General features: G+C 44.2%; 4 protein-coding genes and 1 non-coding gene across 12 annotated transcripts; 3 read left to right on the top strand and 2 right to left on the bottom strand.

Annotated features, from left to right (window-relative positions):
• Window positions 1-86,752: 86,752 nt before the first annotated feature.
• MTRR (5-methyltetrahydrofolate-homocysteine methyltransferase reductase) lies at window positions 86,753-110,881 on the bottom strand. 5 transcript variants are annotated; one of them, XM_010970375.3, is made up of 15 exons: window positions 110,792-110,881; window positions 109,300-109,464; window positions 108,238-108,391; window positions 106,453-106,570; window positions 103,567-103,942; window positions 102,532-102,654; window positions 100,883-101,036; window positions 99,999-100,087; window positions 97,438-97,618; window positions 95,457-95,499; window positions 94,727-94,913; window positions 91,981-92,099; window positions 90,820-90,912; window positions 90,546-90,728; window positions 86,753-88,317 (listed from the first exon to the last, which is right to left on the bottom strand). In XM_010970375.3, exons 2-15 carry the CDS (start codon window positions 109,426-109,428, stop codon window positions 88,176-88,178), a joined length of 2,091 nt encoding a protein of 696 aa, XP_010968677.1. In that variant the 5' UTR covers window positions 109,429-109,464; window positions 110,792-110,881; the 3' UTR covers window positions 86,753-88,175. The 5 variants fall into 5 exon arrangements, with proteins under 5 accessions (XP_010968677.1, XP_074212192.1, XP_045362839.1 ...); XM_074356091.1 differs by lacking the exon at window positions 91,981-92,099 and having other exon boundaries at window positions 99,999-100,137; XM_045506883.2 differs by lacking the exon at window positions 106,453-106,570 and having other exon boundaries at window positions 108,252-108,391.
• A 51-nt stretch (window positions 110,882-110,932) lies between these two features.
• FASTKD3 (FAST kinase domains 3) lies at window positions 110,933-120,409 on the top strand. 3 transcript variants are annotated; one of them, XM_010970371.3, is made up of 7 exons: window positions 110,933-111,059; window positions 112,599-114,069; window positions 114,750-114,835; window positions 116,812-116,986; window positions 118,093-118,162; window positions 118,501-118,615; window positions 119,682-120,409. In XM_010970371.3, exons 2-7 carry the CDS (start codon window positions 112,632-112,634, stop codon window positions 119,787-119,789), a joined length of 1,992 nt encoding a protein of 663 aa, XP_010968673.1. In that variant the 5' UTR covers window positions 110,933-111,059; window positions 112,599-112,631; the 3' UTR covers window positions 119,790-120,409. The 3 variants fall into 3 exon arrangements, 2 of the variants coding, with proteins under 2 accessions (XP_010968673.1, XP_010968675.1); XR_006720216.2 differs by lacking the exon at window positions 119,682-120,409 and having other exon boundaries at window positions 117,982-118,162; window positions 118,501-118,579; XM_010970373.3 differs by lacking the exons at window positions 118,093-118,162; window positions 119,682-120,409 and having other exon boundaries at window positions 118,501-118,639.
• An 8,971-nt stretch (window positions 120,410-129,380) lies between these two features.
• CFAP90 (cilia and flagella associated protein 90) lies at window positions 129,381-141,714 on the top strand. Of its 2 annotated transcripts, XM_074356074.1 has the most exons (4): window positions 129,381-129,671; window positions 139,635-139,751; window positions 140,054-140,233; window positions 141,234-141,714. In XM_074356074.1, exons 1-4 carry the CDS (start codon window positions 129,528-129,530, stop codon window positions 141,411-141,413), a joined length of 621 nt encoding a protein of 206 aa, XP_074212175.1. In that variant the 5' UTR covers window positions 129,381-129,527; the 3' UTR covers window positions 141,414-141,714. The 2 variants fall into 2 exon arrangements, with proteins under 2 accessions (XP_074212175.1, XP_074212182.1); XM_074356081.1 differs by lacking the exon at window positions 140,054-140,233 and having other exon boundaries at window positions 129,402-129,671.
• Window positions 141,715-145,694: 3,980 nt separating this feature from the next.
• ADCY2 (adenylate cyclase 2) lies at window positions 145,695-524,679 on the bottom strand. The gene is made up of 25 exons (XM_074356066.1): window positions 524,324-524,679; window positions 504,407-504,604; window positions 425,471-425,632; window positions 336,338-336,487; window positions 274,665-274,813; window positions 268,467-268,578; window positions 264,209-264,336; window positions 259,202-259,360; window positions 258,285-258,417; window positions 256,745-256,921; window positions 252,953-252,996; window positions 249,435-249,515; window positions 241,512-241,581; window positions 238,448-238,545; window positions 222,522-222,606; window positions 209,692-209,829; window positions 204,018-204,143; window positions 197,791-197,960; window positions 183,565-183,649; window positions 178,377-178,535; window positions 168,085-168,231; window positions 166,247-166,354; window positions 154,265-154,379; window positions 150,574-150,698; window positions 145,695-146,504 (listed from the first exon to the last, which is right to left on the bottom strand). Exons 1-25 carry the CDS (start codon window positions 524,555-524,557, stop codon window positions 146,352-146,354), a joined length of 3,306 nt encoding a protein of 1,101 aa, XP_074212167.1. The 5' UTR covers window positions 524,558-524,679; the 3' UTR covers window positions 145,695-146,351.
• A 7,778-nt stretch (window positions 524,680-532,457) lies between these two features.
• On the top strand, window positions 532,458-532,530 carry TRNAD-AUC (transfer RNA aspartic acid (anticodon AUC)). Its single transcript has one exon. It is a non-coding gene; the product is annotated as a tRNA-Asp (tRNA).
• Window positions 532,531-576,716: the final 44,186 nt, after the last annotated feature.

The raw sequence follows: 576,716 nt of genomic DNA, 5'->3' as shown, positions 1-576,716 counted from the left end.
CATGAGCAGAAACCTGGGACCCTCAGGCAAGAGTTTGACCTCCAGCAGCTCAATCGGGTTCCCACAATGAAGATCAGAGAAAAATCCCCTGGGCTGCTGGCCGGGGGAGGGGACAGGAGCCAGTTTTAGATTACACCAGAGCATGTGTTCTACTTAACAAGGCCCGTCCTCAAGAGAAACAGTTTCATCAGAGCCCAGTCAACCTAGAGTAAGGGAAGTGCCCATCTCCAGCCCCATCCAGCCATCTTGTACCACCTGCAGGCATGAAAAAATGAAAACCAAAACTGGGAAGAACGTGTAAAGTTCAGAGCACTGGGCACAGGCTCACTAAAAACCTGAGACCTGCAGGAGGACTGTGGCGTGTTTCTGCCCCCACTTACCTTACCACTGCATCACTGAAGACCTGTCTATCACCGTTCCTTTTGCCCAGCACGTGATGTCTGCCCTTACACACAAAAAAAATTGCAAAGCATACTAAAAGGCATAAAATATGATTTGAAGAGGCAGAGCCAGCATCCAAATCAGACCAGGATATAGCAAGAATGTTGGAATTATCGACAATGAATTTAAAAACTATGATTAAAATGCTGAGCATTTTTAATCATATTTCTATATGTAAACACCTTTCAAGTGGAAAATGAAGTTAAAGCAGCACCATTTACAATGGCAGAAAAAAACATCAGGACGTACTTGAGAACAAAATCAACAAAAATAGTCAAGGCTTGTATATAAAAACTAAAACTAATGAGAGAAGTTTCAAAAGACCTATAACAATAAATAGGTATATTACATTAATGGGTTGGAAGATTGCACATCGCAAGGATACCAATTCTCCTTGAATCAATCTATACATTCAATATGATTCTAATCAAAATCCCAGTAGGTTGCTGTAGAAGCAGACCATCTAGACCTAAAATTTACATGGAAATGCAATTTACAAGGAAACAAACAACCCAAGTCAAAATTTACATGGAGAAGACTTAAATCTGCCCACGCAACTTAGAAAAAGGGTAACAAATTGGAAGATTTAAATTACCTGTTTTCAAAACTTGTGGTAAAGCTAAACAGTCATGACTGTAATACTGGCATAAAGACAGGTACACAGATTAATGGAGCAGGCTACAGGGTCCAGAAATATTATAACGCACACGGGTTCAAGAGATTTCAACACAGGTAGCAAGGTACTTAATTGGAAAAGGACAGTCTTCTCAACAAATGGTCCTCAAACCATCGTGAGATATTCATATGGAGAAAACTGACGTTCACTCTTCTCTCACAGCATCGCCAGAAATCAACCCAAAGTGAAGCTGTTACTTAAACGCAAAACAATCCTCTAAAGTGGTTAAGCGATTATGCATTGGGGGAACTATGTGTCTGAGCTGTTAGAAAGCCCGAGATACCTGACTCCAGAGACCATTGCTTTGACTCAGGCTACACTGTCTTGTAACACAGTGCGTTAATTCTAACAGGTCAGAGACCGTAATGAAGGGACCTGCATCTTCGTTACTGATTAAATGATACGTATCTGTCCGCCATGAGCAAAGCAGTGTAGCTGCAAAGAGTCTGCCCACGAAACAAGAGGGGACAGAGAAGACCACTGATTATGACAAACTATCATTAAATAGGGAGCAGGGGTGGGTTGGATAGAGATTCATTCTAGCCAGAGGACTGTGCAAATCAACCTTTTCATTCATGAGTCTAGAATGCAGGGTTTGGTTCAAAAAAAGATTGAGAATCCTAAAGCATTGCCAGTATTTCCCCAGACCTAGACATACCTGGAATGCAATGAATTACTTGTGCATATTTAAATGAACAGATGGTGAGAACTCCAAGCCAGAAGGGTTGTCCAAAGTCATATTATATTTAGGCTCTTTACCAGTTGATAGAGACAGGTTATTAAAATAAATTATCCCTTCTCTATAGTGAGAAAACTATGAGTCAGGGGGTTATCAGGCAATTATAGAAAGCGTTAACACAAAATAGAATGTGAGTGTCCGAGAGGGTTAAAGCCCCAAATGCTCGTCTGCTCAAGGAGACTGAAGTGTCGTATCAGATAAGGCTTCTTGGAGGGGTAGGTATTTGAGATATTTTAAAACACAGACATGAAAATTTACTAAGTCATTCATTCCTGGGAGGAATATGCCTTTTATCTGAATTACTGTTATTTTTCAGGGCCTGCCTTTTTCATAGAATTTGTACATTTAAAGCTCTAACTATTATGAACGTTTAGTTAATGGACTCTGAATGAGGCTTTAAAATTTAAGGTACTTTCTACTGGACAAGATTATGGACAGATTAACAGCACATGTATTTGAAATGAGGACTTCAGACAAACGAATTGCTTAAAACACTCAGTAACGTAACCTACAGGAAAACAATGATACTGCCAATCTTGGAGTTTGTGCGGGCTTCATATCCATGGCCATCAGCTTGACCCCAGATGGGGGAAATACCTGATAAATACGATGGTAGTAAAAGCTAAACACAAAGGGGAAAAAGAACAAAAAACTGATGACCAATTAAATTAAATCAAACTCACAAGAAAAACAGCTGGAAATTCTTATAGAGACTAAAAGAGAAATCTTGAGGTAATGAAATGAACTTCAGTAAAAATCAATAGTTTAATGCATGCTAGGCCACCCCAAAAAACCACAAAAACAGAAACTCTGAATCTCACGAGCATCTTCCTACTATATCTTATGAGAGACGTTGGGAGAAGGACCACTCTGGATACAGAGTGAAACCAAGAATGAAATCAGAAGCCCTAATTCTTGTAAAGGGTTCTGTGAAGGGTTGTTAACTTTCCTTACCTGGAAATCTTTAACATTTAACTCTGTTTTGTGTCCACATAAAACTGGAATTCTGCACAGGGCAGCCACACACTTCACAAACCAGACATGTTAAATACATCCCGTCTCTAGGTCGTCTGTGTTAGAAAAGACAGTTACTGATTCCATCATCTTGTATTTCCAGTAAAATTATAATCCCCCCCAAAAAGAACAATTCTCCCTGATGAGCATGGCTCCATTTCTTCTCTCTTTCCTCTGTCCTTATTTTTCCCACTCCATTTAAACTGAGATACCACTTGCTTCCTAATCCTGAGCTGCAATCCATTCTCCAGTTTGATGGGTTTCTCCCCCCACTCATATCCCACCTTAGGGGAACATCCCTGAAGACCGGGAGGGAGGAGACGATTTCCTCTCTCTTTAGTGCCCAAAGTTGAAGGGCCATCTTACCCTGGAAACTGTGAAGTAGATTAGTGTGGCATTTTAGCTGCTCTGCAGACAGCCCTTTGATCGAGACACCATCCCTGGGCCAGTATTACCCCAGCCCCGACGTTCGCAGCCTCCTCACCAATGACGCTCTCACAGCCAGCAGAATGCCCGAGAAGAAAAAAACTCTGTTTCCCACAGTAGAGAAGGTGTATTTGTTCTTTCTTCCCTCAGAGTTCTTTCTCAGTTTTATTAGTTGGATAACCAGTAACAGTAAGTGTTTAACCTCAGTGAGATGTGTTAGTTTTCTATGATTGCACAAGCATTTACCACAAAAATGATGGCTTAAACCACACCTGTTTACTGTCTCACATTTCTGCAGGTCAGAAGTCCAGATGTCTCAAGGGTCACCAGAGTCACCAGAGTCACCAGGCAAAAATCCAGGTGCAAGCCAGCTAGGTTCTCACCTGGAGCTCTGGGAGAGAGTCCACATCCGTGCTCACCAGTTCTGTGTGGCTGTGGGACTGAGGTCCCCCATTCCTTGTTGCTGTGGCCTGAGGGCTTGGTTTTTTCCATGCTAGAGATCACCCACTCTCCTTGGCGTACAGCCCCATCCATGTTCAAAGTCGGTGGCAGCAGTCAAATCCTCTGAGGGCCTGGAATTCCTGGCTTCACGTCTACCCTTCTCTTCTCCCTTTAAGCACCTATGTCATGACCTTCTAGCTCGACCAGTAGTTCAGGATAATTTCCCTACGTTAAGGTCAACTGATTAGAAACCTTAATTACACGTGCAAAATCCCTTTGCCAGGTGACACATTTATGAGCACGATATCTCCAGGGATCAGCACCTGGAAATGTAGGGGGAGGGGGGCAGTAACACCCTGCCTATGACATGAGGCTATTAGGTAGGTATCATTTGATTTTTAATTCATTTTGACATAACACTTTTCATCTTAAATGCTGGGCTTATTTTACTATTAATTTTCAAAGAGAAGAATTTGTTTTCTGTGGATGCCTCTAACTCCTGTGTGTTTAAGGAATCTGGAGATTTTGTTTTGTTTTCTTTCTCTTTTTCAATCTAAAGATTATTGTATATCATTTTATTAATATGTTATGATGATTACTGTTACAAATTTTCAAAACAATCTTGTTCTCAAAATTTTGCACTAACTACAACTGTTCTTTTTATTTTTATTTTTCATTTAATTTAAAAATTTTATAGATTTGCTTATGTTATTCTCTATTTAAAATCTTTCCAAATCTTCTCTTGACATGAGATAAATCCCAAATGCTATCAAATAAGGCGCATAATCATTTATAACACAGCATCGTTCTATAGATATCTCATTTGTTTGCCTGTTGTTGGCTTATCCCTGCTCTGCAGGTCACAGAATTCTACACACAAGTTGCAATAGCTTTAAAAGTGATGAAACAGTACAGAGTATGTCATATAACAGCAACAAAACTCAATTAAATATAAGACCAATGTCTGAAAAATACCCCAAATACTTGGGAATTCAACAACACACTTTGAAACAATCCACAGATCAAAGCTAAATCCCACAAAATTAAAAGATGTGAACTGAACGAAAATGAAAATATAACACACCAACATTTGCGGGATATAGCTAAAGCAATTGCTTCAGGAATTTGCATAGAATTAGCTTAAATTAAAAATGGTAAAAGATCTAAAATTAATTATCTACCATAAGAATCTAGAAAAAAGAGCAGATTAACTGCAAAGAATGTATAAAGTAGGAAAAAATAAAAATAAGTTCTTAATTAAACAAAATATAAAATGGACAATAGAAAATTAAGGAAAGCAAAGCTGGATCTTTAAGAAGATCAATAAAATTGATGCATTTCTAACTAGAATGATCAATAAAATAAAAGAAAGAGACACAACTTACCAATATCAAGGATAAAAGATTGGGCATCACTACATAGTCTCCAAATATTAGGAGAGAGGTAAGGAAATAATGTGAACAATGTTATGTCAATAAACTTGGCAATCTAGATAAAGTGGACACATTCCTCAGTACGAAGCTGACACAAGAAAAAATTGAAAATCTGAGTAGCCCCCTATCTACTAACGGATGCATGTTCCAGGCTTCCCAGACCCACCAGCGTCCTCCACCCCACGCTGCAGGCCAGGTCTGCTGCCTCAGCTCACTAGTCTCAGCTCTGGAAAAATACATAATCATGCTCCTTAATGAGCCTGAAGCAAAAAACTGTCACCTCTTCCTCCCCCTCTTGGAAAGCAGTACAAGTACTTCAGACTTTAAGAAATAGAGAGAAGGCCTTTAGTTCTCATATACTCATATAGGAGTTGGGGATGGTAATGCTTTATTCTTTCCTTGTGAAGCTCCCACACCACCAAAAACAAAAAAAAATAAAGCAACTAAAGAGTACCTAGTATTATTTTTTTAATTAACACACCCCGTCACACACAGAGATAGAAATAAACATATAGGTAGATACATACATTTACTTTTTAATTTTTATTTACCAGTGTCTCTTTATTGTTCCTCCTTGACATATCCTAATTGTATTGAGAATAATGCTCCCCAGGCAGCCCAGGTGGTTTTATAAGAAGCTGACTTCACTTCCTTCTTTTCTTCCTTCCTCCCTTCCTCCCTTCCTTCCTTCCATCCTTCTTTCCTCTTCTCATTTAGTATATTGAATCAGTGTGCTTCAAAATATTATTCTAAATATTAACTCAATAACATCCCTAATGACAAGTGTGGCTCCTAGTTAACCAAGCAATCCGGATTCAAACCCTTTCTTTTCTTCTGTTGAAGTTAATTCTATTTCCTGTGGTTGGTCCCAGAATAGAGATGGCACAGTTCTGGCCAAGGGAGAATAAAAGAGGTCTGCCACTGGCTCCAGAGGAAACTCCCAGGAGAGTGTGCAGAACTATCCTCCCCATTTCCAAGTGTGAAGGAGAAATCCTGGCGTCCGAAGTCCTAGCAGCCCCCGCGCTCAGGAAACCAGCCCTAGAAAGAGATGGGCTGTAGACCAGGAAGGCTGGGAGGGGGACATTAAACCTGAGGCCCACATGACTCACCTGAGCAATGGAGCCCATCAACGTGGAAGCAATGGGACCTTGGGTCTCCAGGGTGAGAGTCCCGGGCTCTTTCTTGCTGATCAGGGCAGATATGGGTAGTCTCATGTGACTGAAAACACTTCAAATAATTCACCAAAGAAAGAATCAGGTTGTTTACAATTAAGTGGACAATGTACATTATTGATAAAGAGAACCATCCAGTGGACTGAGTCTGGGAAGTTTTTCTAAATAGGAGACATGGTCCCAAAGACAAGCTTGCCTTTTAATTATAGACAAGTTTGTTATTTTTCTTTTCTGGGCTGTGTTTTCTGTGCTTCCTCTTTCTTAACACTCATGCAAATTAGAAATTTTATTCCATGTGACTGGGTGAATGTGTAAAAGAACAGCAACATCCACACAAAGTCAGTAATAATTGAATTTTCATGTTTCCAGCTTGGTCTGATTTATTATGAGGAGGAATTAATGCTAGACTATTCCTAACTATAGTCTAGGCACCGACACAGTACTTCAGAATATCACTTTAAATATTAACTCAATAACTCACTCCTAACTGCAGGTGGGCCCCTTGAATAATCTAAGTCAATCAAACTCAGCCCCCCTCCATTGCCACTGCTTGGATATGGAGGGGAAACATGACACTGTCTGAACCAATGAAATATAAGGAGAGGTTTGCCACCAGCTTCAGAGAAATTTCCTGTTGCTTTCCTGAGGCATGCCCAGGAGCAGCCCTCTCCATCCCCAGGTATGAATTAGGGACACTGGAGCCCCAGGTCCTCTCCCTCCACCTTCAGGGAACCATCCCTGGCAGGAGCTGGACTGTGGACAAGGGACTGAAGAGACAGAAATCTGGTCCCCTGTAACTTTGCTGAGCTACTGGACCCATCAGCACCAAGTCCAGCGGCTCCTTGGCCCTCAAGGGCGTGTCAGGACTTTTCCACTTCCTAAGAGGTGGATTTGTCCTTCCAACTGCTGGTAACACCATCACATAGTCACAGGCCCTCAAAGCTGAGAGAATCAGGTTGTATCTAATTATGTGCACATTCATAAAAAGAAGAACCCAGTGGACTACACCTGGGAAGTTTTACTCTAAATAGGAGAACTTTATCCAGTTGTTTGTTGATGGACATTTAGGTTGTTTCCATGTCTTGGCTATTGTAAATAGTGCTGCTATGAACATTGGGGTGCAGGTGTCATCCTGAAGTAGGGCTCCTTCTGGATATAAGCCCAGGAGCAGGATTCATGGGTCATATGGTAACTCCTAAATGTCCATCAACGGATGACTGGATAAAGAAGATGTGGTATATTTATACAATGGAATACTACTCAGCCATAAAAACCGACAACATAATGCCATTTGCAGCAACATGGATGCTCCTGGAGAATGTCATTCTAAGTGAAGTAAGCCAGAAAGAGAAAGAAAAATACCATGTGAGGTTGCTTATATGTGGAATTAAAAAAAAAAAGCATAAATACAAAACAGAAATAGTCTCATAGACAGAGAATACAAACTTGTGGTTGCCAAGGGGGCAGGGGGTAGGAAGGGATAGACTGGGATTTCAAAATTGTAGAATAGATAAACAATATTATACTGTATAACACAGGGAAATAAATACAAGATCTTATGGTAGCTCACAGAGAAAAAAATGTGACAATGAATATATATATGTTCATGTATAACTGAAAAATTGTGCTCTACACTGGAATTTGACACAACATTGTAAAATGATTATAAATCAATAAAAAATGTTAAAAAAAAAAAAACTAAAAAAAAAATAGGAGAACTGCTGGTCCAGAGGCCAGCTTGCCTTTTAATTACCAGCAAATTTATTATTTTCCCTGACTTTGTTTTGGCCCTGCCTCAGTTTTAATGCTCAAGCAGGTAAGAAAAATTATTCCGTAAGATTCAGTGAATGTGTTAAAAAATGGCAGCACCCACACAAAGTCACTTATAATTAAATTTATCATGCTTCCAGCTTGATCTGATTCATCACGAGGAAGTATGTCTTCAGATGACTGAATTAATGGTAGAATAGTCTGTCTTCAGTAACTTCCTGAAGTCACTGTTAACAGTCAGCCAGTGGCTGTGATTTAAAATACATTCCATTTGGAAGCCAGCCACGGGAACTCCACTACAGAAGCAAGAGGAAATGAAGTATGCACATGGCCCTCTTTCAAACTGCATGGCAGCAGAATGCCTAGATGAACACACTTATAATCAGACTTCACGATACGTTGACTCTGATCTGATCATGGTCTCAAGGAACTTATCCCACCAGTACACATCTCCGCAAAGTCACTGGTGAAATTTCTACACCTATGAAAGGAGCACCGTGTTATACAGGTGTTTTATGCACCTGTTTGAAGAAATTGACTCAGGTACAGCCAATCAAATGTTCTCTCCCTGGGCTTTATATCCTGAACAAGTGACTCCCAGAGGTGGGTCACTTGGCAATCGCATTACTCCTGGAGGCAGTGGTGATGCTGTGCAGAGGAAACTCTGCCCATGGCATGACCTCTGGTAGGCTCACTGCTGCCCCGTTCACCTTGATGCCTGTCCGGGTCTCAAACTCTGTCCTCCAGTTTCTTCTCTGAGCTCCTGAGAGGGTTCCGTCTTTGATTAAGATGGCCGTCATGGATTTCCTCTGCTAGTAACCAGAACTGTGGTTTCCTCAGACACGGGATTCCTACCTTCCTCCTACCATCAGAGACTCACTAACACACGTTGTTGGGATTTCAGTACAATCCCCCAAACTACAAAGGGAGTGAAGAGAGATAAAAAGAGGTCTCACTGCTGAGTCCAAGGAGAACCAAGGCAAGGTGAGCCTGACCCCAGTGCGCCCAGCTGGGTGAGATGATGGCTTCTGTCTTCCCCCACTTCTCCTGGGACCCTGCTCTTGTACCGTCTCATCTGGATATTTCAGTGGTGCCCAGAACGCAGTGAAGAGTTGAATGTGATGGCTCTGGAGCCAGCCAGATCCCAGTTCAAATTTCAAGCTTTGCCTTGATAATTTCATCATTCCTCGCAAGTTTCTTAACCTCTTTGACTCTCGTTTCTTTAAAGCGTGTATAGTCTTACTTAACTTGTACATTACTGGGCGGATGAGAGACTCTAGAGGTCGCTAGTAGCTGGCACACCTGTGTGAACCACAGACGGTAGCTATTAATATCATCATCATCATTATTATCATTAATATCATTATTAACGTGTATCTTCTTTCAATCTCTCCCACTCTAATCCACCTACGCTTTAATGCCTGAGAGGCTGAAATCAGATCACTTTGTCACTGAACAGTACAATGGCAGAAGCCCACATTTTGGGGCTGGATGGGTCTGCTTTGAAATTTGGACTTGCCTACCTCCAGCAGTGTGAAAACTCAAGCAAAAAGGTTGGCTACTACCAATTAGCAAGGACGTCACCTATTTGAATATTTGAGCCTCAGTTTCTCTGTGAAAGGGAGACAAAACTACCCCTCCCAGGATCTGTGGGAGTTGGATCGGATGGCATTTTTAATACTCAGAACTGTAGCGGCTTACAGTCGGTACACAGTTTCCTGCAGTTTCCTCCTATCTTCCCTACCTTCTTTTTTTCTCTCCCCTCACAATCCTTTGGCAACGACTGTGTCCTCAGTCTAATACTCAAGGTCCTGCTCAGCTTGGCTTCAGTCCAACCTTCAGGTGTCACCTTCAAATTCTCTCCTAATGAGTTGTTCACTTTCCAGACCCATCAGGGTACCATCTCCCCATCCCCATGCGTTACTGTCCCCATCTGCGCCTCTGTCCTCGCTGCTCTCCTTCCCTCACAGGTTTAACGCCCATCTTGGCTCCCCCACTGCTGCAGCCACATGGGGCCTGCCTGGCCGCTGAGCCTCCCTGGGTGCCCCGCTCTCCCTCCTCGCTGTCCTGGTCCACACCCACGCCCGCTGTGTCACTTAACCACACGTGTCTGTTCTCTCACTAACTAGACACGAGGTTTCCAGAAGCCAGCGAGTCAAATTCAACACTCTCCGTCGCAGTGACCACAGAAACTTCGCACCTCTCTCTCGACTCCTTGATGTTTTCACCCCTTATCTTTCCCCCAATAAAGGACTGGACAAATTAATTCATTTTCTCTCTCTTTGACAATTTGAATGGACACTTTTTAGTAAACATAGCAGATTTGAAGAAGACATACTTTTTGAATTTAGAAGTATATATTTATGAAGCACAAAGTAAAATTCTCTGATCAAAATTATTAATCCTCATCTCTTTTATTATTTTTTGTTAAAACATAAATTATTTTTAAATGAACCGGACGAATTCGGTTTTTGGCTGCTTCTTGTGTTTTTATGCATCATTCACCACCTCACTGTGATGAGAGAGGCTGTTGGCCTCGTGGCTGAGAGCTCGGCCAGTTCCAGCCCTGCCCCTTGCCAGCCACGTGGCCCTGGCAGAGCAAGAAGCCACCGGCCCGCTGTCAGGCAGGCACCTGGTTAGCAGCGCCATGTGGCTGTGACATGGAAGCGGGCATGGGGAGGTTATTGACCCTCTTAATCACAAAGCCTATGCTTAGGGCCAAGCCCCCCATTTTTTTTTTTTTTAAGTGACAAGAGACTGAGTAAGGGGGTTTCTTTGTAGTCCTGTTAGGGGCTTCGTACTTCTCCTCTTAAGCCACTTCCAGCCACTAGATGAATCTGAACCACCTGGGTGATGACCAGCACCTGCAGCCCAAGCCGCCTTGACAAGCGACCCATTGCAGGGGAAGGTTTTGATGAGCAGCCTGTCAGGACAAGTCCTCTGTGAGGACCTTAGCCTACCTTGACAGTCTGGCAGTGTGGAGGAGAACTCCCACCCAAATGAAGACACATTAATAAATTAGTCCACCACATTCTGCGGGCGCCTACAGAAGACACAAAATTCCGAGTTCAGAGACAAAGAACTTTACCACTCACAGTAAAAGCAGTGGCAGGAATATGATCACAGCCCTGCTGGCTCCTTGAAGCCCAGGTCCCACGGGATGATGCCAAAGTCCAGGGGGAGAACGACGGTGCATAACCAGGAAGAAGAACGCTGAGCTTAGAGAATCTGTCACTTCTACTGAACACAGGAAGCAAGCCTGTTCCTGGCTCCACCAAATCAGAGGGAGAGTGGTTGCAGCAAGGACCACATGGCATTCTTTGCTGTGTTATATCATTTTTCAGACTCACAAGCCAAGGAAACACAGCAATCCTGAAGAGTGGCCAGGTGAAGGACAGTCAGGCCATCGAGATGTTGACCCATCAGCCAGGTGAGTAGGAGTGAAGGAGGTCCATGAGGGAGCAGCCTCTGACTTCATCCACCTGGTAAAATGCTGCCACAACTCATCCTTTGCCAAAATGTATTGGCCAGCACACATGTGTGTCTTTATTGCAGAGATTTATCTTTATTGTCGGAAAGGACCAAAAGAAATAGTCATTTAATAAATTTACAAACCTTAGGAAATGGAAAACAAAATGGCCCATTTTGAAGATTCAACATTTATCACAGAGCAACTAAATTTATCCCAAATGTTGCAAGAGAAGATAATTATGGGAAAATTCATTCTTCAGTTAAAATTATAATTCATATAGCATGCATTTGTTGGCAAAAAAAAAAAAGGCTGTAAAACCAAGAAAACAATGATTTGTAAAAACCACACTGAGAAGTTCTGGTTTAGCTAAATGCAGTCAAAGTCTGGATTGTGGCTACTATGTCTTAAAAAGGCTTACAAGTTGAAATGGACAAGCAACTGTTTCAGCCACATATTGTTTTTATCAAACATTTATAATTGACTTCTTGATTTAAATGCATTTCAGTTCAGACATCCAAAAACACTTCTCACCACTGGGGAAAAGTAAAAACTACATGATTAGATATAATGGCATAAATGTTTTAACAGGTTTTTGGAATACTGTGGTTTTGTAGAGGCGGTATTTATAGCTTAATATAAATCTTGAAAGCAACAGAGTCAGATGTATGATGTTGAGATTACATATTTAAATATTAACCTAAAGTATGTGATACTAAGTTACAGGAAGAACAGACAAGTATGTCACAGAAAAACAGAGAATGTGAAATCACTCCCCTGGCAGGCTTGCCGAAATCTTGCTGGCTCTGTTGAAGAGAACAGAAACCTTTGCATTTTAATAAAAAGGAGGAAGTAACAACATGTGATACGTGAGTATTTAGCACATGTCAGGTACTGTTCTAAGGATTTTATGTGTGTGCCAGGCAGAATAATGCCCCCCACAAGGTGTCTACATCCTGGTATCCGAAACCTGTCAATAGGTAACCTCACACGGTGAAAAGGACTTTTGAGATGTGATTAAGATGAGGATCTTGATGTGGAGAGAATGATCGTGGATTTTCTGGGTGAGCCCAGTGTCATCACAAGGGAGGCAGAATCGGAGGAGACATGATAACAAAAGCAGAGACTGGAGCGATGCACTTTGAGGATGCAGGAAGAGGCCACAAGCCAAGGGATGCTGGCAGCCTCCAGAAGCTGCTGGAAAAGGCAAAGAATGGATTCTCCCCTGGGGCCTCCAGAAAGAAACCCAGTCCTGCTGACACCTTGACTGCAGCCCCGTGAAACTGATTCTGGACTTGCGGCCTCCAGAACAGTAATGTAAATTGAATGGTTCACAGCCACTCAGTCTGCGATAATTTGTTTAGCAGCAACGGGAAACTGACACAGTTTGCGTTTGTCACGTCGTCTTCAGGGCACCCGTTGGGCTCACACCGATCCCTCTGCTGCCTTCTCCATCTCATTTGAACTTCATTCTTTACTCCTTTTTTCTCACACTTCCCACACCCATTTCTACTGCAAGTATACACCCGGAATTTGACCGGTTCTCACCACATCCACTGCAGGCTCGTGGTCCAAGCATGATTGCACTAGGATGTCTAGCGTGGAAGCAAATTGTGGCAGCCCCCTGGCTGGTCTCCGTGCTCTCTCCCAGACCCCCTGTGGTCTTTTGTGTACAGACTGGAAGGACTACTTTAAAACCCAAGTCAGACCCGGTCACTCCTCCAGGGGCTTCCCTCTCACTCAGAGTGAAACCAGTATCCTCTGTCCCGCCCCAATCTGTGCCGATTTGACCCGACTTCGCCACTCAGCCTTTGTCTCCTCTCAACTCCGCAGGGCACTGGTCTCATTTGCTCTAGAACCCACCAGGCAGCTTCCAGCCTTGGTGCCTATTTTGGGTTGAATTGTGTACCCCTAAAAATTCACATGCTGAATTCTTAACCCCCAGTCCCTTGGAATGTGACTGTGTTTGGAGATAGGTCTTTGAAAAGATAAAGAGTGAAAATGAAGTGAACAGAGTGGGCTCCAATCCAAACTGGTGTCCATATAAGAGAGGAGATTAGGACCCAGACATGCCCAGAGGGGAGGCCGGGTGAGGACACAGAGAGAAGATGGCCGTCTCCAGGCCGAGGAGGGAAGCCTCAAAAGAAACCAGCCCTGTCGACACCTTGACCGCAGACTTCCAGCCTCAGGAGAACAGCTCAGCCCCGGCGGTGCGCTTAGTATGACACAGGGCCATGTCTCATGCCCGCGTTTTGCAGACGTCACTTCTCCAGCTCAAATTACATGACAGCAATAGTACCCAGCCCTCGTCTCAGAGCCACAGCAGACATTGCTGTGCGCAGCATAAAGATAGCCCCCAGCCAAGGCCCTTTCCTGCCACCACGACAGTCAGTTGTGTGGCAGTTCACCAAAATGTTCATGATACATCAGAAACAGAACAATTCAGAGCAACTTAAGTGATTTTGAGATGGCAGAAATAACCTAATTACTGCATTTTTGTCTCTTATTTTAACCAATAAAGTAGTTCAAATGAGGGGCGTTTGTATTGAACCCCGTGGTGACCTGTGTGTTCCTCTGTGCGCCAGCACCTCAGATCAACAGCACCTGCAAACACGGGGCCAAACTGCAATGAGACCATAATCGCTTCTGAACTTCCAGAATGTATGTATATAAATAAGTAGTAAACATTACATAGCACTTAGCAAAACTTGAAGTTCCAGGCACGTGCTTCTGTTGGTGTGCAGTGTCTCTCCCCACGGTGATTCAGGACCCGGGACCCTTCCGGCCTGTAACAGGCCATTCCCAAATACATCACCTGTGTCTGCACCGGCCAGCGGAAGGGGCGACAGTGGAGAGGACGCACACACGATTCTCTTGCAACCCAGCGCTGAGATGCCCTCCCTAGAGCAGCAAGCATCCAACAGCAAAGGGGCCTGGGAAATGTAGTTCAGCCTGGCCCCTGGCTACTGTCCTGTCTTCACGGAAGGAGGGGATGGATTTTGGCAGATACCTAGCAGGTTCTACTACAGAGGTAGAAGAAAAGTATTAAAGTAAAGGCCAAATGGGACTGCCAGTTAATCCCAGAGCCACACAGAGCTATCAACCCTGCCAACTAAAAATTGGCACTTGCCATCTACCTCTACAAAGATTAAATCACAAGTTGCTGAAGTCAGTGGCCTTCAACACACCCTGGAAGGAGCTCAGGGCGGAGGTCAGGAAGGAGGCGCTCTGTGCTCTGGGAAAACTGGCAGAACAGGCCTTCAGAGGGTTAGATATTTTCAGAAGATTTCATGAGCCCAATTTCTTGCATCTCCTCATATCTAGAAAGGCACTAAATCATTCATGGAGCCATCTGCTCCCCATGACTAGCAGTAACCTTCACGAGATGAGCAGCAACCTTCTGCAAAAATGTGCACTTGGTTGCATGTACCCCCCTCTTCACCAAAATCACAGACGCACTGACCTTCCCCTGCCTCTTCGGAGCGGTCCCTTGGAGCTCTCGGAGACGCTGTCTCTCAGGCTAAAGCCCTCATTTTGCCCCAAGTAAATCTTAACTCACCACTCTCACGCTGTGCATTTTCTTGGTCCGCAGCCCAGTCATAGGTGATGGTAAATCCCGGCCTCTGGACGCCGACCCACCTGCCCAGGTAAGACACCATGAAGGAGCAGAGAGAACCGCGCTGCCTGCAGGTGAAGTCAGTCCCAGGGGAACAGGCAGGCGCTTAGCCAGCAGGACAGCCCGCCTCACCACCAATTCAGCGATGCGCTAGATCCTCAGCGGAGAGAGGAAAGCTGAGCAGGGCCAGGGGGTCACACTGACCGGGCTCCCCCCACACAGGAGGAAACATCAGGAGTGGGAAACAGCCGTTCCCCCCGAATATCATCCTTCAAGGACAAACCCAATTGCTCCTCCGTCCAAAAGATAACTGACACTCTGGGCAGCGTCGATCTTTCTTTCCTCTGACTTTCCTGCGGTGTGGACTCTGACAGACGTGGCCTCTTTTCCTTGTATCATAGACATCTGTGTGGGTATCTGATGTCCTTAAATAGATTTTAGGCTCCTGAGAGGAGTCCTTACTTAGCATTCTGTGCTATTCTCACCACCTAACGTTTGCCCTCAAATACAACAAAATCTTAATGATGGACAAATAAATGACTGAAATCTGTAACGCATTTTAAGCAAAACAGACTGACCAGTATTTATGGCAGGAAGGCAGGTTTTCTTTCCTTGTGGCACAATGCACTTTATGCCCAGAGCTGTGGCTGCTCCCAGCGCCAGCAAGCTGCCTTAAATCCCCCTCACAGAGTCGTATGAAACCGGCTCGGAGTCTGACAAGGCAGGCTGAATGCTGGGACTGAATTCACAGCCTTAGCGTTTCCCTCTAGCTCCTGGACTTCTGGAACAGTGAACTAATTACTCAGTAGTTAGAGAGCCAAATAGCATGGATCGGTCACCGTTTTTTTAAGTAAATTTGAATATTTTCTGTGTTTGAATATCTTATGTTATCCAGTGTTTAAAACCGTGAATTATTAATATGACTGAACATTTTCCATTGAAAGACAAAGCTAGCTAAAGGCTTTGAATAACAGAAGTAAATTACAGATTTGGCGCTTGTAAACTGACTTGAAGAATACCATCCATGTTTGTTAGGATGAAAACATTTTGAGTGAAATCATTAAAAGTAGTATTTTTCCTTCCAGTTAGGGAAAGTCAGGTGTTGGAACCATGAATTACCAGCCATCATTTTAGAATAAAGTTATATAAGAATGTAAACTAATGGAAATCCATGGCTTTGTTATTCCCCATTGAAACATAATTTTTTTCTTTTAACTCTTTAATTTTTATTTATTTTTATTTTCATCTTCTTATTGACGTACAGTGTACAATGTTGTACAGAATGTGGCAAAACGAACACTGAGCAGCCCCAGTACTGAGGTAAACACAGTATCAGCCTCTCCCTGAAACCCTGGCGTAGAAAGAATTTTCAGGGTTTAAAAATGAGTAGGATAGCGTGGTCCGCTTAAACTCCCCAAAGCTAGGTTGTTTTTATGCAACGCTTCAGAAAGCGCTCCTTTGACCTCTGTTATCACGAAAACAGGCCCTGGAAAGGTAGGCGGTCACTTCAGAAGGCAACTGACCTCCCCACGGAAAGTTCAAAACAGGAAAAGTACAAGCAGATTGGGCCTTTGCTATGAACTGTCTTGTGTTCCTACCAAATTCATATGTTGAATTCCTAACCTCCAGTATCAGACAGGGCCCTGGAGGAGGTAATTGGGTCAAATGAGGCCGTAAGGCTGGGACCCTAGTCCAACATAGTAGGTGTCCTTACAGGAAGAGGGAGAGACACCAGCGATCTCTCTATCTCCATCTCTCTCTCTCACTCTCTCTCTCTCTTTTTCTCCCTCCCTCTCTCTCTCCTTCTCCCTGCCTCGCCACCCCCCAACACACACACACACACACACACACACACACACACACGGAGGACAGCCTGTGTGAAAACACCAAGCCAGGTGCCATCTGCAAGACAGAGAGAGTCCCCACCAGAACCGAGCCCTGACGGCACTTTGACCTTGGACTTCTGGCCTCCAGAACTGTAAGAAAATTAATTTCTATTGTTTAAGGCCCTTAGTCTGCGGTGTTTGGATGCGGCCACCTGAGCAGACTAATATAACCTGTGTGTTTGCCTTAATTCAAGCTCCTTTCACATGTCATCAAAATCAATGGTCATCTTTCTGGGGGAAAAAGCATGAATTACTGGCACCTAAATGCATAATGATCAGTAGGCATTGCCGAGGAACCTAGCAGGCATTGTGCGTTTGAATATTTATGTGATATGAAAATTCCTTGTGACGCTGTCAATGTATTTTGCTTCATGGGAGGATGTGGGGACACAAAGGGTTACTCTCTGGGGTTTAAGATTATGCTGTTCAGTGGGGAAAGCACGGCTTTGGAGGAAGTCATGGACACCTGAGTTCAAACTCCTACCCGGATATTTATCAGTTGTGTGACAGGAGGCAGTTTCTCTCATTCCTCTGAGCATCAGTTTTTCTCATTTCTACCTGGAGATAATTCTATGTTTCTCTATTGCTGAGAGAAATGTGATATTATATTCAAAGTAGAGAGTCAAAACTGTTTTTTGGTTTTCTTTAGCATGTCACAGGCTTCCAGGACACCAGAACTGGGAGCAGCTGATTGGGAAGTAAATGTGACTTTGGGCATTCTCACTTGCCTGTGGATCAAGGTGCTCACTGTACTGCTTTGATGGTGGGGCCAAAAGACGAGTGAAGCTCGATCAGTATTCACTGGACAACAGGCCACTACTGTGAAGGATACCACCGGGCGGGAGCACAACAGAGCCGGGCTCGAGGCCAGGGTCTGCCACTTCCTGTGGAACTCAGGACAAGTTATTTGATCTCTGACCTCAAGTTCCTCATCTGTAAAAATGGGAATAACTACCCTTTTAACCTCACAGGTGTTTGTGGGATTCAAAGGCAACAAGCAAAGCGTTTTGCAGTTTGTCTAAAGAGAAGTTAGGTTCTAACAGAAAAAGAATCACTGGGCTCTCGTGGATGATTCAGGCCGCAGTGTCTGAGGATCCTCGGTCAGGTATTCATTCAACCAACGTTTAGACAAACGACCCTGGGCTTTGTGCTAGGCACAACGTCTGCCTCCACGAACAGAAAGAATTTGGTTCCTGCCTTCGAAGAGCTCTCCATCAAGAAGGGAGACAGGTGCTAAATGCACAAGAAAACGAATAAATGTGTATCTTACACTGTGGTAAATCCTGTAAATGTAAAGAATAGGCAGCCATGAGAGACAACTCTCAGGGGTGGGGGCACTGGTTTGGCTGAGGGTCAAGAAGAGCCCTCTGCCGGGGGGATGAGATGGGCGGGATGGGTGGAGGCGAGGCAGGCCAGGCCATGGCCTCAGGAGGGGGAGGGGCAGGTTCATGCCAACACCCTCTGATAAGACAAGGGACCACCGTGGCTGGACTTCAGAGAGCAAGGGGGGGGGTCAGGGGTCGGGAGAGAGGGCATATGAGAGATTGTTTGTTTTAACCCACATGCAGTGGGCATCCAGGGAGGGCTGTCACAGGGGGTCAGGATCCAGCCACGGTGTGGAAAGGTCACTCCAGCTGCTCTGCACAGAGTACACAGAAGGCGACCAGGTGGGTGAAGCTGGGTCAGCAAGGACAGCATCCCTGCCACCAGGTGTGAGGGGGGAGGAGGCATCTCACTCCTGGGAGGGGTTTTGCCTCTGGAACTTTTCTGAAGTTTCCCTACATGTGTCTTTGGTTGGAGTATTTATATTTTCTTCCTTTAAGTTGCCATAATTATTTTCATTATATCTCTACTCTGATTTTTTACTCCATTTTCTTTTTCTCTTTCATTGCCTTAATGAGAAGTATGTTGTTAGTTTGCAAGAAACGGCAGGTTTTCATCACTTTAACTTCAACTCAATAAAAACAGCACTTTGATCATTTTTCTAAGGACAGCAGTCATGAAAGAAACTTCACACTGTAGAAACATCAGTAAAATCAGATAGCGTTCTCCAGTAAAATGCCAGCCAACAGAATCTGCAATTACAGTGCTTTCAGATTTCAATCATCACCACATTTCAACTTGTCATCCCCTCTTCATTATTAATACCCCTTAAAATCTCTCTCTCTCAGTTTTTATCCACTCTCATCATACTCTGTTCTCGAGTTGGCCGGGAAGGAGGAAGCCTGCTCTCTCACAAGGAGCGGATAAGGCGTCTGTAATTCCTCTCTCTCTTAAGTGATTTTCTCAGCAAATGTTTCCATAAATTCCTTTCTTTCCAACTTACGAAGTGATTGATTCATTTCGTAATGCATCTTTTATTCACCCAGATACAAATAAAAATAAATTTGAGTTTACACCATTACATCCATACAGCAGTACCGCTCTATTTTGCTAGTGTTAAAGATCCTATTTATCCCAAATCCATTAGAAACAGACTGAGTGACAACACCAGTAATGTTGTGTATTTGCATTAAGCCTCTTCTCCAGAATTTAAAATGTGACTAAAGTCATAAATAATAATGAATCAACTTGTTCCCAGGAGATGAGTGATTTTCTACTACCCAGTAATGTACTGAATTCTCCCTCCTAAGGAACAGATGGAGATGGTCCCATCTTCCCATGAGTTTCAGCACGGACTTCACAGAGACACCACGCCCTTGTGAAGTGCTGTGTCTGGGCAAGGGAAGACAGACCTGCGGCATCAGTAGTCTCAGCTTCTCCCACATTTCTCACTGGTCAGAGCCAGCTGTAACTGAAGCCTCCCTGCTCAGGGTCAGTGATGCAAAATAGCGTATCTTCTCTCTGGACATCCACAATTCATGTATTTTTGAGGATTAGGGGGGGAAAATGGGCATTTTATGTAGCCTGAATTCTACAGATAATATAAAATTATTCAAATGATAAATTTAGTTTTGTTTTCTCATGTAGATATTTCTGTTCTCTATGTTGAGTAACATAATTCTAAGGAGAAAAATAATAGTTATAAATCCCCTTTCTGAAACTCTTCCAAGTTTACATAAAGCTCATATCAGTCTCTCATTTTGATTTTGATGAGCACATCAATGCCATGAAGAAGGAAGAGCCATTACTGGCTCTATTTCACAGGTAAGGGAAGAGAAATAATGACTCCATCGTGGCTCCAAAGCTCAAGCTTGGCAACTTCTGGCCAGGCTTTCTGACTCCCAGTCCAGTCTCTTCCTGCTGCGGCCTGAGCCTTCTGACTCCTCCTTGCTAACTGCGGACCCACCGTCCTTCCACACCAGGCATTTGTGCGGGTTCTGTGGACTAAGGGATAAAGGATGCACGAAAATAGAGTGTGTGTTAAATGACCTTGGTATCTATTATCTGACCTCATAGTGACCTGGCTGTATTTTTGAAAAAGCTATTATATTTTCTTATTTTTTGGAAATTGTGCATGTGCTTGTTGCAGACCAACTCTCCCACTAAGAGCAACTAGAAAGGCTTGGAAACAAATAAAAAGAACCATCTGTGTGCGTGTGCGTGTCCATGTGCGTGTGCGTTCACATCAAAGGCTGCTTTTGTGATTTTTCCGCTGAGTTTTTGTCAGTTTTACCATGCTAACCCTTGGTTGTTTCTCTTCATACAAAGTTTGTGTCGGAGATACTGTGTATTTTAATCTATGGCTTGATATCTCTCATCAGTTTTTTTAGTTTTAGGTCTTAATTACTCAAATATTGCTTGCCCTCTTTTCTCCTGTTCTCCCATGTTGGAGCCCCAGTTCAACACATGTTAAGCCTTTTTCCCATTTCCCATAAATCCTTCAGGCTCATGCCTGTGTTTTCTAGGAGAAGAAGACTTCCCAACAGAGACACGTGAGGACAGAAGGTCTGAGGATGCAATATTCAAAGTGTTGAAATGGGGAGAGGGTGTGGCTCAGTGGCAGAGCCCATGCTTAGAATGCACGGGGTCCTGGTTCAATTCCCAGTGCCTCCACTTAAAATAAATAAATAAATAAAGTGTTGAAAGAACATAATGATCACTTTAGATCTATGCCTATTAAATAAAGGCAAAATAAAGACATTTTTAAACAAACAAAACCTGGTAGAATTTGTAACCAGAAGATACCTCCCTAAAAAAAGAAAAAAATGATCCCAGAAGGAAGCATAAAGTCAACAGAAGTAATGAAAAGTAAGAAAATGATAAATATGTGGGTAAATCTGGAAGAATATGGACTTTATACAATAATAATAATAATAATAATAATAATAATAATAATATTCTGTTGGTTTTGAAACATCTACAGAATGAAAATGGAAGGCAACAAAAGTACAAAATATGAGAGGTTTACCCACCATGGGGAAAAGGACAGTCTTTTGAATAATTCATGATGGACCAAATGGACATTCACGTGGAAAAAAATATGTTGGCTTCCACTTTCTACCATAGACAAAAATCAGTTCCAAGTGGATTCTAGATCCGAGTGATAAAAGAATGGTAAAACTTCTACAGAGCAACACGTGAGGATATTCTTTGAACTTGGGAGTAGGCTAAACGTTCCTAAACAGAACACACTAAACATTACCCATAAAGGGAGACACTGCTATATCAGATTACAGTAAAATTATGAACTTCTACTGAACAGTAGAAAGTGAAAGGCCAGAGTGGGAAGTGTGCCCTCAAAACACATACCTAACAAAAATTCTGCATCCAGAATCCCTTTACATTCTGACAGTGAGTGAAAGACTGACACCCACCGTGAAGGACTTGGCTGCAGGAGTTTCTGTAGGTCTCCTTGGCTCATTAGCCAAATAATCATAAATCAACAATTATGATTATTTCTAGAAAAATGAAAAGTAGGGCGCACATGGAGGTTACCACACAGCTACAGTCGTAATTTTATAAACTTGCTCAGCAATGCAGCTTACTTTTACTATTTTAACTGTCTTCTTGCTCGCTGCTTTCTTACGTTGAATTATGCAGATCAAACATGACTTTTCCAGTCATTTATACTCCCAGGCAGAAGTAGGTAAAGGGGGATTGAAATGCACTAGTATTAGTTCTTTCACATGTTTAATTTTTGTGTCTGTTATATATGTATTTATGAAAACTCAGGGCTGTCTATCCAACACTAGCAGGTGCTTAATGAAGCGGTAAACGGGAAAAGCAAGAACCAGTAGAGAGATAAACCCCATCTTATTAAGAAGGGAGTTTTCTAATGTTGTCACTCACAATCATTACAAAACTTTGTGAATAAAAAAGATGATATGCTTTTACACTGAACACAGAAATCTTCAGGAGAAAATTCTCTCCACATTAAAACAAACCAAATGGAAGGAGACTTCACTCCTTTATTATTCATTGACATCTCCAAGCCATAACCAACTCCCTTGCTCATCCTCTGTGATGATTCTTTCAAACATTCCCCCATCTCCTAAAATTCCCATGCATTTTTCAATAGAAGCTCTTGTTTCTTGCCTCTCTGTGAGAATGGCCATTGATCTGTCTCAGATTTGTATTATCAGTTCTACAAACTCACCTACACTTTCATTTATAGATTTTTTTCTTGCCCCCTGTTAAGCAGGAGCAGCTGCCCCTGCCTTGTTTCCTCCAACTTCTCCCCCGGTGCTCAGAGGCTCACCCACACCACCTCTCAATTCCTGGGCACCCCGATCTATCACTTACCTTCTTTCTGTTCCACAGTCAATGTTACCTTCTCTGCCTACTCATCAGCATTAAAACCTGCGCAAGAATCTTCTATCCAAAATGTGAAGCCCTTGACGCTGCATACCCCTCTCATTGCCTAATCCCCCTGGTTGCTCATAAGGATCTTTTTCCCACCATAATCTTCTTAAAATTCTACCAGACAGACTGAGGAGCCTTCCCAGGGACAGACCCTACCCCCATGAACCCCTCCTCTTGTTTGTAGAAAAGCTTTAGGCTCCTAGGCCTTCCCCAATTTCAAAGCGCAAATTTGATCAGAGCGGTGAGAAAATGCGGAAACAAAGGAGAACAGTCAAGCAAGACAGAATAACAATAGTTCAGCCGTGTGACAAAGTCAAGGACCATCGGTTCCTCCTCAAGGGCAGTAGGTAAGGTCCTGAGCCATGTCTTTGAGCTGTTTTGCAGACACTGAAGCCCCCACCAGTTGCTTCCACTGCACGCTGACCACCAGCACAAAGACCCCAGACTAGTTGGAGTCAGAAAACTGATAACTGAGATTCTGGAAACATCACCTTGTTATCTCACCACCAACCAACCAGAAGAATGTCCACGAACTGATCAGGCCCCCTGTATCCCTCTTCCCTAGCATAAAAGAAGCTTAACTCCACCCCAAATTAACACGGTTCTGTAGGACATTGATCCGCCATCTTCTTGGTTTCCTGACTTTCTGAGTCAAGTCGCTTTTCCTTGCACCAGTACGTTGTGTGCTGAGTCATTGCCTGTCGTGTGGCAACTGGTACGAGCTTGGACTTGGCTACCCTTCTCCTGGTGCTCTCTGCATTTCCTTGCCACCACCCTCAACTCACTCCTCAGCTCACTCCTCAACCTACTCATATCCGTCTTTTCCCAAAACACACATTTGAAACCCTGTATTGAGGCACCCAGGGACCCCCGTAGCTCTACCACTAAACGACAACCCCCCAGCCCCAGCCTCTGCCAACCACCGTCCTGCCCTCTGTCCCTGAGGTCTGGCCTCTACTCTAGGTACTCCACATAAGTGAAAGTTGAACTCCAAACAAAATCTGAGTTAGAAATGGAAGATGGGTGATAAATATTTAGTAGAACAAACTCAGAGAGTCTTCTACAATTTCCTCAGTTAGTGATTAAGATAGAGTTACATATGCATTTTTTTCTTAATAACTGACACAGGATATGGGTTAAAGACATGCAAGATTTGTAGTGTTTATGATACCAAGAGGAGGGAGCTCTATGGAGGGGAGTCCACACACACTGGCTGACTAGTGTGTGGAAGTGCGCAGAGCATCATCAGACGGGCCCCTGGAGAGAGGCCGCTGGGGCTGCTGGGACGTGCTCCCTGGGTGTCATGGTGTGAGAGTGGAGGGGAGGACAGTGCGGGTGAGCCTGGGGGGAAGGGGCTCCAGACCCACCATGTGGAGGGGGAATGATGGACAGAAATGGTGATGGAGACTTACTCCTGCGCTGGGCTTCAGATGTTGCATCACCGTTTCCCTTGATACTGTGTCCATCACAAGAACGTTAATTTTCCTGAAGTCTTGCAATCAGAACAGTGTCTAATTTCTCCACAAGCTACTGATGGACCCCAGGAAGGCCGGTGTTGACTATTATAAACACAGAAATACCTCCGCCATGTGATGGTCTTGAGTCAGAGTCTGTATTTCTCCTGAAGCAGATCCCATCTGGTGTTGGATTCTTTATCTGTAGTGTCTAATTTAACTCTTATAGCCCTCTGTGAAGCAGGGATTGTTAATCCCTTTTTATACATGTGTACCACAGACCATGCAGATCTCCAGCTGACCGAGGACCACTTCTTGAGTGTGGCATGAATAGAGAAGTCTTAAAGATCATGCCCATCCAGAGGGCATAAGTGAAAGACAGAGCCCCTGGATCCATCCATGTCTGAAGCTGGCCTTCTCTGTTCTTTGAGCCTTTACGTTCTCTTTCACCTTAAGCTAGTATGAGTTGGGTTTTCATCTGAGGAGGAATCTTCCAACTACATTCAACATGCATCTCTTCCTCCATGATGGCCACATGAGCAGCCAGTTGTCTGAATTTTCCTTCAAAGAATTCTCTCTGCAGCACTTGTGGATCCTACTAGCCATCTCCAGTGTGGGGAAAAGCAAGTCAAGTGCAAGTAAAACAAAAAATAAAATAAAACATGCACAAATACACCAACACCTAGCTTCCAACCATCAGAGAACTATCCCTGCAGGGCTCTGCAGTGCTGATTTTGAAGTCATGATATGGATAAAATAAAAGCCTACTCTTTTTAGATATAAAATAAATCTGCTCACTTTCTCTTCATGTTATTCTTTCAGCTTTGTATTTGCTATCAATGCTAAACAAATTTGAATTTTTAAAGAAATGTTTCAGGTCATATTACATTATTTCACATCTGGAAAATAAACATGTCTTCAGTCTTCTCTTGTATGCACAATCCTTCTTTCACATGGCATTCCTGATATGACCAGGTGACACTGTACCTATATTCTCTCCTGCAAACTGCTGTGGAGATGATATCCCAGAATAAGCACTTTCTCTCCTGGTGGAACCGGGAATTCTTGCTTTTATCTCACTGATATCCTCTCACTCTTTTCTGTCCCACTCTGAGCACAAACTCAACTTTCTTTGTATGTCCTTTCGTAGTTACTTGATACAACACGTTTATTCTCTCTTTAAAACATCCATTGAGAGATATTGGTAACCTCCGGAACTCTTTGGCCAGGAAATCATCCAGCTTACAAGCGTAGCCCGCAGTTCATACACAAACGACAGCAGGTCTTAGGTCTTCAGATGGTAATTTACTAGCACATGTTAGGACTAAGAGTATTTATACATATAGAAACTGATGCTAAATTCTTTTGTTAACCTATCAATTACTTCTTTTAAATTTATTTGTATTGAAGTATAGTTGATTTACAATGTTGTGTTAGTTTCAGGTGTACAGAAAAGTGAGTCAGTTATACGTAACACATAAATATATTTATATTTTTTTCAGATTCTTTTCCATTATATGTTATTATAAGATACTGAATATAGTTCCTTGTGCTATACAGTAATCCTTGTTGTTTATTTTACATGTAGTAGTATGTATATGTTAACCCCAAACTCCTAATTTATCCCTCCCCCCCAACCCCTTCCCCTTTGGTAACCATAGTTTATTTTCCATGTCTGTGAGTCTATTTCTAGTTTGTAAATAAGTTAATCTGTATCCATTGGGGGGGGCTAATTAGGTTTATTTTATTTTTATTTTAATTCATGTTTTTATGGAGGTACTGGGGATTGAACCCAGGACCTCATGAATGCTACCCATGTGCTCTGCCACTGAGCTATACACTCCCCCACCATTTGTATCCTTTTTTTAAGTGATACAAACGCTAAATTCTTTTATCCCATGACTACTTTTCCACTATGATTTTCCTCACGTTGCAGAACCTTAAACCTAACAAAATGAGCCTCTTCTCCCCTCCTTCTCAGAGTTACATTTAATCATAAACGTATTATGAAAAGAAACACACAGCTGCAGTTTTAAGCATCTCCAGTGCATCACTGCCTTTCATGGTAGCTGGAAATATGTCATTTCTCTCCCTCCTAACCAGGACTTCCTGGTAGGACTTAGCATCTGTCAAGGCTGAAATTAACAGCAAAATTATAGGCTACATTGTTTCTACTTCTAGCTATCTCTGTGCCAGACCACCCATTGTTAAGTGCAACAATTTAACTAAATCACTGCTCTAAATGATCCCCATTTAATCGACATGATTGAAACCACATTCAGTGATTAGTTTTGTTTCCTCCTTTTTTTCCTGTGTGTAGGGATAGAGGAGGTTTGTGTAACTGACTACATGATAACCAAACTGTTCTTTAATCTTCTTGTCCACAGGGGGTTGTGCTTTACAGTTGGTCAGAAGTCTAGTCATACAGGTTCTGGTTGTTTCTAAACAGGGAGTTTGCAGGATAGAAAGAATCGGACATGGGGTATCTTCTGCAACGTGTGTACCTGTGCTTTATCTGCATAATGTCACTGAGAAGTCTCAGTGAGCCCCAAGTGAACATTTATGGGTCAGATAACCATGGCGCCACTAAGAATTGTGACCATGCAGATTAATTATTGGGTTTTCAGCAGTTACTGTAAAAGCAGATAGGATCCAAGCAATTGATAAAGCATAAGAGGAAAAAAGTGAAAGGAAAAGCTTCAGAAATGTGGACACAAATAGCTCAAATTCAATACACATTAGAAATGCTGGAATTAATCATTAAAGAATCAATTTGTACACAACTCAACAACCACAGGGGACTGAGCCAAGAAACCCACTGGGCTTTGTGAAGAATTCAGTCAAGAGCCGAAAACAATTCCTTCCTGAGTATTGTGATAATCCTGAAAGATCAGTAAAGCCACTGCCCCTCCTGTGTGTGGTTCAGTCTCAGGCAGTGACTTGGGAGGTTGGGCCCTTGGGATCTTAAAAGAGAAATGCAGATTCACTGTAAATAAGCAGTATAAGCCAGTAAGTGGGTGATGTTAACCAGACATAATTCCCATCAATAATACACTGAAGAAATCAAGATTAAGTAAAATGAATTCAAGAAGAGAGTACCAATAATGATTCAATTAAAATCAAGAAAAATAGGAACATAAAATGAGCTAGATTAACATGTCTGAGTCTTATAAAATAGATAAACAGCAAGGACCTACTATATAGCACAGGGAACTGTATTCAATTTCTTGTAATGACATATAATGGAAAAGAATCTGAAAAATATAAATATTGGTATGCATATGTATAACTGAATCGTTTTGCTGTACACTTGGAACTAATATTTTAAATCAACTACACTTCAATAAAAAATAAGAACTAAAATGTATACATGTAACTCTGAGTCATCTGGAGATGTATTTGATTTCATATTTAATTCAACAATCATTTTATTGTTGTTATGATTCATAATATTTATTGAATGATACTGGGGAAATACCTGAAGACCATCTAAATGAGAAAAACATGCTATTTATACAGAGTTTGCCATAGCAAGGGAGTCAGCCATCATCACTGTGCTTTGGGCAGAGACTCAAAGGCAGGGAGGGGAGTGGGAAAGGTTTACAGGGAAAACGGGACAAGGGATGGCTCAGGTGTACCCTGATTGGATGCTGTTGGCCGGGGGAGGTGGGAAGAGAGCTAACTAGAAGCAGGACATCCTATGTGATTGGTGAGGGCTGCACATTTGGCTTTCTCTGGCTTGTCCTAAAGTGGAAATTGGGTAAAAATTGGGGGAGCTGCCTATTTAGGGTGGATGGTCCCAGGAGATACTGTTTGGCTTTGAGATCAGTCATGGAGGCAATGGTGTTGCAATAGAGAAGAACAAATCTGACTCTGTGTTGGATCTATTCCTTTAGCTCTGACCCTGTGCTCTGTTTCCTGTGCTTGGTCATGCTGGTTCTGCACCGTTTGTAAAAGAATGTTGCCTATTGCCTGGAATTACAGGAGAGCCCATTCTCAAGGCTCTGACCTTTAAAGGTCTGACACTTCCATTCATATAGAGATAAAAAGTTACAGAACAGAAAATAACATTTGTCTTGTTGAAGGTTTACAGGAACATCGTGACCTGACCTACATGAATAGATGCAAAAACAAAGGATTCTGACACCAGAAAGTTTGCAACAACTAACCACACCTCCTCCCCCTTTTAGTATATAAGGGGCCTGAATTCTGACTTAAGTAAGATGGTTCTTCAGGGCATTAGTCCCCCATCTTCCTGGTCTGCTGTCTTTCCCAATAAAGTCATTATTCCCTGCCCCAACTCCTTGTCTTCTGATTTATTGGCCTGTGATGTGGTGAGCAGAACAAATGAATTTGGGCTCAGTAGCAGTCTGACTTCCTACATGTCTGACATAGAGAGCAAGCTGGCGTCCTGGGCCGGTTGTGGCAGATTGTGGGTCAGGGTTCTATCTTCATATGTGGTCTGGCCCCTTGTCCATTTGTGCATTGTCTCTCACGACTCTGTGGCAGGCACAGGCATGTAACATTCATTTTGTCATTTAATCTCATTTAATCCCAATATGTTGCTGTGAGGATTCCTGTTTTACAAAAGTAAGAAATCAAAGCTTCATCAGTTCAGGCAACGTGTCCAACCCACAGAGTAAGTGATGGAACCAGTGGTTAGATTCAGGTCATCTGACCCCAAAGCCTGAGCTCTGGACACTGACATGCCCTTGCCTTCCAAATGCTCACTAGTGCAGTTGGTGCTGATCATACAATTTGGAAGTCAGAAAGTAACTGAGATCAGCGTGTCTGCCTGGTTTTTGTTTCCCATTCTTTTGGAGACTTTAATCCTCTCTCAGTGTGTCGTTCATTTCAGAATATTACATCAACTTTTATAGCAGAGGATCAATCAAAAAGTCTATCTGCCCAGAGGAAGAGCACCCCATCCCCACCCCGAGCTTCCTTACTCATTTTACCAACAGCGCACTGAGGAAACAGTACCTTCTAGGCAGGAGCTCACAATGCTAGTTCTAAAGTCTGCAATAAAGCCAAGATGGGAAAGAGCTCAACTAAAAGTTCGGTCAAAAATGTAGTTGCTTAAGAAGAATTTGAAGCCTTTTTAATGCCCCTTCTGAATAAACAGATTTTAAATGGATATCTTTTAAAAATTCAAAAGTAAAATAATTTGAATGAAACAGCATAATTGGGAAATTATACAGCAGGGAAGCAGAATAAAATTTGCTTAGTATGACTATTCCAATTAGATGCATTTTTGAATTTTGTTGCTATCATAGGACTCTGCATTTTCAAAGGTGAGAGCACTTTGCTCTCTTCTGCTGTGGTGGGTGTGCAGCCACCACAGAGTGAAAGTTAGGGATGCCGGACTGCAAACTACTTAAACACTGGATTCTATTTTGCAATGTGTTTACAGAAAAACAAATTAAAGAATAACTTTCCTTTGCTTAAATTGTAAAATATTCTAGGTCAAATTAAATATGAATAAGGATTATATTTACCAGTGTTGGAGAATATTAGGGTGTAATGCAAGTGCAGATCCACAGTTTGGAAATGCAGCAATAGTCCCCAAGCTGCTCGTACAGCAACTATCCTTGGGAGTCACCAGAGATAAGAGAATCAACTTCACTTCTGTTATCTGTGCCTTAGATCTATGGTTTTTCACATTATGGTAAAGACACGAATGTTCACCAATTGTCCCCAGTAAGTGGTTAGGGGAGAAATTCTGAAAAGGTAGGGCTGCTTTTAACTCAAGCTTTTAGCTTCCTGGTCTAGGAAATGAGTAAGAGCTGGAGAAAATTCTTGTTAGCCTTCTAGAGAGAAAATCACAGGAGGAGAGAAGGAGGTCTGTATACACCCCAGGCCCGCAGAAGTCTGTTTCAGAAGTCCAGAACACCCCGAGCACCTGCATAGAGCTGGGGTCAACCAGCCAGCGCTGTTCCAGGAAAGAGCTGCATATTCTGAGCTGGGGGCTCCTGCTGCTTCAGCGGAGGGGAGGGGAGGAGAAACAGAAATGAACCTTGCAGTGGATGATCACATGTCACTTCTGTCTAGGACATTCCCAGCTTATAGCCAATTGTCCTGGAGTGATTATTATTAGTGACAGAAGTGTCCTAGTTTAGCCTAAAGGTAGCAGAGCCGAGGACTAGGGACATTCTACCCTTCATATCTGGCCAACCTGAATTCACCTGTGGTCCTCAGTACCCCTCTTTTTAAGCATGAGGAGTGGAGGTAGGGGAATGACATCCTAATATAAAGCAGTTTTTTTGGTAATCTGTGAGAGAGAAAAAGAAAATGTCAACAATGGTTGCTTAGCAGAAGTCTAGAAACCTGATTGCTTCTATTCTAAGTGCAGCCTGTAAAAGTCTGACTTTTCAAATGATTCTTGTCCATGAGCGCACCTGGAGATATAAAAGGAACACCAGGTGTGCAACAACAAGAGATGAGTTTTCTACTGTTTGTTTGGGGCTATTTATACGTCTTCCATTATCTGAGTTCTAAATACTCCAAACCAGGATGGAACTCCTCATGAACTTCTGCCCCAGGGACCTGGGGCTCCTGGTCTTCACAGCAGTTTCTTCCTTATCTTACTTTCTGCTGATAACAAAACAAAAGCCCAACTGGAGGCTTGATCTGAACAGTATTCCTACATAAAACATAGGCACATCTCCACTTGGAAAGGAAAGAAAAACTTTCCTCTTCTACCCCCACCAAATCTATTTATTTTGACACTGAAATAATTACCTCTAACTCACCTCAACAGTTCCCCTTCTGGTTACGGGCAATTACCTCACACTGACCAACCCTCCTGAATACTTCTACATAAAATCTGGACAAAATGTAAAAAACCACACCTTGAAGGAACCGGAGGGCAACTAAAAGAAACCAAAGGACAGATTTGGGGGCAACTACAGCAGCTGGAAAGTGATGGGAGAAAAGTCCATGAGAGGGGACTCTCAGATGGGGAGCCCAAGATTTGGGACAGCAACTCTGCACGGAGCGCTTGCTGGCCCTGAGCCCCTCCTGTGCAGGCAGGTCACAGGCAGCAGAGCTAAGGTTGTAAGAACGGAACAGAGACCTTGGCGGCTGCCCACCATCAGGGAGACAGCGTTTGGAGTTTAAGTCCAATCAAGTCAACTGCCTGTGGAAAAAAATCAAGACCTGTCAGAGCAACATAACAGAAGAGTCTTTATATTATTCACAATGATCAAGAAATAATCCAAAATTACTAGACATACAAAGAAACAGGAAAATGTGACCCCCTACTCAAGGGGAAATGTGGCCAGTGGAGTCTTCATGCCCTACGGAGTTAGGAGGAGGAAATGGAAAGATGCAAACACAGTTAGAAGCATGGGATTCTCTGAGACTCACTGCTGGACAGAACCCTCTGCTCAGAATACCCACATCACCCACTCTTAATTTTCAAAGGTCCGCTCTTTAAGCATCCTCAATTCAAGCCCTCCTTGATTAATACTATCTTAATACTTTACTGTCAGCAGTAGAGGGCAAGGGAAGTGGGACCATGTCTGACTGGAAAAAGGAACAGAAGGTTTTATGTTTCTTTGGCTGTAGAAGTTTGCTTTGAACTTGCCTGTGCCTGGTGACACGTGGAATTTTAGAAAGCTACTGGAGAAGAATTACTGAGGTACAATGACTCTGCTGCCCATTTACTAAATGTATCTGATAAAGACTTTGGAGGTGATCTAATTTAACCTCATTGTCTAAAACTTAGTCTTAAAAAGGTCAAGGTTGAACATGGTCACACAGCTAGTTGCAGTGATAGGAACAGCTCATGCTTGGGTCCCTGGCACTCTGTGCTTCAGCAATCTTCCATTGATTATTGTATTCATGTCACTGCATCTTTATTGCATGCTTTCACAAGGAGGATGAGGTTCCTGCACTCAGTCTACTCTTGGCAATCAACCTCCAGAGCTGCTCTTCCCTGATTTAGGCTGTCGGACCCTTATCTCTTAAGATTCTTTCCAGTACAATGTTCATTTCTTATAAAGGCTTCTATTTGTTAATTTTCCCTACATGTCATTACCTCCAAGATTAATCCATAAGAATCTAAATAAAGCCAGACATTTCATTAGGCAAATTAACTGCATGACAGGAACTAAGCACACCCAAGTGTTGACTCTGAAATGAGAGCTGAGGAAACCAGTTTCCAGACAGCAGAACAAGAATCTAACATGTGGCTCATCCTTGCCCAACCTTTCATTTTTCCTAGAGAATTATGAAAGTAAACTTAAGCCTACTTTTGCTTGATTCTTTTCCTTTAGCACCTTTTGTGAATGTGATTTTGCTGTCTAATACTGTATCAGTAAATTGGAGGTAGTTTCCACACTTAGGGTTTTCGACATAATTTCTTTATCAACTTTTGCTTTATTTGTTAAAGTTGCAGAAGTGGGGAAGTGTTTTCTCATATACACATTCACATAGTGCCCCGAGCCTAAGGCTTAATTAGCTTTCACTTTTGTGAGTTTTATAAAGAAGCCCTGCTGTTGTGCGCTCACTGCAGCAAACTCCCACCACTCACACAGAAGTAAGTATGTGTTCTCTAGACACAATCCTAAGTCAATTCGGGGGCGACCAGATATTAGGGGTTATGTTTAAAAGTTACCTCTATTCTGCTCCTTCTTATTTAGTTTATTTGAAAGTGATATTCTATATACATTCCACAATTGTCTGAAAATCTCTGTATAGTTGTTTCCCATTGCCGTTATAACAAATTTCCACAACCTTATTGGCTTTAAACAGCACCAGTTTATTATCTTGCAGTTCTGGAGATCCGAAGTTCAAAATGAGTCTCACTGGTCTAAAGTCAATATGTCAACAGAACTGCCTTCCTTCCAGGAGAGAAGTTGTTCCTTGCCTTTTCCAGCTTCCTGAGGCTGCCTGTGTTCCTTGGCCTGTGGCCCCTTTCTTCACCCTCAAAACCAGCAGCACAGAAGAGTAGTATCTTCAGATCTCTCTCTGACCCTGACTTCAGCTCTTCTCTTCCACATTTAAGGACCTTGTGATGTCATATTAAGTGAAGTAAGTCAGACAGAGAAAGACAAATATCATACGATATCACTTACCTGTGGAATATAAAAAATATGATACAAATTTTATTTACAAACCAAAAGTAGACTCAACAACATAGAAAACAAACTATGGTTACCAAAGGGGAAAGGGCAGGGATGGATAAATAGGAGTTTGGGATTAACAGATACACACTACCACATATAAAGTAGATAAACAACAAGGACTTACTGTATAGCACAGAGAATTATATTCAATTTCTTGGAATAACCTATAAAAAGAAAAGAATCTTAAAATTGTGTGTGTGTGCGTGCGTGTGCGTGTGTGTGTGCGTGTGCGTGCGTGCGTGTGTGTGTGTGTGCGTGTGTGTGCGTGCGTGTGCGTGTGTGCGTGTGCGCGTGTGTGTGTGCGTGCGTGTGTGTGCGTGTGTGCATGCGTGTGTGTGTGTGCGTGTGTGTGTGCGTGTGTGTGTGTGCGCGCGTAACTGAACCACTTTGCCGTATACCTGAAACTAACATTGTAAATCAACTACGCTTCAATAAAAAACAAAACTGTTTGTATTTTAAAATAAATTTTAAAAAAATATTAATTTTTATTTACTGCAAAATATTCTAGTGCACAGGCTCACACACAGCTTTCCGTTTAAGGAGGGTCTATATTTAGGTGAATTGATGACCTTCTAGAACAGTGATGAGCACCCACGTGTGAAATTGGAATGCACAGGTGAAACTTTCTCCCCTGCCTGAGTCTCAAGAAAGCACATGGTGTGAAGTCAGCCCCTTCTAATAACTGACTTAGGCTGCTTTACTGAAGTCAAAAGACTTGAGGAAATGACCTTGCTTGTTTCCTTCTACACGCCCCAGAGGAAGCTGGCTGCCCCTCCCTGTGTTAAGCTGTCAGTTTTTACTGCTCTTTTGGAGCTTATCAATATCTTCCTTCTTATTACATAGACACCTTATAAAGTATGAGCTTCTGCAGGACAGAGTCTGTGATCATCTCAGATCCCAAACAGCCCCCACGACAACGCTTCCCCTGAGGCTGACTCAGGTGGCTTCTTGAACACGAAAGGACTCATTCCAGGATCCTCACAGATGCTCTAATTCCCATCCCCAGACTCGACAGGGCAACAGCAGCCTATGAACAGTTCCCTTATATTTAAGAGAGAAAATTCTTCCAGAACATGAAAGAAAAAAAAAAAAAGCTGTCATTTTTACTTGTCATGGTGCACAACTGTGCTCTACAGATCTGCTCTCTGCTTTTTTTTTTTTTTTTTTTTTTTTTTTGATAAAACACACTTTGCTCAGTCTCCCGGCTTTTACTGATAGCATCTGTTTATTTCAGCACGCCTGGTACTCTGTAACACTCCAAACCCACATCAAGTGCTGCAGAGCTTCACAAACTTGTGCTTGACCCAAAAAGACAAGTGTATTGACACAGCTCCTTAATCCAGCTGAAAGATCAGTCTTGTCTGTAGGCAAGTAGGGTAAGATCGAGGACAGTGCCAAGCATGGGTCATGGGTGTCTATGGCTTCATGCAACCCAGGGTTCTTCCTGCCCTTTGCCCAGGTGAACTGAGAGGGGGATCTTAGAGACCTGAGTGACACGGATCAGAGGGAGACAGCCCACATGGACTCTCACCCACAGGCAGCTACAAAGACACACTCAGGGACCCCATCCCAGGACACTGACTGTAAGAAGACTGAGCTGCAGCCCTGACTCAGCCCCAGTGAGATCTGTCACTCCTGCTCAGTTTCCTCAAGGGTGGAGTGAGGGGGGCTTGTAACTAGATTTGCTCCAAAGACAATGCAAGCTTTCATACTTTGTTCTTTAAAAAACATTAGGGACAAACACCAGTCAAGTTGAGATTCATAATATTGTAAACACGTCCAAGAGTTTCATAATATTGTAAAGGATGTGCCTCTCTCTGGAAAGACAGTGAAAATGAGATGTTTGCAGCGGCAGTCAGAAGTCCTCTATGATTTAGGAGCACGAAAGTGATCATAAATGATGGTGTGACTGAAGGAGCACAAAGCACACGGCATCTCAAGATTTCTATTATTCTCCAGAGCACAGAAGCCAAGAGCCATAGATTTTATTCCTGAAAGAGACAAGGGAGAGGGTTGTGCCCCGATGAAGCACGATGTGAGACTCCAAGCAGTTATTAAAGTAGAACTGTGAATGCAATTTTTGTCTCTTTTTTTGTTTTATGAAGATACATATTTTAGTCTGTATCAATTGAATCTGGGAGAAAATCATAAGGTGACAGAAATCAAAGAAGCTGTATCAAAACATGCTGGGATGCGGTCACTCTAAAGCATAGACATATTTTACACTGAGTTGCCAAACATATCACTTTCCTAAAGATTATAAAAGGTTTATAAACCTCTCATTGGAATTAAGTTTTCTTTAATGCTGCAAATTTCTAAAATTTGTAGTGTATAAGCGCTGTTAGATGCAGCCATATTTTAATCATACTCTTCTATGATTTGTTTATTGAAGGAGTAGTGTGTGCAAAGGCCCTTCTCATTCAAGACACTGACGTATGGGGTGCTTGAAGGATGCGGCCACTTTGGTCTCTCCTTGGAAGAGTTACAAGATGTGAGAGATGGTGCGCCCACAAAGAACCAGCCAGCAATGCGGTGACAGATAAGCTCTGCTAAAAATTCTTTTCAGTCTTAAATGCAAACTCTTGCTGATTTTCTCAACAAGTCTGCAGAACAGACGGTGGGTAATATTGCTCCAAATTAGCCAACGAAGGCACAAACTCAGGTCACCAAGGAAACTGAGTAATGCAGGTCTTTATTTCCTCCTGAAGCATCAAGCTGTTCTTACAACCGACGGGAGATACACGTTATTTCCCGATGCCGAGATTAAAAATCAAAGAAAGCTTATTAAAATGCACCTTTGATTTGAGTCAGGAAGCACACATGTGAGTTCTCTTCATGGAGTTGAGGATGTTGAGCGTCTCAGATGGAGGAAGAGCCCGGGAAGGAGGATGAAGATGATGCAGTGTAAGTCACCTTACCTACAAGCAACGCGCTCTGACCGAAGGACAAAGTTCCTGCAGAGCAACAAGGGCAGTGAGCGTGGAGAGGACGACAGCGCGGCAGGGTCTGCTGTGTCCAAGTTGGAGCTTCAAATGAGCAGTTAATTCCATGAAAAGTTTGAATCATTGGAAATACTTAAGCAAAAGACAGTGATAGATGAAACTGGTAATTTAGAAAGAGTAACCTAGAAGAGACTTATACACTCTGATCTACAGACTTAAAGGCAATCTTACTTCATTCATGGGGGATGGAAGGAAATGGGAATTAACGGGGGATATATGAGAGTAAGAAATTTAGTTCTGACCTCTGAACACAAAAGAAGGTATATCACTACCGCACAAAATCCAGACGCTGCACTGACTTCTGAGTCCAAGTACTAAGGCCATATCATCAGAAACCAGCCCCCTCTCCCTCCGTCTCTTGGTTCTGGTTTCCTCTGTGTTGGTATTTCTCTTGGGCACACTTTATGCAAGTGGCAGGCAAGAAGGTGCTGTCGCTCTAAGCGTACGTGATATTTGCCAGCTAGGAGCTCGTGAAGGAGAATATATTCTCTTTCCAATATCGCTCTCCATCCCTCTCAGACTGGTGCCTTTAGGGTCTCAGGTCTCCGTGAGCCCTGGAGGAGAAAGTTCTCTGATGAGTCAGCTCGGGCCACAGGCCCTCCCCTGCAGTGAGGGAGGTGACATTGATGGTCTGTTGATCTGGTTGGGTGTGGGATTTACAGACTAACAAACCAGTCCCTCATGCCTGTGACTTAAAACAGCAAAGGTTTCTGCAAATGGCAGTAGTTCATTATTTTTCATACCTGAGTAGTATTCCATTGTATGTATATACACATCTTCTTTATCTATTTATTTACTAATGGACACATGGATGGATCCAGAGATTATCATATTAAGTGAAGTAAGTCAGACAAAGATAATATCATATGGTATCATTCATACATGGAATCTAAAAAATAATACAAATAAATTTATTTACAAAACAGAAACAGCCTCACAGACATAGAAAACAATCTTATGGTTATCAAAGGGGAAAGGGTGGGGGAGGGATAAATTAAGAATATAGGATTAGAGATACACACTACTATATAGAAAATAGATAAGCAACAAAGACTTACTGTCTAGCACAGAGAACTATATTCAATACCTTGTAATAACCTATAATAGAAATGAACATGATAAAGAATATATGTATATATTTGAAACACTTTGCCATATACCAGGAGCTAACAAAATATTGTAAATCAACTGTACTTCAATAAAAAAAACAAACAAGCAAACTGAAGACTTCCACCAGGAAGTAACATCGGTTACTTCCTCCCTCATTCCTCAGGTCAAATCAAGTCAGAATACAACACTCGCTTTCAAAGAGGTAGAAAGTGCAACCTTATCGTGTTCCCAGCAGGAGCCAGGAAATGATCTGTGAAAGGCAACAGTGACCCCCACACAGCCCCCCAGAGTCACAGGAAGTTCGGAAGCATACTCTGGAAAAGAAGGGATAAGGCAATATTCAGTTGAGCTCTGCACCGAACTTCACTGAGTTACAGTTAGGAGAAGAGAAGCAATCCAGCCTTGATGTGAGATGGATGAGAAGATGGAAGGGGCAGCGGCGAAAGTCGCTTCAAAGGAATAATCATTAGGACTTAGTGAGAAATGGGCTAGAAAAAGAAAGCACACTTAACTAGCACTGAGGGTTTGGGACTGTGGTGTTACTCACTTTTTATTTATTCATTTTTGTCCTGGTACCTGAAGAGACTGAGGTAGTCAAAACAGAAACAGAAACATGAGGATAAGGAAAGAGTTAGTAAAGGGAAATTACCAAACTCAAAATGTCTAGAAGGCAGATGAAAATGTGACCTCGAGTATCCCACAAGGTTACTGTCATAAGACTTTCTACAGTGGAGATTCTTGCGAGCAGCATTATGTTCCCTCAAAATGAATACACGGAATTCCTAACCCCCAGAACCTCCGAATGTGACTGTACTTGGAGATAGTGTCTTTAAAGAGATAATTAAGGTAAAACGAGGTCACTCAAGTGGCCCTGGTGTCCTTATAAGAGGAAGTTAGGATTCAGACACACAAAGACGGAAGACTAAGTGAAGCCACCAGAGGGGAACCGTCATCTATGCACCAGGGACAGAAGCTCTCCAAAGAAACCAGCCTGACTTTGGACACTGAGCCTCCAGAACTGTGAGGACATAACCAGGCTGCGTAAGCCACCCAGGCTGTGGTTTCTTGTGAGGGCAGCCTGGGCGGACTTAGACAACAACTTCAGAAAGAATTTCCTAAGGACCAAACTGGAGTTTGAAATAAGAAGCTTGTGATTTCATATTTGTATAATTTGCATAGAATTCCCACAGAAGCTGTGGGAGAGATTCTGAAACCCAGTCAAAGTTAAAGTGTGTTCATGTTGTGCTGAAGTGCATTGTGTCCTCATTATTTGCCTTCAGTTACCCCATAAGTGACTCAAATTCTAAACTCTGCTTTTAGAGGGAAATTGCTGATCAGAAGAACAGGGAAAGTGTCCCCTGGAATGCGGCAGCTTTGTGACACGCAGGTAATACTGATGACTCGCCGCTGTTGTAGGTGCTGGTTTCCAAATGAGGCTACAGCAATGTTTCCGGTCTCACATGTATTTTTCCAGGACTTTGCCGCCCCCCGCCATGCAACGCTGGAGCGTGGGTCTCCTTCCCTTGAACCTGGGCTGTTGCAGTAGCCGCTGCTATAAATAGACGAAGCAGTACTTCCAAGCCTGGCTTTCTCCCTGTCGGGAGGCTCACCCTTGAACCCAGCCACCACGTTGAGAAGAACCTCAGGCCACATGGAAAGGACATGCGTAGATGTTTCAGGCAATGGCCCAGGTTACATGTGACAGCCACACATGTGAGTGAACAAAATTTTGTAACTGAGCAGGACCCTACGTGGCCTTCCTGGAACAGACACCCCCCAACACCATGATTTCCACCTGCCTCTTGTCTATAGAAAAACTTAAGACTCCTAGGCCTTCTCCAAGTTCTAGGGGTGCATTTAATTAGAGAAGTGATAAGACGCAGAAAGAATAGGAAACAGTCAAGCAAAACAAAATAATAATTTAGCAAGTAAACAGTCAAAGACCCTTACTTCCTCCTCAAGAGCTGTAGATAATATCCTGAGCGTGTTCTTTGAGCTGTTTCACAGATACTGAAACCCCCACCAGGAGAAGAAGTTAACTGTGTGTTGCCCACAAGCACGCAGACCTCAGCCCAGCTGAAACCAGAATGATGATGTTGATTCCCAGTTACTTCACCACCAACCAGTCAGAACAATGTCCATGAGCTGATCACACAGCCCACAGCCCACGCCCGCACCCTGTCTTTGAAAACCTTACTGTGAAAGCCATCAGGGAGTTTGGGTCTTCTGAGCACTAGCTGCCTGGACTCCTTGCTTGGCACCTGCAATAAATGCCACATGTTCCCTCACCAGAACCCAGACTCGGTAGATTGCTTTGCTGTGTGTTGGGGAGTGGACCCAGGTTTGGTTCCATACCAACCTCAGATGGTTCCAGGACTTCACCCTCAACCCCTGCCTTGAACTGCATAGGCCCATGTTGAGAATTTTCCTTAAAAATTCTGCTCTTTAAGGCCACCTCTGAGTGAGTGGGAAAGTGCCTTTCTTCTCTTGGCCTCTGCCCAGCACTAGCCTGCAGCCTGAGGGGGGTTGGGGGGTGTCCAGTGGTTCTGAGACCTGCTGGGGGTCTTCAGCATTGTCATGAGTCTGGGGCAGCAGGTGGGTCTTCCAGGGGCTTTGCAGGCAGAGCTCTTGGACCAGTGGTAATTTGCTCACCAAGGGGCAGGCTTATTTGTGGGGACACATGGAGCATTCTCCAAGGACTTTCAGAAGCCACTGGGAGGGGAGGGGGTTTCCTTGTGGGAAAGAACTGACGCTCCTACATGGTGGGGACTTAAACTAGGGATGTACCCACTGCAGGGTCTTGCACAAGCATGTCCCTGCCCCCCAGGCCGCACCTGTGATCCCTCAGGGGCGAGGTCTACACCGTTCATCCAGATGGGCCTCACCTTATTGAAACTATATACACTCATCTGCTCAGGATCATTCAGAACTCTAGATGGTTTTCACCAGTAAAACTGGCAAACTTTAAAAACATAATCCTCTTAAGCTGATAGGATGCTTGGAAGTAAACAATTTGACATACCGCAGGAGGAAAGACCTTTGCCAAAGAGCAATTTAGCAATGACACCAAAAGCCTGAACAATATGCACAAATTTGACCCTATAACTTTGTTTACAGGACTGTAACTTAAGAACCTAGTCATGGGTGTCCACACAAAAAAGTATGTCTGCAAGACATTCACTGAACTTTTGTTTTCAATAGTGATTGTTGGAAACCACCTAAATCTCCAAAACAGATCAGGTATTCCTGTAATTGAAATTATAGCTGTTGAAAATGATTAAAAGAATACCTGTGAGCATTTGCATGGGGAAGAGTGCCTGCTATGACGCTAGGAAAGAAGGAGCCTATCAGACAGCACTTTGAACCCAAATGCACAGCCTCCTTTACCAAAGAAACACAATCAGAAGGTTTGCTGCCATCTCCAGGCGGAAGGAGCGGGTGGCAAGCTTGGCTCTTGGGCTGCACGTTCTCCCTTCCCATCCTCTTCCTCGCTAACAGTCCTGATCACGTTTGGGATCACAATGTGCCAAAGCACAAAGCTGTGTTTCCCAAACCTCCCTATTGCTGGTCAGTTAGATGAAGCAGAGAGCTGCTACAGATTCTTGAGAAAGTGGGGGTGAAGGGCCCCCACTTTTCTCCTCAATTTCTCTTAATTCCCTTCCTTCCTTCTCTTCATTTCTAAAATTCAGATATAATACTTGGCATTAGAGAAGCTGTCTCTTGACCATGAGAGGGAAAACCTCCAGGGTCAGGAGGGTGAAGAAATGCTGGTACTTGAAGGTATTTCTGAGCTACTGCACTAGCCCTGGACTAATTATATGAAAAGTAACACCCCACACAACATTAAACCACCATTTCTGTTACTAACATTTTGAACTGATACAAATGTACAAAACAGGGAGAGAGAACAGCTCATTGGTAGAGCACGTGCTTAGCACAAGGTCCTGGGTTCAATCCCCAGTCCCTCCATTTAAAAAAAATCAAAACCTAATTACCTCCCCCCCTAAAAAACTCAAAAAATAAAATTAAAATTAAAAAACAAGTGCATTTTTTAAATGTACAGAACTTTAAATACAGAGTCAGTTTAAAGTTTTTAATAAAATGTATGCTTTAAAATGTATTTTAATGGTATAAAATTACAGAAGCAACTAGAGAATATTTCACATAGCCAGAGAGAATATATATGGAAAGGCCTTTCAAATAGTTTACTGAAAATATTTTTGTAATAGTGTTAAAATATATTATTTTCCTAAATATCCTTCTCATAAAATTTCATGGATGCACCTCATATTAACAGCTGTGGTGGCTGGAAATAAAAATGGGCCTTTCTGTCAGCACATAAGTGGTGGTATTTGCCATTTCCAGGCACGTTAGCTGTCAGGTAGTTGGAAAGCAATGACTGTCTTCTCTGCACAACTTAAATTGCTTGTCCTGGGAAAATAGAGCTATTTCAGCACGAGGCGTTGGAGCTAGCCAAGATATAAAAGCACCACAACAGCAAAGCTGCAAAATTCCACGTAAAAAGCTAGGAAACGTCTTGTGTTGGTCCGAAACAAATACAAAAAGTGCACTGATGCCTTTAGCATCCTGTCAGATACACTTTTAAGTGTTGGTTTCTTTGCCATTTGTTCTGTCTATGGAGCTGAAAACTGCACAATTAGGAGAAAGCTCCGTGGAACTGCCTTAGGCTGAAAGCAGCTCATCTCTGTTTGATGTCAGTAGCATCTCCAAACTTCAGCGCTCCTTAAATCCAAGACTGGAAGAGCACTGAAGAGCGGAAAGCATCGTTGCTTCACAGTGATATCTTCCAGCCTCCTCCACTGCATCTTTCACTTTCACTCGTCCATCTCCCTTTGTTCCCTTACCAATCAGCAACACATTCCCTCTGTCCTGGAGGAGGAAGGACTGGGCAAACCTTCAGTCTGACTGGATAAAGGAGCTGTGGTGTATTTATACAATGGAATACTACTCAGTCATAAAAAAGAATAAAATAATGCCATTTGCTGCAACATGGATGTATCTGGAGATCATCATTCTAAGTGAAGTAAGTCAGAGAAAGAAAAATATCATATGATATCACTTATATATGGAATCTTAAAAAGACTCAAATGAACTTATTTACAAAACAGAAACAAACTCACAGACATAGAAAACAAACATAGTTACAGGGGCAGAGGGGTAGGGAGGAAAGTGAGTGGGAAAGGATAAATTGGGAATTCGAAATTTGCAAATACTAACTATTATATATAAAATAGATAAATAACGAATTTATACTGTATAGCACAGAGAACTATATTCAATATCTTGTAGTAATTTATAGTGAAAAAGAATATGAAAACAAATATATACGTGTTCCTATATGACTGAAGCATTGTGCTGTGCACCAGAAATTGACACAACATCATAAACTGACTATACTTCAATAAAAAATTTTTTTAACTTCAAAAAATAAAAATAAAAGAATAAAGCTGCTATCAACATTCATGTAAATAGGTTTTCACTTCTCTTTGACTCAGTGGCTAGGAGGGCTGGCTGAGTTGCTTGATGAGTATATGTTTAGATTTACAAGAAACTGCCCATTTGTCTTCAAAGTGTTTATATACTGCTTTGTTTCCTCACCGACAACTTTGTGCCACATACGACCACGTTTGTGTGGACCTACGTCAGTAACCTGAATTTTCTACCCTCGCTTCCTAGGTGCTATTGTGGTTCCTCTTCATTATTCTGCTCATGTTAAAACCCTTCAATATGTCGCTATTTGAACACTCAATTTTCTTTTGATGAGTTTAAAAAATGAGAATAATTTCTTTTATTTTTTTACCCACATACTATTTCCAGCATGCCTCATTACATTACGGCAAATTTATATTTCCATCTGGTGTTATCTCTTGTTCTTCCTGATGAACTTTCACACTTCCCTTAATGCAGGTTTGGTAGTTAATTACTGGAACTAACTCTTTCAGCTTTTGTCTGGAAAAAAAATCCTTTATTTCATTTTACTTATAAAAGATATTTTTGCTAAAATTGTAATTCTGCCATGATAACTTTTTTCCTTCCAGTACTTTAAAAATGCTGTTCCATATTCTTCTGCTTTGCACAGTTTCTGAAAAGAATTCTGCTAAAATCTTACCTTTGTTTCTCTGTATGTAATGTGTTTGTTCCTCTAGCTGCTTTGAGATAGTCTATCATTGGTTCTCAGAAATTTGATTATGATTATGATTATGATGTCCCTTAGTGAGGTTTTCCTTTTTTCTTCTGCTTGGGTTCTGTTGACCTTCCTGAATCTGTAGGTTTATCATTTATACTAAATTTGGAAAAATATTGGCCACTTATTTCTTCAAATATTTTTTGTTTCCCCTTCTCCTCTCCTCTGAGATTGCAATTATACACAACCACTTCGTACAAGCCACTGGCGTTCTGTTATTTCTTTTCCAGTCTCTCCTCTCTTTGTTTCATTTAGGATAATTTTTATTAGTATGTTTTTTCTTCTGCAGCGGGTAATCTGCTTATACTTTTTGAATATCAGGTATTGCATGTTTCAACTCTGAAATTTCCATGTAGGTCTTTTGAAAATTTTTATACATTTCTTTCCTCATTGTTTTCCTTTGTGTTCTTGAGCATATGAAGAATATTTATAATAGCACTTTAATATCTTTGGTAATCCCAGCATCTCTTTTATTTCTAATTATTGCCTTTTTCCTGATTTGGACTCATATTTTCCTGCTTAATTGCATATTTGGTAATTTTGAATGAATCCTAGAAATTATGAGTTTTATTTTATTTTGTTATTTTATTATGTTGGTTAGGGTTGTTGTTTTTTTTTTTTTAATATTCCCTTATAGAGTGTTGGACTTCAATCTGATTCTTTTGAAACTTCCTTTAAGCCGTGTTTCGGTAGGTCCATGGTAGACTTTATATAGACTAGTTTTTAACAATAATTTCTATACTAAGTTCTTCAGTTACATGTAGTATGAATGAAGAACCCCAAACCAATGCATATTACAGGCTGGAGTTTCTGTTTTCTCATGGGTTTCTATTTTCCAAGCATAGCTTACAATTAGAATTCCACACAGGCACTGGGTCGCTAAAGAGTGAGCAAAGGTTTTTCTAGTCCTTATATTCTGACCTTACATAAAAATTTCTTTCCAGTTCCAACCAGATCAAGAGAACATTGTCCTTACAGGGACATTAAACACCTAGTTTTAAGACAGCATCTGTTCCTGATAACCCTAGGGGATGCTCTGCTCCCATGTTCAATATACTCAGTACACACTCAGGCTCTGGATTTAAATCCCCCCTCATCTTAGGCACCTGTGGTGGGTTTTTTCCCTTGCAATCTCAACTACACATTTTACTTTACATTGACTATATTTATTCAGCATGTGCAAGTTTTTGACGTGTGTGCATTTGGTGAGAGATTGAGGAGAAGGATATTCCAGGTCAGCACAGTCCCCCATAGACTGGAATTTTCATGGCTCTGTCTATGGGAGATGGTTCCAGAGACTCACAGTTGCCATGGGTACTGGTGGAACTCTTGACAAAGGAATTTGGGTCTGTATAAGCCTTCATGTGAATCTATTGAAAAACATCTTGCTTTTCTCAGATTACCTAAAATGCATAGAATATCTCTCTATGGTAAAAATTGATATCTTCTGTGTTACAGAAAGAGAATACCAAGGAAACTCAAAAGTTTCATATACCTGAGTGTTCATTAGTAACCAACCTGGAGGTCACTCTCCTGAGACTTTCCTTATCCTTCATTTTAACTCTGTAATTCAGTGAAACAGCACTAGTTTAAACATGGAAAGCATGCTTTCCTCAACATAAGCTCCATATTGTCTGCCTTAATGCTCATTAGCAAAATATTCTGTTTTAATCAACAATTTAGTTTAAGGGACTTCAGGAATTTTTTCATAAACATTTTGGATGGTAAAGTGTTAGGCATCAGAACTTTCTCTGAATTTGTTTTTATTTTTATTTTCTTAAAGCTATTCTTTGAGTATTAGCAGAGTGAGCTGCAGGGGCATGGACGGCTTAGCTCAGGGACACACTGGGCACAGTAGTCCGGAGGTGATACAAAAGCAACCTAGGCCAGCTTCCCCACAGGAAATAGTTTCTCTCTTCAAAACCCATCCTGTCACAAAGGAGAAAATCCAAAGTAATTTAGCAGATACAATAAACTTCTTCTCAAAAGAGACAAAAATTGCAACTTTCTTTCTAACTTGTCCATTTGAGAGTTGAACATTTGACATGGTTTTCTTCTTCAGGTTGTCAAAATTTTGTAAACATCAGTATCCAATTCTGGTAGCATGAATGTAGGCTTGAGATGTGCTTTGGAATTTGGCCCTTTATCCTTTCCCTGCCTTTGTTTCCAAATATCCAACCTTTCTCCTTATTATTATTGGGATTAAACTTGGGCAAATTGGGTAAAATTCTGTCTCCTCCTGGGTTGGAAAACAACTCATTGTTGGCTCCAAATGATGGTGGCCTTCCCTCACAAAGGGTCATCTTCGCAAGCTCCAAAGACTCTTACGGCCCAATAACATGATCTGCTGTAGCCCAGGTTCCATTTTAATTTTATCATACTGGCAACACTTGTTTTCTGAAAAGCTTTCAGAAAATAGCCTGACTACATTGTAAAGTTAACAGCGATGGGTTTTAAGATAAACAGGACAGTGGGCTATTTTCTAAGCACTGAGAGCTCACCCCCACATCTTGGTCTCCAGGTTTGGCAATTTCACATTTGCTGACTGTCAAGGACCAAGGGTCCATCCTTAACAAAAGCCCAGTTCCTGCCTTTCATGCTCTCAACCCACCCGTCATCTCTCCCTCTTTGTCTCACTCTAGATTTACAAAAACCCTTGTCACCCAGCTGTGCCGCATTTGTTGCCTCCGGGTCCAGGAAAGGACCATCACCTCCGGGTGGTGTCTTCCAGGGCTCCAGTTCCTCCCATTACAGCAGTTTGAGCTGGAAGTTCAGACTGGTACCAGCAGCCCCTGCTATGGAAGAGCCCAGGAAAGCTTCCCTCAGCTGGACCAGCTCCACCCTTAACTGTTTCATGTAATTGTGTTTCACATAAATTTTATTTTGAAAAGAAAGTTGCTGCACAACTTAAAACAGAAAGTCAAGGTCACTCATTTTAAGAGTAGTTTTTGTTCCTTGGTAAAGGTTCCCAGGACCTCCGCACCTGGCTCCCTTGGTCTTTTCACGTCTCCCCTTTCCTCTCACCTCGCTCCACAGAAATGCTCTTTTCCCGCCGAACTCTTTCTTTACCCCCAGCCTCACTGCCGCCCGCCGCGGGCATCCTCACTTCCTTTCACTGGCTGATACTCTTTTGCTTCCCAGGGGACTCGGCTCCTGCACACCCGACGGCCCCTCACCCGGTCCTGCCCCTGGGAACTCCCAGCGCGGGGGCTGCTAACCAGCACCCAAGGGAGTCATTTCAGCTTCACAAATTCCAGTTTTCCGTAATTTTAGACAAAGATTTGAATTTTCAGGAAGGCATCCTGTGAAATAGTAGTGGATTTGTATTTAGATCACCGGCTGTAAAAGGGCTGGTTTTTGCTAGACTGTGTTTCTCCAAGTAGGTGCCCGTCCCCCACCCCCAGGGCTGAGGTGTTTGGATGTGGTCAGTTGACCTGATTTGGCAGTTGGCCCCCATTTTGTGAGGACAAGAAAGTGTGGATGAATGAGAAGAGGAAGAAGAAAAGAGGAAAGCACTTAATCTGGAGGCTTCTTAATGAACACAGCTCGGTGTGGACCATCGTTAAGCTCGTTAAAATGCCTTACAGGGTCCGTCCTGCTGGCCATCACCCACCAGCCACTTCCCGCGTGGGGCTGGCTCTGATCGGGGGGTTTTCAGGGCCCCTCCCTGCACGTGCAGGGACGGTACCGTCCTGGTCACGGACAAAGCTCCCACATTCACGCTACAGGCCGCACACAGTGACGTGACGCTGCTCTCCTGTGCACCCAGTTTGCTGACACACGTTTCTGTTCACGCCTAGTTCACACGTGGACGCGCTCTGACCCGGCTCACTTCGAGAGAGCGACGGGCAGCAGGCGGGCTGGAGCAGGTGTGCTCAGGCAGCTGAGGGACCCCCGCGGGCTCCCGGCTCCCCCACCTGCCCCTCAGGTGCTCCCCAGGTGCTCAGCCCGCTGCCACCTGCCTCCCAGGATTTCAGGAGGCCCTGTGCTGTGTCCACAGGCAGGAGCCCCACTCACAGCCACAGCCCAGGAAGGGCCCCCTGTTCTCCTCACCTGGGTCCCCTGCCCTCCCTCAAAGCAGCAGCTCCTGCTCCCGCCTCTGCTTGGAGCGGTTACCCCTCCACCCAGCCGTGGGAGAAAGCCAGCGCTGTCACCAAGGGTGCTGTCCTTGTTCCCAAGACCCCAGGGCTCAGGCGACGGAGAGCTCTGGTCCCACACAGAAGCGGGGAGGCGGCATTCTCCCCAGCTTATGCCACGCTTCACTGCAATAGCTAAACTGCTTTTAATCCCCAAAGACTCAGAGGTCCCTCATGAAAAGAGTTCATACCAGAGCCTCACCCTGAAGCAACACATCAACTGAGGTCCCACTTCTGGTGTTGAGTGGGGAACAGCCCATCACTGCGCCAGCCCTCCGTGCTGGCGTCCCACTCACAGCACCCCAGGGTATCTGCCTTCCTCCTCAAAAGCCATAAAAAGCACATAAACATGTAAAAATAGATGTATGTGAAGGTCATGTATTTACCCAACAGCTGTTAAACTCTCAACTTCCATCATTGTCTCTTTCGTCAAAAAAAAAAAAAAAAAAAGACAAAAGAAAAACTAAACTAAACTAAAATAAAATAAAAGCTATCCGGCCTTAAGCACTCATGTCTTTCTGATTCTCTCAAGTGCAGAGTCTAAGTTAATTAGCAGCCTTGACTGATTCGGGCACAGCCGTCTTACCCACAATTTCTCAATGAGTTGAAGTGTCTCACACTCTCCCTTTGAAGAGGTGCCCACTCATGAGGACAGTATCACCATAGTTGCAGACAAAACTCCCTCCCTAAGGGCTCTACTACTATGTGTTTGCACAAGTTCTTCCATCATCATTTGAGGGCAAGAGATGGCATTGCTCTGACAGATTTCCCTGTATTTCACAGAACAATGAAGAATCTAAATGGCTTCCTTGATATTGGCACATTTGCAACGGATCATTGTAACCTGCTTGTGATTTTGTTGAGCCCTGAAAACTCCCAAGGTTGTGTCATTGACCAAATGTTGTTGACATGCCCCTGTTCTGGGATTTCCAGTGCTCTTCCCCTCTTCAAACGCTGCATATTTTTTGTCCTTTCCAATTGTGCAAGCACTCAGCTACCACAAGGATGTTCTGATAAAACACTACTTCTTGAAATATCATTTACATTGGTACTCAGTCTAGTAATAGTAATAATAACAGCTCACATTTGTTGAAATTACATTCCTATCTGACCAGGAATTTTTCTAAGTGCTTTATATGTATTAACTCACAGAATCATTAACATGTCCCGACAAGAGAGGTGTTGTAATTATCCCCATTTTGCAGACGGAAAACTGAGAGGTTCATTAGCATCCCAAGGTCGCAGTAAGTGGCAGAGTCAGAGCCTGAGGCCAGGCAGTCCCATCCACTCAGCTGAATGACCTTCATTCGCATGAGTGGGCAATTGTAGTTTCCTTCTAACTTGCCGGATTAGTTTGAGGTTATCGTTTTTAAGGGGGCAAAAATGCACTTCGGCAGATTTAAAAGCCCACATACAAATGCAATATATTACTCTGATACTTTGTGCAGTCAAGGGCTTTTTGCATTTTTTTCTAAGGTTTATATGGTAAAGGATAAGTCAAATCATTTTGAAAAATACTGAATACCATATAACAAAAGTTTAGAAAAGAATGTTTCAGAATATGTGATCATAATCTCTCAGACTGTTAAAATGTGAGCATTCCCTAGGCCTGAGTTCACCTGAAAGACCAAACAGCTTAGGAAATTACCCTGAAGCTCCCTGCCCCCTGGCGCCCCAGTCTTCCTGTGTCGCATGGCTCACACTAGTAGTGCACAACTGTGACCAGGTAGTGATGGCTTCTCGCTGCACCGTGATCTTCCTGAGAGCAGGGAATTGGGATCCTTTATTTCTTTGTATCAGCACTGTGTCTCCAGAATTAACAGAAGTTCATGGATTTGAACGGACTCTCTTCCTTTCCTTGGCACACCCCAAGCCAGGAGCAGTGAGCTTTCTGACATATATTGGCATAGTTAAGTTGGCAGAGTCAGACACAAAATTGTATTTTCAGTTCAAGTTGAGGCTTGCACGCGTGTCTCCATTTCTACCGCTCCAGGCACCTTGCTGGTACAAGTTGGTTTTCAAATTCCCTCGGATTTATTCAGGTCAAAAAACCACTCAGAAGCAGAGTCAGACGTGGACCCGTAACTGATGGAGGCTGGTCTTGCTCCGAGCATTTGGCTTTTCTTCTGTATTATTCTTTTCTTAACAGAACCTCAGTCTTCTTGCTGTTTCTAAACCACAGACAAGGGGGGAGGGTGTAGCTCAGTGGTAGAGCGCATGCCTAGCATACATGAGGGCCTGGGTTCAGTCCCAGTACCTCCATCAAAATAAAAAAATAAATAAACCTAATTACCTCTCCCCCTAAAATAAAATAAAATAAAATAAAATAATAAAATAAACCACAGATACATTTTTTTCCCAGATGCTGACCTCACTGAGGTCAAGAGCTTCTCCTGGGAGGTTGAACTGATGGAGAACATCCCCCCACCCCCAGTCTGGCCCACAGCTTAGAGGACGCCCTCCCACATGCATGAATGCATGTCTGGTTAGTTTGCAGTCACCTATGCGTTCCTTGGATTATGACGTACTAGGTTTCAGGCATCCTTTCTGTTCTTTCCCTTTGTCCCTTCAGTCTGAAACACCCCTGTGCCTTCAGCAGGCTTGACCACCCTGAAGCCTGCCCCCTCTCCCAGGTCATTAGAAAATGCATTGACCCTATCACCATGACAACCCCAGCGACCTCTCACCATTAACCTTTGTGCCCTAGGAACTGGCCCTTCAATCAGATTCTTCTTCCCCCTCATGGACCTTTTAAAAATAAACAGTTGCTCCTGCTGACCACTCTATGAATTGCACCTTCCTTTGTCTCTTGTGAGTGAGCTACAAAAGGCCTTCATGTCTAGAAAGTTTTGCATGTCTAAATAAATTATGTCTCCTGCGCTTCTTTGAGCCACTATGATGTCAACTTCAAAAGTTCTGTGATATGTCAACTTTGTAAAAATCGGCATTCCCTACTTTTTCTGTCTTTATTAAATCTCTGTTGGCTGAAGATTTACTTTGTTTTCTTTGTTCCTCTTCTCTTGTTTCTCCTGACATTAGAGGTCAGGACTAACTGTGTCCACTGGACCCATGCTCGCTTCAGAATTTTTTTTCTTTTTTTTTGCTATTTCATTCCTCACTGAATTCACATTCTCGTACAAAACCAGTGACATCTTCGGATGCCTTTTGTCAGGGTGTGTAGAGTAATTACTAGGACATCTGTGTTGGTCTTTAGAGTTTATTCATAAAAGAACATCTGTTCTCTAGATGGACATCTGGTCATTCCAGCATAAGATCTGACATTTCACACCTCTGCCCTTAAGCCTGAGTGCATCTGCAGAGATGAGGATCCATCCTGGGCTGAAATTAAAGCCTGACCCAATGTCTTATCCAAAGACATGATGTTCACCTTTCACTATAGAAACTTAAGCACTGGGAGCTATTACATTAGGAAATAGCCATCAGGAAAAGTTCAGATTACCTCTCCATGACCTGTGTGTCATGCAGACATGTCCAATGGGCAACACCGCCCATGCAGAGCTGCCCTGAGGACAGAAGTGGGATGAAGAGCGAGGAATACCATCCCTACTGCAGTGTCCAGCCATGGCAGGGTTAGTGTGCTGGACTCCACATCCTGCTGTGAGAGCTGGAGAAGACCCAGGAGAGGAGTGGACGTTTGCACATACCGGACTGCCCTAGAGGGAGCCAGGGGCCATGACTGAGGCTTTGAGGGAAGGAGGCTCCGGTCTGTGTTCTAATCAGAATGGGCTGTTATTGTCCCATAAGAGACGGCTGCCCACACCCTGACGGCACATGATCACGGATCTCAAGAGTCCCGAATGGCAGAGGCAAATACTCCATCAGGCGCATTTCTCCCCTCCTCCCAGGTCGGATTTCTGGTGTCAGCCTTGCTAGGAAATGCATCAACCTTATAAGGGCCCACAGTGCTGGTCTCAGCTTGGGGGAGGCAGGAGAACAAATCAAGAAAAGACAGAAGGACGCTGTCCTGCCTGGAAGGCTTCTGGGAAGGGCACCCCAGAGAGGCCCGGGTCTCACTGAGACTGTGTCTCCTGACCCCAGCAGGTCAGGAGAGCGGTCCCACAGGAGGTGATGCAGGCTCACTGTTCACCCCCTAGCTGGTGACCACGTGACAGCTCTTAGCCTGAACTGACTGGCTGCAAATGTGTTTGTTCACTTAAACACAGAATATAAATGTCAAGAGGCAGAGCAAAGAGGAGGAAAAGGAGCGGGGGCAAGGATTAGGGGGCTACAGCGGGGAAGACTGATTGTGAGGTTTAAGAAGTAACAATCCCTAAAATGGCCACTGGGCAGCACGTAGAGCCAAGCGCACTTGACCTCTAGAGCCCTGGGATCTGGGGACTCTTTGCAGGTCTCCGTTTCCTCCCCATCAGCTCCCACTTGCTGTTATCTCAGAATCCTGGCCATCCCTTCACTGCCGACCAGGCTCAGCTCCATCTTGCCTCGTTGCCTCTCCCTTCCATCAGGTCAAAACCCTAGAGGCAGACAACTTAACATCAGCACTGTTAGATTCCATAAAAGACAAACTGCAGGTTAGAAGGAAAAAAAGAAAGAGAAAACCTATAAACACGTTAGAATTGCTGTGTATACAGAAGAAAATGCCAGCAGCTGTTTGGCAATCTCTAGAACTCTGGCAGACTGATTGGCTTAGCAGTTTTCTACTAGGAGCTGATGTTTGAAATGTTAGATGAAAACAATAAACCTGTGCTTCCCATAGCTTGACTCAATCACTAAAATGGAAAAAAGGTAAGATATTTAAATTCTGATGTGTGGGTGTTGTTCTTTAGATTTATTGAATCAACAGTGCCAAGTACACAATATCTTATCATTTCTGAATTGAGATTTTTTTTAATTATATAAACCATCAGGTTTGATAACATTTCTGATAAAGTCTTTAAAACTCAACCACTTCATTTCAAAGCAAAAGTAACTATAATCCCTTACAAATATCTCATAATGTCAACCTAGATCTGCATAATATTTTAGCTTGAATTAAATATGGAAAAGTTTCCAACCCTCGATGTGTTTTGTTCTGTACAGCAGGCCCTAAATCTCTCAACTTATTTTTTTTTTAGCATTTTGATAGATCAGTTTAATGCTTTTTAACTCTTTAGAAGAAAAATTATATGGAAAGCCCAGATCATTCTTTGAAAACAGAGGCACAATCTCCAGTGCTCAGGAAGACATTCCATGTGTTGTCTTATATCTGGGGAAGATTTTGGATTATCACTGTAAGTTAGAAAAACAGAACAATTTATTGGTTTCTTGAAAGGAGTTCAGAAGTTGGTACTGCATTTTTCAGAAAGAAAAAAAGAACTTACAGTCTGTAGGCAATTAACGAGATAAAATGATGATCCTGGGACTGCTTTCAGTCTTTCCTCTCTGTTTCCCACCTGTCTCCCTCAGGATCAGGAATGAAGGAAGCCTGCTTCCGTCAGGATCCTTACAGCTGCCTTTTCCAGTCCTCTTCCCCTCCAGGTTGTCCACTTCTGAGGGCCCTACCGTCTCCTTACGCCCAGCGCTCCATTTTACAGAAACCTCCTAAAACCCCTTACTGTCTCTACTGCTCCCTCAGCCGTGGCACCTTTACGGAGTCCCCACGGTTAGCTGGAGGCTGCTTTCTCCATGGCTTCGCCCCCTCTCCTACAGGAAGGAGGGCAAGTTTCTTCCTCCTGGCTGCCCGTGGGCTATTCTGGCAGTTTGCACCATCTTCTTTCCCACTTCTCTCCTGGGAATCCCACGTGATGATACACTTACTTTCCTCCAGCAGTGCTACTGATCAGTCCTCAGTTCACTACTCTCCTCTCGTTTGGGTCCCCAGTCTGGTTCAGCATTCTTGCCTCCACCTCATCCCCTGAGTTATTAGAGCCTCCACATTTATGCCTCACCGGTGACATGATATCAACTCCAATGACAACTACCCCCAGATGTTTATTGTCTTCAAATGGCTTGACCACAGCTCAGATGACGTCATTACTCAGGATGGCTCCACTTTGAAAGAAACAAATCCCAAATTCTCTGCACTGACAACAACTCCCTTTCTTTGCCCTCTCCGCATGACCTGTAACCACTCTTAACTCACTGCGACGATTCCTCACTAGACACTAGACATTCATCCTCCCTGAGCTGTTCTTCTTCCATTAACCACCTGCCTCTCAGCTCACCTTTTCAACTTCATTCTCACAAAGGCTCTATTATCCGCCTCTTTGTAGCATCTCCCTCTCCGCCTTGTACTTTCCCTGCTGAGGCACGACCCGGCCACGTGCCCATTCCTGGGAGACTGAGCCACACTGAAGAGAAGTGCATGGCTGCTGTCAGAGCCGTTCCAGACTCCACACCTCCAGGGCGTCTGTGGGGTCCTCGCGCTCATCCCTGCTTAGTGAATTCTCTGATTTCCCATGATGTTATTACCTTTCTCCAAAGGTTCACACCTCCATTCACACCTTCTCACTGTAGATGTTCTTGAAAACAAGTCATTGGCTGTGAGCTGCTTTAGTGTTGATATGCTTTTCATCAAATCTTGCCTTAATTCTTCCTTTTCCTTATCTCTTCTGTGTGAGAGGAAGGACTCTTTCTACTTATTTCCAGGGCATATTGCGTCACACTCAGAAGCCACAGATCTGGGGAAACTTATGAATCCCACGCAGCATAAATACAAAAGCAGCCACACCTAGGCACATCCTAATAAAACTGCTAAAGCCGAAGATGAGGCATTCCCGGTGGCTTCAGAATCATCACAGTTTCAATCTGAAAGACTGTGCAAAAAGTTGTGCTCACTCCTTTGCAGCTTCCTCTTCTGCAGAATTATGGGCTGTGAAGTCCTGGGTTTTGTTTCTTCTTGGTCTGGTCTGGTTTGGGTTGGGCTGGGTTGTCCTTAACTCCAAATGTGATTCTCTGGTCCTCTGAGACTGATGACAGTTTTGAGCAGCTGCTTTCGCCCCCAACTCTGGATCCCTTACAGCTTCTGAATCAGTAATTTTGATAAATAAAGTAGCCCAAAGAATGGACTTTATTCAATTTTTCCATCAATTACCTAATATATTTGTCTATAAGTAAGTTGGATCCCAGAAAATTTAGTCAAAAATAATTAATAGAAATATTTTTTTTCCAAATATATGTTGGACATCAATATAATTTGATAGAAAGATTAAACTACACATCCACTGGCTTTCATACATATAGGAAACTATATTGTGCTTTACTTAAGTAACACTTTTATGTAACTTTTCACTCTTACGTTTCAAATCCATTTTAGTCAAGTATTCCTGTTCTATATTGTGCTAGAGCAAATACATGGGTGTGCACACCAACATAGGAAAAAATGTGATAGAAGAAATACCTAACATTGCTGGATTTAATTAATACATCAAATTAGGTTTCCCAATTTTTGTAAGTTTTCTTAGAAAGAAATTATATTTCTATGTATATATGTGTGTGAGTGTATATATAAATAGTGGTTAAATATCATGGGCTCCAATACCCACATTGGGCTTCTATCCCAGCTCAGCATTGCCTGAGTGTTGCCAATGAGCACATTTCCATCTTGTGCCTTTCTTTGACTTATATCTCTTTGTTTATGTTTTCTATATAGTGAGACACCATATAGACTTGCCTTTAGTTGCTTAGACAGTTTTCTTCAGTTTTCTTTTTTTTTTAAACATATTTACAACAGCTGATTTAAAGTCTTTGTCTAGTAAATCCAGTATCTGAGCTCGCTTAAGGTCAATTTGTATCCATGATTGTTTTTCCTTATGCTTTCATGTTTCTTTGAACAACTCAGAATTTTTGTTGAAAACTAGACATTTTTAATTATATAACGTGGCAACTCTGAAAATCAGATACACGCTCCCATAAGGATTGTTTTAGTCACTGTTTGTTGTTGTAACACTGTTTTTATTGTTGATTTATGGGGATCATAACAACCCTTACTTCATGAGATTATTATAAAGGTAAAATTATTTCACACATAATATAAAATATGTAGAGTGTTCCAGGAACACATAAGCATTCACTCAAAATAAACTGTTATTATTATGGACAGCATTAAAAGTGGATCCCTCTGGATATATGCCCAGTAATAGGATTGCTGGATCATATGGTAAGTCTGTTTCTAGTTTTTTGAGGAATCTCCATACTGTTTTCCACCTGCAAGGCCACAAATGGGGTCCTTAACTGATTCTGAAAGCAGCATCTCTGTCAGGCGTCACTAGACAGCTTTCTTAGATGTAGAGCTGGACAGCTCTCACGTGAGTGTGTAAGACCAGTGAACTGATAAACAGAAAAGATGAAAGTCACTGGAAATTTGTACTGCACATTTCTAAAAGCCAGGTTTCCAATGATGGTAATAATTAAGATCGTAAGAACTAAAACTGAACGGTGCAGCCAGTGCAACAGTGAGGAAATAGCCTGCAAAACAGGAGCACTCCAGCAGGACAACCAAAATTCGACTCTCTCCTTCAGATGAAGAGGGAAAAGCAATGCTATTTCATTCTACAAAGGCTCGAAAATTGCTCCACCTGGGGAGTCATGGAAATGTTAGCTATCTTGATTGTGCTGTGGTTTCATGGGTATGTACGTCTACCAAACTTCATCTAAGTGTACATCTGAAATGTGTGTAGGTTCCTGTACAGGAACCAAACCAGAATATATATATATACAGGCTGTGTTTTTAAATGTAATTATTGAGAAGAGTGAGGTCAGTAACTTCCTGCACTTTTTACCAAGGCTTGAAGTTGGCTTTAAAAAATGTTCAGTGACAAAGTAAAACAATTCCAAATGGGTACATTTTGCATCACAAAACAGGCGACAGGATTCACCACAGAAAGAGGCATGTGAGAGTTCACGTCTCCAGAAGTCACACCAAGTGGTAAAGCATGAAGCTACTGTCGCTCACTTTACAAGAATTCTGCAGTGGGCCAATTTTATGCTTTTCTCTGCAGATGACGGAGAACTTCAGTAGTGAATCCAGATGTTCCAATGGAAGGTTGATACCGTATTTTCCCTCAAAGTGCAGACGCTCCAGTCTAGTGTTATGGTTTAGGGGAAAAGCAATCAACTTTAGCCAAAAAACAGAACTTTAACTTTTTTAGCCAAAGCTGAGGATGACACCTTTTGCAAGCTTGTGAAGCAATTTGAAATTGACTTCCAATAAAAGAACCAGGCAATGTTCTAGGTGGTTCTCATTTGTCCAGTCACAATCTCTGTGGCAGCTTCCACGAGCCTGTGTCTGAGTTCCCTGTATTCGTGGATTTGCCTGAGGAGGAAAGCTTCTAATTTCTGCATGCATCACACTGACATTCCTACTCCAGAACAGACACTCGCGGGGTGTGGGGTTTGCTTGCGTGTTTGCTCGTGTGTTTGTTATGAAGACGTAAAAGTCAGAGTGCTGCCTGATTCTGGAAGGCTGAGGCTGGGTTCACCTGAACTCTGAGCACACCATCACACTTCTTCTGGGTGTGCTGGTTGTTTTCTGTTCCTGACTTCAAAGAGAGTTATAAGAGCAAATTTATTTAACGTATAGCCAATTAATCCTTCGCTTCTAATTAGAACCAATAATGTCCAAGTGAAATGACAAATCACCATCTTAAACAAAGCACTGGCAACTTTTTGTAAGATATTAAACTACACTTAAGAGAGGGAAGCATGAGATGGAAGGATAGTTTGGATTTTTCAGAATCCAGATCTCCTTTCGAGCTTGTGAGTCTTTAACATTGAGCCATTTAAATGTTTCGTGTAGTCGAGGATTAAATTGCCTCTGATTGCTGATTAAATTAGGAGAAGTGGCATACAGCCTCGTGCCTGACCTGCACATTAGTCTAAGAAATGCCGCAGACTGATTTCTACCGCCAGCAGCGTGTAGCAGATTTCACGCGACGTCTCTCCTCTCTGATCTGAAAGTGATCTTGACTGACTAGCTTATCTTGTCAGCACAATCAAACAGCTCTCTCTGAATTAGATCTGATAGCAACTTTCTTCATTGGTAATAAGCTAGAATTTTTTCCAGTGGCAGAGCTAATACAATTCTTAGAAAAGACTGACCATGAGGCGACTGCTGCTGGGAACTTTGGTGTCAGGCTCTCAGTTAGGTTTTTATGGCGCCCAAAGTCGCCCACTCTGGGAACCGCATTTTCAGAAGAGAACTGGGCTCCATAACTGATGCTTCTGATACTGAATTTCAGATAATAAACTACATTAAAATGGAATCACACCTTGTTCCACCTCTTGAATATGTAATTCATCTTTAATACAAGCCTATTTTTAAAAAGAGAGCATGAAATAGAGTCGTTTTTAAAAATCACTGCTGATGCTTCAGCATTGCAAAGAGGCCATCAGGCAGGGATGACATACATCCCAGGCATTGTTTCTCAATCCCCAAAAGAGAAAAGAAGCAAAGATGAGAGCAATAAATTTCCTTTGGTTTTTGTAGTTTCAAAACAAATAACCTAAATGCCTTGGTTCTATATTTATTGAGGTACAAGACATCCTTAAATCAATTATTATTAGTGATCTCAACAGGGGTGAACAGCAGAAATAAATTCCAAAATAGTACCCAGCCTGCAAGTGTTTTATCCCACATGGTAATGCACTGTGCGGTACTTGGAATTACCTTTGTGCATTTCTCAGGGCAAAGTAAGGATCACCGTACGCGCTCTCAGTTCACAACCGCTGGTCAGCAAAGCATGGGAGTCAGATCGGCTTCCTGGCATCTGCCATAGATAATCGAACATTCATCTATGTCAGCTGCGTCGTGTGGACAGAAATCTCCAAGTGCACCGAGCCTGAGTGGATGCCCTGGGCACGGCCGACGCAATCGCCTTAGAAAGAACAGCAAAGAATCTGCATATGAGTTGCTTTAAGGGCATCATTTGAAAATTCTACTTACATAGAAATTTATTATGGGAGCCGTGGACTTGAGCACAAGCTCCCTCGTGCAAAGTGGCTGCTTTGAGGCAGATGTGGGTCAGTTCACTGCAGCCACTCACAGTACCTGGTATCTGCCCGTAGTGCCCCAGAGCCGTCTTTTGATGCAAAAGTGCTGATTTTGGATATAAGCAAGAAGATATTTCAAAAATGCACCCATGAAAAAAACCCCAGTGGAGTGTAATAGACACCCTGGGCCAAAGAAAGTTCATGACCGTGGGTGGAAGTCAGCGTTGGGAGTGGCTTGACGGTGCTGGGAAACGTGCATGATTTACTCTAGCAGCGAGGGAACCGTCGTCCAGGAGCGTCACGCGTGTGTAAGCGCGAGCTCCCTCAAGGCCGCACCTTCCGTGCGCGTCAAGGAAGTGTTTACGCGAACCGGTGGCTGAGAGCAGGCTCGATACGTGTTTAAGTGAAGTCTCCCTTGACCTGCAGTCACGCTCTAATGCGTCCTCAGGCAGCCCCCGGGCGCCTGGAGACCCCTGCTGAGACTCTGTCCCTAACTTTGAAGGCACCTGACCCGCTAACTCCACCAAAGACCCCAGTGGGAACACTCCCCACACAGGCTTTGACTCCCATGAATGTCACCCTTTCACAGATAATGAGGAACAGAGGCACCTTCACCTGCGCTCCGGGCGGTCGGCCCCGGAGGATCCAGGGATCAGACCCACAGGATCGTGCGTGCCCGTCACGGTCCCCTCCCAGGACCGCCCACAACACTCAGCTGGAGTGACCGGGTCCCCTTCTCACCATCCCCTCCGCCCACATTCGCTTCCTTTCTCTTTGGCATCACTCGTGGGTCCGTGGGGCCAGATCCCTGGTTCCCGCTGACCCCGTGGCCTGACCCATCTTGGGGACAGAGGCTGCTCCACGGCAGGGACACCCTCACCCTCTCAGTTACTCCTCTCAGCTCCTGGAGGTCCTCTGCCCCCTCCACACACAGGGAGCCCTCTCTCCCCCCAGTATCGATGCCCATCCCTTACAGGCTCAGTGAGATGTCCCTGAAGGGGCAGGGAGCTCAGCTCCTCCCAGCAGCTTCCAGGGCCAGCGGCACAGAAATATACCTAAAGCCAGATGGGCAGGTGTGCAAGGAGACACCCGGGTCTGGGGGCGCTGGGTCTCCACGTAGCAGAGCCTGGCCCTGCGCCCCAGAGCGCCCGGAATTCACGGGGTCCCTGTCATGCAGGTGGCAGAGCCCTGATGTTCGTCAGAGCCACCATCTGCAGGGCTGTTCTGGGGAGGCCTCGTGCTCTGCAGCAAGCGGGGATTCTGCAGCACCGCAGGGCTGGCGTTAGAGGATGGCGAGTCTGGAGAAAGCCCTGAACGCTGGGGGTCACTTCCAATCCAAATGTGAGACTAAAGCCAGTTTCCTGTGAAAACCAGCCAGACTGCTACGGTATCCAGAAATGGCCCTAGAAGTTAAACTGATGAATGCCATTTGATATCCAGTTCCTTTAGGAAGATTAAACTGCTTGGTGCAGCTTAAAAGTATTCACCTCTAATTGTGCTTCTTACGGTAAAAAGAAAAAAGGAAAAGAACGAAAATGTTACACAGAAATTTGAAATGTGACAACTGTCCCCAGGTTTCAGCAGGAATCCCAGCCTAAGGAGGAGCTGCTGTATGAAGGGGCTTCCAGCAGAAGCGGCAGGCGCCACCTGGAGAGCCCACCACATGGGGGCTTAACGAGGGTACGGAGGGGAGGTGCAGACACGTGAGCAAAAACTGCCGTCGTGGGAAAACAGCATCCACAGGAGGTTAAAATGCCTAGATTATAGCTAAACTTATTCTAAACCAATTGTCCTTCTGTTAAGTAATAATTTAAAATGATAACAGCCACACACCACCACACACCCACGAAGGTGGCTAAGCTCCAAAAATGCAACGATACCAGTTACCAGTGAGAATGTGGAGCAACAGAAACCCTCACTCACTGCCGGCAAGAAAACAAAGTCAGCCAGCCACTCCGGAAGGCAGGGTAACAGATCTTACAAACCTACCGGATCTTGATCTAATCAGAGGACCAATGGGGAAAAGCAAACTGGTTGGAAAGAACTTTAATTACAAAGGGAAGTGACATGGATAGAACGGGGGAGGGGGTGATGCGCTCGCTCCCTGAGGCCTCATTATCTCCTGTTCATTGATGGAGAAATGGAGGCTCAGAGGTTGTGAGCAACTTTCTCTTGGTTACAGAGGTCAGCTGGGTCCAAAGTTAAGGTCCCTTTCCCCGTTCTTCCTGGGGACTAGAAGGAGACTGGCCATCTACACAAAATGCCTGGTTTTGAAACTAGTGGCTTATAAAATAAGAATGAAATAATGCCATTTGCAGCAATGTGGATGGACCTAGAGGTGATCACATTGAGTGAAGTAAATCAAAGACTGTGATATTATCATATGATATCACTTATATGTGGAATCTAAAAAAAAAAAAAAATGATACAAATTCTATTAACAAACCAAAAACAGACTCCTGGACATGGAAACAAACTGTGGTCACCAAAGGGGAAAGGGCCAGGAGGGATAAATTAGGGGCTGGGGATGAACAAACACACATTACTGTATGTAAAATAGATAACAACAAGGACCTACTCTATAGCACAGGGAACTATATTCAGTTCCTTGTAATAACATATAATGGAAAAAAATCTGAAAAGAAAATACATGTGCACGTATATGTACAACTGAATCACTTTGCTGTACACCTGAAACTAACGTTGTAAATCAAGTACATTTCAATAAAAAAGATTTTTTAAAACTAGTGCCTTAATAGGCCATTGGGAAGAAACTAACAAAATGCATCTTCTCGTTGCCTTACGGGGTGCGAAGGGCCTTCAGTGCGCTTGAAGATCTGACGGCGCAGTCGGAAACGACGCAAACGTTGTCTCATGGCGCCATCTAGGGGACAGTCCCTGAAGTGACACCCCTTTCCTCCCTCCTGCAACCCCTGGGCACACGGCCCTCCTGCCTGCGCCCTCACCCCAGCCCCTCCACGCAGAGCACGTCTTCCCAAGAGGAAGACACGCAGTTTGGGGCTGAGACAAAGCTGGACACTGAGCAACTGCCTGACATTGGCAGGTTTTCTTTTCTTGCATTTCCCTTGTTCCTTTAGAATCTACGTACCCAAGGTGACGTGCCCCGCTTTCACAAGCCAAGTTAGGAAAGCAGTTCATTCATCATAAGGGGGCCCTTTATCTTGTCCCCAACCCTGTCACCTGCTCCGACGCCCCTGAGCTTTGCCAACAGCCCCCAGGGTCCACCTGCCTTCTCTGCACACCTGGCTGCAGCGATGGCTGCCCACCCCTCACCCCGACGGGCTCCACCGAGTCGCACTTGCCCAGTTGGCTGCTGTGGTTACTCAGGGATGGCCTGGGGGGTTGCTGCTGGCTCCGCTGGCAGTGGGCGTAGCCCGACGATGGATGGTGACCACGTGGACGGCAGGTTCACAGCAGCATCAGTTCCTCTTCTTTCCCCGCTTCTTCTTCCCGTTTTTTTCTGTCCCTCGTGCCCTCTCTTCCATCCCTGAACAATTCAGTCCTCAGGTGCAGAGCTAGGTAGTCGCATGAGGAGGCCAGCACGGGGGTCTCAGGTGGGCATCCAGGGGGGGTGCGGCCCGGCGGGCGGGCGGCGTCCAGGCCCTGGCAGAGGGAGGTCATCCGCAGAGAGGGGTGTGGTGCTTGGTCGACACACGGGGGGCGCAAGGCGAAGCCCCTCAGAAGAGCCTGCAGGTCTGTCCCCTGCTCCCAGGTCCGAGTGTTTGCACCTTACCACCGGGTTTCCTCTCAAGGACTCCTGGAGCCGCCCTCCCCCCACCTGTGACCCGCAGAAGAGGTGGCGAGCCCTCATCTGTCCCTAAACCCCGAGCTTCTCCCGCTAGGCTGGGCCCTCTGGTGCTCCTGGACACCAGGTTCCAGGGACGGGGCCCTGAGAGGTGGATTCACTCTCGGAGGTGGAGGGACGCCCCTCGGTTCTCTGGAATCATAACCAACACGCCCCTTCCCGCACTGAGACTCCAAGACCCGCAATTCCTAACTCAGGCCTCAGTATCTTCAGCACCAGGGACTGGACAATCCAGGAGGACGTTACTAGAACATTCCACAGCACCACCCACTCCCTGACCCCACCTCAGGTTTTCACTTCTCTATTATGTGGTCATTGGTTTAACACAGTGAAAGGAATGCATAAATCTCTGGCCTTCCCTGATTTTGTCTGAAGCCTCTCGGGCTGGACAGCTCCCAACCTGGGCAGGCTGGGTAAAGCGTCCAGGGGCCGTTCCACCTGCAGCCGCTAGAAGCTTCTACTCTTACCTGAAGCTGCCCTCGAGATAAGCAAGAGAAGATCTCACACGTGTTGCCATTTCTCCATCTTTCAGTGCTTTGGACTCCCCGGGGTCAGTGCCACGTACAGATAAATGCACTTCTGCTGCACTGATAACATATTATATTGTAACCTATGGAAGATGTACGACTCTCTCCATATGCAGACGCTGGGTCATTAGTCAAATGAATTATTCCCGCAGATGCCTGGGGAAGGCGGGGGCCAGCTGACATCTTTATGAGAATTATATAATCTTTGTGTCTCACGCAATTAAAAATAGCTCTCTAAGCGGAAACATCTCAACAGGCCTGCGTTCTTCTGCATAAGGGCAAAATCATGCCTATTAAATCTCTTCTAAATTTGCTTAGTGTGGCTCTTTGCTTTGAATATGCTTTTTTTGCTGTCATTGGTCAGTAAGCTGGCATGGAAATGCACCCGAGGGTTAGGCGGCTGATTTTCTGTGCAAAATCTGATTAATTTCTCAACAAACAGAAAATAGAAGTCTCTCTTGTTTCCCTCGGCCTCCTAGAGCACTGCTGTGGGGCAATTGCTTGTTCTTAGCGACCAGTCCTAAAACGAGACCCACCCAGTCTCTTAGCTGTCTCTCTGCTGGTGTGTTAACACAGGCAGCCTGAAGGGCTGAAACACCATTTCTGAGGACTACAGAGTGATTAAAGTTCCTGTAAGTTTAGCCAGCATCACCGTGAGGCATGCTTCTGGGCTGTGTGGCCTGTTGGTCAGTCTGGCTCAGACACACAGGCGCAGCATTTCAGGATGTCCTCTTGGGTGCTCAAGGCCCTTAAAGGACTCCTGTATCCTAACCCGGGAGGGCCAGCCGGGTGAGTCTCTGCTGCTCACAGTCAGCCGCTTCTATCCGGGCCATGTTTGTGACACAGACAAGTACTTTAGTGACATAAGGATGTCACAGATGAAAAGTCCAAATCTGTAGTGCATTCAAACCTAAGAATGTGATTTTTTTTGTCATCCAAGATGGTAGAAAGTTTAAAGTTTAAAGGATGTAGGCAAAACCTCATGCCTCATTATAACTGAGTCGGCCCAGAGGCTGGAGACGTATGTGCCGTGGACCTGCAAAGCACATATGCATCAATGCTTCAATCCCGCTTCACTGCTGGGACATTTCAATGCAGGTGCTATCTGGGTGTCAGTCATTTAACACTGGCGTGTGTACAATTAATGTTCAGGTTGCTGTGGGTCCATGGAGGGTCCCCAGTCTGTCAATCTTGGCCACCGGAAGAAGAAATAGTTTGTAAAAGAGGGGAAGAGAAATGATCAGAGAATATCAGAAAGTAAGTAGACAGCTGAGGAAAAAAACTGACCTCCTACCTCTTCTGTGTACCGAGTCTTGCCATTGATAATTCTGGAAGAACAAAGTTTATGGAAGGATAATGACATTAAATCTTCTTTTTAAATACACCCATTTTCATTTTTATATGACTTGCAAGTCTAGAAGTTTGCTTCATGATCAAAATTGCAGTCTGTCTGTGAGGGTGTTTTCTACTCTGGGTTTTATGTTTGTTTACATAGTTGTTTTTGGAGGAGGAGGAATAAGTTACCCGGTGCAGCCCTCGGGCTGAAGCCATGGCACCGACCTCAGCCAAAGCTCCACCAAGCTTGTGCTGAATTTCTGGCGAACGCCTACTTCTAGCTGCGAACCCGGGGCAGCTTGGTGGTGGTCTGCCGTGTTCCTGCCTCAGCTCTTGCGTTTCATCAAAGCCAGTGGTGCCCCATTCCCTGAAGAGGGAAATCAATCCCTGAGCTCTCCAGGTCCACCTGGAAATCAGCAGACCATCACTGGTCATTAGACAGATGCAAATTAAGCACAATGAGAAAATGAATCTAGACACTGACTTTATACCCTTCACAGAAGTTAATTCAAAATGAAGCATGGAATTAAATGTAAGATACAAAACTATAAAAATCCTAGGAGGAGAAACCGAGGTGACCTTGGGTATGACAATGACTTTTTAGATGCAATGCCGAAGACGTAATCCATGAAAAAAATCATTGATAACTGGAACTTCATGGAAATTAAAACTGGAAAAGACAACATCAAGAGAATGAAAAGACAAGGACAAATGTCTGACAAAGGACTGTTATCCAAAATATACAAAGAACTTTTAAAACTCAACAAGAAGTAAACAAACAACTCGATTTAAAAAATGGGCCAAAGACCTTAACAGACACCTCACTGGAGAAGATACAGATGGCAAATAAGCCCATAAAAAAATGCTCCATGCCATGTGTCATCAGGGAAATGCAAATTAAAACAACACTGAGACACCACTACACACCTATTAGAACAGCCAAAATCGAGAACACGGACAACACCAAATGCTGCCAAGGAAGTGGAGCAACAGGAACTGTCAGTCATTGCTGGTGAGAATGCAAAATGGCACGGCCACGTTGGAAGACACTTCGGCAGTGTCTTACAAACCTAAACGTGCTCATACGTGTGACCCAGCAACCCTGCTTCTTGATATTTATCCAAAGGAGTTTAAAACTTATACCCACATAAAAGCCTGCACGTGGATGGATACGCAGCTTTATTCGTAATTGCCAAAACTTGGAAGCAACCAAAATGCCCTTCAGTTGGTGAGTGGTTGAATAAACTGCTGCATCCAGAGAATGGGATAGTATTCAGTGCTAAAGAGAAGTGAGCTGTCAAGCTGTGATAAGACACGGAGGAAACTGAAGTGCATAACACTAAGTGAAAGGAGCCAATGTGAAACGGCTGCGGACGGTATGATTCCAACTCTGCGACATTCTGGGAAAGGCAAAACTATAGAGACAGTAAAAAGATCAATGGTTGCCGGGTTGGGTGGGAGGGGCAATAACAAGCATAACAGAGTGGATTTTTAAGGCATGAAAACACCCTATGATATTATAATGATGGATACATGGCATTATACATTCATCTAAACCCACAGAATGTACAACACCAAGTACTAACACTAAAGAAAACTAAGGACTTTGGGTGATAATGGTGTGTCAATGTAGGTTCATCCTTGACCAAAAATGTACGGTTCTGGTGAGTAATGTTGATAATGGGGGAGGCTATGCTTGTGTCGGGGCAGGGAGTTCTTGGGAGCTCTCTATAGTCCCCTTCTCAGGGTTGTTGTAAGCCTAGAACTGCTCTAAAAACATAAAGTCTTTTAAAAATTGGGGGAAAAAAGCACAGTTAGATACCACAGTGAAAACAATACAATAGCTAAAAATTTTTTTTTAATTGACCATATCAAGTGCTGGTGAGGACATGGAGCAGAAGAATGCTCTCACACTGCTGATGGAATGTAAAATCGTACAACCTCTTTGGAAAACAGTTTGGCAGGTTCTGAAACAGTTACTCACATCCCCGTATGGCCCAGTTATTCCATACCTAAGTATACTAGTAAAAGCATATGTCCACACGAATTCTTGTGCACCAATATCATAGGAGTTCTCTGCAGACTAGCTCGAATGTGGAAAGACCCAAATGTTCATCAAAAAGTGAATGAATAAACAAATTGTATCATTCTAAGTGAAATAAGCCAGAAAGAGAAAGAAAAATACCATATGAGATCACTCATATGCGGAATCTAAAAAAAAAACAAAAACAAAAACAAAGCATAAATACAAAACAGAAATAGACTCACAGACATAGAATACAAACTTGTGGTTGCCAAGGGGGTGGGGTGTGGGAAAAGATAGACTGGGATTTCAAAATTGTAGAGTAGATAAACAAGATTATACTGTATAGCACAGGGAAATATATACAAGATCTTATGGTAGCTCACAGAGAAAAAGAAGTGACAATGAATATATGTATCTTCATGTATAACTGAAAAATTGTGCTCTACACTAGAATTTGACACATTGTAAAATGATTATAAATCAATAAAGAATGTTAAAAAAAAAACAAATTGTAGTAGATCCACCCAATGGAATACTACTCGGCCATAAAAAGGATAAACTATTGATTGCACACAATATGAATAAATTTCAAAATAATCGTGATGACTAAAAGAAGCCAGGAAAAAAAAAAAAGAGAATTCATGACATATGATTTCCTTTATAGAAAGTTTTAGAAAATGCAAAGTAACGTATAGTGCGACATAAAACAGATTAGTGGTTATTTGTGATAGTGTTTCAGGGTGAGGGGAGGTATACATTTCAAAAGGACACAGGGAGACTCTTGGAGCTCATTACCTTGATTTCTGTGATCGTTTCACAGGTGCACACATCTGTCAAAAGTCACCAGTTTTGCACATTAAATATGTGCAGTTTATTGTATGTCAATTATACTTCAATAAGGCTGTGAAAATGATTTGCTTCATAAATAAAAATTTTATGACTTTTAACCATTCTGGGTTGTGTTCTCCCCAAATTCGTATTTGAGTCCAAACCCTTGACACCCCAGAATGTGACTGTACTTGGAGATGGACCTTTAAAAAGAGAATTAAGCTAGAATAGTCATTGGGGTGAACCCTAGTCCAAGATGATGGGTGTCCTTCTAAGAAGAGGTGATCAGGACGCAGATACCCACAGAGGGAAGATCACGTGAAGACACAGGGGGAAGACAGCCATCTACAGCCCAGGAGAGAGGCCTCAGAAGAAATCAACCCTGCAACCCTTTGATCTTGGACTTTTGAAACTCTGAGATGATACATTTCTGTTGTTTACTTGCAGAATTCAACCTTTTCCCTTTACAATGTCTAGTACACATATTATCTAATAAAGTATGTAAGACAGTAAGAGGGACTCAGTCAAATATCTGACAAAAGTTAAAATATCAGCAACAAGAATGCAGGCTTTTGCCTAGAACTTTATGATTTTTGAGAACAATTTTGCATATCTTTCCCAATAGAACATTTGCTGACAGGTGTTATTTTCCTCCTCTGTCGCTAATACTTAGTTCAAGCGTGCACAGCCCACTCACTAATGAGCAGGAAAACCGTAACAGTTATTCTAGGAGGGAAATCTCAGGGTCATAGAGTGTGAGCAGACAGAACAGACCCAGGGTCTCAGAGGGATTTAGAGTCTTCCCAAGACGGTGCAAGAGTCCACCTTGGAACCAACCCTGTAATTTGGGTTCCTTGGCTTTTATATCCGTGATGTCTCTGCAGATAAAATCCTAAATGGGCATGGTCACAATCATTCTACAGTCAGGCAGCACAGAAAGATCTTACACCAGGAAACCAACACGTCTGCCCCTGAGGCATTTCAAACAGTATTTATCCTAATCCATTTTTCAGTGAATACTTATACCAGTTTGTAAGGAACCTACCTCAATCTGTCCTTCTAGTTTCATATCAGTTTCCCCACAAAAAACAGCTCTCCTGGGGTAGGGGGAGAATCTGGCTGTTTGAAATGCGAGCCTTATGAGGGAGCCCTGGAGGTGGACATGGGCATTTGTAACAGAATCCAGTTCTTAAATCATTCCCACCTGAAAGGTTCAAAGTAAACACTGCATTCCCCTGCTCTCCTTTTCAGTCAGGTTGCCCTGGGGCTAAATTCTCCAAGCAAAGGAAATCGCAGCTTCCAGCATAGGGTGAATTGAAGGAGAACTTTCAATGCCTTGTCGGTTTTCCATTTGCTCCATTTGCAGAGCTGCTCTGTGCTCCTATCCCTCATTTTTTCTCCACCTCTCAGCAATTATTTCCACTTGTCATGGTGCTGGCTTTTCAGTCCACCGAGACTTCAGACACCAGCAGGGTAATTACAACCAGCGACAAGAGCCTCGGTCTTCCTGGACAGGGCATCGTCTGCTGACACAGCCCTGAAGGCTGCTCTGTCTCCTGTAACGCTCTAACCATCCCTGCATTCCTCCTGCCCCAGCTCTGCGTGAAGCTTGGCCACCTTAACCGCTTCCACCTGACTTTCCCACAGTCAGAGGATCTTTAATTTAACCTGATGCCTTACGGCCAGCCTGAGCGCTGGGCTGTAGCTAGGCATCCTGCCTTTGACTTTGTCAGAGAGAACCATCCAGGAGGGCAGGGGCTGCTGTGACCCTCCCACTCACCGCAGTGTCCTCAGCTCCCAGGGCTGGCCTGGCACACACTTGAAATATCTATCCGTCTCAGGATGACACCTGTACCCCAATGTTCATAGCAGCACTATTTACAATAGCCAAAACATGGAAACAGCCTAAATGTCCATCAACAGGTGACTGGATAAAGAAGATGTGGTATATTTATACAATGGAATACTACTCAGCCATAAAAACCGACAACATAATGCCATTTGCAGCAACATGGATGCTCCTGGAGAATGTCATTCTAAGTGAAGTAAGCCAGAAAGAGAAAGAAAAATACCATATGAGATCGCTCATATGTGGAATCTAAAAAACAAAAACAAAAAAACAAACAAAAACAAAGCGTAAACACAGGACAGAAATAGACTCACAGACAGAGAATACAGACTTGTGGTTACCAGGGGGGTGGAGGGTGGGAAGGGATAGACTGGGATTTCAAAATTGTAGAATAGACTACACTGTATAGCACAGGGAAATATACACAAAATGTTATGATAACTCACAGAGAAAAAAATGTGAAAATGAGTGTGTATATGTCCATGAATAACTGAAAAATTGTGCTGAACACTGGAATTTGACACAACATTGTAAAATGATTATAAATCAATAAAAAATGTTAAAAAAAAAAAAAGAAATATCTATCCATCATTGTTAGCTGAAGAAATGAAGAAATGAAGAGTGTGTCACTTGATCTTTCTTGCTGCCAGAGCACCCCATCAGTTCATTTATTTAATTTTTCAATGTTTTTGGATAGCTCACTGTGTACATCACAGGGTAAACGTGGACACAGGGATACAGTCCAGGTCAGAATGAAACTTAAGAGTGTAGTGAGGAGGTATCCTGTGTATAATGTCATCCTAGTATGGTCACCAGCTATTGGGCTGGTGACAAGATTCAGTGGCTCCATCAGCCAAGGACCCACTGAGACGGAATCATGGCGGCCACACTGAGCAGCCTGCCCCTGAGCTGAGTCACAAGGGATAGATAGGAGTTGGCCAAATAGACAAGCAGGGATGGGGAATGAGTGGTCATGCCAAACACTGAGTACAATATTTTTAAAGGCACAGAAGTTTGAAAGTGCGGCATCTTTTTTAGTAGGTACAAGCAATTTTGCACTGCTGGGGTGCAAACTGAGACACAGCTATGGTGGTAGAAGTGACTGAACAGAAAATACATTGTCAATAGTTCTAGTAATTAATAGCACACTGTAAGGTGATTTACCTAGTTGTTCATCAATTTACATAGTTGCCTCCCACATAAGATTGCACACTCCTTGAGGAGCAGCCAGCAAAAAGTAGGTTTGTAGTAGTTGCTCATTGAGCATTTATTGGATGGATGGATGGAAGGGTGGATGGGTGGATGAGTGAATGAGTGGATGGATGAAGCATGGATGAGTGGATGGGTGCATAAGTGAATGGGTGGATGGATGATAGATGACTGAAGGAAGGATGGATGGATAGTTGGATGGGTGGATGGATGAATAAACATGTACATTAAACTGAAAATACAGTTCCACACTTTGTAGCTGGGGCTCCCTATAATGTCCCTGCTCCTCCAGCTATTCCACACCTGGTAGGCTCCAGCCTCAGGACCCTCTCCATCTGACCATCCAGGTTTCCTGGCCAAACAACACTGAGGGGCTGGAATGGTCGCAGAGCCCATTCTTTCCCACAGCTTCAGCATGGAGAGTGGGAGGGCTCCTCTGCAGCTGGGAGGGAGCCCGTAAGGTGACATCATAGATTAGGGTCTCTGCTGTAACTGAGCAGAAACGGTGGCATGGAAATGTCAGTGTCCCACCCTCACCTCCCCAGACTCCAGACACGATTCTCTGCTGTCCTCGGCAGATGCTCGGATGCTGCTTTGGTTCTGGGAGTGCAGGGTCAGCACTCTTCGCAGAGACACCCCATTAACATCATCTGGTGGCTGTTTTATTTTATTAGCTATCTTGGCCCCATAGCTATTCCTTCCAACCCCATCTTGATAAACCTGAACTGCCAAACCTCAAAGGCTGATGAACTCCAGAAAAATTCCTTTCTTCTCAGCGCCATCTTTGACCAACTACTTCAGAAATTAGCTAAGTTTAGGCTGACCCGCTTGCTAAGGCTCAATGAGAACTCACCCCTTCTTCCCCGAGACAGATCACTCCTAGGGAGCGGCTCAAGCTCTGGCGTGTGGGGTAAAGGTGTATGCTTAACTGTACTCTGTCCTCTGGTTCATCTCCTGAAAGACACATGTCCCCAGACCATGCCTGGTACTTACCATAGAAGGAAAACTGAGACACAGGGTCTAATACCTGTCAGCTTGACCTGGGGACTCAGCTCAGGTCAGCCTAGGCACGTGGGGAGGAGGAGGTGAGGCCCACTTAGGCATGTCTGAGTTCCTCTGAGAGAACCAGGGCATTTACTGCTCGAGGGGGAAAGATTTCGAATTTCGGCTCCTAATACTCCATTTAGCCAGCAAAGGGAGCTGCGGATCTGATACTGTAGGGAGAAGATGGGCCAGAAGTATCTCCCTCCACTTTTGTCTTGGTCTTTTAGATTTCACATGTGACGACATTGTCCCACAGAATTGTGACAAGTGCTGGGCACTGGGCCTAACTTATGAAAGCACACCAGCACATCCCTAAGGGACCCCACTATGGCTGACTAATTAGCAGTATGTCCCTAAATCTTCTTGGAGCAAGTCACATTCATTCTCTGGGCTTTTCTAGTCTGGCTCCAAATGAAACCCTCACCAGTCAGTCTTTTTTAACTGATAATTAGGCAAAAATGCAGGTAAGTGATAACTCGCTGTAACTCTAGCTTACACTTCTGTAGCTGCTATGAAGAAAGGTGCCCGTGAGAAAATAATCTGTGTGTGCGGCAAAGTCCCCTAGGTCTTGTGACCATAATTCATATATTTCACTGAGAAACTTCTTACAAAGAAAATACAACTTTCTCACTTCTCCTTGAAAATACTGAAGAAAAAAGGTCTTAAGAACCTACAGATAGGTTCTGAAATGAAGGCAGAATTTAACTGCTCTTACACACAATGGAATCATGCTCTTTTGTTAAAGGCATCCATCTGGAAAAATAGAAACATGATTTAGACCTTTTCGGAATGTGTTCCTTTACCTGTTACCCTCTGGAGCATGAATTAAAGCTGGTAAGATACACTAGGTTAACCGCCATTGGATCAAGGACCATGGAGACAGATGGGTGTTCGGGAACCAGGCTGTGGGATGGGCAGTTGCCAGGGGAGTTAGAAATACATCAAAGGGACCTTGGCATACATCAGACACACCTCTGAAGTTCACAGCACACCCAGCCACGGAGCAGTGTTTCTCCAGGAACGGGTGCAGAAGTGTTAGGAGCAGGCGTCATGTTAGTAACAGCACTGCTCTTAGTAATTAATACGCGCACATTATAATTCCTTATTTTATATCAGGACCAGGCCTAGCTCTAAGGACTTCACATGTGTGAACTCATCTCATGGACCATTGTCAAAATTCCTGTTCACTGAGGTTAACCTATCGACCCAGTTGCCAATATTGATAAAGATTTAATAATTTTCTCAAAATAACATAATTTTCTCAATGTGACAAGCCCTTTCACATTCAGTCTGCCGGTCAGAGATCATGCGAAACAGACCAAGAGGTGCACGTGTGGTTAAGCACCACCCACCGCTGTTCACCTGGAGCCTCCAGTTCAAAATGCTACTGGGAAAGGGGAGGGTATTGCTCAAGAGGTAGAGCGCATGCTTGGCAAGCATGAGGTCCTGGGTTCGATCCCCGGTGCCTCCTCTAAGAACAAATAAATAAACTTAATTACCTCCCCCACCAAAATGCTATTGGGACTCGCCGCAGAGAAAAAGATTTGAGGCCTCAGTCTGTGTCCATCACGAACTTCACGGTTAACCACCGAAGAAACGCTACGCAGCTAAGTCTCACCTTGCACAGTCAGCTGGGAGAGAGTCCCGCTGCCTTTTCAGGAAACCTGTAGCAAGTGTGGAAGGAGCTGTGAGAGTGGAACTCAAAGCCATAAAGACCCGCACGTCTCCAGGCCTTTTTAGTCCTACATCGTTGGAGGAAATGAGACATCTTTTATAATGACTATTGCACTTGCCCTTGGCTTACATTCTAATACTTACAACGAACATCAGCTTTTCTTACATGTATCTGAAAACTGAAGTTAAAAAAAGGTGAACGTTCAGAAATGAGAAGGTAATTAATATATACAGACACACCATCATACATTTTCTCAGTTTGATTTGATTAGAAAAGCAGTAAGATTCTGGGCAGGCTGCTTTGCCATAGTCAGATGATGGACCGCAGTGGTGATCCCTGGTCACCATGGAGCCAAGCATCTTAAATAGTCCCCAGAGCTGGTCCGAGCTCCCGCCGGCCACCCAGGAGTTCAGGAGGACGCGGCCGTGACCCCGAGTGGTTCCATTTCTCCTCGCATTTCAGGCTGGCAGGTTGCTCCGTCGGAGCCTGGAGACCCACGTGGCCGCGGTACAAGCCAAAGGGAACAAAGCATTCCTGACCCAGCTCCCCCTTCGTTTTCTGACTAGTATGTTCCCGCAGATGGAAAATCCCCCTCCGGCGACCCCGCACTCACCGTCGGCCACGCGGAGGCAGAGTTAGACGCTAAGTGATGAAGACAGCGCATTTTTTTTTAATGACAAATAATGAAAGCCAAGGAATGAGGGTCATGTGCTAGATGTACTGAATTCCAATTTCTGTATTTTATCATAGTGAAGAAAATACAACATGCTAAGAAAATGGTAAAATTTTTCTTTTTTTCTTTCTTCTTTTTGGGCTTTTTTTTTTTTTTTTTAAATGAAAGTCCTCTTCCCACACAACAGAAAGCTTCCCCCCTCAGGAAGCTCTTCATTTACTGTAGGAGCCCAGGCTGCTCCCTCTTCTGAAGCCAAACTTCAGGTCAGACGTGGCCTAACACATTAGACACCGCCTCCTCTACGGGACACATTATTCTCAGTAGCAATTCCACAGTGAAACACGTAATAATAATGGCGGGAAAAAAAACACAGTGAAAACTTCCTCTTACTGACCTTGATATATGTATGTATAATTATTTTTTAATTTATTTTTATTTTTTATTGAAGTGTAGTTGATTTACAGGGTTGTGTTACATATAATCATTGTTAAGTATAAAAGTTAAATATTATACAAAAGATCAATAGCAATGGATTGCTTCCTTCTAATCCCACTAATGCAAATGCATTTTTTGAAAAATGGGGGGAAATTTTTACCTACAGAAGGGCCTAATGCCTTAACTAAATACAGCACAGAGCCTGTTTTTGGTCCACAACTTCTGCATAGTTGTCAAAATTAACATTCTTTGCATAGTCACGTTCAATGGACACATAAGACTTGTCACGACTCTTCGTCCATAGTTAATCGAAAAACGCTTTTGAAATTTTAAGTTCGAAAAGTGGTTTCACGTAAAGGAACAGATTTATGAAGTGTTAGGAAAAGTCTTAAATGTAAGGATAAGTTTGTCAGAGATCCATAAAAATCACATTTCACAACAATTTCCAGAAACTGAAATACTGTTCCTGTCTTTGTTCCTTCAGGACCGATTCTAATGGCTTTCAAATGTCTCCGCAGTTGAAGAATTTCCCGTAAGATATCTTCACCATAAATTTCTATTATGTTAAGTGAAAACGTCCAAAGGAATCTGAGAAAAGAGCTGAATGTTAACAAACATCGAGAATTTTTTTATTAGTGGAGGTGCTGGGGATGGAACCCAGGACCTCGTGCGTGCTAAGCATGTGCTCTACCACTGAGCTAGACCCTCCCCTCTGAGGATGTTTAATCCACGGCTTTAGAAGAAGTATTCAGTTCTCGGTGATGTTGATAAAAATACTCAAACACACCCTGCGGTTCCTTTTAACAACACAAGGCCAGCATCTCTTGTCCTTTCCCCAACATTCTGCCTTAAATTTGAGTCTTTTTTCTGTGTAAATGTCCATTTGCTTATATTTTATTGTTCCGTAGTTAATGGCTTTGTCCATAATGTCTCTGTGCTGATCTTCAAGGAGAAAGTTTTGAAATTTTAAAGCTTGACTTTCACTATATCATTTTTGGAGTTGATTCTGGCTCTTTGTAAATATTTTTATATTTAAAAATTTACACCAGTGGGGAAGGTATAGCTCAGTGGCAGAGCGTGTGCTTAGCATGCATGAGGTCCTGGGTTCAATTCCCAGTACCTCTGTTAAATAAATAAATAAATAAACAAACAAACAAACCAAATTACCTCCCCCCCCCAAATTTTTTTTAAAATTTACACCAGAATAAAAGCTGGCTCAGAAAACGCTCACACATACAGGAGAGAACAGAATCTGAGAAGCACCTGTTGTGTTCATGTTAATTTAGGGGGGCCGCTGGGGAGGGTTGGAGGTAATTAGGTTTATTTATTTAATTTTTTTTTTTAATGGAGGTACTGGGGTTTGAACCTAAGACCTTGTGCATGCTAAGCATTCACTCTACCACTTGGGCTATACCCTCCCTCTACGTTAAGCTTAATTAATTTTCAGATGGCAACACACTTCCGAGACTGGGTGGCCTTCTCAACACCCGTCTGCATCCGTGCAGCTCTTCGTAACTGAGCATGGCACATCGCCGGGGAGGGTCTTTTCCTGGCTGTACCGATATCCTAAGGCATTTTTCACCTACACAGTGAGGCTGAAGGAAGTAAATAATCGTCTACCAAAGTTAAAAAAAGTCACCATGAAGAAAAACTTCAGGTGGTCCTACAGAATCACAGGTGAAGTAACTCAAGTTCTGTCTCTTTTTGTTTATAATCCCTGTGCCGCCGTTTTAAATGTTGACTCTCCTGTTTAAACTCGGAAACACTGAGGATGCTGGGGACAAGGACTGCGCTGAAGCAAACTCTAGCAACGCTGAACTCCAACTAATTTACTCTCAAAATAAATGCATGAGCTCTCATGCCCCGCTGGTGGGGGTGCAAAATGAGACAGCCACTTGGGAAGACAGTTTGGCAGTCTCTTAGACATTTTTTTCAAAAAGGAAAATAAAAGAAAACCTTAGCACGTGACCCAGAAATCCCACTCTTGGGTATTTATCCAAGTGAGTTGAAAACTTAGTGTTCATGCAGATTTCCTTCAGCAGGTGAGTGACTGAGCAGCTCTATGTCCACACACCAAAATACTACTTAGCGATACAAAGGAACCAGACACCAGTTCACGCAGCTACACGGGTGAAGCGTGAAGACGCTTCGCTAGAGGAAAGAGGCCCTACCCCAGACACGCCCTGCTGTGTAGCCCCAGCCATACCGCAGCCTGGGAAGGCAACTTCTCAGACTGTGGCGCTCAGCGTTCTCTAATGAGAGGAATCTGGGTTCTTTGGGAAAGTGTTTGTAACCCTGTGGCAGAGAGAATCCAAGATGATCCTGGAGCACCTTAGGATGCCAGAAAATAAGGAAGTCCTTAGAAAATAAAACAAAGGGACATATCGAAGGAACACAGGAGTCAACATGAAAGACCTTACAGTAGCCAAAGGTGAACAATTTGAGCAACAAAAATAACGCAGGATTGCATCACAACCCGTAGTATTTAAATAAATACTCAGGAGTCCATACTGATAGAAACAAGTGATAAAATAAAATGCGTAGCTTAGATGGGACAAATTTCCTTAAAAAAGCATTAGAATATATATATATTCCTCCAGGCGGTCAAGCTTAATTTCTCTTCCTTTTAACAGGGGCTGGACTTAGTGACTCGTTTCCAAAAAATCGACTGTGAAAAGGAAAAATAGAAACTGCCCAATGGAGAAACCTAGCAGGTTTCACTTTAAGCAAGTGACAGGGTTAACCTGGCCAGCGATGAACCATGGTATGCGATGAGGTGACAGCTCGCCTCCAGTGTATTCTCCAAAAATCACGACCCCGACGTAACCACATTCACTCTCCAGCAAACCCAGATGGAGGGCCTCCTACGAATCACCTGACAAGGGCTTTTCAAAACTGCAGGGTCTTGAGAAACTATGGAAGACTGAAAAGCTGCCACAGACTGGAGGAGACCAAGGAGGTAGGAAGATAGATACCATGCGGTGTCCTGGTTGGGGTTCTGGACCAGGAAAATGTTAGTGGGAAAAGTGGTGAAATCAAAATAAAGCCTGGAGTGTAATTTTATTAAATCCCATCAGAATTAATTCTACAACAATATTATTATTGTGTGGTTTAATAAGTTATTTAATATTACTTGATAAATTTGCTAAATTGCTATGATTAATATCACCTAAATCTTATTTTCAAACTAGAATTTCAAATTCTAGAAATTCATTTATTTAAAGGTTTTAAAATGTAATTTAGGAATCACAGAATATCTAGGGTTCCCAAGAATAAAATTAACAAAAGATGAGTAACCTTGTGCGAGAAAAATTACAAAACGTTGCTGAAGGACGTTTCAAAAGATTTAATCAAATGCAGAGCAGTACCACTTTCATGATAGCCAGTGACAACATGGCAAAGATTTCAGCCCTTCCAAATTCCATTCAAGGCAATTCCAATTAAAAACAAAATCTCATCAGGATGTTTTGATGAATTCAAAAAGCTTGTTCTAAAACTTACAAAGAACCACAAAGACCTGAGAATTACCAAGATGCTCATTTAGAAGAAAAGTAAGGTTGTGTGAATTTATGGAGCAGTTAAACCTTTTTAGCCAAACCTCCTCATTTTCAGACTAAGACATAAATCTCACAGAATTTCAGTGATGAGTCTATGAGGCCCACAAAGGTTGACACACAGGGTCTGATAAACCCTGTTCACTCGCGCTGAGGGAAATGGCAGAACTGGCCGACCAAGGAACCCTGGGTTCTGAACTGGCTTATGCTCTGATCGTGTCACTCCTTAGAATGGGCTTAGGCACACACGTACGCTCAACATACCAAATCCTGAAGGAGACTGATCAGACAATGCATTCGACGTACCAGCCAACTCTAGATTAACGTTCTTACACTGCAAGGATACTTCTGAAAATAAAAATTGTCTTAGCCTAAAGTGCACATCTGAACCTCTGGTCATGAAAATGTAATGGACGTCAAAAGCAGTATGTGGATTTCCGTGAAACGTAAACCAGCCCCATTTAAAAAGAAAAATGTTAGCGTTAAACAAAACAGAGATGAAGGCCTAGAAGAACTGATTTAACAACAGTATAAGCAGCACTGCTGTTAACAGTGCTTAACTTAAAGTTCCTTTCCAGGTGGGGAAAGTGTATCATATCCATGCAAATATTGTGAATATATTTAAATTACCTCAGTTTTCAACTTTGAGGAAAATAAGCCACTTTGGCGTGTATATCCACGTACATTAGGCAAGCTGCACCACCTGAGTGACTCAAAGGGGTTAAATCTGTGCGGCTCACAGAACAGGAGGGAAACCAGAATGGACCAGACTTGGCACGTGGGACGCTCTACAAGGCAGGCAGCATGTGATCCAGGACATTCATTCATCTCACCAAAAATTGTGGTCCACGCACTTCTGGTTCTGCGGAGAGCTGCTTGAGATTGTCCGTATGTATGAACGCTCACTTTTATGTTTGAACCTTTAAAATATTTATCATTAATACCTCAGAGGCAAATAGAGACTTTCATAGAAACAAAAATGATTGTAGTTTATACACTTGGCTGCATTTTATAGAAAAAGATGGAAATATACAGCACAGAGAAAACCCAAATCATACAGGAAGCTGTCATCAGTAATGGCAGTCACATTTAGGTAGGACCCACTGAATGCCAGAAGCTACCTAAGTTCGTCTCACAAATTAACTCATAGTCTCATCCCACAGCCTGAGGCACGAAGAGGTTAAGTAACTTGTCCAAAGGCTTCAGCCCTGGGTGAGAGTGGAGTTTCAAACATGTGTCTGTTTCAAACACGGAATTATGCTTTTAACTACTGTGCTGTCTCTCCAGTGAGCAGTAGCTCCTAGTTTCTGATTCCAGACAGTGAGCTTCAGCCACTCTCCCAGAGGGCCCCCCAGCACATGCTGAAGCCGATGAGACCTGCCACTGAAGTCTGTGTAAATCAGAAGTACTTCAATTAAAAACAAATAATGTGGATAAAAAGTTAAGTCCTTAATCATGGCAAAGTACAGATCCAGATGAAACAACTTTAAAGTATGATTAGTGCTCTGATTAAAGAATTTAAAGCTTGAATTTATCAATGTGGACATCCTTTTCAGTATTTTATTAATCTGACTGATTAAAGATGAAATTGAAGGACAATCTATTTGGTGAGAAGATTTTAGGAAAATTCTACTAACGCCAAGTCATGTTCCAGTGAAGAAAATCCACAGAGTGAAGAAACAGGGTCTTGAACAGGCAAGAAAGCAGCACATCTTAGAGGCCCCGGGGGATTGGAAACCGCCACGTTGCTGTGGGGATTTTAAAGTCAAGGAATAGTTTAGGTACTTGGGGTCAGTGGGAGGTCAGAAGAACACAGTAAGTTTTTACCAGAAAATTCAGATTTAAGACTTACTTAAGGTAATTGTTTATTTTTCATGTAGCAAGTTTTAAATTTATAGTAACAATCTGGATGTACAGAAATACAACATCCTTTATTTTTTCCTAAGTGATCATGGTTTACTCATAAATCCCTTAGTCCAGGCTTGGTAATCAGACTCTTCTCACTCTCAATGCTTCTGACACCAACGTGCAGATGTTTTCTTATTATGTTGAGGTGCGTTCCTTCTATACTCAATGTGTTGAGAGTTTTTATCATGAAAAGATGTTGAATTTTGCAAAACTATAAGACAAAGATGAGGGAGGAAGGTATAACTCAGTGGTAGAGTACACGCTTAGCATACACAAAGTCCTGGGTTCAATCTCAAGTACCTCCACTGAATAAAATAATAATAATTTAAAAAATAAACCTAATTACCCCCCAAAAGAGACAAAGATGAAAGAAATTGAGGAAGGCACAAATAAATGGAAAGTCCATGTTTGTGGACTGGAAAAATTAACACTATTAAATGTCCTTACTATCTAGAGCAATCTAAGATTCAGTGAAATCCTTATAAAAATTCCATTAGTTTCACTTTTCAGAAATTGAAAAACAATCCTAAAATTCATATGAAACCATAAAATATCCCAAATAGCCAAAGCAATCTTGACTAAGAGGAACAAAACTGGAGACATCACACTCTCTGATTTCAAGCTATGTTACAAAGCTATAATAATCAAAACAGTATGTTGCTGGCATAAAAACAGACACAATGAATGATGGAACAGACTATGGAGCCCAGAAATAAATGCCCACATATCCAGTCAACTGATCTTTGACAAAGGTGCTAAGAATACACAATGGGAAAAGGATAGTCTCTTCAACAAACAGTGTTGGGAAAACTGGATAGTCACATGCAAAAGAAACTGGTTCCCTATCTTACACCACTCCCAAAAATTAACTCAAAATGAATTAAAGACTTAAACGTAAGACCTGAAATCATAAAACTCCTAGAAGAAAACATAAGGAAAAAAAGCTCCTTGACATTGGTCTTGGCAATGATTTTTTTGATTATGAAACCAAAAGCACAGGTAATAAAATGACCTATTAAAATCAAAATAAGTGGGACTGCATCAACTTAAAGGCTTCTGCACAGCAAAGAAAACCGTCAATAAGTTTGAAATGAAAAGGCAGCCTATGGAATAGAAGAATATATTTGCAAACAATATATCTGATGAGTTAATAATATCCAAAATACATAAGGAACCCATACAATTCAATAGTAGAAAGAAAGAAGGAAAGAAGGAAGGAAGGAAGGAAGGAAAGAAATTGAAAAGGACCTGAATAGACATTTTTCCAAAGAAGACATAAATGGCCAACAGGTGCATGAAAAGATATTCAAGATCTCTAATCATCAAGGAAATGCAAATCAAAACCATAATGAGCTATCATCTCACACCCGGTAGAGTGGCATTCATCTAAAAGACAGGCGATAACAAGTGTTGGTGAGGATGTGAACCCTTGTGCCCTTTTGATAGGAATATAAATTGGTGCAGCCACTACAGAAAACAGCATGGAAGTTCCTCAAAAAATTAACAGCAGAGCTACTATATGATTAGTAATCCCCCCTTCTGGGTACATATCCAAAGTAAATGAAATCAGGATCCTGAAGACTCCCGTGCTCATTGCAGCACCGTTCACAGTAGTCAAGGCGTGGAGACAACCGAAGTGTCTGACAACAGATGAAGGGATGAAGACGATGGGGTCTGTTCTGTTAGAATCACTAAACAAGTTGATCAGTAGACTAGGGTGGCTATCATGCCTTAATAGCCTGTGTAGGCAAACAAAACCCTAAGTTCGTAGTGCCTCAAGGTTGAAAAATCAAAACCTAAGGACACCCAATTACAAACAGCCAAATAACCTCTCCAGGATAACGTAGCTGCTTAAGCCATAGCCAATCAAACAATGGCCTGGCTTTGTTTGTAAGTCTTTTTCCGTAGCTTCTATAGGTGGGGTTCTCCTAACAACTTCTGGTTTGGTGCTGCCTGGTTTGAACTGACTTTTGCTCAAATAAAATCTTAAAAATTTTAATATGTCTCAGTTTAACAATATACACAATAGGATATTACTCAGCCATGAAAAAGAAATCCTGTCATTTGCAACAACGTGGAGGAACACAGAGGACATTATGCTCAGTGAAATAAGCCAGGCAGAGGAAGACAAATACTGTATGATCTTACATGTGGAATCTACAAAAACAAAATCAAAGTCACAGAAATGGAGGGCAGAATGGTGGTCACCAGGGGCCGAGGGCTGGGAAGTGGGGAGATGCTGGTTGTAGAGTGCAAGCCTTCAGTTTAAGACGAGTAAGTTCTGGGGATCTAACGTACAGCGTGGTGACCATAGTTAATAATACAGCATTGTGCACTTGAAACGTGCTAAGAGAGTAAATCTTACGCATTCTCATTACACACACTCAAAAACGGTGACTATGCGAGGCGATGAATGTGATAATTAACCTGACTGTGGTAATCACTTCACAAAGGATACAGAAATCATGTTGTGTATTTTAATTATGTACAACTTTATTTGTTAATTATACCTCAGGATGCTGGAAAAAGATCTTGAACAATTAACTTTTGCTTTGCTGGTTCTCTCTGTTGTATATTGGGTTTGTTTTTTGTTTTTTCTTTTCTATTTCTATTTCATTTTTTTTTCTATTTCACTTCAGGTTGTTGTTTTTTGTTTTTTTTTTTTTTTTTCTATTTCAGGATATCTTTACTATATCCTTCTATATTCTTGATTATTTAACGTACTGGTCCTTTTCTAACTTCCTTGTATCGAAGCTGAGATCATTGACTTTGAAGCTTAATTTTGTAAGAATTTAGACCCACAAATTTCTCCTAGAGCACTGATTTAGCTGCATACTACACATTTTGGAATGTCATTTTTTGTCTGTATCCAAATATTTTGTAATTTCCCTTGTGATTTTTCTTTGACTCATGAGTTATGTTGTGTTATTTATTTTCCAAATATTTGGGGTTATTCTAGTTTCATTTAGTTACTGACTTTTGGTTTAATTCTCAGAAAACATGTTGTGTGGATTCTACCTTTTTGAAAGTTGGTCCATTCTGGTAAATAGTCAATGTAAACTAGACAAATTCTGTTCTGAAGAATGTGTTTTATGTATGTCAATTAGATCCTATCGATTGTGTTGCTAAAAAAATCTCTTAAGTGCTTAATCTTCTATCTACTTGTTCCTTCTGTGGTATGTTAACTTTTCTGTGATTTTGGATTAGGTTCTTCCCCCTTTTAGTTCTGACAATTTTTGCTTTATGTATCTTGAAGTTTTTTAATCAAGTGCATGCATGTTTAGGATTTTTACTTCCTCCTCATCAATTGACTTTAATGAAAATATGTCTCATAATATTTCTTGCTTTAAGTCTCCTTTTTACATTAATTTAACTACACCTGCTTTCCTTTTCTCCGATTGGTATATCCTCTTTCAAACTTTCAAACTTAAAGTATGTCTCTTCTAAACAGCATATGGGTTTGTTCGAGTAATCTTGGCTCATTCAGTACAGTTACAGTTAATATAATTACTGACTACTTTTGGCAGGTGTCCTTGGTTTGTCTACAGTGCTCACTATAAACCTAGGATGCACAGATCTGTGGGGCTTGGCTTTCCAGAAAATTGTTACATTAGCCATGTAATTTTGGGCTTATAAAGGAGAAAGACCATGACCTAAATAGTTCCTTTGGTGTAAGTGATGCCCTGTACACACGATATTTCATATACGTCTGCAAGGGCTTAACGCAGCAGGGAGATGTGGGGAGTGGTGCAGGCCGTCCTAGATTCTCAGTGATCCACGTGTCCTGAGTTTACCTGCAGCCTTGCCACTGGTAAAGCTTGGTAAGGTTAAGATTTCTGACTCTTGAGAGTCTGATTTGATGATCTGACTCTATTATGTCAGTTCTCTAAGTGGTTTCACTGCTTCAGTCCTTGGCCCCTTCAGTTCTCTCAACCACACCAAAGTGAGCCCTGCAGAATGTGAATGAGATCACATGACTCCTCTGCTCTACTGGCTGTCCAGTCAGTAAAAGCCACAGCCTGCAGTGTCCTCAAGACAATGCACCATCAGATCTCCCCATTTCTTTTCTGTTCCTCCAACTCACCAGACATTGTCCTACCTCAGGGCCTTTGCACTGTCCCTGGCCTGAACTATCCACAGCAGCTGGTGCCTTGTCTCTTCCAGGTCTTTCCCTTCTCAGTGAGACTGTCCCTGACTGCTCTGTCTGAAGTTGCGTGGCCCCTCCAACACTGCATACCAAACCCCTGTTAGCCTGATTTGTCTTTCTCCATAGCTTTATCACCTTCTCAGGCACAATTGACATTTATTTATTCATTGATTTATGGCTCTCTTCAAATAAGAACATAAGCTCTGAGCAGAGGTGTTTACCTATTTTGTTCACAGCTATATCCACAGTAGTTTTAGCACCTGGTGAAGTAGGCTCTCAAATATCTGTGAAATGGATGAATGAAATTTCCCTCTGGGTATGGTTTTGACTGCATGTGTACATTTAGCACCTTTTATTTATTTTTAATTGAAGCAGTTACAATGTGTCAGTTTCTGGTGTAACAGCATAATGTCCCAGTCATGCATATACATATATGCATTTGTTTTCATATATTTTCATTAAAGGTTATTAAAAATATTGAATATAGTTCCCTGTGCTACACAGAAGAAAATTCTTAATCTATTTTTATATATAGTGGCTAATATTTGCAAATTTCCAACTCCCAAACTTTTCCCTTCCCACTCTTTCTCCGGTAGCCATACAATTGTTTACTATGTCTGCGAATCTGTTTCTGTCTTGTAGATGAGTTCATTAGTGTTCTTTTTTTTAAGAGTCCATATATGAGTGATATATGGTATTTTTCTCTTTCTGGCTTACTTCACTTAGAATGGTCATCTCCAGGTCCATCCATGTTGCTGCAAATGGCATTATTTTATTCTTTTTTATGGCTGAGTAGTATTCGATTGTGTAAATATACCCCAACCTCTTTATCTAGTCATCTGTCAATGGACATTTAGGTTATTTCCATGTCTTGGCTATTGTAAACAGTGCTGCTATGAACATTGGGGTGCATGTATCTTTTTGAATTAAGGTTCCCACTGAATATATGCCCAGGAGTGGGATTGCTGGATCATAGGGTAAGTCTATCTTTAGTTTTTTAAAGAACCTCCATACTGTTTTCCACAGTGGCTGCACCAAACTACATTCCCACCAGCAGTGCAGGAGGGTTCCCTTTTCTCCACACCCTCTCCAGCATTTATCCTTTGTGGACTTTTGAACGATGGCCATTCTGACTGACATGAGGTGATACCTCATTGTAGTTTTGATTTGCATTTCTCTGATAATTAGCAACGCTGAGAATCTTTTCATGTGCCTGTTGGTCATTTGTATGTCTTCATTGGAGAAATGTTTATTTAGGTCTTCTGTCATTTTTTGGATTGACTTAGTTTTTTTTTTTATTAAGTTGTATGAGCTGTTTATATAGTCTGGAAATTAAGCCTTTGTCAGTCGAACCATTTGCAAATATTTTCTCCCGTTCCAAGGGTGTTGTTTTGTTTTGCTTGCGGTCTCCTTTGCTGTGCGAAGGTTGAGTGTAACTAGGTTCCATGTGTTCATTTTCGCCTTGTTCCCGTCGCCCAGGCAGCCTGCCCTGGGAGACCTGCTGAGGTTAGTCAGAGAATGTTTTCCTGTTTTCTTCTAGGGGTTTTTGCATTTAGCACTTATAAGAAATCAGACCAAATGTTCTGTAATCCATTTTTATTTCCTATGCCATGAACTGTTTGCGAGTGTTTAGCAATTCTTCAGTGTGGCCATTATGGGTAGCTTCTTATAGTTGATTAATTCTATTCGGATTAGCAAACAATGCCTTAATTTGCTGCGTTTTCCTTTATGGCCTAGTTCATAGTCTAATTTTAAAAATGTTTCAAGTGTATCTGAAACCAACATGGGTGCCTCATTTGTTGAATGTGGCACATACATCATCTCGTTTGCGAACTGTAATGTTCAAATTCTCGTGTATTTTTATCTGACCGTTCATGGCTAGATTAGTGCACCAGTACTATGGTGTCAGGAATTCAGTTTAGAATACTTGAGCACAGATCCATCGGTGTGTTAACAGAGCAAAGACTCTGTGTAGTCAGCACTCCAATGAGGATAATAAGCACGTAATGACCAGTAATGACCATCTTGCTCCTAAGCTCTTCAATTAATTCCACCACCAACCAGCATTGTTGCTGAAAGTAATGGGGCCAACGAAGGCTTCTTAGAATAACTGAGGTTAGAAAGGAGCTCTGACTGACTACTTAGTGGCATTAATATATGATGGAGTTTGGACATTAGTTCAGAGCACCCCCCACCCCTACATAAACAAGGCCAAAGACTTTTTCTAGCAAGACTCTTGGGTGGAGGGCCACTCACGGTGCTAGGAGGAACAAAACCCTGCCCCTGGAATACCCACAACCACCGTGAATAAACTTTCCAGCAAGATGTGAAACTTTTCATGAAAGACGTGGCTGGACCACCTAGAGACAGAATCTTGTGACGGATGGGCTGTAGGATGCTGTGTGCCTGGTTGGCTAATGAACTGTTTAGTATCTGCACACGCTGCAGAATCTGGACTGGGATCCATTTTCACTACCGTCTGTGGGCAAGACTGAAGGAGCAACTGATCAATACCTAAAACTTGGTATCTAACAACAGAAATAACCGGGTTGTTATGCATAAACCAGGTGCCCGGCCAGGTTCTGGCACCTCCATGACCACACCTGCCTCCTCAGGGACTCACCAGCCTTGGGGTCAGGCACTGAACCACAGCGCAGGGAGGCGAGCACAAGCTGTACGGTGTGTCCTCCGTCAGCTGTCAGTACGGAGTATTGTTCTTTGTCCCTTTCGATGTTTCCACCTTAAGTCTATTTCAGCTGACACATATATAACATGCGTATAACTTTGCTTGATGTGTTTTCTTATGCCTTTTGTTTTTTCAGAAATATTTCTGCTATGAAATATATGAAATATATGAGATTAGAGAATGTAATAAACATTCATGAAGGCTTAACACATCTTAATACAGTATTTCCTTCAGATCTTTATTTTTCAAAATGACCAGAAGACTTTCACAGGTAGAGATTTGTTTTTCAAATGCCAATCTCTTTAATATAAAAAAACAATATATGCTGGAGACTTGGAGAAACGTTTTCACATCTGTTTTACATTTTGTTTTCAGCTTTGACACATTTTATGAGAGAATGTGTCACTGGGAAACGTCTTAGTCCAAGTGGGCTGCTGTAACAGAATACCACTGAGGGGCTTTAAACAACAGAAACGGCTCAGAGTTCCGGCCCTGGAGTTCAAGGCCAGGTGCCCGTATTTGTCAGGTTTTGGTGAAGGCCTCCCCCGGGATGCAGGCTGCCGACTCCTCACTGTCCCCGCCAGCAGGAGAAGCTGGAGCTTCTTAACAAGGGCGCTGATCCCCATCCCGAGGGCTCCACCTTCACGACCTGATCACCCCCAAGACCCCAGCTCCTACCATCATCACAGTGGAGGGTAGGATTTGAACATGAGTTTTGGGGGATGTAAATATTCAGACCATAGTAGGAATTTAAAAAATATAAGGATATTAAGTAAGTATATTAAGCCTAAGCTAAAGCTTGCATGAGATAATGGAAGTAAAACAAATCATGTGGAAAAACTAAACAATACGCCAAAGGGAGCCAAAATAAAAAGGTAGGGAGTGAGGAGGGCTGAATGGAGAAGAAAGAGACTGTAGCTTTACTAAAAAAATGTACTTGTTCACATCCGTAAATTGAATGCAAATTTCCCTGAATTCTGGAACTGTGATACTAAAAAGAAGTAACTTTGGTAAATAAATCATATGCCAGAGTGGAATTTCAAAACGTTTCATATTTCTAGCATCATTAAAAAACTAAATCTCTGTCAGTATTACCTTAAAATATTTTTTATCAGAAATATAGTTTTGTTAATAAATCACTTAATAAAATTATATAAACATAATCTGATATGCCATACGTATGTAATCTTAACACAGTAATATGAATACTCTTTATGGTATATTTTATATAGGAATATAAATTATTTTTAGATTATTTTAAAAAGTGGTAACAAATTCACAGGATTTAACTATCTACCCAGTTAACTCTAGTGCCCACAACCCATATTGCACAGATACAGATTCCTTGTGAGCTGGTCAGGGTCCCTGCAAAGTCCTCCAGGACGTAGAGGTGGCCCCGGGAGGTGCTGGTGGAGTGAGAGCTGCCTTCCAGCTCAGGGAGGTTTGGGGAGGGGTGGGGACGGGGGCAGATATGGAAAACTGAATCGAAAGCTTCCTATATTGTTAAATGGTCCACCATCCTCCCTTCCTCCAAGAAATGTTAAAACTTTTTTAATTGAAAGTCTCAATCTTCAGTAAAGTTGTCTTTTAGTACATTCAGTCAAGAAAACTTAATTCTCTTCCTCTATTTTCCAACTTTATCACCAAATATCCTGAAGATACCGTTTTTCTTCTTTTAAAGTAGCCAGTGTTCTCATTGCTTCTAGTTTCTCAACTCCAACCTCTTTGCTTATTACTTCCACAAGGGCATCATTCACATCCTTAGCCATATTCTTAGCGTCTCTACAAAAAAAGAACAACAGCATTGATGCTCAAGAAACGGGAATTTTTACCAAATCCTCCTGAATTCACAATCTCATTGCTGGTGGCTCCACTATCACGACACCTCAGTCCTCCCTCCGTGCATCTAGAAAGTGTTCCACAGGCCTCCCAGCCTCAGTCACCTATCACCCCCGCAACGCCAGGCCTTCACGGGGACCACACTGCTCATGGCTCAACATCCTTCAAAGGCGTCCCTGCTCCGGGAGCAGCCGAAATCTGTGTTTGAGGACCTCACAACCCACCCCTTCACACCTGTCTTCCCTCTATTCTCAAGGCACACAGAGTGACTTGCACTCCTGAGAACAAGCTGCCTTTACACCACTAGGCCTGCACATGCACGCTCACACGTGCACACGCAGTTACTCACGGACACATTTACTGAGCACCTGCTGAGGGCCTCGGCTCTCACTGAGAGCTCTTCCACGTCCCAGCTCCTTCACCCGCAGGACGGGCGAGGCGCCCCTCCCGATTGCGCACGCAGCCCCCAAGCAGCACCTGCCATCCCCGAGCATCTGCTGACCGGCCTTTCCCACGGAGGGGGTGGTTTGGGGTGCGGAGTCTACCTCCTTGATGTCCCGTTTCTCTGACATCCGTACAGTGCCAAAGCGCTCAGTACACACTCGTTTGTTTGTTGAATGAATAAAAGTGTCAGACAGCACTCTAGTGTCAGAACTTGAGCTTATCCTGTCACTTACAATAAAACTTCCTGAGAAAATCGTGCATAAAGAAAGGCTGTCTCAACTTCCTCATCACACTCTCTCAACGACTCCAAGAAAGCTTCTGTCCCCATGGCTCAGGGACTGCCAGTCACTAAACCTACTGGTCCTTTCTCTGTCCCCTTTTTACTTGACTATCAGCAGCAAAGGCTCCCCCTTGAGACAGTGTCCCCAGGCTTAGGGACAAGTTCGCTCTTTTTGCGTGGCTGTTCCTTCTCAGTCTCCTTTGCTCGGTCCATGTTAAAGTGAGTGGGGTTTCCTTCTGAGCCCTCGCCTGACCAGCTGCGAACCCTATCGACTTCACTCCAGAGGGGTGAAAATGAAGCACCAGTTATGGTAAAGAGTTATTTCTGGGTTAATGTTTTAAGAGTTTGGATGTTTAAGAAATCCTCCAATTCTCAATTACCAGTTACTGATACATTTGTACGTATGTATTTGCACAATGGACTTCAGCTCTATTATTACAGGGGCATCTACGACGCCAGCCTCTGACACTGACAGCACTGTCCTTTACAAACAAAACGAAGACCAAATACTTCATTAAAAGTGAATGAAAACGTAAACCAACAATCTCTGCCCTTTAAGACCTAAAGCAGTGTTTTCTAGCTGAGTCACTAACGGGTCGTGAAATCAACTTACTGCCCACAGTTAGTTTTTTTTTTTAATGAAACAAACAAAACAGAAGTTACCAGAATGTGTCCTAAAGAATAAGTCAGAAAAGTTAGCTCTTGTTTAATTATACTTATAGGTCATTATGCCAGTATTTCTTTTTCTGTATCACAGCTTAAAAATACCCCAAAACTTGACTTGGTGACTTAGTGAATGTTTCAAATGCCAGGGATCTATTAGAATTAAAAAGAGTAATTCTTTACTTCAAAACTCCTTTTTAAAAATCTAGCAAAAATTCCTTGAGTTCCATTAAAACAAGCAGCCAAGATCCTAACATTTTTACTCTCTTTGGTGATCTCAGGTTTCTATAACAAATGCTTCCTCAAAAAATAAAATAAAACCTAAGAATGACTCCTGGCTATGCCCACTCTGACACTACAAATTACGCGGTGAAGAAAAAGAATCCCAGATCCACATTCTGAGTCAAAACCAAAGCTTTTCTCCTTAGCTAGGTCAACTGCACAAAGCACACACTCTGCGACATAACAGCATGAATCCTGAAACTCCAGGTTAAAGGGTCACCAGCTTAACACAGCATGACTTTTAGAGCCTAAAACATGTATTTAAAGCAGCACAAACCATTCCCCAGTGCATGACTTAATTTTCACCATTTTCCTGATAACAACAATTTCGTGACTATTAAACGTATGTTAAAATCATACCAGAATTTGTATTTCTATCCCTGTCCTTAAGAATCAAATCTCTCACCCGTACGTGTCTAGATTATTAACTGATAGGCCCTGTTTCTTTAGCAAGCATCACCGACCGCCCTCCCCTCAGCCACCTGAGCACGTGGCCACTTACCCACACACGTAAATGTAACCATTCTCGTGAAGAAGGACCCTCGCCACCTGCTTGCTGTGACGCTGGATGTGGTCTTGCACATACTTCACTGGGGCTTCCTCCTCCCCCACACGAGCATCTCTTGAGAAGGAAACTTTCAAGTGAGTTAGAATTCCACACTTAAGGAAATGTCTGAGCTCTTCTCTGAAATACAAAATACACAGGTCGCTGGAAGGTTTGTAACTTAAAGTTGAAAAGGTCTGAAATGAGAACCGTCCACCAGCAGTCAAAGTACCTGAATAAATAGTCCCTGTCCTTATGTCTGCAGCCAAAGAACAACCACATCGCTCCGAACCGCCCGCCCGGGCGCTGCTCTTGGAGTTTCTCTCTAAGTGAAAAAGAAGGTTGAGATGCTTGATATAAAGAACAGGTAAAAACAACCTCTGTTTGGTCAGGAAGCATCACCAACAATCCCAGATGGGCCTGTAGAACCCACCTCTGCGGTCACGGAAAGTCCACTGATTGAATTCACCTCTTACCGCCCGCGGGGAGCCTGAGCCACTGCAGCAGACGCTAAAACGAGCTGGCTGGCGAGCTAGCATCACCTACGCACTTTCTACGTTATCTCTATCATGGGCTCATTCAAAATACCAGTGTGAAGCCTAACTTCTACATTAAATATTAATTATAATTTTATGAATAAAATTAACTCAATTAATAAAATGGAAAAGTGGCTGAAAAGGTAGGATGACTTGCTGTGAAACGTTTCAGAAATAATGGCCCCTCCAAGGATCACACTGAGTGTATCTGCCATTACCTTTTTGCTTTAAGGAAAGAAATAAAACAAAAGAAAATAAAACAGCAAGAAAGACTCTGTCCAAAGGATATTGCTACACTGTCCAGGGAACATTACATAAGAATTGTTATTTCACAAACAGGAAGAGAAGCACAATTTCATCTACTTATTTTATATCAAATAGTTGTGTTCTGATACAAAGATACATGTATTAATATCATTCTGTTGAAAATTACTGGTGTCGGGGTTTTAACTTTGAAACCTGTGGTATAACTGGATCTCTGTTACTGCTGACTTCATCCAGTTAAGGAGTGGCTGACATCCGAGCAGCATCAAGGTGTGCCTGAGATCTGTCCCCAGCTACATGCACTATAAACCACAGTGCAGTGGGAGGGGGGGGCGCTGGGGGGACAAGACGGGCACAGCACCGCAGCGGAAAGGGACGTTCCAGCACAGAGCAGCATCCCCAGAAGATACATTTACTTCTCCCACGGGGACAAATTATGCTATCACACACTTGATAATAATTTTTTAAAATAAAAATTTTACAACCAAAGTCCAATGTTCTAAAAACTACCAAAGAAACAGAAAAGTCCTCTATTATATTCCTACCCAGGATCTCAAGGGGTACATTTCTCACCAGCCAAAGAAAGCACACACCTGTGCTGCAGGAAACCAATGAAGGGCGCCACGCCCGCTCCTGGTCCCACCATTATGACAGGGGCGGAGGGGTCATTCGGTAAGTGGAAAAAATTTGTCGTTCGAGGAGAGATGGTTATCTGAAATATTAAGCCAATGGTCGTTAAGTTCAAAAAATACCTAGACAAAAACATGTAACCAAGGTGATCTCTGCTGAAGAAACCAGAAAGTACGACTTCCCTCAAAGAAGCATCATAAAACTAAACTGCAGCATTAAATCTCACTGAAACCACAAACACACCTGTCAATGCAGAGAAATGAGTCTGTCTCACAAATTTTTCTTTTCTATCCAAGTCAAAGGTGTTTTAAGAATGATAGGCATGATATTTCTGAGGAAGAACACTGAATAAATAATAATCAGACTCTTTCTCCAGGCCCAAGAAAAGGACCTGCTTCCTAGTAGGCAACCGATTCTATGCAGCATGAAGAAATGCACAAAAAACAGACACATGACCCTTCATGTTAGGACATGAAGGACAATGAAGACTGCCCTCAAGATGGGGAGACAGCTTTAGGCCCAATCTGGCAACCAGAAGGGGAATTAAGGGGCTACTCTGAAGGTATAGAGAACTGGGCTGTATTTGTTACTCTAGGTCCAATGTTATTTGTGTTTTGTTGCAAAACTAGAAGAATAAGTGATAGACAGATAAGCAAAATCTCTTGGTTACAATTTCGAAAGGTTTTCCTTCTAAATCATGTGCCAAGGATGCCCACCAGTTATCAATTTGTAAACACGTGTATCTTCCAGTTGCAGTGAGTGGCACTAACAGTCAAGACAGACAGGAATCTTTCCCACATTCCTCGCCTGTGTAACTAAGTATTTTAACCTCTAATTAGAGAAAAATCGTATGAAGTTCATCAACAGGATGAACACAGTACTTTTTAAATGAAGAACTGGCAGAGCTGTGTCAAATGGCTATGGTTTCATTCTCGTTTTGGAATGAAACTGTGATTAACATCACATTAGCCTGATTCACTTGATTCCTTCCCTTGATTTTATAGAAGGTACTCAACATGACAAGCAGTACAACTGAGAAATGAACAAAACCACCTCCGTCTTTGTGAGACTTACACTACATGGGTGGAAAAGACAGTAAACACACATATATCTATGGACTGACAGGTAGTGGTAAGTCCCAGGAAGCAAAAGAAAACAGGATGTGAAGGGTGCGGCAGGAAGCGTTAACGAGAGCTCACTGCCGTCTTCCAGGCACGGGCGACAAGGAGACCAGACGCTCACCGCCGGCTCTCCCCAAAGGCTGCAGCTCTGCACCACGATCTCCTCCACCTGGATCCAAACCCGAGGAGCACCCCTGACCTGGATCACCCCACCTGACGTCAGAGGGAAAGGGCAAGGGAGGCGAGCCACATGCCACGCCACCTGCTCAGAGCTCCTGCTCAAAGGTGACATAATCCTGCCTGCTCACCCCTCACTGCTAGGGCTGGTCCACTGGCCAGGCTAAGCATCGGCGAGAAAGGAAGCCTACCCCCTCCACAGCAGGGACACCTGTGAACAACTGTACTGTCTACCAGCTGGGGGAGGGTGTGTGGCGGACGGATCATGTGAACGTTAACGTGGTCTCCACTTCCTAATGAAATACAGTACTATCAGCATGTTGAAATTTAAGTAATTTTAAATTATATCCTTTATATAAATGGGAAAGGAAGAAGGGAGGATGGGGGGGAGAATGCGTGAAAGAGAATGCTTACTGTTTGTAAGACGTTATCAATATGCTTTTTTGTAACATTCTGGAGAGCATCTGCTGTGATCATGAAGTGACGTAATACTTTATGTCAGTACTATAGTGTTTCTTTTCAAAAAAGAAATTTCCCAGGTTCTCAGTATTTTACTAGTGCATAATAATCTAAGAGTCCGAGGGCCACACACAGCAAAGCACCTCTGTTCCAGGCAGCACACTGGGAAAATACCAAGTTAAAAGGCAATTTCAAGCACTAATCTTCCCTTAAGCCTCAACTACATACCAGAAATCTTAATCCCCACTAAGTGCTTTCAACTTCAGTAACTTACAGCAACCAAACCAGTAATAAGATAACACTACAAATGATGTGTTCATTTTTCAATACCATGGAGACTTCATGATAAAGACTGATTTTTTTTTTTTTTAATTTCAACCATCCTCACCAGCGAGGAGGGACAACAGTAACTGGTCCCCAATATGTGGTCTCTAATGAGATTCTACCAAGTGTGGATCAAAATACAAAATAATACCACGGCCCTGACAAAAGGGGAAGGAACAAGGGCAGGGGAAAATCCTACTATTAATAGTTGAAGGACATAAAATTAATCTTCAGTTGTCAACTGACTGCCATTTTAAAGTGACTTATTCGGAACACAGGATACAGACTGAATGTAAGATGAGCTGTTCCGCGTCACCCGACTCTTCCTGAGCCAATCTGCCAAGAACATTAACAGAAAAGGTCTCCTCCTCCATGACTGTGACAAGCCAGCAGGAAAGACTGTATTATCTGAAATCCACACGTTACACATTTAGAAAATACAGACTATTTAACAGTGAGTGAAAGTAATGTTTCCTGACTTTCCAAAAGAGATTTTAAAATTCAAGTGTGGCATAAATTTCCTCTGAAACACTGACAGCAACGGACAAAGCAGGAGACACTCCACTGCTGTTTCTAACCAGGCAAACGGCATAGTTTCAGTGATCCCGAAACCGCACACTCGTCGTACCTGGGGAGCCAGGGCCTCTTCGCCGTCTGCAGGGGGCGCACGCGTGTTTGGCTGAAGTATTGATTCAACCAGCGTGGCCAGCCAGCCTGTGCACACGCCCCTGCGCGGGACCCCCGCTGTGGAGTCAGAGGGAAACTCCACAACGTTAAAAATGAAATGAAGCTTCCCTGGGTGAAACAGACTGGAGCTGCAAAGACAAAGACGGGGTTTTAAACGCCGCATTAGGATGAGCACACACAGGCCAAACTAGGCCTTCTCACTGCACTGAGGGGTGCTTCCTAATAGGCTCTGACCCACCTTCTGACTCTTCCGAGAGCAGCTCTGTTCCCTACTGCAAAGCCACCCTGGCCTCCAGCTTTACATCATTTAGGAAAGCTTCCAGTTACCTGCCTGCCTCCAAGATTAGACAGGATTCACACAAACTTCCCTGTCTCCTCCCTACCCCAGGGACGGCGCCGGGCACACCAATCAAGGCAGCAGATGGAGGATTTGGACGCTCGCTAAGAGGGGAACCATGGGAGCCACTGAAGATTCCACACCCTACGAACTCCTAGAGGACAGGAGTCGAAGCCCAGTCTTCATCCTCATCCCTATCACGCCTGCCGCTGTCTTCCACAAACCTGAGCAGCTTTCAGTAAATGAACTTGCAGCTACTAAAGATTTAGAAGTCAAGAGTTTCATCACGTCTTAGGAGAAAGACGCCGTGTATCGTGCTAATGAACATCAGTACCTTGCACAGGAGTACGGTCTGGGTTGCAGCTTAGGAAGATGCTCTAGAAGAAAATAATAAGCAGTTATTAATTCATTTTTACTGAAAACAAATTATATGCGAAGGGTAAAAATTCAAGGTCTGAATTTGATTCGTTTTCTCTTATTTGGAATATTCAAAACAGCATGTTTTAGTTTTAAATCGTATTTTACAGCATACATTTACTTATTTTAGAGTAAATTCACTGTGTCTAAGTAAAATATTACTAAATATTTTTTCCAATTCTTAAAGGCCAGACATATCGCATTTCCTCAATCTGAACTCAGTATGTCTACCTAAAGGCTGGGCTGTTTTTTTTTTTCACACTGAGGGATGAGAAGAACAGGATCCACGAATGTGCTTCATAATCAGGGAAAAGTACACCCTGTGTGTGCACCTGTGTGTGTACACACACATTTCTGGGGCACAATGTCCAGAGTTTTCAAATTATTAAGATAATGACCCAAAAAAGATAAAAGACCACTATTTTAAGGGCTGTGGAAAATGCTCAGGCTTGAAATATTTTTCTTTTTTATATTAACATGGCAGTGACAAAAAATAGGAGTGTAACGGTGAAATATAATCAAATGATCCAGAAACCAAGTGGTTTCCAGACACATAGGTACACTTTTAAAAGAAGATTAAGAAGTGTCAATATTTGAATACCTAACTGTCCACTAACAGACTGGACATTGTGTTCAGTACGTTATAGACAGTTATTTCTCCAAAATTCGGAAAGACTTTTCTAAGATATCTTACAGTCGTAATATCAGAATAAGGTTTAATAGAGGGCTTGACTTAGTACTAACCTTTAAATATATTAAGTTTTCTGACAAAGTTAGAAAATAACTAAAATTTTTATAAGTCTCTTTTTTTACATATCTATGTAATAAGCGATACATGTAAGTTTAAAAAAGTAACAGAAAATTTGTAAAAAGGACTGAAACACGTTCTCGGTGATGAACAGCTTTACGAGACCTCCTAGAACTGCCCTACACGCATTCTGACGGGTCACCAACCCCTCATTAGCTCAAAACTGGACCGATGAGGGTGAGAACGTTCATTTGAAAGGGAAATAGGAAGAGCAGCCTCACCATCCTGAGGAGGAGGAAGGAAAATACTAATAAATAAAAACGAAAAGCAAGCAGGGCCCGACTTGTAAAGGAGAGGCCCCCCTCCTGTCCTGGGCATCAAAAGGGACCTTGCTGGCCAGCGTCCATGTTCTCCTGTCACCCAAGACTGATGCAAGTCCCAAACATTTCACTGCTTATCACCATAGGAAAACAGATGAGATGATGAAACTACAAGCATAGGAAATAATAAAGGTTTTAAAATCCTATAAAATTCTTACAGGCACTGTCCCTGGTAAACGTCTCCAGTTCCTGCCACTCCTCTGCGGGAGTACGAGGCCCGGGAGAAACAATCTGGACAAAAACCAGGGCGGTCTTACATTCGGATGTTTTGTGAAGGGTCCCTCACAAGCCTAACCCCCAGAGGCATCGTGAGTAAGGCCACGTGTCTGTACTGGTCCGACATGAGGAGCCCCCTTTGGCTCTTCAAAAACCCTAAATCTCAGTTTGCCAGGACGGGGCATTTCTATTTCTGTCTCTGCACACAGAGCGTGTGCTTTATCAAACTCCATCAATTATCATTATCTTTAAAAACGAGTCTCTCTTGGGAAGCTCGTTTTTAGATAAAATTTGGCCAAATGCTTTCTGAAAAACAGAATGAAAACTGGCTATATTAAGAGAGCAAGTGACAGTGACAATGGTAGGAAAGAGAAATTTTTTAAATGTAAATGCTTGGAAGAGAGATTCTTTAACTTCAAGGCAGTTCAGATGTCCAGGCGCCCTGGGACAAATGGGAAGACCACTTACAGACCAGTCACTGAGATGTGCTCCCAGGCGCCTGCAGGGAACTCAAAGGCGCTCTTCCCCGGAGAGGCCGCCCCCGCACCACTCACCGAGCAGGAGGCCGAGCGGGGGCCGGCAAGACGGGAAGGCCCGCAGGAGGCCCAGCACGCAGGCGCGGGCGTCCCTGACGAGCCGGTTGTAGTCGGGCGCCCCCTGCCGGCTGCACAGCTCCTGCAGCCGCCGCCTTTCCGCGCCGTCGCTGGTGTGGTCCACAAGCGCTCGCAGAAACGCCTGTGGCAGGGGCAAAGGAAGGCCTGTAACTACGCATCGTTACCCCAGGCCACGATGCCTGTCCTCGTCTTAGCTGACCACTGACACCTACAGTTACTGGACAACTGCTGAGTGCCGCTCCTCTGACAGGCACTGGGCACAAGATGAGGCCCAACCTGCCCTTCGGGGTTCGAGGGTGGCGAGAGCAACGAAGGCACGAAGTCATTAGCGGGGACTGGCCAGCGACCCAACAGGAGCCCACGGATGTCAGGGGCTTCTGAGGCCAGGGGCTTCCGGAACGAAGGCTGAGCGGAAGGCCGGCCACGGGGAAGGCGGAGTGAAGCACAGCCAGGCGGATGACGGGGCTACCCCAGGGCCGGGAGGCAGGCGAGGCCCGGCTCGCGGGAGCAGGCGCAGGTCGGCACAGACGGGACGTGTGGCCGCGGAGCAGAGGCCGCAGAACAAAACGGCGGGGGCCAGGACAGCGAGACGCCCTGCACGCGGCTCTGTCTCCTCGGATCCGCAGCGGGAAAAGGAGAGCACGAACAGTAAAGTAAAGCCCCGAATCCCAGTCTCAAGGACCCAAGCGAATCCACACTTGCTCGTCACATTTGTTTCAACGTGCTTCCAAGTGTGCCCATCACGCGGCACACGCGGCTCTCGTTGCTCCAAGGAAGCGAGGCATCTGGGCATGTCACCTGCATCAGTGCTGCTGAAACGTCAGAGGGCACCCCTACTTTCACTCCATGGCCCCCACGGACCCCGGGGCCTGGGCGCCCTAAGCAGGGACGACTAGGTCCAGCGCCTGCAGGTCACGGATGTCCACTGGCCTCGCCCAGAACCCCTACCTGAACTCTCCAGGGACAAACAACTACATGGCTTCTTCAAAGCCCCGGACACAGAGCCACCCCTGGGAAACACTGCGGAAGGAAGCCCCGGTCCCTGCAAGAGTCTCTGGTAGAACGGGACTTTACCAAGAATGCTTCGCACCACAATTTCTCCAGTCGATAAAATTTCCTAAGTTACAGGCTGAAATAATAGCAACTGTAAATCCCTTAAATTATTTTCCACTTTACAGTTACAGAAAACTTTCTGGTACTAAAACAGGAAATACTGCACTGTGCAGAGAACAAGCTAACAAACATAACTAAAATTTAATCTAGAAATATTTTTAACCTATAGTAATTCTACTCCGAGGAATTTTAAAAAAGGCTTCAAACAAGTGTACAAAGATGAATACAGTACTAGAATGTTCACCTAGTTTTGTTTTTAACAGTGGAAAACTGTAAACAACCAACTGTTCACAATCAAATCAATTATGTTGCACCAACAGCGTATTTTAAAAGTATCTCCAGCACCTTTCCATGCTGGGATATCCAAACTCATGATTTCTTTTTAAGTGAAAAAGGCGTGTCACAGAACAGCACATAGACTGCATGACCTCGCTTTTCCTCAGCAAAACAAAACTCAAGTGAGGGTTTGACTATAGAGGACTTTCGTTTCCTAAGTTACTTACTTCTGTGTGGAAATTTTATAAGCAGATTGCTTATGTAGTAAAGAAAAATGTATTTTTAAATACATACTTTATGAAATGTTCAGAAATTGTAAAGCTGAACTAAAACTGAGTTATTTAATCAAGAAGTTCACATGACAGTGAACTGTAAATTTACTCAAATTACATCTGGGGCTAAACTTCTCTCTAAAGTAGTTTACTTCCCAAAGACCACAAATGCAGTAAACACATTAATAAATTAACAAACGCATTAATAAAACAGAGACTACACACTGCACTGCGGACAGGGCAGCCTAATAATAGCACTATTTATGTTTATTGGCAACACAAGCTCCATTTAATACGTCAGTCGTGCCTGGCACAATACTGACATCTAGTGGCTCTTTCTGTCTCCAAATTCATTTAAATTACCAACACAACCTACCAAACCCCTTCAATTTTCCCTGAATTCTGACACAGTAATACAGATTTCTACACAAAAAGGGTCTTCACAACATTAAGCAGGTGGCAGGTAGCGGAAAGCATACCCTCCCACGTGCTTCCTGTCATCAACCAGAGAAGGTGTCCGTGCGCAGCTGGAGAGCACGAGTCACTAGGGCCACTCTCCCCTTCCAGTGAATGTCTAGTAAATAAAACAGGACTAAGAAACAGCCCTACTTTAACAACCTCATTTCAGTAGAAAACAAAATTTCAAAATAAGCACAACAAAAAACATATTTATCCTTGACAATTACAAAGATACCACACACCCGGGGAACTGTTTTGAACACATGCTGTGAGGACCATATTTTCTAAGCCTTCAAAATCTGCAAATACCAGATTTAATAAACCGTACACAGAGGCAAGCACAGTCAGCCAAACACAAATAATTAAAATATATATATATACCTTTTTAGGAACTGCTCGTATTTCAAGGCACCAGGTGAAAAGGAAGCGGAGAGAACAGCCCTCGGGTACATGCTGGGGCAAGGCTGCTCCTTTTCAGGAAGACGGGAGAGAGTTCGTGACACAAAGTAAAGTTCAATCCCTAAAAACACAAATAGCTAATATTTCACATTATTGTGCTGTCAAAGTATAGTATGACTTGTGACAAAGTTTAGTCAGTTAAAAACATCTCCCCAAGAGGAAGACAGCAGAAAAACACACTTTACCAAAAAAATTACTATGAATTCAACAGAATGACTGTATTAGCTACATCCACCAAGTCTAGGTATAACAAACAAGAGGGAAATCACCCACAACCGGGGAACAAAACGCCCATCACCACTGCCCATTATCCTCAAAAAGAATTTCAGACTGACTCAACTCCAGTTCAAAGGATTCTAAGCAGATAACTAAAAAATGACTTCCTTTAACTGTGGAAAAAATTATAATATGCTAACTTAGAAATAAAATAATACTAACTGCAAAAAACAAACAAATCGGCCCAACTAACCCAACCTGCTTCTCCAAAACTAGTTACATTCATGTTTTCAAGTTTTCCCCAGTCTGCCACAAGCCTGTTAATTTCCAGAGCTTTGAAAAAGTTGATTCCTCAACTTCATTTTCAATGTTCATAAGTGTCCAATAAGCATAACCTCTATTACCATCTCATTCAGCGTAACGGACCCAGTCAGGGTATCTGACGTGAAAGTTAAGAAACCACCAAGACCAGCGAGAGGTCTATTCCACCGCTGATCGTGGCCGACCCTCGGGTATCTGTGCATACTTGTCCTCGTCACCTCCAACCCCTTAGCCCGATGACACCCTGAGAAGTAAGAGCAGGGCTGCACCTTTCTTCTTTGTGTCTGCCTTAATTTTCAAGAAGACACGGTGTTCTAGCCTGTCTGCGAGCTGCAGCCTTTGGACTAGGTCCTGTACCTCGGAGTCACTGTTGGGACAGATAACGTTGAAGGCATCTCCAGGCTGATAGGAAAAATTTGTTTTCTAGAGAAGAACCAACATGAAAGAAAAAAATTCCATATAAGTGAGTTTTAGTTCCAGGGCAACAAAACCAGAGTTTTTATTTTATGACCCTTTGAGTACATGAATTAGAAACAAAATAATTCTAATTGCAAAAAACAAGCCCAACTAACTGAATAAATATATTTTTAGTAGAAGTTACTTTTAACAAGAAATTCTGTAGTTATCCAATGTTTTGCTTTATATCATTGAGTATTCAGACTGGAAATAAAGACTTTCTGCGTCTTCTAGAGAGTAAGTTGCTCCAATAAACAGTGTTTCAATGATCCATGTAAAAATTCCTCTGATGAAAACACACACACAGAAACACACACGTTACGCGCTAAAGCTACTACCTTTAGGGCCACCTGCGTTGGCTTCCAATCTCCTCTCTTTACTCCTTTCCTTTGGGGAGGAACTGGGGTGGGAGAGAACACTTTTTTCCCCTTAGTGACACACATTAAACCATCTGGCATGGTACTGGCAGGGAACACACTCGGGCTCCAGAAGGACCCCCTCCCCACAGCACGTCTACTCAGAGGGTGAGGAATGCTCCGAGAGGGCCTCTGACCACGTGTGCCCACAGCCCTAGCTTGTGAAGGACACACACTGGCCCCGCCCATTGGCCAACCCTTGCCTCCTCATGACAGAAAGTGTAAAACAAAAATAAAATGTTTTGAGGTACATAGGATATTTAATACTACAGGTTATTAAAATGTTCAAAAGAAACGTGGAACTACTCAACAGTATGTAAGCAAAACATCTAGCTCTGACACCTGTCATTTTTTTTCTATTAGAAATTCAACTAACTCTACAGAGACAGCCTTGACACGCCGTCTTCTGAAGGCCCAGCCCCCTTCGCAGGCCCCCGTGAAGGTAAAGGTGGAGCTACATGGCTCCGGGCAGGTCTGGAGGCACTGAAGGTTCCAGATCAGCAGCCACAGTTTCCTAACCTGCGGCCCCTGGACGTGGGCAGGGGCCGGGAAAGCACATGGATGGGTTCAGAGGCAGCACATAAACCCCCTGAAACTGTGCAACACGTTTACAGACAATCACTTTTCTGGAGAGGGCGTCCACAATTTCTTCCAGATTCTCAAAGGAACAAGGACCTCCACTCTGAGAAATGAATGTCACACTCCTGTCCAGCCTGGTCAACTGCCGCTGACCCCAGGTAACCAGGTGCCTCTCCCGGGGCTCTTTCACAGAAAATGCTGCTCTGATTCCTTTATTCTCAATAATTAAGGCAGCAACACTACTCTCTCCAGCTGAACCCCCTCCGGTCACTCCTTGCTTTAGCCCCTCCTTGAAGTGAAAAGAAAGCGGGTATGAGGTGGAGAGGAAAATGATGGGTGAAGAATAAAAAGGCCGATGTCCCACCAGAGACCTCACTCTTCCTGAGCGTGTGGACCAGAACACACCACGCAAGTCCCTGCCCTCCTTGACAGCACACCTGTGCTCAGGAATAAATTCTGTAACTTACTGAAATGTCCAGTTCTACCAGAAGTGTGGTTTTTATGGCATCATTCGTAGTCAGTTGAACTGCCTTTGAAATTGGAACGTGAAAAATTGGATCCACTGAAGTCACAGAAGCTTGGCTTTCCTCCTTGAGAAACAAATGTGATAAAATATTACTAAATGCAATTTTCAATTACACTTACCAGTGCTTCACTAAGCGATGAGGTAAGAGCTACCACATCTCTGGAAATGCCCTGGCTATTTAAGTGTTCTTTTCTAAGGTAAACGGCTACAGACACATTCTGCTCAGTCTTTCAGAAGAGAAGCTCATCCATTTCCCAGCCTCCTTGGTTATTACACTTTGCTTGGAATTTCTGAGATACATGGGAAACATCAGATACTAGTATTTTCACAAAAAGGTCCAATAGTCTTCCTAACAAACTTATGCAAAAAGAAACAGTACACTTGCACATTTCAGACGGAGATTCTAAAGGAAATGACAAGATGTTTATTAAGGTTGGCGGCTATCTATACAGATGGTCACAAGAACCCTCAGAGTGGTGGGCAGTGCTGTTCAACAGAGCTTCCTCGATGACCGGATGTTCCACGGCTTCACTGGCCCCATACAGGAGCCACAAGCCACGTGTGCCCACCGAGCACTGGAAATATGGCTAAGAAGTGTGACTCAGGAACTGAACTCTTAAATTTAAATTAATAAAAAATAAAATTCAGTAGCCACCTGTGGCTAAGTGTGAAAGCCAGAGGACACCCTCCGTAGCTACAAAGAAGCGCTCACCTCCTGCAGCCTGAGGGCAGAGAAAGGAATGATTCAGGAGAAAAAGATTCTGACTGGTAACTACTCAGTTCCCCCGCCGTAGTGCAGGAGCAGCCAGATGCCACGCGAATGGATGTGCATGGCTGTGTTCCAGTAAACTTCACTTACAAACGAGAGGCGGCAGACCACACTCGCCCAGCAGGCCACAGCTTGTTGGCCTCTGTGTAATGTAATTAAAAATCCACCAGCACTGCCACCCATGGTGCATAAAGTAAAACCGCTCACCTGGCCAAGCGGCTCCTGCAGACACGCCTGCAAATACTCTGGTGGCAAAGCGGGAATGTTCAGCGAGGCCTGTGAAAGTGGGGGGCCTGAACGGGTAAGTGAGGACTCAAAGTCTGCAGCCAAAGCGCTCGATTCTTTGTTCACTGCACTTTGTTCCAAAACTTCAGAATCTTTTTTTCTTGAATCATCTAATCTCAGAAGTTCAACTTGCGATTCAACGTGTAATAATTCCAGTGCCACAGGGTCTGTCCTCGGGGAGGCATCAGACGCCGCTGTGAGGGTTCCACTCATCTCCTCTTTTCCTCCAACTGACGTGAAATGCTTGGTGAGGGCGGCCCAGAGTCCATCAATCCATGGCTCAACCACAAGTTCTAAACTGGATCATTGTAACAAAAATGGAAAAAAGAAATGCCTAAGTTCTCCATTTAAATATACAATGATGGGATAATGGCAGAATCTGTCCATCTGGCAGAACACTACCAAACTGTCAAAAACACTAAATATGAAGGCTACTCAAAATACAAAAAATACTTATGAAGGATTAAGCTAAGAAGCAGAATATTATTGCATTCATTAGCACTGAGCTGTAAAAAAATATGAGCATGTATAAAAGTCAGAGAACAAAAATGAAGATAATTCAGTAATAGGAAACAGGAGTGTGATTTCTCTTAATTTCCTAAAATAGAGGTGGTATTTTAAGTTGTTAGTTTTAGACAGGCATGCATAATTTTGATGAGGCTAGCAGAACTTACCCTAAATCCAAGACCACCCTAATATCACAAACAATAATTACATCAAATTACCATCTCTTTTTTTCTGGCCTAGCCAATTTACTGATCTTTGCTTTCTATAGGTTAAAATATCACCAAGAAATCACTCCAGATTAATGCTCTTTGAGTAAGTAAACAGTTCAAACCTTCTATCAGTTCTGAAGAATTTTTCTGGTAAAATTTCCAGCAGGGCTGACCACAGAGGGAAAAGCAATAATCCTTTAGGAGAGCTCAATTAATCATAAATACATTTTAAATATGGTGGTCTCACTACTAGCAAAGAACACTGACTGAACAACATTCCCCACACTGCCTGAACAGAGACGCTGAACATGGGGGAAGGGCCAAGGCAGGCTGCACCAGGACCTCGGGAATAACATCCTTGTTGTTTTCGATCACAATTCAAATGAGTTAACCATTAAATTCCAATTCGTAAAGCTAAATGACCATTAAGAGGAGACACATTTTAGACCTCCATCTTACTGTGACTTTGTCTGTAATTTCACTGTGTTAACTTGGTGATCACGCAGTATGCAGCTTAAAACTTGGTTATACAGACATCTGTCCCTCAGGAGCCTCTGGAAAAGTATGTACAATTAGCAGTTCAATAATGACAGCCTCCTTTAAAACACCTTTCTGAGAACTCAGAAATACTAAGATGATACCGGCCATAATCAGGAGACTGGTGTTCGCCGAGTGCTCAGTACACGGCAGGCGTTGTTCTAAAACGACAACTCGTATTATTTCCCATGATCCTCCAAAGAACCTCACACAATATATACTATCATTAACTACTTCACAAGGGAGAATCCAAGGCACAAAACGTAAGTAATCTGACCAAGGTGTCACAGTCAGCAGGTGGGGAAAATCAAGGATGTGAACCCAGGTATTTGGACTCCAGTCCATATTCTCAATCCCATCAACGTGGTGGCACAAAATGCCTCCCTGAAAATATTTTAATTTTAGAAAAGGGAGGTTAGGTTGAAAATTTAAGAGATGCAAGCTGCTGAAATGCACATTCAAGAATTTTAACATCCAATCCAGTAAATTTTTGGTTTCGGGAAACGAAAAGCCTTTGAAGTAAAATACAGACCGAGCAACAGGACTTATGGATTTTATAAGGTTTAGCAATTAAATAGCTCATACAGGACAATACACATTTAATGCCAATAAGGTGGGGGAGGGGGGCCCAATATAAAGGGACAAAGGTAAAAGATAACACGCCAGGAAATGTGGTAGAGCTCTGTCCGCGTGGAACGTGATCCCTGGGGACGTGGAGAAGCCCACAGCATCACAGCTGCAGAGGATGCTGGAAGCAGTGGACTCAAAGGGGAAACAGAAGGGTCTCCAGCACCCTTGGGCGAGGCGTTATACGCAGAAAAGCATGACACTTGCTGAAGCTATCATGATGTATAAACACAGATCTAGTAGGTAAGAATTTACTTAACATCTGCAACTGGTAGAAAAAAAAAATCAAGTGTGTGTGCACGTGTGTGCACACAGTTATCTGGCTAAAACAGTTCAAGGATAAATACCAGGATAAACTATAGGACAAGCTTTCTAAAGTCTCTGAATTAACACATAAGAGGACTTAAAAGGCGGCACATAGGGTGAAATACTGATTTGTAAAAAGAGTAAATTAATAAAAGAGAAATTATATTGCTGGTTGGAATGGCAGCAAATGACCTTTAAGATGGTGACGGAAAGAACCAAGGAACCGGTGTGCCCGGAAGGCTCCACCTGTAACGCGTGGCCTGTTGGGTAGGTGTCCTCCCACGAGGTCCCGAGTCCAGTCCTGTCACCCACTATCCGAGTTCCTGCAAATACCTACACAGCTGTAAGACAAAGTAACGGTACTGGGGCACCTTTCCTAATTTCCTCCACTAGCAGTACTGATGCGGATGAGGCACTTAATAAAAAAAAGTCAACAAAATAGATAGATCAAACTCTGGAGGATCTTTTTTGGTCCTGGAACTAAAAAAGGAAACAAAACCAAAACTTTCAAGACCAAAGTTTTACTGCGAAATCAGAAGTGAACCCCTTTCATAACCTCACTGACTTTCATCACGTATTAGCCAGGCTGACCGGAAATGACAGAGAAGCGCGTTGCTCTTACCCTACACAGTCATCCGCGTGGCCAGTGTCATAGAAACGCTGGGCACCAAGCTCTTGAAGTCGTTTATCAATTATTTTCCCCCCATTACAGAAGTACGTGTATTCTGAGTCACCCAGACCTAAAGAGCCCAAATAGGTTATTGGTACACAGTAAGGTTTAAATGTAAATATATTCAGAAGACACAAAGCATTTAAAACAATACCATTCCCGGCCCTTGTTGATGGAACAAGAAATAATGTATAACTTCACATTTTCTTATTTTTCCCTTGAGAAATACTAAGTATGCAAATAGAAACAAAACACTTCGGACCACTGTTAACAGAAATGTGTTTCACATTTTTGCTTCCATGCATCTGTGCAAAAATATGGCAATCTGAAAACAAGGATTAACAGGATTAAAAACATTCAATATGTGTATCTGCAGACTTTTCCTAACTACTGTAGGGTCTGCAAACTAGAGCCCGTGGGCCAACGACCACCCACTGCCTTTAGAGTTTTGTTAGAACACAGCCAGGTCCATTTGTTTACATTTTGTTATGGCAGCTTTCAAGCTACATCGGCAGAGATGAGTGGCTGTTACAGAGACCACAAGGCCTGCAAAGCCCAACATATTGACTATCTGGTCCTTCACAGAGTTCGCTGACTCATAGTCTGGGACGTGGAGAGGTACATCTGAGACATGCTCACCTGCTCTGTTTCTATGCTGATACATTAGGAATTGCTTCTATGTTTCCTGGTAAGAAAATGGACTAACATTTTCATACTTAGTTGAAATTTTAAAATTAAAAGCTTTAATTCTTAGTTGTTTAATCATCTCCATATATTTTCCCTACAAGAAGGTGGGCCCATATTTGGGCCTAATATTGACTAAAAAAGCTAGACAGGTTCTGGTCTTTATAAATAATCTTTTGAGGAATGTTTGAAGCAATATGTACATGTTCACTCCTGAAAATAAAGACACTGGAAAAAATCGAATTAAAGAGATGTAAACACTCTAAAATGCTCTTTTGAATACACTGTATATGATAGATCTTGGCCAGGGTCACAGTCTCACATTTCTAGTCAGTTATTTATCATAGCACAATCCATCCCTGCTAGACACCCTACCAAAAATGGTTCTCAAAGGAGGATGCAGGTCACATGCCAGGCAAACGGAGCCTTAACTCCCCCTCCGGTTTCCTGTCTGGCCAAGCTGGTCCTCCTGATCCTGCAGTATTTTAGAGCTCTACTTCAGAGCCCTCACAAGTGCTTCTTAAGCTGAGGTACATATCAGAATCACTGGGAGCTCTAAAAAATACCGATACCAGGATCCAACCTCAGGACAGTTAAGTCAGAATCACTGGAGGGGCTCAAAGTAATGGAACTGGAATGAAAACACCCCCAGCTGATCCCAGTGTGTGGCCAGAACTACCATCCTAGGGAATGAGAGCCACCTGGGAGCTTAAAAAAACCCGCAATAAAATAGCTTGCAGGGCTGCTCCTTCAGGGATTGCTCGGGGTTGGACACAGCCACCAATACTGGGGAAATATTTCAAGGTTGAATCTGAGGTGCGCCCATGGTTAAGAATGCCACTTAGAGGCTCTACGGAGGAGCTGCTGTGGGGTGAAGACTGGGGAAATAGCACATTTTTTACACTCAAATGTTATACATACATAAAATATTTATATAAAACCCCAAAATGACAAAACCCACAGTTATACACCATGATTTTGAAAGAGACATTTAGACCCTAGAGTTAAAGCCAGCAATAACAGTACAGTAAGTGCCCAAAATATGGCACACACCTAGGAGTCCGTACCGCAGGTGAGCAAAGAAGTCGGCGGGCAGCGACCGGTCCTGTATGGCTTTAACAAACTTGCGGGCTGTGTCGGGTGGGTCTCCGTTGCCTGTGGTGGACACCACCACCACGAGAGGCGCTGTTTCAGTTTTCAGATCATACTAGGAAACAAGGGTGTCACGTCAGAGATCTGCTGCCGTGTGTGTTTTTGACGTGTATCGGCTGGGCAGTCAGCTTAATTTACCATCTTTCAGTCTGCACTGCATCATGGTAGAGGTACAGAGAGCACTTTTAAACCTTAGCCACTCCTCGGACAGCAGGAAACCTGGCTATCAGGAAGGGCGCTGCTCCCTCAGAGTTCCAGGGAGCTGAGAATATCACCAGTGGTAATAAACTGAGATCATCAGTGTTTCCAAGTCTTACAAATCAAGTTTTTAATCTCTCATTCTCACCTAAATTTACACACTTCAGATGAAGCGCTTCACTGTCTCTATTTATAACGACTCCCCAAGCTCGGCTCCTCACGAGTATCATTTAACCTGCCTCCAAGGAATTCACTTTATTTTTCACACTGACATAACAGGTAAAGATTTGAGCTAACATTTTACCAGGCAATTCAACACTTTCAGGACACTACACAGTTTGTCACAGTGAGTTTACCTTGAAAAAACTGCCATGATCTAGGAAGAGAGCTGTCTGCCACCAATGGCAAAGTCTTTATTTTGGGGACGTACAAGCGGGCACTGGGATTCCCAAGGTGGAAAGGAAACCCGCGTTCCTCTGAACACACTTACCTCATTTGTTCCCAGCCAGCTCATGAGATAAACAAGGCTAAACTAATACTTCCATGTATAGTCCAGAACAGTTACTTATCTTAGTTTTTAGGACTGTAGTCTAATTCAAAAAAAAACTTACAGGTTTAAAAAAAAAAAAGGTGGCAGGAATCTTACAATGCAGCTGATAGTGATGGTGGCACTTAGAATCCTACTCTGTGGTTTAACATTGGCTCCCAACCTAAATACTTCAAAGTACAAGACACAGGAGGAACCATGTGAGTAACAGCTCTTACCTTATCCGACTCACTAAAACAGTGGAGATCTGCAGAAAAGCCATGTGTAACTGCTTTTTCACATATTTCTTCCGCTATGGCCTTTGCCTGTCCTTGCTGTGTTGCATAGAGCAACAAAAACCTCCTCATCACCTCTAAAGCATATGCTACAGCTTAACGGTTACACTGAAAAACAGAAAAGGGAATTTCTTTCTCACAAAGTAGTAACAACCTGCAGGTACTAATTCTCTTAATTAAAAAATGACTGCAGCAACAGCCACACAATATGAGACTTCTCTAAATGTGCTTGTTGATGGAGATAATGACAATACACACCTGACAGAGACAGTGCTTGAGACTCAGTACATCGCAGACATCTTTTAAAAAACGTAAAACTAAAAATTCATTAAAATTGTAAAAAAAAATTGGTTCATCCTTGAACCCAAAGCTAAACAGACTAATAAGAGTAATCTAGTTAATCAATGCTCATACACTGCTTTCTTATTTAATTCAATATCCTCTACATGTGAGTGCATGTGTATATATATACATATGTAAATACAGAGAAAAAAATATTTCCAATTCACTCAAGCCTTCTCCCCATACTCATCCAGGGTCTAAACCTCAAAAGGCTGTCAGTTTGCAGGGAGAAACTTAAACTGAAACCCAAACCAAAATCTTGCCTCTTAGTGAATGAACCGCCAATATTTGTATGTGCCTCTAGCCAATTAGATCTAAACACAACTTAAACCGCGAAGAAATTAAAGGGTAATAGAATAGTGCTAAGTAACATGCTAAAAATCATGGACTATCCCAGGGAACAGAGCGACACCTGGCATACAGCGGGTGCTCAATGGGTTTACTGAACGAACAGATAAATAACAGCAAGACACTACACACCTGGAAAATGTGAAACCCTAGTGATGGAAACGGCATCGCTTAATTTTACAGCTGCGACCTGGGAGCCAAGCACAGCTCGAGGTGCTTCAGACCATGACCCCCTCGGTCCCACAACCATCTTATAAAGCAGGTACTTCACCCCACGTTTCCCAGAGGAGGTTCCGCGGCGCCCGCAGGACGCAGTCAGGCGGAGAAACGGCGGAGCAGGACGCGCGTCTGGCTTGGTCCGCGCTCCCAACGTTCCTGACTCTCCGGCACCCGCACCTGACCCCGCGCCCAGAGGTGCCCTTTCCCCCTGCCTAGAAAAGGGTTCGGAACCAGGAGGCCGACGGAGGAGGAGCCCACAGCGACCCGCGGGACCGGCTCCGCTCTAGCAAACGCCGCGGCGCAGGCGGGGACCCGCTCCGGGAGGCGGCGGGAAGGCCTCAGGGCCGAGTTCCCGCCAGGCCGCAGCACAGGGGGGCCAAGGTCCTGACCGACCCGCTCGCCCAGCCCGGCCGGGGGAAGGACGCGGGGACGCGAAGGCCAGTGCCCTCGCCGACCTTGAACCGCCTCCCCTCGGGCCCGGGGCGTGGGATACCCACCCGGAGAGCGGCGTTTACCGAGTACTCACCCGCGGGCTGCCCGGACGCTGGGGAAAAGCGAAGAAACTGCACTGCCTGCCCCCGCGCCTGCGCACGCAGAGCCTAGAGCTCGGCTCCCGAGACCAATAGGAAGCGCGGGAGAGGAGCTGGGCCAATCACAGCGCGCCGGACGCGGGGCACCAGCTCGTGCGCATGCGCGGATTGCTCGGTCCCCACCCTACCGCGGCGCGCGCGTACGGGGGCCCACGAGGCTCCGGGACCTGTAAGGCTGCTGGGACCCCTGGCGCGCCGAGTTCGGTAGGTGTCCACGCGGGCTGTGGGCTCGGTTGGCCCGGCCGGGCGTGCGTGGCCTGAGGCTTCGCTGAGCGTCGGCGCTGCCTTGGCTCGCCCGGCTCGTAGGCCGCCGCACCTGCCCTGCCGGTGCTTGAGCGCAGGTCCCAGGGGCGCCGGGTTTGGGGACGCCTGGCTTGTGGCGTCCTTTCCAAGGAGACTGCGGCCCCCGAGGCGCCCCGGCCCCTCTGTCCCGCACGCTCGTCCCCATGTCCCGCGGCCGGGTGTTCAGGTGTGGACCTGCCGACAACCTTCCCCCTGCGTTAACCAGTGTTTTACTATTTTTATTCTATTTCTTTTTTCCCCTTTGCCAACTAGACCTCTTTCTTACTCAGTTCTGGTCAAATCCTGACTCTACGGGGAAACCAACACCTCGGGGCCCTTTAAGCGCATTTACCCTTGATTTGACCTATCTGAAGTAATGGTCCCTTGACCTTATTTATTTACTTATTTGTTTTAATTTTTTGGAAGGGGGAGTTAATTAGTTTGTTTTAAATTTTTTAATGGAGGTGTGGGGATTGAACACAGGCCCTAGTACTTGCTGAGCACGCACTCTACCGCTGAGCTATACCCTCCCCCGGTTGCCTTTTTTAAGTTAAAGCAAACGCAATTCCTTCCATCAACCAGCACATGGGATCTGGACTGCCTGAGTTTGAAACCTAACTACCACTTATGAGCTGTGTCAGCTGGACACTATGACATCTTTGTGCTTCAATTTCCTCATTTCTAAAATGACATAGAAGTTGTGTTGTTGGGAAAACTAACAATGCTCGTGAAGTGCAGCATTGCCCAGCAAATGACAGCGATTTTTATTATCAGGTCCAGCCCTGGGTCTAAGCTCTTGGATGCAGCGACTCTGCTCTTTGGTACTTATGTGTCGACTGACATAAATGCACAGCCTAGAAGCTGAGTTATGTTTTATAGGCGGGCTTTTCTAGGACTTCAAGCCTGGGAGACAGTCCCTCTCAGATTGCTCTAAGGGACTGCTCCAAAGAGGTAGGGGAGGAGCAGGATATATACGAGCTTTTGCAACAAAAACCAGGTAGTTGGAACATCAAAAGATTAGTTAATTGAAAACCATCTCAAGTTAAGGAACTTAGTGCTTTTCTTTGGGAGGATGCAAGAGTCTGGGCTTGCTGAAATCATTCTTTTGATATGTACCTCACCTACCTAGGGCCAGTCTCCTATGCTTTCCCATCTTGACTCCCCTCTGGGAGCACTGTTCGGGGTGGCTGCAGTGGCTGAGGGCTTGATGGTGAGCATCCTGTTTCCATCCTGACTCCTCGCAGGGCTCACCTCTGGGAGTGACTGTGATGTGATGGCTAGAAGGCTGCAACGTGCTTTGTTTACTGAAGTGGCAGGCGGTATTTTTCATTCACAGGTTCAAGTGGGAGGTGTTTACTGAGAAGCACTCCTTTTGGGTACTCATCCTGACTTTCATAAGTGCTTATGTTGAGTGAGCTATGTTCTGTTATGTTTGACCATGTTTTTAATTCTTTAATGTAGGTATAAATCAGGAGGAATTGAGAATCTGATGGCATGGCTTTAATTACCTTGCGGAGGAACCTCTGTCATTTATCTGATTTTCGGATACATGGAGCTCTGGCTGCTCTGAGAAATCAACGTGTGAATCATGTTCACAAGATAGTCCAGGAGCATCTGTGTCCATGGTTCTGTTCACTGCCACCTGGGCCTGTCAGGGTCAGGTTCCGTCACGCCCCTTGTCAAAAGTTCCACTCGGAAAATGGAAATGACCTTCCTCCAGTTGGTGAGCCAGCATTCTCTCAAGTACGTGACTGGGACAGGTTTGAACAAAATCTTAAAAATGAGGATGAACAGATATCTTACAGGAGACTAAACAACTTCACCTCATCCGAAGAAGTGTTAAGTTTCCTAAGCACACTGCAGACTCTGCCCGACGCTGTGGCAGCAGGAGCCCTCAAACGGATTTGCGAAGTGGAAAAAAAGGGGGATGCCCAGAGGCTGCCGAAGGAGATACTGGAGAACAGCATCTTTCAAGCTGTATGTGATCAGCTGGAACAGGACCCCTCAAATCTGTCAAATGCCACTTTGGCGACTGCTTTGCAAGCCCTGACTCTGTCGTACGTGGACCCCCGAAGCAGCCTGCTGCCGAAACTGGTGGCCGAGTGCCAGCATCGTCTCGGAAGCGTTGGCCTGGACGTCCACAGTCTTTGTATTCTGGGGGAAAGTCTGATTAAACTGCGGGGTCCAGATTGTTCAGCCGTAGAACGGATTATATGTCTACTGCAGGGTGAAAATTTGGAAGCCTTTACCCCTGAAGATGTTGTGACCCTCTATAGAATACTGCAGATGTGTCCCAACTCAGTGCACGAACACCAGGCGTTTTTAAATAAGATGAATACCTTTTCTCTGTCGGTCGTTTCCAGCCTGAGTCCTAACTTGATGAGCCAGATGCTCACTGCCCTGGTGGTTCTTGATCAAACTCAGGCGCTTCCTCTGGTTATAAAATTGGGTAAACATGCAGTAAGGCACATCCCACACTTCACCAACCAAGAGCTGGGAAAAGTCTTAGAGGCTTTCATCTACTTTGGGCACAATGACAGGTTTTTTACAAGAGCCCTGGAGCAGCACGTCGCCCCACTGTGTCTCACCCTGGATCCCGAGGTCCTCAGCACGGTCATGGGGTACTGCGGCAGCAAACGGATTCTTTCCAAACCCATCCTGAATGCGGTGGCAGAAGCTTTTGTTTGCCAACCTGAGAAATTCTCACTCAGCCAAATTTCTGAGTTAATTGAACCATTTGGAAAACTCAATTATTTGCCACCAAATGCCTCTGCTTTGTTTACGAAGCTAGAAAATATACTGTTAACTCATTTCAGTTCTTTTCCACCCAAAACACTATTGAAACTTCTCCATTCGTGTTCACTTATTGAATGCCATCCAGTCAACTTTATGGCAAAAATATTCAGCCCACATTTTCTTCAGCGGCTGCAAGGTGAGTTGGCCATGACTTCTGAGAGTCGAAAAATTAGTGTTTGAACTTGTGGTTTTTCAAGTCACGTATGTACCTTTTTTAATTGAGCAATGCTTTGCCTTTGTTTTTTCTTCCATAATGATCTAAAGATGAGATCTAAAGTTGCAGCTGCTAATATAAACCCAGATTTAAAGATGCTAGAACCCTGCATGGAGAGAGGACGGTCTTGGGTCCGCACACTGCTGCCCTAGCTGAGAACTGAGTCCTCTCGGGGATCTGGTGATGCCGACGACAGTGTCACAGTAACACGTTAGGATCTTTGATGGGAAAGCAGCTGTATCACTCCCTTTTTTTTATTTTTGAGAGGATGATATTGTTCATCTTAATTCAGGGTCACCCAAACATGTTGAAATCTGGATCTCCATAGGTAAAGGAAATCCCCACTAATTCTACTAACATTACGTCTGTCACTTTTAATCCTATTTTCTGGTTAAGAGCTTGAGTTCTTGGAAGCCATATGAGATTTCATTGAGACAGCAAGCAAGAAGGCATAATTAGTTCTAACAAGTTCTTTCCCTGGGGCCATTTAAAAGCACCCTAGTGGAGTGAATGAATGAGCGGTGTACACTCTGGGTGTTCTCTTCGCTCACTACACGTGCCGAAGCCCAGCTTAACTCTGACTGCGATGCTCTTTGTTTCAGGTGACGAACCCTATCTGGACAGACTGAGCCTAGCACAGCTGACCCAGCTTTTCTTAACCTCAGTTCTAGAGTGCCCCTTCTATAAGGTAAAAGCTTGACCTGCGTTGCTTTACTAACCTGCAGGGACACTTTTCTTCTGCCCCACCCCCCCAAATCTTTTAAGTTCAGTCTCTTTTGAGGTGTCTCAGTGCCTTCATTAGAAAGTAGAATTTTCTTTCACTTGAAGTAAGTTGCCAGCAGAGAACTTTGTCTCTAATAAGTGGACCCCGTTCCTGTTATCTTGTCCTTGAAAGAGCCTTTTCCTGCCGTGTGAGTCTTCTTGGAAGGTTTTACCAAGTGCCGCGGGGAGAGGGGTCCCAGTGCTCCTAGGTGCACTCCCAGGGCTCTGAGGGGTTTCGGCCTTCCCCAGGGCTGTTGCATGTGGTACAAAAGTGTGATCTCTGCCCAGAACAGTTCCTGAACCATTGCTGAGTATGTTTTTAAACCAAGCCAGAATTTTCACTCTTAACACGATAGCATTCAGTTTAGGTGGAGTTTGTGTTTTGCATAAATTATCCTAAAGATTCATTCTGATGACTTTATCAGGCAGGTTGTTTAGGATCAGAAATGGCATCTCCAGGCTTGCTCCTTCCTGCCTGGTCCTCCATACTCGACTGAGCCGCATTTACAAGCAGCTCCCAAACACCGTGTAGTTTATTTTCATGGAATGGGACTCTTCACACTATAGTTTGCTTTCTGCCCAACGTATCATGGACAGTCCTCGAAGGTAATACACACAGATCAAATGCATCCCTCTAAAGGAGGGCCTGGTATTTCATGGTCTTTATTCTATTGTTCCACCATTGATGGGCTGTCAGCCATTTTCCCACAGTTTGGATCAGCATGCTGTCTGTCATAAACACACTTACATATCCTTTCATTCTGGAATCTTTTTGGTTTTTTATTCTAAAGACTAGTTTCCTGAGTGTAGGGTTACTGGACTGATTTTCGATCGATGCTGACAGACTTTTTCCCTGATGGTTGTAGAGGTCACATTTCACCAGCAGTGAGTGAAGGTGACCACATCTCCCCACTTGTGCTGCAGTGTGTCATTAGTCCCTTTAGTTTTTATCATTCGACTCAGTGAAATGTCATGTCATGTGCTTGAATTGCATTTTAATGAGCAACAGTGAACTTGAGCATGTTCTCAGGTGTTTATTGTCCTCCTATACTTGCAGTGAATTGCCTTGTTACACCTTCACTTCTATTTCTTTTGGGTTGTCTTTTATTTTTGCTTTTGTTTTTTGTCCTAGAACACATTGTAAAACATATCAATTAACTGTTATGTGTATTGAACATATTTCCTCCCGGTGTGTGGTGTCAAACTATTTTAGTTTTAATTTAGTATTATTTATGATGCCTTTCGCCATACAGAAATCTTTAAGTTTTCTGTAGTCATATCTATCCATCTTATATGATTGCTGGGTTTCCTCTCTGGTTTAAGAATATTTTATGACTCCTAAGGCAATATAAACATTTTATCAAATTTTAAAAAAATATTATCTTTCTTACTATATTTAGATCTTTAGTCTACCCTGAATTGATTATAATCTGTATTGTGTGGTAGAACTTTTAACTTAGTTCTTTTCCAGATGGGTGACCAGTTGCTAGCACCATATGTCCCACAGCTGTCCTTTTCTTACTAAATTGAAATGCCAGCTTTGTCACATTTTCCACCATTAAAAACTTTAGTTGGGTGTTCTCAAGTCCCTTAAAACAATTGTCAGAGTTCCAAAGATGTTCCTTGAGCTGTCTTTGTTTCTTTCTTTCTTTCACTCTTTCTTTCTCTCAGTGACTAATGACTATATTTAAAACACATCAAAGGTATTTTGCACTGTTAGACTTGAACCATCACAAGAGTATCTGGCATTGTCATTTCGAGGAAGACTCCTGTCCAAGTCTGGGAGAAGTGTCCTGCCTGCAGAGCCACCTCGGATCAGAGTTTTATACTCAGGCAACCTTCGTTTTATTCTCTGACACTGTGTCTTATTTTTCTTTCTCGTGTTTGCACATGTATTTTTAGGGTCCAAAACTTCTTTTTAAATACCAAGTGAAATCATTCCTCACTCCGTGCTCCTCCCTGGAGACCCCTGTGGATTTTCAGCTTTATAAATCTGTGATGATTGGACTGATTGACCTTTTAGGAGCAAGACTGTATTTTGCCTCAAAGGTGTTAACACCCTATCGTTACACGATAGGTAAGTAGTGGGGAGTCCGTGGTTCACTAAGCTCAGCCCGGTGCCGGCTGTGGGAACACGTGCAGCTCAGTAGCATCAAAGGTCTGGAAACACAGGATGGGGCTGGCCCTTCCCTGAAGGCAAACTGGAATAGGGGGTGGGGGGCAGTTGGGCCGAAGAGCCAGGACTTAGCGTGGGGCTGAGTCCCACGTGTTGGCCAAAAAGCAGCAGAAGGACTTCGGGCGTCCTTTTTGGGCATTCGTTTGCTTGCTCTCATCTGCAAGGTGAGAACAAGTGGGATAGTGACCCCAAAGACTTGTTTAAGGACGAAATGAAATAGAACGGGAGCTGGGGCACAGTAAGTGCTCGGTGACTGTCAGCTGTTGGCACGCTCGGGCCGGTGCTGCCCTGCACAGTAGCCACGCTGCGAGTCCTGTTTAAATTTAAATTATTTACAGTTATAAAAATGCACAGTGCAGGCCCCCGGTCACGCTGCCCGCCGGAAGTGCTCCGTAGCAGGTATAAGCATTTCCATCATCACGGGAAGTTCTGGGCTCACTAGGCAGGCAGAGCCCTTCTGCCTTTGCAGTTTTTTAAAATTGTTAAGTAGGAGACAGCTCAAAGAAGACAGGGTTCATAGGCTCCAGGTGGCCACGTCTCCCCCCTCCTTTATGGGCTCCTTTACAAGGAAAGAAGGCAGGAGCCTGTGGGTGCTCAGGGCCCATGTGTCGGGGTGCAGGCTGCTTCAGCTCCCTGGGGGCACCGACACTCCAGTGATGAAAGCTGTCGGTGGCACTGGCGTCTGACTTTGTTTAACTCAAAGGATTTTCTTCCCTGCTCCCACCAGTTGTTACAAGGAGAGTGAAGTGTATGTGGGGTTCACATCCTGCCCAGATGCCTTGAGGGCCCCCTCCTTGTTTTAGTGCAGTGCACCCTTCTTAGCTTGAGGCTGACGTGGTTGGGCATGGTTCTGATTAAAGTTCTCACCGCTGTCTGGTGTGGTCATTGCCTTGCAGCCTTCTGCCCAGTTGATAAATGCAGTGTGGAGGAAATCAAAACGAGGAGGAAAGGAAGAGAGTGTTTGTGAGGGTATCACACGAAGAGCTTTTCCTTTCTTCTCTCACCAGATGTTGAAATTAAATTAGATGGAGATGGATTTGTAGTGCCATTTACAGTCGATGAAGACGTGCATAAAAGGTGAAGAAAACTGTTGTGGTTTACATGTTACAAGACTTGTCAGGGTTAATAAACAGGGATTGTTTTCTTAAGAAAGTGAAAAAAGTAGACATGATTGTACAAATAAAAACACTCCAGCACACTAGTTTTGGAAATTCCATGTAACATTTTATGAATCTCAGTGTTAATACAGTTGAGTACTTTTTCACCTCATTAATGGATGACAGTCATGGTTCATTTGAAAACAGAATTGGCATGAAGGAATAGCTAAATCCCAAATAAACTCTGGCAACTAAAAACGTATACATATTTTGGATTGTTTTAAAAATCAAATTTCTCTCTCCTCTTTGGTTTTTCAGGGTAGCACTGTGCATTGATGGTCCAAAAAGATTTTGTTTGAATAGCAAACACTTACTGGGGAAGGAAGCTACCAAACAGAGACACCTGCGCCTGCTTGGTTACCAGGTCATTCAGGTACGGTTCCGCCTTTTTTTTTCCCCCTAAAAGCCATTTCTAGTTCACATTTGCTTTTTCCAGGGTACTGAGTGGTATGCCAGCCCCGTAGACTGGGTCTTCTGTCTAGTTTAAATGCCACCTCTGTTAATTAGGCTTAAGTCTCTTGATTTATATTTTGAAATACACAATTTTCAAACCTTTTGTTTACCAAAAGGGAGCCATCCCTAAATTCTGTATAAGCTGTGCTTAACTTTGCTTTAAGAATTAGTAAATTATTGGAATATCTATTTTGTTTTAATTTCCCTTTGATCTAATGAATAAAATAGACAAGATGGCCAACCAGGTTCTTCATCAGCACGATGTGTAAGACTCTGTATTTCCACCGTAGCTCGCTTAGCAAGGTCTCGAGTGAGGACTCACAGTAAATGTACCCAGAGCGACTGCCTTCCCTGAGCCGCCCCCAGTCTGCCCTCTGCTCCCCTGTCTGGTCACTTCTTTCCACTCCATCGTGCACAGACCCAGATTAATTTCCCTCCAACAAATCATGCCAGTGTGCTCAGAAGCGCTCATTGCTTCCTCACTGCTTATGGGAGAAAGTCAGACTCCTCCACGGGTCAACATTCCAGACCCTCCGAGGTGGGCCCGCAGCCAGGCCCTCCGCTCCAAGCTCAGTGGTCTCCTCCCTCCTCTTCCTCTTCTTCCTTCACCGTCACCCCCCACCCCACCCCCCCAACCCCGTTCCAGGGGTCCCCACCGCTCTGAGTATCTAAATCCTGGTCATTCATCAGCTCCCAGCTCAGGCCGGCCTTTCATCCTATCTAAAATTTGACTCCCTCTCAAAACTAGAGCACCGATTTTCTTTGCATGTCTGCTTTGTATTACTGTTTACTCTTTGTATTTATTGTATATTTTAGGTTGGCACCTAATTTGTAAGCTCCTGGAGGACGGAGATCGTGTCTGATTCTCATTTAGGTATCCCACTGACAGGTGGAGCCCCTGCCAGCCGGCAGCACCGTGCCCGGCACTGGGCACACCTTTCAGATTACAGAGGATCATGATGCACTTTATTTTCCTCTCTTTACAGATTCCCTATTATGAGATTGAGATGCTAAAATCAAGACTTGAATTAGTGGAATACTTACAAAGAAAACTATTTTCTCAAAACTCTGGCAGACATTGGTATCAAGAATGACTGCTGGCTTCAGAACTCAAAATAGTGACAGAACTTGCAAATTAGCCATTTGTTTACAGACTGGTGATCTGGGAAGGGTCTCTAATTTCCTCGCACCGTGTATGCACTTATCAGTGGCAAATTTGAAGTTAATTTTAATATTTATTTAATACTAGTGTCATAGATACTTTTATACATCGAACAGAATCAATCCAGTACAATAAAGAACGTAACATGTAAGTGTTATTTTTAAGTCTTGTGTTTTGTGACAGGTAGCTGCTAACTGAAAATATACTCTTGAGAGACCTTTGTTTCCTATTCTAACAAATGTAAGAAAAATTTTATCTCCCATGTTTTTCTTTTATATTTTGTTAGAGGAGGTAATAGATGGTCAGGAAAAGGAGCAATGAAAAATAGACTGGTACGTTGGATGTAAACATATATAATTGTAGACTTATACAGAAATAACCCTTTAGTTAATAAGAAAACATTTTGTATTGATATGGGAGCTTTTTATGTTTTGTTTTGTTTTTTTTAGATGTATCAAGATGTGAAAAAGCAGGGTTTGGGGGAAAGGTTTGATTGGAGGGAGAAACTTCTAAATTTTACATTTAGAATTAATTAAATTCTTTGGTTCATTGCAGATGCTTCATTGTCCCGTTACGTTAACATTTCAGGGGATAAAAAGGGTTCTTTACCCAACTGTAGTGTGTGTGCTGGCCGAGGGAGTGGGGTGTGGGGGCTCTGACACCAGCTGGGCATCCCACAGTTGAACTCAATTCTGGCACCACCTGGAGACAGCATCGGGCCCCACAGGCTGAGGGCTCAGTGCCACAATACTGTCCTCGCCATCACCCTTTCAGATGCCAATCACAAGTCCAGCTTGTCCCATGACCCGTGCTTCTGACCAACTGGCTATAGATTGGAGGTTCCAATGACCCCCTCCTTGGGTTCCATTAATTTGCTATAATGGATTGAAATGAGAAATTAGTTAATAAACACAGAACGCTTGGGTAACCGCCCCCTCAGAGCAGCACACAGCCCATGTTAGCTTCTTTTAGCTGGTCTGGATTTCACCCCGTCGTGCTATGTAGTTCACGTTATCTTTTGGGGTCTGTTTCCAGAGTAGAAATGGAGACCAGATGAGCGCTAAGATCATTCTGTAAAGTTTATGCTCTAATTACAGAGGAGAGAGAGCCTATGAGAGCAAATGGAAATTAATGAGAGGAGAGGTGCCGAGTCCAGCGCGCCATCCATCTCTCTCTCATGGCTCAGCTCGCCACTGGGTGTGAAACGCCCCTTAAATGTGCTGGGGAGGCAACGAGCTCACAGCTTAAAGAGAAGAGAGTCTTAACTAAACGGCCACACAGAGAGGTGATGGCAGTCTGTTATAAATGCTATGAAAAGACGGCACAGCCTAAAACCTTCCCCCAGCTTTTCCATTGATCTAAATCCTTCTCACCCATCAGGACCTTTTTTTTCCTGGTTGCTCTCATCGGAATCAGATACTCCTCCCTCTGCACTTTTAGTTACATCCTCTGCTGAGATTTTGTTTCATTTAGCTCTTCCTTCCTTCCCTCCTTCCCTTCTTCCTTCCTTCACCAAACATTTATTAGTGAGCTCTGATAATGCTGCCAACCCATTGAATGTTAAGAGCGCCCGAAGGAAGCCGAAAGGAGCCCCCACCTTGAGGAGCGAGGAGGGGGCAAGACAATACATGCGCAGGTGGTAGCAGCAGTGAGCCAGCTGGCACTCCCCAAGCGGGAACAAGACTCTGGGATGCACTGGACTTCAGGCCTGCCTGGGGTGTGAGAGGAGGCTTCTTGCAGTGATTTGTGAGCTGAATTTCAGAGGAAGGCAGGTCACTGGTGGGAAAGCATTTCAGGCATCACTGTGGCCAGAGCACCCAGCACAAAGCAGACAAGGTCGTCACAGGAAATGAGGCTAGAACTAACTGGCACTGTGTATTAAAGCAAATTTCAATCCTGAAAATATGCAGTTATATATTATGAAAACAACTTTAGGCTAATCAACAGATAAAAGGCTTCTCATTTCACCAACTGGAGTAAATTTGACAAGTTCTGGAAAATTATAAAGCCATGTGTCCTTGTAAACGGAATCCTCCTGCCACTAAATTTTAATGTCTATCTATGCAAGCAAAAATGATGTGAATTTTCTTATTGAAATTACATATTCAGTTATGATAGCCCTTGGTATCCTATATTGATAATGTTTTTAAATAAGGTATAATCTTGATGTCATTTTTTTTAAGTAAAAGCAGAGAAGAAAAAAAAAAGTAAAGTAAAGGGAAATAACAGATGAAAAAAGTTGTTTTCCTTGCGAGCAGCAGTGATGGTCTTCAGACCAGCCAGGAGGGGGCAGCAGAGGTTAGGACATTTATTGGGCTGCAGACGTTGAACTGGAATGATCCCTGGTCCCTCGGGGAGAGAGTGGATCCTGTGTGTGTGTTTGTGTTAGCAGGGACAGCAAGGCAGGAGCTGTGGAAGGGTGCAGTGGCAGAACTGCCTGAGCGAAACAGGCAATTTTCCTTACCTTGATCTAAAGAAGGAATGCACTTCCCTTTGGCTGAACCAGGCAGGAGAGGGGAGGTGGTACCTTGGTATGAAGAGATCCCAGCTGGTTCTTAGAAGACTGGGGTCCTGCCTGTCAACCTCCATACACCTGGGTGCATACAGAGACTTGGTAAATATTTGTTAGATGGAAAGAAGAATAGGAAGGAGCAGAATTGAGCATATTTGATAGAATTCTGGGAAAACAAAAAACAAGGTCAGTTTCCTCTAAAAAAGCTACCCACTGGAAGACTTTGTGTACAAATTCAGGGAGGGGATCTTGGCTCCATAGTGGTGAGTTAACCCCCAAAGGCTGACATTTCCCCAAACTGGAAAAATACCCAGACCCGTTGGGCGTCTAAACACGTATAGGATCGCAAATGAGATTTGCCTCATCAGCTGTTTGGCCAGTACCTGGAAAACAGTAAATGCTCGATGAACCGTGCGGACTCTTGTTACAAGCACAGGAGTCACCTTACAGTCACATTTAAACCCTGTTGCAGCTCCTGGTGAGGGAGCCCATCAGGGATGGTCTGGGAGGAGGGGCACCACCAACTCGCCAGTAAAGACTCCTGGGGCCAGCATCATCTTGAACCTGTGGCAGCTCCTTCTGCTAAGTAGCATCAAGTACATTGTGCTGAGAAATCTCGTTCTATAAACTCCCTGCTGTTTGAAATCGTGTCTGGAAGAATGGAACACGCCTCTGGTGCCTACAGCATCTGAGCCTCGTGGGGCATATAGCTCATAGAAGCAGCCTCGATTCCCCAAATGATGCAGAGTTTCAGGTCAGGGAACTCGGGACACAACATCTCACATTTCCCTGCCTTGAGGATCCTGGGTCGTCTTCTCAGGCCAGGTCTCATGTTGACCCTCTTACACACAAGCATACTCTCCAAGTCTCTCCAACCCAGCTTCATTCACTTTCACCCAAATCCTCTTCTCGCCCTTTCGATCTCTCGGTGAGGTTCCTCCCGTGGGCTTGTCTCAGTAGTCAATATGCCTAACTTTCTGCTGATGTTCTTTGGCCATTGGCTCCATCATAAGAAATTTTGCATTAAAATACTTGTAATCTCATCTCAGAAAAAAAACAAACACGCCCTCCCCAACTCCTCGCATCTCCCCAGCACACTCTTGGTGTCCTGAACTGATACTCTGGGTTCTAATGTTTGAGAAAAACAGTATCTCTTAATAATTCTACTGTAACTTTTATAATAGAAAACATTGGACACACACAAGCGTAGAAAGAATAGTATAACGAATTCACATGAGCCCTTTTATTCAACATGGAATAAAACCTACAATTTTCTAATCCTGTTTCATCTACTTATTCTCTTATTCTTTTTCTTTATTCTCCTTTTTTTAATTGGACTGTTTCTAGAGAAATCCAAGCCATCATATTCTTTGGTCCAGTGTAAAGGATTGGGGAGAAGAACTCCTAAAACTGTGAAAGAAGGAAAATAATTCTGCAAAAACTTACGTAAGGAAAGAAGGATGTAAAAGGAAAACCTGTAAAGGGAAATAAGAAATAATTTTACAAAAGTACGAATTGAAGTAACGACTGCTGATGGATTAAGAAAGCTAAATCTCTAGGAACTTCATGCCTACCACACTAAAATTATTCGTAGAGTTATGGTTATACATAAAAATAAAGATTCTTTTACTGAAAAAAAAAAGTATGCATCCATTGCCAATAAACATTTTCCTTTGTCTTTATTTCGCCATTATTACAACTAACAAAACTAATACTTACTGCCTATGGACATTTGATACCCGGTCTATATTCTAAGTTTCCTATGCTGGCTCAGAAGTAGTCTTTAATTGTTGATTTGTTTGAATCAGGAGCTGAACAAAGGCCACACACTGCTTTCAGGTGCTATACTACTCAGTTTTCAGTCTCCTGTCTATAACTGCTCCCCTCCCTAACCTAGCTTCCATGTCATTGGTTTATTAGAGAAATTAGATCAGTTGCCCTGTAAAAACATCCTACAGTATTGATTTGGCATTTTGTGACTGGTTCCTCTACTTGCTGCATCTCCTGTAAAACTACAAGTTCGACCTAGAGGCTTGCTTAGATTCAGGCTAATTTTTTCAGCAAGGATGCTTCAGAGGTGGTGCTGTGTGTTTGCTTTGCCTCATACCACAATGTCGCGTTGTCTCCTCTTAGTGATAGTCATTAAGATTGATGGTGAGTTCCTGGGTCACCAGCCTCATCCGTCCAATATAGGGTCCCCATCACCCTTTCTCCCATTGGCTTTAACGTCTTAGGTGACTCTTACCTAGATTCATTATTCCAGCAGGTGTCTAAAAAAGATTTCATAACTCTATCATTTCTTCTCCTTTTGTTATCTTGTTTTCATCTGTAAAGAAGGAATTTCTGGAGAAGAGTATAGCTCAGTGGTAGAGTGCAGTGCTTAGCATGCCAGAGGTCCTGAGTTCAATTCCCTAGTACCTCCATCAAAAGTAATAATAAATAAATAAATAAACCTAATTACTTCCCCCCCCAAAAAAGAAATTTCTCCTGCCAACTATTGGTGAACTCTAAAATAAGGTTCATATAGGGAAAAAGAAAACAAGATAAATGAGTCTTTCCTTATATCAAGTTTTTCAATAAAGAGCTGGTTGCTGGTCAGTTTTTTTGTTTGTTTGTTTGTTTGCTTTAGGATATTTATGAAATTTTATATAGTTGATGTGCATTAATTCATTACAGTCATCTTTTAGAAGCTTAAATTGTCCTAGTTGAGATCAGTGGGATACCCTTCAGGTTGGCCTCTTTGTCCTTTTGACCTTGACACATTACTTTTTGAAAATTTCTTGGCAGAACAGGATGTCCCAGTCTCACTTACCATCTCCTGCCTCAGACCCGGGCCTGCCCTCTGTGAGGAGGCCTGATTCCTCCAGGCGGTACTGCTCATCGCTAGGGCTGTCAGTGCGGGGCGCTTTTCATTTGACACATCGTATAAAATCATAGTCATTTTTATTTCAAAATCAACAAAGTGAACAAACCAAAATTAAATTTATATGTTTATGTCTTGATTCATAAGCTTAAAGTGACCAGCCACAGGGACTCCATCAATTGAAGGAGCCAGCCTACAGGAAAAACCTGATGACAAACATGGTTTCTAAATCTCCTGGCAGTATTCACAAATCTTTCCCAGGGAAGAGGTGTCAGATAAGGTAAAGGTTTGTTAATCTAACCACAGTCCACTGCCTGTGCCCAAGATCTGGTAAAGATGATTTGGAGGGCGGGCAGTGTCTCCCCTGATCCAGGAGCCAAGGTCATGCTGCTATTCTCAAGGTCAAAGAGCACCGATGGGGAATTTGGAAGAGGTGAGGCAGGAACATCATTTCATAACCCTTGAGTTCATAATGACAGTTAGATTTGCTGGGTACACACACAGCCAGTTCTCCTCCTTGCCAGTTACAGATCTCTGTTTGTCCATCCATCCCTCTTACTCTGAACCATCATAAAACCAGCCACATGCAGAGTAGTCCTTAATCCAAGTAATTTTAAGCCATTTTTAAAGCCTGTGAATCAAAGTCCAATTATTCTAAGCCACTTTAAATGAGTTTACAGTGAAATTTAAAACAAAATAATTAAGGGGGGAGGGTATAACTCAGTGGCAGAGTGCATGCTTAGCATGCACAAGGTCCTGGGTTCGATTTATTAAAAAATAAATAAACAAATAAATAAATAAGCCTAATTACCTTCCTGTAAAATCTTTTTAATTAAAAAAAACCAAAATAATTATAAAACTTTTAAATTTAAAATGGAGATGTCAACCTTGTGAAATTTTTGCATTTTCAACAGAAGATGTTTTAGAAAGATGAGGCTGTGTTAATGTATTCACAATGATTTTCCCTCCTCTCTCTGCCTCAGTTAACACGGGTTTGCAAGGTGGAGAGCAGACCATCTGATGTTTTGTGTCCCTCAGCTGTGTCTGTGTGCTGCTGAGAATCACTGGCTAAAGCTTTGTGCTTTGTGCTTTTTCCAGGCCATAGCTCCATCTCTGAAAAGCCCAAGGGCCCCAAGGACAAAAAGCTTCCCCCAGAGCAGCCCCTCCCTTTCTAGAGATTTCATACATCTTTCAGGAGGACTCACTGGCTGTGTCCCCTGCATCCAGTCACTTATCCTGCCTACATCTCAGTTTTCTCATCAGCATGAAGAACCAGAGGGTTCTCCTGAACTTAACAGGTGTGTTGGTTTATGAGAACACACGACAAATATAACATAAATGCTACGCAAGATATGCTGAAGCCACTACCAACGTGACACATGGCATGCTAATGTCACAGAAAAGTGCCCTCCTCTGCTTTCTCCTCCCCTGCCTGAAATTAACAGACATTCTCCCCACTGGGTCTCTCCACGTTTACATTCTGCCCAGATGTCAAGAGAAATGGCACAGGTTCCAGCTGCAGTTTAGACCAGGCACTGCCTATGCTCCTGGGAACTGCGCAAGGTCCTGCAGTGGAGACGGCCCTCCAATGTATTTCTCCCAACTCCCAGCAGGGAGCTGCAGGCAGAGAGGTCCTGGCAGATCCGCAGAACAGGCTGCATGAACAGTAGTCAGTGCACTCACATCTGCCTAAATCAGACCTGTGCAACGTTGTCACCCAATGTCAGCTCCATCCTAGTGCCAGGATAGCTTCCATGATGCTGGAATGGGCTTTGGAGGGTGGACATTCCAAACTACTAAGGTTGTCATTTGAAACAAAGCTGCCCTGACCTCCTGCAGAGTTAACCCACACTCAGTGTGCCTTCTTGTACTATTAATCCACTTCCTTTGACCGTAGGGTTTTCATTCTTTTATCCTTCCCTTCCCTTCCCTTCCCTTCCCCCGTGCAGAACTTTGAAGGTACAAGTCAAAGACACAAGGGAATTAAACAGATTAGACTCTTTGACCTTGTATTCCACTTATGCACCTGGAATATATATTAGGATCATATAGGAAAATATTTTTTTAAAAAAGGAACTAAAATCTCTTGATAATTGAAAATAGCAAAGTTCATCTTACCCATTGTTTCCTCCACCTCTGAGTCACGCCTGGCAGCTGATACCAAGCAGGACCCTGAGGGGCTTCGCCTAACCCCTGCCTCTTGTTTACACCCCTTGTTACAGAGACTGTTGCCCCCAGGATCATACCTCTGCTCCTTCCTCGAATAGAACCCAATTACTCTTATCTAAGTCTCAGGAGGCAGCTACAAAGGGGAGAAACAAGAACTGGTTAGAACAAACTAAGCCCAAGATGGCAGAGGATTTGACATCCAGTGGACCTTGAACCTCATTATATGCTCATTGTAATGCATTACCATGCTAAATGACACACCCACCAGCACCAGGACAGTTGACGGTTGCCATGACAACAACCGGACAAGCCCGTACAAGGACTGACTGGTTCCAACACAACTGAAGGAGGACGTGATGGCAGATCCTTCCCCAAAAGTCCAGACGGCTGACCCAGGATAGAGCTGTCTCTACTGGCCATCTTGGCTAATGGCTCCCCACTCGAGTACCTTTTCCTCGCCAGAGCAACTTTCTTTCCTTCTCCCTCCTCAGGCGCTTTCTGTCCTCTTCCTCTTCTGAGCAATAGAGTAGCTTTTTCACCTTGTCCCTCTGCCTCTGCTGTGAAATCTTTCACAGCCAGCAGCAGGGACCCACTCTTTGGTAGGCTTCTTAATTTAGGGGTGTCTCTATCCACTAACACAACCTCTCACATCTGGATCCACCCTCGGAGTGGTGGCCATTCCGTGAGACTGCAGACTACCTCCTGAAACCAGCATCGCACCTCAAGTACATGCCCCGTGCCTTTCACTGTCAGCCCCAGGGCTTCTCTGACTCCGAGGAAACCCTCAGGGGAGTCTGGGCAGTGCTGGGCAGAGGACATACAAGGTCAGGAGTGAACAATCCAGAAAGAAGTCTCACCCTACAAGGACTGGGAATAAGAGATAAAAATGAGCCTCCTTGTTGAGTTGGCGGGAGATTCTGAGAGGCGTGCCCCAGGCTCCAAAGAAATTCCTGGGCAAGGCTGAACTCCAGCTGCCTTCAGAGGTGACCTTGAGAATTTAGCCTTCCATTGACCTTCCTGCTGCTCTCACTCTTCTGGCCCCTCACTCCTCCCCAAATAGAGCATCCAAGCCCTTGTCCCAGACTCACCTTCAGAAGGAACCCAAACTATGGCACTGTATTTCTCTACCGAGTCACCAAGTATATGTTGCGTACCTACCCTGTGCCAGACTTGAGCCATCAGAGGAAAACAATGTATGTCTGTAAACGTGCCCTCCACAGCAGTCAGGTCACAGGGCAGAACAAAATGTCACCTACTGAAATTGAAGCTAGCAGACGCACCTCCACATAACTGCAGAAAAAGATTTTACAATGAATCGATTTCAGTCTCAGTTTTAGCTGAGTTCTCAAGATAATTGGTGTCAACTGCTTCCATTTTACGAAGGTGATACCGGATGATCTACGCAAAGCTTATGAAGCCTCCTGCCCGTTAGCTGACCGCCTATGTCCGGTCTTTAAAAGAGGTTGCAGAGGTTGAGAGAAGTAGTAGATTATGAGAACTTTTTTTTTCTTTGCTGGCGCTTTTAGGATTTCTACCCAGGGGAGGGTGAGAGTGTGGTTACCAGCAAGTTTTAAATTACACGTGCAGCTCTATGTTCCTCTTCGGAGGCGATGCTCCAGACCCTCTTCAAGTTACTTGTTCTTCTCACGGCTGTCACCTGTCTTCCTCACCAGACTGTCAGATCCAGACGGACGAGGGCTGCTTGGTTCAAGGCTATATCCTCAGCGCTGGCACACAGTAGATGCGAGGTCATTAACTGCCCAAGGAACAGTGGTCTGTGTGTGAAGGAACCAACACTGCGCGGGGAAAGGTAAGCAGGTTGGAAAGTGCGGATCCAAGAGGCGCCTCCCACCAGGGAACACCGACCCCGCAGCGTTAGCAGCTGGGGCTCCCCGGACGCACTAAGGGGAGAACCCGAATGAGAGGTGCCAGGAGGGAGGGGGCGGGTCGGCCCCAGGCCCCGCCCCTCAGGCCCCGCCCCACCCCCAGCCTCCGCTCGCGCGGCCCCGGTTTCCAGGCGACGGCAGAACGCGAGCGCCCGGCAGCCTGAGGCGGCCGCACCGGGACTGCGCTCCTCCGCGGGCGGGACGGAGCAGGGCGGCCGCGGGGCCGCTGGACCGGACGGCATGGAGGACGACGAGGAGATCACCGCCGCCACGCTGCGGGGCAAGCCCCGGCCGCCGCCCATCTCGGCGCAGTCCGCCTTCAGCTACGTGCCGCCGCGGCGCCTGGACCCCAAGGAGCACAGCTACTACTACCGCCAGGGCAGGGTGAGCGGCCGGGCGGGGCTGCGCGGAGGGCCGGCGGGCGGGCCGGGCTGGAGAGCCCGAGACCTAGGCTTGGCTGGGGCGCGGGGCGGAATTGAGGGCGAGGAGGGGCCGGGGAAGGGGCTCTGGGGGCGGGGCTGCACTGCCGGGGAGGGGGCGGCGGGAGGAGGGATGGGACGGGGCTATTACTGCTCAAGAGGGTGCTGGAGGCGGGGCTACACCGCCGGGGAAGGCTCTGGGGGCGGGGCTGCGGGGCGGGGCGGGGCTACACTACGAAGTGTAGTGGGTCGGAGGGGCAGGGCTGCAACTCCGGGCTAGGACTCTGGGGGCGGGGCTTCACAGAAGGGCCGGGGCGAGTGTGAGTGGCACAGACTGTGAGGGGTTCGGGTCGGGGTGCAGGGAGTCAGGGAGAGCAGGGTCACAGTGGGTGGGAAGGTGGGAGAGCGGCCTCCCTCTGGGGCTCCTAGACCCCAGAGTACAGCTACTAAGACTTCCAGAATTAGGATGGCTCCATCCCCAGCGCTGGAGGATGGACAGGGGCGGAGCCGAGTGTGTAGGAGGGAGGGGGGAATGTTCATCTGGGAGGAGGGGCTGAGGGGCTGGGGGGCCGGGCGTGCAGGGTCGGGTGGGCACGGGAATATTCGACCGGTATTCGGAGCCATTTGAGGGTGTGTCAGGGAAGTGAAGGAGAGCGCTGGGCTTCAACTACTTCTACCTGGAGCAGCAAGTGTGACCCTTGTGCCGAGGACCTGGAGGAGGGTCTCGGGAGCGCCGGGGCTGCCCAGCCGGCAGGGTCACTGCTCCCTCTGGGGTCCGTCTTCTGCAGGCCTGGGGTAGCCCGGAAACAAGTCACTGCCTGAAAGCTTTCGCAGCAGTGACTGCCTGGACCGCCCAGGGCACGGAAAGCCTCCTAAAACCTCCCCTGCAAACCGAAGGAAACCACAGGCAGATCTGAACAGCCGCTTGCAGGGAGAGAGCGACCGGGACCCAAGTAAGATTGTGGTCTGGCCCCATCTGCACACAGCGCCCCCTGGAAGAGCCCGCCGGGCTGCGAAGGCCCGCCTGCAGCCAAAGCAGGAAGAAAAGGCAAAGGAAAAGAAGCAAGTTCAGAGCTTGTGGGGGTGGTCTAATCCTTTCTTCTCCATGTTTTTCTGAAAGTCTCCATCCACTGCCTTGCACTGCCTCCTGCCGCAGCGTGTCCTGCAGCCGGGGATGCAGGGGCTTCCTTATTAAAAGGACCATTGATGGGAGATGCTCAGCCTGCAGGGGTGATGAGTACCTGAACAAGGATAGAGATTAAGCAGCCTGGGAGGAAAGAGGTCTTTCCCTCCTGATGTGTAAGGTATTCCCACAAAACACAGCCTTCCTTTCCTTCTCCCCACCCACCATCCACAGAGCCCAAATGAATCCCCGTTTAGACCAGATCAGCACACATCTGAGTGCTTGCCACGTGGGAATGGGAAAGAATGCTGTGGAGCCGAGCCGTACACACAGAAGCACTAGTTCCTAGTTTAGACCACTGTTGTGGGTTGAATTATGTCCCCCTAACCTTCTTATGTTAGAGTCCTCATCCCCAGCGCCTCTGAATGTGACTTTATTTGGTGACAGGGTCTTTACAGAGGTAATCAAATTAAAGTGAGGTCATTAGTGAGGGGCTCTAGTCCAAAATGACAGGTATCTATCAAAGGAGGAAATTTGGGCACAAAGATAGGCATGCAGAGAGGGGACATGCTGTGAATAGACAGGGAGAAGACAGCCATCTACAAGCCAAGGAGAGAGGCTGGGAACAGACCCTTCGCTCATGGCCCTCAGAAGGAAGCAACCCTGTTGACACCTTGTCTCAGACTTTGGCCACCAGAATTGTGAAACAGTAAATTTCTGTTGTTTACCCGGGCTGGGTACTTCATTTTGGCAGCCCCAGCAAATTGTCAGACAAACCTCAGCCAGGAGAATCTCCTGTATCTGTTGGCAGTCTCTGCTTGGCTTTGAGCAATGAATATTCTACCATTCATTTTTACACTCTGCGTAACCAGCTTGCCAAAGAAACTCAGCATGGCAGCTGCCTGAGCCTGCCTGCCCTCCCCTTGAGAGCATACTGTCCATCCCTTAATAAACCCCCACTTTAGTTTCTTGACCTCTGTGTCTTGTCTCTGAATTATTTCTGCAACGAGACAGGAATCTAATCAGTGGTAATACTTTCACTGATGGTTGGGTCCCAGGGGCCAGTCTTTTATCCTCCACCCTTGTTCACTGTTGGAAATTAACACAGGTGAGGCGGTTGTCTGAGTGTCACTCTGGTGGTTCCTAATCTTCTAAGGCCTCTCCCCTGCGTGAGCCCTAAGTGACATCCCTCACCGCAGCACACTTATTTAAAACCCCAGTAATGTCCCAGATCTTGACAAATTTGTCCTCTAAAGCTGCCAGCAAAAATGCTCTCAGCTCCTGCCCTGCTCCCCGGGGGCCTCTTGCAGTGTGGGCTGCTATACTATAAAATAGTGTTGCACAGATGCAGTTCAATTACTTCTGCAGTTTTTAAATTACTTTTTTCTTCTTCTGCCTAGTGCACCATTTCTGCTACAGAAATGGAAAAGCTAAATCAAAGGAGAATGCCCTTTTCTGAAGATTTTGATTAAATTTCTCAAAGTCTAAGAGCTACATTAAAAAAAAAATTCCTAGGCAGTTTTAGAAGACGCTTTCCCTCATGCTCATTTGCGGCGTGGGTGGCTCTGTGCTGAGGGGGGCTGTGCTCAGGACACCCCACCTGAGTTTGGGTGGGATTAGCGGGCTTTTCTTGGTGTGTGGTGGAGACGTGGAGGCAAAGGGCTCTTTCTTTACGCTTCTGATACTGAATTTCCCTTTGCCAAGTGCAGCCAAGCACTTGGTAAACATGATGATGGGTGTTGACTGTACAGATGTGCACAGGGTGGAGGGGGTCTCTGAAGGGTCGATGTCGATGTCAAGGACCAGGAGGTATTCAATTCCAGCTCCCAGAGCCCCTTCTGGGTGGAGCCTCCGCACCTTTGGGCACCAAGCACCTCTGCCACCCTGTCTTGGCCACTCCTAGGTCCGTGGAGGACGGGTAAGCTCCGGTTCTGCTGCTGACCCACCTGTTAAGAGTGTCTCTCTGTTGTCCGGCAGACTCTGGCACCCATGTGCCTTGCAGTCACAGTGTGTGCTACCTGAATGCGATTGTGCCACCCCCCCCAACTTCCTGCCTCCCTCCTACTGAGCTTCTCCATCACATCTATTAGTACCTAACCTACTAAATATTTTCCTGAGTTATTTTGGGTTCTTTTCCCCTCTCCCTTTAAAACATGAGCTCCATGAGGACAGAGATTTATTTTTATCACTGCTCTGTCCTCAGCAATCGAGAGTTCCCGCAGGTCTCATAGTTGGTGCGCCGTGCGTACCTGCTGATGGACTGGCGAGGAAGGGATAAAGTGGTGTGGACTTACTAAACGAGAAGCCGCGTCACCAGTGCACAAGCCCAGCCTCTTAGACTAAACAGAGGTTTTCTTTTGGATTATCTGCTGTTTAGGTTACCCTTGACCTTGCTCCCCTCTTGGGGGGACTGTGGTTGCCTCTCTCCTCTCTGGGCTAGTTCACTGGTCAGTGACCTGCCCTGGGGAATGTATGGCCTGGGGGGTGGGGCTGAACATCTTCCTCTAGGGCAGGGAGGGAGGAGGGGGCAGGTCACCAGGGAGGGGGGAGGGAGGGAGGGGAGCAGGTGGGCGTGCTCTTCTAGCAGAGGTCCCTCCTCTTGGAAGGAAACACAGGGGTGGGGAACGTGTTCCTACCATGACCTCCCGTGAGCACGTGGTGTCTGCCCTTCCACGTGTGTTTAAGAATGTGATGTGTGTTGAACTTTGAAAAATAACACGTTCACACACGATCACACAACCATGTATATATATATTTGCAGCTTGCTTTTATATCTGCAGTATATCTTGGTCTTTTTTCTGTTTTCTTCAAAATCACCCCCTTTTAAGAAGCACAAGCAGCTAATGATACGTGAAAACAAACAGCATTTTCCCCAATATATTTGACCAAGAGGCACTTGTAGGATTAGATTCGAGTTTCAGCCCCTGGAAATGCCCCTTTCTTGATGTGAATTTCTAGGGGACAGGAGGGCAGATGGGGAGCTGGTCTCGGTGGATCTGGTAACTCTCTAGATGGTAGCTGGCTCCATTCCTATTACATTGCTAAAATATTCAGGTTATTTGGAATGTTATGAAAATTTCCCCAGACTTGTGATCTCAACATACCAGAGAGGAAACAGTCTTTGCCGCAAACCAAAGAGAATAGTTGAGTTTTGTCATATTAAAAAGAGTTAACATTATGTCCTTGACAAGCTACAGTCCTTCTGAGATACAGAATTTTGAACAATGTTAAAATTAATGGAAACGCCCTCCTTAGGCTTCATATACCTCTAGGCTCCCAAGGAGAAGCCGCTGAATTTTTCAGCAGGACAATGAGGCCCTTATGAATCAAAGACGACCACTTTCGGTCCCCTCGGGCATCTTCAGTTTTAAAAGTAGATCACACAGCTCTGGGTAGGCACGCAGTACCTGGAAGCCTCAAGGTGGGAGGGAGCAGGACTGGGGTCAATGAAGAGGGGAGAGGACAATAGCCACCACCTTATTAGTCAGGGTGGGCTAGGATGTGCTGAGCAAACAAATGGACCCTAAACCCTGAGAGTCCTTCACTGATGGTGTGTCAGAGCCTGATCATACCAACAAAGGGGATTTTTAGCATCTCTCTGAGCTCTGGCTTCAGTGGGAAGCCTGAAACTGGCCGTGGCGGGAGTATTTACACCACAGAAATTAGCCAACACTACAGATCAGGTCTTCTTTATCCAGAGCACAGGTTGTTAACATAAGTGCACCGCTGGCCTTATGCACACAAACATACTGTCATGAAATATAGCCCAACATGTGGGTCTCTCTTGGGCAGCACCTCTCAATGCAGTCACTTGGGAAACTGGCTCCATTATTGCCAGGGCCTGAGAATCTTTGGGACTTGGCGGTCCTTCCCTGGCTCCTTTAATTTGCTGGCAAACGAGCAAGGGAAAGAATATGGAGGCCAATGGGAGAGTTTCTTATGAACCAGGCCTAGAAGGTGGTATCCACTGGTTTTACCCACATTCCCTGGCCAGAGCTGGCACCTGGCCCCAGCTTAACTGTGATGGAAACTATTTGTTTTGGAAGAGGAAATGTGTTTGGTGAGCACTTAGTATAACCCTCTCTGCAATCACCATGGAAAAGCGCATACATTTCTTTTCTCTTATTTCTTCCTTGCAGCGTTTGTCTGCTTCAAACTTACAACAGTGTATTTATATTCAAAATGGTTTGAAAGGGAGGAAAAAATAAAGGACTTGGATCTCAGTTTGTACAACATCTTACCCCAACTATTTGTGTGAGAGTTTGTGTAACTTCTGGGAGGAGGAGCATTTCCAAAGCTGGGAAGAGGCTCTGGGTATATTAAAGCCCACAGCCCCAGAGATGCTCGCCCTGGCCCGCCGTGGACTGGACATGGTAGCCAGTATTTCTTCCTTGTTTATCCACTTGCATCAGTCTTGATAAGCTAGGTTATTCTGCAGTAACAAACAATCCCCAAAGTCTCAGTGGCCTAAAACAAGGCTTGTTTCTCATGCTGAGTGAGTGTCCAACAGGGATCAGAATGGCCCTCAGCCAGGACAGTCCCTCATAGAAGCTGCTGGCATCTCAGTTTGAAGCTCTGGGAGTCCCTGGCACCAGCTCTTAAATGCTTCAGACCAAAAAGTCACCTGTCACCTCCACTCACAGTTCATTGGTTAGAACTGATACATGGCTTCACTATCCAAATAGGAGGCGAGATTAATCCTCTTATGTAGTCAGCAGAGGAGACCAAACACTGGTGACCTTGACCAGACCAGCTGGTCTACCAGCTGGGTTTACCTGGAGCAGCGTGTGCCGTGGTTGGGTCTCTGGCGCCCCTGCAGTGACCTTTGTTTTATTTCCACTTTTATTTTCCACAGTTCAAGAGGTGGCTCCTTCTCCTTACCACGTGCATCTGTTAGAGCTGTAACACAGTACCACAAACCTGGCAGATTAAACAGCAGAAGTTTATCATCTCAGTTTCTGGGGGCTAAACATCTGAAATCAAGGTGCAGGTGGGCTGCTTGTTTCCTAGGGCTAGAGGGAGCATCCGTTCCCTGCCTTGCAGATGGCCGTCTCCTCCCTGTGTCTCTTCATGGCACCTTCCCTTTCTGCCTATTTGTGTTTGTGTCGAATTTTTTTTAAAGGACACTAGTCTTATTGGATCTGGGGTCCACCCTACCCCAGTCTGACCTCAACTAATTACATCTCCAGTAGTCTGATTTCCAGATAAGGTCATGTTCTGAGGTATGAGGGGTTAGGACTTCAACATACGAATTTTTGGAAGATGCAGTTCCACCCGTAACACGCAGGGAGCATCCTCCCTGGGGCCTCTGGTTTCACTGGTGTGGTCCCTCCTGGGCACATGGGTCATGTCCACTTCCTACCCCAGCCTAGCCAGGAGCTGACCTCCCTCCCTTGGTGCCACTGTGCTTTGTGCACACCTGTTACTCCCTGGGCATTATGTTGAAATGTTTTACTCAGTGGGTTTATTTCCACTCTCAGCCTTTAAGTGGTCCCCATAAGGTATGGGCTCCCTATTTCTGTCCCAGAGCCTAAAAGAGTGGCTCGTATACCCAACATGCTTTGGAGGCTGAAAACGGAGGGCCTCACGCCATGTCAGCCCACGGCTGCAGACTGGAGGGATTTTTCAGTGTTAGGAGTGGAGGCTGCCCCCGGGGAAACTGATGGTAGGTGATCAGACCGGGCCACAACCAGAATGAGACCATATCACATTGTAACAACACATAGGGGATAAAGGAGGATCACAAGGGAAAAATAAAGGGGCTCTGATTTGCTTTGTTTTTTTTAAAAAAACAGCGACACCTGGGAAACAGCATGATCCCTTGAGAGATTTTAATAACGAAATACCAGCAAATCCGGAAGCCCTGTGTCGCGGTAGCCTCCACATCCAGATTGACTTTTATTAATATCACTTTGCTTCAAACCGCAAAGGAATAAAAAAGCAAGAAAGAAGGAAAATTAATCATTAAAATCCAGGGAAAAAAACAGATTTTCGGCTTGATTAGGTATTGGAAATGGACGGTCACGTTACTAAGGGAGGCTGCCTGCCTGGTGATGGGTTTTTCTTTTTCTTTTTTTTGTTTTTCAGTGATAGAAAAATTCATTTTTCCTCTGAAAATTTCTGAATATGCAAAATCCCCACATTATTCTGTAAAGCTCCACATCGCCGTGGGTTTCTCCAGCACTGGGAGCAAAACGAAGCAAGACTTCCTTTCTCGCTCAGATAGCAGTGGTTGCGTCCGCGTTCTGTTCTCGAGTCCATTCCTCCCTCGTTAGTCTTTTCTCCCCAGACAAGCCCAAGGATCCCAGGGGGCTTACTCAGTCCGGAAGGGCCAGGCACGAATGGGACACCTGCACAGGAAGGCAGCACCAGCCAGGCAGTTCCCGGAGGACCCGTTTCCCCGGCTCTCAGTGCTGCCCCCTTCTGGCGCCTCCACCACCTCTCTGGCTGCAGTTCCCCTCCTCTCTGGCCCGAGGTTCTCAGGGTGCAGGAGAGGGTACCGCTGGCCCCAAGGGCAGCTCCCAGCCAGGTGCTCAGTCCCAGGGAACCAGGTCCTTCTGTTGCCACTACACCTGTTCCCCCGAAACACACCCATTTCACAGGGCAGCCCGGCCCGCGGGGATGCCAGTGTGACGTCTAGATGACAACCAAAAGTCCAGCTTAAGTTACTGTGTACGTGGGGGTGGTGTGGGGGTGAGGGGCTATCAAGGTACTCTTCGTGTCTGCCTGCGGGCCTCGGCCGGGCGTGGCCAGGGGCTCTGAACCCCAAAGGGAAGGTGTGAACTGGGGCACCTCCCTTGCAGGAGGCAGGCATGCTCCTTTGAAGAATGTCTCCCACAGTCCTGGCAGGGTGGCTGGTGTCCTTGAGCTCCTGTTGTGTCTCGGCAGGGCCCGCTGGCCTGGGCTGACCCAGACTTCCTGCAAGGTTTGCTTAATCTGTCTCTGCTAGGTGCAAGCACCCAGCCAGTACCCCCCAGCTCCTGCTTCTGTCGTTGCCCTGCACACTGTATGTTAAAGATACAGAGATTTCTCGATCATTTCCTAAAGTTTTTTCGAAGTTTGAACTTTATTTGATAAGCAAAGGGCTGAGTTTTACATACTCTCTTTATGGTGTTTCCTCTGTTAGTTTTATGTTTAGGGCATCCCTTATGGGTTTTCAGTTTTTCTAATCCATCCATCCAGATTTTACTTTTGTCCATGGTATGACGTGAAGACACAACTGTTTTTTTTTATCCCCCCCTCCCCCGCTAGCCAATGTTCACGATTGCAAAAGCAGAATAATGTACCACCTCTCCATTTACTTGGGCCTTTGCTTTTTAACCCTATGAGTACATGGGCTACGCTGCAGGCTGCCACCCGGAGGGGCAGAGGTCAGCGCTGGCCAAGCCAACGTGTGCACAGACCTAGGAGCACAGTGGTTGGGAGAGAAGAGATGCCAAGAAGCAGCTCCTGCAAGGTGACTCATTAAATGGCCAAGGGTCACAGATTCGGAAGCCACAGCTCCTGCCTCCAAGCTGCTTGGAGTGACTCGGAACGTAGGCAAACCAGGATTCCAGCGTCACTGAGTAAAGTGCCTTGAGCGTGGTGCCCCGGACTGCTTAGAAACCTGCAAGTAATGTTTCTGAAAGCTGCCTCGTTTCCCTGACTAGATGGTTAATGTCACCGGGACAGCAGCCATGTCTGAGTTATCCTGAGACCTTCTGAGCAGGAGCAGCGCGACCTGCACAGGACAGATGACCTGGGAGTGATCTCCCAAGTCCGGGCTGAGGCTGCGTCACCCGCCAGCCACCCCCCTGCCGCCTGCAGCTCTGAGTTCCCGCACTGACAAAGGGTGGGTGTGTTTTCCAACAGACTACGCGCCGGTCCTGCGTCCTTTCCACGTTTACCTTCGCCCTCCACAGCCTGCGGTTGGAGGGGCTCATTCTGGCATTACTGTTACTACTCAGGAGGAGAAAACCAAGCAAGCACAGGTTAGAGGCCCCGGGACCCCACATCCCAGTGGGAGGGCACGTCTGCCTTTGCCGCTGGAGGAACGTAAACAGGCCTGACTTCCGAGGGGAGGACGAAAGATCAGCGGACGCAGGGACTGCTTTTCCTTTGACTCGACGGCGAGTAAGGCCGCTTTATGTCTGTGGTAAGGAAGCGTGGCGGTGAGAAAATGGAGGTGTTCCAGACGGCAGCCCTGTGAGCGGGGTCATCTTCTGCTGCGTCAGTGCGTGTGTACCTTATACCTGTGTGTATATCACACGCGCGTGTATGTGTGTACACACACAGCACAGACATGCTTTACATGCATGAATTACACTTGTTATAACTGAGCAAAGGAAACATTTCCGTCTCTCTAGAGAGGAAGAACATCTGTTTGGTTGCGTTGTCCTCGTCTGCAGGTAGTGTTAGTTTTTCAGAGCAGGACACGCTTAGTGTAGGAAATTCTGAGAAATTCAAGAAAAGGAGAAATGAGGGCGAAGGCACACCTGTCGAGCGGATAATGATTATTTTCAGGTCTGAGCCCTGGGATGGAGTCCGGGGGAGTGGGAGGGCCCAGTCGTGAAGGAGGGGCTGTAACAAGTGGAGGAGAAGTGCCGTGGGCACGCCCCCACCCCGTGGGCGCCGCTGAGTAAGCTGGGGCCTGGCCTCCCCGCTCTGCGTCTGCCCGCGGGGTGACCTGCCCGTGCACACTCCGCGCAGCCGGGAACCCCGGGTCCCTCCGCTGCCATCAGGGAGTTAGGGCTTTCAAACCCCATGAAGTCTCCGTGGCTCAGCCCCTGAATAAACGCATGGCTTTCTTTCTCTTCTTATTCCCAGGCTGGAATCATTTCCCTCTATGACTGTGTTTTTAAGAGGAACCCAGGTTATAATCAGAAATTGCACCGAGATGACAGAGAACACGCAAAAAGCCTGGGACTTCACGTAAACGAGGAGGTAACATGAAGACGGAGCGAGGGATATTAGGGGCTTAGCTGTGTGTGGTTGTTTACTGTTCAGTCGGCTGCACGTGCCTCCCCTGCGCGGTTCTCCTCTCTCCTGTGCTGCCGGGAAGGGAGACTAAGGCGCTGCTACAGCTCCCTCCCTCCCGCCACGTTACTGGGTTTTAATGTTTGTGACTCTGTGGTTTCATCCTAGAGAATTTAGCAATTTCATGAGAGCAAAAAACTCAGAAGTTCTTTTCAGCAGATAAAACAGGTCTTTGCTTACCCTCTGAGACCTGGCGATCATGGTTCTAGGGACACTGGCCTTCCAGGGATGAAACCACGCACGCCAGCGTTTATCTCCCAAGTCGAGTTCCCAGGTCCCTGTACCCACCACCTATGTGCAGGTCCTCTGGAAGGAAGGGCACTGCTTGTAGGCGGCTGCACAGGGCGAGTGGTGACCCACGGAAGGAACCAAACTCACAGGGTGAGGAGGTGAGGCTCACAGCAGGCACACAGGTGGGGGCTGGAGGGATGGAGGTTGGCATCCCCTTGGGGCGGTCAGGTCCGTCTGCCTGCTGGGTTAGACCTGCCTGCTGCCTTTATACACAAGGACATCGTCTCCATAAAATCTGATCCGAGGACAGTATGTTTATTAAAATTCGGGTGCTGAATTACATCTTTATACGATACACTGAAATCAGAATGAAAAAGCTTCTGCTGGGATTTCTTTCTGGCTCAGAGGAGTTTTGCCTGTGGCTCAGTGTTTAAAAATGCCGTCATGTCACTTCCAGTGACACTTTTCACCTTGATGTGAAAGCAAGTGGTGGAGGCACGAGGAGGGGTCACCACTTAAGTCATAGCCATTAACAGTTTTTTCTGTTGTTCTGGTTTATGCTCATTCATTCCCAGTTGGTAGCGAAGTCAGTGCTTTTGCCTTATAAGCGCATGCCTGGCATTCCTTCTGTCCAGTCACAGTTTTTGAGCACCTCCCATGTGCCAGGGAGTGTAAAGGGAGTGAGACAGTGTCTGTGCTCCTAGAGCTGACATTCCCACGAGGAGACAGAGAAAGAAAAGCCAAATAAATAATGAACCAAATGCCAGGTAGTGAAAAGCGGTATGCGGAGAATTACAGCCCTTTAAGAGGATGGGAAATGGTGAAAGGGGTGTGGGGGGCTGGGAAGATGTGTATTTGGGAAAAGGAAGAAGGTGGGACAAGACAGGCAGGCAAAGTGCAGGGAGAAGGGAGGAGAGGGAGGAGGAACATGACCCTGAAGTCAGTGGGTACCTGGCGCCCCCGTGCAAGATCTCAGCCTTTCCTCTGATCAACGGGAGGTCACTGGAGGGCTCTGAGCAGAGGGGAGCGGGTGGGAGGAGGCTGCAGAGGTCCCCTGGGGTCAGAATGGAGCGCCCCGGAGCAGAGGCAGGGCGCAGGCGCACAGGAACGCCCGTGGGCAGGTGAGCCTGACCCGCGTGCCCTGCTCCCCCCGGACAGGAGCGCGAGAGGCCGGTGGGGGTGCTGACGTCTTCCGACTACGGGAAGCGCATCCACCAGCCCGTGGAGCCTCTGAACCGGGACCACCGCCGCGCCAGCCACGTGAAGGCCGACTTCTACAGGAAGAATGACATCCCCAGCATCAAGGCTCCCGGCTTCGGGCACATTTCTCCAGCCTGACACCCTCCCGTGGCCTGAAGGGCGCGCGGACATGAGAGGTGGCACCGGAGGGGCGAGGCGTCGCCTTCCTGGACCTCCCGGAGCCTGCCCGGCGCCCCTGATGCGCCACGGCGGCGGCAGGGACTGCGCAGTACCACGTTCCCTCCCGTTTCCTTGGCGACGAACCTGCCCAAAGCCCTGCCATACTTAGGATGAACGTCTAGGATGACGGTTTTCCTGTGAAAAGATTTCAGATGAAATGATGCTGGAGACTGACCCACTGTGAGCATCTGAATAAAATGAAACCTTTGTTCCCCCTTGACAGTGGTTGGGGTGATTTTTGTTCACTCCTCTCCACTTTGTTCGTGCGTCTTCTTGGCAGAGGCTCTCATGGGAAAGGTGTGCAGTTTTCCCTTAAGGGTTATGTACCCCTAGGTACATCAGGCACCGTCTGATCACACAGACAATACTCAAGAGGAGAGATGACGGAAGTGCCTTTGGCAAAGCAGAGCTCTAGACACCACAACACCCCTCACCCTTCCTCCCCTGCCGGGGGTCTGAGCCACGGGTAACAGTTCTGCACAACTGAGGACAAGAGCCCTAGAAGGACGGGTGGCCTCGGTGGCCAGCAATGCCACTGTCACTTCTGTCAGTGGAGAAGCAGTCATGGGAAGAGAGTAGGCTTTGGTGCTGAACACACTTGGGTCACAGTCTGGCTCCTGCATTTTCTAGCCGCGTGGTGGAGGGAGACGGTTTCACCAGCTTGAGCCCACATTTCCTCGTCTTACTTAACACGGGCGTTCCAAACCTTCAAGAGTCCGTGTGGGAATCAGGGCGCCCCTGGGGTGTGGTCGGAGCAGGCACAGTAGGGGTTGTGACCATTACTTTGAACAGTTTTCTTTTAGGAAGCAGCTGCTGCTTTCAACCAAAGTTGGAAATGTTTACTTTTCAGATGATCTGAAACTTTTTCAAGTATTAAGATATTGGTTATATTTTTTAATGAATGGATCTCTAGGAAGCAATTATCCCTCATCTGTCATGATTAAATTTCCCATAGCTCAGAGGTTAATGAGCAGGTGACCTAATTAATTTCAATGCAGATTCCTCCATTGGTCGTTTTATTGTTTTGATTCGCCAAGCACTTAGGACACCGAGTTCCTGGCACTTTCAAGGCTGAGTGACTCCTAAATGTTTTTTTATACTTAAAAAAATTTTTTTTCACTGTAGATATCTTGTTTTATTTTTTTTCAAACAAATAACAGTTTATTTGGAATGCCTTCAGGTGCATTAAACCATATCTATAATAACATCATAGAAAATATATAAAGTTTGGGTTATGCAAATTTTTATAAACTGCTTTCTTCGCTCTAGATTACCAAGAAAGACAAAGCATCTTTAAGAAACGCCTTCATGTGAAAGTAGCTGCAATAAACTGATGTCAGACTAACTTATTTTCAGTTACTTTAAGTCCGATCCTTCTCCCTTAACCGTCTACTACTTTTAAAAAGCAGGGCTTGAATTGGGCAAGGTTTCCAAAGCTCTCACAGTTGTTAGGCAGCAAGGGAAAATGAGATGTTAAAGAGAGTTAAAGCCAAATTGCTGAATGCCTGTTAGGCATCATATCAAAGAGAAACATATTAAAATAATTTGTTTTAATTTATCACATTAATTTCTCACATTTCCACCACCAGCCAGTGGTTTTTTTTTGTTTTTTGTTTTGTAAGCAGAGTGTTGCCTTTGGGAAGGCTCACTAAACTGGGAAAAAGAACAACACGGAAGGTTCCTGACAACCCAGACTTTTCTAAACTGCAGTGTTAAAGGAAGTGGACTCGCCGCGTTTTTTATGAGGGGATGCTTCCTGCAAGACTCAGAGGTTCAGGAAGGTTTTGAGGAGAGATCCTTACCTGTTATCAGTGTCATCCCGGCACAGTGGGCTGATGGACGGGATAGGCGAGTCCTCACATTTGCATGACTTGCTTATAGGAATGTCTGTATTTGCCAAAACTTGGGAAGCCTTAACCAGGAGTCACACTTCCAGATTTCAGGGAACAGGCAGTTCTCTAGTCTCATCTCGGTCACTGATCAACTGGGAAACCTGGACTTCCCTGCACCTGTTTCTTTTTTTGCAAAATGCAGGGGGTCTCAGGCTCGATCTGCAATTACAAGCACCTGAGGAACTCGTGCTGTAAAGCACAGCCAGCGTGCTGGGCCCCTGCCCCCACCAGGATTCCCAACTTGGCAGGTCTGGGTTTGACCACACCTGAAAGTGCTCATTTCTAACAAGCTTCCTGGTGATGCTGCTGCTGCCAGTCAGGGTCCTCACTTTGAGAGACCTGGGTACGCACAGACCTTTGCGAGGTGGACTCTGAATTATTCGCTTGGCGAATCACCCATCTGCGGGTGTCTACCTGTAAGGGCAGGTGCCGATAAAGAGCCCTGGGGTGGGTGCTGTAGGCTCTAAGAAGGAAGAACCACATGGCGCAGACTGAAGTCACTGAAACTCAGGGTATCCTAGTCCAGATTTTGGTTCCAGTGAAAAGAAATATCCTTACACTGTTTTTCTTCTCTCAGTCACCTTTTTAGAGAATTAAGATGTGTTAAAGCCAATGCTGAGTTGCAATTATAAGATCCAGAAATTCCTAACTGAGGCAGAGAATTGGACAAGCCACGCTGGATTCTCACTTTGGTAATGAAGGCTGATTGTTAGTTTGGATAAAGCACTTCGGACCGAGCATGAGCCAAAGTGCTGGCGGGGTGGCCGGGTTGGTCCCGCGATGCGCTGGCAGGAGCTAGCCCTGGGGACCTGCCAGGCTGTCTCACAGTCATCAGCTCTTTTAATCAGACCTGATGCCGTGAGCTACCCATGAGGAAAATACTCCTAAGAGAAACTGAAAAATGTGCTCAAAGTCTCACAGCTGGTAAAACACCGGAGTCAGGAATCCCACCTCAAGTTCAAGTTTGCAGCTGCTCCCTAAGGGGTCAGTGGGCTCCTCTGCCACTCACGGACGCCTGCCCTGTGCAACGGTTTGCCCAACCAGGCTGGCATTTGCAGTCTTGCTTCTCAACATCTGCTTATGCATGACTGCTCTAGTTTACAGTCTTCAGCAAAGTATGATTTCTTTATGTGAAGAAAGAAACCAAACCTGCAGTGCTGGATTTATAAGAACACCATTTTCCAGGTTTTCTCTTTTCAAAAATGCACAGACTGGCTCTGTGCCTTCCTATCCTCAGACACAGCAGGCCGCTCGTGGGCCTTTGGCAGCTTCTCTCATTAGTTCACCCTATCGTGGTGGCTGATGTACACTCAGTTCCAAATTACCCCTGGTTCCCCAGCTCTACCGAAGTATACAGTAGACCTGTTAGAGCAGGCAGAGAGCTAGGCGTGAGCAGAGAAAGGGGGGCACGGGCCAGATGTAGGAAACCATCCGTCATGTATACAACAGGGGTCCCTGGGCAGACAGAGCAAAGCAGGAACCTCTGGGCTGATAAGAAATCACACATTTTGGGGTGACAAGTGCCCTGGAGGCAGACGAAGGTGGGAAAGGGCAGGGATCTCTGGTGTCTGAATGTGACCTCTTGCTCGTTGTGCCCTCACTTCAGTAAGCTTAGCCTTGCAGGTCAGAAGCACCCATCGTGCACCGACGCCAGGACGCTTCCCATCCAGACTAAGGACAAAACTCTCTCCTTCCCTGGGGAAGCTGGAGTTGGGATGAAAATCATGGAAGACGACCCCAATCCCCTCCCTTCCCCAGTGAATATTCCACCCATTCATTTTCACACCCTATGTAACCAACTTGCCAAAGAAACCCAGCGCAGCTGCTCACCTGCGCCTGCCCGCTCGGGCCTTGAGAGTGTACTGTCCATCCCTTAATAAATCCTCACTTTACTTTCTTAACCTCCGTGTTTCACCTCTGAATTCTTTCTGCGATGAGACAAGAATCTAATCACCGCAACAGACCAGACTACGTGGGCAGAGAGAGTGCTGTTGCTAGTGGAGAATCTCTTTATATTAATATATTCTCCCCTGAAAATGTTCCCTAGAGACGCCGAAATGAAAACAGACCACGTGACACGTTGAAACACGCCGTCTTTCTTTCCAGGGAGCTGCCTGATCAGTTACCGGCATCACAAACTTCGTCCTGATCTGAATTACTCAAGGATTTCTCAGTCTTTGCTTCTGGAGGGGTCCTTCTGCGAGAAATGGCCACACAGAAGAGTAAACAGAAAACCGACTCAATTCTGGAGCAAACTGCAGGAGAAAGCAGAACGGGGCGGGGGTGGGGGGAGATACAGACTATCCAGCAAAGTACATAAAACTTTTAATGAATTAACCTTACAAAAGACAATGGCATCAAAACATCAGACACGTTTGGTACAAAACTAGTCCTAGGTTGTAAGAACTAATTCTGGTGATGGATGGCGACGTGCTGTTGGCAGGAGACAGGACAGGGCAAGGAGACGGGGCCATGGATCCCAGCGGGGCCCGTGGACAGCCCCTGCAGTGAGACACGTGGCTGAACACGGATTCCAGGTGGGGCGACAGAATCAACTTATTCACAAATACTGTGTGTTTCAGTATCAGACTAGCAGATGCAGTTGGCGAGCTACCGTATTTTCCAGAAAAGAACATGCACCGGAAGATAATATACACCCCCTAGTTTTATTGCCTTAAGAATTTGTGTTTGCTTCACCTCTCGTCTCAGTTCTCTGAATGCTTTTCTCCCCGAAAGCACACTCCTTTCCCTCTTGCTTAGGAATAAGCACAGTGCAAGTGGCAGAGAGACCTTGGCACACATCAGACACCGAACGGTACGCCACCGGGTGACAGGGAGCAGTCTGCAAAGGCTCCAGAGGACAGAACAGAGCACGCACATCACAAACGAGGGACAGACTCGCAGTCAGAAAGTGCATTGTAGCTTCCTGAAAATACAGTCTTCTTGCCGAAGTGAAGGCGACGCTTCAGGATGCCAGGTTGCTCTGGGAAAGGGACCTTGACATCTCTGTGTTCACAAAGTACGTCTTCAGCTCCCCCTTTCCTTTCACGTTGATGATTCCTCGGCACGTGCACGTGTACCCCAGGGTCTGCAGGACGAGGCTGGTCTCCTCGGTGACCTAGAGGCGCAGGGACAAACGAAGACGTGCTCAGTGCCGGTGTGGTCACGACCCTTCCCAAGGTAGTCTGACCACAAGGACAAGGAGCCCCGAAGTGTTCACGTTCTTTGACCCGTTCATTCTACTCCTGAGAAATTAGGAGAAGAGGTAACAGTCGAGGAGAAGGAAAGCTTTCTGAGGCGATGTTTAACTCAGTGCTGTGAAAGAGAAAGGCTGGGCGCAGCCAACCCCCCAGTCATCTCCAGGCCAAGTGAACTACGATGCTATCATGATCAATGTCCCGGATCTGATGCTGAAATTGTATCGAATTATTTCACCCCCCAAAAGAACTAAGCCAGGGTCCACCAAGCTATGATTTTAACCACGTGAAGATGATGCACTTACACATAAGAGACCTGGAATAAAAAGAGTAAATCAAGCTATGTTAAAGCGGTGGGGTTTTGGATGATGCTCACAAATTGTTATGAACATCATTTCGTGAAATAATAAATATTCATAATGGATTTTAATACAGATGAAACACACGAGAGATAGCACCATCAACTCTGCACACGGCCACGTGTTTCGGGCTTAACGTACTTGAATGAAATGAGCTAAAACTGGAAGAATGCTGGGACTTTGCATCAGCCTTAGTGTGGGCGGGATGCTGTGTCAGGTCTGGAAAGTTCCCTCATCTCACTGGACTGACTCAGGATGCTGGGACGCCGAAAGCAGAGTCCCTCCCGTGCAGCCTGTCAGCGTGACGAGACTCCTGATCCCCTGCCCCTGCGCCACGAGGCAAGGACCGCGCTGCTGCGTGACGTCCCGGTCCCGCTGGGTCGGTGGGCAGTGAGCCTTGCTGGGGGGCGGCTCCTCTCCCGGGGGTGGGGGGATGGGTGGTCCCCACCCTTTCACTGCCTTCAGCTTGGGCATGCGCTGTGTTCTCCTTGGGAGACCACATCTGGGGACCAAGAGCAGGCCTGCCTGGGGTCTGTCTGTCTGCGTGTCACAGGAGCCTCCCAAAAAAGACATCATCTAAGCAGAGAACACACGCGGTGTACAGACTCGGCTACAAATAAGACCTCAGCTTCGGAGGAGAGGGTCCACCTGTGGGAACGTGGTTCCTTTCCAGGCCTTCCAGGAGGTGTCTGGGTCTTGAGCAGAGAAGGACGGAGCTGTTTCCCAGAAATCCTGGTAATGCTGCTTTGGAAGCATGTGAAAAAGTAGAGAGGGGAGAGACTTCCTCCCACTTCATCAGAGGAAACAGACATGGCACCCGTGGGGCCCGGCCACCTTGGACACGCAGGTGACACACATGCGCTGGGCAGGCTACGCCACGATTTTGGTTTTGGTGTGGACACTCTCGGGGGCCAGGCAGTGGTGGGATAGCGGCAGCAGTGGTGAGCCAGCCCCTCGGAGGCTGAGAGAGGCCCGGAGGACAGACACTGTCACGGGGCAGAGGCCCAAGCACATCCAAGTCAGAGCAGGGCTGGGCTTACCAGAACCCAGGACAGCATCCCGGGGCCCCCGGAAGGAAGGCTGAAGTGTGCGCTGTGAGGATCTCAAGGGCAGGCTCGGGGAAAGAGCTAGAAAAATCTACGTCTTCCGCAGTGTGACCCAGCGGCTAGCCCCTAGCAAGGGGGCCCAAGCGTGGGTCTTTCTGAGCAGGAAGGAAACGGGGGACACAGATGCCAGGTGCTCACGTCCTGCCCTTCCCTGGCTGGGCGCAGGTCCCGGGGGAGGACAGGTGGCTCGGGAACCTTAGGTAAGAGCTGAAAAAACATGGAGAGTCAAGAAACTTGGAAGACAAACATGTTCTCGAGGTTAGAGCTCTTAGGCGGCAATCAGAGCTAGAGACGTCTACAGGCAGTTGCCTCCCGGCCTTCCAGGCGGAGCACTCACAGTGTCTGGAGGTTAATTCTGCAGTGAGGTGGGTGCGGAGCACGGCCCTTGGCATTTTGGAGCCATTGGAACTGGTAGCTCTGACCACAGAGTTACCGTGACGCGGGGAGGCGGGAGCCACCTCCCCGCTAATCACCAGTGATCATTCCTCCAAGTCCGGGGGGGCCTGGCAGGGTGGCGAGGGGCTTTCTAGGCTGTATTTTGGGCACAGAAAGCCTGGTGGGAGTGTAACGTTCTCTAATAAAAAGACCCTGTTCCACAGGCTCAGGAGACACTTTTAATATCCTCAGCATCGTTTTTTATTTCTCCTGGCATCTCACCCCCTTTTTTTTGCACATAAATAGACATGAGAGGCTACTGGAGCGAGAGGGAGCTACACCCTCAGGAGGGAAAAAACCGACCGGGATGCAGGCCCTCTGGCTCTGAGCTGAGTGAGCACAGGCCTGCGGCACCCCTTGCCCTGGACCAGTAAAAAGCTGTCTGTCCACCGGGGGCTCGGAGCGCACCGAGACGGTCCGGTGGCCGCACCCACCGCACTAAATCACACGGAGCCATGTGACGCCCAGTATCCCCTTAGGGATGCACTGGGCTCCAGCTCAGCTTCAACATTGACCTGTCGCAGATTTACGATCTCCAGGAGGGAGCGCTCCCCCGGCCAGCCTCTCTTCAATCGCTGTGGGTACGAATCCCAAGTGCTGGACAACTGCCTGGAGGTTGTGAAGCAGGTGCGAACGTTCATCCGTCTTCTGAACGCTCCCGGTGTGTGGCGGGGGCCCAGGCTGGCCCGCAGGTGGGAGGGTGTGTTCTCAGTGGGAGCAGCCACTCTCCCCACCAAATGTCAGGCCCGGGTGGGCCGAGGTTGCTGGAGCGTCCCTGGGTCCCAGGAGGGCTGGGGGTGTCCGTGCAGAAAGCCCCCTCAGAGGAGCCCCGTTTCCGCGGAGAGCTTGGTCTGGGGTGCGCAGCGTTAGCTCTCTGTTTCTTGGCGGTGCCTTCCCAGCCAGGGCACTTCTCCTCCTCCCCCCGTGACTCCTCCTTCTCTCTCTCCCTTCTCTTTGTTGGGCGGTTGCTGACTTTTCAGCAGCTGTTGACTAATACTCCGGCTGGAAGGCGAACACCCGGAAGTCACGTTGGTCACCTTCCATAGAGAATTAAAACAAGGCAAGAAGGCCCCAGAGAGAGAATCCTCTTGGAGGGATGAACGGAGCCCCGTGAAGAGCAAGCGGGTTAAGCAGAGGCTTAACGAAGAGCCCATTCGCGGTGGCACTGAGACTGACGGGTTCCGCGGAAGCTAACAGTTGGCTCTGGCGTCCGCGTAATTTCAGGAGGCAAGGTTATCTGAGGACAACCGGCCAAGCTGAGGCCCAGGACAGGGACTCAAGTTCTCTGAAGAGGACAAGAAACTGAGAGCCTATTACCTGTGTCCAGTGATTTTCTTACAAATTTGCCACTTGGCAGGAATTTATCTTCCAGAATTCAGCATAGCTGGGGTGAAATATGGAACCAGTCATTTTTGAAGGCGAGGCAAATAGGAAGTTCAGCGTAGACAGACACACACACACACATACACACACACACACACGCACAAATACATCCTTCTCATTTGGAGAGTGAGGGTCTTGTCCTAGGTGACTGGCACCGTGCCCCCAAGCAGGTGTATGCCGTCACTGCTGATTTAATTTGTCAGATCTTGGCTTTCTCTCCCTTGGGTGGATTCCAGAGCTTTCTGGATATACAAACCCTGTGCTAGTCCGATCTAGTTGCACCATTCACATCACTCCATTTTGTCTCTCCCTCCCCCGGCTGGTCCCTCTACTCACCCTCCTGCTCCAGCCCCCACCCCGGGAGAGAGGAAGGCAGGTCACGCCTGGCTCTGGTTACACCAAGGGGCTGGGGCTGGGAGAAGGAAGAGGACAGAAGGGCTTCAGCACCACACCCCCCCGCAGGCTGCCTCGCAAGTCACGTGACCATTTACTGTCACAAATGCAATAACCTTCATACTATTACACAATGTTTCTTGTTAACAGTTAATGCGGAAACTAATTAATATTTTCCCCAATACAACGTTAAAGTCAATTTCAAGGTCTACTTTCTTTCCTTTGTTATAATAAATCGTTATCCTCACTGTATACTTACTCCTGGTTCCCAAGAGCACAGACATGGCCGATGATGACTGAGCGGACGGAATTACCTGTATTTTGTCCAGGACGCCGGTGCTGTCCATCCTGCTGGCCACGTTTACGGTGTTGCCCCAGATGTCATATTGCGGCTTCTGAGCGCCAATGACACCAGCTATTACAGGTCCATGGTTAATACCTGTGACACAGCAGAGCCAGGTGGACAAGTGCAGATCATGAATTTAACAGTTTGAGCAACTATCTCAAACAGGATAGTTTTATGAGACCATTCCTGAACCATTATTACCAAGCACACGTTAGCTCAGCTCGCGGAACTCTGAAACAAGGAAAAATAATTCCTCTAACTTTATCATCATCTCAAAAACATGAAAATATGTCTTTTTTTCCCTTTTCCACCTTGATTCATGCTTCTATGACTATTTATCATTATTCCATAAGAGAATAAAATTGGTATACTTTAAAAATGAACGTTATAATACATTTTTTTCTATGTTGCCACATAATCTCAGACAAGAGATGATCACTGTATTCTTTTCCAATATTGCAGTTAATTGATATTGAAATGCACATATTTTAATTTAATTTAATCTTTTGGGGGGAGGTAATTAGGTTTATTTATGTATTTATTTAAATTTTTTTAATGGAGGTACTGGGGACTGAACCCAGGACCTCCTGCATGCTGAGCGCGTGAGCACCACTGAGCTCTCCCCTCCCCTCCCAGGTGTTAATGTAAACGGCTACACCGAGTACACTCTCTACATTTATTGGCCATCCTGCCACGGCTGGACTTCTGGACTCTCTCCAACATTTCGCTGGAATTGGCCCTGTTGGCACCAGTGCTGCCCTGTCTACTTGCCACGCATTCTTCCAGGGGCTTTACTTCTAATTCTCCCAGCAGCCCTGGGGTACAATCTGTTAGCATCACTCCCCACTGTTACAGATAGGAGGCAAAGCTTCCTCTTTGTGATGGAAAGGGAGGCAGGAGACATAGTCCCAACACTGTTCCACAAAATCCCTGAAGGTACCCAGGGCGGGAGAAAGCGGTTCACCTTTGCTTTTGTGGCGCACTCAATACATCTGCCATCTCTGCTTCTCACATCCAGAATAATGTATTCCAGCTGCTGGCCAGTGACCGCGGCCCCTGCTGCCCTAGGCTTTCCCGGTGGCTGCTCTGAGTCCCGCTCGGTCAGCGGCTTGGGACTGGGGGAGAGAGCCTGGGACGATATTGCTGGCAAGCAGTGATCTCTACTTAAGTGCAGGAGTGTGCTTGATTTGTGGTTCCCCCTAACTGACTGAGTCTGCATCTTGACATGCAGAAAAGGACATTAGGAGTGAATTCGGCTCTAGCTATTTGTATCATGGTTTTGCAGGGGCCCCTGTTACTCTTCTCAGTTCCTACTACGGACTGACACTGGATGGCGCTGTGCACGGAGGTGGAGCAGGGATGCTGCCCCCGGGAGAGGCTGAGGGTTTGGGGAAAGGCAGGCTCAAAGCCCACGGGGACCCTGAACTCAGGATTCCTCAGAAATCTAACAGAGCTGGTTTGTGGGGTGAGTGGTAGATATTAACAGTTACACAATAATCAGTGTAAAGTTAGCACCCAGTTAAAAAAAAAACAAACAAAAACTGAAGGAAGTTCACTGAATTCCTCATGTTACTTTGGAAAATATTGTTATGGTCCAGGCCAAGAACACTACACTCCTTTTTAAAAAAATTTTTTTTAAATTGTTATATCTTTTTTGCGTCTTTTTTGAGGGGGAGTGGGGGAAGGTAATTAGGTTTTTTAAAATTCACTTATTTATTTAAGAGGAGGTACTGGGGACTGAACTTGGGACCTCATGCTTGCTAAGCAGGCACTCTACTGCTTGAGCTATACCCTCCCCTCAAACACTGTGCTTCTGATGAGACACATGTGACGAGCAAAGAATTGTCCTGTTCCCCCTCCCTTGCCATGAAGGCCAATGTTATCTTAATCCACACATATGTGACAAAAGCGGGGTGATTCTGCCATGCAATAGATTTTTTTTTTTTTATTTAAGGAGGGTACTATGAAAGTTTAAGGAGCCCATTTTCCAAGTTGTTAAAATAAGAAGCTCCAGGGTGGAAAGGACACCTCCGTGCCTGACGGGGACAGCAGGCTAACGGGGCGGTGTCCTGCCCGCCTGGCCCTTCCCACCTTTGTACGCCGTGCAGCCCGGGGAAAGGTCCGCTGTGCACACAGGTGAGGAGGCATAAGTAAAAGTGTGTTCAGAGGCTGACAATCAATAGGACATACGTGCAGTGAAGAGAATCCCACTCGCTCAAGAGATGTAAGCTATTTCTGGGTTTTAAAAAAAATTCAGAACATACGCACAGCTAAGGAAGAACACAGCTCTACATATTGGGATTTTTTGAAAGTTGAGATCTGTATGCAAGAGAAGTGAAAAGCCATTCAGATCGAATTTGTTAACAGAACTACTCTTATGTGGACTTGCTTTCAGAAGGAGCAAAATATGTGGCCAAGAACAGCATAAAATGGTCAAAGAAGCTCTTACAAATCATGAGTGCCTGTAAGTGACCGTGCAAATGTCACTTCCTCTGAGCAGCCAGAGGAAAAGCCTAGGGCAGCAGGGGCTGTGGTCACTGGCCAGCAGCTGGAATACATTATTTGGGATGTCAGAAGCAGACCTGAGGGTTTAAAACACACTGTGTTTTTGGATAGACATTTGTAAAAGTCGAGGCATGAAACATGGTCAAGAATCAACTTAAAGTAAAGGAAGAACTTATTTGAATTAAAAACCATCTTCATTTATTTTCTATTCATTTAATTTTGGGGGGGAGGTATTTATTTATTTATTTAAATGGAAAGACTGGGGATTGAACCCAGGACCTCGTGCATGCTAAGCACGTGCTCTACCACTGAGCTATACTCTCCCACTGTTTGAATTTTTTTTTTTTGGAAGAAAGTTGGCTTTTTCTCTCAAATTTGAATATTCAATGTGAAAACCTCTAGGTATGTTAAGACTTTAGAACACAGTTGGTGTTCTTGTAGGCTGTGACCCCAGAGTGACTGTCCCAACAGTTTCTAAGGTGCATCTGTTCCTTCCTTTCTTCCTTCCTTCCTTTCCTTTTCTTCCTTCCTTCCTTTCCTTTTCTTTCTTTCTTTCTTTCTTTCTTTCTTTCTTTCTTTCTTTCTTTCTTTCTTTCTTTCTTTCTTTCTTTCTTTCTTTCTTTCTTTCTTTCTTTCCTTTCCTTTCTTTCCTTTCTTTCTCTCTCTCTTCTTCCTTCCTTCCTTCTTCTCTCCCCTTCCTTCCTTCCTTCTCTTTTCTTTCCCTCCCTCCTTTCTTCTTTGCATTTTGACATCTCTGAAGTCTGGATGCATCCTGCAGCTCATAGCAGGTTCTAGTTTCATAAACGGTGGAGCAGTTTACAGTCAGTGGCTTCCTCAGCCCCTGGGGATGGCTGAAGGCTGTGGCCCCCATGACTTGCAGAAGGGACCCTGGTTGGAGGGACTGAAACCCAGCTCATGGGCCACTTGTGAAACCAAATGCTCACGGCCTGATGCAACCAAAGGGGGTACTTCTTTTCTAATTTGCACAGAAGTGCCTCTGGGGCTCCTAGCTGCCCTGGGCCCTTGCACTGCCCTCCAGTCCTGCCACTGTAATGACACATCTGTGCCTGTGCAGCTCCCACACCGCAAGGATCATCAGCGTTCCTGTGAATTTGTTCCTTCCCGACAGTGGCCCCCAGACCCGCAAGACATACCCACTCGCAACTTGAAGTCGTTGAAGGAGTGCTTGTTGATGGCGTCCAGTTTGGCCACCAGGGCAAAGGCGAACTCCACCATGGTGCCGATGTGCACGTACTGCCTCTCTGGCTCCTGCAAGAAAGCAGACAGCCCACGGGGTTAGGACTCAGCAGGCCGGGGGGCGCCCCCTCCCGTCCCAGACAGGCTCCCGTCAGAGGCTGTGTGAGAATGAAGCCTCCAGGCGGCCTGGAGCCTGGATGCATCTCGCTGGCCCTGGGGAGACGTGGAGCGTGAAGACGCCGAGTAGGGCCTACACCGTTGACACCCTCAGGAGGGGCTGGCTGCCTGCCCTGCGCCCACTGCGCTGGGCCCCGCCTTGGGGAGGCGGCCCTCTGGGTTCCTGTTGGACTGACCAGTGTGAGGGCTGAGGGGAGAGAGGGCCGGGACTCACTCCTCACCCGCGACAGCGCTCCCTGGCTCTGGGAACACCAGTCCTTCCTCTGGCTTCTTTGGGGAGGGGATGTGGCTGAATTGTGCCCCCTCCCAAATTCATATATTGAAGCCCTCACCCCCAGGACCTCAGAATATGACTGTACTTGAAGACAGGGTCTTTGAAGAGGGAATTAAGATTAAATTAGATCATCAGTCCGACGAATCCTGGGTGACTGGTGTCCTTAGAAGAAGAGGACATTAGGACAGAGACACATGCAGAGGGGACCGTGTGAAGACACGGGAGAAGGTGGCCATCTCCAGGCTCAGGAGAGACGCCTCAGAAGAAACCAGCTCTGCCCACACGCCGATCTCCGACCTCCGGTCCCCAGAGCTGGGAGAAGATAAATGTGTGTCATTTAAGCCGCTCACCCTGTGTTACTTTGTTAGGGCGCCTGAGCAAATGAACACGGGGGCAATTCCCTGCCTTTACTGGCTCCTGGGTGGCGTATCGCCCCTTGAGGAACAGAGCGTTATCACACACACAGAGCTGAAGGAGAAGGAAAGCCCACGGTTTCCAACGAAGATAAGCCCAAAATTTCTATTTCTGTTTACTGTTAATTTGTATTTATTACTCCTGTTGCTGACTCGCATTTACCACTCATTTGGCACACCTGTGATTTCTGTACTTAGTCTGAAGTTCATCCTTTTGAGATTTCTAGTTTTAGTTGTATTTTAAAAAATAGATTATTTCTCAGTATGTGTGCATAATCTATAAAATGTATGAATTTACATGTCCTGAAGGAGGAACAGGGAGGGCACCGTCAGCTGTGGGGGGAGGTCAAAGCCGAGCGAGGCGCACGTGGGGAGCAGGTGCCCCGGAGGAGCCATTCCACTGCAGTGGGTGGGGGCCCCGAGGGAGGAAAAGGGAACAGAGTGTGAGAGGGGTGGCCTGGGGGAGGCTCTCCACAGGGCGGGGTCGGGGTGTCAGCAAAGGACACTGGGCGGACTTGAGAGGATAGAACACACGCTGTGCGTCTCGCGCCGTGGCTTCTGGGCCAAGTGTCTACGCTCATCGGGCCCCGGGGTTGCTGAATCAGAGCTGGAGAAAGCTCTCGGGGACGCTGAAGAGGCGGCGCCTGGTGACCGCGGGCGCGGGCGCGGGCGGGGGCGGGGGCCTTCTCTGTGGAGGGTGAAGAGAAACACCAACTGTGAGGGCTTCAGGAGCAGAGTGAGAAGGATGACAGGAGATGGAGAAACCAAGGTGACTGCTGAGAGAATGAGGGCCGCCACAGGAGGGTTATCCCATGGACCCACACAACATTTCAATGACGCCCGAGAGGAGCGGCAGCGCTAAGGCAAGGTCTCTCAGCCTGGGCACTGCAGACGTTTGGGGGGCTATTCCTCTGGGGGGGTCCTGTGCACCACAGGATGTGGGGCAGCATCCCTGGCCGCCACCCACTGGTGCCGAGTAGCACCTCCCCTTCCAGTGCGACAACCGAACTGTCTCCGGACACGGCCCTATGTCCCCTGGGGGACAAAGCCGCTCCCAGCCGAGCACCACTGCACTGAACAGTGTACGTATGAACGGGAAGAGAAACTCAGAGAGCCCCTCCTACCCTCAGGTGAAACACGTCATTCTAGAAAAAAGACAAACCAAATACTGCTGTCGCCGTAAACCCACAACTTAAATGTCATGGGAGAAGAACCACAGCATTTAGACAATTCTAAGTGCGAAGCAGACGGTCGGCCGCCTTCGGTGGGCGGGCAAGGAGTCACTTCTTAGAAGAGTTATGCTTTCCATCAGAGCTTGCTAATATTTCCCACCTCACGGCTTAGGGGAGAGACACGTTTGGAGGTTTATGCAGCTTGTTAGAATACATCGCACCTTAATGGGAAGCACGAACTGTTAAATCAACAGGCGGTAAGAATGACAACTGTCCCGGCGAGGAGGGCAGATGGGCCGCGGGAGAAACGGTTTGCTTTTTATATGGAACCAAGGTGCAGTGAGCAAACTTCACTCCCTGATAAACGGCTGCCCAACCTGTTCCCACGCGGCAGGCTTAACTGGCAGGTGTCACGTGACCTCAGTGGTACGTGAGAGGCTGAGCTCTGGGAACGGGGTTTAAATCCAGCGTCAGTGACTCACTTGGGCTTAGGAAACCTAGGGACAGTCTTGCTCAGTCTCCAGAAGAGCCCAGTTCAAATTCAGCTCAAAAAGGCTTCATAACTGAGCTTTTGAGAGATGTTTGGTGACAGTATCAGAATCAGCTTTTTCTCCCGTGATCCAAATAATTTCTCCCGTTTCCAAATATTTAACTGACTTCCAGCTACACAGTGAGACCACTAATTCAGTTTCCTGGAACACATTTTACAAGCTGTTTGTTTTGGAAGCTCAACATGCAAGGAACACAGCTTTTTAAAGTCAATGCATGTTTACTGAGGTTATTTTATAACCCAAGTGACTGGTAACAACTGAGGGGAAATGCCCACAGGCCCCTCTCCTGGCCTCTCCTCTCCTCCCTCTCTGCCCCCACTCCATCCAGCAAACATTCACGGAGGACCTACTATGTTGGTGTTTGTCTGATTCTGAAGGTTTAGAACCGCTGTCTACGGAGCACTCGGTTCTTCTGCCTGGGGCTCCCGGGAGAATGGCTCGGACCTCACAGCCCTCCGAAGGAAGTCAGCCCGATCCGGTGAGCTGACTGTCACCATGAAGGTCAGCTCTCCCCTCGGCGCTCAGAACACCCGCGTTTCAGGCACCTTTTGGAGAACAGGACTGGAATGCACAGCTTCCCGGTGTTTACCAAAACTCAGAGGCATGAAGTAATGTTTATGAAAAATGGCCTGATTCCTGGGTCATCCATGGATTGCTCTACAGTCAACTTGGAATAAGCTGGACACAGTGTTCTCCACCTGATCTCACTCTACCAGAGAATGTATTTGACTAAAATATGCATTACGGGACATTCCAGCAAATATCCCTCCCCATTCAATGTGCTAAACCATCTTCCGTGAGGAAGTCACCCAGCACACTGCTCACTACAGACCCGTCCCTATGGTCTCGAGGGCCTATTTGCTAGAGCATGGGTCAGGTGCCCAGTGGAGCATCTGACTTCAACTTGGCTTCACCTGGTTTCCAAACATACTAAGGAATGAGTGATCTGATCGCACCTTACGAACACAAAAACATTGCACTTGTGTTGGCTGCTGGAAATTTCAGAACAATTAATAGGAACAGTGCGTGTATGCATGTACTTAATCCTCACAGTGACGCCCATGAAGGCATGTGTGTCTTTATCCTCATTACGCAGATGGGAGTGGGAAACACACAGAGGGTAATACCTTGTGTAAGTGGTGCAACCAGGCTTTGCTGCCAGGCAGTCTGACTGCAGGGTCCTCAGTCTTCACTTACTTTAAATGTAAATGGACTAAATACTCCAGTCAAAAGACACAGAGCAACTGATAAGATTAAAAACAAATCCATATATATGCTGCCTACAAGAGACTCACTTCAAATCTAAAGACACATTCAGACTGAAAGTGAGGGCATGGAAAAAGGTGTTCAGTGCAAATGGAAGTGAAAAGAAAGCTGGGGTGGCTACACTTATGTTAGACAGTTAGCCTCTGCCATCTCGCCTCCTCCCCTGTTCACAGCTAGATTGTGGTCGGGGCTCTGCTATTTGATTTGCATTTTATGGCATCACCTCATTTTTGTTTCTATCTTATCCTTCAGGTTCCTTGCACTTTAGTCTATTAATTTAAAAGTATTTTTGCGCTGTGCTCATTTTTGTAAGCTTCTTCAGGGAGAGATCTAAATAAAATACGCACAGACATGTAGACAAATAGGTAAGCAGTTTTCCTTGATCGTCTTGTCACTCAAATGGAGACAGATGGGTTGGATGATGAGCCTTAGAGAGATTCCGTTGATGGAGAACTATAACCAAGAATTGCTCATTCATGGCTCTGGAACTAGCCGCCACCCATGTGGATGACTGGAATTCTACTTGGATGTCTTAGTGAAAACTCAAACTTGGAAGTCTAAAACTAATATGATCTTTGAATCTCCCATAAACAGCTCTTATTCTTGACTCCTGTACTTTTGTTAATGGTGTCATCAGTTTCAAATCCCTAAATTGGAAACCTGAGATTCAGACAGCCCCCTCCATCCTGATTCCTCAGCTCCCAAGCCCATCTCCCTCAGCCATGCTTCTCTCATTCACCCCTTTCTTTAATTTCTTAGGATCATTGGTTATTCTCTGATCACTACTTGCTAAAACCAAGAAGTTCACTAAATAATTGCTAGCGCTCTTAAGTCAGACAATGTTGGGTTCAGCTCCAGGTTCTACAATCATCAGCTGTGTGGCCTTGGCTGAGTCACTTAACTGCTCTGGGCCTCAGTTTTCTCATCTGTGAATTGAAGCAATAACTACCAGTCTCATAGGGTTGTGGCTAAGATTAGATGAATTCATGTGGACAACGTGTTCAGTCTGCACCCGTGGGGCCCAGGACTTACTTGGTTTCCTTCATGGTGGGTTAGAGAAGCACATCACTTTGCATCACAGAGGAAAACGGCAGCAAGAACTGCTTTACGCCCCAGTTTAGGACCACCCCCCACCCCCTGCCTCCACACACGGAGCACCCTGCACAGACTTATGGCTTTGACAACGACCTAAGTGTCTGGCGTGTTAAGTACCCTTTAGCTTTGCGGTCTGTACAGCAAAGAGTGATGGTTCTTCTTTCAGTTTTTGTTCCCTGTTAGTAGCAGAAGGGCATTTCTCTCTGCTTCCCAGGCACCACGACAGCTTTGGTGTTTGTGCAAAAATAGGCAGCATTGGAATATTGCTTTTCATCTCAGCAGGGACCAAAACTATCTTCTACTTTTTCCAGTAAAGGGAACTATGGTTATGAGTTTCAACACACGCTTTAGTTACTAAGAAACCGGCAGCAGAAGAGCAGAGAATGATTCGTGACTTCTCCCTGGTCAACTTGGTGGAGTGTCCTAATGTCTGAGTTCCCCCAAAATTCACATGTGGGGGCCTAATTCCCAATGGGATGGTATTAGGGGGTGGGGCCTTTGGAAGGTGATTAGGTCAGGTGGGTGGAGCCCTCATGAATGGGATTAGTGCCCTTATAAGAAGAGACTGGAGAGAGCTGCCTCCCCTCTCTGCCCTCCATCTGCACTGCATGAGGACACAGAGAAGACGGTCATCTGCAACCCAGGAAGAGGGCCCTCCCCAGCCTTCAGAGCCATGAGAAATAAATGTTTCTTATTTGTGACCCAGTCTATGGCATTTTTTCACAGCAGCCCAGCTGAGACACTCTAACATTCCCAGACACCATCCATGCTCACCCAGCGTTGGAGTTGCTGTTTGCATACATGACTTTTCCCAGACTGTCAACTCTGGAGGGCAGTTCCAGAGGGGCTGTCACTAACAAGGAGCTGGCACTTGCCATAGCGGGTAAAGAAAATGTCTGCTGGATGACCTACTAGCTAAACAAAATCTCCAACAGCCAAGCAGCTCTTAATTCAGGCAGAGAGGGAGCTGAAAACCAGACCCAGTGCATGTGGATGAGCAGAGTTCATTGCTCAGTGCTTTGTCGGTCAGCTTGGTTTGGCTAACAGACTGAGCAAGCAAGTTCAGGAATCTCACGAGTGGCTCACTTGGAGCCTGGGATCTGATTTGCCAGATGGAGGGAGCAGAATAACAGAGCAATGCTAGCGCTAGCCGCAGTGGTATGTCTACGGGGCGAACTCAGCAAGAAAGAGACAGAGTGGGAAGTTGTGCTTGCAAATCAGCAACCACCCTCCACCCACACCCCTGGCCTGCTGTCAAATTTGTTTGCATATAATAAATAAATAAACTTTGAAACTCATTTGAAACCTTTTCCAAATAGAGAATTTAAAATAAAGTTTTAAATAAAATAATAAAAAAGAGCAATAACCCAAATGCTTACAAATTTTTAATAAGCACCAGCACTCACACCTGGATAGGAATAAAAGCTCCCTGTTACCTCTTGCTTCTCTGCCTCTTCCGTTCCCCATTATTCTGACACCACAAGTTATTTCCTTCCAAAGTGTCGCTGGCCATGGGCATCACTCTGTTTGAAACTGAATAAAAGCTAGAGGTTTGGCTTATCACAGCAAAAATACAATCAAGCATGGGTTTAAAGGAAAGCTCTCATCTCTGTACTTTGCTTTTGACTTATTTAAGGTCTTAGTAAAATTTGTTTTTAGAAGATCAAAACCAATTTACGTAATTGCTAAGACCAGAGTTAACCCCATTCATTGATTTGGGCACGAAAGATGGACTTCCTTTACGATAGGGTGGGCAAAGTCCCTTCAGGGGGTGAGTCGGTGAGGCTCCAGAGTGCAGCCGAGGAAACGGGGCAATAGGGAATGGTGTGGAGTGTGGTAAACTGGAGAAGGCGCCAAGTCCAAATGGAGCAGCTGCTTCTCTGCTCCAGCCGATGACTGTTGTCACCAGGAATGACCATTAGGGGACCTAACAATTTTCAGGAGAAGCAGGCAATGATAATTTTTTTTAATTGAGATGTCCTTTAAAAAAAAAGTCTACATAAGTCAAGAAAAACATACTTGCAACCACAAGTTTGCTATCAGGGCTTGAAGTCTAAAGGCTATTGCCAGGAACAAGCAGGGGGCTGCTGTGGGGCTTGGAAAGGAATGAGGTCCTGATGGGAAGATGAAGGGCCACCAAGGTGGGCAAGCCCCCGGTTCTGCTGACACCGACGGTCATCGTGGAACATCTGCCTCTCTGGTGCAAGCTCGCGGGACTAGGAGAGTGGGGTTGGAATGCAAGTCTCCTCTCGATGGAACATTTTATTTTTTACAAATGCCTGCTTCTTTTAAAAACCACAATCAGTTGTTACACGTAACACAACCAACCATTTAGTCACGTTGCCTTTAAGCTTAAAATGAGAAAGTACTGTTTCACTTAAACAACACAAATGAAGCAACAAGGCAGACTTAAAGCCCCGCTCTGACTAGGTGCCTACAAGCTCCTGTGCGTTTATGCTCCGCCTGCGAGCAGGAAATGCGGAGGTGACTACGAACAAAAGCTGAATTTCTAAAGGCTTTTATCTAGATAACTTTGCCTCTTTTTTGTATTTAAGAAAAAATACATGAATCCTTGAAAACCCAATGTATTTGGCAAATTGAACGTATCTCGTTGCCAAACTAAATATTTGGCTAAACAATAAATAGAAAATTTTGGTTTATAAACAATATGTAGAAAGTTTTTTGTTTATAACTAGAGAAACAGGTAGGCTACAAAAGGCAAAAGGGATGTTCATTTCTCATAAAAATAACTAATACCCATATTAATATTTATCAAGCATGTTATCCCCCCAATCAAACATAATAAACTTGCAGAAGATCTTCAATGCACTTCAAAATATTTCTAGGATGATCTTACCAAGATTCTAAAGAAATGGTCTAAATAAAAATAGCTCCTATGGAGTGAAAACTCCCTGCATGGATGTGAGGACGTATCGTGTTTCATTTATGCCCCCAAACCCTTTTATCTCCCCTGCTGGAGGAGGCAGTGGTGTCAGTATAGAAACTGTCCAGACCACAGCTGTATTATTATTTCCATTGGCATCTGTGTCACCTGCTCTGGCCACGGCGCGGTCTGCATACTGATTTCATCTTCCCAACAGCCTTGTGAAATGAGTATGATCGCCATTGTATATAAAGGGCACTGAAGTGCAGAAAGCTCAGCTCTGATGGTAAGGAATGCGCAGTCTCACTTGAAAGTCATGCTCTTCCCGCCCTACCATGAAGGCAAACACTCATTTACTAACACTGGTGACGGGGAAGGAGTCAGGATGCAGCCCCAGGGTAGCTGAGAAGCCAGGTTTTGTGGGTGCGGGTGATGAGGGCGCCTGTAAAAGGAGTGCCGTGTTAAGGCAGGGCTGGGAGCAGCAGTGGGTGAGTGGTGTAGATACAAACTCGTGGGTGCAGACGCCAGCCTGGTGGGGGCTGATGAAGAAGAGGAGGGGGTGAAGCAGCCCGAGAGCTGCTGACGGACAGAGGTGACTCTGCGCCCGCAGTGCGCGGGTCTGCAGCCCTGCTCTGCAGCGGCCTGTTCTCTCTACAATCTTGGGCAAGCTACTGCATTGCTGTGCCTCAGTTTCTCCTTCTGCAGAAAGGGCCGGGGTGGGGCATCTCCTACGCTTGTTTAAGGTAAAGACTCCAGAGGCACTTAGTAAGTGTTCAAAGACGGCAGGAGAAAAAGGAGAAGGTTTGCACTGGAGGAGCAGGTCTGTACAACGGAGTGAGGGATGTGAGATGCTGTTCCGGGGAGTAGGGCGGCACGCACTTGATCATTCATGGAACCGCACGTCCAATCTCTCTGCACAGAGCCCCCTGCTGGGGACTCTGGGAACACCGCATAAGACCCGGCACCTGCTACAACCTGGATGTTGGATAAGCAACGCACATCGACAGGTAAGCAGGAAAGCACGTGGGAGGAAAGGAAACAGGGTCTAGACACAGGAAGTCGGGTGAGGCAAGGCTCCCCTGGTCAGGGTGCAGGAGAGGCTCCTATGAAAGAGGGAGCCGTGGCGCTGCTGCTGGGTGAGATCTGAAAACAGGGTGTCTCCCCCTCACATCAGAATCGCCTGGGGAAACTGCAGAAATGGGCTTTCCAGCTCCCACCCCCACTCCTAGGTGTCTGGAGACCACGCCCAGCAACCAGCACAGGTGGCTCTGATACAGGTGGTGGGTGCACCCGGCCTGAAGGCCATCTGAGTAGACCTTGGTGTTGCTCGGCACAAAAGCACAGTGCACGTTTGAGGGCTGGTGAGGACACTGGAGGGAGAGGGAGGACGTGGGTCAGGGGGCCCCTGCCCTGGGAGTGGAGAGGACAAGAAGGTGTGGGTGGTGTCAGAGAGCTGGGTGTCCCTGGAAAGCTGGAAATGTGAGACCCCAGTGTGGCCCGATGGCGAGGAAGGTGGATGATGGTTTGGGCAGGGGTGAATACACAGGTGGGTAGACCAAGTCTTACTTGAGATCCCTGATGGAGAGGAGGGATTGGGAAGAGAACAGGGACATGTCAGCAGAGGAGGACTGCAGGGGGATGCATGAAAGTGAAGGGCCTGGAAGCTGAGCGGGAGAGGACTTCCCAGAGGAGGCAGCCACCGGCTCTATGAGAGGCAACAGATGGAATGCAATCCGACTTGGATTTTGGAATTTGGAAGTGCTTCCTGACCTTTAAGAGTGGAATGTCTGACATCAGCATTGGTGAGGGTCAGGGATGAGGGCTATCCATCCAAAAACTGTGCAAAAAATTAGGGAAGGGTGAGAACAGGCCAGGAGACACTGGGTGAGGATCTAGGAGACCAGAGTCTTGTGGAGGCAGAGTCAGGATCAGGGAGACAGGCGGACACGGTAGACTGAAGGGATGATGGAGGATGGACCCCCACAGACCCCGAGTGCTGGGTGGGTCTCATGTGCTGGTGCCTCTGCGGATCCTCACCAAGGCTGTCGGGAGCTAAGGTCTGGAGGTGGGGTGACTGGGTCAGGTGCCCCAGGTGGCCCACAGGAGGGGAGATGAGCTGGAGAGGCCTCTGGGTCAGGGCTGGGATGAGGGCAAAGAGAGTGAGGCACTCGCCTCAGGTGCAGAATTTAAGGGGACACCCAAAAGCTCAAAATCATGAGAAAGAGTACCCTACCGCATGGTTAGAAAATCAACGTTAATGCAGAAGATTCCAGAATGAACTAAAATACTGAAATTTCACCAAAGACAAGGCTGTGAACTGAACTGTGCCCCCCTCGAATTCCTATCTTGAAGTCCTACCCACAAGGTCTCCCTCCCTCCCTCCCTCTCTCTCAAGCCAGGAAGAGTGCCCTCACCAGGAGCCCTGCCCGCAGGGCCTCGATCCGATCCGGGACCTCCAGCTCCGGAGCTCTGACAAAACCAATCTCTGTTGTTTAAGCTGTCCAGCCTGCGGGGTTTAGTACGGCCCTGGGCCGACTCTTGAACCGGGTTCTGACAGGGCTGTGCTGAGCATCTGAGAGCCCGAGGCAACAGAAGATACGTCCCTCCCTGTACACATAATTTTATGTTACTCTTTTAACGGATAATTTTTTCCAGATTATTTAAGGTGTTGAAAAGTATGTTTTCCTCTACTAAAGCCAGGAAAGTAAAAACAGAATTAGTTCTGCTTGGAGTCTAAATAAGATATTTGAAATTAAAATAATGTTGTGCATTTTAATATCTTTATTTTACAAATTCCCAGCAGTTTTTCAACACTTTAACATTCTGGCAATAAAAACCCAACCCTTAAAGATACACAACCCCACGTAAACAGGGGCGCCCGCTTAAGGGAGCTGCTTAGGGCCTGAGATGGGTTCTTCCCAGGTTTACCTTACTGCCTGTTTCTTCTCTTTATCCCTGAAGTAGTGCATTGAAAAATAATCATTGAGTCTGGGATAAACAGATACACACTACTATATATAAAACAGATAACGAGGACCTGCTGTAGAGCACAGGGAACTATATTCAATGTCTCGAAATAAACTATAATAGTAAAGAATCTGAAAATATATGTATGTATAAATGTATGTGTATGTTCAGCTGAATCGCTTTGCTGTACACCTGAAACTAACACTGTACATCAACTACACTTCAATAAAAAATAAAATTAAAAAAAAAGAAAAAATAATAATCTGGGAGCGAACGCCTGAGGAGAGGACATGGAATACATATTACCCTGTTCACTTGGGAAAATACCTGTGTTAACTGTGACGCGGATGTCTCCCGGCCCAGCCTCTGGCCCAGAATATTAAGAGGGAAGAGGACGGTCTCCTGACCTTCGTGGAGGGGCGGCCCTGTTGGAGCAAGCTGCTGCCCCGCCGTGGGCGGTGGGGGTGGGGGGCAAGCTGGGCACGTGGGGGCTGAGCTCGTCCTCCCTTTGGGGGACTCCACCTGCCTACAGCAAGCTGTGCTCTGGAAAGTTCTGTTCCTCTGTGCGGCGCCCACCGCCTCAGCCCCACGGGAGGCGAGCGGGTGCCGGGCAGGGAGCCCACCGTCCTGAGGGGAAAGGCACGTCTTGTTTGTTGACCCACGAGTTCCCAAGCATACACCCACCCACACACTCAGAAACAGAACACAACCTGACACAAAATCCTCAAAAGCCCTAGGTGATGCTCAATTTTCTCCAAATTTCCTTTTCAACCAAATTTCGAGGTGGTCAGCTTGTTTTCCGACCACACTGCTTTAAATCAGAAGACAAGGAGCCCCCCTGTAACGAGTCACCTTTATGTAAACAGCTCTAAGCGACTTTCCTGTGTATTTATCTGGTGTCGAGCAGCTATGGGATTGGCTGGTTTTTGCCACCTTGTCCGCCAGAGAAAGGAGCTCTGCGAACAGACCCTCGGAAGCCTCCCGGATTCTCATCTTTTCTCATGAGCCCTTAATCCCTGAGGCTGAGCTCGTGCCTGCGACACAGTTGGTGGGTCACTCGCTGCCTGCCTGACGGTTCTGGCTGTGGCTCAGGCGCCCTGTGTGCGGGGCCGGGGCTCAGGCGCGGGCCGCTGTCTGTACCTGGGCGTGCTCCTGGCTGGGCACGGCGCTCAGACCCGTCGCTGCCATGTACGTGCTGCCGATGGTCTTGATCTTCTCAACTCCGCTGAACTTCGGCTTGGACAGCAGCTGGGAAGCAATGACAATCATCTGGTTACTCCACCGGGTGCCGACCCAAGGCCACGCACGTTCTAGAGGCGTTCCCAAATTCCAGTTTCACAGTAGTGTGAACCTGACACGCCTATTCACCCTTCGACCTTGGGCTTCACTGGGAAAGAGCACTTCACGCACTTCACAAAGAGCGTGTCCTTGGAAGGAACTGCGGTACAATGATTTGCTTCTAATTCACATGAATTACCTTTCAGAATTTGCTACTGAAGGAAATAGGATAAATGATGATGTGGGTGATAATGACCACAAATAAATCTCCCCCTCTGTGTCTGAAAGGCCTAAATATAAAAGCAGGATTCAGTGAGTGGGGTCTTCCTTGCATGGTGACGGTAATGTACGCCCAACTGCAGTGCTGAGGACTGGCTTTCGCTCTCTGGAAACTGGGAGTGGAAGGAACAGAGATCTAGAGTGGCTTCCCCCACCAGCCCTCACCCTAATAACCTTTGTCCCAGTTTCTGGCATCAGTAACCAGCTTCCTACTGGGCTCCTCCCCATCCACTTCGTTAGGGGACGGAGAAAAGGTCAAAATAGAAGCCGTAGGGAAGAGAAAGACTGGGTGGGAGAACACATGAGGGAAACTCTGAAAGATTCTGTGTCTGCTCAGGAGAAGAATGGCATTAACAGAAGGCTGGGAGCATCTTCCTGACCCTTCCTTGGTACCTGGCTCTCAGAGGAGATTCTTTCCAGATCACACGTTAGAGAATCTAAGATAGGTGATAAAGCCCACTGTCACACGTCCCTGAGCCAGGCCAACCTGAACAAACACTGTCACTCACCCCCTGGTACTGGAGAACATTTATTCTACTGAGCGGCAGCTGGAGCAAACGTGCCACCGTTTTCCACTATGAACGGGGCATACGAGTGGAAATGTCTAGTGTCATTACTTCACCAAGAGCCTTGAGTTAACCTCATGGCGACAGCAGCAGTGAGAAATGCACAGGTCCCACAAGACATTTAGAAGGTTGGCCTGAAACCATCATATGACGCAGTTTCATCACTGTATTTCAAAGTTCCACGAATCACGATGAAGCTATGTTCACGGATGTCAATTTTCCTATATTTGCACAATATTGTTAAGAATGGTGTGGTAGCAACATCCTCAAAACCAGAGAGAGGTCTGTTTGTTCTTACTAGAACACGAAATGCGCTGTTGCCTTTGTAGGCAGAAAATTGAACACTGAGAAATGACATCTATTTCAGAATCTAAAACATTCATTTTGTCCCTTCTAAAATACATTTCACCCCATGCCTATTGGTTTTCAATAATAAAGGATGCCACCCACGCCCCCTTTAGGTTGATATCTGACAGACATGCCAATAATCTACTGTGATAAATATATTCATTATCTTTTTACATATAAAGAGATGAGCGAGTATTTTCCTTGGACTTCAAGCCTTTCAAGAAAATCCATGTGCACACTGGGTAGATATTTATTGACCGGATGTTGGTAGTTGTTCCTAGCACTCATGCTAGCTTTAAAAATAGTATGTGTTTGCCTCACCCCAACGACTCAGTGACCTGAACACAGCAAAAAGCTTTAATGCCCAACACCAGAGATTAGGCCAAAAGGCAAGTTTAAGATATTCCAGGATACTGGGCTAACTTCAGGCTTGCCAGCCCACAGGAATGCCAGCATGTGGGCCTGGGGCTTCCCCCCGCCCATCAAGGGTAACTCTGAAGTACCTACATCATCAAAGTCAGCGATGATCTCGTTGAGGAGCCGGAGACATTCCAAGCCCTCCTTGTTCACGTCTGACTCCGTATAGAACTCTTTGAAATCCGGAATAGAGGCGAACATGACGCAGACGCAGTCGTAGGACTGGTGGTATAACTCCTGCCGGGGGGAGAGGAGAGCTGAGCACCAGGAAACTTTTCAACACACAGGCTCTTCATCCAAGAGTTTCCTTAACTTAGGGCTGGTAAAGGAGTCAGCCAGGGCCCAGTCCCCCGGCCCCACCGCAGTCCCAGGCCATTCTAGACACCAGCCACTGATCACAGGTCAAGGCTTCCAGCGAGCGGGGTGCGGGCTCAGAACCCGCACCCTGCACTTCCCGTTTCCACCTGTTAGTAGGAGGCGCCCCTGCACGTAAACCTCTCTTCTTCCTTCCCTCAGACAATCACAGGAGACCAAAGGCTCCTGGCTTCAGCAAATGACACCCCAACTACTGTACTGAAGTGACTCTTTATGGCTACAGCTTTTGGAGTGAAGGCTTCATGAATTTTCCTTTTTAGTGTCTGCTGAAAGGAGCGGCTAAAACCCACCAAGTTATTTCTTTTTTTAAAAATTGAAGTATAGTTGATTTAACAATGTGGTGTTAATTTCTGGTGTAGATCACACTGATTATTTATATACATGTGTATATATATATATATTCCTTTTCATATTCTTTCCCATTATAGGCCATTACAAGGCATTGAATATAGTTCCCTGTGCTGTACGGTAGAACCTTGTTTCTCCACTTTATATCTAGTAGTTAGTATCTACAAATCCTAAACTCCCAAGGTATCCCTTCCCACTTTCCTGGTAACCAAAAGTCTGTTTTCTACATCTGTGAGTCTGTCTCTGTTTTGTAAATAAGTTCATTTGTGTCCTCTTTTTTCTTTTTTGATTCCACATATAAGTGGTACATAGCACTTTTCTTTCTCTTTCTGGCTTACAGAAATTTCTGGCTGCACATGGCATTCTTTTACTTTTGCATGGCTGAGTAGTATTCCATTGTAAATACACCACTACTTCCTTATGCAGCCATCTGTCGATGGACACTTAGGCTGTTTCCATGTCTTGGCTGTTGTAAACACCGCTGCCATGAGCACTGGGGTGCAAGTATCCTTCTGAATCAGAGCTTCCTCTGGATGTAAGACCTAGTGAAATTCCTCAGACTACTTACCCACATCGTATTAGACACCAATAATAATGCTCAGGATATCCTTTTGTTTTTAAAAAGAAAGAGGCACACGGCTCTTCGTCCATAGGCATGAGTAAAATTACAGTGTCCATAACTGAAATGGTGTTTCCATGATTTTCCCAACATACAGTGAAACCTTCAAGTTCAGTGGAGATTTCAGAAAGGAAGGGTGGCCATGTGGGCGTGGGGGTCTGCTCTCCCATGGGTGCTGGCTCCTTGGGGCCCTCGCATGGTCTGACATGGGCGGAGTGGCCAGGTGCCAATGTGGGTGCCAGACACCTGGGAAAGGCCCCCCCTACCAGGAAAGGGGGGACAGTTCTGCTAAACAGGATGGCGACCTCTGAGTGGACGAAAGAACGCTAGTGACTGGCGCTTCCTGTGTGCTGGGCAGAGTGAGGGCATCCACCCTGCGTGAATGTGACCCGTGTGCTCTGCTCTCCAGGGCACTGAGAAGAATCCCTTGGCAGGGAGCGAGCACTGCACTGCACTCCAAGCACCACACTCCGAGGTGTGATGCCCTCTCAGAAGAACCATCCTTCCTCCACCGAGGTCTCAACACACAGCGACCCATGGCAGGTCACGACTACTTCCTGGAAAAGCTAGACTCATCTTCCTCCTGTTCTCAGGGCCAGCCAGCCTGTGACGCCTTCTGCCTCTGCCTCTGCCTCATTGTCGGTATAAGACACATGAGCAATACAATCAAGGTCTTCCTTTTCTACGCTGCTGTCAGCGTGGGTGAGCTGGCTCTCTGTGCAGACCTGCACTTCCTCTCTCTGAAACATTGTCTTTGTGAATGCTCATCTCCTGTGAAAACAGCTGGTGGCACGTGTCATTGCCAAGTTTAGGTTCCAGTGACACTGGCTAAGCCAGGGTGGCAGCGCAACAGGGGAGACAGAAAATCCTAGAAGCCTGTTCTAGTTAAAAATGCCAGTTTCACAGGAGTAGCATGAATGCCAGTGACTTCCCTATTCTTAATGAAAAGAAGGCAAGGATATATATATGCTGTTCCCTGCATTTCCCCAGTGTCTGCTGACGTCAGCCGGAGGGACCCTCTGGGGAACGGTGATGATGTCCAGAACACACACGAAAATCACCAGCCCTGCGTGAGTGCCCGCTGCATGGCAGGACATGCACGCTTCCCAGCACTCTCCAAGCACTAACTTGCCCCTGACGGCAAGCCTTTCCTTTTATTCTCAATCTGCAGACAGGGAAACTAGGCACAGAGCAGTCGCGTTACTCGCCCAAGGTCGCAGTTATCCCATCTGACTGCAGAGTTCACTTTCACAGATGCTGCACTTGACAGAGCACCCTGCGTCTCCTAGATGAGCAGAGATGTGCTGCCTGGATTTAGGGCAACGGGGGCCTAGATTCACTTGCAGGTCATGTCACTTTGCCCTTCTCCTTTCCCCTGGGGTCGTCAAGAATGTCTGGAGAGGAGATAATGAAACGCAAGACTGAACTGGCAGTTTGGACATGCGGGCTGGTTTTAACCACCTGGGGTTCAAGTCCAGTCAAACATCTTCAGGTTGACACTCTCGCATTGTCCTCTGAACTCCTGCCCCAGAACACCTAGGTTGTTGACACTGAAAGGGGTCTGATGCATCATCTCTTTCCATGATCTTCAAATAAGAATGCCTGGGAGAGTCACCAGTGGGGCTTTCAAGGAAATGCGACCCAGGCCTCCCCAGTGACCAGCTGAACCCTGCCCCTGGTGTGGGCTCCAAGCCTGGGCAGCTTTTTGAGATGCTCCATGGGTTATCCTGCTGTGCAGCCTTCATTAAGAACCACAGGACAAACGAGGAAATGGAAGTTCAGGGGAGTTAGAAGACACACCAAGTCTCCTGTTGGCTGAGGGGCCAGGACTAACCTCTGGAGTCCTGGTCTGGCACTCTGCAGGCTCCAAGCGCTGCTGGGGGCTCGGACTGCAGGCTGCAAACCCTCAGAGAAACACCAAGGGTGAGTGGGGATCTCTGAGCCCCTGGTCCCTGGCTCTGGTATTCCACAAGACTGCACTTGAGAATCAGGGGAACCTCACAAATAGGAAGCTTTACAAATTCATTAGAGCCAATGAAACCTGCAGGGCTTAGAGCCCTACCCTAAATAAACTCATGTGAGGTTCCCTCAGGTCTTCGGGTTGGGCTTGGGGCCAGAGAGGACCACAAGCTGATTGGTTGATGACCTGAGCTTCTTTTCTACTTCTAGAGGATCTGAGGGTGGGGGCAGGGCAGGTGGGAAGCCTTTGAGGAGAGTTTGGAATTCAGGGTCTAGCACAGGTGACCTTCATCCAGTGCACAGGTGACTCTCATCCAGCACACAGCTGCCAGGAAGCATTGATGAGCTTTGGAACTGGAAGGAAGCTTAGACGGCATTCAACATTCACTCACATGTAACCATTCTGCCCAAAGAGCTCAAGTAATGGAAGAACAATCACTAAGCAACTGCATTTCTGTGCCCACTGTCCTTTTCAGTTTATTGAGTGGGACTAGTTTTTCCCCAACTCTGGATGAAAACTTGGAACACCGTCATGACACTTCTTGTTCTTCATGGGTAATATGAGTCCCCTCGTCAATAATTTAAGTGTCTAGTCCAACAAGAAGTCAAAAATCAGATCCCGACTGAATGTCTGGCCCTCGACCTCCCCAGCGTGGGCCTGCGGTGGGGGGGGGGTGTCTGCAGGGTGGGAGGGGCAGGGTTGGCTTCTACTCTCTCTCCTCCTCATGCTTCCACCCTGACCCTCCCCAGCTCATTGGCCAGGTTTTCCAAAGCACCCAGGGGTGGAGAACAGAGGAAGAAGGAAGTGTCTGTTGGAGGAGGGAAGTGTCCCATTAACTGCATCATGTTCCCTGGGAACCTAACTCTGGTGAACAATTTCCTGGGTGACTGAAGACTCCTTGTCATTCCCCCCATCCCAGGATTTCTGGCTGAGGTTCCCCTGATGTGGACGATGCACTCCCCGCCTACTCGTGACCTCTCTCTCTGCCCCCAGCTCTCTGGTTAGTCTTGTAGCTTCTCTGCTGTGGCCCATTCACCTCTCCAAGCAGCTTTGCAACACAGTATTTAAAATGACCCCATGCCAACTCTCTCTCTCTTGCTCAATCCCTGGGAACATTCGGTGTGCTTTGCCCTCTAAAACCCTCACAGTCCCATTACATCCCCTCCTGCAGCCCCCAACTCTCTTGTCCTGGACCTTCAATCAGCCCCCGCCCCCTGCATCTCCCACCTGTCAGGAGCTGCCTGTCATCTGTGTCCCCCAGATGGAGCTGATTCCCTAGGACTACACAGGGATCCAAGGTGCAAGGTACACATCCCAAGCTAAGCAGGTCTGGTCCATTTACGAGGTCAGAGGTGAAGGGGTGACTCCCCACAGTCCTGCTAGATGCAGGCTACCTCTCACTACATTCTGTCCAAAATCCACCTTCCAGCCTCTACCCTCCTGGCTCTCGTGTCTCTGAGAGCGAAGGGCTGAGACTTGCACAGTGCTTGCATCTGTAAATTCTGCACGCTGTTGTGCGCCACCTTGGGAATATGAGACCTACTGTCTCTTGGGGTCACAGGCTGACCCACAAAGCCCCACCCCCCACCACGAGCAACTGCCGCGTGCCAGGCTTCACACCAGGTGTCAGGGACACAGAGGACAATTCAAGCCCTGCCTTAAAGAGCTTACACTTTAGCTGGAGAGAGAGAGCAGATAAGAGAACAGGAGAACAAAGTGTGATGAGCGCTGCTGACTCCAGCCGTGGAGATGTCTGCTCTGTGTGCCCTAGGAAACTGCCAGAACCACCGCCAGTGCTCAGGGCTCCAAACTCCAGGGCCAGCGCTTTCTCTTGCTGACTCAGGCCATAGTGAGGAGGCGTTCCCACCTGTCATACTGCCCCCAGGTGGCCTGGGTGCTAACTGCTGGGCACCCCATCCCCAGTTGTCAGCCAATGCCTAGTTTATTCAGGGGAGTCAGATAATTAGAAAGCATTAAAGCATCTCTTAAGACCCATGGTGCTCTAGCCTGGCTCTATAAGGAATGGGTTAAGGGACCCACCTGGGTGCTGGGGGTGGGAGGGTTCGCTGGGAAGGGGAACTGTTTTGGACTTCCCCCGGACCCCAGTGACATCTGCGTCTTGTTCTGATCAAGCCTCAGCTCTCCCGGAATGAGGCTGCCTGGCTCCAAATCACACACAATCCTTTCCCCTGGGGACTCAGCCAAAGGACCAGTGGTGACACAACACAGTCTTTTCAACAAGTGATGAGAGCTAGCTTGGATGTATGCTCAAGGGGCCTCTCAGACACATTTCTGCCAGGACACAGCAGTCCTGGGAGCAGGCTTTGTAAACCAGCAGGCGCCATCTGGGCGCACAGAGCTCTGGCCCCGGGGCGGGAATGGCCTGTGGGCCTGGACCTGGCCAGGATGCTCAGCCGCTGATGGAGAAGCTTGAGAAAGTTTTGAGTAAAACAAATGCCCTGGGGCAGGAAGAAAGGCACCTGCAAACAGCAGCAGCTCTCTGCCCACAGGCCCGGAACACAGGCGTAGTGAACACCTTTAAATCAAAATAAATATCTTTCTGGAATTATTGTGATCAAATCATTCTTCCCTTCCTACTTCTGAAGGGAAACGAGTTTCCTCTGTATGTGCCTGCAGAGGGCAGGGGAATCAAGAGGACACACCAGAAGGCTCTTTGTTAAAGGTGGGTCCTGCCTGAGGTCATGTGTCACGTTTCCAAGGAGTGTTCCAGAAAACCACAGAACGTTCACCTTTACTGGGGGACTGAAAGCTGAGACCCTGTCTACCACATGCTCTAAAAATAACCCTGGTCTGGTCTCTACATTCAGAAGTGGTGAGAACTCAGCCTGCCCCACGGACAAGGAGCTGAGGCGGTGGGTGCTGGCGGGTGCAGATACGGGGCAAAATGATTATGTCCTTGGCTGTCCACTCTGCTCAGGCCCTGAAATCTGGTGGGAAGATGTCTTCCTTGACAGCTACTGACAAATTCCAGGGCGCAGTGATTCTCAAGTTTTGCGGAAGTCTGGGACACTTGTTCAAACGATAACTAAAACTGAGTGTTTACCGCATGCCAGGAACTCACTGCTCTTAAGACTTTTGAGTGAATTACTGCTTTTAAAATTGTTACAGCCTTTGTGAGGATGGGGCCTGAGGTCCCACCGCTAGGAAGTGCTGGGCCTGGGACAAGAGCTTTGCTCTCAGCTGCCAAGAGGGGCCCAGCAGGTGAGGAAGGCCGGCGAGGGCCCAGGAAGGGCACTTTCATGGGTGCCTCAGGCATCCCTTTATTGGCGAAGCCCCACCCCTAGGTGTAAGGACCTCTGTTGTCCCCAGCATCGGTTGTACTCTGCCACACCCAGTTTGGGTCTGGACTCCTCCAGGAATGGTCCCACTCCAGGGACTGCACGTTCAACAGTAAGTAGAACTTCCCCTCCAGGAAGCCTTAGGGGGGTGGGGTAGGGGGAGGAGAGAGAGTTGGGCACATCTATTTGGCTCTGACGCTGCGGGAGAGACCTCAGCACCTTTTAGCTTCAGGAGGCAAAACCTTCAGCCTGCCTGGCCTGGGATCACTGGGTCAGGGAAGAGGGTTCTTCTGCCCAGGGACCAAGCCCACCGTGGACAGGAAGGGGCGACCGAGACAGAAATTAGGCAGCCAGCCCGTCGGGAAGCCAGAGGGATGGGACAGGAGTTTGCTATGCACTCAAAGGAGTCTCTTTATAATAACCTTGTCATAAGTATTTTGGGGAAAATAAAAACCAAAGCAGAAATAAAACCCTCCCTTCTGAGACTCACGGTGGGAGCTCTCAGACCCTTGAGGCAGGGGGCTAGTGACTCTCCCCCTAGGCCCTCTGTGATGGGCTCTCTGCTGCAGCCAGGACTTCCCCACGAGGATCGGAGCGACAGCATCTCCTTCAGGACCTGCGTGCTCTTCAGCACCTGGAGGGCAACGCTGCCCTGCTGAGCACGCAGGGCCTTGGGGCAGACAGCGGTGCTGCCCCATCATTTTTCAATCCCCAACATTTGCAGTGGCTGCTTGAGTAGCTCCCCACTTCCCAACTCCCAAATATTTCACCCGACCAACAAAAACTGGCAGTAAAATATGGCAAGTCACAGCTCAGGGGAGCTCTGTGTCGTCTGCAGCCCACGGCTGTGCAGAATGAAGACATCACTTGAAGGAGGGTCTCACGGGTCTGATGCCTCCAGTGGAAGGATCAGCGTGTGTTGCTCTCCCCTCCCGAGCGATGTCAGGGCAGCAGCTAGAGAATGCAAACCTAACGCTGCCCAGGGAGTCGAGGGACCCTGAGCAAGACCGGAGACCCCTAGTGTGCTGTTAGGGAACCTGGAGCTGTTTGAGGCAATAAGAGTATGAAAAGCTTTGAAACTGAGCCCCTGTCCATTTTTCTGCAGAGCAGCAGGCTGCCTGGGTCAGGGGTGTGTTTCCTGAATGAAGGAACAAGCCATCTTCACGAGCCACAGCTGGGAGCCCGGTGAATGGTGCTGATGTCTGCGGCGGGAGTCAGTTTAGTGCCTAAAGTCAGGGTCACGTGCACACACAGGCGTGATGTGGTCATGCACCAGGCCCCCAAGGAATTCGCCTCTTTTATCTGACAAATGAGGCAACAGAGTACAGAGCTGGTTTCATCAAAATGTGCTGATTCCTACTCTGTCCCAGAAAAGTTCCCCAACTGCCCGAGCGAGCAGCGAGGTGGAGCCTGGTCCAGGCTGCAAACCCGCTGCGCAGCCCTGCCCCCACTCTGTAGCCATCTGGGTGGTGGCGGGAGCCCACTGGGTGGTGGAGGCTGTAGGAGATGCTGTGCTTGTGTTTTAATTATTAAAATAGCATCACTGATGAGGGAACTTGGAAGGAATGGTCACCTCCGCCTTGGGGCACCCAAGAGTTGTGTTAGTGGCATAAAGGTCACTGGCCTGGTGCACAGTAGGGCCACTCAGTAAGCGGATGAGTCCTGGGTGCTTTGGGGCTAAGCTCCCTGCCAAGTGTGTCCCACCCACGTGGACCTAAGACTCTGGGTCCCGCCCTGTCAAATGCCTGCCTCTGCTGGAGCGACACTTGGTGTGACAGCACCATGTCAATGTCCCACACTCCACCTAAGAATTGCACAAAGAAAGGCACAGTTCTCCTCTGACGGAGGTGGAGGTGGGGCTCATGCCGGGACGCAGCGGCCCCAGTTTCCACGGCAGAAAATGCTGGGATGAGGATTCGCACCCATGCTGTCCACCTCTAGGTTTTACTTTCCATCCTACCTGCCTTTCCGTATGATTTCCCAGGGGGCAACAGTGTTCAGATGCCTGCTTAGAGTAAGTCAAGCAAAAAGGAAAGAACAGAGAGAAACAGAGATTTCCCTGGTCTGGCGAAGGGAGATGTCAGGAGTGGGCAGGGGAGGCTGGCAAGTCCTGAATGGCTGAATGCGGGGCCTTTCAAGGTCTCGAACAAGATGCTTTCTCGGCATCTGGACAGAAGCAGCCCCTTGCAGCCTGGAATGGTCTTTTCCTCCTCCTCCCCAATCTCCCTAGTTTCCAGCACCTTCTTTTCAGGTTCGGAAGTCACCTGCTTACGGTGGGGGCCCTTCTGGACTCCTGCACGTACACAGCCAGAGCCTTTGGAGAAGACAGGATTCCTGCCCTCTCCTGGGGATGTGGCCTTCTTGTCCTGTTCATCTCGTATCCAGGTCCACACCAGCCTGACCACAGGGCAGGGGCAGCATTAGGCACCTGGTGAACTTACAAACCGAACTGACAGCTAGACATATAGACACAGAGAAGCTCTTATTTTGCTAATGAAAACAGATGGCTCCTTCCTAATAGATGCAGTGACTTCTTCATCTGGGACCAGCAGGTAAGTTGCTGAATAAGGTACAGAACGCAGAAAACCCCAGGAAAAGAAACAGGGAAGTGAACAGGCCACAGACAGACCGGCTGGGGCCCCTGGACTGGCTCCCAGGGAGACCAGAGTGATAATGTCCAGCCCCTCACAGTTCACCTGGCACTTTCTACTAATGCCAACTTTACAGAAAAATGCCTAATGCCAACTGCTACAGAAAAATACTGTTGCAAGCCTTCTCGCTCGAGGCTGCTTTGTACATCAGAGTAATCAAGGTTAAGCGTATCTATTAATGAGTTCTGGGTCCCTCATGCACTTGCCATCCTCAGTGAACATTTCCTGAGAACACAGGCTGCACCTCACCCACCTCTGAAACTCCACAGTACCAAACACAGGTCTTTCACTCAAGGGATGTTCAAAGACGCGTTTCTTAAATGAACACAGTCGCACTGTAGATACATCTGCTGACTCTTGTAATTTAGTAACATTAAAGAAAACTCTTGACATTTCATAAGCCATTTCAACATCGAATCGACATGCTAAACTTTCCAACTCTAGTTAAATATCCATTCTTTCAGATGCTCTGTGAAATTCCCATTTCCATCCATTCATTTGATATGCTCTCGTGTGGCTAGCTCCTAAATTCTGTCCCTCTCCTATCTCTGAATTTCTAAGACCCTTAAAAGGCTCTCAGGGAGGTGGTGAGCAGTGAAACGGTGGGGGTGGGGATGCATGGTGTCATTCTGCCTCTTTGGCTTCGATGGCCTGCTGCTAAGGAGCCGTCTTCTCACACCAGGTAGAGGGCGGTGGCCAATTTGGGAACATATCTGGAACCCCAGTGCCTCAAATGCTGCATTCGGAACTTTACATGATGGGGAAGAAAAACTAGGAAGAGTGAATCAGCTTCATGGTTAGAGGTTCAGAGGCCCTTCTAACTCGCATTTTCTTCTGATGTCTATGCGGCCAATCAATGTCCTCCTGCAGACGGACCCATTCAGGCCGATGTCGGACATTTTTAACATCGAGGTGTTTAAAGTGCCACAGGCCTCTGGGTCACTGCCCTCAGCCTCCGCCCCACCCAGCCCACGCCCTTCCCTGGTCACAGCCCCTCCCCACCGACCCCAGGCCCTCCTCGGCCCCGCCTCTCCACTTGCCCCGCCCCTCTACCAGCCCCGCCTCTCCCTTCCACTGGCCCCGCCCCCCTTGTCGGCCCCGCCCCTCCCCACCCACTGCGCCTCTCTGACCTCATTCTTCAGGCTCCGGGCCAGGAAGTGCTCAGCCACGTGCGCAGGGAGCACATTCTCCAGCAGCACGCGGTTCAAGTTCTCCATGGTTTCTATCTCCTCCCGCTCTTTTTTGAACTTGTTCTTCCATAAGAAGTCTAACCTACAGTAATATTCATTCTGTTACAAGAGGACACAGAGGTAAAGAAACAATAGGCATCGTGTCCTGCCAGAGAGTGGAGGTTTTAAAGAGTAAATAAAAAGAATGAAATAAAACCTAAAAAAGAACCCCCCCCCCAAACAGAATTGTCACCCTCCCTGCCAAGCCCTCTGTTCCCCCCAGATCTCTCTCATTCACCCTGTAACATGGATTTGCAAAATGCAAATTAGAGAAAGAACCAGCCTCAGAAACAGAGAAAATAGCTATCCTGGAAGCTTGAAAGCAAAAACAACAGGAAAACTTCTTACATAGTTATGTTAATAAGTGGTGGCTTGAATTAATTTTTGAAAAGAGGCGTGATAGAATATAAATAATGAATAAATGAAAAATAGAAAGCACATTAGCAGAGAGAGTGCATTGTTTCATGATTTGCATTTAAAAATAATAGTGTCATTTGTGGCACTTTGCCTTTAATATCTGAAAATCAGTTTTCCACTACCACAAATTATATAATTACGTCTTCATTGAAAAGTATGTTTTTTCATTTGGGATTGCATTATACTGAGAGAATGACATTATATTTAGACAACAGTTCATTTTGGTATCATTTAATTAAGATGGTGCCTGCTAGTAAAAATGTATGTGTTCAAGCTTTATGATGTATTAAAATTCAGTGTTTAAAAAAACTAGCTGTTATTAACATTGGAAAAATAGAAAGGCCCATTTACCATCACAGGGTCTCTTTGGTTTGGCATCATTCTGTGCCTGCTATGATGTATGTAATTTAATATAATGAAATTGCCTTGAATGAATCTTCCTGTAACAGAAGGGGTGAATAGAGAGGGTGTATTTCAGAACAGATAGTAAGTTATTGACAAATAAATGCAAAGAAGAACTAAATGCAGGGAGTTTGTTTGATTGGTTTGATGAGTTATACCAATGACAGCGCAAAACAAAGCAAAACACACATAAATGGCTTTGCATGCACTGATGGCCATTAAAAAAAATTCACATTGCGAAACCTGAAAAAACAATTATCATTCCCTGATTAGGTTTGATTCAAACTACGTATGATATACTCAAAAATTACTCCTGTTACTCTGAAAGGCATTTATTTTTAGCTCATATAACAAGACATTTTTAAAAAAAATTACAAAAGAGTTATTTTTAAAGTCTGCCTATATTAAAATTTTACATTAATGCCACATTTTCCACATTCTGTATTTATGGAAATCATGCTGTGCTCTTACTAGAAAAGGCCTCTCACTTGGATAATAGATTATTTATCTGGATTTTTTTTTTGGATAAATCAAAGTGGTGTGGCTGGTTAAACTAAAATGACAGAAGCAATCTATGGTGAGGCACTGAGAAGACACAGGTATGCACTGAAGATCAGACAAAAATGAAACATGTGATGAAACCAAGGAGCCCGCTAAGGCAGGCAACAAGCCGAATTCGTGTAGTGTAAGTCTGAAAGCTTTCCATAAGCCATGCTGAGTGGCTGAGGTCTCCCAAGTGCACCATCCCCTGCAAGCGTCCTGCAAGTCTCCTACCGAAGGAATCAGAGCACTTTGGGACCAGCCACATTGGACTGAATGGGACACTCCGCCAGATCTTCACCTCTTATCTCTCCAGCCAGTGCAGTCTGCTGTAGAGCCCTCTCCTTGATGTACAGCTACCTCAGAAACTCACGTGGAGTCCCCCGAAGGAAGACAAATGTTTATCCCAAACCAGCTGTAGTGGATTTAATCATGTCCCCAAAAGATAGTTTGAAGTTCCAACCCCCAGTAGCAGATGTAATTAACTCAAGGATCTCAGGATGGGATCATCCTGGATCTAGGGTGGGCTGTAATTCTGACGACGGTGTCCTTGTAAGAGAAAGGAGAGGAGGGTCTGACCCAGACCCAGGGGAGGCTGTGTGAAGAGATCCAGGGAAAGGCGCTGCCTCTGTGACCGTGACTCAGAGCAAGAAAGAGCTCAAGAGGAGAGCTTTAAGGACTTTCTTTTTGTTATTTTTTGTTGTTGCTGTTTTTTTTTAGGGGGGGAAGTAGTTAGGTTTACTTGTTTTATTTATTTTTAGAGGAGGTACCAGGGATTGAACCCAGGACCCTGTGTATGCTAAGCATGTGCTCTACCACTTGAGCTATGCCCTCTCCCCTGAGAGCTTCAAGGACTCTGTGCCACTTCTACTCAAACAGCCACCCTGCTTCGTGACCCCTGGACCTCAAATCTCCCCCATCTCTCAGATTCTGTGTGCCGCTGCTCCCCCAATTCCCAGGGGCCCATGTCCCACTCAGGGATGCTGAATTTGCTCTTCATCAGCTGTGGCTTGATGGGTAAAGAGTAAGAAGAGTCTGGAAGAGGCATCCAGACCACATCTGGGACCCTGACGACCCTCACTGCTGTGTTTCACATCCCAGCACAGCCCTGTCTAGTTCTGAGGAACTGAGCTTACATCTTTCTGCGTGGACAGAAGTGGTCCCCGGGCCAGGGTGCAGGCGGCATGTGATTCTGCTTTCTCTTGGATTCTCAACTCTTGCACACAACGACCTTGGCTTCACTCTCAGGCCACTCGACTGCCTGGTTCCGTATCCTGAGTGAGCCCTCCTGGGACACAGACCCTCGACAGCCGTGTGCTGCCCTTTGAACTTGGGTGAAATGTAGGGGATCTTTCTTTTTCAAGAGGCCCTTGAGTTGGCATTTCTACAGAAACTAGATTTCACTGCAGAGCGTGGTAGTCTAGGATATGTGTTACATTTTCATTAAGGCTTCTTAAATATTTAGAGCAATATTTAGCACAGAAATTTTCTCCAACAGCAAGGACACTGCCATCATTTCAGAAAGGACACTCATGGGGCAGGGGAGCCTTTAGGGCAAATGATAATGAAAATCAGTTGCAAAATGTCTGTGCAATTCTTTAAATTGTTTTTTTCCCCTTAGGGGGGTGGTAATTAGGTTTACTTATTTAGTTTTAATTTTTTTTTTCTTAATGGAGGTACTGGGGATTGAACCCAGGACCTTGTGTATGCTAGGCATGCACTCTACCACTGAGCTGTACCCACCCCCTTTAAAACAGATTCAGAAAATAAAATAACTCTAAGGCCATGAATTCTTTTGAAACTTGAAAACCTTACTTCAAGTATCAGCTGTTTGTCTGTAATACAGTCATGTTTCCAGAAGGGTGTCCAGAAGCACTAAATCACAGACTTCACAGTTCTTGTTGTCCCAGAAGACTTGGGACCTTAGAACCGTTCACTTAATGATTCTGGACCGATGGTCAGCCTCCTGGCTCCTCTCAGTATGTCCTCGGTGGGTGCTGGTTAAAGGACTGTGAACATGATTACTCCTGCAGGGAGTCATAACTCTAGGTCTCAAGATGGACATATTACTTATCATCACATTAGTGATGAAAAAGGAATGGCTCCCCGTAAGGCTGGAATCAACACTATTGTGTTAAACTGATGCCCGATCGTAATATTGCATCATAATATTGCATGCTTTTGATTATTTACCTTAAATCAATGAGAGAGCAACTGATCAGTGAGCAGCCATGGGATTCAACATTTGTGTAGTGGCATGCCCTGTGTGTTACCTCGTGATCAATAACAAAGTTGGGAGAATTCAGTTTGATTCTAGGTAATTACAGTGTATTACTGTGAAGCATCCTAGTGATGATGCTGGCAGGAGAGACCACAGCGTAAAGCAGTAGACCCCGCAGAGGGACGGCCATGCTGTCCCGAGGAATGATCCTCTAGGTGACATCCTGCAAGGAAGCCCAGTTCCTTCACATCACATTGTCGGGTTTCCAGAGGGAGGATGTGCCCTTTCTCTACGAGTGAATGCAGAAAGCTGACCAACAGTAGAGAAAGCCAGGTAGCCAGAGCGACAAAGGAAACCAAGAAAAAAGAACAGGACATGGTCTAAGGGGTTAATTGAAAGATGCAGGCTGTCAGAACTCAAGCCAAGGAGCGCAGAACCAAACATCTGGGACATCATGACAGGGGCCGAGATGGGGAGGGCGGGGGGAGACTGGGGTCCTCTAAGCTCTGCAGCGGGACCTTAGCACTGCTCTAGGGAGATTGTTAAGAGCTGCACTGTGGGCTTGAGATTGGTAAAGTCTGCATGGTGGGCTTCAGGGAAGGAAGACCCTTGCCCTACCCAGCAAGATGGAAGGGGACGGCGTTCCCAGGTGCTGGACTGACTGTCACAGATCTGGACTCTGCCTTGACTGTTCAATTATTAACAGATTCCTACTGGGGAGAAATGGAAGCCAGCCCCAAACTCCCAAGTTGATGGATTGCCTCTCAGATAATGTAACTGTTGAGTGATGTGCACATAATTCAGTTGGCACTGCCTCCTCCTTGGTTATTTCCAAATAAATCACTTCGTTGTTTCACACTGTCCATCAGAGAACTGAAAACAAACTTTAGTTGAAGCACAGCCACCTGGGATGGGATGGGTCTTCAGTCTTGGGGTGACTGTCCTTGTTTGCGGGCAGAGAAAGAACATTGTCCTTGGAAGTCCTGCACCCACGGGCTCCATTGGGAGGCCAGAAGCAGGTGCAGAGCCCGAGGAGGAAGTTTCATTTGCATCACAAAATACAATTTCTGCACAGGGGACCATATTTCTAGGGAAAATTACAAGTGACAGCAAAGGTATTTAATACCCACTTCAGATAAGCAGCAGCCATGCTTTCTGAAATGCAGATGAAAACCCTAGGCAAGGGGACATTTTTCCAATTAGCATCTGAGGGAATTCTTTCGTAGGCTTACAAAACCTACATGTTTATTTTGAGACTTAACAGAAGTTCCCTGATTCGCATTTCTACTGTTCACAAAGTTTGCCTCTTAGGGAAAAAAATAAGAGACCTCTCCTCTTTATCCAGATCCAAGCACACACCTTGCACTCCCCACTCGTCCCTTAGGTGATAGGGTGATGCCGATATCTCAACACTTGTTTGCATGTAAATAAGGGCGACAATGCCCATCAGCAAAGTGTTATTAATACAGCACTTTAGAGACGTTATATGAGAAAAAACAGACTTCTTACCTGTCTACCCAGAACAAGCAGTGTGATGAAAAATATAAAGAGAGACACTGATCCCATGGTCTTAAGGTCTTTCCAAATGCCTGGTCTATTAAGAAAAACAAACAGACGAAAACAATACGACAAAACAACATACACACAGGACTTAGAATTCGTGTCTTAGCAAATTTCAGAACCTCTACTGCATGGATACATTCTGCTCCAGCCAAATGCACACACATTTCAGATATACCTGCAAATCCAGATTGCATCAAAAGATGACAAAATAATCCTTATCTGAGAGTTCAGTAAAAGAAAGTCTTCCAAATTAATAGAGAGTTCTTATTTTATACTAAGCTTTAGCAAGCAGAAAAGAATAGCTGAATAGTAATAATATTTTCTTTGTATTTCTGGGGTCAACATGGATAATCTGATATATGACTTCTATTTTTTTTTAGAAATTATTCACAGAAAGAGACAGTATGCTAGAGATTAATAATCATGGGAGACAAAAATGAAGCAGGGAACTTAATTTTTACAAGCTACTCTGGTATATGAATAATAATACACGTTCATATAGCTTTCTGGAAGGCATCTATTTTTTATCCCTCCTTTCATAGAATTTTGTATCACAAAGTCGTAACACAGATGGAAACCCTCGGTCAAGTGCCCCATCTCCCGTTAAGTCCAGGCAGACATCAGGAACCCATCCCTGCCCAAGTTCTCACAGTGCTGGCTGGGGCCCTCCATCCTCACCACAACCTTCTAGGCAACAGCCACCCACCTATCTTAGCTGCCATGTGTGGTGGTCCATTTTATGTGTTAACTTTAAGGTTCTGTTCTTCTGGAGAACCCTACCTAATACAGCATCCAAGGAGAAACCTAATGCCGTCCCCAGGGAAATCCTGCATACGCGGACCAATGATTATTTCCCACATGTAACTGTACTGAGACTTGAAATAGAAAAGTTGACTACACATGAACACCATACCACATAAGCAGCCTAGCTCCTATTTAATCAAGCATAAATATCAGGTAATCAGCTTCTGCTTGTCAGTTGAACTTGCTTTGAGATTTTCCCGCTTCCCCAGAGAAGGTTCATGGGCTAATTAATAAGAGGAACTGATAAAGTCCTAAAGTGCTCGGGTGGGCTTTGAAGTCCGTCACCCACATTGGAATCCTGGCTCCCTCCAGCCTAGTGAGCTTGCACCCCTCCAGACCTCACTTTCCTCATCCGCCCCCGGGGGCACCAGTACCCACCTTACAGGCTCTCTTGGTCACCTGGTCAAAGATTCATGTACCTGGTGCAGAGCCTTACACACAGGAAACACTTCATAAATGGCACTCACAATTCTTAGCATGAACTACACGGTGATAAGAAAGGGGATGGAGCGAGGAAGCCAGAGAAGAAGATAAGAAAACGTGGGCTGGTGAATATCATTAACAGAATGACAGATCCCTGTGCAAAGGAAAGGCGAGGAGCCAGCATGGCCAGTCCCAGTGGCTGAAGGGCTCAGGACCTCAGAGAACCCTCTAGACAGGAGGTGCTTGTACCTGGGGCTCTTTCCTCCTAGCAAGCCAGCGGTGCTGGGGAAATCTGAGCCCGTCAGCCATAAGGAGGTCACCAGTTTCCCTCTGGGACTGACATGAGCTGAGATGCGTCACTTTTCTGTCTCACTAGGACTCAGTTTAAGAAATGAAATTCCTTTTGGAGCCCATGGCAGCACCACTGAAGTGGCTTAGGGGAGCGGATGTGTATAAGCAAGGCAGGCTTCCGTGAATTTTAAACCCATTCCCCGCCATGGCCTATTGACAATACTGACAGGATACTGACCAGTTACTAAACGTGGTGCGACACGGCCAACAGCCTAAGAGGCTGGTGCAGGGTGTTTTTAATTTTCACATTGCTTCGTGAACATCTTATTACTTTACAATTTCAGGGGTCTCAGAAAACCACTATGACGTCTCCCCGTTTTCCCTGCTACCCCAGTACATCTAAACTGGGAGTAAAATGGGAGCTCCCAGGTCAGGATCTTACAGTAGCTTCATCAGTGTAACCAGTCAGAACCCAGGCCCCTCTACGTTCCCAGGTAAGGGCCCAGATGCCCCAAACACACCGAGCCATCTCAGGTCCCTCTCACTGATGGAGAGTGAGAGGTAAGACCCTGTTTACGCAGTTGAGGGGCTGGCTGGGTTTTCAGTTAATCACATAGAAAACATACACAGGCAACTTAGTGGGAAAAATCCTTTTCTGGGACTCATCACACTGACGCATTTGAACATTGGTTTAGGGGTAGAAATGCTGTCTACCTGCCAGACCTTGAACCTTCTTGGGAATAGTGGGTGGAGATGGGGACTTGAAGGAAGCGACACGAGGGAAGGCTCCCACTGTGGACTGGACAGTGCATTCGGAAGTCCAGAACTAAATGGACCTAGCAAATGACAAGGCACGACCCAGCCTGTTGGACAGACTTGTGCACCATTCCATGGGTGCCCTTCTTCCTTCTGACGTTCTCTGTCAACCGGGAAGAACTGTATCCTGCTGTCTTGGATTTCATTCAGATTTCTCAAAAGCCGCTTTTATTTATCTCGCCCCAAAGAACTGCCGACTCCAGTGCGAGTCCATCTCTCCTGTGGGCCACTCACGGGCCAGGGCGGTTGGGCTCCTGGAGTTTGAAGGGTGCATTTCACTATCTACAGATCCATGCCTGGGTGCCTTGCTCTTTGGGTGAGTGCAGGAGAGGACGGGAGGAAGAGGAGTGTGCAGCGTGGAGGGACCATCGGAACAGGTAGAATAAAACTCCAGGATGTCTTCCTGGCACAGTTGGGTCCATTGTGTTGATTGTATGAGTTTCCGAGAGTTGCTGAAACAAAGGGCCACAAACTGGGTGGCCTAAAACAACAGAAATCTACCAGTTCTGGAGGCCGGAAGTTTGGACTCAGTTTCCAGTAGAGCTACACTCCCTCTGAAACTTGCAGAAAAATCATTCTGAGCCTCGTCCTGCCCTCGGTGGTTGGCTGGCCACTGCATCACTCAATGTCTGTCTTCATCATCACGTGGCCTTCTCCACGGGTGTCACTGTCTCCACATGGCCATCTTCTTATAAGGATGCTGGTTGTGTTGGGAGGGGGCCCACTTGACTCCAGCAGGGTCTCATCTTAACTAATTACCTGTGCAGTGACCCTATTTCCAAATAAGGTCACATTCTCAGGTACTGGGGGTTAGGACGTCAACTGTCTCCTTTTAGGCAATGCAATGCATGCATCGGTTGTATCGGCCATTTATATAAAAACATCAGCGAGCTGGTGTGAGCCCCCCTCAAGTGTTAAGGGTGAAACCCTTTTTGGCCTTGCACATCTCAGAGCTGTGCCTCACTCTGCTACAAAGTACGGAAGACAGAGGTAATGTAACTGAGGAGGGTTCTAACGCTAGGATTCTTGACAGTTTGAGCCAAAATGTGACTTGATATTCTACTTTTCATACTTAAAAATTGGGCTCTGGAGACAGACACCCAAATGTGCCTGTAGCCACACACTAACTTACAGCTGGCCCTCACCCCGAGGCTGTAACGGAGCAATCATTCTGGCCCTCAAGTTTCGAGAGTCCAAGGGAACAAAGAAACCAAACAAATCGGGTTAGAGATGCGGGATTTCTTGGTGAGCCAGTCTTTAATCTAAAGCAAACAGCTCCGTGAGCTAAGTGTGACATATTATTCATTACTCTCGGGAGAGAATGCAGCCCAGGTGTGTAGACACAAACATAATTACGTTTCAAAACGTGTTTTCTAGGTGATAAGACACCTCTATTTATTAAGAAAAGTACGGTAAGAAATCTAGTTTCTGTTGTGTTGGTAACAATTCACAAACTGAGGGAAAGTCAGATCCTCCCAGGTCCCTCACTGGGATCAAAAGTAGGCTGACCTCTGGGCACCTGACCCTCTGAGGTCCAAGGGTCATAAAGAAAAGTCCCACAAAGAGACCAGGGCTACGGCTACCTCCCTCCCACGAGACCGTCATGCTCTGCAGCTGATGGATCCTTTCACTTCTGGCTTCGCCATGTTCTACTGGTAAGTTAGGGAACGCCTGGCTTTGCTGACAAGAGTCCTCTGAATCCTCAAGCATCTTCCATGTCAAGTGATGCAAAAAGCTAAAGTTTTGACCAATGTGATGATGCCGTAAGGATGAATCCGCTGAACTTTGCTCAGCCCAGGACTGAGACTTCAATTACAACGTCAGAAGATGACACTGGCCAAAATAGAACAAACAAAAATGCTCCAGAAAGGAAACGCAGGGGTTAAAATGCACAAGGTGAAATAAAGACAGCTGATTGCCCGGTCAATGTATCTTCCCCTACATAGAGGAGCCTGCGGGTCTCTGCTTCCAAACTCTCCTTCTGTCTGAGTTGCCAAGACAGTGGGTGGGACCCAGCCAGGTGATGCTGGCTGGCGATGAACACGGGGATGACAGCTCAGCCAGAATTCCCGTACCTACTGCTCAGATTCAGCAGCAAACCTATTTTCTGATGGGTGGTCTGCTTGTTTCCAATGACTGCCTGAGCTATGAGCAGAAGGGAGAGTTCTAAAACAGCTCAGTCATTTAAAAATACACCAGTCCTTTCCAATGACTGGAAATGCGTCTTTAATGATTAAGAATGCACATTAGTATGTTTTCTTGACCAACTAAGTCACCCCCAAGTCAGGGGTGGGAGTGATCTGTGTGGACAGGTTGTGGTTTTTTGACATACTCCAAAGTTATTTTCTTTCTGGTTTTATTGAGATATTATTAACATACAACACTGTGTAAGTTTATGGGGTACAATGTTTTGATCTGATACACATGTAGTGAAAAGATGATCACTGTAGCATTAGCGAACACCCTCATCACCTCACATAATTACCATTTCCTTTTTGTGGTGAGAATATTTAAGATCTATTCTTTCAGCAACTTTCAAGTACACAATACAGTACTGTTAACTAGAATCACTGTACTGTATATTAGATCCCCAGAACTTACTCATTTTTTAACTGAAAGTTTGTGCCTTTTGTTCAACATCTTCTGATCCATGAACATGGGATATCTTTGCATTTGTTTGTGTCTTCTTCAATTTCTTTCATCAAAGTCTTATGGTTTTCAATGTACAGATCTTTCACCTCCTTGGTTAAATTTATTCCTAAATATTTTCTTGTTTTTGATGCCATTGTGAATGGGATTGTTTTATTTCCTTATCAGATATTTCACTGTTAGTGCATAGAGACACAACTGATTATATGTTCTTTTTGTATCTTGCAACTGAGTTGAATTTTTTTTTATTAGTTCTAGGAGTATTTTTGGTGGCATCTATAGGGTTTTCTATGTATAAGATCATATCATCTGTGAACAAAGACAATTTTACATCTCCCTATCTGATTGGATATCTTTTATTTCTTTTCTTGCCTGATAGCTCTGGGTAGGACTTCCAGTACTATGTAGAATAAAAATGGCAAGAGAAGCACCCTTTTCTTGTTCCTGATTTTAGACGAAAAGCTTTCAACCTTTCCCCATTGAGTACAACATTAGCTATGTGCTTGTTATATGCCACTTTTATCATGTTGAGATATGTTCCTTCTATACCCAATCTGTTGAGAGTTTTTATCATGAGAAGATGTTGTATTTCACCAAATGCTTCTCCTGTATCTACTGAGATAGATGATCGTATAATTTTTATCTTTCATTCTATTAACGTGGTGTATCACATTTACTAATTTGCATGTGTTGAACCATCCTTGTATCTCAGGGATAAATCCCACTTAATCATGGTGCGTGATCCTTCTAATATGCTGTTCAATTTGGTTTGCTAACATTTTGTTAAGAATTTTTGCATCTATATTCATTGGGAATACTAATCTTTTTTTTTTTCCTTTCCTTGTAGTGTCCTTATCTGGCTTTGATACCATGGTAATGCTGGCCTCATAAAATGAGTTTGGGTGTGTTTCCTCCTCCTCATTGTTTTTGATAAATTTAAGGAAGATTGGTGTTAATTCTTCTTTAAATGTTTGGTAGAATTCACTAGTGAAATCATCTGGTCCTGAGCTTTTCTTTGTTGGAAATTTTGGTTACTGATTCAATCTCATTTCTCATTACTGGTCTGTTTAGATTTTCTATTTCTTCATGAGTCAGCCTGGGTAGGTGGTATGTTCCTAAGAATTTATCCATTTCTCTTAGGTTGTCCAATTTGTTGGTGCATAATTATTCACAGCAGTCTCTTATGACCCTTTGTATTTGAGTAGCATCAATTATAATGTCTCTTCTTTCATTTCTAATTTTATTCATGGCTACTCTCTTTTTTCCCCCTTAGTCTAGCTAAAGGTTTGTTTATTTTGTTTATCTTTCCCAAAACCAGTTCTTAGCTTCATTGATCTTTTCTATTGGTTTGTTTAGTTTCTATTTTATTTATTTCTGGTCTGATCTTAGTTATTTTCTTCCTTCTGAACTTTGGGCTTAGTTGGTTCTTCTTTATTTCCTTGAGGTGTAATGTTAGGTTTTCAATTTGAGATCTTTCTTTTTTCTTAATGTACGCATTTGTAATTAAAATTTCCCTTTTGAAGCTGCTTTTGCAGCACACTATAAGTTCTGGTGCATTGTTTTCCATTTTCATTTGTTTCAAGTTACATTATTTTTCCTTTTGATTTCTTCTTGACCTATTGACTGTTCAGGAGTGTGTGTTTTAACTTCAACGTATTTGTGAAATTTCTAGTTTTCCTCTTGTTATTGACTTCTCGTTTCATACCTTGTGATTGGAAAAGATACAGGGTATAATTTCAATCAATGTTGCTAAGGCATGTTTTATGACCTAACATGTGATGTATCCTGGAGAATGTTTCGTGTGTGCTTGTGAAGAATGTGTATTCTGTTACTGTTAGATGGAATGTTCCATACATGTCTATCAGGACCATTTGGTCTAACGTATATAGTTCAAGTCCAATGTTTCCTATTTGACTTTCTGTTTGGATGTTCTAATCATTGCTGAGAATGGTGTGCTGATGCCCCCTACCATTACTGCATTGCTATCCACTTCTCTTTTCAAATCTGTTAGTACTTGCTTAATATATTTCAGTGCTCTGATGTTGGATGTGTATACATTTATGATTTTTATATCTTCTAGATGGATTGACCCCATTGTCATTACATAATGACCTTTTTTGTCCCTTATTACCATTTCTGGATTAAAGTCTATTTTATCTATGTAAGTATAGCTAGCTCTGCTCTCCTTTGGTTTCTACTTGCATGAAATATCTTTTTCCATTCCTTTGAGTCTACGTATGTCCTTAAAGCTGAAGTGAATCCTTATAGACAGCATATAGTTGGCTCTTGTTTTTGTTTTTTTGTTTTTTGTTTCTTAAATCCATCTAGCTACTTTACATCTTTTAAAGGAAGAATTCAATCCGTTTACACTTAAGAGTAAAACTGACAGGTAAGGACTTACTAACGCCATCTTATGAATTGTTTTCTAGCTGTGTTTTAGTTCCTTTCTTCCTTGATTTTATGTTCCTTCAAGTTTTGCACTGTTATCTTCACACTTGAAGCAGCAGTCACTTCCTGCAGCCTTTACTAACTGTCTCAGGGCTTAAATACCTTCCTTCCACCCTGCTAGTGCTTTGAGGCTTTCTGTACCTTCTCTGGGTACATCACTCCACCTTTCTTGCTCCCTCTCGTGGAGGAGCTTTAAGCTTGTATGCCTTCTCTCCATCTCGCAATGCACCAGTCCAACTGAAGACAGTCTCCCATTTCTCTTCCAAGCAGAATTTACTAAAGTTCAAGTCTGTGGTCTCTCCATGGCCCTCATATTTGGGCCAGCCTTCTGTGCGTGCTCAGTCGCTGTGTGCCAAAACTCGCTCTCGACGCTGCCATCAGGAGGGGATACGTGCAGGGAGCTGACTGTGGGGCAGGGGTGTGGGTGAGGCACGTGGAGCGATGTAGGTGCCTCTGGGCCAGCTGGGGGAATCTGTGGGTGAGGTGTTCCCAGAGGCTTGTGGATGGGCTTCTTGATAAAGGCTCCAGTGTAGTTAGCAGGGTGTCCCCTTAGTGCCCTGAGAGTCCTATCGGCCACTCCCCCAGCTTCTTCCTAACCCCAGTCATGCAGCTTGGGACTCACTCTGGATGGGGCAAGAGAGACATGGGCCTCTTGCTGGGAAAGAGCCAGGGAAGCCAGGGGCTCACCCACATGCTCCCGTTTTCCCTTGCAGGAGAAGTCAAGGACTCAGAACGTCTCTCTTGGTCTTAAGCTGTGCCATCTTGGGAGAGGGGTGATGTGGACAGAGTCATACCGTTTCTCTTACCCACTTCAGCGAGTCCAGCCTCTTCTGCCCCAGTGGTGTGCTGGGCCTCCTCCTCTGGAAACCTGGGCTTCTACAAAGGCTCTTTCGTCCATGGGTCACTTTTCCAGGGGCTCCATGGCTGAGAGAGGCTGGAGTGAATCACATGCTCCTTCAGGGTCCATAGCCAGGGTCAAGGTCTGTATGCTGCTACCCAACACAAGGGTGGGCAGGACTCCTTCTGGATCCAGCACGGGGCTGGGTCCCACAGCTCCTACAAAGGCACTTTTGTCCATGGAGAGATTACAAATTATTGTTGGGGGCAAAAATGAGTGATGTCTTATTGTGCCATGGTGTGACATCACTCCTCCCCCACCCTTTGGGGTCTCCACAGTTCTTCAAGGTGTTTCTAACACAGGAGTCAACCCTGGGTCACTAGCTCCCAGACAACAGGTTCCTAGGTGCACTGTAGGAAGTCAACCTCCAAGTCTCCTTTTGGCCTCTGGTGAGACACAACTGTCTAACAGAGAGATTCTGTAAGTTCTTGAGAGCAGAAACTATATTTTATTCATCTCTACGTGCTTCGACTCCAGCAGTCAGGCCTGGGATACACAGGGTGTTCAATGAAAGTGCGTTGTAAAAACAAATGGATGAATGCGCCAATCACTGTGTTGGTTTAAGACCTAAGGGATTTCATTTCTAGGGACTCTTTCCTCCCTTGGCTGGACACAGATGCACCGGAACCCTATGCAATCTTCCAGAGAAGGAGGACCGATGTCATCCAAGGACAGACGGCTCTAAACCTCATGCCTTTTCAGAGTGTTATTCACAAATGCCAAGCAAAACATTCTGGGGCTGCAAATGACTAATGTAATAAAGGATAGGCTCTTGCTTAGAAAAGAGCCCTGGAGGCAGCTTCAGGTCAGGAGAGATAATAAAAGTGGGGCCGGAGAGGTAGTGATGGCCTTTTGCTATGAAGATAACGATGTGCCCTGATTAACGCAGTCAGGGTTTCACTCTGTAGAGAAGAGAGGTTTTAAGTGGGAAGAACTGGTCCTTCCATGCAATCAGATACTGTGGGGCTGTGCTCTGGGCTTTGGCCTCATAGATTGAAGAGTAGATGATAAAAAGTAAATATCCTTTCCAGTCTATGGGCCCAGGCTCTGTGAAATCTCTTTCCTTCCCTTATTCTCAAGACAAACAAAACAGCCTAAAAATTGAGTATCTTCCTGCGATGAGTTCAAACCACAGGGCATTTTCTTTTTTAGGTTAGATTAAAAAGTAGGTCACTAATGGTTGCTATGTATGTATGTATGTATGTATGTATGTATGTATCTATCTAATAAATAGTATTGAGCTATACCCCATCTCAGTTGCTTTTAAAGGAAGAAAAGAAAGCTTGGTAGAATTTGAGTAGCCCTAAGGCAACTTGAGTTTTTGTTAAATTAGGTGGCTCAGACCACCCGCCTCCTTCCTCTGCCTCCCAGCTCCCTGCGAGTGGTGTCAGCCACAGAGAAGCAGACACGTGTGTTCCTTACTTGCTGGGGCTGGCACTGGGTGGGGGCATGAGGAAGACGAAGAGAAACTGGGATATTACATTTGAAAGTAATTTCCAATCTTTTCAGTATTATTTTGGATAGATGATGGGCTTGAATTCAAATCTGGAATAAATTTCTTTTTCATTTAAAAGAGGAGACTTTAAAGAAATGTCAGGTGTTTTGGAACACCTTGGGACCACCTGCCCCAGGGTGGACGTGCACTGCTCCTGCCTCTCCGCGGAGCATAATCACTGCTGCAGATCTTCCTCCAGGCTTTCTGGTGAGCTCAGCGCCAGCTGATCTCTAACTGGGACACTGTCAAAATATTACAACATGTCGAAGTCTAGCCTGGGGGTTTTCCATGAGACACCGGAAAAACAGAGAAGGCAGAACAATTCCACACTGAAGCAGCTTAACTCGTGGCTCCCAGTGACACTTGTTCTTTTGAGCATTTCCACCATTATCCTTGATTTGGAGCTGTTGCTAAGTTCAGGAAGTTAAACGTATGCAGACATTTCTACCAGCGACAATCCAGAGCTTCTGGATGACGCTGGGTCCTGGATATCACTGCTGCTTACTTATGCATCTTATTTATATTTTGCCCACAAAGTATTCATTTCATTAGGCTAAGTGTCCACACAGAGCTGGCTAATAGGCTGGACTCCTTGTTGCCCCTCTGCCCCCAATCTCCATCCCCCACACCTCTTCAGAACAGAAGACATATTTCTAGCACTCAGGGATTAACATAATGGGGAATGATAATTCTCATCCATTGAGACTTTTCAGTTCTGCAAGAAAAAAAAAAAAAACTCACAGGAAAAATCTGACAATGCCTCACAGACTCCAGAGCAAGCTTTTGTCATGGGAAGGGAAAAGTGTCTTCAAAACGAAAACAGCTTCCAGCAATATCAGTGGTCATCACCATCACCATCACCGAGTAGGACATTTGGCAACCTCAGCGGTGCCGGCTGAGGGCTTTGGGAGACCATGTCATGGAAAAGCGCCAGAATTGCTGTTGACTGATTCAGCAAAACATCTTGTACCACAGACAAGATGGAGGACTCTTGTAAATGCCAAAGAATTAAGAAATATATTTTTTCGGACTTTCTAAATACCAGACACTTCTGAGCTTCCTTCACCATGAGGTACTGATCAGAATCACATGATGGCAGGTGAAGTGAAGGACCAGGACATCACTGGCCTCCATTCTAATGGATATTTTAATGACACACTCCCTCAAGGTAGTCTTTCGTTCTCCTGAAAAATTGGCTTTCTTCATTCGTGAATCTCTAAGAATATCTTTGATATTATGTTCTGAATTACTCACTGGTTTGGAGTTTCTCTAGTGCCTTCTCCTCCTGTTTTCTGTACAGAGTCAGCAACAAATTCCCTGTTGGGTTCTCCATTTTTGATGTCAAATCTGGCTCAGAAAAGGCCCCCGAAACATGGTGAACTCACAGGACAACATCACTGTCCAAACTGTGTGTTCATAAGATGGCCCAGCACCACCCTATAAACAGGCATGCCCTCTCCAAGCTTCCTCTTGAAGTTTAAAGGTTTAAGCAAAACTGATGTCGATTCTGAAAAGTCACATCTTCAAGGAGCCTCTGGCTTCGGGGAAGCAGGCGAGGCGAGACATTTTTCTGTCCGGCATTTAGGCTCTAATGGTAATTCAGGACCACACGCCCGCCTCTTATTCATTCATTCAACAGATGCTTTTTCAGCCTGCTCACCGGATGCCAGGCACAGCTGTGGGCGCTGCGGGTGCCGGGTGGTGCTTGGTTCAGACCTGATCTTGCCTTGATTTGAGAGTGTCTAATAAGCTCCTCAGTGTGTGGACCACAAGAAAGAGGCGAGCAGACCGCAGACACCTGAGACAATTCATCCAGAGGGGCGCTCTCCACTTTTCCGGCAGGGAGGGCTGCTCAGTCCTCATACACACCCAGAGATGACAGCTCGGTGGCCATGTGGGGTCAGTCCAGAGGCCGAGGTGGGCAGCAAGGACACTGACTGCCACAGCCACGCATGATCCCAGAAGGAGGACCAGAGCAAGGATAGGAAACCAGGAGTGAAAAGGAGGCAAGGACACAGTGAGCAGAAATAGGTCAGAAAAGGGATGGGACCAAGAACGTGACTTCAGTGACACAGGACCAGCTCGATCAGAACAGGAAGTGCTGCCCGCACTGCATTAAGCCGGCTCTCTCCCTCCGTGAGGGGCACCCCTGGCCTTGGGACTGAAGGATGCCCAGTCTCAAAGCACCATCTCAGACCAGCTTGACTGACTGACTGATTGATTCAGGATCCTAGTTTCGTATCTGAAAGAACTGCATCAACAAAGCAGATAAAGGATGAAAAATCCTCCATCAGTTCTTTGATGAGGGGTAGGGTCTCCTGAATCTCAGAAAAGAGAAAGAAAGCATGACATTGATAATGAGTCACAGGGCTGCGCCAAACACACACTGAGGTTGGAGGAATTGGAATTCCAAGCTCTGGCTCTCGAGGTCTCTCTTTTAGGGGTGGGTTTTACACGCATATTACAGAAAGACCGTTAATTTTGAGGTATTATGCTATTATGTCAGTAATTTCATCTTTTGGCAGAGGAGTGCTTCTGGGAATATTGTGGCAGCTCATACAGGAATCAGAAAGTGCCAGAACCTTCCGGCCAAGATTAGACAGACAGGAACACCCATCCTAGAGAGGATGCTGGCTTACTAAGTGACGGCAGGTCCCTGAGGCTTCTCATGTCAGCCCTCCCTAGCTTTCAGGTTATTATAAAGATAAAACCAAGAGAGCAAACACAAAAAGATCTTGAACGAAACAAAAGGGCTTGACAATCAGACTCCTTTTCTTCAACCAAATCCTTACCTTACCGCTGCCGCGGTGCTAATCAGAGGTGGTGCGTCTCTCTCGGATCCCCAGAGTAATTCCCTCCCCATCAGGAACTTGCTAATCTAGTTTCTTATTCAGCTTTGGATGAGTACCATACTCAGCAGCTTTAAATTTAATAAAGGGAAATTTAGTAGTGTCCTCAGCTGTGCATAACGATCGATAATGCTGCATTTACTTAGGGATTCGATCCAGGCTTTCTGGATACAGTCGAGAAATATTAAAGCATGTTTGGCTGGCGATTTTGAGAATTTATTGGAAAATTAACTTCTGATTGCATTCTCATCTTGGCTAAGGAATCATAAAGTTTCCTTAATGCAATTATGTATTTTTGCAACTCCACTACCCCGAGCTTGACTACAGATTAGGAGGGTTTCATGGTGTGGCGAACGATGAAAATTAAATTAGGTGAAGAGAATGCATTGCAATTGTGTTTCTAAAAGTATTTTTATTGGTAAGAAATGTTTACATGGTAAGGCGCACACCTTCCTGATACTGGCCCCCTCCAGTGGAGAAGTGGCCATGCGTTGTCAGCACAAACAATCTTTTCGGAGCAACAGATCTATGCAAATATTTAAGGCATTTACTTTATGTTAAAAGAAATATAGAAGTATTATGGAGGATTATGCAAAGTATAATAAAGTATAAAAAAGTCTGAAGCCTGGTGGGTCCAGAAATAAACCTAACATTTGATACAAAATGTGGTTTTGCTGTTAAGATGTGAAATGGAGAATATTCTGATTAAAACATTTTTTTTTTTCAGGCAGGGAACAAATATTCACAATAAGCTTAGAGATGCAATTTGATCACAGGAAACTTTTCATAAACCCGAGTAAGTAGACTCTCACTCTTGAAACACCCAGTCCTAAGGCTGGCAGAGTAAACACAGTCACATCCTTTCCTGAAAGTCAGTTTCTTCATAGAACAGAGAATTGCCACAGTTGACAGAACTCCCTCCACACAAGGATGTTCTAGGAAATCTTCAGTAAGAAATTTGCACTATAACTTGTGAATGGAACCACTCATTTTCCCTGTATTTTTGTGTCTATGGATTCAGCTTTTCTGAACGAGGGGGCCACACTGCCTGACAGGGCATATTCTTCAAAGTCTGGAGGCATTTTTGGTTGTCATGACTAGGGGTGGGGGGACTGTGTCTGGCATCTTCTGCTCAGAGGCCAGGGAGGCTGCTATATAACCTTCAATGCACAGGACAAACCTGCACCCCCAATCCCCTGGAAATTATTCAGTCCAAAATATGAATAATGCTGAAGGTGAGCAAAAAGATTCTTCTTATCAACACAGTACGGATTATTAACATCGTCTCTCTAAACTATTTCATATCTTCTAGTTATAGACTATAATACCTATCTACGTAATCTATCATAAAAACACACATCATCTTCCTGAATCATCATTCAGAACTCACACAACGATTCCCGAGGGCTGTGCTAATTTGCATTTACTCCACACACACTCACGTTATCAACATCCCATGAAAGAACAAAGGAAAGAGAAGGCAAGAGGAAGCAGGTTACCTCTCAAACAGGACCTGGCTGTAGTCGTCCAGGAGGTGGGCGTGAGTGTGCAGGAAGATGGTGTTGTAGCCCACCAGCGCCACCATCATGATCAGCATCTTCAGCTCGTAGTTCACGCGCAGGAAAACCGAACAGGAGATCAACCCCAGGATGCAGCTGTATATAAAGTACTGGGACAGGGACAAGGTCGCATGAGAACTTAGGATCTCTCCTTCCTGGGAATGCATGCGAAGTAAACATGGGGACCACCTCCAAGCTCTCCTGCTCAACTCGTAAACTGACTGTGAAAGCAGATGCCTTTTTCTGCTTTTGGATCCAGTGATAAATGACTAAACCCATTTGATTGAGACAAGAATTACTCATTACATGGTGTCTCACCCACCACAGCACGTTTAATACAAATTATCATGCGTATTGTCAAATACTTTTCAGAAATAGTTTTTAGAAATCTGTATTGAAGACATGTTAAAGGCAAATGTCAACAAAGATGAAAACAACTTGCTTTGTGGAGATGAAAACCATGCACATTTACAGATTAAAACAAAATTACAAGACAGAATATTCTGTGACCTTTCAATTATCTAATTCATTAGGAGGATACAAATTATTATAGGTAGTTCTGTTAAAAGTGTAAGAAATCCTAGGCACTTGGTTAAAAGGGAAATTGTGTGTCAGAGGGACTATCCAGAACAGAAAGGATTTTAAAAGCTAAAAGCTTTGGCCAGGGTCAGTCTTGACCGCCCTGGAAGTGAACAGGCACTCAGTGAAATCCCAGGACCAAGTGTGACGAAGAAGCCGGCGCGGGCCGCCTTTTATGGGCCATTGGAAGCAGCCCGCAGGCCCGCCCCGTATCAGCGCTTTTCTGTCTATTTACTACAAAGAACATAGTCAAGACAGGACAGCCCTGGATTCAGTCCTGCTCCAGTCGCTTACCAGGGGAGCCACAATGTCGTCATCTGTAAAATCCCAGTAACGTCCTCCTATTGCTCACTGAGCAAGTGAGGCTGGGAGCCCACCGCCCCGCGGGCCCGGAGGGGCTCGCTGAGTGGAAAGAGGTATCATTCTCACAAAGCCTTTGCTTGTTCTGTGCTGGTTTCTTTTTAATTTAATTTTTTTAATTAAAAAAATATTTTATTTTTTTTATCCTGGTGTTTTTAATAACAAGGGTTGGCTACTATCTTAGCACTGCCGCAGCAGGATTAGCACTCAGTAAAGTTTCATCACTTTAATAAAACATAGATCTGACTGATTTTTTTCTTTTTTTAAAATTGAAGTATAGTCAGTTTTACAGTGTATTAATTTCTGGTATGCAGCACGGTGATTCAGTTATACATATACATATATATATATATTCCTTTTCATATTTTTCTTCATTATAGGCTATTACAAGATACTGACTACAGCTGCCTGTGCTCTGCAGTAGGACCTTGTTGTTTATCTATTTTATGTATAATAGTTAGTATCTTGCCTTTTAAAAATAGCCCAGTGTGTAAACTACTCCATTTTAGTTTCATTATATGCAATAAGCTTTGTAAAAACTGCTTATTTTTGTCATTCTATCTCTTAATTTTATTTCCCCAGCTAGGGTCATCCACAGTCAGCCCTGGGAAAGGCTACTGGTATCAGTTCATCAGTCCTGTTCTTGGGGAAGAAAAAGTCAGAAAACGAGCTGCAGTGGTCCCACAGTGCCCTTCCTTCCCTGCGGGAGGCACCCAGGCAAGAATTAACCAGAGCTTGCCAGTGAGGACTCCGAGCTGGCACTTCACCTTCAGAAGGAGGACCAGCAGTTCCCCTGGGTCCCACAGCAGCTGGGGCAGTCTTTGAGAAGTGAGGCGTGCCTCGGCCGGGGAGCCTGACAGGTGGTGGCATTTTAGGGGATGCCAAGGGTTTGTAAGCGCAACCTCTTCGGCCACAATTACCTGACGTCAGTTCTCCACTATTCAGACCACCAACCCCCCACAACAGAGAACAGGGAGAGGAAGAGAGGAAGTGTGTCCTGCTGGGGCTGTTAGGCTGACAGAGAGGAATGCCAGAACGGGTGGCCTGGGAGACACTGGAGGGGCACCACTAACTCAGTCTCACTAACGCAGAAGGTGGGAGAGAGGCAGCCTGTGCTTGGAGACCAGCCCTCATTTACGGGGGACTTCTGCCACTACTATGTTAATTCCTCAATCACGGAAATACTTAATGACCGAGGATCACCTTCTGAGGGCAGGTGTGAGGCTCAGTGACCCACGGGGCACCAGGGCTGGGGCGGCCTCTGAGAGCAGCCCAGGGAGCCCCGCGCGCCCCCCCAGGGGCCCTCCGCCCAGGGTCTGCGGAGCCTTACAGCCTGATGCGGTGGGCTCCTTTCTGGTGAATCTAATAAAACACGGGCTGCAGCTTTGTATGCCTTCTTTCTTTAGCTCATTTTTGGGCTAATCCACCATCATATTTTTCAAAGTATCAGTCCCCACCGAGAGTTTGCCAAGCCTGGGTTTGTAACCTGCTCTATGAGGCAGCAGGCGGCGGATTACAAACAGCTCTTGAAAAGCCGTGAAATCGCCTTGGGAACAGGCAGCGAAGGAAGCTCCGACTCAGCGTCTCCCCTTCAACGACAAAGCAGCTTATTTGCACAAATAATGAAAGGCATGTCTGTGGGATGAGGCGAATACCCACTTTGAAGAATTCTTGTGAGGATTAAATGAGATAATACAGAGCACAGAACAGCATCTGGCCCCTGGGAAGCTGTATACATTCTGAAACTGGGGCTCTTTGTAAGAGTTGGTTTTAAAAAGGATTCTGCTGCTAAAATTATGCTGAAAACCTTTCTGATGATGAAAGTTTCCAACAGTTCAGCCTAACTGAGTGAGCAGACTGAGGAGCCCCTTACACAAGTGTGTGTAGCAGCGTGTGCATTTGGGGGACTGAGGGCGGTAGGGTTGTAAAGGTTTTCGGTAACAGCTCTAGGTTTAAATATGCGCCAACACCTGTAATATATGCCTAGGAGTTCACCTTCATTCTCAGGCTTTTAAAACGCTTTCACATTTCAGGGACATCTACCCAGAAACATGCGTCGACAGGAAACAGCCTTTCAGCGCATCTTGTATTGATGTATCTGTGGGAGGGAGTGAGCTCGGCACCCTCTGTACCATCATCCTGAAGCCCCTCCTGGACCTTTCCTATTAAATACCCTTTCTAGGACACTTGGGGGCCACGCACAAGGTACTGCGGGAATTCATTAAAGGTAGGTTAGGACCCTGCTGGTATCTTCAGAGGGAGCCCCAAAGAACACCTCTCTACCACTCAAGGCAGCCCAGCGCGGAGATCACTGGTTGTCAAGATTCTGGCTGTAGGCGCCTGAACTGACTTCTGCTAGGACATAATCATTTGTACTCTTATTTTTATATAGGTTTGTTACAGTTAATATAATTATGAGTTAATTTTGTCTTAGTTACTATTTACTATTAACATTAGTTACTATTAAGTTAAAATTGGTTCCTATTGTCATGAACACTTTTCACACATTCAGTGAAATCAGCCTGCATTTTCATACCAAGGGAACAGCCACTGTCATCTTTGTAATTTACTAAAGCATCTTTTGGCCTCCGTTTCCTCGCCTGGAAAAACCGGAACTCCCAATATCTAACTTACAGTATAGATCTGTGGATGAAACGATATAAATGCCTTATATAGTGTGAACTGACAACATGGCAAAGATTCTTTCTGGCTGATTCTGTTTTCTGACATTTTTAAGTGACTTTTTCTTCTGCTACAGAAGTATCTGATGTTAAATATTAATGTACAAAGGACCGATATAAAAAGTAAGGGTCTCCTGCAATCACGAACATCCAACCTGAGCTATGATTAATTTTTTTGTCTGTCCTTCCAGCTTTTCGGGTGTCATTGCTACTTATTATTGGTATTATTATTTTAGGAAATTAGGAATGTGTTGTTTGGAATGATTTTCAATGACACTTTTCAATTAATAACTTACAGGTATATATTTCCATGTCCTTAAATACTTTTCTACAGCATCTTCTATAGTGGCGGGATATAATTAAATCGTATGTTCATAACAAAATTTAAACAATTAAATTTATTCTAACTTTTAGGTTGTTTGCTTCCTTCCATTGTTTTTGTTGTTATATAAACACTCTGATGAACACTCCTGTAGCTAAATCTTCGCACCTTTAAAATTAATTTCTAAGAGTTGTGTTGCAGGGTAAAAAGTATGCCTGTTTCTACGCTTTTTGACTATCACAAATGACCACCAGGAAGAGCGGCACCACTTCTCATCTCCTGCCGCAGTGAATGTGGACACGCCTTCCACCCGCTGTCAATCAACCTCGGACATCACGGAAGGCGGGCTTTGGGAGGAGTAACTGAGGCATCATGCGTATCCGCAAAACGGCTTTCCCGGCGTTCCTTTCCATCCATTTAGACGGAAGCCAGGCTGTTTCGAAGCTCCTCGGGGATCCCTAACCTTGCAAGTTAATAATGCCATTTCTGCACAGACAGTATGTGAGGACGCAGGGCCTCCTTGGCAAAGCTCACCATAATCCTCTTTCTGAGGATTTATTATTGGAACAACAGTAGCCCTGCTGACTAAGTCTGACCTAGATTTTACAGTCTACTGTGTGTTTTTTTCGGAATCTGTTCTGGTTGACGAAAGGTGCCCTTTCACTATCTTGGGTTTCTAATGATTTGTTTCTTTGAAAATAAGATATCACACAGACTTTCTTAAATGAAATTCATGATGATGACTTTCCTGCCTTTCGGGGTGCCAAGGATGGTGAGCCGTTCAACTCAAACTCTGGATGGAGAGATTACAGAAAAATGATTTGCCAGCTATGCTTTTCTTTCCTGTGAAAAAGCATCTTCACTGTAAACCGTCCAAGAGTCGGGGGGATGCGGCGTGGGGATGGCTCGCAGGCACGGCCCCTCCACTGCCGATGGACTGTGTGCTGGGGCCTCCATCCAAGGAGGAAAAGCCAGGCAGTTTACATCATCCCCTAGAGAAAGGGGCTCCGAACTGCCCACACTGAGATCACAGCCAGTAAACCCTCCCCAGGAATCCCATCTCTCACTGTTCACATAACTGACACAGAGAAGGCAATCCCCAGTGCTCACTGGGGTTCACAGTCCTGCCCCAAACGAAGGCCAGGACCCCGTGGACAAGGCACAAAACTGATGCTGTCCTCTCATCCTGAGCCTCTGGGGACACCATGTGGACGCTGCTCTCTGGCCTCAGAAACAAGCCTGGCTTAGGATCAAAGCCTAATATCAAAGGGACAAACCAACGAAAGAAGAATGAAGAAAGGAGATCTCCTTAATCATCATAGCTCATGGAGTTTAAAAAATTGGGAGAAAGATGAAAAAATACACATATTGAATGATCAATTTCAGTGCCCAGAAGAGCTCATTTAGCACTCTTGAAACTGATTATGTGAGACAAGCCAAGTGGGAAGAATTTATGCTACTTTAGATGATTATTCAGAAAATGAAAAGGAAGGTATCAAATTTTTGTTTTTATTTTTCTAATGGAAGTGCTGGGGATTGAACCCAGGACCTCGTGCACGCTAAGCACACACTCTACCAGTGAGCTATATCCTCCCCCACAAAGTTATTTTTTTTTGCACATGAAAATTCATGGGAAGAAAGAAGTTATTAAGCAGCAAATAACTGATTTAACTCTTTTCACTTAAATGACTAATGTGTTAGTAAGTTTTGAAATTTCAGTCGAGGCCCTTTTCTTGGACATCAGTTAAAACGGGCCAGTTAGCAAGGATTATTTGAGGATATAATCACTTGACACATCTGCAACCAAAGGAAAGAGAGAAATGTGAGCCGTGGGCCTCGTCACCACAGAGCCAGGAAGCTGACTCTAATTCACCAGGATAATTAGCACAACCTGTAAGTGACAGACCCCGAAAGTCAGTGACGTACAGTCGAATGCTACGTGCTGGGACACAGGCTATAAAATGCAGCATTCAGGGGAGAAACACGAGTCACCCATGAGGGCCTCAAAGTGCCACTGCCGGTTTGCACATGAGACCTGATGGGTGCCCGTGGCTGGGACTTCTCTGCTGAACACTGGCAGTTTTCCCCTGGTCAGGACAAACTCAGGTATTGAAACCAAAGACGAAAAGTAAAGTCTGTCCCAGACGAGGAGGTGGAGCCATGCCACCCCGCAGGGAACAGCACACAGGAGACAACAAGAGCAGCAATGAGCGAAGCGTTCTTACCGGCAGGAAAAACAAATTTTGTGCACGCAGAGTCGCTGCCTGATTATTTAAAGCAGAAAGACTTGTGTTTGACGCGTTGGCCATTGGAAGAGTCGTTTCCTCTGACTCCGAATCACTCAGGAAAAACTGCAAAGAAAGTGTTTTTCTCAATGAATTCGTGCAAAAGAGACTAAAGAGACAGGAGATGGGTGTTACGTTCACTAACGACCAGGCGTTCCTTCGGCGCAGTAAACAGGGTTGTGTGGGCAACCCAGCGTCTCTGTTAGCGGTGCTGACCCCTTCATCTCTTCTTTTTTCTTTTCTTTTTTCCTTTGGAGGGGAGGTATCTATTTATCTACTTATTTAATGGAGGGGCTGGGGCTTGAAACCACGAAGCTAAGCACGCACGCTACCCCTGAGCTAAGCCCTCCCCTCCCAGCTCCTCTCGGAGGCTTTGAGAGTCTCTGTTGAGTAAGTAAATCACACTGCTATGCTCTGCACGTCATAGTGAATTCCAGACCTACAGGATGGATGCGGAAGAAAACAGAAGCACCTCTGTCAAACATCAGTTTTAAAATGCACACAGCACAGGGCAGGGAGCTTCGGTTAGAATTACGTGTGAGGCTGACGTCACCGCACTCAGACCCTCGACCCTCCACTGTGACATCGGAGTCTTCACGTGGCGTCTCTGCAGCATCTTCACCAACTAGGCTCAGACGTGGAATGAGTCAGTGCAGTTGTATGAGGTTTTCATTTTAAGAAAATAAGTTCATTCTGTGGGCAAAGTGCACTAACAGACACCAACATCTGTGTCTGTTGCACGTGAGTGCTTGGCAGCCCAGGACCTCGAGGGATCACGTTTGGAGGGGATGGATGCTCTCAGGACTCTTAGAAAGGGGGTCCTGATGTTTTTCTTTAAAAAGGAGTAATCCTGAGAAAATAAAGGTGATTCGTTCTCATATAATGGCCACCAATATCAGCAGCCAGAAGGAAAGTGCGGCCAGTCCGCAAGGTGGGAAAAACTCAGCCTCTCTTTTTCTGTTTCTCTCTCTCCCTCGCTCTCCTCCTCTGTCTGTCTGTCTGTTTCCGTTTCTCTCTGTCTCTCTCTTTCCTGGAGAAGCGTCAGCACAAACTGTTCAGGTGACTGAGGAGCAGTCACTTTCTGTATCGTGGCTGAGGGTCAGAAAAGTGTTCAGTACAGGTAAACCGGAGAAACCACTGGGCCCAGGTTCCCTTTACAAAAGAAATTCATCTCATCTGTGAAACTAGGCTGGCTTTTCTGCACGGGGCTAACCATCCAAACTCAAGGTCTAAAAAGGGAAACGTCCCTGTATCGTTTCCGTGATTGCTTTTGTTAGCCTCCTCCCTTCTGTTTGTTTCCTTTGACAAGAGTTCTTGTCAAATACCTACAGTACTTTACTTAGGTAAAGAAAAAGCCATTTATTTTGTATGTTCTTGAGAACGTTTCCTCTCAGATGCCAGGAATGATACCAGATACCCATTTTACCATTCATAAAACACTGCAAAATGCTGATTTAAAAACCAAATAACTGTATAGATTTCTTTATTTACTAGTAAAGAATTTATCAAAAATGTCACAACCCCCGGCTGAAACATAAATGTGCTAATTATTTGAGAAAAATAGCATCAGGAGAAAAATGTAGTAACTGCTTGGCAAACATCAGGCTTCAACATGTTACAAATTTAGATCTGACAGATCGAAAATGAAACTGATTTAAATAAAGAATCAAGAAACAAATAGAAGGACACCATTCAATTTAACAGGTTACTAGTCTCAGGCAACTGAGATCTTAAAACAGTTTAAAAATACCCTATTTGCTCTATCAGCATATAAAGAAGAAACTAAATTCTTGCTGTACAACCAGCAGAAGTATGTCCTGTGAGGACCACCTAGGCTATGCGGTAATACGATGGCGTGAACTTGAACTGCAGTGGAGAACTTCAGTCGTCACATCCAGTAATGCTTCGTTAACTCCCTCCTGCTACTTTTTTCTACTTTTTACATTAACTACCCCTAAAATCAAGAACCCCTTCATCCTGTCTACGCGGCACCACACTGCAGTCTGGAATCAATTTTCCTCTTCTGTCTTCTTCGTTACTTTAAAATAACAAACTCCTAATTATAGCTGTTGAAACCGGAGCTTTATCTGTCCCAGGTCCCTCTCTCCTCCGGGTTAAAGTGCCATCATTTTCTGCACAGAATGAATTTCTCGTATCATCATTATTTGAGGGACGTCTCTCTGGATCTGCTTTAATATTCCACAGCCTCTGTCATCACGGGGAAATGATATCCTCTTTCTGGACAAGAGGTCCTAATTAATTACAATTTTTAGCCCGACTTCCCAATTTTACATTTCCCAGGCAATGTAAAACATCTCAGAATTATGTTTTTCAGATACTATTCAGTTGTGAACATGGGATTTAATGCCGTGTTCTGTGCCTGGTAACACCGTTGCTTGTCATTTGGCTGGAGTGAGAAGTCCGGAGAGCGTCCTCGTTAACTACTAGTTCACTACGGCTAACTCCTTGTCTGAGTGGCTCACAAAGCCGGGCTATTTATAACATTCTCTGAGAGGTGTCTCAGAAAAGATTGCAAAATGATGGGAAGAATCACACGATGACATGGTCAAAATGTCAGAAAAAAATGGCAGAGGATTTGAGCGTCTCATACGTGGTTCTAAACAGTCAGCTGAGAAGTCAAACGGAACAAGACCCACAGGCTGTTCTCAGTTTGGTGCCCCAAACCCCATATTTGAAGAAAAAATTTTGGATAACTGATTTGTTTTTCTCTATTTTTTATTGGGGTGTTTGGTGTCACAGGGGTGAGTGTTAGGTGTTTAAGATGTCCTGGCAAAACCCCATGGTTCATTTTAAATAAACTCACTTGGCCATTCTGGCATTTGCATTAGTGTGCATGAGAGTGAAAGGAGCCGGTTCTCTGAGCGCAGCATCCCTATTGGCCCCTGCTCTTGTCGGGGCTGTGACCATTCAGCCTCGGGCTACACATCAGTGACACACGCCACGTGGAGGCTCGGTGTGGAATGGTCCACCACACAGACAGCGGCAGGGGAGATCGTGGGCGGCCTTGGCCCCCACAGCGTGCCTCACGCTCCTGGATGATGGCAGGTGATGACAGAAACAGCCAGTAAGGGCTGTTTGCCACTGGCTAGAAAGCCCAGTGCAGACTGAGAGGGTCCGCTGCTGTGGGGGGCTGCACATCAAAGAGAAAATGAGAAACTTGGGAACACTATTCCAAGCGAAACCAGCCAGACACAAAAGGACAAACACCGTGTAATCCCACGCACGTGAGGTTATCTGCAACAGGCAAGTTCATGGAAACAGAAAGCAGAGTAGCGGTTACCAGGGCCAGGGCAGTGGGGAGTTACTGCTCGCAGGTACAGAGTCTGTGTCTGCGGTGATGAAACAGTTCTGGACACAGATAGTGGTGATGATTGCACGACACTGCACACGTACCGAATGCCCCTAAACCGTACGCTTAAAAATGGTGAAACCCATAAACTGTATGTTGTACAGATTTTACCCACAGGAAAAATCATATTGAAAACAGAAAAAAAAGGAAGAAAAGGAAAGCATTTTTGCTTTGTCCCTAAGAGAACGCTTATAAATCACAGGAGCTGAATTAGAGGATCTGAATGAGGCTGTGACTTTAAAAACATGAAGTTTCCTGACAAAAAAGTTAAATTTTCTTCCCAGGGACTGAAGCAAAGCTTGCTCATGAAGGCAGCCCCTCCCCAAACCCACCCACAAAAGAGCTGCTAGGCCCTTTGGAGAGTGAGTCCAGTGCCTGGATTAGCCTCACTGGGTCAATAACTGCTTAGAAATAGCAAAACCACCACTTGAGAGCAGGACTCAGTTAGTCTAGGAACTGTGTTCTCAAAAGAAGTACCGAGGCAAGTTTTAAAAGCTATGCTGCATTAAATAGAAACCTCTCCACAATGGAGAGGTTCAAGTGCAGCTGGGAAAACAGGCCCAGAAATACGGCGGGAGGCACTTAGCTGCAGGCAGGTCACTCCTGGACCGCACCTGCATCCCCAGCGGGGGAGGTGCGCTCTGCCCCCGGTGTGAGTGAGTGACCCGGAGCCCACCTCCCGCGCCTGGCTCCCCACGGATGCTCACTCCTACCTGCCTGGGTCTGAGCGCTGTATCAGTACCCTTGGTGGTGTGTGTGTGACCCAAGGGAGCTCACAGCATCATGCAGTCTGGCTGGGGACACAGGACCTGGTGTCTGCCTCATGCAGTCAAAACTCAAGAGGTTGGGGACCTGACGAGCTGGAGGGCACTGTTCTGTAAACCATCAGATGTGAACAAAAAATGACACCCTGATGGACACGTCCTTCCCCTCCAGTGATTCATAAGAAATTACAAGAAAGCTCAAAAATAGGGGAAATTTTCTCCTTTCTCTACTCTGGGCAGAGTGACGTGGATGAAGGGGCCAGCCCACCCTCACAGCTGGGGCCCTGCCCACCTGCTTCCTCTGGCATCGCCCTCACCTGAACCCCCAGGTGTGTCCGGAGAAACTGCTCCATCTAGAGTCTAATGTGAAGGACTGGTCCCAAGTGAACATTCAACATCCTTCTCAATACAGATTTCTCTCTCTTCTCATCCTCGACACCAAATGTCTTCCCCCTTCTCATCTTCCACCCACCATATGGTGAAACTCCTCCTGCTCAGCCTTCAGAGTTCTGCCCGGCAGGCCCCTCGCCCCTCGTCCTCGCTGCCTCTCTACGCCTCCGTGTGGGCCCTCGGATGCCCTCCTAACAGTTCCCCCAGCTGTCTGCCCCCCGAGCCCCACCGTGAACCCCTGGAGGAAGACTGGCTTGGGTTCTGCGTCTCTAGCAGCATACCAGGCACGTACTTGTGCTCGGTGATTTTTTCCTGAATGAACGCTCACAGTTTCATCCAGGAGAACCATGAATTTATTATTTAACATGTGTGCCTCCTCTCCTCTACCTCGTTTGGTGCTTCCAGAAGGCAAGGGATGTACTCACGACACTCCTGAGTCCCAACTCGAGTAAAGCATCCAACGTCTAAAGTTTCATAACCTTATGGTTGACAGTGACGATGTCAGAATAACAATAAGGATGTCAGAATAACAATAAGGACGTGTCTCAGTGTGTACCGATCACCTAAGCGTCTTACTTTTAAGGAGACACCAGTAATAATGCTGATATCGTTAAGAGCGACCACTGGTTACCAAATGCTTGATGCCATGCTGAGTGTGTTAAGAGCACCAGTTCGTTTGCCCTGAAATCCACCTTGGCAGAGAGGTGCCAGCTCTCATTTTCAAGAAGTGAAGTGGAGTCCGGGTAAATTTAATGAAGAATCTTCAAAATTGCACAGCATGTCTGAAATCAGGCATTTGAGACCCCAGAGTGGGACACATTTCCCACTGCGCTCTCCTTCATCTGCTGGTTCTGTCGTCCCCGGGTGACCACCCTGCTGACACTTGGTGGCATCTCTTTAGCTGGGACCCGCAGGAGCCAGGAGGTGGGAAGCCGGTGGTGGCAGGAGCCCCCCTCCCCCCTCCCAGGAAAGCCCTTGCTGCGGCGGGTGGAGGCTGAGTGTAACAGGCAGCAACTGGTGTTGTCAAAGGAGCTGCGGGCAAGGCTTCGAAATCCCGCTGGACAGCACCGTCCGGCAGGGCCCGACTCACCATGTTGAACACAGCCATGGTCAGGATGATGGCCGTGGTGATGACCGTCAGGGAGATCCGCGGCCAGGGGCGGCTGGCGATGATGCTGGACGACTTCAGCAGCCACAGGAGGGAGGCAGAGGCTTTCTTGCTGCATTGCTAGGAGGCGGGGGAAAGACAAAGAAAGGCGCTAGTATTTTGTGCATTCTCCCAAGTTTCTCAGTGATGCTTAAAGCCACCAGATGCGTCCATATCCTCCACAGACTCAACATGAGGACGACACTGCAACAATTAGGAACAAATTAATTCAATTTCTATGACAAATTAGGATACGCTTGTGTGTCCTTTAAGACAGACCTGGAATGATGTCTAAAAAAATCTGGTAAAGGGAAAATATGTCTGTTAACTAAACCACTCTGGGGAGTGTGCTGGCTCTCAGGTCACAGCTGTGACGAAGCCATTTTCATACATTTCAATGATTTATGTAGAAAACAGATCAACGTGCAGCTAATCCCAAGAACACAACCGGACGACAAAACCGTCTGGGGCCTGCACCTGCGCAGACGGCGCCCGGAGGTCCCCGCTGTGCCCGGCGTGACGGCTTTACCGCACCCTGGCCTGAGAGGGCTCCCCCCATGTGGAGAAGCTCTACTTTTTACTATAAAATTTTTGATTTTTAACTGTGTTAAAAAAAACACATAATAGCAAATGTACCCTCTTACCCATTTTTTAAGTGAGCAGCTCAGCAGTGTCAACTATACGCACAGTGCTGGGTAGCAGATCTCTATAACTTTCCATCTCGCACAACTGAAACTCCACGCCCACTCAACACGTCTCCTCGTCCGTGGCCACCACCATTCTGCTTTCTGTCTCTAAGAGTCTGACCACTCCAGGCCCGCGTGCAAGCGGAATCGCGGGGCGTTTGTTTTGTGATGGGCTTGTTTCACTTAGTGTAACGATGGCCTCCAGGGCCGTCCACGGGGGCAGCCTGCGGCAGGACTCCTTTCTTTTTCTAAGGCTGGAGAACATTCCATCCTGTGTAGAGACCACATTTTGTTTATGCGTTCATCTGCTGACGGACACTTGTGTTGCTGCCAACCATTGGCTGCTGTGAATAAGGCTGCAAGGAACAGCATCACGGTGCTGGAGAAGCCCTTCCTTTTGATACAGGACGAACTGAGGTCTTCACAGAAAGGCAGCCAGCATCCCCTCACCATTTTCTGTGGGCCAGACTCTGCTTGGTGGGAACTCATTAGGGGCTAACCTCCTCCTCAAGGCCACCTTCCCGGGTAGGAGCCACTGTGATGCTCCCTTCACCCAGGGGGTGGGAGGGCAGAAGCCGGGAGAGTCCTGAGGGGTGGGTGACGCAAGTGCGGCCTGCGTCAGGCACGCCTGCGGGTATTTCCGCGTGTTACATACGTTATCTGATACGACAGGCAGCCCCTAAGGGTTCTGCAGGGATCCAAATTTTAACCTTCATCCCAAAGAAACTGGGCACCGGAGGCTGTTTCCTGGAACCATTAGAATAAAGGTGTAATTCCAAAAAAAGAATCAGAAGGAAGAATAAATATATTATACACTTTTGACTTGCACTATTAACAGAAAGATAAAACTGCTGTGGCATCAATAAAATTCAAATAGAGAACACCCCTGAAGAGCACTCATAGATAGCCCTTTATTTCTCTACTTATTTCACATTTGCTTTCTGCTTTATTCTTAAAAATATTCTCAAGGACCTACTGGGTAGCACAGGGAACTATATTCAATTTCTTTAATAAGCTGGAATGGAAAAGAATCTGAAAAAAATTATGTATATATGTATGTATATGTATAACTGAAACACTTTGTTACATACCTGGTGCTAACACTGTCAATCAACTACATTTCAATTAAAAAATAAAATTAAAAAAATATCACTGACACAAGCATGGCAGTAAGTTAACCGCTGATATAACAATGAACTGAGATTGTGTAACTCTGGATGAGAGGGGCTTAGAAAGGTAAGGATCCCTGTGGCTGAGGGTCACACCCCGACGGCTGTGAAACTTTCTGCAAGTTAATTACCCTCTCTGGCCTCAGTTTCTTCATCTCTGAAATGAGTACCATAATACCTTTTGGGTCTTTTAGGAGACTTCAGTGAGCTATACAAGGTGCCCGGAACAGGACACAGGAGTTAGCGCTGCTTCTTCTATTTGTGAGGAAAACATACTACTTCTCAGAAGCCTAAGGACTAAACATCTATTTGCTTTGTATCTGGATGAACAAAGGACCATTTTCCCCCTTCCTTCTGCTGCAGTTGTTCTTACTCCAGTTCCTGATATAAAGAGATACAGAGTAGCTGTCTACAGCACAGCCCCCACTAGCGCAGGATCCCGGGACGGTGTTTAGGGCTCACGGCTTGGGTGGATTCTCCCGGGTCCTTCTCTGGTTTCTCCTCCGTTCTTGTCCGGGAGAATGGACCAGTGCCGCCCTGGGTTCCAGAGGCGGCCAGGAGCTGAAGGGATGGCTGGCAGCAGGGGGCGCCCTCAGCCGGGCTCTGCAGAGCATCTTCCCACCAATAGCTCTGAAGGAGCCAGATTTATGCCTCAAGCTTCTTCCCCAGAGCAGGGCTCAGATGGGGGTTGGTGGTGGCCTTAACTCTATCATCCAACAAAGTGCCGTTTAATGCTCTGAATATGCAATATCTTGCAGGGTCCTCCAGCTGGAGGAAAAGTGTTTAGCATTATTGTTTAGCGCACTGCATGGTTATTCACCATAGCCAACAGTTGCAAGCAACACAAGTGCCCATCAACAGATGAGTGGATAAACAGTATGTGGTCTCTACCTAGAATGGAATGCTTTGAATAACACTGATAGCACAGCCCGCAGGCAGATCTGCGGAGGAGAAGCCACAGCGAGTGTAAGGAGTGGAGATCCAAACAGAAGGTCGCAGCCGCCTAGCTCACGTCCCATTAGGAGGTGAGGCCTCTGCCTGGATCCTGGCAGCTGCAGACCACATTTATGTATTTGCACCCTCATTGAGTAGGGCTGGTGTTCTTATTTAAAAGAAAATTGTTAAGATCGATGCTTTTGTGTCTGTATACAGAAACTGTCCATAAAGATGATAATAGCAATTTTAAGAGCAGAAACCACAATACTACTACTTTAGGAGAATATTCAAATCCAGCTCAGATTCCACATCACAGTCAATTAGGTAAAATAGTATCTAGTTATTACACAGGCACAGTATTGAGATTATGAAATCTAAGAAATTACTGTTTGTGTTTTTAGAATACAGCATGGTGACAATATTGTCAAATACACCATCTAATAGGAATATGGCCTACTCTGCTCATAGGCTCTTGTGGGCAGACACACATGATTTTTTTCTGCTCCTGTGACACACTGGGTAAAATTACAAACTGGTGGCCTTAAAAACTACTGCCTCTTCCTGCTTCCCATACACGTGGAGGCTGTCCTGGAAAACTGTCGTGATCCTCTTCAGCCCCGCAAAGAGCAACAGCTGGAACTAGTCACTAAAGACGTGGGTTTGGCACCTGCTGGGTTCAGGACAACAGACTCAGGATGCAGTAAGTACAATTCTTTCTCCTGCTTTGTCTTCATATGTGCCTCCCAGCCCTCCCCACCCCCCGCCCCCAACCATGCAATCGTTTTTAAACCTATTATGCCAAATACTCATCATTCGCCAGGTCACAGAGGCAGGCAGCCTCCCCCATCTTTCCATCTCATCACTGAGGAGAGGCAAAGGAAATAAAACTTCTGAAATATGAAAGTTGGTAACACTGCCAGTGACAAGGAAACAGAAGAAGATGATGGAGATGTGACCCTGAACTATAACGACCTTGAGGGAGGAAGAGGAGGGAGACAAAGAAGTCAGAGGGAAGAGAAGAAACCAATGGTGGGAGAAAAGGAGAAAAAAGCCTAAGACCTTAAAACAGAAGGAAACTGGGGGAAAAATGGGGGCATTGATTCCATTTGCAGCTCTGAATACAAGTTACAACTTGGGTCTTGACATGATCATTTTCTTCAGTTTATTCTCTTTTGGGTTCAGTATTGTAATAAAGTCCCTGATGGAAAAATAAGTTTATCAGAATTTATACCATCCTAATGAAACATTTTAAATAACATCTCAAAGGCCATTTTGGCATTTATTCAGGAGATGCTATTCATATGAAAATGAGAGCATGCCTGCTCGGAGCTCAGTGTATTCATTCTGCTTGATCTTTGGTGTAATCACTGGCATCATTCCAGCCAAATCCAATTTCTCCCTGTCCTGATCATCAGTGAGGCTCACTGTATCCTATGATTGCTTCTTATTACTTACGGCGAGCTCACTGTGCACCTTCTGGAAATGCTCTTGGCTGTTAATACCACATCCATCCAGTGATGTATGCGGAGTTGGTACTAACTGTGGTGGGAGATGTAAAAGGAGAAAGAATATAAATTTATGTGAAACCCTATCATGGGGTTGGCACTGGGGACGATGAGCAGTGTGGGTGGCTAGAAAGGGTGTGGGATGAATGCTAATGCCCTTCATTCAGTACAGGCAGAAAGTTCTCCAAGCAAAAATAAGTCTTTCAGACACTGCATTTTGGATTAAAAAAAAGAAAAAAAAGAAAAAAAAGAAAAAATATCCCCATCAAAAATATTTTCCCTTCCTTCCTTTTTTTTTTTCACCTTTTGCAATGGAAACAACTGGTGGTCGCTCATTCTAAAATTCCTCATAATTTAATGTAACAATTATAAAAGCAGATTGTGTTTGCAATCTCATTAGTGTTCCTTTGAATGGTAATAAAATGAGGTACCTGAAAAAGAAGTAGATGCTTATATAAAGTGAAGTGTAATTAAATGGAAAACATCTCAGAGAGTTGTAAGCATGTCATAGTGGCTGAGGGACAAACTTTTAATATTAGAAAAACAGACCTCATCTTAAAAATCTTGCCTGAAAAGTATGGTGAAGTTTATCATATAAACATGCACTTTTGTGTATTTGTCTAAAGGAACATCTACTTTGGCATTTTAATTGGGCAAGGGCTGTCTTTTTGAATGGCAGCAACAAGCTGCAGCAATAATTGCTTGACACAATGTCACAGACACTGATGTGTGTACTTTAATTATTTATTTGTACTTGGATTTCCTGCAGACTTTTACTCCAATCAGTCATGTGTTACAAAATCAACCTGTTTCTTTTGCCCGCCTTGGGTGAGCCATATTCCTTGGTTATTCACCCACTGCATGGCACTCACAGCATTGTCCACGTTGTGTTATTTTTGCTGACATGCTTGTCTCTGGCCACATGGAGAGGTGGTTGAGGACAATGACCACCTCACACCCATCTCTGTGTTCCCAGAGGCAGCACAGTGTCCAACAAATAGTCAGAACTCAACAGATGCTTGCTCGATAAGTTCACTTTCTTAACGAAGGACCCGAAGAGGAATTCCCAGGGGGCCGAAACAAAGAAGTAGGTCACTGCTAGAGGGGCTGAAGCTATGGGATTGGTCCAGGAATGTCCAGGAACTGGACATCACCTAGGACTTAGGATTTTAATACCCACAGGGGAAAGGTGTTGCCTTGGGCTTGGAAAAAAATGGCAGCTGCGACCAAGACCCATGAATAAGACCAGAAGCTTCAGAAGGTTGTTCTCTTCATGTGGGAAAGTCTAGAAGAACTCTGTACACTAGGTGAGGGAAGTATCAATAAGCTTCCAGTGATAATTGAAACTCTAAACATGGGCATTGGTTTTGAAACCACGTTATTTGCTTCATAATGAGAATCTCAAGTTAGATGGTTTTCAGTCAGACCAAAAACCAGAGACAGTCCTTGAGGCTCTGGTAGAATCAAGAACAACACTGCTTGCAAATGATACTTTATATCACAGGGTGCAGGGTGTGTCCCAGTTGGGTGATGACCCCACAATAAACAAAAGTTATGAACTACATAAGGCAATGGACCATACAAGGAGGAATCAACAGAAATAACAGACATTAGAATCAGTATTATAAGATCTGCAAATATTATATCAATCTGAAATAGTCTATAAAATAAGATTAAATTAATAAAAGACAGATTAGAGTTCATAATGAATGACCAGTTAAGAGAAAGTAACAGGTATATTTTAAAAATGAGCCCCATAGACTCTCCAGCGATCAACATGTAGATACTGAACTTAAAACACTCAGCTCTGAGGGAAAAACAGAAGCATAGAGATAAAAAGTATAAAAGAGTTGTTGAGGCACAGAGTGTAAAATAAAAAGATTCAACATACTTGTAATGAAAGTTTGAGGAAACAGAACAGAAAGACTTGGAAAGAGGCAAAATACAAGGAAACATGGGGCAACAAGTTGGTGAACCTGGAGCAGAAGATGAGCTCTGTGGTTGAGATGATGCATTGAGTTGCAAACAGGAAAAATGAAAGTAAACCTATCCTTAAGACAAGGAATCTATTACCCAGGACAGACAAAGAGCGAGTCCTACAAAAACAATCAGAAGAAAGACATTATCTATCAAGGAACAACAATGAGACTGTAGATCTCCCCTCAGTATATTAAAATCCAGGAAAATATGGACTCAAGTTTTAAAAATGTTAGAAAAGTTATCATAAATTATTAGTCAATGAGGAAAGAAGGTTATTTTTAATACAAAAGTGGATTGGGTAGATTATGCAAAGCTCTCACGGAAAGGATTACAAAGGAATAATCTTATGGAAATATGAACACTGAGTCCTGGAGGCAAAAATGATATTCAGAAGAATGGTGAACAGACAGATTGTTAAGCAAGAAGAGTGATAATAATGAATAATAACAATGTATTGATTAAATTTAGGAATATCTAAATAACACTAATAAGGAGAATGAAAAAGGATGATCAGATTTAGAGATTTAGAGCATGGCCGCTGTATTCTTCAACAGAAAGATGGAGTTAACAATAGGCCCTGTTAGTCATGTGCATGTTACACATTTTACGTTAATTGCTAAAAGACAAGACTAGAATATATAACTGTCAAGTCACTAGCAGGAAAAAAGGAGAATAAATACACTCCATTAGTCCAAGAGAAGGTAGGAAAGGAGGAAAAATAAGTAGAAGCAAAGAACACATATGACAGACTGAAAAAAGCAAGATAAGACTAGCAATAATTATAATACACGTAAATGTATTATACCCGCCAGGTAAAAGAGAGAGACTCTCGGATCAGAGAACGTAACATACAGCTAGATGCTGTTTACAAGAGACACACCTGTACAGCAAGGGAAAACTGAACAAGATGGGAAAAGGGACACTGGGAATATAACAACCTGGCAGAGTTATATTGATATTAGAGAACACAGACTTCAAGGGAAAAACACTCCTGTGGGCAGAACGCTTTTCTATCAGCTGGTGTGTGACCTACTTCCCTTCCCCAGGACTGTCTGTGTATTTGTGCTCTCAGCTCTGCCTGGAACAAGGCTGGTGGGCTGACAGCATATTAGCTCTGCTACACAAAGCACAAGAAAACCACAGAGAGAAAAATTTCCCCTGACATTCTCTAACATTTTCATTTGCAGAATCGGGCACACGTCATCTAAAAGACATCTTATCAAGGAGGTTTCTGTGTGTGTGTTATTTATGTTATTTATGGTTACATCTCTTGTATTTGTCACAGAGAGGGAACTTTACTTTGGGCGGTTTAGAAAGTTACATTTGGCAGCGAAAATGCATTTATTACTCCTATGCTGACGACAGCTATTCTCACCTTTTCTTGCTGATGGTAATGAAAACGTTAACTTGAATCTCTTATTCTACATCTTAGTTTCTACTTAGAAAAAATGGACTGTTTTGATTATCAAATAAAAAATATATCATGAAAACACTTTGTAGGGCTCTCATATATGTGAAAACATTTTGTGAAGTGTTTCTGTTAAGAATACCTTCTAGAATATTTTAGGGCCTAAATCCACTTATAAGTTAACTTTTCCCCCCATTTTTACTGAATGTCTTTGAAGATGGAATTATACCTTGCCCAGATTCCAATTTTACATAAACTGGGCCACCAGCTGAATATATTAGAAAACGAGAGAAGAGGAGACTATGAATTAGGTTTTACGTTAGATTATCTTCACTTATTTATGTGATTTTGACCAACTGGTGCTTAGCAGTCACCCCCACCCCCAGACAACCTCAGTGCCATGATGGCCCGTAACCTCGCATGTGGAATCCCTGCCTCGTTCCGAGCACGTATCTGCCAGTGACCCTCCACACACAGCCTGGCACCCTCTGGAACCTGCCTCCCTTTAACTACTAGGGTTCTAAAGCTTGTTTCCAATGGCTCAAAACCTTACTTGCTATATACCACAGGCAAGTTCTGTAGCCTCTGAGAGCTTCTGTTTTGTTGCCTGTAGAATGAGCATCCCCTCCAAGGACTCGTGTGGATAAACGAGCCAGTGTATAGAAAATGCCTGGCAGAGCAAGTGTCATTCTTAACGTAACAGAACATTTATTACCTGTAAACTGCGATGAGGTCAGATACAGAACTAGTCATGGGATTTTGCCCATCATAAGCCATTTATGCTGATTCTGAAGGTTCTTATCCAAGGACAGGAAGCCTCTGCAGGCCTTATGGTCATCACATTCATGTTCCTGAGCTGCAGGTTCCATCTCCGTCCTCAAGAGAGGATGCTGACACCTCCTGCATCGTTTTTCACGGAGGGAGACCTTTCTTCTCAATAAGTAGAAACGGAAACTCACCGAAGTGCATGGCATCTCCAGAGTCCTGGGTCCCTCGTTCACAAAATGCGGGGCCAGAAAACGTTATCTCTTAGCTTCCTTTCGCTTCTCAGGTTTGCAGTTCTGAAATGCTAACCAGCATCTGGAGAAAGCTAAGGACCTCATGAAGGCACCGATGTGGAGGCGGCTAAAGCAGTCTGACAAGTGAGGACACAGGATGCTGGGGCAGGATGCCAGGAACTTGCCAGAATTTGGAGCAGGCATGCAGTGACTGTGAGCTGAATTCAGAGCTGCGAGCTTGGGAGAAATCAAGTCTGGGTGGGAGAGTCTCTGAGCAGTGGTGCCAGCAGGTTGCATTTGCAACCCAACCTGCCTTCCAGCGAATGATATTAATATTCAGCTCGTGTTTCAAGTGCCCGAAGGGCTACAATGAACAAAACAGGGCTGATGATTTTTTTTTGTCTAAAAGAACAGAGCTCAGAATAGGAAAAAGGAAGGCTGACCAGCAGGCACTGGGGATGCTGGTGGTGGAAAAGGCGGGCTCTTCAGAGTCGGTTTATGAAGGTTGGAAGATCATTTCCAACTGAGGATCCAGCCCGAAGCATGCCAGCGTCAAGGACCCGTGACGTGCGTGAGAAGGGATTTCAGCGCGGCAAGAAGGCGGCCGTGAACCGCCATTCACTCCTTCACACACTCAGTTGCACACAGAGCCCGTCCCCACGCCAGGGCATCTGGAGAAAGAAGGATTCACTCGTGCTCCCAGGGGACGCCTAACCCTGCCTGAGGATGAACAGGGTGCTGGGGAGACAGTGGAGGTGTTATGTGGAGCCCGGTGAGTGGCGGAAGAAAAAGGCACCTGATGGAAATGACGGGAATCCAGCAGTGCTTCTGCTTAGCGATGCTTACTGTAAACACAGTTATGCGGCAGCATCCTGCTGGACGCGCTGGGAGACAGGAAGCAAGTGTAGGAAGCAATCCTGGCCTTAAGGAACCTGCTCTGCAAGGGGAACCAGCAGTCACGTTCACCAAAAGAAAAAAGAGGGGGCCAATGAGACGCTATGCAATCAAGTGCTGAGTTACCCGGCGGATCCCAAGTCCCAGGGCGCCGGAGAAGCCCCGTCACAGGGGCCAGCGCGGTGCCGGGGGAAGACCTGACAAGCGGGCGGCCTGGGGCAGGGGGCGAGCGCTACGGGGAGAGGCACCGGGGGATGGGGGTGGGCTGCGGGTGCCCGAGGGAGAGGAGAGGCTGGGCTTCTCACGCCATCATAGTAACAAATAGATTCCGACACTTTTTCCAGAACGTGTCACCAAAGAGCGAGCTGTGTGTGTTTTTTAATCAACAGGGAAAAATTCCATTTCATCATCAGTCTTAGTTTTCGCCCATTTTTGATGTTTCTCTACCTTTTTATCAAACACAGTTGTATAACGACCAGTCAACTTTATTTCCCTGTGCTGCACTTTTGTGCAATGGGGGATAATAAAGGTAAGTATCTTAGCGGAAAGCTGTCTGTCAGGTTTACTTTTTCTTAACATCCTTGACAGAAGTATTTTAATTTCGTTCTCCTCTCAGAGAATTTAAGACGGATATTAGCGTTGATACTGCCTTTGGCATTTAAGTTTCTAGAAGGTCAACATATGTTAGTACAAGATGAGTCTAGGATATTACGTGTTCTTTCATAAACTCAGTATTTAATCCATAAATCAAATCATAATAAAACCTCATACTTCTCCATGAGCACTCTGGGATGTTTGTGATATGTGTAGCTTTTCTTTTTCTTCAATTTAAATTTACTCTTTGTAGAGTGAAACAAGTTCACATTAAATGTCACATGTAAGAACGGTAATATTTTTTAGACACAGAAGCAAGCATTTATCATTGTGATCTTTGTTCTAAACACCGTGAGAACTCATATTAAAAAAATAAAGCTAGTACTGTTGTCTCTTGTCTAAAAAAAAGGGGTTTGTCTGAAACTTTCTAAGAATAGGCACTCTAAAATGCGGAGCACTGGAAAATAATAGAGCTGCAGTTTGCTGAGAATCTGTTAGAACCCTGCCTGGTCTGTAACACTGAGTATTTCCAGTCCTCCTGAGAGGCTCTGAAGATGGTTGATCTCTAATTTCCATGTGAAGAAACTGTGGCTTGGAGAAGGCTTAACCAAAGTCTCAAAGGTGATCCATGTAGTTTTCGACTGAATTTGGAGGGCAGCATAGAAAGCACACTTAAAGCCTTCTTGCATTGGCTGCTATTGTTATGCTTGATGTAGAAATTAAAAAAAAAAAATCCTTACAGTGTGTTTTAAAGAGTGAAAAGAACCTCTTACTGGACTAAGAAGAATTCCTTCTTGAATTTTACCAGGATTTCAGCTGGACCAGATGTCAGCTGGTCACTGGGGGGAGACACAGTCACGGGTCCTACTGATTGAAGTTTAGAAAGACCAGATGTCTTCAAGTCTAGTCTTCCTGACCTCTCTGGCCAAGTACAGGCTTCTTGAAAGGAGGAGGCAAACACCAGGTCATTTGCAGCCTTGAAATATTCTCCTTGAGACATCACAGAGTTAAAAAGACTTCCTAGCATCTGGTGTGTGGGTGTCAGAGTCTTGGGAAGCCCCCGGGGAATGGGAGGGACCAGGAGCTGAGAAATGTTGGATCCTGATCACCCTGACGCACCCTCAGCAGGTCCAGGAGGGACCAAGAGCCACAGAAAATTCAACAGTCAGGTCAGATTCTACTGGGGCGGGGAGGGGAGACAGTACAGAAGAGCAAAGCATCCCACCAAGGCAGCAAAGATGCTCTGGAGACTCTCCCGAGCCTCCAGCCCTGTGTGTCTTTTCCATAGCAACTCAGACAGTGGAAGGAAAAGCCAGTTTGAAACCCTGAGTACAAGCTAGACTCCTGCCACCCCCAAGACTGGATTCCTTGCAATAGAAAATGAGATGTATGGCTACTTAGACACAATGACGTATGCTGCTTTAATCAGAACAAGGTTTGGATTTCCAGTGGAACCACAAATGATAGCTCCTACCTGCAAACCTGAAAAACGGGCTGCAGGAGCCTTTGGGGGGCCAGGAAGACAGAGAGTGGAGTCTGTGTGCTTTTCCACCCAAGGAAAATCTGAACATAGAAATCTATCAGGCTTCCTTGCCTATTCAGAACTCCTTGTATCTTAGAACTTGGCCAGGATTCTCATGGGTCAGTGGTTCCTCAGTCTTCTCTACAACCCACAAGGTCTTCAGGGGATTGTTAAGAGACTTGAGATGCCATGTGTGTACTTGCGGAAATCAGAACCACAGTCTCACTTTTGGAAGTGTTTTCAATCCAATTTGAAGCACCCAAACTATGACATAGCAAACAAAACCCACACAAGTTTGCAAAGGACAAGGCAGAGGAGGCAGAATGTCCACTGCTGAGAGGCAGAGACATATTTTGGCATCTTAACCCCTTTCGGCGAAATGATTTCACGTATCAGGTCAGATGCACCCAGAGCTTGGAATCTGGTTCAGGGTATCCTCTCCTGTTTCAAGTCATCTCCAATGATCAAAACAAAACATTGACTACCTTTCGGGGCTTCTGTCTCACTGTTGGCTTTCTCAGGATGCTCTCAGGGAGCTGGGGCCACCCCACAACACTTGCTTTAGACTCAAGAATACACTTACCAATTTAATTCTTACATCCTGAACTAGCATTTAAACCATAAGCACTTACCATAATTGGTTTAAATTAAAACACTAATAAGAGATATTTCTACATTTGCTATTTTCATATTTTCCAAAGTTTTATACCTTGAAAGCCGACATCGAAGACACATTTGGTTTCAATTTTAATTCCCTCGTACACTAAAAACTTCCTATTATACTAGTATGTGCTACTATAAATAGTCCGAAAACTTAAGAGGATCTAATAGAAAAGGTTGACAGAAACAAATAAACATAAACACGATTTTAGAGTGTGACATCCCACATTTCAAGTAACCTTCAAGTTAGTGTCTTGGATGTGCATGTACTCTGGGCTGGTGACATAAAGGGTACATGTTTCTCTACTGGGATGTGTATCTGTTGAAATGGTAAGTCAACAAGCTCCTTGTTTTAAGCAAGAAATCAGTTTTAATTCAACGAACACACTTTTCAAGGAAGTTCCATGTTTGAAGTACCTACCAAAAGCTGTCCCGCAAAGCAGACGAAAAGGATAAAGGCAAGCGAGAGGAACGCAGCTCCGAAGGAGATCCCAAGAATGGACGTTCTACCAGGAAACAAAAAGAAGAGGTTAGTGTGGGGATACTTCCCATTCTTCTGGAAAGCCATCATTCATATTTTTGGCTTAATTAGGACTTTACTAAATGAGGACTTCGATCCTCACTCATTTTGTTGAGAAACGAAAACGGAGTTAAAAACAAACCCAAGGTACGTGCATAGAAAAATGGGTCTACAGTTGTGTCTGGCCCACTTGTTACAACTCATTAAAACTGTCCTGCAAACATCAGTTCTTCATGAAATAAAAACTATCTTCTTATGGCTTGTCTCGGCAACCAGCAACCAGCACTCTCATGACCGCATTTGACTATGTCCACCGTGGTGCCCTCGTCCCTGACACCGATGCCCTCGAAGCCCTCATGCCGTTTTCACTCCTGCTCACTTAGAGACAGAGCCTTCGCTCTCCCCAGGACAATCCAACCAGATTCAACTTCCTTCAAGACTGATGCAGCTAAATGTTTACTGAGGCTCCCCAAAGATTTCCCGGCCATGACCTTTACATACCTGCACCAACCAATGAATATCCATGTGGATGATCATGTGGAAAACGTGCCCCCTAAGTTACAGACTCTGCCCCTGGCAGGTTACAGGTAGATAAAAGTGTTTGTAAGAATTGTAAGAACTGTATGCATTTCTGAGAGGCCATTTAACTAGTTAAAAAATTCAAGGCCTCTTAAACTGTCATTTAATCCAAAGGAAGATGTGTTCAGGGGTATTAAAAATGGTGAACCACAATGAATAAACAGAGATGAAATTCAAATGAAACATCCAAAGAGATCGTGTGGTATCTGAGACCACAGTGGAACCTGGTCCAGTGGGGCTGGCTAGCGATACAAGAGACAGAAGGACTGGCACTGAGATGACTCGTCGATACAGCGAATGGACGACTCAGATGCCACCAGCAACAAGCTGAAATAACCAGCGGGTGCACAGCTGCGAGTCCCGCGGGGAGGGAAACGAGGTAACCTCAGCGAACTGAGTAAACCTCCTAATCCCATCAGGAGGGGAACGGTCCACTCGGCTCACACTCAGGCACCTACCCTATCTTGAGGGATGATTACACGTCGGGCAAGATCTACAAAACCTTGACTTCAAACCGCTGTATACTTGAGCCTGACCCAATGATGTACTTAGTGGGTACTGAGTGATCTCCAGACACGACAGACGACGCTTTCAAATACCAGGCCTGATAATGACATTTGTTCACATTTTATGAGACACCTCTCTGCTTGGAGGGTGTTTATATACCAAAGACGCCTGGATTGTGGACTGATCTCCTGTGCCAGGCCCATGCTAGGCTGTAATGGCAGGAAGACCAGTAAGACGTTATCCCTGTTTTGAGCTGCTTACAGTCTCGCAGAGGTGAGGACCGTATGCCTCCTCGCCTCCCCTATCCCGAATACCCTCCTTTCTTTCAGATATCCCTCTGGTCCTCAGTCCCCGGTCAGAAGCCCCAGTCTAACCATTTCTCCAACACATACTCTCAGAGCCTCCCGCTTGCCAGGCAATGTGGCGGGAGGGGAGTGTAGGACAGGCTACAGCTCAGAGGTGTGGTGGGCTTGGGTTACTCCGGTGACCGAGGAGAGTCTCAGTGACTCATCTGAGTGACTCATTTCGTTTGCCATCTTTCTCCCGCATCTTTATAAGAGAGTTCTGATGTGTTTTCTTTGACTCTGTGCTCTCCTGGTTCCTTGCTGGTGTCAAGGTAATTCCACCTGCATAAGGCTGACTTCAGAAACATGGCATCTTTTTCTTAGGTCTGAAACTGTTTAACGAATGATCTCTTATTGAAGATTTGGTAAATCTCAGCTATAAAACCAGCCGGTGATAACGAGGGTGATGGTGATGATGGTGACAATATGATAATCTGATGATAGAATATTTACTGTGTCGAGCACTGTTGTGAAGACTTTATATGATTATGTAATCCTGGACAGCACTGATTCTTATTCATTTTCCCAAAGAGAAACTGAAGCCCAGAGAAGTTGAGAAACTTGCCCAAAGTTAGACCCCTATCAAGTGGTGCGGTTAGGATTTAAGTCCACACAACTGTGTTCCTAACCCAGGTCCTATTTTTAGTATTTTTAGGAGTAGATACGTCACATTTCTGTCATGTTTTACTGACTCTATTTTCCCATAAAATTATTCATTTTGTTTAGATTTTTGAATGTGAAATATTCTACATAATATTCCCTTGTTACTTTAAAAGTCTCCATATTTGAAGCAATTCCTTCTTACCCTCAATGTTATTTTTCCCATTTTCTCTGCTTTGGACTTTTGAAGCTTGGCATGTTTTGTTGATCTTCTCAAAGAATGAGCTTTTGGCTTATTAAGGTCTATGCTTTCTGATTGTTTTCTATATTATTGGTTTCTGATTTAACTTTTAAAAATCTCTTCCTCCCTCTTTATTTAAACTTTAATTGTTCTTTTTCTGATTGTCATTTATTGTCAATCTTTTGTGTTTTCTAATAAATGCATTTAAGGCCATAAATATTCCCATAATTACTGCTTTAGCCTATTCCTGCAGCTTTTGATTTATAGCTACTCATTGCCATTCTTTTCTAAAAAGCCTGTAATTTCAACTTCCATTTCCTTTTAACATGAGAGTAATTTCACAAGGAGATTATTTTTGGTCTGTCCTTGTCATTTCTCATTTCATTAGGTTTGATCAGAGATGGTGGTCTCCATTATTTGTACTTTCACAATTTATTTTTCTTCTGGGGTGTAATTAAATATGTTCTATTTCTATTATGTCTCATGGATTTCTGAAAATGATATATATTTTCTTTTTGCTGGAAACAAAGCATGTTCTTTAAATACATCTATTGTCAGAGCCTGATGAGTTAGTCAGATCCTCAGTGGGCTGATTTATTGGTTCAATTTGGTCTGTCAGTTTTATTGAATGTATTAACATTTCCAACTAAGACTGTGGGTCTGTCAATACATCTGAACATTTTAACAGTGTCTATTTATTTCAAAGAGATGCTGAAGTGCATAAAGATTTGTGATTGTTAACTTTTCTTGGTGACTGTACTGTAATATGTCTTTTTATTCATGCTAAGTGCCTTTCATTTGAACTCTGTATTGTGAGAAATCTGTTTTACTGTGGTTTCCTTTTTTTTCTGTTCCCTGAAATAACTATTTTTCATCCTTTATTTCCAACCTTTCTCTGTCTTTTATGTTTAGCTAGATCTTGTAAAAGTGGTACAGAAGTGGCGTTTGGTTTGCAGCCTCAATCTGTGAGCCTCTTTCCAAGAACAGGGCATTTTTATCCATTCACAATTATAAAATCTGTTCATATTTGACCAGTTCTTTCCATCTTATTTTCTTAAAATGTCTGGTAAAATTCACACAGAAATCACTTGAGTAAAAAAAAATTTTTTTTAATTTATTATTTAATTTTAAATTTATATTTAAATTTAAATTATTTAAATTTATACATTTAAAATTATTTAAAATTAAAATTATTATTTAATTTCTAAGATAGGTAAATACCCATTTACATTTTCTATTCCACTGTGTGTCAGTTTTGGTAAGTTGCTTTTTTCAATGAATTTTCCCATTTTATCTAAATTGTAAATCTTTTTGGCCCTGAGTAATTTATAACATTCCATATTTATCTTGCTAAAATCTGTAGGTTCGGTAGTAAATCCCCGTTTATTCCTTGTATTATTAGTTTGGGTGGTTAGTGATTATTACTGTTTTTTCTTTCTTGATCAGTCTTGCTACTGGTTTAGGCATTTTTCAACTTTTTCAAAGAACCAACTTTTTAGCTTTGTATTTTTCAGTATTGGTTGCTTTCTATTTTATTGACTTCTTCTTTCTTCTTTAATATTAATCCCCCTCTACTTACTGGATTTGCTTATCTTTTTTCTGGTTTCCTAAGTTAGAAACATAAAGAACTGATTTTTAATCCATTCTCCTTTTCAAATACAAGCATTTTAAAGCTATAAATTCCTCTCTAAACTACTGTTTTAGTTATATTCCACACATTGTATTGTGAGACACAAAACATTTTTCAATTTGTCTTGCGATTTTTTAAATTTGACTTGTAGGTTATTCAGACATACACAGTTTAACATTGAGATAGTTGGGAGTTATTTTTAGATATTCTATTGTTTTCAATTTCTAATTTGACGTCAGTGTAGTTTGGTATCAGACTGTAAGACTTTCATCTTTTCATATTTATTTCAATCTTTTCAAATTTGTGGAGATACTTTTATTTATTTATATTTAATACTTTTTAAAAATAACTTTTTGGGGGGGTAACTAGATTTATTTATTTATTTATTCTTTTTTTTTAATGGAGGTTCTGGGGATTGAGCACACTACCTATGACCTTACTCTCGCCCTTGAGATGATTTTATATATTAATGTATTATATCATGTCTATATATAATATATATTATATCTTGGTCAATATTCCATGTGCAGTTTAACATAACATGTATTTTACTATTGGATTTAGTGTTCTATGAATGCCAATTCACAGGAAGCTGATAATCTTGCTCAGATTTTCAATATCCTTATATATAGTAAGGGATATAAAAGATCTAATCTGATTATTGATTAGTCTAATTCTTTCTTTGTTTTTTCAAGATTTTTCCTTTCAAGTATTTTATAGCTGTGTTTTAAGTATGTTTCATTTAAAAATTTTGCATTTTCTGATGAATTGAACCTTTCATTATTTTTCAATGTCACTCTATCTCTGTTAATACTTCATGCTTTCATATCTACTTTGTCTGATATTAATATATGTACCATAGCTTCCTTATGCTTACTGTTTATATAATCTATTTTCCATCCTCTTAACTCCAACCTAACTTCCTTCTGTATTGAAAGCACATCTGTTGTAGACAGTACGTGGCTTTGTCATGCTTTTATTTGAAGTGTTTAATCCTTATACATATAATAATATGTCTGGTTTTAAACCATTTTCCATTTGTTTTCTGTTTGTCTCATGCCTTTTTGGTTCTGTCTTCCTCCTTTACTGCCATTTTCCATTAATCTAATATTTCCATAGTATTTTTTATTTCTTCCATTGATTTTTTAAGCTATACCTCTTTGTGCTTTTTAGTGATTGTTCAAGAAATAAAATAAACATTATTAATTTATCAGAAGTCACTTAGCATTAACATTGCACCACTTTAAAAATACAAAAGATCCTGACAACAATTTAACCCCACTCTCCTCCCCATCAGAATTCTTACTGTAGTTATTATTTTTGTGTTAAATAATCTGCTGTCCTTCAGAAAAATTAATACCATGTAAGTGCACACTCTCACATATTAAGCATATCCTGCTCTTCATTCTCTTGTGAGGATTCTGGTATAATTTGCTTCTGGTATAATTTCAGTTCAAATTGAAGAACTTCCATTAGCATCTCTTTTCTCGGCAAAACTAGAGGTTTGCTGGTGATGAATTCCTCTAGCTTTCTTTCATTTACAAAATACCTTTCACCTCGTAAAAAGATGAATCTTTTTACTGAATATGTCATTCAGGATGAACCATATTTATATCAGTGGTTCTGATGAGAAGTCAGTCCTCACTTTTATGCAAGGTCTTTTCCCTCTGGCTGCATTTAAGGTTAATTTTTTCTTCTTTTCCCCTTTGGCTTCAGCAGTTTGAATATAATAACACCACATGTGTTACTGACATTTATTCTTCTTGCTGTTGTTCACAGAGGTTCTTGCCTTTGGAGGCTGATGTCTTTCCACAAGTTTGGGAAAATCTGTCACTAAGCGTGCTGGTAATTTCCTGTTTGTTTTCAAACACATTTCCATCCCATCTCCTACAAACTCCGTTTTCCAGACTCTTTGCCAACTGGTTCTAAGAAGGTTGCCAACTGGTTCCCCAAGAGACGTAGCGGAGGAAGACTGGAAGGGCGGGAAGGAAGAAGCCTGGGCACTTTTCCTTGCTCTCTATTCAGCAGTCGTTTTCTGAATGGGCTGCCACTCCTGCTGTCCCTGAGGTTCCAGGTCCATGTCTGGCACGCGTTCTGCCTGCTCATGGTCCCGTGTCTGCAGGAAGGTGCAGGAGCCTGAGTTTCCGGTGACACCACATCCACCCTGTGTCATTTCAAACTTAGGGTGGTAGCAAGTTCTCCTGTTCCTCTTGGTTGCTTTCCCATCCCCTGTTCTGTTTCTCAGCTTTCCTCTCATTCGATAAACACTTTCCTTTATCAAATTTGCTTGTTGAAATGCCTGAGGACATTTCTGCTTTCTTTATAGGACTCTAATCCATCAACTCACATTTTTTCTATGTAGTATGATACCATGAGTGGTTAGATGGAATTCTAGGAATAATTAGAATCAGATACTTTTCCAACTTTCTTCCTTTTTCCTTTGATAAAGAGCAAACCATTCAGTTTTCATTAGAAGTTTTGAGAAAATACCTACATATTCCATAGGTTATGCCGTATCTGAATTTCCTTATGAATGGGTGATTATGGATTATACTGGCCTTTAACTACACAAATCTCAAGAGATGTAATGAGAATTAGCATGGGTCAATCTCCTTTCAAGTCACGTGACTTATTTTGTGAAGCTGAGTTTAAAAAAAAGATCCTTGTAATACAGTGAGTTTCACAGGCTCTTGTTTTCTGGAATGCATTTTAATTTTTGTTTTTAGGAATAATCATTCCACCATGAAGATGGTGGATATAGTCTCTGGACATTCTAGAGTTGGATCAAACAGCTATATGAGAGTCCGAGAGAAAAATAAGGGTGTTAAAATTTGACTCCCACATTTTATAATGCTCCACTGGATACAGTGAAGAGCACCTGGTGATCTTTTTTCTGGATGCATCTCATGTTCCCTACTTTGCTTTTTCTCAAATGTCAGAATCCATTAAAGGGGGACAAGGAATTGGTAAAGGAAAACAGTGATACTAATACCATTGTTTTTTGTTTTGGTGGAATGGATGACATGTGCCCTTTAAAGCAGGAATGCGCATTATCTTAAAAGTATGTTATGCCACAACTATCAGATGTGACTCAATAAGAAACAGAAAACCCAAACAGACCTATAAAAGTAAAGAGATTGAATTAGGAATTAAAAAACAAAGCAAAAATTAAAACTATTCACAAAGAAAAAGCACATTCTCAGATGGCTTCAGTGGTGAATTCTACATAACACTTAAAGAAGAATTAATGCCACTTTTTCAAAACTGCTCCAGAAAATAAATGGGATGGAACAGTTACCAACTGATTCCATGAGTCCAGTATCACCCTGATACCAATATCAGACAAGAACATCATAAGAAAACAAAACTGGACACCAATGTGTCTTACAAATATAGATACAAACACCTTTGATGAAATATTAGCAAACCAAATCTAGTCCATATAAAAAGGATTATATACTATGACCAAGTGGGATTTATCTGAGAAATGCAAGGTTGGTTTAATATCTGAAAATCAATTTATGTGATACAATGTATTAATACGATAAGGGGAAAAAACCCCACATGGTCATCTCAAAAGCTCAATAGGAAAAAGTCCAACCCCCTTTCATTATAAAAACCTTCAGCAGATGATTAAAAGGGATTTCCTTTATCCTGATAAAGGGCATCTATGAAAAACCGACAGGTAACATCACACTTAATGATGACAGACTGGATGCTTTCCTCCTAAGAGCATGAACAAGAATACTCGTGTGCTGTGGCAACTTCTATTGAATGTTACACTGCAGGTTCCAGCCAGGGAAAATGAAATAAAAGGCATTAAATGGGACAGGAAGAAGTAAATTGGTCTCTTCAAGTAGATAGTATGATCTCATATGTAGAATATGATGTCATAACTTGAGATCCAGACCCAGAGTGGCTCACTCTCCCTGCTGGGTGCCACCAGGGGCTATCCAGTGCTCCAGTCCATGACACGTTGACACTCACGTCTGTTGGATGTAACTTTCACCCCAGGGAACAAGAACTACCACGAGGCGAAGTAATGGTTGGTCTAAAGCTCTTAATTATAACCATTTACCCTTCCCGTTCTGTCAAAAGCACGTTCAGGCTCATTAAGCACACCAAGTTGTTTGTGTAATACAATCAATTTTAATTAACATTCTGGTTGCAAAGCTTTTTTTTTTTTAACATATAGGCATAATTTGATTTATATACTCTGAAAAACAAACTTGACTCTCCCTTGTCAGGAGGCAAGAAAAATTACACTTTTTACTGGTAATTTCTGACTTTGGCACTTTAATCAAGTGTATTGTTACATTATATGGCAAAGGCTGATTTGAGACAAGGTGCTTTCTCCTCTCTCTTTTTCCAGCCAGTTTGTTGCTTACAAGTGGTCCCAATGGAGACGACGAAGCACATTTGCTGACAGAAAAATCCAGCAGAGATATGCATCCTCTCTCCAAAAGTCTAAAAGTTATATTAATTATAAACCATTTCTCTGGGTAAATAATGGTGTTTTTCTCTGGAGTTCTATTTAATGTGATGACTTTCATGTGCCACCTCCCTCTGTATCCTCAGCTTCCTCCCCCAGGAATGACACAGATCAATGCTCTGTTCACATCTGTTACACAGTGTTTAACAAGGACAATGAGAACTGAGGGATGAAAACTCTTCCTTATAGTCAGCAAGAAATAATACCCACCCCCCTTTTAAGTGACAAGTGATAGAACTTCAAAATGAAGGAGAATTTGGCAAAAGAAAAAAAGAATCAAAAGGTGAAAAGGCATTTAAATATCCATCACCAGGACAGATTACAGCAGCCTTTCCCTGACACTCAGACTTAGCAGCTTTGTGATGTTCTGGCCACTTGAAGGTCCTGTGATGTGGGAAAGGGAAAAAGGGTTCCATCCGGCAGAGCAAAGAGCTTCCATTTCATAGCAGCATAAGGACAGAAGACTTGAATTTTCAGGAGGTCCACAGTCTTCTCTTTCTACACTCACTCCTTAGGTGAGCTCATCTCCTCCCACAGGTATCCTAGCTGTGTGATGATTTTTCTGAATTACGGCCCCACCCCTCACTCCCCCATGAACCACGGGGTCACACATGTGCTTCTTGCCTCTGCGAAGCCCCATGGCCTGGATGTCTAATACGCACACACACGTCTGATGCCTGGAGCTGTGCCCCTCATTTCATGCCCCTCTCCAACCTGTTCCTTCCCCAGGATTCTCCCCCTCTGTAAATGACTGCCCAATTTTTCCAGTTGCTCAGGCCAAAATCAAAAGCCAAAATTAACAAAAAAACCCCCACAGAACTTCTCTTTCTCATTCTTCATTTCCCATCCAGTAGCAAGACTTTTCTTACAGTTCTTAATAATGTATCCCAGAATTTGACCACGTTTTACACCTCCACTGCCACTCTAGTGCAAACCATCATCTTACACGGTCTTCCTATTTCCTCCCACCCTCTTCTGGAGCAGCAAGAGCAATACTTTGAAGCACCACTAGATCATGTCCTCAGCCGGGAGTAGTCCAGGGCTCCCCATCACGCTCAGCATCAAGTCCAAAGTTCCTCCAGTAGCTGTGAGGGCCAACACGCCCCACCTCCTGCAGGTTCCTATGCCCCCATCTCCACTGCCCTCCCTGAACTCACTCTGCTCCCACCACCACTCCTTCCTGGTCCTTGAACACACCTGTGGCTCCCATCATCTAGAATGTTCTTCTGCCAGATATCCACATCATTCCCATTTCAATTTACTCAGATTTCTGTTTCAATATCACTGAGTCAGTGATGTGTCTCCAACAGCCCTCATCTGAAATACCACCTCTCCTCAACTCTACAGTTCCCCACTGTTTTAATTTTTCTCAAAACTTATCACCACTAAATAACTGATATGAATTTGTTTATTACATCATTGTTGTGCCCCCAATAGAGTGTAAGTTAAATGAGAGAAAGGACTTTTGGGGGTTACTGCTGCTTTTCCAGCATCTCTAGCTATGCTTGGTATAGAAATACTACTACTCAATAAATAGATTTTGAGCGATTCCACAAATGATTGGCTGAATGCATGTATAAATTTCTCTTATTTATTTTTACTTCTATTGCAAATTCTCAGAATATACCTCTAGATGCAACATAAAAGTACACTGTCCTGTTTCATTGAGTAAAAATGTTCAGCTCCCTTTTGATTGCTGTTGTTCCTCAAATCTTACTACACCAGGGACGAGACCACTGTGCCAGGAAACTACAACAAAAATCACTTTTTATGCCTGGAGACAGTACTGGTTTTCATGAATTCCATTTTTTCCTGATATCAGAATTTTCAGAGAGGCACCCTGTCACACAGACTAAAGGCTACATATTCCAGCCTCCCTTGCAGCTAGGTTTGTGCATGTGACTAAGATCTCAGTTTTGAGTTATAAACCAAAGTGTCATGAGGCAGTTTCTGGAAGGCATCCTCAGAGATGGCAGGTATAAATGCTTTTGAACCTCTGCTTCTGGGTCTGTTCATTGATCCTGTTGCTCAGAATGTGGATGCTATCATTTTGAGAATGAGGGTGAGGACAAAAGTCTACAGAAAGTAGAGCTGTGTGCTGGAGGGACTGAGGAGCCCAAGGAATCTAAGGGACAGAGAATCACCCTACCTCTGTCTTTGATCATGGGGAAGGTGCTAAACTGCTAATGACCAGGCTACTAATTTTGAGGCTTTTTCTTACTTTCAGATGACCTGAATCCAAAGTTGAATATTGTTCATCTCAGTAAAAGCTACATGGTTCATTTATCTCAGACAGTGAAAATTATCTTCTTTTTATTTGCTTCTCTTTTCTTTCTTCCTTCTTTCCTTCCTTCCTTCCTTCCTTCCTTCCTTCCTTCCTTCCTTCCTTCCTTCCTTTTGCTTTGCTCTAAGATTCACACTCACTGCATCAAAGTATGCAGGGAGTCATTTACTCTCATGGTACCCAAACTTTGGCCCCACCAATATGGCTGCCCACCAAAGCAAACTGCCTTCACGATAGTTATTCACTATCATTTGTGTATAGAAATCCAAGTCTGCTTTCAATGGACACGAACAATTTTACCATTAAACTTTCTCCTATTTTTTTTTTCCTTTCTGAAGATGAAAACAAATTGAGTGACTCTTTTGAAATGAGTATTAAAGAATTAATAAGCATTGATTATTGACATGAGTAATTGAATGCATATTAAAGAATCTAAGTAGACGAAGTAGTTCTAAGATATTTAAGACTGTAATTTGCTAGTAATTTTCCTTAAGGAATAATTATTCTTAATTTTACTTGGGCTAATGAAACACATGATATTTAACTGAACTTTATTGGAAAAAAGTCATCTTTATTTTAGTAATTGTCATGCCTGATTTAACATAATCTACTTAGTTTGGCAGACAATATGAGGGAGACTACTAATAAAATGCAAAAAATTCATGCTTGATCATTTCTGGCCTTTGAAGGTTGCTTACATTTCTGATAAATTTATAGTACAACGCAGACAGAAGTGAAAAAAAATTCCAAAAAAAGAAGCCAACTAATAATTTAATTACATCTGTTCAAAATCTGAGACCAGATTCAAAAATTATGGGCCAAAAAGGGATGATGTAAGGCCCTCTTTCAGGGAGATACTTCCTCTTACTGGTCTTTTCAAGGTCACAAATTCCTCTATTACTAGTTATTCATTCACTTGTTCCTTTATTTATTCACTTCCTCACTCATTTAATCATTCCTCTCCTTTCTCCCCCCCAAAAACACAAGGCAGTTTACCAAAAGGAGACCAAACCAAACCAAACCATAATTCAGTATATTTAAAAACAAGTGAGGGTGTATCAGAAAAAGTGGGAAGCACCGTTATCTCAATGAAAATGCTTCATAGAATACAACAAAATTATTATTTTTAAACAGATGCACTCATAGCAAGGAAGAGCACACACCAGACATACAGAGGGTATTCAGAGCAGGAAGCTGCGAGGCGTTGATGCTAAATGGCCCGGGGGACCAGGGGCTGATACAGGCCTTAGGGTGTGACGTGTAATGTCTACAAGGTAGGTGATGGTCACAGATATTTTAATCGAAAATTAGAACTGAGCTCTTGAATACAGTCAGAAGCCATTAAGCGCTGTCCAGCCAGGAAACAGGAAACATAAAAACTACGCCCAATAGTCGAGTAATTTTCAGGGAAGCCGACTGTACGTGTAGGGTCATAAGTGGAAAAAGAGTAACCTTGGAAAACTAAGACCCCCAACCCTGACCCATATTATGGGGCTAATGAAATTCACGTGACCTGTTTAGTAAAGGAGTCTTGACCTAAGGATTTTAAAAATATATTGTGAGTTGCACTGGTGAACCACAGAGGTACCTGGCAGAGACACAGTGAAAACCACATCACAGTGATGCCTTAATGACTCAGAACATCGGAGGTTACCATGGACCAAGACCCTTGCTTTGATGAACTCACAGTAGAAGTGACAGATGACACCAAAGACACACATGCCCATGAAACAGACAACAGGCAGACTAAATAACAGGATTCACACATTTATGAACACAAATAACATAATAAAACAGGTCACACCTTCAGATAATATGTTTCAAATCTGAAAATAAAAGGGAAAAAGCAAATTCACAGGTACAATATAGAATTACAGGAAAAATTCAAATAAAAGGCTTCTTAGATATGAAAAAGTGGGTGAGGAAGCCACCAGAAGGCAACACAAAGAAGTAAAGAGGTGGGAACTTTGAGGAAAAATGACAGGACCTGGAGCACAGAATGAACAGCACAATATACAATTATTAAGAGTTTCAGAAGGAAAGAACACAGAAAAGAGAGGAGAAGCAATACATAAGGTGATACAGGCAAAGAATCACTGAGAACTAAGCAAGGATATGAATCCTCAGATTGAAAAATAATCACACCTTGTCACTTAGGGAAATAAGGACAAATACGTATCTAGAAGCCATGTACTAAAAAATCCAGCCACACCCCCCCAACCCCCCCCTCCAAAGCACACATAGAGAAAGACAGGTTGCCTGAAAAGGCATGTAATGGTGCTGACAGAAGACATTTCCTTAGCAACAACAGAAGTGAGATTCAGTGCAATAATAGCATTGCAATCCTAAGGGGAAATAAGAGTTAATCTAGAATTTTATACCCAAACTATTATTCAAGCGCCAATGCGACATAAAGCAGATAAAGATACTTCAATACAAACAAAAAATAGGAGCTATTACTACTCACAGATCATAAAGAAGAGAACTAATACATGACAGACGTCAGCAAGAACAAACTTGATGAAATAACTTTTAAAAAGCACCGATGAGCCAATAGAATGGTAAAGAATGTGGGTAACTCTAAATAAATACTGACTATAATTACCATCTGGAATTACAATCCTAAGAAACAGTTACACAGAAGAGACATAAGGATTAACTTTAGGCTTTATTAAATTAAAAATATATGTTAAGATTTCAATGCCAATCATTGAAAGAAGAATATATAGGAGCCCCCCCATCTGCCGTATATAAAATATTCCCCATTATATATATCTGTATGTATTTCCTAACCAGTCAAGGAAAATTAAGAATAGAGAAAACTGGATCCGTCTTTCGGAGGTTAGGAGGATGGGGGACACGGGTGTGGGGAAAACCAAAGAAAAGCAAAGTAAATGAAACATGAAATAAGAGAGTAGAAGTAGGTCCACACACAGCAATAAACGAATTAAAACACAAATGGAATAAAGTCGTATTAATATACAAAAAGATATGAGATCTTTTTGAATAAATGAAAAATAAAAACGGATATTGTTTACAGGAAATACACTCAACCAATAATGGTCCCAAGAGCATGGAAATGCACATACAGTAAATACGACAGGATTATCGTTTGTGAAGCCTGGATTGTGTACAAATGCACATTTATTACATTAAGCGCTGTACTTTTTCTGTATCTTTGAAATATTGCACAGCAAGAATATTTAAAAGGAAAAAAAGAAAAATTAGGACATTAGAATAAAAGAAAAGTGAAGGAAAAAGACTAATATAATATGATATACCACACTACGAGGCTGGTACAGAAGTGCAGGTCTTAGCGCTCTTAGAGGCGTCCACAGACCTTACTCTGAGCTTTCTAACTGCCAACACAAAGAGGAAGAAGGACCCAGCACCTATTTCACAGTGTTCATGCTCAAAGTCCAACTTGTTGTTCAAGAGAAACACAATAATTGGTAATGATGCCCGAGAAAATGAACTTCCACGGGTTCCCATAAGCAATGCAACAGAAAAGAGACAAGAAAATAAAAGCAAAGACAGAGATGACGTCAACTTGATTTTTTTTTTAAAAACACTGTCATTTCATGACAGGTTTTTCCTAGTCCCCAGAAGTCTTTCTGTCTTCTTTGGTCTGGTCGTTTATAATGCCCTAGTCACGGTCTCCCCTCCCAACAGCAGGAGAGAAACCCTATCTTCACCGTGACATAGAAAATATAAAAATACTCCTCCAATAGGAAGATGTAGAAAAAGGCAAGAACTTATCTACTTCAGAGTATCAACAAGGGCCTGCATCCCTGGGTGACACCTGCTTCACCTACATCACTTTCTAAATGCCCCTCTCCTATTCAGTGAGCCTTGTCTGTGCAACAACAGCTGAACTTAAAAGCAGCTCAATTTGTTAACATTTTTGCTGATGGAACACTGATAGGCTGACAGATTTCAGTCAAGGCTGTGTAGGTCGACAGGAAGAACTCATCTGGCGAACGTATTTCAATGCTAATTTATGGGGGAGGGAGGGGACGCCCAGTGGAACTTCTTCTAAAAGTGGGTGGAGAGCTTTGGAACCATACATGTATGAGGAACACTTTGATTTGTCATTAATCTACAAATACCTGGTATTGGCTCAGTGCCCAGAACACTGTTTGGTGTTGTTTGGAGTACAGAGGGGAAGGCAGACCATTTCCTTCTAGTTTGCTCACATCTTCATAAGACCAACTGTAACCCAGCCTCAGCAACTCAAGTTGCCCACAAATGCGGGCGGTCCTGCTGAAGTTAAACGCAACCACACAAGGAATGCCAGCTAGACTGGAGACGGTCACTGCGGCCTTTGCAAAACACGCAATGATCAGGGGAAAGGAAACGTGTCTTAAAAGTTCCTTCTGATCCCCAACTGTTGGAAGAGGGACAAGAGTCTTCTTTTCCTTTAGACTGTACAATGAGAAAGAATCCGTTTCTTTAAAGGAAGTCAGCTGACTTAAATCGCACTCACTAAGAAGGTACGAGGGAAAGACGACATAGGAATCAGAGTGATTCCTGGATTTTCCCAGTAGGTGGACAAATGTGAAGATGTGCAATCTGGTTACTCAGTTCTCCTGTCTGTTCCAGGTCTCTCTGGGGAGGGGCGAGCTGGACAGGGACTCGCAACCATCGGAGACGGCGGAGAGGGTGGACTTGAGGGAGGGGAACATGAGGTCAGGACGGGTGGGTGGGCAAGTGAGCCCACTGCAGGCTTTGTCCTTTCAATATACAACAGGGTTACTTGTTTACTAGAAACAACATCTGGTGATGTTGCCCTTTCTGGGTAAAGTTGATTGGATTATGTTTCTTACACATAAGTATCAGCATAGTATGGAAATCAAAGTAAAATGGCTAAATTTATTTAAAAACATCCCGATAAGGTGAATCAACATGTCCACCTTGAAAATCCAGAATTACTGTAACTAAGTGTGACACGCGGGTAGTGGGGGGCGCTCAGCTTCGTGGATCCTGAATTAACCTGCCCCGCCCTGCGTCCCCTCCCTGCTCCCCCCTCCACCATGTTACATAAGCGCTCTGGTGGAAACTATCCATCCTCTCATACCCTTCAGTACGCCCGGGCCCCAGCAGAGAGGCACGCCCAGTGAGAACCGCAGAGGAGAGCCGTGCGCACTTACTTGGGTAACACCAGGATCTGCACGATGAAGATGCAGAAGAAGATGAGGCAGGCGCAGGTCACATAATACTTGAACGCTGGCAGTGCCGTGGCTCGGTACTGACGGGAGGAAAGAAACCAGGAATGAGGGGCTTTCTAAGAGAAGGGCTGAAACGATCATCCGGCAGCCTGACCGTATCTAGTTCACGCATCACACTCGTCACTTGTAGATTGTGGCAAAACATGAGCTAAGGACAAGGGCTGCTCATCTCCAGCAGTGTGAGCTTCCTCCCTCCAAATGAGCAGTGAAGGAGGGACTCTGACGGCCATGAGTTTTATGAGTCCAACTGTTCAGAAACCCATTTAAAGGCACTCAGATCACTCCATCAAGGAGAGTGGGCACCTGGCCAGGAAGATGAGTGAGGGGACTGCAGGGACGTCACCTGCAGGTGTCCCAGTTCCCTTGTGGGTCTGAGGTCCCCGATTACTTGGGGAAAGCAAATCACTTCACGTAATAATATTTTACTTTTGAACACTATTGAGGAAATGCAATTTCCTCATTTGATTTAATCGTTTTAGTATTTTATTTTATTATAGTGAGTGAATTTACAAGACAGAAGACCAGCAGGCTCTGTTCTAGGTCTCCGATCGTTCTGTTTGCCTGTCTGGGGCTGGCTGCTGGACACCCTAGCTACTCATCCAGCATAATTGGCAGGTTCAAGCAACTTTCCATAACATCGAGGATCATAAATGGATCAATGTGGCTGCCTGGTTGGGACTGTCCCTGCTTGAGTTAGCAGGACAAGCTGGCCAGTGCTGCAATCATGATGTGATAGTGGTCTGTCACATATCACCTTTATGATGGTGATGGTGTGCTGGGTACTCTCCACGCTTCCATGGACTAACTCACTTAATCCTCACAACAACTGCCCAAGACAGGAACTATTATTGTCCCAAGTTTTGGATAAAGGAACTTTGGACCAGAATGACTGATTAACATTCAGAAATACACAGCACATGGCAAAACCAGGATCTTCACCCAGGTAGACTGGCTCCAAACCCAGGCTTCCAACCGTGAGTCTCTACTGCCTCTCAAAAGAGGGTTCTCTAAAAAAATGAATGGAAATAAAGTGTTTGTGGCAATGCTATAGAAACCTCCTGACAACGCTGACAGGTTGCATTAGCTACATCTGCAGTTTCCCAAGTGCTGGGAAGTTAGGTGTGTATTTCTTGGGTTTAGCCTCTGGGGTTTTGGTGTGGATGGCGGATCTCTGGTGGTCTGACTCCTCCCCTCTGTCTTGCTGTCTTTTACCCCTCCTGCCAGCCTGAAGAGCAGGCTGGGAATAGGAGGACAGAAAGTGAGCTTGAGTCTCAGTGCTGTCTAATGTCTGCCTCAGAGCCGGCCTCTGCAAATGCTCACATGGGGAACGTCAGCAAAAGCTTCCTGTTTGAATGATGATCACTTTCTGTTTACTAGAATATTTTTGGGTGAATTTTGTGACTTAATAGCCAGGATAATTTACATCCTGATGAAGAAGCTATATTAGCATAATTACTAAAATGTGATCATGTTTTATGCTTTCAATTATGCCCTTGTCTTCTGCGCTGTGTATAGAGACATGAGTTGGAATCTCTCCATGGTATTAATAAAGGAAAGGAGTGGTATTAATAAAAGAAAAAGATTTTTATCAGGAAGGAAATAATTTAACATTTAAACAATAAGTAGTCATTAATGTATAAGTTGTTCAAAGATAAAATAGCCATTAATAATAATATAATAATAATAATAATAATAATAATAATAATAATAATAATAATAAATTATATAAAACAGCAATTTGGTAAACTTACTGCAGTCAAGGCTCTGACTTAGAAGCACACAACTGACCTTCTTGGCCACTAACTAATATAAAAGACAGTTCTGGTGTAACTGTAAGATCCAACCTTAACGAATTGTGGAAGGATTTTTGATATGTGGTATGTCCATTTCAATATCCATAAAACAATGAACTACATTTCCTCAACAGAGTTTTACTATCATTGCAGTGACTGCTGCCACTAATATGGTAGCTTTTGTTCAAATTAAGGCTGTAATTATATGGCTGGATGATGGACATGTTACCTCTAACCTGTTTCTTTTCTAGATCGACACAAAACAAAAGGCCAACCTGGAACAATTGTCCTTTCTGCTATAATTACTTAATTTATTTTAGCAAATCCATGTTAAGCTTGACATGTACAAAGTAAATGTCCACCTATTTACCTGTGCCTGAAATAGCTCTCACTTTGCGAGTCATAATGTGAAACTATTTAGATGCAACGAAACTTAAAAGTTTAGGGTTTCTAATTCTCCCAAACAGGGGATGAATGTAAATCTCATGCTTTTATCAAAAATTTAAAGTAATTTGTATAAAGACATTATAAACTTATCAGAAAGGATTTTGCCTCCCTTTAAAACCTTTTCCTTTTTTTTTCATTTTTCAGCTTATTAGGTAGAATTATTATAGTTTGACTGCACATACACATTATATTGCATGTAAATACGTATATACAATATACTGCACATATTTTTTAGTTTACATATATGTACTGATTATTGCTTCTAAGAACAATTTAGAGCTTTAGCTTTTTACTTACATAGCTATCAAAGGAATAAAGCCAACCATAAAATAAGAATCAACAGAATGTGGTGATCCAGTCATAAAGGACAGACAAATGTGCTTACACATGTTCAAGAAATCGATCATCTGTCTTCCTTTTAAAACCTTTTCTAAGAAAACTTTCCACTGAGAAAGCAAAGTACTAACTCCTTCCCTTTGTTAACTCCATCACCCCACGTATCACAGACAGCATTTACTACCAGGGGTGTTGAGAGTGGTGACAAGACAAAGACAGACATGTAGCAACAAGAAATGTGGGAAAACATATCTGCATGAAGCACCACAGGAAAAGCTGGGAAGAAACCTGACGCGGTTAGAAGCAGTTTAAATGTCATGAGTGAAAAAAACATGAATACAATTCCATGGTGGAATTTTTTAAAAGTAATATTTTGGCAAAATGATTGATTTTGAAGGAAAATAGCTTACTTCTTTCTCTAGTATTTTATTGTAGAAAAGTAACGAGATTCTCTGAATGTCTTCGGACTTGAGCCATTGCCTGGAAACAAAAAAGGACAGACACATCATAAAACCAAATCTCTAACCAAACATCTGGAACTATTTTTTAAAAATGACTTGCATTCTTCTTTCTTCATAATGCCAAATAACTGGATATGGAATCCAGGTTTGTTAACAGGATCTGCAAAGACATTTTTCTTATTCAGACACTGCCTTGTCCTCCTTTGAAAATTCTATATGACAAATCAACTGTCATACCCAACTGAAACTCAAGTTATTCAACTTGAATAATTAGGGAGATAAGTCACCAAAAGGACTCAACTGTGTCAATAAATTTACTACCGGATGTTTTACTGAAACCACACAGCAGTTTCATCCCCTAAAGGATTTGGTTCACAGAGAAGCAGTATGTTTCTTAGCTTACGGTGAGCAACACACCCCAGAGCATCAAAAACATTCAGGGTGGCTTCACGCTCTAGGCAGGAAGATTTTACTCCTTTCACACTTACTAAAGGTACTTTCATTGTCATGGTTTTCATTTCTATAAAGTAAAAAAAAAAAAACTGTGCTTGAATCGTTTTAAAAAACTGGGTAAAAATTCTAACATGAGAAGCAATCAGTTCAGACCACTAACATAGTACGTTGCTGCAGGCACACAAACACATGCATCCCCCTCAGATGTTGAAAAATAAAAATTATATGAAAGTAAGCATTCTTACATGTTGACTGACTTTCAGAAATCTATTTCAAGAAAGCAGTTGAGCTAGAGAAAGACTTTGGAGACGAAACCCTTCACTAGAACGTTGCGCACACTCACAAGTTAAACAGCCACACCGGGCGTGTGATCGTGCCAGCTGGGCTCACGGTGGCTGACACAGTTGCACATTTTGCAATAAAATAAACACAGCATTTTATGGAATAAAGCTTAGTGAAACAGACAGATACACATTCTCGTAATCATGAGTACAGAAATGTAAGAAAAAACTAATCTACGCACCAAGAAAAGTATCTGCAAATAAACGTTGACGAAATAAATAACCAACTGGGTTAAGTCATTACACTGAGGAATTTTTATTTCTACTTTCTGATGTTTTAAAAATAAAGACTTTTAAGATTAAAAAAAAATAACCTGAATTACATATGTATATGCATGTAGTATATATGTATAGATACCTGCATATATATGTATATGTAACTATACATCTATATCTAGACATATATCTATATATAGATAGAAAAGGTATATATATATAATTTCTAGACAGAAAATTATGTTTTATGTATATAAAATGTTGTACGTATGCAAACAATGATCAATTCCCACGAATTCTCAAATATGGTATTTTTCCAATCCACTGGCCATATTTCTGTGGATTCTGACTACCTGCGATGTATTTGGGAGATAAAGGTAAATAGGGAACACCTTTGAGGATCCAGGAATAAAGGCCAGGTGAGCTGTCACACATCACCCTGTGATCAACAGGAACAGTCACCTCCCGATTACAGATTCGGGTCTGAACGTGCACTGACGTTTCACACTAGGATTACCAAGTTAATCCAGGAGGCCAGCGCGTTTGAGGAGGAACATCTCCAGGTCCACCCGGACAGCCACGGGCCCCGGGCCTCTGGGCAGATCCACAGACTCTCACGCGCGTGAGCTTAAATAATCCAGGAGACGAAGCTACAGTCAGTGCAATTTCAACTGAGGCACAGAAGCCAGGAATGGATTCTAGAATGATTGGCATTCAAAATGAGATCTATAAAAATACTTCTTGATTCAAGGTTACAAGCTTTAGGTATCAGTGAAATAAACTTTTTTGGGGGTGTTTCTTATGACTGCACCAGGTGCAGAAATATGGGACTAGTTGGAAGAATCAAAGGAGCAGAAAATGAAATGCAAAGTACATGTTCACGATTCTCATTTTAAGAACTGCATACTTGTTCTGGATATCAAACTATGAATACTGTATGCTGGTAATTTATTAAAAACAGTTTTCTTCTTTATTGAGAATGAGAAGTCTAATCCAAAAATGCTCCTGGATAATATAAACTTGGAAATAAAATATGGGTGTAATTTATGAAGTGGAAATAAAACCAGCTCCACACTAGTTAGCAGGGCCCCCATATTTCCAGTCTAGGTTGTGGTTACCTGTCTGTGACCCGCACATGGACAGGAGGTGCTCAAGACCAGGCCTGACCTTCCTGGTGTCCCTGGCACCGAGCACAGGTGCTAAGGCTTGATCCCTCGGGGAAATGACTGAATTTCAGTTGTTGGTTTTAGGTATTAGCCAGTAAGAATCTTTGTTGCAAACAGTCACGCTACACAACTAATTAGCCATAAGGCCGCGCCGTTTTTGCCACAATAGATGAAATCAATGGTTGATTCAGTTTTGGATTCATTACACTAGAAAATGATAACATACCAATTTTTGCAAATTTTTCATCTCTCCATCTGTCAAAACCCAAAAATGTACCAAGCTGTGGCACATGTATAAAAGGCGGCTAGTCATCCACAACCGTCTTCAAGACCATTCACCACCGGTTCTTTGTCTGATTCAGATACAACACCTTGTTCTCTTGCCATGTTCTCTACCAGATCCATCGTGCAGCGTTAGAAGCTGGAGGTAATAGAAGAATCAACCCCCATCACTCTTCCAGAGGGGATGGCCGCGTGATTCCTCATGGGTATAAATTTCTCGAAAGTGGTGAAAATTTTTTTTGCCATTTGACAGCAAAGGACATGATGTGGACAGAGTTGTAGTATTTGGCACAGAATTTGGTTCAGATGACTTGGTGAACTGTGGGGACTGGGCGTGACAGGACACGTCAGTATAGCTGAGTTGTGCATCACCAGGTATTTACGTTAACACACATTGGTAAGAAACAGCAGCGTCCCTCCACTGTTCGTTCTACTCGCAGGGAGATCAGAAGAGACGTGGAGCAGAAGTTGTTTATATCTTAAAGAACCCATGTTCTACATTAGGTCCCGAATCCTTGGCGATGGACCTTGAGAAAGAGAGCATCACCGCTTTCTCTGAGATTCCCTCAAATACAGCCACGACCCTGTATCTACACACATTTCAAGGGCACCCAAATATCTTTGGTATTTTTATTTTTCACAATCAGACCTTTAAAAATTTTGTTATTAATGTGTCATGATGTCCATTTTAATGCCTCTTTCTTCATTTTATTTTCTTGCTCCTTTATGGTAAGACTGTCTTATACCGGTTAGTCCTGAAGCAAAACCCCTTGCAGCAAAGATATTTAAGGAGAGAACACGGGACACACAGCTGTGGCCTTTGCCTGCCTCTTCCCACAGCAGGTGGAGTGTGGCCTGTGGCTTCTTCCTTGGAGCGATGACTGATGGGCCTAATTCTTCCTCCCTCGTCCTCAGAGTGAAGGAGAGTAGACCCTGCAGACCTCGCGGTGTCTGTGGTCCTCTTACCGATTTGTAAGAAACTCAGAGATGTCTCCTGTGACTTGGGTATCTGGAACAGGAAAGGTCTGGGTGGGCTGTTAAGATCAAATATTCTGGGGAACCGGAACCACAGAGAGAAGAGAGAATCTGTGTGTGTTTCATGCATGGTCTCCTGACATCGGTCCTGACCCATGTGGTCTCCGGCCTGGAGGAAGTCAGCCCCACCCCTGGGCTGTAAATAAGTTTCTTTATCAATTTACGTGCAGTTGTTTTGGGGCTAGGCCGAGGCCAATAAAGACAATTCTAAACAAGATCCTGACTTGAGGTGAGGAGCAGAGATATCCTGAAATGTAGGATGCAGGTTCCGGCAGCAGAGGGGAAGCTAAAGCAGGGAGAAGGCCACCTTCCTCTTGTTAATGACAGTGGAGTGTTTGTACTCCCCCCAGCTCACGCGTCGGAGGCCTAACCCTCCGTGTGGCTGTCTCTGGAGATGGGGCCTCTGAGGGCGTCAAGTTAAATCAAGTCCTAAGGGTGGGGCCCTGACCCAAGACAACAAGCGTCTTAGGAAAGAGGAGACACTGGGGAGCTTGCTCCCTCCCTTCCTCTGCGCGGCCCCCAGCAGAGGCCACACGAGCACATGGCATGGAGGCTGCCCTCTGCAAGTCAAGGCGAGTTTTCACCAGACACCACCGTCCAGGCACCTGATCTCTGACTTCTAGACTTCAGAGCTGTGAGAAGACCAGTTTTGTTGTTTAACCTGTCCAGCGGGTGGCACTTTGCAGGGTAGCCCCGGATGACTGACACTCCTCCCTACGCGGCGCTGCATCCCTAGGCCTGCCTGGCCTGGCTGTGCAGCGAGGCCCTGGGTGACCCTGGGGCATCGGGGAAGGGGGTCCCTGGGCCCAGAGCTGCCGTCAGTGATGCTGGACAGGAGGTCTCTCTGAGTGGAAGCTGGAGCCCTGTCGTCTGCCGGTCACCGAGTCGTGCACGGAGGTCCCTCCACTCACACGTAGCTCAGCTGGGATCACCCATCCTTCATCACCTCCGCAGCACCCTTCCTGCACCAAGGGGCCCGTGGTTCTCCCCTTTAGAACTTTTTACATTATCTTTTTCTTAACTGTTGTTTTTTTTTAAACAAATGTGGGAGAAACCAACATGGCAATCTCATTCTGAGTATTAACTATCCAGCACACACATCTGTAACGAGATGACTCTCCCAGGAGCGCCCAGCCCCTGGAGAGAAAAATGCTGTTGCGGAGAGAATGGCCCCAGCACCCTCCACCCACAAAGCTCCCCTCCCTGCCTGCTCTGCACCTCCGACAGAAGCTTCTGGAAATCCTCCTTGCAAATACATGGTACGTGCTTTCTCCTGTCACCTCACTGCCACCTAAAAGCTGGCACTTGCCATCTGCCTCTGCAAGGATGAGGTCACGAGCCACTGTGGTCGCTGACCCACAGCACACCCCGCGAGGTGCTCAGGGCGGAGGTCAGGAAGGAGGTGCTCTGTGCTCTGGGAAAACTGGCTGAACAGAGAGCTAGATACTATCAGGAGGAGACTTTATTTGCCCCATTTCTTGCATCTTCTCCTATCTAGAAAGGCACTAACACCACTAACGGTGACATTCACTCCCAGTGGCCTGCAGCAACACTCATCCCCTTTCACAGATATCATGTATATACTGAGCTCGCCCCCTGCCTCTTCAGGCCAGTTCCTCAGAGCTCTCTGAGAGCCTGTCTCCCTGGCTGCAGTCCTCATTCTGCCCCCAGTAAAACTCAATTCACAGCTCTCCTGTGAATTTGTTTTCAGTCAACACCACGTACCCAGGCTGAGTCAAAACCTCTGCCCTGAGCTCCGTCCTTCCCGGGCACGGCCAGCTCTGGTTTGGCTCTGCAGGATTCACCGTTGGGCCTCCCTGTCTCCATGAATCCTCGACACACCACCAGAACGTATCCGATCCCACAGCCATTGCTCGCAGCCCTTCGCTGGGGCCTAGCCCCACCACTGCAAGTTGCCTCTCAGGAAATCTGACCTTCCACTCAAGCCTCTTTACCCTGAAGGCCTCCTGCAGGGTGCCGGGGTCCTGACGGTGCTGAGAACTAAGTCCACCTCTGACCCCGCGCCCTGCTACCGCATCGTGAAGCTTTCCTTCTCCTTCTCTTAGTTTCCTCCAAGATTTAGCTCAGGCGTCAAGTGTCACTTCCTCCAGAAAACTCGAGATGCTTCTGTCCAACACAACATGTCTTTTGTCTCTGCTGCCCTTCTCCACTTCACATGTCGAGACCACAGGGCGTCTGTGCAGTGATTTCTCCTCCCCTCCTGCAGGGCTTTGAGGGGTGACCCTGTGCCCTGGGTCTTGGTAAGTCTGACGCCAGCAAACCTGCTCAGTCTTTCACAAATGCTTGCTAAATGAGTAAATGAATGAACACAGGACTATTTGCGTATAAATCACTGTTTTGTGTCAACAGCAGAAAACAACCGAATGGCACATCAATCCTGGAGTCCCTGTTAAACCCTCAAGTGGAAAATCAGATAAGGTCAGAACATCTTCTCAAAGAACAAGAGGAGTTAATGAGCAGGGCACAACAGAATGGGAGGGAAGCTAATTAAAAAATACACGCGTAACAGCTTCCATTTAAAAAAGTGTCTCTTTTGATTTTTGAGTACAGCATGACACTTCCCCTATTTGATTTCGGAAACGTGTTGGGAAAATTACAACACAAGCCGTTACGCTGACGTTAAACATTACCCTCACACAGAAAGGCGGTAACCAAGCATTCTGTGCACGCTAAATGCCACAGCGCAACAGACAACGCACAAACCGCCTTCATGGAAATCAAGCGAAGCCAACAACCGCGCTTCCTAAGACCCCTTTAGCAGGAAGGCTCTAGAGGGTGGGCACGGAAGTGGCTTCAGAAAGCAGGAGGCCTGCCTAAAGACCTGCTGAGGCTGATCTTGCACATTCTTTGTTTTTTTTTTAATGAGTACTGTTATGATTGTGATTGGCTAAACTTTGTCAAGGAACAAGATTGCTTCTTTCTTCTGATGTAATTTCTTCCAGGTGGGTCACAAAGCGTCTCCTCCGGTTGAGTGAACCTACATTATACGACATCAGACCCACTTGGGTTTCCGCTGCCAGTACATTCGGGGGAATCAATGGTTCTCAGTTTGTGAGGGGCTGAGGCTTCAAGTGGGACGGAGCTGAGACCGTCTTTCACACTGGTCGGGGTACCAGGGGACACAGAGCATCTGTCTGGGCGCTGCTGGCCTGCCCTGCGCGCTGGACGGCACTGGGAGGCTTTGTCCCTCTGGAGCGTGCAAAGCGACCAGGCAGCTGCCCACCCAAGGTGCCGGCTTATCTGAACTGCGGCTCTGACCCGACAAGACACTTTATTGTGCATACGTGCGATTTCATACGTACACACACATACACTCTTGTGATGCTCACACAAGTCCTGCAAATATGCTGAAATGAACACTTATGAGGAACACTCTAGAAGAGGCACTCATTTTGGAGGCAGAGTTCTAGGTGAAAATCATTTACACTTTCCAAGAGTCAACTCTTACAGTAAAAATTAAATATGTTTCCATAAGCATGGAAACTTTTCCATAAAAGCTTTGCATTTGGATCTGCTAAGGGTTTCACGACAATGGAACTCAACAAACATTTATGGAGCGTGTGATGAGCACCAGGCACTACTGAGGCGCTGACCTCGGGTCCTCCCTGAATTCAGCAGGACGTGCGCGTCTAAGGAGAATCTGAAGGCTGGTGCATGTAATCATTCTGTCCGGGCCATGAAAGCCACCACCCTCTTTAAATCTTTTCTCCTGCATTCTTGGACCAGTAAATTTTTTTTAAAACGTTTTATTTGTATTTTTGTGGGGGAGATAATTAGGTTTATTTATTTATTTTTTAATAGGGGTACTGGGGTTTGATCCTAGGACCTCGTGCATGCTAAGCACCACCCTCTACCACTGAGCTATACCCTCCCCCTCCTTATTCTTGGACCACTTAAAATGACAACAGCAATTCTTGGCTTCATAGACTGAAGGATATTTTGCCCTCCAAAGAATCAGTCTTCCTCCCACTGCCTCCATGAATTCAGCTTCTAACACTCTAGTGTCACACAATAATGTTTCTCTCATGTGGAATCTCTACAGAGCTTTAAAAAATACTTACTGAATATGTTACGTTTTCCCGTCTATGATTACATATCATGTTGTTTATCGGTAAGCTACTTGGGGAGGATCTATTAGGCAGGAATTAAAATTTTTTCAGAAGATGAAATACTGTTAACAAAAGCTATTATTAAGGATGACTGAGGCGAAATGAATGATCTGTCTCAGCGAACTTGGCTTTGTCATGATAAGTATTACCGAGTTTGTGGTGAAATTCTTTTGGAAAATATGTCATTATTTTCAAAGAATAGGGTTGAAATGAGAGATGGATGATAATTTAAGATTTAAAAGTACTCACTTTTGTGCATTAATTCCATCAATTGCTTGAATCATCCTTTCATTTAATTCCTCTTCAAATCTTTTCTTTTGTGACTTGGTTCTACATGAAGGAGGAAATATTATGGGTAAGAATATCACCACGAAACTAAACAGCAAGCTCGTTGCTCTGTGACGCCAAAAGCTTTTTCTGATTCTGTTCATTGAATTTTTTAAAAGAGGAAACAATAGTCCACGTGCAGCCTTGTCCCTGTTAACACAGAGCCACTGTGCACTGAGTAAAACGTTGCCTTACAACTCACTTAGAACAAAATTAAAAAGCAACACTGACAGACGTGTACTTAGTGTTTAAGATAAAAGAAACTTCCGTCCTAAGAAATGCATTAGCCCTTGAATCGTTGCCTTCATAAACTTTATTCAGGTGACAGAACACACTGGCTTTGGAACCTGTCTTGCAAAAACTTGGTTTGGTTGACGAAACAATCATTCCTGCTTCGTGTTTTCCTTGGTCAGTTTTCAATAATGTGCAGAGGCTGCAGCCTTATTTGAGACACGTCAGAGCTTAAGTGTATGCATTTAAACGGTCCTCAGTTTTTGAAAGCGCTGTTCCCAGAAAACCCTACTGACAGGTGCAAACCACTCACTTGGCCTCGGAAGCGAATACTCTTCAGCCGTCATATGAAATGCTTTGTAAATAAACTGTGCCAAAACAACACTGGGTTCTCCAAGGGTAACTTGACAATTAGCAGGAGAATGATGTCAAGGAGAAAATCAAAATAATGCCTGTTTTTAAAAGCTGAACAACTACTGTAAAGAGTTTATGCACAGTCTGGCCCTTCCCAAACCGGCCCGAGCCCGCCCACGTCTGAGTCCAGGTGTGGACAAGCCCCCGGTCCGCCGGGGGTCAGCACGAGGCTTCTCCGTGCTGCGGGTGGTTAAACTGCTCACCAAATAGCCCTTCCACTCTGGAACAAAAATAATACTTTTCTGACCTTAGAACTGCCTCCCTATATAGATAAGAGTAGTATTAAATATGCAATGTCATATTTATCTGTAATTAAATCTTATGGATTATCATTAATGAGATGGATGGGTAATCCAGTTACATTACATCATTGTTTGTGGATTCCTACCTTCAGGTCCTGCCTTCTTGAAACAGGCCAAGGGCAGGTTTGGTTCAAAAACAGAATACTATTAAGTGGTCCACCTAGAGACACCAAGCCCACTGAATGAAGAGGTTTCAGCATGCCAAATTCCAAGCTAAATTTGGAAGCAAATTAATTTTGATCCCTCTCTTAGAAAAAGCAAGGAATCTTAGCAGTCCCCCAGTGGGGCTCATTCTCATCTGAGGAGCCACCTTCAGTAAACTGATGACTCTTCATTTTAATTTTATCAGCCCCTTGCCTGCACTTGAGATTCTCGACTTCCACTGGGTGGCTTTCTTTTTTGAAAAGTCTCACCAAGTCTAAGAAGAAACAGTGTAAGCGCCTTAAGGTCACAGGAAAAGGAAATCCTCCAGCCATATGCCCAGGGCTAACAGTGGCACCATCTCTGTGAATCTGTTAGGATGAGCTAAGATGATGCCTGTGCGGTGCGGTAACTGTGGCACACGGAGTTCCCGATAAATGCACATTATTATGCATCCTTTGCATTCACTCGTTTTCTGGATAACAGTTCTTAACACGTAGATAGTTTCCTTGTCTCCACAGGTTTGTGATCTCTCCTACAGAAATGACAGGATACCCTGGGGGCTGGTCACGCACCCACGAGGAGCTCTTAATTCACCCACCAGCGCCCTGTTTCTCTGGCTTCCAGTGTCTCAGCGTTTCCCACCTTCCTGCCCCTGGCCCCACTGTTGGCTTCCCCAGTACTCGCTGTCCCCAAGCCCTCTTTCCAATTCCTCTCCATTCTTTCTCCTGAAGAGGTCCTGCATTATCTCAGATGATGCTCCACTGCCCTGTGATGCCAACTCACTGCCAGGCTGGAGGCTCAGAGAGGTTTTTTGACCTCGGCCGTGTTACAAAGGCGGGATGTGCCGGGGAAGCCCAGGTGAGGCTGGCTCGGAAGTCGAGCTTTCTCCATGACGCCTGGGGCCACCACAGATCAGCCACCACAGAGGAAGGAGTCTATAGGGAGGAGGCTCTCCGTAGGGCAGGCAGGACAGGGGAGCCGCTAGGAACGCGGGCTTTGGAGTCACAGAGCCTGGGCACACCATGGCCTTGCCTCCCCAGACGCATGACTCTGGTCGTTCTTCTAAACTAGAACGTCAGTACCCACTTCCTAAAATGACAAGGACAACAGCATCTACATTGGAGTGACCCTGCAGGGATGGATTCAGATTTTCCATCTGCCGGTGTAGATAAAAATAAGAGCTTATGCTCACTCAGAAGACACTGCCACAGAACACCGCGCTGCACCAGGCACTTCCCCCAGTAACTGCAGGAAATAGATTCTTAGAGCAAACCTGCAGCGAGGAGCAGAGAGATCACAGGACACAGCGAATATAAAGAGAAAGGGTGTCCGTGACACTTCTGCGGGCAGTTGCTGGCAGGTGAGCTCGCATCTCACTGGCCTGAAGAGTCACGCCTCCTCAAGGCACGTGACGGGGTCCAAAATACTCCTTAAAGTGGCTTAAGTTCTCTCTAATAGGGCATTTGCCACGTAAAAAAATAACAATTCAAAAGGCCAAGGACCCAATTATCCCTATAACATAGGCCTATAATTTTATGTGTCAATGCTACATTTCAGATTTTACACAAAATACAAGTTAGAGCTCATTATAGCGAAAGTGAAATCGCACAGAGGGACGTGGACTCGCGTGCGCTGTCTGCGAGGACTTAGCAGGTAACGATCCAGCTAGTTATGTTCATCTTTTGCTTTGATGTAATGCATTTTCTACAGGAATAAACTCCTGTCTCTGTGGGGCAAGAAAGGCTGACTTAAGTTTTGGGCCTTTCATTCATTACCCTAACATCTTCAATAAGAAATACTTAAGTCCCAGACCAATGCTGAAGAAGAACCCTGAGCCTCAAAAGCTAGAGGAACACAGACGAGAGAAAGGACTGGTGCCCGTGACCTCGTGGAAGACGACAGGCAGCAGGGCTCCCGGACACCGGTGGGAAGGCTTTTTACATTTCTGAACAGCGTGAGCTACATTTCTTTTCACTACAGAAGTGCTGGACTGATCTGGGTTTTACCTGGAAGATTCGACACAAAAATGCCCTATGAAGTAACATACTCATTTTAAGAAAATTCAATTCTTGACTGACTACAGACTAACATTAAGAAGCAGCGTCTAAGGAAACAAAAGTTCTCAAGTGTTTACTAGGCAGCATTCTCCTTCCCCCTCTCAATGCTAATAAAACTACACCAATAATCCTATTTTTAGAGGCTGAAAGCAACTTAATAGGGCTTTTCACAAGTAGCTGCTCTTTTTTTCCAAAGTAGCCTTCAAAATGACTGTAATTGATAATTACTTTGAGAAATAAGTTAAAAAAATGAAGCATTTAAAAAATCAGAAAGTGGAACAATGTACCATACCTTAAGGTGCGGTTTTGAAAATTATGCTGACCCATTGGTACATCCTGTTAAAAAAAACAAAAAGGTTATGAGCTGCCAAAACCATACTTTAAGAATCTTGCAATGGTAGTGATGTATAACATACTTTTTTTTTACCACAGAAAATATAATTTAGGTAACAAATAATTACCCATGTGGAGAAAAAGAACTTAATTATAAATGTGAAACAAGATTAAACGGTCAGTTTATATTTAGAATGTTGGAAGAATCAGGATTGTTGTCTGGACTTTTAAACTTTACATCCTGAACACAGATGAACTTATTTACAAAACAGAGACACACTCACAGACATAGAAAACAAACTTACCAGTGGGGAAACGGGGTGAGGAAGGATAAATCGGGAGTTCAGGATTGGGAGATACTAACGACTATATACAAAATAGACAGACAACAAGGTCCTACTCTATAGCACAGGGAACTGTATTCAATACCTTGTAACAGCCAATAATGAAAAAGAATATGAAAAGAAACCTATATATATATATATATATATATATATATATATATATACACATGTATATATGTAAATGATTCACTATGCTGTACACCAGAATTTGACACAACACTGTACACTGACTAGACTTCAATAACAAAGGGGCTCTGCATTTTGATCAGGAATGTGAGAAACCTGACTTCCTCTCAATAATAAGTAACAGTGAAATTAAACAAAAAAAATAACATCCTGATATGTGCAGATATGATTTCAAACACTGCAGAAGACTGTTACAAGGACTGTCATGAAAGTTACTGTAGGCAACTTAAATCATGTGGAAATGTAGTTTTGGCATCAGACAAAAATTTTAAAAATGCTTTAAAACACAAACATAATCACAAAATCTGTAGTCAATTCTTATCACTGAACTGAGCTGTTTAGAAATGGTACCATGGGTTAAGTATGTGAAATCAAGAATCGTTGAACATATATATATAAAAGAATCATTGATGAAAGGAAGATATCTACATAAGAGTCCTGAAAAGAACCAGTGAGAGGCAGACACTGAACCCACGGCCAAATGTGCAATAATAGACTTAAAAAAAACCAGGTTCACTTTCATACATTTGTGGTGGAAATTAAAAGTTGGAACAAAGCAGCTCTGAAGAAGCTTTTCTCTGTGGCTTTGATCTCCAAGGTGGGATCAGGAAATGTATTTACCCGAGGGAAGGTAAGGCTTAAAAAAATAATAACTGAACTCCAAGTTTTATTACATAACGTGAAATAATGCATTATTCACCAGTTCTATCAATGTTAAATCAAGAGTCAATGAGGTTCTGCATCGGGGATTAGACGAAATAACTTTGGTAATGACAGTTGTTCGACCCTGGAATGTCTTAATAGGAATGCCAATGAGCATCCATGTTGCTGCAAATGGCATTATGTTGTCGGTTTTTATGGCTGAGTAGTATCTTACGGTAGCTCACAGAGAAAACAATGTGACAATGAATATATATACGTTCACATATAACTGAAAAATTGTGCTCTACACTGGAATTTGACACAACATTGTGAAATGATTATAAATCAATAAAAAATGTTAAAAAAAAAAAAAAAAAGAACGCCAATGGGATCTTTCTGAAAGTGAGTGAGGGACGCGGCGAAGTCGCGGTCCTGTGGGCTTCGTGTGCTAAGCGAAGCCTCAGGATTTCCTCCAGGTGTCCTCCTTCGCCGCTAAGGCGGCGCCGAGGCTCTGTATCCGTGACTGGTCAGGGAAACTGAGCTTGCTCCAGAAGTCTGCTGACTTTTACACACAACCTCCTGAAGCTCAAAGCACTGGCAGCTCTCTCCTGAAGGAGGCACCTTGGCCCCCACGTGGCCACAGACTTAAGTCAGGTGGAAATCTTTCCCTGGGGGCCATGCTGACAGAGTAAGGGAGACAGTCACTCTGAAGTCCTGAGACAATGAAGCCTGATAAGAAATTAGCAACCACAGCGACAGCAGCAGCACGCTGGAAACGCAAGGTCTGTTTTCACAGGTCCACGTATGAAACAGCACGGAAATCATGTTCACATATTTATATATGATTCCTGTTTCTTGAAAACCAACCTACAAACCAACCAACCTACCAACCAAGCAAACAGCACACCAACCACTCAACCAATCATCGGCTTATAACAAATCAGTGAGAGACGTAGTTATTAGCCATTGGTGCCAACAATAAATGCAGTGTTGAGACAAAAGTATCCAATTTTTTTCACAGGAGGGACAGAAGCACCCATTGGCCCCGACACCTAGATTCCAGGCTCTCGGAATGCTTTCCTCTAACAGGCCTAGCTGCTGGAAGGCCCCAGTTGCCCCAGGCCCCACTCGTTGGACCTTTTCTCTTCTTACGATCTCACCCAGCTCTGTGGCTTCAAGCATCATCTAGAACCTGCCGACTGTCAGTCACAGTTCCAGCTGGGACCTCTGCCCCGACTTCCAGACTTGCACATCCGAATGCCACCTTCCCAGCGGCACTTAGATGACTAAAAGGCATACGGATTGGAAGATGCCCATTAGCAAAGTCTGGATTTTTCCATTCCAAATCACTGGACCTTTCCCGAGGGTCTGTCATCTCAGTTAACAGTATCATCATCCTTCCAGGTGCACAGCCGAAAAAAGTACGGATTCATCTCTGATCCTCCTTTTCACACACCTCCACTCCATCACCAAGTCTTATTTGCTCCACTTTTAGATTACATACCGAACTTGCTTCTGTTTCCACTACTAAAATCTCAGCACAAGAGGGGACCATCCTCACCTGGACCCCAGCCCTCCTGCTCCGCCACCCAGAGCACTAATTATACTATGCCTGTTCCTTGCTTAAGACCCTCTAACAACTTTCCACTGTATCAGAACAAATTAGACATGATTACCTCAGAGCTTCTCACCCCTAATGACCTCCTTTTGCTGACTGCTGATGAAGTTGAGAACAAAGGAAGTTGAGAGAACTCAGACAAAACAAGAACGCTAAGCCCTGCCTACTGGGCTTGGGCGTGTGACTGCGACGTGCTGGGAGGTGCGCGACACAGGGAGATGGGAAATACTCGCTTTTATCTGGCATTTTTTTTCTCATCAGCTAATAAGAATTATCTAACATCCCATTTTCTAGTTCACCCCAACGGCACCCTGCATACAGTTATTGCCATTCTACATGAAATTTTACTCAGAGAATTTTAAAAAATCTGACTATACCATTGGGGTTATTCTAAGTGATTACTGTATTTACTTTTCCCTCGTGAGTTTTTCTGTTTTCCGTCTGCATTTCAGCCATCTGACGGAAAACGTCCCTGTTGTAAGGAGCACTGGGACTTTATTCCCTGTTGGAAGCTAGAATGATGTAAATGAGGAGCTACTATAGCATGATGCACGCTGCCCCTGCCACAGCCTGGACACACGAGTGATGCAGAGACAGTTCTAATGAGGCTGCACGAACCCCAAGGACACCACGCCTTCCTCTGGTCTTTTATCAAGATGCTCAGGCTTTCTACCTCATGATAGCAAAAGCAAAACACAAACTTGGGTCAAAACAAAAGAGTTCAATTATATTCAGTTACTACACTGTCTTGGGCTTGAAGTTCTAATGCAAAATCATCCTAGGTTAAAACCCTCAGCAACGCCAGGCTGGCGCTCGTGGATGTCTGTCTGAGAGCTATTGGTAAGGGGCCTCTCCGAGAAGACGGTACGCTGGCCTCAATACAGGCAAAAGCAATTACGGTAGGAGATGCCTTTTGCTTTGGGGAACTAGCTGTGGCCTAGCACGGGGGTGGGGGGGGTACCGTGGTGCTGATCTTGCCGTTCTCCGTGGTCATGCTGTCTCTGTGATGCAGGTGTGCAAAGGGCTTGGCCGCCCCCCAGGACTCCAGGTACCGGGTCATGCGCACGGAGGCCCGCATCTTGGCTCCGTCGAGGGTGTGCCGAGGCCTGAAGAGGTGCTGGGGACTCCGTCGTTCTCCCTTGGGGTGAGAAAGGAAGTGCTACACCTGGTACATACACCCGCCCTCCGTCCTGCTCCGCCCCCCAAGAAGTTCCTCTGGCTAAGCATCGTGCCATCACCCTCCATGGCTTCCGCCCTCAGTCCTTCAGCGTGACTGGTATTCAGTGTCACAAGCTGCTTCAGCTGAGTGATTTTTTTTCAGACAGCAAGACTTACCTGTAATTGAAACTTAGGAACAAATAATAGCCATTTTAAAGGCCATTTTAATAAAGTTAATTCTTCAACAGAATACGCTGATCTGTTTCAATGTTTTCTTGATGGTTGTGTTTTTTCCTAAAGTGATGGCTGTAGAGAAGGGGCTGTTTTTGGATGCTAAATGGCCTCCAATACCCACGGTGTTCTTTGCTTGAACACAGCGTTCTTTGTACACCATTTTTTTTCATACCTTTCCCTGCACCACCCCCTGCCCCACCACCTCAGAATTCTTCCTGCTTGCCACACATCTGTCTCCAGATCAGCTGTCAAGTGAGTGGGAAGTTTGTCTCCAAGGATGAAACTGAGGTTTTAGGGAGGCTGTTGTGACTAAACAGCCATACACTTGATCTCGTGGATTTTGTGACACTGGTTTTGACAATTCAGGGGTGTTTCTTGCTGATATCTGCACTATTTACCAAGCCCGTGATTTCAAGGAAGTTACATAACCCCTCAGAGCTTCAGTTTTTTAATCTGTGAATAGCAATAATACTCAGTTGGCAGGAATTTGAAAAAGGGTGAAAAATGAGAGCCCTAAGCCCCCTGCTCTGGTGCGACACGTGGCGTGAAAAGGGTAAGAGACAGCCACTGTCTGCACGGGTGGGATGGTCTTCCGGGTCAGGAGGGTTTCACTGTATCAAAGTTAAACGTCTGCACAGAACGTACTCACACAAATGTGTATGTGATATTTAGCTGTGAATCTTTTAGAAATGTCTGCTTTCCCTTTTTCTTATCTTTTCATCCTACTTCACCTCTTTCGATTTTTATCATCTGAAGCCCTGAGAAAAATCTTCACCTTTCTTTAATTTCCCGACAGTCAGTCAGGACCCATCGTGGACTTTCAGAAGCATCACGGACCAACATACACATTGATTAACACTGACTAACACACACAACCTCGTGACACAGAAAATACCCCTGTCATATAAACAAGCAATTCATGCCGACTGTTTCTTTAATAAATATTTGAGTTCATAGCTACAAAACCTATATGCATTTAAAGCAATTTTAGAGGCAAAGATTAGCAAAGAATTACTCTTGACTAAAAACACTTTTCCATGCCAGTAATTTGTCCCTTTCCCTTGTAATCACGGAAGTCATAAGCTAATTACAGATTCAACAAGACTGACCTTGGGGTTGATTACAAAGTAGGTTTTCACCAGGTGCTGCTTTAAATATGGGTCCCTGATGTCGCCATCTCCTTCCTCCACTTTATAAGCCCCATTCAAGTGTTCCAGGGTGACCGAAGAAATGTGAACACGTCTGAAATTCCATTTTAAAACCACAATCAAGACAGAGAAGAAGGAACGTGCAGGAAGATTTTCTACTTATTTGTGTTTTCAGAAAGGATCTCTCCTTCCCCAAGTGAAGGAAAGGTTACGTGTTCTTGGTAAAATTGACTATAATTAAGGCTTACAGTCTCTTAGCCACTGCGTTGGAAATATGCTCCCAGATGTCACTCGCTACGAATATTGGGAGCTTCTCTGCACTTGCAGAAACCCACATGGCGAGTTACAGCAAATAAAACCTGATCATAGCAAATTTGGGGGTATGAGGGTATTTTTTTGAAATGCATGCCAAAGTCATTTTAGGAAGTGTGCAGATCCGTACAAAAGAATGGGCTTTCTTTCTTTTCCCTTATTTTTATGCTTCTGTAAATCATAGCACCTGCATCAAGATTCCATCTATCCAGGTGGTACAGTCTGCTTATTTTAATAGAACTGGTTTCAGAAGTTATCAGCAATAGAGAGAAATGCCATTTCTGCACTGCACTATGAAACATCTTTAACTGAGGTCTCTATTCGTAAATATGCAAGTAAGTGAAAGTCTGTAATTATGATCTGATATCCACATTCTCTGGCCACGGGTCATGGGGGTGGTGGAACTGGGGCTTGAGAGTTCATGTTCCTCTGGTTAATGTAAGAGTCCACTGGGCAAGAGTGCCCTGGTGCTAGCTGACCAAGGCAAGGGAGATCTCCAAGCCCTGAGCAGTTACTAACCTGTCCGCCTATTATTCCTAACCCAGAAAGCCAGCATCCCGCCTTACCCAGGGACCCCTCCGGCCTCCATGTGATTGGCCAGGGTGACGTCGTGGGACCACACGTCATACTGCCACTTCTGCAGACCGATCACGCCGCAGAGGACATTCCCGGAATGCACGCCCACACGCATGTTGATGTCAACTCCGGTGGCGTCCCTCACTTTCCTAAAGAGAAGGAAATCACATCACCCTCTAGGCATAGCCTCTTCTTCCGTTAATTCTTGGTCAATTTTCCAGGCATTTTCTTATTCAGAATTTCTCAGACTGTCGGAAATACTGTTATGAATTCCCCTCGTGGCAGAGGATTCCTGCTCTGAGCCTAGAGGAGGGGCCTTCCTCTCTGGCTACCACCCGTCTAAACCATGAGTGCCAAGCTCCGCCTGCTAAGGCATCAGGCCGGCCGTGGCCATGACGCAGCATTTTGGTCGTAACTTCTAGTTTTTCAACCAGCATATATCAAGCACTGATCACGTGCTGACACCTCCTTGGAATTTTCCTAGTGGACCCGTGTGTACTGTCTTGAACTGTGAGAAACCTTATTTGTTACTTGCCTTGTACATCAACAAACAATCTTAGATGCCACTTGCAATTCTAGTGCTTAGCATGACCTACATCCCCAGTGAATACGTTCTGTTGGTGACGGACAATACAGCTTATTTGTGAGCTTAATAATGACTTAGCCTGAATGGAAAATGTTAAAAAATAACCAGGAGATTAAAGCTTTTCAATTGTGCACATTCTTTAACAAAAAAAAGAGAAGAATAAAAAGCTCTTAAAAGCTTTAATCATGCATAAGGTATCATTCAAAAGAAACTAATTTTTAAAAATCATTTAAAAGCGACTTTGGGACCCTGTCACCAATTCATTAAAAGAGACAAATGAAGGACTTCCTTTAAGGGAAAATGGCAATGCTTGGCAACACTTATTTGTTTTTGGCAGATAGATGCATTTATCAACTAAAATATTATGGTAAAAGAAGAGTGCAGGAAAGTGTCCTTAGTTACATGGAGAGAACCACCCCCAGAGGAAGCGTGGGGGAAAGCTGTGATGCTGACTGCTCCCCACGAGGAGACGGGGTTGCAGTAAAACGACCCTGGAACTTCCCAGAATGACACAGGCATGCAAGTCATGCCTAAATGATGAAGAGCCACCAGCTGAGCATTCTACTGAGAAAAAGAACGGGTCTATGATGTAAAAATAAGTGGGCTCCTGAAATATGGGCATAGAAGGTTGTTTCCCTTCGCATCCCTTCCTTCCTATCTTCCTTTTCTGTTTTTTTTTTTCTCCATAAAAAAGACAATGATTCTAGTTGAGGCACTTTGAAAATTGTCCAGACCCTTCATTCTTGCTCACGAGAGGAGCATCAACACAACACAGGAGACCTGGGCTGCCCCCCCACCTGCCCCCCAACCCCCGCGGTGAGCGCTGCCCTGCTGGGCACTGCCTGCTCCTCCCCTCTGCGCTTCTGCTCACACCGCGCGCTCCCTGCGCCGCACTCCCCTGAGCCTCCCTTCCCAGACCGGCCTGGGGCCTCAGGCCAGTTTGCCTGGTTCTCCCATCCGTGACTGAGGCATGACCTCATCCAAGAAGGCTTTCCAGTCTCTCCCTCCTGGTTGAGGTGGGCATCCCTCCTACGTGCTCCAACCCCTCCGAGTACAGTCAGCACTCCCTGCTGCTGTCCACGTCTGCTCTCAGAGTGTCAGCCCGAGAGGACACAGACACAGGCTACCCATCAGCAGGTTCATTCAGGACCTGGTGCAACACAGACACTTAATACAAGTTTATTAATTGACCCAGGTCAGTTTTGAAGGATTTACTGTGTTTCTGTCTTTGGGAGATGACGATCCTGAAAAAACTGTTGCAGAACATTATTATGTTCTTAAGATTTTATGTCATTGAGAGAGAACAGTTCCAACCACATGGCATTTGTTTTTTGGGGGGGGTAATTAGGCTTATTTATTTATTTAACAAAGGTACCGGGGATCAAACCCAGGACCTCAGTGCATGCTATGCATGTGCTCTACCGTGAGCTATACCCTCTCCCCACCCATGGCATTCTTTTTATCAAAACATGATCATTGGAGAGCCAAGAGGGAATAACAAGGGACGACAAAGCCCTCTACAGCTGGCCGTTGGGACAGAATAGACTGGTTAATGATTCAACTCTTTAAAACAATCTCCTTGTGCTTCGTGTCTTTTTTTAGAAAAATGAGTTGATCAAAGGTTCAGATGAACTGACTGATTAAATGACTTAACGCACGTAGATGGCAGCCTGTGATCTACAGAAAAACGTTGGAATAACTGCTAAGAGCTTGCAACAATAGTAGCCAGCCTTCCTAGTTTTAAGGGGAGCTTTAATCACTTACAAACCAGAGTCCTGAATATTCCTTCCTTGATTAAGGACAGTTTACACTTTCATGACAGGAGAAAAAAAAAAGCCTCGCTAAGCGTTGGGAATATTCCCAAAGGGCAACGGACAGACAGACGTGCTTCTGCAGAGCTGACTCAGCTAACGGGGAACGGGGCAGCGGGTGAATGTGGAGGTCCCAACATGGCGGGACAAACACAGGCAAGGGTTCCTGGACCTACGTTGCTGGTTCTTACAAAACACCCGAGATAATCTGGAAAAATTCCAAGTGCCAAGTGCATGCTTTCTCTGCATCAGCTTAAAAAATAAACTTCCTGTATTCATGCTCATCTGTGGCTGAATAAATGGGGCTGGAATTGCTCATCTCTGGATGTGAGAGAGAACAAAGAAGTTTGAAATCCGCTGAGATGCTCTCTCTTAATGAAGGTGCAGCAAGACACCCTACTATTGATCACCTTGTCAACTGTGCATGAGCCGAACAGGGGATATACTACAACGGGTGCAGAAGCCTCCGGTCAAGGATTGGGACACACGGCCATTACATCTGAAGCTTCAGTTCAGGTATAAGAAAGAGTTCTGGGAGTTTGCTCAACGCTGCTGGCATCACTGAGATGCTGGACACATGAGACACCACCGATGCATCTAACATAAATGGATAAAGAAGGTGGTACATACATACAACGGAGTATGATTCCATCACTTGGAGGAATGAAGTATGAACACAAACCACAGCATGAATGAGCCTCGAAAACATCATAGCAAGTGAAACAAGCCCGACACAAAGGGACAAATATCGTACGATTCCACTTACATGGACCATCAGAACAGGCACATTTGCAGAGGCAGAGAGTCAAACAGAAGTTACCAGGGGCTGAGAGGAAGGGGATGGGCACTTGCTGTTTAATGAGTAGAGCTTCTGTTTGGGATGATGAGAAGGTTCTGGAAGAGCAGACATTGCTGATGGTGGTATGACATTTTGAATGTGCTTAATGCCATCAAATTGTACATGTGAAAACGGTTCAAAGGGAAGTATTTATGGTATGTATATTTCGCCACCATAAAAAAAACGTAACGACAACAAGAGATACCACGGACGACCTGATGACGTGCCAGGGGACAGAACGTAAGGGGTCCTTATCCTAAAGGCGCTTCAACATGCTGGGTTTACAGAAGCAACACAACCGGAAAACAGCTGATTCCAAAGCAGACATTTCGCTTCAGTAAAAGGGTGGGTAGCTTAACCCAGTGCTACTGATGCAGAGAATCCTGCCTTTCAGCAAACTCATTCGTGGAATCCACTTCATCTCATGTTGAAACCAACACTGAGGCTGCCTCCAGGGTGGGTTATAAATTTGAGAAAATCTGTTAGTTCTACTGATTGAATTCACTTATACCCAGACCTATGGTGCCGTGAACAGTTAATTCATTCTGAAATAGAGTTTAAAAGCCTTTTTTTTATGTTTCAGAGAAGACAAGTTATTTACTTATGGGAAGAAGCAGGAATACTTCTTTTGAGAAGCTGAGGCCACCCTGACCACCCCTCCCTTCTTGATTCTTTCTTCAATTCCTCTTTATTCATTTGCCTCCCACTCCCTGATCTGTCCCACAGTGGCCTGTGACAAACGCTTAGGTCTGAGGACCCCCCTGAGGCTGGGGGCTTCGTTATTCTTCCTGGGACAGCACTGGGAAACCCACCGACCAACCGTTCAGTCCATCTCAGCACACGACCAACTTACACCAAGGACTAAACACAGTGTCAACTGGATTTGTTGCTTTCTCACTTAAAGTCTCATTTATTCTAACCCTGAGATAAGGAATTATAAGATCAAGCACATAATTTGTATCCTGTTTAGACCAAAAATATGTGAGGGTAGCGGAAAATCACTTGACCAAAACTAGGCAATTAACCCCACCCCCAAGCTGAAATCTTTCAGTCACACAACCAACAAACATGAGCTTTTATCCAAGCATGTCCTGGCTTCTACGAAGGTATCATAAAGAAGTACGCATTATAGTACCAGCAGTGAAAATGAACTGTTCCTCACGTTTTTACCCTCTCTACTTGTCAACTGTAATGACAACATTATTCTTTGTAAGCAAGATCTTCTCTAGAATTAAAATCAAAGAAACCGTAGATACAAGGCAGAAAGCTATTATGGATGTAGACTGAAACTGCATTCACAGAGCTGAGCGTGTTTGACTAGAAGCAGTAATTCTGGACTGGATTTTGATATTAATTATAGTCTGATGGTAAAAACTTGCTCTTACAATTTGTGTGTAGCCCTATTACTTGTCAGAAATCAAGAGAGATGCTAAGAGTACAGCCTTTTTCCTAAAGATGGAAGAAGACATTTAAATTTAAAAAAAAAATCACCTCTGAAACAAACGAATGAAATGAAACCTTCCCATAGGTTTCTAACTCAGTTTTGCTGTGACCTAAGGCTAATAATAACAAGATAAAACACTTACAGAAGTCTTACTTTGGACTGAGTTCTCATATGCAGTAAGTGAGTCTCCACACATTTATATTTAAATGTATAATAGCGTAGTTAGTGCCAGTAGACAGAAAAATAGAAATAGTTGTGAGAACTACAACTAAAATTTACTCAACAGTTAACAAAGGTCTAACTAAGCAACACACTTACTTTATGGCTTCGCACATGTCCAGTCCCATTTTCACACAGTTCTTGGCGTGGTTAGGGAGAGAGATAGGGAGTCCGGACACACAGTAGTAGCAGTCTCCTAAAATCTTGATTCTCATGCATTCATTCTCCTGGAAGAAGAAATCACAGAATCCCAGGTGCATTAAGCACTTACATAATGATCCCCGTTTCCCAAATACCACCACGTGCCAGTGTCACCGGCACTGTCCCAGGGAATAGGGTCTGTAGGGCGAGAGAAAGGAGAACTAGTTGAGTTTCCTTTCATTACCCACCCAGACTGGGCCACCCTCGCCCGCTTGCCCAGTTACCACAGCAGGGAGAGCAAGGGAAGTGAGCAGAAGAGGAAAGCTGAGAGAGTGTTCCGGGATGAGTACACTGAACACTGCAGAGGCACGTGAAGATAGGACCAGTCTCTTTCATCCGAACATCCCCAAATGTTGACAGTGAAATCAAACATTCGATGCAGGATAGGAAATGATCATCAGAACTCAACTGGAGTTAGAATCTGATGTCATTCCCCATCACAGTCGCAGTTTTCTTCATTTCTTTTAAAGCTGAAGCACATTCTTACCTGCAGACATGAAGCTTCTGACAAACATCCCTACAATGTAATAAGCCGCCATTCAACATCGCCAAGAAAGTGAAAACTCAATTCTGATCTCAGGTTAAATCATCGTTTGAATATAAAGTTAGGCTAACTCATTATTTTCTTTGGCTGGATTATATTTATATTATAACCTGAGGTTAACTTCATTCATGTGCATCAATCCTACTTCCATTTCTAACCTTTTCAACCAGCTTGTAGACTCTTCACTGCCATTAAAAATAAAGAGTACAAAGATGTACTAAACACAGCTTTTCTCCCTCAACATGCACACAGGCTTGTGCATAAATTGAACAAATCTGAAATAATAAAATGAACATAAGAGCTTTCTGTTCTTTAGTATGTGTTAGGTTTACTGAAGGTTGTGCGTTCTTCTTTCCATCTCATAGAGAGCTTCTGGATTTTCACGCTTGTCCACAGCACTATAGGTGATGTGGTAGTAATTCCTGAGAACAACGTTTACATTATAAAAGGTAAAAGACTGCTTACTAACAAGGCTTTCCCTCCCACACTTTCCTAAGTATGCATTCTGAGTCTAGAAAACAGGAAGATTAATAATAGTGAATTCTTGGCACTCTTAGCAAAGATCAGTTGACTACATACGCATGGGTTTATTTCTGGTCTCCTTATTCTGTCCCATTAGTCTATGTGTCTGTTTTTAATACCAGTATCATGCTGTTTTGATGGCTGTAGCTTTGCAATATATTTTGAAATCAGGAAGCATGATGCCTCTAGCTTTGTTCTCCTTGCTCAAAATTGCTTTGGATATTTGAAGTCTCTTGGGGTTCTGCATACATTTTAGGATTTTTTTCTATTTCTGTAAAAAATAGGATTGGCACAGGTTTTTTTTTTAGGGATTGCATTGAATCTGTAGGTGGCTTTGGGCATTGTGAACATTTTATTGATATCAATTCTTACAACTCATGAACTTGAACTGTCTTTCTACTTATTTGTGTCTTTTTGGATTTCTTTCATCAATGTTTTATAGTTTTCACTGTATAAGTAATTCTTCTGTTTTTATTCTTAAGTATTTTATTCTTTTTGGTGATAACATAAATGGAATTGTCTTCTTGATGTCCTTTTGAGATTTCATTCATAGAAACTGTGTTCGTAGAAACACAATTAATTTTTGTATGATGGCTTTGTATTCTGCAACTTTACTGAATTTAATTATTTGTTCTAACAGATTTTTGTGGACTTTTTAGGGTTTTCTATGTATAAGGTCATGTCATCTGAAAATAGAGATGATGGTACTCCTTCTCTTCTTATTTGAATGTTTTCATTTCTTTTTCTTGCCTAATTGCTCTGTCTAGGACTTCGAGTACTATGTTGAACAGAAGTGGTGAGTGCAGGTATCCTTGTCTTGTTCCCAATTTTAGAGGGAAAGTTTTCAGTTTTTCCCCAGTAAGTATAATGTTCACTGTGGACTTTACATAAATGGTTTTATTGTGTTGATGTAAGTTCCTTCTATACCTTATTAGTTGAGAGTTTTTATCATAAAAGGGCATTTAACTTTGTCAAATGCTCCTTCTGCATCTATTGATTGAGATGATCATAAGATTTTTATCTTTTATTCTGTTAATATGGTATACGTCATTCATCGATTTGCTATGTTACCCAACTTGCATCCCAGGGATAAATCTCATTTGGTCAAAGTGTGTGATCTTTTTAATGGCTGTGGAATTTGACTTGCTAAGTGAAATAATCCAGATACAGAATGACAAATACTATATGGTACCACTTTGAGGAATCTAAACTGGTCAAACACAGAAGCAGAGAGTAGAGTAGTGGGGGCCAGGTCTGGGGAAGGGAAAGTGGGGAGGTGTTGGTCAAGGGTACGAAGTATCAGTTATGCACGATGCATAAGTCCTAGAGATCTGCTATATGTACAGCATGGTGTATGTAGTTAATAATACTACACTGTAGACCTAAACCTTGGTTAAGAAGGTAGAGCATATGTTAAGTGTTTTAATCACAAAATGATAATGATAATAATTACAATTAAAAGGGCAAAAGGAAACTTTTGTAGGTGATAGATATGCTTATGGTGTAGATTGTAGTGATGGTTTCATGGGTATATCCCTAAGCTCAATAAGTTGTATATATATTAAATACGTCCAGCTTTTTCTATGTCAATTACACCTCATTAAAGTGGTTAAAAAATGACAGTGAATGAGTAATGATGCTGAGTCCCTTAACCTAAAGTCGTGCTTTATGTAGTATTCATTCGGTGGACTGAGCTATCTGTTTGCTTACGATGCCTTCCAACTCCACGGTCTTGAATTATGAGCCATGAACTGATATCCAAAGCATGCTGCTCCCAGAGATCAACAATGGATGGACCAAGCGGATGCTTCTTCCTAACGTGAGCAGGCAGTCCAACAAAAATGACCTTTTATTAACTCAAACTTTCAAGACATTATTTAAGTTTTTTTCCCTAAAGATGAGTATCCCCAAAACTCAACCTCTTCCTTCGGTTTGGTAAAGGAAGGAAACAGGGCTGTATTCTTAATGGTCTTTTAAAAATCCCCAGTGAGATCTGTCCTGGTCATCTGGGCATAATGCACCTCACGGGGAGCTTGACCGAAGAGTGACTCTGCAAACACCTGCAAGCCAGATTTATCCTGAAAAGGCTCAGCTGGAATGTTCTGTATTGTTTAACAGTGAGTGAAACCTCATGATGAATTAAACTTAGAACTAACGCTTCCTCGTGTAAATAATGCATATTAATAATAAGCGTAATAGATGCTTGGGGTTTTTGAGCATGAGCTGCCTATTCTTCTTGCTTGGTTGGTCCTGCAATAAACCTTTCTCTGCTAAAAAAAAAAATAAAGAAAAGAATAAAAGAAAGAAAGAAAAGAAAAAAAAGCATAAAAACATAATAAAGTATTTTTGTATTTTTGTTGGGAATAATTCAAAAACAAAATTAAGCTGACCAGAGATGTTTCCTAAGACAGAAGCAGAGGGCTAGCAAAAAAGAAAAAGAGTATCAACGTTCCCACCAGAACCCTAACAGTTCCAATAAATATGTCCAGAATAAGGTCTCGTGTGGTCTTAGGTCAGTTGCCATCATTCCCTCTCTGCGAACTGCCCATAAATGAGCATATGAATGGCAGATACTGAAGTTACATTTCTGTGTAAGCGGTGCAAGGGTCAATGGAGAAAACTGACACAACAGTAAATAAAGGGCTTAGGGAGAAGCTATGTATCTTATTTTAGAGATTTTCCCAGGATGTTGCTTAGCACTATGAATATGTGATGGTTCTAACTGGAGAGGAAACCATGTTTCCAACTCCTTGACATCAAAATGCCTAAAAAGACAACCTTAGAACAGCAGAGTGCAGACATGCAAATCAAATCTCGTCATGTTGAAGGTATTTATTATTTGTCTGCTGAATTATACATAAGTGGAAGTTTTAAAAATAGATGAAAATGTATGCTAATAATATGCTGCAGCATTTCTCATTCCCAAGGTAGGTTTGAGACTTATCAGGGTTCAATGGCAGATAAATCCAACAAATTTACAAACAACGTTCCTAAAGGATGCTTTTAAGAAGAGGTAAAAAATTGGTAAGGGACCACAGAGAAAGTAAGCCAAGATTTTCTATAAAATAGAAGGCCATCACTAATACTCACCTTTGCAATTTGATCGAATTTTCCAAAGAGTTCATTCAGCATGTGGACTAGTTCTCCCGGGGAGCAGTCACTGGCCAGCCGGGTGAACCCAACAATGTCCGCGTAGAGGATGCTGTGGGAACGAACAGATGGGTGCAGTATTTGCAAGTTGATATTTGTTAAGCAAGTAATGGTAGTTTTTCCCATTAAAAAAGTGTAGTATCTTTATACTCTCTCTATATATTTTTGTAAGAAAAATGTCATTTCCCTGGGTAGGGAATACATAAACATTTTTCTAAACTTTCCTACCATTAAACATTTTTTTTATGTTAAATTTTTCTAATTAAAATTGGAGAAGACAAAGTCATGCAGTGCACTTTTTCTACTCTAGTCCACTCCTACCGATCACCTTTCTTCTCTCGGGGTCGAGGTTGGGGTCGGGGCCACCCTCCCCACCCAGGGGCCCCCCCCCCGGTTTATGTGGTCTTCATCCCGACAGTGCATTACACAGTCATAATTCTGAGATCAAATAGGGATCTTCTATTTGAATCATTACATGATTTTACATAAGAGTCCCTTAAGTAAAAGAAGTAAAGTCATAAGAGTCAAATCCTGTTTTTATTGATTTGAAGAAAAAATTCTGGGTTTCTTACCCCCTGCTGGGAGGGCAGATACAGCACGTCTTCCTAAAGTTCAGAGTTTAGTTGGGGGGGGGGTGCATTAAACAAATAAGGACACCAACTGACGTCCGCTGACAGTGAAAATGAGTGCCAGAGCAGAAGACAGCAGAGAGCCACGAGCCAGAACAGAGCGGGCGGTGAGGGGCCCGACGGGCACTTAGGAAAGGACAGTGCCGCTTCGTGGGAGGGACAGGCTGGCGGGGCAGGTGTGAGGTTCCTAGAGTTCTGCACGTGCTCAGCTAACCTTGAGGGGTTGGGGCAGAGAAACACAGCCCCAGTTTGTGCGTGACAGCTTTGCTAGCATGATAAGCTGTTTATGATTTGTTGGAAGATGGTTTAAGATGGTCCGTGAGACAAAAATAACTACCAATTCCCACTCATGAGGAGAGGCTTTATTAAAACAAAAACAAAAACAAAAACAGAAACACATGTTTCTGAGGATGTGGAGACACTGGAAATATTAGGCACCTTGGTGGGAAAGCAAAATGGTGCATCCACTCTGGAAAACAGTACCATGTTTCCACAAAAAAAAAGAAACATAGAATTACCATGTGATTCAGCAATTGCTGGGTATCTACCCCAAAGAACGGAAAGCAGGGACTCAAACAGACATTTGTGCACCCGTGTTCACAGCAGCATTATTCACAGTGGGCAAAAGGTAGGAACGAACCAAATGTCCCCTGACAGCGGATGGATGGATAAAGAGACTACGTGTCTACATACACTGGACTGTTACCCAGTCTTTAAAAGAAGTGCTATTCTGCCGCACTCCGTAACAAGGGTGGACTCTGAAGACGTCACATTGAGTGAAATAAACCAGACACAAAGGGACAAATACTGTATGACTCCACTGCTGTGAAGTGCTCGGAGCAGTCACACCTTGGAGACAGAGACCGGCACGGTGAACAGAGGTAGGGGTGGGGGCTTGTTGCTTAGTGGGTCCAGAGCTTCAGTTTGAAATGAAGAAAGTTCTGGACATGAATGGTGGTGATGGTTGCGGAACAATGTGAATGTGTGTAATGACACTGCACCGTACAATTTAAAATGGTTAAAACTGTGTTACGAATATTCCAACACAGTAAACAAATAGGGTGGTCCCATCAGCCTGGTAGCATGCAGAATACAGCTCTGTCTCTGCTGTGGGGCACACTCTGCTCTTTGTGCAAGAGTATACGGCTGACGGCTTCACTCTGAAGGGAAGATCGGCTCCTCTGATGGCGGACAGAAGCCGGGTGGGGGAGCCCTCTGGTCCAGAAGAACCAGGGCTGCTGAACGGTTCTCCATTCAGATGGTGCTATGTCACCACCCCCACTTCTCCCACGGTCCCCCGCAGGGGCAGAGATCACGGATGCGGCCTCACCGTCCAAGAGGAAGCACTGCTCTGCTCGCTCAGAGACAGAGTGCCTGACCAGGCGATGCTGAGAAGCAGAACGTGAGAATGGGCGGTGGACTCCACCTCTTGCTGACGACCTCTCCTCATGCTTCCTGTGTCAAAACGTCAAGCGGACAGGCTGAATGCAGATGTCCTAAGCTGACCCAGAACTTATTTGACAGCAGGGGCATCCCAACTGTATGCACGAAACTATGATGCGATGTGCAAAGGGTTCTGGTGGGGGAGGCGTGAGCACTGTGGGGGCACGTGGGAAGCACACCCCACACAGGCTCTGATCAGATCACCTTTAGAAAGATCACTCTGGCTGCAGCAACCTGGAGACAGGCAGGTCAGTGAGAAGCCTACCCTGTCAGTCCTGTGGAAGATCTGTAATCGGGGAAATGGAGAGAACTGAACAGATGTGGGAGACACACAAAGAGGAGAATGAGTCAGGCTTTGTCAGCAATTAGATGTTGTCGGGGCGGGTCTGGGAGACAAAAGGATTAAGGATAAAGACACACTGGGTTCGTACAACTCAAATCAAGTTTGCAAGGGAAGGTGAACTAGCTCCACTTTGGTTATGTTGAGTCTGAGGGTAGTTGTCAGCGCAACACCCAAGAGGAATCCACCCACTACGCAGGTGCTTACGGAAAGCTGTGGTTGAGTTCTGTGCCTTAGCGTCTTGGTGACGGTCACTAAAGTCCTGGGTGAGAGCTAGAGAGAACAGAGGAGTCAGGAGGGAGCCCTGAAGTGCTCTCATTTACAGGAGAGGCTAGATTTAGGGACGAGAAAACACAAAGGAGACTGTAGGGAGAGAAAAAAGGGATGCAATGCCATGGAAGCCAAGGGCCTCTGTAGAATGCTTTAAGTGCAAGGCCAAGGTGAACAGGCCCAAGGGTACCTGAACAATTAATGAGATAAGGATGCAGAAGGAAGTAATGCTCAGATTTGAGAACGTAAGACAGCTGAGGGTGAATTAAGGAAGAATGAGCGCTGTGACGGGGTGGGGGTTAAAGCCGGACAGCGGTGATTCGAGGAGGGGGAGAAAATAAGGAAGTCTAATCAGAGAGAGTGTGAGGAAAATCTTTCCAGAACCTGGGGCCATGGAATTCTTGGGAGAAAGAGGTAATTTCAGAGTTGGAGGGCGGCACTGGGGCAAGGGGTACGTGTTTGTTTTCAAAGACGTGATTGGCTTGTGAATGTTCCCGCACTAGTGGGGGGGCTTCAGAGGGAGCAACTGGGAGGGGCTACATTTACATCTATAGATTCTCCTCCACTTTCCCCTCACCCTACGTATTACTATTACTGCTGCTGTCATCAGTCAGTAAAGAACTAGTACATTTTATTAACAGGGAATGAATGCTTCATTGAATGAATCATCAAAGCAGAACTAAAAGTTATCAACTGATCTTCTTGGTCTATAAACCTAATAATTCTCATTAAAAAACCCTCAGGTATCGACCGAACCATCTGCATTAGCCATGCGTCGTGCCTGCTTTTCTGCTTAGTATACCTGTCCTGTTTCAGGACGAAAAAGCTGTATGTCTTCATAGTTCTTTAAAAAATAATTGGTACTCCATGCCATTTAAGCTTTTGTAATTCCTAAGTATGTAAGTTACTTTAGGATCTGAAATGCATTTTATGAATTTAGATTTAATTCAACGCTGTAGACATATTCCAGACAATCTCTGAAGGCAGCTGAAGCTGCCTCACTCATCCTTTGCCTTAGTGTGGTCGTCAGCTTCCAAGATGGCGCCAGGGGTCCTCGCCTTGCGGTCCTCACACCCTGTACTGTCTTCTCCTATAGTGGACAGGGCTGACTTGCATAACCAACAGGATACGGCAGAAATGACCAGAAATGATCCTCCAAGGCTGGGCCATAAAAGATACTGCAGTTTCCACCTGGCTCTCTCTTGGATCCCTCCCTGTGAGGAAGCAAGTGGCCACATTGGGAGGACACTCAAGCAACCTGACAAAAAGCTGCATGATGAGGAAGTGAGGCTTCCAGCCAACAGGAAGTTACCTGCCAACCACGCGAGAAGCCACGTCGGAAGCAGATCCCCCAGCAGCCCCGGCCAACATCTGGCCTGCAGCCTCATGGGAAGGTCTATGCCAGAACTACCTGGCTAAGCTCCTTCCAAACTCCAACCCACAGAAACTGTGGGATGTTTAATGTTCTTTAAAGCCACCAAGTGTTGAGGTAATTGTTATGCAGAAATTGACAAGCGATATGGACATTATGCAGACCCTTTGTCAACAGCCTGAGACTGGTGGTGTCTTCGGCCATTTTTATAGGTCTGTCGATCCCGGACTGTATCACAGATGCTTAAAGATAGTCTGTGATCCTGTTACAATACAGAAGCATTCATCTTTACATATTTTGAATACCAATAAGCGACTTAAAAGTATTTCCCGAGATGGAAGGGGTATTGCTGATTTTAAGACAGTTAAGGCTGCAAAGAGCAATTTCTAGTACATCTTGTCAGAAAACCTGAATTTTTAAAAATTATATATGTGTAAAATGCTTAAAAACCTGAAAGCAGGCCAGTGTTTTAAGTAATTTTACTCCTAACATGTGTGGATAAACGCTCTCTCTGTGTATGTATATATATGTGTATGTATATATATATATATACATACACAGAGAGAGAGATCTGTCCTATGATTCCAAAAAATGGTGATGACTTTAAAAACTTTTTTTTACTACTGATTCCTCGTTTGGTCAATGATTGTTCCTTAGTTCCTACTTGATACACAATTTTTATTCTGTTACCTCCTTCTCAATATGCATTTCTTACTGGATATGAGCTCTCTGTGTGCTTGGGCGATAGCTTTTTCTAAAATTGTATGTCAAATTGAGATTTGTCTTAGCAATGTATTTAAGCTGCAGTTAAATCTGTTTCTTATGAATAAAATTCAAAAATCCTTGACCTGAAGTTGCCAGACTGGAAGGCAGCATCGTGCTTGGAAAAGGTCTGGACTTGGGGGCAAAGGGCCCGATTCCAATTCTAGACGATGCTCAGCACATTTCAGTTGTGTTTGTGGTGGTTGTTACTAAACTACTGAATAGGGGGGGAGCAGCTCTGACAACTAAAGGAATAACATAATGGATGAGGCCAGATGCACCCAAGTTACTTAAATTTTTTAACCTCTTTTTTGGTTTTGCTTTATTTTGGAGGAAGCAGGGGGAGGTAATTAGGTTTATTTATTCATTTATCTTAATCGAGGTACTGAGGGTTGAGCCCAGGACCTCGTGCGTGCTAAACACGTGCCCTACCACTGCGCTATACCTCCCCCCAACAAGTTACTTACTGAGATGACCCAGCCGCCACTGCAATATCATCGAATAGATGAAAGAACACCCCACCCACAACCAGAGAAGTGCTATCAGGAACGGGTGGGCACAGAAAACGGCGAGGACCAGGGCACCCACATCTGGAGGGGCCCACCTTGCAGCTAGAGTTGGACGAGGAGTGTGGGGGGGGCACCCTCTCCAGGCTGAAGTGAGGGTCCGCACGGCCCCTCTCTAGGGTTCAGGGGGGAAGAGGCCCTCCGCCACCCTCCTTCCTTTCCACAGTCCAACGCCAGTTTCCCAGTCACTGGGATCCCAGGAACGGCTCCCTGGGAAGCAGACATGACCGTGCCACTCTTAGAAGAGCAGTAACTTTCACTAGAGTCTCATTAAGGTGCACACTGGCTCCCTATCACGCGGGCACTGGTTGGCCAGAGCCCAGAAAGCCATTTTTCCTGATAGACAGCAGGACACCCAGCTTCCCTGGAGAGTGCTGGCTCCCCAAGCCCTGCCCCTGCCGAGTCCACCGTGAGGAATCAGTCCTTGTGCCCAGAGCCCACTGACTCTTTAATCTCATGGCAGCACTGAGTGCTGGGTTCCAGGCACACCATGAGATCTGACCAGGAAGTTCCCAGAATAAGGACCCCACTGTCCCCCTCTCTCCCGTTTGTGACTAAAGGTCACAAAATGCAGTAAAGTAGAGGAACCCATTTCCTTATCTTAATGTGAAGGCCTGAGAGGCAGCGCACGGGTGGGTGGCGTGGTACCCTCTCCTCCCCGCTCCTCTGCACGCAAAGGTGAACAGTTCCAAAGGACGCGCGACACCGGGAGACGTGGGCTCCCGCCGCACGCGCCCAGCCCGGCGGCCGGCGTACCTGACGTTGGTGTGGCGCTTGACGTACAGGTTGTGGAAGTTGTTGGTGTTCTCCATCTGGCCGGCCTTGGGGCCCTGCAGCCGCTGGATGATCTCCGCTTTCATTTCCATGGCGATGTGCGCTGGGAGCAGGGACAGCAGAAGCCGCTCCTGAAACAGGGTGTGGGGCAAAGACCAAGAGCTGTCGCACAGCCAAGGTCACATTCAAGTGCCACTTGAAATCATCCCTGATTGAAGTGGGGCCAATGTGAGTGCTCTTTCCAACAAGGTAAAATACAGACTCTAGAAACACGTATTGAAAAACAAATCAGATTTTCTAAGGTCAGAGTGTGTTACTTATCATTTTTTGAGTTCTAAGCATGTGCTCTTCAGTGTGGAGAAAAAGGAAGGCATACTTATTTCCCCAAAGACATTATTTTTCTATTTTGATCTTAAGGTAGTGAAGCAGAAATAATATTAAAATCCCAGAAACCAGTGCTCAGTCTAAAATAGAAAACACTCATTTTCGTCTGCTTGTTCATTTGAGAGATAAAGTATAAGCTTTATTGCACTTTAGAAAGTCAACCAATAGTCCACATTCCCTAAATAAGATAGTCACACATTCTCAAATATTTCATTTTCTCTGTGGTGACCACCCACTCCTCTTTAGTGACTCTAAACCAACATACAGACAGAGACAAAAACATTAGCTTCTCTAAACTGTCGTCAATGAGAACCACAGGTGGGACCCAAAAAAATGATGACAGTGAGCTTTTCTTGTATTTTCAGTCTTTAAATTCAGTAAACCTGGCACATAGTAGCACACGATATTGCACATATTTGAATATGTGCTTATTTTCGTTAAATGGCACATTTCCATTCTCTTCAAAGAAACTGCAATTTTTTTTGAGAAAAAGTATCAGAGAAGGGCAATCTTTGAAAGTTTATATCCATGCTAGAGTATTTTCAACATCAGTCTCTTATAGAAAACATCCTATTCTCCAGGTATTGTGAATTTAGCAGCTGGTATTCAGTGTGTATAAACAAACATTTGTGGAATGAAACATTTTCTCTTTCTTCCACATTTTCTTTCTCTTTTTTTTAATTTGTTTTTTTCTTTTTGTGGAGAAAGTGGTGAGAACATGGGGCGGGGTGGGGGGGAGGTGGGCTTCACTCCCAGGTGTCTGTCTCCTGGGCGCACCCACAGTGCACATCACTTTGGGGGCTGTTGCGAACTTTCACCAAAGGAGCAGAGGAGGCCAGGAGGGCACCTTGATGAAGATGAAATGACCACAGCTCATGCCCATCCTGCTCCAGGGAAAGACAGGGGCAAAGTCAACAGGAGACTGAGTCTGGCTGTGGGGGACCGCAGTACATGGCAGGGAGGTCTTCTCCGTGAACTGGTGTAACAGCGTTGATCGTTTGTTTGTTCATTCATTGATTTGTTCACCCAGTCAGAAAACATCCATCATTGCCCAGGAAATGCCAGGCCCCTTGATAAGCACTCGTGGTAAATGCAAAGACGAATGAGACAGTGTCCCTGACATCATGCTGTTTATGACCCGGTAGGGGGCCCACCCCCAGGGCACAGCTGTCAGATGAGGCGAGAAGCACAGGCTGGTGTTCAGAGGAAGCCACAAGCCTGGGACCTAGGAATACAGAGAGAAACGTGCAGCCAGGAGCACGGGCTCTGACCCGCATTCTCCCGGGAGCTCTCTGCGTGTGAGCCAACTGCATCAAAACCACAGCCCTATCTTCTGGGTGTTATTCCAAACCTCCTTGTAACAGAGGCAAGAAGAGGCAGTTAGGTAAACGGCGGGGAACTAACACTTGTCATAGCACCTGACACAAGCCAAAGGGAATTTTATTGATACTTAAGAAAGTAAGAGAACACTTTATATTTAATAATTATCTTTTTACTTTTTGTTAAATTCCCCTTGATGTTTCCTTATAAATTAAGACATGAAATGTAGAAATCAAAAATTTTTAATAAGGTAAATGTCCATGGTTGATGACCTAGTGTGTACACGAGTAGGTGTCTGCTCCCTGTCTGACCCTGGGATCCACATGAAGACAATGGGATTTATTTTTTAAATAAATGGTACTCTACCACCTTTTGTAATCTTAATATAAAGAGCTATTCCATTACCTACTCATCTTCTGCTATCCGCCTGCCAAATACATATATTTGCCACTTATCTTCAATTCTTCAATGGTTTACTTTCCATGACAAATCAGTGGTTAGACACTTGGGAAGTGTGGAGTCATAAACCACATGATATATTCAAGGAAGGCCTGAGATGACAGACTTTGTCCCTTAAAGCCTGGAACTGAGTTAATGCTAATGCTGCATTTCCTTCAGCCCATTTCAGTGGCTGTTAATCACACTGGTGCTGTTGAGTAACCCTGAATGGATGGTCCCCGCTTCCTCTTTCTGTTCATGATCCCTGAACTGGATGATTGGGTGTGAGCTCAAATGTTACAAAGGAGTCATAACGTTCAAGACCTAGGAAATGTAGTGAGGAAGGTACGGCACTGCTGCCAACAAAAATCAGGCGACCCGTCTGGTCACACTCTCAGACATGAACAGAGCAGCCCCAGACGGGAGCAAAAGGACACACGTTACTCAGAGACGCCATCAAACCCCTGTCATCATCAAAGCAAGTAGACACTGAATACAAATTTGCTAACTTCTAAAACAGTGACAAGAAATGCTGGCATGCAGGATGTAGCAGACTATGCGTCTGGCTTAGGCTGTCTGTTTAGAAGTCTCGGTGGAGTCTGCGTGTCTACAGAGATGTGATGATTGGCTTAAGTCAATTAAAATCAATTTTGTGCTCTTTCTGACGGGTGATGGATGAGTCAAGGGCTAAGAGAAAACAACACGCACCAGGTCCCAGGGCTCAGCTTACATCACTCTGCACGGCTGTCGTATGAGGATTACTGAGTCTTCCCGTGAATTCAGTGTGGTCTCCTGATGGACTTCAAGCTCTCAGTAGGCTCTCCCAATGTTTATATTCAGTTCTAGTCATGTTTTCTGGAGCTGAGGCTGTCGGTGTCCTGAACACGTTCCCTCTCCCTTCCCTGCGGCTTGTTCCCTTCTAAATCTATAGTTCTCTGTGTCTTAACCAATGAGGACGTAATGGATGGATAAACACCCCAGCTTCTGCACCCACACCCCTCAGTGGGCAGATGTGAGCATCTTCCACACTTCAGTCAGAGGGTGTCCAGATGGACCGAGCCCATGTTGCCACCAGTGTCCCCTTTCAATAGCTGACCTCCCTCCCTGCCCAACTCCTTCACTCTGCTACCTGGAACCATTTCCCAACTAAAGGACAATACCCACATCCTTGTCTTAGGGTCTGCTTGGGGTAACCCTAACTGAGACGTCTCTAAGCACCTTCTCTCTTCCTCCTGCATTCTGTAATAAGAATACACTAAACCCCAAAGCACACAAAGCCAGCCTTTCCTGAAAGACAGTTTCCATGAACAAAAAAGATGAATCGAATATAGTAATCCTCTTTCATGCCCCTGGTTTCATTTAATGACCAAATGTAAATGATGATCTTTATTTTAGTCCCAAGTGTTGACAGACGACTGGCTTTTTATAAGTAGTTTGAAAAAAGCAGGAAATAAACTTCATATGTTGTGTAAACCAAATTTTCTTTTGTGTGTGTGTGTGTGTGTGTGTGTGTGTGTGTTGAAGAATCTGTGTGAAGTTAGACTGGAATAAAGATTTTGGTAACAGCCAAAGAGCCAAACAGAGAAGACCCAAGTCTTCTCTGCTACCATGTGATGCCAGGACTGCTGGTTGAGGGTGAGACCTGTGACCAGAGCTCAGGACGGGGTCTGTGCTTTGGGGTCTGCATGTGTCCTCCTGGCGATCACAGCACTGGGTAATGGGGAAAGCCTTACACAAAAGCCTGCACTCCCATGTGGTGAGTCAGGGCACTGTTACATATGTCTTTCTTCCCTTGTAAAATGCTGTGCTCTCAAAGCAAAGCCCAGTACTATGGCATAGACGATAAATTTCAACTCAGTTCATAATCTGACAAGGTTAATATTCCCATTAATATTTCAGCTTTTTGCTAATGTAGCTGTGTGCCCGCCAAATTATCTGAGAGCGACACACAAACTTAAGTGCTTAATATATCAGATATAACTCAGCTACATTATCTCCAAGCCCACTGGAGACAGTCTTTAAGGGGTCTTTTGGAAAATCAACTTGTCACAAAACTGATGGATATATACCATTACTGTTTATTTCTCTTACTGAAAAAGACTGTCTAACTACAGAGAATTTGGCTAATTCTGGCCTATTCAAAGGTTATCCAATGTACCACTTGGCCCCAGTTTGAGAGTTCCACTTCAACACACCCCTTTATTAAACCTCTAATTATTATTCATTAGCAATAAATTTTTCCGAGAACTTGTTTTATAAAATTGTGCCTCCTAGAAAAGCTACAGAGGTCATAAATTTCAATGTGCTATTGATCAAAATTCAGGACACTCTGCACTCTGAAGTGTTTCTAACATAATGAAGCAAAGTACATATTTAACTTTATATTTTATGCTGTTTTTGAGATTATTTCGGTTGACAAGAAAATACAATTTAAGCCAAGAAGACCTGAACTTAAAATTTGAGCTGAGATACAATGATGCACATTATGTCCTATTCCTTCATTAAACCAAGGCGTGTAATAGTTAAATCTGCTGTGCTTTCTAAAGGGAGGTTGACAATGACACACTCTTTCACAAGAATTAAATATTTTTTCTCCTTCAAGATTCTCATTCCTATTCAGTTCTTATTTTAAATGCAATTCAATTACATCAGGAAGCCAAACCAATGCAATGAATAGAAGAAATTTTGTTTTAAAATGTTCTCCTCCCAACAGAAAATAGCTACCAGAATATACAGACACCAGATCCCTCAACAGCCACTGCATCACATGTGACGCGGAGACAGATGACGCCGTTCAGTACTGTCTTGCACTATGAATGGACCATGTGTCCACTTGGAATCAAATGTTGAAAACTCTGTGCTTGGGAAACACCTGCCAGGGATGTGACTGTTAAGTCAGTGTCTTCCCCGAGCTCATGCATCCTCCTGCAGCCAGCCTCACGTTTGCAGGTTTCAGAGAAGCAGCAACCTCTGGCACCAACCTCTGTCGCCCGCACAGCTCCACAGTGAAGTTCCAGCAACTACTGCTCATGTTGCTGCCTCCTGTTCTAAAATGTAGTTTGTTTCTCTTAGGTCCTTCCTTCGAAATCTTGCTTCAATCAATCAATCAATCAGAAAACACTGAATAGTCTTACTGTTAGAAAGGTCTTGCTTTTTCTTTCTTTGAGTTTTATAAAAACAGTCAGTCATCATATTCACATATGATACAAAGTAGCAGCACTTTGGAGCAGAAACAGCACCTACGTAAGAGCAGACATGAGCTCCCGCCACTCCTCTGCCACCCCTCTGCCACCCCTCTGCCACCGTCCAGGAGACCTCAGCCACACCACTCCAGCCTTTCAGTCCCAGTTTGGCTGCCGAGAAAATGTCTACTGGACCCGGTGAGTTGGAGGTCTCTGTGTCCATGTAAGTTCCTAGAATTTTATGGAACCATAAAAGGTCCTTTCTAGAATTTACCCTTCATTGTTTAAGAGTTCAACAATTAGTGACATAGAGTAAAAACTCCAAGTGCTCCAAGGCAGTGGCCAAGACTGCAAGGACTTTGAGAAAGGAGAGAACACTTGGAGTCTTAACAAAGAAGACAAGGAGGAAGCTGGGTTTTTGCTGTTCTTGAAGAGTGGCTCCAATGAACTGGAGGAGGATGAATAAGAAACAAGAGCTATGGTGTGCCAGGTTAATGGGCAGTGTTTGTGTGTGGAGGGTTGTCGATTTCACAGGAAGACTGCAATGCTTTGTGCAAAGTAATATCAATATACTATGGATATGTTGTGGTATGCATATATAATGGAATACTACTCAGCCATAAAAAGGAGTGAAATATTGCCATTTGCAGCAACATGGTTGGACCTAGAGATTATCATGCTAAGTGAAGTAAGTCAGACAGAGAGAGACAAATATCATATTACTTATATGTGGGATCTAGAAAAAGACATAAATAAACCTATTTACAAAATAGAAAATACAGTTACGGTTAAAAAGGGGAAAGGCGGCAGGGATAAATTAGGAGTTTGGGATTAGCAGATACAAACTACTATATACAAAATAGATAAGCAACAAGGTCTTACTATATAGCACAGGGAACTATATTGATAGCTTGTAATAACATCTAATGAAAAAGAACATGAAAAAAGAATACATATATGTACGACTAAGTCACTGCGCTGCACACCAGAAAGTGACGCAACATTGTAGATCAATCATACTTCAATACAAATAAAATCAATGTGCATTTCAACAAACCGCTGTTCCCTTTTACAAAACAATAAGTCCTTTCATTGCGTACATATATTGTTGTCTCACTTTATAAACCCTGGTCACCTTCAATTTCACTTAAACGTAAATATTTTTGACCATAAAAAAGGCAAAACAGATACAGGTGTGGCTCAGAATGGGTTCGGAGAGGTGGTGTTCACTAGGAAGTCATGAGCAGATGAAACTTGTATCTTCCAGCTTTACGACCACTGACTGCTCGTTCCATTCACTCTGATCTGTAAGTTCAGTGCGAGGGTGGAGACGACCAAGATGCTTTTAGAGAGCAAGGCATTAAGAGAGGGTGGAAAGAAATAAATGTTCATCTACATGCGCCTACTCTCCAGTTAGGAGAAGTTAGAGAACAAAAGCCTAATCAAGTCAAATTATAAATTATGTCTGTAGTCACAGGTGGCAGTAAGTTGATACTTCTAGACTTGAATGGTGTACAATCAACCGTCAATTCAACTCCTCAAAATAGAGCCTCTAGTGGAAAAAACATCACTCATAAAGTAGTCGCTCCAAGGATGGGAGAATATGGAAGTCTTAAGATAAGAGGCACATCTCTGTTCCCTTGACCAGCAGCAGTGCACACGGCTGCACATGGCACCCGGAGCAAGACGACGGGAGGGCCCCTGAGCATCACATGTGCCTCTCAGGCTGGTGACCCCACAAGGTCTGACCCAACACAGCTCAACACCAGTGCTGCTGAATCACCCAAAGGGGATCTCATTGTGCAAACAGGCCTCCATACTCACGTGCTGTAAAGTAAAAAAGTCAAGTGCTCCAGAGTGATGTGGATTCTGGTATGACTTGCCTCTCAAAGGTCCTCTGCCTATATTCAAGGAACACCATCCAGCCCAAAACAGGCAGAGCCAGTTGAAGAAAATGGCAGAGAAATGTGCGAAGACTGACCACACTACTGGATTTTAGGGGGAAAACAACCTCATGACATATAGGTGGCCGGGTGAGTTCTTCTGAAAAGAAGGAAAAATGAAGATGCTAACAGTACCATGGACAGAGGAGATGATAAGAAGACATAGAAAGAAGTTAATATGTGGGATCCATTGTATTAAATATCACAAAGAGTAAAATGGAATATTTAAACATTCAAATGCAATCCCTCAGTGACACTGGATGCCCAGATGACAATGTGGTTATAAACACACAACACTTGCAGTAACTCAACTGTTGTCCTGAAACAGGTGTTGACCCTCTCTTTCCTCGCCCCACTGACGATAAGCTTGGCCACGTGGCTTGGTCTAAATAATGAGATGTGATGGGCATGATGCGTGCTTCTTCTGAGCAGAAGCTTTAAGAGCCAGCCTGGGGCTCGTCACGCTTTTGTCGCTCTCTCTTTTGGGGACCAGCAATGTCCCAGGTAGAGGCTGCTCTGAACCTGGGTCCCCTGTATGATGCAAAGTGGGAGCCCACCGATCCTGGACAAATACAAGGGAGACAGCATTGTTATTTCCACTTTGATCTGGGGGTGATTTTTACTCCAGCTCTGCAGGCAGAAGCAACACCATGAGGGCGTGCACACCCACCTGTGTGCTCGGTCCTTGTGTGTGTATGATTGTCATAGCTGTTCTGACTTGATGAAATTTCACTTCCTCATTCACATAGACACCTTGGAGTTGCTTCAAGGGGTGTAGGAATTACACAGGGCAGGAAATCCCCCACCCAGTGTCAGACGCATCTCTTCAGCTATAAAAAAACAGATCACTTCTCTAGAAGCTTTTTTCCTAAGAAAAGGCTGAAGTCATGAGACTCAACCCATTCTCCTTGGCTGCAGGTGCCATTCTATATGCAAATTGTTGTTGTCTGTGTCCTCCAACTGAAGCGTTTGTTCTCACCAGATGCGATGCGATGAGCCTTCATCAACCAGCCATGTGCTCCCAGACTTAAGACTGTCAGCAGTGCAGTGTCACACAGAGATGTTCATCACATCAACTATGAAAGGTATCACAAAAGAGCACTGGAGTGTGCTGGGGAGGCGGCAGACCTGGCTCCCTCCTTGACAGCGATAAGGCCCTCAGCAACTTGGGATCCTAGTCTGGAGCAGGCTGCTCTGTCTAAGCCTGGATGCTTGCACGTGTGAAGCCGTGCGTCTAAGAGAGCTGGGGTGGGGGGTGAGGGTGGGCGCCAGAGCTTTGGAGGGGAGACCAGTCCCTTCGATGTTGCGACTAAGTTCTCCTTCAAGAAAGGCCTATAAATTCGCATTTGGGGCACCCAGAATTGTTGATCAAAGAATAGGAGACCTCGCTTTTACACGGAAATGAACTTTCCCCTGTTCTTCGGGGAAATGACAGAACCACTTTATTCGAATGCAGTTGCTCTGCTCTTAATTCAAGATTCTTTTCCCCGTTCAGCAAATATTTATTGACTACTTTCCACGCACCAGTTCCAGTCCTAAGCAATACGTAATCATTATCTCTTAGACGTGATTGATCCTTTTTTTTTTTTTTTTTGGTGGGGAGAATAATCCTTTTTCCTAATTGTGCTGAACTTGGAGATGTGAACCCAAAGCAAAATTGCTCCTGGGGTGAGTCTCACAGCCTCCGATGGTGCTGACAGCCCTCAGCCCCCTCCCAGCCCCTAGTCCAAACCCTGGCCACACTGGGGCACAGAGCAAATCCCAGCTAACGTCAGAAGGCTTTCTCTGAGCAGGGAGGGAACTGAAGAGATTCCTGGCAGGAGCTGCTTGACGCTTCTCTCGTGAACACACCACTGAACCCTAAGGTGGGCATTTACTACTTCTGCTGTGACCACTACGCTGAGCGGCTGGCTTGGAGAGAGAACTTCAGGACTCTCCAGCACAGACGTAGATGTTCAGATTTCTGCTTATTTGTCCTGCAAATTGAAGCCTCCAGAGAAAAGCTTCTGAAGTCAAAACCCTGCAGATGATACCCTGTAAATATTGTGCCTGCCCTCAGACACTAATTGTCCCCTTGGGCACAGACGCGACTGATACCAAGAGATGGGCCCATCATTTCTGCATAACATCAACTTTTCAGGGAAAGAATAATAAATGAGAAAAGACAGAGCAGAGCTGCATTAATTCTCATTCTGCTAATCAAGCAATGTCTGAAGCTTCCTCGGATACAAATGAAAGAGGCAAGCAGCAAATTGTACAGCAAAATCATCACGGCAGGAGGATGAAGGGCCATCATGTTCCTAGGATTTCATTGACTTGAATGAAATGAAATAATCCTGCTTCAAACTCAGGAATGAAGGTGCTCTCCTGGTCCAGTTTGCTGGACTGTTAATTTGTCACACACCTGATCTGTGAACCAATATTGTTCGTACATCATAATTTTAAAGTTTTATCTTTGTCTTAAAAAAATACATTCTTTGTAATCAGACTGCAGATTTGTTTTCAAGGATTCTCCCACCTAAGTCTCACGAATAGGTCTGTCCTTAGAATTACATCGAATATTAATTAAAAACGGTGAATCTGGTTCAGGATCTCAAATGCAACTCTTGGGGCTCAGAGCAGGCCACCCCAAGACATGCCACAGTGGCATCTTGGTTATTTTGAATTAAAGTTACTTAAAAAACAGTCAGTGCAAAAAAGGTACTCTGCCCTCCTCTGTCTGCCTACAGGCAGCAAATAAATCTCCCACATGAAAGGTGCACTGCCAGCACCACGCAGTAGAGAGACGTCTTTATCGCCAGAGACAGAGAATTCAGGGCCAAAAGTCCCCCTGTGAACAAATCTCGTTACTTCCTAAATGGACCACCCCAAGCCCAAACTCTGATTAGGTTCTTCACTAATTAAGCACCCACGCCTAAGTTTCTCTGTCTTGTCAATTCCTCACAAATGTATTGTTTCTTTGTCTAAATACAAAAACTGCCTGGTTTGCCACTTACTGGAGCCTATTTCTCTGACATTTCCATAGGTATGAACTAAATCTGTATTTTTTCCTCCTGTTAACCTGTCTTATGTCAACTTAATTATTAGACCAGCCAAAAGAAGTCAAGAGGGTGGGGTGGGGGTGGATTTCTCCTTCCCTAACACATGGCTACCTGACAAAGAAAAATAAATGATGGCTCGGCGCTCCTAAAATTTAAGCAAAACATCTTGAAACAGAGTTTACTGTTAGTTACATATGATGATAACTCAAGTTTAAATCATACAGGGAACGTAGCAGGAAACCTTGATTTGGTGTGTCTGCTGACTCATTTTCTTACTCTCAGCATATACTGTCTTAAGAATTCATTGAAATTTCAAGTCCAGAGGAAGCAAACTGGCAGCCTGCGGCCGAGCCTCCCCAGGCAGATGAGCTCTGACTGGCTGGCAGAGAGCGCTCGTCCGGCTTTGTCGGGGTGCAGGTGGAAGAATCTGAACGCCTTTAGGTAGGGCATGTAATTTCATTGCATGTATTTACCTTGTCGGCTTGTCCTCTAAGTCTGACCTCTCACCCTTGGCACTATTGGCATTTGGGGCTGGAGCGTTCTTTGTTGTGGGGACTGTCCTGTGCGTTTCAGGATGTTTAACTGCATCTATTCCCTAGACCTAGACCTGAGCTAGACGCTAGTAGCGCCTACTCACCGGGCACCAGTAGAAATCCCATCCCCACTGGTAACAACCCAACCACCTCTAGGCACTGCCAAATGCTCTTCGGGGGAACACCGGTGGCAAAGATCTCCCCTGACTGAGAACCACTGCTCTAAATGTGAGTCTCCTCCTTTGGACCGTTAACCTGACTACTTGTTCCCCCTTGCCCCTCCGCTTTCCTTACTCCATTCCTTTCCACCCTGGACTCCATAGCCCATCACTTCAATTGCTTTCTTGCCTCCATCCTTCCAGAGCGGAGGACAGCAGCTCTCGAGGGCATGCCTCCAAAGCAGACCGTAACTTGTGGTTACATACCATTGGCCAGAGGCCATTACAGGGCCGTCCCCGCCTCTGAGGGATGCTGGGACATGCCTTGGTTCAGGGTGGCATATGCCCAGGTAAAAAGATCCTCATAGTAAAGAAGAAAAAGATAATGGATCTTGGGAGAAAAAACAGCGGTCTCTTACATGCAGAAAAGTCAAATGCTGCATCTCCAAGATGGAAACCGTCACCTTCCCTCCCGGAGCTGTTCATCCCCTTGTGCCTTTTGTTCAGTTGAAGGCTGACCATCTTTCCAGCCGCCTGAGCAGAAAGCTGCTCTCAGCCTTGATCTCTCTTCCCTCTCACCGCCCCACGTCCAGTGAGGCAGGATGTCGTGTCCTTCACACGGGGGAACTTGCCCCGCTCCCTTGACCTCCTGCTCCTACCCAGTTCTTGGCTGCCTCCACCACCCACCTGATGAGCAGATGGTCTCCTAACTGGCCTTCCCACCTCCTGCCCCCTGCTCAACCTCACCTTTTCTCTCCTGCAGCAGAACTCTTTCTAAAACGTGACGCAGCCAAGTCAGATCTGTCCCAGCTCTGAATGCATCTACTGACCCTTCTCCCCACCGTTCCCCTTTGCTTCTTCACCCCTTGTCTCCCCTCCCACATACACTGTTTTAATTTGGGGGGCCATTAGTCCACACCCCTTACTGCTGTCAAAATCACATAAGCTGGAGGCCAGGCCTGGAAGGGAGGGACACCTCTCCCTACCCAGAGCCCTCTCGTGTGTGGTCAGAAAATTTGCTGTTTTTCGGTTTTTTTCTAAGTAAAAAGATTCTATTAAAAAAATTTCCAGTATATTAAAAAGACATGCTATACCCCCAAGAACTCCACCTGCTTCGTTTCTTCCTCCTCCATCTCGAGCCTGTGGCCCAGCTCCTCTGAACCACATGCAGCCCCAGCCTGGAGCTGTGCTCACCTCTCCCTGGAGAGGATGCTTTCCTGGGACCTGAACTCTAGGCTCCACCACAGCACTCCCACCCACGGCACCGCCCTTCACTAAGGCGAGCCCTGCTAACTCCTCTGCCAAGCTCCCAATCACACACCCACCCCTCCTCTACCACGCCCTCCCTGAGAGCTGTCTTGCACAGTCTCTCATCACCCCCAGCTGGTTAGATGCTGTGTACTGTTTTGCACCCAGTGTTTACCTCCCAGCTCCACTGAAATCATCTGTTTACTTTCCTGCCCAAAGTTGTAGGTGTCGCTGTGCCTAGACTGGCCCTTCCTCTATATTATGTTCTCGGCATGGGACAGAGTCGGGCACACAGTAGACAATAAACAGCTGTCGGACAGACACGGGAAGGGATGCCTGGATGTGTGACGAACGCCTCATTACACATCAAACAAGATTTCTGCTGGGAAGCTCGTTAAATAGTCTGCTTTTTCAATGATGGAAGTCAAGAGAGCATTCTGGCCTCAGCTCTGTCACTCACTAAGTGGACGGTGGGTTATAGGAGTGGCCAGAGTGTAACTTCCTTGGCTGCCAGCGTCCTCCTAGCATCCTGAGAGGAGTCTGAGTGCATCTCTGCGGGCCCTTCAACCTGGAGGTTTCATCCTCTCTGCACGGTGTCGGGAAGAAATGGGGAGACATCCTTGAGCAGTGGCAGAAAGGAAATACATTTTGAAATTTTTGGGGGTGGTGGTAATTTTTAAAAACCTATGCTTTTCTACAGTAGAAGAAATGATGGAAGAATGTAAATAACAAATACATGTGTCTATATAATGCATGTGTATCATATATGTGCACATATGTCTGTATCTACAGACACTTACATACCTACAGATAGAGACATACAGACAGGTACCCTGTAATGTTGTCACAGTACACGTTAGTTGCCATGCGTGCATGTACATGTTTTCTTCATGTATTTTTCTTAAAGGTGTTCTCCTGTCTGATCTTCCTAGAGCTGAGGAGCACTCTCCTTGTCGTCACTCTGCAGGTACAAGTCCAAGTGCTGATGCAAATTCCGCCGGGAAGGCTCCTCCCGCCGCTGACCCCAGCACTGGGCATGATGGGAAGGACGCAGCCCCGAGCCCAGCCCGGAGGTGCCGAAGAGGGAATGCATAACTTACGAACTGCAGTCCAGTCCAAGTGCAAAGAGGGCATGTTTTCTGCCAGGAAACAAAAACTGAGATCGGCAGGGGAATGAAAGCCATGGCTAGTGAGAAGACGCTCAATGACACTAAAAATCGATGTATTTATTGATTAATTTGAATTAACGACATCAGCATACATAAGCTTGGGGATCCTCAACGTTGTCACGCCAACAAAAAACATGTGTCCACCAGGAAACGTATTTTTGGAACACTGAATTGGCGTGTGAAAGGCTGGTATCCGGTTCAACACTGAATCCTCTGCAGTGTTTTCCAAGGAAAAGAGCATGTTATTCTCGCCAGCTCCCGGGTCCACGCCAACTTGACCTCAGGCCTGGTTTGGATTAGAAATGGATTTCGGTTGCCTGTTGTTGCAAAACAAATCACCCCAAGACCAGCGATTTAGAACAATAACGTGTCTTCTTCTTCCTCTTCTTTTTTTTTTTCTCATGAGTCTGTGGACCAGCTGGGTGGCTCCTTTGCTGGGTTTGCTGCGGGCCGGCCACAGGACTGTGCTCAGCTGAGGGCTAGCCTAGCTGGAAGGCCCAGCAGGGGCCTTATTTTTCTGGCAGGTGCTGCTGGCTGGCGGCGGGGCCTTGGTTCTTCTCCCTGTAACCACTCAGCCTCCATTAGGCTGACGGCCTTCCTAACGGTGATCTCAGGGCAGTGGTCCCAGAAAGCAAGAGGGAATCTCAGGGCCTCATTAGGCCTTGGCTCCGGAATTCACAGAGCGTTATTTCCCCATATTCTATTAGTCAAAGCGAGAAACACACTTGCCTAGGTTTGAGGAGTGGCAAAAAATGGCAGTGTTTTCCATCAGACACAGATAGGATGACTGATGCTTCCAACATTCATGGTTCCAAAGTCATGGTGGAGCCAAGCGTGAATAATGTCTACATGCCCTGGAAGCGCAGGGCCTCTCCATGAGGACTCCCGTGGCTCTAGATCAAGTCAGGTCTCAGCTATGTTGGTTCCAACTTGACTTTCTGTGAATTTACCTCCTGTCCAGCTCTGCACATAGCTTCTCTCTCTTCCTCCCATTCTCATCCAAACACACGCTCCAGGCTGAGCTTAGACTTTGCAGGGCAGGACGCAGGGCTGGATCTTGGTGAGGCACTGAGGAGAATGCTACTTCATTCTCTACCACGGCACTCACATTTTGGCCTTCATTCAGTACTCCAAATTAACACTTAGTAAACAATTCTTAGACATGCCTTAAAGGAAACAATATAGACAGTGGAAATTAAGCAGCTGTCTCCAGATGCAATGAGTCACTTTCAATTTATTTTAAGATTGTTTTAGATATAAATTCATATGAATAAGCCCAGAACAACTGGGAGTTTTTAAACTAATGCCGACTTTTTGTTGAGAAGATAAAAGTAACAAAAATTGGATAGGATTAAAGAGATTTCTTCAGTAAACAATCTTGAAAGGAAAGGGGAAAATGAATGAAATGGCATTCTGATATGTTTGATGATTCACTCTTAAGTGATTTGTGGAAATATCTGGGAATGTTCTGTTCTTTGTTTAATGATTTTGCTAAACTACTTTTCTGGTAGCTGATAAAAGCATACCACACCACACTGCCCAAAGAAGTTCTTTGTATGTGAAATAGGCAATTATGATAGAGCAGAAGCATCCAAAACTTTCAATTCAACTGATGGACCTCAAACTTCTTGTGCAACTTGGATTCAAAATCATGAAACTCACATAAAGTAAGATTCCTGATCATCAGTCATCCTTTACTCAATACTGCAAAGCTACAGAAAAAAAAATCCATTTTAAAGTACCATATGGTTAAAGAGTGCACTGGAATTATCTATTAGCTGTTGAAATAATTTAAAAAATCACAATAATAGATACTTGAATTTACAAATGTTCTACCATAGCTTAATGCTTTTATCAGTACAACTGTGCACCTGCCAGCTATTAACTGCTTACAACATCAACCCACCATCAAAAACAACATTAACCACATCACCTACCTAGGGAACTCACAACCCTTCCACTCCAGGTAAAAAAACTTCCAGTCTAAGCAATTTCACAGCATCCATCACCCGATCCAGTCTCACCTACTGGACGTCCCACTGTTTTCACTCATTAACGTTCCACAGTTGGGTCTGTTAATTTCTCTCAGAACACTCTCTCCTGTTACATTCGCTTCATTCTTCCTTCTCCTTTAAGATTCACTCTTACCCCTCATCTTAACGGGGGTGAGAAGAGCCCTCTGTACTGAGGCTGCCATGGGGTTAAAGGGCTTAATGTTCAGAAAGGGCTCAGAACATGCCCAGCACGTAGGGAGTCCTGTACGGCAGCCTCGCTGGTCAGAAATCTCCTTAGACTAGTTCAAGCCCACATGCCTGGTTCTGTTCTCTGAACGAGGATTTGTTTCACTGTCAGCAGTGCCCACTTGTTTAACTATTCTCTGACTCTCCCACTTCCACTGGTCCCCCCGGTTACAGTCTAAATTACTTTGGGGGGAGGGAGAAGTGGGCAGAGATAATGCATTTTATTTATGGAGCCTTTGCAATTCTGGATGTTTATTGCACTTACTAAATAATCAGTAATTGTGGTTCTGTTTGTTGATGACTCTAATTATATAAATAAGATAGATGGCCAGATTTAGATGCCATTTAAAAACTATAAGGCAGAACTTCCCTCCCACAACACCTAACATAATGGGCCCATGTTTATGAAAAGCGACCAGGAAAATTCACCACCTACAGTAATAATATAGAAAGGCCATGGCCCAGTATCAGAAACTCCGGGAACCAATGGCCAAAAAGAGAAAGAGAAGATTCCGGAGCTGAGCATGAGGTGGGGTAGGCTTGGCTCTTAACCCGACCCACCCCTCTAAGCAGTCTCACTGAGTAGACAAAAATCCAAAAAATTCTTACTAATACCTACAAACCCAGAGAGAGGCAAACTAAAAGGCATTCTCAGTTTCTGCCTGAGGGGTGGTGATCTCTGGATAGTGGAAACAGTGTGTTGCACTAGCTACTTTAAAGGGTGCTCCTGCTATAGGAAATAGCAATAAATTAGGAAATAAACCTATCACTGCCGCAACTGATCCTGGAAGGAAGAAGGGAAGAGTGTAAGGGTCTCAGTCCATACTGGTAGTTGTAACGGGGGACAACCCTGCACCTCCCTAGCGAGCACTGGGCAGAGCTGGAGACTCTGCTGGCTGTCATATCTGGAGGGTGCTACTGGTACGCAGTGGGCTGCAGGCAAGGACGCTGCTCGGCACCTTACAGTGCACAGGGCGGCCCCACGGCAGAGGAGGATCTGGCTCCACACGTCAGCAGTGCTGAGGTTGGGAACACCCATGTGAGGCACCCCACTTCACTGCCTGTCGGGTACACTGCATGTGCTTAGAATTTAGCTTTGCTGAAGAGTGGGACAAAATAATCTGGTCAATAAAAAAAAGCCGTAATTCCAGTCCTCTGGGAAGCATCGGAACTCACGAATCTTGGAGAATCACCCCATGTTTTTGTTACAAGCATATGCAGACTATTGTGTGCTGATCAAAACAAGGGACATGCCTGCCTCTGAGTCGTGTGCCTGCCAAGGTGGCCATAATGACCCCGTATTGATTTTCCAGGGCTTCCATAAGGAAGTACCAGAGACGGGGCAGCTTAAACAGCAGAACCATACTTCCTCACGGCCCTGGGGGCTGGAAGGCCAGGATCAAGGTGTCAGCAGGGCTGGTTTCTGCCAAGGCCTCTCCCCTTGGTTTGCAGACGGCCATCTTCAACCTGCGTCTTCACGTGGCCTTCCCTCTGTGCGTGTTGTGTCCTAATCTCCTCTTCTTACAGAGGCACCAGCCAGACTGGATTAGGGTCCACTCTAATGAGCTCATTAAAATGTAATGCCCTCTTTAAAGACCCTATTTCTAAACGCAGTCACACTGAGCTGCTGAGGGTTAGAGCTTCAGCATACGAAGCATATGAAGGGACTCAGTTCAGCCCCTGCCAGAGCCCTTCAACAGGAGCACAGGGAGCGAGGTGGTCAGGACGCAGGGCCGCGCACGACTGCTGGGGTCCGAGAGGGAACAGACATTCCCGGCTCCGTCTGGCTCCCCGCTGCCTCTCCATCTCCAGTGCCTCACCTGCTGCTCAAGACTCCTTAAACGTTCTCTGGTCTCTTCTCTGTCTGCCTGCCCCCCACTGCTGCCGTCTCGGGATGCCCGTCACCCAGCTGCCCCTAAACCACGAAGCAGCAGGAGGGGCGCTGGCCGGCTTCCGAGGCTGGCCCTCCGGCGACGAGCCGTCCCTCTAGGGCGAGGTGGGGATGCGAGCATCCTGCCGCCTCCCGGTAGGAAGCAGAGCTCTAACGCTGGGAGAAAACGGCGGATGGCAGTCTCCGCCCTCACAGCCTCGCGCAGGACTGGCCACCTCCTTCTGCGAAGGGCCAGGACATAAACACCTCAGCTCTGGTACCGCAGCGCGTCCGCACAGCCAGCCGGCTCCGCGCCGCAGCAGGGAGGCCGCCACGGACAACGGGGGAACGCGCGCCGGGAGCCCGCGCTTCCCTTACGGGGGCGGGACCCTTCATTTCATGTCATGTTCGCGTGTCATGACATATTACGGTTCTTCTGATCTTTTAAAAGAGCCATCTAACAAAGTAAAACACTTTCTCAGCCCACAAGGTCCTGACGAAGCAGATGGCGACTAGATCTGACCTTCTACCTGTATTTTTTTAAATTTATTTCTCATAGACTTAGAATCCAAATTTCTGGTTGCCAAGGGGGTGGGGGGTGGGAAGGGACAGACTGGGATTTCAAAATGTAGAATAGATAAACAAGATTATATTGTACAGCACAGGGAAATACATACAAGATCTTATGGTAGCTCACAGCGAAAGGAAAATGTGACAATGAATATATACATGTTCATGTATAACTGAAAAATTGTGCTCTACATTGGAATTTGACACAACATTGTAAAATGACTATAACGCAATAAAAAATGTTAAAAAAATTTAAGTATAGTCCTTTACAATGTGCCTATTTCTGGTGTACAGCACAATGTCCCAGTAATGCATACACATACATATATTCATTTTCATATTTTCATTAAAGGTTATTACAAGACATTGAATATAGTTCCCAGTGCTATACAGAAGAAATTTGTTTTTTTAGATCTATTTTTAATATAGTGGCTAACATTTGCAAATCTCAAACTCCCAGATTTATCCCTTCCCACCCCCTTTCCCCTGTAACCATGAGATTGTTTACTATGTCTGTGAGTCTCTGTTTTGTAGATGAGTTCATTAGTGTCCTTTTTTCTTTTAGATTCTACATATGAATGATATCATATGGTATTTTTCTTTCTCTTTCTGGCTTACTTCACTTAGAACAATGATCTCCAGGTCCATCCACATTGCTGCAAATGGCATTATCTTATTCTTTTTTATGGCTGAGTAGTATTCCATTATGGTTTGATGTCTCCTGATGTAGAGAGAGTTCTCTCGGAAATCACACTTGAAGGCACCACAGACACATTAGAACTGTCACTGACAACTGAAGTAGTGACAATAAAGGGTATATGTTATTTCCATAATCCGTCTCGTGTTTCTCAACATGCTGGGCTTTACAATAAACACCATATTATAGATCTTCTTAAAAACTCAAGTTCTCATCAAGCACTAGGCTGAGACAGAAAGGGTAGGAGTTTCAAGCACGTGCTTGGATGTTCTCAAGTCTGGAAGCAAATCCCGGCTCCCCCACCTCCTCGTGTTTTGATGATACTGTCTTATGCAAGGATCTGGATTTAAATCCACATCCTGGATTTAAGTGGCTGTTTGTCCAAGAGGTGGCCATCTTGTCACATGATGAGGACGATGGCGGGGCAGCAAGACCACTGCACAAGCCAGAATTTGGGAATTCAAGTCTGAACTGGCCACTTCTTTGGATGAGAATCCAGGCCAGCCTCTCATCTCCCTGAGCCTCATTTTCCTCGCCCTAACACAGAGGAGTTGGACCAAACAATCCCAAATCCTTCTCACTGTAGAAGTTGGTGAAGCAATGGTTCTGTAACACTTATTTTTAGATAAAGGGAAAAAAAAGTCAACTTGAGTTTAGCTGCAAACAAAGGTATCTCATATCCCCACTCCAGAGCTGATCCTCCAGCCGTCAGAATTCAGAACACATGTTGCTTGATTTACGGTGGCAACCGGTAATTTGTGTGAGAAAGACTTAATTTAGAAGAACGCAAATGTCATTTTTTTCCATAACCGAGTGAGAGTTACAATTAGTTTGATTCATATGCTGTCACGGACGTCTCCGCCACACGCACCGCGGACAATACAAAGTTTTTCAGGCAGCTCTTTGATAGAGAGAGCTATTTCTCAGTTGTGTAATTAATACTAAACATAAATCCTCCTCCATTTCCCTTCTGAATACCCCATGCCACCGGAGCATGCTCCACTGGGAGCAGATCATGAAGGAGGAAAAAAATCACTGAATAGGCTCACGTGTAGTTAGTTCTGCTCAGAGGAGCCTGCCTTTGGGAAATTGCCAGAATAAGTACACAGCGCACCACATGCCAAATCACCTCCACCACCGACAAATGCCTCAACTTTCCCTCCCATTTTCACCTGTATCTTAACGTGTAGCACATTTTAAATTAACATCATTCTATCAAAAACCAGATGAATCAAAACATTTTCTGGTGTTTGATTTGGAATTCAAAGAGCTAGAAGACTGGATTTAAAATAAGACTGGGGATGCTGTTGATAACTGTGAACAATTATTATTACAATTGAGAATCAAAGTGTTAATAATGATTTCATTTCTAGTTGCAAAATTCTACCCTTGCTTCTCAACTGTCTGACTTGAAAGTTAAATAATTAAAATCACATAGGGATTGATTTCATTGGGGAGAAATAAAGAACTACCCACAGATCAAATCGTAGAGAAGTTATTACGTGGGATGTGGGATAGTGAACATGGAATAAATGCTGTTCATTTTATTTTTTTTTCACTTGAAGTATATTTGATTCACAATGTTGTGTTAGTTTCTGGTGTACAGCATAGTGAGTCAGTTATACATACATATATGTTCTTTTATGCTGCTCATTTTAGAATGTGTATGTTTATATATATATATCACATACTATTGAGAAATACATTCTTGGTATGTAAAACAGGTTTGCATTCTCTATTACACAGTTAAATAACTGTATGATAGCATAGGTCTTCAATAAAGCCTTTCCATCTGTGCACATTTTGTCCCAGAAATAAATATAACAATTATTCTTTAAAAATATTATCAAACATTTTACATATAATATGCACTCAGTAAATGCTGTAAGAATGAATACCGTTTTGAGATACTATCTTAGTCCCATCTACCTGGGTTACAGCAGCCTCTTAAATTGAATAAACATAGAACAAATTAGGAAGAAGCAGAGTGCACAGGGAGGGGGGAACAGAGGACCACTATCCTTGACAACCGGCAGACCTTCCATCCATCACTTAGATGCCTACATCCCTGGGATGGAAACCAACAGCTGGCCAGTGCTATGTGACCTTCCTTTATTACATGTCTCGTAGTTTACAGGGTCTTCCTCTAGGTTACCCGCCCAGTGTTTTTCATATACATAGCTCTGAATTAGAAGAAATACATTAAAAACTAGACATCCAGTAAGTGAACAGACAATACTAGTAACAACTCATCTGTCTTGAGCGGCTACTCCGTGCTGGGCACTGTGCAGGAGCCGTTCACGCTGACAAGAAGCCCCCGCGTTGGGGACGTTACTGTGGAAGACGCCCGGCGCTCGCACCGCCTGGAGGTGGCAGTGCTTCCACGCTGCTCAGCCTTCACTCACCGGCACCACTTACTCCTTTGCTCTTCCTGTGTTTATTCCCTCTAATTCCTTCCCATCGCCTCCCTTTAGGAAGTACCACTCGTTTAGGTGATTCTCACCAAAATTGTGTCACACTATTTCCTACCCCCAGGCCCAGGATGGCCACTTTGCCTCCTAATCCAGGGTGCAGTTTGATTCAGATACATTTCAACATCTGTTTTGGGAAATTAGTGGAGCCCTGATAGATTCTGGGCTGCTCCAAAATCAGTAAAGACTGAACAAGTCACTGATAAACTTCACCTCTCTCATCACAGCTCACATCTTTGGGTCAGAATTTCAGAGCCCTTGGCTTCTTCCAGTGCCAAGCGGATCTCAGACGACAAGAAAGACTCCCATGAAATCCCCACTGACGTCACAATGCCATAGCCTTTTCTTTCTATAATTAAAAGTACCTTTGTTAGATCCTTATGTCCAAATGTGTGCTTCTGGTGTTTAATTTATCCATGGTATTCTGATTTCTAGTGACCTCTCACACAGAGACCTGTCTTAGTCGAAGTGCACCTTAGAAAACGGAACCCAGAGAATGTGCGTATTTCTATCCACATATCTATGTATCTATGTATCTATGTATTTATCTATATATCTATGTATCTATCTCTATCTATCTATCTATCCATCTATCTATCTTTATTTTAAAGGACTGGATCACATGATTGTGGGGGGCAGGCAAGCAGACTGGAATTGATGTTCTTCAGACATGACTCTGAAAACAACCTGCTGACAAAAGTCCCTCTTTCTCAGGGAACCTCAGTCTTTTCTCTTAGGACCTTCAATTGAGCGCATGAAACTCACCCACATTATGGAAGGCAATCTACTTTACTCAAAGTCTACTAATTTAGATGTAAATCTCATCTAAAAGAAATGCCTTTACAGCAACCTGGACTGGTGTTTGACCAAACGTCTGAGTCCCATGGCCTAGTCAAGCTTACACAGAAAGTTAACTATCACACTGTGGTTTCAGTCAGTTTAAATAATGAAATATACATCTGATAGAAAAAGTATTAAATCTCATCCTCGTGAAATTTTCACTAGAGCTGTTCGTATAGAAATCTAGGGAGAGTATACGTTTAATCTTTTCTGTCTTTTTTCTCCAGAGAAGTAGCAAAGTCGTCGAGAAATGGCACAGATGGGCAGCCACACACAAAGAGGGATGCATCAGCACAGAGAACTCAAACCAGTCACCAGGGAGACACCCTGCGTCCTGGTATCATCTGTAGCTGACTTGTCTCACATCCACCTGGTCAACACTTAGAACATCTTCTTTCCAATGGAGGCAGGAAGTTAAGTAAGCAGTGGTTTCACTTTTAATGTCCTTTACAGCTATGAAATACTTTCATTTTAATTAGTTTGGTGACTTAAAGGCAATACAAATTTAGTTAACTTTAGAGAAAGTAATAATACACAAAATTAGTCTACATCTAAGACGGTGACTTCATTGCTCTGCCCACACCAGCACAGCATGTGTCCATTCCAACCAAGGGAATGACTTCTCCCCTCCCAGACAAGACTGCGGCGTGTCATTTTCTTATTTTAGAAGAGAATATTACAATGTTAAAAGTATTAAGAAAAGTTAATAGAAAAAGTTAAAAGAAAAATCACATAGTGAATATCGAGAAATAGTTACTCAAAAAAGGAATCTTTTGGAATTGGGAGGCAGATGGACAATTATTAAGAATACGGGTTCTTCTGCTCTGAGGTTGCGTTAGGACTTACACATCCCGATTGTCTGACAGCGGATCACACAGTTCCGGCCAAAACACCTTCTACGTGTGGGAGCCTGAAGGTGGGACGGGGAAGCCACGTGAAGCGTCCCTGCCCGTGCACCATCCTGTGCTTACACTTACAGTCCCCCTCATTTGGAAAACACAAAAGCCTAGAAGTAGGAAAAGGAAACCCCTCCCCTTTTTGACAATTTATGAGACTGTTTACTTGCCCATCATGTGCTGAACAGCTCTGTTACTTATCCTAGCATCAGTCTCTACTTCCTTCTTCCGCACACCTCTTCACGGATACCTGATTATCCCATCAAACGCCAGGACTGTGCTGGGATGCCGAGGACACGAACCCTGCCCTCAGGAGTTCTTAGTCTCCCCAGAGGGCCCCCAGCGTGAAGGAGGGTCCAGCAACGGACTCCGCTGGCTGCTTCACCAGAATTATGTTTGTTTCAAGGTACAGATGAGACAAGAGGGAAGACTAGTCCGGGGAAAGGAATCAGCGAGCAGGACCCGCAGCGGGAGAGGCTGGAGCAGGAGGCCGGGAGGGCCCAGGGGAGCCCCAGCTCTTGGCTCTGTGATGGGGGGTGGGGCGGGGCAAAGGGGAAGGCATTTAGATCCAGACAAGTGGGGCAAAAATCCCCATGCAGACATTATACGCTGCTGTGTGATCCTGGACTTCACGTGCTGGAATCTTAGCTCTGTCATCGACAGTTCCACCCACCCTGCATGTTCTCATTGAAGTTCCTAATAAAAACACGAAACGTTTCTGGTGTGATGTGGGAACTAAGCAAGTGCTCGTTCCCCACCTCCCAGGCAGAGGAGAGAAAGACATCTTTAACGTGTGGGCAGAACACGGGCACACAGGGAGGTGGTTCCTCTCCCTCCTGGAACTTGGAAAAAGTAATACAAAAATTTTCCCTAAGAATTATATCAAAAACCAAACATAAAATAGACCCAGAACGTCTTAAAGAGCAGTACGCTGCAGAAAGGCATGTCAGGACCCAGCAGAGAGCCACAGAAATGGGCAGCAACAATGCACAAGGAAAACGGAGTCGGAGAGGCAGGTGGCGATGGTCTCGGTGAGCCGTCCAGGGAGAGGCCAGGTAGGCTCAGGACCACAGTGTCCAGAGTGTGTCCAAGTGTGACCCACATGGGCCTCTACAGAGGAAGAGGAGGCACTGGGAGCACGGGTGACCCAGCCATGACAATCCTTCTTGGCCCCCTCATTCTGATTCCTGGCCCTGGGGCATCACTGCGAATATAACTGAACTTCCAACTCACGGAACATGAACTGATCTGCAAACGTGAGCATCCTGTTTAGGCAATAGCAGGATCTCTCAGGGTAAATACATCAATGGTCTGTCTCTCCCTTATGATGTTCTTGCATGTGAATCTGCTCCCAAGAGTGGAACACACGCTTGGGGTGTCGACAAATTGGGGTGCTGAGCCTCCATAGTGAAATGCCAACCTCAGCTGGGGAAGGGGTTCGATCACCAGGTGGGAAGCTCGGTGGGTGGACTTCAGATGGGCACCTAGGACAGGGAGGGGACACCCGTGACCACACAGGACCTTTCAATGCAGCAAAAGAGGGGGGAGGGCAGACGGCGGGGTGGGACGCCGGAGCATGAGTGTCTCATTTCGATGGCCTAAAAAGAGCGCCTTTCCTATCGTCCCTCTTTGAACGTGGAAGTCTTATTGGAGAGCAGAAACAGTTCTTTGCAATTGAAGTCCAGTTTTTAAAATGACTTTTCAATTCAGCAGTGAGACAAAAAAAAAAAAAAACCCTCACATGTTTTTCAGATGGAACAATTCGTGGCTGTGTTCCTTAGGCTATTTTGCCCCATCTTTTGCCATTAAATGTTTTTTATTAGACGCTTTATGGAGAGATTCTTTTGAAATGTTCATATAACCTCTATATGGATGGTTTCTATAAACAGAAATTGCCCGTGTTACTTTAAAAAAAAATGTTTCTACTTGACAAGGCTTTGGCACATGAAAGCCTGGAAGCTTCCAGCTTGCACCCAACAGTGCCAGGCCTGGCTACCTGAGGCCCTAGAGAGCCACAGAGGCCACTCCAAAGAGTCATCCTTTGGAAACCCCCTTCCAGCCCAAGTCGCTGAGTTCCTTCAGATGTCTCCCCGACCCCTGCAATTCCCAGCTCAGAGGGAAGAACTCCTAGACAGCACAGAGCATCTCTCTCCTTCCAAGAGAGCTCTGGGGCGTGCAAAACTCCACGTCGGGCGTCCTTGGAGTCCTCGTGCCCGAATCCTCAGAGCATCTGCTGTCCCCTCCCCGGCCCCGGGAGTGCCCTGACTTACGGAGGGCTCCCAGTGCTCTTCCAGAAGAGCCAGTGTCCAAGGATCAGGAGCACCAAGGCGGCCAGACGTCAATGCGCCTGGCTCCAGCTTTCCTTAAGGATCCCAGAGCTACACCCTTCATTTGTTCCCCCAGCACGGGGCGCCATCGGCCCACCAAAGCAGGAGCCACGATGTCTTCAGTGAAAAGCCACAGTTCTGAGCCCTGGAGTTCGAGGCACCAGGCTAGAGGCTCCAGAATTGAGGTGTTACAACCACAGGACATCCAACGCAGGGGCTGCTGGACACAGGCCAGCTCCCACATCAGGGTGAGCCGTGGCAGTGCCGGGGGCCTGGGGAAGCACTTTCCCAGCTAACTATATTTTCCACCAGCTGCGAGGCCTGGGCAGTGAGATGCTGCTGGTACAGGATTTATTAATTTTTTCTTTTCTTTTTTTTTGGTGGCTAAATAGGTATCAGTCCAGAAGCTAGGTACCTAACTGTCCACTGTAGTCATTTACTACATGCCTATTAGTATTAGTATTGGTATTAATAACTCTGCTAGTGATATAACTAAACAAGGGATTGGCCGACCGCCATCCTCAGACACCCTGCCTCCCCTGGATTACTGGTTAGGCCTCTAACGTCTACTTAACCTAGTTTAATATATTAATATGCTAAGACTGTTCGATTATCTTTTGCTCAAACTGAACAGGGAAATTTGCTGAGATGTTGCCCTGAACGTCACTGCAGACCCAAAGAAGTGAAGTTCACGGGGGGATGAGGGCCTCAGACTGCTCTTCAAGCAGAGGAAGGTTTGGGCAAACTCTCCTGATTTCCTGTCTCTTCCCGCCTCTCGGAGCATGTTTCTGGCCACAGCAGGACCCAGAACTTCTCTGTGCTCTCGTTGTCTTCTGAGAAGCCCTTAAGTAAAGATCTCTCCCTGGAGGCTCTTTGCTCAGAAGTGAGGACCAGGAAGCAGCGTCTGTCAGGACGATTTCTGGTGGGGGCTGGGGAAGAAATTCCAACCCGCATGGCTTTTGGGGAGAAGGGAAGAACATTTTGGGTGAAGCTCTTCTAGACCTAAAACAAAATGTGTTCCAAGTCATGGGAGATGTTAGTTGAAACAACCATGATCCCAGCACTGCAAGTCAGAAACAGGACAGAAAGCACTGCAGCTGCGCCGCAGGGCCGCCAGCCGGCCACTGGGTGCCAAGGGGCCCACGGGTGTCTGTCCACTGGCCGGGGGTGGGGGGCGTTGGGAAGGGAGAGCCCGGGCATCTTGGAGGCCGGCAGCAGCTGTTATGGGCACTTGCAACAGCTGGACGAAGGAGTCTCAGCTGTGTTTCCGCCTGTGCCCTTGAAACGGGAGAAACATGTTTGCCTCTTGCTCCCGGAATCCTGATTGAGGCTAATTTGTAACACTCACTCGATTGGGAACGTATATGCAAACGTAAGCAGTTCTATTATCCTTCTGACCCCAGCATTCTCTCCCTAAAGTCTGCAGTCTTTGTTTTTTCCCTTCTGTGCTGTGTGCTGGCAGCCACTTCTATATTACCACTTGACTGACGGTTAGTCACAAAAGCGACGAGTGCATTAGACTGAACGGCACCCTCAGACGTCCCCCTCTAATCCCAGACACTGTGAACAGGCGGCCTTACCAGGCAAGAGGGACTTCGCAGTTGTGATCAAGATAGGACTTAGGATGTTTTGGATTATTCTCGATTATCTGGTTGGACCCAACATAATCCCAGGGACTTCTCTAAGAGGGAGTCAGAAGGTCACAGACGGAGAAAAGGTGATGGTCTGATGGCCACAGAGGCAGAGACAGGAGGGAGGGACGTACAGCTCTGAAGACAGAGGACGAACCATGAACCAAGGTTTGCAGGCTGAGATGCAGCCATTCCTGCCCAGGGCGCCACGTCCACAAGCTGAAGCTTGGATAACTTCTGTGTCCCTGTAGACACTCTGCTGGACCCAAACCACAGTGCAGCCCGTCGGCCAATCCCCAAATGCCACGCCACCTCCCTTGTTCCTTCTCACCCCAAAGCTGAGCCCGTGGCCCCAGCCAATCAGACATTTTCTATTTTTCTCTTCCTCATTCTTTATTTTTTTATCCTACGACAGCTTCCTGCCTTCTGCTCCACCGTGCAGTGCTCTGAACGGAGACTGCTTCACGAAGGGTTAAGTTTGTCTGGATTACCTCCAATTCTTTTATCCCGTTTTAACACCAGGAAAGGCAAGGAAACAAGTTCTCCCTTAGAGCTTCCAGAAGGAGCAAGGCCTGCAACCCACTTTAGACTCTGGTCTTCACAATGGGACGAGAATACACCTGTGCTGCACTGAGCCACGATCTGTGGTGATTTGTCACAACAGCACTAGGAAGAAGCCCTACACATGGATCAGGACGTGACTACGCTGCTGGTGGGTCCGGGACTTCCCGGGAAGGGGAGCGATGGGCGCAGATGTGCACTTGGCCCTGAGGTGGGTCTGGATGGTGGCGAGGCCAGGGGGCAGAGGCGGGGTGCAGCTCGCGATGCGGCTGCAAGTGCGCGGCGGGACCTCCAGCCTGCCACGCTCTGTCAGGGGCTCCATCGCTGAGACGTGGACCTCAGGCCTGGGTGAGCTTCTGAGGGGCATTCTTAGCTTGACATCTTCCTGTCACGTTGCCTCTACTCACACTTACTTAATATAATTAATGAATAAAATTTACCAAAATAGATAAAGGCAGACATACCATGCTCCCTGTGATGAGGGTCCTCTGGTGCCCTCTCGGCTGGGTTGGGAAGAGGGCTTTCTCTAGAACAGGGGTTCACGGAGCGTGCAAGCAAACATCTGGACTTCCACTTACATGTATCTTTTTAAGTTAAAAGTGAGAAAGCTATCCAGCTATTTAGTTCCTTGACTAACAGTGGCATCCTCTCTAGGTGACTGCCAGACACACGGGTGTCACTTTAACAGAGGGGACACCAGCAGGAAGGCAGGACTTTCGGGAGGAGCACCAGAGCTGGCGCCCTCTCTGGTGTGTTGGCATACTGCAACCTATGGTGATGCACCTGTTCCAGAACGTTCTGTGTGGTTAATTCTTGAGACAGTAAAATCTGTACAAAACTTCCTGACATGACGGGTTCTCACACCACACAGTACTTTCCTGGTTACCTTCAGCACAGTCATTAAACTGAAATAGGTGTTATGTGTCTTCTGTGTGTCTTTTTTTGTTTTGGCCAAGATTATAGCAATCAAATTGTTGACCTTTCTTGTCATGACAAAACCAGGTAGCATCATACTATCTATGAAGTATTTTTAAACACATACACACAATTAATCTTTCCTAAAATTGTCATTTTAACCATGAGGGAGAAATGAGTTTTTTCTTTAAGAACACATGTTGTGGAGAAGCCATCTGAAAAGCAGGCGCTTAGAAATACTACTCTTTTTGTGATTCTCTTGCCAAAAACACTATAAAAACTCTCATATTTCTACATTTGTATTCCTTAGAAACAGGATTTTTAAATTCAGTTAAAAATCTCCCAAATGAAGATGCAGCACATCTTGAACCAATTTGCTGAAAAATAAAAATGCAAGACCTTCTGGTTTATTTGCAAGAACTGACTGACATCAGGAAAACACATGGAGAGTTTGCCACTGAACTTCATCAAAAACCTCTGTGTAAATGTGGACAGGACTCAAAAATGAGTACCATGATGTAAAGACCCCGTCCTCAAGTCTCTCCTCAGTTAGATTATTGGATCATTAAACCAAGTGTCAGAATTAAATGAACTTAAGGACAGAACTTAAAGACATTCTATTGCAAAGTGTTAATGTTCACAGCAGCACTATTTACAATAGCCAAGACATGGAAACAGCCTAAATGTCCATCAACAGATGACTGGATAAAGAAGAGGTGGTATATTTATACAACGGAATACTATTCAGCCATAAAAACCGACAACATAACGCCATTTGCAGCAACCAAACAATTCTTAAGCAATGAAATGTGTTTCATCATACTGCTCTAATCAAAAATATTAAATATTAAAAATACTAAATAAAAGGTTCTGACATATTTTTGAATTATTAAACAGTAAATAAGATTATTTTCATTGTTGTTTACCTTTAATGCTAACCTGCTTTATAATGTTCATAGACTATTAGCATATAGTTTATGAATAAACAAATACACATACCAAGGTTCATGGTTAATACTTTTTAACCCTAAGTCTGAACCATAAAAAACAGTTTCATGCCCTCTGCCTTTGAGCTGTACCTCCCCACCCAAACCACTCTTCATTGGCTCCAGAGTAGCAGAAATAAAGAAATACTTGGGTAAAGACATCCATGCAGTGCCAATTTAATGAGAGTCTATGGTGCCTGGTGTTGGGAGAATGAATTCTGCTTCTAAGAGCACATGGAAGGATGCTGCCCGCTTTGCCCTCACTGCTGCTCTCTCTTGTTTCTGTGCTGTGATGGTTAACTTCATGGGTCAATTTGGCAAGACTATGGCCACCAGTTGTTTGGCCAAACAAATCTAGATGTCTCTATAAAGTGTTGTGTTGTTTTTTTTTTAGACATTGTTAACATTCCCAATCAGTCGATTTTAAGTAAAGTAGATCACCCTCCATAACGTGGGTGGGCCCCATCCAATCAGTTGAAGGCTTAAGAACAAAGATAGGTTTGCCAAAGAAGGAATTCTGCCTCCAAACTGCAACACAGAAACTCTGCCTGAGCTTCCAGCCATTGGATTCAAGACAGAAACATCAACACTTACCTGAACCTGCAGCCTGCTGGCCCACCCTACAGATTTTGGATTTGCCAACCCCCACAATCTCATGAGATAATTCCTTAAAACAAACTTCTCTGTGTGTATCCTGTTGGTTCTGTTTCTCTGGAGAGCCCTGACTAAGCCACGTGGAAGGGAGTGAAGCTAAAGGCCACCAGCTTATCCTGGCTATGCCTCTCACTCCTCCTAGAGGAGAATCCAAGGACAGCCCCTCTCCGCTTTTCCTTTCTGGGAACACACTGGTTGCCGTACTTGCTCCTAGATGCCTTGCATTCTCCTGGGTTACGTCTCCAGCAGGGGATTCTGCAGCTGTTCAGCTCCACCTGGGGCTGAGGCTAAGTGACGAGGCTGCTTGGGACCAGAGCCAAGCCAAGCTCGCCAAGAGAGCCCTGTCAGTAGTAGAAGGGGAGTCCTCATCTCCGGCTGTTTGACTTCTTTTACACCACAGCGCATCCTGATCTCAGGCGTGGGGACCTGATAGCCCAGGGAGCACGTGGGCCACTGGGCTCGGCTGACAAGCAGGTGGGGGATGTAAGGCACTGATGTCAGCGTGAGCTTTTGTGGGCAGCACTGTGGATGTGGGGTACAGGCTGCCAGTTCTGTGGTGCTCCTGACTGCTGTTGCCCTTGGGGTGGCTTCTCTGGGCTCAGTTGAGGCTGACGGTGTCAGCCAGGCTGATGGGGAGTCGGGGAGGTAGAGGGAAGGAGAAGGAGACGACGGGCACAGAGGGGAGACAGGGCTCCGTGCGTCTGGGGGCTGCACGTCGGTGGGCTCCGAAGGCAGAAGTGGTGTCTTAATGGCTCAGGTTTACCTTCTGAAGAGGGTCTTACACCACCCCATTCTCCCTGTAACCGGCTACAGCTCCCTTAGCCTCAGTTAGAAAGCCTAGATTTGGGAGCAAAAGCAAAGAATTACAGTCAAGACAAGAGCCGTGGAAGTTAAGCGTCCACGCTTATAGGCGTAGTTCCACATTTGAGTACCGTATTTTCTCAGCCCGGGCCGAGCCTCCCATCATAGCCAATTAATTTGGCACACTAGTCAGGAAAGCTGGTAGTCTGGGAGTGAAGGCTCTCCCCGAGCCCCTGGACAGTTCTGTGTGGCTGGGCCGGGGCTCTGGACATAAAGCCGACTTTCCCGAGTGCTCCTAGAAAGTCCCACTTCCGTGTAAATTGATTAGACAAGGAAACGGTTTCCTGTAAGTGGTGTCACTCTGGGAGAGAGGGCTCATTGCAGAGGCGTTATTTACCCTTCGTAACTCAGCATCCTGGTCCCACCAGTGTCCTGTTACAAGCCGCGGACATTTGAGGAGTAACTGGTAAGTATAATGCCTGGAAACCACAGAGCTATGGATTTCAACACAACTGCTGGAAGTTTTCAGCACGTTCACAGAGAAACAACAATGATTTTGGTATCAACTGTATCAGACTGTTTTCATTTTCCAGTTTCATTTCCATCCCAAAGCCGGGGGCCAGCAATGCCATAGCCTACACAGGCCAGTAATCTGGGTATTAGAAAGCTCTTGAATAGAACACACACAGGCACACACACACTCTCTCGCACACAAAGAAGACACTTGGTGTACGCCAAATCTCATCTTAAATTGCACTGCGTTGAAGCAAGCTAAATAATTACATATTATTTAACTGGAACTGAATTGTAGAGCGGGAACAGCTGCAGAATAAGAAAAACTGCACCTACACTGAGAAGCCAGCCCTCGCAAAGTTAAGGACGATGACATTTGTTTCTTTCATCTCAGAATCGGAGCGATGAGACTGTGGAAATACCTAGTTTTCAAAAGACTCTTTGCATGAAATAAATACAACTTAGTGCTTTAAACTGAAGCACCAAGAAAACGCAGAATGATGATTAAGTTTAGGTGTCAATTTGGCTGGGCTATGGTGTTCAGATACCTGGGCAGTCATGATTCTGGATGTTTCCCTGGGGGCACTTTTGGGTGAGAAACTCACATTTTAATCGGTGGACTCTGAGTACAGGGGAGTCCCTTTCATTATGTGGTGGGCCTCACCCAATAGGTTGAAGGGCTAAATAGAACAAAAGACTATCTTCCCAGAGCAGGAGACAATTCTGTTGCAGATGGCCCTTGGACTTGAGCTGCACTGACTGTTCTCTGGTCTCCAGCTGCCCACCCTGCAGATTCTGGACTACAGAGCACACACACACACAACCCTGTAAGCCAATTCTTTATAACCAATCTCTCTCTCTCTCTACACACACACACTCACACACACACACTCACACACACACTCTATTGGTCTGTTTCTCTGCAGAAACCTAACTAATAGACTCAGGATTACTGAAGACTAATGATTCTGTTTCCTTAGCTTTGTGTTCTGTAGTGAATACAATTTTTTTTCACTGGTGAGAAGGGAAAACAGAAACTCGCCGTACAAAAATGCAGTCAACATCTCAAAGAACAGTACAGCCCAAGAGGGGAAAAATCTCAGGAAGAGGGGTTACAGGAGTCTGTCTGTTCAGAAGAAAACTCTGGGGACAGAGAGAAGGCCAATATGGAAACAGGAACTTGGGTCCAGGAAAGGCAGTGATATTCCTCACTTAGCTTCCCGGGGTGCTGAGCAATGCCCCGGTTCAGTGCATTTGACCAGAAATCCCCACACTGAGGAAAGTGTGCAGGAGGCAGGGCTGTCACTGTACCTGTAGGTGGGGACCCCGAAGGCCACAGACACTCACTTCGCATGCACGGCTCCCCTATCAGCCTGGACGCCTGGCAGCTGCACCTCCCCGCACTCACAGCTGCCCTGCTACAGGGTCTCCTGACTCTGCAGGAGAATTCTTTGCTGGAAAGTTTGGCGCCTGATATTCAGTGGAGAGAGAAAAGCCACGGTCTGGATTGTGTACATCTGACTGGGTACTGTGACCCCTGCTAGGTGCGTGGACCTGAAGGGTCATTTCAGAGGCATGGGGTGGGCACTGGTTGGCCTTCAATTCAAGAACTTAGATAACTAACCCTCCACACAAGTTAAACCCTTAGGAGGAAAGAATAAAAGAGAATAGCTCCGTTGAACACTTTGCTTATAAGAATCAAAAAGGTACCATTGTGAGCACATGTGTGTGCGTGTCGGGGGTGGGGGAGATGCGGTGGGGGCGGAGCACAGAGATGGAGGCAGGGACCGCATTAACCTGGGGACAGAGAACCACGGCACCATCCTGTGACAGACGGAACCCTGCTCAATCCTCCATGTCACTGGGGTTGGAGACAGAGCGCCTCACAGCACAGCTCCTCCCATCTTCCCAGGGGACATCACCCTAATCTACACCCACAGCAAAGTACCCGTGATGAGGGCGGCAGAACCCCATCAGCTGCACTCATTTGCAACTACCCACCACCCTTGCACGCCCATCCAGGCCCACTGTGGGCTGGCACCTCCCCGCGCCTTCACTGGGCGGTGTATGTATTCTCACCTGTGCAGAATTTAGGACTCCAGCACAGAAGACGGCGGGCGGCATGCCCAGGTGCTCCTCTCCCACCCCAAGACCTTCGAACCCAGAGGAACTGTCGTGCCTGCTCCCGAAGGATTCCCATCGCACATTCAACAAAGTGTGCTGAACTGCATCCCATCTCTTGCCATTGTGCTTTTGTCCTGAAGGGACAAAACGCTGCCCCCTGGAGGCTAGCACCCTGGCCTCCCAGCGCTGTGAGCTGGGGAAGGATGTTCAACTACAGGGCTACCTCGACAGTGAGGACCCCAGGTTCACAGTGACATGAGAGACTCAAAATACTGGTCACCACGTATCATCCTTCTGTTCAACAGTCTTTAGTGATATTCCCCAATTAGTCCCCTCAGCATGCTTATGACCCTGGATCCACTGGTTCATCTTGTTTTAAACATTTCTGAAAATTTTAAAAGCATGAACTTGGTATATAATTAATGCAAAACATTTAAGAAAGTGTTTCAAAAAACAGTAGCTCACGTCTGTGGAGAGCCCCCTACAGGTCAGTCCTGCGTGTCTTCTCTGTTAACATCTCAAACACCCTTCTCTTAGAGACGCAGCTCCCAAGTAAGGGGGAAGCGTCCGAACCCAGACTGCGCAGCTCTGGACGCGTCTCCCACATGGTGGGCAGGCACCGGGGGTGAGGGCTTTGCTTCGTTTTCCCACGATTCCTGAGCTGTGATAAACAAGGTTATAAAAAGTATGTAGCTACTTCTGAGAACTGAAATGGGTGATTTCTTACAGTTCCATTAATTGGTCCTAAAACATTTCAGAAATCACAATAAAAGCAACAGAGAAACACAACCCAATAAAATGCCATGGAACTAGAATTCCTTCCTGACAGTCAATTTGCAGCTACTGTGGGATCACTTGTTTCCAGCCCTGAGGCAGAGGAAACCAGGGCTCCGACTTCTGCTGTGACAGCAGCCAAGGGGCGGGCTGTGGAGGTGCCAACCGCCAACCCCAGACACGTGTCTCTAGATCTCTTACCGTCTTACACCTAACAGAGATCAAGTTCTGTACGTGCACCCCAACGGTCAGAGCATCACTGTGTACAACAGCAAAGACATGAAAGCAACATAAATGTCCATCGACAGATGACTGGATAAAGAAGCTGTGGTATGTTTATACAACAGAATACTACTCAGCCATCAAGAGATAATGTCATTTGCAGCAACATGATGGAACTAGAGATCATCATTCGAAATGAAGTAAGCCAGAAAGAGAAAAAAATATACCATATGATTTCACTCATACGTGGAACTAAAAAGAAAAAAAAAGGACACTAATGAACTCATCTACAAAATAGGAACAGACTCTCAGACATAGTAAACAACCTTGTGGTTACCGGGGGAAAGGTGGTGGGAAGGGATAAATCTGGAAGTTTGAGATTTGCAAATGTTAGCCATGATATATAAAAATAGAGTAAAAAAAAAAAAACTTCTGTGTAGCACAAGGGACTATATTCAATATCCTGTAATAACCTTTAATGCAAAAGAATATGAAAACAAATATATGCATGACTGGGACGTTGTGCTGTACACCAGAAATTCACACATTGTAACTAACTATACTTCAATTAAAAAATAGTACTTCTGAAACGTGATGGAAACATTCTGGTCCAGCTGTTAATAGCTCCCACGCACGTGTTTCAGAAAAGGACAATGGCAAGTAAGCAAGACTCATTGCTATATTTTTCTCCTAAATAAACGTTTTCAGGTCTTAAGATCTGGCCTCACTTTTTACTGTTTCAGGCCATCATAGGTTACTTATCCGGACAACTGATGTCAGGATATGGGCGATCTTGTTTCCCAGACTTCCCCGAAGAGTAGACTTTGCATCCTTCCTCTGATCCCTCTCCTCCCGTCTCTGCTGAGCCTGCAGCAAGGAGGCTCTCTCCCCAGCTGCCCGTTGCACCCTGCAGAACCGCTCGCCTTGAGGACGCAGCTCACTGTCTGCTTTCCTCCTGAGACTCTTGATTTAGTTGACTTTCTGAGCATCACACTGGCCCCACCTCCCACCTGCTGCAGGAATCACCTCTTCTCAGGGCCCTTTGCTGACACCTCCTTCTCTTGTGGAGCTCTGATGTCGGGGTCCCTGGGTGGCTGGGTCCAATCTCAGAGCCTCAAATGCAACTCACCTGCAGGCTACTCTCCGATGTGTATTTCCAGCCTGGCCTGTGGCCCCGAACTCCAGACTTACAGCTCCAACTGCCTTCTCAGTGTTTCTCCCTGGATTTCTAACAAACCTCTCATACTTGTACCTAAGACCGAACTCCTAACTTGCCCCACAAACTGGCTCTTCCCCCAGGAGCCAAGATTTATTCATCCCAAGTGATGGTAAAAATTTATAATTTTTGAAACCTTATGTTTCTCATGAGAGGGGATAAAACACGTGATAATATTTTACCCTCATTAAACGTATGAAAAGAAATGGTCTCAACTGCAGAAGGCTAAGGTGATTCTTGCTTGAATCAATAAGCAAGTATTGAACATCTTCAATGTTCTAAGTGATACGGTGGGTGAAGAGTATCTAAAGAGTAAGAAACTCCCTGATATTTACTGAGCTATACGCACCAGGAAAAGAGCAAGCTCGTCACAGCTTCTGTTCATTAAACGCTCACTAAAAGCTGCAACACGGGATGGGATGACTGTCATCCCATTTTTACAACTTGGAAGCTTGAACAAAAAGAGCGTTTTGCCTGACATCCCACAAGCGCCAAACACCAACCCGGCCTGGCCGGCCCCACTGTCCACACTCCAGGCCAGGGTTATGGGCGTTGTCGTGGGAAAAGGAAAGGAACAGAATATTCTGGAATCCAAATTTCTTAGCAATTACACTCAGTGTAACAAATAAAGCCCAGTAACAGAACTACCAGTAATCTGCATTTAAATGCAAGCCCTCCCCTGTCTACACTCACAGTTTAATAGAATCAAGGGAATTGAAACGTTATCAGTTCCAACACAGTAACATGGGAAAAGCCCAGAATCGTGGAAGTTACTCTTTCTGTCCATTCCAAAATCTCGTTCCCTTTTTTCCATCCTTTTGTTTTTTTTTACATTTTTATTTCCCCTCTGGGTAATATTTTATTGCTTTTTTCCCCCCACAAAGTTCACTGCAGAACTTATGTAACAATGAAGGTTAGCACGTCTCGGGCAGAGCAAGTCACTGAGGGAGAGATCTTTTCCTAGAAACGAAGGGAAGCTGTAATTCCAAGATGTTCATAAAGAACACAATCCAAGCCTCACCCTCTTGATTTAATATGTGCATGTTTAACAAAATAAAACCAGTGTCAAAAGAGCCACCTTCACATCAGCCACTGAGACCCAGACAGACCTCTCTGAGGTCCTCACGGGGACAATGGGCTCAATCTGAGAAAAGGACTTACAAAGGACAGATGAAATTTGCAGAGTGACATACAAAGGTTTCCTTTTATCGCTAACACTGATAACAATGACACAAAAAATGTAACGGCAATCTTTTAAAAACATATCCAAAACTTATCCTACTTTCAAGGGTAGATAAAAGAAATACTTTTCGATGTTGTTATGTTTATTATATCTCCATCCTTTACCAAAATTAAGGACAAAATTTTTTATGGCTAATATCTGAAAGCCGGCTTTTCCTTCAGCAAGAGAAATAGCAATTTTAGTCAGTCTTTCCCATCAGTCTCTCTGTTTCTGTAATGTAAATGGCTCAATATTTTTATACGTCACGACTTAATGGAAAAGGTAATGGAAGTGCCCACAGCTATAATCAGAGAGTGATTTAAAACTTTTACCTTTTATAGTTTTATTGATCAGTTTTTATGTCTGTGATAAATGTTTGTAAATCTCCTGCTCAGGGCTGGAAACCTCAGCAGGGCGAAATCATTTTTAAGAGATGGAGGTGGGAGAATATTGTTATTAATGGACATACAATTTATTTACTAGAAGAGGCACTCATTAAACAAAGTACACTTTCTACATCGTTCCTTCTATATTCTTGCCCAACAAATGGCTTTAAAGAAGAATCCCTTGATGCTGGGCTTCAAATCAGAACTCCTGGGCACTGGGCTGAATTCGGCCACTGTCACCCCGGTAGTTACATGATCCAGAGTGGAAAGGACACTTCCGAGCTGCTGCAGGGAGCCCCATGCCCTGTCTGCAGACCTCTGCGGGCCTCCCCTCTGCCAAGTCGCCAAGGAATGGTCCACTAACCACAAATGTCCCATCAGCATCTTTATAGGCAAACAAAACTCTCTGGGCAGCTGTCCTACAAACAGAGAATGATTTCTGTTCCCAGAGCCATGCCACCCCACTCAATTCCGCTTTATTAAAATGTGGGAAAATATCTCTTCCCTGTACCCTGTTTCCTTTTTATATTGATCCTTATTCCACAAGGCTCTAAAGAACCGAATTTTTTTGAGAAGCAGCTTTCACACACCCTTTAATCATCATTTCATTCAGAGCATCAGCAGCAATACTGGAGTGTGTACAAGATGCAGGAGTGTGGGGAGAAAGGTCAGGAGATGCTCAGACAATTGGGGAAAAGCTTTGGGTTTTGTGTTTCGGGAGGTTCACTTGTGCTCCTCAAATCTATTTTTCCACTTACGGAGTTTGTGCCGCAAAACATTTTTTTCCAGTATCCCTGATTTTTTAAGTAATCGGTATAACTTCATTCTTTCTCACTTGGCACCTGATTTAAAATGTAGCTGTGATTGGTCTTAATCAGGGATGGTAAGACACAGAGACACAAGAATGACCGTAGTAAAGGAAGAGATGTCTATACTCGCAGGTGCCCAGAAACAGGAGGCATGGCGCACCACGCAGGACCGCAGAGTCAGTCAGGGGCAGAAGGAGTGAGGGAGAAAATGTGGGCAAGTTTTTACTGTCATTTCCATGGGAAAGGCCAGGCAAGCAGGGCCAGCAGGCTCTGGATTGGCTAGTTTGAATAATTACAGTGGGCTTGAGGGCCGTCACTACCTGTCTGGTACCTGCTTTGGAGGGATTAGGGACGATGGACAATGGCTTGGAGTGTGAGAGCCAGACAGAGGAGGTGGCTGGGGTGTGGGCCCTGGATTGGTTGGCTTACATATGATTGACAGGTGTACAAGCAGACAAGTCTTTTCTCTCTGTGGACTGCCCTGAGCGCACATGCAGATGGGGAAAGTTACACCTTATCCACGGGACAGTGAAAACACTGCTTGTGAACAGCTCTAGTGGAATATCAGAGGCCCAGCCACATAAACACCACTCGTGGCAAGCAGAAGCTGCCTCTGTTCAGCTGGAGACAAAAGAAGAAAAAAGACAAGGCCACAGCATCCAAGTCTCGCAGGGAGCCGGGCATGGAGGGGTGGTTTCTGAGGGAAGAGGTTTGCTGATGACGGTGATGATGGATAATCATGATAATTGATGATGTTAATATTTATGGACATCTTTCAATAAGTAATAAGGCACAAATCTAGACAAAGAGGAGTTCCTCCATGTGCTTGACAAGGTCTCACTTCTCTGATGCCATACAGCTAGATGGATGGCTATAATTTCCCTGTCACAGACAGGAAAACCATTGCCGGTGAGATGAAACAAGCAGACAGTAGATTCCTAAAGGGATGAGTTTGGAAATTTGGGTTGCTGCCACGTCTCGGCTGTTACGAATAATACACAGTGGTCCTATAAACAATCATGCACAAGCTTTTGTGTGGACGTAGGTTTTCATTACTCTCAGGTATGGATCTAGGAGAATAATTGTTTGTTCACATGGTAACTCACTGTTTAGCTTTGAGGAACTGCTAGATTGTTTTTCAAAGCAGTGACATCATTTTACAGTTGGATCACCAATGCACAAGAATCCCAATTCACCCAAATTCTCCCCAAGTCTTACTTTCTGTCTTTTTGACGGCAGTCGTTCTAGGGAGTGTAAAGTGATATCCCAGTGGTTTGATCTGCATCTCCCAGATGCTCATGATGAGCATCTTTCCACACTCATACTGGCCATCTGTGTGTCTCCTTTGGAGAAATGCATACTGAGATCCTTCAGCCCTTTCCAGCTAGAGTACTTTGATTTTTTTGTTATTGAGTTCTCTATATTTTCTAGACACAGTCCCTTCTCAGATACACGATTAGCAAATATTTTCTCCCATTCTGTGAGTTTTTACACTTTCTTGATGGTGTCCTTTGAAGTGAAAACTTTTAAATTTGTGAAGTGCAATTTATTGATTTTTTTTTCTATTTTTGTGCTCTTAATATCACATCTAAGAAACCTTGCTTAATCCTATGTCAAGATTTATGGCTGTATTTTCTTCTAAGAGTTTTATAGTTTTAGTTTTTACATTCAGGTCTTCGAACTATTTTGAATTAGCTCTTTGCATATGGTGTGAGGAAGGGGTCCAACTACATTCCTTTGCATGTGGATATTCAATTATCACGGCACCATTTGTTGAAAATAGTATTCTTTCCCCACTGAATTACATTGACACTCCTGTCAAAAATAATTGGTATAAATGTGATGGTTTATTTGTGGACTTTCAATTCTATTACACTGATCTCTATTTGTGCCAGTATTGCACTTTCTTGATTACTATAGAGTTGTAGGTGTTCTTAAATCAGGAAGAGTGAGTTCTTCAAATTTATTTTTTTCAGTATTATTTTGGCTATTTTGGGTAACCTGCATTTCTACATAAAATTTAAGGTCATGTTCTCAATTTCTATTTATTCCTCCCCCTTCATGTGCCATCACTGTTGCACACAACAATAGTTATTGCACACAATCATTGCCATTATAGTGTGATACACATATAACATCTGTAACACCTTGTTATAATTGTTACTGTATATAATTTTATGTCTTTTAAAGAAGAGAGAATAAATAAAAACAAGCATATATTCATAGAGTTTGTTATATTTATCTTCTTAACATGAATTTTTTGGTTGACAGTTATTTTTTTTCTCTTTCAGTGCTTTGAATATGTCATCCCACTGCTTTCTGGCCTCCACTGCTTCTCATGAGCCCGCTATTGTCCTTATTAGGGTTTCCTGGAGAGTGATGAGACATTTTTCTCTTGTTGCTTTCAAGATTTTATCCCTGAGATTGGCTTTCAGCATTTTCACTATGATGTATCTGGGTGTAGATCTCTTTGTATTTATATTCTTTTTAGATTCTTGGATTCATTAAATTTGGGGAAATGCTCACAATTATTTATTTGAAATTTTTTTTCCTGCTTTCTCTCTATCCTCTCCTCCTGAACTCCCCCTCAGCTTATGCTGGTGCACTTAACGGAATCCTGCATTTCTCTGAAACTGTGTTCATCTTTCTCCATTTCTCTCTGCTCAGTTTGCATAATATCCATTGATCTAGTTTTAAGTTTACTAATTCTTTATTCTGCCAATTCAAATCCCCTTCAGAGAAATCTTTATTTCAGTTATTCTACTTTTGATTCCATAATTACCATTTGGTCTTTTAAAATTTCTATCACTCTATTGATATTCTCCATTTGATGAGACACTGTCATTACACATTCCTTTTCTTCTTTTAGCATGTTCTTTTTTTTTTAATTTTTGAGCATATTTATTGTAGCTGCTTTGAATTTTTGTCTTTTTTGTTTCAGGGACATAGTGATAAACCAAAATTTCAAAGTTCCTTCTGTAATAATGTTTACTTTTGAACTGAGTGATAAAGACCAGGTGTCATCAATCTATGTCCCATGGGCTAAATCTTGTTTCACACCCATTTATATATGGCTTATAAGCTGTCCTTGGGTTTGGGTGCCCTGGGAGGCAAAGCCAACACGATTTGCTGGATATGAGGAGTCAGAGAAAAGGCAGAGACCAGCTTGACTTCTCCTATGGTTCTGGCCTGAGCAACTGGGTGAATGTGGTATCACTTCCTAAGAGGGTAACAGGAGCAAAGTAGGTTTTGGGGAAATCAAATCTTCCCTCTCGGTCATGTTAAGTTTGAGATGCTCACTGAATATTCCAATGAAAACACAGACTAGGTAAGTTGGCCTTTGAGTGTGGATTTCAAGGAAGAGATCACAGCTATGGAGTAATCAGTGTGGGGATAGTTTTAAAGCTGTGAGAAAGGGTAAGAACCTCAAGGGAGTGAGTCACAGAACAGATTGGAGACCAGGACCTTGACATGAACCAACATTTAGATGTGCTGCAAGCAAGGCTCCCTGCAAAGCCCTCCTCACTTTGAAGTACCATTCACTGTACTTCTTCAGCTCTTATTCCTCCACAGAAATAAAGTGAGTAGCAGAAAACACACATATACACACAGTTGTCCCTCAGTATCCACTGGAAACTGGTTCCAGGACCCGCCATGGACACCAAAATCCACGGATGCTCCAGTCCTATAGTTGGCCCTCTGTATCCATGGTTCTGCATCCACAGGTCATGTAGTACCAAGCACAGATCATGGAGTACCAAGCACAGATCATGGAGTACCAACGACAGATCATGGAGTACCAAGCATAGATCATGTAGTACTGTAGTATCTACTGAAAAAAATCCACATATAAGTGGACCCACAGTTCAAACTCCAGTTGTTCAACCATCAGCTGTAGTTCCTTCCTCTGTCCCTCACTGTCTTTAAATGCATATAATAGCATGCAGATTAATAAAGGTCACATTGAGCTCCTCCAGGCTCTCAGAATTTGTTACATTTACCTCGCTTGATGAAGAGCCCTGAGCTTTCAGCTGTGCTTGCTCTCCAGAGAACTCAAATTTCTATGATGAATCCCTACAAAATCAGAATGCAAACCAAAATAATTTTTGTATCAATGCTCCATTCCATATCAACACAATATTTGTGGTTCAAGAACATTTTACTCAATTGTTATTCCACGTGAGGAGCAGAGCAGGAAATATCACACTGTTATCATGTTGTTTGAGAAAAGAACAAAGAAGTTCCTTCACTGAGAGTATATCTCTAAATATTACGAGGATCCCACTTGTGTGACCCTGAGGACATAAAGATAAGCATTTTCTTAGCCAGACCAGTGATTTATTAGATTAGTTTTAGTAGCTCAACTTCTGCGCCATTAGTGTTTACGTAAGCCATAGCATGAGCAAAAGGCATTTATCTAATTCTATTACTTTTCAGAACTTGACCGGATATCTATTTTGCCTATAATGGGAGAAATGGCTCGCTTCACAAATCTAAAATTATACCTTCTTGCTCATCGAAATTATATTAAATAACAAAAATTATTTTAATTCATTTTTCTACAGTTAAAAATTCCTAAATTTTAAGACTCAAGACTAGTTTATTGTGTACATACATTTTTATATATTTCAGTTCCCACTGTAAGTCTGTCCTTTTGTCCCCTGGCATTTTACTTGATAAAGATTTCATTAAATTATTAGGAAACTCTGCCTTTTTCTATTTCCAGGAAATTGCCCTGGTGAGTGCTTGTCACTTGAAACCACTAGAAGGCTGACACTCTTGGATCACCAGTTGATGACATTTGCCGTAGAACACACTTCTAGTACAAATATTGTTTTCCATTATGTCATTGTAGCGCTCATACTTGTAAGTGCAAACATAGCTGTTCACTTAAGAAGCTGTTTTATCTGGATGCTTTGCTCTGAAGAGTTTCTGGGAATGAGCATACAAGAATACTTAAAATTCTCGAAAATAATTACCTAATAAAATAGGAGTAATGTGCCTTGAGAAACAAATGCTACACTCACAGGACAGAAACAGATTCCACAGATAGGAAGGTGTGAAAACTCAACGGAAACACCTCAAAGTCATAGCCAGAATTTGAGATGCAGTAAAAATGAAAAAAGGAAACCAGTCACAGAATTTTCTTTGAAGGTTTCTGAGATATTGAAAATAATATTAGTTAAAATGTAGAATCATGGGCTATTAGGCTGGGAGGTGTATGGAGGTTCAGAGCCCTCATTTCACACGTGAGGAAACTGAAGCGGAGGGAGCGCGGAGATCACTCCGCCTGTGTCTCCCCCGGGGCCTGCACAGGGAGGCCAGAGGAAGGCAGAGGGGCCGATGATTTGTCCCTCTGCTTTGCATTTTTAGTCTGAAGTATTTCGATGGAGAGAAAAAGAGAACATCAGGTAACATCAAAAGGCAAGGACACTTTGACCTGCAGAAATGAGAAGTGATGATTCTTTGCAGACCTTCAAGTATTTCTAAAATTTTGCCAAGGGATGGTGGGAAGAGAAGACAAAAATAAGAGGTCAGAGGTCCTCCAACACACTAGATGGTTTACAGCCTTCATTCTCGGTCCCTCTTCACCTTCCTAAATCTGTTCCCCCCCCCCCCCCGCCCCTAATTTTTAAGAAGTGTCAAAAGCGTTGCAAAATTCTGAAAGTCGAGACGGGGCTACTTTTCCCCAGAATATTCAGGAGTATTTCTCAGTGTTCATGCAATAGATGAAACCCTGTGCAAAACCATCAGTTTACAACTCATGGAGACGGGGAGCCCGTGCAGTTCCATATCCCCACGAGCCCCACCTGCTGGCCACGGGCCCCGGTGCGCTGCGTGCTCGCTGGGCCTGGGGGCTGCCCCAGACCCGGGCGTAGATGCGCCATTCCTGGGACAGCCCTGGGGGCGGCACTCCCACTACTCATATGATACAGAGCGGGAAACCCAGGCACAGACAGGCTCAAACCCAGCCAAACAAATAAAACAGCAAACCCTTGTCCAGGGTCGGTCACAATCGGGCAGAGCTTTGCCCTAGAAGAGGAAAGGCACTGCCACGCATTCCAGCGGGGGACGGGTTTGCTCAGTGAAGGCTTCTGGTTAGAGGCAAGGTCTTCAAGCTCTCCTGAGGGCACTGAACGTTCTCACAGTGACTTTTTCCAGCAGGAGAGCCTCAGGACGATGACGCCCGGACACGCGGAGGTAAAGGAAAATGCTCCCAAGAGCAAATTATTCACAAATGAAACTTATTCTTGAGTCTTGGTTTCAGGAATTGGGTGAAATTGTCCTCCTGTGCAAACTTTTGCTAAAACCTCAGAAATTCCCTGCCCTGTGTACTTATGGCAATAACAGCACAGGATAAGAGAATTCTGTGGAATGTGCTATTTATGATATTTATAAAGAACTCGATTCCCTCAGATGAAAGATGTTATGTAAATGCAGGTACCAATAATGCTAAAGTGAATAACGTGCTTCGGGGGATTCTGACTTTGACAGCGTGAATGTAATAAGCACTATTTACCTGGTCCTTAAACTGAGATTTTATTGCACATGGATGGAAGAAAGATATTAAAGTGTAAGTGTACCAAACTGCATAATTCAGAATGGCTAGTCCTTATATACGCAATGTCTTTTTCCTTTGCAATGAATTTAGAATTACCACTTAAAGAAGTTTTAAAATTTAACACATAATCTACTTTGATGGATATGAAAATCTAATTCTCTCATTTAACGTAGTTTGAAATAAAAAATACTCACTGGGGCTGAAAGCAATGGGGTAAACCATTCCCTATTTTTAAATGTTGCTTTCTACAAGAAATCAGTTTTTCTAGACAAGATAAGACAGTCATCTACCTAAAAACGCCCAAGCAGAAACCATGTGATTTTTAAATGTTAGAATTTTGTTCTTCTTGCAGTTTTAATTAACAGTGCTATTTTTACACTAGGCAACTATAATTATTTATTCTTAGTATTTAGTCTTAATTCTCAAGTTTTACCAGTTTCTGGGCCCACAAAGTTTCCTTTATTCCCTCTTTTGTTTGAATTCATTTTTCTTTGTTTCACTGGAGGAAGTCTTCAAATTTCCGTGTCATTATACATGTATGGGGTTGCGTTTTCTGAGTCCACGTGAGCCTGAAAAGCATACTGCTTATTTATATATCTACCTACCTATCTACCTATCTGCCTATCTATCTACCTATCTATCTATCTACCTACCTATCTACCTACCTATCTACCTATCTATCTATTTTTACTGAAATACCATCAGTTACAACGGGTCAGTCTCTGGTGTTCAGCATAATGCCCCAGTCACGCATAATACATACATATATTCGTTTTCATATTTTTTTCATTAAAGGTTCATACTGCTCATTTACGAATGGCACTTTGACTTGATGTACAAATCAAAGTGCAAAATACTTAAGTCTTAAGTACTTAAGATTTTGCTCTACTGTTTTTTAATGCCTGGTGTCAATGATGAGAAATGCAGATCTGACTCTCGCCCCACAGCAGTTATCCCAGTTTTTCTCCCTCCAGCAGCTGTTAGAACTTCTCTCCTTCTCTGCAGTACGGGTATGTGAGCAGCACAGAAATGAGGACAAAATGGGTATCTGGAGGGCCTGGTATTGAATAAACAAAGAATCAGGCTCCTAATTCAAGTATTGATCATCCCCTCATCTTTATTCAGGGTAAAGAAATGTCTTTAAGTGATGATATAAAAGAAGAGGGGGCAGAGATGTTCCTAGAAAGAAGGCACTGCGTGTGATGAAGATGTATCCACTGGTGACCCGGTGGCCCAGGGAGTCATCTGCTTCCCAAAGCCCTCACATGAACTGGACACTCTCTCACTGGTAACAAGGTGGGGACATCCTTTAGTCTCCCTGGTTTTCCACATTTCCTTCTTCACAGTCTGTCGGCTGAAAAAGTATCTCCTGGTGTCTGTGGGTTGCGCTGGCTCTTTTTTCCCCCCCAGGACTCTGAAGATGAACATGCTGGCTCTGCTTTTACTATGACTCTTAAAAATGTCCCAGGGAAGCCAGTACCACGTCAAATGAGCCTCAGCTGTCCCTCCGTCCTGCTATAAAGTGTCAGCTACTTTCTGTGGACGCTCTTTAGGCCATCTGGAACTCAGAATGCATATATGTACTCTAAATATATATATATTTATAAATATATAAACTTAATGATGACATATGTGAATGTATTTATATAAATATATAGTCTCTCTCTATATATCTATATGTATCTGTCTATATACATATATATTTAGAGAGAAAGAGACAGAGAGAGACAGAGACAGAGCACAATGTGGGCACATCCACATATTCATGGAAAATGTGCCTCTACTCAGTGAAAATAAAATGTATAAGATACGCACCTATCTACTGAGGTAGGTGATGTCATTACTCCATTGCTTTGGTCTGAATGTTCGTGCCCCCCTGGTATTCATATGAAAATCCTAGCCTCCAGTGTGATGGTATTAGGCAGTGGGGGCTTGGGGGTGATTACATCATGAAAGCAGAGCCTCATGATTGAGATGAGGGAAGATCCTTATAAAAGAGATTCCAGAGAGCCCCCTTCCTCCACGTGAGGGTACAAGGAGAAGTCGGCTGTCTGCAGCCTGGAGAGGGTCCTCACCACAACCCCATCACACTGGCTCCCTGGCCTTGGACTTCCAGCCTCCAGAATGATAAGCAATACATTTCTGCTGTTTACAAGCACTCAGTTCATGGCACGTTGTATCATTTGATTGGATTGACACACCCATTTTACAGACGAGGAAACAAAAGACCAGAGAGGTTACACACCTTTCCCAGAGTCACGCAGGTATCAAGGGGTGTCACAGGATTCGAAACCAACAATGACGAGCCAGAGCGACACTCACAACAATTACACAATACTGCCTTGCAGCAAGCAGCTCAATGAACACCTGCAAAGGGTGCTGCATTGTTAACCGGGTCAGGGTGCTTACAGGCTCAGTTTTGCCCTGACACTAACCGTGCCTGTCACAGATCAATATGATTTGGTGCGTGGCGTGGATCTGACAAGGGAGGGTGCAGCAAAACCCTAAACTAAGGAGGTGGCCATGGGAATGGCAAATACCAACAACACAGCAGCACAATGGTTTTATGAAAGTTGCAAAGGAGAAAACACAAGAAGGGAGATTTAAATATGGGCTGAGGGTGAGAAGTGGGGAGTCACCAACAGAAACAGAGAGGACAACAAACAAGCGTGGTCTGGTGGAAAATGGGGTTTGGACATTCTGAGTTTGTGGTGGTAATGAAAACTGAGTCTAGAGCCCAAGAAAAGATGGAGGCAGAATTAGTGCACTGAGAGCCATCAATCCAGGCAGAATGACTGAAAATGAGTGATGCGCTGAAAGCTGACCAACACGAACGGGGAGAAAAGACGCCTCTGGGTGGAGCCCTGATGAACATGTGTGTGTTTGGCCGATGGGAAGAGAAGGAGTGTCCATCAAAAAACGTGCAGAGAAAAACACAGTCAGTGATCCTGAGTGGGACCAGGTGACGGGAACCAAGACAGAAGGTTTTGGTTCTTCCCTCCAAGGATCTTTTTCCCCTAGTGGCCAAAAAAGTTGGTAACAAAAGTCAACCCTGCAGAAATCTAGGATGGCAAATGCCTTTGGGTTAGCAGGTGCTTCCAGCTAAACAGTGAGTTTTGATGGCAGCTGAACAGTGAAGCTAGGAAGTGGGTAAGAAGCAAAGCGAAATGGAGAGTGGTCACTACTTTTCAAGAAGTTTAGTGGTGGGTGGAAGGAAACAAGAATGAAGACACCTGTGAGATATCTAAGACAATACAACTTTCTCTTAGCTTATTTATTAATTGTCAAAGAAGAGAAAGTGGAACATCTATTAGCAAAGAAGAACATAGATACATGTTATTGGGGTCATTTAGATAAAAAGTAATTATGTTGAAATGTTGGCGCATATTCTAAAATGCTCACAAGATATACTAGAAATAGAATAGAAATCTCACAAATTATATTAAAAAGGAAAAGACATACAAAATAGAATGACACATCTATAAAAAAGGATTAGAAAACAGGACTCAGGACCAAGAACCAGAATGAAGGATATAAGATGTGGTATAAAGATTGTAACAAACACAAATGGTCTCAATTTTTCTCTAAAGACAAAAGTGTGTTTAGATTTAAAAGCAAAAGCAAAATGGCATGGCTTAAAAGAGAAATATTTAGGAAGGTAGGAAAAAACATCAAAATATTTTTAAAGGTTTATGTATTTAATTGTAAAGAACAAAATGATGGTCATTTCTTATAAGCACAGGCACCAAGAAAACTGCCCGGCAGAGTGATGTCATTCAACACAGTATTGGAGACTCTTGCTACCAGGCAATGTAAACATTAAAGCTACAAAAACGTAAAATGTAGTTTGCAAGTGATTATTGTACATCAGATGAGTTCAGGAAGAAAAGCACTGTTAGAGTGAACAGAGAACCTCCTGAGTGTCTGGATACAAGATAAACACACACCCCAGGAGTCCCCTTGCACACTGATTATAATCAGGTAGAAGTCACGTTGAAAAGAATATAACGTCTTCACAAGAGGGCAAAGACCGATAAAAATTTCAGAATGAACTCATCAAGACTGTGGGATCTTGCAGAGAAAACCTTAAAAGCTTTGTCGACTGATTTAATGGTATATTTTGTAAATTGAGAAATTCAACATTTCTGAGTGATAAGGTTAAAGGAATATATTTCAGAACTTGAAAAAATGATCCCCCACTCTATGTAGAAAAATAAACAGGCAAAAAAAATCAAAGAAATTTCAAATTAAAGCATACACATATATTTTATACATAGGTGATGGTAACCTTGCAAGATATAAGAATTACTGCAAAATACAGCAATGACGATGTTAAGTTCCTGGGACAAGGGCACAGACACAAACTCCTGGATAAAATAGATTTGGCATAAAAAGTTTAAAAATATGCATGATAAAGGAAGACGCAAATACAGATCTGCATTTTACACCATGACTGTCTGTTATTCTTTAAGTTTGGGGTGTTGGGTAATATCTGTATTTTTGGTCTGCATTTTTTTACAACTCCAACTTGAGTGCAAAGCACTGTACACAGAGGCTCACAGAGGCTCACAGATTCTGAGAATCCTGGGGCAGGTGGATGGGCAGTTTGGCTCCCTCGCAATGTACAAACCCTTTAACCACATCCGTGACAGGTGCCGAACCCCCCGACCTGAGCCCCTGTAAGGGGGCATGTGAGTTCCCTGCCTCCCAGGAGCCGGAGCACTGCCTAGAGAGATGGGGGGGTGACAGGAGCATCAGACCTGGGTCCTCCTTGGAGAGCGTGACACTGGGGACACATGCTAGCAACTGATTTTCAAAGTTCTCATCTCTCTACTCAAAGGGTGTCTTGTGAAGAAAGGCTGGACAGGGAGCAAGTATGGAACTTCCTCTGAAGCGTCAGAAATGCAACCTTCCAAATCCCTTCTCAGCTGGAGGACTGGACCAGCTATGTTTTCCTTAGATTTAGAAAACGATCCAGCCCATCACTCTCTGTTGCACCAATGACGGCAGACAGTGAGGCACGGGATGGTGAAACTCATCGTTCTCTGGAGAAAATACTCACAAAATATCTTAAAATTGGTATTTCTCTTTTTTGCATAATAATATCCCTGAGTTGTCCTCTCCAGCTTTCAGTCTCATGTTGTTCATTTCTCAGCGAAATAACATAAAATCATGATGTCACCAAAGGCAGAAGACCGTTGCTATAAATGCTAATTTACATGGGAACCGATAGAAATATTTTTCATGAAAGCATTTAAAAAGCAAACTTCATTTAAAAGCAAGTTTTACATTGTTTCCATTATTCATCAGCAACTCAGAGATCTTTCAATTCTCCCTTGTGTAGAAGTTGTTCCATCGTACGTTCATCTGAATCAGCTGATGAAATACAGTGCACATTAATGAAAGGATTTCCCTGTTTTTCAGTAAACATTCAAAATCTCACTCCTAGCTTTCCCGAGAGCTCACTCATCTGAGTGTTACATCTTCAGAGCCCAAGTTTTGAGAGCTCCTCAATCTCTCTGCCCCTTTTTAAAGAGCAGGATCTATGGTTGACATTTGTTTCTGTGTACCGACCCATCCTTTAGAACACCCACTCATAAATACTGCCCCTAAACATTTTTTTTTCTTAACTTGACAGTGAAATTCACCAGGAAAGATCTGAACTAGTAACTATTTAAGTGCTGCCGTATTCACCAACTTCAAAAATCTAACACTGTTTTAAAGATCCATTACGCTGCAAAGTGTCATCACGATTGTATCCATGAGCCAAGCATTCTAATACAGGCTTGTTCTGGGTCAAGTCAACAGGCTGGGTGATTTCACACTTGTATTTTGCCTTTGACATAAAAAACTGCAGCGTTCGTAACACACACACGATTCTGTCTGGATGCTCCCGATTGGAAGGATACTGACCACTTCCATGACAAAGGAGGCTAAAATAACCCAAGTTCAGAGAAACACTTCAGTTGAAATTCATGAGAAAAACTTTTGGGGAGAGGCAAACGGGCCTGGGAGAACAGGGAACTGAGATTTTTTTCTGTTTATCCTCGTTTATCCTTTGCAGATTTAACACAACCAAGTATTACTTTCATGAGTAACCGTGTAAGTGAGCCTCATAATGGAAAGACGTATCTGATGGTATCTGGGTTCGTTCAGAGCCAACATGTCCAAATGTAGTAAGAGATTATATTTAACCTGCAGAGAATTCAGAAGAGATAGAGGAGAGACTGACGAATGGTTAATCAAGACAGTGTATGGATACTCTGGAGCTGAGGCACTGGCTATAATCCATTAGGGGTCCAACGTGTCAGAGGGTCTGGCTTGGGACCATTGATAATAATGGAGCTGAATGAATTACTGCCATGTACATATACAATTAGTAACTGCATTAGAAGGGATGAACACAGAAAGGGAAGAGAGGGAGAGGGGAAGGGGGAGAGACAGGGCAGAATGTACTGGTGTGTGTGGTCAGCTGGTGTGCATGTCCTTGCCTTCTCCACGCCCAGAATTGCACTAGGTTCTAAGAACATAAAGAAAAATAACAAAATAATAGACAGCCCTTGCCACCAAAGAATTCACAGTCGAGTTTCAGGATGGCAGGAAGGGGCCCCAGGCAGGCCCGCTGGACGGATGCCGCACTGGGAAATGGACCCAGCGTCACTTTGGCCGCCAGTAAACTCTTGGGCAGCTGCCAAGGTGGTGGCCACATTTTGATGCCTAGTGAGCCGTGGATGGGAAGAGCCACTGAGAGGGGCCTGGGCGAGGACACCTTCACACGTGGCACCCGGCCTCATGTGAACAGGTTTTGTGTTTTGTTTTAATACACCTTTCTTCCTCCAGCCACTGGATCTTGTCCCACAGTGACAAAGATTCCCCTTGTCTGAGGAATGGTCATTTCCTTCGGGGGCTGAGATGCCTGCGTGGCCCAAGGGGCCTAACGTCCCAGTAGGTTGGTCCGAGCCCATTCTGCGGTCAGTGATAAAACATTCCCATTTCTGTTCTCCACAACTCCTTGAGAGAATGACGTCATTGCCACACAAGGGGCCAGAAAGGGGCCTCAGACAAGACTGGGAAAAAACACAGCTACAAAGAAAATTCCACTCTGAGGCCATTTTTCCCTGGACCCCTGTCACTTGGAATCTGGCCAAGCAAGGTGCACAGGGGTCCATGCACAGTAGGAAGGAAATCTCACTGTTTCTGCTGCTGCCTTTCCGTGCTGGACCCAACGAGGTGGCCAAAGCTGCACCCACTGCTCTGGGTTTGTGCTGTTAAGTTCAAACAACCCCATGGCTTGCTGACTGATTTTTATCTCCAGGTGAAACGCTCAGCTTCCGACTTCCATTCTTGTAGCGAGGATGGTGCTTTCAGTAAAACTATCCAACCCTGAAACTGTCACGCTCTGGGCAGCAAGCCTCCCGAGGAACACAGTGATCACGGCACATTCATTGACAGGGATTTTTTTTCTTTTGCAAAGAGGATGAGTTATTTTTCCTTTAACATTTAATCTTATGGTTTCCCTTTGATGTGTTGGTGAAACACTGTTAGCCCAAATTGAGGCCTGACTTTTTGTCTTAACTCTTTCTCTCGATTTCGCCCATAGTCTTTCCAATTGTTTTTGACTCCGCTTCCATGATGTTACTATTTGCCTGTTTTTCAGTAACTCTTTTTGCTTGTTTCTATTTGGGTTAAAACCTTTCTAGCAGCTATTATCAGAACACGAAATAGCACGCCCCATACACAACAGCCGTGATGATTTATTAACTGTAATCCAAGATCTGAGTTGCTTTTCTAGAAAAAAATCAATCAATCCTTCTGCCCTTTCCTTCCTGAGAATCAATGATTCAAAATAAAAAAAGACACGGGGCGGGTAACTGCGTAATACAACACAGGAGAAGCTATTAATAGGCAGCTTACAGTGTCCTGCCAGGGAGGCCGCAGGAAGACACGGGACACGATGCTGCTTTTTCCATCTCGGTAGACAAAGTCCTGAGCAAACAACCTGCTCCGCATTTTTGGCGCCTCTGCCTGTTCCATGTGTCACGGCCTGTCCTCCATCACCGCCCGTTCTTTTTAACCCCTCTGCCCAGGTGCCTGCCAGGCTGCAGGGACTGGCGGTCACTTCACCCGCATCCCTCTACACCTCAGCGTTTGACTGAGTTGACCGCTGTCCCCCGACGCGTCCTCTTCTGGCTTCTCCTGAGCCGCGCTGTCTGGCTTCTCTCTCGTCTGGTGGGTGGTCCTTCTCAGTGACGGGCTAACCCCTCTCCCCCATCTCTTCCCAAAGGCTGGTGCGCCCCGGGGCTTGGTCCGGGGTCGTTTTTATCTTTTCTACTCCTATTCTCTCCCTAGGGGGTCTCATTTGGTTCTTTAAATTCCAACTCCATGCTGATGATGTCCACATTTATGTTTCCAGCTCCAGATTTTACTCACAACTGCCAGCTTGGTATCTCCTCTTGGACACAGAATAGGTCAAACCTCAACTCTTGGTTTCTACTCCACCTCCATCCCCCATAATAAATATTGTTCCCAAAGACACTGACATCTGAGGAGTGGCATACCAACCATTATCCAGTTGCTGGAGTTTAAACTTACGGATCTTTCTTGGTTAGTTTATTTTCTTCTCACCCACCATCCAATCCAACAGTAACCCCTCTACTGGTTTCATTTCAAAATATGTCCTGAATCTGTCCACTCCGGCCCGAACTACTCTTACCGAGATAAGGTCTAGACCAGCTCGTAGTGGGGCACCTGCCTGGAATGCTTCCTCTTCCAACTCACTCTCTACCAGCAGCCAGAGAGCTCCTTTAAGAATGTCTGCCTGTTCCCGTCACTGCCCTGCTTAAAACCCTTCAGTGACTGCCCTGTCCAGGTATAACAAAACCCCAAGTCCTTCTCACACCTTGCAAGGCCCGGTGTGTGGTCTGGCGTCCGGCTCCCGGCTCCCTCCTAACTCCCCTCTCTTCCCCAGCTGTCCCGCTGACCCCTGTGTCCTTCAAACCGGTCAGTCTGGGCCTTAAGTCTGGACGTTGGCAGCCCACCCATTCTGCTCGGAGAACTCCTCATCAGGTCACCCTGACAAGATGACTCAGCCTTCCCTAATTCATGCTGCAACTCAGCTGTCACGTCCCCAGGAAGCCTCCCCGACTGGCCTCCCCGGGTGCCATTCCACCTTCTTCCCACCCCACCAAGCTTTGTCACGTGACCTTGCTGTATCTTCTCGTGAAAATTATGCCTTCAGACAGTTACGACCTGTCTCTTGCCATTCAGACTTAAACCCAAAAAGAACAGGGACCTGCAGGCTCCTCCCAGAATGCTGCTACACTCCACGGGTCGGTCCCCGGCACAGAACAGATCACTGAAGGAAAAAAAATGTGAAATGGGAGTTTTGATGTGTAGGAGAATCAGGGCTTCCATAGCCTTCATAACCCTGCATTTAGCAGAAGAACACATGTAAAAGTCCTACTTTAATTTACCAGTTCGCGCACAGGTTTCTGTGCTCATCACTGCCTCCAACGCTCCTCGGGTGTCACTGCTGAGTGTATCGCGTGGTCCTCCGTGCTTTCACATTTATGGAAAACCCAGGTCTTTGGGAGGAATTTTCACATCCAGTAATGCACATATATTAAATGGCCAATAATCTATAAACAGGTTAAAGGATTCTTCTAAAGAAGCCAAAGAACAAAATTTTCCAAAACTTTGAGGTCACTTAGACAACTTAAAAAGGGATAACTCCAAAGACTAACATCTTTTGAACATGCATGAACAAAATCAACAAAATTCTAAAGCTCCTAAGCCATCCTTTTCAACTTGCTGTAAACCCTGGTGGGCTTCCCGTAAATGGTATAAACATTGCTGCGTTGATTCAGCAAGCAGAGCACTAATGCCACAGGACGTGTAGGGGCCCGATTGTGCTGACATCTGCAGGAAGAAAAACACGATTGCAGTCACGGAAGACTTGGCATTTGACTTTGACTCTGGAGTGGGCACGCATCTTCTCCTGTGTGGGACAAACACCCAAAGGATGGACACTGTGACCAGAAGGACTGGTTCTGGAGCTCTTTCTTTATTGGGCTTATTTAACTCATACAAATGATACTGAGGGTACTTGAGTCTTTCCATTAGATTATCCTTTGACTACTAAACAGTCTTGCCAGCATCAAAATACTGCTCCACAGGGTGTAAAAAGTAGGCAATCTCCAAGGAAAAAGAAAACCTTTCAGGAGCCAAATATACCAAAACCAGGTGTCTCCTGAGGGTGCAACTTCTGTTTTGTGTGTGTTTTTCTCTAGTATCATCAACAAGGATTCGCTGGGGATAATCCGGTGCAACATAAATGTCCCCCAGGTGCTCCTCCAAGGAGACAGGCGAGTGGCTTCCTCACTGTGAACGTGAGATGGGGCTTTGCTCAAGTGTCGTGCATGGGGGAAACGTCTGGAGGCTTTGTTTGACCTTTTAGCTTTTCTATTGTCATGACAGAAATAGGCATTTGCACATATTGGATTAATTTAAAAATCTGATTAATGATTGTAACACTATTTTACTTTTCTCTTTAGAACAGGATGTCTAACTTCTTACAGAATGAGCGCTAATGCTGTTTTGAGCCCCTATTACTAGTGCCCCGCAGTGGTGTTCACTTCCGGCACTAAGATTTGACCTTGATTCCTACAGTCTTCCTCCTCTTTCCCCTTGATCTTCCATCTATAATTGTTGATTTCTCCTTAAAGGAGCCAGGGTACACACTCACCGCCTGGCCTTCACTGCAGTCTTTGAAAATATGTAATGGCCTCATCCATTCTAACTGAAGGACTCACTGGAAAATATTTCAGGCTTGATGATTTGAGGGTTATTGATACATTTTTTTCTGGAATTGATTTTCATTTCCCCTTTAAAAGTATCTATAAGCATCATGGCATAAATCGCAGCATCCTAAAATAGCCTCTTTTGTGTTTCTCAATGAGACATAGTATCTGAGCTTCGTGAGAATTTAAGTAATAAACAGCACACAGGGCGGTGCAAGCTGTTAAAGCAAGTCCTGAACTTCATTCCCATAAACTCGAATGGCAGACACTGTAAAGAGAATTCTTTTATGAAACCTCAACTCTTCATTTTTTAAAAATTCCAAGCAAAACGTAAGTGTTATCTTCTACATCATTCAATCTTCCGCTAATGGGTGATGAAGAAAAGGTAGTGACATGTAAGCTATGTCCTCTCCACCAAGGGAGAGGGACCAAAGGAAACAGGATGCAATTCACTGCTTAATATGATGGAAACAAGTGGTGACCAAGAATGGTGCAAGTTACGACATCATCGAGGAAGAGTTACCAAAGGAAAAACTACACAAGTGATTACTAAATAAAATAGGAAAAAGTGGGTGGGGCGGGAGGTGGGAGGACAGTTTATTTAATAATCTTTGAAGACGCAAGAGCCAGAGCGGGGTCAGAACCAAACTGGAAGGACTGTGTCACGTTCTGCATTTCTCCTGTTCTGCTGTCTCTGCTGCGTGCACCGCCATCCCCAAAGGCCACGGATACCATTTATGCCAAAGTTTGCTGCTTTAATTCTTCAGGAACTGCAGTGAGAAAGTCTCACAGGGCTTGAACTCTTCGGGGGCTCCTATTTCCAGTTTGGTTTTATCAAGAGGCGTATACTCTGGGCTGGCTCACCCTGGACTCCACGGACCGACTCAGACACAGACGACGAGTGCAGCGATGAGGCCTGCGGTAGGAGCGGCAGGGACTGCCTTACACCGTCCATCCTGCTGGTGAAAAGTAAGCTTCCCAGCGCGGTGAGCAGGGGCTGGTGAAAGCAGTGTTTGGAACAACTCCCTATCAGATGTTCCAGCAGACAAAGCAGAACGTGTCTCTGTTCAATCTGTCTGCTTCAAGGAAGAAGGGAGCTTATTATGGAGGGGACTCAGGAGCCGGAATGGCTGGCACCAAACACTCCCCCTGCTCCAGCGCGGTCGATGGCTTGGCCAGGGCGGCCTCTGATTTGTTTAATGCCAGTGCATAAAAGTCATACGAGTTCAATGCAAGACTGGATGCGGATCACTTTCTTAACAGGATTCTGTTCGGGATGCAGGAGAGACTGCTTCTTAAATTTGACAAGAGCTCAAGGAGAACTTCCATCACAAGAACTAAGACACAGAGAAGGTAGGAAATTTGACCAAGGTCACACTAAAAGATAATGTAACCAGGATTCAACTCAGGATGTCCACCTCCAGGGTCCGCCTGCTTCGCAGCCACTCACCACAGAATGGAAATAAAGCCACAGACAGACTGAAGACGGCGGCTTCCTGAGTGTGATCTTCCATACAAGTCCCCGGCATTCTCACGGATGATATGCTGCCTACGGTGGTAACGCATCAGCTAATGACAAGTCAGATCAATGACTGGTATCATCTTATGCTTGCTTATGCAATTAGTAATAATAAACAACATAGCTTAAAAAAAAGAAAAAAAGTCCTTTACAGCTGAGAACACTCTATATCCCCAGAGATCACTCCAAAACCCCAGGCAGAACCAACATGAGAGGCAGAAAAAACACTTCAGAGCCGAGTGATCTTAGACAAGTCACTTGGCAATTACTTTACTTGGTCTAAGCGTGGGAAAGGACTTACGCGATAGAGTTTATAAATCAATTAAGAAGACAGGATAGCAGGCTGAATAATGAACTTGCAAAGATGACCCCATTCTAACCCCAAGCACCTGTGACGATGTGACCTTACACAGAAAACCCAGAACTTAGCAGATGTAATTAAATTAAGCACCTCAAGATGGGGAGGTTCTTCTGGATTCTCCTCCTTTGAGGGAGGCTGGAGGGTTAGGCAGCGAGAAGGAAGACGGTGCAAGAGCGGAATCACAGACCAGAGAGCGGGGCTGGAGACAGAGGGAGAGGCTGGAAAATTCTCTGCCGCTGCATTTGAGGTTGAAGGAAGGGGCCAGGACCCAGGGAATCAGGCAGGCCCCAGAAACTTGAAAAGGCAGCTACGCAGACTTGCCCCTTCAAGCCTCCGGAAGGAGCCAGCCCTGCCAACACGGTGATCTGGCTCATGAGACCGACTTCGGACTTCGGGTCTCCAGAAACCTGCAGCACTAAACCCGCCCTAAGCCGCCACAGTCGTGGTCATCTGTCACAACAGCAACAGAAACCTGATGTAACAGTGTGAGCAAAAAGAACTAAACAGACCACCGGCACCTTATCAGGACTCAAAGAAACACCCATTCTTCCCTTTCTCCTTTCCCCTCATGGAAGGGGACCAAACTTTAGCAGCCCAAACCCAAAACAGCTTCAGCAGCGCTTCCCCGAGCATCCTGAATGGTGCGTGCAACGCAGCCGGGCGTGCCCAAAGAGCACCCACTATCATATCAGGACAGAGACGGGAACATTTATTACCTGCCCAACCATGGGCACAAAAGGTCCACTTGTTCCAACGAAGTCTGCAGAGAGGAAACACAATTTTGCCCCCAGGGAGAGCCAGGAAGCCTCCTGGTTCGCTAGCCCCCACCCCCAGCCCAGTGGGATACAGACCAAGGCATAACACGGGGGCCACGGCTCGCTTGACTAGCGTTCTCCACTGGAAAGCACACTGTGTCACGGGCAGTCTTCAGGATGGTTCCAGAGGAAGGCAGACTGTATAAAGATTCTTTGAATTACATTACTTCAAAACAAAGACAAATATAAATTGAAGAGTGTTTATTATCTCTCTATAGAAAAGAAAAACCCAGTTTTCAGTCCTACAGAGGCAACGCTGACTTCAGTGAAGCGGGAGGGTCCTTGTTTTGCTCTGAATCTGGCTGCTGTCAGTCCCTGAGAGGCTCCTGCCCACCCCAGGGAGAGGCACCTGCGGCCTCCTCAGGTCTGATGAAGGGTCTTCTGCTCACGGACACCGAGCACAAGAAACAGCTTTTACTGCGGGGCGGGAAGCTTAACGACAAAAGTCAAAGCTCACCACTTTCAGACCCCAAAGGCGGCCCCCCCCCGCTCATGGGATGTAGTTGTTTTCCCACCTAGTAAAAATACATCTATATGTTGTTTATACACGAGGGCACTTTTAGGGCAAGAATACAACTCTGAGAAAAATTTCTGCTAACATTTTTCATTCCTTTTTCTCCCAAAATCTTACAGCGCAAATAGCCACTTTATTCAAACATGGTTGTTAATCTCTAGAAATTCATCTCATTTGCATCTAGGAAAAATACCATCTAAGCTAAAGGAAAGAGAGTCCAGAGTTGAGCAAATTTTGAAACGATTTCAGAATCTCTAGGCACTGCTCAGGAATATCAACTGTTTGCAGCCCCAGCGGGCTCGCTGAAGGGGCAGCTCCCTGGGCTCACGTGGGACAGACACATGCCTTCCTCCCCAAGGACTGAGGGCAGCAGCGGGTGAGGCTGAGAGACGAGGCCCTGGCACCTCTCAGGACGGCGGCCACTGAGCCTCCGGGAGCGTCCGCTCCCTCCGAGGCCCCTGCAGACGTAACAGTAAAATGGGTGGTATAGGTTTTAACCAAGTGGCGGCTGAAACTAATCGTTAATTGTTTAGTAGCTGCTCAGCACACAGCCCTCCACCTGAAGGAGACACTCTGCAGGACACTGCTGTTTGCCGTAGTGACTGAGGAAGGAGCAAAAATGGTTTGCGGGAAAGGGTGGACCGGCAGTGACTCGTGCAGCCCTTGGTCCGGGCTGTGGCCGCAGCCGACCCTGCTGTCTCAGAGACCACCCTTCGGCAGGAGGGACACGCGGGCGGCCACTGGCCAAGTCTTACTTGTTCCCTTAAGTCTGTCCCATCACATCTTACTGATTTCATTAAATTTTTCACTCCCATTTAATTACATGCTGGTCTGAAAAAACTACAAACATTTATTCTAATTCTAGAAACATATTTTCCAAAGCCCTAACAAGAAAAGTGCTCCAATCTGGGCTCCAGATCCTAAGAGCTGACTCCCAGCTTTGGTCTCCAAATACGTGCGTGCTGTCAAATTATGTTTTATTAAATATCTTGAGTATAAGGTCTTATTTTGCTTCAAAGTGTTCCTTTTCTCTTTCCTTATTTTAAGGGATCATTAGCTCCTTTCCCTAAAGCTAGTAAATACATGCCCTTGTAACACCTCCCGTGACGGCCTCACAGAGCCTCCAACACGAGGTGTGCCTCACTGGTCTGGTTATGGAGCCCTGTAAGGTCAAAATGTGGCCTTTCTGACCACTTGGACCCCACAAATCACTGTGACAAGGGATGACACCCAGTTCTGGTTGCTCAAGGTCGCTTCAGGGAGTCGGCAGTGCAGAGGAGGTCAGCAGCCTGACTTACTGTTCTGTCAAAGCCGGTGCTATAAATATTAGGTTACATAATCCGTCCGCTTGGAATTCCAGGTCTCCCTAACCTTGGTGCTATTCTGAAGGCAGTTCTGCAGGTGATGGAAAAGAAAGGTAAACAAGACCGGCAGGACCAACCTGATCTAGTCACCGCTGTTTGAAAAAGGAAACCATCTAGCCCAAACATTTGGACTGTGTATAGGGGACAATCACGAACGCTAAGTGCTGTCTGTTGAAACTATGGAATTTTCTAGAACCTGGATTTGAACTATTACTGAACACAGATATACGAAGATATGCTGGCTAACGGGCTCATGTCAACAGCTGTCTATATCTCAACGTTGAATACAGAGTCTGATATACGTAGAGACTAAGGAATCAAACATTAAGTATGGAATATTTTTGCTATACATGTTGTAACACAAAATGCTTTTTAAAAAACAAACCATGAAATCTGCTAATACAAGTGAGAAAGTAATATTTACAGGCACACCCCAGGGCCTAGGCTCATGCCTGCCATGAACTCAGTGCTCCATGAACATTTGTTGAATGAATAAATGGAACTCCCTGTTTTCAAAAAAGAATTCAATTATTATGTATAAGTCCATACACAAATCAAAGTCTAGTGTCAAAATTCAAAGGATTTCTTTGGCTCCCACCACCATAATACATTTTGATGAAATTATACACAACAGACTAACTCAATACAACAAATAGTAATGAAGATCTTCTATGTGCCAAATTTTGATGAATGAGCTCAGAGAGGCGAGTGTGGTGTTCACAGAGAGTCGTGCTAACCACCACCTTTACAGATGGAGACTGGGTTCCTAGTGATGGACATACAAACCCAAGAAAAACAAGTTTATTCACATGGGTATTTCGCCATGACCTGAAATTAAGCATGTCACATACAGGACTCCTTCCTGGTCTTCCCTCCAAAGCACACCTGCTCCACCTGCTCGCCACCATCCTGGATGACACCACATGGCTTTGCTCCCACGCCTGCCACTTACCTCCAGTTCCTATCTCTGCAGTGTTTCGTCATAACCTGTTCATTCCTCTGATGTCTGTTTCTCGCATCACCCACAGCAATCACTGTAGGACAGCCCCTGACACCATGACTAGTTCCCCGTCAGACTTCCCCTCCCGACTCCAATCACCTCCCTCAAGGACGACTTCAATCATCCATCCCATTTCATTATCTCATCCCACCCCATCCCATGTGGAAAACAGGCACTCTGTAGGTGGGCAAAGTCTTGCCACAAATACTATCACAGAGAAATGTGCTTTAACCAAAAGTGAGTGCCTTAATGAAGTGTTACTATCATCATCATCATCATCATCATCATCATTATTATTATTTGAACTTCCCCTGCCACGTGTTGAGGGTGGTTGATGTGGCTGTCAGCTTGTGGGCGATCCTGGGGTCACCGGGGTTGAGTCTGAAGATGCCATCTCTGCTGGTTGGTTTACAGTGCCACCAAGCACCCCGGAAGCTGGGTGTGCAGGGCAATCAGAGAGCTACTCTGGTTTCCTCCCGATGCTGCAAGTGAATGAGCTGCACACTCGACATGGGCGGCAGCAACATCATGTCAGTAACACCTCCAGGAACACAGATGGAAGATTGAAAATGCACTTTACCTGCTGACGTTTTTCAAATTCCAACTTGATCCGGGACTTGATGCAGTTGCACGTGTCCTGATATGTCTGCTGCAGAGCAAGCTCCATGAGGTGCTTGTGGTATGCCCCCGCCAGGTTTCCACAGATGAAAATGATCACATTGGCCAGGATCTGATGAGACACAAAGAGCCACTCAGCAGGCTGAGCGTTCCTCCCTCATGAACCCAACAAAGACAACGCAAATGAGCAACAGTCTGCAAAGAGGTGACTCTGCAGGAGGTTAATTTTATTTCTTTTTCAAAACTAACATTTGCATCTATGTAACAGAAACAGCTGTCACCCTTATGGATTCCATCCCCTTCTCGGATCCATGCCCTCCGACAGGTGACTCTGCAGTCCCTCCCTTTCTTTGGGCTCCGCCATTTGCTTTGCTACAGCTAATGCAATGGGGGTGGGAGTAACCCAGTGCCAGATCTAGCCTGGCTTAGGTGGTCTGGCATTTTGGGTGACTCTGTTGTGTCTCACCAGGAAAAGAACATGCTCCGGCCAGCCTACTGGTCCCAGGAAGATGAGAGACATGGAACAGAGATACCCAGCCAACCCCTAGTCTACTATTGTGTTCCACTGGGATTTCATGGTTGTTACACAGCATTACAATGATCCTAGGTAACTGAGACAGGCTGCCCTCACACTGAAACTGTATTCACTGAGCCTGGAAAAGTGATATTCCCCAATATCTACTGTTTATACAGGAATATGGTAGCCTTTCAAACCATATAACTGGTTATTCTGTTGATGATAAAAACAATTCATGTTCACAAAAATTGGGGGGGGGAGAAAAACACATAAAGAAAAACTAAAAAGAACCTAGAATTTCCTTGCTCTAGAAGACCACTGTTATCCATATGGCCTTACCTACCCACTCCACATCCTCCCATATTCTCAAACTTGGTGCCATATTTTGTATCATCAAGACCAGTATCTTGTTCCAAAGAAACTGAGTTCATCCTGAATGCAGTGTTTTGCTTTACTTTTTAAATTTAACATCTAATCCGATTTTTTCCAGATCAAAAAATTCTGTAGAAACAGGACTTTGAGTGCTTAGATAATGTTCTGTCCTGTGACTACATCATAATTTATTTATGTCCATACTACCCAGCACTGACTTTATCAGTATGCTTTGCATTTGCCTAAAGTTAGAGTGGTCAATCTTGCATCTAAAGTTTTGGCTTCATAGTTGATCATTTCCTTGGGCTCAATTAGTAAAATACACTGAGTTGAAAGCCGTGAATATTTTAAATTTCTTGATATCTATTGCACAATTTTGATATATATTGCATTCTGAGGAAATGTTCCACTGACAGTCTCACCAGCAGTGTATGACAGTGTTCTTTTTCAAGGCACACTATTAACCCAGAGCAAGTGGGGAAGATACATACAACTGACGATTGTGTGTGCAGGGCTGGGCCTGCGCAGGTCCGGCAGTGCCCGCATGGCCACGCCTGGGCCAGATGTCCCGCTGCCCTGGCCCCTCTCCACATGACCTGACTTCTCACCAAACAGGCACGAATGCCTTCAGCAACAAAGGCAGGGCATCCGTTTCCCAACGTCTTGTGCTCCTTGCTAAGAGTCTCCCACTGACACACATCAGCTTATCGCGGACAGCATGGGTGGCTAGGACTCAGCCACTGCCGGGATGTTTTACTCCTAAGCCGCCAAGGTCCCCATGATGGGACTCCACAGAGAATCGGGCTGCACGCCCTCTGCACAGTGTAGTCCCTCCTCCCAAAGAAAGCAGGTCAAATTTGTCTGATCAGAGAGGTGGGGAGAAGGTTACCCTGGACAGCTTACCCCTCCTCTGCCCTCTCAGCGGTCCTGAGACCCTGAACACAGTGCTCATCCCTGCCAACCGGAGAGCCCAGGACCCATGTGCCCCTGGGCTGGGGCCAGGGGAGATGGCTTCATTCAGGACAACAGTAAGTCCAGCTGGTCCAGACCTAAGCCATTTCTCCAAACACTCGTAACAGTGATAAAGGCAGTATTTTATTCTTCTGACACTCTGTCACTCGATAGGTCTGCACACTGGTAGAAAACAAGGGTGTTGGTTCTTAGCCACCCAAAGCCCAGGGAACCCATTTTGGGGATGGAGGGGCAGAGTAGGGCAGAGTTAGAAATGGGCCGATCAGTGGGATGAGCTTTGTTCTGTGAACAAGCACAGCCTCCCGGCACAAGTGGAAGACAGCTGTTGAGACTAGAACAGCGTGGCCTTCCACACGGCCCCACCTACCCCGCTGGTTCCGTGGGTGTGGGAGGTGGAGTTTCCTGGACTCACCCACATTCTCACAGCAACCCCGGAAATGGTCTCTTATTCATCCAAATTTTCTCTCCCCTCCAGGACTGCTGCTGATTAAAGTATCAGTGGTGGGTGTAACCGTGCATGTGCGTGATGGGTAAGAGTTGTGCATGATGGATGCATGATACGTGTGTACACAGTATGCATGCAAGATTTGTGTGATGTGTATGGCATGTGTGATTTGTTGTGTGTAGACACGTGAGAGCCATATGTGTCTTGAGTGATTTGTGTGTGATGTCTGGATGTGGTACGTACGTGCACATGGGATGTGTTATCTGTACGACGTGTGTGACATGTGTGCAGGCTGTAATTTACACAGGGGGCATGCATGTGGTTTGTGTGGTACGTGCATCTGCGGCTCTGACGTGTGCATGTGGTCTGTGTGCACCAGCACCGAGCTTGGGAGCGATGGGCCCGCCTTCAGTGTTGCTTGCACACATTTCTGGCTGCACAGGCTCCATTCCTTCCCGCAGCCATCCTCTCACACATCGCCTCTGGTGGAAGTCCATTGGGGGAGCACGTGGGAGAGCTGGTGGACCTCCTGGCTTCTTGTCTGAGGACAGGCCCTCCCCTCGCTGACGGAAGTTCATGTCAGAGATGTGCCCGGGGGGCACTGTTAGTGAAACCCTGCAGTCCTCTGTTTCTGCAAAATGACCATGACTTTGTGAAAGGTTCCTCAACCTCTGTCGTTGCTGGGTGTGCTCGGAAGAACAGCGAGCCGAAGAGCGCAGGAGTGAGAGGCACCAACGCAAAGCAGACTGCCCAGAGTTAGAAAGGACTATCTTGTTGCTTATTAAGTGCAGCTGAAATAATGATAAAAATGACAGTCGTTCTCTATGAGAGCTTCTTCTTTTTCTCCTTAAAAATGCCTTCAAACAAAACATGCGAGTATTTCAGGAAGTCAATTCCTCCAAAACAAGAACCACATGTAAGCAACGGAACTGAACGACGCCCCACCACCCCCGCCCCGGCCCCCCCCAGCGGGACGTCCAGATGCAGCCGCTCTCTGACAACGCCGCCTGCCCGACACAGTGCCCTGGCAGCTTTATATTGTCACGGAGCATAAGGAAAAGCCTTCTTTTGATCATTCATTCATCCATTTGGTCAACAGATGCTGCATTGCTTTGAACAACACGTAATTCAAACCCTTCTAGGCGACAGATAATTGGAAAGAATGCAATAATGGATTTTTATGAGTATATGCAAAGGAAATGCTTAAGAAAGAAACAATGACAAGTTTTAGGGCCAAGTGAAATATGACATTTCTCTTCTGATGGAAAAAATAAACCCATTACAAGCATTTTTCTGATACCCGGGTTCCTCCTGCAATACTATACAATAAGGTTAACAGAATTAGTCCTGATATTTTAATAACTACACACATTTACAAATGTGACTGATGTCCTAAAGCATTTTCCTTTCAAAAGGGCACATTCATACAACGCCTTTGTATGAAAACCAGGGCACAAGAAAATGATGTGGTTAAGGTTTCCTTTCCAAAAATAGCATCACAGCACTTTATTGTCTAGAAGACTTAAGCAGAGCACACCATAAAAATCCTGTTTTCACAATGCTGGGTTTATTTGATAACATCACTCTGTCTTGATATCTTCTTTTCTCTTTTTGCTTCATTTAGCTCCTCCCACATCGGTCAGAAAACAGAAGAAACCTGGCCTCCCAAGAGGTGTCTTGGGAGAAAATAAATTGTTGAAGGTAGTGACAGCAGTCAGGGTTCACCCTGAAGATCCAAATCAGGCTTTGAAATCGAGCATCACCCAGGATCCAGAATCTGTGCAAACCGGACCTTGCCAAGAAGTCATCACGGAGGCCAGGTGGTCCCCGCCACTCCCCCCACATCCCCGTCTTCATTGGACGGAAGTGAGGGGTCATTCTTGTCTGACGCAGCATTCACGGGCTCTGCACTGCTGGGAAGGCCGGCGTCACCAGCACACTGTGACGTCGCTTCCTTCAGAGCCCTCACCGACGCGCCCCCCAAACATCCCTTGTATTTTCTCATCCTCGCAAGAGTCCAGACAGTGAAACAACTAGGAGGATGGACGTTTTTATTATTTCACCTTAGAGGCAGAGAAACAAAGGTCTAAAAAATTAAGACACTTGAGGGCAGGCCCATGCCAGGCTCGCTGGACAGTCCTTGCTCCGTCCCACAGTGCCCCAGGTCACGTGAGTCAGGTCAGGTTCATCCAGGGCAATCTGATTCCCTACGAGGGTGTGGGGAAGGTACTTCTGAACAAATTCTAAACAGACATGCGTAAGCTTTGTAAGAAACTGACATTATTTCCCTTTATAAAGCGTTTGTGTTTTCTGCTGTAACGTACCTCCGTCATTTAAAGTTCTTGAAGTGGCTGCATTTTGGAGACCACGTGTCCACGGAGCACTTAACTGGTGATGCTGAGGCGTCTACGTGCATTCAGAGGAAAGTAATGGGAAGCCAGGAGGTTCCTAACTGGGTTAGGTGACCAAGGGTGAATGACCTGAGCAGGGTTATGTCATCTGGGAAAGAAACACTGAAGGGTGTCACTTCACTGCCTTCAGACATTTGAGAAATGATCCCGTGGGTTAGGTGAGCACTCAGGTCCTTCGTGATTCCTTCAAAGGGTTTTTCAATTGTTCAGTATTCCCATTCTTCATCTCACGCGAGGAGCTGCAAGCTACAGCATCCGTAGGGGTCAGCAGGCAGCACACATCTGAGACCCCATCCCTCAGTGCCACGCCTTCTCTATGAGCCCGCTGCACAAGGCTGGAGAGCAGGGACAGGACAGCCTTTCAAACAGGCCCTCAGCTTAACACAAAGCAGATCATAAATATTCAAACACACCAATTATAAGTCAAAGGAAAATAAGAGGGATCAGAAGAACTTGATGAGCAGAGCTGCAAATGAATATTCAGCAAGCTCACTGCATCTCATAAGCATCACATATGGCTTAAATAAAACAATGCTCTTGCTTGGGAGAGAAAATGATCAGGTAGAATGTTCCTTAACTGAGCTCGCAAACATGCTGCAACCCCGTCTTCCCCACATTTCCTGCAACTTCCAAAGAATTAGATTTGCTCTATGCCCTGGCCACAGGATTTCAGCTTTTTTTCAGTTATTCAGTGCAGACCAGAAACACTGCACTTTGCCTAATAACATCCAATGATCCTTAGGTCATGTGTTGGAATCCTCTTCTAATTTAAAATTCCTCCAGATGAGAAGAGGTAGAGTCAGAAATTGTTATGGACTGAATTTCCGGTCCTTCCCAGGTGCATGTACTGAAGCCCTACCTCCTGAGGCGATGGTGTTAGGAGACAGCCTTTGAGAGATAATCAGGTTTAGATGAGGTCACGAGGGTGGGGCCCCCATGATGGGATTAGCGTCCTCATCAGGAAAGGAAGAGTCTCTCTCTGCCACGTGAGAAGGGTGTCTGCCAGGAAGAGAACCTTCACCAGGACTGAATCATCAGGGGCCTTGATCTTGGACTTCCCAGCCTCCAGAAACATAAGAAATAAATATGTGCTGTTTGTACCACCCAGTCTGTGGTGTTTTGGAAGCCTGAGCAGACGAGGAAAGAAAGTTATAAAGAAAATTCAAAGACCAGCCACCTCAACATGAGAGCTTTGGGTTGAAGACTGGAATTGAAAATTGGGAATCAAATGCAATTTGCTTTCTTACGGAAATGGTCACTAGAAATAGACAGTGTGTTGGCTGTGAGCATTATTTTCATATTCTCTTTTATATCTGTTGTTATTAAGCCTTTCTGAGTAGCATTCATTATGCTATTTTCCCACCTATATTTGGGCTGAAGAACTAAGAATCTTACACTCAGGTAGGGTTCAAGTCCAGTATCACAGCCACATAAAATTGGAGGAGGGAGTTTGAGAGCCTTTGATCCTCTTGGAAGTGCTCACCAGCTCACTGCAAACCAACTGGAAGAGGCAGGTCTAGAAGATACTCAAGATCTTGATCAAAAGTTCCTCCCACAAATTAAGTCACTGAGAACACATCTTCCCTAGAATAAGGGAGAGCTAAATTCACCACGCAGAAACCCAGACGCATGCTTCTTGGCTTAGAGGCTGCAAATCTGAAACTGATGGGCAGAAGGCGGTCTTGATGAACAGGTTAGAATAACAAAAAAGAGACAAGACATAGGGCTTCCAATATTCAGAACTCTGCGGAAAAAGACCACACAAGCCTCTCTCCACCGAGAGCCACAGTTCACTGTTCTGCAGAGGGGTGTGTGTCACACGTTTGCTCTCTCATCCAGGCCATCTCGGGCTTCAAGCACACGGGAGAACCTTAGCTCCCAGGGCCTAGTTCCTCTTCACCACGAGGAGCGAGGGGACCAAGTTGTATGGGAAGGAGAGAGCTGCTATTTTCATAACTCAGCCCATTTCTCCAGCACCCAAAATGGGGCTGGTCATTTTACTTCTGTCGTTGCCTTATTCTGCAGGCCATTTCTGCAAAGTAATATGAGCAGACATTTCTCTCCCCACTCTGTTTCACAGAACTTCAACCCCAATTCAGCATTCACCTGTGATTACTAAGTACCTCTGTTAGAATTAGTTTCTGTCTGGTCCAAACCGTCCCCTGCCCCACCACCTGCTGGACCAGTGATGTCTGGATGATTACATCTGATATTTTGTCAACTAATTGATGATTAACTGAACCACACATCTTCACTAATACCCAACAGAAGCCTTTGTCTTCTTCATCTTTGTGAGTCCAGATGGCTGAATGGAAAGCTAATTGTCCCAAAGAAGTGCCACTCCTTCAGAAACGCAGGGGACCAGGTGGTCCAGGACTGTCCAGGAGGCTTAATCAGTGCTGGTTTCTGTGTCTTCCTAACCCCCCTCCTAAATACAATGACGTATACGCAACAGAAGAACACACTTTAAGTGCTGTGTCTCAGTGCTTTTCAAAAATTTTAGAAGCATCTGATTATTAACTAGTTAAAACTCAAATTTTATTAGCCTTGAATCAGCTCACCTAAGATTCTGCACCAAGCAATATATAATTTGCCTAATTCCGATGATTTCAGTGGACTCAAAAGTGGAAAAAAAAGGTATCTGAATGCATTTTAATTTCAATTTCCCATCAATTTGGACAGATAATCTCTAATCTGAATCAATGAAATTTAGTTTCATTTAAACACTATACATAATTCTCTTCACTTATCATCACTTTATAGGTGACACATTTAATCCAGATCCATTCATTTAAAAATGTAAGAGCCAACAAGTGCTCAGATTCAGTGAACAAACATGACCAAAGCTATCAGACACTCAGCCTGTGCAGCTCAGTTTAAGACGAGATGATACGCCACGTCACTGCACACAAGTGAGATGAGTGTACCTCTTCAACTAACAGCCTACGAGAAGGGATGCTCGCCTTTGCTGGCTACATGGGGTACGTTTACTGTTACCTCACTGGCAGTTTGCATCATGACCTACTTGTGACCCCCCTTTATAACCGACATAATAGTAGATAAATTAGAATTAAGCAAAACAAGCACAAAATACCCTGCCAATTATGACTGAGTAAGAGGACACCCTATGAAGGTAATGGACTAATGCGGGTATCAAAGGTACATGGTACCCGAGGGGCAGGTTTGCAGAGGGCAGAGCAGTAACAACACAGGGACAGCACGGCCAATCCAGGCGTGACCTCAAACATGGCATCCATAGGTGCGTCCACAGAGAAGGGATGGACGGCAAAATCCTGCACAGGCAGCCACAGCCTTCAAACACGGGAGAAAAACAATGAACACTGCGATTCTCAAGGTCTACTTTGATTGCCCTTTATAGTGAGACCAAAATATGTTCCACAGAGTCACACTGTGATTAAAAAAGATAAATAACTGCTTGGAGGCATAACTGAAACCTTTGTGAGCAGGAAAACAAAAAAAAATTTCCTATTACAAACTAAACTGGATGTCCCATTAATAATATTAATCACGGGAGGGGATGCCTGGCAGAAGCTTTCCTTTAAATAGAACAAAAGGCCAAAACGTACTTTAAAGGTAGCACCTCCCCAGAGTGTGCTCTTGGGTTACCTCAACCACCCTCTTTCCCCCACTACTGTGTATCTTCCTGTAGTATCTGTACTATGGGGACACAAGCACACGTTTTAACCATGGCCACCAGACCCTGACTTCTGGGCAATTTCAACCAGAGAGAACAGACATGAGGTCTGCCCAAATCACCAAGAGGCATCTCAGCTCTCCCAAAAGCCCAGGGCTGAGCAGCTCTTCCTAGTCAGCAGCATTCAACGACCCCTGCCTCCCATCAAAAGGAATGAGCTGTGTATCTGCGAATCCCAAACTCCCAGCATATCCCTCCCCGAACTTTCCTCTTCGGTAACCATAAGTCTGTGAGTCTCTTCCAGTTTTGCAAATAAGTTCACTTGTGTCCTACTATATACAGACTAGAGAAACCACAAAGTCCTACCGTAGAGCACAGGGAACTGTATTCAGTAACTTGTAATAGCCTATAGTGAAAAAGAAATGAAAAAAATTTTACATATGTGTGTGTGTGTGTTTGTGTGTGTGTGTGTGTATATATATATATATATGTAACTGAATCACTATGCTGTACACCAGAAACTAACATGACACTGTAAATCAATGGTACTTCAATTTAAAAAAAAAAGGAAAGAAACAAACAAACAAAAAACCCTCAAAACAAATGAACAGACGAAAGGAATGGGCTTTGCTATCCTTGTGTGTTAAGCTGCTCAGGTTGCCGTAACGAAGTGCCACAGACTCAGTGGCTTAAAGGACAGAAACTGGTTGTTCCAATCGTTGAGGAGGCTGGGAGTCTGAGGTCGAGGTGTGGGCAGGGCTGTTCTGTCCCGAGACCGCTCACCTGGCTTGCAGACGACCATCTGCCAGCTAGTTCCTCACACGGCCTCTTCTTCACGCAAGCTTGTGTGCCCCTGGGGTCTCTGTGTGTCTCTTTTTCTTATAAGGACACCCTCCTCATGGCCTCATTTCAGCTCAGCCACCTCTCCAAATGCCCGATCTCCAAACGCAGTCACATTGTGAGGTACTCAAGGCTGGGGCTTCAGCATATGTATTTTGGGAGGGCACAAACAGCAAATAGCAACCTGCTGGCAAGGGGTTTTTTTTGGGGGGGGCACTTTGTGGACATGATTTCACTCATTTTTTCTCTTCCAGTTGTATTGAGATAGAATTGACATACAGCGCTGTGTAAGTTTCAGGAGTACAGCAGTCATTTGATTTCCCTGCATCGTGGGATGATTACCACAGTAAGTTTAGTGAACATCCATTTTCTCATAGGCATAAAAAATTAAAGAAATAGGAAAAAGGGTTTTGCTTGTGATAAGACGTCTAGGATTTAATCTCTGAACAGCCTTCACATACAGTGTAGAGCAGTGTTGGTTATACTTAGCATGGTATACATTACATTCCCAGTATTCATCTATTTTATAACTGTTCGTTTGCACATTTTGACTGCCTTCCCCCACCCCCACACCCCTACACTCCAACATGCTATTGAGTTTTAAAGACAGATTATTTATAATTTACCGGAAAATTCACTTGAAAGTTAAAATCTGAATTCCTTATAAATTGGGGGCCCGTAGTTCTTTCGCAGACATGCCACATACTGCCGATAGTGATTTAAGATGAACTGAGATTAAGACATTCATTAAATGACTTCATTCAACAAATATTCATTGAGCATTTATTTCTAATCAATTTCTTATACTCCACCCAAGAAATTAACTTCACTGGAATAAATGCAATCAAACCAACCAATAAGAAAAGTCAACAGAGCGAGCCGACAAACGTGGGTGATACAAAGCAGGCTTCTCATGAGTGGGACAGGTGAGGCTTCAGTGGCGGCCGTGGCACCTGCCATCAGGGGCCCCGCTAGCTAGCCAGACGTACGGATGCTTGTGGGTGAAGGAAGACTGTTGAGGAACTGAGCACACTTCCTCCAACATTACTGTAAAAGTTTACTTGCAAAAAACAAAGAAACCTGCTGAAGAGGTCCCCATATTTCCCTGTTTCACAATGCCCACAGTGGCTAAGTAATATTTTAGCAGCATTCCTAGGCCAGAGGAGATAGCTAACAGTCTTGTGTGCTAAGCAGACAGGTCTAAACAACGTGAGTAGTACTCCCTAACAGCCGAGGAGTTGTTGGAAGAAAAATCCAACACTGGACCTTACATTTTATAATATAAAACAAAATGTTATTGTATATTATATATATATTTATGGTAAAATATTATATTTTTATTTCATTCTTAAATAGCCACTTACTCTGGGACTTACTCTGGGCCTTCAGAGGTCAGTGTGCTTGCTGAGCGCTGCTTAACTGTACAAACCCCGGATTATTCTGATTCAACACCACCATTCACATTTCCCGTTCTCTCTTGATTTCCACAGACTACAGTTTTTTTTTTTGGTCACAACAATGCCCCTAACCCAGCTTGACAACAAAAGGAATGCCCCTTGAAAATTTAAAATATCCTGGGGTGCCTTAGCACATGGTTTGGGAACCATATCTCTAATGACCTACCGTTTAACAACAGCAGCAAAAATACGTTAGTTAATTAAATAGAATTAAAAGTGTTACTCAGATCCTGATAGGAGTGCTATCTCTTTTCTCTTTAACAAATTCTAAGAAGGCACACCTGATTAGACCAAAAATACATGAGACTTGCCGGCAGAACTATTGTGCAGGGTTTTAGAAGATGCAGCTCAGAGAAGCTGGGTTTAACCTTTTGGGCTAAGGTCTCCTGTGTGTCGTTCGGGATGGCAGGGGTTTCCTCCCCGAGTCCACTCGTCTTCCGTGGGGACCAGAAGCAGCCATCAGATACATCCTGTGAGTCTACTTTTAGCCCAGGTCTCACCCAAAAAAGACGGCATTTGCAAAAGAAGCAAAGTTTCAAGAAATGACAATTTACAAAGGTTTCCAGAGGGTGGGCTTCACACACACTGTTTCAGCTGATCAAGAAAATAAGAGTTAAAGCCCCAGTCCTCATTTGGGGCCATTGTGATCACATTTGAAAAATCTCTAGTGTCTTCCAAGTCTAAGCACGTGTCTGTGATGGATCAGCGTGCTTCCTGATGGCGTGACGCAGTGCTGCGAGCCAGGAAGGAAACAGCAATCCGCCCCAGGCTGCTGAAACTCCAGAGCGAATGTACAGAGTTAAAAATACTCCCTTCCATCTTCCAGTGGACATATTACATAATAAACCTGCCCAATAAAAATCAAGAGGCCAATTATTAGACGAGCGGTCCAGAGGTACTAAATTTTTAAGGCCAGTAATAAGAGAAGAAATCTGATTTCACAATTAATGAAATTCCCTTTATTTTGTCCCATATATCAATCAGGCACTAACCAATTAGAGCAATCTTCACTATCTCACAATTTAACTATTTTGAGAAACAGTTTAATGCCTTTCAAAAATTTGCAAGGCTCTTTGGAAAATGAAATTACATAGAAGCAGCAAAGAAGTTAACTGACATGTGTTTAAGAGACAAAGAGAGCAGTCTGAGTAATGATCTCGGAAGAGACGGGCCAGGCAGAACTTCCGGTGATCAGGTGGTCCTGATGGGAGTCCCTGCCCTCATCTGAGAAACTGAAATGCTGCGCTTGCTCCAGGAAATAGTTTTCACACCTTAAGGATTTCTATAGGCAATCACTGTGCTGGATGATGCTGATGAGAAGAAACCGTGCTCGGCATCAGAACCACATGGAAGCCGAATTGGAATGAAGGAAACAGTCTGATTTTAGAATATGCATTTAGAAATTTCTTTGTTTCCATGAAATTTGACAACCAAATTCTACCACTTGCAAGAAAAACACTTCTTAACTCTGATGAATCAGCAAACCCCACAACCTGGACCATTCTTTTGTTCATCAACTGTCTCCAGGCAACAGGGATTCCAGGCTCCAGTTCATTCCTGGTCACTTCTGTCATCAATCTCTCCCTCTGAACCATTCCTGGCAGGAAGCAAGCCCACTTCCAACCAAACAGTGCCCTCCCTAAACACACATAGCCCTGCCTTCTCCTTTATTTCTCATTTTCCTTTAAAGCCAAACCTCAGAGGCTTGTCTGCTTAAGCTCTTTCCACTTCTTTGCCCTCTGCCCTGACTCTCCATATCCCATTTCGAACTATGTCGTAACCTCCAGAAGCCACTGAAGCAATCCTTGTCAAGGGCACTGGTAACCTACAACTTTGTCAGACCCATCAACACCTTTCTGCCCTCCCCTTACTGTGAGTCCTGGGCACTGTCCTCAGCAGCAGCTGATCCCTTTCTCCTGCCAAGAATCTCAGTCTCTCTCGGCTTCCCTGACCCCACACTCCCTGGGGTCTGGCCATTCCGCTGACCCGACCTTTCCTGACTCAAACATTACACTCTTCAGAGCTCTGCTAAATCTCCTTCCCTTTATTGCCCTCCCAACTTCTCCCCTGCAGCATCACCCACACAGCTAGCGGCTTCTTCAGCGTCATCTAAATAGCACTTACTCCCGAAGTAGACCTCCAGCCCAGACCTTCCCCTGCAGTCTAGACTCGGAAGAGCTGCATCTCCACTTTAACGTCTACACTGAAGTCTTTACACGTCTTGCCCTGGTCTTCACCTTCAACTTCCATTCATGCCCTGCCCCCCAATTCCTTGCAAGGTGCTGTACCCTCCTTTGGGGTCTTCCAACTTGCTCATCTCTCCAGGCTCAGGGCCTTTGCACACACAGTTCCTTCCGCCCAAGGAGCTCCTTCCTGCTTCTTTTGTTGGGTGGGACCGTCTTAGGCCTGGCTTCCACGACACGTCCTCCCTGAGCACGCTGAGTGCCTCTGCTATCCACCAGCCCCGCACTCCAGCATCACTTGCCCCCCAGAGGTAACAGTTTTTGTTTACTCATCTGCGTATTGCTAGTCCCTCTTGCTTTGCTCTTGGGCCCATGAGGGCAGAGAGCCCATATGTTTCATTACCTTAGGTGTATATTGGGTAATTCACATAGGGTTTATCATAAATTATTATCCTTGGTATTCTTTGAATGAATGAATATAATGCCTGATAGCCACATGATTCACTGCATCAGAAGATCCTCATTCACATACTGAAAAAAATTTTTTTTTTCTCATTCAACAAATATTACTGAGGGCCCACTATGTGACAGAAACTGTTCATGGTGCAGGGACCATAATTTTAAGCAAACAAAAAGGACAAAAATCCTTGTCCTCTTGGAGCTTCAGTTTAAATATCGTTTTTGGCCTTGGACCAGTCCACTCCACTTTCCTGCCTTTGATATTTGGGGAGAAAGCTTCGTAATTCTTTGTAAGATGTTATCCTTAACAGCGGGGTTACGCTTTGACATATACCTGACGTCCTTTCAGTAAACCCACGCAAATAATACCTGGGACAGACGTGAAGAATCTGAACCCAAAACTGTCCCATCAGAGTTAATCTGAAAAGGATGCAGACACATGTTTCATCACCTGAAAGAGAGTGCAATTCTTGCCATATCTGACTGTGATCTGTTGGCTGAACTAAAACATCTAAAGAAAAGATACGTCCAAGAAAGGAAGGACGTGAGTGGGTGGTGAAGATGTTAATTCTGGAAGCACAGAAAGAGGCCAGTCTCTGAGGAAAACAGGGGTGTCTAGAAGAGAAGGCGTCAGGACAAGTCAGTGGATTCCAGGATCTGGCCCACCTGGCGGGTGGAGCCCTCTAGTGGACGTGCATCGTCTAGGCTTTAGGAAATGGATTCCTTAAGTCATACATTCTCAACAGAGGTCACAGCATCCCTAAGAGGGCAAACACTGGTTCTTGGGGAAAGCCAAAAATAAAAATAAAAAATTCCCTGTAATGCATAACAGAGATGTGCACACATCACATAAATAAATATGCAATATACCTGCGGTATTAAAATTTCATGGGGGGTTGGTTAAGAAAAAGAAATCTAAAAAGCCTCCTTAAGTAATGGAGAAATGTCGAGAAACATTGCCTCAAACATATAAGTCCCCACTCCACCTGCGCTATCACCATTCATGGGTGACCTTCAGATAAGGTGGCTTCAAAGGTGAGAGTTTTATACAACCAGCTGGTCTACCTGAAAGGCCTGTTCCTCATGACAAATGAATAAATTGGCATCCTGGGTTTCAGTAGCCTTCCTTCCCACTTTGGTTAGAGCAAGTCAGCCTGCCAACTTTGGTAAAGTCGGGATTGTTAACAAGGTCACACTTCAGGGCTCTCCAGACCGAGGGCCACTCCCTGCAGCGGAGCCAATGCCCCCGGTGGACAGAGGCTACCTGTGTAAACAGGCTTCCCCCGGAGACACATCTGTCTGGTTACATCATTCTGCAAAGTGAGAGCAGCTAATGACCCCGTCAACCACAGATTAGAATCCACCCGTTTCAACCTTTGTATCGTTTCCATTTGGTAATGTACACAAATTACACACAATTCCATACCGATCTAATGAAAACATCACCATAATAGACAAATGCAAATTTCATGCACAAACTATGCTGTTTAGAGAACCAGAGAGACTTATATTTTAAAACCTGCTGTCAAGTGTAAGCACCACACAGATACATCTGCTGATTTTGCTGTTAACAACTGGAAAGGCAAGATAAAGCTTCAATAAGGCTCTTTCCTCACCAGAGCTCAGGGCATCGCAGTTCTGAAACAGGCTGTGGGTAAGAATCACCTGGCGCTTTGAGAAGATGTGGACGTGCCCAGAGCCCACGCCTAGAGAGTCAGTTGCTTATTATTTTTTTAACATAAATCTCCCCAGGTGAATATACTGCGCATTACCTTTGGAGAAACGAATGTCAGATAAAAAGGAGATGATTAAACTCGAATCCTGCCAGAACAAAGAAACAATTCAAGTGGAGAGAAGAGCTGAGAATTTAATAACGGACTGAATAACGGCTAATGCTAACGAGGGCGAGCTTCCCACAGGAGGGGGAGCTCTGCTATTCAAACTGAAGGTGTGAGGTGTGGTGTAATTATTTAAACCAAAGACACCCTTCTGTTCATTCAGGAGGGCTCCTGCGCTGATTAGCGGAGGGAGAGGAACACTGCGGTAAGAGGACTAGAAAATTAACTCAGACAAAGCTGAGGCTGAGTGGCGGGCTTTGGTGGGGGAGAAAGAGAAGGAATCAGATGGATAAGAGATGGGCCAAGGCCAGCCTCAGGTCCTCACATCTGAACACACAGTGGGACTTCAGAGGACCCTCAGTAACCGGTGAACTGAGGCCGGAACAGGGGTGGCAGACAACGTGTGCACAGCGTGGCATCAGAGAAGGATTTTAGGGAGGACAGGTTTCCCAGAGACCACTAAGGAAATATTTTTAAATGCACGCTTTCAGAACTGGAGCGCTCCTACCGTGGTGTGCGCATGCGTTCCGTTTTGAAGGCAAACAGCAAACGTTCAGTAGTTTCTAAGACAAATGGAAAACAGAAATCATCTAGTGAAAACTAGTTAATAAACCAGCATTCTGAAGTCACCTGTCATTCTCTGTACCTTTGTCAGAGCAAGTCAGCATCCCAAGGTTTGAGAGCATTTGGATCAGCAAATCTGATGAAGTTTGGATTAATAAGGAGACCAGACATTAGAGCAGCAAAAATGCTCCCAGGTGGAGCCTTCATTAATAAAAATTGCTGCATTTCAACGATCATTGACCAAACTTAGATTTAAGTGTAAAATATCTCCTTCATAAATAATAATTATATATTTTATTCACTTTGCATTCATGGATGATTAATCAATTAACATAGATACATATCGGCATAGTCTTTTTTTCTGGGTTTCTCCCTCATTTTCACCCTCACATCACTGTTGGATGTAGGCCCACAGTAGCCTACGAGGACACAGTCCTGGGTGAGCTTCCCCTGCAATAAAGGCAGGGGCCGTACCAGAGCCTACGAAGTTCCCTCTTACACACTCTACTAACAGCAGTAATAAAACACCCATGGGTATGCTCATACACACGGCACAGACCCCCCCCCCCCCCAAATAGCAGTCTTCCCCAGGCTTAAGGGCAGCCTCAAAACGACTGCACTGGAGCTTTCTGTCTGCAGAGGCAGCCACTAATCCATGTTCAAAACAGCACTCACCTGTGTATTTAAAGGAAAAAATCCTGCAGCCGGGTAATTTATGTACCTTGGAGTTAATTATTGCCTACTAACTTGATAGCTGTTCTTATCAATCCTGGCGTCAGACGAGATGACAGTTGTAGACGGTGTGGTGAGGACAGGTAAGGGACCAGGATGGGGGGGCCACACAAGCACTTTGAGGGAGTGGCAAACTCTGTTGGTCAGCTGGTCACGACCTTTCCCACCCCTCTCCCTTTCTCTGGGTACCTCCCACTGCAGAGGCTGGAAATCCACACATTTGCATCCCCAGGTTCTTCTATACCTGGGAGTGGCAGTGGAACCAGATGTGAGTGAAGTTGGCTTCAGAAGACAAAGAGCTGTCTGTCAGCTTTTAATTTTGTAATAAAAAGGGGCAGATGCAATTAATGGGAAACTTCCACTTTCCTATTCCATCCACTTGCTTTGAATGTAGACGAAATGGCTGGATCTGTGGCAGCCTCCATATGACTGTGAGAGAAGAGCCAGTGCATACCTGCAGACATTGGTCTTGATTTCATTAATCTGCTGGACCATGGTCAGTAGCCCTCTACTGTTGGATTTTTTTTTTTTATTTTTGAGGCAAATAAATTCCCATTTGTTTAAACCTCTGTAGTCTGATTTTCTGTTTCCTGCAGCCAAATGTAAGGCTGACTCATACGATCAGGACAGCCAACTGAGTCAGCAAACACAGCCTTCCCCATGTTGTAGCGTAAGCTTCTGTCACGTGCAGTTTTATGAGTGTATTTGGTGTAAAGCAAATGAGTAAGTCGACACCACACATAAAAGCTACGTATGGAATATACCGTAAGTAGGTTGGCAAACTAATACGAGAAGGGATTCAGATCAATCTGAGAAAATTAACCTCTTTATGGTAACGTATGGGACCACCTAAAGGAGGCTTCTTGAAGGTAGGCTTTGGGCTAAGTCTTAAAAGGTAGGAATGACTTTGCACCATGTATGAAGGTCTGCAAGTTGAGAAGCAGAGGCAAAGCTGGCCAAATGGGCAGACCTTCTGGAGCGCCCCGGGCAGAGGGACTGGTCAGTGGGAACAGAAGGCACATTCTTTCCCTCCAGGAGTTGACTATATGGTTATCATGGCAGAATAAACTCAGAAAAAGAAAACATTTTGTTCAGGTACCATTTATTATGATGATGATGACGATGCTGCTGATGATGGTGATGAAGGCTTGAATGGCACCCCCCCTCCAATAAAAAAAAGGCATGTTCACATAGAGCCTGTGCATGACTCTTCTTGGAAACCATTAAATCTCTGCAGATGTAATTAAGTTGAGGATCAGAGACCAGTTCATCCCAGATTAGGGTGAGCCATAAATCCATGGACAAGTATCCTTACAGAACAAAAGAAACAGGGAAGATGACGGAAGATGGAGGCAGAGACTGGAGTGATGCGGCCACAGTCAAGAACACCTGGGCCACCAGAAGCTTGAGGAGGAAACAAAGGATCCCTTAGAGCTTTCGGAGGGTCAGTGGCCCTGCTGACAACCTGAGTTTGGGCTTCTGGCCTCCCAGACTGTGAGAGAATGAATCACACTTGTCAAGGCACCGTGTTTGTAGTCAGTTCTGGCAGCCCTACAAAACTCACACTCTGGTGCACACACCATATACTTTATTGCTGAGGAAAGATGACAGAAATGCAATGAAGGCCAAAAACCTAAAGAAGGAAGAAAGGAGAGAGCAGGATTCTTGGAACAGGGTAAAGAGAGGAATGATGAACTGAGGTATCTCTTGGATACCAGTGCCGAAGGTCTCCATGCCAGGTGAATGCTTCCCCCGCAGCAGAAGGCTGTGTGGTTGAAGAGGTTCCTTATTCTCAAGCCCAAAGCTGAGCCGGCCTCATGCAGCTTTGTTTTGAGCATTAATGGGGCTGCAGGTGAGATTTGGGGCAGGTGCGCCTCGAGAGTCGTCATACGTCACCGTCCTACATAAAGCTTAGAGCCCAGACTTTCTGACTGTCCCTTGAACTGCATTTTGCTCAGCACAGCGGCCTAAGATGTGAGTAAGGGTGATGATGCACTTGGCTTTTGGTGAATTTCCTCCACAGTTCTTTCCCCATTTCTTAATTCATCGTGGTATTAGTTTAAACTTAAACCACTCATAGCTTAACATTAAATTGGCCTAAAAATACCCCTGTCAAGAGAAAACTAAGCTGGATCAGGAGCTGAGGGGACCGTGAAGGGGCTTCTGGTCCCAGGTTCTGTGCAAAGGCTTTGACCATGTGGCTCCGCCCTTCACCTTGGGAAAGGCAGGGTGGGGCCAGCTGTCCTGGGTCTCAATTTCCTCATCATTCACTGAAGCCTTTAGGACCTAGCTTACAGGCTTCCATGATACCAACCTTATCTGTGACTCTCAGGTATTTCAGTATTCATGGATATGACCTATCCAACAATTCATGGGCATCTGACATTGGACTGGTGGACTTCATCTCAATCACATGCCCATAAACTTGAACCTTCTGATCACGTGAACACATCCATCCCAGAAATATCAAACTCATTGCCTATCCTTTCTTCCCTCCCAGCTTCCCACCTGGACATATCACGGTGCCCTCACCCCTGGCCCTGCCTTTGCTGCTCACCTATCAGCTGATCTGCAGTCATTGCCTCCTTCTCTAGACAGCTGGGAATTTACCACCGATGGTCTGAACATTTCCTTGCCAGTCTCCCTGTAACCACATCCGCTGTGCCCAGCCACGGATGAATCACGGACTGACACCGTCTGTCTTATCCACCCTGATGCCAAGCACACAACTCGAGGGATTCCCCATGGATGTAAGATTGAGCCACTGCAAACTCATGGTCTCCAATCTCAGCATGCTTTGGGACTGCCAGGAAGTCATCTCAATACAGCTTAGCTCTCACTTCCATCTTTCTCCAAGATGATCTCAAACCTTTGACATGTCTACACGTCTTCATCTCCTTCCCACTGAGTCCTGTCTTCATGCTCCCCAAGCCAGTTCCACTCTCTATTTCAAAGAGAAAATGGAAGCCCTCCTTCACTCCCCCAACGTATGACCCCATAACTCCAATTTGCATCCACACCCATGTCCACATGGGTTTCTCCAGTTCAAGGACAATCTCCCCACCTTGACCTCAAACTCTTCTCTGGGACTCCCTCTGGGGCCCACTGCAGCCACCATCCCTTTAGTCTCCTCCCCTTGATCCTGTCGCTAAAGGGATGCCTGTATTTCTCTAGCTCCTGCTCATCCCTTCTCTTTTTATCTCTACCAAGCTTCCTGGAAGTTAAGCGAGTCCCAAACTTGGGTGTGCGTCAAAGTTTCCTAGAGAAGCTTTTATGAAAATCCCTTGAATCTATCCCACAAAGACTAGTGAATTAGCATCTCTAGGACCACGGCACAGGAACCTATTTGGACATATTTTTCCATTCTGGCCTATTTTGGATTATCCTCTCTTTCCCTGACCATTCTGCAAGACTCCTCTGCTCCCCAAGCACCTTACATCTTGGAACTCTCCAGGGTCTTAGTTTCCTCTCACATTAAATTAAGTGACCACCATGGCTCCCACGGTGGACACAACACCCTGCAGGACAACATCTCCCTGCTCCATCTGTGTCTCCAGCTCAGACTCCACTTTCAGAATTCAGGCAACCACAGCCAGCTGCCTGGCACACATCTCCACCTGGCGGGCCCTCAAGCACATTCCAGCCAAAAGAAGTTCCCCATCTTCCATCCCTAAAGTTATCCTCCATCCACCTTCTGTCTACATCTGGTGTCACCCCCGATAACCCGCTCACCCAAACTAGCATCCGGACACTCTTCCTTGATGTGTACCTTTCCCCACACATCTGACATTCACTAAGCTGTGACAATTTTATTTGTTAAATATCTCTAGAATCTATGCCCTTTGCTCTCTATTCCCCCTTCTGCTCCGTTTCTCAATCAACTCTGGACCATTGCCACAAACATTTCCACTGGTGTCCCTGTCCCTGGGCTGTCCCTATTCAAATGTATCTGGCAGAAGCCACTAAAGTGATACAGGTGACTTCTAGATGAAGCTCCAGCCAGCACAGGTGGGGATGCTGTGGCTACGGGCACCTTCCAGATCTCAGGGGCTCACGCACTAAGTGTCCATTTCTGCCTCAAGTTTAAAGTCCACGACAGGTCAACAGAGGGGTTCATCTCAACGTGGGAGTCCACAATTACTGCGGCACAGAGACTCCTCTGGGAGATACCACACATTTCTGCTACTCACTTGAGTAAGTCACCAAGTGCAAGCTTATCGTGTTGTGTGCCCGTGGGCATACAACTCGAATCCCCGCCACCAGCACTGGGCAGCCCTCTGCTTAAACCTCTCCACTCCCTGGAGCTTTGTCTGTAAACTTCACTATGCATAAGGAAGACCAAGGATGCAAGTTTCAAATACAAAATTCTAGGACCCACCTCCAGAAAATTCTGATCCATTTGGAATGTGGCCCAGGAATTTGCATTTTAACAGATTTCCAAGGTGATTATTTTGCTGGGGGTCCATGAGCATACTTTAAGAAACACTGGCTTACAAGATCAAGTGAAAGCTTCTTAAAATGTCATGGGATGTCCTGCATGCTGGGCCGCAGGCTGTCTCTGGAAGCCACTCACACTCACCACCCACCTTGGAGCCACCATGCTTCTTGAGGTGAGGCCACCCCCACCCCCCAGATTCTGGCCACTGGCCTTTGCTTTCAATCTCCATCCCGTGCTCGCCTTCTCTTTTCTAGTGTTTAGTCTGGTCACCTCCTAAGTGACCCCAGAACTCAGCCCAGGTGGCAGTGGAAGAGGAAGGCCTTTCAGCTCCCATCCCAGTCCTAGCCAAGCTGGGTGGCCTCTCCCGTACTTCACCGCCCCGTGTATGGTGCAGTCTTGTGCTGAACCGACTTTGGGCTTGTCTTGGGGCAGGATTACCTACTTCTGAGCATATTCCTTCATTAGACTTTGCAACTAAGAGCAACGACTTCTCCACCACCAAGTATAATGCCAGGCAGACAAGATGTTCCACACGTGATGGGTCATGAGACTGAACGGATGGATGGATGGTTTATCCCAGCTCCATGTTTCTATTGCGTATTTCATTCCTGCTCCACTGCTCCTGAGGGAAAACAAGTTTCGACCTGGGAGGGGTGAGTGGGTGAGTGTAGGAGGCAGCAGGGACCAGGACTGGGACCCCTGATGGTCTGTGAGCTCCTCACCACAGCTTTGAAGCCTTGCCGTCGCTAAGGGGCCTCCAGGGCCGCAGCCCGAGCGCACCAGCTTCTCAAAGAGGGCTCTGTGCAGTGTCCCCAGAAGCTGCCTGAACGTTTGCTTTGAATCCAGCCCAAACCTCAGCCCCAGCCTCACCCTGGCCCCTGCCGCCTTCTCTGTGCCTTCAAGGGGACACCAGAAATAGCAATTGACAGAGGAAGGGAGGAACCAGCAAAAGCCAGAGACTGTTTCCTTGCCCTTCAGACAGTTAAAGATGAAGATAAATGGAGATTCCTGGATTTGGCTCCCCATACGGCTCCGACTGGAGACAAGTCTTTTGGGCTTGTCTCTTACAGGAGCTCAAAAACCCACTCGCAGAGCTGCTTCCCTACTCACTTGCTTTTCCTTTACTTCACTTTCCTTGCATTTGGGACATTCTTGTAACTTGGTGCCCTAAGCGCATGTAACCCCTCTTAATGCCTGTCTGAAGCAAAAGGAGGACTGACTGAAAAAAAGAAATAAGCAAGACTCCAATTCATTGCCTCAGCAGAGGCTCTCACGTCAGGGTACCCTGTCTGGGACACTTAATTCTGTGAGTACTAGTTGCTAACACCGCCACCAGCAGCGGCGGCAATGCCGGCTGCGGCGCCGGCAGCACCCACTGTGGGCGGGCACTGCTCCAAGTACAAGCTAGTTGTTCATGAATGTAATAGCTTTAACTCCCCCACGTAATCGATGGAGATGTGAGGATGAGAGAGGGGAGGTGACTCACCCCGATCCCCTGGGAACCCAAGGGTCTGACCACGGAGCTCGCCAGCCCGGTCAGTCCACTCATCTGCCTCAGACACAGACATCACAGAATTAATTTTTGGACAATATTTTAGATCTGTTGTTGTCATGTACATGTTCTCAAGGAGTTAGAAGATAGTTCCTTTGGTCAGTTTCAGTAAACTGACCACTCAGGCAAGCAGATCACTGCTATAAATACCCACCGCGCTGTGAGGCAGAGAACGAGGGGCTATGTAACAGCACGGACTTGGAGCCAGATGCCCAGCGCACGGGCTAACCCTAGGGGAGGGCACTGCATTAGAGGGAGAATGTATCCACTGGCAAGGCTGTTATTTCGTGACTCAGGTTATCAGAGAAATGGAAATTTTAAAAATCACTTTCTACTTCCAGCAAAAGGAACTATGAGATACAGTTTACCAATCATGGAAGGAAGGAAGAGAAGGGAAATCTATAATTATCTGTTATATATATATATTTTATGTATAAATATATTGAGGAATAAGTAAAGGAATATGTGGCTGCAGAATAACACCTACTGAGAATTTTCTACATCCAGAGATATATATATATGTATTTTCCCCATATGGATGCCAAAGGGGGTCTATCCAGCCCAACAGCATTGGTAGACACAGGGTTCAACTCCACCCCCACCCCCTGAGCCTGCCTAAGAGGGTGCCTCCCAAGCAGGGCTGGGACCCTTGCAGAGGTATCTTGCTCTGCAAGGAGCAAGGACTCTGGAGAGGGTGTGGTCACCAGACTCTGAGAACACTGAGAAAGAATGACTAGTACTCTTCTTATTTTTTTTAGTTGAAGTCTAGTCAGTTTACAATGTTGTGTCAATTTCTGGTGCACAGCATAATGTTTCAGTCATACATACACGTACACATGTTCTTTTTCAGATTCTTTTTCATTAGAGGTTACTACAAGATATTGAATATAGTTCCCTGTGCTGTATAGAAGGACCTTGTTGTATAAGAATTATTTTAAAAACAGCACCTTGTAAAATTTCTGGTATGTCTACATACTTTGCTAGTATTTAAAAATTAAGTCGTTTGTCAGACTCACAGACAGAAAACAAATTTGGGATTACCAAAGGGGAGAGGGAAGGGGGGAGGGACAAATTAGAAGTATGTGAATAACAGACATAAACTACTGTATATAAAACAGATACGCAAAAAGGATTTACTGTATAGGACAGGGAATTACATCCCTTATCTTGTAATAACCTATAGTGGACTGCAATCACAAAAACACTGAATCACCATGAAGGACACCAGAAACTAACACAATATTGTAAATCAATTATATTTCAATAAAAAATTAAAAATAAAAAGCAAAACCAAGCCCACTTAACTGTTAGAGATGTGTACTCTTCACAGATAGTACTCATGGCAAATGTTTTTCACTTACAATTTAAAAGAGAGAATATTTCTGAAAAAATTGTCATCTGTACTTGGAGACACCCAGCACTCAGGAGATGCCAAACATTTGTACTTTTGTTTGTGAACATTAGAGAGGCATTTTCACCTCCAAGAAGAAGAAATGTGAGAGGAAAGAGACTAACAGATTGCTCTTTCCTTGGGGGTTCACACCATTTTTTTTTTAACAAAGCCAGGAACTAAAAATACCTCATGTACATTTGGAAAAAGCCAACTTTAATGTTCCTAAATATGTCTGAGATTTAGGGAGGTAACCTAAATACCATCAACAAAGATTTATGGGAAATGGCTCCCTAAAACAATACTATGTAAATATTAAAATAATAAATGCTTGGAAATTAGCAACGACAATGGTCAATAGGAATGTGCTGCTTAATTAACAAAAAAAGTCAAGGTGATATTCAGCCCTCTTTACTAACAGCGCTGTTGCGTGTTCACTGACGCCTCCTTTCTTTCTGAGGGCTTGCACTGGGGCATGAGCAGGTGTTCGAGTGCTCATTATCAGGAGACAATTATAATGAGATAATGAACAAAACCACTACCACTTGTAAACCACTTTGCCTTGAAGGACAAAGAAAACACATTAAAAGGGAGGGGGGAAAGGTGAGCCAATGTAGCACGGTATCCCAATGTCCCCAGTGATCGGCTAAGGGAAGCGTTAGGGCAGGGGCAGATGCAGGCTCTGGATTCTGTCCTTAGAAAGCGGCCTGGAGGTGCCACTCTTCCTAGGACAGCCTTCCTGCTGTGAAATCAGGCTGGCGACGACGTGCACGAGAGAGAGCAGAGGGGCCTTCTCTTTTTATAAGCACTTTGGGCTTCTTTCTTTAACAATTTTAAGTAGTTTCTTTGAAGTGAAGGCTTCCCAAATATAGAAAATCCACCCTCTTGGTGAAGTTTTGTTCACTGGGTCATTTATGCATCAAACATTTTACTGAGGACAAGACAGACAAATGCCCTCCTGCAGACTTACAGTCGGCCTGGGGACAAGGACAGCAAGTGTGTAAACTCATTAACGTCAATAATTCATTACCGACTGCAGAGTGCAAAGAAGGGACGTGCTGTGAGGAGGGCCACACAAGAGCTCCTGGCTGCTCGCAGAGAAAGGTTGGGACGTTGAAGCTAGACAATGACTCCTGTTTTTAAAACTAGAAAAGCTCCGGGGTTCCTCCCCCACGAGGCCCCTCCCTCACGCTATTTGAGTTTCTCCTCTGGCTTTACGTCCAAAGCTTGACCAGGCATCCTTGGCCCAATGCTCCCCCAAACTTTTGATTCCTACGTGCTGTCTTGAATTGTCTTATTCTCCACATCTGACTGATGGATTATCTAAGCTGGTCAACTTCCAGCAAGTGTTCCACACTGGCCACCTTATACCACTTCCATCACTAGTGCCCAGGTCCAAGCCACTGCCCCCCTCACCTCTGCATGGGCCTCTAAACCAGCCTCAAGACTGTCCCCCATCCACCTGTCTCCTCTCAGCACAGCAGCCACTAATGCTGCCTGAACAAAAGTTAGACCACGTCATTCATTTACCCATGATGCTCTGGTGACTTCTCAAATCACCTGAGAACCAAAGTCAACACCCTTGACGTTGCCTCCCCAGCGTACGTGGTCCACCCACACCCCTGGTCCAATCCCACCGCTTTCTGCTCCGCTCCCACACACTGGCTTCCATTGCACCTAGAACTCTCTTAACCCACAGGTCCCCCCAGCTTTGATCTCACTCAAATGACACGTTATCAATGAAGCCTTCTGCGCCCAGTTCATTCCAAACCAGATCTCCGTCCCCCAGCGCCACAGAGCCTCTTTGTCTGCTTTGTATTTTTCCATACAATTATCACCATATTATAGTTTTATGAGTTTGCTTGTTTGTCTCATCTTCCCTCAACTAGAACACATCAAGTCAGGGTTTTTATTATCTGTGTCTGCTTTCCCCAACTTCTAGGAAAAGTGCCTGTGACAATTTGAGCAATACATGTTGAATGGATGTCTTGAATGGACCCGTTTGGCTCAGCATTCCATAAGCAGAACAATTCCATTCTTCTCTTTTTAAGTGAGTTTTAACAGCTATTTTTTTTAAACTTTAACCATCCCATCCTTCCTTTATCTCTCCTCCACTTCACCTTCCTTGGTGACACAGGGTCCTGGTGAGGAAGAGAGAAGCGAATACACTCCTCAAAGTTAGTGGAGAAGACACAACTGCATGGTCCACTAACCCACGCCTTCTCTGTGTGCAGGTGATCCCGGCAAAGGTCAACTCAACAACTTATTTTATTAAAACCCCTGAAAGACAAGTTTACTTTCTTGAGTCACAGTCCCATCTCCTAAGCTAGTGTCACATGTTATGCTAACATAACTTCCACTGAGCTATGAAACAAGAAACTTCTTTGGGCTGAATACGTAAGTGCTTGATACTGGAAAATTCTACACATGAAAAGTAACTTTCAGTAATACTTCAAAAGTGCTTGGGAAAGACTGCTGATGGGAAGGGCACTACCTGTGGAATATTTGTCACAGTACACATTACTGAAGAGAATAATTCTCACATTGGCATTTTTATGTCAAAAATACTAGCCTTATAGATGGATCTAATAACTCTCAACAAGTGTTTTAGACACTCAAGCACATATTTCCCGGATGAACCTCATGGTTTTTCACGCAAATTTTGCATCTTCAGAGCAATAAAAACCAGGGAGTTCTTCTCTGACAGCAGGCATCACAGGTTTCTGGACACCAGGAAGCTCTTAACCTCTCTGCCCAGAGCATCTCTTTGCTTTGAGGCTCCCAGTGCTGCCTCTTGCTCGTGATGACCCCTCTGGGTTTATTAGGTTCATGGTCCATGAAGTTCAGTCCCAGCACTGCCCCTTCCCAGAACCGCAGTCCGCTCTGGAACCAGACAGCCGTGCCACAGCAAACACAGATGAGACAAACGCACACCATGTAAGGAACGGCCTTACTCTAACAGCAGGCAGACATTGCTGATGAAACCGATTCTCTTCTGTGTACGAATAACAAGTCTTCGGTTTTATGAGTAACAGGCAGAGTCAAGATAAATACTGCCCTCGGCTGTAACAAATGAGCCAGGATGCTTATTTCCAAGAGCTGCTGCTGGTCCTCAAACCTGCCCAGAACGAGTCCCAGTCAGCCCGTGCGTGTCTCTCAGATATAGAAGGCTTAGCACCAACAATATCCAACAACGAAATGTGTATGAAATGAGTAACAGTACGTCAAGCTCTGCGTCCTGTCTCACGTAACATGATAAATTCTAACTTACCAGGGAGAATTCTCCTTTTCATTAAATTCACCTTTCTAAACAAAATGTGATCCTCTATTTCACAGAGGTGGCTTCGTGTGGGGGTCTGTAAAGTGTTCTACATAATTAAAGTAGGATTTTCTCGTGTTCTCCTGGTCCCAGATGAAGCCCAGAAGTTTTGTTTAAATTTCCTTCGTTCCCAAACTGCCCCGCTTCAAGATGTCCTTTTATTTTGTATTTTTTGTGGGAATCTCTATTCAGATTACTGATCTGTTTGTTGGTTTCTGCCCAAGTCCAGCTCTGACTTCACAGAAAGTTATACGAGCAGGTGAGCAAATTCTCCCTCACTCTCTCACTTATTTTATAATTTTTAAGGCGTTCTCAAGAGTTTAAAATTTTCTTTAAAATTTATCAACTCACTTCCCCAGTTCCAGGGAAAGATGAATACGGGGCTGGAACTGCATGTTAAGTGGGGGAAGGACGGATGCGGCTGGAACTCTGAGTCTTCATTGGGAGCACAGGATCCTCTACCATTTCTGCAGATTCTATTTGCTGTCTTTCAATAAAATTAGGCTTTATTTTCATACAGGTACTGGAACATTCAATTTGACCCTATTCTTCCATTAGATTACCAATTATCAATAACAAACAGATTTTACTATAGAATCTTATTTTTAATTGGTCCAAAGATACCAACTTTTATTTGGAAGCAAACACTTTCAGAGTCTTTTCTCATAATATTTAAAAATGATTTTCAGATGGATTATATTTGAATTAGAAAGCAAAAACATACTAAGAAATATTTAAGAGGCCCCTTATAAAATATTGGGAATGGGGAAAGTCTTTCTAAACAAGACTGAAACCTAGTGAAAATAAAGGAAAAGGGCCATGTTTAAGGATATAATTTAAAAAAATTTGGCAGTAAATATATATATGTTCATGTATAACTGAAAAATTGTGCTCTACACTGGAATTTGACACAACATTATAAAATGACTATAACTCAATAAAAAATGTTTTAAAAAAATTAAACTAAAATAAATTTTTTACTGAAATTTTTGAACTTTTTTAATAGTTGATTTACTATATTAGATTGGTTTTAAGTGTACAACATAGTGACTCAACATTTTAGGAGATTATACTCCAATTAAAGTTGTAAAATATTGGCTGTATTCTCTATGCTTGTTGCTTGTTGCTAACCACTCTATCCTTGTTGCTTCTTTTCTTCTATACAGAGTAGTTTGTGTCTCTTAATCCCCTGCCCCTATCTTGAACCTCCCCCTTCCCTCTCCCCACAGGTAACCAGTTTGTTCTCTGTATCTGTGAGTCTGTTTCTGTTTTGTTATATTCATTTGTTTGTTTTACCTTTTAGATTCCACATTTAAGTGATGACATACAGTACCTGTCGCTCTCTGTCTTACTTATTTCACTAAGCGTTATACTCCAGGGAGGACTTATAACTTTAGGTTGCACCGTAAAAGCCACTATAAACAAAGACAAGTGATAGGAGGCTTGGGTGGATATATTTGCAACACACATTAAAAATAAAATAGTTTAATATTCTTGTTACCAATATAACTTCTACAAATTGAAAAGAAAAAAATACTAAGAACCCTGTAGAGAAAAAAGATTTAAAGAGCTACTTCAAAGATGAGGAAATCCAAATGGCCACGAAGCACAAGCATCTTCACAAGCTGGGAAGATGATCGTTCCAAAACTTACCCCCTACTCTAATTCTGAAGATGGTAATGAAACCAAAATAGAACTGAATTACCTATAAAAATTTTTAAAGGGCCACAGATTTAAATAATAACCACTTTTGTTCAGTTTGAATGTTATTTGTCTTACCAATGGCAAAATAGAAAAAAAATGAGAGTTTATAGCAATAAACCTAATAAAGTAAGAGTACTGAATACACAAATAGCTGAGATAAACTAATAGCCAACTTTTTAAATGCCCAGAAGCAAAAACACACTGAACCCTTTTTCGTGTATGTTAAACATAACCACATTTATACTGCAGGTTCCTGTGGGCGGGCTTCGTCCACACCCAACGTTCACTACTTTTGAGAGCATTATTAAACTGTACCACAACCCTGTCAAATCATTTCATACAGCATTTCACCTTTTCTGATAATGAAAGGCAGACAACACTTTCTTAAACTATTAAACCATCTTCAGAGAGAAAAACCTTGCTTCCTTTATACAATCCCAAGTGAACAATTTATTTTTCCCAAATGCAAACGAACACAAAATCCCTAATTTTTAAACTATGCCTTTGAATAAAGGGAGCACGACGGATTCTAGAATGACTTTCATGACTAGGCAACTGCTTCTAAAAACAGAATTTTTAAAAGATAGCCAAAGTTGAAATGCAATCTAATTTTGCAGCAGCATGTCTTCTTTTTATGCTGTTCCCTGGTACATCTGTCACGAACAGCTTCTGTCATTTTCTGAGTCAAGGAAATTAAATGACAGAACTTAACGATTTTCTGTGTCAACTAATAATCGACACTTTTCTATCATCCTTTGCAAGTGCCCCCGAGTTAGCCTCCTCATACCTCTTTTTACATCATTATCCTTTTTTGCCCTCTGCACCTAGCTGAAGTCCAGTGACTCCCAAAATGACTCATTTCCTTTTATCTCATGTACAACAGCTCTCATCAACTTTGCTTTTGGTTCTAGTAGATGGATTCCAACTAACACTTGGACTTGGGATTTTAGCATCCCAGGGGGCCAGGTCCGTCCGTGTCAGCCACACAATCTATGAACCAACCCTGTCGGACACGGATACCTGCAGGTGAGGTGGGAATGGTCATATGACCGAGGGGCCTTTGGAGGCAGTCATGAAAGATCTCATGTAACCTTGCTTGGCTCCTGCTTCACTTCATTTTATGGTTTCAGCGTATTTGGGGGAAGAAAGGTTTCCATGGTGCCTCCTCCCGGTGTGAGTGATACGAAATGCCTGGAGCATCCCAAAGTGCTGCCAGCAGGCAGTCCCCCAAGGAACAAGACGGGAACCTTTCTCAGATGCTCCAGCTTTGGGGGACAACTGAGAAGAAACACCAAAGAAAAGGGCAGAATTTAGGGCCCAGAAAGTGTCCCTTTTAGGCTGAGAAAGGACTTCCTACTATGACATTAGATATTCACTATGCTTTCCTTATTTTTTTTTTTATACTTATCTCTTCATTTGGAGTTTATTTTGGTTGTTGCTGGATGGTGAAGGTCTTTCTTTCCCTCAGTCACGCAGCCAGTTTCTCACACTATCTGCTGAATACCTTTCTCTCTATGAGACCCCTTATCTTAATTCCTTACATGTCTTACTAGCTGTTTCTTTGTTCTTTTTTTCTATTCCAGGGGGTGGCAAGCTGTGGTCCACAGGTCAGATCAGGTCTGCACCTTGTTTTTGTGTAGCTGATGAGGTAAGAATGAGTTTTACATTTTTAAATGATTGGGGGAGAAAAAAAACAAGCAGTATATTTCATGACAGATGAAAATTATATAAATTTCAAATTTCAATGTACATAAATGAAGATTTATTGGAGCATAGCGTGCTCATTTGTTTGGTCACTTTTGTGCTTAACAGAGATGGCTAGTTTGGCTCACAAAGCCGAAAAAAGGACTGCCTGGCCCTTTACAGAAAATGTTTGCAAACCATGATAGTAGTTCATTGATCTTGTACTGACTGTAAAACCTGTAACTGGTAAGGCAGATTTCATTAGAAATTATTTCTTTATTTTTCCAAATTCAATACATAATTGTCTAATCAAATTACTATTACGGACTGAATGCTGGTGTCCACCCGCCTGTTAATTCCTATGGTAAGGCCCTAATCCCCACGGTGACGGTTCCGGAAGACGGAGCCTCTGGGAAGTGGGTAGGATTAGATGAGGTCAAGCAGGTGGAGTCCCCATTTGGTGGGACGAGCGCCCCTGCGGTAAGAGATGCCTGAAGTCTTGACTGTCCTCTCTCCCAGCCCCCACAAAAAGACCTTATGATGACTTAATGAGAACCACCAAACCCCGACCATGCTGGCACCCAGACCTCAAACTTCCAGCCTCCAGAACAGTGAGAAAATACATTTCTGCCATTGAAGCCACACAGTTTATGGTATTTTGTTATGGTAACCAAGCAGACTAACACAATTATATATAAAAAACAAGTTCACTGGGATCCTGAGTGTCAACGTTATAAATGAACTTGGTAAGGACTGACCTTGTTGTAACATTCACTATTTTCACCCAATGTCATGATATCATCCCACTCCTCGATTACTTGGATTTTTAAAATATCTCTCAGAAAAGCATTTTAGTTTTCTTCTGCATGTCTCTTATTTTTATTATTACTTTATTCTGGAATAGTGTACATTTTAAAATATTTCCAATAGAATACTTTCTTCTATTAAATTTTTTCTGAAACAAGGAAAACTTCACCAGTTTCTTGTATTGTATTTAGTCTCTTGGGTTTTTCTGGTAACAACATATTATTTGCAATAACAATAATAAAGATTATATAATAAGAATAATAAATTTCCTTTTCTTTCTCTAATCTTTACAGCTTTTTTCTCTTTTTCTTGTCTAATTGCATTGACTAGTATCGCCACAGTAATTCGGCAAGGTGGGAGGAGTACAGTAGTTCTAGACTCCTGGCAGCTCAGCCCCTAACTGATCCTTCCTCTAAATGGTTTTATATCCTCCTCTGTGTGCCTGCATTTATATTCCCTTTGATTTGCTCTCTCTTCTCCATATCTCCCCCTTACTTATCCATAACATATAATGGAATCATATTTTTAAATTACTGTCATTCTAAATATTGATACCATTTCTGTTCTTAATTTTAAGAGGAGAAGCCTCATCCACAAAGTCATCCAGGAAGGTTTTTGTCAGCTACTATGTTCCAGGTACCAGGCCACACATGAGACTCTGGGAGTTCTGAGCTGAAGCCCACCCGCCCCCTGGGAGGTGCGGGGACCCGCGTGTGGTGGGAATGCGGTGAAGGCGGCTGGACTGGGGGAAGGGAGGCTTCACTTCTTCCTGTGCTTTGACTTTTTTTTTTTCCATGTACATCACAGTTATAATAAATTCAATGCTTTTGACTTAAAGGAAAGTAAAATTGAGACTAAAATTCTTAAATTAAAAAAAGAAAACAGCAATGTGTCAGTTAAGTACCTTCCAACCTAGTAGAGAAGAAGCCAAATAAAGAAGTCAGACTCAGGATACTGCCCAGTGCTGTCAAGGACAAGTTACAGGCCAGTTACTGGCAATCAGCGGGAGGAGCGACCCTGATCTGGGCAGGAAGAAGGGTGAGCTGAGACTTCCCAGAGCAGGTGAGTTGAGTCTCAAGGGATGAGATGACGCTGAGTCATGGGAGTGATGTCTTGAGGCTGAAAGGGTGCTACGCCTTGGCAGCAGGTCTAGATTCTGACTTCACTTACCATTGATTGTATAATTCTTTGCAGTTTCCTCAAACCTGAGCCTCAGATTCTTCACTGGTAAATCACCTGGGGATTAAATGATCTCTGTCTATCTCTGTCTCTAGCTATTAATTATCTATCCGTCTGACATCTATCCTACCTATCCATCTGACATTTACCTACCTACCTACCTATCTGTATCTGTATCACGCTATCTAGCTGTCATCTCTCTCTGTAGATAAATAGAGGTACATATGAACATGGATATGGACATAGACTTAGGTACAGATTCCCATGCCCATCAAGCTCAGTTCATATTATCACCACTGGTCCATGGCCATCATTTCAGGATGGCCCTGCATTCACATGCGTGGTGTGACAACAGACCATCTACCATCGTCTGTGGACTTACAAAGCCTCCTGGCTGCAGGCCCTTCTCTGACAGTTGTTCATCTAGATTATCACGGACACATCTGGGCAAATGAGAGACATCCAGTTAGCTACCTGAACACACCCCCCGGGAAGCACGGCACTCAAAGGCCCCTGTCAGCTGCTTATTAGATTAAATCGTCTCCCTCTGCTGAATCGAAGCCCTGTAGCAAACGTGATGAAATTTAATTAACTGTACATTTTCCTTCTGTCACATTTGTCAGAACTCACGAGTTGACTTAGACTCTAGAGTTGCCTGGTACAGACATAAGCCTGCACAGAGGAGACCCTGGGAAGGAAGACATAGAGGAAAAGTAAAGATGAGTAATAGAGAAGCTGAAAAAACGGGCAGGCTTGCAAAGTCCTCGGAGATCTGAACACTGGTTGCTTTTTAAAACTGCATTTCCAAGGAGGAAGGTATAGCTCAAGTAGTAGAGTGCATGCTCAGCATACACAAGGTCCTGGGTTCAACCCCCAGTACCTCCTCTAAAAATAAATAAGCTAAACCTAAATACCTGCCCCCCAAAACTTTTAAAAAAATTTTTAAAAACCCAAACATTAAAAAAAAAGTTACATTTCCAGTTTAAATTTCCACATCAATAATTACATGAATTTTTCTCTCAAACCCTAAACTGCCTCTATCAACTGTTCATGAATGAGTCCAAGTTCATGGGTCTGCCACAAACAAAAAAAGAAAATGAGATAAATAAAATGAATGCGTTACTTTCCTTCCAAATAGAGTCATAATCATATTTATCAGTCTTGAGACAGGAAAAAACTACACCAAGGCGGTTAGATTTGGGGGCCAGCTTATTCTTGTCCAATAGAGAATCGAGTCCAGTATTTTCCTTCCTTAGTGAGGTCTGCGTTTCATCACTCCGGGTAGGGCCTTTACGTGCATTTCTCCATCCTACTGCTGCTACAGTATAAGGTGAGTGTTTAGAAAACAGTACAATGATTAGTTTATTTTCTCTCCACAAGAACCAGAGTTAGAAGACAGCGTGACAGTGAGCAGGAAGTTGGTGCTGGACCACCTACCACAATCTTGCCAGTAACGGGTGTTGTCATTCTTATAATTAAGTCATTTCGGCTTGTGGATGGTGTTACTTTCAATTCTGATTTGAATTTGCATTTCCCTGTTGATTAATAAATGTGAGGTCCTGTTTAAGGCCCTATTCCTGTGCTCATGAGGTTTTTATATACCATCCTTTATGAAATGTCTGTTCAGATCTTTGGTCTCAGGTTTTTTTTTTTAATTTTTTATTGAGTTACAGTCATTTTACAATGTTGTGTCAAATTCCAGTGTAGAGCACAATTTTTCAGTTATACATGAACATACATACATTCATTGTCACATTCTTTCTCTGTGAGCTGCCACAAGATCTTGCATATATTTCCCTGTGCTATGCAGTATAATCTTGTTTATCTATTCTGCATATGCCTGTCAGTATCAACAGATTTTGAAATCCCAGTCTGTCCCTTCCCACCCCCCGTCCCCTTGTCTCGTTTTTAATTAGGTTGTTTTTCTTCATATTACTGAATTGCAGAAGTTCTTTGTATATTCTGGATAAAAAGGTTTTTGTCAGACCTATATTGTGTAATATGTTTCCCTATCTTTGGCTTACCTATTCATGTTCTAAATGGTGTTTCTGATGAGAAAATGTTATTCTTTTAAAGTTATTATTTTCTGTTTCTTGCATAAAAAAAACCTCACTGTCTATTTTAGCCCCAACAAAGATGTTCTTTAACGTTTTCATCTGGAAGCTTTACAGTTTAGTTTTTGTGTTTAGCTACAATTAGATAATTCACCTGGATTTAATTTCTTTTTATGTTTACATGTGTTTTTTGCATGTATGTCCAGTTGTTTCAGCACCATTTTGAAAAGACTTTTCATTTACCCACGAGACTACTTCTGCACCTCCGCCCCAAATCAGACACCTGTGTTAGCTGGTCTGTTCACGGACTCCCTGTGCTGACCGTCATGCTAGTACCGCCCTGTACTGAACGCTAAAGCCGACCCAAGCGAGTCTGGTAACCTGGCTCTACTTTGACAGGATTACTCTGACTCTCCTAAGTCCTTTGCATTTCAACATAAATTTTACATCAGTTGATACATTTCTACAAGAAGCCTATTGGGCCTATAATTGGGACTGACCGACTATATATAACAATCTTGAGATAATTCATATTTTAATAATTTTGAGGCTTTCAGGCCATGAACACACCGTACTGCTCTCCTTTCTTTGCTCTTTTAAAAATATCTCTCAGCAACTGTGTAATTTTAAATGTAGAGATCTCACATGTCTTTTTAAAAAATTTATTATGCACTTTTTTACGTAAGTGTAAAGGAAATTATATCTCTACTTTTTCAACTTTCTTCCCTGCCAGTATATAAAGGTACAATTGACCTTTGTATATTGGCTTGGCATCCCTCAACTTTGTTATGTTCATATATTAGCTCTACTGGTTGTTTAATAGATTGTTTAGGATTTTCCCTGTAAATAATTTGTCCTGTGCAAAGAGACCATTTTACTTGTTACCTTCTGTGTTTCCTCTTACTTCCTTTTCTTGCCTCCTTTTCCTTGTATGACCTGCAGTAAAACTACTGAACTGAACTGCCTTGTTCTAGATCATAAAGGGAAAATGTTCAATATTTGACTAAGACGTCATTTGTATTTTTTTCATATATGCCCTTTATCAGTTTGAAAGTGTTCCCTTCTTCTAAATTGCTAAGTTTCTATCACAGAATGGTGCTGAATTTTGCCGAATGCTTTTTCCATTTATTGCAACCTTCATATTATTGTTCTTTATTCTGTGAATTTGGTGGTCTAAACTGATGAGTTTTCATGCTAAATCCATCCTACATCCTCAGAACAAACCCAGTGTGGTCAAGATATATTATCTTTTGTACATATTGGCAGATTTGATTTGCTGAGACTTTAGTAAGGATTTTGCATATAAATTCATTAAGCATATGGGTCAGTTATTTTATTTACTTGAATATCTTTACTAGGTTTTGGTATCTGGGTTATGCTGGCCTCATAAGATGAGTTGAGAGGTGTTCTCTCTGTTTCTATTTTTTTTAATGGTTCGTGTAAAACTGGTGTTATTTTCCCTCTAATCATCACCAATTCACTCTAAGAGGATGTCTTACTCTTTTAGATTCTGTCAGCTCTGTTTTCAGCCATCTGTAGCACATAGCATTCGTGACTGTCACATCTTCCTAATAAGAGCACCATCACGTTACTGTGCGACGTCTGGTCGTTCTCTGGGTCTTGCACGTGATACTAACGTGACCACTCCCGTCTTACAGGGCTTGCTTGTATGGTGTATCTTTCAAATATCTTAGCCTATATATCTTTATATTTAAATAGCATCTCTTATCAACAGCATATAACTGAGTTTTGCTTTTACCTATTCTGATTACATCAACCTATTAATTAGTGCATTTAGTCCATTTATTTTAACGTAATTATTAACAGGGTTGGATTTAGGTCTGCTATTTAACTCCAGCTTTTATGTTTGTCCCGTCTGTTTCGTGTCCCTCTTCTTTTCCTTTCCTCTTGTCTTTTGATAAATTGAATTTGTTAAAAAAAAAAAATTCCATTTCAATTAACCTGCTGCCTTCTGAGCCAGCTTGGGTGCGTCCTGTAGCGATGACAAGATCCACCCCTAACTTTTCCACTTAATGTAACAGGCGAGCTCAGTGGGCAGCACTCCCCTGTCATGGGCAGCAGCTGTGGCCTCTGTTCAGCTCCTGTATCTTCAGCTGTGTCCTAGGGTTCTGTCCTGTTCCTGTTTATTTCAAGAGTCAGCCTGAGGTGTGTATGGTGTTTATATTCGGTATCGGGGGCTCCCCCTCTGTGGCTCTGTCCCTCCAAGCATTTCCCTCCTCCTGTTCTACTGACTGCCCTGTCAATGAATTCCTTTAGTGATGGTACAGTCCAGGGAAACTGCGGAGTTCTTCCTGAACTGTATCCATCCCTCCGGGGCTGACTAGGGTCCTCCCTAATACCCCACATCCATAAAAACAGGAAACTCATCCAGGTGCTGTGCCTTTACTTCCAAGTGCTACTCCAATCTGATTCTGCTTCTTTTCAGTCACTCCCTGGTACCTTCAGGCAGCTTTGTTTTATATTTTTATCCAGAGTTTGTAGTGTTATCTCAGGGACGTTTGGTTTGACAGGAGCTACTCTACCATCAATGGAAGTGAAACTCTATGACCCCATTATAAAGACCAGAAAGACCGAGGCACGGAATTTAAGTAACTTTCCTAAGGCTTACTTCCCATTTCAGGGGGATAGTGTAGCAGCAGACAATGAAGGTCTCAGTTGGCAGGAAATGTATCTGGGCTTCTACAAGCAGTCCTTAGTTGCAACTGTCTGTCTTTATTCCTGTCTCTCCTACCAGCCACTAGGAAAGATTGTCTGTGGACTTAGAGGATCTTGGTACCACCTTCCACCGCAAGCTCCCACAGAGCCCCACCTTGCCGGGAGCACAGAGGAGCATAAGGGATGGGGAAAGCGGTGGCAGTCAGCCCTGAGAGCTGGCACCTTGGCTGTTCAAGTGTAAACTTGGACGTGAAGCCCTTTAACTGGGCCTTGAGGCTGGTCACACCGTGCAGTCAGGGAAAAGCAAGCTCTGAAAATAACATCCCCACAACTCTAAAACATTTAGTTCCTTCAAAGAAATTAGATAAACAAACAACACAATTTATTGCAGAACACCCCAACAAGACAAAACAATAACAAACAAAAATAACTTGCTAAAGAGAATAATTTCTCTTTTAAAAATACCCAGCCAGCAAGCGGGAACACGCAAAAGATCCTTCAGTGCAAGGAAAGGAGAGAAGAGCTGAGTGTTGGTGTTGGGACACCTCAATGCTGTATTTATGTAAGTTTCTAAATAAAAAAGTACCAGGAGTGCCTTCGAGACGTCTCCTTCAACTTGACCACTGGCACCATCTCGATGCACAGGTCAACGCTTCAGAAGGCCGCCTCTCCGGGGAACTCTCCAAGGGCTCTCAGATACATGAAGGCCGAGAAACAAAGTAGAAGCGGTCCGCAGCAGAAGCATCCTCATTGCATACATCTTTGATCAGTGCACAGTGATCAGCCGGAGGGAGCTCAGCTGAAAGTGTGACGTCTTTTCTGAGAACGAAGGGAGACCCTCGCAGGTGTGTGTCTGCCGGCCCCTCTGCCCCGGCCAGAACAGCCGCTTCTCTCCTGCCCTTTTCCTCCGTGGACCCGAGTTTCACCTTCCTCTTACTCTTGGCAGCCATCAACATTTAAGTAATTTACCCACTTTTCTTTTCTCTGGTATTGGAGTCAGGGAACAGATTCTCAAAGCTTCCCTTTACCTCCTGCTCCAGAGGCGAACTATGCCCCTTAACTTTTCTAAGCTCGGTTTTAATTTAATATCACTTTAACATCATCTGAATACTGGCAGTCACAAGACAGTGTAAGTCAGGGGGGAAACGGCACGCCTACAGGGTATTTACCAGACCACAAGGTGGCCTTCTGAGAAGGTTCTCCAGGTGTTCTCCGCGACTCAACACTTTTCACAGCTGCCGGCCCCACCCCTGCTGGGCCAAATTCACAACTTCATCAGCATCTTACTTTGTTCCTTGAATGCAAACCACAGACACCTTTTCCTTCGGTGGGGGCGGGGGACCCTCTCTGTCACCTACATACATGTCAAAATCATATAAGTGTGTTAACTGCCAATCTGATGGAAGGTAAAATTGTTTTGAAGTCTTCCAAATAGAGAGCGAATCTAGTTTAATGTCTTCTAGAACATGAAGTAGCTTAACATACATGCTGTCGAGACAGCCTTCCTTTCTTTGGTCATATATCTGATATTCAATTAAAATTGAAATGCTCCCTTACTTTAACGCAATCATTCTAATCCCTCACATCTGCCCTAAAATGTGACCTATTCAGACTGGCTTTCCTTGGCCACTCTGGAATACATAAGCAATTCCATTTCTCTGGCTGGCAGAGACTAATGCTTGGAATGTGAGCCACTCCATGAACAAGAGAGATTAACAGCATCTCTATCATGAACTCAAGGAAAAAAGAATAATTTTCAATACAGATTAATTAGAAAGGAATTAAGCATCCTGAGATACTGGAACCTCTTAATGAAGATACACACTGAGACGTGCCATGTTAAAAAGTGACATCTTCAGTAAAGGTAAATCTATTCAGGTACACGACGCTTGCAAATAACTTTCACCCAAATAGTCTGCCAATTTTAAATAGGTTTGCTGGCTCTACTTGTCAAACAAAATAGGTTTATATTTGGGGATGTGCTTAGAATAAATCCCCTAGTTAAGAGAGCTCTTAACAATGATGTCTGTAAGTGTGCATGTGGATGTGAATCAAATGCTTCAATTTCTGTCTTCATCTACAAGCCCTGTGACCATTCGCTAGCTACTTGAGTGATCTGAGTCTCTGTTCCATGTTCTGTAAGTAGGGACACTGCCATTTTGTGCACTGAAAACAAAAGTATATGTTGAATACTATTGCTTCATACAGTGTCTGCATACAGCCAGCATTTGAGAATGGTAGCTATGGTTTTTATTTATCCAAGAACCCTTGGAATTCTTGGATTATATTACATGCTCTTACGGAAGCTATTACGAGAGGATTCCTTATTTTCTGTAACCCTGTTTCACCCGAACCCTCCAGCATGGCACAGTCCTGTTGTTTCCAAATGCAAACCTGGAAATGCAGGTACGTGGTGGGGCGGGGAGCCTCTACCATCTGTAATTAATGAGCTGCCTCTGCCCAGCGACCCACAGGGAGTGTCTCTGGAGTGACATGAGCAGTTTCCAGCCACCCTGTCCCTCCCCCAGGGAGGCTCACCCTGAGCTGCAGATTTAGCACAGAACCATCTGCGGCAGCCCTGTGACAGCTCTGTTACTGCCACCCGCCTCCTGGGAGGCCTGTGAGCAGCACAGTGAGCCAGAGAAAAAGCATTTTTGGCTCCACTTTCATGGGGGCTGGAGGAGGGAAGCCGAGGACGCTCACACTCACAGACTTCTGGTGGAGAGATCTAAACCCAGAACCCCAACCCAGAGGGTCCATTCCAGCACATTCCACTCCACATAATAGCTCCTTGTGCTTCAGTAAACAGAAAGAGAACAGACTCACTTGTCAAAAATAGAAAGACACACACAGATGCACCACCCCCTTCAGGAACAGGTCAGTGTTTCTCAATTCTTGAAAAACAACAACGTCGTATGAGAGGTAATTCGTTTAAAAAAATCCCAGTTGTGTTTTCCAGTAGATCTGATTATTTATAGTACATTCGAATTTTTTAAGAAGCATTGGTTTAAAAATAGAACATCGTGGTAAAGATGGTCCATGATACATACTTGATTGTAAACAAATAGCTGAAATTTAATTTTCTTAACTGATCCACATTTGGAAATGAAGTCAGCTGCATTCCGAAGAGGAACTATAAGATGAATGGCTTCATTAAAGGTGGCATAGGGTCAGAATACTTACTATTTTGACTCTGGAAGTCCTAAGGTTTAGGAATATTTAAGATAAGAGCTAATCTCCAGTGAAATCAACAAAACAAGAGCAAGACATGAACTATAAAACATGACTGCAAAGGCACTTGGCGTTTCAGAAATTTTACCTTCGCTTTATGAAATCAAAGCTGTCACAACATGACTGTTTCTGGAACATCATTTTTATATTTAAGTAAACCATACAGAGTCTTTTTCAAACAGTATTATACGTATTATATGTTTATTAAAAAAAATGGAACACAGACAATCCAAAAGAAAATATTAAAAATTACCTATCATTCAAATATCTGTAATTCAAAATGACCCACTTCAGTATTTTGATGAACATCCTTCCAATAGTTTGTTTTCATATATAGCTACTTTTCTTTCAAAAAAAGAACTGCAATATTCCCATAATTTAGAATTGTGTTTCTTTCACATAATAATGTAAGTTATTGTAAAAATTACTGTCATATTGTCATCCTATTGTCAGCCTGCAAAGTCTTTATATTATATGCAAACGTAACCAAAGTTATTTCACTAAACCCTTGCTGTCAGATATCCGATTCTTCCCACATTTTGCCATTATAAAATACACTGTGATAAACATTCCTGGAGGCTAAATTTTTGCACACATTCATTGGCATGTCCTTGGGATACAGGATGACAAGCGTCACTGGTGGGTCAAAGGGCACTGTCCATGTGAAGGTCATCACTCTGTTTGAACAGGCTGCCCTACAAATACAGGAGCCAGTTTAAAGGCCACAGGTCCATTTGCACAGATTCTTACCGACCCTGGGTTTTACATACATTTGAAAACTCTGCTTGTTAATGGTTTAATTTAAACATTGGGAATATGATATTCACAGCTGGTGGCTATTTGTGTGCGTGTGCGTGCATCTGTGTGTGACAGGGAGAAACAACAGCTCCACAGCAGCAGCCTGTGTCTCCCCTCTCCAGTCCCGTCACTGTTTTTTGAATTCATTTGCAAGCATTCCTTTATCCATTAAGGATATCAACTCTGTACCACAGACGCAGCAAGTGTTTTCTCAGTTTTTCTATAACTTATTGCTTAGAATAATCTTCGTGCAAAGAAACTCACATAGTCACATAAGACAGTCTCTCCCCTCGTGTCTCCCTTTCTAGAACCACACATCTGCTTCCTCTGCAACACGGAAAAGAGGTGACCGCCTGGCACTTCTCTAAGAACAGCCCTCCTGACGCCCCCCCACTCACCCTCTCCGGGAAACACGCTCAGTAATTTCTTGTACCTCATGTGAACACGAGTTTGCATGTTTTTTATTATAATGTCAGGTCACTAGCTTATTAAGGTGAATTAAAAAAAAAAAACAAGCCTCAAATGTCTTCAATAATAACCAAATAATATGAAACCTAAACATGTTACTCGGCTCGGGCAGCCATGGTAACGACTACAGACAGGGCGATGAATGAGGCGGGAATTCGCTTTCCCCGTTACTGAGGCTGGAAGTCTGAGCAACAGCCTCTTCTTGCAGGGACACCAGTCAAGCTGAATTAGGGCCCACCCTAATGACCTCACTGATCCTTAAATTGCTCTTTAAAGATCCTATCTCCAAATACAGTTACATCTGAAGGCACAGGTTAGGACTTCAACATATGAACTTAGGGGGACACAATTTAGCCAATAACACTAATTAACACAATCCTTAATATAGGAGAACAAGCTAAATGAAATTTTAAAACCTCCAACCTATAACTAACTTGGTCAATCGCTTGTTAAAACAAACAACATTCTCCTTAAATAAGACCCAGAATCCCGTAACATAATACTCAAATTGTCCAAGAATCAATCCCAAATTCCTAAGGCCCAGGAAAATCTCAACCCACAAGCAAAAGGAAAATCAGCAGACACTAATTCTATGTCATAGATGTTAAAATTATCAAAGACTTTGAAACAGCTATTATAACCAGTCTCCAAGAAACAAGGGCAAATACTTTAGAAATAAAGGCAGTAATAGAAAGTCTCGGGAAAGAAAGAAGATGATACAAGGCGGAATGAAATGGAGATTTTGTAACTGAATCATACAGTGACTTTTTAATTTGAAGCTTACACTACTATTAATATCTCGTATCAGAATTACATTTATGATTTCAGGTTAATGTTATTTTTATAACTGCTAATACACTTGTATACTTTTTAATTGTCAAAAATGCTCCAAATCAAACAACCTAAATGTCCATTGACAAATAACTGGCTAAAGAAGTTGTGGTATATTTATACGATGGAATACTACCCAGTCATTAAAAACAATAAAATAATGCCATTTGCAGCACAAGGATGGCCCTGGAGATTGTCATTCTAAGTGAAGTAAGCCAGAAAGAGAAAGAAAAATACCATACGATATCACTCACATGTCGAATCTGAAAAAAAAAAATGACACAAATGAACTCATATACAAAACAGAGACAGACTCACAGACAGAAAACAAATGTATGGTAACCAAAGGGGAAAGATTGGAGGAGGAATAAATTAGGAGTTTGGGATTTGCAGATACACACTAATATATATAAAATAGATAAAAAGCAAATTTCTTCTGTATAGCACAGGGAACTATATTCAATATCTTGTAGTAACCTATAATGAAAAATAATATGAAAAAGAATATACATATGTATGTAGCTCAATCACTGTGCTGTACACCAGAGACTGTGACAACATTGTAAATCAACTGTAAGTACTTCAATTAAAAAAAAGAGAGCAAGCCATCCAAAATTTTTCTCTGAAAGCAGAAGCCCCTCCGAACCTTCTCCAAGGCTCACCCTTCGTCCCGGTTTCTCTGTTCCTGGCACTGATGCCATGCACATCATGCACATGGGCCCCAGTCCCCAGGAGAAGTTCCAGGACGACTGCTGCAGATAGACTTTTAAAGAGAAAGAGTGGCAGTGACACGGACCTTAAAAGGTTTTAATGTTCACCTTTACTAATTATGAAAAATTTACTTCGTATCATCAGTTCTTGAGTGACCTGAAAACCAATGGTCCATAAGTCAGATGGCCACTTTACACAGCTCCCACAGCACAGGGGTTTCCCAGAAAATTTAGAAGTGAATTTTAAAAATGGGGGTTTGTTCTCTTTTGGTTAAAAAGCCAACAATAGAAAAGACTCCTCTTTTTGACAGTAGTGAAGAAAATGCTGAACAACATTATTTTCCATGGATGGAACCTAAGCTTTAGATTCCAGAAAAGCAAATGATTCACATCGTACGTATGTTCCAAAGGCAAGTTACTGCTTCCGAGTTTAGTAAATCTCTAGTGACGGATCAGTTAAGAATATTTCTGGTAGAGTCAGCAATCAACGCATGAACAAAGGGAGAGTTTCTGGGCCCTGTAAGACTGAAGGCTGAGGGCCCAGGAAGGAAAGAGCACTTCCCACAGTCGAGGACAGATGTCTGCTGCTCATGTCACAATTTTTTTTTAACATACAAAAGCATCTCAGTATTATTCCCATGACACTAAGTTGAAGTAACACAATATCTGAATTATGAAGCCATAGTCTAAGAGAAAGGGTAGAATTCCATAGTGTGGGGGCTGAAAATATTTACGTATTCCTGCGTGGTTTTATTTTCTACTCCTAATCACAAGCTTCTTTTTTTTTTTAACCGCCTTGTCTGCTTCTCAGCTTGCACAGCGATTTTCCAATTCTCTATTATCGTTTCCTTCTGCATGTCTTTTTCTTCTCTTCCTCCCTCTTTGCCCCCTTTTCATTGCTTCTACTCGTTTCAAACCTAACAAAGCACTGGTTCACCTGCCTGTGAGACCCTGAATCAGGAGGGGACCTCCACGCTGTTTCCTAGTCTTAACCAAAGCCTAAATTAAATGGCTACACCAGGTGCTCCAGCAAGGACAGGTTCAATGGTAAGCTACTTCATCACAACATCACAGAGCACCAAACTATTTCAGCTTCTCAGGATGCTGCTTCAATTGTTTTGGTCAGAAAGTCAAGCAAACAACCAGTTTCGATATACAGTTTCTGTGTTTTCATTTTGTCCCTGAAAAAATATACGGCTGCCAGACACTGTGCTCACAGATTCTCCCTGAGTCACAAAGTCACTCTGATTTTGAAATATTGAAGCAGAAGCCTGATGGCTATATCCTACAGGGATGAAAAGGCTGTGTGACCTTAAGCAAGTCACCTAATCAATCTGTTTCCTCTTTCATAAAATAGATGAGGCTGGTTTAGAAGACATCCGAGCCTCCTTACATTTCCAAGATTGTTAAAGGTTCTATTAATCTTTGCCTATTGAAAAATTTTCATCTTCAAACCAGAATGAGCCTCCTGAATTTGCGTGAACAGAGGACTAAAACAGCAAGGGTCAATTAAACTGAGATTAATTCTCAACAGCCTCACTTCAGTCATTAGCATCGATCTTCTTTGTTTCTCCAAAGGCAGATAACCTTTTTTTTTCTTCTTAAACCTGAGCAGTTCACCATTTCAACTATGGGCTTGTTACCTGGGGATCCAAGGCCACCTTAGAGACAACAGTTCAACAACAATTAGGCAAGAAGTTACATACATGAATGGGATATGAGAACCCAGCTTCAAATATTGTCTATTCCAAGCAACTGGTGATGAAGGGAAGGAGAAATACTGGGGAGTCAGCTGAGCAGAGTCACCTGGCAGCTGAAGAAGCCCCTCCGCACGCCTGGGCGGAGCTGTGGAGTGCTTAGCTGGTGGATGCTTGTGTATGTTTTCCAGGACTCTAGGGTCATGTCCTTCCATTGTTTAGAATTAATTGTGTCTTTAATGCCTATCTAATGAGGGTCAAATTTTTTGTCCTGGACTACATATGTTTTCAATGATGTGGTCCAAGACCTTTCCGAGCATCATCTGTAAAAGATCTCGCCAGGTCAAACCATGTGCCGCAGCTGTAGGTTCAAAGAACATGTCTGCGCTCTTAGACACCAGTGCTTGTGTGTGTGGTAGCCTCGGCCTTCCAGACTCAGCTCTGTGGTGCCCTCTTCTCTGGAGCCGTCCCCACCTGCCCGAGGCCTCGAGGAGCTCTCTCTGGTGCTACCTGAAACTCACCACACTGAACCGGGATTGCCTGTTCCCAAGTCCGCCCTCCACCAGAGCAGATGGCCCCTGGGTGATGCACTCTGGTCTACAGCTCTTAAGGAGACCCAGCTTCTTCATGCAAAATAGCTTATGTTTTAGTGGCACATTACAGTCAACGTACTATCATAGCCATGAGTCTATCTGACAATCAGCCAATGAGTAGACACTGCAGGCGGTACTGCCCCAGATTAACCTGAAAGTCTACAGATGATAACTTAGTCTCGCGTCCGATCCATTAAATCATGGCTGAAAAAAACAAGAAAAATATATTCTTCACACACACAGAAGGAAGCTGTGCAGTTAGGGAAAATAAGACATTCTCTAGAACAGTTGTCAGTTGAAAAGAATTAAGTAAAAGTTCACCTAGATCATGAACTGTGCTGTGAAGACAGCTGGGGGATATCCTCTGCTTTAATCAGAAAACTCTGAAGTCCCCTATTTCATCTCCAAGAAGGAAAACGTTTTAGCTCCGGGAGTAGCATCGAACACAGGCTTTTCTGGTGAGAAGTTTTGGCCCTTGGTAGGAGCAAAACCCACAGTCAGGCACCAACACCACCGATCTTGGAATCTGTTCACATCTCCAGTGAGAAATTCCACCATAAAACCACAGAACACCTCTGGAAGTGAGACCAAGCACGTGGATGATGTAATTTCCATAAACCTAAGAAAAATGACTTAAAAGGAGAAAGGGCCCTCAACAAGCTAATTATTGTACCAGCCCGAGGATAACACCACTTACAGACATGTAAATTTCTTTTAAATTATCTTACTATAGACTTCAAGAAGAGTATGCCTGTGATTAAACTGAGAGGCTGAAGAGTCAAAGTTCAGAGTCTGAGGAAGAGGAACAGTTATGATACTATAAAGTAAGATTGCCGTGATAACTCGGGGATGGACTGGTTATGGAATCAATGGTGCCGGGAGAACGTCTGTTAATAATAGAAGGAAACTTCGAGTCTGAGCTCTCAGCACATACTACATTAAGTGCCAAATGGCCAAAAAGTGAAATATTTTTTAAAAAATCAGATCACAAAATATGAAAAACAAAATCCAGAATGCTGTTCTCTTAAAGGAACAGAATCAATTATAATAGAAAATGTGAGGAAAAAAAGAGAAGGTAGATTTCTTTACTAGAGATTTTACAGTCCGAGTTCTTTTGAGAGACGGGCCAGATCAGATTTTTCTTGTTTCCATTTTTTTTTTTTTCTGGTCTGATACAGTGAATTATACTGATAGATACTCACCAAAGAAGAAAATGTGTATTGACTAAATACAGAAGTGAAACATTTATATAAATATTAGATACTTAAGTAAAATGAAACCCAACCAAGACCAAGATCAAGGGAAAATTAGGAAACACCAGGGACAAACATGACCAAATATCTAAACTGCATAAAGCAGTGGACTCGTTAACAAAACCACGTCCCTACAGGGCAGGACGTTCCAGGTTCACACAATATGGGCTACAAATTAAAAACAGCCCTTGGGAAAAAAAATGTTGATTTCATTAGTAATTAAGTAGTAATTACTTAATTTTATTGAAGTAAAAAAGGACACAAATGTCAAAGGTACCAGTTACCTATCACTTAAGGAAAAAAAAATTAAGTAAATGCCAAAATCGGAGGCAGACAAATTTGCTGTGCTTGAAACAACAGAAACCAGGGGAGAGTTTCGTGAAACAATCCTGTTTATACCACGGTGATAATTCGGAGGGACATGAACAGCAACAACTAACTACCCTCGAGTCCAGAGATGCACAGTACAGTAGCGGAACTTGAAAATCGAATGCTTCAGCAATAAAAATGACCAGTGTAAACCTTTTACACAGACGCACAAATTTATCTAATTATCATCCAAAGAGTAGAGAAAAATGATCTGTACACCACGATTAGCCCTAGGAAAGCGCTGTGGCAACAGGTGGGTTCAGACTGAAAAGAATCTCCCAAATTTAAATATCGGCTAAGTGAGAGAGCTGTGCATGTAATCTATTTAAAATTATTTAAAGATAAATGTTACCAAAAAATTACTAAGACTGATCAACACGTTCTCGAAATAATAAACTATAATGAAAAGTTCTTGGAGACTTAGCAACTTAAATAATATTTCTAAGACCAAAAATATCATAATGCTTGGAAACTTCCAAACAGTAGTTCGTTGCAACTTCACTGGCAAAGTTCTGGAATATTAGACAAGGTCATGCAGTGACCAGTTCCCTCATTTTGCCTCTGAGGAGTCTGGAGTCCACAGTGTGACACATTTAGCCCCTGACTAGGGAAACTGGCCCCTCCTTCCAGCACCTTCCCAGGACACACGGAGGCTTCGGGGTGCTGCAGATCTGTTTGCTAAGTTGGGTGAATTTCTGCAAAATCAGAGAGTAAGAAGGAAACAGATCTGGGGGTGTTCTGTGGCTCATAAGAACAGTATCCTTTCATCTTACTGTCGGTGCCGGAGCAGCACCGTGAATAACCATGCAGCACTTCTGATAAATGTCTTAATGAGTTGCCCAGCGTTCCATTTATGTCTGCTCTGAAAGGCTCTTCAATAACAGCAAGCGAGTTCACAATTTCCTCACGAACGTCAACAGAACAGCCATAAAGGGACCTGGCAAGAGGAAAGGCTTAACTCTTCCTCTCAGTCCAGCAAGTGAGCTACGTAGTCAGCTCACTCGCTGGCGTGCGGGTTGATACAGCCGTGTGCGTGTGTGTGTGTGTGTGCGTGTGCATGTGCGCACTCTTCCCGTGCCTCAGGGTTTGGCCTTATTATGAGCAAGTTCATTTCCACTGGCTTCAGCATTTCTCTTTGGTAACCAGGAGAAGATCAATAAAGTGGTGACTTTCACATGTAAACGTTCCCGGTAGAAAAGTCACCTTGTATAAAACAGACCTTTATTCAACGACGCACTTCCTTGAAGCCACCAGCTTTTGCCGTATCGGTGAATGCTAATGGAATGTCTAGTCTTGCATACCTTTAGGCTTTGTTTTTATGAATCTTCAAGAAAAAGATGAAACCCTCCATTTTCTTTGGGGTGATCTCCACTACGGTTTATTTGAAGCTTGCTGGGTGGTAGTGGTGCGTGGAATCCAATTCAGTGACTTACAACGGGGCCGCCCTCAGAGCCCAGGCCCTCGGCGGGCGGCAGGACACGCTGGGCATTTCAGGCGCAGGAAAGCAGCGCACCACTGCCGAGACACAGTGACCGCGCTCCGGGAGCGGCCCCCCGATGCCACCGGGAAGACCGCAGACTCCCAACACCCCACACGGGCGGCCTCCCAGCCCCGCCACCTGCCAGCTGCGTGCCCTGGGGCACATCAGTCACCCTTTGTGCCTCCCAGGTCTGCTGTGAGAGGTACACGGGTTCACGTCTGTGGAGGTGTTAAAATTGTGCCAGGCGTGCTGGGAACCCTGCGGGCTGCTTTCCACTTCAATGACAATGAATCCCTTGACTTCCTCTATAGGTACATTACTCACATTGTGATTCCTCCCCTGCTGCAATGAGAAGTGAATCTTGAATTTGTTGTCTCCTGAACGTGACCTCTAAGTGTGTCCTTATGCCGCCTTGCTAGGATGGTTCTCGGCTCAGAAATGGCACCAGGTCAACAGATAAACTTATTAAACAGGTTTTGGAAAAAGGTGCTGAGTAATGAAAACTACCATGTTCAGCTGGAGAAAGAACATCTTCAGTATGCTTTCAAAGAATGTCTTCTATAGAATTAATCCTTTAAAATTGATCTAGTGCATGTCCATTTTAAAATCAGTTAAGAATATGGCCATAAGCATCACATGTAATCAGAATATGCCTGACTGTGCAATTCAAAAAAACAAAACAAAACAAAAAAAACAACCCCTTTCTCCACGGGCTGTGCTTGGGATGGGGCTTATGATCACAGCAAGAGGGGTCTTTGCTTAAATCAATGGTGACGCCCAGTCTAGCGGATTATTCACTCAACCAACTGACCTTTACTGACCATGAACAATGGAGAAGGCGCTGTGGACACACAAAGTCGAAAACACAAAGGTCTTCACTCCCCCAAACCTTAGACCATAGAGGGGACCATGTGGCATGAATTTTAAGATACAAAGCAGGTGCTCCCCAAGACAGCACCAGGTTCCCTAAGAAGCCGTAGATCTCTGGCCTCTCACCTGCAGCATCTTTGTGCTCTGCTCTCACGCTGACCTGAGAGGCGTCTTCACTAGACACAAGGAGCGCTGGTCTTCTTATCAACTCTGCAAGATCCTATTTTTGTCTGGGTTACATAAAGTTATATAAGAGTCATTCTATTTTATATGGATGGCTTTTAAAATCCTCTATATATTAAGACAGCTATGAATATATCATCAAGAAAACTGCAAGTCAGGCAGTGCATATTTTGATTTTAAGAATCAAACAGGAGATTTCAAAAAACGTGTTGTGACTTTGGAGCAGATGTACACGGGGAAGTCCTGAGCCTAGCAGGCACACAGGCAGCCTGTCCTCTGGACTCAGGGATGATCAGGGCACTCTTCCACGGGCACCCTCATCCCTGTGTCTCACCTGCTTATTTTATTTTTGATTTACCTTCTATGAAGTCTCCGTCCCTGGACCCTGGGGAACTGTGAGAAGGAAGGATTTCTGTCAGTCCCATGCAGAGGATATTTACAGAAGGGCATTCATAAATATTTAGCGACTTTATACCAGTTCCTGTTCAAGTGGTATGATTTGCTAATTCCTTTTAACTTTACTCTTTAAAAAGTAAATATCACAGATCACAAATTTTATGAATAGATTCTGAATATGATGAGATCAGAGATTAAATCTGCCTTCCAAAATGTCAGGAAAGCGAACAAGACCAAGAGGATGCACTGAAAACAGTCCGCAGGACAGCAAAACATGCTGGTTAAACCCGAGACCCAGAATTTCGAAAGATAAAATAAGACAAGGGAGCGCCGTGCAGGAAGACGCCTCAAGATTTTTCTCAGCTGAACTAAAAATCTGATGTTGGTCTATAAGGGCAGTCCTGGACAACACAAAAAAGAAGAACTAATGACCTATTAATGGATTCCTAGGATGAGTAGGGAAAATAGTTCATAAAAACCCTGAGAAAATAAGAAAAGAGGACCATTTTGTAAAAATGTAAAGCCTTGAGGTTCTTAGGCTTTAAACTAACAGGCTTTGCCTCTTGAAACATGTTTCCATCAATGTCTTCAGCTTGTAAAGCCCCCTCCTCTCCCTCCCTCCATGTGTGTGTTCTGAATGGGGACGATTCAAAGGCATTATTACTTCTACAAACTATTTAAAAGAAATGGAAAAGAGAACAGATCTTCTGCCCAGCATCAAGCCCACCATATAGTGAATTATTACAGCAAATGGAATACTGCAAGGTTCACGCTGCAGGTAAGACAAGCCACTCCTCTACAATCAGATGACACAAGAATGTCCGTTTTCCCCACTTTTCCTTAATGCCTTTCCAGGAGTTTAACTTCACTGAATTAAAAAAAAAAGATGTGGATATTGAAATTATTATAAATTATAACTTAATTATAAATTATCATTATATAGATAGAACAGAAATAGAACAAAAAATAGGATTATGAAGGATGTTCAGTTAGTTGGCCTGTTAGCAGCCACTAATATTAAGATGGATAGTTTTTCCTATATGTCAGAAAAAGTTGTAAGTTTTAGTTAAAAATTAAAAACCCATTCAGAGAGTTCATGAGGATATAAAATACCTAGAAATCAACAAAAAATGTACAAGGCCTGTACAATAATCAAGACCGTAGGACTTTATGGATGTGCAGGGAAGACAGCACACAAATACACTGCTAAATGTGCAATACAATTTTCTTTCTTTTTCTTTTCTTTTTTCCTTAAATGCAGGTCCTGGGGACTGAACCCAGGACCTGGTGCATGCTAAGCACGCACTCTACCCCTGAGCTATAACCTCCCCCACCCAAATACAAATTGGCATAGACATAATCAAAACTGGCACTTTGCAGAAACTGAATAACTGAGTGGGGTTACAGGGAAGATAATGAGACATGAAGGTGGCTGTTATGGGGTCATGGCAACAATCTGTAGCTTCTTCTGGAAAGGGAAGGAGTGCCCGGAACAGCACCGTATGTCCTGCTGGCCACCAAATGTATGGGACAGGTGCACCTTCTGACCTGGGGCTACTCCCCATTATGTGACAATAACCATGTCTAAACCCTACGTAAATCTGGGCATTAAATTATCTATATATTCTAATAGTTGTACAAAGAGAGATTTATTATTTGCCTTCACATTAACAAAATTCATATTTTATCTTACCTTTTACAATGCCTGTTAAAAGTCATTGAGAGGGCAAAAAAAAAAAAAAAAAAAAAAAAAAAAATTACTAAGTGCGTAGCTCCAGAAGCCGCCAAGTATGTGTGTTTAGGCCTTGCTTGGCCACCGTGCTGACCTTCCCCCATGTGCTCTTACAAATCAACAGGAATAAAAACATCAGTAATGGCAACAAAACGCTCCCATATTTTTAAAAACAAAGAATGAAACCAATGATAAAAGTTAAATATTCGAAGAATGTTGGCAAATTCGGAAGGATTTTTCCTCATCATTGTTCTCCATAGGGAAGAGACTTGAGTATCTTCCACTCAGACTCCTTCAGAAGTTTCAAGGCCATAAACTTCAAAAGGTAACATTCAAAATGACATCTGGATGTCACCCATGTGCGGAGAGGATGGACACCAGGAAAAGAAACTCTCGTAGTTAGTTTGGAGTGGAAAAAACAAAGAGTTTTTAAAGTGGCATTTCCCCCCTTACACTGGAAACTTTTTGTTTCTCATTGGAAACTGCTTTTGAAAAATGAAAATATTTAAAAGGCAGAAAAGTACAGGAAAAAAATAATGTAACAAACACCTGTGAACCTGCCATCCACATTTATAAAAGCGATGTGAAGAATTACTGAGAAACCTTTCCCTTCTCCCCTCAGGGGCCGCTGGCATCCTGTTTATTTCTGTACTTTTACCATCTCTGAACAGTACCAGAACAAAATGCAGTGTTTTTGTATGTTTCAAATGTACACAATGGCATTCTACATAGACCCAGTATTCAGCAATTTGCTATTTTTTTTACTCAGTTTGCTGTTCTGGATGACCACCTCTGCTAGAACATATAAACCCAGTTCGTTTTCTTAAGCTCTGATTAACATTATCTCCAACTATGCCATAAGCTATTTTTTCAACTCCCTACCGATGGACACATTATTTCCTTTCAACTGTTTATTATTATAGATGATGTCAAAATGAATATTCTGGAAACTGTCTCCTTGGGGACACTCACTAAAGACTCTCCAGGAAGATCAAGCAAGATCAAGATCACATTTCTGTTCAAAGTTATGCCCAACTGTATTCTTCTACGGTAGTTACTTTAACTTTCACTAGTAACAGCCGTGTACCTGTTTTCAGTCCTTCATATGCAGTCCTACTGAGGGGCCGTCAGGCTCTTCCAACGTGGCCGGTCTGACGGTTGTGCGACTGTAATTCCTTCTTAGTAACTTGCACTCCTCTGACTAGGAGGGAGGTTGAGTATCAACTCCTGTTTTTTGTTTTTTTTTTTTGTCATTTAGACACACTCACTAAAAAAAAATTTCACATACTTTCCATATATACATATTTTTGGCTTCAGCATTTACAGGAGAGAGCACTTTTATGAGCTGTATTCATTATAGACATCTCCTAGTCCTGATCGTTCTTCACTTTTTTAGTGGTGTCTGTGCACAAATGAAATTTAAAATTTTTATGTTCTAAAATTACCAACGCTCCCTTTTTAGTTAGTGCTTTTTGGGTCTAAAGTTCTCACAAAAACATCAGCCATAAAGGAAAAGACTTAAAAATCGAAGCACAGAATATTACAACCTTCTACAGGACAAAAGTTATCACATGTTGAAGTTAAGACATGACACACCGGAGCACTTGTTTACGATCATAATAATGGCTCAAACAATGTGCACCAATTAAAAACTATTTTAATGCAATCTATTCATGTATTTATTATTTACTCCTTCATTCATGCGTTCATTTATTCATTTCTATTTTGTTAACTGTTCATTTCCTAAAATATTAAGTTCCACAATGCCAAAGATTCTTAAATATTTTATTTCTATGCAACAGTTCTATGAACGTTGTAGTCTATGAATATTCACTGAATAATGAACGAATTATTGCACCTTAAGGAGATATGATAGGTATGTACAAAATTTATATATGAAGCTGTTCATTATAGCATTATGATTAACACTGAAACACTGAAAATCATCTAAATGCACAGCTTTAGGAAGCTGGTTAAGTAAGTTACATTCTTTATCTGAGCTATCCAGCATGGTAGCCACTAGCCATAAATGGATGGTGAGCACATGAAATGTGGTACTAGGGAACTGACATGTTATCATAGTCAACTTACATCTTAAAAATTTATTATTTTTATTTTTTAGTTGACATATAGTCAGTTTACAATGTTGTGTCAATTTCTGGTGAACAGCATAATGTGATAAATTGGGAATTTGAGATTTGCAGGTACTACTATATATAAAATAAACAACCAGTTTACACTGTATAGCACAGGAAACTATTTTAAATTTAATTTTGAATAGTTGCATGTGGCCTGTGGCTACCGTATCGGACAGTGCAGATCTAAACCCTGAGGCTGACAAAATGCAAAGGACTGACTGCGCTCATTTGAATTTTGTTCAAAATTTGTTTCATTATTCAAGAACTCTGTGTGTGTGTGTGTGTGTTTGTATGTGTGTAAAAGTATGGCGATCTTTTATTCTCCTGAATTGAATTACTATTTAAAACCAAGCCCACTATAAAAAGATACATGAAAATTGTACCACCACATATACAGTCTGTACATGACACAAATGCTAGCTAAGGCGACAGTAATGCAATATTCCCCAAATAAATGACGCATGCTTGAAAAGTGTCTAACCCTCTTATTTTAAGACCATCTTTTAAACTGACTTCCTATATATTTAAATTTGAAATGCTTTTTTGTCTATGCACACAGAAAATTATACTTAAATAAATATCCACACCAAAGTCCCAAATAAAGTGTATGTTTTCTATTTGAATTTAAGCAATTGAAACGACCTAATGGACCAACAATCACCAACTTAAAAGCAAAAGATCTGAACAATTTGCCAAAAAGGCACTTCTACCCCAAAACTCAAACAAGCTGAATATTAAGTGCTACTTAAATTTTCATAACTTTTAATAGAATAGGCACTTGAAAGTACCCATTTAATTATGCAGTAACAAATACCTGTTGATTGATGCCTGGCTGTTCCTGAGTGCATCCCCCTCCCCTGTACAACAAACTTCCCAGGAAGAGGCCCCTCCAGGCTGCAGGAGGATTGTCAGGGTCATCGCATAACAATGATCTGGACACATGACTTCAAAGATGTATTTTGCAGAAACACTTAAAGTACAGAAAGGCGCACAGGCGAATACAACACACACTCACAGAGACCCGATTTGCTGTCTGAGGATGAACTGACTATAAAAGCACCACTTTTTCGTATCACGTTATCTTGGAGCAGGGAGCGACTGGGATGCCAGATGGAAAGTGGAGGACCAGGTTGGAAAGAAACTGCAGGATGTTCCGTTTCTTCACCTTCCGGGGACAGTCACTGACCTCTTTGAATATCTCATGAAAAGTGCTGTAGCATTTTAATTTATACAGAAAAACTTCACAGAACTCCAGCAGATTCCTGAGAACCCAGGAACCCTATCCTGAACACCTGCTCAGGCTCGAATGTCCAGCCAGAGGCTGAGATCTGATGGAAGCCGTGGGCAAAACAAAGATGGGTTCAACCCGAGACTCTCTTTTCCAGAACCTGTAGGAACTCAGTGATTAAAGACGTCAGCCCGGCTATCCAGCTGGCATACGTTGAGGCCTTAAGGGATCAAATCCGAAGTCTCTGTGGGCTTATGAAGAGAAATGAAAAATATATCTATTTTTTCAAAAGACCCACAGTATGGAAATGCACATGTGTTAACCAAACCCCAGCCAGATCCTTATTTACAGCAAGTAAACATTTGGTGATTGTAATTATAATCAAATATGCACTTCCTGTCCCCAAATCACCATCGCTTTATTAAGAATAGCATATTGTCTTCATCACAGTTAAAATGCAAAAATATGTTCAGTCTTCAGAATGCCAGTGAAGCTCTCAAGTTCTATCAGGCAGGACGAAAGGGCTGATTAATTAATGCTTCCATTGAAAAAAAATCAAGGCAAATCCCCGTTATCTATCTATCCACTTATTTTTAATTAGAAAGGAGAAAAATGTAAGTTTCAGTGTCTTCAGCATGTGACTGATCATTTTCTTTTCTCTAGAGAGCTGTGGCATGCTCAGCTTCAGCACCGCAACAGCTAATAAACACAATCGCATTTATTTGTTTCTTTTTTTAAACCTGACCTTTTCATCTAACGCTCTTTTTACAGATGCGAGATGCTTGGATGGCTTATTTCTACTTGCCAAACTCCAAGCCCTCCATGTTTCTTAACTAATTTTGCACCATAGTGGGGACTTCACAGTAACAGTACTGAGGACTTACATGCCACGTGGCACGCTTCACCATGCTTAGCATTTCCCTGCATTTTCTTACATTTTGAGAAACAAACGGGGCTCACTCTTGTGCTTCTATATCTGTGCACTGCAGGGTGAACACCTTAGCAACCTTGCTCTGAAGTGCAACGTTGGGTCCCTGGGGCTACTAACAGAGGTGTCCGTGTGTGGTGGGGTGTCCCACCTGCCAAGCCCTGGTCCGTCCGCCCACAGCAAACAGCCGCTCCGCTCTGCACTCTCTGGTTCTGCGCTCCCCTCGGTTCTTTGAACGGATGCACCGTTTGTCTTTATGAAGCGTCTTGAAATGAGGTCTCCAGGCTCAGCTGAGTTGAGTTTTAAGACCAGATGGAGAACAGATGAGCTCCTGTTTCAAAGTCTGACCACCTTCTCCTTCCTTTTCTTTCTTTTTCCTCTCTGGAAAGCCTCACAGTAAGATCTAGAACTTTCTTAAAAGAACAAGATGCCCAAGCCCAAAGAACGTGAGATTACAGAGAAGGACGAGAGAACCCCACTGCCCTTCGGTGATGATGCAGGATCTCTCAGACCCAGCAGGGAGGGAGTTCTCCGTCAGAGCATCCAGGGTCTACGTGGGCTCACAGAGCTGTCGGAACTCATCAAAATGAACCCTTACATGGTGCCTCTTACTGGACGCAAATTTTCCCTCAATAAAGTTCACCTGAAGTCTTTGGAGGGCACAGGATATGGGGACTGCTTGTGACAAGGTCCATTTGGGATGTTCTTCCCTGGCCTAACTTGGTCCCAAGAAACAGCCATCCCCAGGAATGGCCAAGTGGCCAATTAAAGGCCTTGACACTTGACCAGCGCCGCCCTGGACCTCTCCTTCAGAAGTTAAGATGAAGCGGGGGGGTAGGGGTTACAGAATTTCATCACACTAATACAGAATAACAATGAAAAATGCATTTTAATCAAAGTATTTAAAAGTACCGTATGTATTGGTTCTAAATCCTCAGTGTAAGTAGGCTTCTAGAAAGAAAAATATGTAAGTTCCTTTGAACTGCCTTCCTTTCTTTAACTTCTGAGATCTCCTAAAAGTTAGTAAGAAAGACCATCTACTCTGGTACATTTATGGTTGAAAACAATAAATGACGAAATATTATAAAAAAAAAAACTTAGGGTAAGAACACATCTTTCTACCATGTGATTTGAATGACCAGAACAAAAAGGATTTCTGGGGACTAGAAGAAGCAACAACGGAACATTTACAAAATGTGTTATGTTCAAGAAATATGTCTTAGCAGACTGAACGGTATTGTATTCCAAGGCTTCCAAGCATGGGAGGCATAGCAAGTTCAACTTCTGCTAACAGTCTTAAAGATGATATTTGGGTGATTTTATTCCCTTAGACAGAAAAAAGCAAAATTTCCAACCGAGACTCACCCTCGTTAGCCCTGGCACTGCAAAGCTGTGGGAAGAGAGTCTGTCAACCATCAAAACACTGCTTTTCACTGATGAAAGGCTCCGGATCCAGGCTCTCATTTCCAGGGGGATATTTTAAAACAGTGTAATTAAAATGTGAATCAAGAAGAAAAGTTTGCTCTTTCCCTTTCTTAACAAGTCAGTTTATTTGAAGAGACTTATACCAGCACGTCAGCTGGTTTCATGAGAAGCAGCCTCTTCTAGGTCTATCGGGTGTCTCTGCTCACGGGAGTGATGACGACAGATGCGCTGCTCATCCCAACCAGTAATTCTGTTCAACTCTCCCTCCACGTGTTCATCCTCCTGGTTCTTGCTAGGCCACCAACAGTAACATTTTAACCAAATGGTACAACTTTGTACTGATTTCATCATTTCTGTGAACATACTGTTCAGGTGATAAAATTAAGTGTTTACAGCAAAATTACACACAACATCCCTCAAAGACATAAATTAGAGAAAACAACAAAAGGTAATAGGCATAATTTGAGACAAAGTGTAGCCATGGAGTGTCTTGCAAAGGCATCTGGGACCTCTGGAGGACCCTCCACCTCTTTTTCAATCAGTTACTTAATAATTACATACTGGACACTCAAAGGTAGATACACAGTAGTATGCAATGGGAAGTCTCTGTAGTTGTGAACTCCTGAAATAAACTTCCTCCAAAAATAGGATTTTCCAGAGCTGATCAGCAGACTGACACCATGGATGTCGAGATATCAGTGTTGGGTACTCGGTGATCACTGAACCTTTGGGGATTTACTAGTGTTTGTCACAAAGTGGGCTTTCTTAAATATTTTGAATAGTCAAAGAATACATAAATAAGGCTCAGCAACTATACATGTGTTCTTAAAAGAAAATCGTAGACATTATCGACCTATGAGGACAGTGTGATGCAAAATAAGAAAAAATGTGGACCCATCCTGTCAGTGGAAACTTGCTCAAATCACTTCAACGCTCTTGAGTCTCAATTTGCCAATTCTTAAATCAGGATAACAACGTTTTTACAGCTGTCAGGAGGATTAAAATAGCTGAACGTAAATTACAAGGTCCCTGAATCATAACTGTAATGAACGTAGACTAGTTTCCCTTCCTCGCTTCCCCCATTCTCCAGCGACGTTTTTGGAGCCCCGCTAGGGTGAAATGTAATGCTGTGAAGACATCCCTGAAGACAAACTGTGCAGAAAGTTCTGAATACAATGGTATCCGTAGGTTAAGGGAAAAAATAAACACCTACCTCTACCTATGAGAGGTCAATGAATACTGCTCAAAGTAGGTGTCTCTAGACCTGATTTCAAAAAGATGAACAAGAATTCTGCGGGCAGAGAGAAAAGATGGGGCAGAGACAGGATGACATGGAGTGTCATCCATGAAGCTCCAAGGGCTGCAGGGAGGTGGGGATTTTTTAGGCAGATCAGTGTGGCTGCGATGTTGAGTGTGAGTGGAACTATGGGTAAAGACAGTGGGCCTGTGACGGCGAGCTGGAGCGTGTGCTGTCTCAGGTAAGTGCTAACAGGCCATCAGGGTGTGATGCAGGGAAGTGGACTGAGCCTGGACACAGGGAGACAAGGCATGGGGATGCCAGGTTTGGGGTGGGAGCACTCCTCCAGGCTGACAGAGGACCAGGAGAACAGAGTTCATGGCCAAGACTGAAACAGACATATCACAGCATCTTATCAACTGGCTCAGTCATCAGTGAGTTGACAGAGGATATCTAAAGAAGGAATGTTAATTCCATGTAGTTCATATAAATGCAGTTTTCAATTGGATATCACAAACGTGGACTGGATCACCACCACTGGGACCTTCTGCGGCACAAGAGTCAAGTCTAATTTCTCGGGGCCATGCTCAGAAGGGCAACACAGTACTTATGGAATGATACTCACTGATACTCTTGGGGACAGAGATTTTTACATCCAGGACATTGTTAATGGTTAACTTTCTCACTAGTAAGTACAGGGATATTTTATAACAAAATTGGGATATATTACTTCTGAACTTTAAAAAAATCACTTCTTGGTCATTTTCACAGAAACCAAGAAGGTCTGGGTTACAGTTTTAACTGTCAGAAAGTTCTGGGTTGTCATTTAAGGGAAAGGTGACCCATTCAGGTCACCAGAGAGAATTTTAGACACGTCCACTGCAGGGAGGGCTTAATCTGCATCCTCCCGTTTGGAACATCCTGCCAGAATGTGGAGGCAGGACGTCAAGGGTTCTATTGGCAAAGAGCTTCTGAGCACCGGGAAGCAAGGCAGAGCAACACCGCAGCCGCTGGGCCGGCCGCCGGGCGAGGACATTCGGAGTCCCAGGGAGGCAAGCTCTGGACTAAAGGAAGGGCAGCGGAGGTGCTCCAGGCAGACTCTGGTGAAGCAGGAGCTGGGTCTGTCCGGGACACTGCAGATATTAGCTGGAGAGAGGTGTCTGTGCACCCGCGTGCTCCCCAGCCTCCTGTCCAGGAACTACATACAACTAATGCTCCTGCACGATGAGAAATTTGACGGCAAGACAGCGAGCCTACTTCATAAGGCCCTAAAAATGAGAAATGGTCACTTAAAAATTAGACTATCACAAGTTGGCCAAAAGAGTCCTAATCGCTTGGAAAGACCTTTTTAGATTTCAGAAGCGATGGAGCAAAGACCCAGCACCCAAGGAGCACTTGCCCGTGAGAGGGTCTGTCTTTAGAGAGCACGCTGCAGAAACCTATGTGCGTGAGACCCAAGTTTGGGAACCTGTACTGTTGTTTCCATGTATTCTCTGTACGGTCCCATGTGGTCTTCAGACTTGGTCACGTGACTTGTGGTGCCGTTCCTGTGAAGGGAACTGTAATTTCTCTTTTCAACTAAAACGAAGTTTGACCAAAGACTTATCAGGAAAAGTGATCTGAGCCACTTGTGAGCAGAAGGTTTAAGTGCCCATGCACAACTCTGCCATCTCTCACTCCCAGCCGTCGTGAGCCCAGTAACGTTCTAGATGAGAAGAATCCTTCAGTCTGGGGTCTGAAGGAAAGAGGGTGCAGTGAGGACTACAGCCAGTGTGCAGGAAGGGATGTGAGCAGGAGCACAGCCCTGCCGGCAGTCCCTGAGACCCAGGCCATTTGTTATAGCAGCACAACCTCACCTACTCTGGCTACTATGCCAGGTTCACAGCACCCACGGTCCTTACAGGAATTATAAAATAATTCCGACAAGACAGAGCCCTTAGCTGCTAAGTAACACTGCTGGCTTTATGAATGCTTTTCTAACTGTGTTTTTTTCCCCCAGTATTGTCCTCGCCTACAAAGCCACCGCCTGTCATTACGTGCTGCCGACTGCAGACGTAGCGAAAGCCGTTCAGCCCGGGGCTTTCAGTGCAGATGAGCGCGCTCCGCCTGCTACCTCTCCTCCCGGGGCAGGCGACAAAGGCGGACAAGTAAACATTACGGCCGCGTGTGTATTTTTAATTTCATAAAGTTTATTTATATGCAAATTATAGATGGCTTGGGGATTCTAGGCCAGTTGCCAAGGAGATTATTTAGGTCCCAAGGTCTGGGCCTACAGTCTTGACTTGCCCGTACTTGCAACATATTTCCAGTGATTAAAGTGCTTGAGCCCAAAGAAAGATTTCAGATCCACTGCTACTCGCGGAAGAGGTGGTGAAGCTACTGGCAAAGGCTGAGGCTCTAACAGCTTGCTCTGAAGGGACAGAATAATTGTGCAGGAGCCACTGCGCAGGATGCAAATAGAAGCAGTTTAAGCAAAGAGCCGTACAGCCCACGTGGCATACACGCTCACGGGGTCGACAGGCTCCCAGCTGTGCTAAATGAAACCCACGGCCAATCTGCATCTTTCCCACAGTGATTTCTGCACAGGATTTTACTTTCTCACCCAATGTCAAATTATTTGCTTTTATATTTTGAGGTAAATTATATATAATGTATAATATACAAGTATATTTAAATAGATTCATTATGTTTAGGTAGGTAATGCTAACCTTTTCTCTGAGAAAAATCAGTTTATAAAGAAGTCATTGATGGAGACAAACTTGAGTTGCTAATCTTTGAACTTCCTGGACAAAACCGTCTTTCTAATTCAGAAATACCACTTTGTTTTATTTGCTTCATTTGTTCCCCACAAGAAAATGAAAGCAGTTTCACAAGTGCTGTTTCTGGCTGCCAGGTCCAGCCACGAGGTGGGCACATGACAGTCTCCCCAGCAATGGTTTCATTTTAGCTCTGAGGATCCCAGAGAAGAATCTGAGACTTTAAGAAACTTCCTTCTATGGAATTCAGGAAGACAGAGCACATTGGTGGGGAGCAGGAGACTGTGCGACACGGTCCTTGAACTTCCCCAGTGACACAGGGCGCCAGGAGGAAGACCTCTGTCTGCGGTCCCCCTGTGGAGGGCGGGGTGGGGAGGGCCGGGGAGGGGCCACCGCATTTTCAGAAACTAAAGCAACTGAAAGCAGAAAGCAGGTCAGCACCACCTGACGTCCCTGCAAAATGCTGCGTGTCAGCTCTCAGTGGGGACAGGTCATAATCCACCCGCTCAGGTGGAGGGACGCCAGGCGAGCCACTGATCAGAGGAACAAGAAGACAGGCCAGCTCAGAAGCTGTCCAGTTTCAGAGGCTTATGAGAAATGCCTAGAAAGTGCCGCTTTGTGCTTGTGCCACAGAACCAGGGGCTCTGGTTGTTTCCCAGGCACGCCCGCCTGTCCACGGGTGCCCTTGCGCAGCCGAGACTCGATGCAAGACCTGGACCAGGATCTACTCCGGGAAACCTTCCAGGATCCCCCGGACTGGCTGAGGGGCTCCGCGCTCATGCTGCCCAGCACCCCCAGCTCCCACACTCCCAGCAGCACGGAAATCTCGCTACCATAACTATCTGAGCATCTGTCTCGTTCAGTTCCCAGAGTTCCCGGAGGACAGAGCATCGTTCCCAACCTAAGTCTCTACCGAAGGGGCACCTGATGAGAGAATGAATAAAACAAGGAAGCCAGGGGCTCCAGCTCTGGAAAACCTGGATTCACCCACACCCAGCGGTGACACGCCAGCCCTTCCCCTGAGGAGACGTCCTACAAACATGCACCTTCTTCCCGAGCAGCAGCAGCAAGAGGTGTTGACCACTTGAGGGGCTGCAGAAATAGCACGCTCTGAGGCAGATCGCAGCCCCAAACGCCCACGAAGCTTACAGTTGAGTAGGTGAGAGACACGGAGCAAACACAAAAGGAAACAAGCACTAGGAATGATGTGACGTCCTCTATGACAAATGCACAGAGGTTCCGGAGAACGAATGGAGTCCTACTTGGGTGACGGAGGAGTCAGTTTCTCCAGGGAGGTGCTGAGACCTGAGGAAGGAGAAGGAACTGAGGGAAGGAGGCAGGTGTAGAGCTTCCCGGAATATTCTGGAGTGTCCCGGAGTTGGAGCCTGACTGCACAGCGGGTGAGGGAAGGGCCAGCGCTGGCCGTGGGCACAGGAGCCTGGATTGGAATCCCAGCTCCGCCACCTACACGCTGGATGTGGCCGTGGGCAAGTCACTTAGTCTCTCTAAACCTCCGTTTTTACATCCGGAAGAAGGTGGGAGGAATTTTATTACCGGGATTAAGTAAGATGAAAATGTTAAGTACCTTGGGTTAAATAAAATGAAACATGTTAAACACAGTCAGCCTTAAGTAAATGCTGTTGGCAATCATTTCCTTATTGCCATTGTATTTTTTTCCTGCATCATCATTTATTCAAGCCCCGCTCCGGGCAGGACACTGTGACAATGAAAGCCTACGAGAAAATGCTGGATGAACCGGATTTCTCTTCTGTCCTGTGTAGGGAAGACCATGGGGATCAGTGTGGGGAAATGCGAGTTTAACTGGTGTTTGTTCAAGGCGTTTCACACCTACTGATGCGGGGAGACTCTACGGCGCATTATTTTATACATGAAAGGCAGCTGTGAGAGCAGGAAGGCGGCTTATCTTTGATGAGTAGATCCTAAGACAGCAAAGGTGAATTTCTACCACTGGTTCTGGAAAATAATCATTCGGAGGCAGAAATTTCCTCAAGCTTTTGCAATGACTCCTTTTGCAAAGACCGAGTGCACAGACCTCACTTGAAACAGCTGTGGCGGGTCCAATAACAGTGCAACCTCCAAACCTGCAGTCACCGTGGCTGAGCCGCGCGGCAGGCGGGGGTCACGGGGAACTGCGCTGGCAGAGAGGGACAAAAGCGCAAAAGGGCTGCTTATCAGTGGGGGTGGAGGGACCGTGCGGAAGGATTATGATGCCCACCACGTCACCATCCAAATGACCTTCAGGGAGAAGCAACTGCCCTTCAAACAGGCAGGCCAAGTTCTCCAAGTACGGAAACTTGGATGCATTTAAAATGAATATAGTAGAAATGCATCGCTCTCCTGAGTCCTGATTTTTTTGACCACCGGGGTTGGGTGGGGTGGATCTGGACAAGGTGTTTATTCTCTAGAAACATCTCTGAGCCTCCAGAACAGAATGAGCGTTTATTCCTCTGCTTCACAGGCACAAACAGGTATTCCTTTATCAGGAAGGTGAGCGTCCCCTGATTTTAAAGCAGCCAGCACACCAGTCCACCAGCAGGAAGGCAGCTCTCTAATAAGCTACTCTTCTTTTCCAGGTAAAGATGAGAAAGGCGGAAAGGCCGGTGGACACTGACCTCGGGAACTACATCAGCACGGTGCACAGGAGCACCGTACAAAGGGCTATGGAAGGACACCTGGGGCGGGGTGTGCGTCTGCAGTAGCCAGCTGCCTAGATGGCCGCACCGGTCCCCTCCTACTGCGGCTCACACCCCTGTGCCACCCCCTCCCCTCTGCTGTGGGCTGGACCCTGTGACCTGCTGCAGTGACCAGACCGTGCAAGGGTCATGGGTCAGATGTCACTTCCAAGATGAGCTTACAAAGACTGTGACTTTGTCTTGCTCTTTGTTTCTCTCTTGCTGACACTCTGTTTCCTGTCCCTTGTTTGCTCTGAATAAGCCAGTGGCCATGTTGTGAACTGCCTTATGGACACAGCCCAGGAGCAGAAAACTCAGCGAGGCCACCAGCTAACAGCACATGAGAAACTGAGGCCATCAGACCAGCAGTCTGTGAGGAACTGAATCCTGCCAACCATGTAAGTGAGCTCGGGTCTGTCCCCAGCAGGTCTTAGGATGTCTTTGTCCCGACCAGCACCTCAACCACAGCCTTCAGACAGACCCAGAGTCAGAGGGTCCAGCAAGGCTGTGCTCAAACCCCTGACCCATAGAAACTGTGAGACAGATAATAAATGTTGCTTTGAGCCACTAAATTTGGGGGGAAGGAATTTGTTACACAGCTATAGATGACTACTACACACACACACACACACACACACACACAGTTACTCAGGAATGAAGGAACTGAGAGGCCAAGTTAGAGAAGCAGGGGTAAGGCCACCCGAAGATTAGAGACAGAGGAAGCCCACCGCCCCCCTACCCCAGACCCAGGCTGGAGGGAAAGGGACGGGGCTGATGTTAGCAGAGCCTAGAGGTTATTAAACAGAACCAAACTGGTCCAGTCCGTCAGAAGGTGGCACCACAGAGAAGCAGCAACTTTGAAGGCAGAAAGAGAAGTCGTGTTATGGGTTTTCCCTTCCAACGTCTCCCAGACTCCTGCCGGTGCTGGTGTGGGGCCTGAAGCACACTCCGGTCAGCCCCTGCGATGCAGAGCAGAGAGACTGCAAGGGAGAGGATGGGGCAAACAGGCCACCCTGGTGGCCCTGGGCACACCCCGTCAACCACTCTGGAGTCCCTGTGCTCTCTCCTTGGGCATCTGTCTCAGGTTGGACTCCCAGATTTAACCCGGTTTTCCTTTACTGGTGATTCCCCTTTCTCATGTCTCCCTGTGAAGGGACTTCCCTGGAAATGCTCCCCATCACTGTTCCCTGGTTCTACTGACCCCTCCTTGCAGAAGAGAGTGATGGGACGGGTGAGACTGGAGAAGGAGCTGGCCTATGTGATGGGCTGAGCAATGCCTTCCCTCAAGACGTCCACGTCCTAATCCTCGTGTGGTGGGCTGAGCCGTAGCCCAAAGACACCCACATCCCAGTTCTCAGCACTTGTGAACGCAACCTCCCAGGGAAAAGGGACTGTGTAGATGGGACTGAGGTAGAGATCCTGCGATGAGGAGAGTATCCTGGAGGGTCCAGGTGGGTCCAGTAAAACAGCAATTTTTTAAGTAGGGGCACAGAAGGATCAGCGAGGAAACAGGAGATGTGATGATAGAAGCAAGAGGTTGAGATGATGCAGGAAGTGAGCATCTTCTGGAAGCTGGAAAAGGCCAGGAGATGGATTCTCCTATAGAGCCTTCAAGAGGTTACCCCCCGGCCAACACCTTGACTTTACCCCCAATGAAACCAATTGCATTCTTTTGGCCTCCATTACTGTGAGAGAATAAAATTACGTTGTTTACAACAGCCATAGGAAACCAGTGCTGCCTGCTCACCTCGGCCAGTCCTCTCCAGCTCTGGGGCTCTGCCTGCCGCAGGGAGCAAGGCTTCTGACGGGCAGGCTGTGTGTGCTGGGGAAGGGGTCCAACCACGGAGGGGAGCAGAAAGGATGGAGTGAAGTGTAAGCAAACCCACTTGCTCTGAGGTGTAATGGAAGTCTTTTTATCTCTGTCTGTCTGAGTCCTGAGTGTATCTCTCAGTTGGTTTTGAAAGAAGAGAAATCTAATACGGTATGTGTTTCTGAAACTTCAACCAGCTTCACGTGTGGGAGAGGAATCGGTAGCTACTGCAATGGTATAAACGACATATATAGATAGATAGACAGACATCTATATATATATTTATGTCCTAATGGTTCTGTTTTCATGGAGAAAACTGTCTAAAACACTCCTGTTAACACAAATCTAAAGAAAGCTGTCATAGTCATATTAACTTTGATAAAGTAGACTTCAGAACAAGGAAGATTATCAAGGATAAAGAGTGACATTACATAATGGAAAAGGGTGAATTCTCCCCAAATACATAGTAACCCTAAATGCAGATGCAGCACCAGAGAGTCAAAGCACACGAGGCGAAACTGGCAGAACTGAAAGAACAGACCAACCCACTATTACAGTCGGTCATTTCATGTCTCTCTCCTGGCAGAAAATCAGTTAGAGTAAAAAGGACTTGAACCACATGATCAATCGATATGGCCTAGTTGACATTTATAGAACATACCCCTTCACAACAGGAGAAAATATGTTCTCAGAATCACACAGAAAATTCACAACAGCCCACAGCCTGGGCGACAGAACCAAGGGTAAAAATTTGGAAGACCAGAAGTCATGCCCATCAGGCCAGGAAAGGATGAACCTAGAAATCGGCAGCAGGGAAGCAGATGGAAGATCCTTCACGTATTTGGAAATTAAACAATATACTTCGAGATAACCAATCAGACAAAAGAGAAGTCTCAAGGGAAATTTTAACATGTTTTAAACAAAATGGAAACAAAAATTCCACCTATCAAAATCTGTGAGATGCAGCAAAAACAGTGCTTAGAGGGAAACTGACAGCATGAAACTCGAAAATTAGAAAATGAGAAAGATCTGATATCTGTGCCATACGACTTCATCTCGGACAAGAAGACAAAGAAGAGAAAAACACAAAGCAAGCAGAAGGAAAGAGATGACAGAATTAGAGCAGAAATTAATGAAATCACAATCAGGAAATGACAGAGACTGTCAGGAAAAATAAAATCTGGTTCTTTGAAAAGAACAAAAAAATTGATAAACTTCTATCTGGGCCAACAATCTTAGAACAACTGGAGAGACTCACCACGTATTTGTTTTATGTGCTGCAGTATCTCTGCATTTAAAAGAATTACACTATCCCTGCTTCCCAGATGGATCATTGAATCAGCTGGAGTCTAAAAAACAGCGTAGTGGTAACAAGCAAATTGACAAACGCCAGGCGGTCACTAAGCCTACACTTTTGGCCACTGCCCCTGGATGGTAAGCCCGGGACAATCCCATGGAGGGACCAAGGAGGCGGGCCTTAAGGTTGAGCGCCTGGGTGGCAGCGCTGTTGCCTGCACATCAGTCCAAGCTTTGCTGAGCCGCACTCGATCCTGGTTTGATTTTGATTCTGATACTCGATTCCGATCTTCAAGGGTCATTCCGGGTAAACTGATTATAGTTCTTCTTGAGTTTTTTGCTTCTTCTTCATTAAAAAACAAACATAGACAAAACAGAAACAGACTCATAGACATAGACAACCTTGTGGTTGCCAAGGGGGTGGGGGGTGAGAAGGGACAGACTGGGAGTTTGAAATTTGTAGCTACTGACAGGCATATGCAGAATAGATAAACAAGATCATACGGTATAGCATAGGGAAATGTATACAAGATCTTGTGGTAGCTCACAGCGAAAAAAAAAAGTGACAATGAATATACGTATGTTCATGTATAACTGAGAAATTGTGCTCTACACTGGAATTTAATACAACATTGTAAAATGACCACAACTCAATGAAAAAAAAAGTTTTGTTTTTTTTTTAAAATAAAACATAGAAAGCAAGAAGAAAGAGAACTCCACGAGATTTTTGCCTGCACCTGGGAAGAGAACATGCGGCGGTGTTTCTGGTTGGAGCCCACAGTCAGTAGTTCTCTAGTGGACTTTCTCAGCACTGTCCCAGAACTAATGCTGAGCCCCATTTCACAGCCACACCACCACCAGAAACCTTGTATCTCTCAGGGGGCCACAATCTGTTTCCTTTCATTATCTCACAGAACAGTTTTCACATAGATGTTCTGCACGTTGTTTACATAATCACGAAAGAGCAGAGCTGGAAGAGACATCAGGACCATTTTCTCCAAACCCCTCATTCCACAGATTAGGGTGTTTGCCTTGGGGAGGGGGGTGGGAGTGGCTGGAGTCATAAGGCTCCTGCCTTCATGGTGGAGCTGGGCCCGGATCCCACGTCCCCTCATTCCCAGCTCAGGCCTCTCTTCTTTGTCCCTGTTTGTATCTTCTCACTGTGACTGTCACAAAGGTGATTTTTTTTTTAAATGGAAGTATAGTCAGTTTACAGTGCTGTGTCCATTTCTGATGTATAGCATAATAGTTCATACATATACATACATATGTTCCTTTTTCACTATAGTTACTACAAGATATTAAATATAGTTCCCTGTGCTCTACAGTAAGACCTTGTTGTTTATCTGTTTTATATATAGTCATTAGTATCTGCAACTCTCCAACTCCCAGTTTATCCCTTCTCACCTCCATTCCCCCCAGTAACCATAAGTTTGTTTTCTATGTCTGTTTCTGTTTTGTAAATAAGTTCATTTATGTCTTTTTTTTTTTTAATTCCACATACAAGAGATATCATATGGTATTTTTCTTTTTCTTTCTGGCTCACTTTACTTAGAATGATGATCTCCAGGTCCATCCATGTTGCTGCAAATGGCATTATTTTATTCTTTTTTATGGCTGAGTAATTACATTGTATAAATACACCACAATTTCTTTATCCAGTTACGTACACAGAGGCCTGCTTCACAGATATATAACTGGTTGTCAGTAGGAGGAATGGTTCAACCTTAGGCCTTGAAAAGACCCATTCTTTTGATAATGCTTTTCTTGTCTTTCATTTAAATTATAATGGGCCCTGTGTCAAAAATCTAAATCTTCCTCAGTCTGCCATTCAAGTCAAGAAAATCATCTAAGATTCCCCTTTCATTATGCGACTTCTGGGAAAGTGGAGTCTTCTATTAAATGGTTCACAACAGTGGGGATGGGAGAAGGTGTCCAGAGAACCCCACAGTGGCTGGGGGCCTGGGCCTGAGTCCTACCTACACTTGCCATGCAGGCTGGGCACCTGGGAGCCCCCCTGCTGCCTCTCCTGGCCTCAGGCTCCTCTCTGCATGAGGGAGAGCTGTGGGATGTGGACTGAGTCAAGATGCTTACAGTGCTTGGAAAAGCAGATGTGAGTTAACTTCATGCCAGTTAAATAGTAAATGTTCATCCATTAGTTACTATCAACCCATTTTACAGAAATGCATTTCTTAATAAAAGATATGAAGACAAAGGTTTTTCTTTTGATACCATTATTTTGTTTTATGTGGATACACATCACACAGTCTTGCTTGCTTGGGAGAAGTAATCATCCTGCTTCAGTCTAAACGAATCATACGCAACTTGCAGACAACTACAATCCTTAAAATTCTTTTTTCAGGAGAAATTCTGTTAGTTTATGCTTCTGTTTTGTTTGTTTTTTGTTTTGCTTTGTTTTTTGCTTATGCAGATCACCTTTTGACACTCATCTATTCAAAACAAATCTCATCTAAAGTGATCTGTCACACGTTCTCACTGGACAAAATTGCTTTCGGCTCTGAAGTCGACTTCCATCATATTCGGTTTCTCCTCCAGATTCACGTCACCCCAGCTGCTGCAGGGCTGCTCTCGGCACCACCTCTGTCAGCAAACAAGCCTTTGATTTAAACTGTGCTTCAGGCAGAGGCAGGGATGACCCTGCAGAGTGCACCTGAACACTTCTTTTCACACTGACCTGGGAGGCACTGGGCGCACTGGGCCTCCCTGCTCCGCTGGGGATGAAGCCTCCAGGTGGCCCTGTGTTCCCAGACCGCATTCCCCTTTCTTGTCCCAAAGACCTCAGGCAGGATCTCACCAAGGGCCTTGCTAAAATACAGACACCTTCTGTCTCCAATATCCCGCAGTCTAACAGCCCACTGCGTCTCCCAAAAGCATGTGTTCCCATCAGACCTTTAATAAATGGGAAAGAGTTTTGTATTTTCCTGAATATATTTTCATTTTACAAGGCTTGCATTTCACACCATCTGCTGATCTGGGCACTTCTCATGCTGCCAGTCAGCTTAAGTTTTATTTTTAGATGGATGCCAGCTTTGGGCAGACCATGAAAACTCTGCAGGCTAAATTTTCAGACGTTCTAAACAAAATATCTCAACAATCTTTTAAGACCCCATGAGAGTGGAATGGGTCAGGAGCCAAAATCGCTGAGAATCACTTGGTGGTTATTTCACGAAAAGAAATGAAAACAGCTGCAAAGGGAAAGGGGTGAAATAACCAATGCTTACGTAAGCGCACCGCGCACGCCAGCAGGAGGGCGGACGATACAGGCAATCGTATGTGAAGCACAGCATCGGGGGCATCCTCAGCCAAGAGAGCGACGCCAGACAGCTGAATAAGCAGATTGCCGGGGAGCTCCCAAAGCACAGAATGAGAATCTTTAAGTACCTCTTCTCCTAAGAAGGTCTGATCTTCCCTTGATCCCTCCCTCAATTTGGACTTAGTAAGAAAGACGCGAGCCCAGGTAGGAATGAGGCAGAAACGTTACGACGCAAGGACACTTCAGTAAAATGTGCACTCTTATTTCACCAACAGCTGTCTGTCTTTTTAAAACAGAGACCCAGCCGGGACACGAGCTGGGAGAAGGGCTGACCGGCACCTCCTGGGGTATTTTCATTCTGCTCTTTTGGAGATTCTCGGGGGAAATGTTTAGCAGGACCCCGCAAGTTGAAAAAACACATGGGGCTTGGGATGCTGCATCGCCCAGCCAGTTACACAGTGTCGGAAAGTGTAACTGTCATGTGAAACCGGAAGAGTCTGCGCAGAATCCAGCAGATCACCCACAGGGCACAGTGGAAAGAAGAGCTGGAGAAGGATGAAAATCCTGGGTCCTGCAGTGGGAGCAGAGGTGTTGAGACCGACGAAATAAAAATTACCCTCACATTCCCCAGGGGTGTGACCAAGTGAGGCATCTCATGGGGCTCAGAGAACAAGACAGAGATATTCTTCTAAGAGAAATGGTAGCTTTGGAAGTTGCATATTATAAATGTCTGAAAAATAACAAATTATGCTTAAGTTAACAGAAATGTAATAGCAGGCATTTAAAGATTTTCTGGGGTGATAAATTATTATAGTTGAAATGAAAACAAGGTTTCTAGTTATTCTAGAATGGGCCTGTGTGCCAAGTCTGATTTTGTAAATAAAGTTTTACTGGATTGCAGCCACAGTCATTCGCTTGCACGCTGCCCACAGGTGTTCGAACACTGCAGCAAGCAGAGCTGAGCAGCTGCCACTGAGACCAGATGGCCCGAAAATTCGAAAATATTTACTCTGTGGTCTTTCCCAGAAAAAGACTGTGAACCCTTGTTCTAGAACATATACAGGTTTGTCTTTGTGGCTCGTGATCTTACTTGTAAATCCTACTGACAATCTCACAGCTGAGGGGACGGGAGATCTGGCATCACTTTAAATCACCCTCTGAGTTCTCACTGCAGAACCTACCAGTGAGGATATCCTGACTAAGGTGACGCGTTAGGGAAGAATTCTGTTAGACAGCACGCCATCACCGCCCTCTCTCCACTGCTGTGAAGCCACGCTTCTGGATGCCAGTGTTACTCACACACCTCCTGGTAGACATTAAGAGGTTTGAGGTTTTGTTGTTGTTGTTTTAAATCATACTTATTTTGCAAGCGCTTAGAAAAGCACTGGAATGCGGCAGTTACTCAAAACGTGTCTCCTGGATGGACTGATGAACGTGCAGTGGACGTATTTAATATGCTACCTAAATTTATAAGAAACAGATTTATTAAAATTATAACCTGATTTGTAAAAATAATACAGTTTTAAAAGTTATTATTATTATTAAAGATGTTTGCTTAAAAAAAAACTGCTTCTTAAATCACCTCCTACACTACATAATGGTTTTTTACAGTCTTGGATATTTAACTATCGATTTAATTGACAATGTTATACTGGTTCCCCATAAGGTTTATATGATTCTTCCATTAATTTTTCTAAAATCTCATCATGGGGTATCTTTCTGAAGGTACAGCATTTTCACTGATTTAAATACCTCAGGAAGAAGTTCTCTCCTAACCTAAGAAGTTATTTACTAGGTCTGTGAGTCTTCTGTTTTGTAGATGAGTTCATTAGTGTTCTCTTTTCTCTTTCTTTTTTTTTTTTTTTAAGATTCTATATATGAGTGGTATCATATGGTATTTCACACATAGTAAACAATTTTATGGTCACCGGGGGAAGGGGGTGGGAAGGGATAAATTTGGGAGTCTGAGATTTGCAAATGTTAGCCACTATATATAAAAATAGATTAAAAAACAAATTTCTGCTGTATAGCACAGGGAACTATATTCAACATCTTGTAATAACCTTTAATGAAAAGAATATGAAAATGAATATATGTATATATACATGCATGACTGGGACATTGTGCTGTACACCAGAAATTGATACATTATAACTGACTGTACTTCGATTTAAAAAAAAGTTATGTGTGTGTTACTTACAACAAAAAATAAGCCACAGAGAGACAGGAAAAACCCCAGAAAAGCTATAACCTAATGAATGGCTACATTTATTGAACACCTAACATGGGCCAAGCACTCAGCTAGGAATCATATACACACAGTACCCAGTCCTCAGTCCAGTTCTGTCATTGGCCCTATTTACAGACAAGTAAACAGATGGATGGTCAGCGAAGCTACGTCACTTGCTAAAACCCATACAACCATTTCAACCACAACTGGGATTTGAGCTCAAGTCTTTTCGGCTCCAAAACTGAAGCTCTTTTCACCAGGCATCACGTTGTCTTTGAAAAGTGGAGACACGTCTTTCACTTCCAGGGGATGCAGCAAAAATAATTCACAAGAGAATTTAACTTCTTTTGCCAGCACAGCGCACAAATAAGCTTTCCTAGTTCTACAGCTGCAGGTTCAAAAGATGAGGGACAGTGAACAGAGGCATGCTGCATATCCAGGAAGCATCTGCATGCCCACTGTGGACCACAGAGCCAAGACAAAGCCCCTTCTACAAGCAGCATCCAGGCAGCGCAGGCATCAGAAAAGAGAGCCAAGAACTCGAGGTGAGAGGAGAGTTATGACTGGGCTCCGAGAGCCCAAACTCGGGCTCCTGGGACAGTTCATGGGTCATGGAGGACTTTCTGCAAGGGACACGCGGCTTGTTCTCAAGACTGGCCAGGCGATAAGAGGGGGATGCTCCAGAGCAAGGACAAAACAGACGTAACAGTTCTTAGGTGAGATAAGGCAGAGCACAATCAGGTACCCACAAGGAGCTCAGCGTCTGCAGAGCTGCGAGTGCAGCAGAGGGGGAGCGAGGGAGGGGCGGGGAGGGCGCACATGGTACAGGGCCTTGCATCCTATCCCAAGAGACCTGGGTCACTTGGCCTGCAGGAAATAAGAACCACTGGAGGACTGTGAAGGCGGACGTCAGCTCTAGGATGGTCACCTGGAGGGCTGTGGGTCAGGCGCAAAGCCAGGCCAGGCGTCTGTCTCCTGCAGCTTCCAGGGTGGGGGGCAGCAGGATGAAGCAGGAAAGTGATTTCTGGCTAATTCTGAAGACAAACATTTACTGAGACCTGGAGCCAGAGATAATCAAAATGATTCTCGAATTATATGCAAGTAAAACGGCCTGGGAAGAAACAGAAATACTTTTCCACTTTGTGGATGTTATAAATATTAGATTTGAAAGCATGCTAAATAAGAAATGAGAATCTTAAATTGATCCAAAAGAAAGATAAGCTCAAAATAGTTCTTAAGAGTTTCCATAAGAATCCAACACCAGGATGAAATTTCTACACACTTACCTAGTCTTTTTAATCCAAACCCACAAAATTCTTTAAATTCCGTATGAGACAGAGTTAAGGGAAGGAAAGAAATTAACTGTGTATGTAGTCTATACGTTTACTTTTAAATTTTGTTTAGAAACGACAGCTTTTAGTCTAAAAGCTAGATCAATGTGAAAACTTATATTTATAAGAAAAAACTGACCAAACTCCTCAAAAGTTCAAAAAGCTGTTAAATAAGTTGTAAAGGCAAACTATTGCTGAGGGAAGTGCCCCGAGTGGGGTTTTTGTTTGTTCATTTGTTTTGTTTTTTTATGGGGGGGGTCACTAGGTTTATTCATTTATTTCTGTTTGGAGGCAGTAATGGGGATTGATCCCGGGACCTCTTGCATGCTGACCACGTGTTTCACCACTTAAAATATATACCCTCCCCCCAAGAATGGGTTTTAATACACAGTAGATCACGTAACAAAAAGAACTAAAAATGGGATTTGCAATGCAGTAATAAGATCTCAGAGTCGTAAGATCCCAGTTCTTAGAGTCACCAGAGAAGGTTCTTGAAGGATAATCAACTGAATCAATTAGTATTGAATCAACTCTGCAAGATTCACTGAGAGACGGCAGGAATGGGCAGCGCGTCCCACCTGCACAGGTGAGGCTCTTCTAGTCACCTCCTCCTAACCGCTGCTGCGATCCACCCACTTCCGTCACAACAGCTGTCACCTCCAATCCCACAGCTACCAAATGGGCCCACAAGGGACAGGTCCACTTGGGACCACTGTATCTGAGACACAAGACTTCCACACCCCATGATGAGCAGAATTTCCTAAGAGTCTGGACACTCTTCGGCATGGAAAGGCTGGATGACCTTCCAAATGAAGGCTTAGCTCTGCCCACAGAGCATTCTTTGTGCTCAGTCAAAAGAAGCAGTCTTCAACCTATTATTAAACCCAAAACCAGAGGTTTAGATCACAGGATAACCCTTAGCTTGAAGCACTAAGTCCTTCATTGACAAAACTTTCTGAGATACCTGTCAGGCAGTTTGCTTCAGATGAATGCCCTCAGTGTCTTTACGATTTTTGAAAAGTGTCTTTATTTCTTAATTAAAAGGAACTCAAATCAGTGGCCTTCTCTGCCTCTTTAAGTGGCTAAATGAGTAAAATGCTCTGTATCGGTCCAGGGACAAAGCTCGCAGGGGCTAAGCTCGCAGGGGCTGCTTGGACTCAAGCCTCCAGCCGATTTTTCTTATGAATCATGTTAACATCACTGGAGACCAGTTCAATTTTGTCTAATTTTCCTGTTAAGGACAAGTACTCCTGGATCCTCGAACCCTGTGTGTACCCAGATCCTAATTAGGATCGTGTCTTTCCTCTGATTATAACACTACAAGTTTGGTTTAAAACTTACTTAAAATTCATGTGAGGATCTTACGTCGTGATGAAAGCAAAATGACAAAATAGAAGTTTAATTAAGGGTGTCAGGGTCATTGTCACTCTTCCTGATTCTTTAAAAAAAAAGTTTTTTTCATTTGTGAATTTTTTTTGCTGAATTTTTATCTCATTTTGAGGAGGGAGGTTTTTAGGCATATTCATTTATTTTGTGTTAATGGAGGCACTCGGGATTGAACCCAGGACCTCCTGCATGCTAAACACACACGCTACCACTGAGCTGTACCCTCCTCGCTTCCTGACCCTCTTTAAAGGACATGACCACCTCGCCCAGCGCTCATGCTCAGAGATGTCGCACAGAGAAAGAACTGCCCGCCAGTCCCCTCGTTTGGTGTTATCTACCCAAGGAGCACGGATGTTTACGATGCCATGTGTTTGCACGCACTTTCATCCCACCCCTCATGAGTCTATTCATGCAGGCATCCATTTAACATTGTGTACCCTCTGTGCTGGGACAAATAAAAATATTAAAAAGCTCAGATTCCTGCCACAGATCTCAACAGCTCATCTCAAGGCCCAGGGATGTGTGACAGAAGAACACACAGACAAATAAGCATCCTGGAAGAGGATGGGAGGATTCGTGCAGAAAATCATAACACAGAGCAGACTACGGGATTGGGCAGAGAAGTGAGGAGGGTCCCCACGCCCTCAGCCTTCATCTCCAGATCAGTGACTCCCCATGGGCACTGGTCGCTTCACCACCTTAGCTCTGCTTCTGGTCAGCTCAGGTCTGTCTCCGTGAGTTCAAACGCGGAGAGGAGAGCAGGAACGCCCCAGGACTAGAACAGAAGGCTTTGAAGCACGAGTCCTCTAAACAATGCTGGGGCTCACACTTGCTAAACTTTTAGTAAATCAGACAAACCAACTGCCATGGACCAAACTGTGTCTCCCCCAAATTCACATGTTGGGGCCCTAACCCCCCATGTGACTGGATGTAGGGTAAGGAAGTAACTCAGATTAGATGAGGTCCTAAGAGTGGAGCCCTGAGCTGTTTAGTCTCTTTACCTGTTATTTTCTACTTCCTCGTCCCATTTTTTGGTCAATGTCTTGATCTAGAGTTTGACACAGAAGGTGAAAATTTAAGAAACCAATAAAAGGTTAAAAACTAAGTATTTCCAGTTTGACCCATAAAGATGGCATTTCTTCTTCTTTTCTTGGAAATTAACCAGAATACCAAAGCGCACAGGAAATACATATATAATTCATATTTTCAACAAAATTAGAAGATCAATAGACCCTCCAGATTCCAAGGGCTTCTAAATGCAATCAGGGCCCAGAGGCGGGAAATCAAGAAAAGAACTATAAGAGAACCCTAGTAAAGGAGGCCACAGATTCAGAAAGGAAGCAGAAACGCACCTCGCCAAGGTGAGGAGCCCACCCAGAGGTGTAAAAGTCACGCCCCACCCTCTTTTGCAATTGAAGGAATATTGGTGGAAACCCTCTTGGATTCAGGATGCTCAGGAGGCCGGGCTCCAGAAGGAGTGGCATCACCAGGCGCCTGCAGGCAGCAGTCCTGCTCTGAAGCATGGAGGTTCTGTCCCTAAGCATCTCCACTGGCTAGAGGAACACAAGGACTTGAGCGTCACTTAGCACAGCAACTCACCCCCACGAGTGCTCAGAGCTCTAGTGGTGGTGATGAGCGTGGTTAGCAGTAGCAGCAGCGGCATGTAGTTCATATCAAAAAGGGACTCTGCAAAAATGGAAAATTAAGTGCCAAGCAGTAATAAAGCATCAAGTTGCAGTAAAGTTGCTGGACTTCAGAAATAAAGAAGCCCCTTGGGCAATCAGGCAGAAAGATCAATTCTGTTGTAAGGGGAAGGAGCAGTCCAGGCTGGCCTTCGATTACCAAACAATGACCTCAATAAATTCTAAAAAGTAGAAAGAGCACAGACAGTTCTCCAATCTTAATGCAGAAAGGGCTAAAATTAATAATAAAGCAGAAAATAAAAATCCACTATCATCTAAAAATAAGACAACAACGAAGTTCCTCTGTGTCAGAAAAGAAATTCAAACCAAATCATCAAAGTATCTAGGAAATAATGATGATGGGTACAAACAAAGCATAGAGCTAAAGCAGGCTCCAGAGGAAAATGCATAGCCTGCAATACTTTCATGTATGTAAATAAAAGAGAAAAAATGAATGGATTAAGCATCTAACACAAAAAGTTTGAAATAAAATAAAACAAGCCCAAGGAAAATTAATGTAAGGAATTAATAAATAAAAAGCTGAAATAAAATTACAGAAAATCAATAAAAATAATAAATATATTAAAAATTCACCCTTTGGAGAAATAAAAGAAATAAGCAAAAAATTGTTAAGACGAATCAGGAGTTAACAGAGAAAGGACAAATCTGAAGAATAAGAAACTAACCAGGGAAAAGTACACACAAGAACAAAGATAAGTGAAACCATGAGAAGAGGTTACTCAACTCCATGGAATACAACTGCAATCTTAGATGAAAGAAACTACAGTTATAAGAGTGCATCTTTGAGAAAAACATTCCAGAAAAGAAAGTAAATCTGAACAGAAGAATTTGCACAGAAAAAAAAAAGGGAATGTTCTCTCTTCTAAATGAACATTTGGGATGGAAGGTGGTCACCCATGAGCGAAGCATCCAGCCTCATCCCTGGCCCATGGCCAGTGCTGCCTGCACTTGCTCTTATTGTCAAAATAGACTCAAAATCCTTCATAATTGTTAGTCAAAAGAACCAAGCAGCAAATTAGATAAAAACACAACATGACCTGCTGACTTAATTCCAGAAATTCAATAATTTTTCAATACTATAAAAGAGGATAGATCACACAATTTTGCCCATGGGTTATTTTTTTTAAAAAGTCTTTTGATAAAGTTCAAGATCATTGTTTAAAAAAAAACAAAAAAGAAAATGTCTCTAACTAGGAATAGTTACATCCTTCAAATTATAACATTTATTTAACTTAATCCAAAAGCCAGCATACTGCTTAAAGCACAAACATCAGTCCTACTAAATAATAATAATAAAAAAACAAGTGAGTCTACTACCATGCTAATGTTAATTTTTTTTTTCTGGAGGCACAAGGCAAAGCAATTGGAAAGAAAAGACAGTTTTAAAAAATCAGAAAATGCATATTCATTTGAAAATGATGTGATTATATACCCAGAAATCCTAAAAGGATCAAATGAAAAACCACTACAAACAATGAGAGAATTCAAAATGCTTGGAAGAAGCATATTTACTGAAAACCTTTTGAAACCTTTATCTTAAATTTTTTTTTAAATGTGACCATATCACCTGTTTTTTAAAAAGTTGGGCAAAGAGCCAATGACAGATGTTCAGTTGCCCTCCCATCTGCAACCATCCCTCAGGAATCCTTGCTGACTACCCTATGGATGAGAGTTTTATTTAAACAAGAGTGGAATTCCCGTATGTTTCCTCACTCTAAACTCTTCCAGCTTTGCTTTCTTTCCCTACGTGTTACCATAGATACTTCCAAGCAAGTATCTCCATCTGTTACACACCGTAGAGCTTAGTCACACCTGAGCAGGCAAGGCAAGCGGAGCTCCACAGACCCTCTGGTCTCGTACAATACATGGAGAGTCTGGGGCAAGTCCTGCGGGAGAGGGTGGAACTGCTGTCCAGCTGTGGCTGCTGGTGTCTGTAGTGGGTTGAACAGAAGACCCTGAAGTTATGTCTAATGGGAACCTCAGATTATGAACTTGCTTGAAATAAGAGTCATTGCAGATCTAATTAAATTAAGGATGCTGCTATGAGATTATCAGAGTGGGCCTTAAAGACAATGGCCAGTGTCCCTGTAAGAGACAGAAGGGGACAAGATGCAGAGACATGAAGAGGCCAGTGAGGATGGGCGCAGAGATTGGAGTTTTGAAGCCCCAGGCCAAGGGATGCCAACTACTGCTGGTGACCACCAGAAGCTAGGAGAGAGGTGTGAAAATCTTCTCCCTCAGAGCATCCAGGGAACCCAGCTTTGCCAACACCTTGGTTTTGATTTCTTTGAAATGATAAACTTCAGAATTTAGAAACTGCTGTTGTTTTAAGCAACCAAGATTGCGGTAATTTTTTTCAGCAGGATTAGGAAACCAATACAGTATCTCAGGTGGGGGTGTGGTAGGAGTGATGCACAAGATGGAGCTGTATATATGCACGTCTCTATGACCACAAAGCTGAGCTGCAGGATGGTCAGATCCAACCCATCAAGGCACCAGTGGCTGGTCCAAGTGAGCAATCCCCATGGGTGTCTAGGGAACAGGAGTGGCTTTTGCAGGGAACAAGACAGTGGCAACCGACCCTATAAATGCTTCTCTCTCAGTCCTGACAAGAGGTGAGCTGTGTCTCGTGTTTCCAAACCCAACTATTCCATTACCCTACAGATGCACAGGAATTAGCAGAACTTCTGAGCTCCACTCGTCAATGGAGTGTGGGCTTCTGGCACCTCACCAGGATGAAGCCATGCCCCCTACCTTAAGTCTGGGTAGGACACACTGCAGGATGGTCAACCAGACCAGACCTGGCTCTGAGAGTCTTACATACGTATGATGCAACTTTCACCCTACTTAATTCCATAGGTCACTCGGACTTTGGTTTTTAACATATATCCTCGAAGTATTTCTATGCTCTACATTTCTTAGCTTCTGTAAAAGTCATTTAGACTTAACAAAATACATTACTGCTGCTGCTTCTGTCTACTGTTTAGTGAGGGCTAAGGACAAGCCCTGCTTGGTAACAGTTCTTGTACACTAAATCATCTAATCAGCACCAAGGCCAGCGACTATCTAGGGAGGCTGGTGTTACTGTCGCCATATTAGAGATGAGAAAACTGAGTAAACCAAAGAATTAGTACAAGTTTATTTGATGCTGCAGTTGGGTTCTCCAGGAAGCACATTCTGAAACAGAAATCGGTGTTTATTAGGGGATGCCGTTTGGATCAACGCCCATCAGGAAGGAAGGATGCAGGACTTGGCAGAGGGAGAGGCTGAGCTGGGATGTGGGCCTGACAACTTCAGACAAACTCAAAGAAGCTCTGGAGCTAAAATGGCCCATCGGACCTGTTCTGCATTGGGCCAAAACGGAGAGAATTTAAACCCCCAACTCTATCAGTCACGGATGTGGACCACTCTTTGAAAGGTATGACATTGAGCTGGGAGCTCTATGCACCTAAGGCAGCCTGGAAGCGTCTAAGAGCTGAAAGTCAGTCACTAACAACACCCTCAACAGCAGGACAGCCGGCCTTTCTTTCAGGGAGATGCGAGTGGCCCATCCTCATGTTCACTGCACAGGGCTGTTAAGCGGGAGAAGAGAATCCACACTCAGATTCCACCTGAGACCAAAGCACATGCTCTACCCACCACCTCATATTCTCTCTCATATCAAGACATTCACGAGCTACTGAGAAGGATATCAAACATGATTCACCCAGAGTCTGGCCAGCAGGACCTCACATCACCTAAGGGAGGCATGCTGTGATTACTGCTGCAAAAATGGATAGAAAGCATGTCCCTTCCCTATGCGCCCAGCCTATCCAGTCCACTGCACTCCACAAATATGATGAGACTGCTGCAGGTCTGTCACCGTGCAGTTAACATTATCAACACCTGGTATTACTCACTGACGTACTCACTATGTACCCGGTCCAGTTAAGTCCTTTTCATTTATCATCTCATTTAATCATCTCTGCTGCCCGAGGAAGAAGTCATTATTATTATTCTTCACACTTTGCAGATAACTAGGAACACCCCCAGCCCTGTCTCTCCTTGGGGTGCCTCCCGGTGACTATGTGCACATACTCTCTCCATGGCACCAGCTCATTGGCTTTCTCTCTACTCTTTAAAGACACCCCTTAGAACTAGAGCAAAGTTCTTGCTAAAGTCAAGCTGCAGATATAGTACCCTCTCAAGTTCACACAATCCAGCAGATTCATCATTTGTCCTGCAAGTACACAGAAGGAGCCCATCCTGTGCGACGCCCCATGGTGGGGTGCTGCTGATGCTCTCCTTGTTTTCTAGGGATTTTAAAAAGCATCACTGATGGTTTAATAAATGATTAGACATCAATATCCTCCACAAACTCTCCTCAAAAATAAACATGTGGAATGGAGAGTGCCTCAGATCTCTGTGTGTAATGGAACAAAATGCATGGGTTGGTGAAAGTAAAGGAAAACCACCGATGTCAGCCAGGGCAATGCGGCGTTCAGCCAGCATGTGATCAGTCTGTAATGATGTGTCTAATTTGACACGAATCCATTCCTTTGAAAGAACTGAAAGCTCAGGATTCAGGTGACAGATTCAAGAAAAGGACAGAGACGGCTGATGGCTCATCAATGGTATTTTTCATTTTTAGAGAAATTTTTCTTTTTCAGGCTCCTTTGATCAAATCTCTAAGACAAAACTCGTAGTCTAAGAAGGCTTCCCTTTACCTCTGTTCCTTCTGCCCCCTCCCCAAGACAGCTTCACAAACACTAGAAAACAAACCTGGATCTCATTCCGTCATTAGAGTCAAACAGTCTATTACCAACATAAAGCTTCCTGGCCGCAAACATTCTCAAAATTGCCAGAGCGTTTTTAAAGGGTTTGGTATCCTGCAGGGAAGTGTAAATTTTTGTTTCATTGTTCACTTGCCCTACACCAAACTCTCTTTGGTGGGATGAGATGGTGCAAAGTCCCTGTCATTTAGAGGAGAATGGGGTTTACCTGTCCAGCTGGGGCAAGGATAATGAAGTGTAATAGGAAAGAACAAATCTGACTCCATATCAGATCTGTTTCTTTTCCTTCAACCTTCGTATTCTATTGCTTTTGCTAGAAGTTAATCACTAAAGGGACACTGCCTATAAGCTTCAAGTATACATAATGGCCTAACTCCAGGACCCCTGCCTCCCAGGCCTGAATGTTAAGCTAAAGAGAAAAATTCCATATGAGATCGATCATATGTGGAATCTAAAAAAAAAGAACATAAATACAAAATAGAACAGACTCATAGACATAGAATACACACTTGTGGTTGCCAAGGGGGATGGGGGGTGGGAAGGGACAGACTAGGAGTTCAAAATCTGTAGATACTGACAGGCATATGCAGAATAGATAAACAAGATCACATTGTATAGCACAGGGAAATATATACAAGATCTTGTGGTAGCTCACAGTGGGAAAAAAAATGTGACAATGAATATATGTATGTTCATGTATAACTGAAAAATTGTGCTGTACACTGAAATTTGACACAATATTGTAAAATGACTATAACTTAATAAAAAAAAAGTTAATAAAATAAAATAAAATACCTTTGTTTAGCTCACAGGAAACATCCTGACCAGGCCCACCTGGGAATGACTGCAGGAAGGAAACAATTAACACACCCCTCGTGGGTCTGGCCCGAACCAGGAAATATCTGTAACAATTTTATCGCTCCCCTCCTTCTTTTTTACCTTTACCTCCTCACTTCCCCATCTTTGTTCTATAAAAAACATTAGCATCCAACCCCGGGCAAGATGGTTCTTTGGGACACTAGTCCACCATCTTCTCAGTGTGCTGGCTTTCCAAATAAAGTGGCTATTCCTTGCCCCAACAACTCGTCTCTCGATTTACTGGCCTGCTGTGTGGCAAGCAGTACCAGCTTGGACTCAGGAACAGAAGGAGAAAGGAGAGCAGAGGTGTGATGGGCATTTAGATGTGCTTTAGGATTCAGCCACAGTAAGTACTTGCCCGTTTTTACCTCTTCTCTACACTTACCCCACTCCTTCCACATTGTAATGTCTTTAGAACAGGTAAATGATAGCTTGCTCAAGTAGGCTACCGATCATAACCAATTCATAGCTGGATGCTATGCAAAATGAACTGTGGTACAATCTCCACCCCCTCCCCCAGCCCCTTGTGGAAAAATATTAATATCCTAAGCTTCTCTAAAGATGAACAGTAGGAACAGAGATCCAAATTCCTGACAATTAGTCTCCTCCACAGCCAGAAACTGGGCAGCTGGTAACCTGCTGTTTTTCCTTTGAGCTTCTCAGATTAGATTCTAAATGCAATTTAATTCCAGACTCCAACACACAGTTCCTGAATTATACTGAAAAAGAATCAGTTATGTAACAAATCTGCCTTACTACTGATTACACACTTGCCATAGAGGACAGGCTATATTTTCTACTTGAGGTCCAAACTAAAATTTTTCAAACTGTATCACGACTTAAATATATGAAAGAATCCACTGCATAAAGGAATCCTATAAAATGTCTCTGAGATATGAGAAACCCTGTCAGAAAATCAATATGCACTGCTCAGCTGATCTTCTTTAATAACTATGGATCCTTATACAAACTGCTTGCTGAAGAAATCTACAAATTCCCCTTTCTCTCTCATGAGAAAATACAAGATACACACAATGAAAATGCTGACCGTGCTACAAATACCAAGGAAATAAAAATATAAGAAAAGTAAGCAAGTTCCAGATACAAAATGTAATTGTAATATATAAATAGGGATGCGTGGAAATTCCTTGAGGATGGTTCAGTATTGTGCTGACGTGACGCTGACCTACAGAAGCTTAGCACACAGAGAACAGACAAGGCGTGTGCTGAAGATGAAGCGAGGGCCAGGCAAGCACAGGGCGCAGGCGGGGCCGAGCTCCAGGGCGATGGACCCGCCACCCCTACCAGGGAGGCAGACCCCCACCCAGATCCTGGTCGTCTCTGCAGAACTGCCGGCGCAGGGCCCGAGCGGGAGGCAGGCACCCCGGCACAAGGTGGGAGCTCTCACCGTGTCTTCCTAGCCCCGGCTTCCCTCTGCTTTAACACAATCGTAAACAAAAAAGACTCCTGGCTGCTTCTGTGGACCTTTCCATCACATGCATGTTACTCTACTGATACAGGTAAAATTCTTATTTTCTTGTTAATCATAAATTATTAAGGGCTTTTGGTGCTTATGCTAAATTTATGATAGAGAAACAAAATAGCCTTCTTACATAGACAATACAAAACTGCTTTCTTTTTTTAAAGTTTCCTAGTATCTGAATAACTTATTCTCTTGGTTATTAAGGGTTTCAGAGTCCCTTAACTACCGCAGATTCTAGAAAAATTCCTCTTTGAAACCCAGTTAGGAAAACAAAGACAGAAAAGAGTTAGAAGAAAAGTTGCCCGGACCAGTACGAAGGGAATCAGAGAGAGTAACTGAAAAGAATCTCTGCCTCGGCCACAAGCCAAGTCCATTCCAAGTGTGTTCGCTCTCTTCCTCTTCCTCTTCCTGGCCCAGCCTCCTCCCCTTCCCTTCCCGTACTTTTCTTACCCCCTGAATAACTCAGTGCTCAGCCCTCAGGTGAGGCAGAGCAAGGAAGCACCAGCACCAGCAGGGAATGGGGGAAGCCAAACTCACCCAGGGCAAACTGGGCTGGGTGTGAGGCATGTCTGCGGTGGGGAAAGTCAAGCACAGGGGACAGGGCCGCAGTTGGGGGAGGGGACACCTTCCCATGGACCGGGTGTCAGAGCCCCAGCTGGGGGAGGGGCACCCTCACATGGACTGGGTGTCTGAGCCCCACCTAGGGGAGGGGACACCCCCATGTAGATGGGATGCCAGAGCCCCAGCTGGGGGAGGGGAACATGGTCTGGGGAGGGGACACCAGGCCAAGTGAGAGGGCACCTGAGCAGGGGAAGGTGTTGACAATCCAGATAGGAGACGCCTCACATACGGGGATTCATCAAATATGTAAAATATTATGGATCCTGGGAGCTAAGTATTTCTCACTACTGATCAAGGGAGCTGCCATGGAGGGACAGAGAACTGGCATGACACTTACATCGGGCTGGAGATGGAAATACCAGTGTGAAGTCACGGTGTCTAATACGTAAGTAGATATAAAAATAGAGACGTACAAAGTGTGGGCCTTGGCTTGGGGCACTGACACCTCAGTGGCAATGGAAAGACCCAAAGCCCAGATCTTGCCACTAAATGTCATTCTTCACCAAAAAGCACCAGGGCTCCTTGGAGAGACGGCTGATTTTAGGGCCAGGGCAGGGAGGGCATGAGATGAGATATCTTGTGCCAGAAATTGAGGAAATGCTCGAAGAATCATGGGGACCTGTCAAAGGTACAGCTTGAAGGGGCACACACTAGAGAAATCTGAGGCCATCTGGGCATCAAAATACACAGGGATGGCAACGGTTTATAACCTACTGAGCACCAGGCCGTGCAGATACTAGTAAGTAAACGAATACATTGAAAGTTTGATGAGAAACAGGATATTTGCCTGGTTTCAAAGCATCTCTTCACAAAATATGCATAATTACAAGGAGGAAAAGAGTAATTTCAAAATGGGAAAGTCTGGTGGACAGCACCCCAATAGCAAGGACACTGTAAGTAACGGGGTGAAGTGGACGGACGGGCCCTAGACAGAACGTGATGAGGACACACCACCCCTTCTGTGATTCCTGCCAAAATGTGTAACTGAACCTGTTCATGTGGAAATACTGGACACCACAATTTAAAGGACATCTTACAAAATAACTGGCCTGCCACCTTCAAATGCGTTAAGATAATGAAAGCCAAGGAAAGACTAAGGGATTGTTCCAGACGGAAAAGCAAGGAGACTTAAGAACAGAACGTGATGAGTGGGCCCTTTTGCTGTAAAGGACACTACTGGGAAAGCTGGAGGGACCTGAACGTCAGCAACTGAACCAGGTGCATTTCTGGCTTTGACGGCCGCATTGCGGCTATGCAGGAGGGCGGTACCGCGGGAACTACACACTAAAGCATCTGGGGGCAGTGGAACATCAGATTGGCAACCTATCTCTGAAAGGCTTAGAGGAAAAACATTATCTGTACTGGATCTGCAACGCATTGGTAGGTCTGTAAAAAAAAAACGCATTCGGGTTATACTCTCTGTTTAAATGTGTTAGGAAACACCGTCCATAATTTTCAGGTATTAAGTAAATTTCCTCGAGTAGATTATTTATCATAGCTGGAGAATGAATTCTACTTGAAGACAAATGCAGATGAAATCAATTTCCTGAGAACAATGAACTGAGACACAAGACAGAAGGGGAATAAGGGTTCTCATTAAGTCAATATTCTTGTGAACAGAGAAGTTACTACACACTGTTAATGGATTGTCAATGTTCAAAGAATAAAATGAAACAAAAAATTACTACTCCAGATCCACGTGAAGTAAAAAGCACTCCCTGGGGTCTCAGAAAGCAGGGCGGTACTAGTGGCGGACATCTCATTCTTTATTTCAGACCAGTATTCTTCATTTTAAATAGCTTTGCTTTAACGATGACACCACAGCGATATTACCACCTAACCTTCTGTCTTATATACACTGTTCATAAAAAGAATTCAGTAACATGTTTTCATGCATCACAAACCACTGTTATTTTTAGGTCATATTTCCAGCAGTGGCCAAGGTACTTAAAAGCTCTCTTACCTCATTACTTTGATGTTTACCTATGAACCTTCCATTTTAAATCTGTTGGCAGATTTTGCCTTTCCCAGCTCTGGAAATCACTGCGAAATTATTTCTGAAGGGATGGAAACCTTGACCTTACATTCTTCTGTTCCTTTCAATGTTATTTTTATATGAAACACTATGGAATGAAGAATTTTTAATTCTTTTTGCTATTCCAGAATTATCCTATCTCTGCCTGTCTACTGATAAGGAGTATTTTTCTTTGTTGGTTTTGGAAATTGAGTGAATAAAAATTTAAGATTACATTCTTTCCACATTTCTTTTTTTCTTTTAACCAAAGCAAGAAAATAACAGTGCTTAAAAAAAAAAAAAAACCAGTACAGTTCTTGATATCTAAAATATGACAGGTTCTTTACAAATCACTTACTTTTTCCTATGTCTTTTAACCCCGTTTGAGCCCTACAGGCAGGTATCCTAACCCTCATTTCCCAGATGTCTCTTCTATCACATCGCACCAGCAGACACTCTATTGATTCATGAAACAGCAGAAGAAATGGCTACAAAATATTCAAGGGATGTGTTCCGGGGTAACCCAAAACCAGGAAGATGCTGCAAGCTGGGGAACAAGTTTGAGTGCCCGTTGCCTGTGTGACGAGATCTTTCCTGCAGTGACTTTCATAGTGTAAACTGTCGGAGCAAGTTATGTGCTCATTCCTGCATAAAACATACCCATCGCCCTGACCTGCACGTGACCACCTAAGGTTGGGCTTGACGGCCCCACTGAAGGGAGGGTGGAGCGTGGACGTGATGGGAGAAAGGAGAAATGTCCTAAATATCCCCAAGGGAGGCTCCGAAACGCAGAAACGGCGAGTCAGAGCTGGGCAGAGTGCGTGGAAGAAGGAACACTTCTGCCACCACTTCCCAGGCGCAGCGGAGTTGTTTCCTCTTTTAATAAAATACCCACCTTCTTTCTCCCATTTGGTTAGTGACTGACCGGACGCCGTGTGTGTCTCTGGCCACGCTACTGACGTGTCTATTCTGCTCAGTCACAGGGAACGCGTGAAGACACGGTTTTCTCCACCTCCTGGAGGGGACGTTTCTTAGTAATGTCCAAATAACTGGAGGCCACCGTGCCAAACTGGGCCACTGCCTTTACCCTCTCTCAGTGCCCGCAAAGGACGTGTCTTTCAGGCTGCTCTCAATGAACACTGTGTCATGAGAGCTGGGACAGGGCTACCTAGGAAAGGGGTCCCTAGAAAGCATTCCAGCTACAAGCGGTTACTGCAGACCCAAGGCTGAGCCTCCAACACCGTCTCAAGTTCCCAGACACAGCACTCCACCAAGCGAGTGACACATGGGTTTGTCAGACCCCACGGGGCTCAAACAACCCACGTCTAAAAGCCCCTTTGCAACAACAGTGCTGTTGATAACTCTCTCCTCAACCCCACTGCATTTTACACACGGCCGCGTTTGTTTCATTTGGTTCCAGTACAGCAAAACAAAATATACTTTTTACAGGTTAAAAAAAAGAGTTTTAAGAAAAAGCCCAAACCACTGACCTTCCTGTTTACAGATGTACCTAATAGGAAATAAAATGGCTTTTTAAATGCTTTTAACTAACTAAATAGAATGGTCTCGTTGAAATGCCATGTATTAGTAAAACTAAATTTGCTGTTGCAGCATTTAAAGAATTATGCTTTTGTGTCCTGGGACCTGCCGGAAGATTAAGAAATAGAGAAATCTTTTGTCCTCTGTAAAAATGGGGTTTTGGATATCAAGGTACAGAGAGCTTGAGGGGGGATTATGAATTTAACTGTGTAAGTTATTTCACTCTAAAAATAAAGAGTGCTAAATTATAATGTATAATAACAGCTTTTAACCATCAATCAGCAAAACGGAATTGCCATTTCCAATTTTCACTGCTGCTAATTGCTAAGTGACTTCTGGTGGTGGAGGAGGGAGTTGGCTGCCTACCCATCAGCAAAACGCAGAGTCAACATCACAGAGCAGACCTGGAGCTCCAGCCAGGTACCAGCCAACAGTCACACCCTGAGCAGGTGCAAGGCATCCCCCTCCCTGAAGGGATAGGGAAGGTCAGCGTGCAGAGGCAGAGGTGCTCTCACCTGCCAGACTAGGTGCTCCTTGGCCCCTGGTGCTGCAGACAGGCAGACGCTCAGCACGATGGTGTGGGAAGAGGAGGTGAGGACGCTGGCAATGATGGCATCTCGCATGTTGAAGGGCAGCATGGTGTACACCACGAAGATGATAAAGAGGAAGAATGACACCTAGAAGTGGGCAAGAAGGACAGTGAGAGTCAGAGAGTCCTGTCTCCAAGTGCTTCCTCTCTCCTTCCCATGAAAGGCTGCGTAAACCCCCAGGAACCACACCCACTTAAGAGACAATATCATGACAGAACAAGAAGGCGTGTTCAAACTAATCCACCGGATTACAATAAAAGACTAACCATGTGATGGAAGGAAAAAAGGTTCTTTTTCAAAATCAAGGGACTTCCAGTTTTGGTATCCAAACAATTGCAGATATTAGGTTAATCTGAGTAGTTCAAGGGCAGGGATACAAAGCTGGTCCTAAACTCTCAGGGTTTCGTATCTGTGCTTCAGAACACATATCTGGACTCTTTACATTTTCTGTCATACTGTTCCGGGAGAATGGATGGCTGTTGTCTGTGGGAAGTTAGTGGAAGTAGATGCAAAAAACAGCTTAGAGGTGAGTCTCCTACCATGAAAACAGTTTGACAGTTTCCTAAAGGTTAAATATACAACTACCAATTAGCATGACTCAGCTCTTTCATTCCTAAATACACACCCTAGAAAACTGAAAACAAGTACTCAAACAAATACATGCACACACATGTTCCTACAGCACTAGTTACAATATTCAAAAGGTGTAAATAACACACATGTCCATCAAGGGATGAATGGATACATGAATAGCATGTGGTAGATCCATACAATGGAATACTATTCAGCCCTGAAAAGGCAGGAAGTACAGATACATGCTACTACCGTGTGGATGAACTTCCAAAAAATAATGCTAAGTGAGCAATGCTAGAGCAAAAGACCCCATATTGTGTAATTCCATTTGTATGAAACATCCAGAATGAGTAAATTTACAGAGACAGAAAGCAGACTGATGGGTTTTAGGGGCTGGGGCAAGGAAGAATGGAAGTAACTGCTCAACAGGAAAGGAGTTTTCTTTGGGGTGATTAAAATGTTTTGGAACTAGCTGGAACTGCACGCTGCACAACAATGTGAATGTACTAAAAGCCACTGAAGTCTTCCCTTTAAAGTGGTTAATTTATGTTATGTCAACATCACCTCAATAAAAAAAAATCAATGCGAAACAGCTTAGAGGAAGGTTTGGAATGGAAAAGAAAATGGCTTAGTAGGTAATAAAACAGGCCATTTTCATTACAACAGAAGCAGAGGCAGGAGAACTTCAAAAGGGATAAAAAAAAAAGTGATAAATCAAGTGGAAAAAAGACCGAGGTCAGGGAAATAGGGAACAAGGCATTTGGTGAACTCTGCCACACAGCTCTTCACTCCAAAAATAAGTGACGCTAAGGAGAGAGCTTATTCCACTTTGACAGCGTGACTTCTGTGATGTGAAAGAGTCCTGAAGCCCAGCACAGCGGGCAGGAGACAGAGACCTGGCATCAGCTGTCCTGCTGGAGTCAGGGCGTGAGTCCACGGGAAAGACGTGGGCAAAAGGCTCTGCCCTGGCGGATTCACAGAGACGGACGCCTGGGTGGACGCCAGCCTTGTTTCCCTCCTGCAAAGTCACAGGCACCTGCACTGCATGTTACAATCAAAAAGTAACCGGACAGATTCTCTTAAGCAGAGTTCCTCAGCTTGGATAATTCTTTGCGGTGGACACTGTGCATTGCAGGATGGTTTGCAGCATTCCTGGCCTGTACCTCCTCGGTGCCGGCAGCATCACCCCTTCAAGGTTGTGACAACTAAACACATCTCCAGGCATCACCAAACACCTTCCAGGGAGTAATGTCACCTCGCTCAAGAGCCACTGAGCTACAGGAAAAGTTTCTTCTCAGAATGTGGAAAACAACTGTCGTGTAGTCACGGCTTACTGAGCAAATTAAATTTACTTCAGAATCCCTAATATCCAGCGACTTTATAGGAAATATTTTCAATTAAGGTATTATTTCTACACACAGACTCTATGCCAGACCTTCACAGCCTACAAGAGGTGTTAAATGAATATTTTCAGGTATCAGAACTGACATCAACTACAAAAGAAAACCTCTTTTACAACGACTTGTTTTTCTTCTAACTCAAAAACCTTTAGCATTTCTTTGAAATTACCAAAACTTTTGAACAGCTCAATTTTGGACAGCTTTAAATCTCTAACATGACTTCAATTAATAAACACTCTGTAAACATTTTGAGCTTTGAAATGGACGCACGTGGAACGCTTATCTACAGTAACCAAACGGAGAAGAACAGTTGCTCCTGTCGAGTATTTCCTTTTCAATGACAAAAATGAAATTGTTAAAGGTCAGTTAAGCAAGCCGTATTCAATCAAGGTCTGGATTTTAGTGGCAGCATTTCAGGAGCAACTGTTTCGGATGCTCAGCGCCTGGCATCTGGGCAGCTGTAGGCAAGCTGGGTGGAGAGGAAGGAGGCTGATGCAGCTTCAAGTCCCACAGGGGACAGTCTTCACTTTTTATTAATCCCGGAAGGCTCTATTTCTTTTTAGCCTGCTTTCCAAAGCAGCTTCAAGTAGGGCCCTATGTCAAACCCAAATGGATTTGGCACATCTAAAAGAAATGTGTGGGTAAAAAGCTCCAAAACGTTGATTGTAGGTACTTGGGTTTCCATGATTCCATGGGGACATTTCCACAACTGGATGCCCCTTGGCTGTGTCTCTGACCAGGGGCTGAAGAGAGAGGAGCACTGGTCTGGTTCCGAGACCCTGCACAGAGAGCCGGACGAGCAGCGGGTCTGAAGCGGGGGCGCTCGTCCCCGCAGGACGGTGGCAAGTGTTTCTCTCAACTCCGGCCCGGCATCCGCTTTTTGCAAGATGTTCGTATCTTCCCCTTGAAGGTCTACTTGACTTTCAAGCTCCACAGTTTTCAAACGGACTAAGAGCTTCTCCTTTATGTTCTTAAACTTGCTCCTTTTGCAGGATAACTCAGTTCTGCCTACAATGCCTCGCTCTCCAAACAACCCAGGCACAAACATTTGAGAGTCCCTTCTGACAATTCTTCACAGACACACTCAAAGAAAAAAGTCTTCTGGCTTCAGAACTCCAGCGTCCTACATCTGTCCCCTCCTCTCCACCTTCATGGCCACTGGGAAGGTTTATTATTTCCTTCTCATTTGGTAAGAAATGTGTCTCTACACTTTCTCCCCCTCCTTCTTCCCCCATAACAAGGACACCATGGCGAGCATCCTTCCTCCCATTTGCCCGTCCTTGCCCATCCTCTCCCGTCCTCCCCCGTCCTCCCCTGTCCTCCATGCTCCGGGCAATCGTTAGGACTCCTCACCAAACAGCTCTAGCTTTCTTCCTTCCGAGCACATGGTGCAAATGCACTGAGAACTTTCTTTTAAGTTAGGTGAGGGCATGTGACTTGCTCTAATGTGAGCAGAAGTGGTATGTGTCCTTTCTAGGTGGAAACTTTAAAACCTAGTGCATAATTTGCCAAGCCCCCTTCCCTTCCTGTCAATCATGGAAACATGACATTGGAGCTGCTCCCAGCCTTGGTCCCAAGCAAGATGCAGAGCCCTTTGGCTGATCCACATGGACCTGTGATCGTGTGAGTGAGCCTCCATGGTGGTAAAGACCTGGGTCCCCTGAGCACAGCCTGGATGGTCCCAACTGATACCAAGCTCAGACAAACATGCACATGCACATGCACATGCACACCCACTCGCACATGCAAGGTTTTACTGATGGTTTCAACAGGATGCTTTCATATGCATTCCTCTGTAATTTGCTTTTATCATTGAACTATATATACACCATGGGCATCTTTCCAAGTCCACAGATGGGAATATATTATTTACTTTTTATCAGTTGCAAAATATCTCACAGGAGTGGGGGCACCACCCGACTCCAGAATGTCCTTACTATGCAGGATAGGAACCTCTGCAGTGACACCCTCACTGACCTCCTCTTCTCCAGCATTGTCCGTCCTTCAATTAAGCCAACATACAACTGCTGGATTTGTGATTCTGAATGCAAAGGTCTAATTAGCTTTTTCCCTTGGATGAAAATTTCTTCTGGCTTACCCCAGTGCTCCGAACATTTCTCTCGAAGGGTTTTTGTGATCACAGAGTAAGTGGAAACCACACAGCCTGGAGGTCCAGATTGTCCCGAAACTGACCTCTCCATCCTCTCCTTCTGGCCCCACTCTGGAAGCATCCTCTGCTCCAGCCAACCACGGTCATTCCCAGGCTGTGAGCATGGGGTGCTCACCTCAGTCTGCCATTCCCCAACCTCAGAATGTCCTCTCTCCTCTTCTTGAACTGTTGAAATCTTACCTCTTTCTAGACCCAGTTCAAGTACAAATTCTTATCATTTCCCCAACAATCTCCAGCTGCTTCTCATCTGTCTCACTCAGAGTAAGCTCTCCAGACCTGGTAACGTCCCACCAGTCCTAAGGATGTGGCCTCCTGTGGCCGCCCTGCCCTCTACTCTGCCAGCTCATTCCTTCCCTTGCTGTGGTCCAGCCTCTGCAGCCTCCTGGCCGCTTCCGGGGCCTGCGAGAGGTGCTCCCTCTGTCCACTCGGGTCTCTGATCAAGTATCACCTCACCCACCAGCCTGCAAGGACCACCTCCACACAAAACAGCAACCCTCCACCACGCCCTAGTCCTTGTCACTTGCTTTATTTATTCATAGCATTTACAGTTCTGGGTTTGATCATTTTCTCCCTCCACACAGTGAAGCTTAATGACATCATGAGGGCAGGAACTTGTTTCACTCACAGCCAAGACCCCAACGCCTTGCGTCCCGATGGCTGACGCACGGAGCTCCGCAAACGTGTTGTCTGCATGGAAGACTCTACAACACATGCCAACACGACCCAGACTATGTCCACATTATCACCATCTATTCACTAAATGCATCTCTAAAAATATTTCACCCTCTTCCTTGATTCAATCGGCCCTGCCATTCACTACAGCCTTATTGAATTTGGAATGATTATTTCTCTACCGATCAGTCACATTCAAAGACTTAAATGAACAGACATTTCTCAGATGCCTGTGGCAGGAAACAGCAGACACTCGATCAAACAGGAAATGGCCCCTGTTCCCAGGGCACCTCCAGCCTTCCCCCAGGAGCCCTTCAGCCCTAGGAAAAAACATCTTATTGTTTTAGCATACAACTAGCAATGCCAAATTTTAGTAAAACTTGCCCAAAGAAAAGACAGAAGTCTTGAATAGATTGATCTAATTGAGCAACTTGGAAAGGTAAGTTCTAAATTCAAAATGAAAATTTCTTCTTTGAATGTTATCTCCATCCCAAAGAATTGATGATTTGAGAATATTTATATGATTTCCAATGAGGGACATTTAAGAAAACTTTTTGAAAACATAACTATAAAGCTATTTAGCCAAAAATGTGCTTTAACTAAAAAAAAAAAAAGATATGCAAACGAAACATTTACCTTTTCACCTAGATTAGTATTTTTTATCTTATTCCTTGATCATACTTGACATAAAGATTACTTCTGAGTCACTGTTACTTTTTTAGTGCAAATATCACAACTGTGTAAAATCGTCTTTCCTTTAATTAGGGGTCCTCAGTCACACCCGTTTTCAGTGCCAAACCATCAATCGTGTGTGAAGGCTTCTTTGAGTGTCTCTTTACGATCGCCCTGTTTTCCAAGTTTAGCTTTCTCCCCTTTCCCTTCTTGCCCAGGTCTTCCCAACGGGGACAGGGTTTATATCTGTGCGTCTATCCCTTTCTGTGTGCACAGATGTACACACACATATGGACATGTGCTCACTGTGTGTGGACATGTGCAGACTTGGGTAAATCCACAAACTCTATCCCACTGAAATCCCATCAAACCCCAGTTCCCATGTTCTTATGTTCAGTTAAGAAGCCACCTCTTCCCAGTTCAAAGACAGAGGCTTACACACAAGAACAAATGAAGGGAAAGGACTGACTGTGTCTCCAGCCTGATAGCTCCCCCATTATATATGTGTGTGTGGGGGTGTGTGTGTGTGTATACATATGTTCATATATACGTTCATTTACATAATGGAATACTATCCAGCCATGAGGAAAAAGGAAATCCCGCCCTTTTTAACAACATGGATGGACCTTGAAGGCATTATGCGGAGAGGTAACTGACACAGAGAAAGACACTGAGGACTCATATACATATGTGATACTACTTATATGTGGAACCTAAAAAAGCAAACTTGTAGAAACAGAGTGGAATGGCGGTTACTGGGGGGTGGGGCAGCTGGGGGTGGAGAAATGGGGAGATGTTCGTGAAAGGGCCCGAAGGTGCAGTCATGAGTAAGTCCTGGGGATCTGAAGCACAACACTGTGCTTACAGTTAACAACATTGTATTACAGTCTTCAAAGTTGCTAAGAAACTAGATCTTAAAGGCTCTCACCACAGAAAAAGGAATTTCAATTATGAGACATGATGGAGGTGTCAGCTAATACCATGGTGGCAATCAAAGTGATCTTTTAAAACGTTAAAACCGATCAGACCACTCCTCCTCTGTTTATATCCCATCACTGGCTTTCTGTAACACGGAGAAAAAGTTCAAAGCCCTCATCATGCCAATAAGGGTTCCCCACGGTCTGCTGGTGGACACCTCCCATCTCGTGTCTCACCGGTTCCCTTCATCCCAGGTTCATGGTCCCTGCAGGCTGCCCTTCCTGATTTTCCTTCAACAACCTCAGGGCCTTTGCACTTTCTGCTCTGCTGCCCCAAATGGCTTGGGTTCTTTGGCCGGCGTCTTTCTGTCATCCAGGCCTTGCAACTCAAGCACCACCTCCCAGAGAGAGCCCCACTAAGCCCCCGCTCCCCCTGCAGCTCCCCACCCTGCTTAAGTCTCCACATCGTTACTGGAGTTAAGAGTGTTTGCTTTTAGATTTTTCTAAATTTTACTTTCTGTCTTTCCCCATACAACGCAGGCCGCGAGGGGACGAGGACCTTGTACGGACCTGAGTATAGTACCTGCCACATAAACGCCTCCACAAATACGTGCTGAAGGACGTAAGGACCGGAACACTCAGGTGCGATTCCACAGGGAAGTTACAATCAGGGAAGCCAGGGAAGCTGATGGACCCGAGGCACATGCTCGGCGACGGGTAACTGACGAGTGTGACCTGGGCTCTGCAGACTTGCGTTAACTCCCAGCACCCCCTGCAGCACGAGGGACCACACTCATTTCCATCCCAGCTCATCTCAACCTCTCATCAGTAACAAGGATAACTGAGAGGGAGACACGTTCATCGTTAAAGACCCTGTTTGAGAGCTAGTGATGAAAGCTAAACCAGCTTGGTGGAGTCAGCTGTGTGCTCTGTGCGTCTGCTCACCCGTAACTGTCAGATGACTCCTGCCTGGGTGTACGCACTGTCTTCCCGCTTCTCCCCAGTCCGCCACTTGTCCTGGCTGACTGTCCTCCAGGGTGTGGGAGGTACAGAGCCCCTCAGCACTTGTTATGCTCTGGACCGGTAACAACCCTGAACTGTCTCTTGCTCTGTGAAGCTCAGGTCCTCGCCCCACCGAGTACAGGGCTTATACCTGATCTCAGCCTCACCTGGGAGCCTGTTAAGACACGTGTGCTCTTGGGCCCCACCCAGAGTTTACTGAATCCGACTTTGTATTCTAACATCACCTGTTCCCAGGTGACGTGCCTGAGACCCACACGGATCTGATGGGCTCTGGAAGGCGGGGCTCCGTGCTCAGCATCACTCTCACTTTGGCAGCAGTGACTCCAAAGTTTCCAGGAGGCCAACCAGGTGGATACAGGGGACAAGGGAGACATACTCCCCTCTGCCACACAGTTCTAACCCAGGTCTGCGCTACACAGACACTGAGTTAGTCAAGTCAGTGAACTGGGAAGAATAATTACTCATCGTTGACTTGGTTATTAGATCTTATATCTTGAGGCCTCCAGACCAATTTGATTTTAAAATTAAGACCAATTTAAAAAATGACTGATTTCCAGCTTTATTTCTACTAAATATGAAGCAAAAAGGACCAGACCAGCAATTACTGACAGTATGTGACGTCTAGGCCGCTTGCCACACTTTCCTCCCTGCGGTCACTGCCCCATCTGCTGCTTCCATTTCCCGATGGAAGCACTTGTTTCAGAAGGAACTGACCTGTCCATTTAAGCCACCTCTCACTGAGTGTCTCTCATCCAATTCTGAACAGTTCACATAGAACCCCATCTTTCTCCCTAAGAAATATATACTTAGAAATTCTTGGAAATAAACTCTATACTATTCCAAAACATCCTTAATGACCAAAATTCAGGATAAAAACTCAGGGACACCTTAAAGACTCAAGGATAGGAAAGACTGTCTATTTCTTCTAAGGATATTTTTGGCCAAGAGTATTTCCTGAATATCAACTCTATCTTTATGGAATATGAAAACCTTCCTTTAAATGTTGTATTATTAAGGAAAAGAATACATATTATGTTCTTTGATGCAAAGTCTGTGCTCCAAAAGAGTAATGATGAAATCATGAATCACTGGGTCGCTTTCCTGAAAATGTTATTCAGAGTTAGAGAGATTGATGATGGACCCAGAGGTAAAACAATAACTTTCACTGTGCTTTTTAAATTTAAAATAGGTGGGAGGTATATCATAAATTTTAAAAAGCTTGAAAAAAGAGAATAGGAGGATGTAAAGAGAAAAAACCTGATAACCTAGGAACAAAGGCGGCTTCCCATCTTCCCCCGTCCTCTGTCTGTCCAAACCCTCAGCCCCCACTTTAAGCTGGCGATGACTGATGTGGTCTCCTGGTTTCCTTTCCCTAGTCCCTTCTCTCCATCCTGTTTCCCTGTTTGGTCCTGGGTATCCATCTACCTCTCTGTGTCATCTTCCTCTCTCCATCATCCATGCATTCATTTATCCACCAGTATTTAACTCTTCAATATACAAGGCATTTTGTTAGCTATCATGGATAATATGAGGTCCCTATTAAGACAACTGAAATCCCTTGGCATGAAGGTCAGTTTCCAAACTTGTCCATTTGTTTCCTGTATCTCCTCTTCCTCCTTATACTCACAGAAAGAGAGCAGGGTCTCCCCGCAGGTCTGATTTGTTTAGTTAAATATCTGTCAACTTTCCACCAGTAATTAGCAAACTACTACGTCTGAACATGAGCCACCATCCTCTTTGTTAAAAAAGCATTTCAACTGTGTTCCTCGGGACTGGAAAAAATAGTACAGTGTCCTCACGTTATACTCCCATTTCCCAAGGTAACTCTTCAGATTTCTAAAGATTTGTTCTGGATAAAAATGAGAAGATAAGGCATCCTGGAACTTTCTTCAGGCACAGTTTCTTCATGTAGAAAATGTGGTGGGATAAAATATCTGCCCACAACTTTCTTCTCTCCTGGCCCTTGCCATGGAAGTCAGCAGATGGGGCATTCATTCCTCCTCCACTGACTCTGGACTTGGTTCTGAAACTTACTTTGAGTAACAGGTTTGTGGCTGATGTGACAGCATGCAGCCCAGAACTGTGGCTTTAGGAGACCTCAATTCACATTTCTGCCTGCCCTCTTGGAGTTTTGGTCTTCCACACTGAGGAGGCCACAGTCCAGAAAGATACATCTCTTTCAATGAGGTCTGGATTAAAGACACCTGGAGCAGATCTGGACCCAACACAAAGTCTGGAATATACGTTACCTGTTGAGCCTAAGTAGGACTAATAGAGATCAGACAAATTCATCCAACCTGCAGACTAGTGAGTATGAAGGAGGGGATATGCTATTATTGCTCCAAGGCACTTGGATTTGGGGTTGCTTGTTATTCAGCATTATCAAAGCAGAAATCTGACTAATACAGCAATTGAGATCAGAAGTGATGTGCAACTCTAATGAACTTAAAAAATAGGTCATTGCCTTTGGGATTCCCAAGGAATTATTATAAAGCACCTAGAAAAATTTAACCTATTGGCAAAATAATTAGTAAGCATGGCTTCAAAGAAAGTCGTTTACCAAAATGTCCAGGCTTCATAAGGTCTTTGAATTGCATGATAAAGTCTTTAGAAACAAGAGAAAAAAGAACTGAGAAAAAGTGGAATGTTCCCAGAAATATCTCTCAGTGTAAAGAATGTCATCCAACCTAAAATTTACATTTTTGTCTATCTCAAAATATAAATGGGATTTACTGACAAGTATTTTCTGATTTTACCATTGGGAAAACCAAGGTGCTGAGGGGGTTAAGAATTTTGTCCAAAGTCACAAAGCAGCATAAAAACAAGCCGTGATCTTCTGCTGCAGCTAGAACGTTATTCTACCCTCATCCCTGCAGGTTAACAGAGCAACACAGGGTGAATGTTCAGGGTATGCATTTATTCAAAATAAAAAGAACCTTGAGAATCCATCTGCTCTACCAAAACAGCTTGTTCCAACACTGGGAAGTCTTTTTTCCTTAAAAATTATTTTTCTCATCAAATGCAAAGAAAGAAAATAGCAAGCTCATCTGGAAGCAATCAGGCAAAGTGATATTTATTAGAAATTGTCTACTTACTTCTTCGAGTTACATGATTAGGAAAAAATAATATGCTCTTTGATAATTTTTTAAATCATTTATTTCAGGAGGTGGTAAATAGCGTTCTACTCTGAGCTTAGATTTTTTTTTACAAAAATGACTCCATGAACATTTTCATCTCTCCATGGCCCCCTCTCTGCATGTGCCAGAATGGTCCACGATCCCACCCTTCCAGTGAAGAACTTCCCATCCTTCCAATGTAGCAAGTGGATTTTGGACAGTCAAAAACAACCTGTCACAAATTTAACCTTTCCTACTGCAATTACATCAACCTCACCTTCATTAACTTGCAGATTTAAATGACGATATATACTGCCGTTAAGTTAGCATGGATTATGAGGTCACGTATTCAAGGACAGTTCCAGCCTTGGATGGCCAGTGTTATAAAGCAGACAATGACGCACCTCTACTCTCAGTAATCTCAGGGATTACTTAAAATAAGAATAGCAGGACAACGCCACTAGCAGAATTAGTCAATCAAAGGGTATACCATCTCCTTTTCAACCAGTTGTTTGGGCAAAAATAACCACAGTCTTAATTTGTTTCTCTTTCTCCTATTCAAATGTCAGCTGTTTCATTCTACCTTTACCTCTACCCCTTAAAAAACTGGGATAAGATCTTCCCTGTTTGTGTTCCCAGTTTATGATAACATAAAATCTTGCACACATGTGCATTTTGAACCTTTAAATCACTGGTTTTTATATAGAAACACCTAGAAACGTTCTGTCATACTTTATGTGCATGAACTAGCTACATTTTTCAGGGCACATAATCTTTTAAAATTTTGTTTTCTATTTTTACCGTCCTCCAATTGTTTAGACAAACACTTTACTGAGGAGTTGGCACCATGCGAGGCTGAATCTATGGCTAATGAGCTGTATAAGCAAATGTTATCTCATTTCAATTCATGTCAAGGAAAATACTGTTGCATGAAGATCTGGAAAAGCAGTTATCACTACTTCAATAACAGGTAGGCTTCGTAGAAGAGTGTCCTGGAAAATCACTTTGAACAACATTATTTTAGAAGAACAAAAAAATACATCAGCAAGGTCCTCATAAAAAAAATAAAATGTTATGTAAAAGGGCTTTTATTTATATTCACTGTTTTGGTCTTTATGAATATTCATGCCCATATTCTTTTGAAACATTATATTTATTTAATTTGAAAGGCCAGTGCTTCAAATGAGAAAAACTCAAGCGGGGAAAATGAGTGTATTATTCATCTAAAACAAATATTGTTTTGAGCCTCCATTTGATACTTGTGTATTCAACATCTACATAAGTCAGCTTCCGGTGGAGCTGTGCGTCTGTGCCGTGGGGTCTTAATACAAAAAGACCCACCGAGTTCTAAATGCTTTTGTTTGCTTTTTCTCTCATTCTGCAAGAGGCAGATCTCAAAAGGAAGAATGCATATCTTTGAGCTGTAAGATGAATTATTTTAGTGTCTGCGTTGGCTCAGGGGGGCTTTCAATTCTTGAATTATACAACTTCCTGCCACAGCCCTCAACTCCAACCATCAGCCTGGTGGCCGCCCCAGTTCCTTCTGTTCCCTCCTGTACGTCAGTGAAAACTGGATGGTCTTCAGAGCAGGTCTGACCCACAGCAGTAATTTCACTCTCAGACACCAGAATTACTGTCTTTGGTTCTTTTCATTTTTATTACTTTTCACAGAAGGAAAGGGTCCAAGCCACCACCCCCTGCCCCCCAGCAGCCCTCCCACTTTATACAGGGCACCACGGTTTAAACAGGATGTGATCTTTCTAAGTTATTATTTTTTTAACTTTTCATTTATATATTTTTGTTGTTTAATCTTACAAAATAATCATGGATAATTGTCATAAAATAAAACAAATTCTGTTAACAAAATGAACTCAAAGATCCCACTGGGTATCTAAGGTCCTGTAACTGCAGAGTTGATGAGTAACTACATACACAAGCTAAGTATTATTTTAAAATCTCAGGGTTATTAAGCTTCGGGCTTATGTCACATTTTTATGACATGTTTCATGCAATTTAAAGACACGATTCCTCCCCACCCCCACCCACCACCAGTATCATGAAAACCAGTAGCAAACTGCACACTGTGACACTGCGCATCGCTTTAAGGTCACTTCAAAGACGAGAAAGCACTGCATTTAATTCTGGCTGAACAATATTTATTTTTGAAGTGGTAACTCCCCTATTACTACCTAAATATTAGTAAGTGTAAGTAAATTCCCATTTACGTAGGCAGTGTGTTCCAAAGAGCAATAATAACAACAAAAATGGGAAATGTTCACATTCTGGATATTTTCATAACTGAAAACGCATTTGCTGAAATTGACTGAGTACGTTTTATTTAAAGGAATAATCAATTCCAGACTCTGTAAAATCTGATATTTGGATCTGTGTTTAGGTCTATTTCCCTTTTCTTTCCGGTTCATAACTGACTTGGGCTGTCATTTAGTAAGTGGGTTCCTTGATCTAAGAGGCGGAATGCCAGGTAGACGGAGTTAGGCAAAGGGCCCTGAGCCAGAATGTCGCAGGCGGATACCGTCTCCAGAAGCCTACCAGGTGTCTCTCTCAACCCCAGAAGCCAAGGCAACTGAGACAGAGCTTCGCACAAAAGCACATCCACATCAAGGGCACAAGCCGACACGTTCGCTGAACTTACATTTCATTGTTTTTCTATGGCTTATAAATGCCCATGAAGGACAAACACAGGGAGAGCAAATGTGCGTTCGTGCTGCTCTTTTACTGAACTCATAACTTCATCATGCTGTCCTCCCTTTTTGAAATACCATCCCTACCTTTAAAAAAAAATGGGTTAAACTGTGATTGTTCTTTAAGATTTGCCTCTGTTCCACTGCTAAGCTGACGTGCTCCCGTGGGGATGCCCACACGCACGCTGGCACCCTCGTCTCAATCCCACAAGGCTCCTCCAGGTGGGGACCACAGAGCTGCCCTCCTCTCGATGTTCATAATCATCACACAGCCAACGGAACCTTGTGACAACCCCAGAACGGAGGGTTATTTCATGGATAAGGAAACCTGAGTCACAGAGACAGGAGGCACCTTGTCCAGGTCCACCCTAACCGCAGGGGCAGCATGTGGGCTGAAACCCTGGGAGTCTGACGTCAGAGTCTGCACCCCAACACCCCCCTCACTTGCCCCAGTGTTCAGCCCCAACCCCGCATGCAGCTACTAAACTGACGTGACTTGAGGACTAAGCCCATCTCACAATAAACGAGGTGAGAGAAGACGCAGGACTGGTTTCTTGTTGTCTCCTGTACTCACCAACTCTTACGTGTGCACCTGTTGAGATGCGCTCTAATTACTAATATTTTATTACATGATTAATTGCACACATCTCAGACACTTTTAATATTTCAGGGGGAGGACTTTAAGAGCAGGGAAAAGCACATATGGCAACACCATGAATCCAGGGGAAACTAACAAATACTCTGAGCGAAGATGGGGTCCAACGAGGTCAGGTGTCCTTTCTTTTGTTCATTCATGAAGCACCTACTGTGTGTCGGGCTCCGTGCTCCACATGGGATACAGCAGAGGGCAAAGGGCGCCTCGTCCTGCTCTCACGGAGCCAGTGCTCCTTAAGGACCAGAGAACCAGGCAGCTCTAACACGGGGCACAGGCGCTCGTGGCCAGCATTCAGGGAGTGATGCAGAAACCGAGACAGGGACAGCTTTATCCCAAAGAACATTCCGGAGAGAGGGGACAATGTGGGCAAAGCCTGGAGGTGATGCAGGCACCTAAACATTTTTTTTCAATTTTTACTCTTCTTCAGATTTATTTTTTTTTTCTAATTTTGGGGGGTTTTTTGGTTTGGGGGGGCAGGGAGGTAATTAGGTTCACTTATCAATTTATTTACTTACTTTTTAATGGAGGGACTGGGGATCGAACCCAGGGCCTTGTGCATGCTGAGCACTCTACCACTGAGCTATACCCTCATCCTAATGTTCACTTTACTTCAAAACTACTTAATTTCTTCTCAAACCAGACTGTATTATTAAACAACACAGAACATTCAGTTCACATATAAAAGATCCATGATTCTGGTCAAAAAGCATCAATATCTTAAGTAACTACTGTTGAATAGTAACGTCGTTTTATGGCTCAGAGTTGTTCATTTTTTGAAATTCTGCACATTTAAGTGTCTCCGCTGAGCCTGCATTGTACCTACGAGGCTGGGCAGAACCTCTAAGGAACGAGCCAAATTTCATATTAGCTTGTACACCTCCCCTTCCTCACAGGGAAGCAGATGCCAGAACCAGAGCTACATGGAACATCACTAAGATTCCAAGCAGAACGTCCAACAAGGGGAGAAAACAGACTTTTATTTAAAATGTAGCTATAACTCGAGGATCAAAATAAAAAAAGATTTCGAAAGTTTTCTGTAAGAATATGCATAAAGGTAAAATTTCTTAAACCTGGCACTATCATTTCAATTATTAAATCTCTCAACTAACTTAGACTTCAGAAAAACACGTCTGCTAATTGATTAAGCACACGCTGATAATTTTCAAACAATACTTTTCCACTTCAGACCTAGAATCAAGAATCTCTCCAAGGACCCTGATTTCTTTAAGGGGAAGAATAGTTAGAAACCAGGAACTGGGTATTAGGCGTGATCATTACCCCACTGTTTTCTGGGCACTTCTATGGCACAGCTAAAAAATACAAATGTAACTGTATGTCATGAGTGCACAGCGACTCCAGTTTAAACCCAATACAGATACACTGTTTTCATCTTGCTTGAGTCATATGTGTATCTCTCTTCTCCAGAGGTAACACTGGTTCCTGACATCCTCAGTACACTTACTCCATCCTTCAGCACACACTCCTACTGGTATCTTTAGAATGACTGTATCCGTACAAATGCCAAAGCAAGCCAGGTAAAGTCCAGGATGAGTTTCAGATCTTTCTGTTCTTATAAATTTTCCATACTGAGTATATGGCCAGGCTACTGCATTCAAAAGTTACTCGAATTGATTTGTCTTTCTCTGTGGTCCTCAATACGCTATGTGTTTAGGTTAATTTGAGGGTTGGATTTGTTTCTGCTTTTCATATTTATTATTATTTATTCTTCCAGTTTTACTGGGATATAACTGACATACAGCACTGCGTAAGTTTAAGGTGTGCAGCTAATAATATGACTTACATGCATCATGAAATGATTATCACAGTAAGTTTCACGAACATAATCGTAGCACATAGATACAAAATTAAAGAAATAGAAAAAATACGATGAGAACTCTTAGGATTTACTCCCAACAACTTTTACATGTAACATAAAGCAGTGGTAATTATATTTACCATGTTGTACCTTACATCCCTAATACTTATTTCTCTTATAACTGGATGCTTGTGGCTTTTGACTGCCTTCATCCAATATGCCATCCCCACCAGTCTACTTCGGGTACCCACGAATTCGATCTCTTTTTCTATGAAGTTTTTGAAGTATAATTGGCCTACAACACTATATTAGTTCCTGTTATACAACATAGAGATTTGATACTTTAATACATTTCAAAATAATCTCCACAATAAGTCTAGTTACAATATGTCACCATACAACAACATTACATAGTTGTTGACTGTATTCTCCACATTGTATATTTCATGCCCATGACTCGTTTATTTTGCAACTGGAAGCTTCTGTCTCTTAATCTCCCTCACCTGTTTCACTCATCCCCCCCACATACACATACAAACACACACACACACACACACACACACACATCTTTATCTGTTCATCCATCAATAGACACAGCTTCTTTCATGCCTTGGCAATCGTAAGTAATGCTGCCGTGAACATGTAGGAGTGCATCTATCTTTTTGAACTAGTGTTTTTTTTTATTTTCTTCAGACAAATACGCGTAAGTGGAACTGCTGGATCATGTGGTAGTTCCAGTTTTAATTTTTGGAGAAACTTCCTCACTGTTCTCCATAGTGGTTTCACCAATTTGCATCCCCACCAACAGGGCACGAAGGTTCTCTTTTCTCCGCATCCACAGCCAACCCTTGACATTTGCTGCCTTTGTGATAACTAGGAGCCATTCTAACAGGTTTGAGGTGACACCTCCTTGTGGTTTTCATTTGCATTTCCCTGATGATTAAGGATGTTGAGCATCTTTTCATGTGTCTTTTAGCCGTCTGTATGTCTTCTATGGGAAAGTGTCTATTCTTGTCCTCTGCCCATTTTTCCATTGGGTTATTTGGGTTTTTTTTTTTTTGTTTTTTGTTTTTTTTTGATGCTGTGTTGTATGAGTCCTTTGTCTGTTCTGGATATAACCCCTTATCAGACACATCATTTTCAGGTATCTTCTCCCATGAAGTAGGTGGGTTTTTTGTTTCGTTAATAGTTTCCTTTACTGTGCACGTTATTTTCGTTCGATGTAGTCCTATTTGTTTATTTTTGCTTTTGTTTTCCTTGCCTGAGGAGACAGATCCAAAATACTACTATTAACTCTGATGTCAAAGAGCTTACTGTCTGTTTTCTTCTAGAAATTTTATGGTTTCAGGTCTTACATTTCAGTCTTTAATTCATTTTGCATTTATTTTTGTACATGGTGTGAGAGAGTAGTGCAGTTTCATTCTTTTGCAAGTAGCCGCCCAGTTTTGCCAACGCTGTTTTTAAAGAAGCTGTCTTTTCCCCATTGTATGTTCTCGCCTCCTTTGCCATAGATTGATTGTGCATGTGTGGGTTCACTTCTGGACTCTCTATTCCGTTCCACTGATCTACGTGTCTGTTTTGGTGCCAGTACCATACGGCTTTGATGACTGTAACGTGTTGGTACAGTTCAAAATCCAGGTGCATGATACATCCAGCTTTGTTCTTCTTTCTCTAGACTGTTTCAGGGTCTTCTGTGTTTCAGTACCAATTTTAGAATTATTTGTTTTCTAGTTCTGTGAAAAATGCCACTGTATTTTGATAGAGGTTGCACTGAATCTGTAGATGACCTTGGGTAACACTGTCATTTGAACAATATCAGTTCTTTCAATCCATGAACACAATGTATCTTTCTATCTGTTTTTGTTGTCTTCAATCTCTCTCAACCACATCTCACAGTTCTGCAAGTGCAAGTCCTCTGCCCCCTTAAGATTTATTCTCAGCTACTCTGTTCTTCATGATGCAATTGTAAATGGGGCTGTCTTCTAAATTTCTCTTTCTGATAGTTCCAATTTAATTTTATTTTTGAATATGTATTTTCATAAACAATCAAAACAACAGATAAAGAAATACCCCCTAGGGAATTTTTATTGATGACCCACATCAGGTGAAGATACATTCTCTGTGCTCGGGTGTCACATGTGTTTTAGAGCCCTGAGATCTACTTCAGTGGTGACTGGTTTAGGTCTTATTCTAGGTCTGTATTTGTCCGTCTCCTTGCATTTCCTCTAGCTTCTTCTTGGTGAAGGTGGTTATTCTGTTACTCTACCTGGCCCGATAGTATTACAATAGCTCCTCTTTTTCCACTGTTTGCATTTAACTGGTGTTAACTTTGAACTCCTTTTTAAAAAAATTTAATCAACTATTTTCTTAGGGTAGTTTTATACTTACAGAAAAATTGCAAAGATAATACAGTATTTCCATGCACCTTGCATGCAGTTTCTCCTTGATAACATCTAACATTATTATTAATATCTTACATTATTATTAATATCTTACATTATTATGCCATAGTTCATTGAGATGTCCTTAGTTTTCCCCTAATGTCCCTATTTTGTTCTAGAATCCCAGCCAGGATACCCAATTACAGTCTCACATCCCTGTATGGTGACAATTTCTCAGACTTTTTCTTGTTTTTGATGACCATGATAATTTTGAGGAGTACTCATAAGATATTTTATAGACTGTCTTTTGACTGAATTTTGTCTGGTGTTTTTCACATGATTCTCCTGGAAGAAAGTGTCTGCGGGGAGGAAGACTACACAGATAAAGTGCCTTCCTCATTGCACCATGTCAGGGCAGGTACTATCCACGTGACCTAACACTGCTGATGTTCATCTTGACCATCTGGCTGAGATCAGTTCATCAGGCTTCTCCACCACAAGGTTACACCCTCACCCCGCCCCTTCCATACTGCCCTCCGTCAGGAAGTTACCATGTGCAGACCACACTTGCAGGGTGAGAATTATGTTCTCCTTACTTGAAAGCAGAACATTTACATACATTATGTGGAATTCTTATGCATGGGAGATTTGACTCTTCTGCCCATTTATTTATGCATTAAATCATATGTTTATACCAGTGTGGATTTATGAATATTCATTTTAGACTGTGGATTATAATCCACTACTATCTTATTCACGTTGGTGTCCAAATTATTCCAGCTTTGATTTTCCTTGAGGAAGGGTGAATCCAGCACTGGAGCAGGTAACAGACACAATTGGCTCTGAGCCTCTTGTACTGCAAGTAAGTCCACAAGAACAACAGCAACAACAAAGCCCACAGCGACGGGCTCCGTCAGAGGGGCACAGCCCCGGAGGCAGCGGGCACGCTCCAGCTTCTTCAGCCTTTCAGACTGGCTGCAAGTGAGTCTCTTGTAAAAAGCAGAGTTGGGCTTTATTCTGTGAGCCAATATGAGGACTGTTTTCCTTCTTGTAAGTAGGTTAAGCCATTTGTATTCACTGACAGGACTGCAAGATTACAACTTGGTCAAACCATTTATATTAATTTTACTGTGTAGATTACATTATACTTACTGTAGTTCTTTGTCTAGATTGACAGTTTTCATTCTTTTTTCATTATAGTTCTCTGAATCTAGAAAGGCTTGCATCTTTTAGTGGTAACTGCTATACACACACACACACACACACACACACACACTCATTAGTACTCCTTTTCCCTACTAGGTGTGTGCCATTTATTTTGTCAGCTTTAAATTCTGTCCTTTGAGCCTTATTTATTACCTAAGTAACAATCAAGGAGCTCGCTTTAGTTTTCTTCTTTTCTCTTTGCTCCCTATTGTGAAGCTTTCATTTAAGTGTGACATCCACACAGAACTGCAAAGAATTTAACTGCATAGCATAATGGATTTCACAAAGCAAAATACGTGGTATAATCAGAACCCAGAACAATAAACAGAATATGTCAAGCTTTCCAGAAATCTGTCCTTGGGCATTCCCTCGCCCAGCAGCAGCCACACCTGCCACCCACAAAGGTAATCATGAGCCTGACTTCAAATGCCAGACATTAACTTTGACTGGTTTTAACCTTTATATGAATGGAATCCTACCACATGTATCCTTTTATGTTTGTTTTTTTCTGATCACCATTACGTTTGTGGGATTCATCCATGTCGTTAAGTCCACTCATCATGGGTCCTTCATTCCCCTGGTTTCTAGCTTCCCACTGCGTGGACATACCACAGCTTGCTTAGTCATTTTTTGCTAATGGACATGTGGGTAGTTTCTAGATTTCACTATTACCACCAAGTGCTGCTATGGGCATTCTTGTACATATCTTTTGATGACTATATTTATATACATATATTGAAGATAAACTGAACACAATTGCTGCATAGTAGGCTATGGACGTGCTGACCTGTGAACTAATTTTAAAGTTTTCCAAGTAGTTGAACCAATCTCACTACCAAAAGCAGTATGTGAGAGTGTCATCTGCTCAGTATCATTGTCAATATTCCTCCCATTTTAAAATTGTATCACCTCTGTCTTTTCAGAAAATATATTTATACATACTGCTTTCCCGTATTTGTCCTCACTGTCATTTTACTCTTAGATTGACACAGTATCCACAAACTTTAGAAATAGATACCATCTTTATTATTGTTGTTGTACAGAATGAAGATACCCTAGGAAACACTGAGAATGTTCGCCTATGCTCCAGACTTCATGCACATCTTGTAAAAGTCAGTATACTCAGTGCGCATGATCAGCCCTCTGGTGTAAGAGCCCCTTTACCCCTTATTCTTGGATAAACCTCATCCTTTCGTCTGGTACCACTCAAAGTGTGGTCTGCGGACCGGCAACCAGTGCAACAGAAGTTAAGAACCTTGTGCCAGAATTCAATGAATTACTGCACTGAGGACATTGTTCAGTTCAGTTAACTCTTTTTTCCCCCATGTTTAACTCATGAAAGCAAGTGGTGTGCTGAGTTACGTTCTGGAACAAGGTCCTTTTCTCCACATCACGAGACAACAGTCTGAGGAGTGCTGCTCTCCTCAGCTGCTCAGGAAGGACTCATGACTACAGCATTACTCGGGTTTTTGATTCTTGGAAGGCAACTGGGCTGGATATAAAATTACAAGTTCATATAAAAGATACCCTGGAGTTCCTTAAATCATTGCTTCATTGCTGTTTTGCTTGCTGGGTCAACATAGAGAATTCTGAAGTCAATCTGTTATTCTTTTCTCTGAGTGATGGGGCTTTTTGTATGGAACCTGAACATGTGTTCTTCTCTTTAAAATCCAGTAGATTTCTCACAAATGCAGTGGCATTGACCGTTTTGGGTCATTTTTCTCAGGTACTCAGTGGACCCTCTAATGTATAGATCCAGGTCTTCATTAATTTTCCCCAAATTCTTGTATTTTAGTGTTTAAACATTAGGTCTGTTTCACTGTATTGTTTTTGTCTTCAGAGACTCCAGTCACATGAATGTTAAGACTTTTTTCTGCCTATCTTTTATACCTGTCCCTGTCCCATTGGTCCTTTTTACCTTTCTATTTCATCTTGGTTCTCTTGGCGAACGTCAGTCCTCAATATCCTTCATTATATTTTCACTAAATCTACTCTGCCCTATGTGTATTTGTCTTTGTCTTCAACTTTTTTCCCTAAGATTGGTCAATTCTTGTTTTGTATCTCCCTGTTTTTATCTGAGTTTTTGTATTTCTAATTTGAAATTTTAATAATTATCTGAAAATGCTTTAAGAGTATAAATTAGCTGAGTGGTCTGTTACATTTTTCCATTTTGGTTTCTGTGGTTTGTTTTTCAGGGTTTTCCATTCTCATTTTCTTATTTTTTTTCTTAGAGAAACTATAGATGTTGTCTTCCATGTGCTGCTCATTCAAAATGTCTTGTTATTTTCCTGAACAAATAATATCATATATAAATGTACATGTGGGACAGAAGGGTACTGTCTTATTTTCATATAATGAAATACATTTAGTTTTATCAATGGCTCCTAATAAGGAGGGACCAGAGAATGTTCTGATTTTTTTTCTAATTCGAAAAGTATTTTATTTTTTCTAGCTTTGTTGTAATGTAATTGACATACAACACTGTATGAGGTTAAGGTGTACAAAGAATTGATTTGATATTGCAAAATGATTAACACCGTAGTGTTAGCTGACACCTCCAATCCTTGTGCACTGTTTGGTGGGATTGTAAATTGGTGCAGCCACTATGGAAAACAGAACTGAAGTTCATTAAGAAAATTAAAAACAGAACTACAATGTGATTCAGCAATTCCACTTCTGGATCTATATCCAAAGAAAATGAAATCAGGATCTCAAAGAGAATTCTGCACTCCCATGTTCACTGCAGCGTTATCCACAATAGCCAGGGTGCGGAAACCACCTAAGTTTCCATCAGGAGATGAATGGATAAAGAAGTTGCTCTATATATGTGTTTACACACACGTAACGGATAATCATGTATATTTAGCCATGAGAAATAAGAAAATCCTGCAATTTGTGACATAAGGGCATTATGTTACGTGAAATAAGCCAGACAGAGAAGACCAACACTGTATGATATCCCTTATTTGTGGAAGCTGAAAAAGCCAAAGCCAAACTCACAGAAACAGAGAGTAGACGTGGTTACCAGGACTGGGGAGAGGGCAGGATGGAGAAATGGGAGGATGCTGGTCAAAGGGTAAAAACTTCCATTTAGAAGATAATTAAGTTCTGGGATCTAGCGCACAGCATGGTGACTACAGTTAATGATACTGTATTATATACATGAAAGTTGCTAAAGAGTAGATCCTAATTGTTTTCACCACACACACACCAAAAAAAGGTTCCGATTTTCTATTCCTTGGTTTCTGTAGACCTTTAATTTCCACTTCCATTTTTCTTTCCTTCCATCACTATGCAACCAAGGAACTCCCTCTCCCCAAAAAAGCAATGTCTTTCCAAGACTGCCACCTCTGCTCCTGTGCACGTACACATTGTTTCTTTAAATTCTCCATCAGTCAGTGTTTTGATCCATCAGGGTTCAGACAAGGTATGAGGGTCTTTTTCTCTCTGAGGATGATTTTATTTTATTTACTTTTTTATTTTTTCCTCCCCTGGGCTGCCACCATCTTTTCCTGTTTTTTGTGCAATTTGTTTCTAGTTCTGATCAGACACGGTCTCCGTATCTGGGGGTCTGTTGGCAGCTGGTAAATGAAAGTGCATTTCCCACCAGACAAATAACATAGGCAATTGTGAAATTCTGTCTCCTGGTCATGCTTCTGAGATGGGTTATGGATGGTGTCATTTACTCTCCTTGTTCATGTGCGTGTTTTAGGGTGGATGTGTGGAGAAACTTAGATCATGTGGCCATCGAAAGGGGACTACTGCCACTAGAAATGGCAATCTTCTGCTTTTATCCCCAAGTGGTTAGCTAACACTTTTCTTGAAGGTTGAATTCATTTCCCACTGATTTGAAATGGCACATATATCCCTGTGACTGTTTCCGTTCTATCCATCTGTCTATTTTTATTCCAGTAGCCAAATCTTTTAATTATGATAACTTTCACACATTCTAATAGCACAGATACTCAAGTTACCATCTCAGGATCTTCCTTTAGAACTTCCCTGGTTATTCTTGCTTGTGTATTTCTCTTTCATATTAAAGTTAGTGACATGTGATTAAGCCCCCCATACTTATATGTGTATTTTGGTTGAGATTGAAGACCAAGGGAAAAAAGTTTGCTGCTTTTTTTTTTTAAGAATACAAAATCTTCATATGTAACATTATGCCATGCTAGATTAATTAATACCTTTCCTTATGAAACACCTTAAAAGTTTTATAGTTTTCTTCCAGGAGATTTCTTATGTTTACCCCCTAGAAATATTACTGTTAATACTTTTAAACGATAACGCATTCCTAGATATACTAGTGTTAAGGTAAACAGAGTGAGTTACTGTCCCATTATATCTGCTAACATTTTTCACTTGTATATTGAAAAGCACTTAAGCTTTATATATGAACTCAGTAACACACAGACTTGACAGAATCTCTCCATTAATACTAATGGTTTTCAATTGTGTATCTGACTTCTCAGGAGGTAATAATAAAAATGAATAACACGTACTGAGTGCTTGCTATTTGCTAACTACAAAAGAGGCCCCTTACATGCATTATCCAATTTATTTAAACAACAAAATTTGAAGTATGTGGTGTTCATAGTATCAATTGAGAGATTAAATATTAAAGCTGAGAGAGGTTAAATAACCAGTGATCATCCAGCTGTTACATACTGAGGTCAATGTTAATAGCTAATTTTTCTTTATCCTTTCCTATATGTATACTTTAATTTTCCTCCGTGTTGACCGAAAGTTTAAGGACAATGTTATCCAACAGTATTCACAGCAAACATCCTTCTTTGGTCTTCACCTTGATGGGAATCCCTCTGATCTTACATTTGTAAGAATTTGGAGGCCAAGATTGAGTTATATTTATAAAATGTTAAGGAAATTCCGTTTTGATTTTTATTTCACTGAGCGTTCCCCCCACCTAAGACTTATAATTGAATTATCTTAACTGTTTTGAGCCTACTTCAAAATGACCTTGCAAATGTTCCCTTTGACAGATTAAAACATTAAACGATATCGCTAGATTTTCTAAAGTCAAACCATCTTTGCACTCGCAGAAGAAAACTACGTAGTTGTGCATGGTATGTGTGACTTTGGGCAGATTTCTTCCTCTCTGTGGGCCTGTTACACTATTTTATGTAGAATGGAAATATTAATACTATCAAGCTAACATTGTTATAAAAATTATTAGTTCATTTATTCAACAAATGTATTGAGTTTCTGTTTTGTACCAGGGTGAATTCTAGGTTCTGTTATTACACCAATAAGGAAAACAGAAAACGACTTTGGAAGCTTACAGTCTACTTAACACAAGACCTTAGAATAGTACCTGGAACATAGTATCATATATGCAGGGATTAGCCACCATCAATATTACAGTTTTAACACACTATTGGGCCAAATTTACCAATATTTTCCTTAAGATTTTGCATCTACAGCCATAAAATAATGTCAGCAGTACTACTGTTGTGTTGTCTTTATCAGGTTAGAATATTAGGATGATGCCAGAGTGATAAAAATGAATCGGAAGACTTTCCTTTTCCTTTTTTGCAATAGGTTAAACGTTACCGGAACCTCCAGTCCTAGAAATCAGCTTTTCCAATACTAAAGCCTTTTTAAAAATAAGTTCTCTCTTTCTAAAGTTGCCTTAATTCTGTTTAGGTAAGAATATATTTTATTAAAAATCCACCTACTTCATTAGCTTTTGGTACTTGCTAGCATAGACCAGTACACAGACCTACTTAGCGATTTCCTAACAGCTGTGCACTGCTAAGCAGTGAAAGGGGATGTTTTAAAAGGCCGTACAGAGGGAGAGTGGGGAAAATAAAGAGCTGCTCTGCCTCCTCCCCCGTCATCTCGGAGGTGAGATCTGAAGCCGAGGAAACTTAGGTGAGTCATTATGCGCATAGTACTCATCATTTTAAAAACACAACCTCAGCTCATCAAGTTTACTCCTTATACTGCTGAAATACAAATATGGAACGAAATTTGTGTTCACGTGGTCTCTGTGGTCCCTCCTTGGCCTTCTCAGGGCTCTGATGATCTGAGGACGGACTTACATTTGTGAGCTGCCCGCGGTACGGTGACAGCAGCCCGCTGAACGAGCCAGCCATCCCCTCGTCTACACATCTACCTCTCTCTCTCTGCATCTTTTATCTGTCTCCCCTGTGCATTGACTTCTTAGTGCATCCACATGCGAATGCACGGATAAAAATACCTTACAGGGTAAATCATCATCTCTAACATAGTGACTTTGTTTCTCCTCTTTTAAAAGCCTGTTCTTTTGCATGTTTTGGGCACTCAAAATCATAAATTTAACGAAAAATCAGAAACGTCTTCTGAGGCAACCCTGATGATTCTAACTTTTCATTTAAAAATTTTAAATACCCCACCTGTGGTTCAACCCGGACTCTGTTTTGGGGCAACAAGAACAACAATCCTCAACTGTTTTTATAGGACACCCAACATTGACCACAGGTTACTCTACAGACACACACGTGTTGGTGGTCGTGAGAGAAAACTGTTTTGATAAATTCAGTGATCTTTTACATGATTACTCCTTTTTCTGAAATGAATGAAAACTTTCCACTGATGAGCTAAATAATTCATTGAAACAGCCTCGAAATCTATTTCTAAATTAAAGAAATGGTAAGTATTTCATGGACTATTTTTAGAAAAGGATGTCAAGGTCTTCAGATTTAGAACACTTGCGTAAAGTTCCGGAGAAATGTAAGAGGTACAGTGTGACCTTTCCCAAGTTTACGTAAAATGGGACTAACGCACTGGAAACAAAATACCATTCAGGAACCTTTTTATTACCAACAAATGGAATACATCATCCTTCTCAAGATGAAAATAGTTCATAAACAGATTCAGTTTAGGTCATTTCATTTAAAAGTAACTGTCCTCCTTGGTCAATGTATTTAGTTAAATTCCTGGGAACAAAACAGAATTTTAGGTATTAAGGGCTGTTGTACTATTAATTTCCAAAAATAATTAACATATCCTATCTTAAGAGTCCACGGGAATAATTTAGATTCTTCTAAACAAATGAATTTGAGGTCCGTGACACAGAGATATAGGAGCATCCTGGCGCATAATGAACGAGAGGCAGAAGTTCCCACCCAGTCAGTGTAACTCCTTTTATTTACAGCACATTCATTTCACACCACGCAGGTGTGACGCCAGGAGCCACTGGGACTAACATACATATGTATGTGCCTACATACGGCTCACACACTAGACCAAACTAAAAACGGCCACCAGAAGTAAAATATGGGTTTGCCTGAGCTTTCTCTTGGGGATGGGGAAGGTCTGAGTCAGAAATAGTTAAAAGGAACTGACAGCAGATGAGAAACAGCTGGGTGTTTCCCCCAGGGGAGCACGGGCAGCCGGCAGGTGGGATGGCGGCCAGCAGCCACCGCGGCAGACTGGGTCCTCGAGCACATCGACAATATGGCCTTGGGGCCGGTGTTCTCCCAGAAAGGCCTGGTTTAGAGGGAGAATCCACATTTCCACCTGTTGCCTCTTCTCACTATCTAAAATGTAGTCAAAACTACCAGGACAACGAATCGAAATGAAGTCTGTTTCTTTTTGCTGTTTTTAATGCTGCGGAGTTCTGTTACACCTTGCCAGCTCTCCGGCTAATTCGCACTTCGCTGGAAACCTATGAGAGGGACTCCCCAGGGCTTACTGGGGCTTTAAACCGAGCCTCAGAGCATCTCTGCGCTCAGGAAATTACTGAAACGGTATCAAGACTGTCTAGCCACTTCTGTCTTCTGCCAGGCCTGGGGGAGTCCTTGGCCACAGGATCAGGCCCTGCTCCACGGGACAGATGAACTGTAGTGAAATCTGAGCACAGGTGAAGGGCACTGGTGTCTGACTTGAACAGCCAGGAAAACATTACGGGAAGAGCCAGGTCAGAGGTGAGGGTGGAGGCTGGGAGGTGTGAATGCACTCAGAGGTCACAAGTCAGCAGGAGGTCTAGACCTGATCAAGGGGCAGGGAGCTACACGGAGGGCTTGGAGCAGGAGGGTGACTGGCTGGCACCTTGACTTCAGAAAAGTCACCTCGCCCTGGAGAGACTGGACAGCAGGGGCCTGGGGGGAAGGCAGCTAGGAGCCTGTCATATTTCAGTCTGGGAAACAGAGGATCTGAGAAACAGAGGACCTGAGCTCAGGTAGTCACAGAAGAGAAAGAGACAAGAGTACAGACTTGACCTCTGGCATCCCTCTCGGGCAAGCGGGCAGCATCTCAGGAAAAAACCGATGTATGCGTACAGAGCCGATTCCCAATCATGCCGCTGCCGCACTGCAGAACCACGTCCCCTCGGGGCTGAGGGTGCATCACTTCTCCTGAACAGACCCACGTGCCCGGGGCTTGCCTCTCTCCGGCGTAGCTCATCAGGTCAGTGACTGGCTGTCACCGAGCAGAAAGTCCGGTCCTCTCACCCCAGCTCGGGAGGGTGACTCCAGAGCTTCCAAGGGCCCTGCAGGGCGCGATGCCTCTGCTGGGACTTGGGTCAGTCCACCTTCTCCCTCAGCCCAGCCTGCTCCCCTGCTTCCCCCACACCCACCCCCTAAGCCTCCTCCACGGTCCCCTTGATCCCCAGAGCCCAATCTGCATAGCATCCGTGACAAAAGAGGACACTGCTGGTACCAGGACACCTCTAAGCACTAGAGAACCACGGGCAGAGCGCAGGCCAAGAGCGCGGCCTGGAAGTCACGTGTGGCGCAGAAGGTGTTCTCGACAGGTAACCGGAAACAAGCAACGTCTGAAAAGTGACCATCACTTTGCGTTATATTGACATGATATTGTATGTTCTATAACACAGGTAAAATTATCAATGCAATGTGAGAAACAAGTTGTAAATCTCTATCAAGAGACTTAAAGTGGCGGTCAGTAATTAAGGCACAATTCCACCATCATGCACAAAATGTACACAGAAGAAGGACTTACCCGAAAAGCAAAAGAAACATACAAGACACAGAAACAGAAGGAAAGGTCCCACCACTCGGGAAGGAGTGATTACGTACTGTGGTGTCCTCTCGGTAGGATGGATGCATCTCAACAAGGAACAGAACACCTCACATTCCAGAAGGATGCAGGGACCTGTCTTACTGGGGTCTGAACAATGCTGGAAGAAACCATCCTATTCTCTCTGCCTCCCTGGTGCTGGCCCGCAGGCTGTCCTCCATAGCCAGTGTCTTCTGCTCCCAGCAACAGAATACGCTATTTGTGGAGAATGAGCTACAGAGGAATCTACCTGCTTGCCTGACTCTCCTCTGACACCCACCTCTCAGCACGTAGGAAAGGTGCCTGATTCTCATCAGCATAAGACAGGAGAACAGGAGACAGCACTGAACTTCTCCAAATCTGCGGAACCTGACATTAGGGGAATTGGTCTGGAGGCCGTCGAACTGACCGAGCCCGTAAGTAAATTCCACACAGACAGATCAGAGAACATCTCAGAGAACACAGAGGGAAACAGCCTTGTGCCCGGTGAAGAAACTGGGTTTTCTGTCTGGGAGGCCTCCCTCCAGGGACACCTTTGATGCCGAAACTCAGCAGAGACTTGTCTGCATTCACGATTAGCCAGATTCATCGGAGGGACATCACATTCAAACGACCGCTGGGAAGTTTTAAACTCCTCTGGCATTTCATCCTTTTAATTTTTTCCTTAAACATTTCTGCACCTGCGTCCACACACCTTAAGAGGCCTCGGACTCTACTCTGTCCCTGTGCTGCCACGTTTCGGCGTCACTTACACTGGCCTCAGAAAAAGTTTGCTGATGTCCCATCTTCACGTTTCCTAAAAAAAGTTCTACGAAGCTCAGCATTATTTCTTGGGTACGTGTTTGGTAGGATTCCCGTGACACAAGTGCTCTGTGTCTTTCTCACCCCCAGGCTAGGAACCGTCCCTGCCTGTGCCCCCCGTGCCCTTTCCCCCGGGCCTAAGATTTCCCAGCTCTCCCCAAAGCCAGGTCTGCTGTCAGAAGTTGAATGGTGCAGCCAAGGAAGAGCCAGCTCGTTGCCCAGGGGACTTGCCCATCTTTCCACCTCCTCCTCCACAGGTACTCGCCATGCTGTGTGACGTGTCATCTCCCCAGTGACACCTGCGCTCGTGCAAGACAGAGCCTGCTTCTTACCCAGCAGGGGCTCCCGACGTCCAGCAGAAACCCTGGCATATGCAAGAAGCTCCACTGTTCCTTTTTAAAATTTAATAAATGACTGCAATGTGGATAAGGAAACAGGGTGTGCTAACTGGATAGATGAGGAAAACAAAATGACTTCTTCAGCTATCTTTGTGCTTATAAAGAGCACATTATAATTACCCCAAATGGAACTTCATAATCATCAAAGAAAGATAAAAATTAATATTACAGAAAGCTGGTTTTAATTAAAAGTATAATGACAACACAGTTAGGGCTTACAGCTTCTTTGTTAGATAAAGTAGTGGTTTTAATATCTATTTTAAATCTAGATATCAATGGTCTATTTTTAAAATCTATATATACCAAAATTATTTGTTCTGCATTTAATGCACAAAATGCAAAAGTGCCAAGACGATAACTCAAAGTAAAAACCATTTTGAGCTAATCTGCTTCCTTATGAGAGTCACCAAAAATCAGTTTTATGTAATTAATTGTTTTGATTAGTTTCTGGGTCCTCTTACAAACATAAGGCTAAATGAAAAAAAGTAAGTAATGTAATACAAAGCATCATTTCGAACTGCATTATTTTCACAGCTAAGCACAGATATGTGAGACTGCATCTCCAACAGTATGAGTCCTAGTTATTACAGAGATGAAATTATAATTATAATTATAATTATAATAATAAACCAAATAAAAGCCTCAGCTGCCCTTTGCAAATCTACATTAAAATACTTCCCTTTATTTAATTTTGTGCTTCTTGGGCTCCTGCTTAACATAAGTAATCTTGTTTTGTGATTTTTATTACTAGCCTTTCAATTGTTAAGGGCACGTCTGTATTTTTTTAAAAAAGAACAGCATCGTCCCTTCTTTCAAGTTCATGTCCTCAATTATGTGTATTTCATTTGCAAAGTTCCCATTTCTTACTTGTATCATATTTAATGGCCCTATTATTTCACAGACATCTGACTTAGGGTGATTGTGATTTACAGCATTATTAACGTGTCTTCTCTAAACCCCTGCTGGGCTGACACAGCGATTCAGGACAGCCTTTAGAAAGGTCACCTCATGTACCTTAGCCCACATGGATTCAAGATTACTTAGCCATTTGTCACGCAATTCCATCACCAAAGTGATGCTTAAAGATAGATGATAGATAGATAGATAGATAGATAGATAGACAGACAGACAGACAGACGGACAGACAGACAGCTTGCCAGAGCCTTTCAGTGGTATGTAATAATTCCCTATAAGGTAAATTTCTATTCTTTCCATTTTTTTTTTCAGATCAAGGCAATAAAGTTGTCAGAGAAGAATTTTATTGTGTGTATATATATGCCTCACTGCTCCTGTGGTCTAATCCTAAATTCGCCCAATCAAGACCACTTCACCTCTACCCAAAGGCAGAGGTCTGGACATGCACTTGCTTCTTGGTCACCTGACAGGCTGGGTGCCAATGGAGCAAACTGAAATCAGCTTGAAGTGAATCATGAATAGTTAAATATCCCCATCTGAAAATAATTCCATTTAATATCAGAGAAAAGACTTCTGAAAGATACAAACAATGGTATTAACAGAATAAAAGGACAGCTCTCACAGAAGCTATTTATATTACACACCTCCTACCAGTTGTAAGGGAAAAAAGCTAACATCAATTATATATATTTTAGTCTATGAAAACGCCTACTTACTCTCACAGTAATAATGAACCTCCAATCACACACTGAATTTCCTTCTTTCGGAAGTAATATCCCTTCCCACAAAGAATGATAAATTGCACCACTCCAGTCCCGAAAGCCTTTACTTCTGCATTAAATAAAATGTTAAATCTGTCTTCAGTATTCAATCAAAAAGCACAGAAACCAAGACCGAGAGCAGAGCAATCTCACACTCCAGCGACACGCGGCTCATCTCCACAGCTGCCACCTGCTCCCTGCTGCCACGCGGCTCATCTCCACAGCTGCATGGGAGATCAGCAGTAGCGCAGGTCTGTTAACCTGGGTCTCAAAGAGCGAACGCTCCCCCTCACACACACTCGCGCAGAGAGAAAGAGCAAAGGCAAGTTAGGAGTGCACCACCTTTAGGACATTCTAATTTTCCCATCCTGGGGGAACTCTGAGTATTTTCTACCCAAATGGTGCCACTTCAAGTTCAGGTTGGGGACCAATGGGTTCGTGCAAAGTTGTGCACATCCATATAATATGTGTGTTTCTACATCTACCTATTGTAGCAGCCAAAGTTTATACATACACATACACAATTTACTTTTGTAACCTTTAAAATTTATAAAAGCACCATCATGAAGAGATGCAGTTTGGTGGTGAGCACTTTCAATGCTCAGCTGCCCCGGACACAGTGTCCTCAGTAAGTCATCAGATTTCCCTCTTTCTTATGTGCTCTTAATGAATAAAACCACAGATACTTTCACCTTGGATTTATACTTAGAACCCTAATTGTATAATTCTCTTCCTAAATAAAAGTGCTGCATTTCTTCAATTTTACTATTTTATATTCAGAGCAATAGGTATCCATTACAGGAAACATGGGAGATCAAATGAGAGGGTAAATCAATGTAAATATCTCTCACAGCCATAGGTCACTCATTTTATTATCTGGGTATGTATCCTTCTAGCTTTTTTTCTGATAAATTTAAAAAATTGGGATTGTATCATACACATTACTTTGCAGCGACATATCACAATTGGGATATTAACACAACTTCATATTATAATTTTCACTAGTGTACCAACAGATATTTTGTAACAGAGAGCTTCTCTATGCTTCTATAAATTCAGAAACATCTTTTGCATATTTGTGTAATTATGTTCTTAGGATAGTTTACCAGATGCAGAACTAATATGTTGAAAGAGATGCACATTTTGAGACTTGAGGAAAAATTTGCCAAAATCCTTTCCAGGGACGTGTAGCAACCTACACGCCAGTGGCAGCATATAAATATGCCTGCTCTGTTTTGCATTATTATTCTTTCTGTTTTGAAAATGTCATATCCCTGACAAGTTAACTTGAATTTATTATTGGTAAGACTGAACTTAGATTTTTTTCACTTATATCTGTTCTGTGAATTTTACATTCATGTCTCTGTCTACTCCTTTTGGGGGGCTTTGATCTTTTTTTTAATTAATCCGAAAAAACTCTCTAAATTTCAAGAATATTAATCTTTTGCCTCTCACATATGTTTTGAGTATTTTCCCCAACTGATAGGTTTTTTTCAGAACTGTTTATTGTATGTGTCTGTGTTTTCTTTCTAGACTTAGAAAAGTTTCAAATGTGTGCATAGCCATGCTTATTCAAGTTTCAGAGGGAGAAAAAAATGCACTGTGTAGAGCAAGAAAAAGGTGGGCTGAGAACTGACCACTGGATTTAGCAACACGGAAATTACTGGTGACCTTGACAAGAGCAGTTTCCCCCAAACGGGCAGCTGTGACCTCTGCTCTCCTCTGGCCACTCTGACCTCATTACTGACCTCATCCCACTCTGGACTGGTGTGGGGTCCAAGAACAACTGTCACCAGACAGCACAGACAACTCTTCAAGGAGTTTTGTTATAAATAGAAAGAGAAGAATGAGATGGTAGTTCATGGGAAATGGGGTCAAGAGTGTCATTTTGTCTCTAATTAGGAAAGACACATGCACCCCAATGTTCATAGAAGCACTATTTACAAAAGCCAAGACATGGAAGCAACCTAAACGTCCATCCACAGATGACTGGATAAAGATGTGGTATGTGTACACACACACACACACACATACCATAATGGAATATTACTCAGCCATAAAAATAATGAAATAATGCCATTTGCAGCAACATGGATGGATCTAGAGATTATCATCCTAAATCAGACAGAGACAAATACCATATGATATCACTTATATGTAGAATCTAAAAAACTGATACAAATGAACTTATTTACAAAACAGAAAGATTCACAAAAAAAGACAACAAAATTTCTGGTTACCAAAGGGGAATGAGGGGAGGGATAAATTAGGAATTTGAGATTAGCAGATACAAAGTACTATATGTAAAACAGATACACAACAAGGTCCTACTGTATGGCACAGGGAACTATATTCAGTAGCTTGTAACAGCCTATAATGAAAAAGCACATACATATAAATGTATAACTGAATCACTATGCTGCACACCTGAAACTAACAACATTGTAAATGAACTATATTTCGATTAAAGAAAGTCATTTTGTAAGATTTAAGAACAGCATGCTGGCGTGCTGAAGGAGGTCTAGGAGAGAGGGAGAAGGTTAAGATGCGAGAGAGAAAGGAGAAAATCATACCCTTTGGTAGCTGAAGATACCTGAAAAGCAGTCACGAGGAAGAGTTGGCCCCAGTAAGGGGGTGCACAGGCAGGCCAAAGCCATGACAGGCAGGAAGGCCCGCCTAGAAGTGCAGGGAGGTGGGCGTGGTGGTGGGAGCCAATCTTCAGAACTTTCCAGGGAAACAGGAGACGACGCAAGATTATCTTCTGAGAGTGGGAGAGGCTTGGACTAACCAGCTGAGAGCAGCTACTTTCCTGGAAGTGGAAGGGAAGGGGGCAGGGCGGGAGCCCCTCCCCAGCAGGACGCTCCAGGCTTCACCTGCTCAAGCTTCAATCCGTACACTCAGACAGCTTCACTGTTTTCTTCATAAAGGTCATGCCCATTTGTTACGGAGCTTACTTCTAAAAACCTTTCTAATTCTGTAGATCTCATAAATTGGATTATTTCTCCCTAATGCATTTCCTAATTGGGTGTTATGAGATTATAAATAAACCGTGAAAGCTGTCATTTGTTTTTCAACTGGTCACTTGAGGAGACTTCGCAAAGCATTATCTGTCACGTTTTCAGTTCAGCAGCCTATACATGGAATAAAAATTGGGGAACTTATAACTGATTAAAAAATTATATTTTGTCAAGAGGAAGAATATTTCACGTACAGACTGGTGAAAAGCAGACATCAGTGCCCTACAGCAGTATCTTTCAACTTGTTAGAACCTGGGTGTCCTCACCTATAAAACAGAAAATCTGTTCTATCGACATTTTAATGTCAATAATACGAGTTTGTGTAAAAATACCTGTAAGTTGTCTTGTATTATACAAATGGCAGTTGTTGTTCTTAGAGAGAGAGCGAACACTGAAGGTCAACAAGCCCCAGAGAGTAAAAGTCAACTGAAGTGCACTCTGCACATACGTCAGGATTCCGAGTGGAAGAGGGGAATCAGGAGGCCACCCACAGCGGGAGGGAGAGGAGGACGCGGAGAGGTGGGTCCTGGGTGCAGCTGCAGGTACAGGAGGCAGCAGCCCCCCCTGCAGAGGCATCTGCATCTGAAAAGCCTGCTTGTGGCCGCCTTCCACTGGGCACCCCAGCCCTGTGCCGCCTCCCTGGGTCCACGTACATCCGAACCGTGGTCATGTGGGGAGCGCGACAGAACCACTTTAAGGTAAAGGAGTTTTAAACTATTATATTTTGCATGACATTCATGAAAGGAAATGTTTTTGGTATCGTGGTTAATAATAACTTAAACAAAATGCAACTGTGCTTTCTAAGATGGAATGCATCTTTCTTGAAATGCACCGCAGCCTTCAATTCCGGGAAAGCTAGTGTGTTCTCGGAGGGACGCCGTAAGTTGTCCACTCTTCAGTCGTCACAGCCTTCCACTGTATCAGCCCTTTCTGAAAAGTCAAGTCTTAGACTGTTTCCAAATCAGAAGGGGAAATTCACATTTTACAGGCTGAGAGCCATAATCATGCCCCTAAATCATGACTCTCAGAACATCATTCAAAACTAGCTTCCTACAGTGATCGCAACAGCTTAGAAATAAACAGGGCAGACCTTACTGACGGAGCAGACTCGCCAAGCTGGGAGGCTGCAGCGAGAATCAGACACCTCCTGCGGTCAAAGCTGGACTTTCTTTTATGCATGAGTAAAGGACTAAAGGACCTCATGATCCCAGCACGTAAGCTACAAAGAATGAGCCAATATAGTATATCTGAGACATCAGGCTTTATTTATAAATCTGTCACTCTTTCAAATGTGTCCCTTTTTTAAAAAGTTATACTTTTGTTCTGTATGGCATCATGCTGAATTTGGTCCCCTAAAAGCACGAACGCGTGAAACACATTCATGAGCCGAGTGCATAATATATTAACCTACTTGAGGTTCCAAGGTTGCCACCACTCACGCATCATACATTTAATCATCCTTTCTGCTAAGTTTCTGCATGGTTTCTGCCAAGTCATCCAAACCCTGAAAATTATATAATATGAAAAACAGTGAATTTACAAGTTTAATTACTGAATTCCATAAGATCTTCTTCAGTATAAATTCAGGCAACATTTTACTAGTATAAATACCACCCTAAAATAACAAGTTACAATTTAAAACATCCACACCCTTCGTAGATGGCGGGCTGTTATTAAATGCCCCGCGTGCAGCTGTGGTACATGGAAGGCTCAGTGTTTTCCTCCAACTCCCAACACATCATACAAAATCTGTCAGCCCTTTCGTTTACTCTAATGTGTCATCAGTGAAAAACAAACATACTTTCGGAACGAAATCTGTTTCAGGCCAGGAACTCTCCCTTTAGAAAAACATCAGAGTGTGTTGGGGCCAATTACCCTGTAGAAACAGAGGGGCCTTTGTTTGCCTCAAAGATCGGCCTAACAGAAAAGATTAGATACACGACAGTTGTACCTTATCAAATGTGCTTCCATTTTCTTCCCCAAACAGTTCAATAAGCATTCTTTGAGCAGCAAAGACACACCATTCACTCAATAAATATTTGAGCACCCAGTATGTTCAAATATATTCTATGGTTATTAAGATTACACAGACACACTCGTAGAAGCACAAACACATATGCAAAGAAGTACGTAGGCAGGAAACTGATGGAAAGAGCAGCAGTACTTTTACATGGATTCGTATCTCCTCAATCAGCGCAGTCTGTGGGTGCTAGTTGATGGCCACGTGAGTATTAGCTTACATGTCTGTTTAAAGCCTTCTATGTTGGTAGGAAGAGGATCCTTGTTCATCATTTTATTATCAGTAAACGAGGCTGGTAAAAAGCCCAACTGCTCAGACGGTGAACCCACCCCCCAGACAACCTTACTGGGAGGCTGTAACTGCTTCGAGGTTATACTCGGGAAGTTATCCCTGCCCCTCGGAGAAGATGAGCAGATCCTGGGCTTGCGACACTGAGAAAGCAAGCACATGAAGTTACAGGAACACCACACCACCATACCTTATATCACCCAAGATTTTATATTCATTCATTCATTCATTCATTCATTCAATTAGTTATGAAATCCTTTCTAGATTAGAGAATCTCCCAGGCACCATGTAGGATAAAAGACTAAATAAAGCACACTGAATTCCCGTAAATTAATAGCTGTGTCCATTCCCAAACAGTAACTGTGCCGGCCAGAGTGCACGCATATAATCGATAAAACTAAATTTCTTTTTGCCGCTCTATTTAAATCCTGGAGGTTAAGAGCAGATCAATAATGCAGTGAAGATGAAGGTTTAGGCCCCGTACCGGTCAGTGAACTTCACACAGACAGGTTTCAGGTTTGCAGACTGCGTCCAAGCTCTGACCAGGCTGCAAACAATGCTTTCGGCCAAGGTATCCTGCCTATAACACAGAAACTCATATAAACTGAAGATCAGATACGTGTATTTAGAAGCTCTCTACAGAGAACAAAACACCCACCCCTTTACAAGCAGCCTGTGCTGTCTCTGGCGCCAGGTACAGAGGTTTTGGCCATCCGATGGTGTAACTGACAGAGAACCAGACGAGAGAGCCCCTAAATCTAGATTACCCCAACTCAGCACCAAAAACGCAGCAAGCAGAATATAAACAAACGCAAGTTTCCAGATATTTGTTTCCTGAAAACTGACAGTTCCAGAATCAGGCAGACAATACTCTGAGGCAGACGGTGAAGTCATATGAGAAATTAGGCTGGGATTAAGGACAGCAAATCACTTTTCTGTATCTTAAAAACATAATTCAATAGCCCATGCGTCTTGACTTGGCCTGCCTCCTTCACAGTCACTGGAGGAAACATTAAAGTCTCTACTGTGAAAAGATCTCTGGCTTTTACTTCCCATTATCCTGCTAGAGGAGACATGGAGGGAGGTGGGGACGGACACGAGAGAGGTCATGTTCAACGAGAAACAGGCGTTAGCAGAGAAATTTGAGTCTGCAGAAATTATGTGCAGAGCTAACATTTTATGGTTTTCAAGAAGCACTTCCCAATTTCCTGGACTCATAGGGATCCTCTAGGTGTCACAGAAAAGGAAGATGTGATATTTCTTTTCATGCTGCTCTGCAGTCTGTTTCCTCTCTGGTATCGCTGCTGGCTCAGAAAGAAGTAAAGACAGCAAACTTCCAAAACTGTTCTCACTGGACACATTACTTGTATATTAGAAGACAAGACTTCGACTTCCACCTCGGAGATCAACGTGAGCAAGTCTAAGATTTTGGAATAAAGAGAGTTACTGGAATAAAATTCTGGAATGAAAGACTTCTGGAGACAAGCCATTGGACGTCCATCTGGCGCATGCTTTATCTGGAGTCGACAACCCAGAGCACCAGCGCTGGGAAAGAGCTGCAGGGAGTGTGGGATCTCCTGCAGGGGTCTGCGCCATCTGTAGGTCATGGAGAGCTAAATCCACCAGCAGCCGAACAACTTAAAATAGGCTGAGAAAGCTCTTGCTGGCACCAAAGGAAAGGGACCTTAGAAGAAGCCAGTGCCTGGTTTTTAGGGAACAGAATAGGATGACATTTTCATCCTGTTCAGCCTGGGTACCCGATGAGTCTCTGACCCTGCTGAGCATCCCTCATCCTCACACCCTCTGCCTTCCCCTCACACCTCCCCTCTGTTTCTCACCCACCTCCCTGCCTGCTCCCTCGCCCCACGTCAAGATGTGAGGGGTCCATATGGCTTGGCTGTGGGCCAGTTCTTCTGGCCAAACCCTTATACACTTTTATTCCCACCCAGATCTCTCCTGTTAAATGTGGAACAAGCTTTACCACATAAACTGAATCTGGAGAAATATCTGCAGAGCTAAACTTTGATGATTTTTAAGAAGTATTTTTTAAATTTCCTGGTCTGATAGTAATACTATTAGGTGTCAGAGAAAAGACAGACTTTTTTTAGCTTCATTGAGATTTAACTGACATATAACATTGCATAAATGAAAGATACACAATATACTGATCTGACACACTTATATATTGTGAAATGATGACCACCATAGTGGTCTACGTAGTAACTACCACCGTAGTTAACACCTCCATCACTCACATAACTACCATGTCTTTTTTGTGGTGAGAACATTTAAGATCTACTCTCTTAACAACTTCCCAGTACTGATGACTATAATCATGTGGCTGCACATCAGACCCCCAGAATTTATAACCTGTAACATCTCATAACTGGAAGTTTGTACCTTTTAACCAACTTCATCCCAATTCCTGCCTACTCATCCCCAGCCCCTGGCAACCACCCTTCTACTCTCTGTTTCTGTAAGTTGGGCTTTTCTTGACTCCACATGTCAGTGACATCACACAGTGTTTATCTTTTTCGTCTGTCTTATCTCACTCAGCATAACGCCCTCAAGGTCTACCCACGTCATCATAAACTGCAGTATTTCCTCCTTTCTCATCGCCAATAACATTCCCTTCTATATACTGTATCTTCTTTATTCATTCATCCATAGACAGACATTTAAATTGTTTCCATATTCTGGCAATTATGAATAACGCTGCAATGAACATGAGACTGCAGATGTCTCCTGGAGATCCTGATTTCATTTTCTTTGGATGTGAACCCAGAAGCAGGACTGCTGGATCATATGGTAGTTCTATTTTTAGTATTTTGAGAAACTACCATACTGTTTTCCATTGTGGCTGTACCAACATACATTCCCACCAACAGTGCACCCAGGGTCCCTTTTCCCCTCATCTTCCTCAACACCCTTTTATGTGAGGTGGTACTGTGGTTTTGATGTGCATTTCCCTGATGACTAGTGGCGTCAAACATCTTCTCACGTACCTGTTGGCAGGTGCGCCTTCTTTGGGAAAATGTCAGTTCAGTTCCCCTGCTTATTTTTAAATTGAATTTCTTTCTTTCTTTGTTGTATTGTATGACTTCCTTGCATGTCTTGGGTATTAACCCCTTATCAGATAGATGATTTGCAAATATTTTCTCCCATTCTTTTCATGTCTGGCTACATCCTCTCTGACTATCGAGTTGTAAAGTCAAGACAGTGGACTTCAAAAATACGTTCCCATTAGAGACATTATTTCCATCTTAGAAGACTTTTTCAATTAGAAGACAGTTTTATTAGAAGATGGATGACTTCCTGCTTGACACATCCACTTGGCAGCCCCAAAGTTGCCTCAGACTTAAAATCTCCAAAACATCACTCTGGATTCCTCCCCTCAGCTTGGTCTTGCCACAGCAGCTCCCATTTCAGAAAAAAAAAAAGTGCTGGTTTTGTCCTGTTAAAAAAGCCTGCGAAGTGGGAGGGTATAGCTCAGGCATAGAGCGCATGCTTAGCATGCACAAGGTCCTGGGTTCAATCTCCAGTACCTCCATTAAAAAAAACAAAAGCCATAAAAAATGGCCACAAAAAAGAGTATGTTTCTTTAAAAAATAAAGCTAAACATAAATTAAAAAAAAAAAAACAAAGCCTGTGAATTATCCTTGACTTTGCCTCACCCTTCACATCTTACCCAACAAGTCCTGTTTGTTCTAAGTTAAAAATATATCCTATGTCTGTTTGTTTGTTGTTGTTGTTGTTATTGGGGCGGGGCAGGGGAGATAATTAGGTTTATTTATTTTTTTTTAGAAGAGGTGCTGGGGATTGAACCCAGGACCTTGTGCATGCTGAGCATGCGCTCTACCACTTGAGCTATACCCTCCTCCCCAAAATATATCCCACGTCCATCAGTCTTTCCCGTGGTCACTGTCTGGCCACCCAGCATCTCCCCTCTCCTCCTGAGTGCTGGGAGGAGCCTCTCACCGCGCTCACTGCTCATCACACGTCCGCCCCTCCTGTCCGCTGTCTGACCACTGGTGGAGTGACCTCTCCAAAAAGGAACTCATTTCCTATTTCTCTCAGTGCTGCATACGTCCCGTTTTCCCTTCCACGTCTGTTCTTCCCTCTGCCCTGCGCCTGAGAGGCTGACATCTGAAAACTGGGCTAATGGGCTCCTTTCCATTTTGGCCTCCAGTGGGGTTTACCAGTTAGCTGCTTAGGCAAGAGCGGAGAGGGCTTCCGTGACTGAATCACTGCAGGGCAGCGTCCCTCCAGCAAAAGCCACGACACCTTTGGGGACTCTCCCAGAACCCATCTTCCCCCAGCCTGGGGCTACTGGCTCCTCCTTCCCACTTCAGGCTCAGGTGGTAACAGCTCCCTGTTGGGTCTAACCTCGGGGCTTCCCCAGCCTGGGCTGGTTTCTTTTAAACTTGTCTAGATCTTGTGAACACCACCTTCCTTAATTGACTCTCAGCCCCCCGTCTGAGCATGCCATCTGTCTCCCACTAGGACCTGGGCTGAGACACTGTCCTTTCTCAATCCGCCAGCCACTGCCCGACGCACTTAGCACACAAGCTCAGCATCTCTGCACGGCAACCAGCAGGACCCGGACTGCCTGTGTCTCCCCCTCACTCAGGAGGCCTCCCTCTCCAGGTTCAAGGCAGTTTAGTCAGTCTCTGTAGCAGTCCCCGCCCCAGGCCCTCTGATATTTTCTCTGCTGGAAAGTTCTCCCCAAATCCCTGCCCCAAACCACCACAACCACAACTTTTAACAAGTCTGGCTTCTCTTTAGTCTTCAGGTTTCAGCCTCTCCAAGGAGGCCACCACCCACTACCCACCCCCGTATCAGACACTTGTCTGCAGCCCCTACAACAGCGCCCCACCGAGCTCCAAAGCGGGCACTCCCAGTGTTTGCCTCTGCTTCATTATTTCTCCATTTTTTATATGCATGATCTCCTTTACTGGCTAGGACGACCCTGAAGGCACAGCTGAGTCCATCCTGGGTGTCTGCAGTGTCTTCCCCGCACAGCTCTGTGCCCGGCCTGGTGCACACTCAATAAAGCCTTGTTCCACGAGTGGATGAATGAAAAGGATATGAAGATACGTAAATAAGAGCTTCTGACTTCTGCTTAAAATGCCGCAACCTGTAAAGAGCATCGTTCCCAGCCTATCACTACGAAAAAGCAGGATCACCAAAAACTCATAGCTTTTCTCCAATTTATCACAGAGCTGACATCACAGAACAATGAGCTAGTCTGAAATCTCAGGGAAGATGGGTGCCCCTGAGGGGCGGATGGGGTGAGCCCTAACTCCTCTGCGCTAGAACAGATGGGAGAGAGGAACCCCACATGGGCAGGAGAGGAGATGTTGGCTGAAACTTTCCCTGGATTGCTAAGGCTGGGCGTGGGCTAGTGTGAGAAGATGGAACCCTGGGGGCTGAGATACCCAGAGAGCGCTGGGCACTCCACACCCCTTCACAAGCTCTTCCCCATGGGCGTGCACCAAGTGCTCCTGGAAAAGATTAGAGCCAGTTGGGAGGCTGGGAGAAGGCTCCTTCGATGGTCCATGCTCAGAAGAAGAGAAAGGCCACCACTGCAGAAGGCAGATGATGCAAGCTGACCCTTCCCCCTGACACCCAAAGTCCCAAGCCACCGAGAAAAGGCAGCATACCTTATCACCCTCAGAGCACAAGTGAAGATCCACTGTGGCCAGGAGGAGAGCAAATACATTTTTTAAAAGCGTCCTCTATCCCTGGGAGGTGGGGCAGGAAACATCTGGGTCCAGATGCTAAGAAGTCCCTCGTTCTGGGGAGGTGCAGGACCACTGAGAGCCCTGACCCCTGTCAGTCACGGACACAGAGCCCGCCTGATACTGAGGCAGATCCGGTGCAGCAGAGAGCTCATCTCCTCCCGTGCCTGTCATTAGGCTTGTAAGTACCAAGTGACAAGTAAGACAGGTCTGCTACTGGGGGAGGGGAGGGCAGGACTGGAAAGAGAGACCCTCTCAGGGGGGCAGGACACAAAAGAAAGGCCCGAAGCTGACAATAGAGGAAGAACATTGGAAAAAACCCACCACAAACCAGAACACACTCTACGGGCAAGGTGAAGAACTACAAGATAGTGGCACAGTGAAGTTGCTTGCTGGACAAAGCCCAGACCCGGCACAGCTCCTGACAAGCCTGACTCCACCCTGCACACTGGCGGCCTCACTGAAGGAGAGGCCTGCCCATCTCCAGGCATAAATCCTATCTCCATCTCTACTCTTCTTCTTGTAAAGTCCCACATTCAATCTAAAAGTATAGTTATATACACAAAAATGTAAGGGAAAATGCACCAACAAGAGACAAAGCAAGCTAGAAATCCAGATACATATGCGATGCTGAAAGGAAACTGAAAATATCCGTAACTGACATATTGGGGCACTCCAGTGCAGAGGTGAACACGTGCATGGACACACAGAGAACTCCAGCAGCAAGGGAGAAGACGTGAGGAGCAGCAGAGTGGGGTTGACTGCTAGAAATACAGTATTGTCACAGGCTGTGAAGGGCCTCCTTCATCTCTGCTTCCATATTTTTATGGTTCATTGAAAGTGAAGATGGCTTGATAGAAATTAACCAAACTTGAACAAAAAGAGAAGAGAGAAAAAAAAAAGACTAGTACATCTCAGCATTGTGAAATAATAGCAAACAGCCTGTAACACATGTGTGATCAGAATCCCACGTGCAGAAGAGAGGCTGCAACAGAAGAAATAGCAGCTGAAGATTTCCCCACAAATAATGAAACACATCAAACAGTTCCAAGGACCTCAGGATGAATGGGAAAAAAACCAACAACAACCCTACTAGACCTTACTCATTATTTTCAAGCTGCTGAAATCCAAAAACAAAGAGATAATTTTGAAGGCTTTCAGGGGAACCAAAGAGGGAATCGAAGTGAAGAATTACAGCCACCTCCTCCTTAGAAACTATGAGAGATAGAAAACAATAGATTGACACCTTCAAAATGTTCAAAGGGGGAAAGAAAAAAAAGGTCAAATCAGCGTCTGTATACAGAGAAAACCTCTCTCAAAGTGAAGGAAAAATAAAGACCTTTTTTCTTCAGAGAAATGAGAACTTGGAGGATTCATTATCAGCAGGGCAACACTACAGAAACTTGGATCTACACAAACAAATGAAAATCTCCAGAAATGATTAAAAGAAAGCTAAATGTAAAGCACATTATTTCCTTTGTTAAAAATATCATTCTAAAGTATAATTTATTTTATCAAGGAAAACCAGTAGCCATATACTGCAGATTTATAGCATATGGAAAAATAAGATAAATGACAACAATAGCACAAAAACTGGGAGGGAAGTTGGGCGCACACTGTTAGAGGTACTGTCAGTTCTTGTGAAGTGGTATAATACGGTTTGAAAGTAGACTGCAACGAAGAGTCTACGCTGAAAATCTGTAAGAGGTATAAATGATAAGCTGATGTCAGAGACAGAAACGGATTATAAGAAATAATCCAGCAAAAAGCAGGCAGATAAAGATCTTACACGACAAAAGGGCAGGTGGAACCAACAGAAAACAGCTAACACAATAGACATCTTTAATCTAGTCTTATCAATACTTACACCAAAGTAAACATGCTAACCCGCCAATGAAAAGGCAGAGATGGCCGTATCGGATAAAAAAGGAACACCCAACATTGTACTGCTTCCAAGAGACCCAACTGAAATATGAAGACACGGAGAAACTCAAAGTAAAACAAATGGAAAAAGATATACCATATGACTCTAACTAAAATAAACTGGAGTGGCTACGTTTTGTCAGGCAAAGTATACTTCAGAATAAGGAATATTACCAAGGACAGAGAAGCACATTACGTAATAATAATAACAGAGTTAATTTATGAAGAAGGCATAAGAAACTGAAACATAACGATGTATTTAATCATAAGCTCTCTTGAGTGATTATAGAGAAAGATGAATAAGACAGTTGTCTTGAGGAGTTTTTAATCAAATGGAATATAAAAATAAAACTGTTCTTTTGGAAATTCAACATATTTTTGTTAGAAAACTCCTATAAATGATTTTTTTTTTCTTCTCCAGTGGAAACAAAATCCACTTATCAGGAAACACTGTCAAATCACAGCAGTCTTTCCTGGGGGCAGAAAACAGAGGATTCAGGCTGAAAAAAGAAACTCAACATAACCAGTCCTTTGAAGGCAAATTAGCATGTGCTTCACTCACAGACAGAATGGCCCTCCAGTCCACGGCGACGTGATGACCCATCTCCATGACAGTCCATGGCAGTACAACCACCAAAGTTTCCTGCACGCTTCGCACCTACCACTTTTACATATAGTAGTTAGTGCCAACAAATCCTGAATTCCCAATTTATCCTCCCCCATCTGCTTTGACAATAGATTTTTCTTTGTTAGGATTTCCTCCAATGGAGTACAATTTACTTAAAATTAGGTGGTTCCTTTCATTAAATATGAGATAAGAGCCATGCAGATGTAACATCCTCTCTTTGAATCAAGAAAACTCCCTGGGTCACCCAGTCCCAGCACATACATTTCAAGCTACAATAAAGAGGACTTTTTCTAAAATATTCAGAATTGGTATATTCTATATTTATATATACACAAATGTGAAATTTCATTAAGCTGCTAAGCTGTTATCCTAACATTTATGTACTTCGCCCATGCAAGATACACCGCAATGAAAAGAAAAATCATTAATAAAAAAGGACCAGGGTAGCTTCCATGCGGAAAGCCGCAGGTGTCGGCATTCTCTCAGACTTCGTCCCAAACATAATTTTTATGGTATCAGCAGTGCCTGTATCACTAGCTTGTGGTGCCCATGCACCACTGACTGTTAGACAAGGATGCACTGCCACTTCGGGGATGCCCGCGGGAGGACTTTGGGGACAGGAGAAAGTAAAGCTGATGGCCTGGACAAGGTGACTTTGACTCACAAAGTAGTTGGATTCTGAATACACTTTAACATGGAGCCTGCTTGCTTGAAGAAACATCTGTGCGGGGTGTGAGAGCAAAGACCCGTAGGAAGGCCGCCCACGGGCCTCACCTGCGCGACTGGAGACAGAGGGCCAGCAGTATGTGAGATGAAGATTCTATGAAGGAAGGTGCCTTTTGGAAGAAAGATTAGAGATTCAATTGGGGGATATTTCTTAGATGTCCAAAGGGAGATCCCGGATTCTAGATCTAACTGGTGTTGTTAATTCAATAATCCATCCCTTCCTTGTACCCAGCCCCTCCTCTTCACAGCCTCCTGCTTCCTTTGGACGTGGTCACCGTGACTCAGCCACGTCCAGCATAAAATCAGCGACGGCACCTCAGGTAGGGCGCACGGCACCTCACCCCAACTCCAACCCTCGCCCTGCGGAAGGGAACGGACCTCCGTTCCGCTTATCCACGGCTGCTTAACAAACCAGCCCTGCCTTGCAGACATGAGTGGCCTGTTTTATCTCAGTTTTGTGGGTAATGAATCTGGGCAGGGACAGACTGGGAGGTTCCTTTGCTCCACAGGACACCGCTGGAGGGGAGGTGATGACACTCAGATGGAGGTTGGGCTGTTCTGGAGGGTCCAGGACAGCTTCTGACCCCTCTCAGGGATGGCAGGAGGGAGGGGCTCGGCAGGAGAGTCGGATGGTCTACACAGCAGTGGATAGCTCCCAGAGAGAAAGTTCAAAATAACAAAGGAAGTGGCAAGCCTGCTGTGACCTGGCCTCAGCACTCAAAGGGCTTACACTAGGGGGCGGAAGACAGGCCACGAAGGCAAAGTCTGCAGGGTGTTTCCAGGAAGTAATTAGTAGCAGGCAGAAAAATAAAACAAAACTAGGGGACAGTTTAGAAAATGAACTTCTAAGAAATTGTCTAAACATGTCATTTCTTTACCCTAAACCTCCAGTGGCTTCCCTGTGTCTACCAAATGAAACGCAAATTCATCTCGGTGTCATCTAAGACCCAAGTCACAGCAGCCTCGGTGGAGAACTCAGGACCCCTCCCCCTGTGTTCATCCTGCTGGCTTCTCTTTGCAGCGTCGCCACTGCTGTTACTTCCTCCACCAGGTGTCCTCCTGTTCGGGAGCCCCGTCCTGCCTTCGAAGCACCGTCTCCATGAAACAGTCTAAGTCCTTCAACCTAATAAAATCCCTTCCTCCCTCGGAGTTTTTTTTTTTGGGGGGGGGGGTCGGTCGGGTGAAGAATTCTCCTTTATCTACCATGTTAGAGATGCGTACATACTGAGCCCATTCCTTTCCCAGGCCACTCCTCATTTGCTGCATGTCTATCCGCTTGTGCTCCCAGCAGAAGGCCATCCGTGCAATGGACGGGGTGCGACAGGACGGCTGCAAGCTGCAAGGCTAGAGCTCTGCTCCCCAGCAAGCGCCCGTGAATGAAGAGCTCTGTGGCCCTGGGAACACTGTACAACCGCTGGGCCTCACCCTCCTCAACTGGAGAACGGGAGGAGAGGAAGAGGCAGCTCAAAGGGCAAAGGCACACAGGACGGTGCTCACCACGCTGTGCACGGCACGGAAGGACCGCTCTCTTCACTGTCTGCACAGCAACGCCGTGGACACCGACTGAATCTTCACAAACTCCAGGGGCAGTAGTAGCAGGGATGTGATGACAGCATCAAGGTTAAAAAGGATTCTGGCAGTGCATACAATGGGGTAAAACCAAAAACCCGAGGGAACAGGTACCAATGTGAGTGCTGTACTTCATTTCAAAAGCCAATTACATAAGCACATTTATCCAAGCATATTATTCTTATATGATTTAAACAGTCTCTTTTTATTGACTCCGAAGGAAACAGAAGCCAACTCAAAAGAAAACTGAGTTAAATCTCAAAATCATGGAGAGGACAACCCAACCCAGTCCAGGGACCACAAAGCCTTCTGCTGCCTCCCCCTCTGACAACTCTCTGGAATCCGTCCCGTCTCCTCCCGGGTTCACTGCACACCACTGGGCAGGTCCCCACCTGTTCTCTCTCCCCTTCATCACCTGCACCACCTGCGGCAGCCTCCCAGCTGGCATCCACTCTGCCAAGGAAAAGAGCCACAGGTCCCCAAAAATGTATTTAATGTCTATTGTCCAATCCAACCCACACACAGGACCACATAGAGAACCCCACTTAATAGAAAACTGCCATTTACACTGTGAATGCCCAAAGGATGCGGAAAAGAAGTAAAATGAAACAAAGCAAATCTTCAAAATATATCGAATGTAATTTCACCAATTTGATGATTCAAAAGGCACTTCAGAATTTTTAGGTATTTTTGGTAAGAACTGCCAGCCCTTACTATTACAGTCTTAAACTATCATTAATAAATTGTCAAATAATTTGATGTTTTTGTAACTACATTTGACAATCTGCATTTTTTTAATAATGAGGGAAAATATTTCCTGGGAGAGACAGGAAGTGTCAAATACATTAGTTATTAACTTCAGTAAGTGTGAATAAAACAGCAATATTGGGGATGCCATTTAATCAAGAAATTAAAACTTGGCAACTGACCTAGTATTATCAATCAGTAGCTGAAAAACACAACTTGGGGACTGACATGTTTGTTGCTTTCATCTGCCAGTATTTTTAAAACATTACCATTAATTAGTCTGAGAGATTTATGACTCTCTTCCAAGTGATATCCAACTGCTACTTGAACATAATAAGGTCAAGCGCACTAAGATGCAGTGTTTGGGCTCTTAGGCTGCTGTTCATTAAAACACATTAGGCCTAATCAAATACTCGGGCAGCATTTTGTAGACAACCCTGCTGCTCCGTCTACTAGTCAGCTCGCTCTAGTTAAAGGAGAAACAGCGAATGGCATCAAACTGCCATCAAAACATGCACACGCTGGAGGCCAACCGAGGAGAGAAACACCTTCACTTACCGTAACCACCCACCCCTCCTCCCACCCCTCCTCCCCATTAACAGCTCAAGTCACGCACAAGAAAGCAACCTCGTCCTTCACTACACTTCCTTCTCCGGGAGATTCGGACAACGTTCCAGATATTCAAGAACGATGGTTTCCATGAAATAGATGCTAAGGGTGAGACCTTAACAGAAATCGTTTTCGTTATTAGCCACCAATGAGTGTTTCAAATGCAAATTTAGAAATAACACTGAAACACTGTTAAAACTGCCTGGGCAACATAACCAGCACTCATTACATACACAAATTCACAAAGACGAACTCCAAGATTTACCTGACAAATTCTCACTCCAAAACTGGGAGGAAATTTTTTTAATCCAAGTTTAATTCTCCCGTAAAGAGCCACACACAAAGGAATAACTCAGCTAAATCCCCAGTTTTTTTTTAAAAACATGGTTTGATTAGCTTGGAAGCTACATCTAATTCTAAGAGGTGCCAAAGGCACATATGTGGAAACATAGTCATAGCTTCAAGGCAGCCCATAAAATAAATAAAAGCTATGGGAAGGCAAACTATTATACGGAATTATTATGCTACTATGAGTGTAACTAAAAGCTTGGTACTGGATGTCTCACAATGCACGGCCCCAAGCACATTCAGAACGTCCTCCAAAGACAAACGGGATTAAGCAGAGCTTGCTAGTTGCCCCAGGATCAATTCTTCAATTTCTAGGAAACAGAAGAGAACCTCAATTCTTTGCTAACCGAATCAAAAAACTACATTATCCACTTCCCTTCCAGGTAAATGTGGTCACTTGGCCAGTGAGGGGCAGGTGGAAGTGTTGTCGGGTTTCCCCCAGTATCTTTGTTTGGTTTGTCTTTTCCCCACCAAGTCTACGGAGGTGTAATTGACATATAAAATGGAAAGATATTTAAAGTGTACATCGTGGTGATTTGATAGGTGTATACACTACAAAAAGGATTCCCTACATCTAATTAATACCTCCATCACCTCACATAATTATCTTTTTTTAATGAGAACATTTAAGTTTTATTCTCTTAGCAAATGTCAGTTACACAGTGTTATCAGCTACAGTCGCCATGTTTTACATTAGATCCTCAGACCTTATTCATCTTATAGCTGAAAGTCTGTACCCTTTTACCAGCCTCTCCTGATTTCCTCCATCGCCCAGGCCCTGGAAACCACTTTTCTACTCTGTATGAGTCTTGACTTCTTCTTCTTACTCGATTCCACATGTAAGTGTTACCACGCAGTACCTGTCTTTCTCTGTCTGACTTATCTCACCCAGCATAGTGCCCTGAAGGCCCATCTGTGTCACAAAGGAAGGATTTCCTTCTTTTCTAAGGCTGAAAATACTCCATCTCGTGTGTGTACATAAAGAAAAACCACATCTTCTTTATCCATTTATCTACTGGCGGACACTTAGGTTGCTTTCGTATCTTGGCTATTATACACAATGCTGCAATGAACATAGGGGTGCACATATCTTTTCAAATTAGTGTTTTTTGTTTTCTTCAAGTAAATACCCAGAAATGGAACTGCTAGACTGTATGGTAGTTCTGTTTTACTTTCTATTTTTTTCATAGTGGCTTCACCAACTTACATTCCCTCCAACAGTGCACAGGGGTTCCCTTTTGCCCACATTTTTGCCGAGACTTGGTATCTCGTCTTTTTTATAATAGCCATTCTAATAGGTGTGAAATGTTATCTTAGTGTGGTTTTGATTTGCCTCAAGAGTTCTAATTTTGATAATGCTGAACATTTATGTTTATATTTTAGCTAAACAGGAGAACAATTTTCCAATAATTTTATGGTTTAATATACTTCATATTTTATAGTAAAGGAGCCAAGTAAATGTTACCTGCATTCTTAATACTGCATGTAAACGGTCCTTGCTTATCAACTGTGCTAATTACAATATTCAAAGGCACAGATAGCCCTATAGATGGGATGGAATTATACCTTCTTCTTTGCAAAGAAAAATTACCTCTTAAATTGCTATGGATAATGCATTCAAGTTATTTACCTTGTTAATGTTATGTGCCATGTCTAGTTTTGGATTTATCGGTCATTTACATTCCCGAATAAACACAACCATAACTGCAGATCAAATCAAGGACATATACTGATCTTCACTAGGAAGTTGCCAAAACTATTCTTAGAAAAAAATGTAGCCATTTCAAAATCACTGCTAGTAAAAAGGTCACCTGCTTGGAGGGTAATTATGTTACAAAGAATAAATCTCAAGGTCTCTCCAAAACATAAGTTAGGGGGTTGAAGTGAACAAGTGGAATGAAAAATGACAGTAAATTCTGCATTAGCATGTGCACAGCTAAGAAAAGAAACATCAGCCTCCTCGAAGCCCTGACTTGCCCGGCCTCACTTGGAATAGCCCGGGCTAGGGTCAGCGAGTGCTCGCTCTGCCCCATCTGCCTGTGGGCAGGCAATGCCCGGCCCCACTGGCGCTGGGCTTGGCCATGTGACTGGCTTTGGCCAATAGGCGGGAGCAGTGGCCGTAAGTGGGCTGCTCATATGGCTGGTCCCTGTGCTCTGAGGACCCGCCACAAGAAAATGCCTCCAGCAGCCCCTGATCCTTGAAGTATGCAGATGTCCATGAGGCAGATCTGAGCCCGCCTGCAGCCTGGAGTTAGGGCCAGCCCTCGCCAACCCACGTGCCTGCGTGAGAAACATGCTCTTTATGATTTAAGCCCCTGAGCTTGGGGAGGTGTTTTTCAGCATCTCCGTGGCCATGGCCGACCGAGAGATGACTCAAAGCTGACCTACCCCAGCCCCACCAGCATCCCCGTGGCCCTGTCTTCAATCAGCCTTTATGGCATGAAGACTAATTCCTTCCATCTGAGCATTTCCTCTCAGGCTGCCTCAAAATCAATCCCATCTGACTCTTTCCCAAATGACCTAAGTGTTCTCTGCTTTGTGAACCAGCACGTCTTAGGTAAAAGTCTTTGCCATATTGTCCAGCCTCCCGTGATTGTCTTATGACTGATGGTGGAATCACACTCTTCGGGGAGGATCATACTTCCTGAAGGCATAGGCTTTTTCTTATATTTCTTTTAGGAAGCAAGAATTTGAGACAGAAAAGTCTTTTAACATATGCTGGCTGGAAAATTAAAACTTGTGAACCAGGGAGCAGAAGCTCCAAGCAGACTGAATGCCACAGAATATGTGTCTTAATTTTTCTAAACATGTGGGAGAAAAAAAAAACAACAAGGCATCTTTAAAAATATGGATAATATGTTAGGGGAATACATCTGATCAAACTGTTCCACATTAGCGAATTATCTGAAAAACACAAGTAAATAGTTCTTCCTCATTATATAATATTACCGCAGAAAACAGTTTATTACCACCATTAACAATTTAAAGTGAAACATCAACTATCAAAACCCCTATGCTTATTATTAATAAGATTAAAGACCATATAATGTTTTGGTCCAAAGCTCATTAATCAAGGGCATACTCCTTTTTTCCTGCTCCTTTTCTCCTCTTGTTCATCACAAACACCCTGATGACGCAAGCAGCAGCAGAGCACCCTCCAGCATCAAAGCCCACCGTGACCATAATTACCATCCCCCCCACATCCCCGAGGACACAGTCAGCTGCATGTGAGAACCGGGGTCTTCAGGCAGCTCAGCACTCAGAAGACTGCATTCTAGAAATCACATCAGAAATTCAGGGCTAACAGTGAGAATTCTGCTCTTGAAATAAAATGCATATGTTTGCTTGTTTCTACTTAGCTTGTTTTATATGCATTTTATTAATCAAATGTTAAGGTTCATGCAACTTTTGCAAACATGGTCTTCTTGCTGGTACAGTGATAACTCAGTGACTGAACAAACTGTGTTCTCTGCTATCAGCTGTGTCATTCTTCTCAGCTTCAGAGAAAAATCAGGATGCTTTTCATACTGAATGGACTACGGGAAGGATGGACAGAATTCCTTAGCCAAGAAGTGGTCCTTCTGCACCCTGTGCCCGGGGCTGGGGGTAGACTGTTCGCACCCTGTCATCCTCTCCCTGAATATTCTCTCCTTTAGGGTTTGACTTTGCATCCCCTCCCATCAAGAGGTGGAGTCCTCCTCTCTAGCCCTTGAGGCTGGGCTGGCCTTAAGTCTTGCGTGGTCAAGAGGAAATACAGGGGGTTGCTAGGCTGATTCTGAGGTCTTGCTCTTGCCCATTTTTTAGGAACCCTGTGAATGACTCCAGAGCAGCCTGCCAGGGGAAGGATGATCATAAACAGGACAGACAAGGCACCACAGCTGAGGACATCCCAAACCATGCAGCCCTCAGCGGACCAGCAGCAGACCACAGACACACGAGGGAGCCCAGCTAAGACCAGAATGGCGGCGCCCGCAGGGTTATTTTAAGTGACGAAATTCTGGGACGGTTTGTCTACCAAAGCTTCCTGATATGTGAGATCTTCACCCCAAACTGCAAATGTAGCCTATTTCTTAACATCACAAAGCATCAGTGCAGAAGATGGTGAAAGTCAAGTGGGACTATTCTCTAAACAAAAATCAACATTCGTTTTCCCACCTGGAGCAGCATGGAATCACTTGGAGACACTTTTAAACACAGATTGCGTGGGCCACACTGAGAATCTGACTCAGTTGTTCTGGGGCGGGGCCTGAGAATCTGCACTTCCAGCAAGTCCCCAGCTTTTGCTCATGTTATTGGCATGGGAACCACACACTGGGATCTCTCCTTGACAGGACCAGGTAGACTGCGAATAAAAGATTTGCTTACAGAATATGCAAATTACTGGATTGAAAGATTATAAACACATCTTCAAAAATCCAATCAGACTAGGGAATCCAGTCAGATTCCAACATAAAGAGAAAAGGAATTATATTTAGCATTCAGGCACACTAGGCAAAATTCACCTCAGGCCACCAGCACTTCATGAATTACTGCCAATGCAAGAATTTATTGCTAGATTTAAAACTAAGGATTTTCTCTTACAGTTAGAAGAGCATGAGTCACAGTTAAAATTACAGCCGGAATAAACAGTGTTTCCATATACTATTAATATTTAAATTTTGGAAATCACAGCAAGCGGAGTATCTGTTTCCTTCAGCCTGATCGCAGCTAAGATTTCAGACATTATTCATGTTGCTGATGTCACCCATGGTTTGCGGAACACACACACTTTCACTCTGGATGTCTTACCTCAGGAACGTAAACATTGAATTCTCTGGAGCTCTGAGTTTTATTGGCAGAGATTCCTGACTCTTTTTCAGGCACATAAAACTATTTCCATCCAGTCTCCTTTAATCTCTGCATTTGAAAGATCATTAGCGTACGTTGAATTCCTAAAGGCGTACAACTCTTCAAGGAAAATTCATTTTGTTCAAGTCAATAACATAATTGATAATTGAGAAAACGGATTTACTTAAACAGAAACAGTTTCGAGTTCTGTTTTCATTTCAAAGTAGCGATTAATACTCCAATTTATGGCAAGTTTAAATGTCATTACTTTATACACCATGAACATATCTGGAGAGTAAGTTCAAAGCAAATGCTGTGCGTGTGCAATGACACCGCTCTCCTCCTCACAGAAACTGTCAGATATTCTATCTCAAGCCCTCATTTGTTCAAGATGGGAGTAGCAGACAGAATCGTCATTTATCTTAAATTTTGTTTCTACTAAAAGTTACCTAATCACTTATATAATATATATTATATAAACATGCTTTTATATATTATATTATATAATATATAATAGCAAATAAGTATACTACATTATTATAAATATTACAAACAACTTTGTTACAATTATATATTTATGCTATATATAACATACAATATATGAAATGTTTTATAAGTTATTACATATTATATAACTTACAAAAGGTATGTATTCATATATTTCATAAGCTATATATAATAAGAAAAATATTTCATATAGTATATATCATCTATAACATACAACTTATAAAATGTACATACTACATAAATTTGTGACTATGTTTTTTAATTGAATAGGTATTTATTTCAATCCTATGTAATGAGTGACAGTATCACACCTGCTAGAGACTCTTCCCTCAACTACCCACAGTTTAAGGACCTCTTTGTCAGCTGTGTTTCAAGTTTTCATGGAACAGCGTGGGATCATGGCTCTCCCATCTCAGACAGACCCTTAGATTTGAATCTGTCTCTTACACAAGGCAGAATAAGCTTAGCCTCTCTTTGGAATATCAGAATATCAACAGTGACAACAACGTAAACGTGGCCGGAACAACCAACGTGTTCCTCCCTTTTGCTCTCAAATGAATATTCAGTACGTCACAAGCAGAGCCCAGGAGAGGGCCAGGCAGGTTAAACTTCCTGTGGTTAACAAAAAAGAATGAAACCCTATTCCACAGGAGGGGTATAAAGTGTTAAAACTTCCTCACAGAGCTGTTTGGAAGTATACTCTGGAACCCTACAAATACTCTTTCGGACCAGCAACTTCATTTTTTGTAATCTATACTAAGAAATGACTAGAAAAAGCACAAAAAATACTCTACGGGTAAGGGCGTTCTGTCACAGCATGATGATAATGATGAGAAAATTTAGAATAACCTAAATATCTGACAAGAGTTTAGGTAAACTGTGCAGGAAAGTGAAAGAATGAAGAATTTCAAATACCTGTGGAAAAGGCAAGCTATTAAACTGCTGACTGACGACGCACCCCGAGCACACGGCAACGCGGAGGAGGGCACCCAGGGGACCTTCCGAAACAGGCAGGCTCCACCCTGCCAGGTGGGTTATCAATGGATTTCATGTTCTTTGCAGCTGAACATACTTTTATTATATCATAATTTTTGCAGCAAAACATCATTTTTCAAGGTAGCAGGACTGTGTCCCTCTTCTTCGTAAGTCTTTTGTTGGATTATGTAAGAACAGAATTGCTGCCCCATGTCTGGAAGTGGTAAATGCAAAGCTTCAGGGACAGGGCAGCAAAGCAGGACCGGAGGGGGAACTCGTACCTCGAACTTTGAAGTATCTGAAAACTGTTTTCTTTATCAGGAATTGAGAACTAAATCCTCTACATCAAGTTGGCTGTTTTCAAAGTGGAAAGTGAACTACCAATGCCTTTCAGTTTCTGTACTCGGTCATTATGTATCTCCCCAGGGGAATAAACATTTCCCATTTTATTTTTATTTACTTTTTTTTCCTGCTATTTGTGTTCAGAAGCGGGGGCTAAGTGGAGCTGGCATCTGTTGGTTTAGCTTCTCAATGCCACACCGATAAAGTCCCACATGTGAGAAGCTAGGACACAGGGACACTTCCTGTGACCCCAGTGCTAAAACAGGCATCAAGTACACAGAAAACACATTTGAATGACTCCTTTTAAAAAGAAGGATGGTTTTGTTTTTCAGCCTATTTTGAGGGGTCAACATTTTAAAATGAAAGAGAGTTCAGCTGCTTTTGGGCAGAAAGTGTGAACTGGTGGATTTGTTTCCATGAGTTTCTGAACTTGAGAAGCTGACAATCAAGAATGTAGTTTGGTGCAGTCTTAGAAAACAAAAAATAGACACCGTATGATCCAGCAATCCCACTCCTGGGTATATATCCAGAAGGCATATATATCTAATTTGAAAAGATACACGCGCCCCAGTGTTCATAGCAGCACTATTTACAATAGCCAAGACATGGAAGCCACCTAAATGTCCATCAACGGATGACTGGATAAAGAAGTTGTGGTGTATTTATATAATGGAATGTGACTCAGCCATAAAAAAGAATAAAATAATGCCATCTGCAGCAACATGGATGGCCTGGAGATTGCCATTCTAAGTGAAATAAGGCAGAAAGAGAGAGAAAAATACCATATGATATCATTCATATGTGCAGTCTAAAAAAAAGACACAAACGAACTTATTTACAAAACAGAAACAGACTCACAGACATAGAGAACAGACTTATGGTTACCAGGGGGAGAAGAGGGTGAGAAGGGATAAATTGGGAGTTCGAGATTTGCTACTAACTAATATATGTAAAATACATAGATGACAAGTTTATATTGCACAGAGAACTATATTCAATATCTTGTAGTAACTTACAGTGAAAAAGAATATGGAAACAAATACATACTTGTTCATGTATGACTGACGCATTATGCTGAGCACCAGAAACTGACCCAACATTGTACACTGACTATACTTCAATAAAAATACACATACACAGAATCCAACTACTTTGTTGTCCAAAGAACACCTCTTCCGCCCCTGGCTCTCGTGGTCACAGATGTTGATGGGTCCACGTATGTGCTTACATACGGCAAAACTGAGACCAAGAACGTGGAGCATATCAATAAATCTAAGTGGCCCTAACCTGCTATCAAAAAAATATGTTCATGCTATAAAACAATAAAAGGCAATCTGGGGCTACAATTTTGGTGTCAGACATGGTGGAATTCAGGACAAAAAACATTTAAAAGCAGACAAATGCAGGCACTTCATAGTGCTAAAGACAACGAGGGGCAGTCAAAATCCTGAAATATAAGTGATTCTATTAAAGATCAATAGAATTCATTTCTAAAGATGTCAAAAGGCATTTAACAAAATTCAACAGCAGTTCTTTATAAAAACACCTGGTAAAAAGGCATTGATAGATGCTTACTTACCACTGAATGCAATTATATACATAAAAATCTCAGCCCAAATGCCAGGATCCTACTTAAGGAGGAAACACTGGAGACATGCCTACTAAAGTGAGAAAAATGACACAGATGCCAACTGTCACCACTGCTGTTAAACATGGTAATGGACGTATCAGACAATGCAATGAGACAAGAGAAAGCAATTAGAGGCATAAGAATTCTAGGGAAAAAAGACAGGAAACCAACCTTCTATGTAAATAAAACTGCCTGTCTACAAATTCAGAAGTACATTAAAGACTTTAATAAAAAAGAATTTAGTCAAATAGTGGGATATAAATTTAACAGAGAAAAGTCAATAAACCTCCTTTATAACACAAATAGCTAAAGAAAAAAAATGAGAGACAAGACAATGGAAAAAAGTACCCCATTTAAAGTGGAAAATAATTAAATGAATGACAATGAAACATAATACCCAGGCACAGAAATGAGGCAGGTGCCAAATCTGTATGAGAAACTTTATACATTCCTGAAAGAACAAAATAGAAATACAGACACCAATAAATGGAAACTATATCATGTTCTTGAGTCACAAATTCTCCCTAGATTTAGCCATGATTTTAATGCAATTCCAAAAAACATATCAACATGTTTAGCTTTCTTTTTTTCCTGGAGCTGGAAAAGTTAAAGTCTATAAAATTATAAAAGATCTACCAGATATTAAAACATACTACAAACCCTCCAAAATTAAAACAGAGTGGTCCTGGCACACAAACAGACTAATGGAAGAGAAGAAAGCTGAAAACCAGGCCCAGGCGAAGGGGAGACTTGGCCCAGGAGAGCAGTGGCACCCTTTCAATGAACAGCTTTGGGCCAGCTGCGCAGCCCCTTAGAAAAAGGCAAAGCATGTCATGCCTGCACCAAGGTCGATGCCACACCAACCCGGAACCTAAACGTTAGAGACGGACTCCTGAAGGGGTGCGCCACTGTAACCTAGGAGCGGCGGGGGGACTCCCTAAACGTGCCCCCAAATCTAGAAGAATAAACTAAAGGCTGACTAATTTAGCAACACAAAAACTTGAAATAAAACTTTGGCATGCAAAGCATCGCAAGGAAACTCAAAAGATAAAGGACAAAATGGGGGGAATATCTGCAACTTACATCGAAGGCAAATCACTAGTAGCCCCAATGCGCAAAGAACTCCTCAAAACAGAGAGCGTTCTAGTATGAAAATGGGAGAAGACACACACAGTTCCTGACAGCTGTCTGCCAGCACACTCCTGCGTACACATATTTCATGTGCACAATTTAATGAGTTCGGGGACAGGCACACACCCGTGAAACCATGACCACAATCAAGGCAATACACGTCTTCATCACCTCCAAGAACTTCCTCCTGCACCCCTCCTGCCGTGGCGAGAACACTTCACATGAGACCGGCCCTCTCACATGTTTAGGCCCAGCTGCGTTGCCACCCGTTGGCACCGCATCGTACAGCAGGTCTCAGCAACGCGCCCACCCCGCGTTACTGGGGAGTCACTCAGCAGGTACAAATTTCAGTCCCTACACTTGTTAGTATCTGCCCACCATCTCTCCACCTGCGACCTGCAGGGCGCCATGACCTCCTCGTCACCTGAGACTTCTCTTACTCCTCTGCCCACAGCCTGAACTCTGCCATCATCACGGCCTCATCTCTACTTTGAAACTCAGCTTTCTCTTGGGCTCGCAACTCCCATCCGACTCCCAGAAACGCCGAGATCAACGATCTCCATGTTGGAGACGGGCTCGTGGAGGCGCGCTCCTTTGCAGCCTAGGCGTGGTGGGAGGGCCTCCTAAACGTGCCCCCAAATCTAGAAGAATAAGCTACAAGGTCGACGCGTTCGCTAAGCCAAGGAAGGAAGGCCTCCTTTCATGCTCACCTGAGTCTCCTCCTGTCTCCCTTCACCTCAGACTCGAAACCCCGCCCAGCCTCCCGCATTGTTCAAAATGCTAAATGTTTACCCAAGTGCAGCCTAGGGCTACCCGTCTCCATGTCTCTACTCTTTGCCAGCTGAATAAGGGAGCTGCAGCACGCAGGGTGCGGGAAAAGGGGCCCCAGGATGCGGTAAGGCTGACCGCACTCACTAATACTAAACGAGCATCTGCCACTACGTGCCAGGCACTGCTGAGCTAAGAGTTATCCCCGCTACGCTTCCTGCGGCCCCCGGAGCTGCTGCTGGTGTGACTCTGATTTCACAGATGGGGAACCTGCGGTGGACAAGTTGTTCCCCTTGATCAAGAGTTGGTAACTTGTACAAAGCGACACTGCACGTGTCCCTAGGACGTGACCTGCAAGCCCCGGCTCTTACTCCACAGCCCTCACAGCGGCATGCGTTCATGCCCAGGGTCCAGGCGACCCATGTGTCCTCCGCAGAGGGCCCGGGCAAACCCATCGCTGCAGGGGAGGCCGAGGGACAAGCCTTAAAGCTGTGTAAAGCTTTATGCAGCAACTGCACACCTTTACTTAGCTTTGCGCCGGCTGGAGGGGGTTGATGGAGATCACACACAGGGGAGGCTGAGCACCCTACACCAGGCCCTGTCCTGACACACTGTTACAATGCTCTGGCTGAGTTCTTGCAGCCATCTAGGAGCCGGGAGTCAGCGCCAGACCCACGGCTGGTACCCGCGAGGCAGGGCTGTGCCTGATCCCAGTGGTCCCTTTAGACAGTCTCCTTCCTGCCTAAACGTCACTCGAGGGACAGGGACAGCCCCTTGTGAATGTGGAGAGGCTCTCAGATAAGTCACAGCCTGATGCCAAAGGATTCCCCAGGACACTGGCTGAGGAAGCGGCAGTGTTTGGTCTGGATGCAGGGCCCCTCCCTGCCACAGGAGCATCCCCGCCACGTCTCCCTTAAGCTCCTGCACAGGGTTGTCTCTCAGGAGCCCAGGAGAGCTCTGGGATGCTGTGTCACCCAGCTGGGCACCTGCAGTCAAACTGGCTGCCAAACGCACCAGCTGCTGAAGATGTCACTGCCGACACCGGGGATCACTCATCAAGGACACTGATCAAAGGACGGCCGTTTCAGAATGTTAATCCTGGAAGCCCTCAATCCTTCACATGGACCTGTTCTCTAGTTTTCTAAAGCTATCGTCACTTTGCAATATTTCAACAATGAGGTGAAATTGAGTGAGACCAAAATACAGCTCACAGAAACACCAAGACCAAGACACATTATTTTAATACAAGACATATGAAAATGGAAAAGGTGATGAGAGAGACAGATATCTGAAACCAAGCAGTTCCAGTGCCATCTCTGGGGGCTGTTACACTGATCTGGTTGTTATTCGACCTCCCAAGGTGAGGCGGTCCATCCTCACTCCCGTGGTTATGTCCACATCATCACCAAGAACACTGAATCAGTGAACACTGAATCATTAAACACGGGCCAGCGAGGCTCCTGTGGGCCCTGGGCACAACGTTTTCCTCAGCCGACCTATACATAACCTTGTTTTATTGCGTTTCTGACAGAGACACCTTATTTACTCTCTATTGTTGATTCACTAACACTGAACTCACAGCCAATGTCTCTGTACCTTGGGCCTGAGTGAAGCTTCTCTAACATGCATTTTCTCCAGAAGGCTCAGCACAGCCTTCTTGCATTTAAGAATATCACGCAGCATTTCAGCAAGATGCTTGGAGGCCGTTTTAAGCAGGGAAATCATCAACACAAAGCACAAAAATACAAAAAAAAAAAAAAGGCACTAAGTCAATCGCAAAAAAAGGCACTAAGTCAATCGCAAAAAGGACGTTTGCTGACAGTGTGAGCTGAAACCAGGAGGCCGAGCATGCCTGTTCCAGCTCAGCTGAGAACGTGCACGCGGGGCAGCTCAGGTTTCCCGCTGCTCTGCGCGTGTCCAAACACGGCCTCAGGTACTGATTCTGGGGTTACAAATACATCTCAGCCAGGAAGCAAATGTGCAAATCTGGAAGCTGCAAATAATGGGGATTGACAGCACTTCTATTCCAATGCTGACTCTGCCCAAAAACCAAAGTAAGAACTCTGAGATTTCCAAGGGTTTCTAAAAATTTAACATTGGCCTTTATGTACAGAAATCCATCATTACTAAGTCACTTCATTAACTTTTGGGGGAAAACACTTGCCAACCTGAGGATATCATTCACATCTAACAGTTCTAAGAGCTGGCGTCTCTGCTGTTCAGTCATGCTGGGCAGAAACACCGCAGGGTTATGAGCGAGGCTGGAGCCCTGCTGCCCACCGCAGGCCCTGTCACCGAGCACGCGAACAGACGGCCGATACGCCAGAGACAGGAACCTTCACCGTTCTCTCAGCTGTCATCACAGCCTCCAACTACTCCCAGCGCCCCTTTTTTCAATTAGAAATCTTTACGAACTCTTAAGGAGAATTATATTTATTTAATGAACAGCTTATGTGCAACAGCAGTGCTTCTAGACCTCAGCCCTGGCTGGTCTTAGCCCTGAACTCTTCCTGCTGGACACAGACTCCAGGTCCTGCTGCAGATTCCGATGACGTCAGATGCCACAGGACAGGTTCCCATGTGGGGTTGTGTGTTAAATAATGAGTGAAGGGGCATCCGGAAGAGATGTCAGCCAAAACCAAGCCCAGGTTTTCCTCCAATGGAGGAAAATAATGCTCTTGTTCCAAAAACACACATCCTCTTCCCTGGGCCCCACGTGCTATAGAAGACTTTATGTCGGTTCACTTGAGAGTATTGGCAAGATGTTGAAACTGATCCTGGAGGATCTCCGTGCAATAGAGCCCTAGACTTCTGCCCAGTACAACCTGCCAAAAACAATGACCTCATTGTGCCACTGTGTTACTCCTCAGACTGCTGCAGCCTGAAAAAATGCCCAAGGAGTGCTCATAACCCCCTTTGTTCCGCTCTGATCTTCAACACACACCCAACTGACTAGGTTTCCCAGGTAACCTAGTGCCAGAAAGGCGGTGTTCTGCTTAGCAGGCAGGAGCACTCTCTAAACAGCAATAAAACCATAAATTGGCATTCTGGGTGGAAGTGGATTAATTCTCCACAGTCAGATCATCCTATAAAGCTACAAATGAGATCCTGGACCCAGATGGTCCTTGACCAGGACAGACACTAAAGAAATCTTGGCTGAAAAAACTGGCTCTTTATGTTCGCAATATGTGGGACACAACTTTGCAGGACCCCATGTCCACCCTCGTGAGGTCTAGGGTCTCGGGGCTCTCCCCACTGTGAAACTCACCAGTAACCAGACAAAAGCTCAGAGCCGTCCCGGGACCAGCAGACAGATGCCTTCCGAACTAAAGGCATGTTTCTGCTTTCAGTTTATAAGACAGCCCTTGGAGTCTGGACCCACATCCTAAGAGCACACAGCATCCACATGTACCCGACTGAGCCGTGGTATCTGCATTTCCAACAAGGAAAGAAGTAACTATCTAGATGCTGCGTTTCATCTTCACCAAAGACGTACGGAGCGTGGAGGGACCAAGAAAGCAAAGCCTTAGACGCTGACCAAGATTTTGTGTTCAGCACACCGCGTGTGTCTGCGGTCAAACGCTGGCACACACCTTGAAAGAAGACATGCAGAAGAAAACTGAGGGGGAGAAGAGGCACGGTTTGAATCAATCCACAATTATTTCATTTAATTCTTCCATGGTAATATTCTAATTGTTACCATCATGGGTCAACAGGAAAAAGCTGTTAAAAATACAACTTGACAGCATGCCCATGGAAAACTCGAAGGCAAAGGTGCCTTCATTTTCATCCTTCATTCTCAAACATTTTGTCAATAGTTTTAAGGGTTGTTTCTTTTTTTTTTTGGAATAGTTGAAAACAAAGGAAAACAACTAATATTCAATTGTGATACCACTTACTTTACAGGACTTCAGGATTAGGGCTATTAATTACTCTCCCGAGTATTTATTCCACGAAAACAGAATGCTATCACTATTCAGCTATTTCTTTTAAGGGACCATATTCTTTGCACATTTTGATTGAGTTGTCGTTCATTGTCAAACATGGATCCCAGAGACCAGATCTCACCATCATTCACTCTTGCATTCCCTGGCATCTGTATACACTGAACATTATTTTTACAGTTTGAAAGATAGAACACGTTTTATAAAAACTAGCAACAAACACACACATTCAAAGGGGAAAAGGAGGGTTGGTTGTTCACGATGGTGAACGACAATCCCACCACGGAGGCGGTGGGACAGGAAGCAGCAGGAGAGAAAGAAGGCTGACAGCTCTCTCAGCGGCGGCTGAGAGGCTGCTAACGAGGTCAGATCCTAAAAGCTGGGCTGGGACCCACAGTACAGAACAGCAAATCCAGGTCAAAGGCAAAGTTATATTCAGTACAACTGACGTCCTTTTCAGTGTTTATTTTACTCTAAAATGTAAAACACTAAAACCACTAAAACCAGAACTTTTCAAAGTAACAACAAATAATATGACGGCCGCCCAAGAACACACCTCGTACACTGAACACTACGTCCTAGAGACGTCCATCCTATTTTTTTGCATAAACATATATGTATATTTATGAAACACACACACTGAGGAAGTTACAGCTAAAATCTCCTCCTCACATTGTCCTCTCTCTTCCCCCACAAAAAACCAATAGGTAGAAATTAGTCCGGTATTCTCCTCTATTCTTTTAATACGGTACTCAGAGTACAGGTACACATATCATTCGCATCATTTTGCAACTTCCTTTTCCACTCAGCACTATGCTTCCAAGATTTCTCAGAGTTGATCTATGTAGACCTATTTATTCATTTGACTCTTACTTAGTATTTCATTGAGTAAAATACTGTAACTGATCTATCCAGTTCCCAGCCGATTTCTCTACATGCCTCCTGGGGCTCACACGTAAGGCGGCTTCTTGAGTATCTACAAAGAAACAAAAATAACTGGGATGGCTCTTTCCTTTTACACTTCTTCACCGATTTTCTTTCATAATCAGAGAAAAGTTTTCCCTTCTCATGCCTTATTTAAGAAACTCTTGCCTACACTGATGTTAAAAGGAGATTTTCCTCTACATTTTTTTAAAACCTTAATGGCTTGCTTTCCTCAGTTAGATTTAAATCCACCTAGAATTCATATTTTTATATGGAATAAAGTAGGAATCTGATTCTTTCCATAAGAAAAATCTATTTCTTTCTTTTGTTCATCTATTTCAATTATTCATTTTTTCATTTACTGAACAGTCTATCACACCCCCATTATTTTTTTAAATTGAAGTACAGTTGATTTACAATGTTTCAGGTGTACAGCATAGTGATTTAGTTGTACATATATGTATTCCTTTTCATATTCTTTTCAATTACAGGTTATTACAAGGTATTGAATATAGTTCCCTGTGCTCTACAGTAGGACCTTGTTGTTTATCTCTTTTATATAGAGAAGTGTGCATCCGTTAATCCCAAATTTCCAATGTATCCTTCCCCTGTACCTTCCCTTGCAGGTGACCATAGTTTGTTTTCTGTCTGTGAGTCTGTTTCGGTTTTGCAAATGGGTTCACTTGTGTCTATTTTTTTAAGATGCCACAGATAAGCGATCTCATATGGTATTTTTCTTTCTCTTTTTGGCTTACTTCACTTAGGATGACAATCTCCAGATCCATCCACGTTGCTGCAAATGGCATTATTTTATTCTTTTTATGGCTGAGTCGTATTCCATTGTGTATATATACCACCTCTTCTTTACCCAGTCATCTGTCAATGGACATTAGGTTGCTTCCACGTCCTGGCTGTTCTAAAGAGTGCTGCTGTGAACACTGGGGTCCATGTGTCTTTTCGAATCAGAGTTTTCATCTTTTCCCGTTTTATGGCCAGGAGGGGGACTGCCGGGTCATCCCACCTCTGCCATACAGGTCTCTCTCTGAGCTCTTCCTTCTCTTCTCTTGGTCTCTTCATCTGTATCTGGGCCAATATTACAAAGTTATTTTTTCTCTTATTATAACCCCCAACTTATTTCCCTTCTACAAGAAATCTGGTTCATCTGTCTACCACAAAAAACTTATTTCATTGCTTCCCAGTTTTTAGAGTCATGCATCTGTGCTACACTTCTCAGAATATTTGGTTCTTTAGTTACATCCCCCAACGGGAGGTAAAAACAGCAAGAAAAGTTTTTTTTCCGTATCAAGAGCTTTAAAAAAAGGATATAGCATTTTGTGTGTGGACCATATTCAATGACAAAAATATTCTTTAAAACACAGGCTGAACAGAGATTAACTTTCACATGACTCAGCAACTGACTTCCCAATCTTTAAAAAAACTTGATAGGTAACAAATCTTTGCTCAAGGAATCATCTCCATTTTAGACTTGATAGAAACAGAAACAGTGCCATTCTCTTAGAACATCTCAGTATAAATAAATATAAATAAAGGGGAACTTTATTCCCCTTAAAGACCCCCATTTCTTTGAGCCACTATAAAGGGATGGAGAGAGCACAGCCAAGAGCAGACACGTCGGTGCCTCTGAATGGACAGAGGAAAGGCAGCCTTCCATCTGCTACATGTTGTTGTGAAGTCACAAAGCCTCTTCTTGTGTCTCAGGGTTTTGGGGTGTTTTCTTTTTCATGTTTAAAATGGGAATCACACCTCCCATTTGAGGATATGCTATCAATAATTTGGAATGAAACAGTATGAAAATTCTTCGTGCACTACAAAACCTCAGACGCTAATTTTACACCGTTATTGAATACAGTTGTTGTATGTAGTTGTAAGAGTGTGTTCTGTACCCTAAGCACAAGTGCTCCGTCAGATATACGTATTTCCATTTTTCGTCCAGGGCCACGTTGAAGATCTGTGGTGACAGTGGGCATCGTCCCCTCACTCCAGATCACAGGGGACAGTATTTGGTCCTCCCCTATCACACGTGACGCTGCACTTTCTGTGCAGCTACATCCTGTCAGTCTGAGCAAGTTCCTTTCTACAGCTAGATGGCTGAGAGATGTTATTATAAGTAGGCGCTGAATTCTGTCAAATGTCTCCTCTGAATGTACTCAAGAGATGGCATGCGTTGTATTTATGAAATGATCTGTTAATGTGGTGAATCATATGAATTGATTTCTAAATGTTAAGCCAACTTTTCATTCTTGATATAACATCCATTTTTTTTTTTTTTGGCTGAACTAAATTTACTAAAGTTTCGTTAAGAATTTTTCTCTATGTTCATGAAAGATATCGATCTGTAGTTTCCTTTCCTTGCAGTATCTTTGGCTGTGGTAGCAGAATAATGCTGGCATCACGACCTGAGTTGGGAAATATGTTCCTTCTTCTATTTTGCAAAAGAATTTGTATAATTTTAGGGTTTTTCATCTTTAAATCTTGGTAGAACTCACCAGAGAAGATACTCGGCCTGAAGTTTTCTTTGTGAGAAGATATTTAACAACACATTCAAATTATTCCATCCTCCCAGGTAAGTCAAGTGATCTATTTCTTCTTGAATGAGTTTTGTTAGTTTGCTTTTCAAGGAAGTTGTCCATTTCATCTAGACTGTGGAGTTTATTGACATAAAGCTGTTCATAATATTTTCTTATCTTTTTAAAGTCTGTAGGATGTAGAGTGACAGCCCCTCTCACATTCCTCATAGTGGTCATTTTTCCTTCTATTGTTATCTCTGATCAGTCTGCCTAGAGTTTTACCGATTTTATTGATCTTCTCAAAGTATCAATTTGGGCTTCACTGATTATCTTCACTGTTTTCCTGTTTACAATTTCATTGTTTTATGTGCCTTTCTATTTCCTTTCTTCTAGTTTCTACTCCTTTGTCTAGTTTCTGGAGTTGGAAGTTTAAGTCATTGATTTGAGCCTTTTCCTCTTCTGCGGTATAAATGTTTGATGCTATAAATTTCTAAGTGCCATCTGAGATGCACCCTACAAATTCTGATGCAGCACGCTTTCATCCCATTCAGTCCAACATACTTTCCAGTTCCCCTTGTAATTTCTTCTCGGGCTTCTGGGGTTTTTTTAGAAATGAATTGTTTAGTTTCCCATTATTGATTAATTTTCCAAACTTCTTTATGTTATTGATTTCTAACTTAAGCCATTATGGCCAAAGAACGCACTGTGTGCAATAGTAGTCCTTCTAAACTGAATGAGACTTTTATGATGAAGAATATAGCCCATCTTGGTAAATGTCCCATGTGCATTTAAAAGGACACACATTCTGCATTATTCTATAAATATCAATGAGATCAACCTGTTCGGTAATACTCTGCAAATCTCCTATATCCTGACTGATTTTCTTTCTTGTTGTCCATCTGTTATTGAGAGAGGGTGTTGCCATCTCTGAATAAGATCTCCCCATCATGCATTTGGCATCTCTATGATTAGGTATCTAGGTTCTTGGGGCTGTTGGGTCTTCTCGGGGAACCGACGCCCTCTGCTTTAGGAACGGTCTGGCACTTGCTCTGCGGCCTTGTGCCAGGGGTCACTCCATCTGCTGTCCCCAGAGGCTCTTCCCCGGGCCCTTGGTGCCTTCCTCCCCTGCATGTGCCTATCGTTGGTCAGGTGGAGACTTGAGGGACCCTCTACAAGTCTCCAGAGCTCCCTCTCTCTCTGCGGGTCTCTCCTCTCTCCTCCTTAGGCTTTCTGTCCTGAGAATTCCAGCGCCTTTGCCTTTGCAAACTCTGAACTCTGTCTTTTCAACTCTGAAATTGCTGGGTGAGGATGATATTAGTGGCTGCACTGCTGAGAAGAGGAAATCTGAAATACTGAACACTGGAGAAGCTAAGTGAGGTGTTGCTTAGCAACTCTTAATAGGACATAATTTAAACTCTGGATTTATTATTTTTTTTTCCTGAGAACTTGCTGCTCCAGCTGGGAGTCTAGAATTCTCTCCCCTTCGTACACACACGAGCACACACACAGGTCCAGTCACAAGGGGTATTATTCACCAGCGCCCATAAACATGTTTCTTTGGATATAAAAGAACAGCATCCAAGATTCAAGGCTAAAGAAGCTGGAATTCTGTGAAAAACACAACCTTTCATAAAATCATGTGTCAAATACAAGGGACACAATGCAGGAAGCCCTAAGATAACCACCATGAAAAATGTCTCCATTTAAAATGAGTCAATAACAGATGCTTATGGAGCACTTTTCCTCCCTTTCCAGCTCTTTCAGGAAAACACTGCCAACTCCAGACAACAGCCATGACTCCTTCTTCCGAACTTGCACTGACTTCCCTGGGGGGAGGAGGGTGAAGAGCTGCGCGCACAGGACCAGCCTCCTTACGATGGCGGCCACCCCCCTAGGGCGTGAGCTCCTACTTCAAAGGCTTCCGGATGGTCACAGACGGCACCCAGCACAGGCACAGGGCAGGAGGAGGCTGGCAGGGGCTGGGCTGAACCCGGAGCGGCATCCCAGCAAAGGGCCCTTTGAGCCTGAGGGATTTTTCCTACGGGAAAGAGAGGGGTTGATTACTCGTGCTCAGGTGCTAAGACGGAGCCAGATGAGAAACCAGCAGAAAGAAGTGAAATTAAAAGAAGCCTACTGATACAGGAGTTATGTTCATTTCAGTGTAAAAGCAATCACTGATTTCCAAACAATAATACTGACTAATGTGGACACACGGACACGTGTTCCTCGGGCCAAAATGTTCCATTTCTCTTACTGACCCATCTGATGAGTGAAAATACCTCCAACTGGGAATCTCCCTAACACTGTGGAGCAGTTACATGATCTATCTTTTTGGCATCTCTGAAGTAGTGGTTCCTGCCTCATGTAGTTTTTCCAGATAACACATAACGCCATGTGACTCAGACAGAACCATCCAGAACTCCCAAATGTGTCCCTTTCTCATCACACAATAATCTGTCATTTGCTGAGGCCCCACAGGGAACACCCCAAGGTCACCAATGAGAAGGGACAGGTGGAGATGATGGTGACGATCACAGTGTCAGGAGGTCGTGTTCAAACGCTGGCTCTCTTCTCAGCTGTGTGACTTTGGGAAAGTTGCTTAACTTCTCTGGGTCTCCGATGTCTCATCTTCAAATTGCCAGTAACGACGGTACTTACTCTGCTGGGTGGTGCAGATTGGGAAGCAACGTATGAAAAGTAACTGAGTGGTGCCTGGAGCAGGCAAGAACCAGGACCATGGACACGCATGCCTCCATCCTCACCTTGGAGGAGGGGACGAGGGGACAGATACATTACGTGTACACTCGTTCCATTACTTCCTCTAGTGTTTGCTGTACGATCTCAAAGTATGTGACATTGTGCTGCATCCTGGGGACCCAGCAGCAAACTACCCAGCCTTTAACATGCACGTTGATGTGGGGGTGAGGTGGGGACAGGACTACAAAGCTCAGGGGTGACAATGGCCGCACCCGTTCAGCTGCCGGATGACAGCTCCATGAAGATGCCAACCGCAAGGACCAGGGCGTGCGCTCCTCTAAGGAAAAGCACAAGAGAGAAAAGAGGAAACACGGAGGTTGTTCCAGAAACACCAGCAGAATTGTCTATTCAAGCCAGGTCAGGGCTGGGAAGATCCAGTGAGAGTGGCAATAAATTCCCAGCTCGCTGCACAGCCAGTGTGGTTCTCACAACACTCCGGCTGGGAACGGACGGCAGAGAGAAGACAGCGGTGCCCCCTCCACGCCAGCCAGCCAGAAATGCAGGGTCTCAAAATAGCTACACTTCAAGATGCCTCCCTCCAGCTCTACTGTACGTCCTCAAAACGCACATTTCATCAGCACGTCCCTTGTCATTAAGAAAAAAAGAAGGGGAGGGGGTTTAGAAAAACCCTACATTGTTGTCGTTAAGTGAAATAATTTTTATATTACTTTTAATTTTTCTTATATTTTCCTCCATATTAAGTCCAAAATGCCCCCTAAGAAATCACCCTGGTGCTCAGAAGCACACAGAGACGGGGTTCTTGACTACTCAGGCACAGGCTGGGTTTTCTCCTTTTATTCATAGGCCACTAGCTTCTTCCAGTGGTAAATACATTCTTTAATAGCTTTCCAAGTGACTGCACTTGCAAGCAATTCTGTGCCATTTCACAGCGTATGAGAGGCCATTATTTTCTTTCATTTTCACCCATTTTTCAATAAAAAAAAATGTTTGCACACTGACGTCCTATTTTTGTAGGAAAACACACACAGGTACATGCTGAATGCCTGGCACCCTTTTAGGTAACAGGACAAAGACAGTCTCTTGTTCCTGGAGCAAAATGTTAGCCTTTCAAATTGGTAATTTAACAAATCTGTACAGTAACTTCAGCACGGTCTCCTGCCAAAGCTGAAATGGGGTTTTCAGAAATGGATGTTTTGACTTCACTCTACTCAGCGAGCTCCCAGTGTGAGGGAAGCAGAAAACTGGAAGCAAAGCGAACAGGACTCCGCTCTCTCGGCCTCACTTGGCCAGCCCGGCGTCAACAGTCCGACACCATTTGCTGCAGTGACTGCCTTTATTCCATTGTATATTCTTGCCTCCTTTGTCGAAGATCGGTTGACCAAAAGTTTATGGGTTCATTTCTGGGCTCTCTATTATGTTCCGTTGGTCCATATGTCGGTTTTTGAACCAATACCATGCTGTCTTGATGACTGTAGCTCTGTAGTATTGTCTGAAGTCTGCGAGAGTTATTCCTCCAGCCTCTTCCTTTCTCTTCAGTAATGCTTTGGCAATTCTAGGTCTTTGTGGTTCCGTATAAATTTTATTACGATTAGTTCTAGTTCTGTGAAATATGTCCTGGGTAATTTGATAGGGATTGCATTAAATCTGTAGATTGCCTCAGGCAGTGTGACCATTTTAACAATACTGACTCTTCCAATCCAAGAGTTTGGGATACCTTTCCATTTTTTAAAGTCTTCTTTAACTTCCTTCATCAGTGGTTTATAGTTTTCTGTGTATAATTCTTTCACCTCCTTGGTTAGATTTATTCCTACGTATTTTATTACTTTGGGTGCTATTATAAAGGAAGTTGTTTCTTTACTTTCTTCTTCTGTTGATTAGTGTAAAGAAATGCAACTGATTTTTCAGCGTTAATCTTGTAACCTGCTACCTTGCTGAATTCTTCGATCAGCTTTAGTAGTTTTTGTGTGGACCTTTTAGGGTTGTCTGTATATAGTAACATGTCATCTGCATATAGTGACACTTTTACCTCTTTTCCAATTTGGATCCCTTTTATTTCTCTCTCTTGCCTGATTTCTGTGGCTAGGACTTCTAAGACTATGTTGAATAGGAGTGGTGATAGTGGGCAGGCAGTCTCTTCAGCAAATGGTGCTGGGAAAACTGGACAGCAGCATGCAAAGCAATGAAGCTAGAACACTCCCTTACACTATACACAAAAATCAACTCAAAATGGATCAAATACTTATAAGACAAGATACAATAAACCTCCTAGTAGAAAATATAGGCAAAACATTATCTCACATACATCTCAAAAATATTCTCCTAGAACAGTCTACTCAAGCAATAGAAATAAAAATAAGAATAAACAAATGGGACCTAATTAAACTTACAAGCTTCTGCACAGCAAAGGAAACCATAAGTAAAACAAAAAGACAACCTATGGAATGGGAAAAAATTTTTGCAAACGATGAAACCAACAAAGGCTTGATCTCCAGAATATATAAGCAGCTCATATGACACAATAAGAAAAAAAACAAACAATCCAATCCAAAAATGGGCAGAAGACCTAAACAAGCAATTCTCCAAGGAAGACATACAAATGATCAATAGACACATGAAAAAATGCTCAATATCACTAATTATCAGAGAAATGCAAATCAAAACTACAATGAGGTATCACCTCACACCAGTCAGAATGGCCATCATTCAAAAGTCCACAAATGACAAATGCTGGAGAGGCTGTGGAGAAAAGGGAACCCTCCTACACTGCTGGTGGGAATGCAGTTTGGTGCAGCCACTGTGGAAAACAGTATGGAGATTCCTCAAAAGACTAGGAATAGACTTACCATGTGACCCAGGAATCCCACTTCTGGGCATATATCCAGAAGGAACCCTACTTCAAAAAGACACCTGCACCCCAACGTTCATGGCAGCTCTATTTACAATAGCAAAGACATGGAGACAGCGTAAATGTCTATCAACGGATGACTGGATAAAGAAGAGGTGGTATACTTATACAATGGAATACTATTCAGCCATAAAAACCGACAACATAACGCCGTTTGCAGCAACATGGATGCTCCTGGAGAATGTCATTCTAAGTGAAGTAAGCCAGAAAGAGAAAGAAAAATACCATATGAGATTGCTCATATGTGGAATCTAAAATAAATAAATAAATAAATACAAAACAGAAACAGATTCATAGACATAGAATACAAACTTGTGGTTACCAAAGGGGTGGGGTGTGGGAAGTGACAGACTGGGACTTTAAAATGCAGAATAGATAAACAAGATTATACTGTATAGCACAGGGAAATATATACAAGATCTTACGGTAGCTCATAGAGGAAAAAAATGTGACAATGAATATATGTATGTTCATGTATAACTGAAAAATTGTGCTCTACACTAGAATTTGACACAACATTGTAAACTGACTATAACTCAATAAAAAAAATGTTAAAAAAAAAAACCAGTCCGACATCAGCCATCACAGGGGACCGCCTCCTGCCCTCCCACCCCGCCCCTCCTTCTTACGTTCCCCTGCCCCGTCCTCCAGCCCCTCTGGCCCCCCCGCCCCGCCACCTTCTGAAAGGTGTTGTCATCTCACAGGGAGGCTCCTGAGTCAGTGGTTTTCAGCTGAGATGGAAGGCATTTGTCTTGTTAGAAAGTTCATAAATTAAAGCAACGCCTAAACGTTTAGGCTTCACTAAGTGAACCAAAGATGTCGCAAAAACGTAACAGACAAGAAAAACTTGACCACGTCACTCAGGTAGAAACCCCAAGAAAGCACTTTCACTAATCAGACAGGCAGAGGTGGCCCGACCAAGCACGCAGACATGCCTTGACCACCACCATCTGTCTACACGGCAATGTGATCCATCATCAGGGTGTTGTTTTCCCTCTATATTCACGAGTGTGGCTTTATTTCAGCAAGCTATTCACACACAAAGTTTCTAATTCCTAGACAGTGGTTTGAAAACGCAGCAAAAACCTCTGTGACATACATTTAATTCCAAGGGGGAACTTCAGTTTAAGTGAAGGTCAAGAGCAGCTATCAAAAATCCCAGAGGGGGGGAGTGGATAGTAAAACAACATCAACATCTTGTAGTAACCTGGAATGAAAAAGAATGGGAACAGGTATATGTGTGTATGTACAACTGAATCACTATGCTGCACACCAGAAACTGACACAACGTTGTAAACCGACTATACTTCAATTAAAAATAGTAATAACAGAAAGAAAGAAAGAAAAAAAAAGAGAAAAGGAAGGAAAATAAAGAGAAAAAGAAAGAAAGAGAGAAAAGGGGGAAGGGAAGGAAAAGAAAAAAAAAGGAAAGAAAGGAGAAAAGAGAAGAATATGCCACAAGGCGGGACTGGCTGCCTGCAACAGGAGAGCATCCTCTTAGGGAACACGGTGTCTTGCTGTGAAATGGTATCTGTTATGAGTTGAACTGTGTTCCCTCTGAAAGATATGTTCAAATCCTAGCCCCTATTACCTGTGAATGCGACCTCCTCTGGAAGCAGGGTCTTTGCAAATGTGGTCAAGGAGAGATATTAGGGTGCCCTAAGTCCAGAATGATGGGGGTCCTTACAAAAGGAGAAGAGACAGACAGAAAAAGACTGCCCTGTGATGACGGAGGCAGACACTGGACCACAGGAAGCTGGAAGAGGCAGTGAAGGCTCCTCCCCTGGGGTGCCTACACCTTGATTCCAGACTTCTGGCTCCAGCGCTACAAGACACTTACTAGTGTCAACCTCGATCAAGCCTCTTTCCATAGGACTCACCTATCAGGAGGTCCCAGCCTTCTAGAGGCTCTCAGAGAGGCATCAACGCTGCGTCGTGTGACTACACCAGGCATGTGCAGACTAAGGGAAGACGGGCCCCACACACCGGCACCAATTTCTTTAAAAAGAAATAAAATAAAAATTATCCCATTTCCTTAACCTATCAGAGTAGAGGAAACAAAAAGCCTAGTGTCCTCTCTATTAACTGAGGTCAAAATGGTTCAAGCATTTTTAAACCATTCCGAAAAATAAGAAAATGCAGCCCCTCACTTTGCCTCTGAGTCATTTTTTTTTTAGAATGAATATCATAATTTATTGTGCATCATCATGTTGGAGAACTCCAAAAAAATGCTTTGTTGTTGAAAATCTAGTATGTATCTATATTTTTATTGAAATGTAGTTGATCTACAATGTTTCAGGTGCACAGCAAAGCGATTCAGTTACAGGTACATATACATACACAGATTTTTTTTCAGATTATTTTCCATGAGATGTTATTATAAGGAACTGAATATAACTGGAGTTTGGGATTAACAGACACACATTACTATATGTAAAACAGATACACAACAAGGACCTTGGGAAGGTCCCAATGCGAAGATCGCAGCACAAGTGGACGGCGTTTGAGCGAATCAGTCGGAGCAAGAAGCAGGCGACGAGCCTCCGTGGAAAACGCAGCCGCTGCTACAGTAACGGCTGGAGCCCAACACCCTGCACTTAACCGCCCAACCTACCCCACTGTGTTTGGAACTGTCAGCAGAATATCATTTTTAAATACTTTCCATCCAGGAGGCAGCTGTGTGGGACACACAACAGCTGGGTTGGGAGGCCGGCAGCACAGGGCGGGGACAGGGGGTTTCAGGCCGCATTCGCTTGTGCTGAATTAAAACACCAGCAACGGGAGGTCTGCACACGCAGTCAAGGCCGGGAGGGCCAGCCCACTGAAGTTTTTTCTTTCTGTTTTCCTAATTTCCTCAGGGAACCCTTCCAAATACACTGATGACCCATCTCCAAACCTGCCAGTACTTTCCGAAATCACTCCTTTTGGCCTCATCAAAACGGGCACCACCACTCAAGTCAGGCCCTGGCAACTCCACGACCCTACTCACGGAGGCCTGAAGAATGGGGTCTCTACAAGGCATCACGGAGGGGCAGCACGTGGCAACGCCGAGTTTCTCAGACTCGGCGCTCCGGACACTCAGGCCTGGAGAACTCTTGGTAGTGCGGTGGGCCTGGGCATTGCAGGGGGCATGTAGGATGCAGGGCGGCCTCTATGGTGTCCGCCCACTGGGTGACCCCAGCCAGGCTGTGGCATTAAAGATGCTTCCAGACAGGGACACAAGGCCCTGGGGGTGAACTGACTCCCAGCTGAGAACCACCAGCCTCATGGATAAGACTGGCCTCTGGCATCAGAACTCCTGGGCTCAAATCTCCTCTTCCAGTCTCCAGCAGCTTGGCCGTGAGCAAGGTACCTCTCCATCCTGTGTGGAGGTCTGGGCACGAGGAAGCCTGGGTCCAGTGCGCCCACCCCAGGGAGCCATGCAAGGGCTGCAGAAGGCTGTGAGTGGAAGACTCAGAACAGGGCAGCAGAGTCGGGACGAGGCCCAAGCTGGCGGCTCAGACTCCGTTGGGTGCTGGAGGTGTTGATGGCTGGACCCGCACTCGACCCGCCTGTGCGGTGATGAACTCACCTTACCCAAAGCGAGGTCTGACCTTTGCCTGGGGCTCTGGGTGGGGGATCTCGGGGCTCCGGGAAAGCCCGGCCTGCTGGGGCTTTCTTTGTTTGCCTGGGGGCTCTGGCCAGCAGACAGCCGCAAGGTGATTTATGAAAGTGCTCAGGGCCACGCAGCAGCAGCTCTGTCTACAGAGAGGCTGGGACCAACAGTCAGCCGTGCAGGCAGCCCAGGGCTGAGTCCCCATCCACACTGTGGGCACAGGTGGCTCTGCTGACCTTCCCAGGCAGGCGGTGGACCCGGTGCATCGCGCCAGGAGAGCAGGGCTGGCCGTGACTCCACCAGGAGGGGACACTGGAGGTTCCACACTGGGTACTTGTTGTGAACACGCCCCTTGGCTGATGTTAATCTGTATTCGTGCTTTGTAAGAAACCATAACCATGAGTCTTACAGCTTTCAAAGAGTTCCGTGGGTCCTTCCAGCAAGTTACTGAACCTCACAGTGGTCCTGGGAACCCCAAACCTGCCCTCGGAGTCAGCAGTGAGGGTGACCCTGTGGGGAATGTTTCCCCATCCGTGCATCTTCTGCCAATACTGTTAACTGAAGCATCTTCTAATGGAAGCTTTTCCTTGAGCACCTTCCCTTGAGCTCAGTAAACCTACTGCACCTTCTTGAAGGTGAGCATTCATGAAGGGGCCTCCACCTGTACTGTTAATGCCAAAAGGCACCAGGTAGTAAACTTTTGGTTAATATGGCAGAACAAATTCCTCTGAAGTCCCCATACCTGCTGAGAGGGGCAGGAGTAGCCAGGAACATTGGGCAGGATTTCAAACTCCAGTGGGGGAATGAGACCCAAAGTGGTCCTCTTCCGGCCAGAGGTGTGAGCAGACCCACAGCATGAGGCAGACACCCTGCACCCGCCCCCAGTTTAGAAAGTGCCCCAAAATAGCTGCACCCACCGAACCTGGCTGTGGGCTTCTCGGACCACCAAGCACACACAGCTGTGCTCCTGGAAGTGTGCCCAGGTCACCAGCGGGTCTGGCCACCCCGCCCGCAAGGTCAACAGGGCCGAGGCTCCACCCACAAGCTCGTTCTGGGCCCTGGCAGCGTGACAAAGGCACCCATCATGCAGGGGTGGAGGTGAAAAAATCCCAATTCAACACGAGGCTGGAAACAACAGTGTCAAAGTGCACACGGATAACACACACCAAGACACGCAGCCAACCGAGAGCACCTGAGAAATCGATCTGGAGAAAACGGAAGTAAACTAACTCTGAAATAAATGTGTTTAAGATGCTGAGAGAGATTTTTACAAGCAGGCAGATAGCAGCAATAAAGCCAAAGTGTACGTTATAAAACCCAAAGATAGATAAAAATAGAGCAAGTGGACACACACACACACACACGTTCAACAACAAATCTGGAAATGAAAAAATACAGCCATCCACCCGTGAGAGCGCCAGGTGCCTGCTGCTGGTGGAGAACTCTCGGAGGTGTGAAGACGCAGCAGTGGACCGAGAGGCACTCACATCCTGCCCAGAAGGGGGTTATATTCCAGCAGGGAAGACAGCCGACCAACAAAGAGAAGGGTGCGTGACACGCTCTGCGGCGCTGCAGACCATTGTAAGTGCTACAGGAAAACAAGAAAGGTGGGGTATCGCCCCGTGGAGCGCCTGGCCATCTGGAAAGGATGCTCTGAGAAGGGGCTTAGTGAGGTTACTGAGGGTAACACTGGCATTTTTACCGAACAGGACAGATTCTGTAATTCGGATGGAAAGGCAAGCTCAGAGGAATCTGGACAAAGGAAGACAGAAGAACAAGAAAGGGATACCTGCCCTGGGTGATAGTGAGGCTGCTTATAAAGCTTCGTCACTAGAACCAGGTGGCCTTGGTGCTAGGAGAGACCCCTGGGTCCATGTCACAGACCAGCAAGGATGCTCTTAACCAGGTTCCTGTTTCTGCTCCACATGCACTGGCATGAAGGTGGAGGGACCACGGACGCGTGTGTCATGGGAGCCAGGTGAGGCCAGGGCACGTGAAGAAGGGAGATGGGCGCAGAGCCAGGGAAGGAGCCGGCCAGAGCATGGCGTCCCCAGACCCACAAGGGGCCTGAATGGGGGATTCAGGAGGAGACAGGCCAGGGGAGCTTCTGTGAGCACTGGGGGCTCTCCAGGGAGCTGTCCACTAACATAGCATCCTTTAGGGCCAGAGAGACCAACTGAGTTCACTCAGTCCAGCCTCTCCCTTTGCAGAAGAAACCAAGATCCAAAAGAGGATGATGGCTTGGCCGAGGTCACGAGACAGAACGTGCTGGAAACCTCACCCTTGGGCTCACCCAGGGCCCTCTCCAGCTCAGGCACAGCAGTAGTGCTTTGTCCCTTGCCCTGGCACTCGAACCCTTTTATGCCTTCCCATCTCGAATCTCTCTTCTCCCATGGCCTCCACAATAATTTTCCCTCCCTAGTACTTGTCCCCTAATGACTCCTGCATCCCTCTGAGGTCCCTGTGCCTCTCCTACTCAGGTTCCTGAGTCCCCGCCAACCCAGGGCCAGCCTTCTCGGTGCTCAGGTTACTGTCTCCCTGGATGGCCAGGAACCTCAGGGCTTCAATTACAAGCTTGAAACTAGTAACTTGTTTATCTCTATCTGCAGCCCAGAGCTGTGCCCTGGACAATGCGCCATTTTACCCAGCAGTCAGCAGGATTCGCACACGCGGCAGCAACGCAAGGGGGAAAGCCACACTCTCGGAAAGACCACACTCTCTGAAAGATCTCACATCCTCCAGATGCAGCCCTTTTCTAAGCCAAGAGCCCCCCCAGGTTCAACATGAAGAACCGTGGGTTTGCCTATCGATACGACGTAACCACGCTGACACAGAATCAGCATCGCAGAAGTCTGTCTGGAAGAAGGAAGATCCAGGATCTAAGAAATAGTTCAAGAGCAACCAGACTTTGAGAGTTAGAGGCACAAAGTCAGGCTCCAACCCCAGCAGGATTCCAGAATAATGGGAAACTCAGGGACTGGAGGAGAATGGAGCTTCCAAAACGAGGTGCGGGAGGAAACACAGACTGAGCCGTGACACAAGGGACGAGGTGAGCCTGGCAGCGCCCTGACTTCCAGCAGGTCTGACGAGTCAAAGCGGGCACCGAGTGGCATCACCGTGGGGGCACCGCTAAGAGGCTATGACACGAGACTCTTCTCAGCTGTAGGTCTGCTCTTTACAGTTTAGGACCAAGTTGACAGAACTTAGTTATGTCGCAAATCAGAAAAAAACATAAAAAGCATCTGAACACCTTACCTGGTCCCAGGGAGAGACGGTGCCTCCGAAACACATGAACAAGTACCCCATGGCCACAAGACAAATCCATATCACCAACGAGAAAAGCCGGAGCAGCTTCTTAAACACTGACTCGATGCAGACGAGGATGAATATCGCAAAGAAAATTGCCAGGGCAGTTGGAACTGTTATTAAAAATGCCACATGGTCTTCAACTTCCTAAGGAGAGAAAAAAGTATTGCAAAGGTATAATTTAGAAAGACCATGATACCAATGATTTGTTATCAAAATGTTATCAACATTAATCAGCATCAAAATGTATCAGGTTTTACAAGTTATTTCAGAAGCAGAACATTCTGACCTCACACCACTCAGAATGGCCATCATTAAAAAGTCTACAAATAATCATTGCTGGAAAGGGTGTGGAGAAAACGGAACCCTCCTACACTGTTGGTGGGAATGTAGTTTGGTGCAGCTACTGTGGAAAACAGTATGGAAATTCCTTTAAAAACTAAAAATAGAGTTACCATATGATCCAGCAATCCCACTCCTGGGCATATATCCAGAGAAAACACTAATTTGAAAAGATACATGCACCTCAGTGGTCATAGCAGCACTATTTACAATAACCAAGACATGGAAACAACCTAAATGTCCACCAACAGATGACTGGATAAAGAATATTCCATTCACAATGGAATATTACTCAGCCATAAAAAATGAAATAATGCCATTTGCAGACCTAGAGATTATCTTAGCGAAGTAAATCAGAGAAGGACAAATACCATATTATATCACTTGTATGTGGAATCTAAAAATGATATAAATGAACTTATTTACAAGACAGAAATAGACTCACAGACATAGAAAGCAGACTTATGGTTACCAATGGGGAAAGTGATGGGGGAGGGATAAATTAGGAGTCTGGGATTAACAGATACACACCACTACATATAAAATAGATAAATAGCAAGGACCTACTGTATAGCACAGGGAACTATATTCAATATCTTGTAATAACCTATAATGAAAAAGAATCTCAAAAAGAATATATATATAACCGAATCACTTCACTGTACACCTGAAACTAACACAACATTATAAATCAAGTATACTTCAATTAAAAAAGTAGAACAGTTTGAACTTCTGAAAATGTGTTTCTTATTAACCATTTTTTTCTATATAAATAGCCCAGTACTGGATATTTAAATTATGAAAAACAGCTATGCCATCAAATTTTAATTTTCTCTGATAAATGGAGAAATGGATTTTATTCAAAAGTGGACACAAGAGCACATAATACAAGGATAAACCAAGACAACCAACTTCACCGCCTGAACCAGAGGACCAGAGATGCCCAAGCTTAGAGAATTAAGTCTTCCAAATGGATCCAAAATACTTTATTTTTAAAAACCTAAAAACTATCTCAGTCACTAAAGTGAGGAGCTTTCATTTTAATGCATGGCAATTAATGTTTTAACAGAATCATAGGTTAATAGAAAGGGGTCGGAAAGGACTAAATAGAGAAGACGAGGGAGCAGGAGATACTTGGAAGAATGTGCCATTTTGCTGGTTTCCTTCCCACCTCTCCTGGGCTCCAGCAGTGAAAAGAAAATGGGCATTTATTACTGGCCTCTTACTAATGCATTTTTTTAAAATCCACATTTGCACACTAACGCTGCTTTTCTATTTCTCTCTGTCTAGCCACACTCCTCCCAAAAGACACACTATTACGATTCTGCACAATTTCACACAATGTAATGGACATCATGCCTCCTCTGATTACACAAGCCTGGCTTTAGGCTTCAGCCTCTCCAAACATGATGCTGAAATCTTGCTCTGAACATCATGCGCTACGGGATGGAACCCAGTTTCAGATCTTCAATCATCACCCAATATGTTGAGTTAGTGAAACATCCAAAGGAGTTTCAATCAAAAAACCCATCTGGCTGGGACCCTAAGAACTTCAACTGAGGTTTTAGAATATTTAAAGTTATAGCAACACTGGGGACTTATGGGGCCGCTTTTTCAAATACCAGAGCCCGGGGGAGCCCTCACCTTCTCGATGGTACAGGATTTACTCTGTGCAATGAGCAGCTCCCAGTTCACACTGGGGATGGTCCCATTCATATATCAGGCCACCAACCACACGGAGAGGGGGAGCAAAGCAGATCAGCCAAGCAGCCACAGGGACCCCAGGATAACAAGGAGAAAGACCAGGCACCCTCAGTGCCTTCACCTCCTTCTCTCCCACAATTTTATGTCACGTGGTACCTGGGGGAAAAGAGCAGCACCAACCACAGCAAACACTACCATATACATATTCTTGTGCTGAGCACTCAAGTGTATCATGCTCTTGAACACTTACAACAACCCTGCGGGGGTTACCGGTGTTCACACTACTCTACAGGTGAGAAAACAGAGGCACGGGGAATGGAAAGGAGTTCCTGAGGTTGTGGAGCTGATGGGAAGAGGACCAGGACTCCAGCCCAGGATCCGATCGGATGGGGGAGTTGGTGCTGCCAACACCGCGTGCTCCACCCTCTGCTTGTGCAGAGACAGCGGCTACCCAACGTGGGGCCAGTCCCGGAGCGCAGGAAGGGTCTGTTTTCAGAGCAGCCAGAAGATAAGAGGATCAAACATGATGTCCTCATCCCCCGTCCACTGCTATTTCTGTCCAGGATGAGGTGCCTTGATGCACTCTGACCCTCGGACACCTGTCCCAGTCCCTGCAAAAGGGGACCAGATCCCCCCAGGCTGCGGCCCTCCCCATCACACGGGCTCCACATCCACAAACCAAGGTCCGCAGGGACACGACAGTGTGTCTTCTGAAGATGTCAAATTTGAGACCACGATCTCTACACACGTGGAGCCCTGAAAGCTGATTTTATTTTAAGCCTCCCCAAATGAACTTAACTTAACTGAGCTGCGGACAGAAAGCTAACCAGGAAATAACCAGGACAGCTGCCTTCCTAGTGTGACTTTTCACTTATTTCATTAACCCAACAGGAGAGAAACAATCACTGACCTCACTGGCTCTGATTTCCCCAGAAAGGTTGAAAATGGTGTGAAAATGGGCCTGACCGTCAAGTGAAAACTCGTGGCTAAAGGAACGGAAGACAGCGCCTGCGAGTTCCTCCAGGAAAGGGGAAAGCAAGCCACCCGCAGGAGGTCTCCCTGTACGTCTCCCTTAGAAGGCCCAGCTGTCAACAAGACAGAGACCCAATGTGCTGCCGTGCTGGGCACGTTCTATAATGAGACCCTATGTGGGTTTGGTTCTAAATATTGGAGCCTCTCACTTTTTTTTTTTTTATATCACAGTCTCGATCACTGAGAAGTGCCTGGTCGGGCTGCAGGGTGACCTTCCCACTAGGCACAGTGGACACCGTGCCTGAGTCCCACACTATTTTTAGGGGCCCACAAAAGTGTTTTCATCTCTTTCAAAATCAGAACAACAAAAACCCAAGATTTTAGACTCAAAGGTTACAGGCATCTTCATGCTAACACAGTGTAAACTATAATCGTGAATATACTTTTAGGGAGGAAGGGGCAGACAAAGGCCCCTCAGCCCTAACGTGACCTTAGGGGGCTGGCGTCCTGGCCTGCTCACCGGACGGGACAACCCCAGGTCCAGCCCACACACCAAAGGACAACCTCCAGCTTCAAGCATGTCTCCCCACCTGGGTGGAGGGGCCAGGTTCCCAGGTGGCCAACAGCTGAAGACAGCCAGCCACGGCTCATGAGGCTAGTAGCCCTGACCACTGCAAAGCCTGAGCCCCCGGAAGAACTGGGGGCTCTTCTAGAAAAAGAACAGCCAATCATTTATTCTGCCTCTGCCTTTTGAACTCCTAACTCCCAACAGCTTTTCATATGGATGCCTCCACTACACAGAATCTTTTATAAGGGTGTCAAGGAAAAAACAGTAGAGTATTCATTAAAGATTGTATAAGCTTATAAACTGCATTCTTTCCTAGCCCCGTGTCTGCATCATGTGTTTTTCTTAAGGCTCAGTAACTGAAACAGCAGAAGGCCCTCAGCCCTTGAATTACAAGGTCTCCTCCTCCATCACTCCGGTCCCAGTGGACAGGAAGTTGAATGAAGCCACAACGGCTCACCCCGTGGGGCTGCTGTCTCAGGAGCTAGATGGGTTTCAAGCAAGTAGAGTCGTTGAAAATAAAGTGAACTAAAACAGTGAAACATCATCAACCTAAATTAAATGTTTATGTATCCCAACCCCTCCTCCCTTCATGGGAGGGAAAAAATTACCATATTAAGCAAACTAATTGAAATGTACTAAAATGCCTTTATTAGTACTAAAATGTACTAAAATGCCCTTAAAACACATCTTTTAAAAGGTTTAAAGAATTACCATACAATGCAAACTAAATAAAATGTACCAAAATGCCTTTAAAGCGGAGCTCAGGAGCAGAGCATTATCACTGTAATGATAATGGCTTCCTGCCCCCCCCCCCGGAATGCTTCATCCTCTCCTTGTCAATGCATTTTCAAGTAATTTGCGGTGGCTTCTAATTGCCAGGCCTATTAAACACCCATCGCTTTTATTTATTCTGTGACAACTGCTTTGTTTCTTGTAGGCTTTTCCCAGAGCCAGAGATTATCTCTACTTTCATTCTTTTCCACGTGCATTTGCCATTTTTTGTTAAACAGTACTATTTTTCTTTTAGATGGTAAAGGACAGACTAATGCAAAAAAAAAAAAAAAAAAAACAACTTCTTTTCTATAAAAAGAGTATTTTAGTGAAGTGCTTTGAAGTCCGACAGATTGAAGGCAGAAATCCATTTCCATCACGTGCTGTGACTCGGGGTGAGCCCTGGGCCCCCCTAAGCCCGTTTCCTCACATCAGCAGCAGCACAGACGCCGTGTGGCTGGTGGGGCTGAGAGCATCCCGGCACAGCATAAATGACAGACATGATTATCGTGATGACCATCGCTCCCTCTTTCCTTAAATCTCATTACTTTTCCACCAAGTCTAGCCTGACTATTCATTGAAATGACGTCTACTTTGAATTCTAAACAATTATATACTTTATCACCACAAATTCTTTTGAAGGGTTGTCACTGGGCAAAAAGAAATCAGCCTTTAGCTGATACATTTGACTGTAGATGTATATGTACAGACACGTATTTTAATTCATTTGTGCTAGTGTGTGTACGTGATACATAATAGAAAATGTATTTTTTATTCATTTCCACATATATGGGCATACTCCATTTTACCATAAGGTGCGAAAGGAATAAAAAAATCCTAAATAAAATATTCTATAAAACCCTGATGAAATAAATCCAAGATGATCTCAATTAATGGAGAGATAGCCCATGTACATAAACAGGAAGACAATATTGTCAAGATGTCAGTTCTCTTTCAATTAATCTATAGAGTCGATGCAGTCCCAGTTGAAATCACAGCAAGTTAATTTTATAGATACCAACACACTGATTCTGAAGCTTACGTGCAGAGGCAGAAGTCCCAGAACAGCCAACACAATGAAGGGGAAGAACAGAGTTGAAGGGCCGACACTACCCGACTTCAAGACTCAGTGCAAAGCTCCAGTTGTCAAGGTGGGGCGGGGTTACAGGGGCAGAGACAAACAGATCAGTGGGATGCACAGACCCCCGCTACTGGAGTCAGCTGCTACTTGACAAAGGAGCAAAGACAACTCCATGCAGAAAGGACAGAACAAAGACACAGATATCCACATGCAAAATATGAACCTAGATGCATACTTAACATCGTTCACAAAAATCAACTCAAAATGCATCACAGATCTCAATGTAAAATGCAAAGTAATTCTGAGAAAGTCTGGAAGCCTTCCCATGAGCACACTTGTGTTGTACAGTAAAAGTGATGCCCAGAGGGAACCTGGGCTTTTCACTAGTTGAGCTGAATTGTTCTCTTGTCAATTTGGTTTCACTGGGAGTCACTTTCTTAGAACCCCTTTCCCTCTCCGGCTCTTGGTTAGAGTTGAATAGAAGAGGAATTTGTGCCAGAATTGGGGAGTGAAAGGGGGGCAGGTCCTCACCAGGATCCCCTTCTCTGAATACTCCCAGGTGAGAGCTGGCCCCCCCAGGTGCTTGCCTAGGATTTGGGAGGTGGAAACCCAGCAGCCCTCAGGAAGGGCCGTCTGCGGGCTTGCATGTGGTTGAGACACACCTGGAGGCACCTGGAAAGACCCAGCCCGCCCTGGCTCCCCGCTGCTCCACACACAGCACTCTGACCCAGCAGCCAGGACCAGCTCCCCGCTATGTATCTCCCTGTGATGCCCCACAAAGGCCACAGCCTCTCAGGAACTTCCTGAACAGGCTCTTCCACAGGTGCACATGCTCTGCTCCTTGGATGTCCCTGAAAGCCCCAGCTGGCTAGCAACTCCTCTGCAGATCGCAATGCTCCCTGCTGGTGCCAAGCTGGATATTACAAAAGGAGGCTGAAAACTCATAAATTCAGGATCCCACTTCAGAAATTATCAAAAGAACTAAAGAAACCCAAAGAAAGCAGAAAGAAGGTGGGGTGGTCAGGGACTTTCCAAAATATCTCTAATTTCCTTCTTCTGGGTTCCTTCCAGGAGCATTTCCTGACCTCCTTTGAAGTTACAAGGAGCCATGCTTTGGCCGATAAAATGTGAACAGAAGTAAAATGTTTCTCCCCTGGGCAGAGGCATGTAAATGCCAGTGTGAGGCCACGGGGCAGTTTCATTCTGTGGTACAATGATTACAAAAGCACGTGTCATGAGGGGTCCTCCTACAGTCCAGCTCTCCAAGTAACTGAGATGAGCAGAACCTCCCTCCTGGTCTGCTCTGGCCAGGACGTGTACGCAAGAAATAAACCTCTGGTGTGGGAGCCAAATTTGAGGGTTGTTTATTAACCCATCACAACCTATAACACTCTCACTGATATAAAAATTGGTACCTGCGCTGCCCTAACAAAACCTGAAATTCATGGCGTTGATGGCTGCTCGGTGGCAGGTGCAGCAAGCAAACTATTATCAGAGACTGAAAAAAGGCCACCCAAGTCACGCAATGGTCCAACATTTGGTCAAAATATCTTCTTGTCTTGGAAGGCAAAAGATGCCCTAATAGAACTGCAAGTTTAGAGCAGGGCTCAGCAAACTTCTCTCGGAAGAGCCAGATCAGAAATATTTCAGGCTTCACTGGCCACATGGTCTCTGTCACACTGTTAACTCTGCTGCTGTCTCTTAACCCAAACTTAGGTCACATGCACATGAATGGTCAACTATATTCCAGTATAACTTTATTTGAAAACATAGGCAGCAGGTCAGATTTGGTCTCAGGCTTGAGTCTGTGGGCACCTACAGACCATCAAACACCAGGTTACAAGTGTGGGTTTGCTGACCGCACTTGTTATGGTGTGACAAGAAAAATGCAAGATCAGAAAGTAACTGATTGGTTATAAGGAGGAAGGACAGGGAAGCAGAATTGTATGGGTTTGTCAAACTGGAAGAGGAAAATGCTTCTCAGTCTCAATGGGTAAGTGACACAACCTGGGTCTGGAGTGATTTAAACTCAACCATGTAGGGGAAAAAAATCAAACCTATTATTGAAAACAAAATGGATTAAGGTGCCTCAGAGTAAAGAAGCCCAACAGAGTATGGTGCCAGTGAATTCTTTCAGCTGAACAAAGCGCGCAGGGAAAAGAGAACCAGAAAGAGGGTTTCCCAAATAAGCTCAAAGCACACACAGACTGAGAGACAGAGAAGGAGAGAGATGGGGTGAGAAGGCAGAGAAACACAGCAAATCAAAGAAGTACATCTTGAGAAGAACTACGACCATGACCGTTGACACCTGGAGATGACTAAAATCAAACAGAGGAGAAATCAAAGAAGTTTTGAAAGATTTGTGTTTCTAAAAGAAATGCCAACCTGAACTTCGGCTGTTCTAGACTTAATTTGAAGTTCTCTATCTATGGCAGGAAAATAGGTTGAGAAAACTGCTCAGTCCCCTATAAGGAAATACACCCCAGCACTCAATCCAGATGTGGTCTAAAGGATGTCCAATAAGGAAGAATCATCCAAACGTAGGGCTCAGATGTCACAGAAAGTAACAGACAAGGGGACTGCTCCTGGGACAAGAGTCTGGGTCTGGTGAAGAAGCAATCCCCATCTCAGGGCCAGGGACCCTCAGACTGTCCACCCCGGGGGATTTATAACTGCTGTGAACCAGAGACAACGTGGGCCATTCCTACCTTGGCATAGTGGGAGAGCTGTGTGTGGTTATCCTCTGTATATTGGGTGGCTGAGTGGATGGTTGATAACAAGCCTTTTTAGTGCACAGGTCTCCAGATCAAGAGAAACCACATTCAGACTTTACATGAAACAACGGCTCAGCATTTCCTTTGAACAAACGAGTGCCCTTCATTCAGAGATCCTAGACTGTGAACTTTCTGCCAGTCGTGGATGGGACTTTTGGATTGTCTCTCCTGAGAAAGGATATATGTATTTGCTTAAGGAAAGAGTTGACTAAATATTTGGTGACCAGGGAGGTAGGCTATAGTAGTAACTGGAGCTGTTAAATATTCTAGTTCACCTCTCGATACGGTTTGGTCAGCCAAGCTGGCTGCACCAACCCCCTTCCCTGCATCCATGTCCTCGGGTAACTCTCTCCTACACTGACTCTGGCCCCGGCCATGTGACTCTCTTTGGCCAATCTGACAACAGATGCATGATACAAAGACATGAAAATACTCGGTTATTTCTTGCCCTCTTGCCCTCTTCCTCAATGACCTTTAAAACCCTACATGCAAAGTACCTCAGGCTAATCTGCTAAGTGGGTGGGGACATGTGACTCTGTCACCTCTTCCAACAGCCACAGCTGACAGCCTGCCAACTGGCCACACATAAGAATGAGGATACCTTAGATGATCCAGTTACCAGCTGACCCACCAGCTGACCACACAGACATGAGACAGACCAGCAAACATCAACTGAATAGCCAAGTCAGAAGAACCAAGAACTGTAAGCTAACTAAAAGGGTTGTTACTCCAATCAGTTCCATTTGGGGGCAGTTTGTTACACAGAACAAGCTAACTGATACATCCTCCTTCCAGGCATACGAAAGCTTGGCATGCCTAAATAAGGTACTGTGGTAAACTGTATTTTCCACAACTGGGGCCCACAACACATCCCATTCCAAATGCAACTAGCATTCCTCTCCTCCAGTGAGGTTCTACGTCCCCTTCAGTTGAACCTGGGCAGACCTTTGTGACCATGGTTGAACTGATGTCATCTGACTTCAGAGACAGGATTATAAGAATGTCATCCATGCAATACCATTTTGTTCTCATAGGATGATCATTCTTGGAATCCAGCTACTATACTGTGAAGAAGTCAAGTAACCATTTGGAGAGGCCATGTGAAGGTGTCCCAGTCAACAGTCTCAACTGAATCTCAGCTACCAGCCAGCAGTGACCACCAGACACATAAGTGAGCAAGCCGGCAAGGATGCCAGCTCTCAGCCTTCAAGCCATCTCGGCTGACACATGGAGCAGGGATGAGCTGCCCCTGCCAATCCTGCCCAAATTGCTGATTCAAGAGGAAAAGAAATGATCCTTATGTCTTCAGTCACTAAGACTTATGGGGTTTTTGGTGCAGCAACAGGTAACTGGAATACTTAACTCTGGTCAATGAAAAATGAATGAAAGTGATATGTCACTTCCACGTGGATGATGTCAACTGCCAGATAGTGTGAAGCAATCTTATGTTCCCTGGAAAACTGAGGAAGGAAGGATGCTGTGGGGATGCAGCTTCCTTCATTCTAAATCTCTGAGTGACTGACATGAGAGCGCTCCTCTGCTGACTCACATTTACTGTGCAGGTTGAACAAAATATAAACCCTCATTGTGTTAAGCTACTAAGATTTTGGAGTTGTTTGTTCCCATAGCATAATCTAATATGTTCTATTTGACACAGGAGACAACAAAGAACAAATTTTTTAAAAAATAGAAAACAAAAATGCAACAGAGAGGACCAGAAAAGACAATGGATGGTTCTTGAAAAAGTTAAGACAAAACAGACATCTAAGGAGATTAAGTAAGGAAAAAAGGAAAGCATCCAAAAATGATACTATAAATAAAACCCAAAGATACAGTATATGTAAAGTATAAAAATGAGAATAGTATTATCAAATATCTGCCATTAAACTTGAGAATGTGGATGAAATTCAGAAATTCCTAGAAAAGTCTTATTGAAACTGATTCAAGAAATAAAATTAGAAACTCTGTAATCCCATTACTATCAAAGATATGGAAGCAAAAATTTTAAAAAATCTCTCTACGAAGAAAGCAACAAGCCCATGTGGTTTTCCAGGCAAATTCTATCAACTCTTTCTAACATAGTGAAAACTTTTAGAAAACTAAGAATGAAAGCATACTCCCTGACTTATTTTATAAGATCAGCAAAACTGGTGAAAAAGAAAAATGACAGTTTGATAAAGAAATATTCCAAACTCATTTCAACAAGGTATTTGCAAAAATCTTAAACAAAATGTTAGTACTTCGCATCCAACATTTTATAAAATCATAGAAACTGTACTTATCTCAGGAATATAAAAACTGTTCAATAATAGAAATTATTCATTACACTGACATTAAAAAACAACAAAAAAGCCTACGATTATCTCAATTTGGTAAAACTCAACACTCAATCACATTTAAACTTTTTTGTAAATTAGAACAAAAGGGAATCTCGAAGGATATCTATAAAAAGCTAATACTAACGCCATACTAAATTGATAAACTATATGAAAAATTCATTATATTTAAAATTAGGAAAAAGGCAAGGTACCCACAATCACCAGTTCTGTCAATAGCATATTAGAGCTCCTAGCCACCACAACACTATAAGAAAAAGAAATGAAAGGTCTTAGTATTGGAAAAAAGAAAATAAAACTCTCATTATTTGCAAATGATCTGATCGTCTATACAGGAAACCTGAAAGAATCTGCATTTCAGTTACTAGTATAAAAAGGCTATGAAAATAAGTTGTGTGAATATAAAATAATACCCAAAATTCAATTATATTATTTTACATCAGCAACAAAATAGTAGAAATCATAATTTTTAAAACACCATTTATAGTAAATAATAAGATACAAAATATCTTTTTGTGTTAAGGAGTAAGAACAGCCCACAGAAAATTTAAAACATTACTGAAGCACATAAATGAATGGAGAGATGGCCCATGTTCATGGATAGAAAAACTTAATACAAAATATTAATTGTCAAGAATGAATCAATAGATTCAATGTAACACCAACAAAATCCCACTTGAGTTTTTTCATACTGAGGTTAAAATAAGTTGATTTGTAAAGTTTATATGGAAGAACAAAAGGTCAAGAATAACTCAGAAACCTTAATTTAAAGAGTTGACTGTTACTTGCCTTTCCCAATATAAGTACTTATTATAAAGCTTTAGTAATTATATTCTGTGCATGGCTGTGAGTGTGTGTGTGTGTGTGTGTGTGTGTGTGTGTGTTATTAAAAAAAGAACAAAACTTAACCAATAGAGCAGAATAGATACCCATAACAAACCACTCATGCGGAATTTCAATATAACAGATGTGGGGAAAGAAGTAACTAAAATGGACCAGAAAGAAAAAAGATCTATCTACAAAACAGAAACAGATTCACACACATAGTAAACAAACTTATAGTTACCAAGGGGAAAGGGGGTGGGAAGGAAGTTTGAGCTTTGCAAATATTCACTACCATATATAAAACAGATAAAAAAAAAAAAACAAATTTCTTCTGTATAGCACACGGAACTATATTCAGTAACTTGCAGTAACCTATAATGAAAAAGAAGATGAAAACAAATATATGTATGACTGAAACATTATACTGTACACCAGAAACTGACACATTATAACTGACTATACTTCAATTAAAAAAATAAAATAAAATAAAATGGATCAGTAAAAATTGATTCTCCACAAGAAAAAAATAATAAAATATGTACTTCAATCACTACCTCATACCACATATGTATCATATGATATAAACAGAATATGTATGATAAAATTTACAAAAAGAAAAGCAAGAGAATGACAAACAAGAAGTGCAAATAAAGTGTACTTCTGAGGGTAGGTGGGGGAACGGGAGGGTTTTCCATCGGACTGGGTTCATGGGTGTTTATTTTAGTATAAACAAATAAAAAAACAAACAGATATCAATGAGGACTGTGCACAAGAATCAAAGATTCATCAAATAAATCAAATGATAAATCCCATCCTGTGCACCTCAAGTTCAACTCCGAAGGACATGGATGCTGTATGTTTGAATTAACCACAAGTCAATGAGAGGAAAGGATTAGACATGAGGTCGACCGTATGTCTGAACTATGTTAACATTTCCTCATTACTTCCTTCATTTGAATTCACCTGATCTCTTTATCCTCTTAATTTCTAACATCAAATAGTTCTTACCGGTTCTAGTAATGCACCAGTCTGAATTTTGCTTTCCTTTATAATATCCACAGATCACTAGTAGCTTGAAATCTTGTTTTCCCATTTTTATATAGCTTAAAAAATAATACAGTATATTTAAAATACACACAATAATTCGGCCTTTGGGGTAAACATGTAGGAACGAAAGCCAGCTCCTGTGAGCTCTGGCTTGTCCTGGCTGTGATACTCCAACATCACTATGGCTGAGGGATGGGAAAGGACACTGGTGGAAATGGATCGAGGTTCTAATTTCAAAACCTTGCAGTCAGTGGTCCCATCACCATAGTGCTGATCCAGCCTCTTCCACACCAGGAACTTTCTGTAGGGTGGTAACGCTAGAGATAGGATTCTCTCGGACAACCATAACCATCTCGAGAAATCTCAGGAATTTCAATGTTCTACAAAAAAACTATTGTACTTTCTGTGTGTATGTTTCAATTGCGATAAATTATTCATTCAACAGATTTTAACTGAGCTAATAATTGAGACTCCATTTCAAGCACCAAGTTTTCAAAAAGTGACTTGGTTCGACGCTGAGATACAACTGGCCTTATGCACCCCTAACAGCCGTGACCCAGGTCTCTACCCTGGTTCTGTCTCGGTGCTGTTGTTCTGGAGCTCTGCGCAGAGTCAGAAAACTAGATGGCAAAACTGCTCACGTGGTTTTGCAGGCTGAGCCTCGTGCTACTCTGTCCACCACTCTCTCTCACCTGAGGCTGGCTTCTGGGGATGGAAGTGTAAGCCCAAGTGAAAGAGGGAGCAAAAGTGATCACCTGTCACATTGCCGGCGATTAACTGAGCTAATGAAGTCTTCCTCTAAACCTCTCCTCTGTTTCCTTCCTTGGGATTTTTACCACATCCTTATACAAAGAGGACACTGACGCAACATTAGTGAAGTCATAATTTGGTCAAACGGCTCAAACACAAGGACTGACTCAACAATCCTTTTCTCTCCTCCCAAATGCACCTAGTGGCTGCAAACCAGAGATGTGTGTCAATTTCCTACTTTGATATTACGAAATCATCTGGTAAATAGCATCTTATTACTCCTCCTGATTTTACATAATATTACCCAAAGCTAGTAAAATTCAGAATTATGAAGGTCAATATGAGTGCCAATCTGGCAGCATTTTAGCGCTAAAGAATGGGAAACTTAGGTCAAAGCATGACTTTAATCAAACGATCTATGCTTCTCCCTCTGTAACATAACTCAAAGCTACAGTCACACTTATCACGTAAACAGAAACGCACCCCCTGTTCTTTCCTACCCAGATTTTAAAATTCTAGAACTCATTCAGTTGTCAGCCTGAAATACATCAAAAGGAGACCTTGACAAGGGGACCCTGTGTGGTGCAAACAGAATAACAGAAGTGATCCACGTTGGTTGGGGTTAGGTACTTGCCCCACTCTGTGCTCGGTGTTCACATGATCCGCTTTACTTCATCCCCCACAGAGCTCCCTGCGTCTGGCTGTGTTCTCCATTTTATTTCACAGACGAAGTAACTGAGGCCACAGCAGATAAAATGAATCTGTCAGGAACACACACTAAGTGGCAACACTGAGACCGGATCCAGGTCCAGTAACAAAGTTCTGTACTTTCAACCAGTTGGCTCCACGCCGGGGAATGACAGCGGCTAAGGGAAACGTATCCACACCCTAAATTACACACGTTAATTAAGCACCTGCGACCAGGTTAGTGCCGTGTTAAATATGGGGAGAGCTAAGTTCCCTCCCTGAAAAAAACTAATCACTAGTTGAGGAGACGAGACGAACTCACAAAACCATCCTGAACATCAGACAACAGCAACGCAGCGGTTCAGTCAGTTCGTGTAATTAACGAGCTCTGCAGGATCACAGGCAGCAAGCAACACAGACAGGAATGCGCAGCACAGGCTGGACTGGCCGCCTCCAGAAGGAGAGTCTGGATTTGGAGAAGCAGCACTGGGGTGGGGGGGTGCCAGGTGAGGGGAGGCACTGGAGCAAACACAGCGAAGCTAGAGGGACCAGAAGTAGATGCTCTAGGCTCATCGGAGCCTAGGCTGACAGGTCAGCCTAGGGCAGAGGGGTCAATGGCAGTGTGCCCAAGACGAGTCACTTCAGGGTGGAGTGCTATCCAGGAGGATGCCCACCCCAGCGCTGGCTCCAGGAGGCACTCTGTTAAGTATCGCGAAGGAAGAAGGAGTGAAGTCCGGCGGACTGTGCTGAGGCCAGTATCAAGTTAGAGAAAGGACTGGTGTACCAGTGGGCCATGCACGAACACCCAGCTCTGACTATCCCATCATTAGCCATTCCTGATCAAAGAGACCAAAGTGAGTAACAACCACAAAACACCCTTATCAAAGTAACAGGTCAGCTGTAGCCGTGTCACTGTCTTTTAAATAGAACGGCTGATTTAAAAAACCTCTGTGGGAATCGAGAGCTTCACACACAGCTCAACAGCAGTGGATTTCACAGGCCACGGTCTCGATGCCAGGGACCTAGGCAACAAAAGCGAAGCTACAGATGGACCCGCTGCTTAATGGGGAAGATCCTGGGAACCTGCAGCATCACGGACCTAGAGGAAGCCCACCCCACTGAGCTCATCATGGGGAAGCTTCGCTACCCAGAGTCCGTTACTGTTAAAAGAGAAAAACATTGAAATGTCACTCCATTCCGTAGACTGAAGCTTGAGGACTTTCATTTCAGCAGGAAATTTCAACCAGAAAACTGCTGTCCTGCCAGGACCAGAGCTGGGAATCTCAGATCTGCAGGGATCGCCAGGAAAGTCCACCCGGGCGAAGTCCGACGCCCACTTCTGCGACTGTGTGGCCTTGAAGAAATGAGCTGACCTCTTCGAAGCTCAGTGTCCCCCTCTGTAGTATGAGCACCCTTCCAGCTCTAATGCTGTGGTGACTACGTCTTCTTTCATAGCAATAGTGCAAATGCAACTACAGAAGACCCAGTGATGACCACAGTCCCAGAGGGCATACTCTGGGCCAGGCGTTATTCTAAGTGCTTCACGTGCACTGATTTGGACCATCACCTTAGAAGGCAGGTACCACTCCATTTCACAGACAAGAAAACTGGGGCATAGAGAGGGTTAAACAGGTTGCCCAAGATCATAGAGACAGAAAGGGACAAAGCCAAAATGCCAACACAGACAGAGACTCTTAACCATTACATTCTGCCTTTTTAAAATGGACAAGGCAAGGTATCCTACTGTGCATAAATTTAAAATATGCACTTTAATATCCAAAGGATGCTTCCAAATCCTTTCTTGCCAGGCCTCTTAATTGCAACCAACTTTCCTGCAGAAAGTTAACAGTTTTTCACTGTCTTTCGTTTGGACCACAGTAAAATTACAACAAAAATGACATATTGAATACTTGTTGTAAATTACAAACGCCTGCCCAGTAAGATTCTCCTGCATGTACAGAAATTTGCAGAAAGACAGATCTTTTAGCTACCTCTGCTCCAGTTCCTGAGAGCACGCACTGTCCTCCTCCACCTCCAGAATTACGGGACTAGAAAAAGTACACAGAGAGTACTCCCTGCTCTTTCAAGATGTCAGGCATATGCATCTGCCTCTCCAGCCTCCCACCCCTCAAGAGAGGGGTGAAGGATTGACTTTTCCCCATTGATCCTTCCACCCACTGGGGGCACTGAAATAGTGTTTGGAATAATAAAGCCAATTTCCCTCCACAATGATTGGGTTTATTTGTTTGCTTATTTGTTTGTTTGTTTGTTTTAGAAAAATTAAGAATCTTTTTCCACGTACAGAAAAATGAAACACTCTGATACAGCTGCTCCAAGAAAAAGCACCTGATGCTGGACAATTGATTTGTCATGAAAAGTACTTACGGTTATTGTTTTACAAATCTAGCACACCAAATCACAGTAAAAGTGAGAAGGCAGACTATGTTCTGTCAAAATATTATATACACTTAATAAAAGTATATATTCATATGGATTTTAGTACCAATCTCAAAAAACAGACCAAAAAAGCAAAAACAAAAGCAAAAACAAAAACACAAACAAAAGAAAAAACTATTTCACTGCAATATTTGACTCTTCAAAATGTACAGGGATGAAATTTTTCTATTCCAGTTGAAATATTGACCATTTCTAATCATAAATTTTAGCCAAAGCAAATCTGGCTGGAGCCAGCTGGTATTTTGACAAACTAAAAAAATTGATGTCAACCTTTCCTAGCAACGACAGGCAAATTTTGAGACAAGCTGGCTGATTTTGGACATGATAAATGAGAGAGGATTTAATTCTGAGAGGTTTTCCTGCATTTAGTAGTAAGAGCCAGCCCAGAAAATGAAGTGACATCATAAGATTTAGAACTTCAAGTCCGGTCTCATTAGTTCCAAGTTTTCTGATGCCAAAGGTCAAGTTAATTTTGCTCATCGTGCCTGGTACCATCGTCAAAATCTTCCATCATAAGAAAATATTTTTCCATATTGATTAAATAGGAAGTCAAAATTCAAGACATGCTATCATCTCTTCTATTTACTTTGTTTCATGTTTTGATATTTCTTAACAAACATGGGGATAAACCTATTTAATAGCTAATAACTTTTTACGTAGAAATAGTTAAGCAAGATAGTAAAGTTTCAATTCAGAGTTTATGTTTATCGCATAATAACATACCTTGCAGATTATTTTAACTTCACGATCAATGACGCACATGCATGTATTGACCATAGATGGAAATTTAAGCGTGAAAGCAGTTTGTGAATAATGTCAATAAGGGAAATACTCAGTCGAGGCAAAGCGGAATTTTTTCCTTCTCAATAAATATTTCAAGTCACTTCGCACAAAGGCAATGGCATATAGCAAAAATTCACTCTGTACCTGGATGATACTAAGATCATTTTGTGATCCAAATGTTCTGGGAGACTATGGATGTGCATTAAGAAAGCTGCCAGACTTTTTTCACTACAAGATCTGACGGAAGTCTAATGGAAGTCAAATTCTGGCAGATTCATGGGAAAGCAGGAATCTGTCCAAGATTTCAGGCAGCAAAAAATAGATCTGCCCAAGCTCCTGAATTACATCAGAGCCTAGAGATTCTAGCAGAGCGCTCGACGGTGGAAACTTGGGCTAGCCCCAAGCAGCTCTCTCTTCCCGTCTCCCGAGATAGAGCTCTCTCTCGGAAGCTAAGCTCTGGTCAGAGACATGAACTCACCCACTCCACGCGCACGTGGCTCTGTGTTAACACCGTCCAATGCTCCTAACCTAAGCACCTTTGACTCTCTGGATGGAGAACATTTTTGCAAAGTGGAACTCCTGTTTATGATATTACTAAAAGCAAAATAGAAATGAGCTGTCCAGAGCTCAGAACGGTCCCAGTCCTTCCTAAAGTGACGCTTCAGAGGATGGTGCCCATTCCTCCCATTTCCCAGATCCCGCCAGGCCCAGCAGCCCCAGTTCCCACGTGAAGGTAGCCTTTCCACCCAACCGAGTCACCCTTCCTGATTCGGGAACGTGTCCGCACAGCTCTTCAGCTAGAAGGATTTACACAGTAGTCAGATTGTGTAGCAGGTACAGCAAAACACAGGGTCTGTTCCACTGTCTCTAGACCTCGCTCTGGGCTACAGCCATGCCATGGGAAGTGCCTGCTTTGTGCTTAAGATGATTTAGCAGAAAGCCAGCAATGTGTGGAAATGATTGATTCATCAAGGAAAAGTAAAGATGCCTGAATAAACTTTTAAAAATGATACCACTCCAGCATGTGCACCACATAAAGGAACTGTATAAAAAAACACGAAGAGCAAAGACAAATTGAGAAGGGAGCTTTCAGCTGACTGCACGGAATCTCTGACGACCCATTCAAGACTCTACACAGATCAAGGTTTAAGAAGTCAGAGATCTGTATCATAGCAAACAAAGTGGTGTCTGTAGGGGAGGCATGAACTTCACACTTGTCTTTAAATATATTAATGGTGCTATAAATAGGCCATCACCTGCTCCTCCTTTTCCATTTAGAAGAGAACCAGCCAGAACGGGTTTGAATTACAGATTCAACAGAATCATAAGCAGCAATGTCCCGGCAGAACCTGCAAGAATGGCAATGAAAAGGAGATGCTTTTAGAGAACCTGCTTGCCGATAAGACTGAACAGAAGTCTCTTTGACAAAGCTGCCCATCCAGGGAGGACTCCAGGCTGGATGTAAGGGGGTGAGGACTGCCCTGAACCCACACCCAGAATACAGAATCAAAGTGCTCTCTGCTCTGTGTTGTATAACATAAGAGTCAGTTGTGGCCAGTGGCATCATGACCATCTGCATTCTATTTTTCATTCTTTTCTCACTGAATTCCATCAGAAGACAACACCTCTTGACTAGCTTGGGGAAAAACAAAATTTCCATTTTTTTTTAAAGAACTGATGACAACAAGTTTTCCCATGCATAATATTTGAGCACCATCTGGCTCAGGATATCAGGAAGAAATTGCCAAATACCAGGGACAGCTATCTTGCACACTTGGTGAAATAAAAGCAAACACCCACTCCTTTGCTCCGCGGACATGAATACAGGTGCATATTTATATCCTCAGCTAAAAAAACATCCTTCAGTGCAGACATCCCCAAATCAACCACTGACCAAAAATATCTCACTGGATAATCGATGCCTGGCACACAGTCTGCACATACATATCAGAGGCGGAGTAAAAGTTTGAACCAGACCAACAGAAAGATCAGTGACAGGAAGTTTACCGCCATCTACAGATTTCCCCTCGCTGCTCAAGGGGGTGAGCCAAGGATTTCTGCTTGAAAAAAATATAAACTGGCAAAACTGACGTGAGCTGTTGAGTTGCATTATGCTCCTAGAGATGCAGTGCAGTTTAATAACCTGTACGAAACAGTAACCACGATGAACCAACCTCTCTAGAAATAGAAAAGCAACGGTTCATAGACGCTTCTTAAACACGCAGAAGGAAGATTCACAACAGGTCAACATCCCAACTCACAAATAACACACATTGAAAGGCAAAGATGTATAATCATATACTTTTTTAAATTTCCCTCGCCATGAACCACTTTCCCAAGGCAGGCTTTTTACTGAGTTAAATAACGTCCGATCCAAACTAAAACGCCAGCTCAGGGAGCCGTGCAGCGGCCTCGCGAAGAAACGCGACGCTGATTCGGATGGAGACTTATTTGAGCCGAGGTTGCGGGCAGGGGCGCGGGGTGGAAAGCGCCACGGAGTTAGCCCGCGGGTGCGCAGAGATGGAAAACCCACGCCCTGTCCGTCCACCTGGTCCACACCCCGGCAACTTTATCTTGGACAGAACCTCCCAAGGAAACTTTTCTCTTGCCCGCAGTTCTCCCCGGAGCCAGAATGACCGCGGGCAGGCGGGCGGCGTGAGAGCCGCGGGCCGCGGGGCGGCCCCGGGCGGGACGCGCCTCGCCGGGGAGGTCCCTCTCTTCTCGGGGCCCGGGAGCGCGCGGGGCAGGTCCCGCGGGGAGGCCACTCACCAGCCGGAGCGCGAAGAAGACGGCGAGCAGGGCGAGGCAGGCGCCCATGACGATGAGCAGCAGGAAGACGATGAGCGGGTGCTGCTGGCTCATGCAGTAGTAGGACTCGTACAGCCAGTCCCGGGACCGCTGCAGCCCGTCGCCGCCGCCGCTGCCGCCCGCCGCCGCCGCCGCCGCCGCCGCTTCGGCACGGTCCCGCAGGTAGCGGCGGCGCCGCATCGCCTCCTGCCACATCGGGGCGGCTCGCGGGGCGCCCGCCGAGCGCGCCCGGCCGGGGCTGCGCCGCCCGCTCGCCCGCTGCCGCCCGCGTCCCACCCCCGCGCCGCCTGGGCCGGCCCGGCTGCCCGCGCTCCCGGCAGCGCGCAGGGCCCTCCGGCGCGGGCGGAGCTCGGCGCCCCGGGCTGGGCGCGCTGACGCGCGGGCGGGGGCCGGGCAGCGGCCTCGGGGGCAGCTCCCGGCGCCGCCGCTGCCGCCACAGCGCAGGAGGGGGCGGGTGCGACAGGGGGCGCTCGGCCCGCCCCTTCCCCCCACCTCGCGCGGCGCAGCCCGGCCGCCAACCACCGCCGCCCCCCGACGGCCGGGCCGCGCGCTGGGGGAGGTGGGGGGCTGGCGGACTGAGACGCGTGCGGGGCGGGGCGGGGCGGGGCGGGGCGGGGCAGGGGGGGGCACGGGCCGCGCCCCGGCCCCGGACGTCCCCCTCTTCGGCCCGCCCTCACTCAGCTTCAGCGTGGTCCACCTCTTCCCCACGATCTGGGGGGGGGGGGCTGCCACCGTCCTCTGCACGGCCCCTGAACACGTTCTGGGGGTTCCCACTCTCTGTCCCCCCACCTACCACCTCGCCCAGAAGACTACGAGGGCTCCTAAATCCTCTCCAGCTCAAAGTACTAGGAGGGGGGAAACTCTCGCCCTGCAGTCCTCCAGTCCCCCCAGTCTCTGAGTGGGCTGCGGGGGATGGGGTGGGGCGGGTGCTCCTCCCCACTTTCCACTTTCTCAGAGCGTAGCCGGGAGGAGACCTCCCATCGTTTAGTAGCCCCTACTCAGAGAACAGCAAGGACTCCCTCCTTTTCACCATCTGGGCGCTAGGAGGAGGGGTTCTCCTTCCCTCCGCACCCCTTTAGTGGGCAGGGGTTTCCCACTCTCCTCTTCATCTCAGTAAAGCAGGCTTGGTGGGGGGGGGGTTCCCACGCTTCTCCTATCTCAGAGGGCAGGGGGACTTCCCTGAGGGGGACGGAAAGGCGCGAGGGGACGAGGAGACCCCTTGGCAGCGAACAGCCCCAAATGCGCAATGGAGCAGGGAGGCGGGTGTGACCGAACGCTGCACCCCGCCACGTCCTCCGGTAGGGAGCCTCACTAGCGCCCTGCAGTTTCTGCTTAAGTCACTTTGGGGGTACCGGAGGTGGCACAGTTTTCTGCATCGGAGTTTAGGGGAGCCCTCTGGCGGGTCCAAGATCCCCGGCGAGCCCCTGCTGTGCGGCAGGGAAGACGGTGAGGGCGCGCCAGGGGAAAGCGAGCGGCTGGGCGCGGGGGAGGGCGGAGTCGGCTCAGGGATTGTCTTCCTCCACGCCACCTTGGGGACTGGGCGCGGGGGGCGCTAGAGACCGGGCTGGCGCTGCGTGGGGACAGGCGTGTAGCAGGGCAGCGCCCCCTCCCACCCGCCACACGCCTGGGAGCCGAGACGCCGGCCCTCTCCCTGGGCGGCAGGGGAGCTCACTGGCGCTTTCCAAAGAAGCCCACCCTTCTCGAGGCTTCCTCCTATTCAAACGCTGTCTGGCCCCAAGGCCCGCAAACCCCATCTCCTCCCCAAGCCTAAGGAATCCGAGGCACCGCGACCCTCCCGTCTCGTGCGAACAGCAAACAGCCCAGGAGGTGGCTGCTACGTACTTGTTTCCTCAGGAGGTGACCAGAGCAGTGAGGGCGGAGGTCGGGAGGTCTGAGCCCGGGGCACCAACTAGCACATGGAGAACCTTCGCGAACTGCCCTTTTGCCCGCGTGGGCCCTCCTGTCCCCCTGCCGGGCGAGGGCATTGAACTGGGTAACTGCGTGCCCAGTGACCATAAGACCCAGGCCACCAAGGGAAAGAGGCCCTGGCGCCTTCCAGGGGCTTAATTTTTAGTCTAGGTTAATACCTGTTCTGCTCAGGACGTGTAGACCAGAGAAAGGCGACGCTCCGGCACTGGCCGCCCGAGACCTCGGCTGGGGGGCGGGGGCGGGAGGGGTGTGTCCCGGACCCTGGACGCCCAGCAGGCGGCCCTGCCCCTCCGGGCTCCTCCTGGTCCTGCGCCTTTCTCCTGACCTCCTGCCCTCCTCCTGACCTGGAGAGGAGGAGAAACGGGAGGGGGCAACGGATGGGAGAAGACCCCTACCCTGGACGTCTCCTGGACGTCAGGAGAACGGAACTCCCTTCTTCTAGAGCTGCGCATCTGCCGCCCGCACCCACCTTGCCTGCTCTCCCGTTTAACCCCCACACCGGGCTGTATAGACTGTAACTCGGGTAATTCCAACCTCAACCTTTCCCCGCGGGTCCAGACTCCATCCTTGGCCTCAGTTCTTTCTCTTGGACCAGGTGATTTTAGGGTTTGGTAGTTCTGAGAGCAAGCTGCAAACCAGCACTGATGGAAGAGCCTGGTCTTTCCCAAGGAAGCCAGGAGAGCGGGAAGTTAGACGCAGCCTCTGTGGGATTGACCCTCCCTCCTGCTCAGCCCGAGGTCTGTGCGCATTTCCGGTCTTTTCCTGTTAGAGCCACATCTTCTCTCCAATTCTCAATGTCTCTTCACCCTTCGTATTGATAAACAGCTGCCTTTGCCCACTCTGGAAAGAAGAAAAAGTGAATAATCGGTAATTTAGGTTTATGGTAAAAAGGACTGCAAGACTTGTGAGGGAAAAGTACATGTTTAATTATTTTCTCGTCTCTAGTGGGGAAGTGGGGCATTTTTTTTTTTTTGGAGTGAAAGCGTCTTTAAATTCTATAGTGCTTTACAATTTTCAAAAGTTTCACACACATGATTTCTTACAATCCCCTAATAACCCCTTTTTTCAATCCTCTACCCCTAGACGGTCCTTCCCCCCACTCCTCTCCTGATTAGTAACCACTAGTTCATTCTGTATATCTGTGAGTCTGCTTTTATTCACTAGTTGTGTTTTTGGATTCCACATATAAGTGATGTCATACATTCTTTGTCTTTCTCTGTCTGATTTACTTCACTTAGCATAATGCTCTCCAAGTCCATCCATGTTGCACAAATGGCAACTTTTCATTCTTTTTAATGGCTGAGTAGTATTTTACATACACCACATGAAAATGGGAAGGTTTTAACAACCAGTATCTATACCATATATACATATTCTCCACATAGTAAAAGGGGTTATTGTAAGATTTTTAGGAGATCTTGTTAAGTATAATAGCAAAGTATAATTTAAAGAGACTCTGCATGGAGGGAATTTTGCACCTGACCCCTATAAGATTTTTTTATCACTCATTCTTTCATTAATTTATTCAACAAATATTTATTTTGTGCCTATCACATGCCAGATGTTCAGGGGGGAAACATGGACCATGCCTAGGACTCTTGTAGGAATGTCCAATGTTCTTTGAAAAGTAGGGCTACAAAAACCAAAACATGAGCAAAATTCAACATTCATCCCCTGCTCTCGTACAATTTAAATTTTAGCATTGTAGACAAAGGTCGTGGAAGGAATGTAATATAAAAACCAAGCTATATCAGGTTTCCTGAGGTTATATTGGGCTTTTTGGACCTCTGTCATAGTTTTATGCTTAATACAAAATAAAATATGAACCAATAGAATCATTAGAGTTATTCTATCAGCATTTTAGAATCAGTGGCACCAAGTAAACCTTTTAAAAAGTCCACAACAGTTTCTAGTTTGAAGGGAAAAAAGAAAAGAAAAAAAAATAATAACCCCCAAGCAGCATGAAATGGAATAAAAAATGCCCTTTGGTACAAAGCCGGGAGCATGGAATATAAACTCATGCAACTAAAGGGACCCCAAGGAGTTCAATGGTTCATTTCTGTGGCCTTGCGTAGCAGGGCTGGAGAGCAAAGGGGTTCGCCCATAGATTTACTCTGTATCAATTCATTTGTGACAAAATGCCCGAAAAAGCTGCGGAAGCTCTAACTGGACCTGAAGGAGTGGGGAAAGAGGAAAAAAAAAAAAAAAAAGAGGAAGCATTAGGAAGGAGAAATCATTTTTCCTGCGACACTAGAGGGCAGCCCTCCATCCTTAGAACCCGGAAGGCAGAGCAGGCATCATGCGAGCGTGATTTGTGCCCTTGCACAGGCCCCATGCTTGGTTTAAGGTTCTACTGTCACCATCCTGAAATTCTTAATAGATTTTGAACGAGGGGGTCACCCATTTTTATTTTGCCCTGGGCTCCGCAAATTAGAGAGCTGTTCCTGCTAGCTGGTGACACTAAACAGGACTCACATCTCTGCCTGCGGTGCAGAGTGAGGGTGAGGTGCAGGCTTGAGTTCAAGCAGGCAGGCTCCCCCACCTGGGAGCTGCCGGCCACCTGTCCCCTTCTAATCTGATCACTTCTCACACACACTATGACACACCTGAGTAATTAGAAATCTGTTAACTAGTTATGCTGCAGGATGGGTTTTTGAATTGATGGCTTTTGCTTTTAAAAATAACCCATCTTCTAGTTCCTATTCCAAATCCAGTTATATTAGCTCAGTCAATAAGGACGCCGTTGGGCTCTTCCCAATGTCACAGATTAAAGGCAGGCGGGCAAACTGTGCCAAGGACAGGCACAGACATGTGCCAACCCAGAGCATCCTGTAGGGCTGAGCACTGAGTATTTCCCCTCTCCGGCAACTACATCACTACAATTTATATAATAAAGTATGAACAGTATGTCAACAGATTCATTATCACCATGAAATATGTTCTGTGTACCTAGATAACATTTACATTTTTATTGAACCAGAGTCTGTGAATACAGAAGCCACACAACCAAAGCCAGCTTGTGGCTCCTGGAAGTCTCATTAACTGTTTCAGCTCACTAAGGAACTCTTTTTGCAATGCAGTTTTCAGAGCATCCGAGAAACACGGCTGAATGGACCCTTAATGTATTCCTTTTCTTTCCCATTTGGTGTGGGATGATCTCGACATGTCTTTGAAAAATCCTACTTGCTTGGTGTATTTGATCAATTATTTCTCAGCTGACAAAATAGGATAAATATTTCATGGGCTCATCTTTAACATCTGATTTCAGGTGACTTACTGGGAGTTACAGTCCTGAATACGTGAGAAGGTGGTACAAGTATTTTGAAACAGACCGTTCACAAAATCCCCCTGCCGTTCCCAAGTTTGTTAGGAAAGAACTTGGTTCAAAATCCACCGAGACACTGGAATTCCTTCTGTGAGTGGTGGGAGGCGTGAGAATAGGTTAATGACTACCAGTCCCAGCACGTCGGCAACCTTGTGTGAGATATTGATTTCTCTGCTCCTGCTCAGAGAATGTAATCTAAGAAGTAATGACTCATGGAGCAGAGATGTGTGCTCAGGATTTGTTGCCTAGGGAGGTACCGGAAGAGGGGGCTTATTTACCAAGCTCCAGTGGATAATTCAGATACCTTGACTTTTATTTTTATATCCCTTTTAGGTGTCCCTTAAAATAGCCAATGAGAGAATAATTTAATTATACTCTCACATTGATAAATAATGTACTTTGAGGGATAAGAAACTGTCTGTGTGAAAAACAATGCTAGGACAGAATTCGTGACTATTTTTGCCCAGTTCTGAATTCATTCAATTCAAATAACTTAGCTTAAGATTTTAAGCCACCCCACCATGTTTGATTCATGGTTTTATACTTGAATTTAAAAATAACAAACTCACTTCTTGTATTTACACTGTTGTAAAAATTGTCAATATTCTTGTAATAGCTTTCTTAAAGTGCTGGATTTTTGCGTCACCTCTGATACCAACTATATATCCTTGAGGAAGTCATAATCATCTCTGAGCTTCAGTTTATTTCTCTGTAAAGTAAGAAGAATGAACCAATTATTCCAAGGATTTTTCCGACACGTTTATATTACTCTGGGATGGATAAAGGGATGGATTTTAATCAATGTTTTTAGATCAAGGGGGGAAAAATCACTTACATTGAATACAAATAAGGAAATTATGCCCTAAGAAAAGTTTCTTAAGTTATATGTAGGCATTTGTTAACAAGTGCTAATTCCTTCAGTATAAATGCAAGAGTGAGCCTGTTCCAGCAGTACGCCATGGCAATCAGTAGACACACATGAATCTTATTTTTGTCTTAATGTGGTCAGTCTTCCTGCACTAGAAGGTAGATTAATTAAGGGCAAGAGATTTTGTTTCTTTTGATCGCTAGTTATACCTCTATTACCTGAAATTTTCCAAACACGTAGTAAATGCTTAATAGATATGGGCTAGATGAATTAATGATTGAGTGAATGAATGAAGACATAAGGTGATTTTATTCTTTAAAGAAAAGAGTACAGTTGGCAAATAATGCTAGTAGATGACTTTGATCAGAACTCAAGTTGATAGAAGTATTGCCCAGGTCCTGAAGAGGTTATATGCATATAAGTATTTGCTATTGGCACTACATTCATACTTTTAAAAAATCTCACAATATCTTCAAATCCTAAAATGGCAAGGTTTTCACCCACTATTGAGCACCTCATGCTGCCAGTTCTACTCACTCAGTATAGCAAAAGGTTGCAGCCTGTATGAGATGAGACGCTGAACATGTCCAGGACAAGTGTGTACAGGAAGTACCATTGCAGTTGGTTTTCTCAAGAGAAAAATGAAATCTGGTGCTTCAGCTCCCAGCAACACATCAGAGGCAAAACAATTCCAGGCAGTGAAGACTCAGGATTTATGAAGTGTCCACTGAAAATCTCATCTTCTTTCTGCAGCTGAACCATGGTTGAGACGTCGACAACAAGGAAGAAGAGGTAAGGTGGAGTGAGGTGAGTCACCCCCATGGGTGGTCACTCTAATGCTGAGCGTGACTGCCCAAACTGAGGGGCAGAAGATGAAGATAACGGCTCAGAAGAAGCTTGTTTTGGTTGTTGGATTTTGTTTATTATTGCTAACATTTCTGAAAAAAGTAGTACGCTCCTAAATTTAATTCCAAAGATTATGATCCCTGTGAACTGAGTTGTAGATTCCCTATTACAAATTCAGGAAATTTTGTTCTTAAATGGAAGTTTTCCAAAAGAACCCCAAGTAGAATGTTTAAGGAGCACACTGAGTGTTGCAGCACGTGAGGTACACAAACATCTTCATACCCACCTCAGGAGGCACTTCCCTTTTAAACGGTCCCCCATCATAGGTGGCAAGTCCAAAACTGAAATTAAAACCACGCCTGCCAAGCCTTCCTGTCCCTCTGTGACCATCTGTAAGATGACTGAGCTGGGACAAGGACTTGTCCTCCACTCTCTTACTCTGTTACCTGCCAACATCCAAACAGCCATCGTTCCTCCAACTTTATCACAGTCTCTTCCAAGCCTCCCCTATTTTCCACAGTCCCACTCTCTTGCCTTAGTCAAGTCTTTAGAATCTCTCACCTGCCTTGCTGCCTGCTCGTATCCATCCCCCCAGTGCTCTGCCTGGAGCCGATATCTGGCCATGCTATGTCCCATCACATACGTAAGAAAACCACCTCCAGCTGTGAAATGCCGGGGCTTGCTAGCAGCAGCCCTGTCAGGTCTCTAATGCCTTCATCCCTTCTGGTTTAAGCTCTAGATGAAGTGAGCTGCATGAAGCCCTGAGGTCCCCATCCCATCCTCCTTTCTGGAACTACCCACCTGCCTCTTCCTGCCTGGAACGGCACCCCTCCTCTATGCACTATTTAAACAGGGAGACCATAGGACTGTGATGGTTCTAATGCCTGGATTGCCTGTCTAAGCAAACCAGAACCCAAGCCAGAGCTGATGCACTGACATCTGAGGAAGTGAAACTTAGCACCAAGCAGCCGTCCAGACTTTCCCAAATAAGAAACCTGATGAAAGTATAGGCAATCAAATCATTCTCTTCGTTTCTGGGTCTTCTCTGTAAACTCCTTGCCCCTGCTCCTGTTGATGGAACTTGGTGGAGCCTCTTAACTACTTTGGGTTTGGTGCTGCCCTGGCGGGGAAGGTATAGCTTAGTGGTAGAGCACGTGTTTATCATGCACGAGGTCCTGGGTTCAATCCCCAGTACCTCTGCTAAAATAAGTAAATAAATACATCTAATTACCCCTTCCCCCCCCCAAAAAAAAGAAAGATTACTTAAAAAAAAAAGAAAGAAAGAAAGAAAAAGAAAAAACAAGAAAAAATGTATCGCCTTTCATTTGGTGGGAGGGTATAGCTCAGTGGTAGAGTGCATGCTTAGCATGCACAAGGTCCTGGATTTAATCCCCAGCTCCTCCTCTAAAAATAAATAAACCTAATTACCCACCCCCCAAATTTTTAAAAATTAACTTTAAAAAAAACTGCCCAAATAAACCCTTTAAAATTTTTAACGTGCCTCAACGTAACTTTTCACCACACATACACACTCAGCCATGCACCCTCCCACCACTTCCCGTACCTGGAAAACTGATGCTCATCACCTGGTGTGGGAATGTCCTTGATGTGCCTCTGCCACCCAGTCTCCACGGGCTGGCTATGTGGCCATGTCAACCCTGATTACGTTCCTAAAACAGAAAGGCATTATTATCAAACAATATTTTTGGTATTAAAATGTTGAGTAAAAGACATTCTGAAAGGATTTTTTTTAAGTAATGAATTGAAATGAATGACTAGCATCCAAGCTTATTTTGTAGTTCATTATTATAAAAGCATGATAATTTACATTAATATGGGCAAGGATTTCAAAACCCTGGGCTTTTTTTTTTTAACATTAACAGAATGTTAAATACATAGATAGTGACTACATTTTAAAATAAAATGAGTTAAATTAAAAAATATTGTCAGAGTAATAAACGATATTTCAAATGAAGAATCAATTTAGCTTTACAGAAAGAGACAGAATCTGCTTCTGCTGCACCCAAACACCTGAATGCACTTTTCTCAGCTCCCACTTCAGCACCAGGTGGTGCCTGGGACAGTGGGGAGAAGGGTTGCTGGGTTCATGGGGCCAATCCTTGTAGATTAAATAACCTCCAAATGGCCAGATGTGGTTAACGTGCCAACTCTCTTTAGACATGCTGCATTTACATAGTTACTGGGAAATGTTGAAGACATTTTCATGCTCAGCAGGCTAAAGCAATAAAAAGGCAATCTTAAATCTAGACTCTCATTATTGCACTACAGTCTGATAACTAATACATGAAAAAAAAAAAAAAAAGAAAAGAAACCTGTCTTCCCTGCTATGGTAGAGTTCTCTTCACTGCTAAATATATTTTCCCCAAGAGCCAACAAGTGAAGGGCCCATCTTAAAAAAATATATACTCAGAAATTAAAAGATATTAATTAATATTAAAATATCTGAACTCAAATATAGAGAATAGATATCAAGCTTGGAGTTTGCTCAATGTTGATTCAAATTTATATCCAGTTACAGTTCTTATATGGAGACAAAAATATGGAATTATATTTAGCCTTTAAATTTGCAAATGCTGAATACAATTATGTCTGTTCTGGACAGAATTTTATAAATCTAAGCTATTAGTTCCCTTTTGCTAACCCTATATTGATGGTGTACAAAAATATCCACCAGCCTTTTTTACCTTCTTTCAATGGTATATTGTAGGAAAATCTAAGAGCTGAAGGAGTTGTGAGGTGTGACATCAGGCATCACAAATGTGAGCGTGTAACAAAATCAGATTCTTCCAAAGATTTCCGCATTACCCATTGGATGTCTTCTTTCATTTGGATTCTTCCAGAATGTTTTCCCTTTCTGTGAGTAAAGTATTCTTGACCCAAACAATATTCAGCTCTTTTCTTTTGGGGGGTCTATTCTGTGTTTCAGTGAATTACATCTAAACAAAAGTGCCCTATGGAATTTATATGATGAGTTTTGTACTCAAGCTGGTACTTAGATTCCTTTCAGAGCCCAGAGTTTAAGAATGGGCTCTGGGTGCTAAAAGGAAAATAAACATTGGCATTATTTGTGTGAAGAAATGCTGGATGTGGGTGTATTTCTTATCAAACGTTGACACAACCAAAAGCAGGAGTAGGTACTGGTTCCAACCAACCTTTTAACCTACTAATCGTTGGATGATTAAACTGTAGGGATGCTTAACAATTTTTTATTAAGCATTTAAAGCAGGATTATTTGTGCTTGTTTATCTTCTTTTGATCACTGGCTCAGGATTCATAAATAAATTCTCATACAAGCACACTTTATAATATGAGACCTTTAAGGGGAGGACCACAACTGCTTAGCTGTTCAGACAGCTGGACAACCCACCATCATAATCTTGTTTTATTTGTTATTGTTATTTTTACCCTAATACCTATGTAATCCTGTAATCCCTTGAGTTGCCTCTTTTCTCTTAACCAGCTGGAAGCTTTTCTGTTTCTTAATTGACTGATAATTGATTGAAAACCCACCCACTCCCCTAAGAAGGATTATTGGATTAGTTGCAGTGCTCTGATTGTTCTATTTTAAGTAATGCTTAATTAAGAAGTCAATTATAACTATTTTGGAAATATGTGGGATATGAATTTCAATTCAATAACAGTTAGCAGGAGACAGAAACGAAAGACAATTAAAATACAGCCAATTTTATTATTAATGAGCTTACAGGAAGCCTAGACTTGATTGTTGAAATTGTATATTTAGTTTTTGAAATGAAATTTTAAAAGTAACTTTGAGATACTAAGATCATAGCAAAGATAGTACACAGTACAGAGCCTGGGGGTCAGAAACCCCACGTTGCAGTTTGCTGCATGGAACCTTCTAGGGAGCCTCTAAAAAATTACAAGGTATAACAAAAAGCCAATATATGTGTTGAATGGGAATTCTAATAGCAAAAGACTAATTCTTACAGAAAAAAAAGACAAGAAGAGAGGAACACAGGAATAAAAACCAGATGAAACAAAAAGAAATAGATTGCAAGGTGGTAGAATTATGCCCGATTATATCAGTGGTTGCCTTAAACATGAATAGACCCAACACTCCAATTAAAAGGTGGAGATTGGAAGATCTGATAAAAAAACCAAGATCCAGATTTATGCTGAACAAAAAAAAAATCACTTTAAATATAGTCACAAATGAAGAAACATGTAAAGATGGAAAAATATATGCCATGCAAAAGTCACAATAAGGAAGCTGGTGTTATCATATTAATATCAAAGTAGAGTTCAAGACTGGGGGTATTACTGGAGATATTAAAGGACATTTTTAATATTAAAAGATTCATTTCATCAGAAACACATAACAAATGTCATAGCAAAATTAATTTAGGATGATCACAGTCCTCAATGTAAAATTTACTACAGAGCTGGTAGAAGAAAATATTGGAGCATATCTTCAGTGTAGGTAACAATTTTTAGGTCACAAACGTACTCAGAATAAAAGGAAACTATTGATAATTGGATGTTATTTTTTAAAATTCTGCTCCAAAATTCACTACTGAAAAAAAAATAATGCAAGCTACCGGATGGGAGAAAATATACAGAATATGTATATTTGAAAAATGTCTTGGATCCAGAATAAAGAATTCTTATCGTTCAATAAAAAAGAAAAAACAAAGGACTGAAAAACAGACAGAAAACTTGAACAGATGCTTCACACATAAGATGTACGAATGGCCAATAAGCACATGAAAAGATGTTCAATATCATTAGTCATGAAGTAAGCCAAAATTACGTCAGCAATAAGATAGCATTTCTCACCTCTCCAAGGGCTAAAATCAAACAGACTAACACCAAATATTTGAACTGTCGTGGAGTAACTGAAACTCTCAGATGTGTAAAATGTTACTTTGGAAAACAGTTTGGAGTTTATGATAAATTTAAATTTATATCAACTCTATGATCCAACAACTCTTATTTTTTAGCAATGAGAAAATTAATACTTCCAAAAGTCTTGTTTATAATAGCTTTTCCTATTAACTAGCGAAAAGTGGAAAAGATGCACCAGTCTGTCAACTGGAGAATTAATAAAAAGTTATGGTATATTTATACAATGGAATAGAATTCACTGATTTTTAAAAAATGAAATATTGATACAAACCACAGCATGAATCTTGAGAACCACTCCTGCTGGATTCCATCTGTTGAAATTCAAGAACAGGTGAAGTCTTGATGATATCAAACAGTGGTTCCCCCTCATGGACAGGGATCCCTGGGAGGGGGGAGAAGAGAATTTTGAGGGTGATGGGAACATTATTGCAATTGGTGTTTACACTGATCAAACCTCATTACATTGCGTGCTTAAGGTCGACACGTGAAGTGAACAATAAGAGGTATTTTGTAAGTTGGAATATTTATACAGAAATAAATTCAAATAATAAAACACATAAAACAATAAACACATGAAATTAATATATGATTTGCAGGATCACTAAATTTTGCAGAGATGTATAATGTCCAATGTAAAAAAAATACATTTTAAGGGATGTATTCATTTTGAAATTTCTTAGCACATGTTTTTTTCCTAATGTTTCAAAAATATGTATACTTTGAAAATGGTACAGTATGGCATTTTAACTTTCAAGTTGAAAACTCTGGTCTGAAATCATGTTGCAATATGGGTAGGAAAATAAGAGTAAAACCACATTAAGTATAGGAACATCTAAAAGTTTCCATTTAATACAAAATGTGTGAAAATCAAAATAAAAAATAAATTGTCTTGTACTTATAGATACCAAAATAAATGGGAAAAATTAATAGATCAGTGGCGATCAAAAATGAAATAACAATTTTCATTAATAGATCTCCTATCATATGAAACATTCTTTCAGCAAATCTCATGTGAAAGTAAATGTTTAATTACTAAGCATGAGTATATTCAAATACTGAAGTCATAGGTCTCTCTCGGAAGTGCATAATTCAAGTAATTAACTCCTGAGTCCTATAAATGATTTCTCTTGCTTTCTGATCTTTTCTCTTTCTTTTCCATGCCTGTTCCTCATCTCTTCCTTCAGTGAAGGCTGAATCACAGAATCCTAAATATAGGGACATTCTTCTTTCCAGAGGTTTTCTTCTTAAGAGCCTTGGAAACCTGCTTCACCCAGAGACATGAATGGAGCGCATCTTTTTCACACAGACCCCAGGCAGCAGCTAACTCTGAGGAGCAGCCCATTCTGTCCTGAGCGCCCAGGTGCCCCACAATGCCCACCGATTCTGAAGCGAAGTATGAACATGTGCTTAACTGGAATGATTATCCGTGATTGTCCAATCCTGATATTTCTCTGGGAGACTGACCACACCCAGGAGTGATCTTTTCCACTCATTCCGAGAGGAGGTCCAGGGCTGTCATGGCTCTTCTGAAGGGGTTTGGGATGCTGTTTTCGGTAGAGACCTCTCCAGAAGCCACATGTGAGCCTAGGGGTTGAATCACTCCGTGGGTTTATGTACTGTCATCCCGGACCTCGTGCTGCAATTCTTTCTGTGCCTGTTGGCACATGCATTTGATAATGTCCACTTCAGTCACACATGACATATATTCCTGACCTTTGTCTTCAGAGAATATGATTTGCTAGTTTGACAAAAGTTTGAAATCTGGAGAACCAAGCAATTGATCTTACAACAACTATAGTATGAGTTTTTTAACACCGTGTTCTGAGTCACCTGAGTATATAACCATTCAGTTCGCCTTGAGTGATTTAGAAAATTTCGATGTCACTTATACTCCCCGGCCACTAAAATGGCCATAATTCATCTTCCTGGGGTGGTGTGTCTAGTTTACAATCTAACTTGGAGGAAATACAAAGAACTTAGATAGCGTCCAAATAAGGTAACAAAAATCACTACCTATTGGAAAATCACAGTGTCTCTAGATGTAAACCACCATTAATCGTGCAATTACTTGGATTTGTCTTTTCTACATCAAATTCAGTAATACTTCTTCAATGTCTCTTTTATGACAAAATAATACATTTTTGAGAAATTTCTATGAAGTTATTATGTCAAGTTGTGAAGATGTGAAAATGGAATGCATCAAAGCTAACCTTGCTCTATTACCACTTTGCTCTGAACAATGGGGCCATCCATCAAATTCAATTCAAATTGTGGGTCATGATTAACTCTCCATGCATTCTTGAAATTGGTACCATAGTGGTAGAACTCAGCCATCACTTAATTATTTGTTGACTAATATTGACCCCGGGATGATGGAAAAGAAAATGATTCATTACATGCTTATTAAATGTTGCCAATGAAGAGAGAGGGAGACACCATCTAATTGAGTGAGACACAGACACAGGCAGATGTGGCATTCAGCTCACCAGGGTCATTCTAGCCCATGAAAAATGATCATCAAGAAACTTTCGTGAGTTAGACTTTCTGCAAGATATTTAAATAGTACCCCTTCCCAATAGGGCTAACCTCTGGCCCTCTTGTCTGAATATGACTGGGCCAGGACCATTATTTCATTAGAAGAACTTGCATAGATCCATTGACAACTGGGGAAAGAAGGATATTTTGCAAGAATTCAGAGTCATGACAGTACAGGTGGCCTCCTGTATCTGTGCAATTGGAGCCCACTGATACAGAGGGCTGACTGTAGGAGGTGATTTTCTATAAGGGATTTGAGCTTCCTTGATTCTGGTGTTCTCAGGGTCGACTATAGTTAGAAGATGGCAGAAGATGGGGAGATGGTAAGGATAAAAGGGAATGAACTGTAGATGTATGGCAGAGAGAATGCACAGGGGAGATGGAATTCAAAGCTGCATTTATTTCTCCTCTTCCTTCTTTCTTTGTTTCTCTGCCCCCAAGAAGTTCTTGTCCCATGTCCTACCCCAAAGTCTGGTCAAGAGCCTTCCAGGGACACTGGAGGAGGAGCCACAAGCCAGCCTGGCTTAGGAATGATTTTAACATAATAGTGCTACCGTTAACACTATTCTTACATTTTGTCACTGTTGGGACTGATGCTCTTCCAGAAAAGTAGTGCTATGAAGAAAGAATGGGAAATAGAAAGGAAGGGACAGAGGGACTGGAGACGATGTGACCCCAAGAGGAAGAGATGGTCTGAGCAGTGGAGCTGCAAGTGAAGAAGAACCCATGTGACGTCCCCTCGGGGGCTCTGAGGGAGGCTGCGGCCAGGCCCCCCGGGCTTGCAGAGGTTGGGCTCTGTTGTCTTGGAGAGGGAGGATGGAGCGGTGGAAGCTCCTGGGCTGTGGAGTTCAGCAGACACAGACTCCATACTGACTGCTTGACTGTTTGTGCAGCCTCGGGCAATGTCTTCACCTCTCTGCGCCTCAGCTGTCAGTGCATGTGCTTGGTCACACCGCCTCCTAAGGTCCTGGTGGCTAAAGGGGTTATTGTGCACAACAAGCATCCAGCAGGAGCTCATAATCTAGCAACAGTAGGCTATCTGTGTATTTGACCGCCTCTCCTGCCCCTTGCTGTCAGAGGAACATGGAGAATGAAATAGGTACACACGCAACTTTGAAGGCATCATTCTGATGCACTCAGCCACATCCTCTGCAGAGTAAGGAGAACCCAGGTGAGTCCTCCCTGGCCTTGAAGGATCGTTGCCATGAATATTCAGCACTAACTGCCACTTGGGCCCCTATCTCTGAAGTTGATGGAACCTGTATCCCAAGGCCAGCAAGATGGAAAGGCACCATCTTGAAATTGAAAAAGAGAATGCCCATGACAAGAATTAGGGTCTTTTAGGCTAGAATCCAAAGACAGCATTACACATATTACATTTGCAAAATGGATTCCTTTCTGATTTTAAATTACCTCAGCCATATAAAGCCACCCAATCCTTTTAACACATAAAAGTTATTTTCAAAGGAGACTGTCATTTCCTGCTGAAAGGTAATGAGAAAATGCTACAAAATAAAATGAGAAGGAAAAATATTCAAGCTATGTCTATAAGGTGGAGAATGTATATATTTTGCCTATTTCCTGCTATTGACAGAGAATCAGATATGCTTCCCCAAATACATAAGCCACACAAATTAATGTAATTCTAAGCTTGAAAAGAACTCATTTGGAACCAAAATGGGTGAAAAATTGGATTTACAAAGTTCATGCATTCAGAGAAAGTCTTTGGAGGATACAGAGAAAACTTCTGTGTAGAGTCAGATTTGCAGACAAGGTATCGGAAGCTTGGGGCAGCAGAATGCAAGGGGAAACAGATCACTGGGGTGGAGCCCTCATGAATGGGATGAGTGCCCTTATAAAAGAGACCACAGAGATCCCTCACCCCTTCCACACATGAGCAGAAAGACAGCTGTCTGTAAACCAGAAATAGGGCCTTCATCAGACGCTGAATCTGCAGGCACCTTGATCTTGGGAGTCCCGGCACCCAGAACTGTGAGAAATAGATTTCTGTTGTTTATAAAGCACTCAGCGTATGGTGTTTTGTTATAGCAGCCCAAATGGACTAAGACAATAGTCAAACTATTAGTAGCCTCAGGTAGAGACAGAGAGAGAGAGGATAAGACACATTTGGAGGTAAGGATTGACACTGAGTACTCAAAAGATGGACCATTCTCATGCTTTTAACAAAAGTATAACACTCGAAAATTATTCCATAACTTGAAGAAAAATCAGAATATGTATTACTCACTATTATTTCAGTTTTAAAGTAAAATATACATATATGTGCATTTAAAGTAAAGCACATATATGATCAGTGATAAACTATGGTTGTGGGATTATAGACATTTTATTCCCTTATGCTTATATTTCTTTACGTTCCATGTTTTCTAAAAAAGACTATGTATTCCTTTAATATATTTTTTAAATCCTAAAAATAGCCAAAGGGTTCTGAAATTACGCCAAGGACTAGAAACAGTAACAAGAACATTCTCATTATTTCCACAAATATAGCCATTCCATTTAGACACATTAAGGCATTGCTTTAAGTGTTTAACGTGAATTAATGAGAAATAGGTCATTTTTTGACGTGGCTCACAAAACACCTGCTAACCTCTTTTGCAAGTTTGAGTTCAGTAATTAAGTACAAAATACACATTGCCTGGTCAGCAGAGCTTTGAGATTCTGCTGGGGAAATCTCTAGGGCTGAAGGATGAGGGGTTTTACTGCTTAGCACCCTAAAATCCAGATGGAATCCATACCCAGATGTCTAGCAGAAATTAAACTCATTCTCTGTCAGTAAGGAGAGAATAAAAGAGTCAGGAATATGCTCGTTTAGCTCTTAAAATATTTTTTTTAATAGAAATTCATAGACGCCCTCTGTGATCAGAAACATATCAAGATGAACTGGGGACTCCCCCCTGAGGCAGACACCTCCACTTGATATAGGAAGAAAAGACTCAGTAGGAAATAAGATGCAAATAGCTTCTTCATTCTGAGCTCCCCGGGAGCGGGGCTGAGCCTTTGAAATTTTATTTGATGGTACAAGATTATGATCTTGCCACTCTCACAGTTTCCCCCCTTTCTCTGCTCCTTTTATGCAGGAAGAAATATTTTGCCTGTGAACACTGACAGTTTCTTCCCAGTCAGTTTAGCGCTGGCTGCAGTAAGGACACGCTGCATGTGTTTGCGCTATAGCAGCAACCTGAATCATGATCGATACACTATTCTTTTTAGGATTAGGATAACTAATAAAATTTCTGGATCTCATTCATGCTTTATTGACCCAAGAATCAAATGTGTTGACTGTTCAAGATGAGTTTGTTTACAGGGCAAGTTGTAAGGTTATTCTTTCTTAATTAATTCCTTACCCAAAGAGAACACATGGAGACTGAAGTGATCTGTTTTGATTAAGCCAACTCCCCGAGTTTTCCAGTTTGGATACAGGAAGCTATGTTGATGTGCGTGTAAATATTTCTACATGAACTGATATTTGAAACAAACTTGATATTTGACTATATATTTTTATAATGCCTTTATTAATGAAAGGCTATGATCATTTTGATTCTCTATTGTCACTCTGTTTAAGAATTGATTAAAAAAAGAAAAAGCCCTCACTCCTCAGCCAGTTACAGAACAAGTAGATTTAATGTAGGTGTATTTCTTTGCATAAAATTAGAATATACCGGAAGAGAATAAAAAGCATGAGTGTATTCACCTCAGTAAAAACAGGTCTTTTGGCAGAACTTTAATCCCAGTTCTATACATGTAAGTGTGTGTGTGTGTGCACACATGTGCATGTGTCCAGTTGTGATGGAAAAGTTATTTCTAATTCTGGGGTGGAGACCAGATGAATTTGAAAGCCACTCTACTAAATTGTAGACTTCATCTTTTATTGGATGCGTACCTTTGGGCACAATCCTTGACTCTCTGCCACATTACATTCCTTACAGTGTCATTGCAAAGATCAAATGAGTTAATACATGTGAGTTCCTGGAAGACTGCCTGGTGTCCTTGGAAGCACGGTATGAGTGTTACAAGCATTGTATTTATTTAGACTTACATATTATTGTTCACTGCTTTACCTTCAGTACCTTGCAGAGTGTCTGGCACACCCTAGCTCTCAACATTTATTGGCTGTGAAATAAGCCGTCTTACATAAAGTTACAGGCGAGGGAAGGAGTCTAATGGGGAATCAGAACGTCTCTTTTTTCGTAAACGTCAGAAGAGTTTTCAAGGTGCCTTTCTTCCAATAAATCTCTCACTCTTACTGCTTCACCATATTACAAAAGGCTGGCTGGGCCAGCATCTATTTATTTAAATGTCTGGAAATCTCTAAACATTACATAAGTAAGGTGAATACAAGGCAATGAGTGGGAACATTGTCACTCAAGAGTGGTACCCAGTAACACCCATCCTTTTTCAGAGGAATGCTTCTTTTGAAGCCAAACCATTGGCAGTTGGTAAGGTGCCTGATCTAGGCACGATTAAGTTGTTGATTTGGTTCCAAAATCTCCCTCAACCAAACCAAAGAGGGAACTAAGAGAGGATGGTGTGAGCTATTTGCGTTGTTGAGAATCAGACACTCTAATTCAGAAGGACATATTAAATTTCTACTCTTTCAAAGACAAGAGTACTATTCTGAGTCCATTATCATTGAAAATAGGCTAATGGTTTATTTCCTGTTTTGACTGTAGCTGACCCGGAATGTTCACTCACAGGCATCAGCCCGCTGTGCTCCCAGGCCAGTAGGGCCCATGGACTTCCTCATCCCTACGCTTCCCTTTCACTTACAGGAATGACAAGTGGACGTTGCATGAAGGTAGACTTAAAGCTGGTTAAAAAGAAGCTGACTTAGCCAATGAAAGCTGCAGCCTATGGGATGGAGCGGGTTGCCTCCCAGAGTAGTGAATGTTCATCACCAGAAGTGTCTGCCTGAGGACCAGATCACCGTTTCCATCTGCAAGAGCCATGTCAGGGGTTTCCATAGCGCAGAAACAAGGTTCTGAGGCCTCTCCCCTTCTCCGTTCTCAGTTCTGCAGTAATTCATTGTCCTTATCCTGATAGAGACCAGCACCTGGCAGGTGCAGGTTTCCAAGATGAGCCTTCAGGAGATGGTTCCCCCACCTCTTCTCAGTACGGTGTCTTTATTTTGATGCATCAGATGTGTCCCTACATTTTGTCTATGTCGTGGGTCCAAAGTTCTCAGCTTTCTTTGTCGAGATGATGTGAGAATGTGCCTGTCCATCCTAGCCCTGGTGAAGGAAGTGGCCATGTATCATGAAAAATACCAGCCTTTCAAGGCACATGGAAATATGAGTTTACAATGTACTTATATACCAGAGCAGCCACTACTATTTTTGTGTGGAAATAATTATGATAAGCTTAGATCTTTTTCCAGAGTAAAGTTGAAGTTGAATTACACAAAATGTTAAGACCTTTTTTAAAGATTTTCTGATGTATGAAGAATATGACTTTGAACATGTGAGTCTGGAAAAAGGATATAATTCTGAGACAGGATGGAAGGAGGCAGGGCACAGATATTCAAGGAATGCTACATCAATTGACATCAAAATGGTGAAAGATTCAACCCCCCGGTAGGCCTTGAGGCTCAGGATGATGAGAGATTTAACTTCTAACAGAACTTGAGCTTCATTATACGGTCATTGTAATAATATTAACATGGTGAATGACACGCCCACAGGCACCATGGCAGTCCCAAGGCTAGCCATAAAAGGTCAGAGTGGGAAATGGCCAACTTCCCGGGAACCCCAGCCCCGTCCCCAGGCTACTTAGACTGGTCCTCCCACTTATTAGCATATGAAGCCCCCAAGCCCATAAAAACCAGCAACATGGTGCCTCACAGCCACCCCTCTCTCTCCCTCTTCGGAGATGGCCCACATTCTGTCTGCAGAATGTGTACCTACTTTTAATCTGAGCACCCAACCCCCACACCTCGTGGCCTTTCTCTTGCCTTTCAACGTATCTCTCTGAATAAATCTACCTTCACTCAACTGTGGCTCACTCTTGAATTCTTTCCTATGCGAAGCCAAGGACCCATACTTGGCAGGGCACATCCCAGGGGCTCAGCCGAAGCCTGGGACATGGCCCTCCTCACAGCCCACATCCACTTTCCTGCATCATCTCTGTTCAGGATGATGATTCCAATGAAAAGACAGTGTTGCCGTTTTATGTAGAGGTGACGTTCATGTCACAGAGACCCATGTGCATGCTAGCTGGTTTACTGTCTTCAACTTTTCTGTGCATTAAAAACAAATGCTTTCTTAGAAAGAATTATATAGCTGCTTCATTGAATACAGATACATTCTATAGGCAGATTCCATAATAATCATAATATATGTTTGTTAAAGAAAGGAATTCACAACACGAATATCTATGTCTATTCTTTTCACATTTTTGGAGAATGGGAAAGATGAATGGGTGATTGGTATGAGTCCCCAAATGTTCCTTAAAATATTCAAACTATTTTAGAATCCATGAATTAAATTAGGTATCATTTAATATTTCCTTTCTAAAAAGAATTGTCAGAGAAGAGGATGAAGGAAGGAAAAGTAAAACAGTCTTATTTGAGTGCAGACATTTGAAAGAGAAGAAATACTCAGGCCTGTCTGGTTTTTATCTACATCAAAATGTTATATTGAATTGAATTAAAAATTTCTCAATTATGCATCATTTCTATTGAATAAGGCACAAATTCTAGAGGAGAGATTAGATGTGAACATGAATTATATATTAAATAAATGAATAGAGAAATGGACGATTCTGGTACCGAAAGAGGAAGGGATTGTTGCCATCCAATTTGACGTGGCAACCCTCCTCAAAATAAAAGACATAGAAGTTGGTTTCTGGGCAAATTAAATGTAGAAATTTCTAGAGAATTGTCAAAATGTGTTTAAAACCACATGAGCACTGGTTGATATGAATTAGATCAATTTTATCTCATAAGAAATGAAAACTGAGGAATTTTGAAAATGCATACTTATTTATTTGAACCTAACAATATGTCCATGGCATATGTATAAAATAACATATTTTTCAAAAAGTGCATTCTCCCAAATCAAACAGAAGTGAACGAGATGAGCGGCTTTGTTTCAAGTTTTTGCAGATCTGCTCAGTGCCTGGCTTAATGATCAACACCTGGACTCTCACATCTGTCTCTGCACTCAATCTGTTATGTCATTTTGGTTGAAACGATAAAGAAAATCTGGCCTCCTACAGATGTATGCTGGGAAAGGGAGGAATTTTCACAGCCTCCTCTGATTGTTGTGCACAGCCTGCTTGTCACTGCACCCAAACTCAAAAGCAGTATTTCCTTGATGGTTAATGACAATGTGGTCTGAAACCATGACCATGAACTTTCTGTGATCTGCACTCTCATAAGAGGATGAGAATGAAGAGGTGGATGACGACTTTGGGTTTCTTCCCAGCTTTGAGCTATAATGGACGTGTAGTGCAGTGTAAGCGTGAGGTGTACAGCAGGAGGGTGTGAGGTATATTGCACTGTGAGATGGTCACCAAACAAGGCGAGCTCCTCATCTGTCATCTCACTTGTTTTCTGTGGTGAGATAGCTGTAGTCGCCATGCTGTGCGTTACAGCACCAGGACTTACTCATCTTATACCCGGAAGTTTGTAACTTGCAACCACATTTACCCATCCTGTCTCCCCGCCTCTGCTCCTGACAACCATCAGTTTACTCTCTTTTCTTTGAGTCTGGTCTTTTAGATTCCAGATATGAGTGAGATCATACAGCGTGTGTCTTTCTGGTGAAGCCCTAGGCCTAGGAGGGCCCTCCTGGGGCCTTGCTGTGCCGGCCTGGGGGTGCGGGAGCTATTGGTCAGAGTGTACCCGCTCCTCTCACCTTTCACACATGGTCCTTCTCCATCCCTGTGGTCCACGGAGTGCTTCAGCCTCATCCCTGGGTTCTAGTATTTTCTTAATAGTGTCTTGTCAACAGATGATGCCAGCTGGTTTTCTTGTGAGGAGGCTGACGTCCAGAACAACCTATGTTGCCATCTGGAAGACATCCCCCTTCAACTTTGGCTTAAAGAAAGTTTTGACCTTGGAGACCTCCCAGAAGGCTTTTGGGGGCCCCAATTTTTCTCCCTCCCACACTTGGAGAACTGCTGTTTTTAACCTACCATTTTGGTATAGCTGCTTAGAAGGCATGTATTAGAAAAGAGACATTTAACTTGAACAATCACAGCAGGCTCTTTTGAAGATAGTAACAAATGCCAAATTGATACCAAAATTTATATGGAAAGGTAAGGAACTCAAAATAACCACGGCAGCCTTGAAAAAGAAGAACAAATTTTTAAAATGTGCACTCCTCATTTCAAGACTTACTATAAAGTTACCTTATAATCAAGACAGTGTGATTCAGGCAGAAGCACAGACAGATCTAGGAAACTGAGCAGAGCCCATGAACAGATCTGCATACATGCAGCAAAACTAATTTTGACAAATGTGCCAAAGCCGCTCAATGGGGAAGGGAAAGTCTTTCTAACAAGTGATGCTGGAACCGCTAGCATCTGTATGCAAAGAGTTAATCCTTGATATATACCTAACATGATAATTGACAGACACTGATGGATACTGGGCAAAATTTTACAGTTAAAATTTTAAAAAGTCTACCAAAAAATAGAGGAATTTCTTTGTGGCCTGTGTAGTCAAATATTTATCAGAGAGATTGCAAAAACACAAAACCCTAACAGAAAAAAAAAAGGTGAACCGGACTTTATCAGAATAAAAAATTTCCACTCTTTAAAAAGAGTTTGTTAAAAAATAAAAAAGCAAATCACAGTCTAGGAGAAATATTCACAATCTATGTATATAACAAAGATCTGAATCCAAATTGTATAAAGAACTCCGACATATCAAAAATAAAAGCAATCCAATTAAAAATTGTCGAAGGACTTGGATAGATACTTCACAAATGAGGATATAAGTATGGCTAATAACAAGAAAACGTGCCTTTTAACATTGTTATCAGGGGACCGCAAATTAAATCCAGAATGAGATAACCCTATACAGCCATTGAAATGGTTTAAATTTAAGTGACTTCCAACAAGTGCCGGAGAGGATGCAAGTAGCTGGATGTCTCATGCTTGCTGGTAGGATGTGAAACGGTACCACCAGTGTGAAAAATTAGTATTTCTTATAAAATTAAATGGATACCTACCTTGTGACCCAGCAATTCCACTCTAAGGTATTTATTTTTCCCAGTAGAATTGAAAATATAGGCCTACATAAATATTTGTACAATAATGTTTACTGCAGCTTTGTTTATAACAGCAAGAAACTTAAACATTCCAAATGTCAACAGAAGAATCAATAAACAAATTGTAGTATATTCGTCCAATGGAATATCACTGAGCAGTAGAAAGAAATGAACTATTGACACACACACGTAGATGAATATCAAAGTACTATGTTGAATGAAGGAAGCCAGACATGGATATGTTCTGTATGTTCCCATTTTTAAGATGTTCAAGAACTAATTTGTGGGAATATAACTCAGTGTGGTAGGTGCTCTAAGTATGGGGAGGGAAATATTCCAAGAGGCATGAAGAGACTGTCCGGGGTAAAGGCAGTGCCCTACGCCTTGACTGGATGTTGGTTCCCTGGGTTTGTATATTTTTAAAAATTTGTTATGTATTATTTTAAATGTATTATTTTTAAATGTATTATTATCTATAAAATTTAAATGTATTATTTTTTGGTGGGGGGAGGTAATTAGGTTTACTTATTTCTAATGGAGGTACTGGTGATTGAACCCCAGACTTCCCTGCACGCTAAGCATGTGCTCTACCTCCCCCGTATACATCTGTAAAACTTGTCTGAGTGCACTTAAGATCTGCACATTTTACTGTATATAATTATAACTCAGTAAAAACATTAAAATGTATATGCTAATTATCACAACTTGTGAATATTTTCTTGGTTTATTAAATGAGGTGCTCAATCAAATATGCATTTTGATTGCATTATGAATTTGAAACCTGCTGATTACCAATTCATATCTATTTGGAAACCTAGAGGCAGAAGAGAAAACTACCACGTGTGCCCGGAAGACGGACTTGCCCATCCTCCAGCGTTCTCAGCTTTCAATCTCTTGTCTATTAACGTGGTAATTGCCTTTAATGACTTTGTTCTCCTCAGTGTAATCAGACAGGAAACTTTAGATGGAAATTGCATAAATTATTCTAACTCCTGCCAGGAAAAGAATCCAAGATTTTAATCAACTTCTGCACGTTTTATTCTTCTTATTAGGAAGTTTGCTTTACATGCGTACTTAACTGACAGGCCCTCTGCCTGGAAGATGCGGTCCTTGTTAAATGGCTCTACCAATTGGACTGTGTCCCTAGTGCAGGAGGACAGATGACATCCCTGCTCAGAGAGGGTCAGCTATGCTGAGGAAGATTGTGCAAACTCACCTGGCTCTCTCTGATGTTTTTACATAACATGTTGTACAAATATCAACATTGTTAATGGTATTAACTTTATATATTTTCAGCTTATAAGATATTATGCACTCAAGGTGGGTGAGATGGGCAAAAGCTGGATGCCTTTCCTTCCCATTTCAAAACAAGCCACCTCTTTTATTGATTTGCAGTTCAGCACTGATTGAGTTACGGAAACACTGAACAGAAGACATTTTATTTGATTCTGAACTACATCGATGTAGATGTTGATTGCAAAGAGGTCTCCTATACAGAGTCACTTTGGTCAAATAGTTCCAGAGGAACCCAAAGCATACCCTACATTACAGGGAAAAAGCAACCATTCAGGTGGTACAAGTTGTGGTGCCAAGAACCGTCACTAGTTTCGAATACAAGTTTGGGTCTTGGAAAGTGTTTGAGGTCAGGAATGAGGATGCAGGTGCAAAGGCTAAAGCATGAACATCCCTGGACCAAAGGCCTGGACATGTAACAGCTCCAAACACTGGCTCCCTCATCTGTAAAATGGGGATAAAACTATCCCACCCTATCTGTAACCAAGGGTGCCTCCCAGTGAATTGTAAACTAAACAGACAACACTTTTTGAAGTTGGGAGATTTATGCACATCTAACATTGTGGTTGCCATGGCAATTTGCCACTGTTTCTCCACTTTCCTTCGAGGTGGGCGATAGGTCTGAATTTCTTTTGGACGCATCACTTGGCTTACTTTCATCCTCTTAAATATCAGAGACTTCTCATTATGAATTTGCTTAGAGAGCTGTCGCTGACCTTTGCTCCTTCAGCCTCTTTCATTCTGTCTCATCCTTTGGAATGTCCCGTTTGTATGTGTGAGCGCCCACTCTGGCAGCAATGGCGTGTACGTCTGTGTGTGTATAATTGGAAAGAGAATGTATATATCGTTTCCTTCCCGTGGGGGACTCTGGTTGACAGTGAATTTGAAGAGACGTCTTGGTCCACAAGGCTGAGAGTCCAAGGGTCTGGGTGACAGGATCCCAGGGCCCCGATGATGTCATCGGGTTTTTCTCAGTCTCACTCTCTTTTTCAGTTCCGCTTCCTTTGGCATTGGCTTCATTTTCAGAAGGACCAGACTGCTTCCTAACGACCTCAGGCTGGCTGCTCCCAGCTCCGGGATTACAACCCATCTGTCTTAGTCAGTTCAGGCTGTCGTAACAAAGTACCGCAGACTGGGCAGCTTACAAATAACAGAAATTTATTCCCCCAGTTCTGGAGGCTGGAAGTCCAAGATCAGGATGTCAGTGTGGTCAGGTAAGGGCGCTCTTTCCTGTCGCAGGCTTCCCCTTTTGTCCTCACGTGGCCGAAGTGGCTAGCTAGCTCTCTGGGACCACTTTTATGATGTGGACCAAATTCCAATCACTGGGGCTCCACACTCATGACCTAATCACCTCCCAGAGTCCCCTGCCTCCTAGTATCATTACATTGGGATTCAGGTTTCAAAATTTGAATTTAGGGGAGACAGAGACATTCAGTCCATTGCATTATCTTATTGGCTATGCAACATCAGAAGAAAGGTCTTCTTGCTGATGGCACAGATGAAAGTGTGGCAATTGTGTCTCATTGGCTGGATGGTCTGCTGGCTTGGTTCCCACGGCACATCTCTACCATGTACAGTGACCCGGGCCATGTGGGGTCCCACTTGTCTCAGGTTGGAGTCACATGGTCAGTAAAGAGGAAACTGAGAGGGTCTCAGGAAAGCCAGGATGCTGTCAATAGAAGATTCCTTAGCACAGAAAATCACCGTAGGTTTACCTCCCTGTGGCCTGAGGTTCACTGCTGTCTTGTTCATGCAGAGGTGACCAGGCTGATGTTGACGCCACTGCCGCCCGGTTAGCTCCATCAGCAACATGGTGGCTCCCCTGCCTGCATCCCGAGATGCCCCGTCATTCTCCCCTCCATCTGGAAGGAATCTATCCACTTGTGATCAAGAGACAATTACATGTCAGAACTTCTCAAGAAATTCCTTTTTTTAGCTAGTCAATGAAAAGCACATTTTTTTCAACGAAGATAGTCAAGCAGCAATTTGTGTTTCAGACTTTGTGCATTTTGATTTTGATAGGTGTGTTCGTTTTCTATGGTTGCTGAAACAAATTAACACAGGCAATAGCTTTAAACAGCACAGATGTCTCATCCCACAGTCAGAGGTCAGAGGGCTGACGTGGGGCTCATTGGGCTAAAATCCAGGTGCCGGAAGCTACGTTCCTTATCCAGGCTCTGGGAGAAAGTCCATTCCTTTATCTATTCCAGCTTCTAGAAGCCACCCGTGTGCGTTGGTCCATGGTCTTCCTTCATCTTTGTACCGTCTTGAAATCACTCCCTCTCATTTGATAACACTTTTCGTTGCCAAAAAGAACTTGGTTAAGGGTTTGGATTTTCATGATTTATTAGACACTGACTTCACCCTTGACTTTGAAATGGTAGACTGACGTTTTCTCATGTTTATTTTATTTCCCAATAACTATTATGTCACATCTGTTAAATGATGCTTCTTTTCATGCTTTTCTTTTTCTTTCTTTTTTTTAATTGCTCTTGCTTTTAGAAGTTTTTCTGGGAATCTCTTTCAGGAAATTCAATTGGATTGAATGCTTAGCCTTGATTCCTTACTTATTACAACACCTTTTCAACATTTACGAATAAAATAAGAATGACATGTTTGTGTTACAAAATGAAACTGAACAAACTACCTACCCCTGTTGAGGTGAAATATGCACAGTATTGTTTTCTCTTGATTTTATGTAGAAGACCTTCAGGTGCCTTAGAAAATGCAAATGCTGACGCCTCCCTACCTAGATGCCACGGTCAGGAGAGCCGAGGCAGCAAAGAGAGAGACAGTGCCACCAGGCTCCTGGACCATAAACCATGTCAGCTTGTCTTGCGTGGCAATTTCCATGAGACAGAAGAACAGAATAGCCTCGTTAGGAACTTAATTAATCACTTGATAATTTATTTGAGCCTCCATCCAGTGAGAAAATACATCTTGCTAGAGTAAAAGCCCTATCAGCAGGATGGGAAATTGCACACCTTCCTGTGGTGTGGTCCTTCTACTTGTCCATCTTTCAAGGATTTATCTTATTTGAAGTGTTTGCATTAACTGAAGCAAACAGCATCTTTGCCACCAATATGAAAGATATTAAAAGAGAAATAAATACATGTAATCTTCTCCACATCTTTTATTATAAACTCCTCCCAAACCGCTTACTTAATGCGACCTGCAAGCACTAAAACAGTGTGTTAAAAGTGGCCTCAGCTAAAAGCAGGTATGAGGCGATAGCAAGGATTATGTAGCATTCTACAAACGAACTGTGTGATCTGAGGAGGAATTTGAGGGGGAAGTGTGAAAATTGCTCTTTTTATTTTATTTTTTTTTAGAGAAAACACCCAACAGATGCTTTGAGTTTTTCAAACCCATTTTCAGTTGCATGGGGAACAGAGTTCCTGCAGAGAGGCTGCATTTACAGAGCGGTATTCCAACGTGGGCAGCTTTGTGGCCAGACTCAGGTAACTCTGCAGAGTACCCGGGTTTGCACAAGAGACATAACATTCTGACTCTAAAGGCGGATACATTCTAGGATGCAGTTAAATGCAGACACACACTTATTCTGATGAAAATGGTTTAAGAAGCAATAATTAACCTGGGGTGGCTCAAATATTTACTTAATGCAACATTGTAATGGATCAACAATTGGAAAAAGGGGTTGTTAATCCTTCAAATACAATGATGACGACTGCCCCATCCTTACCCACACCCTCCCCTCTTGCACGGGTGGACGGCGTGGTGGATGGACCTTGACTTCTCTGTGTCATTCAGCAGCAGCTAGTAATTCTGCCACTAAACCCCACTCTTCCGTAGGTGCCTAAGCCTGATCCTTCAAAAACCTGTTCATTTCTGGGCAAAGATTCTCGGTCCTGAGAACTCTGTTGGCTTCAGTGTAGATAGTACAAATAACTTCTTACTCTTGAGAATAACTTCTGCATCTATAAAGAAATGTAGTCACATCTGCAGCTGATACTTCGCCACAGGTATTGGGAAATTTGTTAAAATTTTGGAGGATGGGCTGTACACTGGCAGCATCTTAGTATACTGCTAAAAACCAAGGCTGAATGCTTTAATGCTTCTGTCTGAGCCTAAGAATGTCTATTTTCAAAGTCACACATATTTGTCATGTTAATGTGTTTCCTATAAGGTTGAACTAATTCCAGTCTTACATTCATGATAAAATTTATTCAGTAGAAAAAGCCAAACAGAATGAAAAATTTCTTACATGAAATTAATGATGGCAACATATGCAACAAAATATCACAGAGACTGGATCAGGTAACTTTCCTAGAGCAATGCAAGGGTTTTTCCATCACTTCTGATTTTTTTAAAAAAAATAACCTAATGCATGCACTGGACCGTGTTGCATCTGAGCAGTGGAATTCTGAGTCATTTTCAATAGGCCTGTTCTCATGTTCTTTGGCAGGCCACCCAGGTTTGGAACTTGCAGGCATATCTCTGTTATATACCTTTAGCAATATCTTTTCACTTCCAAATTACTTACAATTTTCTCTTTTCTTTCCTTTTTCTCTTGTTTCAGTTTTTTTTTTTCAGTAGTAATGTAAAACCATACATACCCTTAGCTCTAAATTATACAGTGCGGCAATAATTATGTAGTTGACCGTGTTTGCTGGAGAGCAAATATAACTCTCGAGTTCTGATGATCATTCCCATGTTCTGCACCAGAGTAATTTAAAAATTTAAAAATGGGTCTTTGACAGTGACACTTGACTCACACTCAAGAGCTTTCGAGCTTAAATCTGCAGTAACCACGACATCCATCTGAAGATCTGAGTGAGGAACACACACAGGGTGTGTAATACTTACGGCCTTCATTCCACAGCTCTCCTTCTAAACGGGTTTCCCATTTGCTTTTTTGGCTCAAAGCTAAAAGCCTCCAGTCTGGACATCCAGGTTATCATTAAACACGTCTGACAACTATCCACTCTCCCCTTTACGAGTCCCCCCGATCCACCCTTAGTTCTAATCACACCGGTCTCTTTTTCCTTCAGTTGTCCTTCAGATCGCCAAACCCCAGCTGCGGCTCATCTCCCACTTCCAAAATCCAGTTTGGATGTCTGTCAGCTGTTGTCTCTCTGCCAATTCAAATCCTGCAGGTGCTTTGAAAGCCAGGCTGAACGTTCTGACCATATTAGCAGACTTCTTAAATTAACCCTGTTCCGGGGTCACCTCTCCCTTACTCTGAACTCTTCCCACGTTGATGCACACGTTGCATATGGTGCTCCTTCATCCATTTCTTTTGACTCTCTCGCAGCACCTCGTACAAATCTCTCGTACACTAGGAGTTCACAGCATTCTCATTGAAATAATTTTCATTATACAATGAATACATATTGTCCGGTGAATGATGTCTTATTAACCTTTTATGACTCTCCCAAACATACCTTTCTCCTAAATTTTTATGCTGATCAGAAAATAAGTGAAATAATAAAGATAACTTATAAAAAGTACAGCTTCTAGGAATCCACCTCCTATTAGATCCTTGTACTTGGTACAGAGAACCAATACATCCAGAAGGTAATGCAAAACCTTGATCCAAATACAGTTACTCAGTGGTACTGATGAAAAAGATGAATGCATTGAATAGAAATGGTTAACTATGAGACAAAGAGGACTTTTTATTTTAAGCCTCTGGCATCTTAATTATTATTTTTATCCAAACATCTGCCTATTAGTAGATAATTCAAATCAAAGGGGATTTGACTGGATTAAAAAAATCTGTAAAAATTAAAATAACATTTAGTTTGTACTTTTAGGCATTAGCACAAAGGAAATACAAACCTGCCTGAGAAAGTCTCATAATAATTACTTTAAAGATAGTATCTTACAGATACACCTCTTAACTAATTGTGGGCAAAGACCAAAATCTTTATTTCCCATTCATGATGGACTGATGACTTTGTGAAATACAAACTCATGCTCGTGGGTGCCACGGTAATGTTAAGTTGCTATAAAACTTTCCAAATACTGGCACTTTCTGTACTTATCTGGGGGGGGGGGGTGGTGGTGGTAGTAACAAATGCTTTATGGATGCCAGCAACCTGTGGACCACACTTTGAACAGCAGTCATTGCACAAAAGACTCATGCCAGAAAGGGTAGTGTTATATTTCCTTACAAGTAGGAAAGAGGAACACTTTAAAAAATCCTGTGTCTGGTAAAAATACAGCTTTAATAAAAAGTGCTTGCAGATGAAGGTGGACAATCTGTAAAAGACAGTTACTTGGCAGTAATCAACACAAAATGTTCTAGGCAGCGGATTCAGTTCACTCTGAACAATGTTACCAACGCAAAATGAAACGGACCAAGAAGTCCAGGAGTGTCTGCCAACTTTTCTAGTGAAAAGTTGTTTTGCAGGAGGGCAGACAAATGGACCAGATGAAGCTGACCAGTCAGTAGGAGGCAGAAGTCAAGTACACGAGTGCGTAACCCTAAACATCCTTTGCTGGCTAGTGGATAGTTTGGGCTCTGACTTTCAGCAGCCCATCATTTTCCCCACATCTCAGTATACAGCCTGTGGCAGTGACCGAGAGGCGTTACATGAGATGATAACCAGGGGGACAGGGGAGCTGGGGTCAAGGCAGGTCTCGCAGGGTAGCCACCTGGGGGGGTGGTCAGCGCCAGGGGCCGGATCCTCAGCTGTGCAGGTGCAGAAATCAATTTTTATCAGCGAACCTGGGGTTGGAGGGCAGCAAGGACTATACAGAAGTCGGAAGGGACTGATGTGTAGACCAGAAGGCCAGGTGGTAACTAAAGTGGGAACAGAAATGGCCAGTAAACTGCTGCTTTTACGTTAGCAGGTGGGTGCAAGGAGATGGAGATGCTACAGGGGAAATGAAGAGAAATTGGAAGGTATTTTGTGAGTGTGATAAAAGCACATTAGGGACATTAGGAATGCTGTTTGGATGATATTAATGGCCAGTGTCATCAACCTATAAAAACGTGATGCAATTAAATCTCTCCTTCTCAATTTTCATATTTAGTTAAAAACTTACTAAGTATTCTACTTCGACTTGAAAGACAGCCCGTCATTCAAAGAAACTGTGCAGTGAGATGATAATCTCTATAAGTACAGATTTCACTGTTTCACCTCTTGGACGGCAGTGGTGTTCTCCAAGCTCTTTGTAGGCTGCGGAAGTGTTGGTCTTATGCACTAGTTTTTTTCCTTAAAGAATCGTGTCCATCTGTACGTGTGTGAATGCGTATATAGACCCTTACATCTTATTATCATAAATATTCTTATGATTTTGAGCACAAAATATGGATTTTTCATCTCACTGTTCATAGTCAACTTGCTAGCAGGTTGTACAGTTCAATTTGATTTTGAAAAAAGAAAGGGAAATTTCATTCCTCTATGCAAAATATGATTAATAAGTGTTCAACTTTAGTCTCCTATATGTATAATTCGATAGTTAAGAAAACTCTTATACTTCTCCTTTCATAGATCAATGGAACAGAATACAGAACCCAGAAATAGACACAAATACAAAACCATTTAGTGGAGGGGGACGAGGGATGGGCTTCTCAGCAAATGGTGCTGGAGAAAACGAACAGCCACCGGCAAAAAAATGGAAGCTCGACTAAACCTCATACCTCAGACAAAAATTAACTTGAAATGAATCACAAACTTAAATGTGAACCCTAAAACTATGAAACTTTTTAAAAAATCCTAAGAGAAAAACTTTGGGATATAGGTAAAGAGTTTATAGACTTGCTGCCAAAACAAAATTTACAAAAAGAAAAATTGCTAAATTAGACTTTATCAAAATTAAAAACTTGTTCTCTGTGAAAGATCATATAAAGAGGTTGAAGGACAAGCATCAGGCTCAGAGAAAATGCAAACCACATATTCAACAACAGACTAATATCTAGAATAAAGAATTCTCAAACTCAGCAGTAAAAAATAAACAAAAACAATAGCAAATAGAAATGTGTGAGACCCTAACAGTGTGTCAGCAACGGGGATACACAGATGGCCAATGAGCACCTGGAAAGATGCTCAGCACCATTAGCCTTCAGAGAAATGCAAATTGCAACCACGACGAGCTGTCACTACACGCCTATTAGAATGGCTGAAATGAAAAATAAAGACAACATCAAATGTTGGCACGGACGGGGAGCAAATGGACCACTCATGCCTTGCTGGTGGGGATGTAAGTGGTGCAACCATTCCGGAAAACAGTTTAGAAGCTTCTTATAAAACTAAACATGCAAATACAACACAATCCAGCAATTGTACCTGTGGGCATTTTTCCAAAGCAATAAAAAGTTATGTTTACACCAAAACTATACACATTCATCATAGCTTTATTCATAAATAGCCCCAAATTGGAAACAGCACAGAGATCATTCAATAGATGAATGCTAAACAAACTTTGGTACATCCATACCATGGAATGCCACTCAGCAACAGAAAGGATTAAACTGTTGCTATTCACCCAACAATTTGGATCAATCTTTAATGAATTATTTTGAGTGAAAAAAGCCAATCAAAAAGTTACACAATTTATGATTCCATTTACAGAACATTGTTAAAATAACAAAAATTTACAAATGCAGAGTATATTGGTGGTTGCCAAGTCCTAGGAAATGGGAGGAGCGATGGATGGGGTGGGTTGGCAAAAAAGTGGGGGTGGTTTTCAAAGAGAAAGAAGAGGGATTCAGAACTACCCTGTATCTAGAGTGTAGTGGATGCGCACGTGATGAAAATGTACAGAACTAAACACACACAGGGACTAATGAGGACAACTGGGGAATTCGCCATGAGATGGGCAAATTGTATCAATGTCAATACAGCGATATTGGACTCTACTTTCTAAGTTACCACTGGGGGAAATTGGGTAAAGGGTACACAGGGTGTCTGTACTATTGCTTACAAATGCTATAAATGCACAATTATCTTACTAAATATTTCAACTAAAGGGGGAAAAATCCTTTTTCCTTCATTCATTTCTTGGAGATTTACCATTTTGGGTTGCCCTTAGTAGAAGGAAATGGTTGCCCTTGGTCAAAGCTTGTTCTAATTCTTTGGTCAGTTTTCACGTGGGATGTGGGTCGCGTGTGGACTGTAACCTGCCCATGACAAAGCCCAGACCTGATGGCATTATACTCTCAAAGCTCACCAGCCACATGAAGTATGCAGATGTTTTTCCAGCTCTCTTTTCCGGCTACATTTTCTTAAGACAGATTCCGTGAAGGACCATCTCTCTCACCTGAGGCCATGCCCAAAGCTCTGAATGTCTTTCCAAGCCCACGCTTTTGCTTTGATTGCCTACATTCTCAGTATTAACACCAAATCTCTTTTAAAAAAAAATATGGAAGTTTGAATGAGTTTTCAAGAGCCCACATTGTGTGCCCAAGTCCGTCAATTCCACCTGGAATCAGAGTATACTTTTGTACTTTCATAACCACAAGAAGTTCAAGGATATTGTCAATATTTTTATAACTATAAAATTAAAAAAAAAAACCCTTGTCTTTGATCCTATAAATATAGACTCTGAAATGTATAGAAAAAAATTTCATGCAGTAATAAATCCACCTGCTGAGCGAGCCTGCCCTATATACTGCAATTACAGTGTTCAGTTGTATGTGTTTCTTCCATTCCACGAAGCTCAACGTTCCCCTCTTTTCTCTTAACTCATGAAGAAAAATAAAACATAATATTCCCTGAGTAACGTTCTCCTTCCCATTTGGGGCAGAGGTCCCTCCAGGGCTTCAAGGATGTTAATTAATTCCGCAGCGAGGCCGAACTTCCCTTGAGAGTTGCTGTTACGTAACGTTGGGTGAACTGTCCTCAGTAGGGCTAGCTGAAGATTAAATTAAAGGAGAGGCCAGTAGCTCCTGACTGATCACAAGCTCACCTGGGGAGAGTTAAGGCAACCCCACTGTTTACTGCTCAGACCTTGCTTTGCTCTGATCATCAACTGGAATCCTCACTCGCCCTCAGCTGGGCCCTGTTTTGATCTTCCCTGGAGGCCTGACGCATCCGCTTCGATCCTAAAACTTGGAAGAAGAAAATGAAAAGAAATTGCAAATCTCTTTAGTGCCTTGCAATTACTTAAGTGAGGTTTTGCTCTGGCCCCTGCTGGCTCTCTAATGAATCTTCCAGCATGCCTTCACTGGAGCTGGCCCCTGCCGTCCGCTCAGCCCTCCAAGAGTTTTTTTATTCTAACACTAGTTAGGAAACAAGAACAAAAAAGCTGCCTATCCCTGGCTTCCCAACTCTCTTGGCCCCAGTGTGTTACCTTTAGTATTTCTGCAATGATGGGAGTGAATCTGGGAGGGCTCTAGTTCATTAAGCAGAATGTATGGGTGTGTGTGTGTTATCTTTACAATTTCTGCAATGATGGGAGTGAATCTGGGAGGGCTCTAGTTCATTGAGCAGAATGTGTGTGTGTGTGTTTGTGTGTGTGTGTGTGTGTGTGTGAAGCTACCAGGAAGATGTTTTATAAATGAATGCAGATATTTCCCCTTCCAGTGCAATTAGATATTCTGTTTCAATCTAAGGCCCTTATTATGCCAAAAAGGAATAATGAAGCTTTCAAACATGATTCAGCTGGGCAGACTTCAGCATCCGCACAGAAAGAAAAGCAGGTGCCTGCCCTTCAATTTCTGGACGGAGGAGCACAGGGGAAGATGAAACCTGACTCCTGTGGTGGGGGAGGGAACAGATCTAAGGAACTCTGGGTCCAAAAAAGAAAGCAAGTGGAGTTGGCTGCTTGTTTTATAAAATTTTAAAAGGCGAAGCAGGGCTTAAATGGGAGGTAGACAGTAAGAGATGGCTTACTCCCTCTCCTGCTCTAAAAAAAACAACTAAACTCAGATGTGGTTTTACCCACTGGTTTCCCATCTCTGTAGGCTCCATTGAGAAGACTAACACATTACAAAGTGTGCAGAGAATTTTGATTGCACAGTAGGAGAAAGATGTTGAAGCTTGGTTCCAACATCCATGGAGCTGCCCCAGACACAGCAGAGCTGCCAGGGCAAGGGGTCTACTTGGAACCCGGTAGGCGCTAGAGACACTCAAAGGCTGTTCATTGGATTGCAATTTAAAGAGAGGTCATAACTTACCATATGACCCAGGAATCCCTCTCCTGGGCTTATATCCAGAAGGAACCCTACTTCAGGATGACACCTGTACCCCAATGCTCATAGCAGCACTATTTACAACAGCCAAGACATTGAAACAGCCTAAATGTCCATCAACCGATGACTGGATAAAGAAGATGTGGTATATTTATACAATGGAATACTATGCAGCCATAAAAACCGACAACATAACGCCGTTTGCAGCAACATGGATGCTCCTGGAGAATGTCATTCTAAGTGAAGTGAGCCAGAAACAGAAGGAAAAATACCATATGAGATTGCTTATATGTGGAATCTAAAAAACAAAAACAAAAACAAAAAACAAAGCATGAATACAAAACAGAAACAGACTCATAGACATGGCATACAAGCTTGTGGTTGCCAAGAGGGCGGAGGGTGGGAAGGGATAGATGGGATTTCAAAATTGTAGACTAGATAAACAAGATTATACTGTATAGCACAGGGAAATATACACAAGATCTTATGGTAGCTCACAGAGAAAAAAATGTGACAATGAATATATATATGTTCATGTGTGACTGAAAAATTGTGCTCTACACTGGAATTTGACACAACATTGTAAAATGATTATAAATCAATAAAAATGTTAAAAAAATAAATAAAGAGAGGTCATAAAAATGACATGCAAGACAGTTACAGTGAAGGCCTGCTGCCCCTGAGGACAGGCTCCAGACGCTCAGTGGGAGGGCCTGTGGGGGCAGGAGAGCCCGGGATGGGGCCAAGGGCACAGAGGCCTGGAACCCAGACTTCCACTTTGGCTGTGTAATACGGGCCAAATTAGTCGATTATTCTGAGCATCTATACCCTTTCCTTAAAATGGATACGAAACCTACTGTGGAGTTTAAACAAGGACTGTATAAAACTTCCAGAATGTGGACTTTAGTGCTCAAAATGTTTTTTAAATTCTTTTTCTCCAGTTGCTGGGAGGTAATTTGATTGATTGATTGATTGATTGATTGACTGATTTTTTTTTTTAATGGAGGGCCCGGGGGTTGAACCCAGGACCTCATGCGTGCTAAGCACTCACTCTACCACTGAGCCATCCCCTGCCCACCTCCCCATTCTTAAACACTTTTATTAACCCCTTTCCCACATCTGTTTCCTTAGCAGCTCTCCGCACATAGTCTAAAGCAATGCTTTGTTAACTCATACATCAGACATCAAAGACACTAGAAACACTTCATCTTTTAGAAAGAACTTAGTGGACATTTGATACTCTGTTTGGTAAGTTGAGTACGTCCTCTTTAAGGGTATGTACACCTAGATTTCCTGATAGACTTTGTGTTAAATAATTGATTGGAGAGAAGGTACGGGCGATCCCTTTCTCATCTTCGGATTCCCAGTCCTGGGCTTCTGTCCTCGGAGCGCTCAGTTTCATTGCTCAGCGCAGAGCTCAGAGGAGCCATACGGCTGCAGCCCTGGGGGGCCAGCTCCCTGAGCAGCAGCATCAGGGTTGGGGTGGGGGTTCCTCTTCTGTTCTCCCTATTCCTCCATCTGGGCAGTGGTCGGGGGCCATGAGGAGCATGAACGAAGTCGGGGATGCGACGGGCTTGCTGTGGAGACTTCCCCAGTTCACACCTCAGTTCTTTCTACTAAGGAGTATATATAGAAAAAAAAATGTGTTTATAAGAATAGCCATTTGAAAAACAAGGTTAGCAGTTTGCAAAGTTTCTGCATAATAATATTACCATCAACACTTACCAACTGCTGATTCCATGATAGGCACGCTTGACATGTGTTAACGTACACCATCTGCCCGACGACCCAGCGAAGGAGGTGCTGTTGTCAGACACCTCGTCTGAGGCCTAAGGAGAGTCAGTGAATCATGCGAGACCCCAGAGCCAATGGCAGGGACCTGGATTCAAGGCAGACCGGCTCCTGAGTCCAGGCTCCTGATTGTTAATTTGTTTCACTGACTGACAGCCCTGGATCGCTTGTACAATTTTCTTGCTTGGAGAAAAGCTCTTTCTTAATCTCCAGCTTCAGCCCTTAGATTTATCTGTTCAGGGCTGGCGCAGGGTATTAAGTCACTGGAGTCGTCTCGGCGAAGAGCGGTTATGACTTCATTTGAAATTCAGATGGATCAAGCCTTGTTGATTTTCTTTTCAAGTGAAATAACCGTTCAGTTAGTTTTATTGGTCATTATTTTTCAGCGACTTGTTCAATGGCAAATAAATCCCGTTGAAGTTAGTCATGTCATGCAACAGAGAGAAGTCTGTTCCTTTCACTAACTGTCTCTTCGGTTATAAAACCCCGATCACAGAGCCTTCTGCTGATGCCCCCACGGGGCGGAAACAGGAGGGCGGGCTCTGGGCTAAAGCAGGCGCTGTGGGGGGCTACTTCACTGCAATTTCAGGAGCACAGAGGAGTGATGAGAAGACAAGAGTAATAAAAATCAGCAAACCCAGGGAACAGCAGTCACCACTCCTCCACGGCGCTCACGGCGTCCAGGCCTGCTGTGTGCCTGCACGTGCCCTCACTCGCTCTGCCCGGCCCCGGGAAGGAGCTCTGATTCACAGCCCTGTCTCGTCGTTGTCTGATAATCTTACAGAATTCTAAACAGCCCCATTTTCCCCAAAGCAGAACACTTACATGGTCACGTGGCTCTGCTTTAGTTCTGAATGTCACCATTTACTAGCAGGATGACCACAGGCCAGCCACATCAGGTCCCTGAACCTCAGCGTCTCCTGTCTGCCCCCTCAAATGGCATTGTCTCTGGGTCACCTGAAGCAGCACCAGAATTGTGCTTACACAGCATCCTTTAGCCCTAACCCTGTGTTCTGTTTTCCATGCTTCGTCATGCTAGTTCTGCACCTTTTGTAAAAGAGTGTTGCCTACAGCCTAAAATATACAGGAGAGCCCATTCTCAAGGCTCTGACCGCTAAGGCTGTAACATTCTCCCATTCATATAGAGATGAAAAGTGGCAGAACACAGGATAACATTTGTTTTTTTTGGAGATTTACAGGAACATCATGACCTGACCCATGTGGGCAGGATTCTGACACCAAGAAGTTTGCACTAACCAATGACACCCTCTCCCCTTTTAGCATAAAGGAAGCTTGAATTCTGACCTGGGGACGGTTCTCCAGGACATCAGTCCGCCATCTTCTCGATCTGCTGGCTTTCGGAGTAAAGTCGTTATCCCTTGCCCCAACACCTTGTCTGCCGATTTACTGGCCTGTTGTGCGGTGAGCAGAACAAGTCTGGACTCAGTAACGGCTGTTGCCCGTCTCCTGATCTCCGTGGCCAAGGCAGCGCCTCTCCTAGGCTGAGTGTCTGATCACCTCACCGATGCCATTCTCGCCGCCACCCCTGCCCACCGCCCTTGACTCTGGGCTGCTCCTGTCCTCTGCCAGGTTGTCCACTCTGGTCGCCTGCGAGCAGTGGGTCCTGTGAGGTCTGGTGGGGGCAGCGGCAGGGGCGGGGAATGGCTCTAAGCTTTTCTAAGCGTTCTCAGTGTCACAGAGTGGGGGCTGAGACTGCAGTGACAAGGGGCCTTCAAGTTAATGTGACATCCCCAAGGATTTGGCCATGAGACTGTCTGCATTAGCACTGTCGTGAGGTTTTCATCTTGTTATGAGTTTTCTGGTGTCTTTAAAGATATTTGGGGGGAAAAAAGGTTTAGAGAGAATTGTTAGGCAAAACCTCCATCTCAAAATGTAAAGCACATCTTGGCATTCTGGTGAGACAAGATACAGGCCTTCCAGCGCTTTAAAAAATGTCTGACATACTTTCCTCCCTATGGCGTAGCCGAGGGGAGATGCCTGGATCATGCAGCTGTCGTGCACACAACGGGACACTCACGCAGGGTGAGGCGGTTTTGTGACGAGGCCCTTCTGGCCCTTTGAGAGCGAACGCTCTTCAGTGGGATAAAAGAGGATCTGCCACAGCTTTGGGGGAAGAATGTTGTAACGAATCGCTAATCATCGGTCATGTTTGGTAAGTAGTCGGTGAAGGTTTTACATCCTTGAAGCCAATCCTTCTGCGCGCTGGAGTCACATCGACGAACAAGCCCAGAATTAGAAGTGACACGTCTTTAAATGTAAATGGCTTCAGAGCCATTTTCCAGCTCCAAAAAAAATGTGCTGTCAGCTCCAAGAAGCCGCTTTCTCCCGATGGGTAATTCTCGGGGTCGCTTGCTGCCAGCAGTAACTGAGCCGCTGCAGCCACCAGCAGGCAGAGCGTAGCTGTGGGGAGAGGTGAGCGCGTGCTGTCTGTTCAGCATAATTTTAATATAAGCTGTAGAGCCAGGCGCCAAGTAACAAGTATCCATCAGCAGAGAAGGGAGTTGGAAGATGTGTCGTCCATCTTCTGGAGGAACCTTGATTTGCAGGTTTCTCCCCCAGCACAAGCTCTCTGTCACCAGCACCTCTCTCCCCGCTCCATGGAAAAGGTAAAGATTCCGTCCTAGAGGGTATATATCATCAGGGAGCCCTGGATTGAAGCAGAAAGGGTGCAGGTGCCAGAGCAGAATCCTGAATTCATTATCACACATCATTTACTGGCTGTGTGTTACAGGTTGATTCTTTAGGATGTGGACTCTGAGATGGAGATTCGTGCAGGAGACCTTTATTAGGGACTTTGGGGGATTGACACCTAGGGGAGTGAGAGGGAGGAGGAAGGACTGGACAGAGAGAGAAGCTGACCTGTAATGCAGAACTCACAAGGTCCTCAGCAGAACTTCTAGGATGTTCCAGAGACAAGGTGGGGAGAAGGGGCCATGCCTTTATTCCCCTAGTTTGATCTCTCATGGGATGTGGCAGCCTTTAGAAGGAAGGCAATTTTTCGACCCAGGCAATCACCCAAGAAGACTGACAATGGAGGGCTGTCTGCCTGGCAGTGAGCCCAGGAGCTGGGAATGCCTCGTTGCCAAAGAGGATGGCTGCTTCCATTAAACCACGTGGCATTGGGAAGTTCTGTGCCCACTAACGGCTTCAGTTTCTTTATTGAGAACAGGGTGACTGTGATGCCTACCTCACAGAATGGTGGAAAGGGGTCCTAAATGACAGAGTGCCCGGGATGCGTTTAGCTCAGTAAGGAGTCAATACTGACTGCGGAAACTCAGTCAAAGGAGGCTCCAGCCTGGCGTAGAGCCTACAAACTCTCTCCTTAGAAGGACAGACGGTTGAGTGTAAATTACTGCTCTGCCCACCACCACCTTGTCACAAATTGAAGCTCATGCCCCAGGAATCCTTCCTGACACCTTGTCCCAGGTGGGTGGAGCTGCTTTTCATGTGAACTCCCTGTGTCAGCTTCTTAGGGCTGCTGAACAAACTGCCACAACGCTGGTGACTTAGAACAGCACACAGTTATCCCCTGAAAGTTCTGGAGGTCAGAGATCCAAAATGAATTCTATGGAGCTAAAGTGAGTGTGTCCGTGGGCTGACTCCTCCTGGAGGCTCTGAGGGAGAATCCGTCCCCGGTGCTGTCTGTCTTGTGAAGGCCATTCTCATTCCTTAGCTTACGGCCCTGCCTCACCTGCCTTTCTCCCCCTGCTCCCCATGACACCACAACACCTTCTTCTCATCTGTAATCAACTCTCCAAAGACACCTGTGAGCACTGCAGGCTCACCTGGAGAGCCCGGGGACATCTTATACCAAGATCCTTAATCACGTCTACAATGCCCACTTTGTCATGTAAGCTAACGTTCATGGGATCTAGAAATCAGGATGTGGCAGTCTTTGGGGGCCCTCATTCCTCCTGCCACACAGCGTGAGCTTTTCTCTGTCCTTTAAGACCCTTGCTAATCTGCCCACACTGGCCCATGAGCTCCAGGAGGACAGGAAACCTTATCTGGGCTCTGCCCGCAGGACAAGCAAGTGTCACACACACAAGATGTTCCCAGAACACTTACGTGGTTGAATCCAAAGCTTATTATTTCTACTCAAAAGCAGTAACTCATCATGAGGAACTGACAAGGATTCCTGTGTGTGAGAGGCTAAGATGAAAGGCATTTTTGTTCTGTGCAAATGCAGCAGAGCTACTCAGGGCCACTCGTGGCTTTTCTGTGCACGGCCCTGAATTCATGGCCAAGGACACTGGGACTCCATCTTCCGTGAGCAGAGGGCTGTTTTGCATGGGGTTGAGCCACTGAGCCAGTGCGGGTTTGCAGGATTGTTTTTTTTTTGCTTACATCACTCCCTATTTCCACCTACATTTTTATGTACCAGGGGACTAGTTTCTTGCTTTGCTCAGCTTCAGTACAAAGTAGAGCTTTAAAAAATTTTTAAAAAAATATTTAGGCCATTTTGGGATTAACAGGTACACATTACTATATATAAAATAGATTAAAAAAAAAACCAAGGACCCACTATACAGCACAGGGAACTATATTCAATACCTTGTAATAAGCTATAATGGAAAAGAATCTGAAAAAAAGTATGTATATACCAATCACTTTGCTGTACACCTGAAACTAACATTGTAAATCAACCACACTTCAATGAAAAATAAAATTCAAAAAAAATTCAAAAAAAAATATTTAGGCCGTTTTAATCAGCTGTTTCTTAAATTAAAGTTTCAAGGATAAAAGCCATGGCTTTCTCTTCTCTGATGTGTAGCCAGAATCCCTGTGTCACTGCTACTCAACAAGTGGACATTTACTAAGCATTGAAAAAAGTAAAAGAAAGAACGAATTGTCAAAAAAAATTCTTTCAAAAAAGAAGCAAAATTAACTTGACAAGACAATTTGGATACTTCTGACAATGCAAGTGGTCACGAATATTGTTTGGGGTCCGGGAAGCAGAGGTCAACACTCAGCTGCTCAGCCTGCTGGGGCGGTGTGGGCACCAGGAACCCCGGGACCAGGGCTCTGTCTCTTCCCTCACGCCCAGGAGGTCAGGGCTACGGCTCTTCTGTCTGCCTGGGGAGTCTGGGTCCCACTGTGACAAAGCAGGTTGTCACATAAGAGGTCATTTGATGACTTCCATCATTTAAAACAGAGTTCACTCTTTTCAAGGTGTCTTGGAAAGACTGAATTTTGACTCGGACTGACTAGGTCCAGGTCAGAGAGTCAGATACCAGGGCAACACAGCTGAGCAGGAGGGTAATGAGCAAAATCGTGAGTTAGGGGACCTGAAGTGAGCTTGGGGTGTCTGATGAGGAAGGAGCACCCACAAGAGGCGGTTCTGATTGGAACAGACAGCCCAGGTTAGGGGCTCTGGGGAAGAGGGGAGTTCAGACCACAGAGAGCGTAGAATTGGGCATGAGAACCGCGGTTGCATCTGAGGCTTGTCTGCTCCCAACTCCATTTCTTGGAGGGCCCCCCGTCTCCCAGCTGGGGGTCCTGTTGAAAGATGCCATGCTCTGATCCCGGGGCTGTGAGGGGGCCCATGATTCAGGCTGGCCCGTCTTTGCAATCCAGCCATTGACAAGGGTGAATCGTCTAGAAGGACAAAGGACTCCTGCAGGGCCAGTTTTTCCATGTTGGGAGTGAGAAGCACCTTTCTGGCACCGGGATGGCTAAATCAGGAGCTGGAATCTGGATCTGTAGCTGATGCAAGTCAAGGTCTGCCAATTTTCCTGTAAAGGCCCTGAAGCTGCAGCCTGGACGCAGAGCTGACTTCCTTCCACAGAACAGCGAGGGCCCACCTCCTTCACCCCATCCTGCTGCCTGCTCCGCACTCTGGGGTCCGCACTGACAGCAGCTCATCTCCCAGTACGGTGAGGATTCATCCCACCAGCGCCCCATCAGGTGCCCAGCGTCTGCGGAGCACTGGGGCCTGCCAAAGATCTCATTAAGAAGGGAACATGCAGACACAAACTACTACATATAAACCAAACTCCAAGGTCCTGACGTCTAGCACAGGGAACTGTATTCAGTACCTCGTGCAATGCCAACTGGTGCCTGCCAAGGCCCTGGGACCCCCGTTCCTGGGCTCTCAGATGTCCGCCTGCAAGCCTCAAAAAACAGAAAGCACTCCCTTTCCGACCGTGTTTGTCTCAGCACAGCTAGCAGCCCTGGGGAGGGACCAGCCGCACCGCAGCTCAGGCTGCCTTGTCTCGGCACCATCTCCTCCTTACTGGGGTCGTAAATCCCACTGCCTTGCTTGTGTCAGCCCACGTCTCCACCTCACTGGAGTCGCAAATCCACTATCCTCCCATATAGCAAAGCCCCTTCCTCACTTACAGCCAATCAGAAATCTGCTCCCCCATCCCTTTGTGTCCACAGCCCCTTCCCCAATAAAGGACCCTGCGCGTTCACACTCGCTGGACACGTGGGCTCCTCTTGTCTGTGTGGCCACTGTTGCCTGTAGCAGCGGGTCTGCTAAACTTTGTTCTTCAACTTTTCCCTTTCTGGTAAATTTTCCTTACCAACCCACGTCATGAGCCCTGCCAAGTGTCCCCCAACATCCTGTAATAACCTACAGTGAAAAGGAATCTGAAAAGGAATATATTATATATAAATGTATAACTGAATCACTTTGCTGTACAGAAATTAATACAACATTGTAAATCGACTATACTTCAATAATAAAAAAAAAGGAAAGAAAACATGCCACTTCTTGAAGGTGTTTGCAGGCAGGTCAGGAAGACCAGCAAACAACTCGCCAAAAGAGTCAAGTTGCTACACACAGACTCAGCTCTGCCAGGAGCGATTTCCCGTTGCAAATGTATCAGACGGCGCAGGACTCCAGGGTCAGACCCCTCCCCACATCCTCTGCTGCAGCTTTTCCCTAATAATAGAATCTCATGTATTTTTCCTGAGTTTTTCAGATGCTAAAAACCACCACCAAAGGGAAGAAATTAACTACTTGATGATGGAGAGCATGTGGCCCCCAGACCTTCTGGTGCCCGGGGGTTGATAGTGTTGACCACCCTGTTCCCTCAACATCAACAAATCGGAGAATTGTGCATGAGCTGACCACGTACCCTGCCAACCCCTCCCTTACCTAGCCATTAAATATGCTTTGCTGAAACGCTTTGAGGAGTTTGGGTTTTGGGGGGCATGAGCCACCCTGTCCTCCTTGCTCAGCCCTGCAGTAAACCTCTCTCTGCTCCGAATTCTGACCTTTCAGTTTGTTTGGCCTCTCGGTGCCACAGGCACATGAACTTGCCTTCGGTAACAGTGGGACTCCTGTGGAGCAGGGAGCGCTTTATCCAGCTGAATACAGCGGGTTATGGCCACTTTGAAAATGCTTGTGTGAGAGCTGCCCTCTTCCTCCAGGGATGTCGGGAGATGAACCCAGTATCTGATGAAAAATAACACCGTGAATCACAACGTAAAACATGGTTATGAGAAAGGGGCAGAGCAGGAGTGGAAGAAAGGATTAGACTTGAGATAACACACAGTTAATAAAACAGAAATTGGCTTATAAAGCTTTGTTCTGATATTGTAATGTATAAATTCAGCCTTAGTGTGAACACATTTCAAAAGGCTTTTTTTCCTTCAGTTGAGGGTAATTCCCACCGAGTTCCGCACAATCAGTGGTAGCGAGAATGATGCAATTCCAGGTTCCAGGTTCAGAGCCCTGCTTCCCACTGGGCTGCCCTGATTTAGTCAATCTTGCAGGTTAAGCACCTAAGGCAGAGAACATATTCTGAAATAAGGATCCGCAGCCCGGCACCGTGGCTTCGTTTTCTCTCCGTCTCGGGGGGAAGCGCTCTGATGGAAGTCCCCATGAAACCCAGCATAATAACTTTGAAGACGAGCCCACATTCTGCTTCATAATGAGGCCAGCAAGACTCATCAGAAAAATAACCTGGAGATGCCTTTGCTCCGTCAGCAGTAACTCATTCCAGGGCAGCCTGAGTTCCAGGCAGCGGCCCACAGAGAACACTGCAGAGTTTCTTGCAACACTTCAGCCCAGCAAAGAGGGACAGGGCATACTATGCTGTGAAAGTGGTGGAAATGAAGAAAAACGGCTTCAAATATTTAACAAATTGCCTCTTGTTTCTCCCATTGAAGAAAAGGAAACACCAAAAACTGCCTTCTGGCTTCCTAGGGGACAAAATTAAACATGATCAATTCTCAGAGTCCAATGAAAGGCAAAACTTTCAGGCACATAGAAGCCTGAAAAATAGTTTCTACGTTAAAATAACAAGAATTTTTGTATCGTAAGACCTAGAACCAGAGTAATTAGCCAGGTAAGGATATTTAAAATTTTTTGAAAGGCAATTGAAGGAAGGATAAAGAAAGTAGCTAAGAAGAGTAAGAGCAGAGAACTGGAAGAGAAGCGAGTCCCATGTTTGGAGCTTTTGCTTTTACGGGTAACATGCAAGTGAAACACGCGTGTAGAAAATTAGGGTGCTTTCTGCTACGTAAAACAGTGGACTCAACACATTAGAGGTTCTTCTCAATGAATTCATTCTTCAGTGGGTTGTGAACGTCACCAGGGTAGGGATTTAGCGGAATTTTTGCTTTATTTGAATCTGCATGAGCAGGAGTGCTTCACAAGAGTCAACTTCGAATCAGTCAGAAGTCCTGTTTATGCCGTTAGCCTCTTGGACCTCCTTCCCTGAGGGAAGGGGGACAGTAGTTCCTGGTGCACTGGGGGTGTTTCCAAACGTGGGGTTCACAGCTGTGGGGGACACTCGGGATGGGCTTTCTGCCCCCTCTGGAGTCCAGCGGTGGGACTCTCAACCAGGAATGCTGTTTCCTTGATCTCTTGGTTCCTAGGTTCTGCCATTTGATGCCCTCCCCGGAGACTCTGACCTGGAACTGAGCTCCGTGAGGGAAGGCAAGGTGCTCAGTCCCCGTTTGTTGGTGTCAGATGGTGACAGAAGTGGCACGAACGTGCAGCCTGAAACTGCGGCTGCAGCTTCCGAGTTCAGCGCAAGGCTTCAGCGGGCTTCCTAATGCGTCTGCGGCAGTGGTAAGGGTTCGCCTGATCTGGCCGCAGTGGTGCGGTTCTGCGATCAGCAGCAGTGCAGACCATTCCCTGATTTACTACAGAAGAGAGCAGTTTGGCAACTGGGAGTTGCTCCTGGGAGAAGCTCTAACGCCTGCTCCTCCAGCCTTCCTGATGGCGGTAAGGAGTCCCTTTTCACTCACACCTGCTAGCGTGGATGGGCGTGCCGGTAACCAAACCCTAACCAGGGCGTAAGTGAAGTGTTGGCCAGAAATGAATCCCGAAAGACTGAAAGATACATCCTTCTAGGTGTACACACATATTGCCTCATACAAAGAAAGCACCGACCTTGTTGAAAGGTGCCGGGCACGCTGACCCACACCCCTCTGATGAACATTGGCAGCTCTGGTCACAGCTGAGTGAGGAAATGGAGCTCTCCGGGCCTCCCCGTCAATAGCTTGGTTGGGAAGAAGCACATCGACCTTCCTTCTGAAGGTTTGCTGCAGACCCAGCAGGTCCGTACGCAGGGGGTTCTCCTGTCAACGTCGTGACTTTGGGCTCTTTGCGCGTTACAAGAGGCTGGCTTAGCAGCACTGGGGGCTTCTGGCTAGAAATTGTATGTGGAGCTGTTGGGAGGATGTGTTTCATAAATAAACTCATGGCCAGTTTAGTGCTTCTCCCTCCGAGAGCTGCCCCAGTCAGGGATCATGACGCCCTCTTGATAAAATGCACTCTCTACCTTTTAGAGAGTCAGAGTGCTTCCGGCAGGGGCCACTTTTCCACACACAGACTAACTGATGGTGGTGCTTGCAGCTAGCTGAGTCAGTATTAGAGAAATCATTGTGCAGTATAGTTTTTATTTTGCATGGAGATCAGTTTCAAAGTACACAGACATGTTAAGTACCTAGGGTTCGTAGCTGTCACCTCACGTGCAGTGAAAGGGCACTGTTGCACTGGGGGTGAGGGCACCCTGCTTCCCGCTGTGGCTTTGAATAACCTGATTTGCCGTATGGTTCTGGGACAGTCACTCAGCTCTATGAGTCTCGGCATTTTCACTTGTAAACTTTGTGACGTACAAAAGTGACAAGATCTCTGTCACCTGGAAAGCTCTGATTTGTTACATGTATGCATTTGAAAAGTCTTGGCTTTTTAAATACCTTCAAAGAGTTTTAATCCCTTGGGTGGAAAAAACATAACTCCATTGGGTATGAAAAAGTTGATTTAGCGGTGAAAGAGAATTGACACCTGCAGGGAAAATGGAGTCAGTCAGGCTCCCTCGCCGGACATCGGGGGCCCAGTGACTCAGCTATGTTATCCTGCAAGCACAGGACCCACGTAGTGTACGTAAGTGTGATTTGTGCTACACGGGTGCCCTGGTTAGCTCCTAGGTAATAGTCAGCCAGACGCCGGCTGTGTTTGCTTTGATATATAAGGCGGACAAGATTTTATGCCATGGCCGCCAGCATCTCCTGTCACCCCTCCGCAATAAAGCCACCTCAGAGATACCTAAGGCACCGAGGGCGTTCCTCCATCTGCCTGAATCCCGGTGCAACTGCCAGGCCTGGAGGGCCTGCAATACAGCACTGGACTAAAACCTGAGTGTGAAACTTACTTCCCAAATGACCTGGCTATGTGACCCCGGGCAGGTTAATAAATTCTTCAAGCATCTTTATAATAATAATAATCCTTTTATCTGCTTCATGGGGTCATCGTGCTGAGTAAATATAACATGTATTGACAGTGTTGAAATTAAGAAAGTTCATAAATGAGAAAACAGCTTAAAGAAAAAGGAAATACAAATTACACCCTGGGAGAGAAAGTGCATGCAATATGATTGACAAAGCAATTATGTCAAAAATATGTAAAGCAAAGCAGAGATGGGGAGAGAGAGAGTGCGCAACTGACAGAGAGACAGATGGAGAGATGCTAAACATCACGAGTGACCAGGAAATGTAGTTCAGGAGCACGATGGGATGTCATTTGCATCCATTTGAATGGCAATTATTTAAAAAATCTGAAAATGCCAAAGGAAGAAGGAAATGTGGACCTGTAAGACTTCTCACCCACTGAGAGTGCAAGGTCTACATCACGGCAAGCATCTAGGAAAACAGCATGGCATTATTTCTAAAGTGGAACGTTCACACCCCCAGGATCGCAGCAAGCACAGTTCCATTGCCCTCGGGGACACCAGGCACATGTATGGGAGGGGCATATACAAAAATGTTCACGACTATCCTGTTCACCATATCAAGACTGGAGACAGCAACCAAAGACTGGGCCAATAAACCATCCACGTTGGAGCTCATTAGAGCTGTCAGAATGAATGAGCTACAGGTGCACATAATATCGAAGGATGTTAGCTGTATAATATGAAGTAAAAAAAAAAAAGTAAGTACAAAAATTTGCCTAATACATACCTCTTTTTTATAAGCAAAACCAGCTCAAATGAAATATATAGAGATGTTAAGAATACATAAAATTGCAATGAAACTACTAGCTAAGGGGATACCCCCATTCATAATAAGTGCTGCTCCTAACCTGGGGTCCCCTTACCACTATCTGATCCTTGGGACAATGGGTCTCATATAATCTTTTACTTTAACAGTTATTCGACTGTAGACTTGGTGCCTGCAGCTAGACAAACACGAGGGGACCCGAGAAATGAGCGTTCTCCTTCCAAGGTGGCTTCTGGCAGAGTGAAGGGCACTCACCCGGAGAGTATACATTGTTAGAAGCAGTCCTGAAACTCCTGGTCAGGAGGCCGCACGAGCAGGATGTGAGGCGAGGTTATACCCACCAGCCCCATGTCTCCATCGGGAAGATTGCGTCACACGGAGGAGTGACCCTTTGCCCCCCGCCCCCAGAAGCAGGTTCAGCAGTGCTGGTGGTTCCTGAGCAGGTATCCAGGCAGGGAAGTGGCAGGACGCAGCAGTCCTGCCGGAACGGCCCTGGGCAGCGGCAGGCCATGTCTGCATGGGCTTCTCTGCAGCGCATCACGGTGTGTCTTTCTGTTTGTGGTTTTTGTTTGGGTCAGGTTCATTGAGGTGTAATTTGCATAATACACCCAATGTGTATATAGAGTAAAATTCACTCCTTGAAGTGTACGATTCTATACATTTTTTTTTTTGGGAGGGAGAGGTGATTAGGTTTGTTTATTTATTTATGTATTTATTTATTTTAATGGCGGTACTGGGGATTGAACCCAGGACCTTGTGCACGCTAAGCACGCACTCTGCCAATGAGCTATACCCTCCCCCAGTTCTATACATTTCTGATGAAAGCTTACAATCATGTAACCACCACCATCATCAAGATACAGAAGAGGTGCATCGCCCGCTACAGACCCTTCGTGCCCCTCTGTAAAAATCAGATCTCCTTTCTCCCTCTATAGTTTTGTCTTTCCCGGCACGTCATTTGAATGCGGCAACTTTCACCTAAAGCGGTGCACTTGAGATCCGTCGGGTGCTGTGCGCATCAGTAGTTTATTCCTCTTTATTGCTGAGTCATGTTCTCCTGTGTGGAAGTGTCACGGTTTGTTTATCCGTTCACTACTTGATGGGCATTTGGCAGTGAAACTTTTGACAGTCGGAGGTTAACTACCATCATTCCTTTGACTGGGGGCTTGCATATAATGGCGGGGAATAAGCTGTCACTTTTTGTCATCTGTCCAGACCCGCGTCCATGACACAGGTAAGAGTCAGGGGCACGTGATTTGGAAGCGTTTATTGTGAGACAGACTCTAGGCTATGCCCATATGTTATCTCCCTTGGTCCTCACTGACCCTTGTGATGTAGACACTCATCTTCTCCATTTCATAGATCAAAAATTGAAACTGGAGGGTTAAGTGATTGTCCACATTCACCTACGTTTTGAGTAGGTTTGGGAGGCCATCCTACACGTCTGAATTCCTTACACATAAGCAGCAGGTACGACTAATATGTTACCCCAATGAACCCATGTAATTGTGCTAAACTTACCAAACAGGGTGTGGGTTTCCAGCCATTGTTTTATCTGACTGAGCTTGAGAGAATCCTGGATGTCATCTGGTCTCTGGATCCTGAGTGTGGTCTCAGAAACCAGCCCTCCAGAGCCTTCTGGACACCAGACACAGAAGTGGCCACAGGGGGATTTATTTCTTGTGGACTCAGTTTCATGTGGTGGTGCAGAATCACAGCTCTGCCTGATAACACCTTAACTTTGGTTGGAATATTCTGTTGGGGGAATATTCAAGTTTGGGGGGATAAAGGGGCTTTTTTTGGCAAAATAAAAATCATGAAATTATGAATATGAAATTTCTAGGGCCCATCCAAGACCCTTGGGAGAGGCCTTTGTAAGTGACAGCTTTGTAACTAAAGTTTCATTAGCTTCTCGGTAAATTCACCTCTCATGCTGTTTAGCTTTTCTTTGAACACCACCACCAAATATTTTGACAAAACTTTAATAGATTATTTCAATAGAGTCAACTTTTTTTTTTTTTTTAAATTATGGCTTTGATATTTTTAACACTTTTCTTGAAGCCGGAAAATCTTAACTGCATGGAGCAGGCTGTCAGACCCAACAGACTGAAGCCAGTTGGAATTGATGAACTGATCTGAAGCATGTGGGGAGGCCACTGAAGTTCTAATTTTAGTCAGATCAAAATGCAAAACAGATCTAGTAGGGAAAATCTTACCAGGTCACCAAATCAACTGAGCAAACAATACAACACTTTTCTATACCTTAATTTTATTATAGCTGAATTTACTTTTATCTCGAGCCTCCTCTCCTTCCAATGACCACAACTTAGTCTTAAGCCAATTGTGGACAAGCAGGCATTGCACAGTTTCCTCCCCAGTCCCCACAGGGTCCTGTCTAAATCCCAGCGTGGTGGTGAGGGTTTGATAGAAAGCCAAGGTAGGGTGGAGGTCCTGATCCTTGGTCATGGGTCAGCAACTCTTGGCACTGGCTCTCCCTGGATGCACTTCAAGGACCGTCCTCCCTCCACACCAGCATCCCTTGGAAGGGTCTGCTTCCCCGCCTGCTCCTTGGTGATCAGCCCTTGGTCCAGAGTGTGCTGTCTTCCCAGATCAATCTCTGCTACTCTCTTGTCTGTACATTATATTGGTGCCTGTGGTGAGTTTGAGGATTTCAGGGCTGACCGAGGGAAAGGCAGGCCCACGAGATGACTGTGCTGCGCAACCAACTTTCCTGGGTGGTGCCTGCACTGGTTTGCAGGAGAGAAGCCTCTCCCAGCAGGAGATCCTTCAGAGACAGCTGCAGGGGGCCAGCAGCCAAAGAATAAAGAGGCCAAGGGAGATGGTGGGGGCCGAGGGCACATGGTGGGGCTTTACACGTCGAGGTGTGGAGTCTCTGGGTCAGAGGACGCTCAAGGGCACAGGGGGTCGGCTCTGACAGCCCCAGGGTTCGTCTTATCTACGGCTGGCAGATGTTGGGTGCGGTTTCCTGGGCCATGCAAAGCAAGCAGCGTCTAAACTCTCAAAGTCTGCATATTTGGGTTCTATTAAAGTCAATTTAT

The sequence above is a fragment of the Camelus bactrianus genome, chromosome 3 (genome assembly GCF_048773025.1).
Source record: "Camelus bactrianus isolate YW-2024 breed Bactrian camel chromosome 3, ASM4877302v1, whole genome shotgun sequence".
Classification (NCBI taxonomy): domain Eukaryota; kingdom Metazoa; phylum Chordata; class Mammalia; order Artiodactyla; family Camelidae; genus Camelus; species Camelus bactrianus.
This window is presented reverse-complemented; position numbering and strand designations above follow the sequence as displayed.

What these genes read in the sequence shown, in the direction of transcription:
- MTRR (XM_010970375.3), bottom strand. Translation starts at nt 109,428, where the DNA reads ATGAGGAGGTTTTTGTTGCTCTATGCAACACAGCAAGGACAGGCAAAG. An exon ending in CACGCGGATGACTGTGTAGG is followed by an intron (nt 103,943 to 106,452) that starts GTAAGAGCAACG and finishes ACAATGATCCAG; the next exon opens with TTTAGAACTTGTGGTTGAGC. An exon ending in ATTGGTTTCCTGCAGCACAG is followed by an intron (nt 90,913 to 91,980) that starts GTGTGTGCTTTC and finishes TTTTTCACTTAG; the next exon opens with AGAGAAACTCCAAGAGCAGC.
- FASTKD3 (XM_010970371.3), top strand. Translation starts at nt 112,632, where the DNA reads ATGGCTTTAATTACCTTGCGGAGGAACCTCTGTCATTTATCTGATTTT. An exon ending in ACCCTATCGTTACACGATAG is followed by an intron (nt 116,987 to 118,092) that starts GTAAGTAGTGGG and finishes TTCTCTCACCAG; the next exon opens with ATGTTGAAATTAAATTAGAT. An exon ending in GATGAAGACGTGCATAAAAG is followed by an intron (nt 118,163 to 118,500) that starts GTGAAGAAAACT and finishes TTGGTTTTTCAG; the next exon opens with GGTAGCACTGTGCATTGATG.
- CFAP90 (XM_074356074.1), top strand. Translation starts at nt 129,528, where the DNA reads ATGGAGGACGACGAGGAGATCACCGCCGCCACGCTGCGGGGCAAGCCC. An exon ending in GACTTCACGTAAACGAGGAG is followed by an intron (nt 139,752 to 140,053) that starts GTAACATGAAGA and finishes TCATGGTTCTAG; the next exon opens with GGACACTGGCCTTCCAGGGA. An exon ending in CAAACTCACAGGGTGAGGAG is followed by an intron (nt 140,234 to 141,233) that starts GTGAGGCTCACA and finishes CCCCCCGGACAG; the next exon opens with GAGCGCGAGAGGCCGGTGGG.
- ADCY2 (XM_074356066.1), bottom strand. Translation starts at nt 524,557, where the DNA reads ATGTGGCAGGAGGCGATGCGGCGCCGCCGCTACCTGCGGGACCGTGCC. An exon ending in ACTTTGTAATCAACCCCAAG is followed by an intron (nt 256,922 to 258,284) that starts GTCAGTCTTGTT and finishes TCTCACCCCAAG; the next exon opens with GGAGAACGACGGAGTCCCCA. An exon ending in CAGATCCTGGTGTTACCCAA is followed by an intron (nt 222,607 to 238,447) that starts GTAAGTGCGCAC and finishes GTTTCCTGGTAG; the next exon opens with AACGTCCATTCTTGGGATCT.